The sequence below is a fragment of the Vanessa atalanta genome, chromosome 2 (genome assembly GCF_905147765.1).
Source record: "Vanessa atalanta chromosome 2, ilVanAtal1.2, whole genome shotgun sequence".
NCBI classification, from domain to species: domain Eukaryota; kingdom Metazoa; phylum Arthropoda; class Insecta; order Lepidoptera; family Nymphalidae; genus Vanessa; species Vanessa atalanta.
Genome location: NC_061872.1, coordinates 8566826 through 9143541, shown reverse-complemented (window position 1 = coordinate 9143541; position 576716 = coordinate 8566826). Strand labels below are relative to the sequence as shown.

At 31.6% G+C, this 576716-nt stretch overlaps 18 protein-coding genes across 34 annotated transcripts; 11 read left to right on the top strand and 7 right to left on the bottom strand.

The window, feature by feature from the left end:
* The first annotated feature begins 19519 nt into the window (after positions 1 to 19519).
* LOC125075095 (dentin sialophosphoprotein-like) lies at positions 19520 to 22603 on the top strand. The gene has a single exon (XM_047686708.1). It carries the CDS (start codon positions 19617 to 19619, stop codon positions 21012 to 21014), a length of 1398 nt encoding a protein of 465 aa, XP_047542664.1. The 5' UTR covers positions 19520 to 19616; the 3' UTR covers positions 21015 to 22603.
* Positions 22604 to 23308: 705 nt separating this feature from the next.
* Positions 23309 to 236344, bottom strand: LOC125075009 (protein sickie). Of its 6 annotated transcripts, none has more exons than XM_047686553.1 (33): positions 235031 to 236344; positions 160386 to 160568; positions 136998 to 137314; positions 93959 to 94062; positions 86140 to 86236; positions 84173 to 85921; positions 74550 to 74727; positions 74086 to 74223; positions 73716 to 73769; positions 72849 to 73023; positions 72231 to 72323; positions 71757 to 71901; positions 70270 to 70383; positions 69811 to 70002; positions 68622 to 68728; positions 67796 to 67924; positions 67019 to 67101; positions 66041 to 66115; positions 36389 to 36472; positions 35079 to 35207; positions 29665 to 29826; positions 29213 to 29453; positions 28782 to 28924; positions 28522 to 28677; positions 27959 to 28268; positions 27224 to 27878; positions 26998 to 27147; positions 26620 to 26810; positions 26011 to 26119; positions 25736 to 25928; positions 25277 to 25435; positions 24576 to 24659; positions 23309 to 24460 (listed from the first exon to the last, which is right to left on the bottom strand). In XM_047686553.1, the coding sequence occupies exons 1-33, from the start codon at positions 236342 to 236344 to the stop codon at positions 24338 to 24340; spliced, it is 8136 nt and encodes a 2711-aa protein (XP_047542509.1). In that variant the 3' UTR covers positions 23309 to 24337. The 6 variants fall into 6 exon arrangements, with proteins under 6 accessions (XP_047542509.1, XP_047542525.1, XP_047542516.1 ...); XM_047686569.1 differs by lacking the exon at positions 235031 to 236344 and adding an exon at positions 169457 to 169582; XM_047686560.1 differs by lacking the exon at positions 69811 to 70002.
* Positions 236345 to 282188: 45844 nt separating this feature from the next.
* Positions 282189 to 283458, top strand: LOC125072768 (putative lipoyltransferase 2, mitochondrial). 2 transcript variants are annotated; one of them, XM_047683459.1, is made up of 3 exons: positions 282189 to 282433; positions 282690 to 282902; positions 283052 to 283458. In XM_047683459.1, exons 1-3 carry the CDS (start codon positions 282271 to 282273, stop codon positions 283390 to 283392), a joined length of 717 nt encoding a protein of 238 aa, XP_047539415.1. In that variant the 5' UTR covers positions 282189 to 282270; the 3' UTR covers positions 283393 to 283458. The 2 variants fall into 2 exon arrangements, with proteins under 2 accessions (XP_047539415.1, XP_047539423.1); XM_047683467.1 differs by having other exon boundaries at positions 282306 to 282401.
* A 207-nt stretch (positions 283459 to 283665) lies between these two features.
* On the bottom strand, positions 283666 to 335825 carry LOC125071826. The gene is made up of 17 exons (XM_047682223.1): positions 335654 to 335825; positions 320475 to 320518; positions 310325 to 310405; positions 309089 to 309221; positions 302224 to 302314; positions 300505 to 300672; positions 299751 to 299879; positions 298911 to 299039; positions 298346 to 298571; positions 287572 to 287694; positions 287319 to 287494; positions 286924 to 287057; positions 285744 to 285883; positions 285445 to 285526; positions 285181 to 285325; positions 284722 to 284935; positions 283666 to 284571 (listed from the first exon to the last, which is right to left on the bottom strand). The coding sequence occupies exons 3-17, from the start codon at positions 310389 to 310391 to the stop codon at positions 284420 to 284422; spliced, it is 2109 nt and encodes a 702-aa protein (XP_047538179.1). The 5' UTR covers positions 310392 to 310405; positions 320475 to 320518; positions 335654 to 335825; the 3' UTR covers positions 283666 to 284419.
* A 9419-nt stretch (positions 335826 to 345244) lies between these two features.
* LOC125075419 (odorant receptor 4-like) lies at positions 345245 to 349632 on the top strand. The gene is made up of 9 exons (XM_047687163.1): positions 345245 to 345515; positions 345915 to 346067; positions 346173 to 346355; positions 347353 to 347536; positions 347898 to 347994; positions 348820 to 348921; positions 349276 to 349364; positions 349437 to 349503; positions 349573 to 349632. The coding sequence occupies exons 1-9, from the start codon at positions 345245 to 345247 to the stop codon at positions 349630 to 349632; spliced, it is 1206 nt and encodes a 401-aa protein (XP_047543119.1).
* Positions 349633 to 355863: 6231 nt separating this feature from the next.
* Positions 355864 to 361744, bottom strand: LOC125075410 (AP-3 complex subunit mu-1). The gene is made up of 10 exons (XM_047687152.1): positions 361608 to 361744; positions 361441 to 361528; positions 361144 to 361287; positions 361002 to 361061; positions 360802 to 360923; positions 359991 to 360150; positions 359506 to 359619; positions 358665 to 358854; positions 356805 to 356956; positions 355864 to 356160 (listed from the first exon to the last, which is right to left on the bottom strand). Exons 1-10 carry the CDS (start codon positions 361640 to 361642, stop codon positions 355975 to 355977), a joined length of 1251 nt encoding a protein of 416 aa, XP_047543108.1. The 5' UTR covers positions 361643 to 361744; the 3' UTR covers positions 355864 to 355974.
* A 1644-nt stretch (positions 361745 to 363388) lies between these two features.
* LOC125075430 (40S ribosomal protein S5) lies at positions 363389 to 367516 on the bottom strand. 2 transcript variants are annotated; one of them, XM_047687176.1, is made up of 6 exons: positions 367369 to 367516; positions 366998 to 367154; positions 366810 to 366929; positions 365813 to 366730; positions 364251 to 364280; positions 363389 to 364095 (listed from the first exon to the last, which is right to left on the bottom strand). In XM_047687176.1, exons 1-6 carry the CDS (start codon positions 367443 to 367445, stop codon positions 363427 to 363429), a joined length of 1971 nt encoding a protein of 656 aa, XP_047543132.1. In that variant the 5' UTR covers positions 367446 to 367516; the 3' UTR covers positions 363389 to 363426. The 2 variants fall into 2 exon arrangements, with proteins under 2 accessions (XP_047543132.1, XP_047543130.1); XM_047687174.1 differs by lacking the exons at positions 365813 to 366730; positions 366810 to 366929; positions 366998 to 367154; positions 367369 to 367516 and having other exon boundaries at positions 364182 to 364284.
* A 2101-nt stretch (positions 367517 to 369617) lies between these two features.
* Positions 369618 to 375620, top strand: LOC125075399 (mitochondrial-processing peptidase subunit alpha). The gene is made up of 12 exons (XM_047687143.1): positions 369618 to 369836; positions 370134 to 370372; positions 371026 to 371105; positions 371204 to 371344; positions 372426 to 372563; positions 372878 to 373015; positions 373167 to 373304; positions 373610 to 373682; positions 374013 to 374145; positions 374578 to 374743; positions 374993 to 375125; positions 375371 to 375620. The coding sequence occupies exons 1-12, from the start codon at positions 369778 to 369780 to the stop codon at positions 375550 to 375552; spliced, it is 1620 nt and encodes a 539-aa protein (XP_047543099.1). The 5' UTR covers positions 369618 to 369777; the 3' UTR covers positions 375553 to 375620.
* Positions 375621 to 377078: 1458 nt separating this feature from the next.
* Positions 377079 to 380022, bottom strand: LOC125074686 (succinate--CoA ligase [GDP-forming] subunit beta, mitochondrial). Its single transcript, XM_047686075.1, has 4 exons — positions 379173 to 380022; positions 378945 to 379100; positions 378114 to 378348; positions 377079 to 377831 (listed from the first exon to the last, which is right to left on the bottom strand). Exons 1-4 carry the CDS (start codon positions 379845 to 379847, stop codon positions 377632 to 377634), a joined length of 1266 nt encoding a protein of 421 aa, XP_047542031.1. The 5' UTR covers positions 379848 to 380022; the 3' UTR covers positions 377079 to 377631.
* A 447-nt stretch (positions 380023 to 380469) lies between these two features.
* Positions 380470 to 382762, top strand: LOC125070447 (tRNA (adenine(58)-N(1))-methyltransferase non-catalytic subunit TRM6). The gene is made up of 3 exons (XM_047680333.1): positions 380470 to 381513; positions 381568 to 381888; positions 382215 to 382762. Exons 1-3 carry the CDS (start codon positions 380608 to 380610, stop codon positions 382293 to 382295), a joined length of 1308 nt encoding a protein of 435 aa, XP_047536289.1. The 5' UTR covers positions 380470 to 380607; the 3' UTR covers positions 382296 to 382762.
* Positions 382763 to 382782: 20 nt separating this feature from the next.
* LOC125070439 (serine/threonine-protein kinase GA29083) lies at positions 382783 to 394275 on the bottom strand. Its single transcript, XM_047680320.1, has 14 exons — positions 394107 to 394275; positions 393811 to 394029; positions 393249 to 393348; positions 392490 to 392684; positions 390767 to 390880; positions 390012 to 390199; positions 389750 to 389845; positions 389119 to 389270; positions 386654 to 386772; positions 386384 to 386483; positions 385668 to 385813; positions 385155 to 385304; positions 384837 to 385079; positions 382783 to 384550 (listed from the first exon to the last, which is right to left on the bottom strand). Exons 2-14 carry the CDS (start codon positions 394026 to 394028, stop codon positions 384494 to 384496), a joined length of 1878 nt encoding a protein of 625 aa, XP_047536276.1. The 5' UTR covers position 394029; positions 394107 to 394275; the 3' UTR covers positions 382783 to 384493.
* Positions 394276 to 394842: 567 nt separating this feature from the next.
* On the top strand, positions 394843 to 397490 carry LOC125073803 (ras-related protein Rab-7a). Its single transcript, XM_047684859.1, has one exon. The coding sequence runs from the start codon at positions 394957 to 394959 to the stop codon at positions 395581 to 395583; it is 627 nt and encodes a 208-aa protein (XP_047540815.1). The 5' UTR covers positions 394843 to 394956; the 3' UTR covers positions 395584 to 397490.
* Positions 397491 to 403880: 6390 nt separating this feature from the next.
* Positions 403881 to 432923, top strand: LOC125070155 (b(0,+)-type amino acid transporter 1-like). 2 transcript variants are annotated; one of them, XM_047679898.1, is made up of 13 exons: positions 403881 to 403978; positions 420364 to 420473; positions 422377 to 422473; positions 425285 to 425386; positions 425851 to 425957; positions 426058 to 426193; positions 426561 to 426686; positions 426994 to 427141; positions 427325 to 427552; positions 428899 to 428995; positions 429539 to 429688; positions 430295 to 430463; positions 430953 to 432923. In XM_047679898.1, exons 1-13 carry the CDS (start codon positions 403939 to 403941, stop codon positions 431018 to 431020), a joined length of 1578 nt encoding a protein of 525 aa, XP_047535854.1. In that variant the 5' UTR covers positions 403881 to 403938; the 3' UTR covers positions 431021 to 432923. The 2 variants fall into 2 exon arrangements, with proteins under 2 accessions (XP_047535854.1, XP_047535846.1); XM_047679890.1 differs by lacking the exon at positions 403881 to 403978 and adding an exon at positions 414824 to 415361.
* Positions 432924 to 434819: 1896 nt separating this feature from the next.
* Positions 434820 to 441110, bottom strand: LOC125074043 (parafibromin). The gene is made up of 12 exons (XM_047685249.1): positions 440753 to 441110; positions 440574 to 440679; positions 440383 to 440502; positions 440147 to 440292; positions 439826 to 440051; positions 439386 to 439557; positions 439182 to 439313; positions 438703 to 438871; positions 437605 to 437722; positions 436600 to 436741; positions 436258 to 436399; positions 434820 to 435830 (listed from the first exon to the last, which is right to left on the bottom strand). The coding sequence occupies exons 1-12, from the start codon at positions 440881 to 440883 to the stop codon at positions 435794 to 435796; spliced, it is 1641 nt and encodes a 546-aa protein (XP_047541205.1). The 5' UTR covers positions 440884 to 441110; the 3' UTR covers positions 434820 to 435793.
* Positions 441111 to 441518: 408 nt separating this feature from the next.
* Positions 441519 to 477563, top strand: LOC125073556 (guanine nucleotide-releasing factor 2). Of its 8 annotated transcripts, none has more exons than XM_047684458.1 (28): positions 441519 to 441657; positions 460292 to 460460; positions 462742 to 462850; positions 463069 to 463177; positions 463379 to 463693; positions 463963 to 464104; positions 465208 to 465288; positions 465700 to 465830; positions 466088 to 466184; positions 466322 to 466429; positions 466717 to 466821; positions 467591 to 467701; positions 467881 to 467978; positions 469346 to 469369; positions 470042 to 470162; positions 470457 to 470561; positions 471037 to 471136; positions 471222 to 471317; positions 471444 to 471548; positions 471657 to 471861; positions 472161 to 472172; positions 472777 to 472936; positions 473159 to 473297; positions 473380 to 473637; positions 473853 to 474106; positions 474273 to 474404; positions 474488 to 474673; positions 474937 to 477563. In XM_047684458.1, the coding sequence occupies exons 1-28, from the start codon at positions 441618 to 441620 to the stop codon at positions 474938 to 474940; spliced, it is 3516 nt and encodes a 1171-aa protein (XP_047540414.1). In that variant the 5' UTR covers positions 441519 to 441617; the 3' UTR covers positions 474941 to 477563. The 8 variants fall into 8 exon arrangements, with proteins under 8 accessions (XP_047540414.1, XP_047540376.1, XP_047540398.1 ...); XM_047684420.1 differs by lacking the exon at positions 441519 to 441657 and adding an exon at positions 451693 to 453204; XM_047684476.1 differs by lacking the exon at positions 441519 to 441657 and adding an exon at positions 456113 to 456241.
* Positions 477564 to 480011: 2448 nt separating this feature from the next.
* Positions 480012 to 486541, top strand: LOC125073600 (zinc metalloproteinase nas-4-like). The gene is made up of 6 exons (XM_047684489.1): positions 480012 to 480156; positions 482988 to 483164; positions 484273 to 484379; positions 485123 to 485345; positions 485526 to 485662; positions 486312 to 486541. The coding sequence occupies exons 1-6, from the start codon at positions 480051 to 480053 to the stop codon at positions 486414 to 486416; spliced, it is 855 nt and encodes a 284-aa protein (XP_047540445.1). The 5' UTR covers positions 480012 to 480050; the 3' UTR covers positions 486417 to 486541.
* Positions 486542 to 488459: 1918 nt separating this feature from the next.
* On the top strand, positions 488460 to 494140 carry LOC125069270. Its single transcript, XM_047678707.1, has 6 exons — positions 488460 to 488831; positions 489878 to 490093; positions 490886 to 490995; positions 491342 to 491549; positions 493090 to 493226; positions 493307 to 494140. Exons 1-6 carry the CDS (start codon positions 488702 to 488704, stop codon positions 494138 to 494140), a joined length of 1635 nt encoding a protein of 544 aa, XP_047534663.1. The 5' UTR covers positions 488460 to 488701.
* Positions 494141 to 497533: 3393 nt separating this feature from the next.
* Positions 497534 to 501077, top strand: LOC125073766 (E3 ubiquitin-protein ligase LRSAM1-like). Of its 2 annotated transcripts, XM_047684810.1 has the most exons (2): positions 497959 to 498082; positions 498207 to 501077. In XM_047684810.1, exon 2 carries the CDS (start codon positions 498377 to 498379, stop codon positions 499856 to 499858), a length of 1482 nt encoding a protein of 493 aa, XP_047540766.1. In that variant the 5' UTR covers positions 497959 to 498082; positions 498207 to 498376; the 3' UTR covers positions 499859 to 501077. The 2 variants fall into 2 exon arrangements, with proteins under 2 accessions (XP_047540757.1, XP_047540766.1); XM_047684801.1 differs by having other exon boundaries at positions 497534 to 501076.
* Positions 501078 to 576716: the final 75639 nt, after the last annotated feature.

The window sequence follows — 576716 nt, the reverse complement described above, 5'->3', positions numbered from 1 at the left end:
AGTCTCTGGCACCAATAGTATAGTTTCCATAGAAGCCAATAAAAAAAAAAAGAAAATAGCTAATAATAAAATTGTAAACCTGGTGCACCAAAATATTCAAGGAATGTTAGGGAAGGACCTAGAAATTGAATTATTTTTGACCTGTAATGATATTGATATTATGTGTTTAACCGAACATTGGCTTCTGAATTATCAGGTCATGTTTAACTTTAGTGGGCACCAGATGGCTAGTTTGTTCAGTAGGAATAAAGCTATACGCGGTGGCTCTTTAATACTTATGAGTAAAAATTTTAAATTTAAGGAACGTAAAGATATTGTGAGCCTTTCTATTGAGCAAACTATAGAAATAGCCTGTGCAGAGCTTGAGCGTGTCATTGTTGTATGCGTATACAGGCCCCCTAGTGGATTATATGAATTGTTTGAAAATGTACTGGAAAATGTTTTATCGAAATTATCTGAATCTAATAAAGAAATTATTGTATGTGGAGATTTTAATATAAATTTACTGCATAATACAACCACAAGTATTAGATTCAGATCATTGTTAAGTTCATATAATCTGGTAAATCTGTTCTTAGAACCAACTAGAATAACAGATTCCACAGCAACTTGCATAGATAACATATTTGCAACCCATATTCCACAAAATAAAATTATAATTAATAAACTAAATTCAGATCATTGTGGACAACAAGCTTTATTTAACTTCCATGTTAAAAAAATAAGCAATTCCGAAAAAATAATGTTTGTTCCTTTGACCACTAGTCGTATTGAGAAGTTTAGAAGTAATATTTTGGCTAATCTACCACACTTATCTTTTAGTGATAACCCCAATGCTTTGTATAATAATCTATTTAAATTAATTAGAAACAAGTTTGATGCAATATTCACTTCTAAAACAGTTAATACAAAAAACTTTTTAAAATTCAATGATTGGGCTACTATTGGAATTCATAAAAGTAGGCAACGAATGTACGAGCTTTACAATGAAAGGACGTACAATCACAGTGCCACTTTTGCCAACTATGTAAGTAACTATTCAAAATTATTTAGAAAAGTGTGCTTTTTGGCAAAGTCTTTAACTATAAAAAATAGAATTAAGAATGCACATGACAAAATAAAAATGACTTGGAAAATTATTAATTGTGAAACTGGTAGAGGTGGCAGTCGCAGCTCCGAATTGAACTTAAATTATAATAATAAAGTCATAAATAGTGAACGGGAAGTTGCTTCAGTTTTTGAACAATTTTTTGCTGACATACCAGTTTCTACAACTAAGTTACTTATTTCTTCTCCAGCAGTTGCCGAATCATTAATGAAAGAAAATGTACGTGAATGCAAATCAAAATTTAATTTTACCCCTGTAAACACCAATGACATAATTTGTACATTTAGGTCATTAGACATTAAGAAAACTGCTGATCTATGGGGTATTTCTGTAAAGGTGATTAATTCAATTATTGATCTAATTGCACCTTATCTTGCAATAATATTCAATGATTGTGTTCAACGTGGTGTATTTCCTGACCTGATGAAACATAGTAAAGTCATTCCAATATTTAAATCTGGTAGCTCTTCAGATCCTAACAACTATAGGCCAATCTCGATACTACCAACCCTCAGCAAAATATTTGAAAAAATTATTTTAAATCAATTATTAGCATATTTCAATAGATACAATCTGCTTCATAGAAAACAATTTGGATTTACGAGGGGTCGCTCGACTACCGACGCAGGTATCGAACTAATAAGAAATATCTATGAAGCCTGGGAGAGGTCGCAGGATGCCTTAGGGATTTTCTGCGACTTATCCAAAGCCTTTGATTGTGTTCAACATGAAACTCTGGTCAGGAAACTATATCACTATGGAATTAGAGAATGTGCACTCGACCTTCTGACTTCTTATCTTAACAATAGAATTCAGAGGGTTGACGTTAAAGGGACAAGGTCTCCTGGGGTCTCAGTTGGTATGGGGGTCCCACAAGGATCAATTCTTGGACCTTTTCTATTCCTCATATATATTAATGACTTGCCCTTTCTTGTTGGGAACAAACATGATATAGTATTGTTTGCTGATGATACCTCTTTGGTTTTTAAAATTAATAGGAAACAGGTACAGTATGACGATGTAAACAATGCTATGTCTGATATAGTACACTGGTTTAGCGTAAATAATCTTAGGCTGAATAATAAAAAAACTAAAATTGTAAAATTTAGCACACCAAACGTGCAAAATGTAAAACCCGATGTACTTATCAATGGGGAATCGATGGATCCAGTTGAAACAACTGAATTTCTTGGCCTTACTCTTGATGCCAAATTACAGTGGCTCCCCCATATAAACGGATTGGCGGGTAGACTGAGTTCTGCGGCATTTGCGGTCAAAAAAATTAGATTATTTACCGATGTTGATACGGCTCGCCTAGTTTATTTCAGTTACTTTCACAGTATAATGTCGTACGGTATTATGCTTTGGGGTAACGCAGCCGCTATCCATACTATATTTGTGCTGCAGAAGAGGGCTATTCGCGCAATCTATAACCTGGGAGCCAAGGAATCTTTGAGGTATAAATTTAAAGAAATTAAGATATTGACTGTTGCTTCTCAATATATATTCTGTAATGTTTTGTATGTACGGAAAAATATTAATGTTTTTATGAGAAAATGTGATTCTCATAACGTTGGTACAAGGAACAAACACAATCTTGTTACTCCTGTTACTCGACTGCATAGAGTCAGTAACTCTTTTGTGGGGCAATGTATACGCTTCTACAACAGGATCCCAGAAAGCGTTCAAAATGCTTCTGTTGCGAAATTTAAAAAAATTGTTAAGGAACGCTTGTGTGCGAAAGGTTACTATACAATTAGTGAGTTTATGTTTGATAGCACACCTTGGGAATGAAACGATCGCCTCCTGGCTGTTTCTACTCATATATAATTATGTATATAATTAATTTGACGTAAAAAAAAAAAAAAAGTCCCGCTGAGTTTCTTTCGCCGGTTCTTCTCAGGTCAGGGTGTTTTCTTTTCCGAACCGGTGGTAGTGTTTAACTTGACAATCAATAAGAAAGTGTAATACTTCTATATTGAATAAAAGAATTTGAGTTTGAGTTTGAGTTTGACTGGTGTACAATAAAGAGTATTTTGAGTTGATTTGATTTTGATCACTGTTATTTATTTTTTTTACTTCATGCTTCTTATTTGCATTAATATAATCTTATTGCTATTTAATATTCTGCACTGTGCCGCTTATTTCTCGATAATATTATACATCATAACCTTCCTTTTAGCTTCTTTGTAGTTGGATAAAATAATCTATTATATTTATGCCTGCCGTGTCATGGCTTATTAAATATTCTGTTTGATACTTGCCATCATGTCTTGCCAAGTAAGATATTCTGTATCGCATTTGCCCCGTCATTGTCAGATTAAATATTAAATGTGCTATTCGCACCAGCCACGTTAAGTTCATTGAAATAGTTACATACGTCTGCCGATCTGCTCTCTTTCAGCTCCAGAGTCCTGAACTTAAAACATTAGCAACGTGACCGTGGACGTGTGTGGTGCCTCGCATGTGCCGTTTGAAATGATTCTGATGGGGACGGCAGGTTAAATGGCCTCGCCTTGTCATATGCAGGTTATATGCACCTCCATTTCCGACCTTCGCCGAGATACGAGTGGAGTACAGCAAGGGGGAGGGCGTGGGTGTTTTATAATGTATTTTATTTATTATTTCCTTTAAAGCAGACTGGTAAATGGCCGCCCAATGTATGATAACTACTACCATAGATAAAGAAACTAAGAAATATTAACCTTCATTTAAATGATCAACCAACCTTGGGAACTAAGACGTTATCTTCTTAGTGCCTGTTGCTACATTGACTCAAAACCCCCTTCAAAAACCGTGCACAATGCCTATAACTTCTACCAAGTCAGTAATAATAATAATAGAAGAGATAAAAAATAATTATTGTTTGTTAAAGTTTCATATAATTTTGAATAGCACTTTAAAATGACGTTGTAATTATCACGAAAATCCGTTTAATCCTTAATCACTATCACGGCGTTGACGAAATTGGGTTACTTACAAGTCGTAGGACGAGTTTCTGTGTTTAAAAAGGGGGTTTATTAAAAAGTTATAGCAGAATACAACAAACTTGTACTGGGATTATATTATGAATGTATACTAGTAACTGTACGCCTTATATTTTATAAAACTACCGTATTTGGCTAACTCGTTGGTCTATTCGTTAGCTTATAAACCTTCAAATCCGGTAGACTTGGATTCAAACCTAAAGTTATATTTAAATTATTTAAAATTTCGTTTTTCTGGGGAGAAATTTTCACTAGTTCATTAATCCGCGCGTTGAAGAGAATTGCTTATTCTCTCTGACTTTTTTGGTATAATTTAAATATATTTTTTAAGATTTTATTTATAAAGTTTATGTTGTCGGTTATTATTATATTATTTAAACTTTTTAGTAATATTACTTCAGATACATATAAGCTTTGTGTTGACATTCGAGTGTTGGCAGCTGAGTCCAAGGAGGCCGTCTCAGTAAAAAAAACAATATCATATTTTTTTTAATGACATAAGAAGTGTCAGTTAATTTAAAAGTAATTTAAATATTTATTTAAGACTTAGTGATAAACTTTTTTTTATTAATTAGTATTTTAGTTCATTTAGAGTGGAAAGGATAATTCCAGTTCTCTTTAAAGAAGGAAATAAAGCATGAACATTGCAATTGTCGATTCTCTGTTTTAGATGAATCAAATTGTTTAATGCTTGAAAAACCCATGACCTTATATACATATAAAATCCACTTTATTGTTATATATTTTAAACTTCGAATTATATTGGATGTTATTTATAAATATGTCTTTACCTTTTAAATCTTGTCAACAACGTTATCATTATGCCATCAACATTAATGATCTCTCTGCTTTTATGACCACGTAACAATAAAATCATTTTCGATCGTAAGATCACGAAAGATGCTATTTTTACGTCATTATTTCAATATCCGAACATAAATAATAATTGTTGTTCGTAACACATTAGATAGTTGCTTCCGACCGGATTATCTCAGAAGGCTTATGTCAACTTTCATTATTCACAAACTAGTAACTAACTCACGTTTTGGGTGAGTGCGCTACTTAATATATAGAAACCTATTTTGGAAAATCGTTTATTTTATACTGAAAAAACATAGAAATAATAACATTATTTTTTTTGTAACAATAACATTGTAGTGGTTTATCTTTACCCACAGTGATCAAGTCATTAGTACACAAGTAAGTATGTATATAAGTATGTAGAGTGTAACAAAAATCCACATCCAAAGACAGCCTCTATGCATAAAACACACGCGCACACGAACATATTAAAAATAGGATAAGTGCATTTGCACAGTCCGCCAGTGATTACGGGGTACTTCTCTCTAACGTAGTATGCCGCGTAGGGGCCCCAGAGGCCGAACATGTCGAGCGTCATCAACGCTATACTCGATAGAGTGACGTGCTGGTCTGTAATGCGCTCAGGACACAAAAATAGGTCACGGAACGGGAGCGGGAGGTGGACTCCACTGCAGATCCGCTCCACCGAAAGTGACCCGATAATAGGCATCGGCATTATGCACAACTCCCCCCGCCGCGAGCGTAGCCGGGACTAGGACCCGGGAACCGCTCTAAGAGTAGAGGTAGAGCCCACACAGGCGGGCCGTAAGATTGTACGTAGCACATCCCACGAAAAGACGCAGTGTATATCGCTGTTTTATTAGTGGGTGTCCCGATTGTTCTAAGCACCGAAGTATATGCGATTTCCTGCGAGGCCCTAAACGCTAATTTATCAGCTTGCACTGTTGCTACAACAAGATCTAGAACATAAAACTTAATTCTTCGCCATTCTTTTGAACGACAAATTATTCAGTTTAATAGACTTAAGTTGCTTGAATCATCTGTATTCACTTGACCTGTAATTTAAGAAATAATATACGTAAGTATTCTATAGGATTCCACAAGTCCTTCAACGATTTTATCAACTTCCGAGCATCTAAATCATACGTAATATATTGCATTTAATACTTATACAACATGGTACTTATACATATGGCCCTAATACGTGTACGAAGTTCATGGAAATAAAAGAGAATTTTTACTCGTGGTTTTGTTTTCAAGGAAACATTAGTCATTACTAAAACAACCTTAATTAACCTAAACTATTTACTGTTTTAAAATATAAAGGTTACTATACAATTAGTGAGTTTATATTTGATACCTTGGGAATGAAACGATCGAATCGTAATTAATTTGACGAAAAAAAAAAAGACCCGCTGAGTTTCTTTCGCCGGTTCTTCTCAGGTCAGGGTGTTCCCTTTTTCGAACCGGTGGTAGTGTTTAATTTGACCATCAATAAGAAAGTGTAATGCATCTATGTTGATTAAAGGAATTTGAGTTTTGAGTTTTTTTTTATATACTTGCAGTAAAAATCAATTGGTATTTTGCAAGGAAGTATTACTTCATATTATAAAATTGTCACGCTCTTTATATTTTCAAAGCTTGGCCACATCTATTAAGTCGGCATTTTCTTATACTTTTCCAAGATTTATCTCATATTTTAAAATACCTGGCGAAGTTCAAGTCTTTTTTGCATGCAACTTTATGTGCCGGAAATATTTACGGCACTATTGATCCTGTATATTGCACCCATAGAATTTTTATGAAAGGTATAAAATTGCGAGCGTGCATATATATTTTTTTAAAAACATGGCCGTTTTTTTAGGACCAGCCGCTGTGAAACGCCAATCATTATTTTATTTTTAACCTATTATAATTCTTTTTAAAACCTCACATATCGTGAAAATAGCACTATAGTTAATAAAGTAAAAAAGTATGTGCTCGTAAATGGGCCACTACGGCGAAAAAACTTTCATCATAATGAGAAGTTTTGGAGCTCATACCACGCAGCTCCAGTGTGTATAGAAGGATACAGATGTACAGGAAATACATCAGACGCAAGCAGGCTTCTAAAAGATATTTATCGTCTGTTGAGTATTGTATCATTTATCAAATTTGTTAAAACTTGCTCCTGATTGTGTGAATTGTAACCCGCTATCTTAAGTTTATATCCCGTAAATATGAATATTTAGTAATAAATCGTGATAGATATGGATTAAGCTAGTCTATATCTGGACATTAAAATTGATTTGTAAGGCATGACAGCAAACAAATACCAACGAACCAAGAATTTATTAAAAAAATAGTAAGTCATTTAGAAGATTACAATAAACGTTATTATAATAATAATAATCCTTTATCCTAAACTCACCGCAGGGCGGCAAAGGTTCTCGCCTCTTACGAGAAAGTTGGTGGTTTATTATCCATACTACGCAAATTCATTTTGGTGGATTCACATGTTGCATGTTGATTTTCTACCCACAGATTGACGGTTACTTTGCGATATTTTAAAATTTTTTTTATAGCTTCGTCTTATTGTTTAAACCAATTATTTAACTTATTAATTTATTTTATTAAGAAACGTTCGGTAAAAATCTGTCTATAATTTGGTTTTCATATACGTATAAATATAATAATAAACACTAAACAGTTATATTCTCGCAAAAAAAAACTACACACAAGTCCAATGATTAAGTCTTGTAATATTTTGTTCAAATAATGTTTTAAATTATATTCGATCAATTCATGATATACTCGTATATACAAATAATGGCTAAGAAAAGGATTCATTTAATTATTCTGGCCGCGACCCTTATCATCCGTCGTAAGACATAATATTCTACTTTTATTTTTCTGTTTTTAAGTGAACATGACCCTGAAACCAACAATATTATACCAAAACTTAACTATAAATTAGTGAATAAATTTGTCAATTGTGTCGAATGAATTTGAAGTATCCAACAGTTATGTCGTGTTAAGCAATACTTGTATTCAATTCAGAAACAATAGTAATTTCATATTAGTTTCTAATAGAAGTGGTGTTACAATTTGAACTCTCGCTCAAATTAACAAATCTACTCTCATAAACAGTTCTCGTTTCTAAGTTTCGATATTCTCGCTCCAACAGCTCGATTAACCATGGAACTTATCATCCAAGTGGTCTAAGTTTGTGGCTATCACTTTGTGACCGAAGTATCGCAAAGCCGACGGGCCGCAAAAGCGACCGCTTGTTAACGAACGTATTACCTTGTTAGTAGTTAGTCACGCGATCCGACCTTTGCTAATTTATTACGAGAGCTACGAGTGTCTAAATTCTGATCTCTAACTTCGTTTTATGTTTTACTCTTTGACAAATACCTTTGAAACTCAATCAAGAAATCGTATAAATATAAGGTCCTTCGACAACTACTTGATCGACCTGGGATTATAGGGATTGATGGCTAGAATCATTACATAGTACAAAACAAAGTCGCTTACCACTCTCTGTACTTATGTATGCTCAGATATTTTTGATTTTGATGCGATAGATTGATTCAAGAGGTAGGTTTATGTGTATAATACATGCACAATATAGTAGAGAAACACTGATAATATTAGAGGTTTCTGAAGTGATGTCGTAAATAATCACATTTTTTGCGCTTAAATTGCAAACGCTGGCTGAACCCTACGTGATAGATCAAAATACACATTAAAAAGGTCTTCAAAAAAGTCCACGATGCTATATGTTTATCTCTTAGGGATAACGGACAATAACTATTTTTTATCCTTTACTTTTTACGAGAAAAAATGGTTTATTTTCGAAGCGTTTTTAGTCAATATTGCATTAATCCTTATCCAATTAAGTACCTTAAATACATTGTACATTTAATATATATCAATATGGCCCTTAACATGTAATTTAAATGAATATTTTCGAAGATATTACAGATTTAAAATGCAGGGACATAGCGGCTTGTATTGTCTAATGACTGAAAAACTGTGAACGTTGTAAGACATTCTGTAGTATATTTAATATCAGCATTGCATGCGAAGCCGGGGCGGGTCGCCAGTATATTATAATATTATGTCTATATTTTTGGATACTAATATTAGCTAAAACACTCGTTTCTGTGTGTAAAACATTAATCAAAATTTCATCATCATTAATTTGTATTTACACTTAAATTTCATATTTATGTTTTTATTATATTTGTGCATTTCAATATTAGTTTAAATTCATATGTGCCCTCTAATAACATAATTGGACCAATAAAATTATACCCATTGATTTATTATTCGTTGATAAAGTTCACACACTTCGACTTCCTAAATCTCATTATGTGTGTACTATTAAAGTTTAAGTATCGTAGCAAATGGGATAAATAGGCAGCGCCACTAGTTAGAAAACTATTACGTTGTTAAAAGTCATCCACACGATCCACAAGTTGCTAATTTATTGTTAAAACCAATTCAATTAAAACAGTTTGAAACTCAGTTTTCATTGCTTTTTTAATGTTTGATTGTTTATTTATGAGTACAAGGAAAATTAATCAAATTATATCTTTTAAGTAAGAAACACATCCGTCATGAGAATTACGACGATATTTTTTAAATCAAAAACTTGCGAAATATATACTCTTTGCAAAATATTCTAATTTTAAAAAGTAAAAATGATAATGGAATACTATGTAATTTGAATTATATAAAAAAACAACACAGAGAAAGTGATAAATCTAGGAGAAACCTAGAGAACGAAAGTCGAAATAAAATGTGGTACTCCAGCCCAAGACAAATTTCCCTAGCCATAATCGTGAATAGATTATTTAATCTGGTCCCAGAGACCCAAAGTGATATAAGAATCTCACTGTAACATAAACAAGCAGAGAACAAGCCCAACGATAACTCAACTCGTAAAATGTTAAGAAGAAAGGGTAGGATTTCGTTTGTTACGGACAAAGCGTCGGTCAGAAAGAATGTGAATTATAGTGCCATTTGTTGGTGAGACTGTATGAGCGGACACACTTTGAAACAAAACAAATACCGAGTACATTCTGTTTTCACCTCGCTTTTATTAAATTTTGTTTTCAAATATGAAAAAAATATGTGTTCAACCTTGTCAAGTCTGTTTGTAGCCAGATAACAATATATTGTAAAATAAAATTAAAATTTCGATGATTTTGTCATGCATGTTCGAGCGATAATTTGTTATAGTCATCTTTATTCGGAGACTTTTTCATTAATGTACAAAATATGTTGTGTGATTGTGCAAAAATTAAGAATAAAAAAGCCAGAAATATTACAACGTGTCCAACGCTTGACGGAGCAACGCAGCGCAGTAAACATGATAATTGGAATTTAACGCCCAGGGCACCTCGCACGCTTCTACCCTGTTTGCATCAGAGCTGCCAACCGTGAATAGGTCAGAATGCCAAGCGACCCTTTTAAATTGTCCGAAATTTAATTAAAATGTTCCAAAGCTGTATCAGGATACCTATTACCATTATTGTGGCGAAAACAGACGCGATACATTAATTCACTGCAAATCATTAAACTGTTATGTCAAGTGGATTAACATCAGATTTTCCGATAAAATTATAAATTATATTTGCTCGCATGATTATGTAAATTAGTCAACCAGTAGCGTTTAAAATATGACACTTGTAACATATTATTGATATGATTTAACGTGTATTAAAGCTATTATTACTTACCGTAAAATATTACCAAAGTTATGGTATCATTTTGCTGGACGATTTCACATATCTATTTTCGAAAACGAGACGTCTGATTAATGAATTTTGTTGCAAACTAAGATATAGTCAAGATTGGAATCAAAATTAAACTGTCATTATATTAGAATATAAATAAAATGTGTTTGGTATACTCACAACGCGTATTAAATTTCAAGGTCATCACATTTGTAGGCAAAATGTTTCGTTTCTGCAACGTGTCATGGATTTGTATGCACATTTTCAATTATATTTACTCTAAAAATGTAAATTATGGTACAATTTAATTATTTTTAAGGTTATTTTCTTGCAACGACAAACTAATAGTTTTTACTGATCACAAATAAAGTTAGGAGTTTCGTGACATTTCGATGGATTTCGCTAATGAACTTGCTTGCTTATTAAGCATTGCAGAACTTCAAAAACTCGTTTAAGTTCGATTAATTGAGAATGCCTTATCAAGAATATACGCCTTTAAAACTTCGACTAATTATATAGAACTTCTTATTAAAGTATTATTGGAGGTTGCAAATAATCTATAGCGTCGAGAAGAAAGTTGAGAGTAACGTACAAGACAGGATTAATGAACTCGTTTCTACTGGTAAGTTTATATTAAAAATGTTTGATAATGTCAGTAGCAACCCACTTCAAACTGAGCAGATATTAAATTAGACTTCGAGTTTGTATGTAAAATTAAATACTTTATTCAATAGAATGTTATATATCTAAAATACTAGATGATTAATTACGTTTCTGTTTTAACATTTATAAAAACCTTTAGAATACCAGTATGCTACATATATTCGTATTTTATAAAGCAAGTATTCAAATTCAAAAGTGTTTCTTTATAGAGATGATTTGCAAGCCTGAATTGTAGCACGTGGGGCGGAATTAACGCTATGCGCATTCATTGTAATATCGCGTTTTGACTAATGTTTGGCCTACTATTATACGATTATGCTTCAGCAATGTTCTCGAAAGGCAAAGTACACATTTGGATGTTACACATTTGGACCTTAGTAGAGATAGTAGTTGATGTGTTGATATATTGTAACTTTTGACTGACTTGATGGTCTAATGACTAGGTAGGTGGACTGGCAAATAGGCCATCCGATGGTAAGTGTTCACCACGGCCCAATGTTTGTGGGCCGTAGGAAATTCTTATTCCTTATATCGCAAATGCGACACCTACCTTGACAACTGAGATGCGATATCCCTTCATTCTTCAAACCGGAACGCAATAATCCTAAGAATTGCTGCTTGGGATATACATATGATGATGAGTTGGTGATACCTATCCAGACGGATTTGCACAAAGCTCTACCACCAAGAACCCTGATACCCTAGTACCTTTACCTAATTTTTGAAGATTTCTCTGTACAATAAAAATAATGTTTAGTTAATAATGCTGCAGATCCCAAGGTACAGGATTAAACCCCAGGTCGAGTTAATAAAAAATAATTAGCTTATAATACATCGAAAAATTCTTATTAACAGCCCGATGATTGGTGATTAGCAATTTTTACACTCTCGAGCCTCGCATAGCACGTATATCCGTTTATTCCAACGCCTATACCCTTTACGGTCTTGTCAGATTGTGCCATCAAGATTACATCGAATTATGTGAGTGAAGGAATATAGAATGGACTTATGTTTGCACAGATAGCTAGTCTCCCTTGAGAATAGCCGCCGCGACCTAAATCGGCCACGAGAACGCCAAGGCATATGATATAGAACTGCTGCAATACAGTAACGATATTTATATATTTTATTCAAGAATGACGAGCCACCAGGTAAGTGGTCAATTTCTCAAGCATTAGCACTGTAAGCAATACATGGTTGTATTGCTTACACCACAACGGTGACGCGTTGTATATCTGAGATGGCCCAGTGGTTAGAACCAGTGCATCTTAACCGATTGCGTGTTCAAAACCCAGGAGGGCACCACTGAATTTCCATGTGCTTAATATGTGCTTATAATTCATCTCAAGGTCGGTGGTGAAGGAAAACTTCGTGAGGAAACCCGCTTGTCTCTAAGAAAATCTGCCACATATGTATTCAGCAACCAGCATCAAGCAGCGTGGTGGAATTAGCTCCAAAACTTATTTATATCTATCTCCTTTATTTGTAATAAACTTCAAACTGGAACACTCCAAAAATTGTATAGATGATAAAATGTTTAATGAGTAGATGCGTTGGTCGACGACAAAGTAATACCACGAAAACCGGTAAAAATTTGTATACTAAATTTTAATTGATTTGTTATTATAATCCATATGTCTCATCCTATGTTTAAATTTAAAATACATTTATTAAATGTTCTGAATATTAAATAGAATTTCATATTATATTTCATCTAGCTGGTACAGACGTAACAGAGACCATTCATAACTTTAGTTTTGTCGGGTGACAGCCGACACAGAGCACCGTCAACAAGCTGTGTTGGTAATTTCACTTTATTGGCTGCGCAACGAGTCTGGTGTCGATACAGACAATCCGATATGAATTTAGACGACGGATTTTGATTTCAAATTGTTTTTAAATCAAAAATTACACACAGATTTTGAATTTAACATTGTAATCTTGCGGTGAAATCTATGAACGTAATGAGTATCTAATGAATTATTTTCATTTATAGTAACAGAAATAAATCGTATAACACAACTAAAGGAAAATCAATGAATTGAATTATATTGACTAAATGTTAAATTTCACACATTTGACCTAAAACCAAAGATTGGCTCATCAAAGTTAACCTGATTACTAAGAAAATTATATATTTGCATAAGACTATTCGTTACTACTAATGCCTAGATATAAAAACCCAGAACCCGAAGCCCTAGGTTCAAGCTCCGAGTCGGGCTATTAAAAAGTTAAGCCAAGTTAAGCCATCGGTTCTTTGCCTGAACTATTTCCGGTCGTGTTGTATTTGCAGTTCCATCGGATTATGAGTGTATTGACGCACACACTTGCGAACTATAACATGCTCCGCGTAGTCAAGTCTCTTGAGAATAGCCACCATAGGTCATCATCATTTATAATGATTTCTTGTTATGCTTATAATTATCTACCAAAATAAAATGTCATGTAATTTTGAGACTTATTTGGTGCATTTATTTTTCCATCCAACGAGGTAATAATATGTGCTAACACGGCTTATCTAAGCACTCTTGAATTGAATAAAATCATTTTATGCACTTCAATGAAAGGCTTTAAATTTAAAATACCTATTCAAACATTTTTTATTGCACGCTATTTACATTATAGCGTCAGTTTTTATTAATGTTACTTTGAATTGCCTCTGTTATTTTTACTAGAACGTTGATGCAACATGATAAGTTGAAATATTGAATTAACTGAATCAACTATTTTCTTCCTGGGGTCTTGCTATGATGCTCTCATAAATTTTTCAACCGTTGCATTTGGAACTGCAGTGGAATTATGGAACAGGACAATAAAATCCAACATTGAAAACGTGAAGCAAGCTATTTTACTCTCTGAAAATATCCCAAGGATGGGCTTATGCCCTTCTATTCTTAAAGAAAAGGCTTATGCGATTTTGCTGTTCGAGTAGGGCGTAGTAAATATACATGCGGTAAAACCACCACTTATGTTTGATGGATTACTCGCGATGCTTCCTTTACCACTGAGTATGAGATGAGACAACTTAAGCTCATTAAAACTCATTACAGAATTTCAAACTTGCAAGCATCGCTTTAGATCAACTCTTGGCTCTTAAAAAATAAAACAAAAATGAGTAAAAAAAGTTCCTTTAAGCAGTGTTGTCCTATTTGAGCGTTGAAATGGATGTACATCAATCCATACTGATCTTATAAGTGCAAAAATACCTCTGACTTTCTGTTTCTTCCACTTTCACGGCTAAGCCACTGCGCCAAATTATGAGAAGTTTGGTATAATGCAAGCAAGAACTCCAGGCAAAAACATAGGCTACTTTTTTTTTACCTAAGACGAGGGTGAAGACTCGGTCTTTAACTGTTTTATTAAATAAAAAGTAACTATTTAAGTTATTTAAATATTATTTTTAGTTTTTAGTTTAGGTAGATTGTTTTTAAGATGTGTTTTAGTAAATAATTCTACTCATAACAGTTACTATAAATAGTAAGACGTCTTTCAAGTTACGTGATTAATCCATAATCCCGGCTACATGATTTAAAACTTATTTTCTTTCCAGCGTAGTGCAAGTTTCTCGCGTCATTTGGTATTCCTCACACAAGTAGAACTAAGACCGTAACATTTTTCAGATCACACGTGACTTGGCGTATCACGTCTCAGTTGAATAGTGTTTGAAGCCAGTCACCCGCGACTACGCTGCATATTTATTTATACTGGACCTCAAAGACTTGTTCGTCGTTTATATTTTGGTGCTCATGCCACATAAAATAGAAAAAAAAATGAATTCACCAAATCATAAGAAAGCGAAAAGATAAATATTGGAATGTTTTGCAATCTGACTTGGTTTGTACAATCCAGTGATCAGTTATTCTACCGCCAAACAACAATCCTTTGTTTTGCAGTACTCCGGTATCAAAGGTAAGCCAGTGTAATTACAAGCACAAGGGAATATAACGACTTAGATTGCATCGTAAGGAATGGCTAATGGTTCGTCGAGCTTCTCTTGACGTACAGAGGTGATAACAATTACTGAATAAAGAATTTAAAAAAAAAAACACTTTTATTTGTGAATATATCAGGTTCAATTTAATTTAATATGAGTACGAACAAATTCACCTTAATCCTTTATTTATTGACGATGAAATGATTTATTATTATTATTAAAAATATTAATCAATTAGGATATTAATATTCTAGGTACACCCATATAACGATATATATATAGCACTGTCCTAATTTAGTACCATATTCCAAATCGAGCGATAAGCTGTTTCACCTTATTTCTGATTTAAATATACAGACGGTGGTATTGATTGTCTCCAAGAATAACGCCCTTTCCGCTGGGAAACCCTGAACCGCCCACAACCCGTATAAACCAAGCAAATAGGTTATGTTGTTCAAATCTTTAATTACTCAAAGGGCTGATAAGTTTCAGTAATGAAACTTGGGAAGACGAATGGTTTTGAGTTATATCGTTTAACTTTAAACATAATGAGTATTATTTGTGAGAATGATTATGTATTGAATTGTAATTATCGCAACGTAAATTGACTAATATTTCACAACTTTATTTCATTATAACCTTTTTTTTATTGTGATAATTTTATAATATATTGTTAGCGATAATCTGTGGAAAATAGAACTGGCAACATATATCTGTTATATTATATTACGGGCCCTAATATGGCCCTTCTTTTGGTAACGGCGGCGAGAAACATGTCCTGACCTCATTTTCTTGTAACATATTTTTTTATTGTGAATGTTATTCATTAAAATTTATTTGACACTTTATTTTTTTATTAAAATAACTTTAACGGAATATTATAAATTTTAGAAATATTTTAGTATGGAAAATTGTAAACAGTTTTAATTAAAGTTAAATTAAAGTTATATATATATATATATATATATATATATATATATATATATATAAATATATAAAATCGTAAAAACTCGTTCAATGATTCATTCAAACAGTGTGCCCACGTCCATATTGATTTTTAAATTATCAATATTGTATATCGGTCTAAAAATACAAACGAATGGGCTTATTTAGTATTGTGTCGTATTATTAGTGGTATTATTATAGAACGTTACCACAAGTTAAAAAAATTATGTGAACACGATATTAATATCAGAAACAAAAATAATTTTGAATCTATCAAGAGTTTAATTTAACTTTTGCATTATAAGCAAAATATAACTAAGGGGTAATGTACTTAAAATTTAAATCATTCTCTTTAAGAGATAGAGAATGTTTTGCATACCAAACGGGATTAAGTGGTATTACGCTAAACCAAAATCTAGCCGTGCTTCTAGTTTTAGCTGTAACATGTATGATATTACATGTATTAGACATTATTGAACCTAACACATGTAGAAAGCTCACATTGCTTATAAAAATATTTAAACACATATTTCTTTCAAAATCTGTTCCCTGGCTCGATACGAGTGTTGAACCCATGACTGTAGGAGATATTATATTATGTTAACTATAATATTGTAGAGGCAGACTTAGTATAAAGACAATATCGAATAAATTGGAAATCAATACTAACTTGTCTTATGAAGGCTAAAAGAAAACTATTTCAATGCTTTCCCGTCTCACCCCCTTCAGTAACTTTATTATAAGTATGGATTAGAGTTTTTGGACTAGGTATATTAAGAACGGGTGCTCGTACGTGCAAACATTACTTCTGGGAGTATGACAAAAGGTATATTTGCCACGACTTCGCTTGCAGGGTATAATCCCCGCTAAGCCCACGTGAGCACGAACTGAATTCGAGAAACATTTGACATTTTCGTGTTTTTTTTGTGTCAACATTGAAATATTGCGCCACGAATGTGTATCGCACGAATACGGGTGAAACACGAAACTCAATTTTAGGGAAATACGAAACCCAAAAACATAGTTCCAATAACTAAGGTACGATTCGAAAAATTGTCTTTTTTAAATCTTTAAATTTTCTCTTTGGGATCACGTATGAGAGAAAAGTATCCGGATCAAGTTACGATGGTCCTTTAAGTCATGCACTGCTTAAAAGAATTATTATTCACTGATTTATATAATACCTATTAATACATATGCATATGTAGGTATTTAACCAATCCCTTAATAAAGCTCTGCTGTCAGTTTAAAATACTAATATATATGTTTTTTTTAATGTTATGCTGCAAGTTATCAAAAAATCATTTTGTATCAACCATTGCTTTCTAATGAGACTTCTACTTGTACCATACTATACTTATTAGTAGTACGGTACTTACAGAAGTAGGTATCATTAAATAGGTAGGTAGGTATGTATAGATATATCGTGAACAAACTGTGCATATTTATATGTTTCATAGCGTATTGTTTATTCTCCTTTCACGCTTTATAAAGCTATTCGGTGTTCCCATTTCTTTAAGTTTCTCGAGGCCGCCTGGTTTACTCGCCCGTAAAAATACTACTATTCTACTTTTTGTGGTAAGTCATACCTGGATATTATTATTCTTTATACATATTTTAAGTAATCTTTACTTGAAATTAAAACTCCACGTTTATATTACAAAAATAGATTAACTAATTTTTTTCCAGCATTAGGCATGTTGAACACGTAGGTTAAACGAATATAGTAAGTACCTATGAAAAAAATTAATATATTTAAGGCCGCTAATACTTAAAAATAACGATCAATTTATTTTCAAGCCGTTTTCAAAAGTTTTATTAAAAAAACATAATAATCTACTCAAAAATATTGCGAAATATTTTGTATCAAAATGGTCGGTAATAACAACACAGAAATTATAGATAATTATATATTCTATTTGAATCAAGTTATGATTGGGATTTAGTATGGTGTTCAAAAGCTAAAATAGAAATTAATTTAAATAAAAGTATCATACCGTTCTTAATCTTTTAATTTCTAATTTTATTATTGAGCTCCGTAAATTAAAATTTCAATAAATTTTGTGATTGTAATTAATTGAATGTTTTGTCAAATTATAATTGATATTTTTCTTATTCCTAGGGTTGCACATTCAATATTTTATTCAATTGTTTTCAAAAGATTAATTATATTCATTTACTTAGCATCAAATTTGGAATAATATATGTGACGTTTAACGATTTGTAGAGATTTGATTGAAAGTTCTGTTGTCAGTTAACTTCATAACATTGGCGCCCGATGTGGGACTTAGGTTACCTAAATTTTATGTAATGGCGGTGGAGCATGCCATAATTGATTAAACATAACTATCATCATTACCCCTACCTTTAATAAGCTGCAAACCTCATGGTTTTTGCTTTGCAACGATCCAAAAATATCGATTCACGACGAATCCAGCATGTCGGCCGCCCTCTAGGGCAGACGGCTCTTCTCTCTATGTACACATAGAACACAACACGTCAAGCGAGATATCAAACGGTTTCCCGCCACTAGTATTTTGTCACTTATTATACGCCAATAATATTTTTATTCAGTAATAAAAAGAATTTCATATAGAACACAAGAACAAAAATATTGAATATCGTTCCGTTTAAGATATGATTGAAAAACAGACTTAAAGTTTCAATAAACCGTTCAACGTAATGGCAACAAATGTACCAACCTCCCGCGCGTTCTCGACCCGACTGACTGAATTTCCTACATTTTCCCGGCGCAAGCCTTCACCCCTTGTAATCGAGCACGTTCGCAAAGATATAACAATAAGATTCTATAGATATATTAACATTATTTTATATACACTCCATTGATTTCTTTCTTTAATTAAATAATACATAATATGATTTAACATATTTACAAAATGGTTAAATTATTTAAAAAAATCTTTATTTACCATTAAAGAATAATTATGATTTCCGATGAATGTGTCAAAATTTAAGTTTTACGTAATTATTATTAAAATCTTGAAATGATATAAAAAATTGAGCTGTATTGGTTTTTTTAAAGAAATTTACTATAAATTGACTATTTTAGCCTACTTTTTTGATTTCATATATACTTACCTGAATAATTTTTTTTTATTACTTAATATTTATTTTCTTCATCTCTTCCTTTACACTTTGTTTTTACATAATATAAATGTTAAATAAAATCCATACTTTTGTAGAATTATAAATAAAATATGATCAAGACAAAGTTATTTTATCTATCACTTTTGTATTATCTGTAAGCTGTTATTGTCGTTTGTCACAGAATGATGTTAATTGTCAATTTGTTATTTGTCAGACATTATTTTTAAGTTTGATTTTGTAAATGCTTGTTGTTAGCGTTTATTTTTGAATTATAATATAGTTCAAATTAAAACAGTGTTCCTAAATTAGTAAATAGTATTGCAATGGCTCAAACAGAAGATACTGAACTTAGGGATTTAGTGATTGAAGCCTTGGAAAAAAACGGATCTCTTGCTAAAATCCGTGCATTACTTCGAGCGAACATTTTTTTAGCTTTTGAAGATGAATGCGAAAATTTAAAACAAAACGAATCACTAGACAAAATATTGTTACAACCCGCAGGTAAATTATGTCTTTCTATTGTCCATGATTTCTTAGACTTTTGCAACCTCAGAAATACATTGTTCGTTTACAAATCTGAAACAAGACAAGGAAAGGAGTACCAATATGAAGGCAGGAATACTGTCGCTGAAAAATTAAATTTAAAACAAACAGATCAACAAAATCAGCCTATTTTATTGTCTTTAATCAATAAAATTCTTTATTCATGCCCGAAAAATACCTATAAGCAAGATGATAAACATACCAATATGAAACGGCTAAATAGAAATAAAAACATGTATAAAGGTGACCAGGATTGTACGTACATTGTACACGAGGACTCCAGCACGACCACAAGTCGCACTCAGTCTGACAATTCATCAGATGAAAAACATAAACTTGACCTGAGATTGACATTAGACAATTCTGATACTGATACATCAAGTGAATCTGTAAGAAGCAGGACTAGATCAGAATATATTCCAAATAAACATACACAAGATATTGAAAGAAATGATAAGAACATTACACAAACAAACCAACTGACGAACAATTTTGTCAAGGAAGTGAAAGTTTTAAATAACAGCAGTACAGAATCTACCTCTTATGTTGAGTTAAAACCATTTAATAAAATAGATGCAATCCTACTAAATACAACAGGTTTACCGGTAGAAGAAAAGAAAGACGCTACACATTCACTACAAAACAATTCCCATTCATCTATTTCAAAAGTGGATGATTCATCACAAATTCAATCATCAAACAGTATCTCAGACATAATAAAAAAGGATTTAAGTCATCAAGATTCCAAGACAAGTATGAAAAATTCTCCAGAAGCATCGAACAAGTACGATGAGACAACTGAATATAGTTATGATTTTATATCACCTCCCCAATCAGGAAGAAAGGATGCTACTGAAAAGCAATCACCGAGTCCAAAGTCTACACATGAAGATACAATGAATAAATCAAATAATTCATCAGTATCCAGCCATAAACAGAATTCAATAAGCTCTCAAAGCTCCATATCAATATCTGATGTTGCCGATTTAATAAGTGAAAAAAGTAGCTATAAGCATAGTTCCAATTCACCTAATCAATTTAAATTGCCAATTAACGACAAGTCAAATAGAAGTCCTAATAGAGACCAGGTTAAAATGGTTAGTGATGATTCGGGTGACTTTTCTGAATCACCTGTTCCATCTCTTTCTAACCTTAGTCTCGATATTCATAGTGGCTGAAAAAGTATCCTTAGTTAAAGGATGGGCTTAACACATTATAACTTGACACAAATATTTTATTTTAATGAGAAACAAGCAAACTTTAATATTAGTAACTGGTCTAATTGTAAAATATTGTACTTAAAATATGTGATTTTAATGATTGTTATGTATATGTACTAAACTATATGTATATCTAGTTTAATGTATTTAATTTTTCAATGGAGGATTTTGAATTTATATTTTTAAGAAGTGTATTTTGTTATTTATGCAAAACAATAGTTCGAACCGTTTAATATTATACAAAAAACTATTCAATTACCTATTTATTTTATTGTAAATGTAACTAAAACTATGGATAATATTAATATTGTATACAGAATGAAGAAATTAACTGTAGCATATTGTGAATAACTACAGAAGCAAAAGAAACAAAAGATAATTATGTTGTTTAACATCCTATTATATATTAGAATTAGGGTGATATACTGCCAAGGACATGTGGTGTAGCTGTCGACAAAATTACAACACAAAGTTGAGATGAAATAAATGATAATATTTTTTAGGATAAATCTAAGTAAAATTCTTGTCAAGTTACTATATAGGGCTAAGTGTGAGACTTATGTTTGTGTGTCTCCTTGCCCTCGTAATCTTAACAAAGTAAATATGTCAAGCTGTTTATCTTATTTAAACAATGATTAAATAGTGTCTCCTAATAGCTATTAAATGTCGCATAATAAGTATGCTCAGTTATTGTGTATATTAAAATACAGTTGCCTTTAAAATTTCTCCCAAGTCTCGCTTACTTTGTATAGTATTCACTTACCGAGTATTAATAACATCATCCCGACTTTTTAAATGTCTCAGACCTTGTGGTCTTCAATACAATATACAGATTGACAATGTTTTGTCTTGTATGTGCAAGTCTTTATAATAACAGTATTATATTCTTAACGTACATCTACATATTACTGAATGTCCTAAAATGTTCTGCTAGTTATATTTATATAAATAATATTTTATTGGGTTTAAACAAATTTTTGTAATAACTATTTAACTTTTATTATTACGCTTGTGATTGAAACTCAATAGATTATAATTATTATTTATTTAAAAGGGAAAATTAATTGCAGTCCAAAAAATGTGAAGTTAATAACGATTACCACAGAGGTAAAAAATAATTATAATCTGTTGTAACTTGATTTCCTAAAATTGCATTTATATATCATTCCATAATGTAGATAATGACGAAAATGTCTAATAAGCCTGTAATTATTCCGATCAAACGTGATTTATTTTGCTAATGGTTGTGCCTTAACTCTCTGAAACAAGTTTAAACATGGTTCCTCAAAAACATTCAGTCGAATAAAATCTAGTCCTATGTCTGTTCTTTTTGAGAACAAAACAAGTTCCGTCCAAATTGCTCCGATTTCATGACTCTGGTGTTGCTTTAAATCGCAAACAATATGTAAAAATGTTTTAATAAATGCTTTTTATTTGCTTAACTTGGCTCTTATTTTCTACAGTTTTTTTATTCACTAACAATCAAGTTATCCTATCGTATTCTACTAATATTAATATGTTAATAAACGTTGTATATATTTATATAAACCTAATATTAAATACAACTTCTATTTATTTAATAAATAAACTCAGGTATCACCTGCACAGATATTGGCTGCTTATTGAATTATCATTTACACCCAACCCGCAGCTTATCTAATGATCTTTGTGCTTGTAATTCTAGGCTAGATTATACCTACACCCTTTGAATCCGGAATAGCGATGCAAATGTTGGCTTTCAATAATTGAGGTATATACATACATAGGTATATGGTACAGGAGCAGGCGGGCTTACACAAAGCCGTACCGAATTAACCTAATTACGATTACACCCTTTTTGGTCTGTGTAGTGATGCTCTTATTAGGATTTTCTGTATGATGAAAATACTTAACGAAAACATTTGAAAGTTGAATGCATGTTACACAAAGGAATGTTCCATATTGTACACCGGGTGAGGGATAAGGTCAACCGAAGAAATTATCTGAGTCTTGGTAAGAAGAGCTTCGCCACCTCGACGTGTAAATGTATCTTATTCAGGTTGCGAGGCTGGCCCTTCCTTGTGCCAACGACCACAGGTAGGGTGGAAAAGTTTGCTTTATGATGCCTGCTATGAAGCAGAATTTTGCGCTCATCACTATTTTAGGTATGGGCCCAAATTTTTTATATATGTTTTTATGTATGGTTCCAATAAAAAAGTACACTCCAGAAAAATCCACTTTCATAGGAATGGCAAAAAACAAAACAATTTTTTAATGTAATCAATGTTTATTTTCACAATGTCTGTAAAGCATAGATTGTAGATATCACGTTTCAGTTATGCACACAATTTAATCCATACTGAACACTGTAACACTTCGTTACACATTTTCTATACAAAATTAATGCTGTATAATTATAGCATAATGGCGGTTAGTGTAGTCACATTGAGAAAAAAAAAATTATATTAAACATTTTTGTATTTACAGTTTATTATTTTATTAGGTACATGAGTTTTAATATGAAAATGGTATAAAAATTACACTTTCATAATAATATATTACATACAATATCATAGTAATACAAATGTGTTCATATCCTAACTTTGAAAAATATAACAATAGTAAAAGCCACATTGCTTTAATATAATATAAACATTAACAGTCCTACACTGTTCGAATATTTCACAAAAATGGAATACCTCGCTCCAGGCACTAATAGTTTTCTCGAAAGTTATATTATCATCGTATTAAAGTTTTTAACACAATTGTTAAAAATTTCATATTAAACATTGAAATATTACATAGAAAAGGCTGCTACTCTTGCTTACGATATTTGCCAATATTCACAAATATGCAGAGCAAATCCTTTCCTAACAATAGAAAAAGAATAAGAATTATTCGTACGTCAATTTACAAGAGTATTAAAGCACCTAAAACAAGTTACTAAAAGCCATTAAATTTGATAAATAAATATAAGTAATGTACATATGGCAAATATTTGGCTTTGTATAGTATAGTTAACGTGTGACAAGTAATAGTAAATGCAGTTAGGTAATTACAATCAAACATTTCTATTTATAGACTCATTCACAAGTGATCATTTTGATACAATATACTATGAAGCATTATTTATTAAATATATCTATGAAAATCAAAGGAACAAATTATAATATTGTATACGCGTCACAAATATTTTATTTAATACTGGATCCACACGTGAAGCTCAAACTTGTGTCAAACTTTGGCATACCAGTTGTCACAGAGGAAATTATATAGATTAGAGTTCAAGTGAATGTGTCATTCTAGAGCTCATTGCCCATAGAGCTGTCGTGAGTGAGATTCGAGTCCATGCTAGCGTTGTCGGAGTCCTGGCTTTGGTTTCCGCTGTAATTTGCAGCTTCTTGAAGTCGCATTAGCATATTTAACTGTAAAAATAAAATGTTATTAAATTAAAGACAATATATTTTTAGTATAATATGCAGACACTTCAATTACATTTTTACAAATTGACATAATGGTAAAGAATAAATGATAAATTACCAAGGGATCTTGATTGTTGTTCGTGTTCGCATCCTGATTAGCGTCGTCAATACCAGCATCCTCGACTGATATAGGTCTTAAGGTCTGTAAAGTCAAAAATAATATTTTATTTAATCACGTACACGTTATTAAAAAAATGTGGTAAAATTTGTCTCTATAGCTTATTCCAATAACAGGAATAGTAAAGAAGAATAAACAACTTTGGAATTAAGTTGACGTGACATCCTCGGCCGGAATCTTGAATAATTATGGTATAGATCTATTAACTAACAAAGGCTCGTCCCTCAATTTTAAATTATTATTGTCAGTGTGCATTATGAGTGATGACTCTCGTGCTTATAAGGTCTTAGTGTGCGTGAGAAGACTAAGAAAAATATAGCAAGAAAATACAAATTAGATTATATTTGTTAAGTTCATTTGTACCAAAAATAATTAATTTTACGTGGAGGAGCGCCGCCTTCGTGAGTGAATAGATCTATATTAATTATGGATTCGTAAGAAAATAGAGAATTAAAATTAAAGCGGATATTGTGACCAATATCCGCTTTAATAGCGGAATACTTTTAATTGTTGTTGCGCATAATGTAGCAATTAATTGGAAAATCGCATGGATTATATAAATTTAAGCTTTATTTATCTGTACTCCTTCTTCGATTGGTTACTAATCATCAACAATTTAGGTATGTATGTATGTAACTCACATGCGAGTGGTTGGGTTCTCTCCAGGGGTAGGAGGACTTGACGTGCTGCAGCGGGTCGACGGCGGCGTGTCGGCGCCGCCCGTACAGCGCCACGCCCTCGCGCACGGCCTCCGACGCGTACGGCACGATGCTGTAGTTCCACACATCCGCGAACCACGCCTGCAAATTGCAAAATATATCTATCACGTGTTCTATCCTTGCTTCGTTCGCTTTTTAGATTCACGTTAGGAAGTAAAATTAAGAGTAGAAATCAAAGAAGTCCATGGTATAATAAAAATATATACTACATAAATTCTATGCGCTATTTGCTGTTTATACTGAGGTAAATTTTAGTTTTATTTTTGGAGTGCAACCTTTCATAAGCAGTTTTACTCCTGGCATGTAAGCTGAATTGCAAACGATTTTGTTTTAATTAATTTTCTTGCTTTATTTTAATATAAATGAACATTATATATATACCTGACTAGCATCCAAGTCCATAGGACAAGCGAGGAATAGACGAGGACCGACTGTAACGTCGCTTGAAGAGTGAGCTTCCAAAAAGGCATTGAGAGTTGACCATACTCCTGGTAACCATTCCAGAACTGCTGCTAATGCTGGTTCACGTCGTCCTAGCCTCAATTCCAAGGAAAATAGTTTTCGGCGAAGATATCTACACAAAAGATAAAAATATTATAATTAATAAGAATTTTTCTCTTGCAAATGAATACAACTATTTTCTTTATTTTACGTACCGCGCCAAGAATCCCTTTACTGGTTCCATATGATTGGCAGTGAGCAGCCACCTGAAGTTATGATGTAGTTGGAGATTTGTCGTATTGCATGTTGCTTGGGACATGGTACCTGTGCAGAAAAGGACATATTTTTAAAATGATCGTAGAATTTGATATTTATGCAGCTTAAAAAACTGATTTGTTGGTCGTACAGAATTCAACTGCAAATACGTCTTAAATATCCCACATGTCAGATACGAATATAGATGCTTCATATTATATGCGTATATGTATCTGATTTACGACAGAACAGTGTCGCCTGCAGCACTGAGTTATAGTTAAAGATATTATTGGTGTATATATCGATGAAATAAGACAGATTTATTATGGTCACAGCTCACTATATGGAAAACGCTGCCATTTTTCGTTTTCATTGCAGGGTAGATAAATTTCACTTTTTTTACACTATCAAAGCGCTGCCACCCAAGAGTTTAAGATGTTGTCTCTTTCGGATCTGATATCACGGCATTAAAACAACTGCCATATATAATGATGCCGAATGTGATGAAGTAAATAAAATGATAAATAATAAAAGAGAATTTAAGTATTTCAGGTCAGTAGAGGCCGTACCGATGATGACAGGCATGTTCCTGTTGTCGGGCGGCAGTAGGCCGGCGAAGGCGTCGCCCAGCGCGGAGGCGTGCTGCAGGTTGTCGAGCACCACGACGGCGGGCAGCAGCTCCTCGCCCGCCGCGCCGCCGCACTGCTCCGCGATGTTGGCGAGGTAGGCGCGCAGCTCGTTACATGATTTACGGTCCACGCTATTGATTTAAATTAAATATTTAACTTACTACTTTTATTTATCAAATATATATATATATATATATCCAATAATAACATTTACTGAAAAGAAAACGTTAAACTGTTTTCGATCTTTAAAACTTGATACTTTAAAAACGTTTAGGATTTATTTGATTACAGGAAATAAGAAAATATAGGAAAACTCACTTGAATGTTGCTACGGCTTCAACTGGATTTCCTCTTCGCTGCGTCCTTTGTACATAGAATTCCGCCAATTTAGCCGCCAAATATGATTTTCCCGTGCCGCTTGGTCCGCAAAGTATTACCCTCCGGTGTTCAGACAATAGTGAAACATACCTACAAATTACAAAAACAACGTCAATAATCTCGAAGATTCAATGAATTCCCAATCCGATAATATAATTATACATACCTATATACAATATTTTTTGGTATGAGACTATCAAAAGCTAAGCTTCCGACTCCTTGCAAACAAATATACAAAGTATTGACGGTGCCGATTATATAACCGCACGGTAATAATTCAGGAAAACAGATTTCAGGTCCACGTGTTGCTTCTCCCAAGTGATAGGACGTTATGGAATCAGTGTTCAGACCAAGATTCGTTCCAGGATCTATCCTGGATAGGTAGTCCTTGAATGTTTTCCTAACTATATAGTCTAAATTCTGCCAAGTCGTCTTGCCAGATATGTACGTGTACGCAATAGTAAACTCATTGCAGTTTATTGTCGAATCACTATTGTACACGTTCTTATATGAATTACTGTGCGTTGACTTATTACTTTTAAGGCTATTCGTGTTCGATTTATTTATAGATTGCGGATAATCTTGAGTTTCAATTTCGGGGCTGTGGTTCTGAGACATCCTCGGTGAATCGAAACTGGGTTGTTTATCGAAGTGATTGTTAAATGCACTAGCAGTTTGCTTTGCATAAAATCTGCACTCCGATTCAGTTAATGTGTCTTGGACTTCTTCGAAATATCTTTGGAATGTTTCCGGTTGCCCTAAATATACAGCGATCGCTATTTTCTTTCCGTCCGTCGTATCGCCCTGACTGTCAGCGACACCTGAGAATGTAATGGAGTGTGTAAGAGATAATTCTTCGGTCACCAACTTACGCAACGATAAGAATGCAATAAAAACTTACCGATATCTGAATAGCTTTCTCCTATCGCTAACTCACGGCTTTTAGGGGGAGGTAGCACTGTATTGATATCGTAATCACCGCTCATCCTGTCCCCGGCACTAAGCCCATTCGTAAATATGTCACTTGCACCATTTAAAGCTCCCAATAAGGCTTCACTATTTTCATTTAATTCACAAACAGCCTTGTTACCGTATATTGGCTCGACCATACTAGATTTTGGAGATCCTTTCTTTGAAAGGTCTCGAGATGGAGTCGACGACATACAATTAAAGTCTAGATCTAAAGGCTGAGAATGAATATCAATGGCAGCCTGAAAAAATAATAAAAAAATAATATATAAGTTACACTTATATGTTATATTAGTTATATTTATTTGTCAAAAAAATTATACACGTCTTAACACGTTCAAGTAAAAATATCGGAGGAGTATGAAATTTTTCGTTAATGACACATGAGAGAGACTTTTTTAAATTTATATAAAAAATCAATTGATCAAAGCTGAGCAACAATGAAAGAGTATTTCATTAATTGATATTTACAATCAATAAATACATTTACAGTACCTGATGCATGGTAGCTTGGTCTGCAAGACTGAATCTCCTGGGATCCTCTACCGCAGATCCTCCCGTACCCAAAGAGCTTTGGCTACCAGCCAATGACCTAGATGTAACTAGACGTTGCAATCTCTCGTTGTTTTGTTTCAGGTTCAACATCTCGTTCTGTATAAATTTTAACATTATATATAATTTGTTTTTTTTTTCGGTTATTCTTATTTAAAACAAGAAATTTATTTTCAAACGAATTGTAATGAAATTGTATTTACCCTCATCTTTATGACAGTGTCTTTAAGACTTTCGAGTTGATGAGCGGAACTGAGCGCCTCAAGCCTTATATCTGTTAGCACCAAATCTTTTTCTCGTAATTGTCTCTTCAATTCGTCGACTAAGCCCGACTGATCTGGTTTTTCTGAAATAAATATTAGATGTCAAGTAACAAATCGGTTATTTTGTCGCCTCTTCACTTTCTGTTTATTAAAAATGTTTACTTACATATTAATGAATTTACTTAGGGCTCTTAAATGACAAGCACTAGTACGACATAAAGCTTTCACTTAACCTAATTTCTCCAGCTTATATTTATCGAACAAATGCAACATGTGCGATACAGAATTAGTTATGCTAATGCATCGAACAGATGGGATTTCGACATTAGCGAATTGAATACGTCGGCAGAAATGTAGTTTGCGTAATTTACCTTTGGTCTGTTCTTCAGTATTCGCTGGAGGGCACGTCGTTTTGTCTTTAGCATTGTCAAGAGTTTCGTGGGAATGTTCTAGACTATTCTCGTTGCTTCCTTCGCGGATCGTGTGCGGATCGTCGTAGTGATGAGAGCCCGACGAGCTGTCTTGTGAAGACAATTGCCCGAGGGAAGAGTGCTTCGCCGTTTTAGATATCTTGGCATTTCTTGAGAACGCTTTTGTAAACGATGAGCGCAACTGTGTCAGACAAATAATAACATTTAGATCATACTAAAAGTTTCTTGTAAAAATAAAAAAAATGTCGAAAAAGTCTTCACGATTAATAAACAGACGTTTAGTAACTAAAATTGAATAAATATTTCACTACTTTTGGTCACCTATTTTATTTAGCGAAATCTCAAAACTATAACACATAATAATAAATAAAACTTAAAAAATATTAACTCACCCATCCCTTTTTCTTATGTTTTTTATCATGAGGTGCTGACGACCCACTGCTGAGGCTGTTTATACTAGATACGCTATCGGTGGAGAGGTGGCGCGTGATGGCACCATTGCCTTGAGCTAACCGCTGAGGCGAAGATTGTTGAGTGTGTGTCGTGTTTGGATCCTAGATGCAAAACATTCGAATAATTAATTATGATGTGATTAATAATAGATATTGAGACGAGTATACAGTTTTTTTTTAAAAAAACTTGTCATAAAATGAGTTTTTTTTCTTTTTAGTTTTTTTTTTTGTACAAAGTTCTTTCAAACTAATGTGATCAATTGATCATAGATACGTGTGTAATAATATTATTAACTACATTAGGTATTTTGATTTTTTTTTTAAATTGCCCTTTTTAATGAACATTTCAAACATATATATAGTAAATATAGTTAAAATATTTCGACTTTAAAACGGGAAATAATTTTAAAATATAAATTCCGATATACCGAATGATATGACGAATAAACTTCACGGTATCGCATAGCTTCGATTCAAGATGTTGAGATTAAAATTAGACGGCTAATTAAAATAATTATATTCACACGATATAGCGTCAAGCATAAACAGGACGTTATGTCTCAACTGTTGACGTCTGATATTTAGAACGAGACCTATTGATGGTCAATTTAATGCAAACGTGGCTTACTTCTACAATTGTGGTCACTTATGCCATTTATTCGGCTTCGACTTTCACGTGTGCACTTCGCAACTGTTCTGGTTTCATATATCTAAAAAGCGTGTGATTGGTACCATATCAATGATCTAACTGCGTTTTCTCACGTATTTACATTACTTAGAACCAGTACACGAGCTTTTCGATTTTGTAGACATTATAGATTTTTTACAAGTATCCAATAAAATAACAATAACTAACAAAGGTTGCGTTTCTTCAATTATCGAGAATGTGGTCTTACATAATATTATTATTTATAAGTGACAGCTTCGTTTTCGATACTTTATTCCTTATAATATGTATTAGTTATAACAATAATAATAATAATAATAGGTTAAATAAATAAATAATATAAATGATAATTAAACAAAGAACAATATTAAATTAAAGTTAAACAAAAAATGATTGATCGTTATGTTATGGTTTAGTTCGTTGCAGTGTTATTAATTACATAATGTCCTGTTTTAATTATGATACTTTGAATTATTCATACAGTGGCGTGTCGATTATTTATTGAATTAATGTCTTTTTGACGGAGCGCTAATGAAACTGATGTACGATGTTGTGATTTTTTTTCATTAACAATAATTATACTTTTCAAAAATGATTCTCGAATCTGTTATACTGTAATCAATTATTTTGATGGCTTCCGTTTTGTTCAGCACGTCATTAATTATTTATTTAGTCTTATTATTGTAAATTAAGTTGAGCCTAAACGGACTTCCTTAAATATCTAGAGTGAACGCCAACATGTTCAGAATTGAAAAAATCAATCCATATAATTATATAATCACCACAGACAAGCTATATCATCAAAGCGAAGAAGATATTTAAAAAAAAGGTGTGAATAGTATCACTAGTTATTAGATATTCACTGGACAAACGCGGCTGAACGCACTCGTGAGTCCACTTAGCCTTACCGTTTTAATTAAAGCTCCATTATGTACGTGATCTCATTTTATCAGGAGTTCTAATGATGTAACGATTGATGGCCGGCCTACATAACTTGGTTAATTTAATCACAAGGCTCAATGTACACCGTCGCGAGCTCGCGATGTGTACCTACCCTAATTACAAAAGACAAAGTGACAAATCAAACATAATTATCATAAGATTACATTTGATACCTCAGAACAACCTTCACACATTTCTTTGGTTTCAAGCTGTTTTGCAAGATCGTAACTGAAATTGAATTTTATGTATGTTATATATCAATCATATTAATATAGAAACGTATTCTCAAAGTGCACGTGATGTTTTATTTTAACCTCAACTATTGCGTTGTAGGATGATTGATCATCGAGATTGATTTCAACTAATGATATTAACTATAGAGCCGAGCCAGTTATTACTGCACGCAAAGATATGTTCTTGCAATGAATACAAGAATTGGTTATTGGAAAGTTAGTAGGTAAATGAGAGGACGTTAATGCGTGTATCTGGCAATCGCTGATCGCAATTGTTTGCCCAAATGCAAAGGGCATTGGCAGTCGATATTCAGTTAAATCGCTTAAGGCTGACGTGAGTTTTCCATCTAATACACATTCTTCATTACCGGAGTTTAAAAAGATACACTTATAATAACCCTTTGGCGTAGGTACTAACTGATGCGTTACAGGTACGGTACGCTCTCTTTTTTTTTTTTTTTTTTTTTTTTTTTTTTTTTTTTTTTTTTTTTTTTTTTTTTTTTTATGTCATAAGGTGGCAAACTAGCAGGAGGCTCACCTGATGGAAAGTGACTACCACCGCCCATGGACATCTGCAACACCGGGGGGCTTGCAGGTGCGTTGCCGGCCTTTCAGGAAAGAGTACGCTCTTTTCTTGAAGGTTCCCAAGTCGTATCGGTTCGGAAAAACCGCCGGCGAAAGCTGGTTCCACAGAGTGGTTGTGCGAGGCAGAAAATGTCTTAAAAATCGCGCTGTTGTGGATTTTCGGACATCTAGGTGGTGCGGGTGATATTTGGAATTTTGACGAGATGTCCGAAGGTGAAATTCAGCAGCCGGGATTAATTCGAACAATTCCTCGGAACATTCCCCGTGATAAATTCTGTAGAAGATGCAGAGCGATCCAACATCTCTACGCAAAGCCAAAGGATCAAGCAGATCGGAAAGGGCTTGATCGTCGATAATTCGAGCCGCTCTACGTTGGATACGGTCAAATGGAAGGAGCTGGTACTGGGGAGCACCCGCCCAGAGGTGAGAGCAGTATTCCATGTGAGGCCGAATTTGCGCCTTGTATAGTCTTAGACGATGGGCCGACGTGAAATACTGTCTTGCCTTGCTGAGCACACCAAGCTTTTTTGATGCCAATTTGGCTTTGCCTTCCAATTGACCGCGGAACTGAACGAGACTCGAAACATCAACGCCAAGTATTCCGATACTAGCTGTAGCGGCTAACGGAATGTTCTCGAATCGTGGAGATACGACAAATGGTGTTTTTTTAGCAGTTAACGCGCAAACTTGCGTCTTTTTGGGGTTGAAGTGAACTAGGTTTAGCCGACCCCAGTTCGAGACTTTGTTTAACGAAGACTCGATTTCAGATACAAGTTTGTTCCGGTTTTCTTCGACGTTTTCCCGAGAAATATTAGCACGGCCGGTGTATGAGGTGTCTACGGTGCTGTCGTCTGCATAGCAATGAATGTTACTGATTTGCAACAAGTCATTGATATGCAGAAGAAACAGAGTGGGTGATAGAACACAGCCTTGTGGAACACCAGCATTGACGAATTTTAAGTCAGAGCATGCACCGTCGACAACGACCTTGATGCTCCGATCTGCCAAAAAACTGGTAATCCAATTGCATAATTTCCCGGGAAGCCCATAGGAAGGAAGCTTCGAAAGAAGCGCTTTGTGCCACACGCGATCGAAGGCCTTCGCTATGTCCAGACTGGCTGCTAATGCCTCCCCTTTGCTCTCAACTGCTTCCGCCCATCTATGAGTAAGGTAAACTAGAAGATCACCGGCTGAGCGACCCCGACGGAAACCGTACTGGCGGTCGCTAATCAGCTGGTACTCCTCTAGGTACCGCAGGAGCTGGCAGTTTATAATGGACTCCATTACCTTGGAGAACAAGGAGGTGATGGCTATAGGCCTATAATTGGACGGGTCTGAGCGGTTGCCCTTTTTAGGGATCGGATGCACCAAAGCAGTCTTCCAGGAGTTCGGGACGACGCCGAATGCATAGGATTGCCGGAAAAGACGCGTTAAGACCGGCGCCAACTCGGGAGCACAAGTCCGTAGCACGATTGGAGGGATGCCATCGGGTCCACTCGACTTATGAATATCCAAGGAAAGAAGTGCTTTACGAACTGCACTTTGCCGGAATTTAACCTCCGGCATCGTGGTATCACACCGCGGGATTGTTGGTGGTGACTTTCCTCGGTCATCCAGAATCGAGTTCGCTGCGAAGAGAGAGCCTAAAAGATCAGCCTTCTCCTTCGCTGTATGGGCCAATGACTCACCGTCCTTGTGCAGAGATGGTAAGGAAGGCTGACAGAAATTCCCTAAGACAGCCTTGGCGAGAGACCAGAACGCACGTGTTCCTGAAGGGAGGCGCACCAGTCTCTCGCCAATTCTGCCAATGTACTCCGTCTTCGCCTTAGCAATCACGTTTTTGAAGGACCTAGAGGCAGAGTTATATTCCTTTCTGATTGCGCTGGTATTTACATCACGAGACGCTGATGCGTTAGCCCAGTCTTGGTAGCGTTCCCATTTTCTGCCTGAAGCCGTTTTGCAGAAACGACCAAACCAGGGCTGGGACTTGCCACCGATGGGGACCGCAGAATACGGAATGAATAGTTCCATACCCTGAAGTACCACATCGGCAACAGAGTCAGCAACAACACTCGGATCATCCGGCGAGAAACAAACCTGCCCCCATGGGTAGGATGCAAAGAAGGACCGCATCCCATCCCAATCTGCTGACCTGTAGTGCCACACTCGGCGGCAGCCCACGAAACGAGGTCGTGAGTAACGCGCAACCGGCACTGTACTTCGGACGAGACAGTGGTCCGACGAGCCCAGAGGGGGTTCGACGATAACCTGGTAGCCATCCGGATGGGAAGTCAGCAGAAGGTCCAACAGGGAAGGTGTATGATCCTCCACGTCTGGTATTCGCGTTGGCGAGGGGACTAGTTGTGTCAAATCATATGCTAAAGCGAAGTCGAGAACAGATCTACCCGCATGATCGGTAGTGCGCGATCCAAGCCATTCGGCATGGTGGGCATTAAAATCGCCAAGAATAACGATCTCTGCGGATGGGATCTGCTGCAGTACGGAATCTGTAGCCATTTGGACGTGCTCAACCAGTCGGTCGGTTTCGGCATTACCGCTATGGGACCTATAAAGGCAAGCGTAGATTCGCGGATGGTCGTCACAATCTACACGCAGCCAGATAATTGATAGGTCCTGTCCTTCAAGGCTGCCGAGGCGTCGAGAGCAGATATCATCTCTGACGTAAACGCACACCCCAGCTCGTGGTGCTTAACTCTATACAATTAAAGAATACGGAAATTTGATATAACTTATATTTTCATTGCAAAAACCGAGATGGCGCTTGCGTTTTTTGTTTGTCGAAATATTTTACTACAGTCAAGTAATTCAGTGGCAATCAAGGGTCAGCGTCCCCAAAAAAAAATGGGCATCCTCATTTAATGAACAGGAGAATATCTTAAGACTTTTAATATTTTATTATAACTTACCGGTCCTGTGACATTGACGCCATCAGCTCGTATGCCCATGGACTGCATATGTGCAGTGGTCAGACCAGCTTGAATCGACTGCTTCCGAAGCAGTTCAATAGTTTGGCGCAATTCAGTCAACTCTGAATCCTAATGGAAAGAAAACATTCATTAATATTTTTACGAATTGAAATGGAGATTCGAAATCTAATAATAAATCATTTATTATTTTCTTATTTCTTGTCTTCTCTACATGTTTATACTAATTTAATGAGTAAAGAAAAAGCACACGTCGCGTTTTATGTCCTAGTAATACTTTTTACTTTAAGCAAGTCTAACTACTTTCTAGGTACAATTTTCTTTTGATCAAGTTTAAAAATAAACTTATCTAAAGAAGTTTTCTTTTTATGTATTCTGGTAATATGAAATAGTTCCATGATTATTACGAGTGTATAAATTCGTATCTAATTTTGAATATAAATGCTTTTGATAAACATTAATTGATAGAAAGCTCCGAGCGTCGCAGGTGAAATTTGTTAATGTAGGGGAGAAATTGTACTATAAAGCTAATTAGCCGCTCATATTTCACTGATTAAGTCGACATTATTATACTGTCACACCTTATAATCCGAGCAAGGTGCGTGGAAACTAGAAAGACACCCGCGGAAGAAATGTATCAAGTGCAAAGATAGCAAATTCATCTTGTTCGTTTATGAAAACATTATGAAAGCATAAATTTTATTATACATAAGGATTTAATTCACCTACATGTTTCAAATTGATTTATATATATTATTTGTATATCATATCATTTATATATAAACATTTGACGTAATTAGTAAAACTTATTTTACATAGCTGTAGTTTTTGGTAAATTATAAAAAAACAAGAAATATATTTGTAGTTTTACAAAAGTAATAGAATAGAATATTTAATTTTATTTATACTTTTAATGAACTAATTGAACAATGTCATTACATTTATTAGGTTATCGAGAGCATACCCAACAAGTTTTCCTTAACTAGAAACCGATTTGAGTTAGCCTTAATATAGAAAAGACGACTAATCATCCCAGATAGTATACATATTCATAGAAAATTTCTCCATATCTTTCATGTCGTTTCAAATATAATTGGAGCGAATAATCGTGATTAAGGCCAATTTATACTTAATATATATCTAATCGAATGCTGGAGTTAAATTATACTATGATTTTAATAATTGAAGAATACAATTAATATTGAAATATATATCATATATCCTCAACACACTGACGATTAGAATAACATAATAATAATTATAGAATAGTGAGAAATGTATGAGATTCATACTTTTCGTTCTGCTGTTGCTGTGAGCTGCTGCAAGCGCTGTGTCATATTTGAAAGACTTTGCTCGAAGGCTGATACAACATGTGCCTGTGAACAAAAAAAAATAAAGTCAATTAAAGAGTTCGTAAATGTTCAAGTGTTAGACACCAAAGTCATATTTAAGAGATAATGGAACATATTCCATCATCCCCCACTACAGTAAGAATAAGGTGAGCCACGATATTTATGGAAGGTAAATATGATTTATAAAACAACAAACGTTACGTTTCAATTTGGCCCACAATGCTACATTCAGACACTGCAAAAACGTATTTGGTTTATTTCAGCTTTCTCTGGGAACCTTCAGCGTCGATAATATATAAACATCCAATTTTTTGAGCACGTGGAAATCACGTCACTTGTAAACAAACATTCCAAAAATAAAAGTCGTCGATTGCGATACGGTAACGACCGCGAAAGAGCAAAAAACTCCAGCACTTCCGCCGTAAATCTTGCGTGTTTCTTATTTGGTGTATTTTTTACTTTCCAACATTTTAGCATAACGCTCTCCACTTTACATAGAGCACTTTTGTATAATTTAATATATGTATTAAAATAACTTCCACACCTTCCAAGTACTCTAGAGTTGAAAGTTGTAAACGAGAGTTTATATGTACAAACATTTTAGATTGTTTAAAGATCTTTTGTAATACAACTTCAATGTACTCTATAAAGTTTATTTTATGGAACACTAAAGTGTATTTAAGATCGTAAATCGAATGATAGTTTGTTTACTAATCAATCAAAGATCACATACTTTCAAGCTCGTGTAAGTAAGAATCTAGTTTCGAAATTAGATATGACCACGAACGGATGAAGTTTCCTGATACCGTTTTTTTGGATAGCGGTTACGGTCGAAGCCGATAATTATTTAAATCGCCTCAAGTACAAGCGGAACTGGTTCTTGTGGAGATGATGACAAGGTAATTACCTGTCGAATATGATCGTAAACATCTCTCTACTTGAACGTCTATTTGATTATGATGTAACAACGGTGTCTTAATTTTGTGTATGACTTCATCGGACTGTGAAACTGAGTGATTTAATTAATTTGGCAGGACGACAACATGTGGGAGGCTGATGCTGGAATCGATTCTTATCATGTCGTATAAATCAACAAATTACAAAGATGTCAAAAATATAAGAATCGTAACGCGATTACAAGTCATTTGTATTGAAATCGTTAATAATTAATCGTTAATAAGATAATAATTAGGCAATATAATAATTACAAGTATAATTGTTAGGTAAAATCATATACATGTATACAATTAAAGAGGGAAAATTATCAGGAATGTATGGTATTAATAAAAAGTAGTAACATTATCTATATTTGATTCTCTTCGATATATAGATACTTTAAGAAAGCTTTCAAATATGATTGCTCATATTTGAAAGCCTGACCTTTGGTTAATCGTCATTTGTTTTGTCCACTGGGCCATCATCTTTTGCCTACAATTATTTATTTAAATGTTAGTAAAGTAATGAGTCATCAGAATAAATTACTTTCCGTTTACAACGGCATGGGTGCAGCTGGACATAAGACCCTTTGTTTGATACGTCACAGGAGTACTCAGCGAAATTAAAGAGGGGCAATGACCACGATCCCTATCAATATTGTATTAACTTAAAACATGAACATACAGGTTGGACATAACTGATCGGTAAGACATGTATAAGGAGTGGTTATATTAAATATTACCCCAACGAATACATAGAGGTAAATAGTATTGAAAGGCTATTGACCCCTGTACCTATGACCTTCCATAAAGTTTTCGTATCCATGTAGATAAACCTTTCTTTGAATTTGAATGATAATTTTACGACGGTGCTTGCCTGAGTATGTTAGGCACTATAATCGAAAATACATTCATTAGTTATAAACTACCCAAATATGCTGAAAAAACTGTGTGAAAAAAAACTCGAATATCAAGTTTAATTTAAGGTTATTAATCTCAGAATTGGTCGTTTGTATGTATGTGAAACATTTTTAACTGGACGAGATACGAATTTTGATTGAAAATCAATTTAAATTACTCAAATACTCCGATGCAAAATTATTCTATCTCTAATTTTAAAATTAACGTAATATTCAAGTCGCTTTTAAAAGCGACTTGAATATTACGCTTATTATTTTACGCGGTAAATTTATACACCAACCACCTTAATTGCAACGCTAAAAAAAATTACACACTTAAATAAATTTATTGTACTTAATGACATTTCTGAATGCGCGCAGTTTTTTTTAGAATAAGTACTATGTTCTTATTATGGTATTTCACCTGCGTCAGACATATGTACCACTTCGTCAATTATATTGTCCGTCTCTTGCACATGCGCGTGCCATCGCTATAAAAACTAACCATATGATCCACCTGTAGGCATTCCAATACTGAAATTAACGTATTACCGTTAGGTATCACTTTTTATGTAATACTATTTGTTGCCGTTAAGGAAAATCATTTGCATCTGCCTTGACTTCCATTGCATTCCAAGGTCAATTGAATATTAATAACATAACAAGCAATTGAAAAGGTACACGGTGGAACTATGATTACATTTCTATGATTTGAATATAAAATGCTATCAGTTTTGAAAAAAAAGAACCAAGAAAAAAAACTCAAATAAATTGCAATTAAACTGAAATCATTTAATAGATATTCTGTACTAAATATATTTTACACATACACTACTTTATTTACGACTATAGAAATTAAAGGTATATAAAGGTATATTTTAAAAGGTTTATTAAAGGGTATTGCGTGTTTTAATAGCTAAATATTATCTTAACGAGAAATGTTTAAAAGCGGGGAAAAACGCGTATCGCCCCTTTATATTTGTTAATGGTTTTATTTATGAAATCGATTTTATTTATCTCTTGGTAATAGATTACTGTTTGTAAAAATAACAATTGTATGATGTCAATAACAATAAATCTACAGACATTAATAATTTTAATTAAGAGATTTAGATTAAGAAACAATAATTTCGTTTAAAACTATGAGTAAAGTATACTCAAAATGTACTAAACTCAAGCTTAAGCAATATTACGGATAGTATATTTATAAAAACACACATTCGCGTGTGTCTAGAACATAGCAGTGTCAAGCTACAGTTAGATTACGAATCGAATGGAACTATGTGCAGGGAGTGACAATGAACTGCACAGGTTGCGAGACAGGTGGAAGATAATTGCCTACATCGTCAGCAGCTGTGCCACCCGCGCTCTGTGAACTCCATGTTGGATTAGACCTAATTAAAAAAATATTAAGCGCTGTGTAGCGCTGACTGCTAAATATATGCACTATGACATTTATATTGTTACTTGTTGTATGCAAAATAAGGTTTAACAAATACTTATCTTTTTTAAATCTTGCTAAAGCAAAATAAATTAGAAAAACTGTGACCTCCAAAAACACTTAGAATTATGTAAGAGAATCAAATTCACATTATTACTCACGGACGAAGTACGCAATATGCATTTAAGTGAAGGAAAACAAGCATTAATTTGTTAGAGGCGAAACAATTAAATAATACATTAAACGAACAAAGTACAATGCCCTCCATCGTTACCTTTACGGACGGCACGCCACACGTGTCTGTTATAACATTACATTAACGTACAATATTCAAATAGATATTTGATATAATAACTAGGGCGTCTTATTTACTTTTACAATAGATAATAAATATTAATTGATGATATTTAATAAACAGTATTTTTCATTATTATTATTGGTGATAGGTTTGCTAACAGAGTAACATAATAACCAAACATAAGTTATTGTTCCGCCAAATACTTTACCAATGTCTATGGATAGAGCCACCACACACCATAAGGTGGCCTGTATGTTTTTTATAAATATACATATATTTATAAAAACTTATATATATAAATATAAAATTTGTAAATAGAACAACACATTTTGTTTCAAACTATCGAGTCGTATATTCAATATATTTGAATAATATGACATAAAGATTATTTACAATGTTAATAAACGACGAAAAATTCAATTGTTTCAAAACATCCTTATTAATATACTATTCTTTATCAAACTACTTAAAATAGTCCTAGATCGGAGTGTAATCGATTGAAACTACTCGTAGTTATTCAATAAAGAAACACATCACCCACTCAACGGTGGCAACGAAGTTACATTCTTAACAAGAACGAATATTTGTTCAACTGAACTCTTCCTTTTTTGATTACATTGTGTCTTGCGCGCTTTGCCGTAGGTACATACATTTAACCTATAAGCATCAAGGTAATAATCTCACACACCTAATGACCTGGGGTGCGACAGACCTCCAGAATATTATTTTAATATTACGAAATATTTTGATTGTTTTTACGACTATATTTTATCGGTAATTTTTACAACGACACAAACGAAACAAATTTATTTTTTACTATTAAAAAAATTGTTTTCTAAAGACTTAAAATGAAGCACGGAGAGCACAACATTGTTGTCAATAAATGACTTGAACGATGGAACGTTCGGCGGTGCCTTTAATACCACACGTTCATACTAATGGGTTATAAATGTGTCTTAACTAAACTGTAAGTGTATTCAAGGTTTTTGTGGCATTGAAAAATTGTAATGCAGCATTTGTATGATAATTTACATTGTTGTATTTACTAACGCAACTTGACTTTGACTTGGTTTGATTGACTATTGCTGTAGTTTACAATACCAATATAAAAAAAAAAATTTTTTGGCCGATTACATTGCTTATTAATATTTAAATCATTATATCCTCGACTTAAAATATAATCAAAACTTACTTAATTTTTTTTCCTCTATTCTGAGTTACTTTTTTCCACTTATAAATTTTCAGGAAAATCCAAAAATAATTACACCGTTTTTATGGTCTATATAATTTTAATGAGTTACCAATGCTCTTATACGTCTGTGGTACGATAGTTGTAAGCTCCGCGTTGATAGGACAATAACTGTAGCAGGACTGCAATAACTCCATAAACAAGTATAAGAGAAGGTCCCAGGCGGATGCGGCTATGTTAGGTAAGTGTGCCATGTTATAGCGGGTGTGACTGGACAATGTACGAAAGGCGTTTGACCGAGCGATATTTATCTCGCGCTTGGTCCTACTTAGGTACTCAAGCGAGTAAGATTACACGTTAGTAATTGATTAAAAATTATCGAAAAAAAATCAACTCAATTCTCTGTACTCTGATAAATTTGAAATATTTATTTTTATTATATTAAGAGCGAAATATCAATATTAATTTATAATTTCATATAATTAATATTTAAATTCGTATTCAAATTTTAAATACGAGTCTTTTTTGGTTTTATTACCGTGGGAAAATTTTGGTTAATCATTGTGACTTAAATGTAACGAAGATTCAAGATTAGATCACCTGTTCGAAATTGGTAGTTCTTTGGAAGCAGGTAGCAGTTTTTGTCGGTGTTTAGCTTGTTTTTTTACATACATAAGCATTACAGTGGACTCTTTAATATGATTTATTAAACACCTGTCGTATTGAAAAAGCGATTTCAATTCACAACTAATGTCATTTTATTATTATTACTTGATAAAATATTTTACTATACTCAAGTGAATTTTATAAATAATCAAAACTTTCAAATATGTTAAACAAATATTTTAAATATGCGTTAGGTATCAAATGCGACGAATTCTCATTTAAATAATAAGTTTTTATAGTCAAGTAGTAAAATGAAAACGCGTTTAACATAAATTAATAGGCATTTGTAATAAAGACATTTAAAAAATATGTGTTGATATTTTTTATTTAATTTGCATAATGTGAGAAATTCATTTTAAAACCAAGTTATAATGAGTTGTCGAATATTATGTATCTAGCTTAGAAATCAATTGCCCGATGGTATTCAAATGTTTTCATTAATAAAATACACGTACTTAGCTACCACAAATTAATTTAAACTGAATACACCTGTCAGTAACTGTTTACGACAGCCGAATCAGAAATCAATTAAGATTTTTTTAAGAGCGGAAGTCATTTAATTACCTATTATATTGTAGCACTGTCATAAATAGTGCTCGTATAATTTGTTACAAGTATTATACGAATATTTCAATTTAAGCTTCCGATTCAAAAATAATCTAGTCTAAAATTGTACATACCTCTTCAAGAATAGGACAGCTCTTGTAACGAGATTTTTTGATTGCCAGTTCCCACCACGGCACAGGTGGTTTCGAACGAAGAATGGTCTGACAACCAACCTTCGGGTCTTGAGATTCATACAACGTTCCTAGCTTCCTCGAAGATGGCGACTCACTATCCTCCTCAGCTGTTAAACCAGTTACACATTCACAGCACTTATGAGGCTTCTTGGCGAATTGTTGTGGTTTATAATCTACACTGAAGGAATGCCTGTAGCTGAGCCGTTTCGAGAAACCGTTCGTTTCGCTTATTGATCTCTTAAAACCATTTCTACTATTCTGTAACGGCATCCTTGGTATTTGCTGCACTTCGCTTGGGAGGCCACTTGAATCGTTCAAGTTATTGACGTCACTGGGTGTGTTTGGTTCGGAGTGGTATCCCATTTTGTTTCTGTGTAGACTGCCGTAAAACGGATTTTCGCTTATACTCGGAGGCTTGAGATCTATAAATTTAGGTCTCCTCATATTTAGCGTTGCATATTTTTGAGGGGACTTGTGAAATCTAGACTTGTTTGGCAATTCTTTTAGAACGTCTTCCGTATCGGTGGATGGTATCGTGGAGTTGTCACTGTAACTCGATATTGGCCGATCGTTATCGGTGAGGTATGAGGAGGATTCAGAACAGTTATCTCGATCGCTATTTCTCTTTCTATAGTCAACGGAAGATCCCGTGGTGTTCGTTCGTACGGAATGCTGTTCCGTGGCGTCCTGGTTTGTTGCGTACGGCTCATAAGAATGACGTTCGCCGTTAGTTAAGCTTGCAATACTAATTTTTTCCTCTCTTCCTGAATCTGTATCTTTCGGTAGTTCTAAGCTTTTTAATCGCCTGCGAGGTTTTGTGTCGATTGAATCATAATGAGTTTCCTTGCGATCGGCTACAGATTTCACTGGTGAACTGCATTCCGATGGCGGTGGTGTTACTTTGGCATAAATCGGTTCGGTAAAGCTAAATCGCGAAGGTTTGTTTACGTAAATACTGTGAGATTCGCCTGCTACATATTGCACCCCACAGCTACTCTCTAGAAAGCTACTCTTAGGCGCCCTATTTATTGTAAAATATTCCGAATGCCTTTGAGGTAGATTAGCGTTATTATTTGGTTCAACTAGATTTCTTATCTTTATTCGACTTCTCGGGGCACGGATTGTTGCAAACCCATCATGAATTGGGGATCCATAGTAAGTTGTGGGTGAAGTAGTCACTGCCATTTTGCGTACACTATTTGTAATAACACATTATCGTCATTTTATATCACATTAAACGTTTTTCAAATATTTTCATTTATTGACACCCATCTATTTAAAAACAAAGCATTCATAAGATAAAAATAATTCTTATATTTGGTACTTACGTATCTGGTTAGTGTAATGGAAAACATCGTTCAATTTATTGCGAATTTATTGTAGAAAAATATATAAAATCGAAACAATTGAAAAAGTTGCTTTATGTACAGACGTCACGGTATACTGGAATCGTATTGTAATACGATATTTTTATTCCACGATCTCAGCCTATAAGTTGTAACTTATAGGCTGAGATCTTGGAATGAAAATATTTTAGCAAAAAAAAAGATACCTTAACGTCTATTTATTTTAATCTAAAGAAGGCACTAAAGATTAGACCCCCAGGCAAATAAACCCTGAGCTCTAAACCACGCATGTGAATATGATTTATCGTACTATATTTTCAAAGACACTAAAAAAAAATTGGGCTTACTCATCTTATTACATATTTAGATAACTCGGTCTGATTCATTATTATGTAAAACGGGTAGTTAATAAAAACTATTTTAAGATATCGTCGAAAAGATCAATACAAGTACCGCATCAATTGAAAACACTTGTGAGAACACATTGCCGTGACTGTAATAGATTACTAATAATAAAAATATATTTAGGGTGAAGGGATTCAATAGAATTAATAGCATTCATATATAGTCGTTGTTAATGAAGTACATTGAAATACAAACGTGTATATATTACAAAAATCACTGGAGTTGAATTAATTATTGTACCTTTATAACATCTAATATGTATTTAAATCAATAAGACAGAAGTTATCTGATTGTGAATGTTATTATGATTATCGATAAAGTATTTTTGCGTCTTGTATAATTTCAATCGAATGCCTGTTGATACGAAAGTCTTGCGCTAGGAAAAGTCACATACGAACGTTACTTTCTAAATCAAATATCAGACATGTACTTCTGAAATGAGTGTGCAAAATGCATATAATTATTCTTATCTTTAAATCGACTGTCACTATCGACATAAGAAACATAAATGCATCCGGTGTTTAATAAAAACCAACTATGATTATTCACTCGCTTTATTTTTTTTATATCGTCAATAGAAAAAATGGTTCAATAGTTAGAACACGTCGATCGAAACCGAAGATTGCTTCTAACAGCAAGCACAACTGAATTCTCATGTGCTTATTTATAATTCATCTCGATCTCAGCGGTGAAGGAAAACAAGGAGTATTAAATTCTGCCTCAAGTCTATTCTCCAGCCTGCAATTCAATTGCATGCTGGAATACGGTTCAAATCTTATCAAGAAAACAGAAGTCTTTTATCCAGCAGTGTCAAAAGGCCGATACTTTTTTATTACATCGTCTTATCACTATAAAGGATCAAGTAAATACTGGTAATAAGCTTTACAATGATCTCTTATTACATTTATTCAAATTCAAATCGTACGATTCATTACGAACGTTTCTTTCTCGTAATTTAAATCGTCATAATACAAATATGTCCGTTCGTGATCCGCTATTGTCTATTATTATCTACTTGAGTCATATTTAAGTTTAAACCTTTCTCAGGTGATTAGGGTTACTGTGCTCGTTTGTATCGATTAAGTTCTTTTGCAGAAAGACATGTATAGACTCATTTGTAATTTGAATTTTGACCTTAATTAAGTAACAGTACAAAATTTCGTTAATTATTTAAAAAAAAATGAAATGGAGCAATTAAATTTTTCTTACATTTAAAAACATGAAAAGTAATTTATAACCCCATAAAACGAGCATTTATTTTTATTTATATGACGCAGTAATGGCATTGCCACCCTAAAACAACTCTCATAACCGCAACGAGCTTGTTTTGTTTATTTATTTGGTAAACCTGAGTCATTTCGCCTCTCATGTTACAATAATTTTACTTATATTAACACCTAACCCGTTAACTACTTGAATTACCCTTTCGTACTTCTGTTTCGAAATGAAGGCCTTCACGTGTTCTGGTTAACCTTTCAAACTGATGTAGTTTATTAAAACGTATGAGTTTTACTCCAAATTTATATTACAGCATATATATAATTTAATCACAAGGAGACATTTTTTTTAATAAGGTTGTGGCAACTGAATAAATGACACCACATGTCATTTAATTTAGCTTTATGGTAATACAGATTAAAAATAAATTTCGAGCATATTAAGATTGTTGTTGGATAATTACCAAAATGTTAAATTTTAACCTATTTTAAGGTATACCTACGCTAACTCAAAATATACTGCCAATATCACGTTACACGTATGACAGCATATGTATTTGTCTTTAAGATAACTAAGTAATATTATTATGACACATATTAATCTTCGTAATTAACTTTAATGTAATACGAATGAAGAATAGTTGACCGACAAAAAGTGGACTCGAAATAAATGATGTAAAATTACCATTATAGCTTGTAAATCACCAGAAAAAAATCATCGTGTATTAACTGAATAAAATATGACACGTATGACGTAACTGTCAGTCAAATTAACTTTAAAGCAGTACAGATAAAGAAAGTAACCAAGCAAGTGTTACGCTTTGAATATTTTTCAATAGAAATATGAATCATCAGCGATAAATAAACTTAAAGCTTGGGAATTACGAGGGCTGAATTATTCATTTGTTCGAGAAATAACAATAGTTGATTCGGTATGCGCACAAAGTACAGACATAACTTTAAAAGGTACTATTTTAACTCACAAACAATTAACCGCCTGACTACGAATACACAGACTCGGGTTCAATAACAGAAACTAACTTTGATTTACCCTGTCCATGTGGTAAAAATAAACTTTTCTTATATTAACCCTTAAAATTTACCTTATATTACTATGATTTTTCCTATGGTACTTAGTATTGGATGGATGAACGATGGGAGTTAAGTAAAATCAACAAGCAAAAGCTGGTCTGACTATCTTTTTCCAGGATTGCTTCTTGAACAATGGGAGACTCTCGCTATCAGTGGATTTATCGATATTTTTATTGGTTTTGTCTGCATTATTATTATTATTTTTTAATATATAAACTGGCTTTTTTATTTTTAGAAGACCCGCCAACAATACGTAATGTTGTCAAATTAGGCCATCTTGAAACTTTAATATATAGTATAAATAATTTAATTTAATTATAAATTTAACTAAATATCAAATCAATGGCAAAGAAAATTCATTGGTTATAGTTCAACTTACAAACCCTATAAAATGTTGCTTTAAAATATTGCTATAAAAAATTCTAAATGATTCAAAGGCCGCCTATATAATAAGCTAGTTAATATGACATTCAATACATCGTGTACATGTTATCATAGGGGTTAAATAATAAATTATGCGGGGTCAAATACTAGTTCCCTTTCGAAGTATAACACAGTTTGGGACCTTGAAATGTTTCTAAGTGATAAGAACGATTTTTATAAGAAGTAACAGACTAAAAAATGTTAAGCCTTTATTGTATGTTTATGTGTGCGTTGGTTTTTCCTAAATGTGCATCACCAATTCCAAAATTAATTCATAGATAGGCAATCTATTGATGTATATTATACGAAGGTTTTAGTATAAAGTCTTAGTGAAGAATTATAACATATTTAGTCAATACGGAAGTATAATAAATACCTACTTAATTAGCGATTGTCATAAATAAACAACCGCATCTATTCGAAATTTAAAATTTAAAACTTTAAAAAAAATTAGGCATTATAATAATTGTGTACAAAAAATAGGGAACAAAATTGTCTTATTCATAGTAGCCGACGCGTAAGTTTTTTATATTAACAGAGAAAGGGCTTCAAGAGACTGAAACGGAACAATGTTTATATGCCCATCTCGTTCCCTCTAATGGAGGAGTACGGTTTGCTGCTCCCGTATCAACGACCTGCAGTTTATACATACACAGATATGCGTTAACGCGTGACCTTAAATCAACGCAATAAAGGCTATTTTGCAATGGAATGACCCATATCATATTTGTTAAGGGAACGTTTTTGTACTGAGCTGTGTAGTAACAGTGAGTTTAATATTTTCATTTCACGGTCATTTCATAATATTTCGTACTTTCTTATGGTAAATAAATACAAATACGTTAGTAATTTAACCAAAATACGTTTTAAACTAAGACAACTTAAAATATTGTTATTTAATAATATTTAATAAATAAAGAAGCACTATAAAAAAAATATACAAGAGGATTCAGTATAACAAATGAAGCTAAATTAGCTCCGAATTAAATTTGAAACTGTATTACTTTTCAATAAAACTGTACTGCGTTTAGAAATGAGATTTTTAGTTCGATCGATTTTCTACAAACGGAGGTACTTATGTAACGGCAACGATCTTTATTATATTTCGATCTAAGTTCGACTGAACCGCAACTGGATTGTTGTGTTAGTAAAATAGGAAAACGGTGGCAACGATAACTTTTTAATTCGATTGAAATAAGGTGACAATTTGTTAGCAGAATTTGCAACCAGCTTTAAAAATGTACGCAATACCGTCAGATAAACAAGGTATCTATCTATTAACCAATACAATTATGATGTACAGTTGTGTTTGTTAGTTTTAAAAGTTATTCCAAGAATATACAGGTGTATATGTAAATTACAAATTTCTCTTAAACCGACTTTTAGATATAATATAGATAAGCATAGGTGTAGCAAATTATTTTGTATTTTATTTATTTTTTATAAAAATATTATTATTGTTTTTTATTTTATTGTTTTTTTTTTTATTGTCCATTTTTTTGCAATATTCCACCAAATTACAAAACATTTAAAATATTTCGTATTATTAATATTAATTAAATAATCTTAGCCATCAATCCTGGGTAACTTGAACAAGAGCTTTGATTGTTTACCATCAAAGTATTCGGAGACATAAAAATTGCTCCAGAAAAAATAGGTACTGTTAAGCGGTCATGTCATAACGGTATATGTTCGTGAGTGCCGCATCATATGGAAAACGATTGTTTAGAAAAGTAATAAGTGAGACTATTCAAGCCTTTTGTGTGCCAAAAGCGGATGCGGGCACGATTGTAGCTATATTGAAGAGATTTAAGATTCGAATTTGATTTCGAAGAAAAATCAGCATCAACATTGTATTTTGTAATATAATAAAATATACTTTTTTTATTATATAAAAAGAGTTATATCTCGTTTCAAATATTATTAATCTGCATCTTTGAAACAGTTTTACCTTTAATTGTTTTTTTTTTTTAAATAAAAAAACTTTTGTTGAATATTGTATAAATACATTTGTTAATAAAATAATATTACGATTATCGTTTTAAAATGAATAGATTTATTGGTCATGTGAAATGTATACGAATACAATAATTGGAAAAATAATATTATTTAACTATGACAGGTACATTGCCATGTATGTCTCTTGCATTAAATTCATAAGATTTTATTTCATAAAGCTTGGTATACACTTAACGTCAATATTGTACTTCTACAATTATTGAATAAAAGAACAACAAAATCAAAAGTGCGTTATAAGTGCTATGTTAAATCATATATTAATGATATTGTTTATTATATTATAATCGGATACTTTATTTTCCTTATACAATCAAATCACTATAGGTACTGATGCGTGAATAAACTATCAGCTCAATGTTTTTATTGTAACATAGAAGTCAGATTTTAACACCTAATTAATTAATTATTAATATGTATACTGCTGCAATAAATAAAATAAATAAGACTTTTACGTTCCTACAGTCTGTAGGACTACACGCCGCCCTTTAGCGTTTTATGTATATTAAAGTAATTGACCTGAGCCATCGTTTTCATAACGATCATGATAATGTCATAAGCAGGAAGTTAAACAGACCGACAAATAGCATCATACGTTAACATTGCACTCATCTTTTTACCGTGACACCGCCCGCATCTGCTCATATAAATACTGTCAATAACGGAAAGACGGGCGAAGCATCTCTTTATCTATATAGAACGATTTCATATTGATCAATATTTTAACTAACAGCTGCTTGGAAAAAGATAAAATAGATAAATATTCCCAGCTGGACATTTTTTTTATAACCTATATATTTTAATCGATTAAATGAATATATAATTATCAAAGATTATTTATTTACATAAACGTTATTAACACGAGGGCCTTAATTATATAGAAAACAAAAATTAAAAATTGTTACCATGCAAATCATGACCGCATGCATATATAATAAAAAATAATGGCGAGAATGCTAGCAACATTTCTCCGTTGAATCACTATATACGTACATATAGTCTACTCCGGTTATTAGAATTGTTCAATTGCTATAATCGGCCCCGTTGTTGCAACAATACAACACACAAACAAATACAAAATAAAATAAATAAGTAAACATAAATTGAAATTAGCCAATTAGGTGCAGTTTCGATAAATCGTTACCGTATTACATCTAAACATTATCGGATCGCGAATAGAAATTCCATAAATGAGAATTCAATAGCATGGTTTTACTTTTACTCGGTATATTCGTAACAATAAAAACCGATGAATTAGAGTTTGATAAAAGTTTGTTATGTAAGAAGTGTAAGATCAAGTTAGCAAAGGCGTCCGTCGTCAATCGTACATTTTATATCTTCCGATAGAAAGTACTAAAACAGGTTTCCGAGGAAACAAAGTCTCCTTGCGTGCTTTTAATAAAATATATAATAAAAACAGGTATTTAAAATAATTTATTGTCTATAAAATCGGAATGTTTGAGTAAACCAAAATAGGTATGACTTAAGTTATAATAAAAAAAGGTGCGGTTAATAGTAATTCTACAATGGTCGCAAATTTAAATAATACTTTATTCTGTTTGCTTAGAAAATATTCCACTGATGGTGATTTACCGCGTCAATCAACTTGATACGCATCGAGGATAATGATGAACTAACAATTACGTACATATTGACCTTTAAACGTAAGGAAATACCAAGTTATTCTTCCAGTAACGTGTAGAATCAAAGGAAAATGTCTTTAAAACTTTTAATAAGGACAAAGTGTGAAATAAATAACAAAGAGATAAGGAAATAAGTTACGTCACAGATAACGAAGTAAAGTAAGACGCCGTGATATTGCGGGAATATTTTAAGCAAATGGCTAAAGCACTAATTATACTTCCAAAAAAACCAGCTATCAAGTTAAAAATCATTTTTTTTTTTTCGTTTAAGATTGTAGTTAATATTCGTCTTATTTTTATTATTTGTAATATTTGTAAATGTCTCTGAATTGTGCTTTAACAATTAATTACGTTTTTTTAAATAAATCGAAGACGCTCTAGACTGTGACACATTTGACATTAGTATAATTTTTATTTTTTTAGTCTATATAATTACACAATCATAATAAAATAATTGCTATTGTTACACCGATAAGCTAATTTGCAAAACCGACCTTTGGAAAATACGTTCATATTACGTTATAACCTTTTCCTGTTCTACCATCTCTTACTCTTAAGAAAGTATTTTTTTGGAAATTTCAACTTTGGAAAAAAGGAAGGTTAACTTTATTGTTACCCTTACGAAGTCGGGACGGGTAGCTAAAAGAGAATATTAAATAACAATTAAATATATTTCAAATATACAAAAACGAAACTCCTTATTTATATAGATAACCTACCCCTAAGCAGTACTCAGTATTGTTGTGTTCTGGTTTAAACGGTGAGTGAGCCAGTATCACTACAAGCACAAGGGACATAACATCTTAGTTAATATTTCTTACAGCGCTATTGTCTATGGGCGGTGGTGACTACTTACCATCAGGTGGCCATGCTCGTCCGCCAAGCAATGCTATAAAAATAATTGCAAGATTTGAACCATACATACATAAGTCAAACAAAGTCCGTAAAATGAACCAACATTTTTTATTTGCCGTTCCTTGAGACATAATTTAACATATTATCATGAATTTCAAATTTATGTGCATGGTTGATACACAGGTTGCGATGCCTTAATGTGTAACCACGTCAAAAAAGTAAATGTCAAAATATTTTTGCATTTGTAAAGTATTGGTAATTTATTTAATAAAATTTTCAGACTACAATATATTAGTGTAATTAATAAATGAAGACATTACGTCTGATATAATTATATTATTAATGGTATGGAAATCTTCTCATGGAAATAATTATAAGGATGAAGTACTATATTGATGAAACTTAGCGAGGAATTAAAGTGGAACAATTTTGTATGTTCAAGGAGCGCATCTGTTGAGCACATGGCCAGAACAGAACGTACGGTTAGACATTCGATATGAAACCGCGTCATCTGTTTAAATTTTCAATTTTTAAAACGCGGTCAAGGAGCTTATATTACGCTACCTTTATTAAATAAACCTTAAACAAAAGTTAGAACTTATACATCTTTAGGATACTACCACATGTTAGTGTTATATAATCATAACTGTGTATTTTATAACAATTATCAAAGCAAAAAAAGTGTTTCTCTCAAAGGTCAGCTATTTGTAAACTAAAACCTCTTTTTATACGAGTAACACTTACAAAAATAACTGTAATTTAGAACGTGTAGACAAACAAAAACTAATTAAATTATAAATTAGTCATAATTTTAAAACAAGGGCGAAAAATATACTTGAGAGTCATGAGAATTTAATAAGTAATTTTTAAAGCATTTTATATTTTTCAAACGAAAAATAATCCTTTATAGTGATATTATAAGCATTCGAGTTGTACATGACAGGGAAACCGCCAGCCAAAGTTCTGAACCGGAACGAACTATTTCGAATGAAATGTGCATTTTCCTGTACAACAGGAATGTATTAAAAATTGCAAGTGTGACGAAATGACAGGAGATTGATATTTCGAACCAAAATATGAAAGGTAAATTCAAAAATAGAATATAGTTATGACGTAAGAGAATAAATGACTAAAAACAGCTTGAAATAACAAACAAGTCGTTATACGGTACGTTTTTTATCAGCACTTAATGAAGATATAACGACATCATCAGCTTCAAATTGAATCTTCTTGTGCGACACAAGAATGAGTAAATAATCTCTAGACATCGGTCATAAACAAGCATGCCGTGTGGGTTGGGTATTGTCTGCCTATCTTGTATGCTCGATATGTTATGTACAAAGCAATGGGTTTAAGGGCATCGCTGTAACCTCTGACATCCATTCGACTCTATTGTCATGCTAATCGCGAGCAAATAATCTACTGTAACGAATTTCGCATACTATAAATTTTGATTCTGAAATTAATTGAGTAAATCGATTCAAACATATCAATATTATTTTGTCGTAACCGTCGAGTTTTTAAGAATATTTTATCTATATGAAACAATAACGTTATCGCTTTTAAAATGGCTGGGACTGATAAAGAATATTTAATTTTCAGAGATGTGATAGAATTTTTGTCACATGTCAAGTGTTATCATTTAGTTTTAATCCAGTTAGACCACCTCGCTGCACAAACAGTTCATAAGTAAATTTCTAATTATGCTGACTGAAACCTGACTCTGATGCCGGCTTATCTCTCTTAAGTGGATGAACTACTTGGCACTTCCCGGCTAGATCCATGATCCTTTGTAGAGCTTCCTTCCGTGCTTCTCTTGATACAGGATAATGGGTAAAGTACTTACGGACATCCCACATCGTGTTTACTTCCAAACCAGTTGGGCCCATCATGTAAGCTTCTCGGAATATGCGTGCTGTTAATTTGAGCTCGTTCGGAAAATTTCACACTGTGGTTTGTTCGTACGTATTTTACCAGTAACCACAATCGATAGTTTGATATTTTCATAATTTACTACGAAGTCCTTAATACGTATATACGTGTCGACTCGATATATAAATCGTTAGGTATTTTGCTCGACTCGGTACTATTTGCATATCGTATAAGCATATGCGAACGACGGTTACAACGAAAACACGACGAATAATAAAATTTGTCTTTTTTCGAATTGTTATAGTAAAAATTGTTCGTCTGTCAAGGTCATAGTAGACGGTTAACCGTGACGCAATTCTAAACGGGTTTTCGAGTATTATAAATTCATTGATAAACCCTCGACACAGCAGGCGTGAATAAAACAGGGTAATTAATATTATATTATATATTTTTCATATTTCCTCCTACGTGTTTAATTCGTTATTTAATATTTGTAGCTTAAAAAATTTAAGCAAATATCGTTATGAGTATGTTTGAATTATCGATATTTTACATATGTTTTCAGCACAATGAACTTTTACCGGTTAAGCTAACTGGTCACAAAATTCTACGGCAGTCAAATACAATAGGTCTTTAGCTTGAAGGGGGGATTGTTTATGACATCATATATCTTATTGTTGTCTGTAATTACATATGTTCATAAGATCGTCTTACTTACGATATCATCTGTCTATCTTACCGTATAAATCAGTTACCTTTCAGTAAATAATGTTTCGTACTAGACCAGTTTATTGTTTGACATAGGTAGGTATATAATATACAATTTTATTTTTTCTTAAAAATATACATATAATAAAACTAACAATTTTATTATAACAGTATATTTTTATTTTATTTACGATCAATAAATGCAAATTCAAGAGAAATTATATTTAATATATATACGTCAAAATGGTACTAAAATTTGTATATGTATGTACAGTCTAGGTGCTGCAATGCGTGGTTTCACCCGCGTTTCTGCTCCGCTTGTAGGTATGGTCTACAGAAAGGTTACCTTTCTCGATAAATGCGCTATCTAACACAACAAGTATTTTTTTTAAATAAGCTGCTACTTCCGGTGATTAGCACGTTCAAATAAACTTTTCAGCTTTATATATTAGGATAGATACAATTATAGTTATAACCCTGATATGATCACATGAAATTATGACACGATTCCTATCAGCAGTTCCCTATTTTCAAATAAATAGATCATATAATAGTGTAACCCCCAAAAAAAAAATCATTTTTTATTCAAAAACATGTTTCGTCAAACAAATAATGATTTTAATCGTCGTTAACTTTGGTAACATTTAGTGTCCATTTGTGATTAATAACGTATATGTTTTCATTTACAAAATATCTATCAGAAATATAACGAACTTTGAATCTAAGACTTGATTGGTTTAAATGACCGAAAGTGATTGCCGCTGCATTGTCTGAGCAACATTTATTAATACGTTAGTAATGGTCAATAAATAAGAACGATATGACATTTTAATAGCTCTGTATACAGAGAAATCAGCGTATGATATAAGTTATTCGTAAGCGCTACGTCGATTCCTATTAGCGAAGGTAGTAATAAAATTAACTTAAACTTTGAAACTGAACAATTATTTTCATTTATTTATAATTATATATCCTGCATGAATTTAGTTACGAAAACATTAGTTACATGAGAATTTCCAAGAATTTGTACCAATACGCATTGTTTTAAAAGTTACGTAGGTATTTCATAGTTTTCTTCACGCAAGGCAATTTAATATTACCTATATGTGATTAGAAAGTTACAACGTTTAACATTTTGGTTAATATAACACTTTAATACACCCGCCATTATACGAGTTCAATGATGTGCATAATTGCTCTATTAAGGATGTGCTTCATTATACTAGTATTAAAACTCTTATCAAAAATATTTAAGAAATCGAAGGAAACTGGTTTACGTTTCCGACATTTACATTTTTGAACGCTCGAAACAATTGATCGATCGCCTCTTTAAAATACCGATTATACACTCGAATGTACGCATACGTAACTAATGAATGATTACGTAAAAACAATATCCAAGCACCTGACTTCCATGTGTAGCCCATGAAATGCCTATTAGTAACTAACGTTTTTATCTTATACGCATTTTACGAGTTCGTTGTCTTTGTTCTGTAAACAAGCGTACCATTTTCCGTGTATCCGAAAAGGGTTGAAACTTTAAAAGTTACATGATGAGGTAGCTCGTAAAGTACACCGTACCATGTTTAGAAATAACTTTGTAAAAAATAACTGGTCACGTAACAAATCCTCGTGTAATTTTCTTGTTCAGTAGGCGTAGGAACAAACAATGAGCCTGAATGTTTACTATTTGGTTACCATATCGTTTGGGGCATACAATACCAATTATCACGATGTCGTGAACATAAATTAAAAATAACTACCCTATGTCCTGAGTAAACTCTTGTAGCATGATTCTGTTTTTCGCTCAGAAATTTGGAAATGTCATCAACGGAGTAAAAATACTTCTAGAGTTTTTATTACCATTCAATACGATTATATTTTATCAAAAAATTATTCTTTTTTTTACATTAACAGCCTGTATTTCCCACAGCTGGGCTAAGAACTCTCCCTTTGAGGAGAAGGGCTGGAGCATATTCCACCACGCTGCTCCAATGTCGGTTGGTTTGATTGGTCATATTTTTTTTTTACTTTTACTTTTTTTACGTTAAAGATATTTAAATAATCCCATAAAATGTATGATATAAACAAAGTTAAGCGTGAATTTAGTTCGAAAATTGCTTCATTTCTCTCAGTCCCGGAATAGTCTAGATATTGAAGGCAAACTAAATTTATAACATTTATGAATACGATCTGAATTCACTAGGACATTTAGCTTATTGAACGAATAAATAAAGCAGGGGCGCTACATATCTCCGTCTCCGTACGAATTAACCTCAATTGAGAATGTTGTAGAGGCGCTTGCTTGATTGAAGATGGCGTATTCTAACTGCAAGTAAATTCTTCAAAGAGTGTTCCTGTCATTTGTTACAACTCTTTAAATATAACTGAATGCTTCTTTCGTACATTTACTTTTTTTTAAAACTTTACTACTATAATAAGAAGGCAAAATTTATTTGTATGTAATGAGTAACCTCAGGAACTAATTGTCCAATTCTAAAAAAAAAATCACCGGAAAAAGACTACATAATTAATGAGTGGTATACAAGATATAAATTATATCTAGGTATCTATATCATATAATTTTCTTCATTAACAAACCGCTGCCGTGCGAGTTTGGTGCGAGTCACTAATATATATAATATCAAAGAAAACGAGTATAATATAGATAAATTTGTCCAAAAATTTGTGTTTCATAGTTAATGTAGATAAAAGATAATAACACTAACGCTCGGACAGGTATTTCATATGCGTGAATTGATAACAGTATCTAAATAACAAGCGCTTGAGTAATTTGTTTGGTCTGTTAACGTACAAGAATTGGCTAATGTGGAACGAATTTATATTTCGTTAATAACATAATCATTTCGTTTGCAATCTATGATTCCACTTTAAAATATATATATCATCGTATCGATTGATTTCACTGACGAAGCACTTGAGTCGGTTGCATATATTAAACAGTATTATAATAATGTTCTCAGTAGAATTATAAAGTAAAGTAATTTAAATAGTAAATGCGTAAAACGAAACAATCTTCATCCAATAGAAGCGTCGTTGTGAATGATTATTTACTTACAGAATACGAGATGAAGCTATTATTGTAAATAATATAAATACTATGTACTTATAAAACACTTTTATTTAAACTTATATAATTAACAACAAAAAAGTGCTTCTTAATATAGTTGTCCGTTATATAACATATAATCAAGGCTCAATTAAAAACTTGTTTATAATATTACCATAATTTGTGTCTTCCTTTCGTCCATTATAAAAACGCAAGACATAAGTTGACGTCTTGTACTCTTCGTTGATTTATTATAAGGATCTACATGTATTAAAAGAAGTAATGAAATACGGTGACCTTCATGTAATGTGACAAAAGGTCACCGTAAGAATCTAATCTATTGTAATAATACGTCTAAACTTTATCTATTACACGTGCAATGGTTCTATTTATCAGACAAGATTCAAGCGGTTGAAGATTATGAATTCGTTACGCAGTAACATGTTTGAAATAAAAATCAAAATTTTATAATATACAATAAAACATTAGAGGAAGCCGATGAAAGTAGACGCGAGAAAGTTTGTAAATATTATAATAATCTTGCAGTTCATAATTACAGCGTTTACTTAACATTTCGGTAGACGTTACTGTCATAAAATGCTTAATTATTCCACCGCGTATAAAACACATCAAAAGAAATTAGAATCAAACGCCTGAGGCTATATAAACCAGATTCATCTGTAAACGATTCTGTTTGATGTTTATTTTTATGTTTGCTGTATTTTGTTTTATATTTTATTTGCGATCTAATACTTTTTAGATAAGCAGGTTGTGACCCCTGAGCTGGTACTTAGATTTGGACGTTTAGGTTAATGATTATTCCTTTATTATAAACATCAGCTTGGTTCGATCGTTTATTTAATTTCTCAGGGATGTATTTTTCCATAAAATTCATCTATTCATCTATTTATATCCTCAGTGACTTCCTTTTTGCCCTTGTCATCGTCCCTTAGAATGCTTCTAAATTTATTAATATTCTTTATGTTTTAAGGCTTATAACATATGTAATTATTGTATACATAGTACCATAAACAGCGACATATATAAAATGTCATAGTTATCGTGTGATAAAAGTGAAGATAAATAGATAGATACAATTTTTTTAAACAACAAACTATGTACTTATTTTGATGCGGATTTCTAAATTAATTTGATTTTTTTTTTACATAGTTGTTTAGAATTATATTTGCATAACATTACTTTATTATATTTGTCGAATGTTTTATGCGAATATTAAACAGTATAATACATAATACAATCGAGTTTTTAGATTTTTGAATATAAACATAATTTTAAGATAAAAGTCGTAAAATAAACGAAAACGTATTCAACATTAAAATTCAACAAAATTTTATTTTTATTTTTTAATTAAAAAAATACATTCATTTAAAATGTAAATATTGCGTGCAAAATCAAAACAGCTAAAAGAAATATTGGAACCAAACAAATTAAATTCTACGTAAAGCTGGGTTCGTTAGACAACAAAGATCCGGCAGTCCAACAATGAAAGTCAATGAATAAAGGACAAGTGAATAAGTCTGGCTAAAGGAACGACTAAAGAGGGTTCCACAGATATCAGAAAAAAAGGGGCGAATACCTGCTCCCTTAATAGTTTAAGAACACGAAACGTACAACCCTAAACTGCACCACGTATTTCCTTGCCATGCTCGTGATATTTGATCATATTTATCAGAGAAGTTTATGCTGTATTGATAACTTATGTATGACATAGATTAATTTATTCCGACAAATTTTAGGTACATTACAAGCAATATTTTCCATTACACGTCAGAAATAAAAAAAAAAAAAAAAACAGTGATTGACGTGTATTTTGTATCGTCAATATTAAAATACACGACACGGATGTCTTAGCAACAAAACAACAAACGGTAATCAAACATGTTTTGCTCCTATAGATCTTGAAACAAGAGACCAGAGCACTGCTTTATAAGTACCAAATACGAAGAAATTCTTACACCACTTTCGACCACTCATATAATAATAATCACTTTTATCACAATAAAATCCACTGCAGTATTCGAACAATAGTTCGTATGATCCGAGAAATAAACGCGCACTATGTACGCGCTCGGCGCGCGTGCGTCCGTCCTTTATCGAGTTTCAAAACAAACTGGTTGGGACGACGATAGCGAACTACTAAATAAAACTGAGTCACGGAACCCTGAACACTCCGGACTGATCGCTAATCAAAAGCATAAGTTACGGTCTATCGGGTCCATATAAAGGGACAGTATTGTAGGGTTATTTGGTAGTGTTCACAATAAATTAATATATAATTCGTTCTATTATGATATGTATTTATTACGGCTATAGAATAATAAGTTGAATTAAAATGTGTAGTTGTATCATATCATTATGATACCATACTGATAGATGTAAAACTGTTACAGAATAGGAGCATTGAAGCTGGGTTTTACTTAGCTAGAAGACTAGGATATATACCACTGATATATTACGGCTAGAATCGTAGTATATTATTAGTATCCAATAATAATAATATTTTTATTTTTGTAACCACTCATAATAAATTTCGGGACTTATATAAAAAATAATTACTTATAAATAATATATACAGGTTAAAAACGATGAAACATATGGGCGCTTAATAAGTTCCGCACATCGCGCTCACTTGTTGCGCAAGGGACCACTTTTGAAGATTTATAGGGCATGATCTCGAGTTACACTTGATAACGTCTCATTTCTGCGCACACGCGGCATACACAAAGACCAAAAACGTTTTGTTTTAATACAAACAAATGTCAACAGGTTTAAGAAAAAAACGGTCCCGAGTACACAAACTGTCTAGATGTATATATTTTTATTACAGTCGAAAACCTTGAAAAGAACATTGTGACAATTGCACTATTACAGAAACGGGTCGGTTCTGAAGAAAAAAAAACTTAACGGAAATTAATTTATATAAATATAAATGAATGTTTTATTAAGGTCTTAGTTAACAATCACACACGTTCTAGACAAGCAAGTAGTCAGTCAATTACGACAGATTTTTGCATGTGGTGAATCATTTGTTGAAATATTGAACACAGCTTGGCAAACATTACCGACCATAAAATCAAACCTACTCCAATCCCTAACAGTAGTATCCTTTGTTGGTATTGGATTATTGCCAACACACGCTCTGTGTGGTTGTAAAGACTGCCAACGAATTTGTTAGTTTATATTAACTCCATAGACTAAAGCAATTATGAGCTAATAGCCAATTCAATTAGGTATAGAATTTCAATAACTAAAAATGTTTTGTAATATACTTATTGAGCAAAATGGAGCTTATTTAAATTATTGCATTAACTTAAGAATAGTAGCAATATGTTTAATAAAGAACAGCATCGAGGTTTTAATTAAAATAACATTGAAATAAATCGAACTAAATGTAATTATTTGTTTAAATAACAATTATAAACATTAAGGCCTTAGATATATGAAATTGTACTAAACTTAGTTATATATAAGTGCTTGTTATTGTGATTCGTTTATTCAAACAAAAGTATACGAATATTCGAAATTTCTTCTTATACAAAAATATGGACTTGCAGTTTCATAAATATTTAAGTCATCATTAGAAAAAATCATGCTTTAAGTTAAAGTGGCTATGAAACCTTAAAAACGCCAAAACGAACAATGTTTCCAATATTGTCCATATATATCGATTTAAACCTAAAGCTAGCGACTGACCTACTCGTAACACATAGAACCGTAACTTTCGCAACGAGCATGATACATTACGGAATCTGCAGAATGTTCGTAAATCGTTCGCTGCGAGCAGTGTTCAGGCGTGTTTCAATTTCGCCGTAATGGTAGACGATAATACAAATACATAGAAATTTAAAGTGACACGTGCGTAAGCTCGCAAGGACGCGTCGACCCTGTACTGCTTGTAACGTCCCAAAGGGATTCGTCGGAAAACCAACGATCGGGTGAAACATGAGATGTTCGCGAGCGCTTCGACTTGCTCTACCGATAAAACAAATGCTTACATCGGTACAGTTTACATGACTATTTTTATATTTGTTGATTGTTATTGAGAAAAACTGTTCATTTGTTTTTTATATGTTTTTTTTATTATGTTATTTTTTGTATATTCGGTCTTTATTAAAAATCTACATTTTTCTTCAATACTTATCTAAAACTAGCTTCAGTAACTTTCGTTTTAGCTCCAAGTTAATTTCAATTGTTAAAGACAATAACAAAGACGTTTTACTATTAAAGTATTGAGGATAGAAAAATATTTTTTTTTAACATAGATAAAATGTTAAAGTTAAATTGACAGAGGTCAGTCGCCAGCTTTCGAAGGGCGTCACAAGAACGATTGATGTCCGCGCTAAGTTCAGTTGTTGAATTATTTATGGCGGCGTTGTTTAACAGTAAATTAGACGTACAAAAACAACTCAGAAAGTCTCTTATTGAAAACTGCACTTCTTTGTCCTTTGGACGAGCGGAGAGATGAGGCTATTAATGAAATCAATGGTTATTTATCCAACCCTAATGAAGGTAAAATAATTTAAAGATTTGCTTCGCTTGGATTAATAATGAGCAGGTTTTTTTATATGTATGTAAAGAATGGGAATGGCATTATTTCTTATATAAAATACTTTTTAACCGACTTTTGTACTATAGAAGATATCTACTTGATTTATATTATGGAATATTTTCATAAGTATATACTTCCAATATAATGTCTTTGTAATAACTTCGTCTTTAGTCAGTAAACATATTGACAAACTTAAACGTTTGAAATTCGAACTATGTGGTAGTCCGAATCATTTGCTTTCATATGTACATACATATACATAAAAAGTTTCTTCTTGTTCGATACTTGAACAGCCTTGAATGATCCTTTGATTAAATCCCATTTGAGTCTTGTTAAAATAAACTATTTTATAAAAAAAATAACTTTGTCGTCGTGACTCAATCGACCACGAGGTATGCGGACTTCGTCTAGAATGTAGGAGAATAATGCTTATTGATCAAAGATATTATTACCCAACTATATTTGTATTTACTACTCTTTAGTACATTGTTAGAATATTTAATTTTTCATGATAAGTAGCTGTACAGTACAGATATTAACTAATTTAAAAAGTGTCAAAAAATAAATAACATTTTTAATCACAGTTCCCACTCCACTTAGTTTAATTCAAGCACTAATTATAATGTTGTTGATGATCAACGGGGTAAGGTAATGATAACTGCGTGAAACATATTATATTGCACAAGTCTACGCGCAAACAATAGTGAATTCTCTATAATACCGTCAATCTCATAATCCGATAAGACCGTAATTCGGGACGATAATCCATTCTTACTTTTCAAACCTTGAGCTATACTGTTTTTTTTTTTTTTCGACAGACAAACCCAGTATATTTTTGGTCCGGAGTTTGAAGTTAGGATCTCCAAGTCTACAGTCTCGTATGGTAAACTTTCGACCGAGGCAGTGAAATATTTATGCGATTTACTATATATGTCAACTGTCATTACACACGCTGGATATTATCGTGATTAGTGACATTAAAATTTCATGAACTCAGTGTAATAGCGTAAGTAGGTAGGCGACGACTATATTGGCTCCAAGGTTTTACCCTTTGTTATCAACAAAAACCTACGTAATATGTCGTAACGATGTAACGATAAAAAAAAGACTTAAGGGTTTACGTTATATTTTACGACCTCGAATCAGTTTCGGGACGTTGATTTATAAACCTCTTTGGTTGCGATACTTTTTTCTATAGCATCCACTAAAGTTTTATGTGTAAATACTAAAGATTCGATATTATCCTCTCAGCTTAAGAAAAAATAAAAGTGTTATTTTATATCTTAATATATTTCAATAATAAATACTTATAAGAAGGGTGATTTATTATGATTGTATAATATATATACAATATAAGCAATTTCCAATTATTAGGAATTACTAATATTCATATTTACCTCTCAGCTTTTAAAGCTTCTTTTATGAGTGGTGACAACATAAAGCCAACGGGTCAGGATCGATCTTGCTACTTTAACCCTTAAAACTATTAATATTTGAACAAAATATATTTAACACGATCTATGATTCAGTACTGAGATTAAGTTTTCTATTGATTTATAGACTTAATTCCGTGTACGTGAGAAAACCAGTTGTCAACGCTTACCTTATATGTACGTATTTGCGTGAATGATGTGTAAAAGGAATAGAAAACAAACATTTATCATTATACTAATATAAATTATTGAATGAGGAATTCAGGAAAGCGCCATCGCTTGCACTAACCAGTCAGCTTTATCGTGCCGCAAACTGTTAGTACCCTTGCATACTTGTGTATGTATGCATTTAATTCAACTGTTTGGGTTTCATTCGTTGCTATCTTTATTCATATCTTCAGTCAATATTTATTTTCGTATATCATCCCTAAGAACTTCTATAGTATCTTTGTCTGGAATCTATTATTATCCTTGAAAACTTGTTTGTATACTATGTGAAATATGAAACATCATTGTTACCTCTAAGCAAACATAAAACAAAAGCTGGCGTAAAATAAAACCGGTTAAAACCGGTTACCGTGTGACATAATCCTTAAGTTATAGTTTAATCCTACGTTTAAATTTAAGATTGCAATATGTAGTGAGAAACTGCACGTAAACGTATCAACCTTATATTAAAATGATTAGATTGTTTCATGATCATTATTATATTAAACAGTTTTAATAATTAATTAAATACAAAAAATGATGTCTAAAAATTTATACTAATGTATCCTTCACGTAAACGTACAACAATTACAAAGTTACAATAATTTATCTTTCCATACATACGTTATCTCTGTATAAAAATATACATGTAACGCAAGTCTATAAACAAGCATATTCATAGTCTCTTGCCATGATACGAGAGCCTACCGACCTTCCGAAACGTTACTTTAATAAAAACATTTCTCAGATATGTATACACGCCTTAACACAACTTTCAGTTAGGTTAGACGGTGTTAGCAACTGTTTGGCACACATTCCTACCACCCGATATGGCGAGCGACCGCACTCACGGCCGTGCGACTCGATTGAACCTATGAGCCATTATCTGATCTTGTCGTCATTTCTTTTAAATGTAATTGGATTTTCGCGCTGCACTTTAAATTCATGTCAAAGTGCATGGGAAAACAGTTTTATTGATGTTGACATTTCTTAACTCCTCAATACTATTGTAGGGTTAGTAATTAGTAAGAGTAAGTACAGACTTTATTTTTATTGTGTCAGGAGATATATGAGTATATAAGATATATATTATATGTTACTGTAAAAGCTCGAATTACGGAAATCTTGAGATTTTCCAGTAAAACCTAAGATTTACCGATTATGAATGGTTAATGTCCATAAAACTTTGGTAAAAATCATTCATTTGGTAAATCTTAGGATTTACATGTTAGGTTAAGTTAGGTTGGAATGGTAAAAGTCCGAAAAAGTGGTCCCTAATAAATACTTACATTTACCAACTCATGTCGGTAAATCTTAGGTTTTACTGGAAAATCTTAAGATTTACCTTAGTTCGAGCTTCTACAGTAAAATATACATAAATATGTAATTCAGTTTTTATAGTTTGTGTCAAAATAGCCGCAAGATATTAAATTGCGAATTTCTTATCGTAACTCAACAGTCATCACGGCGCCGAGCGATCTCTCCTCTTGTAATATATTTTAGTTGTTACAACATCAAAAGGATCGCGGATAAAGAGATGAAACATTTTCAAACAGGGAAATAATAAATACACGTTAAATCTGACTACATCCCAAAGGGGAGCCTTGTGATGTTTCACGATCTTTTACCCAATTCCACCCTTTCGAGCCTCACGTGATTAATAGACGGATACTTTACATTTTTTTTAATCGGTAATTTATTTAAGGTCGATTATCAAACAAGCGAAACTTATATCTATATAATGTAAAATATATGGAGATAATTGTTTTTTTTATGTTACATTTAAGATAATGTCATTAAATTGTAAGTACTTGTAACGAAATATAATTATAAATTAATAAAAATAACGTGTAACGTTATATTTCAAAATATCGTTACATATAAAAATAACGCATTAATCAACAAAACAAACTAATTCCCAACTTTTCCAGGTTCATATGAGATAGAACATCTTATTATGTATCTAGAGATACATGTGATGTAATATATTTAATAAGATAAATTAATTAAGGCAGGCGTTGTTACATTGTTATGAATATTGGTTTACTAAAGCTGTGTTATCATGAATGTTTTTATGTGTGCACACATGTGTGTACACATGTGGCCTTAAAAATATAAGCGTACGATTAATTTGTTATCAGAGACATATTATTATATAAATACTATACATAAACACCGGAGGTTCAGCGACGACTGTTTGTAAAATGATCACTTGTTTTGCTTAATCATTACCTTATTAAGCACATTGTTTATTGTGCTTAGTATTACTTTCATTTATAAGCTTATTTGATGATAAGTATTTATAGAGACAATTTTTTTTTTTATATATATTTTTATTCTGTTGTATTTCTCTGTTACGATAAGTTCAAAATATTATTTACATTGATTACACTGATCGTTTTATTAAAAAATATAGTTTTTATTTTTAAACTATGATTTAAGATTTTATGTAAGTGCTTAATAGTAATAATATAGTTGAGGCCGCACTTATCCGTAAGTATAGCCTTAATAATTCATGAAACTAACAGTATATTATATCGTAGAGAACAGACGTAGAAAGTACTCACGTTAGTTGTCAGCTGGGTCGTCAGTGTGTGTACCTTTTCCTTAGCGTCCGCCAACTCTCGTCTCAACTTTCGAACCTATGGCAATGAATGTTGTAAACAAAATTATCTTTTATGTAGAATACGCATACTAAAACAAAGAAAATTAATTTAAGTTATCTATAGTTTACGAACTTAACGCAACTGTTACTGATAAAATGTTAGTTGTAATAAATATAAGCTACTAAAACTATTATTGAATAGAAAAAAAAAAAAAAACATTTTTTTAATATTTTTTCTGACGGTACCAAATTAGTCGTAATTACAATGATATGAATTATCAATGACATGACTTGAAGGTTCAAAACTTTTAATCACAGGGGGTGTGGAGGCCTTTACCCAGCAGTGGCATGTTTACAGACTGTTACTTTAAACAAATAGAACAAGATCTAATTCTCAACTGATGACAAAATAAGTACTTCATGTTTGTTTTAACCAGAAATGTGATTCAGTTTTGACAAATACTTCAGCATATTTACCTCAATTGTACATCAACATTCACTATTGCATGTTTATAAGTCTTTGACTATCGATGTTTTTGATAAAAATACAACGGCGCCTAACTGTAGAGTAATTTATATTTCAAAATAATAATCCATAACCAATACGGTTGATTTATTTTTTTGGAATTACTCTATCATAGATTATAATATATTTCTGTTCATACGTGCACATTTTCTAAATTCTTTTTGTTAAACCAGAAAAGCTATCTTTACTTTTCTTAGTTTAGAACGTTACCTTAAACGCATGCCTTAGATAAGAATCAAAGCTTGAATCATTCCGAATGAGTTAATAATAAAGTAACAATACTTTTTTACCACATAATACATTTTACATTATATTGTGTGAATTCGGAACGCAATTTTGTTAGGAAGACGTATTCGTAACAAGGTCGGATTATAATTGATATAAAAAAAAAAAAGATTAAAACGAATAAATTACCTCATGCGCTTGTCTCTCATCTGACCCGGCGCCTGCGGCGAGGGATGACGCTGTCGACACCAGAGAGGCCGTCGAACCATGCACTGAAAATAAAACATTGCTATATTTTGTGAAAATTTACATTTTCTAAAAAATATTTAATGGAATTGAACATGATCCATATCTGTGGATCTGTCAGCGTTATAGTTCGTATAAACTGTACGTTATAAAATAAACGTATAATTTTTTTTTACGTGGTATATTTACTGGCTAACTAACTAAATATTTTTAAAAACCACCGTATTAAAAAGTATAATCATTTTGTCTGTTATGCATTAGAATAAAATATAATAATCATTCTAGATCTAAAAATGAATTACTTATATATAGCAAGATGCTTCTTAAGGCTGTTAACACGCTTTGAAGATAATATAAATAAAAGAGATAGAATGGAGTCCCCGTTTCGTTGTGAATTACAATTCTTCTAGCAGACTTTAAAAAACATGTTAAAAAAAAGAAGAAGAAAAGGAAATATGTATCAATTCTAAGATATTAAAATTGTAACTTAGCAGCATTGCAATTTTAAAGTATAAGAAGATACACGAAAAAACGCAGTAGTTACTCTTTAAAACAATTTTTAATTTACATAGTCGATTATATATAGATAAACTTAGTAATTATTTTAAGAAATCAATGAAAACTAATTTTACATATTTTTATCATCTACATACTTATCTATGTTTGATAGATTCAAAGTATATATATAAGAAATAGACTTAATTTGTGACTATAACCCACCTTCGTCATTTTTCTTAGGATAGTGGTGCGAGTGTCGAGGGGTGTGCATCACGTTGCCGGGCTGATGGGTCGGGCTCAAAGCTGACCGCGGAGATGGTGAAGGCGGTTCGGAGACCCCGTAGTTTAGACCTAGGAACATAAACGGCATTATTAATTTGTCGAAACTGTTCTAAAATAGTTATACATCTTTGATATTTGAAAGAGAAACGGTGTCAAAAAAATTATTGACGTTATACGAAATCTAAATGCTTATTGAGTAGAAAGGAAAAAAATACAGACAGAACTCGGCATAGGCTTTAACCTCTACTTCTGTAAAGTAGATGTTAAGGAGCTACCTCTACCACGAGCTTCTCTAAGAGTTAATTGATATACATATATGCATCACAATACATTTCGTTTTCCTTGACAAACCTTGCTTCATCACACGAGATAAATTATAAATTCAAATAAAGAAAGACAAAACACAAACAAACAAAACAGTGCTTGTCCGGTTTTAAAATTATTTATGTTCACGTTTTAGCGTGACATTAACATTTGACAACAAAAATGTCCACTAGATACGCGGATATCATATAAAATAAAATAATGATATTTAATTTATTTGCAACCTAAAAGCGTGTGCGTTAGTTTTAAATGTACAAGAAGATGACTGAAAATCAACTTAAGCTGAGTCTACGACCTTTTCACCGAATTGTTAAGATTCAGTTATTTTCTAATTGTCTGTACATATTTTATGTGTGTTTCGTAAGTAAAGTTTATCCTTATTATTAATTTCGTAAATTATTAAATGTCGGTAAGCATCTATGTATCTAAAACAACGCTCAACCTTGTCCTCCTGGTCCATACTGCACTGGCAAACAATAGTACGGTTCGTAATCACTCTCTGATGACCTTTGCAGCATTGACGGGTACAGCTTCTCTGATTTCGTTGACCTGGAACGATATATACAATTAATTATCTTATACAATAAGTTTCATATTCATTTGCATATTTTATTTACATGGTTATACTTCTAAAGTCGATGTCGATGAAGTGGATCATACTATTTTATTTAAATGATAATTTTTATAGAAAGAAAAAGAGATATACATGGAAATCATATTTATAATTTACAATGTAGAGATAGTAACTCAACGAGGCTCGAATCGGCTTTAATTCCACGGATATAAACATTATCATGGTCTGCACAATAACGTCAAATACAATAGTTTGTTTAAATTTTTACTCTTTCGAGAATATTTTAAATTTAAAATTAATCAACTACATTTAATAAATCACACTAGAAGACGACAAAAGCTTAAATAAGTACCAGAGCCGGCGTTGAAAAATTATAACGAGCGGACGTTTATTTGCAAATAAAGACACGAAAATAGCCCGTAAAGAATAACCACAAATAATATTTATGATGCTAAATTAATTAATTTAAAGATGAAATTGAAATCAAAAGATGATTCTTGTGTTACGACATAAATAAATGATTAATAACAGCGAAATTAAAATGAATAGCGTTTGAATTTGTACGGCCTTAACAATTCATAAGATTATTATTTAAATGTAAGCCGTGCCATGTTCGAACATGCAAATGTTATATTGTAAATGAAGCGTGCCACCTCGAAGCCAAACATAAACATTTTTCATCCTTGTGGCATACCTTGGAAACGTCCTATCTCTGAGGTAGCTAAAAATCAATCAACAATCAACATTATATAGTGTTATAGTTTAGGTTTACATGATTAATATTTTATTTACGTATATAATATATGATATGGTAGGGAAGAGCATTAAAGCACAGTGATAGTCAAATTTACATATATAGATTAGGGGATTGATTTGATGATGGTATGATGAAACGAGTGGCGTAACTGGTAACGGTTAAAAATCCAAAACCCCGAAGACTAAGATTAACCAAACTTTGTTCGAATAATGATTATTTTAAAATATTATACAGAAAACATTCGTAATCGGGCCTAGCTACGCCATCGTACCTAATAATCGTAACCGTTCGTCGACCCACCTAATACTGTTGCTCCTGTTGAGTCGGGAGCTCTGCGCGTCGCGATGCATGATGAGCTTATTGTGTGTGAGTGAGCTGCGGTGGTGTGAGTTAGGGGAGGAGGTGTGGTTGTGCGCGTGCGCCGACTGCAGGGACGTGAGCGACTCCAGCGACTCGCCCTCGGACAGGCGCCCGCTCGCGGAGTAAGTGTTGCTGAAATGGGGAAACGAAATGAAGGCTCATGCTGCGTGGCCAGCCGGGCCGCTCGCGACTGGCCGGAGGGGATGCGTAAGCATGATCGTGAAACACTCCGGGTTATATATTTCACGGAATAGACGCACAGAATGCACAAAATATATACATATATGGTCGAGGAATGAATGATTGACGATGCTTATGTAAACGTGATATAATTTACATTTAATGTGGAATATATAATTCCAGAAAACCACACACATTCAAAGAGTATTTATGGTTTACCTGTGTCTCAGCCACGGAGCGTAGGGTATTCCGTAATCCGATTTGACTTCGGAATACGTTTGTGTGTCTGAAAGACTTCCATCGCTGATCTTCATCCCGCCTCTAGGTGTTGCCCTGAAACAAGGATCGTTGTACCGAAACCTGCGACTACTACGAAATTCGATCGAAAACTGTCACGAATATTCCCACGGGCGTTTGCTATCGATATAAACAAATATAAGCCGATAAGAACTGTTTACCGTCATGTCTCTAAAAGTTATACAATAAGATAAAAATAAGAGTATTACACAATAAAAAAAATACTAGTAATATAAGTTTAACATTAATTTTATAAAATATTTATACTTAGTTATGTAAGGCATTTTTGAAATATAAAATCGGTAATACAAAAATAACAATTAAAACATCAAATCGAGCTTTACGACTTAAAATTTCGCACTATACTGCACATTTGTAACATCAACAAAACGCGTATCTTTTAAATTAAACTTCAAACAGGCACGAACTTGAATAAAAAATATTTTTAATAAATGTATATCAGTTTTTATTCATGTATGAATTGAATATAATCCTAGCTAGTATTATAATACAGAATCGGTACCGCGATTACTACTTTTTAAAAATTGTAATTGCTAACAATTGTTTGCTAATATTGAAAAAACTTTTTGAATAGTTCATAATTTCAAATTGAATGCACAACTCTTTTTTTTTCATAAATGCAATATTTAATAATAATCATATTTCAATACGGCCCTGTCCGTTACAAGCATTGTAACGTATATAATATTTAAGAACAACATCTTGCTTTCTCTGTCTAACTTCAATGAACTAATAAAACATTATGAGTTTGGCTAAATACATTAATTGGTCATGTCTAGCAATTGTTTTTGTGATCTGCACCGTTGATATCAGCTGGTGAGATGATGTCATTCAAAACAAATGGATATAAACTAAATTAAACGATCACGTTTTAATAACAAAGATCATCTTAATTTTAGACGAGTAACATCTATTGGCGCGTCTAGGGGGTAAAACTGACTTCCAATCAGACGGTATAACAATGGTAAAACATGACACTTTTACGTGCTTGATATTTTTGTACACTTCGTTGCCATAATAGGAAGAAAATTATATTTGTTTTCTTTAATTATAAATTATCAGTTGTCGTCTGCGGCTTTGCTCGCGTTTTAGGGTATGGTCGACAAGTGCTAGCCTATGTTTCTCCTTGGATTTCAAGCTTCCTTCATATCATATTCGGAAGTGAAAGAGCAACAAACACACCCAGAGTTACATTCGTATTTATAATATTAGTATACATTTTAATAACCATCAATATCGATGTTGCACATCTGACGGACGCCAATAATTAGTCGTTACACAAGAAAAACATAATTAATTACTATTAATATTAGTTGCATAATGCCACTGCAATCGTAAACTGAAGTCACACATGCTGGTTGTGCTTTGTATTCCTACATGGTACGTACCTGTGATGATGAAATAGGGCAGCGAACTCGTGTGTCCCAGGTTTGGGTAACGATTGTGATCCAAGAAGTCTTTCACGGACGGACGCGGATAGTTGCGCAGCCGCAGTTCCGCCCAGGGAATATGATTTTGGTCCGATACCATTTTCTATAAAATATAAATTCATTTAGTTGACATAATATACATTCAAATAATACTATTTGTATAGTCTTATTTCATTGGTATGCAGTTATGAGGTTGTCCTTTTAAGTACTATTTTCTCATTATCTACCTCATTACTGCAATACTTTTTACAGTGATTCGGTTTGTAGGACGATTGAGGCACATTTATAAAGGACATCATGGTTTTCATGAAGCCTCGTTGATGTAAGGAATAGTTCCTATTCGTTAAGTTACTTACTAGCTTGCCTATTTGCTATTTCAATATTAAATAAAAATAACATATTTTATGAGTAATATTATTAATGTATACTAACTGTGAATTTGAAGGTCCTGAGTACATGTTTGAGTACCGCCCGATACTTTGACTTTCGTTCGTGGTACTGCAGAAACTTGGGCAGTTCTTCCAACTAGAATTAATATATAAAATATTACTTTTTACATTTATTTTCAACAATAATGAATGACCGTGGAAGATATATATGCAAAATATTTAATGTAATTTATTGAATATAAAATTTGATTGTAATATTTTTAACACTAACAAATAGACATAAAAATCAACGCCTTACAATTTCTATGAGCAAATCTCTTAGTAAACGAATACGTATTATTGCTACAAAATTTTATTTCTTGTATGCTCCATACTTAAATCATTCTCAAATTCCTATATTTTTAATATATATAACAAGTTCTTGCGCCTGGCTTCGTCAGATTTTAGACATAAAAAAGTAGCCTTTGTCCTTCCTTGGGATTCAAGTTTTCATACCAAATATCATCAAATGTTTCTTTGTTGTCAAATCTTTCTTTGTTGCTTGTAAACAAGCCACAGAGAAACTGAAAGACAGAGTTACTTTCGCATTTATAAAATCTATGATGTATGATGTTATATATTTTTTTTCGTATAATACTAATTTATTAAATCGGTTTCTAACCATGACCATGTTGTGGCGGTCCATTGGCCGGTGGCGGTGGTGGCTGAGATCCGTTTTGTCTCTTCACGTAACCAAAGTTCTGTGGTACTTTAGCTTTACTAGACGAACAGCTGCTTCCATTGCCACCACTGGAGACACTAGACGGACGCGACGACGGCCCGCTGGGCGATTGTAGCTAATGAGGAAATAACGAATTATAGGTGTGACTTATAGAAACAATGACATTATATTACATTACGCATCCACGATGTATGTATGTAGAGAGCCGAGGTGGCCCAGTGGTTAGAACACGTGCATCTTAACCGATGATTGCAGATTCAAACCCAGGCAAGCACCACTGAATTTCCATGTGCTTAATTTGTGTTTATAATTATGATGAAGGAAAACATCGTGAGGAAACCTGAGTCTCTTATTTCAACGAAATTGTGCCACATGTGAATCCACCAACCCGCATTGGAGCAGCGTGGTGTAATATGCTCTTAACCTTCTCCTCAAATGAAGTGGAGGCCTAATCCTCGGGAGCGGGAAATTTACAGGCTGTACATGACGATGTAATGAATGGTTAATATCTCTAAAAGGGCGGGCGACCCATTTCCCCATCCGCCTATTTATATCATAATAAGAAAACTCAATAAAAGTTTAAAGTTTGTTAATCGAGATCTGTAATATTGGTTTATTTCATAAGTTGGACGCAAACAGAAGAGTGTGTGTATAATAATAGTACATACATACCATTATATTTATAATAAAATATATTTCATAATGAAATTATAAGGTTACGCGATCGAGGTCAGTTTGTAGTGAAACATCATTACTATATAGTAAGGCGAACTAATATCAACCGAGGTGTAATGCTTATGTTCGTACCTGCGAGCTTCCACCTCGCGGAGCGTGTTGATTTGATGAGTTCGACGCTGGGTACTGAAATATGAAATAAAAAATTTAAGTATTTTATATATCTAAGGTACACGTGTTAGTATTTTATTCAGAAGTGATTATAATATTCTGCACTAGTTATTTTAGTGTACGCATTTATCACAGCTTTACAATACTTAAGAACTTCTTCGTATATGTTATTTATAGCAAGGAATGTCGGATGCAAATCTGCTTAATGTTTATTTAGTAATCCGCACTGAAGCAACATTGATTAGAGGCATTTTTCCGACAGTATGAAACTTACAGCCTTTTTACACAACATAAATAAGATTCCAGCTAGGTTACTATAATATCTCCATACCTGTGGATGTGGAGCGATGCCGAGCTGTTGTGCAGCTGTGAGCTTTTCCCTTTTATGATGCTGAGGTGAATGGTGACCGGTACGACGCTCGCCCTTTCGCCCGTGTGAAGGACTAGGAGGAGCGGGAGCTGGTTGATTCTGAAAAAAAATATCTATTAATAAATATCTATTAATAAATAATATCCAAGACCCGTTAATATTTTAGGTTAAATTTTGTATTCACCAGTTTTAAGCGCATAACATAGATTTAATTTAATTTACACTTTAATTTGTAGTTTTAAATGTTTTTTCTGCCTTTACAAATTCCTTCTACACCAACCACTAGTTAAGTGGAATTTACATAGAACGATTTTTCATTCTGAATTTCCGCAAACTTTTCCCCACGCTTCAAACATTGTCATTAAACCGATAAATTTATACCCCTTTATGTATACGTTGGATATTATTCATAATAATTCACGCACCAGTGGAGGTGCTCCGACACCGGGTGAATCTGTGTATTTCTTCCATGTGGTGTCCTGTCTGGGCGCCGGAGGTTGTCTCTCCGTCTGCTGTCCGCAGTCTGCCTTGCTGCGCGTTCTGCCTACCACTCGGTAAACGACGCCGCTACCGCCTTCCATACCTCTACGAACTCCACCACGTCTGTAATAAAATTAGATTTCTTTTATATTCCTTCACTTATATATTTTTTATTTAATATATGGTGACACATGGACAAATGGCCGACGTTTAATACTAAACACCAGGTTACGAAACCTAACGCTAAGAAGTCACAAACTCCTCAGAGGGAAAGGAGGCATCGGCCCTGTAGTGGGACTATAATAGGCTGTTACTTTACTTTTTATTAAGTTAATGTTTGAAAACATCAGCAAAACCATATTTTATATTCTTAAACAGAAAATAATTATAATGTAATATTTATATAAATTGTTAAAAGAATAAAAGTTAACTAAATGTATACGTCTCACAACTGGACTAAAGTCTCCTCTCTCCTTGGGAGAGAAGGTTTGGAGTTAAATCAACAAATCTGCTTCAACATTAAACAACATATAGGTATTTGACAGAATTTCGACACGTGCATCTTTCCTCATCGAGTACGAGATTAATTGTAAACACCAATCAAGCATACGAAAAATCAGTAGTGCTGAAGTTTTGAGCATTTTGAGCAACGATTCAGTGGGCCATCACGGTTCAAATTAAGCGCTATTAGGGAGGCAGCTCTTCAGCTCAGCAGAGGATCAATCAAACATTCAAGATATTTTATTGACACTTTATGATTCCATCTAAGAGTCATTGGTTATAATCAGTATATGGTGTTATCTCCGAATGGCAAGTCAACAATATTATCAGATGAATGATCAATGAAATATGTTTTTTATTGAAATCGACATATGAAAAAAGAATTTTCTGACTTAGTCACTATCAACGCACTGCTTAAACTATAAGACAAAGGAACTTGAAATTTAAAAGCGAGTGCTTCGTTTCGTGTAGTGGAGTCGTACTGAGAAAGGATTTTAATACAAAAAAAAAACTTTATGATTCACAAGCAGGTCGCTGAAATACTGTTTTAAAATATTGAAATTTTCTGGTCTTTCTCCTTAATAATGAAACAACTTTTGGAGATCTGCAATAAATGGTTTTGGCCTTTGTTAAATGATACATATTTCACATCAATTCTCATATATTATGTATGTTATCTAGGGAACCCTTGAGCCTGTAGTTACACTGGCTCTCTCATACTTCAAGCCGGAACACAACAATACAAAGTATTGCTACTTAGTGGTAGAATAAATGATGTGTGGTTGGTACCTCCCAGACGGGCATGCACAAAGCCCTAATACTAAGTATACTTCAGTAACGGGTCACCTTTCATTGTCTATCAATACGAATGTTGTGATTCATCTTTTTAGAACGGTGTTTGATGAATAACCCTTTCGAAAAGGGGCGCTGAACCCTTGCAAATGAGTCACAAACAAAAACAGTCGAATGTATGTACATCTAACAGCTCTTTTTACATTTTTTTTTTTTTTATTATATGGTAAACTATTCGAATACCTATTGATATCCAATTGTGTGTACTATTTATAAAAATATTTATAATAAATGTTAAATTACGTAAAATAAAAAATAAGTTTCTATTTATTTATAAATCATATGTAAACAAAAAATTATAAGACGCATTTCGTAACCACAAAATAAATGTTACATTATAATGAAATTAAAAATATACGTACATACCTTATATCAAATGTTTAAGATAAATAACATGTTTGTTGAAATAACTTATTAGAACATAAAACGCTACGTACCACATTTTAAATTCAGTAATATGAATATTTAAATGAAAAAAAAATTATCGTATCAAAAGACAGCATTTCCCTAACAATCATCTTGATTTCAGCTCTAGATACACTAGCAGGCACTTGCGAGATTACAACGCACGTCTATTCAAGTGATGGATTAAATACCCGACTTCACTGATGTTCACTTTAGTACACTTCTTTAGAGTACTGTTCTTTTTGAGACTTACCTTAATATTTTATGTAAGTAACTACCAGTATACGCTATAAAGAAAACAAGTAACTCTTATTGTGTACGCGCTTAAGTCTATTTTACGACAAATGACATCCCGTGTTTATTCTCAGGGTTCTGAAAAGTGTTTTGTTTGATGGAAGTGTTCTACAGGGTGCTTTAAGCCTGGGGCGGTAAAACAAAGGCAATTGATTTGGCTGATAGAGGGTGTTCATCCTACATGCAACATGTTGTGGCCTACTTTTAAACGAACGGTAATATACAGTGAAGCGCTCTCGTGTCTATCTTAAAATATAGGCCAATCTGTAGGCAGCAAAACCTATCCTCATGTATGCACCAACGACGAGAAAACGTTGCCTAGATTATATACAATTTATTTTTAAAGGTCATTTACAAATACTATAATGAGTACGAAACACGTGGATCGATTAATAATGACCTTGAATCGTATTTTATACGATGACGTCATAATTATTTCATAAACGGCTAAAGTTCACGACTACGTTTCAAATAAAAAAGACTTTCAAATAATAGAATGAATTTCATCGAGAGAAAGTGATTATAATGATAAAGTTATTTTAATCCCATATTAATTAAAATTAAATAACTTATTTATAATTTTGTTAAGGCTAATTAGCATTAAAAAATACAAAGAATGTACATAATTAAACAACGTAGCGGTTTATTCAGGGCGATCATCAATCACTCTTTATTGTACATCATTTGAGATCAATGGAGCTTTTATGCGAAGAATTAAGATCATTATTTTTACTGTAAAGGGGTCACCACTATTGACACAGCGCTAAATGGAAATATTATTTCAAACTTTAAAATCATGATATCGATAAACAACAAAATATATCTACTGATATTTACATAATAATTACCAAATAACGAGAATATTATTGTAGTTATATTGATATGAAATAGTTTTATATTAATAACAAAAGTAAAAAATAAATTAATTAATATAAAAGCCTGTTACACTGCTGAGCTAAGGCCTTCGCTCCTTTCGCTAAAGTTAGGAGCTCATTCCACCACGCTACTCCAATGGGATTTTCACCCGACAAATACAGGTTTCCTCTCGATTTTTTTCTTCGCCATTCAACACGAGATGAATTAAAAACATAAATTTAGCATATAATAGTATTTGCACACATGTTTCAATGAATGATGTCCTGCTAAAATGTTAATACAATATTCAATCAAACAATAAAAGTACCTATTGTTATATAATCTAAATATTACAATTTGATATAACTAAATACAGTTTATTAATATCTACAAACGAAAGTAACTAATTATAATTTAAAAAAAAATTGAATGGAACGTTCCATTTCAATGACTCAAGTTTCGCAAAACAAGAAAATGATCAACGTCAAATCATTCACCGGCTTAAGCAAGCTGAAGCCAAACATTTCTTGTAATCAAAAACTGGATGTACCTTCGTATTTCTGCGACAAAGGGGATTCCTGGGAGAGATGTTATGTAAGACGTAAAGAGGCGCTTTTATTTTTACTGATGCAGTCTGAAGACTAACCGATTCAACTGGCTGAAAATTTTAAAAGACTTTCTAAAAATGGATACCTATTTGACCTACATCGGATATAAAATATAATCTTTAATAGATACCTATGTTATGTATACAACTTACTCTTAATATTTTAAATGCCGTCGTTTTATAATTAACGATATAAATGTTGTATATAATATAGAAGTACAATTTATTTCCTGTTTTTTGAAATCTATTACTTCACAGCGCAATCAAAAGCATATTTTTTATATTTTAAATATCCCATCCGAAACGAAAGCATATCGCTAGTATTGTATTTTTTTTTAATACTGTGAATAACGTGTTACGTTATTTTTTTTTTCTCTTTTTTTGAACACCTACAAGCCAGTGAATGCAAAGGACAAAGGATTTTAATTCTTTGTAATCAGCCTTATGTAAAATGCATGTTTATTTGCGTTATGCATTAGTGTTATATATAGATAAGCAAATGATAATAACCACGCAGTCATATTTTTTATCTGTATCTATTAAAGTATTTTCTCCTCATACGAAGAAAGCTTGGATTCTATTCCATCAAGCTGCGAAGCTGGCTGAATTTCACCCGACCAAGCAGTTTTCTTAAGGTGTTTACCGCCGAGCAAGAATCGAAAAATAAACAGTATAATAGTCGATAATAATCTTAATAGTAATATTCTTTGTTAAAATATTTTAGCAACGTTTGATCTTTCATTGTTAAGGGCAAGTCGTGTGTAACACGATAGTAACCAGATATTCAGGGGTATTAAAGCTAATCCGCTTACGTCAATGCTCGTTTTATGTACACATAGCTCACGTACAGGATTTACGGATTTGATAAATACTTTTTAATATATAATTTCATTTATAATACGAATATTATTTAATAACCTTTTTTATAGTGTGGTACAAATCGTTAATGTTAATTTGGGATGGTATACGCTAAAACAATTAAATTATTAGAAAAGTTTTAATAAACGCTTTTGCTTCAATTAAAAAAAAAATGTTTAGCTATCACGGGTTGAGAATGTAGATTCAATATAACGCATAAACAAGCAAGATACTCAACAATTCTATTTTTTCACGCATCATTACATCATCAAATACATTAAATATGTACAAATAAATTGATATCTATATACTAGGTATATGAAAAACAAATAATAGTAACTTGAATGAAACTAAATGAAAATTAAGCTTTTTTCGTCTTTATTATCTTGTACAGAATATTAAAACCAAAGGTTTGAATCGAACGGTACATATATTTGGATAAAAAAATCATATAGCAATATATAGTGAAATAAAATATAAAAGAGAGTCTCAAATAATCTTAGACTAATGTATGACCACAAATTTCCATAAGAAGATCGAGATGAATTCACAAAAGGCATTTACGAGCGAATGCTTTTAAATAACACAGAAAACATTATCCTAATGACGTCGCGATTAAAAACCCTTTTCCTTTAGAGAATGTTAGTAAGCCTATTGAATATCTCTTAGCAACAATAAAGACTGAACATGTACAGCGAAATAGCCATGAGGTGTGAACTACCCTCGACGGTTTGTCATTCGAAACATTGGTGTCTAAATGAAAACGCCGCGCCTCAAGCCCTTACTAATGATGACAGATCTGAAAGGAACTCGTAGCCTTCCCTTCAAGCCTCTCGTTACATGAACTGAGCATCTCATTATTCTCATGCCGAGAACCCCATTTTTCGTGTCGAAATGTCTAAAATATTTTCATCGCATTATCAATGCGCGTCTTCGTTTAATGGCGGATATTTCACAGTTTAAGTATTATTTTATCGTTATCTACAAGTCTTTGTCATGTCCAGGGCCTGATATATTGGAACTATCACTCAACAAAATCGTTTTATATAAAAATAAAAAAATATAAACTCGAACAAATTTATAACTTTTTACACGAATTATAGGATAATTTTATGTTGTCACTACATATATTATGAAAACGTAATAGTATAAATTTTAAATAATAAATAAATAAATATTGGACAACATCACATACATTACTCTGATCAAAATGTAAGTAGCTCAAACACTTGGGTTATGGAAAATCAGAAGTAACGACGGTACCACAAACACCCAGACCCAAGACAAAATAGAAAACTAATGAACTTTTTCTGCATCGACTCGGCCGGGAATCGAACCCGGAACCTCGGAGTGGCGTACCCATGAAAACCGGTGTACACACTACTCGACCAAGGAGGTCGTTAAATACAAATATACAAAGAAATTGAAAGAAATCAAGCCAATAATCGAAAACGAGGCATATTAGTATCATTAGCCTTTCACGCTTCGTACAAAATTAAACTTGTAAGTATAAAACATAAAGTAATCATACGAAATTGCAAAACAAGAGAATTCACAATTTTCTCGTTCAGTTTATTTCAAAGTCGACTTTTTCATTAATATTTCAGGCGGATAAGCAGTGTCTCTGTAATATCCGACACTGGATTTTTATTTGTTCTCCACAATTTTAACTTTTCAGATAAAATGTTCCTATTTTCGCAGCGAGCTAATATTATACGGATGAAATTTTAAATGTGACCAGTGAATATAACACGAATGAATGATTTTATTGTTGTATAAAATGACAAATGTTTATACATAGTACAAACTTAATGAATAGAATAAGATACTTAATTTAAAAAAAAATGTATCACCATATCAAACCGACTTGAAAAATTAGTCTGAATATTCGCTTGAAATAAAATCGCTTACGCTGTTGAATACCAATGAAATTGAGATGGGGTTACATTGAACCCAATTCAAAGAGAATAGTCAAAATATTTTCAAACAGATTTTTTTAAATACTAAAATAGTAAATTCAATCATTTCGTATCTAACTCGATACTTCTACTGATTTAATTATCGTAAACATTACACTTAAAATGCCAAACAAAATTGCTTTGACTTTCAACATGAATTCTATTTAGATGATATGGTTCTGCCACTTCAATAGAGAGCACTTAAGAATTAAAACAACAATAAGAAGAGTTGTGAGAAATATATTTGAAATTGTTAATCGAAGTCCCTTAACATTGTAAGGTAAGTTTATTTATAGTCGATCAATGTCCATACTTATAGAGCTTCCGTCAATTGAAAACAGCTACGAAAACCGTGCACTGTGTTATTGTATCGGACATCCATACCGTAAACACTAAACTGATTATTAACATATAAACCGGTTAACAATCGATAGCGAAGCCACAGATAATAACTAAAGGCTACGAGAGTTCAAATCAAAACATAAGAAAACACTCGTAAAAAACCACTAACCCGAATATGCTAATCTTTCAATTCATTAAACAGTTTCGTTCGATTGATGTTTTAAAATAAATCCTTTTGAAACTCAGTAAATATTAGACGATGACTGAGAGTCGAAAGCGAGCTGAGTACTCGAACAAAACAATCGAATCCATGATTCACTATCGGCTAACCCCAACGCACAACGTTTACAATATACGAACACAAACAAAAAATTTAATAGCACAAGCTCGGGGAAGCGGTTTAATTTAATCGTTACACCCGACCTTGTCCGAAAGACAATGTTACAATGGACATGCACGATCAAACAGGCAATGTTAAATTGATCGGTTTATATTTATAAGCGTTAAGTGGTTGAAAATTTATATTCAAAACAAATATAACGTAAACTTAGATATTATTCAGTGTAACGAAACTGTTCGATTTTAATAATTATAGTATACAGAAAAAATCCTTTATTCGCAATAAATATAATATTATATATGTTGAATAGATACAATATAATGTACAACTATATAATAGTTTAAAAAATAGATATTCAAGGATACGCATGCATTAAATAACAATAGATATTCCAATTGAAATAGGGCTATAATGCTCGTCGAGGTTAGGGATTTCCGCCCTAGCTTTAACCCTACGGATGCCGATGTAATAACCTTAGATCAATCGCCCTGAACGTCTTATTGCAATTTAAATAAAGAACATAAGTTTGATTGTATACATCGTGTACTCTTAAATTGAGTTCAGTTTTTAAGAAGTAACGATAGTGTTAATGTTGCACATGATAATGTGTTCTTACACGAATTACGAAATTACAATAAGGACTGGTGGCCACATGTCACAAAAACAATTCATTGACTCCGCAATAGTCCAGATGCTCGCGAGGTTATTGCCTTATGCTTAAGACTAAAAAGTTCCCATATAATATAAACGATGTAATTTGTAGTACTAATTATTATAAAATTCGAATATATCTTACCAGTTATGTTGTAAGAAGCATTTCCAGGAACAATTAATTTTATTAACGAACTTCATGTAATTTAGTTCAATTTTATATTCGACTAGAAAACGACTATAAGTCTACTGTGGTATAAAAAAGATTTAAAAGCACCGTTACATTTATTAAAAGTCTGCAGCGAAGCGAAGACACATAGCAAGGCAACACTGATTATTATACACTATTTACGACTACAAAATAATTATCAGAGCTCTATTAAATATTTTAGCAAATTATGTATGTCCGTTTAACTTCCCGCTTACAGCATCAAGCGACTCAAGGCACAGTGCAAGTTACGATCCAGTACAACACCTACAATACACTTATTAACACCAACGAGCCATCCGACGATTCACGGCCCAGGATTCACGAGGGGGCGCGATCTTTTCTCGTCAAGTCTTTGTTAAGCGCGGTCCAGATCAGCGGCGCCAGCTGTGATCGGTGAGTTCGAGCGTGCGTCTGGCGACGGAACGATCGATGCCGGTAACAGATTTACATTTTCCGTAGAGAAAATCGGGAAAGTTTGTCACGTGCGTGGTAAAAGCGCGGGCGGTACGGCGCGCCCGCACGCCCGTACTGCGCGGCGGTGAGTGCCGCCCGCCCTGCCCGCGCTGCCGTCGTTGCCGTCCGGCAGAGTACGAAATAACGCATAAGAACTAAGTACTATACTTTTATATTTTATACTTTATGATCAACGTTTATAGTTTAATTTAAATAATTTCGATGGTTTTTTTTTTCTTTTAAATAACGTAAATATATAATTATATTTGTAACTGAGTCAAAAGATTTTGGCCTTGTGCTGCCGATAAAAACAATTCAGATGTAAGATAAAAGGGTATAAATATTTGACTCTAATGCTATAATATTACATTTCAATGCGGAGGAAGTTCGATTTTAATACCGTGATCGTTAGGTCCCGAATGGTATGATGGTGTTGGGGGTGGTTAGGGTCGAGGCGTGGTAAATAGTTGCGCGCGGGGGACGGTAAAACGTAGGAGTATCGATTTTGGCCACCTCGCCCTCTCCCCTAGCGCTGCGACAGTGTGAGTGCGCCATACGAGTCCTCACTGAGAGAACGTCGGTACACCACGGGTGTTCCAATACTAACAAACAATAATGTATAAAATTAACTAAGAACTGATTTTATTACTTTTATTTAATTTAAAAATGTGTATTTCATAACTTTTACACTTACAGTGCAGCATTATATATGTATATATGTATATTTTAATAAAATTTTAGCTAAATTTTTTGTTATATAAAAATTCAAATCATTTTGAATTAAATTATTACGCCTATCGTATTCTGTTCGAATTGATTAGAATTACATTTTTGGCACATATACAAATTCATTCAAAGAGCGTTGCCTTAATGTTGTCGAAAGTTGGGGAGGGTCGACCACTTGTGGATTTGAGTGATATAATTTTTTTGAATGACAAATATCGATCCAAGCTATTAACTTTAACAAAGAAAATAATTAATTTTGTCTCATCAAGTTTATATATAATAAATATGAACGTATTGCAAATATAAATTAAAACAATTTATTAGAAACGTAACCCTAAAAGCGCAAACGTTACCTATACGATCCCATTACAGCAATGAATCTTATGCCTGCAGGGAGCATTTTAATTTGAACTGTAAAAAGGCTCACCGCTCAACGACCTGAGGCTCTTATTTACTGTCTAGCATTATTGCATAATATAAATGTCTTATGTTATAAAATGTTTTTGTATATTTACCTTTCTTCGAGTTGCTGAAAATGAGACGGTTGCTGATAATTCATCCGTCGTCCGTATATCGAAGCTCCACCTTCTGACATGTATCCGTCCATTATGTCATTATTTCTTGCACTATCCATGTCGCTTACGTTTATTCTTCTAAGGCAGTCTCCGTCGGACATGTATCCGGAGGCAATTTCAAGATCACAGTAGTCAGGATTAGAAAACCCAGGGCCGTAATTCATGCGCTCACGCAAATTCATGTTCTCTCGACCAAAATTAGCTTTAACGGTGTTTGCATGATGTGGATACCCCGGAATGTTTTTTTGCGCTAAGCCGTTCGTTCTCATTGGTAAAGTCAAATGACTGTTATAACCTCGAAGTAACGGTCTCATGGGTAAGACGTTCATTAATGGATTTTCGTCTTCGCCGAGTGAGTTATCACGACAATGCGAGGGTGTGCTAGAGCGACTGTCATTCTTATCATATTCTGTTAATGTCCTATTTAGCTCAAATGTAGGTTTAGGTCCTGATTTCTCAAAAACTCTCTTTTGAGCTGCCTCCTTCTCTGAAATTTCAGCTTCATTTATAACATTATTAATGTATGTCGCATTCATATCCAATCTTTTGTTAGGAGCCAAATTACTACTTTTTGATATTTCAGACCCCGATTCGCTCGACGGACGATATATTACGCTACCGTCGCTAGAATTTGACTGCTGTCCAGTTGTGCTATGAGTGGAATTTGAATGCGAACTTTCTGACATCTGTGAAGTAGGATTTTGACTTCCAGAGTTAAGCACAGGCATTGGAGACACTGCCAATGTTTGTTTTTGAGATACTTCTTTGCTTAAATTAGACTGTTCTCTAGAGAACGGATGAGCACTTACATTATTAGTTGAATTTAAACTAGAGTTGCTTTGTATTGGACTTAATTGACTATTTGTACTCTTACTTATACCGTGTCTTTCGTCTTTTGAAATTTTTGTGGTACCTTTAACTGCGGCTGTTGGTTTAGGGATTCCAGTTTGATTTTGTAATGGTTGCCCATTTGTTGGTGACGGTGACTGTGTTGGATTAGGTAAATGCTTTGTGTTTTCATAAGTTTTACTATCTAAATTATGTTCTATGCGCTGATCACTCAGTTTCAGTTGACTTCCAGAAAGTTTTGCCATTTTTGATTCTACTTTAGTCTTCGAATTTCTTGGGTGATCGTCTATTTGGTTCAACCGTGTATTACTTACAGACTTCGGTGCTGCTAATTTAGACTCCTTATCCCGTGCTGGTAATTTTGGACTACTTTTTGATTTATCATTACTAGTTGACCTTATATTAGATTTATTTAAATTAGTAGAAGCTTCCTTTACAGATTTTGTATTAACTAACTTAGATTTCACATTTTTACCCGATCTATCTTTTAAGTTTTCATTTTGCTGTCTTATACTTTTTGGTCCTACTAAATTTGAGGATTTGATATGTGTATTTGTTGCATTTGCAGATTCGTTAAGGCTTAAACTTGAGTCAGATCTCTCACTCTTTGCTGAAGAAAACCCACTGGACGAACTAGTGCGTTTAGATACTGCGGTACTTTTATTATTCTGTTTCTCACTACTTATTTTGTCTTGTTTGAATAGTTTTAACTTATCAAGCATTGACTGCTTTGTGGGGGTGCCATTTTGACTGTTGCCAGTTTGCGCGTGTTGTTGGGGCTGAGATAAACTTGATGGAATTTTACTACCGGGTGCAAGAAGTGACGAGTTTGGCCTTGATCTGAAACAAGTAAAACATTATATTGAATAAAAAAAAACGATAGTATGCAATACTTAAAAATAATAATTGTTCTTTACTTGTTTTACGATTTGGACTTAAAGTAATTTTTTTTTTTTTAATAATTAATTTCTTAAGTTATTACCCTTAAAAATATTTTTAAACATTATCAGATTATGTTTTGATTTCATAAAATTAGTATAATAAATGAAATAACAAACCCAGATGAAGAGGCTGGTGCTCGCGGTATAAAACTGACTGCTCCTTGACCAAGAGGACTTGTTGATCGACTAGAGCTCGCCGAGAGACCACTTTTGCCTAAAAGTAAACAAAATATGTTCAGATGATTTCATATCAATACAATTTGAAAGGTTATCTCTTGTTTAAATATTTATCTTTACTCTGTCAATTAGTGAGATAAAAAGTTTTGTACATTTTAAAATCGACACGGGTGGCACTCGCCGCGTTCGTAACACACTGATTAGCTAGGTTACCGAAAACAGTAGTTATCATGATTCGTGATCAGTTATATTTTGACGTACAGTATCCCCTCTGTCACATGCAAAATATTCAATAAAAAGGGTGCCAGCTGACCATAAGGGGCCTTATAAAGTTGGCTGACTATATTGATCGGTTCAATGTTGAAAAAGTAATAATAAGCTGACGTCATGCATATGATCACGTATTATTGGACCCCCATATGGAACAGCACAGACAAAGCATAACAATTAACATTGCATATATTGATTTTCTTATTGAAAATTTTAATGAATATTTATTTTAATAATTAAAGAAAGCCTTTTTAATATTAAATATATAGCCGTATATATAAAACTATAACGATTCAATGTTTATTAGAAACATAAAAACTATTTCATTAATTATGTGTATAATTACGACAATTTGAGGTAGTCTATAGCATAGATACATCAAAGATAATCAACGCGGCTAAAAAGCTGGAAGTGTCCACTTTCAAATGGGTGACGGTTCTTTTGTCTTTGTTCCATAATAAATGTATATGAATTAAAGATTGTCCGCCAAGTCGGTTTTGAATATAATGACGTATGTGATAACAGAAGTAGACATGTCTTTATATGTTTCGAATGTTAAATGCATTGATATCATACTTGTAAAAAGAAGATAATTAATTAATTTCTTGAATTATATAACTAATCAGGGCACTTATTTTGAAATGCCTAAATAATATGAGAAATTCAATAATATAATATAATTGAAAAGTTATATATAATTTCATTCTAATTAAATTACGTCCATAAATTGAACGTGTATATTAAAATTATTACATATAATTTAGATTACAAAAGAGATACAACCAAAATGTTAAAAAAGTCGAATAAATATTTTTTTAATATTTATAGTCAAATACAAATATAACCATATATTAAATAGAATCAGCATCGCACCAAGTGCATTTATCTCCGGTATCCAGCCATCTTGCAAATATATTTTACCGCAAACCCAAGATGTTTTGTTCTTAAACTTTCTCTGAGGCATTTTTTAATATCTTTAAAGCTGTATCGTTATTGTTATTTTAAGAACGTCGTATCATTAAATGTATTAAATTGCTTGTAAACTTAAAATTGTATGTAATTAATTGTCACAGTCTCGTCTTATGTATATAATATATCTACTTGGTGTGATATTTAGCGGTTGAAATCTAAAATGATATTTAACGGTCAAATATAAAAATAGTAACGGTCAGAAAGCAAAGCTAAGCTGCTTTTATAATTTATTATTATGTTGTCAGGTTTAAGATGCCGTAGGTCTAGTGGCTAGCTTATAGAACTGCTCATTTAAAGTATCAGATTCATATTACGTGGAGCCAATATTATTATTGTTTTTTTATTAAATCGATAGGCGAACACATGGAACACTTGATGGTAGATGGATCACTACGTTCACATTCCTTACATCGCGACATACAATGCACCACCAACCTAGTGAGCTAAGTTGTTATATCCATTATGCCTGTAGTTACACTGACTCACTCACCATTCAAAAGGGAATAAAGCACTACTAAGTATTGCTGTTTGGTGTTAGAATATCTGATGAGTGGGCGCTAACCTAACGATCATTTCGTTAGGTTAGCGCCCACTCATCAGATATTTAGCTTGCACGAGGCCCTACCTCCAAGTAACCCTGTTAAGTCAGCTGCTCAAATATGATCACTCTTCGACTATCACTTATCAATCTTATATAATTATTTACTGTTCTATCAGACTACGTCAGGGGGAGAAAAAGAACTATTTTATTATAATAATACATTACGTATATAATTTGAACTGTCATTAAGACAAAAACAGCGCCGTCTTTTGTCTATTTGACGCTTTACTACTTTAGTCCAGTGAATAAAGCCTAAAATCCCAAACAAATTCGTAACTCGGCGAAATTTTGTGGGTTTGTTTAGCAAGGTAAAATAAATTTACGTACTTACTAATTCTAGTCACTAGCACATAACTGACAAAAAAATATATATCAATAAAATTAAAAGCTAATTAATCATCGTAAATCAGATATAATTCGTTAATCCATCCCAGGACGGAGCAGTTATTTCGAGGAAGCGTTATATTATGAGCTCTTAACAAAACAGATATGTACTCATCTATAAAGTGTATATAGTTTAATCACTGGCTTCGAACAAAGTTAGCCCTTAAAGCTTAGCGAAAGGATATTATTATTCCGAGAATGGGTTTGAGAACAACGTACAAATAATATATGAATGTATTTAATATATTTCAAAAGGATATTATTCAGTGGGAGTTTCTAAATAACTCTTTGTCTCCCTCTGTTTGGTCGTGAGGTGTTTTTTTTGGTAGGCGGACCGGCTAATGGGCAAACTGATGTTAAGTGATCACCACCGCCCATAGACATGCCGCTGTTAGAAATATTAATCATCCCTTACTTCGCCAATGCGCCACCAACCTCGAGAACTAAGATGTTATGTCCCTTGTGCCTGTAGTTACACTGGCTCACTTACCCTTCAAAACGGAACAACAATACCAAATATTGCTTCTTGGCGACGGTATATCGGCGGGTGGTACTTACCCAGACGGGTTTGCACAAAGCTCTACCAACTAGTTTGTTGTATTAGGCTATGTTTTTCCTTGGAGTTCAAGCTCGCTACACACCAAATTTTATCGAATTCGGTTTAGTGGTTTTGGCCGTGAAAAAATCAACACACAGATGACACAGAGTCACACCAACGGGCAGAGTTACTTTCGCATTTATAATATTACTGGAGATAGCGAACCATGGGTTTTTTTATTCATATCATTGAAAATTCTATACCTCTATTCTACAAAATGCAACAAAACAAACTCGCTGAGGTCTTTACGCTGGTTCTTTCAAGATCAAAGTATTTTCTTTACCGCACCAGCGATTTGAATTTTAATTTATTAATATTTATTTAGCTTATACTCAAGTATCAAAGTTGGCAATTAAATCTAAGCCATCAAGAGTGGTTAGACAACGTAAGTTTTGAAAGTGAAAAGACGTAGAAGCACCACTGAATTTTCATGTACTCATGATCATTTTTTATAATTCATCTCGTGTGGCGGTGAAGGAAAATATCGTGGCCGCATAAGCTCCAAACCTCTTCTAAGAGGAGAGGAGGGCTTAGCCCAATAGAGGCACATTTACTGTTCATTTACTTTTATATTTTATATGTATACATTGGTATCGTATCACGCTTTCATTTTTCATAGCATCTAGAATTCTAGTTTCAGAAGGATGTTCTACGTCACGAGAGCGAATAATTTCAATCAAGCGCGCACATTACATCCGCTTATTCGCCGATCCATCACTTTAACAACATACATCCACTTGTGGACATATATAATACACAATGAAACCAAATTAGAATAGACCTATCCATATTTTTAAGCCTACAATTATTAAAATTGCAAATCGCTCTATACTTAAAGTAAATTACGTTTACAATAATATCTTTATATCTACACCTAATTAAACGTAATACAATGATTTCGATTGAGGTTTGTTTCATACAAAAAAAAATCCCTTGTACAAAACATTCGTTTAACACTACTATCAATAATGAAAGGTAAAGTTCGATAATTATTAGTAAGTTAGTTAGTATCATGTTAACGTACTTAATTGAGTATAATTGTAAGTGAGCAAGGAATTTGTCTGGAGAAAACGGTGAATCATCGTTACAAACTCGACTTGAATGGCCTATATAAACAAAAGAAAGAAACCGTATATCTCTTCAAAAACTTTTTAAATTAAGAATACGAAATATAAGAACAAATTACAATAACAAAAAAAGAATAAAACCGAAATTACTTTTAATTACAATTAACCAAACTTTACAATTTATTATATAATATTATGTTTCTGAATAAAGTACACAACAAACTTAATCATTTCAAATAGTAACGAACAAAAGAATATAACGTTAAAAAAAATTATAGCACTCATACACACACCCACACACACACAATTAAAATGATAACGTAATTATAAAATAAGTATAATACGAACAAACGTTCATTATCCACACATGCTTTTATCTAAAAATAAACTTACAATAAACTTATCTGTACGATCAGGAAAGCAATCGTCATTACCATCACACAATCAATATTCAAACTGTTCCATTTTATTTTTTTATTTCATAATGTGATTTTACGATACATTTTTCACAGCACACAAGATAAAGGGCAGCACTATCATTTAAACTTCACATTTAACGTTCGAAATTCGAATTGATTAAATCGTTAGCTATACGAGAGCGCCCTCGTCGAGAAGTGCACATTGACTGACATTGCATCTGACCAGTCTACACGATCATAGGAACGATGAACGAATCTTGAGATTATCATTCTGTTCACGAGAATCATAGTTCACATATTGTCATAGCAGTGACAATGAACAATTATATCTATTAGGATCTTGTGTAAAATCATGAAACAGGAATTTGACTAAATTAACACAATTATAATAGTACGTCAGTTGAGCCGTCCGAAAATTATATATAGTTTTTATGAATGCTAATTAATATATGAAATACGTACATTGTAGCTGAAGGTCTAACATTTAAATTCGATTGCGGAAAACATCGCTAAAATTGTTTATTTGCTTAAAATCCACCGATCCGAAATTGTGCAACGTGGTGGAATGATATCCAAATACAAATCCTAATCAAGAAAGAACCCTTTCATAGACGATATTCTATTTGTAATTTTACCTAACATAACTAGAACACGAACCGGAGATTAATGTTTTAGCACGCAGTAGTTTCCTGACGGTAAAAAGAAAATTACAGTAATAATTTATTCATAAACTATAAAAAATAATAACTCTTAATCACTAATATAAAATGACCTCTAATACTGTCTAATAAGTACATACTAGAACTGCCAACATGCAATAACATGCACAATTTATATAGAGTTGAAATGGTTTTAGCTCGCCTTCAATGAAGAATGTTCTCAGCTAAAGTGAATAAAAGTTTAGGTATGTACCCAATCTCCTTTCAATTTAAGTGGTCTCTGCGAAGCGCTACTTTACGGCTAATAAATGAAATAATCGACGTCCGATACCGAACCCTCGCAACAATACCTAATTCCCTGACGCTATTTAGAAGATTACAGTAATCATTTATTCATAAACGTTAAAAAATCAATCCAAATCTAGGACGCGCTGCTATTGTTCCTCTAATAAATGTATTACTAGTAACGAACGGTGTATAAAATCAATAACACATACATACTTATGTTGCAAGTAATGAAGTGCTTAATTTTTAAAAATAAGCTATATTGAGTCTACGACATTATTTTATAATGTAAAATATATAATTCATAGTAAAAAGTTTATTAGAGAAACCGGCCAAATGGTGGTTGATGTTGCCACTTGTTTTTTAAATACACTGGCTCACTTACATTTTTCACTTGAACATAAAATTTGGGGGTAGAACTGTTGAATATATGTATGTGTCTCATCACGCGTCCAGGGGCTATGTAACGTGTTGTCGTTTTAAAGTATTTTTAATGATAATTTAAAGCAATTTTATATCATGTTTAATGTATATAGCAAATGATTTAACTAGTAAATGATAAAAATAATGCTATTTCATTAAACTTGGAGAGAAAAACACCTTCTCTAATAAGCGAACGACATACTAAGACAAAATAGAATTACCTTTTATAAAATTTAATTAAAAAATCGCTTACTTAGTATTAAATTTGGAACATCTATACTAATATTTGAAATACAAAAGTAACTCTGTATGTCTGCCTGTTATTCTTTTACCTCCAAACCACTGAACCGAGTTTTATGAAATATGTTATGAAGGAAGCTTGAACCACAAGGAACGACATAGACTTTATACCTAAGCCTGACAACAAGCCCCTTAATCGCGAGCGAAGCCGCGGAGCACCTCTAGTGTCAGTATGAAGTATAACTTTTTGACCGTGAAAATAACTGGTGAGTGAGTATTAGTCAAACAGCCCGACCACCGGTAACAGTTTGCAATTATATCATTGTTTTTTTTATGGCATTGGTTGGCGGACGAGCATATGGGCCACCTGATGGTAAGTGGTCACCACCGCCCATAGACAAAGGCGCTGTAAGAAATATTAACCATTCCTTACATCACCTATGCGCCACCAACCTTGGGAACTAAGATGTTATGTCCCTTGTACCTGTGATTACACTGGCTCACTGACCCTTCTAACCGGAACACAACAATACAGTGTACTGTTATTTGGCGGTAGAATATCCGATGTCAGTCAGAAAATATGTATATAGGTACATGTCTCACAGTCTTAAGAAAATATGTATATAGGTACATGATTACGTTTAGAACTAGCATGGCGGACTGATCTCCAAATTTGTAAAATGTACTGTGTTTTATTTATATTATTTTATAGGACTATTACATTCAATTGAACCCTAAAACATAATTACTTAAAAGTCTTTAAAAAGGAACACACTTAAAAGATTATTACACTTTTATATTGGATAATGTGATGTCACGTTAATTTAAGTATAGTACTAAGTATCAATAAATTATAACATTCGAAGCTTTCAAAGTAACCCAGCTGCATATTCCGTTTGATAATGTTAACGCACGTGCAACATTATATACGAGTCTGTTTGTTTCTGGTCTTGCGTTTGTCACAGTACAGATCGAGCTTAGTGAATCATATTATGCCGTAACAACCAGTTTTCAAATAATAAACACTTAGTTACGAATTGTATGACTTATTTGTTTGGAAGTTCCTTGGTTTATGGTTATATTATAAATCTTTAGTGCAATTTTTTGGTTAGTGGTCACTGCCACTGTAAAAAATATTCATAATTCCTGACATCACCGATGAGATAAGTTGTTATGTCCCTTTTTCCTGTAGTTACACTGGCTCACTCATCATTCAAACCGAAACACGACAATTCTAAGTATAGCAGTTTGGTGGTAGAATATCTGATGAGCGGGTAGTACCAACCTAAGCGGGCTAATATATTTGTATAATATTAAAATCGGCTTTGGTCGTGGTAACAATAAAGGCACCATCGTTACTTCTTCATTATCTTACTGTTATAAATAGGAAAGTTTGGTTGGATGGAAGTTAGTTATAATCATCAATCAAAAGTCTTAATTTAAATTCAAATTTATTCTTTAAATTTTATGTAATACCTATTACTTATTTAGGGTAAAAGTAAAAACTACCACCGTTTCAGAAAACAGTATACGAAGAAATGAGAAGCACCGATGAAAGAAACTCAGAAGGTTTCTTCATCACGTTTTATTATTGTTTTATCATTATCATAATTAAAATTAGTAGGAGGCGATAATTTTTTCCTTAATGTGTCTTTTAATTTATTTAATTCTAAATTCTCATCATTGTTATTCTAGTTAAGCTTTCGACGGCTGTCTAGAAATTGTGTTTGCCGAAGATGTTATTGACGCATTCTTATTGAGAATTTCTCGATAAATCAAAACAATGTAACCATAATCGATCTGTCTATCTTATATATAGAATGTTCTTGAAAAATAATTACCGTGCACTGGGGTGGCCGGTAGAGGTCGCTTGTCTGGCGGAGCGCGCCTCACTGCCGCCGCTGACGCCGGTAGCGGTATCGACGTCTGCAGCACTGACACTTGCCTGAAAATAAAAATATTCAATCAGTAAAAATATATAAATACTTGCCAAAGTATATAAAATAACAGAAGAATAATATTAAGTATAAACAAGAGTACCGATTTTACGTCGTGATACAATATTCAAATTGGACAATTATTTTATTATATCACTGTACACATTGTAAGTCAAGTGGTTTATAGCGAGGTAGAAACCTCGCAATCATATTGGTAATCAAATCCATAAGTAAAAGCTTTCCCGAGGAAAATAGAGTGTCACGGCCCGCCTGCTAATTTCTGCCAAATATTATCTCTAGTGTTACAAACCAACCACAACCTCTGTTAAATGGGATAAAGACAAACAGACAGCCGACGGTTAATAAATGCCAATAATAAATTGGATAATATATGGACAAAGGTAATGATGATGGCGACGATATTATGAATTACAGCAGGAATTTATTGCAGAGAATTGTTTTAAGAAAATAAATATTATGGGGAATATGTCAATTGTTCTATAACAATATGTAGATTTACAATAGAATGAAATTTAAAATCAAATAAATGAAAGATGAGTCAAACATATTATAAGCTCAATGGACTAAATATCAATTCCATGGTTGGAAGCGAATTGACAATATGCATAAGAAGGTTATCTTCACATAAAACCTCTTTAAATATAACCTCTTCAGGGTTAGATGCCTTTTAACTTAGCCATATAATTGGCTTAAGTGCCTCCATGTTATCAAAATGAATATGTTAATATTGATAATTTATATATATATATGTTATATTAGATTCAAACGTATGGAAGTAAAAAGGAGTATTTTAACAAAACTGATTATCGTATCGATTTGAAATCTTGTTATCTGAATAACATCTGAATGTTAATACAATAATTTGGTGTTGTATTTATAACGAATACATAATGAAATTGAAATTGGAATAATTTATTTTGTATCGAACAATTTCATAAATAACACTGAGAAACATTTTTTTTTTTAATATTTATTTTAATGTCAAATATAACAAATTAATTTAACCTCAACTTATTGTGACACTTAATTAAATTAAATTTATATAGATAAAAATAAACTACCTTGACGATAAATTACGATAATTATACATCCCAAATGATTATATATCCTGTGAATTATTTTAAACTAAACTTTCTCAATGGTCTGTCAATATATCACTATACCGCATGGTAATCACGAACCTACTGATGTCGCCGTTTACAAAATAATATTAAATTCCAATGTTTTGTATATTCAAAAACAACAAAGGAACTGATGCTGTAGCATATACACATAAGGCCTATTTTTGTGTAACAGTATTTTCGATAAATAACCTTATATATCGCGTTAAAGCGTTATTAAATTCTTAGATAGAATTACGCTTATATCAATAAGGTATAATATATTTCATGCGTAAGTAATTTACTTAGTTTACGTTAAGGCTACCGCCTTTTATGGTAACTTGAAAACATTAGGATTACAGTCTTTGTGTTCGCGGTGTAGGTAAGTTAGCCAAAGGTGTAGGAAAGATATACTTAAGTCAAAAAAATTCTTAACACTTTTATATTTTTTCATTGTTAATGTCAGTTTAAGGCAAAAAGGCTCCAAACGGTAAAAATATATTACAGAAATAGAAGTCGCAAGAAACTCTTTTTACATGAATTTCTTTCTGTTTAAGTTTTTTGCAAAATTACTAAGTACCCTAATTTAGTACTGCCGAAGTACGTAACAGCTCCTAAATGTCTCATAACTGGCCAAAAACTTTCCATTATTTTAAGGAGTTGGTTAAAAGGATGTCTTTATGTGTGAGTGTATGTGTATATAATATATGTATATATGTGAAATGTCTATTGATCTCAAAAAAGTTGTTAATAAACACCTGCTATAGCTTTTTGCACCAAGCTGCTCAACTGTACTAATAGACTAACTGTACTATGTTGTAGAATTTAATCCGAAACAGTTTTCGTAATGATGATTTCCTTCCCGGATCTTAACAACGCGATCTTTCATTATGATTCACGTATTTTATCCACTGAGGTATTCATTTCCGTTCATCTTTGCTGGTGTATTTTTTTTTAAATTATGGAATTTTGAAATTTAAAAAAAATACCATATCTATTTGAATTAGCTAAGCTATTAGTATGTAAACTCAAGTTATTAGTATGTAAAAAACTAAAATTGATATTTTTCTTTTTACCGTTTACCAAATATATTATTACAGTCTATAACTTATACTTTGATTCAAATACGTTGTCGCCGCGGCTTCGCTCGCGTTTTAGGGTTTCATCATCAGATGCTATGCATAAAAAAATAGCCTTAAAAAGTAGTCATACCAAATTACATAAAATTCGGTTCAATGGTTAGAGCAAAAGACAAATGAACAGACAGAGTTTCTTTACCATATATAATATTAGTGAACATAAAACATATTTTTATAACTTACATATAAAAACTTTAGACATTAAATTAAATTATGTTTACATCGAAGAAAATAAATCTTAGGAATGCGAACTCATAAATCTTGACGAGAGTAAGAAAAACAAAGTTAGTAATATCATAAATAGTAATCTAAATTAGTCGACTAACAAGGACTTATTATAGTTTTAATTAGATACAAAACTAAATGAAAAATGATACCTTGTTTAGCTCTGTTGATAGCGTTATATGAGTATCTATTGTTGTAGTTCGCATAAGCTACAGCCAAGGTATATAGCTTGAAATGTGATCATTTACCATAGGATCACCTATTTGCTAGTAATTCTGCTTATCATATAGACTAGCAAATGGGCCACATGTAGCATCCATAAAGATTCGAATTGTAAGAAAAATCAAACATCAACAACTTTTTTATAGCATATTTTAGTGGACGGGAGAATTGGTCGCCTGATGGTAAGTGATTACCAGTATACATTGGCGCCGTAAGTAATTTTAACCATTCCTTACATCGCCAACGCGCCACCAATTTTAGGAACTAAGATGTTACGTCCTTTGTGCTTAAACATTAGGTCAGTCAGTCTTCAAACCGGATCACAATATGTGATGCAAGAGTGGAACCTAGACAGACGGGCTTGCACGAAGCCCTACCAACAAGTGCGTTGTGAATATCTCATTTTGGTTATAAAATATCTGAAACCTTAACGCGATTTTCAACAGCTCTACATAAATTATCTCAATCTATAAATGGTTCAGAGAGACATACGTTGAAGCGATATCTAGCGCTATCTAGTTATAACGAAATATTAAGTACATATAAAAACTTACATCAGTTAACTTTTTGGTGATCGATCAAATGGTGACTAAGTCTATCAATGATAAAATGACATTCCTACCAAGATCCACTCTTAAGATAAGTTTTAACTTACAAATAAAATATTTAAATTAGAAAGTGAATCATTACGACTTAAACATAGATTTCCATGAGCTCAAGCTTGTTAATCATGTAAAATCCAGTAGCTCATTTCTTGTTAGGCATGTAAAATGTATCAAGAGGAATGAAGCCTAATCTTTCTGAAAGCCAATTCCAAAAAGCTAATTAGGTAGGTACTCTCGATTCGAAACAGGAACATTTGGAAAATCGCCTTCCTTACTCAAGTAAATTAGGATACGAAGATGAAAAAGTGTAGATCAGAACGAACGTGGTTTTAACCCTTAATTACGAACATGATAATGGCTGTAGCAAGGAAATGAGTCACCCATATGTAGTAGAGTTACTAAAAAACGAAAGATACCTTTCGTTAACCAGGATTTGTGGTCTCGGTTTGTCTAGAACATATACCAAACCAAAGATCAACGTATATTTCCGACATCCCCAATAATTATTTGGCCTCATTGATGGTTTTAGTTGAAAATTATTTTAATTTTGAATAGACAGTCATGACCTTCTTTGATAACATTAACCAATCACTGAAAATAATCCTCTTTTGTTTCGAATTATCTTTTTAGTTTTTAATCTTTTTTTACTTATTGTGACCATTATAACTAAAATAATCAAGATCCTTTTATTTAGTTCGTAAAAACTAATAGGTTTTAGTCTTCATTATAAATATCGAATCATTTCATATCATTCATTTATTTTAAATCAATGAAAAGTACCGTTTTTAATTTGAACTGTATTATTTTTTAAAATAGGAACCCGGCCCTGCTTCGCACGAGTGCAATTTATTATGGAAAAATTCTATGATATAAATATAATTTATACTTTATAGCACTCAGGATTAGAGTAGCTTTCTACCAGTGAAAAAAAAAATAGAATTGGATCATTCGTTCCGGAGATTATTCTTCACTTACAAACAAACATATTTTACCTATTTATAATATTAGTATAGATGGTATATATTTTGTTTAACATCGGTTAAGTTTTTGAATGCGGGCAAAAATTTAACTAACTTTTCTGTTTAGTAGTATTTTAAGCCTTGCATCTGTATAATATATAAAATTAAATAAAATGTAACTTTACCATATTCGTAAAGTTAGTTCAACCCTAATGCGTGGTATAGTTGATATATGTCTCGTACTGTGAAATTCTAAATATAATTAATATTATGAAAATGTAATACGACTACCCACTGAGAAGTCGCGCCAGCGCCGCGGTCACGATTTCACAATAAACCACTGGCTAGGAAGCTGTTTCAAGTAAATTACGAGAATAATTCATGAAAACAGTATAACAGGCTGATTTAGATAGACAAAATAATAAACGAGGTAACTATGTTTATATGAATCACACGATAAACGTTTTTCGTATAAATATTAAATATATCATATCATTATATATACTAACAAATAAAATCACCGACTACTATACATTTTTATGTTATAATATATTCAGTTTATTTATTTATTAAAACTGAACTTAAAATGCGTGTGAGCTTGAATTTCCAATAAATGAAAGTACTGTCACTACTCGACACAAGATGGCGCTGGTAGCATAATTGTTACATAAATAGTATAATAATAATTAATGAATTATTCACCTGTAATAAAATTGATTTTTTATTAAATTACTTAAGATAGTTCTCTCAATAGAACGTGTTAATGCTCAAATAATGGTAATTTCTTGGTCCAATAGTTAAAACGCATACGAATTTATCAATTGACATATGTAATTTGATGTTTCAATTAATATTGAATTGGAATTTACTGAATTCAAGATGACAAACATACATTTGAAACAAACGTTTGTGCCAAAAATTCGATTGAATTACCTTATGTGTTAAAATATGTTACATGTCAATATAAAAGCTCTTAATCAAGGCCGTGAGATTAAAACGATATTTTCCTACACTTAAGATTGTTTTCACAAAGTCCTTTGTGATCAAACCATTGTTTAATATTTAATAATAAGGGCAGATCCAAACAGTGAACATCTGGCGACGCGAGCGCAGTGTCATTTGACAAGCAGTGCTTTTGCGCAACAGACTTGACACGCGTTATATAGGGAATTGTTTACAATAATTATCTATGCATATTACATATGTTTATTTTTCTTATACTTTATAGCATATAATGTAAACGGAATATAATCTTTTGTGAAATGTTTAACATTAATTTAATTTTGACAAATTGTTCACAAATACGACGAAATATTTGTTCTAGTTTAATGTAACGTATTATTACTTGTATTAAGTATTATTTGTATTGTATTTGCCTAGTGATGTAAATATCGCAAGTTCGATACTGATTAAGGTAATTGTCGTCACTTTTACGCTTAATTAGAGGACAGTAAGAGAGAAAGAGAGAGACAGGAATATTAGTAATTCCTTCAAAACATATACTGATATTCGATTTGTAGGCTGGAATTAAGAATACAAAATTAAATATGTAATTTATTTTATTCTAATCATACTACTTTCATTGCATCTTTAGGTACCTCTTTAAATTCGTTCAGTATTATTTAAAACAGTATAATATAATTATTTTTTGTTTGTCTTCTATGTCTGGTAACAACGGTATCGCGCGTGACGGTAACTTCCGGGACGGCCGAGTTCGGAAATTAAAGCTGTCACGCTTGGGCCATGCAGTGTTGACTATATATGTATGAGTATAATAAAAATTTCATACTTAACGTTAATGTTATTATTAAAAATAAACTATACGCTAAATTCACCCAATTTAACGCTTTTACATAATGTTACTTTATTTGTAAATGTTTTCTTTATTGGATATTAGCATTAGCAGCCCGTAAATGTCCCACTGCTGGGATAAAGGCCTCCTCTCCCTTTGAGGAGAAGGTTTGGAGCATATTCCACCACGCTGCTCCAATGCGGGTTGGCGGAATACACATGTGGCAGAATTTCGTTGAAATTAGACACATGCAGGTTTCCTCACGATGTTTTCCTTCACCGCCGAGCACGAGATGAATTATAAACACAAATTATGCACATGAAAATTCAGTGGTGCCTGCCTGGGTTTGAACCCGAAATCATCGGTTAAGATGCACGCGTTCTAACCACTGGGCCATCTCGGCTCGATATGGATTTATTGGATATAACGGTAAAATATTTTTATATATATAAATAGTTTCACAAATTTACAACTTTTCCCATAAAATATTACATTATTACATATGTATTATGATTGAACCGTAATCATTTAGACTATTTATTCAAATCAGCAGTTTGATTATGTTAGAATTAAATCATATAATAACTTACGGTGATACGTTATTTTGATACGTGTATCTTATACATTGTATAATTATTATAGTTAAAATCGCATATCAAGTTTTGACATCTTACGCTCGTGTTGAGCGATGACTTTTTAATTTCTTACATAATACCTCAACAACACAATTGTATATCATACATATAATAGTATAAATATATATTTTAAAACTTGGCAACTCGAACTTAGTTGAACTGTTTCTATAAGAGTACGTTAGGTTAAATAACTACAACACCGATGTAAAGCAGTCTTCTTTATTTCTTCGACAGAAGATTCGGCATACGACGAAATAATGAACTAAAAAAAGCTAAGATACGGCAACAATATTGTTTACTATTAAATTAAAACATTGATTTTACAAAAACATTATATTAATAACTCGACTTCAGGTGTGGCTTCAATCGCATTTATCGCGCATTGTCCTTCATTGGGGTTTATGCTTCATAGCAAATTTCATAAAAATCGCTTCAGTGGTCTGAACATGAAAGAGTAACATACAGACAGACAAACAGCTACTCTCCCGTTTTTAATATTATTATAGAAATTCGAAATAATAATAATAAAACCGAACAGCACAATAAACAGAAGCTTCGGCGCTTTGTTCGTTACAAAAACATTTGTATGGATCAATACAAAGGGTTCAGCATTTTTCATTGTTTAGGTTTCACCTTCGGAGTAACATGTCGAGATCAAAGATTATTATGCTTTACGATACTGATGATATAGCTATCGTAAAAGATCGAACAGTGACTTAAATCAGGCTTGGATATTTTTAGAACGACCGGCTAAGTGAACTAGGTACCTACTCTTATTTTCACCTCGGTCTTGTTGAGTTTTAAAGAGGTCATTGATTAATCAGGCGTTTGTGGAATTCTATTTTAAAAAATTTAATCTGTGTATTAATTAAAATATTCACATCTAATATTATATACGATTATAATTTATGTTATCTTGTTTGTGATTAAAATAATTCATCATCACCAAAACACTCACCACCAGCATGGAAGTTGGTTCTTATACATGTTTTTATCTTAAAGAATGTTTTAAAGTTATCCTCTTTGTTGCAACTTGCCACTAAACGGTACTACAGTTACAACGATTGCAGACTCGTCAAAGTTTTAGCCCAAATCGTATAATAATATACGAAACAAATTTAAAGAGGCATTAGAACGCATGTCTTGCCTAGCACATTATAAAAAAACTTGTGAAACTTGCACATCAATTCTATTGTCACTGTTATCATAGAGGCAGATTGATCTTATCAGCGCCGCATTAGTCACGTCAGTCAGTCAGACAGAACTGTTGCATAGGGCAAGTTTCAAAATTACAATTACATTAGTCCTTGTTCCATATGATATTATTTAGACATTGTTTGATAATCGAGCGGATTCTATTACACAATTCGAAGAACATTATAGGAAGAGAAAATTTTGGTATTCGTGTTAAAAATTTCAAAACACGCAGTCATCTGTCAGTCTGTCTGTCTGTCTGTTTGTTTGTTCCAGCTAATCTCTGGAACGGCTGGACCGATTTTGATGGGACTTTCACTGAGAGGTAGCTGATGTAATAAGGAGTAGCTTAGGTATAACAATAACTTATTTTCTAAATTCAAACGCATACGAAGTCTCGGGCACAGCTAGTTTAAAATACATACCTTCGTACTTCTGGCGATGTTGGTAGACTTCTAGATTTTCTACTCTTGCTGTTTTGACGGGCGTGGCCCTGACCAGAATTCGTATTACCCATGGTTGCGATAACTTTCCATAAACTTTACTTCATTCCGTTAAATTATACATTATAACATCCTTTCTTGCCATTGTTATTAATTCATGAGATGGTATTGATGGTTATTTTAATCTATTTTTTTGTTAAAAGAACACGACAAATTAAATCAGTTAATCGATACTGACAATTGAAAATACATTCCAACGTAACGAGGCGGCACTTTACTCTTCTTGTTGCAGATTTAATTACGCGTCGTGAGAGAATTAATTGTCGTTATTGTATAGTTAATAAATAATAAATTATTGTTAATAATATAAGGTGATATTTGAATCGGTTGCAATTATAATTTAACATCTACAAATAAATATGATAATTGAATGATAACTTTTTGGTGATGTTTTGTTAGGAAAAGTAAACATTATATAGTTGAAAGTCTCATTAAAACCACTTAGGTTCGTTTCTCACTCGTAGTAATCTTCACCTATATTGTTTGTCTAATTCGATATTAAACCTCCATAATAAGTACAGTCAACACGAAATTATTTATTAATTTTCGATTTAGATTCAAGCCTCGATGTGAATCTTTATGTAAATATAAGGTCCGATACAAATAAAAAAAAAATACAATTTAAAATTCGAATTCGAAATTCAATTTATATTTTTTAATAAAGGTGGTACATTTTGTACAACAAAGTTGTTTGCATTTATAATGCATATTTACTTATTATGCGGATGTATATTTGAAGTTAAAATTTTAAGCACGTTTCCAGCCCATTCACTACATAGTCGAACTTAGCAGACCCCACAAATGCCATCGTTAGCCATCGAATCGAGCGTCATTGGAATTTCAAAGGTCAAAATGGTTGAGACGCGGCGAACCTAAGTACCTATCAAGAGTAACTAGACATATTTTGAATGCCATTACATCAGTTTACGAGCATGAGGGTGATTTATTCAAGAAACTCGTTCAATACATAAATACACCCTGACATCACACATACATCCTTATATATATATATATGTATTACATACAAAAGCCACATGATAATGTGTGGGTTTTTACGCTTAACAATACAATTTTTGCGATTATGATATACATTGAAAAAAATAGATCTTGCCAGATATGACAAAATTACGATAAAATTATTTTGCATATTTATTTTTTTTCACATAATGAACGTTACATTTATTCGTATATCCTGCATTGGAGTTAAATAACGTTATTATTTTATAGTCAAATATAACGGAAAATATCCTTATAATAGACCTATAACTGATCGAACCCGCTAAGAACAGTAGACGAAATAGGAGATGCCCGCACTAGCCAGAGTAAAAATATTTTAGATTATATAAAGTTTTTTATAATTCTTATAATCAAAATAAAATTCAATTCAATGGGATATTGATTCTTGATAAAATAACCAATAATTTTGTTTAATATCTAACAATCGAGAGGAACATTGACACTAAGGGAACGCACAAAAAGCTAATTATGGTGTCACAGACAGCATAGTTCATTGACCTTTCTGTAATACGATACACCATAAAATTAATATTGAGAGAAGCGTTCCAATTTGCACTAAATAGCCGTAGCATAACATCCACTTACATTATTTTGGTTTCAAATAAAAATTAAATCGCTGCAGCGAACTTCAAAATTGCAAAACTGGTTCTCGACGTATGAAAATTGTATTGTCGCGATGTGCAAAAAAACTTTAAAACATTACTACGTTTAGAACCAACTTCAAAAAAGGTTCTCAATTAATCAGTTGTGTGTGAATGTTTAATTTTGCATTTAGTCTGTTGTAGCTCCAAAGTGTGCCCAACTAAATTTTTCATTATTTATTCATCTCAATTGGTTGATGGACATTACTAAATTTAATGTAACATTGCATTAATGTAAACTTTTAAAGTTTTTTAATAAAATATAATATTATAAAATAGTTTTAACACAAAATTTATTTACATGATTATACGTATATTAAATTATTTAATACTATGTAACTGATTAATCAAGTGACAAAAATAATTCTTACGCTATCACGAGTAGCGATATAAAAATAAAGTACATTTCTATAATTATAAAATTTACAGCTGATACGAAAAGTAAACACATACCTAACTTTACAATATATCTGTATTATTAAATTATTAGTATGTGTGTGTGTGTGTGTGTGTTAAAGTATACAATTATTATTAAACAATAAATAATATACGTTAAATTTACGATGAATTACTAATTGTTTTTGAGTAAGTCTATGTATTGTTGTTAATATGATTGCTAACCGACGATTGCGGGTTCAAACGAAACTGCTATTTATATTTTGATTTAAAAAAAATAATTAAAATGCATTTGGATAAGAGAAGGGCGCGGTTAAAGTGTATTATTGAAATTATCATGGCGGCGCATTCGAGCGCTGCTCAATGGAGTGTGTATAGACTATGGACGTAATCTAAGCTCAAGTTCCACGAACATTGTTTGGATTCGAACGAAACTGGTATTTTCTAGAATTTACCAGAAACCGAGTAAATATGTATGTAATATATATTACATTGTCACAGAAATATATTAAGGTAGGAAAAATAGTTGTAGAACAATTCAAAAGCGTTTCCAGCAATTCGCATTTTTCAATTGAAGTCTATATTTAAATGATCTCGTTGTTAAAGCAACAATTAATATTCTTCAATAATATTTTATCATTCGTAAAATATGCTTAATTTATACTGATAGTTTAATAGAAAATAAAATTATATTATGAAATCCGTTTGGTCGCTGTTGGGTGATCAATGGCTGAGTTTATTGTGTCATAAAATAATATAATCGTACACCGAGGACGTAAAACATTATTGTACGATCGAAATTTCAAAATTTAAAGCTATCGCTTTGTGTATCATTAAAATAACATTCACTCTTATATCATTTTATATGTATATAAAATTAAAAAAAAGTACATTACAGACTGATTTTAATTTCTCAAATATAACAGAAACAAGAATCGAAGTTTCTGTGAAAATCGATTAAGTAATCGATTAAGCACTCTTGATATCGACATGCGACAGATGTTGAGTTAATCGTTTAAAAAAATAATTGGACAAAATTTTATTCAACTGTCACACGTGATCGCGTCTTAATGTACCCTTTGTTACACAGTTGGGTATATTAATTTTTTTATAGCATAAGTAGATGCCCGATCAAAAGGGCCACTTGAAAGTAAGTCACCACTGACCATAGACAAATAAATTATAATTATTCCTTACAATCCTGTATTGTGCTTGCCTGAATTTGAACTAATTTGATAAGACCCAATTACATATCACTGATGAAAATATTGTTTTTAATTTATATTAATAATTTATATATTTATAATCTGAAAAAAAAAAATTTAGGTTTTTCTGTATTTCTACGCAGATAAAGTGGCCTGTAGGAACAATATAAGGGAAACTTGAGCGGTGATACTTTCAAGAGAAATTGCGATAACTGCGCGAGGTATATTTAAGTCTAAATAATTCATGAGCTTCACTTCTAAGTTCTAAGTTCGAACATCTAAACCTACTCTTATGTAAGTGTGTTCAAGCGATGACAATAGCTGATTTTTTTAAACGCCGACTTTCGTGTGATGTTTCAGATATTTTTTTGTGAATCATTATTACTTAGTGGTTTTAAAGAAAACTTTAGTGATGTCATTAGTTAAACATGTTGTGGGATTCGGAAATGTGATTTCGATTTTGCGGTTGCTCATACGTTTGTTTATATGTAAGTGGAAGATAAGTTTAGTCACTATTTTTATAAATATTTTCAATTATCAAGATTTTAAAAGTAGATAACATACCAACTTTCGATTAGTAGAAGTATAGTTCGTTCTATCAACCGTTATGGCCCAGTGGTTAGAAAATAATCACAACTGATGATTCTGAGGTAAAACCGGGGTAAACACCACTGAATTTGTGTTCACAATAATTCATTTCACGCTCGCGTTGAAGGAGAATATCGTTAGCACATCTACAGTTACTTTTGTTCATTCTAAAAATAGTCAATAAAAAGTTTTTATTCAGCTAAAATCATATTTCACAAGAATTTGCCTCAACTGACGTTTGTATTGCTTCTTAAAACGTAAGCTTTCCGACAGAGAATAGCTATTCGTAGAATCCAACGCCGACAAGACCCAGTGTATCACGACCTCATCGATTGTTCTTTTAATATGACCTTTATCTCAAAAACATTAAAGGCTATTTAGACGCATATTTACTAAAAAAATAAATTTATGGCCGATTTGTTTTGTTGAATTACGTTTTGGTAAAAACTCTATTTAGTTCATGTAAAATGTTCAACGTGAGGTTTATTTTAAGTATGAACGAATGATAAAATAAAAGTAATCGCTTCAAAGTAAACATTAGTAGAAGAAATAATGATCGTCGTAATTTAAAAACTAATAATTCTATGTTAATGACAGTTTACGAGTTCTACTTTCGGTTTTAAAAATTAGTTTATTTGGATAAAAAAAGTACTAAAACACTTGCAAGTGTAAATATTTACTCAGTTCAAAAGTAAAAGTACGGATGCGTAATTCATATTTATTGCACCATTTATACTAACAATAGCCAGTGTTTTCGCTGAAACCAATAAGTCCAAGGTAAATGTTCGGACGACAGATTTAGTACGCTCAAGTCCATTTACTCGACAGCAAGTTATCCAATGAAGCGCTTTAAAGCGTATGCGTTTAGTAATTCATCTTACTTGTAGACATTCCAGCGTCTTACGATGGAAGTTCATTTGTCGATTATTAGCATTTAAATTTAATGCAGACATACGTAGCTCGAATGTGTTATTATGTGATTAGATTTATTTATTATAATTGTTTAATTCTCGTATTTAATATATTAATAAACTGAGTCAATTGGAGCCGACGGTAAGGAATAAATTATGATATTTAAAGATGAAGCTAGCGCGTTCGATAAGTCAGTCAAAGACTGCTTTCGTAAATGCGCCTCCAACCGTTATGATCTAAGCTGTTTTGTTACCTATAACTGATTCAGGATATATCTTAATCAAAACATACTCAATTAAGTAAGATCTTATAAGCCCTAATAAGCTACCGGTTTGTGATGAAGAATTTCCTTCGTAAATGTAAACACAGTTAGTCTTTTTCACCAATCGAAACATAAAATCAAATCAAAATATACTTTATTCAAGTAGGCTTTTACAAGCACTTTTGAATCGTCATTTAACAAACTATTTAAGGTAAAGCTATCACCGGTTCGGAATGTAGATTCTACCTAGAAGAACCGGCAAGAAACTCAGTAGTTACACTTTTTCAACATCTAAAAATACAGTAATGTTAGTTAAATACAATCATATATGTTTGTTATGTATCCTGTCTGGAAGTCAACAAGTTAAATTTATGACATAACCTTTATATTGACCACTTGGTAACTATCCAATGTTTGTAATATTTCCTCTCAGTAGACAAAGGGTATATAAGTTGTATCGTATTTATATTATGCATTAACCATTATGGAATAGTTAATTTATAAAACGTCAATGCGTTTCCACGTGATATAAGAGGTCCTTTTTGTATGTAATAATACGATATCGATATACATATTAAGGAAGAGAAGAATCATTAATAGATTATATGATATAACTCTGACGTCACTAATACCTAAAACTTATAAATAAATGTCAAAAATGCTTCTCAATTCAATCAAGTGCATCGACTACGCGTACATGTTTTCAATGCATTAATTTCATGCTTAATATACAAAGCTATATAGCATGAATCAATCAGTGGAAAAAGGTTTAATATAAGATGTTGTCGATATCATAGATATATCTTAAATGGCATGTTCAGATCATAAATTTAAATGTCGTGCGCGTGTTCAGTGTTCTTGTGCCATTCCGGGTACGGGGATAATGTGACATTCACTTACTCATAAATGCTTTTGAAAGTATAATGCACTTATTTCTCAAGTACTTGGCTAAGTTCTCCACATACTGACGAGACTATAAAAAGAAGTATTATTTTTTTAAATATAAAATTAATCTTTTTATTTCAAAAATTTAATTTAGAATATTCTTATTTTAAGTAAGTATAATTATAAAAATGAATATGAACCAAAGCCACTGAGTCTAGAAAGCTGAAATTTGGAACGTAGATTTATTTTACTACACGAGCATTCGCTTAGAAATATTTTTTGGAAAATTCATCTTCATGGAGAAAAATGGGGTATCTTTCTACGATTTTTCTACGTCGCGACGGGCAGCTAGTAATTATACATTTAAACATTACAATTTATTATATTTTATGCGCCATGCAATTGGAAAATACTAAGATTAAGACAATTTACATACAATGGATTGTATAATATGATTGTGATATTGAATACAAATACCCAAGATCCCGTAAATACTGGAAGTCTATGCAATTGGTTTATAAAGTGACCGAGACGTATTAGGGCACTGGCTTTGTATTCTGCTTTAAGAATATAACTGCATGCGAATAAGCGTAACAGAAACTAATGCATTTGAATGAATCTATAAAGCTGAGTTCACATAAATGCTAATCATTACATCTCATTACATCGAGGTTATATCCATATTATGATCCTGTGGGTTTTAAACGAAGATTGCAATTTTAATTAATAATAATATTAATAATAGTTTTTAATTTGAGTTGAAAGGCTTCATAGAGAATACCAAGTCTTTGCTCAGTATGTAATATTTGTCGTCTTTGTTTAACATCAAGACTCGGGATTACCCCCTGAATATTGTGTGTGGGTTAAAAACGAACGATTATGAGTAGCTGAGTTAGCTAGCATCACTGCAATTTCATATGCTTAAATTGTGTGTAAAATTGTTTATAATGCAAATCTCGATCTGAACGGCGAAGGAAATCATCGTGAGGAGACATGGATGCATCGAAAGAAAATCGGTGACGTGTATAACCCCCAAACTACATTGGAAAAAACTGGTGAAATAACCTTCCAACCCATTCTTTAAATGGAGAGGATTTAAAAGAAAAAGATAAATGTGTTTGTGTGCTACACATAGATAAAATATATATAAAACACTCTAATTGTTTCGATAGATGATTCAACAAATACTGAAAAGATTGTTCACATAGAAGCAAATTAATTAAGCTCATACAATGCCCGGCCATAAACAGGGTGGCGTTCACAGAGGGTGTAGCAGAGAGGGATACCCGCAGATGTGGGTTGTAAATAGTAAGAGATTGGCGGTTTTATTATTTTTTTTGTTTGTAAGAAAACCTTATACTATTATCTAGATTCAGAATCAACGGAGGATAAATCTATATCTATATAAACAATTTCGTGCGATAGACCCGATCGAAACCTATCCACAATTATGGATCGTCAAACAGTAAATCGGTAGTCGACAACATATATCCGCAAAATTCGTATAATCGAGTTAATTCGATATGAAATCCATAAAATTCAATGACATGACAGTTCAACGGGCGGCCATGTTTGACGTTTACGGGTGCGTTCAGAAAGTGCGTTCCAAATAATAATTTCGTGAAGGGTACGGTAGACTCGATGGAAAATTATACAAAATAAATTATAGATCAACGTTTATGAAAAAGGTTATATGTTGTATGAAAAGTAAAGGATAAACCGTATTTATTTAGTTTTATTTATATCACCCGAGCGAAGCTGGGTTTTCATACAGTACAAGCAAATTCATCATAAATAAGGATCCTTACTATATGTTTACATTTTTTCATGTTGTTCCAAAAATAACCTAATATGTTATCACCAACGTCCATAAACATTGGCACTGTAATAAATTTTAACCATTCCTTTCATCGCTAATCCCATAACAATGATGAAAACTAATATGTTATGTCCCTTGTGTAGTTACACTGGCTCACCCACATTTCAAACTGGGACACACCAATACCAATTTGTGCCAATTTGTGATTTGCGGTAAAATATCTGATGAGTGGTTGGTACCTAACAAGACGGACATGCACAGAGCCCTACCATCAGGTAAAACCCTATATTGAATCACTCACAAAATCCAGTGATCCGACACGATGGGAGAGATCAAACTCATGGCCAATGGCTTACAAACTTTACGAGGCACTTGATTGTACTATTGGCAGTATATCCACCACACTGGCAGTGCTACAATGCCTATCCCGTAATTCCCTAATAATTTCTTAACAGAAAACCTGTTTTACTGCTTGAAACTATTACAGTATGATTCGATAAGGTTACACGAATCCCTAGACAAAATTATACAAAATCCTGGTATTATGGTAAGCTTTATCACATTGATAACTAATTTTCATATCGTTTGGCAGAAATGCTGCTTGAAAAGGAATAATTACTCGGATGTATAGAGGAAAAAAGATGAATAATTTGAAATATTGACAAGGAAAATAAATAATACCGCTTTTAACTTAGACTGTGAATTACATAGCAAAATCTACTTTCATTATCCGAGTCCGCTAATGTTATAAAGTCTATTGTGTGAAATTCCAACGGCGAAAAATCTCCGACGGTCATTGTGTAAAATTTTCTTCACAATATTATATTATCCTTTTTATAAATCACCTGTACACGAGAGTTTATTAGGTATTATATTTTTTTTGTAAGATACTCTTCTATCTTTTTTTTATTTAAGGTTTTAATTTAACATTTATCTAAGTGACGAGAACTGTCAAAATTATTATTCCAATTACATTATAGTTTTATTTTTAACTAACATAAGAATGATTATCATTAAGTCCTTAGATATAGTATTAATATTATAATGATTTATTTGGAATTAGTAAAATTAACAAATAAATAATGGAACTGGTAAAGAAATACAAAAAAAAACGATAAAAAATATTCATATATTCCAATGCTAATAAATATATATTTGTATTATATTACATTTATATAAAATATATTATTGTCATTAACACCAATACTGTGAAACTGCGGCTTGGATCTAATAGATTGGATAGAACTGGTTTTAAATTCGTTGCAAAATTTCACCCACACATTCTAAGAGGTGAAGTTAAATTAAAATATGTACGTAATAGCTGAATACGAACTTCAATAACAGATAGGTAAAGACTAATTTAAATTACGTTTCATTGCAGGCGTAACACCAAAGAGTATGATCGTTCTGCCGTGCCGCTCTGCCAATCATGGGATGTATAGTGTTCCAATCACAGGAGGTAAAAAGACAAATAAAGAACATTAGACATTGGATTGACGCGATATGATACACCACTATGATATACATTATGAATTGAATTTTGGACGCAGCTGTTATTACCTTGGAGTGAAATAAAGTGTATATTTATTGAAAAGGAGTAATTAATCAAAAACAGTTAGTTGGGCACAATGTAGCTGGGCTAATAGCAAATCGCATGGAATACGTAAATCTAAGGTTCGTTTATTTCTTCTTCGAATCGAAATAAGCTATAGGATGTTATATGGTGAGCTAGGCAATACAATGGCCCACTCGCCCGGAAAACAGCAATACAAAGTTGATATTTAACGATAGAATAGGCGGCTGTTTAGTGGGTGGTTCTAACTCAAAGACGATTGCAAAAACCATTCATTTATAAGCAAATAATCTTGTTGTACCGGTACACCGGTGTTTCGTAAACTTATTTACTTACGAATTTAATTAGTATTCAAAAAACAAACACTGTAAATAATTTGCCAAGTTAATTTATGTCTTATCCCAAACATTGTTCATATATTTCAATTAGGTTCAGCAGACCGTTCACCTGCGGGTGTGACTGTAGGAATGTAGACTCACGACGTTAATTCAGATTTATCACGCTCTCCCCTTTACGATTTTTGCCATTCAAGACGAATTTATTCAAGGTATCTTATTAGATTACGAATCTCAAGATAGATGACCGATCGAATTACTATAAGAAAGAAAAATGGTGCAATATTTTATAAGATCATTACCGAGATGAATCGGATAAAATACCATCTGTAAGAGTTTTATACTCGCTAAATTTATACAAGTTTATTTCAAATTAGTCACCAAAGAGTCCGTCTATAAATCGAAATTATTTTTAAAATCTTTTTACGATTAAATGAGATATTTTATAAATTTCAAACAACTGTCACGTTGAAAGTGATATCTCAAAATAGATAAAGCTATGTCCACACACGGTGAAAACAAAATACACACGGAAAAGTGTCAAGTATTATTTTCATTCATTTTTGTTTTTGCCCTTACATGCATGGGTATTATTGCAATAACACAAATCCGTCACATTTATATCAATTAGAACTAATTGTAACGGATTATTTTAGTACGTTAACGGTGAAAACGTAATAATAAAATTATTTATTTATCCCACTCTTTTATGTAGCGTTTTAATACATATTCCGCAGGGTTAACATCAGTGGTTTTATGTAGATTAAAGCGTGGTTGTGATGTTTCAACCCATGTTTTTCGTCCTTTGCAAGTTTAAATACTAAAATCGTTCGTTTAAATATTTAATAATATATATTCTAATTAAGGTGATTATTTTTTACTCCTTTTGCGATATAAGGTTAGTAGAAATATATAATACTATCAAATAGTTTTAAAATATCTTCCAATCTTATAAATGTTCGTTGTTTGCACATGAGCGAATTATTTTACTGAAATGTGGAAAGACCTTAACCATTATTTTATATAAATTAAAACTTAAACAATAAAAACAGTTAAACTCCCTTTTTCTAGTTATATGAATTCGTGTCGCTTATTAGTTTTTATAATTAAAATGGTGTAAAATTTCAATTACATTTTATACGTTTCTGACGCTGTTTTATTCAATAAAACTTATTCATAGTATTTTGTTTTATTTATTATATATTATATTTTACAAAAAGTATACGTGTACTTTAAAATATATTTGAATTCATTTTTACCAGCAAAAATGCATTCTAATTAACAAAAAAAGTGTCATTATCAATAGTGTACGTATTATATTACCGAAATGTAGCCCGATCTTTACCAGAATAGTATTTATCGATTATTTCGTGTGAACTATTGTTCTCTACGAGGGTACAGAATCCTTAGGGTGGCGCCCCCATAACCTCCCCCAGCGAAACGAAACTAGCAACAGCACACATTTAACTTTTTTGTTCCACTACGGTTTTAAGCTGTCATAAACATTTCATGTGTGACGATAAAAAGAAGCGTGTGGCTCGCTCAAGAAATATTCTATAGAAATAAACGTGGCACACCGCCCGTATTTATACGTTTACTGTCAACAAAGTTGGCGTGTTTCCTACTTTATAATAATTTGAAATCAATTCTTTGTTGTTCAAGATCATTGATATCACTTTACGGCAAGTTCATAAACGTGAAATAGAAAAAAATATATAGATTTAAAATTGGAATTGGAACGTATAATTTGTTTACGTTTTTGAAACAAAAGAGCAATTAGAGAGAAGATTGATTGATACTGTCATTCACTTTAATCGTGAATATCATATGAAGCACTAGTGACTCGCCCTGTCTTCGGACGGGTGCAAATTATTAATAAAGAAATTTGTATGATATAATTATAATTTATACGCACTGCACTCATGAATAATGTTGCTTTTTACAACTGAAAACATTTTTAGGAATTGGATCATAAGTTCCAGAGAAACCCCTATATACAAACAAACAAATTTTAATGTCAATGTTATTATAGATTTGGTCATAAATCCAACATTTATTTTATCAATAAAAATATTATTAATTAAACTATATTGAATAGTGACGGGCTCTTAAAGCGCGTGCAGAGTTTAATTTAAATTGGTGTGTAGAACTGATGTTACGTTCAGTTGCAAACATAAACGTCAAACGAGTACTTCACGCTGGTATATTATGTGTATGGGTGTAAGGCAAATCTTATACCAAGTTTATATATGTGGGTGCGTGAGGTTGTATCGGTGTTAACATTACATTTAAATCTATTCTGTAAAATGGCCATTTAAAAGTACTCGTACTTGTGCGTACTAGGATAAAGTCTTTTTTGATTTAAATAAAAAAAAACCCTATGTAAAAATAATTAAGGATTCAAATTCAAGTTTCAGGGATAATTAAATTAAAAAGGGCTATTTCGAGTTCGCCTTAATGCTGCTAAGTCTCGATGCAGTCGCGCCCACGTCGCTATCCACAAACTGGTTTAGCAGCGAGTACTGCAACTGCTTAACATAGCAACAGTTCTCGAAATCGCAAATTCCGATCAGCGCTGTGCTCACAGGATTCTATAAAAGAAAATTTTAACACTTCGCTAAAGGTACTAAAGCTACTTGATTTTTTTTTATTTTAAATAAAATCTAAAACAAAAACAAAGAAATGTTCGCTTAGTATTTTATTATAACGCGAAAGTAGCTATCTTTGTTGTTATCATAGTTATTCACTAGACCAATTTTGATAATACTTAGCGTGGATGATAGATGAAAAAAGCCCTGAGAAGAATAAATTTATAAACTTCATCATATTCGGCGAGTATGTATTCACTGGTAGAATTAGAAATTTAAATATAATTGAAAGATAAAAAAAAATTCAACCACTATCTGTCATTGTTACCTAAAAAAAGATATTTTTAAGTGTTGTTTTTTAACTCATGCCTTATGTTTCTTATCGTTTTAATTTGAATTTCGAATTTGAATTAGCTCTATATTTAAATTCATATTATAAATTAACGACTTAAAGGTATATATTATTTTTATTTTTGACTATTTAATCGATTTACTGATACGTGACTCTTATTGTCTTAATATAGGTAAGATTAAGTATTGAACACTTAAGTTTTAAACATGTGAAAGTATTTTTCTTATACATTTGACCAAAGGTTTCAATATAAATATTTTGAGACTTATTGTATATATATGTATGTACACATGTAGCAGAATTTCATTGAAATTAGACACATGGAGGTTTTCTGGCGATGTTTATCTTCAACGCTAAGCACGAGACAAATTACAAACACAAATTAAGCACGTGAAAAATCAGTGGTACTTGGCCTGGGTTTGAACATTATACACATTAACCTTCCTCTGAATCACTCTATCTATTACAAAAAACCAAATCAAAAAGAAAAAGAATAACAGATCTAACCATATATAGGGGCAGACAGACAGCGGGAAGCGACTTTGTTTTATACTATGTAGTGATAAGACTCTGGGAAATATGTGTAGGTCGTTATAAATATACGTAAGATTTTTGCATGAAGAATTTACTTTTTACGTTCATTATTATCTCTATAAAAATCTTGCACATTTTCATCTCGTAAGAACTTAGAAGAACGCAGAACGTCAAGCTTCGTATTTTAATGTGAACTGAAAAGTTTTCATTGAAGTAGGCTTTTACATCTTCACTGAAAGACGTTTTGTAGGAATGAATACGTACGTCTTGGCCGGTTCTATGTTCTTTTTTTTTTGAATCGACTTTTAAACTACGGAAAAGAAATTAAATTCTCTTCTGAACAAAGGCCTCTTGCAGTCTTTAGGCGAAAGTTTTGGCGGTTATTCTACCATGCGTGGGACGGAAACTCGACAAACGAAAGTTTCCTCACGTTTACAACACAAATAAGCGCATGAAAACTCATTAGTGCATACCTAAAATTGACCCACGATCTTCCGTTACGATATAAATCATGAATTCTAAACTGCCCTATTCTGGTTTACGTGAAACAAATCATCAAGGTCTTTGTCAAATCACCGGGGTATTTTGCAAGACCAGGGTTCATACCACCCATCATATATTCTACCGCAAAACAGCAATACTTTGTATTGTTGTGTTCCGGTTTGAAAGCGAGTGAGCTGGTGTAATCACAGAACAAGGGACAAGGGACATAATAACTTCTTATGCAAGGTTGGTATCGCACTAGATATCGCTTTTTCGTTTCCTTAAATTTGTCGACCTAATACGATCAAACTATTATATAATTATACATTATCGACGAGAATTGACCGTACCATTCAACAACAAATAACAATATTTACTATCACAGAGGTATCATAAAGGCCGACGTACGCTTCCTATCTAACAAATGTTGCTAAGATGATAATTTCAATTTTAAACATGATGTATGAACGAGTTACTTGACAGTGTTTGATAAAGACTTCCCACAACCAAGTTGATTTTACACATTTGACTTGTATCAGTAATATTAATTACAAATTAATTTAAACGCATGTGTATTAAAATTAATGATCAATACTTCTTCATCTTTTTCTAATACCTACTGCTCCGCGGTACACGTGACAACGTTTTCTCATGATATTTTTCTTCACTGCCGAACGCGATACAACACAAAAACTCAGTTGTTCTTGCACAAGATTGTACCCGCAACTCAAATTGAAATGCACTTGATATAACCACTGCACTATTCTGGCTCAAATCATCAAAGAATCGTACAAAAACAAATAAGAAAATGCGTTTCATTTTGCACGAGAAACGTATCATTTCAAATGCTAATATAAATATTTTTTCATATTTTAAAGAAAAAATTGCATTAATAAATTTATTTATGGACAACAAATTAATAATACTAAATGAAACAAATGATAGAGTACAGTAAAAGATCGATGTCTATAACGAGTTATGAACCTATTCGAATGATTAAATGAGACACTGACACAAATCTATAAATCTCAGAGATATGATTATTATCAACTCAAAGCTCATTATCCGGAATGGAAAGGCACATACATTTTGCTTGATCGATGGAATTAATTATGAGTGTTACGAAATATTTTTTTTAAATAATCGATTTTATATATCGAATTAAAATTTTAATCGATTCTTTACGACGAAGGACATTTGATATGGGAATATTAATAAGTTAATGTTTAAATACTCATATCAAATCGATTTTTATAAAAATGTTTTTTTTTTTTAATATGATATTTACTCATGCTTACGAATTCGACATACACTTATAATGACACAAATCTATCCAATAGATTTATCGTTTAATTTATATTATATTCAAATAAATGCAATTTATAAGTGTGTCATTTTGAATGTCATTGTATTTTGCATTTGATTAGTGAATAATTTTTTTGCGAGAAATATTAAAAAAGTATGAGAAAGTAAGCGTACAAGGAACCGCAAAGCCAGTCGACTTACAAATGCATAATATTCACGAACTCATAAATATATAGTTAACAAATAAAACCATGCCACAGGTGGTCTCCAGTAAGTTTGTACGAAGTTAGCTAAAGTTCGATAGCGAATAAATTACTTGAATAAAGTTTGCAATAAAACTGATAAGCAGAGCGTTTTATTGTAGCTATTGTGACGTCCTTGTTATTCTCGCATGAACTTTTGTTTTATAAAATGTAAGCGAACTATACAGATTTCATTCATGTATTGTCTTAAGTATTTAAAAATGGAACAACAGATTAGTGGTTGGTATTTTTTTTTTCAGTAAATATAAGAAAATGAAGTACTAATTATAAATACAATTTATATATGACAAAGCGATATAATACAACGAAAAAACAATCGCGAATCGCGGGCGCACCATCATGTTATAAGCAAAAATTGAACTTAAAAATTCAGACCCATTTATGAGTATAATTATAGATTTTTTAATTAATTGTCCCAATAATGTAAAATCTCAAAAAGATTCAGATAAGAATGAGGAGACTACAACAAAAATATAATTTATACAAATTTATATTAAGAATCCCCATTAGTACAAATTGAATAATAAATTCACTTTATCAAAAAAACATGATAACATTTATTTGTATTCTATAAATATTTCATTTAAATATAGATTACATGCAAACCACAGACCAGTTTGCATCGTGGGCGTAAGATAGCGGGCCAAATCTAAAGCCTTATTGAAAGCAATAAGTAAAACGAGAGTCCCGTACAAGCCACCTCGAACACTATACAATTGCAAATGGTTTACACCTACGGTTTATTTATTGCGAAACACGCTTCGCTTCTTCTTGCCGTTGAATAGAGAAATAAGTTAAAAAAACCTCCAGGGCTAACGCACTATACTCCTGTTGTGTTTTTATTTATGTAATTCTATTTTTATTCCTTAGACATTGAAAACTTAATATCAATTGATTCTCTTCTATCGAATGTCAATTATGACTTTTAATTTTATATTAAAATTATTTCCATAAGACAATTTGTTCAGAATAGTTATGTAAATAAGGAGTGTGTTTTAATGTATGTTTACGAAGAGTCATTTATTGAATGTTTGGAATGAATTTCGATTTTTGAATATTATACTAGTCTTAAAACAGTGAACATTGAAAATATCATCAGAAGCAAGTCAACATTTTTATTCGCTTACCCGCATTTGATTTTTATTTTACGTCTGTATTATCAATTTGTAAATATAAGTTTTGATATTAATATGTTTACTTATTTAAATCATTTAACAAAGCTATTTCAGTAAACAAACTCAGTATAAATTTAAATATCTTTAGGTTTACGTCAAGTCGCGATGCAAACTTGACGTGAATCACACTACAGTGTAAACAAAACGACCAGACACTCGAATTAACTTGAACTGCATTAAAATAAACATCAAACCATCTCTCATTGCTTCCACTTATACCCGAGGACTAGGCACGATTCCACTGATATAAATAGGTGAGCTTTGCACACCATAAACAAAAATGTAACACTTTCCACGATATGTCACGCGCACTCGCGAGTTGATCGAGTCAAGCGCACTCCGCACGGTCGCACGCCGCGTGCACGCACCAGCATTGCGTCTGCACGATAGACGAGAATTCGACGGAAAGGGCCTTCTCCCCTTCCGAGTGATCGCGCGGGATGCAGCGAATGCTAATGCCATATTCAAGTGTGCACAGGGTGTAAACAAAAGCTCAACGTTCCAACCGCAATTGAATGCTGTACTTATATTATTTAAACAAATGAAAGTTCAAGTGCTAATCGAAACATCTACAGGAAATGCATTCTCAAGAAATTTAATCGCAATAACCTCTTTCGAAGTTCGTTAAAACAGTATTATAATACTACCATTATAGTTTACGTTTAGTGCCAAGATTATTTTTTCGTTGGCATCGAATCGTTACCTCGTTATGGATTTTAACACCTGCAATTTTAATTGGTGCATACAAAAAATGTGAATTATACAACGAACGTTTCAAAGTAATTAAAACTGAGGTACGTTTAAAAATCTTCAATTTACACAAAAAAGAGCAAACGTCCTGTATGATAAGCACTGGTGCCATCTGTGTCGGGGAGCCCTTGCATTAGCGGGATGACATTATGCACTACCTTTAGAAGGGTTCGCGGCTTATCTCGTTAAATCAGTCCCTGGCTACGGTGAAATCATTTACACTGAGGGTTTCAGTAAACAACCTCCTGCTGATACATATATTTCTTTCTCATTTCACATCATTTATTTACCTCGGTGCGTGCGAGATTGTAGCGTTTATTTATTCAATACTTTTTTTACATGATTGCAAAAATGTGAATTTAAATTTTTAAGTTTATTATAAGAACAAATCGGTGTAATAAATTATTTTATATAAAAAGTAGTACTTATATTCATTTAATATTTTTGGTTACATCTCGCATAGAAATAAAATTTAGTATTGTAATAGGAGGGTGTGCATGTTCGCCCCATCTCTGCGTTACCATTCATACTATTGATAATTACTGCTATTATTTTGGACGAACTGTTTTCGATCGAATAAACAAATATGTATGTAAAATATAAGTAACAGCTAAGTATATTCCATAAAAAAAAAAACTTCTGAAATGAAATTTGAAATACATTCATAATTGAATTAATTAAACAGTAAGTGTATAATGTAACAGTTGCACAATTTATTATAGATCAAATCACTTAATAGGGCGCTCCCCTCCACATTAAATCGACATTTACAAGTATCGAGTGACACTCGTACTCACAAGATGTCACTGTGAAACGATTAACATCCGATTGAAGGCAGTAGAAAATTCAAAAGATTATAATTGTGATTACCTTTATTTCTAGGTTTTGCGTGTAGTGTAAAGTAGAGGGGCGGGTCTTCGTGAGTGAACAAATCTATACTCGCTTAGCAGTTATAATGACAGGTGAATATTAAGATCATTTATATACATGTAATAAAACAAAAGTAGCAGTATAATTATATACAAATTATATTATATTATCAACATTGGAAACAAACTTCGTGTCGACCATCTACTGCAGTGCAGATAGGAATAGCAGATCTAAAGTGGCCGTCCTCAAGCCATGCCAACTTTGTAGTGCACCACAGAATATAAATAGTTGTTTTTATGTTACATCAACTTAACCTTATAAAATAATAAAAGTACATTACGGTTCTTTGAGAATATATATCTGTGCTTAAAGAAAAATTCCGTAATAGTGATAAAACGGTTTAATGATTTAGTTACACGAACACGGAAACGAAAGCGCATAGGAATCGACTAATTCCCCATTCGCTTGTTAAACGAGATTGAACTATTCGTGGAACATCTAAAAGTAACTGGTGATTTATTAGGTTCATATACGCTTCACGTTTCAACCGCTTATTGATACCAAGAAAAAAATATATCGAATCCACGAACACTTTACTTAAACTGTCACGAGTGTTCGCATGTTGTATTAATCCTGGACAAGTGGAAGATGATTGATTTCACCAAGTGAATGCTGTTTAATATTTGGTTGTTATATGTATAAACATAAAAACAGATAAACGAAAAACGAATCGAAAATTACGGGTTCGAGGCGAAATCTACTGAGGATTTACTTGTTTGATTTTTTTTATAATTCATCTCGTGCAATCAATTTCGTATGTAGATAGTTTTAGTCAGTTAGTATTTAACACGGAACCCATCCCCTAAAAGTGTGTAAATTTTGAATGGGGGTAAAATGGGGGGTGAAGGTTAGTGTGCTATGGAGAAAATAAGGCGTGAAAACCTGCCTGTTAGAGCATATTCTACCACATGTACATGTATATGTATCTTCTCAAGTAATATTTTAAATATGAATACAACGTTTTATAAATGTTACAGACCATTTGAAATAATTTGTTTTTTACTCATGAAGTAATGACCTGATTGATTTATTATAAATGCACAACCTAAATTATAAGACAAAGATACAAAGATACGTATTGATACGAGTTTTTCATTTTTCCTCGATTATTCCGTATGAAGTGGCGTAATTTTTTGGTGCACGCCAGAAAAAATAAACATGGCTTTTGAAATTCGAAAAATATTGCGCTGATAGCACAAAAATATTTTTTTTTTTAACAATCCGCACTCGAGCTTCGTGTTAGTTCGAATATAAAATCTGAAAGGGTTAGGTGAATCTAAGATAACGATGCAGGCTGACAACGTTGCCACGGTAAGCCTAAAAGAAAATACACCATCTTTGTTAGCAGTACGAGTCTATTGTGTTATGTCATCGTGGCATTATGTTAGGTAGTGTTTTATACACTTATTAACAATAAGTGTATATCTATGTGTCCCTACTAATATTATAAATACGAAAGTAACTCTGTCTGTCGTTTTATATTTTGGTACGTAGATAGCTTAGAGTCCCGGATGAATGACGAATGACATAGGTTAGTTTTAACACAGAAATATTCTCATAAGTTTGAAAAGGGGATGGGGGGAAGTTTGTAAAGGGAATCGATCAATATTTGTATGGGCTAAAATGGGGGGAGTTTTTTTGTGTGCTATAAAGTTTTATAAATTTCGCGCGAGTATAGCCGCGAGTTTGCCTAGTGTGTATAAATGTGAAATAGCTAATATTATTATTGTTTAAGTAATATTTTTATTGTTACGTACCATCATTTTTTATACTTTTATTTTATGTTTATACTTGAAGGAAAAAACTACTTATAAAACTTGCATTAAGTCATTTTAAGATTTTTTATTTTTAAGTATTTAGTGTGTATTTATTGATAATTATAAAAAATAAAAACATATTTTATAGAGATACATATTAAAATATAAAAGAATGAACAAATAAAACAAAATGTAACAAAAAGCTTCATTTTACTTTTTAAGGCATGATTTAAAATACTCTTTACGGCGTATAGTTTAAAAATATAAATGTATTCATTTAAAATTGCGAAATCATTCAAATGATATCCTATTTTGAGAAAAAAACAAAAATCGAATTCCACTTGCATTATAATTGTCAAATATCCACGTAATTCGTTTCGAAAAGAAATACCTTATCCTGAGTAAAACTGACAAACGAATGAACAGTCAAAGGGGAAGCTCTAGTCGAATCTACTTTCGAGTTACGATAGCAAATTATTAGATAAAATACAGAACCGTCTCCTTTGACAGGCGATGTCGATACTCGCATCGGGTTGTTTTCACAAATATTACTTTTCGATAGATATAACTCATACATTGAAAATGAACGCTTATCTTGAATGTCAACTGAGTTCGTCTTGCATATTATTTTCGATTTTGCTTCTGAAGTATACTTAACAAGGAATATAAACCTATATACGTTGTTCAAATTCCTAATCCTAACTGTTTTATTAATACCTACGTAAACTTTTTGTATCTCCTTATAAAAAAAGACATAAAATTATCGTACTTGTTGTTGTATATAGATTAATTATAATCTTTCAGTAATACTTTTTTTATTGTGCTTAAATATGGGAACGAATTGGCTTCTCACAAACAGTTTCCAGTTTAGAAGTCAAGTCCCTTTTACGATTTATAGAATATGATTTACCAAAAAGTGTTTACAATCTATACTAATATTATAAATACGGAAGCAACTCTGTCTGTCTGTGTGTCTGTCAGCCTGTCAGTTTCAGAGTCAGAGGACTCTTTGACGACTTAATCACTAAGTCTTAACGCTCGGAGTTAAAAAAAAAGCGAATTAAAATAGTATGCTCTTTACTTCAGAGATGATTCGTATCGTAATCGTCGTTACGATTTACATAATTTTAGAATAGCTTAGAAGGACCATTCGCAGTCGATCACGTCAGTTTGCGTTTTGTAAATGTTTGAAGTTGAATTTACGTTTGAACATGCCCCCGGCCTGATTTGACGAAAATTGTTATGAAGCAAGCTGGAAGCCAACTTTGTGCCAAATATGGCGTATTTGTATACACCCCTGGCGAATAAACACAAAAACGCGAACGAAGCATTTTTATAAATATTTATTTTTAATTATTATTACTTTATGTTACATTACTTAGAAATAAATAATATTTCTAAGTTCCATAAGTTTTAAAATTCGTTTGAAGTATCGAACATATTTATGTACGTTGTTTTATCAACACGCAAACAATATATTTACTGTAAACTTTACATTAAAGACAGGTCTGGCTAGTGCCTAAACGAGTCGAGTTTAGCTTATCAAATCCGTTACAATCCACTTGGTTTAAGCGTCGGTAATTTATTACAACAATAAATGAGGTCGTATCTAGCAGCGTCCTTACTTTGTTGTAAATCGTATGTTTATTTTGTTAAAAAGTATCGCATATTATTTTGCTAGCGTCACATTTAATATATCATCGTTAAACTTTTAAATTCGTACCTTTGGAACACGAATTTTTGCATAATTTTTCTTTTATTTTGTCTAAGTACGACGATCACAACGCTTAGTTCTCGTCTTGTATATAACAATAGCCACTTATCTTCAACTGTTGTAAGTGTTCAGAGTAGACACGTAAAAAAGAGAACTTAAATCTGGTATTTTAAATATTTTCGTATTTTCAAATTGATAGATTTTCAGAAATTTAAGACTTGTCTAAATACAATCTTCTAAAATAGAACCAATTCAACGCATTCCAACTTAATTTTACAAGTCTGTTATTTCTGCAAAGAATATCAATAATTGTTTCCTTACACACGTATAATAATAAAAAACTACTGAACCTGCTTAAATTTTTTTTATATTTTTTAAGCTAAAGTAACTCGAATGATTTGTGTAATGCTTAAAATCTTAAATGAGGTCATGATATAAAGTTACTCTTGAATTTCGTGATATTATACAATAAAAATATATGAAAGTTATTTATTTGAATTGTACACTCGAAATTTTTTAGGCTTGTTAAATTTCAAGCAACTTTTTGTGAAGAGGGGAATTGTAAATTGTTGAATGTTTGTGTCTGATATTAAGGTATTGTGGGATTTAAATATGGTTTTATTTATGTTTTATACATTTTGAATAAATACGTTTTCTTTATAAAGGGCGACTTTTTAGGGGCATTGAACGAGAGACTAGATTTATAGCAATCTTCCGGTTTGAAACGATGTTTTAAACGTCGAAAGTGAAATATTGGAATTGTTTATACTAGGGATGACTTCTCAAAAATAGTAGAGGTTTCTTATAGAAAAATCTTTTACATTTGTTTTTAGTTTTTCCTGTTTGTAGCGTATTTCGGTAGATCGTAATGCTTGTTGGTGTCTCGTGGGGTCATAATGCTGTGCAGTTTCTTCTAAGACTGAATTTAACATCGAAAATAATTTTACTTGAACAATTTTAAACTTAAAAGACTTTCGTTGCTAACACTATCAAATATTTTGCTCAAGAGTTATATACAGGTACACGTCGAAAATATTTTATCAAATTAATTAATTTGACTTTCCTATTTATTACTATTGTATCATCAAATAAATGCCACACAACTGGGCTAAGAGTCAATGTCTCTTCGAGAGAAGATTTAGAGTTAATTCCACCATTCTGCTCCAGTGCGGTTAGTCTATGCAAAAGTGTCAGACTTGTATCACATATAGTATAAGTTCTCCTTTCGCATTCCAAATGTTCTATCCAATAAATCATATCGACTATTTTCATTAATTATTTATCCTGTATAAGAAACAAGGTTTTTTTTGAAGCCATTAAAAGAAAGATGGGATTAACCGAAGCGTTGAACCCATAACGACTTATTTACGAGGACGGTGTGGCAAAAGTTTAATATAAGGAATTCTGAATGGCGCCGATTTTAAATTATTGGACGAACGTGAAAATATTTTTAATGCCAAGAAATGGCAATTCATTTTTGAAGTTATTTTTTCTCGCTTTTGTGCATTTTTTACCTGGTCAAAATCCACTGCCAAGCGTCTGGGTAGCTGCCGCCCATCAATAGTTCTATCATTAAGCACTAATTATTTGTGTTATATTGTGTTTGACGGTGTACGAAATTAGTAATGTTTCCTATAGTTAGTGCTAATAAAAACAATAACTAGGAGAGCTTTAAATAAAGAATGGAAAGGAATGGCAAAAAGACCAAATGCCGATGTTGACTTAGTCATAATTTTAAGGATACATAAGAACTAGAAAAATGTTCTCGATTACCTATCTAGTGGCTAGGATATAGGGCCATAGATCCCGAGGTTCTGGATTCAAACCCCAGTCAAGTCAAGTCTGGAAGTTGGAAGTGTGTACCCTCCGCAAAGACCTCTTCCTCAGATGCAGGATCAAAAGCTTTACCCTGCGTAAAGCTTTTGATCCTGCACCTGAACTCTTTGCGGATTTGCCGTCCCATCAGATAATGAGAGTGTAAATTGTATCTGCGCACAAACTTGTGCACTACGATATAACCTGCGTAGTTGGCTGGTCTCCCTTGATTAGCCGCCGTTACCAAGATCGGTCAGGACGAAATTATCAATACTTAAGCAACAATGTAACAAAAAGTTGTCTGATTGAAATTTTATTATAATTATATACGAGATGGTGACCATTTACCATCGAACGGCAAATACCATTCATTATTTAACCAACTGTAGATAACTTCAACAAACAACTATCAATAAATACTAACGACAATTAGAATATTTTTATAAAAACTACAAAACAGTGTTCTGTTAAACAAATATGAACACGGCGGGAAACACTAGTCATAATAAAGCTCCTTTATGGAACCAGGAAGTGTACAAAGACCTACCGCAAAGCGAAAAAACTGCAAACAGGACAAAGTGTAAACGTCGTATACACAAGCGCGTTTTGAAATAACGCCCGCAGATGACATCTGAGAGAATTGCACTCCCTCAAGGGTCACGAACACGATTGCTTAGACATGAATTTGACATATCGTTATTTGAATCTTATATTAAACTAATTTAATATATATTAATGGTTCTACTCACTCTGTGCCTGGTTAGCACTGCAGTTACTTCATGACTGTATCGGTTGATTCACAGAAATGATAATTATTTGTGCAGTATATATCTATAGAGGTTTTTCGTCGTCCATGATGTATTTATTAATATTCCGCATACGATACAATTCATTTTTATTTATTTTTCGAAATCTGCATCCCAAGCGAATCGCTTCATCGTCTATTGTACGTTGATATTACACCAGAAACACGCACTTCACGCACCAATTAAACTGTACAAAGTTTCAATCCAATGAAATGAACGATGCATGAACGCAAAATACCTATACGAAAGTTATTTTTATATAAAAACAAATATCAGTAGAATCAAGCGTTTACAAAAACAAAAAATTATGCCGTAACGTCAGAAGAAATTTATAACTTAATAACACATAATATGTTTTCATACTATTCTATCTAATTATTTCGTAAATAAAAATCATATATAAAGGAAGCCTATTTTTACTGTCATGATTATGAATATGGTTGATGAAACAGCATAAAAGAAACTAGCCGGTTATTCTGGGAAGAATCTACGTTCCAATTCTGCTGGTAGCTTAATCCTTCCCGACGATTTTAACAATTGTGTCAACTATTTCGACATATATAAATATAAAAAATATATATAAATTAACTGCCGTTTAAGCTTCCCTTTTAAAATTAAATTAACCTTTAAAATTGATTTCGACGATTTGAAAGTACTCGTGTTTGTAAGGTTTTGGATAAAGTATGTTTAGATTTTATTAGTGAAGCGAGGAAGCATTATACGATAAACGCGTCTGCTATCATTTATGTAACTGAAGTTTATGCAACTAATTAATTATTATCAATAAACATGCAAATTCTTATTAGAAACTTAATATACCATTAATTACAATGATGTCTGATTAATAATGTTTTTTTTTCATTTAATTACTTGAAATAATTTTTAATTATATGAATATTTCGAATATATTACATTAAAGAGTTTATATATATAAATATCATCATAATTATACATTTAAATGAAAATATTTTTTTGTTAAAAATAACTCAAATTGAAAAATAAAATACTTAAATAAGTATATTGCATTCTTAGTTTCAAAGGGCCTGTAAGTGTCCCAATCTACAAAGGCTTCTTTCTTTAAGAATAGCTTTGGAGTTTATGCCATTACGCTGATCAAGCTGGTTTCCTCGCGATGCTGACCGATTAAGCATGGAAATTCAATAATTGGTTAAGTAATAAAAATAACTATGAATTCGGTTTGAACCTGCTATCTTATGTTAAAATTAACGTGATCTAACCGCTGATACTTCTCGAATAATTGTTCTAAAGAAATGTTATACAAAAAATATTTTAAGAAATACCTACTGATAAATAACGATAAAGAAATACGTGATGGGTATTTTAACATTACAACTGTTTCCCGCTACGGGAATATTTAATAATAATATAAATATAAAAAGTTCTTTAAGTACTAAAAATGTTGATCCAAGTAGCAAAATAGATGAAATTTTAAAAACAATAAATCTTGTCTCCTGCTAATCTATCGTAAATATTTGACTAAATATTCCTAAAACTTTTTGTTTACATAATGCAGTCTGCAATAACCGACTGTGGGTGTGTGTGTGAGTATTTGTTGACGGAATAGATCGACGTGAAGCGATCCAGCGTATCGTAAACGTAAACAAATGCGACACGCGGCGGCCGGCGGCCTGCTGGCAAACATTTGCTCAATACTTCATACCGTGTTTGAGTTTATAATGTCCCAATAACTTATGTATGGTGACAATGAGAGCATAGAATGGCAATAAAGCCTTTAAATTTTGCTTTTTTAATCCTAACTATCTATACTAATAATATAAACGCGAAACTAACTCTGTCTGTTACCGCTTCACGCTTAAACCGCTGGACCGATTTAGATGAAATTTTGTATGGAGATTGTTTGAATCCCGGTTAAGGAATTATTAATTCACCCCTCGGTGGGGTAAACTTTGTATGACGGTTTGTGTCCTATAGGAGTTTTATGAATTTCGAGCGAGTAAATCTGCAGGTTCACCTAGTAATATTATAAACGCGAGTATGAGTGTTTGTTACGCTTTTACATCTTAACTACAAAACCGATCATGATAAAATTCGGCATACACGTTATGAGGAGTACAGAAAATGACCTAACACTACCCTCCGCCCTTCAACCGCAAACGCAAGCGGAGCCGCGTACGGAAACTGGTTATATATAGAAAAAAATTAAATTTTGTATTTGCCACACACCAAAGAAATAAACATTTTAAAGTTTATTTATATACTAGCTACACGGGTAGAAAGTTGTAAATGTATATAGACGGCTATATACATATACAACTCAAGGAACATTCCTGTTTTATCTAAGCGCACAGAGGGTTAGAAGCGACTTTGTTCTATAATTTATACAGATACTACATATTCTTAATGTTATTAATGAAATTTTCTAAAATCAATAAAACACTAAATCAAAGTTTTTTTAAATATTATATAACCTTGAATATCTTTTTCAATTCATTGATGTTAATGAACTTTAGGTTTAATAATTGAAAAGTTCACAAACAGAAATAACTTCTAATCAATTAAGTGTCAGCTATAAGTAACCTTCTTTAAAAAAAAAAGCGAGCCAAATATATTATCTAAGCATAAATATCAATAACCTTTCACGGGCAAAAACTTCCGTCAAGATTCGAGCGCTCGCGTTAACACCCCATTAGCTCCTTCACAAATCAGCTGTCGTACACCTCGACCCTCATTTGATAATTGGTTTTTCAAAACATCGCCCTACGAAACTCGACACTTATCTCGGCTTATCGCGAGAGGAAGAACGTTTTTTTCTGAGAGCTCGCAATTACCTCCCGCTTCGGATGCACAGATTATAACGAGAGACTGATACCTTCTGATTAATGTTTAAAAAAAAAGTGTTCTGATTTAATTATATTCTAAACAGATTTATTTGACATCACTATGTTTTGATGATATTATAATTGTCATACATACGTCATCTATACTATTAAATAAAATTGAATTATCTGTCTGTGATTTATAATGAACTAGGTACCTCTTTTAATTAATATATTTTAGTTATGATATGTCTTTCTTTTCTAACGTGCATATATATATATCGGTGGAAATGACGGAATAGTTAATTGTTTACGTTTTAATATTTTATTTTAATAAATGTGAATTTACTAAACATTGTGATACTTTAATTAAATTGTACGAAACAGTTATATACAGTTATAATCAGTTATATATATACCTACTTAGTTTTGTGCCACTGATGATGATTATGAACAAGACAGTGATGTAATAGTATTATGGGAAATATTCTTTATTCATATAGACACTTTTGAATCGTCATATACAGTGTCGAATTAAATGTTAAGATACCACTTGTTCAGAAATAGATTCTACAGATGTATATATATATGTATATTTAATTATAAATGTGAAAGTAACTCTGTCTGTCTGTTTGTCTGTCTGTCGCTCTTTTACTACCAAACCAATGAACCGAATTTGACGAAATTCGGTATGAAGCTAACTTGGACTCCAAGGAAGGACATTGGCTACTTTTTTGCCCTGACATGACAACCACCCCCTCAAACGCGAGCCAAACCGCGAGCGACAACAAGTAATACATATAAAAAAATACTGTCGACGTTGTTTTGCTTTATAATTGAAAAAAAAAACAGAACTAACCAACGATATGCAATAACAATGAAGGATATTCTCAAAACGTGAACATACCGTTATGTTACCTCATTTTTATAACGGAGATGCGCGTCAATATGCAATCAAGAAAGCGTATTATGCGTTTAAAGGTACAAAACAAAATTTACCTTTTAAATTATGATATAAATTGCCTGAGATAACCGCTGATAATATCGTACAGATTTATGACTTATACTTAATTAGTCGCGATCCGTATATTGGCTGTATAAAGTTGTTCATTATATATTTGCATGTTAATTACCCTCATAATATAATTGTATAATTGCTTTAACGCTATACGGGTGTTTTTTATTCTGATTTTTGTGTCTACACCCCCAAAACAGCTTATGGGAATTAAGCATATAATGCTATTACCTACTTTATTATATTTAATAATATATATTATATAAAGCATAGCATGGGGTTACCTTATAACCCTCGGTAATTTTCGCCCATAGAAAAATTAAACAAATAGATTTGTAAGAATTTAATAAAGACATGGAACCGAAGAAACCCAAGGATATCACTCTTTAATCCAGAAATATAAAGTATTTTTGTTTGGCGTTAGAGCAGCTGGTCCGTGGGTGTTTCCAACCCAAACGGAACTACAACCGTAAAATATCACCCGTATGCGCATAGACCAAGACATTCCGTCTAACCGTTAATACATTAATATTGTTGACAGTATCCATAATGTTGATAATGTACTCGTGACCGATTTTGAACGCGGCGGCTATACTCAGGAGAATCTAGCCAACTGTGGCGGACATGTTATAGGGCATAGGCTTATTCGTAAACATAGCTGCACTCTCTACTCTATCACTCTTATACTCGGACGGGGAATCGAACACGACCGGGAAGAATTCAGGCCCAAAAGCACGTCTCATATGACTTCCCAGACACCGAAAAAAAAATTGTTTGGATATTTTACAGCCTTATAAACTAGCTACTAGACAATCGAGGCATTATTTTAAAAGTTAATTTAAAATATCATAAACACTATATGTTTCAAATGCGATCTGCGATCAGATTAGCTGTACCAACAGCAAAAACTAAACTGTAATCGTAACAGTCGTGCAGTTGTAAATAACATTTTTTTTTTAATGAAATGAATTGCGGATGTTTAATGTTGATGTATTTAAAACGAAACTAATAACTTGGCTAATCTCTATATCAATAATTAACGAGTATATAATAGTTAAAACGATGAAAGGTTATTTAAATTTTAATTGTATTCAATTATGTCAGTTTTTTTTTTATTGCATTGGTTGGCGGACGACCATATGGGCCACCTGATGGTAAGTGGTACACCGCCCATAGGCAAAGGCGCTGTAAGAAATATTAACCTTACATCACCTATGCGCCACCAACCTTGGGAACTAAGATGTTATGTCCCTTGTGCCTGTGAGTACACTTAAGATCATTTCTAATAAAAAAAACACAAGTAATACTTTAATTGAATTTTCCAACATCATCATTAATATGGGTTCTGTATAATACAAAACCAAATACATTTATATAAAGATATGAGATCTTACAAATGATGTAAAGGGGATCAGTTTCGAATGTTTTATTTTAAACATTTTAATTGTTTAAATAGACTTTCATCCAAAGGCTAAATAATATTTAACCATTATTTAAGAAATGACAAGTTTATTTTTGTTATATTTGTAACTTCACGATATCCTTGCATATTTTTATTACCAGCAGCCCAATTTAATTTTGATGGAGTGTTATTGTCTTCTTGGGATTCTGGATGTCTTGTCTGTTTAGTATCCAAACGTCTCTTCTATGGATAATTATAAATATTATTATTGCTAGTCTAATAATGATCTCATATTTCTACTAAAATTAAAAACGTGTGCGATCCTTTATTAAACACTTTTTGAATCAACCTCGTTACATATGTATTTGTTATAAATACAGACGAGGTGCGTTCTGAACGATATATTATGCCGTAATGACATTTAATTATATGACATCTTTGGATTCCACGTATGGCATTCAAGTCTCAGTCGACACAGGTTCCATAGATGGAATATCCCGGTAAGGAAAGTAGACCCATTGTGTAGGCACGGCGGCTGTTCACCCATAAGAACTCACGGAATTCCAAATAGGAAACCCGTCCAGAGTTTGAGAATGCTCTCACTTTTATTCGATACGATGGCATTTTTCTTGGGTTTTTTACCAATTTAATGGTTTTAAGTCAAAGATTGTCTTTTCATTTGTTTTCATTATTTCCTCTTGTGCTTTTATATTATCTATTATTAATGTTGTGATTTTTGAAGCTATATTATTTTTAACGTAAACATTTCCTAATAACATTTTTAACCCCACATTTAAAGCCACAAAAAGTTTTACTCCAAAAAAATCATTGTCCCTGTGATATTAAAACAATAATATTCTAACAAACCTTTGTTTCCTCGCACACAAAAATTAAATAGTCCCTTATATTTTTTTCTAAGCGCAAAGGTCGTGAGACGCGACATTCATTGAAGCGAAGAAATTCATAAACAATAGCTTGTTAGTCTTTGTCGTGAGCTTTGGGCGATCATGACATCCGTAGACTGCGTAATCAGAGAAGCATTGACCGGGAGGCAAAAGGGTAAATTGTAGGTACAGTATCCGACTATGAACTCGTACTTAATAAGAATTGAATTGATACATCTTTAACATTTTATTTGGCGATGTGCATAGTATCCGAATATGAACGTAAGATTTTATTGGATGCAATTAATCATTTACTATTTATTGAATATGATATTTGACATTTTAAGTTTAGAAATTTTGAATATGACCATCGTTGTTTGTGGGATATACCTACCTGATTTTTTCTTTAGAAAGAGTGAGGTAAATTAATGAGTACACATTTCTTAATTAGATGTAGAACAATTCTAATTGATTATGTATTGTCGTCCCTGATTTTTATTATTTTTTTAAATTAAATAAATATAGTTTCTTCTTGATTTCATGACGATAAGTATCGTGGAATCATAAATACGTCAAAGAAAAAATAAAATCTCTAGGTATATAATACAATAAAATATTTGCGAATTTAATATAATATTATACGTTCCAACTTAACAAATTGCTATACGACGCTGTTTATCATAAAGGATTACTTTTAATTAAATAAATATAATATCATCACATGATAATTTATGCTAAAGTAATAAAATAAAAAGGCTATATATTAGCCTTTATGATAACTTTCATTTAAATCCATCCACATATAAGTAAGTAAGTTTTTGAGAAATAGGTATACTTTAAAAAAATATAATATCAACAAAATAGATCAGTGAAAGTAAACTATGGAGTTATATTTTAATCACAACTTCATATCAACATAATTTATTAATAGTGTTTGTGTAACATTCAAAATAAAATAATTAAAATGAATCTAATTACAAGTATCGCAATACGGAGATCTAAAGGCATGTTCTTTTAATTTCTAGGATATCATTCAACGATTGGCTGAAAAACAATTTATACTCTAAATGTATTGTAAATTAAGATTTATTTTGGCTGGCAGAATTATTCTCGCTGCACTTTAGACCTCTTTGTTTACAAACATAGACTGTGAGTAAACCCGCGATGGCGGCGGGATCTCGGCAACCCGCCAATAGAGGGCGTTAGTCGAAAATAGAATGTCGTTCAGAGCATCGAAGAGTTGTTAACCAGAGTTATAAGTTAATACGACCACTTTCTACCGTTGATTTAGGACATCATTCAAAAAGTTTCGTGTTGTTCTTATGTGGGTAAAAGCATGTTGAGAATTAAACAATGTTATAACAGAAATCAAAGTTCATCGAATAACTACAAAACTAACAATGTCGACATAATTAATTATCATTATCGGACGTCGATGTTCAACGACCGATGCTGTATGAAAATATATTTTTATTATTAATGCAATATGAACTATGCTGAATAAGTACCAGTGAAATATATTTTTACGTTAACTAATAAAAAATTGTAAATAATGTTATGTCCTGCAATAAATTTATAATTCAGTCCCTCTAAATACTAACTGCGGTAGGCATTTCCGATCTTCCGTTTTGATCTGCAGTTCACGGCCGTAAATACATTTACACATAACCAAAGCATACGACAGCCACATCATTTAATATTATATTAAAATATTTTTGCAACGTCCACATCCAATCACTTATTTTAAATCAGAATAAGACATAATTTCTCGGAAACTCGATGTTGAAGATAACATCGCAAGAAATAAAAGATAAAAATATATAAAAAATCGATTTGACGAGTTTATTAATTAAAAGATATTATATAAATATTCAATAAAATCCTAACGATGAGGTCAAAGACCCCAGTAGTTGTATTTATATATTCACTGTACTTAATTTTATAGAGTGAAATAGCTTACAAGCTTAATAAATTATTATTTTTTTTATACTAAAATAGGTTTTATTAAGTTTCAACTGTCCGATGTATAAAATCAAATCTTGCACGTTAAATTTGACCCACTTCCCAGTGTCCGATTGAGCTGAAATTTGGCACACTCGTTTGGTTTTCATGACAATGCAGTTTTATTGATCTGATTCTACACCCAGGTTTGTCTCCAGAAATTCTTAACAGTTAGTAAGCAGTGTAGAGACTACATTTTGTATGATTATTTAATGATGATAATATACGTTCTAACTTACACCACGACGTCATTGCTGCAAGGGTTGGTTGCTGATGGTAGAATTACTTGCTTTAAGTTTGGTCAAGTCACAAGAAGGTCTCCTTATTGAGGAACTGGATTGTAGTACGTTATCAGGCAAGCGATCGAACAGCAATGTAAGCGAATTGAACAAACTTAGAAACATGTCTAGCGTAAACTAAAAAAAAATATTATAAAAGAAGCATTCTTTTTAGACTGTTTTAATTTAAAGTTCTAAAAAATAAAATAATAATACTAAAAGTTCAAAATTATTTTTTATTTTGAATATTTATTTATTATTTGGAATAAAAATACATTTTTTACTTGGAATTATAACTTTTGTCAAAACATTTGCACTCTCAGGCTTTTTTGTCATATGAAATAGCAATGTAATAAAATTAATGCTTTTATTTAACATTCTAATATTATAGAACATTCAATCAAAGCTTGTTTTTAAAAATGTTTTTATTTTTAATATTAATTTATTATTACTGAAAATTGTGCAATTGCTTTGCTTTGCTTGAAACTATAATATGAAAATAATAAGGCGGCTAACCTCTTATAGGGTTTGGTCGAGCCGTGTAGTTTTAATTTGGTCGCGTTATCGGAGAAATAAACTTAGTCAGGATATTTATAGAACGAAACTTATAGTGTGTTGTGAATTTTAACAGGGCTGCCTCTAGCTTTTTTACATATATATAATTTGTATGTTTAAATATAAACATATTATAAGTTATAGCTAAAGTAAAATAAAATAAACAATTTTTTTTTACGATATGGGGTAAAATTAATCAAAAGAACAATAAAACAAACCGTATCGGTCTTAAAATATCCCAACGTTGGCCAAAGGCTTCCTGTTATTTTAAGTTTATTAAGTTTTAAGTGTATCATGTCCATCACACGTTTCTATTCTTTATAATTGGTTAACGATTATTGCAAATATGTAAATAATAATTTAATATGATATTTAAATCGATTTAGTTTTGAAGCATTGAAATAGGTACATTTATTTAAGCAGCCGAGATGGCCCGGTGGTTAAGCTCGTGTATCTTAATCGATGTTTGCGGGTTCAAATCCAAGCAAGCACTACTGAATTTTCCTATGATTAATTTGTGTTTATAATAATTCATCTCGTGCTCGAAGTGAAGTAAAATATTGTGAAAAAACCTGCATGTATCTAATTTCCATGAAATTCTGCCAAATATGTGTCCAGCAACCCGCATGGGAGTGGAGTGGTGGTGTAAGCTCCAAATCTTCTCAAAGAGAGAGGCGGGCTTAGCCCAGCAGCGGGACATTTACATGCCTTGCCTTACTTTTTATTTATGCAGTACCAAAATAGATTGAAACGTAATAATATCGAAATACGCGGCGATTACTGTTTTGTATTGAGTAATATTTTAATTTACAATCACAGTTTGTTCAGAGTAACCCTAGGACACACCTTAATTAAGATTTCCATGTATTCTATTTTAATATAAGTATTTCTCATAAATTAAGTGTCAACCCTTACTTGACTAATTACGCGTCGAGCAAGAATCGTCTTGTCTCGTTGAGAAATCGAAGTGAGCTCCAATCCTTTACAGTATAATTTTATATGGAGTAAAACTAATGTTGCGATTGACGCGTTTCGAACATCAAAGTTAAACGGCAATTTCATCTGTCGGCCGAAATTAGTAAATTTTGGTATAATGTGCAGTCGTAACTTCTAAAAATACAAAAATCAAAGTCTAGTTTTGTCGTAAAATTTTGTATGGTAATATAGTTTGTGTAGGTACTTAAAAAACTATTATTACTACAATAAACTCGTCATAATTAATGGCCGACTAGTAAATTGTTAAAATAAATTTGAGAATATGATATATATGAATTTAAAATATAATAAATTTATATTGCACAAAAAATTAAAAGCCACATTATCCATATTTGAATTCCGCAATAAGAGCCATCTATTCATTATTATTAAAACTTTTTCATATTCATTAGATACTTCGCTATTCAACGATAGATGGCGTGTAAAAATAATTACAGAAAATTGTTTAATATTTTGTTATTATTAACTAATGATTATTGGTAACAGAAAAATAAATTTAGTATCAATTACTTACCTATTCGCTGTTAACGTCGTCATTTCGACGTTGTTCCCACAAGCTGTTAGTATTTCATCGCAACTGCTGCCACCTGTTATCCTCTGGACGGAACTTAAAACTGGAACGTCTTCGCATAAACTCTTGCCCGAGTTTGTGGCATTGCCGCAAGGTGGCACTGTGCGCTGTTTCGACGCTTGCTTGTGTCGGCTTAGTGCAAAAAATAACGCTAGAACTGCTTTTAGTTTGGCGTCCCGAATATCAACAGCTGTTACTTGTTCTAATCCTTGGACTTTTTGTGCGTGTAGAAAGTCTAAACAGCACTGGACGTTCTCCAACTGGAAATAAAAAAATGAAATAAGTAAAAAATATTGGAACCTAAATACATAGTACATACTATTTTATTATATCACTTCGTCATGATAACATATAACTTTGTGGGAATCAAAACAAATATTTTAAATTTATGTTACAAATAAACTTGCTCTAATGTGCTATTCTTAGAAATTAGGTACTAAGGAATGGAAGCATTTTTTTAAAAATGAAGTAGGTATGTATGTGTTTTCGTATTTTAAATATAAATACGTAAAATTGAAGAAAGAAATACCTTTTAAAACATCCTTTTATTTAATTTATGTATATATATAGGTATTCAAAAAACCCTAGATTTAAATACAACTAACGCCAAGTAAAATTTCAGCTTAAACATGACTGGAAACTAGCTTAAAATTTATGTTAGAAAAATTTGGAACAATGTGGATCGGTCTGATTATTATGGAATTAAACTAAAAAAAACGACGATGCTTCGACGAATTAAATTCGCGCAATTCTAAAATGGAAAGTAATTCGGAATAAAATCGTTTGACGTGCATCGCACGCATCACGCGTACTAATGAGAGCTTTTACGTGCGTCGCCATTATATGCGCGTGCGCAACCCGTGGCGCGCGAGGGGCGTACACAATGAGCTTATCACTTAAATGACCCATGAAGAATAAATAAAATCATGTTGACACTGACTATTTATCGGCACCTGCATCTGAATTAACATAGATTATTTAAACTACTGTGCCAGTCGTTTTTCTCAAAAGTAATAAGTAAGTTCTTGCTATGTTTACAATTTGTTTTTTTATACGAGATTTTAATATTAATAATAATTATACCATTTAATATAATCTTAGTTTTTTTTTTTAATTATATCTTCATAGATTGTGCATCGCTTTGATTGACAGCGACAGCCTTATTTCTTATATTCTTTATTACCCTTAAATTACAATGTGTTTCACAATCAGTAAATAAATTGAATAACTACACAGTTTCTTGATTGTTTTTCTAGAATATACATTTCCGGTTTAATCTTATTTAATTTAATCTTTTTAAGTCCTTGTAAAAGATTTCTTTAGTAAACTTTATTTTGATTTTGACTGTATAACAATACAACGAGACAATAAGTGTAATTTTCTCTTAAATGTTCTTTTTCGTGTCCTTTTCAAGATATTATGACAGTGTAGGAACATAAAATTACATTTATAACTCTCAGTAAGGTTAATATCGTTATATATTTTAACAAACACAAGACATGCTTTAATGTTAAAATATGTTTTAATAAATAAGCGTCAATAAAACAGTGGGTCTTTTTTAGGAAATAAAAAAAAAACACTGTTTAATATTTGTAATTGTGTTCCAATTGGTTTTGAGATGTTACATTTTATTGTAAATAACTGTATGTTTGTTGGTGTAATAAAATTGTCATTGTCTCATAAGTCAAAACATCGTAACTTTTTCTAATTAGTATCGTTTAATTTATGTATTTATTATTGTTGTTGTGCAGATACATTGATTCGTGGATTGAGGTATAGAATCATAAATCAAATAATCATGATTCTCTACCTAAGTGATAGTATTATTGTTATATTTTATTTGCAGATAACATTGGAAAAATGTGTTTAAGAATTTTCAAGGAGTGCACTGTGTGTATCAATAACGTCATATGTGAATCTATATGTATATATATATATAAAGAATATATATATATGTATATATATATAAAGAAAAGCGAAATACCACTCACTGATTAATCGAAATCTCAGACACTATAACACCTACAAAGTTGAAATTTGGCAGATAGGTTCCTTATAGGGTATCTACATCGGCTAAGAATTTTACGAAACCCCTAGCAACTTCAGCTAGTATTATATAGAGTGGAATTATTCTCCTCAAGCAGTGGTTAAGACAATCCACGACATATTTATAAATACTTAGAGTGAGAGCTTATCGCTAGCCGTGCAAAACTGTAGGCTGCTCGCTAGTGTTAAATGAAGATAATGACTTTTTTCGACTCATTAAGTAATTTAAAAACAAACATATGTTCATAAAATTTCATACACATAAATTTTCTCATAATTACTTTTTGATATTCGAGGAATGTAGATCTCTATCCCAATTTTCTATTCCGTTACATCGAAATAATTATGTTATATTTACTTAAACTGTACCTAATTGAAAAATTACTTAAACTTCGAGAGCGTCCACATAACATGTATGTGCAAACATAATTACTCTAAAAGTAGATCACTGGATTCTTAGAAAAGATTGGCGCTTCACACTGGCATTAACGATTATAAAGTTGATTCCACAATGCACCAGTATTTAGTTCAGTTTTGTTGCGACACAAGGGCCGGCGTCGGCCCTTAAAAGGCTTGTCTACTGATCTCATAGGTCACCGGCGCAGCACCGTGGTGTTTACAATACAGCCTGTAGCTTAACGTAAATACGACCATATGTTTTCCTTGTCACGGTTAACGCCCTTTGTAAGATTCATGGAATGAATTATTAATATGCCTTATTCATTAAATGGGGACGCTTCATTTCTTTATTATATTTTTAATAATATTCAGTTGTATGTCGGAGATGTGTGTACACAGTTAGATGTGACTTATGAATATTTAGAGAGGTAAATTAAATGTTTGGTCTACATGAATACCAATTCATAAAGACCAAACATTCTCCTCTAAAGGAAATTACGGCTGTTATTCTAATTTTACTGTGATTGAACAAAATCGACTTTTAATTATTACCAATGAAACTAAACTTAATGTTAAGCAGACATTAAAGAATTAAAGTGATTTAATTCTTTAATGTCTGCTTACTGTATATTTTTTTTATTATTGCATGGTTTAATGGGGTGGGTAAATAGGGTACCAGATTGTAAGTGGTCACTACCGTGCAGACACTGGCGCTATACTATACATATCATAAAAAACAAGCACTTAAGAAGAGACACCTGACTTTTTAACTATTGTCACGGTTGACACCAATATCAATGGTAAGAATCGCTCTAGTTGTATTTTATGTGCTGTCTGACAGCTGACGTTGCGACACGACAAAAGTGTGGCTCCAACACAAGTTAACGAGATTAGATCAAAGGTTTAAACCTTCCTTTAAAGGTTTTCGGTCGGGTTCGATGAAGCAACTACTGTTTGATTAAGGTCAAAATCGAAAAAAAATAAATAGTTAAGTAATGTTAAATTGCAGCTGTATACGATTTTAAATATATTTAGAATGTTTATTTTAAAGGTACTTCATACAGGTCTTCATACTGTCTATTCCCTCATACTTTGGCACGCAAAGGAAAGCAAACCGAAACCGGTGACAAATAGGCTTCACGATCTTTACGAGGCGCAATAGTGTAACCGTACTTCCTAGTTTCTGCAATATCACGAGACTAGACGGAGAAACTGAGTAACATTTTATTCGGCTGATTTATAAAGAAACCACTAGATCAATACCCATTTAAAAAAAAATAGCAATATCTCAAATTAATTAAGGAATTACTAATATTCCTATTTACCCCTCCTTTTAAGCTTATCACTTGTGTTAGGAGTGAATACTACAATAGTATAAGGAGTCAGGATCGTACCTGCGATCTCTTACATCGCTGTGCGCGGCTCGTACATCATTACGCTATTGACGCTTCATACAAATAATTTATTATTATTATATTTTATATTTACAGAGGATTTTTCTTTAAAATCATATTAAAATACGTCACCGTTGTCTTATTACAGAAATAAAGATTACGTAACTAAAGGCGCCATCAGACTGATCATTCGACCTGGACAAATGGCCCCAGAACAAATTACATTGCAACGTTGACCAAATCATCTTACAATGTCAGATTCATAGAACTTCAAATCTAAAATGTCACTGACCAATAATAATTTGCGGACACTTGACAATTTACGTCTTGACAAATTAATTGAGTTTTAGATTGAATGACAGATGAGAACAACGTGGCTTTGTTTTAAAATCAGTCGCTTTTATTCCAATGGTAAACTTATAAAATAACGTCTCAAAAGTGCTGTTTTATATTTATTCAAATGTTTTATTTATTCGCTTAGGTATGCTGTTAAACCATAAACGCAGGTGAATTTATTTAAACGCTTGTAAAAATTACATTAGAAATTCTGGAATAAAAATTTTATTCTAAAATGAATAAGAAACGCAAATCTTTTAAAAAAAGTCTTTAAAGGTGAATTTTAATACCCATTGTGTTGTAAAAGTTGTAAACTGAATAAAATATTTAAACGTAGCATATCATGACCCAGGCACGAGTCATAATAAAATGTCCCATACTAACTCAATATCAACGAATACTAAGAAGTAACGTAAATAGTAAATAATTATTGTCAACAGAAAACTAGCGATTTTATAATTTTATATTGTATTATTTTATTACGATCAATACCGAAATTTAATTTAGATTTTCGATAATTCTTTTTTCAAATATAAAGTAAACATCATCTGTAACCGACCATGTATTGCACCCGTATAAAGTCAGGGATAGGTTTCTAGTATTAAGTTAATTCATAATAATTATTCTTATTTATCTTACTTACCCATTTGCCTTTATTTTATAATGAGTTTTAAAAAACGTTATAAGTAAGCTTCTTATTTTACGTACAAAATAAAATTTTCAACATTTTAATTGTAATGTACTTAATAAAATTACATTACAATTAACATGTAATAAAAAAGGTAAATAATGTCGGCTTCTAACAGTTGATGTAATAAGTGAGAAGAAAAGTAAAAAGTTTTTATATTTTCAAGTAAAGACTGAAAGTCAAGTGCATCCCGTTATTCAGGCTTAGGTCACGGCGCACGAGTCGATGTGTGTCGAGGTCTGCGGCTACTGGAACCAGGGTTGCCAGTATGTCAGTAAATACTTTTTAACATGTAATATTTTGTGCTACATTAATGATATATTCAAACTTACGTCTTTTAAATTATATTTAATCTGTGACTGTTATCGTCTGTATTTTTTAGTAGTGACATTTTGTTTTATTATTCAAATTCAAATATTATTCAACATTGAAGTATAATTATTTCTTATTGATTGTCAAAATTCATCACCGATTCGGAAAACACCACAGACTTGAGAAGAACTAGAAATAATATCAGTGTTACAACTCATTACCTATTACTAACAATTTTTCGAAATTTAAAATTAGTTTTTTTTTTTGTAAGAAAACTCCGATAAAGATTTGTAATGTATTTAAATGACTTCCTGGGCGAATTTTAGTTAAACAACGCGGGAGATATTGATAGTGCACTAAGTGTCCGCAACAGGTGAACTTTTATTATGTCAATCTCATTATAAAATAGAACGGCAATCCACGCCCAGACAGAATAGAGTGTTATCGGTATCAGTAACCGTACTAAGCCTAACTCCGATCTGTTACTGAGAATTTATGAACAGAAAATCTCAATAACTTTTTACTAGCCAGATCAGATATTTGATTTCACGATTTGTAGTTTCATAAGCAAACCACTAGATAAGGTTGAAAAATAGAAGTCAGTCACTCTTTTAAATTTTTTCACAAATTATATAGCTTCAACTACTGTAGTTTTTCAAGAATTAGATATTTGGAGATTATCTCTAACTATAAACAAACAAATGCTACCTGTTTATAATATTAGTGTATGTAATAAATGTATTTTTTTTATCAGAAATATATAGTTTTAGTTGATGTGGTATTTATTGACTGCATCCCTATCTATGAAAGTTCTTGTCTGCGTATGGGCAAAACTTTGCACCCGACGCACGACGGACCCGTGTAATTAACACGAAAACGTTCAATTTTAATAAACAAGCCGTTGTAGATAACCTATCCGTCGTATATTTTTAACTTTCGCGCGTATAACGTGTTTTTACATAAATTGCTCGTAATTTCATTCGTCCTACAACTACTGAGAGTGACCGTTGCTAAGAAGTAATTTTTATACACATCTTATTTATTTGTACCGCAAAGACGTTCATGTATGTAAATATTCAAATTGGCAGTTCTGAACGTTAAAGTAGGAATGTGACAATTATTAACACAATAATACGCTTCTATACTTTGTATAAAGAGTATTCGTTAGAGATGGTATTATTTCTCGAGCTATTTTATGTGTGTGTTATGTGAATACGTATTTATGTACTTATTTTTAATTATATTATTTTTTGTAACATAACGATTTTTAATCTTGAATTTTCGCAATAAAAATAAAAGTTACTAAAATTCAGACAATAATCGACGCCCAAAACAGTCTCAATTATTTTTAAATTTATTTCGTATTATTTTCATTTCTTGAAACAAATCATACATCAATTGAGCATACAAAGTCAAATATTTTCACACTAAATATAAAACGCACGGATTTTTTAATTTATACACACGTGAAATATATATCATTAGAGAAATCCTCGATTTACGACCAGCAAGTAAACTGTTGAACAGTTTATTTCATATTAAAGCCTATAATAAATCAAGATAAACTCCCCTTCTATGGGGGGAAGTGAAAAGATATCAATTTAACAGAACGCTGATGGCGGTCACGCGAACACATATGGACATAATAACCCGTTATTATACGTCACTGTGTGTTAAAGCTAATCGCTGTCATATAACACATATTATAATTTATAAATGCTTTTTTTTAAGTTGCAATTTAAATAGTTCAAAGTAAAAGACAAAATATTAATTTAAAATTATTTTTAGCCGCGGTATCCTATATCTCTGACACAATATTTTTATATTTATTTAAAATATTGTGACGATAATAGTTACTGTGAAAAAAAAACAAATGTAACTGCAGGCGCAACATATAAGCTCCCAGAATTAGCAGTGCATTGTCTATGGGTGATAGCGACCACTTCTCATCAGAGGCCCGATTTGTCTGTCCATGTAACTATAACATTTAACATATGTAAGAACAATTAATTTCATAGAAAATTACAATGTCTACGAATATTATTTTGTTACTAGTAATAATCATACTAACCCTGATGGCGACCGTATATTTATATGCGAATAGAACTACATATAAAATAACAAAGTAAATCCCTTACTAAGAGCACACTAACCTACTGACAACGCAACTATTATTATAGAGTTCAAGTTACGACATATTTCATTATCTTCGTTAAGACCTGCCCATTAACAGCTTTCCCCGTACAGTGCACTTCTAAAGGAGTGTACACATTAAACGCCGGAACCAGTTGAAATTATATTTATAATAATCTCTAAGATTTATAACTCCTTATTTGTCGTGTGTATTTTATTCTACTTTACAATAAGAATTTCGTCTAACTGTAACTAAATTATGTCTTAAAATTATATTGTTTTTCAAGTTAAATATATTCAACAGCAGGAAAAAATTAAATTGAAGTTAATGTTACAAATATATATTGTCTATACTAATACAATAAAAGCGAAAGTAACTCTGTCTGTCTGTCGCTCTTTCACCATACGATTAAGCTGAACTTGAAGAATAAAAAGCTAGTTTGAATTCCTTGATTATTGACTTATATAATACTTTTTATGCCTTATATCGGACGACCAACCGCTAAAACGTAAGCGAAGCGGCGGGCGAAAGCTAGGACTATACAAATTTGATAGTGAATATTTCATATATAAACCTTAAATTTATTTCAATTACTCAAATCAATTACATTTTTTTGATTAGAGTTTGTACACAAATTCTTAAGGTGTATTTTTGATTGACAGCTATAATATGTATAATAAATCTTATTAATCTTGGTTCTTCGCCGTGTCTGTACTCGCCAGCAGTTTAAACGTAAGCACTACCTTCCTTGAAAGTCATAAATCTGTCGTACATAACAAATTAACCCACTTATATTTCGGGCGAGGCGCGGTTCCGATAGCCGGAACAAATCACAGAATGACTGACTTGTTTTGTTCTTTATACTTACAATGTAAAGAGGTGACTCAGTCGATAGAACTTAACCGAACATCGGGGGTTCGAATCAGAGAGCAATGATTTTCTTCGCTGGCGAAGAAAACTTTTGCTTGTAATCAATACTTTGGAATGAATCGATGAACAAGCACGCCGTTAATATTGATTCCTGATAATTTATGTTCGAAAGCTTAATATAAGAAAAGCAACACCCACCTGTGTAAACAAAATTTGCTACAGAGTACGGAATTAAGTGATCAAGAGAATCTTAGCCCAGCAGCGGTAATTGCCTAACAATGTACACGATCGAATATCACGATTCACGAGAATTACTTAACTTTACAAAAAAGTGTCGTAAATTATAGTATGGCTTTACACTTGTATATACAGCGATTAATGGTGACACTTTTATAAATGTAGTGGTTGCATTAAATGCATTAAAGTCATTACAGTCGACGGAAAATTAAGAAAGCATATAGCGCGTCTTTTTAAAAATGGATTGTTCACATTGGATAAGTTTAATGCGATGTTTATGAATAAGGGAAGATTATAATGGCGTCATTAGTGATGTTATTAAGGATTCAGTCTAGAGCCTTATGCTTTATCGTACGTATTGTGTATATATTTCTCATGTTTTATTTTATTTTTAATCTTTTTTTATTGGAGTTTCCCACATTGCTCTGAAGTCAAGGTTAAAACCTTATTTAAAAAAGAAAACATATTGACGAATATATTCTTTTTAAGTTTGGGTGTCAGTTATTGTTCACAAAAATCAAATTTGGTGGTAGGGCTTTATGCAAGCCCGGATGAAACCAGTCTGGGTAGGTTACACAATTAGTCAACATATATTCTACCGCCAAAAAACATATTGAGTATTGTAAGGGACTTAACATCTTAGTTCCCAAGGTTGATGGCGCATTGGTCTATCAATGAATGCCTTTTGTTAACATATTTTTATCTAGAACCATATTTGACCGCTTACATATAATCCCCCTTTTTAATAATGAATAATGATTAAAACTCCATGTATTTTTAAAGATTTGCTGACATTCAGTGTGAGCAAAAGTTAATATCAAACACACAATTTACAGTAACAAAATTATTATATTATTATTACTATAACTAAATAGTAAATGTTGTGTTTGACATTGCTTAAGCTTCGATTATAACCTACGATTTTGCAGTATGCAGCTCGTGCGAACACGTTACTCGAAGTAACTCTTAATCGTTCAATAAACAAAAGAAAAATTTTAATTGACCTCCGGAAATCCAAAACAATAAAGAGAATAGTTTCGTTCCCGTTCCGGAGCTATGTTTGCGCTACTTTTATTTCAATTGCAGTGCGTATCGACCTCAAATATTATTGGAAAAAAGACATTAGAGATCCTCTTTCAAAAGAACATTGCCTGCTTATAAAGAAAAAACGAACTAAACAAATTTTAATTCCTAACATAACAAATACTTATCTATAGTATATGTATGTAAATACTCGTTGTTGGTTATTTAAGACACCAACGCAACTTCTGCTGTAGGTACAATGTTGTCAATGAGTTTTTACAGGATAGCTTGTTTAATTTATCGTAATAATAAATTCTTAATAATTCTACTCTTAGTTAAGTACTAGGTAAACTAATCCATGTTTTAAAATAAATAAACATTATTTATACGTTATGTACATGTGAAAAAAGCAATGATATATTATCTACAGAGATAATTTAATAGAGTTATTCTGTTTCAATTTATATATTTATAGGTTATAGTCGTTGTAGAATGCGAATATGACGACAATCTTTCGTAATATTGCTATAATTTTATTTTTAACTGACTGCGAGGAGGATTTTTTTTTATTTTTCGACCTGTATGTATTTATGTATGTTGTTATGGCAGCGATTTTCTCAAAATTCACTGATCCGATTTTGTTGGGGTTTTTGTTATTTATAACATTCTAAGCTTCTCAATTTTATTGTATATATTGGAATTACATACTAATTTAAACATAGATATGACTTGATCAAAAGTATTTTTATATATGTATTATATATTTAACTTTATATTATATATAAAATGATTTCTATACATTACTATTAGTCTTATTATTTGCACTTCATCGATGTCTTCATCACTTTAAGTTAAACCAAATTAATATGAACCAATTAACACCACCATTTAAGTTGACAGTTCGCAATTAGTATTTAACATATATTAATGGGTCAAATTTAAAATATCAACGGAATGAACTCAGCCGCTCATTCAAGTTTAAATCCTGAGTTTCTGACTCCTATTATTAATGCGAAAATAATTTTATATAATTATTTGTTTGTTACGTCTTTAACTAATCAACATATCATCGTGAAATTGTTCGAAGGTCAATGGTAATAAAAAGGACATAGGCCTCACTAGCGGCGATAATAATATTATAAAACATTAACAAAATAAACTTTTATAACGACGATTAATCGAGTTTTTAGTGTAATGTCGTTTAATGATAACGAATACCGGGCAAATCGTTTGATTGAGATAGGATTGACATTCTATCGACAAGTTCAAGGCCCACGACACACGTGTTCACTGAGCGGCATCGTACGTTAAACATACAATTTTAAGAACCACATGTCGTAGATTTTATTTAAAAAAAAAAACTAAATTAATAGTTCAATTTTACATAATTTATGTTAGTTCTTTTTTTTTATAAAAGAACGTTGATTTATTTTTTTGTCTTAATCGATTTGGTGTAGATTTAAGGAAATAAGTTTAAATAAATTTCCATGTTGGACATTTCAAAAACCAACATGATATTCTTTCATAAAATTTATTAAAAACGAATGCCTCAAAAATATATATGTATATATGTTAGTAAGATATATTAATTATGCAAATAATAAACGTGAAATTTTAAATTCTTCGCATCTTTTTTGTGATATCACAAAAAATCTTGTCATTACTCGAAGCTTCATTAAGGGAACATTGCACTCCTCAAATAACATGACTCGCTCCAGGGCTCTACATGGGGCGTTGATGAATCACTGAGTGATAATAATATCACTTTTTAAAAACATACACTTTCTATAGAAACACAACATCCTATTAAAAATGCTCTAAAATCTTACTTACTTATAAACGTCGGAAAAGATGAAAAGACCCGCTGTATTTTAGTTTCTCTCTGTATGTCATCATAATTTTACATTCGAAAGAAAGACATACAACATTGTTTAACAAATAACAACATTTATTAGTAAAGCAGAAGACGCGCTAAAGGTTAAACAAATTATCGGCGTGTATTAAAAAATATAATCTAATTTATAAAGATATGTTTTTGCTGTATTTATTTTCAAATTAGTCATCTCACGCACATTAACTATACGACATCTTGTAAGCAGGAACATCACTCATACCAATTCACGCCGATAAATTAGAAATAGAAGGGCGCGCTTTCGTGAGTCTATCAGATCTATAACAATACGTTTTTTTTTTTTCATTAAACTTCATTGAAAATGTAATGAGTCTTTATATTTTAACTACTTACTACCGAAGAAGCAAAAACTATTTTAAAAATCTCCAAGAGAGTTATAGTTACTTACTAAATTTATTTGTTAAAATATCTCTTTATTAACAAATTATTTATTTTTGACCAAAATGTTAAAGCAGATAACGCTGAATTAATGTATTGATTTCTTAACCTGGTGCCATTTATAATAACAGTACTCTCAAGGAGTAAATAAAATAACATAGACCGGTTTAAAAGTGTATAATAAAATTATGTCAACCGAAAATAATTAGAAGGAAAATCTAATATAATGAAAAGTGGAACGGACGTAGCTAAGTCAGTCTTAGTATGTGGGATCGAGTTCAGAGGACGTGACAATTGCAGCGGCGTCGGTCCGCCAACGCGCTGATCTCATACATAACTCATCTCCTGATAGCCTTAGTAATGTATGCTAAACTGGGAAAATTTGCAAAACAATAAAGTTCAACCTTGATCCAATTTCTTAAGTTTATTACACATTTATATGGAAATGTATTTATTATCTTTGAAAGCACGTCACTAACACGTCGAGTTACATTGTTCTTAATTTAAACGTGATAGAACGCAATTATTATTTTTTTTCCGATTAATAGAACAATAATCGCAACGATATAAAGAGAATTGATTACTTTTCTATTTTAAGATAAAATTATCATTTTAACACGTACGACAATTTCCCTATAATAAGACTAATGGCAATTATTATAGAAATAATTTTTTTTCTACTTCCATCATTCGTGTCTTTGGACAAAAACAAAGATGCAACGTTAAATGACGCGAACTGCAATGTGAGAACGCACGTAACAATGCAATAATTGATTTGGCTATCAACAACAATTGTTGTGTTCGATAAACGCATAACGGTAGATAATTGGTTATAAACATAAGGTACGTGACACACATTCGAGATTAAATATTTTTTTCTAAGTTGATTAATGGATTTCATTAGTGTCAGTACGGTAATATTTAGCCGGTGTCAAGTGGATATGAGAGTACATAAGAACAGATTGGTTTAGTTTGATCGGTCTATCGATATATTTCTTAATATTTCTATCTAGAACTCAAAATATAAATGTTGAAATTAAACCAAAATGAAATTACTAAAAATGTTTGTAGTCAAGGCCAATCAATTTTTCACATCAGGTAAAGTATTGTAAAGGATTGTATTCATGTTTTTAACCTTTCTTATATACGTAATTGTACATTCAAAGTCACATTATTAGCTCTGCCAATTCATAAATTTAAATAACATGCTAAAAAAACTTTGATTAATATATATTACTCGTAAAACGACTATGTTATAGGTACGTATACGGTAAACACGTGCGATGTTCATAATCGTTGATAATGATTCAGGATAAGTAATAAATTAATTATTGTATTTAATATTCTACATCTATTACTGACTGATTGCCCTTTAAGTTATACCGATTAATTTGATTTGATTAGGCGAATGAGCAAATAAAATCATACATCCTGTATGGATTTAGATATAAATTTTACATCGTCGATGCTTTTTGTGATATACCTATACCTTCGTGTCATAAATCATAATATTACTTATTATATTATATATAGTTACACAATTATTATTAACATATAAAAGTTAAAAAAGAAATATGTACAAGACATATATTAAGTTTTTCCGTTGTCTAATAAAAACGGGAAAAACTTCCTTTATGGAGGAAGACAATCTATTTAATGGGTATAAACAATAAAAATTTAAAACCAATTTGTTAGAATGAGGAGTTTTTATAAAACAAGAACTAAGTCTAAGGGTTGTCATTCTGAAGTCTGGCCGCGCTAGACTGATTTCCATGTCAATTGTCTAGTATGAATGAAAAAATATTATAATGCCAGTCAGAGGCGTCTGGTATTTATTATATTGCAAGATATTGAAGAATTTATTTTCTCCTTTGGTAATATTATTTTCTCTTTCCCCCCCCCCCCACCCTTCTCTTTGGTAAGGGTAACCAAACTACGTATCGATATCGATAGTAGCAGTATGATGGTTGTTTCGGTAAAAGTCGTCAAAAATGATCGGAAATATTCCATTTTACGATTATTAGACAACCCTCTTAATAGTTATGATCTATATTTAGTAATTCTGACATCACGTTCTTTGAATAACGAGATAATTTAGTTGAACTTACATTGCTCGTTACCCCACATTTCGGAGAATCGTTTCTTGTGGCCCAACCTAATTGCATTGAGCAAAAACAAGTTATTGACAATGAAAATGCTATGAGCAACTCGCTGAGTAAGATGATTTTAGGCTATGAATCACATTTAATATATAACAATACGTATTTATGTAATGCAAATTAAACAACAGGAAAAGTATGAAAGATTACCGTATAATTTTAGTAATTTTATGTTACGAAATATTTTTGATTAATTTTAAGAATTTGACGTGTATATATATATATATTTTATTTGAACCTATTAAGATTAAATATTAAATAGTTTCAAATTACGTAAAAACGTGATCAATCAACCGTTGAAATCGGGTAATTGCTATAGATTTTCTCTGTAAATGTTAACACAATCTCGTTATACTTGACGGCAACCCATAAAATGTCAAATTCTTGTCGAAATAAATTGTTTAAGGAGACCGATTGACGTCACTGATTTGTGTACGAAGTTCGTTACAGATATATCTCAATCACTATCTATCGATCATAACGTTAAATGACATACAAAACCTCATATCGAATTATAATTTATAATTTGCATAAGTATATTGAATAAGTCCATCCTCATTAGATTTAGTTCACGGTTAACGAGACGAAATAGACAAATGAAATCTTATAAAACACAACATCAAATTCGCGCTTGTCACCTCAATAGACTTAAATTAAAGCGAGTGAAACTGGAAAGCGAAGCCCCTTATATAATAATGTTATATACTAAAATCTTTTTCACCGAGACGTGCTGCACTTTCTGATACTTTCATAAGTTTTATGTTATTATATTGGTTAAGCAGTTGCTTCGGTAAGGCATTATAAAAAAAGTCTCCGCATTTGTTAATATATATGTGTATATTTACACAATTAACGGAGTCATGTCGAGCGGTTGACCTGTTTGGACTAGTCGAGTAGACAAGCACAAGAAAAAAACATTATGCGAACGTATTAATCACCGTGTCCCAGTTCGGGTCTGGTTTTGGCGATTATTAATATGAATATACATACGTAATGTAAGCTCCCTGACATTAAATCTGTTGCTCCTTAAGCATGGGACGACAGTTCAAGGAGACGAAGTGTACGAGCGGCGCCTGCGCACTGCTAATGTCTTTACACACGAAACGATTTATGCAACCTTTCATAATATTCAGTAATCGAGTTAATTTTAAAAGTTAATTAAAACACATAGTTTAGTATGGAAATATACTATACATAACTATAAATGTATTTATGTACATGTATGATAATGGTAAAGTTTTCAAAATATATATTTGAAGACCATTTATCTTTTCTTGAAATCTGAACCGTCGTGTTAAAATACACATAAAAGTACGTGTTAAATATAATCTTACAATTTATCCTAACAATTAAATTTATTTTAAGCATTGCAAATCCTTTGATGGTAGTCGAAATTCATCCACATGAACGTTTTATTGAAATAAAACGCTAAACATTAATACGTGTCACAAATCGACTTCTGGGAAATCACGTGCGGCCCGTCGGCGATCAGAAGGCGACCACCCATCAGACAAGTGTGAAAAGTCACTTAGCAAAACAAAATACAACCGAATCATTTTTACAGCTGCATACGCGATTTATAGCTGATGCATGGCGAATCCGTATTAATTTGTATGATCCTCCTTAATATTGGAAATACGTCGATAAAAGTGTAAATTACACTTTATTTATGTCAACGTGTCGCCAAGTGTGCTCGCATGTGTGAGTGGCAGCTTTAGTTTGTATTTTAATCATGACAGTATTCAATAAAATGATTGTATCTTGTAAGCTATACTTGTTGTTAATATCAGTGCGTAAACACGTGTTAGTTAAAACATTACATTAGTAGTACGCTTCGATAATATTCAAAATAAAAATGTAATCCGTCGAAAATTTTCTTTTTCCAATTCAAGACGATGATCGTAATTATATTATTTTGAAATGTTTGTTTAATACAATATATCAGCTAACTTTTTTAACATTTTGAGCTGAGTTGGGTTTTTGGTAAATGGTTGTAATCATATTTAATAAGATTTAACTTAATCAATTATATAATCAAAAGTGAATAATCTATACATATACAATTATACATAATAAAATTAGAGTGTCTGTTTGTGATATTAAAATAACCGCTTTTTACTAAATGCATATTTATGTATACACGGTACGTATACCAAAAAAACATTTTTTTACAATTTGTCTGTCTATTTGTTCCGGCTAATTTCTGGAACGGCTGAACCGATTTTGACGGAACTTTCACTGGCAGATAGATGATGCAATAAGGAGTAACTTAGGCTACAGCAATATTTTTTTTTGTTAAATTAAAACGCGCACACAGTCGCCGGCACAGCTAGTCTATACTAACTTCATTAATGCGAAAATATTTCTATTAGTCTGTCTGTTTTTTGCTCTTTCATGGAGAAACCACTGAACTGAATTTGATGAAATTTGGTATGAAGTAACCTTGAACCCCAAGGACGGAGTTTTTTATACATAAAACCTGTCGACCAACAACCATACAAACATTTTATCAAATAATTCTATAAATATTCTTTAAATTTTTTTTTTAAATCTACCTACTTTAAACATGAACGAGTATCGTCGGTAGTGTTATGAATTGGGGCAATTATTTTCGTAATTTTTAAATAAAATACTTCTACATATATCTATAAAAACTTTTTATACGTAAACTTATTATAATATAATAATTATTATTTCAAAACCCTAGTGTCTACTAAACTAATTTCAATCGAACGCAAAGTTCTCAAAACAGTCTAGATTATTAAAGATTTATATTCTATTACAGTTAAAAAGAAGAAATACATAAATTCATTTATTATTTTAAAATTTAAAACGCTTCAACAGTCATAAATCATATTATATAGACGTATATAAAATTAACGGCACTAGTTTTTTAAAAGAACTAGATTTTAAAACAGGCAACGGTCATCAAATTTGTCGGCATTCAATAAAGTACTGACCTCTTTTTAGTTATCCTTTTATAACACAATACACTTATCACAAGTAACTTCAATAACACCGATCGCTAGTCAAAACAAAACAATGCACAATAAAATCACTCTAATTACGACAATAGAACACATTCAACTGTCACAGAGAATTTAAAAAATCGAATAAAGAATCAAGGTGATCGAAACGATTAAATCGAACGAACGTCGAAAAGTCGAAACATTATTAAACTCTGATAATCGAGAAACCCAACCACAACCGAGCGAGGCGAATGCCCGAATGACTTCGAGTCTCGCTTGATTGTTGAAGGAATCATGAAATAACGAATGAGAGGCTGTGGTTATAGTTTCAAACTATCAATTAGTCGATTAATTCTCATTGAAACATTAAAATAGAAGTTTTTTTTTTAATTATTTTAAATACGACATAACTTCGTATAATTTATTAATAATTTACGATATCGATATATGCGATTACGATATGCAATTAAAGACATAAGGTTTTATTTGAGTTTTTAAAGAGATGACTTTTATTGCTGCTTAAATACATTTATAGCATTCGAATGTCGTAAATAAAACGTACAGCTCCACGATTAAATATAATTTTAATTATTGTTAAATCGAAATATATAATAAAATAGCATTATTCTAATGCTCAAAGCCTCAAAAGGCATTACTATGTAATATAAAATATCGTAATGGAATCTAAACCGATAACAATAGTGCAGTTACGATTTCCCCGAGATCGGCTTTGATTATTTGAAGGCATTATCCGGGTAGCGGTAGGACACGGACAATCGCACAGATAATATAACCTTTATCATTGGTTCAGATCAGATATTTTTGATAATTATAATTAATTTATATCAACTTCATAATGCTTATAAACTTATATATTTTTATTATTTTTACCTCTAAATCTGAAGTGTTAATTAAAAAAAAATGGGAATAGTATATTTGTTTGGTATAATAAATAGTTTATTGAGGAAGAAGAACCATTATAATTGATTGGTAGTTAGCAAATGAACGTAGATGAATAAAATGATAATAAAATGTACAGTTAGCATCAAAACGATGAGGTTTGATCTATAATATTAAATTAGCTTTCTAAAAAAAAAAAAATACTTTTTTTTATAATGCAAAAAGTAATAATGAATACCTTTTTTCGTCATTAATAATTTTACTATCTTTCTCCTATTCTCATCAGTATTTAATTTCAATACAATTTCAATTTCCACAGTTTACATACGATAATTTTCGAGGCTTACTGTACTACCTACTCATAATGCTAGATTTATTTTCTACATTGTTATTGATTTTGTTGTTACGTGATTATACCAACACCTAATAATAAAGAAAGAAAATGTTCATATTTCATTTTTAATTATGCTCGCACAATAAATATATGTATAAGTAATAAATTTTGTTACCTCTTTTGAACGGACTGAATAAAAGTTTGTTTATTTTTATTATAACTATTTAATTTTTTTAAAATATATACTTGTGTTACCGTATATATTTTTCATCAGACATACAGACAGAGTTTTTATCCTTAGATGCAATAAATCTTTAAACGTAAAAAAAAATAAACAATATGCTTCCTTGTCAGATGTTCGATGGAACACGGATGCTAAGCAAAAACTTCTCTAAACAAAATATTGAAAATATCTTAACCCCGTTAACCGCTTAAATAGTGAGGGAATTATAAAATTTGTATCCCTAGGGTTAATTAAAAAAAAAAACTTCAAAAGGAATTATTGGTCTTTTTTAATATCGATGATATATTTTTTATTCAAGCCGTTGCGTTGTTATTTATATTTTCTTTTTACATTTTTGATATAATTAATTATGTTTTTTGTCGATTAGAGGATTGTATGAATGTTTATTTCATTAGTCTGCTATTGATGAATTTATAAATCAGGGTTCGATTTAAATCTGTTCAATTTTTTTTTAAATGATTTAATTGGAATTTTGATTGTTATTTGCAATGTTACATTAAATAAATTAAAAAATCTGCATGCAATAAATGAAAACGTGATAGTCCAGGAACTAATAACGTTTTTTGCGTCTCGACTCGTAACGTATACCTAGAAAATTTACGTTGCTTAAAATTTGTTTTTTTTAATATACTTATATACTTTTATGGCAAATAGGCTACCTATTAATCATCGCCCGACATCAATGGTGCTGTATAAAAAATAACCTTTCCTTAAAACATCAGTGCGCCACTAATCTTGGGAACTAAGATGGAAATGAGATGAATCGGAACCCAAAAATACTGAGTATTGCTCTTTTTCCAGTAGAATATAACTATGCTGAGTGGGTATTACCTACCCAGACGGATTTGCACTAAGCTACCACCATTAAAATCTTTTGAATGTCATCTCTTGCACAATATCAGTTCTTGTTAGGATTGCTACTTCAGCCGAGATCATTTTGTCTAGTAACGCACACGACGACAGCATGTTCTAGAAAAAGGCTAGAAAATACTGTGGTCGGTAAACACGATGTTATTATTTTGCCGCTGGTTAAGGCCTCTGGTACTTCAGTTTTGTAAGCTTTTAACTGCATCGTTTCTTTCAACACATGTTTAAACAATACCCGACTTCCGATCAAGCGAGTGTAAATAATCAAGGCTCGTAACACCTTACAACATAAATTATCGCTAGAACTATGTGTAATTCAAATCGACATATTTCATACATTTTAAAATTTCAAATACAAGTTTCGTACTTGATTTTTACGCGCTATTCTTATTGAGCTTTGTTTTAATAATATTTTTTTTTGTTTTTGTTTTTTTTTTATTATTAGGTTTACCTTTTCAAATTGTTGTTATAAACTTATGTCAAAAAAACATTTTAATTAAATTTTTTTTATTACAATGAGCCACACATCAACATACATCATATTTCAATAAAATATAGCAATATATTAGGGAAATTTTAACTAGGTATATTATTTAAGTGAACTATCTCCTTGGTAGTAAAAAATAAATTATATAGTTAGATATATATTTATAGTAAGTCATCATATAAATGCTATTTGACCCCTATTAGTAGGTATAACACCTACTGATATACATTTATCATTCAAAAAGCCTGTTTCAATTTTTTCTCATACATTTGACCATAACGTCATAAGCGTCTAAGAATAAGTCGTTAAAACAACGATAAGTTGACATGTTGTTTTAAACTTGAGCATTGAACTTTAGTTGTGGAATATAACTCAAGTACACTCACATAGAAAAGTTACTTTAAGTAGTACGGTTGAAGTATAAAGTGTACTTACGAAAGAAGTTAAAAAAATTCTATGATAGTGGTAAAATATGTATTCTCCAATCACGTTTGTATTATGTAAAGTATGCTTTTTACTTCATTGTAATTGTTTGATTAATACATGAAGATTTTCTGACATAAATCTATACAAAATAGAAGGTTAAATTTTTATTTCATTTTCAATTATTATTAATTAAACTTTTAACTTTGTTTGAGTCCTGGTCAGTTTTAGGATTTCAATTGTTGTGCCTTTGTCTATCTTGTAATTTTAAAATTGGAACACGGATCATCTTTGTATATTCAGTGAAAGGGTCTTTCTTAATGACTTAGAAGGCACTAAGAGTAATATAACAGGATAAATAAATTTAAAGGTAATGAACTCTTAACAAATACGATGGTATGTGTCGTTTAACGGGAATTTATAAAGCGTGATAAAAAATGAGTCATAGTTTTTATATTGTTAACGGTGACACTGGATTAACTTTTAGCGTGTTTTATATCTTATTAATGCAGTCTAGCAAATAAACATAAAACTTTCTGCGAGTGCGTCTAGACACTCTTCCGAGATCTTTTCAATAACAAAAGACGACATGACATTCATATTTGAAATAAAAACATTGTTCTACATTCTCGGTATTATAGTTTTTAAAAAATCGAATGTGTCAATAAAATTACAACTGTCCAGTTCTATTAGACTTTATTTGGATCTTTATTTTAAATCCCTATATATTTTTCAATTGGGTTTTTTGCTGACTTAAAAGTAGGAAAAAGTATTTAGTGGTTTGTTAAACGTTCACTGATTAAGAAGTGTGATCCAATGATGTATCTTTTATTGTTTAGGCTGTGTACATCGAAGGTGGTCCAAGTTTAATAACAAAAAAACCCTAAATAATATACGGCAAAACCAATAAAGCAGGTCCAAAGAATATAAATAAAGTCACGAGTGCTCAACAGTTATGAAATATTTACTTATGAAACTTACTACTAATGTTGGTATTAAATATATTCGTTATCTGTGAGTTATATCTGTAGTACATCACACAGAACACACAATACACGCTCACGGTGTAATTGAGTCATGATTAATTGGTTTTCAAGTCAATGACAAACTGTTTGAATGGAAACTAGGATCATTACGAAACCGCAATACATCTTAATAATACTAATATTAAACTAAACATACGAGAATATTCTAGTATCTATATATTACATAATACGAATTATTCGATACAATCTATAGGAATTAATTATATCAACGAATAAAACGTAACAATAGTTTTGATTTGTTTATTTAATTTATAAGTATTTAATGATCGGTGCATCAGAAAATGAATGGCTATTCAAACTCCGTGGCTAATGGCTATTCAAACTAAGTTCTTCATAATTCTTTTTATTTTTTTAACGTCAATGGCATCGGTCTACTTTGATTTCCAGATCTGAATTGATTTTTGTATTTGCACTTTTATTTGCCATGGATAATATTGATTATTTTTGAAAGGTCATCTACCTCAAAAAATAACTGAATCGCGCTTAATTGAAATTTGAGTGATTACTATTACATTCAAACTGCTGCGCACATTATTTCAAGTGTTTTCAATAACCCGTTAGCAATCGTCAGGCGATATACATACATATTTCCCAACAAAAGTTTTCTTTTTTTTTTTCAAATTAAAAAGGTAGAGTAGTAAGTCACGAGCAATAAAAAATTAAAAAGTATGAAATCCGAACTTTTGTTAAAATGTATATTTCGAATCATTCGTATGCCATGTAATTGTCGTCGCTTAAGCTGTATCGCGTTTGCTTTTTAACCTATTCAAACGTTTCAGGGGGACTGCGCTGTTCTCTGCGGATGTGGTTGCATTGTGCGTGTTCCACCACAGGTAGATTAAATTACGCAAATGTGGCGCACTTCTATAGTAGCGGCTTCTTTTTTTATAACTTTTGTATTCGATGAACTTTGTACTGTGGATTAAAAATGTAATACACTTAGTTAAATTTGTTCTGTAATTATATTGGCCACAATTCATTGGTAATACAATTTATAAATAAAAAGGAATTACAATATGCATTCAATGTTGAAACTATTTTTTATTGGCTTAAATTCGAATAGACAGTCTATCAGTCTTAATTAGGTTTATATTAAATATATATATATATATGTATGTTATTAGATAAAGCTACACAAATACTATTGCATTGTGTACAGACAACACCCATTACTGAACGTCATACGTTTTACCAACCAATAAATCTTATCAGCACTTTCTCAAATACAAACTCATACCGGAAGCATCGTGGTTCAATACATGATTCGGGTTTGTGGGCTACCTATCCCATAAACGTATCCATACAAACAAAGATATAGGAGACGATACTGAAATTTTAAGCAATTTTGATCTTTATGCGCCGTATACTCAAAGGTGCATTTCGACTGCGTGTTTGTCATAGTGCATCGATACCTGTGTAGCCAACCGTGAACCCATATACGGAGCAGATATGTACCTGACTAAATGATTTGTGAGTTGATAGCTATTTCGAGCTAACAAAACGATCCTGCGCCGCTTTCATTTTCGACCGGATTTAATAACAAACAAATTAACCGGATATTTGGCTGTATATTTTGAAGTCCTGATGATGGATGGCTATGATTTGTTTATAATAAAGCTATGTGAAGTATTTTAATTCAATTTATTGTATAATAATAGGACTACTATTTCCGTAAATGTCGTTGCTGTTCTAACTATATAGAGACGTATCGGTTATAAAAACTATAAATTATATATATAGTGAGAAAATAACTTAACACACATTTTAACACATTCATATATTCAAATCTAAAACGCTGTCAAGTCGTTGTTACATTCTGATCACATTTGAATTTCCATCAAAGCATGTTTAAAACCAGGCAGATAGTCTGTTTTGCAAGTAAAACTCGTTTAGATTTATAGTCAAAGGTAAAATTAAATTGTGGTTCGTTTTACTAGACATGAAAAAATAAAAATCATGTCTTTCGCGGGTGTAAGCCGAACAACTTGCCAAACGTTCATAACAATTTGATAAATGGTATAGAAACATACAGAGAACAATCATATAAAATTCATTTCCATAATCCAAGATATATTGATATACTCCCACAGTAAATCAACTTCTAATGTGATACTTACATTAGGGACACTAATGTATGTAACAGTTCTTACGGGTAAATGCATGCATGACTCACCATTTGTTGAGGATTCCGGGGCTTGCGATGTACCCTCGGCACCTTCAGCCCTGTGACGCCTTCTAGCACGTCAGCTAGTAATAATCCATCAGCACAATCGCGAGCAAGACCACCGCCCGAAGTACCCGCTCGGCGCCGAGATCGCGCCCGTTCCAGGTAATGGTTCGCCCAGTCCGTGTAAATCTGCAACAAGTATATACGTCATTACATGTACGTCGCCATTTTGATAGTCTCAATACCTATTTAATAGTCATACTAAGTAACTATAAAAATCAAAATCATGATAAAAATATACTTTATTCAAGTAGGGTTTTTACAACAACTTTTGAATCGTCAATTATCAAACTATACGAGTACAACTGAAGTTACTAGCGGTTCGGAATGCAGATTCTACCGAGAAGAACCGGCAAGAAATTCAGTAGTTACTCTTTTTCAACATTTTAAAATACAAAGTAATCTTAATTAGATATAATGAAACTTATATGTATGTAATACATCCTGCCTGGAAATCAACAAGTATTCAAGTATAATTTATAAACGATCCGTTTCGCTTACGGATAACCGAATGGTCTTAAAGGAACTGTTTAGGACCTACCAACAGCAGTGTAGTATATGTATCAAGTAGCAGATCTAGTATCTGCTACTGCTGTTTCTATAAAAAAGTAAAGGTCATATAATTCTACTGCGCAGAGTAGACCATAGTAGAAGCAGAACGCATTGTTCTTTGAATAATCTAACCAGACTTAAGACTTTACTCGTCTTATTGCAAAGCTGTGATACAAACTTTCTATTTAGAAATACAAACATTCGTTGTAATTTCATTATCTTAAATTATGCTTAAGAAAATTCAACGAATGTACTTAAATAGTAAAAGCTTCATTAGTGGGCTTGATTTCTCAAATACCAACAACACTAGAATAAGTACAAAGAATACCGATAAACTCTACGTTTCGAACATTAAAGCAACAGGTATCAAGGCATTATCATTTAGATCCAGACAACAGTCTGACTAAGCTTGCGAAGTAGGTACTGCGAGTACTTTCAAAGATATCTCGACGCACAAAGAGCGATAGATAAGGCGATGTTTGTAAGATGCGAAATTGCTACTTAAAGTTTAACGACAGGGTTCATGTAAATATCTGCAAGATATTTCGAAAAAGAGAGCAAATACTCGATAATCTTCACCTCGTTTCCCGTATACCATTGTTTGAAAATACTGAATCATGTAAGAAATATATACGCAGATTTTTATTTTACGACTACGTTATCGCCAGCACTTAAGGGGTTATTGATGGCGCATTGTGATGTATCGATAGCGTGAAATATTTTACTCTACGCGTGAGGTCATCCGTGAATTAGTGTAATGTGTTTGAGTAAATTCTTAAAAGGATTAAGTCATATTCGCGTCAATTTGCAGGAGAATGGGGACAAGTGGAGGAGTCGCGACAGTCCGACGCCGGTGCAGGAGGCACTCAGGCCTCGGTGTGAAGCAATTCGCTCACTCATCTCGCTCGTTAATTGACTTTGAAGTCTTGATGGCGGCTAATTTGAATTGATATTGATAAAGATTTTAGAACGCTTTATAGTGCTTTTATGACGAAATAATTAGCTGATAGCGACATAACAAAGTACCTAATTCCCGCGACTTCATTCTTCGTTTTATAAATTCAAGTAAGTACTTAAAAAAAATCACATAATTATAAAATTATCTTATTGTACTCTTATATATATTATTTTGACTTAAATTTATTTGATCCTTAGCATAGCTGATTGGATTGAAGATATGATTTAAATTTTTGGCAAGTATTATAATATTAATAGAAATTAATAGTACTTTAAAATTGATTGTCAGCCTTTTACGCATATATTCAGACACCTCAAAATAGCTTATGTATGTATATAAATTATGCGTAAACAGATTTAGAATCCATTATTATTATTAATGGTTACCATCTGTAAAAGTTATCAGCTTTCTAACTCGTAGACGATTTAAAAGTAATAGTATACTTTTATGATAAACAATGTTATATTACATGAGACAATATTTTTATTAAGCGCTTTATTAGGCAAAGGACTCAATAAAAAGCATGACTATAGAGAACGATGGCAAGAATGCTGGCACTATTTCCTGTATTATTTATGAGTAGAAAAGAGTTTGGTCCATCTTTCGCCTGTCATTATTAATAGCACACGGTGTTAAACCTTTTATTGATATAATTAATAAAAAGTATTAGTCTTATGTCCTTTTTCAAATAGAAATAGAGTTGGACCATTTAAAAAATATTATATAAAATAGCGAACAGAAATAAAGACCACCAAAAAACATACTATGTTTAATAATTATACTAATTAAATTTGTACTTATATTAAGTATTTCGGAAGTATAATTAATGTAAAAATTGTTATGATGTTCTTTGCGGGTGAGCAATCAATATATATAGTGCAGGCTTATTTGTAAACATTTAGTTTTTAGCTTGTTTGAGGTAAAATTACTTGTATTTTGTACTTCCTTGATAATGTTTAAGATTCAATTTCAACTTTCTTAGTATGACAAACCGCAACGCTTACACCAGATAGCAATAACGGAACAGAAGGCTTGCGGAAAGTCACCACAAATCTCTCGTTTAAAAGCCTTTCTAACAAACCGACAATATTTTCTAATGATATATTTGACTTCATTATTCTTCCATGCATATTCTTAACGAATCTCAAAAAAAGAACTAAATTTCCAAAAACAATCACTTGTAAATATTTTTCTCTGTTATTACTTATTTTTATTTAGTTAAAATTGTCAAATTGGCGAACTGATGGAATTTAGGTAATATTAACAATCCTTTTCATCGCCAATGCCTTGCCTTGTGCACTAAGATGTTAGTCATAAAATCTCAGTGCACAAGTTTAGTTTCAAAAGAGTCAGTTACACACACAGAACAATACTAAAAAAATCTGTTCGGCGATAAAATGTGCAATAAGATATACTAATTAATCAGACGGGCTAACTATAGATTTAAATAATCATCATATTCAAAATTCACAGAGTAAGTAATTTCGATATTTACATAATAATAAGAGATAAAATTACAGTATGTATATTACTTTACGTCTGGACTAACCAAGAGAGGGTATTACCATAATAACGAATATTTATCGATCGTTTTAATAGAATGATCATCACTCCGAAAGCATTTCAGATAACATCGACTCAACCCATGATTTTATCAGCCGACATCACGCGACTGTTTATTCAAAAAGGTTTGGAATATTCTGTTGCCTGTAATAAATCTATCGGGACAGACAATATTATCGAATCTGGCTGCATCAATGGAAAGGAAATCTACTGATCTAAAAAAAAAAACATGGAGTATAAAGTACGTGGCATGTTGATACAATATTGTTTGAGGGGGTACTTTATGAAAATAACAGATTAAATAAATAAACGTTTGATATATTATTGTTTGATTTTGGGATATAGATGACCTTATGTCCCAGATAGGCAACCCAGGTAATTATTACTCATTATGTTGAAAAATAATTTGTATGGAGGCCGCGTCTTGGCAAACGTTTGATTGTAGGACGTCCTTAGGCATGGTGGAGTGACGATTTGCGCAAGACGGCTGGCAGGAGCTGGATGCGAGTTGCCGAATGAAGACCACAGTGGCGTGCATTTGGAGAGGCCTATGTCCAACAGTTGACGAATGTGGGCTGATGATGATGTTTAAAAAAATTTTTTAAAAAACTCTCTATCCCTTTAAAATAAATACATCTTTGTCACAAAAAATACAAGAATTTGTATTGAGTTTATCGTTCATGTTTGCTAAATATTATAAATTATTTACATAAACATTTTGTTTTATTATTAAAAAAAGAGTCAGTCGAAATCATATCATATTTCATTTTATATGAATTTGGGTAAGATTTTCGACAATTTTATTTCGTTTAAGATCGTCCATGTTACGTATACGTAACGTTCATGGACGTTTCAGTTGGCTCATATCGCTTTATTGCAAAAGGCTTTTACACAGCTGAGCCAGCCTCTAACAATATATGTGTCCGTTTTATTATTCGGATTTTCGTTGAGATAAGATTCTAGTACATAATTGAAGGATATAAAATTAGATAAGTTTAGTGAAGCAATCTTTACAAGTCTTTCACCTCTGATCACGAGATTAATGACAAAAACTTTAACATTAAAAAAAATCAGTAGTACTTGTCAAGTCTTAAACCCGCGACCTTCAATCAGAATTCACGACTTCCATAACAGATTAACGTATATTTCTAGCATTGTAGTATAGGTACTGTTTAAGTGCCGGTGCAAAATATTTACGCTCAGCAAACTTAATTTTTGCTAACAATGTCATTGTTTATAAATTCAGTCTTCTCTGAAATGCGAGTCCAAAACAAACAAATGGACCTCAATACTCATTGTGCAGTGTCGTTTATTTCCCAGGCGAATCAACTCAACATTGGACATTAACGGTTGAAACTGTAACTCTTATGTTTATAGTAATAAAGACGTTAATGGTATAAAAGGTAACACCGTGGAGAGGCATGGATTGTTCTCATTAAAATTTTACATGGTATACATTTTTAAATTTGATTAATGTTTTTGCGTTACAATGTTTACCTTTTAAAAGGTAATAATTTCTATCTGACAAAATATTGTATACAATCAGGGTATTTATTATTATTATTAAGTTTTTTTTCAATTGTATTTGCCTTTCTACTTCAATTAACCGACTTCAACAAGGAGCAACGTTCGTACGTTTATCGAACGTATGCATGTCTGTGATTTTTTCATGTACTACTGATTCGATTCAAATGGAATTTTCGTTAAGAGATACATATTTTTTCAGTTATGGCTGCAGTGTATTAGTTGTATTTCTTCTCAATAAGGATATATATTTCTGCAATGATATGTTCTGTTACAAAATGTACTCACATCAATAATTATCTAAAATGTTATTTTATTTTATTACACATCCATATTAATTACGTAAGGTATTTTTTAATTCTGCAGACTTTATTGTCTGTACTTTTTTGATTATAAATTTTTAATTTACAATACGTATATTTATAATATTTTATAGCGCTGTGACATATTTATGAATAATAAAATTAATTCAAACATAAATATAATTGTTAATGTATTTATATATGTAGAATGCAATTCCATTTAATAAATAAAGTACAGTTGTATTGTAAATGACATCGTAAGTAATAAAACTAACAAGGCACTTGATAGACGAATTCAAATACAATTATATAAATTATTCTATCGACAATTTGACAATTTAGAATAATTGCGGCAATAATCAATGAAGTCATTTGCATGTCTCTGACCGACCGGACAAGATTCACTTTAGTGGATATAATTTAAGCCGTTAGTTTATAGACTGAACGAAGAAACTGGAAAATTGTTTTATTTCGCGTCATTAACCCACGCGACTTGTATTAAAATGTATTTAATTTAATACGGCCATAAAACTTTAGCCGTTATATAATAAAAGTGCAATTTTATTCTAGCACTGGCAATATCATTGCTAATAGTTCAGTTTATTTATACAGTAAGTACATGTTGTACTCGATAAGAGAAAACATTCGACGGTATTGATATTAAGAAGGAAATAAATTATTAAGAAAACAATCATAATTTTCTGAAACGTCAAGGTAGCTACAGGTATAAGGGACATAGCATCTTAGTTCCCAAGGTAAGTCGTGCAGTGGTAGACTAAGGAATTATTATGACCACTTCCACCACCTTCAGGTTCACTTACCAGTCCCGTTAATACATAAGAATATTAGCCAACCTACGCGTCCCTTTTTGAATTTTTGAAAAAAATGTGTAATAAATAAATATGGATTTTTTCCAAATCCTTTGTTTTAATAATGAAAGTTATTGTTAGGGAAATGGCCGCACGTCATTTAGTGAGTATTAATGTAAGAAGCATTACCGTATAACAAAAAACTATTATTAAGCAGTACAATAAAGTTCATAAGACTGACATAAGGCTGCATTTGTAAAATCATTCTAGCCGTTTTCGAGTATGTCGATGTACATTTGCTTCGCAGTATACTCAGAACAATATGATGTATATTCGCAATAATATCGATCTTCACAATAATATAGCTCGGTATCAGTTTCTATAACAATATTCCATCAGTTTCCACAGTATCAGGTCGGAAAGCCTTGATAAATATAGCTTAATACACAAGGTTTTATGAGCCTACTACTACTACTGGAATATTTTGATTTTGAAAATAACAACTAGCTGCATGTATGCTATATATTATTTTATTAAGAAGATATTTATACAAAATTTTAAGAGCAATACAGATAAAATACCGGTATAATTAAAAAAAACGGAGTGTTTAGTGTTTATTTGACATTTGGTTGACTAAAATCTTCAACAGTTCAATACATAAAGTAATGACATAAAATTATTACATATATTAATAGCAATGTTCTTTTACTCAACAGTATCAGGAACAACTTGTGTATTAGGAAATACTAGACGCAATACGAAACTAAATGATGATTTCTGAACGCAAATCTGGAAGTAAAATGGGGTCGCGGGCTTTTAATATCTCCAAGCGGACGGTTCGACTACGTTATACTACTGAAATTACGATTTGTTTGGAAACTATCTATAGACATAACCGCAGGATGCAAGCATATGTTCATCGTTTGTTATTATCAATAGTAGCGGAAGGAAGACTCGTCAAAACATCATGTTCTGCTTCAAGCGTAAAGGATACTCAATTAAATAAAGTCAAAGCAATATTAACAAATTAATTAACTGTATTTTATAATTATCATAGAAAACAATTACATTTTGTTATATATACATGTAATATGGCCCAGTGGTTAGAACATCTTAACTGATGATTTCGGGTTTAAACCCAGGCAGGTACCACTGAATTTTCATGTGCTTAATTTATTTTTATAATTCATCTCGTACTCTCGGCGGTGAAGGAAAACATCGTGAGGAAACCTACATGTGTCTAATTTCAACGTAATTCTACCACATGTGTATTCCACCAACCCGCATTGGAGCAGCGTGGTGGAATATGCTCCATACCTTCTCCTCAAAGGGAGAGGAGGCCTTAGCCCAGCAGTGGGAAATTTACAGGCTGTTTATGTTATCTTATGTAAAGAATAACAGAACTATTTTTAGTAATTGAATCAAAATTTACGCAATTTTCATTTAAAACGATTCAGCCGCGTTTACTACGAAATCTTAATGGCAAGTCGCCAATTGGAATATTGGTATGTCATTCTTATGCTAATAGTAATTGTTGATTCACTGAGAAAACCCATTTACTTTGAAGGCACAGTTATTTGAATTTTCAGTTCGTATAATCATAATTGTTATATATTGTCTTCAAGTTGTATCTTATAAGCACTTTTCAAATTAATGTTTATAAATCATCCCGTTGTCGGCCATGAAGGAAAACATCGTGAGGAAATTTGCATGTGGCGGTTGAGATTCGGCCACGTGTATCCAACCGCATTGGAGTTGCTTGATGGAAATCTTCCCCTGAACCGGATACAAGGCCTTCAACCAGCAGTTGTACATATGCAGGCTGTTGCTTTTTCAAATTGTTATTTTAATAGTCTATCAAGTCAATCTTCTGCACGTAAGTTCTATCAAAAATATAATATAAACTTAAATGATACTAATTAGAATAATTGATATATTCAATGAAGCGTAGAAAGAATAAGTAGAGCCCGAATATCAAGTTTATGACATGCAACGCAGAGTTTTCATTTGTTTGTAAGGAAAACTTCGTGAATAAACCTAATCGGATCAGCGTGGACGAAAAGTCATCAAACCAAAGAAGGGTAGTTAAGGTTATTCTTAAATGTAATAAAAACACATGTAACTAACAATTGATAAATAATTATACTATTTAAACTATTCCATCATTTATATAAAATTACACTTCAGGATCATAGGTTTTATTAATAATAATAATTAATTATTATTTGAATACGAGGCTTGAACGTATTAAGTAAAATAGGCCAAAGCTCTCATAGTATATCACCATAAGCTCCTGAATAATAAATAATATAAACAGCTATTTTTATGAATGAATATAATATTTCAATATATTATACTTAAGAAATTACACGATATCTTATGACATATAAAATATATCTAATATAACAAAAGTATTAGTTTTTAAAAAATGGGAACAATTAACGATTTAGATAGAACACATTACAACAAGTCTATAATTAATATGTTGTTTCCTGAAAAGAAATAAAAATAAATGAAATAACAAAATATATATATGTATATATACATACTATATACTATTACTTCCTCGACGTCATTATAAATAGTTTTTAATTCCATGCGATTAAAATTAATTACATACAGTAAAATAGTAATTATCTACTTATTAACAATAAAATAATAATAGTCATTACGATAAATTTAAATTTTTCTTCTATCATCACTTCTTAATCAATCACTCAAAAACATAGAAATCATTTACAATTAAAATTTGTAATAAAATAAACAGAATAAGATCAGGCGACTTGAGACTTATTTGACGGTTTAACGGGCAATTTCATCATGTAGTTTTCATGTATATACTTGCTCATAGTAAAATATCACTGTCATAATTTTTTCACAATGCGCTAACAAAAGTATATCTTCTAGAATTTTTTTTTATTCGATGAAATGCCGATTATATTTTGCTGTCTAAGTGAATTTATAAGAACTTTTACTCCTATCAAATTCGTTTTGTCAACAACTTTTTTTAGTTCTTAAAAGTAAATTGGCGCGTTTTAAAAATATAATAAAAACTTAAATTTGTTAAAAAAAATTCAATTTTCGAACACGTATTCTGTTTATTGTATTAAATAAACACGCTTCGATTTTCAAATTATTTAGTACGACCGAAAGCAATCCACATGAGTGAGTGTATGTGTGTGTGTTAACCAATTATTTGTACATGATAAGTGCATTAAAATGTATAAGATGATACATAATTATATAAATATGAAAAGGGGTTGGCTATGAGTAATTTATGAATTCGTGGAATATCATACGAAGCATTACCTGGACGATGGACCGCGTCTGCCGTGTGACGTCATCAGTAGAGCCCTGTATGGACCGAGGAGCTCTGATGCAAGTCGGTATCATTTTATCACAAGCACATCTTTATCACTATGACTCACAATAAGGATAGTTTTATGATTTCAACTTTTCTTTAACTATTATTTTTCAAACTGTAAATGGAAATTTTAGCATTATTATTATTTAACTAATATTAATTACAACTTTTTACTGATTTAATAGTAAAACAACCTCCAACATTCTAAGTCAAAAATAAGGAATAATTGTATTTAATATTAAGAATTATCATGGTTTTATTTATTAGTTTCAGTATATTAAGTTCAGTTAGGAAAACCAACGTTTCGCGACCCACCCAGCCTTTAAGATAACTGAGAGCGATATATAAAAACGAGTACAATTTAAGCGTGCGTCACGGTTCATGAATGAATGGATACGTTTGTACGATAAAGTCTTCTCGGAATATTTACTCTAGCGATCGGCGCCTACGCCCACGAGCGGCGAGACTGCGTCATGAAACCGTGCGATACGGAACATCAGAATAGACCTCCCAGTAAAGACACGCAGACTTTATAGTAACAGCGTGAATGCACTCTGATATTAGACTGTACACATTTATACCGCTTCATATTTTTGTTTGTTTTTTTTTTTAATATTCTTTAAACGCGCTTCCATTTACGTAATAATTCCAAGGACCTTTAACCGTTTCTATGTTTTAAATTTTGGAATTCAAAATTCAAAAATCGAATGCTATGAACGCTTTGTGTCGCTGAGGTTAAATGTTCGTTATATCTACAAAATGAAATGTATAATTATCGTGGAGTCAAATTTAATGTTTTTTTCGTATTGTACGTTTAAAAGGGGACTTTTGTTCCGTAATCTCTACAATCAAAGCCGAATGTCTATCGTGTCTATAATTAAATATACATAATTTACGTGTAGGCGTCGTAGCCGTGTTAATATTGAAATGCAATAATACACAATGCTTGAAACAATGACGAAGTACCGTTTAGTGGGAGGGAAAAGTAATTTTATGTTTATTAGTTACTTTGTCTTAAAATTATTTGGACGCTTTGATTAATCTTAAGAACACGAATGTGATACAATCCCACAATAGATTTGATGTACATGAATGATAATTCAAATCCACCTACGTGGGTAGACGATATTGGTAATTGAGCTGAGGTGGCCAGTGGTCACAACACGAAAATCTTAAAGAAAAAATAGCGGGTTCCATCCAGTCTAGTTAAGGGCAAGTGAATTTTTAATTGCATACCTAATTTATGTTTTCAATTCATTTCAGTATCAGTGTTGAAAAAGAACATCGTAATGAATCCTGCATGTGTCATATTGGAGCAGCGTGATGGATTAAGCTCTCAACCCAGCTGTGGAACAGGTACATTAACTCACGGATTTTTTTAATCATTATCAATTGATCGTTTTCATAAAACATAGCAGTTGCTAAATAATGTGTAAATATTTACAAATAATAATCACCTCGATCTATCCCACGGTACCTTAAGTAATTATCGGTAATGCTACGCGTAGGATTAAGGCAATTTCATATTTCAACACCTACCTCATCCGAACATGTATTACAAGTATTGAAAATTACACGCGTCATATAAAAAACGAGACTGTTTTTTTTTTGTGAAGATTATTACAAAACGATGGAATTACATTGCGTAACATTCCGACATCCACGCGTTTCAGGTAAAGAAAAATATACGAAACTATGAAAGCAATACAGTATTCTACGAGTGTTTCCTGTCTTTTATTTATATTCTGTGATCCGTGTGGCAACACTGCTTCACGTGTATAGAGTTACTGGTTGAAAACTGTTTCTATAAAGAGAAAAAAAGTCAAAGGAAGGGCAAAAGAGGACGCACATTTCTAGCACCTCTTTAGAGTGTCGTTTTAGACGTCTTAAAACAGTCAACAGTAGCAAAATGACAGCTATACTTAGGACTATCTTTGAACTTTAACACTTTCATAATTAGTGGATAGGTTCTTTATGTATTAAAGATAATTGTAACTAATCTTTGACCGAAACTCAAAGATATTTAAATATTTCATTAATGTAATTAAGATTTCTTAATTTAATTTTATGTTTTTATTTTTACTTATGCATTAAAATGTACAAAGTTTATTAAGATATTTTGTCTGTATGTATAACCAAAATTGAGTCAAGCTATTAAAATCGTAAACGAAAATAATGTTTCGTAATATAACAATAAATAAAAGAGATTATTCCGCACTATCTTTATACCTAACGTTTTTCAACACATCTCCGAAAAAAACAGGTCAAGCGCCAGCGCAGATATTTTAGGGAGTAACCTATTTCAAATTACCGCGAAAATGGCGTAATGATGCGCAAAGCTCATAAAAAGGTTACACACATCCGACAGTGTTTGTTTACACGCGTCAAAACTTCGACACGCGTATTTATAACCGCGGAAGGTGCGCCGGAGCAACGAACTTGTGACAATCGTAAAACACGACTATTTGAGCGCTCGCTCACATGCAGACTGACGAAAGTAGTATATTATACTACGTAATTTAATTTGTTTTGATTATATAGATTGGTGTATATACATATATACTTACAAAATTTTGGCAACAAAAATTACAACTGCTGTTTTCCTTATAAGAAAAAACTGTAATTCATTTTAAAACTACAACGTATATATAATTAAAATAGAAATGTAATCCCCCATAAAGATATATATAGAAATAGAGACGTTATGGTCCAAGGCATAGAACATGTGAATCACAACTGAAGATCACGGATACAAATCTGGATCACTGTGTTGTCATATGCTTAAATTATATTTATAATATTTGCATGGTAATCAGCGGCTAAAAAACGCCGTGAGAAAAATTGTCTGATAAAATTATGTAAAAAGTGCTTGAAACACAGCCACGGAACTGTCTGGTGAAGAGCTCAAAATCCCGTAAGTGGGAAGAAAGATTCTACCCAGCCATGAGACGTTTAAAGATATTGCATTTTTCTTTAAAAAAAATTTTTAAATAATCATTTAATTGTCTCTATTGAATTTCACATCTGAAACAAATGAAGCTTAACAGCTCCTAGACTAATTAGAAATGCTGATTATTTCATTCTATAAGCCAACTCTAATACTATCCACGTAACAAAGCACTTCTAAAGCATTTTGTAGATTAACACGATAGCGTGAACTACCGTAAAAGGATTTATGTGACAGTTATCATGTTTTATTACTGTATATTATTACACATACGTCATTTGGAGTATTCCAAATAATGTGTTAATAAACTTCTTTATATCGTCTTAAATCTGTTAGATCTACCGGATCAAATCGAATTGTAATTCCCCAGATCTTTTTAATGACTTTCCACAATTTCAAACAGAGAACTTTAAAACGTATTTATTTTAGGTAATAAATTGTTGATAGAATATTAATTTTTGAACGAATTTTAGTGTTATCGTGCGATTAATTACAAATATAAAATTAATTTGTATATTCAGTATAATTAACTACTGGACAAACAATTTATGGGGTATACAAACATTAAAATTCCATGGTTATTGAAGGAAATAAATACTTATACATAATATAAAAAAATGTAGAACCAAGCAAAAATTTAATTTGGATGCCTTTGTAGAAAAAAAATCAAAATATACTTTAAATTCAAGTAGACAAACACTTTTGAATCGCCATTTGACATTATTGAGTTAAGCGTAAAGCTATCAGCGGTTCGGATGCTAGATTCTATCGAGAACAACCGACGAAAACCGGAAAGTTTAACAAATTTACAATTAATGAGAATACTGAATAGGATTGTTATATTGTAAAATATTAAATCTCCTCTAAAATTTGTTTACAACATATAAACAGGTGATGTTATAAAATTATCATGAGACACTGTATTTTTGACGCGTGAATTTCAATAATGTTTCGACATATTGCAACACGCAGGAAAACTGTATCGGGCCGGGATTGCACATATCTTATTAAAGATTTTGTGTAGGAGCGTATATTACGGATACAGTTGCCATCAAAACAATTATTGAATCGACGTTTCACTGTATGTTTGTTTATTGAAATTTAAAACAAACAATAGTCAAAATCTAAATATATTTTTCCTGAAAATTCTTAAATGTACTATTGAACTGTCATTTTACAAGATTACCACCATGTCAATTAAAAACGAACCACCAGATCACAGTAATATTCATAAGTAAAAAAAAAATTAACATTGCTAATAACAGTGGAATTAATTATTATTAATATTGACCTCATTTGTATTAATTGTTTGAATCTCGTAAAGTAAATAAATTAATATTCTGATTATATGTATGGGCTACTTATTATTCAAGAAAAATTTAAAACAACCTCATTCCCATTGAGTACGCATTCCCACCGCTGGGCTCAGGCCGAGGCCTATTGGCAATGTGCTTGGAGCTTATTCCACAACGCTGTTATAAGGCACGCTGTCATTCGACACATACTCAAGATGTTTTACTTCACCGCCGAGCATGAGATTAAATATTAATAAGCACATGAGAATTTTGTGTTGCTTGCCTGGATTTGAACCAGTCATCGGTTACAATTGTATAGCCACTGGGCTGTCTCGGTTCTCTATATCTCTATATTCCTGCATTTCGTATTGAGGGATAACCCTTTGTTTACGAATTCGATAATCTAAACAAGGTGTCCAATTGACAGGGTTACCCGGGTTATGTTGATAATGGCATATCCTATATATGTAGGACACAGATGTGTAATTCACATTGTTACGTGGGCGAGTAAGAGTTTGCTTGTAACTTATACTCAATCATGTTGCCAACTTGGCTTACTGTAATTATACGTTGATCCTAACAATGCCCTGTGAATAGGGTTAGCATCGGACCGAATAAATCTGGTTTTAGTTGGATTTTACAAGTTCGAACTTGTTTTGATGCTAGTTAAATTTAAATGTAACTAAAATATATTTTGTTTTGGTGAAAGAGGATGGGGTTTCATCAATATGAAACCGTTATAATAAATATATAAATATTTAAATAAGCCCTATTGTTCACCATCGTAATTATATATATATTAAATTATATATAATTAAATATAATTAGTAATATATTGTCATTTTTTGAAAATCCGAGAAAAAAAATACAAAATAATACAATTATTATTTTGTATTTTTTTTCTTTTTTATTTAAAATTTTATATATCTATTATAACGCATGTATCAAATTATTAGTAACTAATATTAAACAACGATTCGTTTACTTTAAATAAATAATTTTATAATTAAAGATATTAAACCTTTTTTATTATGTTTTTGTTATAGCTAAACAATAAATACCATATATTTATTAATTTGCAGTTGTATAACCGATAAAATGTAATATTTGAATGATATTTTAAATCGTAACATTCACAGATAAATCTTACAATTTCAAATATGAAAACAAAAAGCTACTGGAACTCGGTCCTCGGTAGGAGCATTTCCGTCGCCTCTTATAAATAGTCCCTATGTAGGTAAATGATCAGTCTCGGCATTGCGTTTGTCAAACGTTTACCTCCGTTTCAAATATATCAATGTCCGAACGATATCTTTAATTGAAATTATATTTATTGCTTTAATTACCGTAAAATAAAAACACAGTAGAATTATTTGTTAACTTTCAATCCAGTTACCGAGTGCAGTTTATCAAAGATTAATATTATGTTTCGTTTATTTATAATTTGAAGTTTATTGCAGTTAGGAGTAAAGTACTGGAGGTAAAGCGATATCTTATCAAGATACTAGACATATTGGTATAATGTTACTAAAATAACTATGATTTTACGTCTTTTAACTGCAGTATTTACGATAATTGTTGCTATATATATGGGCTTGGCCTGAAATTATCGCATTGTTATACTGTATTATTGGTAACTACAATGAAAAACTTATTTTTTTTTTATTCCTACCTAATAGTTAGAGAAATGGTCACCACTGCTAATAGACATTGGTACTGTAAGAAATATTAATCATTCCTCATACCACCGCCACACCGACCTTGGGAACTATGGCTCACTTACTCACACACTTCTAATATAATAAAATGTATGGAATGACTACATTTTTATACAATATCATGTCCATTCTTTAACTTCAGGTATCTTTACTTAACATTAAAAAAAGACACAACGTGCAACCTATCGTGATACTATTTCAGAAACTATTTACGATGAGTTTCTGGTAAATATAGTATCTCAGCACTAATATCATAACCAATGGATGGATTTGCACCCGTATCCGGCCAGTTAGTCGTACGCACATTCTACGCTATTATATTATATAGTTATTATTGAAATTATGTATCAAAATATGGCTCGTCCATGAGACTTTGATATATACAAAAACGAGAATTGATTAACGAACTTAACTAAAAAACTATTTATACTTATTAATAAAAAATGCTTACTATTTAAAAGGGTTTATAAAAACATTTATTAAATCTAGCGCAAAAAAAATAAATAATTAAAATTGATTTATATTAAATTAAATTGAATAAAATTTAGTGATAAAATACTATATTGAAATGTTTTTTTTTACAAATAGATTATATGATTGATGGTCGTCTATTTTAAAAATATATAATTGATGTATGTTTATATAAGTTGAATATATTGAAAGGATCGTATTTATCCGTACATTAAAATATATATTGTCTAATGATGACAGAGGATTTCTTCTCTTCTGTAACATTGTTAAAATGCAGATTCGTCTATTTGGTTCTACTGCGAAATATTCCATACTTTTCCGTTAAATTCAATTCATTAAAAGATAGAAAGATTATTTTTAATTAAATCTATTATTATTAAAACTCATGTTGATATTTCGGTTTCAATTATGTAGACATTTATCGGCTCAGCTTTTAAGCGTTAACACAAAATCGTAAAACTGTACGTGTTTGCAGCAGAATGTTTTATTGAAGATTTAAACATGTTTGTAGTTTGTATTATGTTTAAAAACCTTTTGGAACTGCAGTACAAAGAGAAGATCTCGAAAGTCGTTACAATAAATCGTCCGAATGCACTCACGACCTACCGTTCGTAATTTATTTAAAGACCTTTATGAACATTTGATTGGAATTGGTACATCGTAACCTTTTGCAAGACTAATTTTGCGCGATGCTCGCTTTTCAAATTTATTCGAATTATAAAATTGGAAATAATTTAAATAAGTATTTAAATATGGAAATTACGGTTATTAACAAATCTAAATAATTATTATTTGAATGGTTTGAATTGTACTATAATATATCTATGCAAATTTATTCACTAATTAAAGTCACTCCCGTCTTTATAAATACCACGTGTCATAATATATTTAGCCGCGTGTTCGTCGCGACACGCGCGACCCGTGCGCGCGCGCTCATCTGACTAAGCGGAAAGCTCAAAGCTCTACAAAAGCTTTACAAAGCTCGCCATAGAATGGGAAGCGTATAGGTAACAGGAAAATCGAAGAATAGTCCGTTGTTTTACGCTAATTGAGCGGTTTTTAATCAATAAAGATGTGGTTCTGTGGTGTAGTGTAATATTCTATTGAACATGAACTATATGTTTGAAATGATTGAACAATAAGAAAAACCACTTCAAGTAATTGGATTTAGAAATAAATTTTGTGAGTAAATACTAAATTGCTATTAATTAGAACATAACATAAAACTAAAAATAAAACATTCTTCAGTGTACACCAAAAATTAAAGGTAACATACAGTTATAAATAAAAATTCATACAAGAGGTATTCTTTTTTTTTAAATTAAGTCTCTCGACCTTTGAAACTAGGTCTAAAACTTTTCTTACTTTTAAAATAGATTTAATTGCCAGTTTTGTGTTCCCACCGATGTACGCTATTCACACCCTTTCGCCCCTAGTCTATTAATTTAAAAAATCCGAGTTCTTTGTCGAGGCCTTACCTCCGGGAAACCAGCACTTGACCTACCGTTTTTAGACCTTTTGTATAGGACAGGGACGCGTGACAACGCGTTAAGCTAAATAGAAAAAAGCCTTTGTCATAAATTTTGTATGAATTTAGTTTTTTAAAGTTGTTCAACATTTTACATTGAAGAGATTATTTTTTTAACAGATAGAAATAATAATAATAGTTTGCCTGTTCGGCATTTTCTTTTTTATTATTATTTATAAGACGTTTTTGTTTTGAATAGGTTGATTTTTAGAGCAAGTTTACGTCAAATTGTTCAATCAAACATAAAGTAGCTTACATATATTGTTATTTTTACTTCCAATTAATAGGAAAGCTTGCTTTAGGAGTGCCTACGATATCACTAGGCAATCAAATGTATACTACATTGGATTTAGAGACTTCAAATAGTAAGTGGTTCTGTTACACATAAAACAATAAAGACTTGGAACTTGTATTATAAAGACACTAAACTAATTGCGTAGTTTTTTTTCTACAGTAAAATGTAATGTTCCTGTATTAAGTATCTTTATCGATTCATAGGTTATAAATTCTAGAAATTATAATCTTTTTCAAAATATATTTTTAATATAGATTATTATATTATTATTTTTTATGTTTTTTTACATATTTAATTACAAGAAAATTTTTTATGTGTCAAATTAACACCAGACTTCATTGCAAACAAATGCTAAACTGTCATCGCAACTAATTTATGGTCATCACGCGACATTATTAATTAGACGATGTATGCAAGCGATTTATACGAATATATTGTATAAATATTGCAATTGTTTTATTTCGAATAATTAATAATGATTCTTTCTGTAGGTTATTTTTAGACATTTTTATCACCATTTACTTTGGCCTTTACAATAATGTTTTTGAAACTTTATTAAAAATAAATGATTGAACAAATGACAATTACAAATTAATTGATTTGTATGTGTATTTCTAAACGATTTTAACGTTTATTGCTAACCATAGACATTATTATCGGAGTTTGGCGAGCAATATAGCGTGCTCTAATTTCTACCAGGTTTCCGGGGCTACAGGTACGGAAATAAAGGTGCAGGGGAACTATTTTGAAACACATTCGTTTCGCTACAACCGCTCGCCGTCGCTCTACTTCAATGAACGCCTTGCTATAACTGCGTCTACTAACCCACTGCTTGAGCGGATTGGCTCGTTTTGATAGTTATTTAATTATTAATTAATTATTTCATTACTACAATTAAATGTATTGCGATAAAAAGGGTACATTAATAGCTTGTAATTTCTGGGCACGTAACTTTTTTAATTTTTTAGAAGTCCGCCAACATTTACACAATGTTGTGTTAATTTTAGCTGTCAACATGCGTTAACTCTTGAACCATTCCACAGCAAATGTGACACTAGAAAAGATGCCAATTCTTATCGTGGAGACTTTTAGTGTCGTTAGTTAGTAGGTTTAAACGTAATAACGTAAAAAAACTATCTTTAAAATGTTTCATATGTCTTGGCAGGTAATCTTACTGCTATTCTATATGTATGTTCAGGTTATTTGTAAAGCTTACTATAAATTCGATGAGCAAACAATAAATAATGTTTAATGTTCCGATGTGAACGAAGAGTGAGTCAGTGATTTTACAAGAACAAGAGATAATATCTTAGGTTTCACGGTTGGCAACGACGCGCAAACATCTTAAGCTAGACATTACATCCAATATTTGTATCGTTTTTTAACCTAAAAAAAGTTTTGATATTTCTAACTATTTTTAAATACAATTTTTTTTGCTCTTTCTCTCTCAATAGCACAACCTAGATTGCTATGAATTACAGGTTCGATTCTACCCCGATTCTAAGTATAGTACCAATCTACAAATAGACCTATTTGGGTACCATCTCCAATACACACCCATGCCATGGAGGAGAAAATAGGTATATTTATATATATAATAATAATATATTATTATCTATTATTTTATAGATAATAATAATATATTATTATCTATAAAACAGGTATTTATTATTTTTATTAAAAAAAATGTTAAGGAAATATATTTTCAGTTAGCAACACTACTAAAGCACATTCAAACAGATAATAAAAGTTTGAAAAAGTATCAAAACATATTAGTCAAAGTCGATCCACTAATATAAATAGACGGTCTTATTTTCTTATTTATGACTGTTTTAGTTTTAATGTGCAACTTTTATGATAAATTCAATTTTTACTGCCTTCGATTAGTTGCAATTGAAGGCTGAAGCTACAACAAACATTAACTGGGTTTATGAGAACGCACCTCACAATATTTGTTTGATTTTAGGCATTTATAGTTTGGACGAGGCAATCAAACGTCGCATTATGCGTTTAAATAGGGAATTAATTATAATTATGTCGATATTTACACAGTCGGGCTGCATTTAGGATATTGATTTAATAAATTCTAATTTGATTGTTGCATCGCATTGCATTGCAAATTCAAAGTGTATAATAATAACTATAATAATAATGTTTCTAAATTGAATACAAGAACGCTCTTGAAAATTTATTTATATGTTATAATTATATATTTTAAAAGATACTAATTTATTTTCTAAGGTAAAAGTTTTCACTTAGTTTTTTCAATGAATAACATCTTGTGATCGGCGGTCACGAAAAAAATCGTGGGGCTTTGTAATGGCATAGTATAGTCTGCATTTATCGGATGATATTTCTTATGTATATCCACCAACCTGTCGTGCAACATGGTGCAATAAGCTCTTACCCCTCTTCCCAAGAGGAGTGTACTTTGCTTAGCTGTGAGATAATATCGGGTTACCTTTATTTTCTCCTTCGATATTTTAAATCAAGGCTTATGAATTTCTCTACAATTACTGTTAAAATAATTACTGTTCTATACATATTTAAAATACTCTTTCACTATGAAATAAGTCATTTTAAATAAAAAGACTTCGTTTATAGATTTTTTAATGTATGATAAAATTGTGTTTTTTATCGCCGTATCTCTACTCAAATAACGCAAGTAAGATCGCGTATACATTATCACTCGATAATAATCATAAACGAATTATTGCCATTCGAATATGAAAATCTTTTAATGGAGCGATAATAATCCAATAAAAGCGTATTGTGTTTCACGGGACTATCAATTAAATCGATGGATGCTGTAAAAATATTTCGTTTAATTGCAAAATGATAACAATAAAATTGCGTTTACGTAACGTTGTAAATTCTTGCATATCTTATATATTAATAGCGTAAGCCGATTTTTGTCCCAGTGATTTTGGGAAGATAGCTACACATAAAAAATCGTTTATTGTCTCATTTTGAAGAGCTCCAGCTGTAGATGTGCAGAAAATTAAAGAGAATTCTTGTTTGCAATTTACTAAATTGTTACAATTTAAGAAATAATTAATTTTAGAGAGAGGAAAAAGGTACGAAAGTCCTAAAAAATCTTTTGAATAAACGCAAAATCTCGCGGAAGACCCACTAGTATTATATTCAATTTACTAGTTCGTAATAGTTTAGTTTTTACTATTAGAAAAAAATAACAACCAAAAGTAGAGGCCACTTTGATTTGTTATGAATACAATTTATTAAGGTTTGCCTTCGCTCGTCGCTAGATATAAGGGCGTAGATATCAAAGTCCTGGGCTTAAATTATCTACTACCCAAAAGAGTAGTAGTAGTTCGTTAGAAGGTCGATAGAACCCAGAAGAGTTACTACTCTAAAATGTTTCAGTAACAACCTGGAGTCTGGAAGTTGGAAGTGTGTACGTACATTCCCTTGCTTAGGAAAGCAAGTAAAGCCGATCCTGCGCCTGAATCCTTTCCAGTCGTGCCAAATTTGCCGATCCATCAGATAATGAGAGTAAGAAATAGAAAGTGCATTTGTGTTTGTGCACACACTACATAAACATAACATACATGGCGCACACTAGTGAACTATAATACGTCATATATATGTTATATATATAAAATCATCATTCCATCTAAGAGACGATAATTAGTCCACTAAAAGCAGACGGTCCATCTGATGGTAAGTAATTGATGGTCATATTTGTTCATATAAACTGACCTGTTCAAAATAGGATCCTTATTTCGAAGAAACTATACAAAATAACATAACTATACTAAGCAGTACTAACACTACAATATTAACCTGTATACAATCATTACAGTCGTCAACTCCTTTTTTTAATAGAATGGATATAGAGTATTTATTCGAATATTTATTGAATAATATTTAACGCCAAAGAAATATCAAAATATCTATTCAAGAAATGGCAAATTTTTTCAAAACGGATACAAGTGCTGACGTCACTTGTATAGAAAAAATAAGAAACTAACGGTTCCGCTATAGTTTGAGAACTCATAGAAAAAAACACTATCATCGTGAGTCTAAAATAAATTGAACGCAGCAAAAATTTCACATCTCATTACACAAAGTCAATAAAATGATCTTCGTCTACAATCGCGACAAAGAATTTATGACAAAGCAGAATAAGTGTGAAATTTTATGACGACTAAATATTCAAGTAACAAAAAAATATATATCTTTATCAGACCGTGTCTAATATTGAATAAAATCCCACCACATGTCGTCTGGAAATTTATTTTTTTCGCTTATTCACGTCTGGAAGAACGGGCGATAGGTCGCGCTGATATTCCGAGTAAACAGTATCGGCTGAGTCACGGCTCTGAGTCAACTAGCGCCTGAATTAAACTCGTAGTACTATTTCTAATGATAAAAGAACTAATAGGAATACGTGGGCAATAAACTATTAACCAGACGAACTGAAATAAAACAGTAATAAAATTGTTATACAATATTAATTAGCTATTACTCGTAGCATCAGGAAGTGCCGTGATCATAACGAATAGTATAAAAATAAACCCTCGCGTCTCTTAAAGCTGTAAGTAATCTTGAAGGAGATGAAACAGTTTTTGAGGAAGATTCAACTAAATGTTTATTATACATCGACATTATAATTATTAATATTATGGTTTAATTATGAGAAGGATAATAAATAATGTTATATATAAATTTTGTGTATTTAGCTATCCTATTATTCTTAGTATTGTTACAAATTTATGCGTAATTACGTATGTATAATTATAAGCTTCAATGAATAATACCTAAATTTATTTTGATAAAAAAACTGTGACTTACGTCCATTTGAACGTGTCTCATCACGTATATAGCACAAAAGGTCCATATAGATCCTTAGTGGATATTTTATTCAGAAAACAAACCGTATCATACAATTTAAAAAAGGAAATAAATTTGTATAAATTTGACCCGTACAAAGTCGAGACATACAAGTAGTACTTAAATATTTAACCTCGTGACGTCAGCAGTGATAATATTAATGTATAAGAAGCATTAATACAAAGCAGAATATCAATACCATCTTAGTTTTTATTACAAAATGCATTAACAAACAAGCAATATCGAAACTGGCATCTCGTCGCTACTGTATTGTGCAACCGACGTAACTTAGTGCAACTTAATACCATATTAATGCAATATTAATGTCCCGCACTCGCCTAATTGAAGTTATTATCGAGATTTGTGGTCATCTTTATGTGCCATTTGCACGTAACCTTTATATATTTAACACTTTAATCTGACGGCTCGAAGGAAAAGGGAAAATTATTTGAAACATTGTCATAACAAATGAATACGCACGGACGGTCTCGTTTTATCTTGGTATTATGACTTTTGATAAATATTCTGATCAAATTACACTTTATACATGTTACATGTATGCATTTGAGTATTTTGAAACAATATAAGGAAAATCTATAACATGTTTTATTCACGAATCGTGAGGTACGTTTTGTACAAAAAATACTAACATTTTGAGTATAGTTTTATTGTTATGTACACTTTTTATTTAATACAAGTTTATTATAAAACTAAGATGATTTAGTCAACCATAAATGTTCATGGTAATCGAGGGTCGCAAAGATGCAAAGTCATTACATCGCTTCACGTGCTTAGCGATGATAGGCAAAATAAAACACTAGAATTTTTTTAGATAGAAATTTGTTTAGTTAGTTTACTTCGTGTTTTACAGAAGAAAACATCTTTTCTTAGCAGTAAATTTATTAAAAACTCCAAAAGCATCGCTCTCCTAAAAATATTGCTTCATATTTACGTATATATTAAAGACATATGTGCATACGCCAGGTCTATTATAATACAATTTTTCAATAGCTAACCTACTTCTGTATTCAGTTTTTATTAGTCTTATTGTCACTGAACACAATACATTTAAGCGTGTTCTTCGAAGGCCCGTCGCTCCACTTTAGAGCGTTGTTAATTTATATTTCATTTCATTCAATTTAAGGTCCCTCAAAGCTCCTAAATCGAGTTGCAGCAATCATAATGTTATAAATCAAAATAATTTGGTGTGCCCGAAACAATTAAGTTTGTAAATTGTGTAGGCGTATCGTGCCCCGTAACAAATCGTAGATATGATTTGAGGGTTGGAGGATAGCCTTGAAAATACTTTCAGTTGGAGTATTTTGCTTTCTTTGTAATATTTGCACACCCTAGGTTTAATAGAAAATTTTATTATTTGCGAATATGTCGTTTTTGTGAGACGGCTATCAAATAATATTTCTAATTTGTTTCTTTAATTCACAAAAACCTTGAATCGGATGTTTGTGATAATTTAATTACCGTAGATAATAATACAATCTTGCTGTTTGGTTTCTTAAGGACAGAGCTATGCATATAAGTAACAGCTCCTATTATATAAATGTCATGCGATGGCAAGAGTGCAATGGTTATTACAGTTAGGAACAAATTCCTCTTTGACAAATGTTAATTCTAATTAAGCCGGATCCAAAACACAGACGAGACGAAAATAAGGCTTATGAGAGCTTTGGCATAATATCACTAAAAGTCGACGCAAATTTGCAAATTATAATAAAGCAATTACAAAGTAGTCGAATTATGCTTTTATTATTTTAATGTATTCATGCCTCGTTGGACGGGTGGCAATTTTTGAAACTGGAACATACGGTCCTTCTTACAAATCCTGAGTCGGATAAATGATAATGACTGCGGATTCGAATAACCTTAGTAACAGACAATTATGAATTTAGCAATGTTACACTATTGTGTCTCTTAGATGACGTAGATCATGTCGGAATCTTAACTTATCCAACGATGAATATAATAGCACTTAAGCACCTGTGTATGTACACATATTACTACAATATATTAAGTGATTTTAATTGTCTCGTTTGTGAAAAGCCGCCTTGGTAATTTTTCATTAATTTAATCACTAGTGTGTTAACTTAAAAAAACATATTATTGTATAATATTTCAATGGAAATACAAACTCAAAATACGAATAACAAATTAACGATCTAGCGTAATATTAATCTAGAATGTTCTGTTAGAGTGTTATATGTGTACTTCAAAGTATCTCGACATACATAGATCTAATGACAAGTACTAACAAAATTGATTACTCTTTGATTCGAGGCACGATACGCAACGGTAAGTCAATTAACTGCCACAAATCGTAATGAACCGTTAATGACGCGTGAAGCGAATACATATGTTATAGCTCCATTATATTCAGAGATTTATATATTTACTAGATTCCGTCCACGGCTTGCACCGTGTATGAGAGGGAAGAGGGTTAAGCCTTAGTGTTGAGGTCAGTATATAAAAAATCTTTATTCTCATCCAAAATCATTCAGGCGTTTTTGAGTGAATAAATAACTTTTAATCGGTGGTAGGGCTGTGTGCAAGCCCGTCCATTATATCCATTGGTACCACCCACTCATTAGATATTCTACCGCCAAACAGCAGTACTCAGTATTGTTGTGTTCCGGTTTAAAGGGTGAGTGAGCCAGTGTAACTACAGGCACAAGGGACATACCATCTTAGTTCTGAATGTACATATGTATGTATGTATAATAATTAAATATAATGAAATTATTCCTAACTACCACTACTACCATACATAGTATGTTTTCAATGTCATTAAAATTAGTTACCTAAGACTTTATTTATTCTTCAATTCTTTGAAACTTAAAAAAATACTTCTATTGGGGCAATGAGAGTAATTTTAAGATTTCGTATTTATGCGCAACGGTTCTGCAAAAGTTATTTATCTGACGTTTCTGATGCAAAAAGTGACATTATATAATATTTAAATGACAATGAACTCGATCCCACTTCTAATATATGGACATAAATTAAGCCTAAGCCCAAGATATTTTAGTTTTGAATAAACCACTCTATAGATAGTGTTTAAATTAATATTATTCTACTTACAACTTTAGAAGATAATACATCTTGCCTTCCCACGTTCTGTTTTAAGTGATTTATTTTTTTCATTCCTAACTTAATGTCTCGAAAACTTCTAATCCAAATAATTGTTACAATTTGTAAATTGTTTTTTTTTACCATAAATGATTAAAATAGCTATGTCATTTATATTAATGATTATGATTGGATTTGAACTGTGTTATTGTGATTAATGTAATTTGATTAGTACTTTTGCGGAAAAGAAGCAATCATATCTTATATTTTTTATGCGTATGTACTTGTGTTCGCTCAGTTGTCGAAAGTCGATACTAATTATTGAATTTGAAGAAAACATAAATGAATTAGCTTTTTAGAACATGTTTTTTCCACTCTTATTTTTTGTTTTGTATGATACAATTTTATTGATAATACTAAAGCTGATCAATTTACGTAGCTTAAATATTTAATTCCATATCTAGCAAAAAAATAAAACTAAAAAAATCGTTCGACAAACAGAACAGAAAAGATACCAAATTATCACTGCTTCATATTGATAGCTGTTTTTTCACACAAATTTTATTATTATTAAAACTTAATTAATAACTGTAATGTAATGTACACTTTTTAATTGTGTCATAGGTACTAAATGTTTGGATTTTTTTATTAGACTATTTACGTATAACGAATAAGCTAGAAATTCATTTAATTTTCCGCTCTGTTATGTTACATTGAGTGAATATTGTCTGTCTGTTTTAAAAGTTAAAATATGACATAGCGTATGTGTAATACTAGCGAATCAAATACACTAATTAAAAAAAAAAATACAAGATAAAAGTTTTAGTATATTTTATTCATGATAATTTAAAAAATACTGAAAATTTTGCCTTGCGTGTAATGAAACGTTATCAATTAACTACCATGTCGCGATTAAAAATAATTTAGTTAGCAGCTGACATAAATCTATATGAGCGCGAACACGACGCTTCCCAATTGACGCGGGTCACTGGAACTGCGTTGCGTGAAACGCGATCCGTTTTAATACATTTAATATAATATGATTCGTCTGTGTTTTTGCATTTAAACAACACGATAACTTATAAATATTTATCCTCCTTTAATACATGTAAAGTTCTTTACGTTGGTTTCTTAGTAGGATTATCGTTACACAACTAATTGTTCCTACAATTTAAGTTTTTTGGACTTTGGATAAACTCGTACTGTCTTTTTTTTTATTTGTTAATTTAAAAGACTAAGCTTGTATTTCCTTGTCATCTTGAATCGATATTGTTTATAGTTTTTGGTTTGCTTACGTACATTATAAATATCATCGATATTAAATATCGTTTATTAATAAAAATATATCGATTTTGACCTTTGTACTAACCTCCACAATAAATCCTTTTCCGACTTTTACTCTATACTAGTATATCGATATTTATTTTATAAATATTACTAATTTTCCTATCAACAATTCAAATTAATTTAAGCTTGTATGTTATATTTTTGTAAGGGTGAGTGAGACATTAGCCACGGGTAGTTATTAGTGAGTGAAGGTTCACATATTCACATAGATGGCCATTTAACCTATCTTTGCAGTTTGCTTTTTTAAATAAAACAAGGAGTATCAAACCTGCTATTTTTAACCGTCAGGCGCTTTTCTTTTCGTTCAAACTTTATCAGTTTTATATCATAGGATATAATTAGTATCAAAAGTAAAAAAAACTATAAGCCCATGAGTCTATTGCAGACGATTTAGACCGCTCAGCTTCTTAGGTAGAAGTAAATTATCTAGAAATAAAATTTAATTAATGATAGTATTTTGAGAATTGGTTTGACGGTGGTAGGGCTTTGTGCAAGTCCGTCTGGGTAGGTACCACCCACTCATCAAATATTCTGCCCCCAAGCAGCAGTACTCAGTATTATTGTTTCCGTTTGAATGGTGAGTGAACCAGTGTAACTACAGGCACAAGGGACGTAACATCTTAGTTCCCAAGGTTGGTGGCGCATTGGTGATGTAAGGAATGGTTAATATTTCTTACAGCGCCATTGTCTATGACCACTTACCATCAGGTGGCTCATTTGCTCGTCCGCCTACCGATATAATAAAAAAAAATGAATATGTAACAGCTTCAATCCCACCAACGCCACTATTCATATGAGAATCCGCGTTAAAAACATTACTCGTACTTCGTCCATCCCATGCTAATTACAAAGAGGCAATCTGCATAGCTCGTGAATGAACATAGTTAATATTCATTGCGGCTGCAATAAAATCCCATTCACGTGAATTATATGTTCATTCTTGTGGTCATGACGACGGCTAACATTTAGTTTTATATAGCAGTGCCGTAAATTGTAATCTCATTTTTAATAAATAATAATAGATAAGTAACAATGTTCTAATGAGTTAGTAGATGAAGAGATGTTTTATAGATTTTATTCAAATAAATATATCAAATCAAAACTAATAATATACCATATTTAAATGGGATCTATGAAACACATTTGAATGGTTATTTTACAAGATGAATTAAATTTCAAGATTATATCAGATTAAAGCACTGATTCTCGAAAGAAATATCTGCAATAAACTCAGTAGTTACTTCATCAATCATATATACAATTCAATGATATTCTGCATTGTTATTCATGTGTCGTGTGTACATGTACATAGGTCACATGAAATTCAACGAAATCCTACTCTTCTTTTATCATCTATATAATCTTGTACGGAATAATATTTCTTATATGCTTATTAATATATATGTATATACGTTTCAAATATATTGGATGTATAGGCGTATCTATTAAAATATCATATTATATTTGTTTATACCTAAGTCATTTATTAGTAAATTTATGGTAGGTTCCCATTTTTCTCAATGCAACAAAAACGACGCCAATTCTAACCTAGTAGTAACAAAGGATAGAATTTAAAATTTTATAATTATTTATTTAAAAAATGATTAATATTAATCTTCCAAAAAGTGCTTTATGAAGATAAAATCAGATCCAGTGTTCTTTTAAATTTATTCCAATGCCTTTGGGAAAGGTGTATGAATATATTTATAGAAATATATATTTATAAATTCAATAGCATTTATCAGTTAAGATCAGTTGATTACGAAACTGTAACTTTGAATAGGATTTCAAAATCAATTTGATATAATATCTTTATAACGATACAATAGCATTCGAAATCGATTCCCAATTACGTTACGTGACAAAGATCATTATTCTAGTACTTATTTTTGACCCAGATAGATATACTAAGTTAGGCTTCAGGTCATACTTATTGTTGAAGTCTAGGGTTGTGTTAACGGATCTTTGATGTGTTGGTCGTGCTTGGAATATAAAGCAGCAAATTTAAATATTTTGCTTCAGACGCTAAATATAATTTCAGACGGTAAACGACTGTCAAAGTAGATTAAATAAGAGAGTTTAAGAAACTTATTCTTGAATTTGCACCTTAAAACATTTCTGTAAATATGAATAGTATTGAATTAAAATAAATGCGAACTTCGTCTTTTTGAATCGTATATTGTTGTCTACTTTATAAAAAGTAAATAAAAGTAAAAAAAAACTATTAATAAAGTCACATCTCCTTAAACTATTTATTTAACTAGTTATTCGACCCTTGACGAGAATGGTTTGAATTTTTGATTTATAACAATTTCTTACTTAAGACTGATTAAAAAAACCAATATGTATTTATTTCTTGATCCTTCGAATTTATAACTATTAATAAAACTGAATTCAATTTTAAAGTCACTCTTTTCAAAATATATATGAAGGTATAAAAGAATAAGAGAAAAAAGAGGATAGTTGAAGTCGAAACTGTCAATGGAATAACGTGCTCCTTAATTTTATCTTAGCTTCGTCTAGATGTATTGTGTAATTTTCTTGCAAATATTCCGAAAATGTTTATCTCTATCGTAGTCGGGTTTTATATTTTTAATGTTACTAGAGATATTTGTTAAAATAGTCTTCGTTTTAAATCAAATATTAGCAACGAGTTATAGTTTATAAATCAATAGTTAATTATATTAAAAAATGGTTTTTAAGCAAAACCTAAAGGTGTTATAATCAATAATTTTACTTAAAATATTGACATATACGACTTATTTATATTTACAATAAATATTGAGTCCGAGAAATTTATAAGGGATAAATGTACGAATCTCGTATATTTGTTTTGTTCGTGTTAAAGTATATTCTTAAAGCTCGACTCAAGCCGAGCTTATCCCTTTTGAGCTAAGTCGAATTTTAAATTCAAAAAGACGACCCATAATAAGCTTAAATTATGCATCAGCTATACAAAGATAAGTTATGTAACATATCCGTTACAGTATCCTTATAAATTTTAGTTATTGCTTCATTCTTTGGGGTGCATTTTTTTCATACAAACTGACTATACAAAATTAATATTATACATACATGTATAGTATTGTATAATATTTATTCTAATCATGATTATTACTATAATTACACGTCATTCGTGAACGTATATTTGAAAATTAAATATAAAATCTCCTTTCTCGAATTAAAAACGTTTAAAAAAATTTTTTTAAAGGCGTTCGCAATTTAAAATATTATTATACAGAATAAATATCACGCACAAACTAAACATCGCTATTCTTTTTCCATTCATCTCTCATTGCTTTCGAACAATGGAAAAAAACATTTCAACGTACGTTTTGTTCGCCGTAATGTAAGAATAACAAGGGATTTTTCGCGGTTTCCCCTCATAAACAGTTTGGGTGAAAGGATAGACTTTCGTATCGAATTGTTGCATCCATTAAGCTGAAACTCGCTGCTCTTTATGAAAAAGGGGGAAAATGTTTTCACTTATATTTTATGCTGGCGTTTTAGTCGCCTTTGCTTGCTAGGTTGGTTACATGTAACAGTTGTGTGTGAATAATAATCATTCATCATCTTACGCATTTCATTAAATACTTAATACTTTGAGTGAATAAAGATTGTTTCTTTATATTATATTAGGGTTATCTTTATATTAGGGTTTTGTATACTATTTTTATCGCCTGTTTGGAGACTTTCACAAATATTTATAATTTGCTTATCGTCTATAGTTCTATCTTTCATCATTGAGTATTATACAGGAAAACTTTTTTATTGCTACTAAATACATAACAAACATTGAATTTTACATTAAAGGTTTTTAAAAACAAAAACGGAAACATGTATTAAATTCTCTTAACATGTGTATAAGTATTTTAAAATGTTTAAGTAAAACTTAGTAAACATAGAATGAGTTTTATTAATTTAATTTATCTTCGAAATACTTTTAAAATAATAAATGACACAAAAAGATCATAAATGACAGATTGTAATAGGACTATAAATGGACCATATCTACCACATGTAAAATAACATGGAACTAGATTTTTATAAGTATATGGTGTTCAAACAATGATTATTTTTTTTTATAAAACATATTAAATGTGCCACCTGATCATAAGTGGTTAACATCACCAATGCGCCACCAACCTTCGGAACTAAGATGTTATGTTCTTTGTACCTGTAGTTACACTGGGTCAATCACCCTCAAAACCAGAACACGACAACACCAAGCGTTGCTATTTGGCAGTAGAATATCTTATGAGTGGGTAGTACCTACACATTCGTTCTTGCACAAAATCCTACCAACACTAAGTTGCATTTCAAAGATTAAAAAAATAAGACTTTATTTATTAATGTTTATTAAATTAAAATCATTTATTCCATATTACAAACCAAAACTATTAGTAAGTTACGTATAGAAATATATTTTGATTGAAGTTTAATTTAAGGAAAGTATTTTTGACATTTCTTGTCTATATTTTGAATGACTGAATCTTAAAAAAGTAAATGTTTTCGCGTTATAGTTTAAGTAAATGAAAGTCAGACGTTACTCAAACCAAACGGTTACTAGTTTTTTGAGGTAATCATCATTAAATATAATTTAAAATAACATTAATCGTAATAATACTTAATTAAAAACAAAAGCCGTTTCGTCCTTTTTAAAATCACACGATAAAAATTACGAGCACCCGTCAGCTCGAATAAATTCAACGCATGTACAAAAGATGTTCACGATCCTGCGTAACAATGGAATCAGCTGTAAAGACATTTTCACACGCGAATCGCAATCGTCACCTGTGTGGTAAGTTATTATTATTTTTCGCTTTAAGACACTTGGAATTCACATTTATTAACATGAAAGCCTTAAGATGAATTATATACAAATAAAAATTAAAAACAGCTACTGAGCAAATCGTGACCGCGTGTAATGCTGGCAAGAATGTTAGCAAAATTTCCCCGTGGAATCGTAATTGCGTTTTAACCGGGCCAAAAATGAACCAGCCCTCCTGCCACCATTGGCGGCAGAAAGACGAGCTGTTATACTTTTAATATAGGTTTTTGGACTATTAATCCAATGTACTTGGACATTTCAACTGCAACTGTAAAAAAGACATAATTTGGACTAAGCTAAAAATATTAAGTTAAATACGTATAGCAAAGGTCACGATAAAAACATTAATAAGCGCCTCTTACAATTAATATACTCATTGTCTTTTATCCAACTTGTAAGGCCTTTGATTACCATTTCACATTTTTGTCTCAGACAAACGAATAGGACTGACGTAGCAAAATACACTTTCGCTTCAAAAACAATATTTTTTTTCTCCAACGCAGCATTTTTTTAAACGCTAGAATACCAAATCAGTGTGTTGAGTACTTAAAACCTTCGTGGCGATGCATTCCAATGCAATTTTCGGGGGACCACGAGCCCACCTGTCCGCAATCCGAACATGCTTGTAATTTATTCGATGTCTCGCCCGAACGCCGTACGCCTGACGTCACTGCGATAAGCCTGTCATGCGGTCAAACAACATTGCTATTGTTTTTGCGCCCTCAGTTTTTAACATACGATCGAATACTCGACATTTTTGACATATCGTTATATATATTTTTTTCTTTATTCGAAATTAGATTTTCTGAGAGATAATATATTTTTTAAATTAATAGGTCGATTAATACTGAAGAACCCTGTAGTAATAATAATAATCAGTGCATAGAGTAATTAGTAGTTAAACAATATAATAAATCTATAGCTACAACTATATACAGGGTTTTTGGTAATTCGACGTATTCCCGTTAGGAGGTGATAGGAGTGACTATTTGCCATAAATTCAATCTCATTTTTTCTTCTGATTTATAAAAACAATTGAACATTGGTTATTTATCAATATTAAAACAGAGACGGAAAACGATAACGATATTATTTCAATATTTTGCCACAAAAATGTCTTATAAACAAAAAAAAAAATAACATTATAAAACTTGCCTTGCAGATTATTTTAAAAACATTACCATTTTCTTAGTTCTCCAAAAATCTATTCTATATCCACTAGCAACTTATTTCGAAGCGACCGAAAAAAAATTTGCCACAAACGACGCTTTTAGAAATATATCTTTTAGTATTCGAACATGAACGAATTCGGACTAAAGATTGCTCTTTAAAATTCAAAAAAAAGATTCTTAGAGACCTCCAGCAAAATTTATTTTATTTTTAGTATAGATTTATCAAACCATCTCATAATCTACACAAATATTATAAACGCGAAAGTATCTCTGTCTGTCTACCTGTCAGTCTTTCCGTTACTCTGTCACAGCCACAGCACTAAACCGAATTTGATTAACTTTGTATGAAGCAACCTTAAAGGACATGGGATATTTTTTGTAGCTAACTCCTAAAGACCAACCGCGACAAGGGAAGCCGTAGACGACATATAGTGTTAAATTAACAACATAATATGAAAGTTTCTTATCAATGAATTATATTTTCGCGTAAGTCTAGGAAAACAAACATATAAATTCTGCTTTACTGCATTAATATGATAAACATGTTTAATAATATAATGGACTATTCTTCAAGACGCTTACTTAATATTCTACTTCGTGATCGATATCCGCAAATTCACACAATGCTCAATGGACATACATAACCTTGGTTAGTTTATGCCCATTCAATGGTTTGGTGTATATTATATATGTATGACTATGACTATATTAAAATGTAATCTGATTCAATACGTGTTGTGTCATCGACTACTTAAGAAGTTCTTTTGTGTGACTCCCTCTAATAACGTCTCGAGATACAGCGTCTGTCGTCTGCAAGCAATTTATAAATATTATAGACTAAATTAAAAATTCTACTATACTACAGTATTTAAAATTAATTAAATGTATACGTATTAGTATTAATTTGATTAATTTCAAATGAAGTCTAAGATAAAAAACATAATATTTCGCTGTTTAATCTATATTATTCAACAGTCATAGGGTATTCGAGCTGTACGACCACGCCTTTGTAATCTATCCTTAAAACTCAAAGAACATAGCGTAGGTACTGTCACTAGCAGAAGGCGAAAGCGGTCCCCTCTTTCCGTAGCGCCCTAACTACTTCCTTTGTATAATTAGCTTGCTAATAAGCCATCCTGAAATATTAACTGAACAATGACCTTCGTTAAATATACTTTGGTATATCAATAACGAAATATATAATTCGCTCGATATAACTACTCTGGAATTATTATCGCTCGGATTAAGCGATTTTAGTTGCAAAAAAAATAATTAAAACCAATATACGGAATATTTATAAATACTACTTATAAAACAAAACAACTATTTATAAAATAAGAATGCTAGTAATTTTAATGTATATCTTTTTCAACTTAATTTGTTTTTAAAGACAATTTTCATGCAATTTTTATGTATGTATAAAATTGGCTTTCGTTTATCTTTCATACACAAAAAGAAAACACGTTACCCGAGCGATAGTAGAGCTTTTACTACTTTAACTCGAAGCGTGTTTAGAGTAAGGATACTGTTATGACCTACAAACGTAAGGAATATTTGGAATTTCTACTTCTGAAGTGGGAAACGGGAAATTTTCCACTGGCAGATTCTAATCCACCACGTAATCTGCACGTCCCCACGATGTTTTCCTTCATGGAGTACGAGATAAATTATAAATGATGAATGATGAATATATAATACTTACATATGTATTAGCCTTCTTACAGTTCTCAAGAATAAAGATTTACTTCTAAATGGCAGTTAATAAATCTCAATTTGAGACCAATATCAGTATTACACATCTATCACCCCATGAACACTCGAAAAAGTAGCGGTATATTTGTGGAATGGGGTGAATAAATAATGATACGAATATAAACAATGGGCACTACTGTAGGACATGATTACTCCATATAAATAATATTAGTTTTGCACTTCTGTAATTTACTGTCTTTATTTATATATGTAGGATTATTTATATACATAACAATCGTTTAGGTATTTATATAATTGGATATATTATCTTTCGTCTGATATTGAATGATAACTGGTTTCTGTGATTCAAATCTTATTTAAAATATGATTGACATTAATTGATATTGACATCACTTTTCAGCTTAACATAAAGTTGACACATATAATATTTTTTCATCGCTTTCGTTGTTTATAATATCCATTTTATAACTAGCCACTGGATAGCTACAGTACATCAACTTCTGTATTATTTAAACCATCGATATGACAATTATTAGGAATTAACAAATTATCATGGAATATCGAATAAAAAATTAAATAATTAATTTTGAAAATGGAATATATGAAATATTTAACAAATTAACCTCATCATTCTAAATTAAAAAAAAGAAAGTCTTGTTTAATAAACTGTATAAAATTACGTAAACCTTACCGCATTATTCGCGGGTTGATAGCAAAGATTTCATTTCACACATGAGGTACCTGGCCCTGACAGGCGTCACACATACGCAGGTTCTACTCCTCATACATATTCAAAATTATTTGAGGACAGTGCTGTATCATAGCGTGATTTGATTTGGGCCTTAAATACAGAACCGTAAAGGGTATATTTTAAGGTTTATATTGTCTCAAACGAAGCTCGGCCTCTGATATTGAACTCGCATTGAGTTAATTTTGCAAAATGTACTTTGGTTTTGCTCGGTTTGGATACAATGGTAAACTTTTGGTATGCGGCGTTTCTGTCTACAATGTTTTAATAGGATATAGCATGGATATGTTTCACTTGAATATAAATTTATGTTCTCTGCTGGGAGGGGAGACCGAAATATTACGATAGGCTGTTTTCATTTTACCGAATAATTAAAACGCGGAATTAAAATCTTAGTCTTAGTCTTTTACTACAATACTATATTTGTTAATTCCATAATAGGCCAATTAATACTTATTTCATTTCTCATTTTTCGTAGCATTCGATAGCTTGGAATTTGGTATTTATTGGTAGAAAGACACTGTTAATACCTAACAAATTATTACACATGTAGTAGAGAGTTCATATGTACGTTGTAACCCAATCAAATATTGGCCAAGTAAGAATCATAATTTGGCCAACCAATCATTCGAGCTAATGATAATTCGACGAAATCAAATTAGGGAAAATGTTGTTTCGACGAAGATTACTTCGTAATGAAATTCGATATAAAATTCGTCGGATAAACAACAATGAATAAGCATTCATATACTTTACAAAATTTAAATCAACGTTAAATTACTTTCATATCGTTAGTCGAATTCAATTAAAATATATTATAATAAAGTAACAATAAATAAAGGAGTTAGTATTCACTTTTTGTTAATAAAATATTATCATGTTCTATTTTTTATTTAATATTAAATTGTTAATATTCTTCGTTATAACTGATTGTCTATGTAATATGCATGCCATATCTAATTACATATGTGAAACAGTCCAATATTAACTTAACTGAAGTATATCTATGCACTAGGATTAAACCTTAATAATTTTGGTATATAGCAGTAGTTTTCCGTTACTCCCTTTATTAACTTTTAACTATTACTCATACTTTTGTATTCATAACTGTACTTATAAGTCTTAAAAATAAAAGCTTTTATAAAGATTTATTACAATTAATTTTTAAATGTAAGTATTCAATAGAAACAAATAAACATGACTATTTCTTACACCAAAATCTTTTAATAAATCTTAAAATAAATTAAAACTCGTTCACAAATTGTACAATATTGTATCTTCTACATTAATCTTGCGAATTTTCCGTTTCAAAGACGAAAAGAAAGACGGGGGCGGCAAGCCGGCTAATTCGATATCATTGTGGGTAAAACGTCGGAACGAATCCCGTAGCTTTGGCTGACAAGACCTGCTTACGCCGAACGTTACGAGTATGCTTTGAATTTGTTAAGCAATATTATTGCATCAGGAATATATTATGACGTATTTATTCCGAATATAATGATTGTTACAATATTTTCCTTTGTTAATAGTCAATTTTATTTTTATTATAAATAAAAGATGAATAAAATACGCGAATGTATTATTTTATTAAAAATTAGATCGAGCTTGTAACGCTGCAGATTTAAATTACTGGAAGAGGTTAAAATTTCGCTGTGTTTTTATTCCCGTATCTCGGGAAGCACGTAATCTTTGGTCTGCACCGGAAATCTAACTGTTCGTGATAAATTTGCCGTTCTATGGGATTTTGAGAGTGAAGAGAAAGATAAAATCGACCATTATTGCAAGTAAATCATTTTTTAACCGCCAATTTCTGAAGCAATGTTTGAATCACGTGAACTTGAAATATATATCATTTAATATTGCGTCACCGGCTGTCGAAGTCAAGAATTGTCAACAAGATAACAGGTAGATATATCCAGGTTATTTACTTAAAAAAACATTACTTAACCTTAAAAATTTAACAATTTCTTCGTACTTATATCATAGCTTCAACTTTTAGATTGAGGAACAAACGTAAATAAGAATAAATCAAGTTTTTATTTCGGCTAAATTGTTCCTCTCGAATCAGTCATTGTAGTCTGTTTATTGATGAAAACCGCAGTATAATCCATTGCGTAGTTTAAAAGAAACGACTCTGTTTTATACTATGTAGAGATGATTTGACTCAAAGAATGGAAAAAACTCATTAAACACCGTTATAATCGTACGAGTTCGTTTAATTGCAGATTTATGAGGGTAACATTGTTTTCACACAAAATGATGTTCATTTTCGGCTTAATCTATTCCGTTTCAGTCAGCGAGAGACAAATGGTCTGGTAATATGCGGAAAATACCGCTCCACGCACCATTGCATCCGCAATGTTGTATGGCTCACGTTCTCGGTCGTGGGTATATGAAATTCAGATTAATAGTGATTCAGATACATGGTCCACAGATTAAACACAGACATGTTTTGTCTTACAATAATTCTCTATCTATGTAAGGATGTTTATACAGATAGTCATTTGTTTATACAGATATCATTTGTTGAAGTGAATTAAAATAAGATTTACATTAATTATATTTTAATATTGTTTCTAAACAAAAATAGTTTTCTACAGGTTATATTTTTATATTAAAACTATACACCTATGTACATTCATATTCATATATATTATTACCCTTACTACATTAAGGTTTCATTCTATTTAAATTAGACTTTATATTCTTTCTAAATATTCTTATATCATTTATATATTCAGTTTAGCTTATATATTTACTACCAATTAATATATACTAACTTCCCGTGGATTCGTATAACGTTAGAATGGGCAGAATAAGGTTCCATATATTTTTTTATCTCGTAAACTTTTGAGATATATTGTTTTATCGTGTGTAATGATACAAATATATTTTAAGGAAATTGTATAGTAAAATAATAATTCTTAAATTCAAACCATCAATAATATTTAAAGTATAGCTCAGTATATTTTCAATTTTTTTTTATTCTACGAATTTTCAAATTAACGCTATTTTGTAAAACATTTACTTAAAATTCAATTTCAAGAAGTTCAGCGAAAGAGAAAAGGCTAGAGAAGCCACCTGGGGGCGCATTTAGATTGAAATTCTCATTTTCTTTTTAAAAACACCGCCTCACGCCCCTTTCACCCTCCACAACAGATTTACATGCGAAATTTCTACTTTTCTATGTTCTGAAATGTTTTATAAGATAAACTGTTTCCGCTTCGAAAACATGAAATGTAGCATGCATTTAATCTGCTTATATGATGTCTAATATTTGCATACATTTTCCATACGGATGCATAATATCATATCGCTGAGTATTTCTATTACAGATATATTTAAATCAATATATTATTATGCTATATTTGTGTATATATATATAAGCTTTTTATGAAATTCATATTCTATATTTGAATTACATAACAGTGACGGCTAGAAAATAAAAATAAAACATAATATATAATTACATTTTTACATTACATTAGCAGCCTGTAAATTTCTCACTGCTGGGCTAAGGCCTCCTCTCCCTTTGAGGAGAAGGTTAGGAGCATATTCCGCCACGCTGCTCCAATGCGGGTTGGTGGAATACACATGTGGCAGAATTTCGTTGAAATTAGACACATGTAGGTGTCCTCACGATGTTTTCCTTCACCGCCGAGCACGAGATGAATTATAAACACAAATTAAGCACATGAAAATTCAGTGGTGCTTGCCTGGGTTTGAACCCGAAATTTAAACTTAAATATTTATTACGTAAATAAAATATATGTTTAGGCACAAATGAGAATGTGATAGATATAATTAGTGGTTGTCATACCATGTCCTACTGTTGGGCAAAGGTATCCGCTAATTTTGAGAATAGATATTCAATGGATACCCATGTCGCACGATTTCACCAAGCAAGCACGACGTGAATTATAAACACAAATTAAGTAAATGCAAACTTACTGTTGTTTACTCGGCTTTGAACCCGCAATCAACGTTAAAGATTCATGTGCTCCAAGCATTGAGCCATCTCTGCTGTTTATAAATAGATAGATATGAACTATACATATAATGTACATGTATTCGTTTGTTATTTTGCAAAGCTGGAGTAAAATGCTTCCCTGTTGAGTACATAATAAAATGAATTAAAAAAAATAGCCATGTTTCTAGATACCAGATAAGGTTTTTGTTGTTATCGTAACTGTTAGGTTCTTGTCATTGGCACTTTTTAATGGAAAGGCTATCTAAGACTATGTACATAAATAAGAGTTTTTTTCTAATCGAAGTTGTTAAAGAGTTTAAACTAACAAAGTCTCTAAATCTGTCGTTAATATAAAATGATGATAATGAACAATATTCACCTCAATAGTCGTCTTCCCAGAGGCTTGCCATTTCATGAGATGTTCACCCTTGAGAGACCAGCCGGGGGCATAGCTTATCAGACCCCCCGCGGCCCCCGCCTTGTTTCCCGTAGCTACGTCACTACCTTCAGCTTTTTTCTTAGGGCTCGTCTGAAGCCGGAAAAAATTGCGCCCGTGAATCTTACAACTCTTAGAGGGTGAGAAGAAAAATGAACTTTTTTTGGGCGATTTTTCTTGTTCGTCGCTTGATTTGGACGTGCTCGCTTCTTCGGGCGCATCTTTGGTTTCTGTTAATGTTTCACTATGTGTGCTGCAACTAGGTTTTGGTCCTGAGGTTTCATCGGCGACGAATAATAAAGTACGCTGTACGAAAGGCGTAGCTTTATTGTAGAATTCGTACGGTTCTGGTACTCTGAAGCTGGCTGGTATTGTTGTACGATGAGATTTCGTCAATCTTCGCTCCATGTATTTTCTTGCCATGCCATACACATACGACAGTAAAACTTCACTTCTTATTTAATCGCTATATTCAATAAAATCAATTGTTACTTAATGTTACTGGTAGGAATAAAAAACAATACTTAAAACTTATTTATATAAACTACTTGGATGAATATATAGTTACTTATAAGAAATAACACATTTCTACATACAATATATAAGAATAAAAACTATAAATATTTAAATATATTTATGTCATATAGATATAATACGAGGTATAGTATTATATATAACTTTCAGTAATATTGTTTGAGAACTGAAAGCCCTATAGCTTGCAATTTTCACGCGGAAGCCGATCGATCGCTGTGCGTGGGTAAACATTGTACCCTAACCTTATTCGCACAAATTTATAACCAACATTCTTAACATCCTTATCACAGGGCGATAAAGATCATTTTAGAGTATTTATTTGTTTGTTTGACGTTGTAAAACTCTTTCGGTAAGTAGGCAGTAGGTATAAACACTCTTAACATACAGAATAGCACTCCTTAAGAACTGGTTGTGGAAAATGTATTGTTATATGATTTTCAGACCTACGTCGTATAACAACGATACTTTTAATTAAGAAAAAAAAAACATTTTTTTTTTATTTATGTGAAAATACTATAATTGTGTATAATTAACTAACTTAAGTTGATTGCAATGACGTCAACATCATAAGTTTTGTAGTTTTAAAAATATTTGGAACAATACATTGCTCATGAAGTCATAATGATCAAATGTATAATTTATTTTTTAAATTTATATTTTTTATAATGTGTGTAAAAAAAAACTACTAGGTATACAAATAAAATAGCTGCACGTATTAAAATATGTTCTAGATTATTATAGATCTTTATTTGGGTACTTTGAAAACTAAATATTAGACCAAAATTATAACATTTTCGGTCCTCAAAAATATGCTATAGATTTTGGATTAAAATAATTATAAAATATCGATCAATTAAAGAAATATAATACAGAACAAATAATGTTTTTGATAAAACACAATATCAATTACACGTCTATATAAACTGGCTTTCTGTATCGTACACAATCGACACATCATTTTACTTTTTACATAATCGCCTGCAGATAATTAATAAAATAACACTGGTATTAAATAATTTCTGTTTTTTTTTCCTGGCCGTATTTATGTTTTAATTGTTTGATGATAATTTGTATGTGATTTCAAACGGCCAGTCGTTCTCACCCTTGTGTTATTATCATCATAAACAGAATGGGAGCCGTGTGATAAACTTTCAGTCCTCTTTTGTATGAGCAGCAATTTAGAATTTATATTGGTCGGTTTATTATTTGTTTTCAGAACGGCTTTTATGCAGTAGGTACCTCCTTCATAAATTTTATAGGGTCCAGTAAAATGATTTAAATAAAACAAATACAATATCGTGATATCACTTAAATTAATTTCGCGAAGTTCGCATTATCAAATACTAGCAATATACGTATCGAGTGGAAATCCTTGAAATGAAAATCATAAAACTTGACGTGAGAAAGTACTTAGGACAAAAGTTAATATGAAAGGAATAAGAAATTCGTTGTTGGGCGGTATGTGTTAAGTCAGGGTATGAGTTCTGCATTCGAAATTTCATCCAAATCCGTCGAACCGTTTTAATGTGATCGAATAACAAACATCCAAAGAAACAAACTGACACAGTTGTAATTTTAGTAGGATATGCCATAAAAACTTCAAAGCCAGCCAAATAAATCAAAACATTATATATATTTAACTTTACTAGCTATTTAATTTGCTTACTAGAGCTACTCATTAACTTTACACTATTCCCTTTTGGGGCTGCTAACATTAAATGTTATTAAATTTCAGTATAATTAAAAATCTAATCACGTAAATGTTGGCGATGTAAGATTTATCCGAGTATCAGAAATAGAAACAAATTCAGGTAGGTAATATCAACGAAGTCATTTGATCCGTTATTCCCAGTCGAATTCTTCCCCTTGCCTTTGTAAATAGCTTCCCGATCAGAGGGGGGCATTATTACATTTCGATGACATGACGAATTGGAGATGACATATAGGGGCCCTGTACAATTGACCGCAACACGGGATGAAAGAAAACTTTCATCCCAACTTGTAGTTCTTAAGATTGAATCAGTAAATATTGTGTACGTAAATGTCTTGACTAAACGTAAACGTGCTTAGATATATTTATAAAAGTGGTAGATAGAAAGAAAATATTATTTGAAGGCTAATTAGCAAAGTAACACTGATTTTCTGCATTACCTCCTTGTGACATTATTTTATTCTATTTTTATTATCTCTAGTATATTAACCTTTAACCCGCATTGGATTATCATATTGAAATTAGCTCTAAACCTCCTTCTTAAGAGTAGTGAGACATTTAAAAGTTTATAGTTTTTATACGTTTTACATAACATTTAGCATTTTTTTTAGCATTAGCAGCCCGTAAATGTCCCACTGCTGGGATAAAGGCCTCCCTTTGAGGAGAAGGTTTGGAGCATATTCCACCACGCTGCTCCAATGCGGGTTGGCGGAATACACATGTGGCAGAATTTCGTTGAAATTAGACACATGCAGGTTTCCTCACGATGTTTTCCTTCACCGCCGAGCACGAGATGAATTGTAAACACAAATTAAGCGCATGAAAAATCAGTGGCGCTTGCCTGGGCTTCAATCCGAAATCATCGGTTAAGATGCACGCACTCTACCCACTGGGCCATCTCGGTTTATCATCTCGGCGTTTTACAAAAACCTCATTAAATGTTAAATAAGCAACTACGTAACTATTTTTTGTTTGTAATTACGGTACTCTAATAAATGAGACTATCGAAATATACGTACATTATGAAGATAATTAAATTTAATTAGATCATAAGGAATAGTATATTCAATACAATCCAATATTGACGATCTATTTACAACTTGCATTATTTGTATCCATTACCACTTGACGTCTTAACCCCTTCCGAGTATTACGATCTGTATTTTACAATCAATCGGGCATGCACTGTTTAGGAACTAGTGATCTTTCTCTGTCAGTATAGTTCAACGAACCTGCTTGTACGTTTGTGGATGTCAACAAAAAAAGACGTAATGGCTCTACAACTACCGCTTCAGAAATAGATTTTCACCCCAAAGAAGCGCGAACTTGACAACGAAGCCGTGCGTTATATTTAACAATTCATTGTAGTCAAAAATAAACAGGAAATATACTTGCATCGAAATACCTTTGATGGTTCACTAAATAAGAATGACATTCTAAACATTCGAATTTAATTAGTTTATTTCGAATGCCTTTGCGTTCAAATTCAAATTCTTTCACATGAAATGGAGTTTTACAAGTTCATTGGAGTCAGAACTCACTTACGGTTGTCTGTAGCATTTTTTAGTTGAGATTTGGTCAAATTCATGAAAAAATAAATAATTATCAAATAATTATATAACAACTAGAAAACAATTAAATCTACTAAACACATGTGAAGAGATTACTAGTTCCTGTTATTAATTTAATTTGGGAAATTTTAAACAAGTTTAAATGTATATTTATTTTCTATATAAATTATCGTGCCAATCTTAACTCGCAGGATGGCACTATTTGTAAGAAGAATTCTGTGTACATTTTAAGACAGTTCTCTGTTAAATTAAAATACATAGTATCCTTTTAGAGATTTTATTAAAATTTTACTGGACTTAAGTAGTTTTCCTTGATATATACATAATCAATTTGTCAATTTATGACACTTGTCTTTATTGTGTTGATATGAACTAACTAAACTACAATCATGAGAGAAATGAATGAATGAATGATATGATAGCATACAGAAATGCAGAATGATTCAGCATCGATGTGAATGAAGAAAAATCCTACGAACGTGAGCGGAGTTGACTACTTAACTAGAAGTGGCCTACATAGACATATACTACACAACCGTAAAGCAAAGTTATAGTCCGCAAACGCTCTCATGTCAAGAAGCAGAATTTCATCCGTCACTTGGAGATTTTCTTACGATTTTCCTTCATCGCCGAGCACGCGATGAATTATAGCGATCTTAAGTCGACCCAAGTATCTACTGGCATATATATCAGCCTAGAGATGATAATATAGAGAAATATTATATTATATATTATAAATAATTTTAATTTAGTATGTTCCCTGATTGTTCTTATTATTTCTAAACTTAATAATTAGTTTTGTTGGATAAACGTACTACGCGATATAACTTTCAAAAAGAGCAGATTATACATTATAACGGTAACCCGCGTGACACGACAACTTTAATTAAGATGTCGCGTCAAGAACCGAATTATGTTCCACACGACCCAAGGGAACCCCTTTTGCTTCCAAATAACTGTCATATATATACACATTATCATTCTATTGTAGTCTCTATCGCCTACGTAATAAGTGCTACGATTATTGTCTGTTAGTAGCTTGAAGCAATGCGGTAGGTTTGTTCCAATATGAATTATTGTCATAGCTGACTGGGTAAGTAGGATAAACATAATTTAAGTAGGATTTATTAAACAAGTCATTCGAATGTAAACAAACAACAGGCTCTAAGGCGGAAGTTCCTAAATAGATTCTCTAGGGAACTTCTTAAAAATAATATTTTTTGAATAACGAATAATAATACATATATAAAAATTGGTATCTTATTAGGGTAAATATGTTTTTACTCGATCGATAAGAATATCAGATACAGAAAATTAAAGAACTTACATTGCAATGATATGTTTACAATGTGTACCACATAATAATACATACTTATATACAGTATGTTATTCAATCGTAGCACTTATTACATAAGCGATAGAGATTAAAATAGAATGTTAATATATATGTATAAATCTATTACTTTTAAGGTACAATCAGATGTTTAAGGACATATGAAGTGTTCGTCTACAATAACTCCAAATTAAAAAGTTATCCGAAATGACTATAACTATTATATATATATATATATATATATATATATATATATGTGTGTGTGTGTGTGTGTGTCTGTGTGTTTGTGTATACATACGATGTTAAACTGAAAGCGCTGATATTTCTAACGCTCTTCAACTTACATTGTAACAATGAATGACTTTGAATGTACAATTCGATATTTAAATACGCATAAAGTGTTCATCTACAATTACTCCAATTTAAATCTTAAATTATGCACGCATGTCAAGCATTACTTCGAATCAACACCTCGTTAAAATGCAAATGGCCGCCCTTTGCTGGACTCAGGGCAATTACCTGATTATTAAGCACAAAGTACAGGATCAACTAGCCGGTTTAATATGACGCGTGAAGGGTTTAGCTGATTTATACGAATATATTTCAATTTTTATAAAACCTAGCCTCAACAGGTAAGCGGAGGAATTGCAAGAAAACTCGAATATTATTAGCATTTAAGACTTTTAATAAGAGTTTGTAATATATACATATATTGTAAGTTCTTTTTAAAAAGATACTTTAATCAAGTAGGCTCAGAAATCGCTATGTTACAGGACTAAATTGAATGTAAAGTTGGGAGTAAAAGTTTTTTACCAAAAAAAAACAACTTCTGTATACGACACGAGTTACGTTCGGGCATATATAAACATCTAAATTGAGAACCCTCCTCCTTGTTTGAAGTCGGTTAAGAATAGTCATAAAAGTCATCGTTTAAATAATATAACCATAAATACAGCAATACGAAATATATATCATTATTTTTTTAAATAAAATAGAACTTATTATTTGCGAGTAAATCTTGCAATTAATTTTAGAATATTAAGGAACTATCAACCAACTCGGAAAATTTGCACATTATTGGCGCTGATAAAAATAAAATCAATTGTACTATGTTCTGTATTTTGTTCGAAAATTAAAAAGTGGCTGTGAACATTTTTTTTTTTTATAAATTAAAGTCACGCAAGAGGCCTAAGAAAATATTATCTTTTATTTAACATTCATTTACATTCAAACCTAACCTATCTATATCACGATTTATAAGAATTGAGGAGCGTGATTTAATCAATCGTATTGACAACTGATATTATTTTGCACGACACTAATGCTATGTTAAATATATATTAGCATTACAGTTATTACTATTCATTTAGCGTAACGGTCATGGCCGCCCAAGAAGTACGATACAGTGATATTCCATCTGTATGTGTAAATGTGAATATTATAAAGAGTACACATATAATATACTTAATGAATTTGAAGAAATTTCGCAAGCTTGAACTTCAAGGAAGTACATAGGCTACCATTTATACCCAACCTTACGAACAACCCCAAAACTACAAGGGCGACAAATAGTTATAAATAAAAATCAAGCTAAGAGAAATTAGAATAATACTAAAAATTAGTAGTTATAAAAAATTATAGAATAAATTAACAATAAAGAAGAAAAAACACACACAAAATTACAATATTAATTGCTTCTTTAGTATCTTCAATTCTTTAGTATTTAAAACAATTAGCAAAGGCCTGTAAGCTTCCGTAATTGCAGGCGAAAATGTTATTTTCTATTTATTAGAAGTAAATTTCATTCGCAAATAAATCAATAAAACATTAATGTATGTATCGTGTAAATTGTTCCTTGAGCTAATTACTTTATAATGTATTAAAGTAATCTATTTTGCCTTATGAATATTACATTTTTAATCTGTGATATATTTCAAAATCCTTCGTTAATATAAAATCATTTACGTAATCTCCATCAAAGGTACACGAACCGTATAGGGGCTAATTACTGACAAAGGGATCAAGGGATTTTTAGAAAGATTTACGAATATTAATTATTAACTGATATGGGCCACTGGTTTGAGTATAACAGGACAGCCTTATCCAAATATCGTCGGTTCAATTCCAGAAAAAGTGGGCACCACTAAAATTTCATGTTCTCGGGTTTATAGCACATCTCATGCTCGGCAGTGTGGGTTAACATCGTGAAAATTTGCATGTGTCGGATAAATCTGGTACAATACGGATCCACCGATCCATATTGGAGCAAACTTCTTCATAAAAGAAAAAGAAGCATTTACCCAGATGTGGAACATTAAAAGGTTACTTTTATTGACAATATTTATAAGCATCATGGTGTGTCATACATAGTACAACGTTTAATATACCTAATCTTACAATTTAATTTTCACCCACATATTGACTTAAACCGGAAATACTTAAGTCAAGATGTAGGTGATTAATATAAGAATCATTATATTAATTAATTCTAGTTAAAGGCAAGCCACACATTTTTTCGCTTCTCATTAGAAATTATAAGACGATCATATTTTAAACGGATCCAGATACTTCAAAGCGATTAATCTTTGTTAAATGTAAATTACTTCCTAACTTATACGGGTTATACCCAAATGCCATCGAAACGGTGTTAGTACAATATTTCATAATTGAATATCTAAGGTCCTAATGACTTGTTGTCATGTTCGGGTGAACCCTTCGTCCGTCCGTTCAGCTTCCGAGCTTAGTTTATTAACAGACAACGAACAGACATTAACTTAGTTCTCTTAATAAAACTTATTTTAGTTTTACGACCCCGATACTAATACACACTTACAAATTCGTCTTCTCGTTAAGCGAACGTGAACTTTATTAGCTTGAAATATAAAAATAAAAAAGTATAAATCTATTTTATATATGTGTTGATATATTATAATAAGACTATAATGTATTTATGTTTCTTAATTGGTTTTGTATTTTACATTAGCATTAGCATTAGCAGCCTGTAAATTTTCCCACTGCTAAAGGCCTCCTCTCCCTTTGAGGAGAAAGCTTGGAGCATATTCAACCACGCTGCTCCAATGCGGTTTGGCGGAATACACATGTGGCAGAATCTCGTTGAAATTAGACACATGCAGGTTTCCTCACGATGTTTTCCTTCATCGCCGAGCACGAGTTGAAATATAAACACAAATTAAGCACATGAAAATTCAGTGGTGCCTGGGTTTGAACCCGAAATCATCGGTTAAGATGCTAGCGTTCTAACCACTGGGCCATCTCGGCTCACTGGTTTTGAATGAAAATATTTATTTATTTAAAATGGTGTTGATGGTTATTGATAAATAATTTACACATCACAACCAGTGTGAAAGAAATACATAGTAATTTTTGTTTCATCTGTAATTTTACTAAATTACAGATGAAACCGTATTCTCATTGATATTGGCAATAACAATTAAGTTAGATAAATTAATTAATTCACTTGGTAATAGAACTTTGCGCAAGCTTGTCTTGTATATGTGGTAGGTACAACCACATATACTACCGTCGAGCAGCAATACTTTGTGTTGTTGTATTCCGGTTTGAAGGGTGAGTGATCCAGTATAACTACAGGCACAAGGGACATAATAACTTGGTTCCAAAAGTTTGTGTCGCTTTGGAGATGTAAGGAATAATTAAAATTTCTTACGGTGCCATTATCTATGGGCGTACTTACCACACGGTAACATTTTTTCGAGTATTACAAAAACTTTACCTTATAGTATAAGGTATCAAATTTATTTACGTTTTTTTTTTTATCTATAGCAATTTACGTAACGCTTAATACATGATGTGATCATTTAGATAGGAGTTAATGCTATTAAATTAATAAATAAAATGACATTGTTCGTAATTCGGTGCGGGCTCGCGTGTTCTGAGGATTAGACGCGGGAACGCGGGGATTAATCGCTCTGACGTCATGTTCCTGATGGAGAAATGCCTTCTCTGATATACGCACGCTTGTTAAGACCTCACATTAAGTTGAGAAATTGTATTGTGTACGCAAACGTTTGAATACATTTATGTAATTGTATATAATCAGGAAATTTATTTCAAGTTTACGAGTTTTCGTTCTCGTGCGAAACAGTTAAGTCATTTATGTTTCTTCGAATTTTCTTTTTTTAAATCTTTATTACTTTTAAAATTAGTGGTAATTTAAAAACAGATAATTTTGCAAATTTACTTTAGTATATTATTTCTGTATATAATTGTATTGTTTGATGATGATTAAATCTGTATGTTTGGAGTAAGTCAAAAAGGTTTCTGTTGTGATCGAATTAGTACATAAGTTGTTTTTGTGATGGTGACGTAATCATTCAAATACAATTATTGTACTTAGTAATTCAATACATTTACTAATGTTAATGGGTCTGTTTGTACGTAACCTCATTACAACTAAGTTACTCAACTGATTGTAGGTAATACGTTTAAATTAAGGCATACGAGATATAACAATAGGGATGTAATGGCAAAATATTAAGTATTGAATATAAAATCATTGTATAAAATGACAGCTTCGAATAATTAGTAATAAGCAAACGCGGAAATAAAACAAATACAATAAAATGAAACAAGGTGCCTCCGGGTGCGAAACTTCAACCGCATAAAACATTCCTCCCTTTTGGGAAAGAACGAAATTTATCCACGAAATTAGTCATTTTCGAATGAACTTCGTAACAAACGTGAATTTTAACTTACAGGGGAGCGATATAAACTTGTGAAGTTTATTTTGTTTATGAACATCACAACACCGGTTTGCTGTAAAATTTATACTCGATATAAACCGTAACATAAATTTAAATAACGATTTTCAAACGTATCAATCTATTAGGCAAACATTGATAAATGGATATAATTTAATATATAAAAGCTTTACTTATTCATAATAAAACAAAATATATAATAATAAAATTTTATATTTATAATATACATTACAATATATTTAAATAAATATATACATATTTAAACAAAATATATATGAAATAAGTAGGAACATAAAATACACATAGTATAAACTTCATAAACGTAAAATAAAATAAAAATCACCATCAATAAAATTCGTTATAAAACACTTTCAGAAAAAACACATTATTTTAAGGATTAAAAACACACCACTAAAGGTTTAACTTGAAGTTGATACGTGTTGCACTAATCTTAACGTGAACGGAAATTTTACGATAGGTCCAAGTTGCAATGTACGACGTAAACAATTCCCGCCTAAACGCGGAGGCTTCGTGGCGGGCGGGCGTACGTCGGACGTACAACACGCGACTGCACGGGGCGGATCGATGGCGCCCTCTCCCGCGGGGATGCAGATGCATGTTCGAATTACTAGATGTGACTAGCCAACGAAAAAAATATATATTGGCCTGTTTCAAGATTACCTTTTTTGTGTAGCAATATGATTTTTTTGATATCGCTTCCACATCGACTCTAAATATTTTACTTACTCACGACAATTTTTCAAAATTCATCAGCAATCGTTTATATTCCATGATATTCATACATAAGTAATAAAAAATAAGAATAATAATTGTTTGCATTCATAGTAACGGAAGGATTTTTATTTCCGAGCAACGTTTAGTGACTTATTATATTTCGAATTGCTAACGAACGCTTGTCATTATGACAATTTTCTTAACCATATATTTTAAAACCGCTGCCTTATTCTACAATAAAATACGCTCCGAATCTATCAATCAGCGAGTGTATTCAGTATCTAAACCAGGAAAACAAATTGAATAACTCACGGAAGATTCACGGCTTCGAATTCGAAGAACGACAGGCCATCTATTTCGACTGTCCCTTTGAAAACTGTATTGAGTTACGAAAACTTGAGCTGGGGGATTCTGACAATGCTACCTTTTATACTAACATCAATATTTTTTCTTGATTTTTTGCAATATCAATCTATCAATATTAATTATTTTGTTGCTTTTAAATAACGTGATAAAATTAAAATCAATTCAATATAATGTTTCAAGCTATGCAAATGAAATATTGTCTTAAATTAATAATTAAAACGCTAAGAACACATTCAACCGCAAACTTTGTTTAAAATTCAATCCTTTGTTACTAAACTATTTCATACAAGCCGTCCACGTATCGCATTCGTACGTGAGTTCGGTTAGAACAGAGGACATTAGAAGTGACAAGCGGCAGGAAACTATAAATACAAGAAATACCTAATTCATTAAATTAGAACAGATGAATATTAACCGAAGAGTGTAAGTTCAAGCCCAGGCAAGCACCACTAAGTTGTCATGCTTAATTTTATTATATAATTTATCTCGTGCTCTGCAGTAAAAGAAAACATCGTGAGGAAAGCTGCATGAGTCAAATTTCACTAAAATTCTGCCTCATGTATATTCACCAACCCTCATTTGGGCAGCGTGATTTTGCCCAGCATTGGGACATATACTGCCTGTTACATTAATTTTAGTTCTTTGAAATTAAAATATTTTTATTTATAAAGGCTTTTCAATTATTTTTGAATATGGAATAGATTTGAATTTTGAAATTTGTATCTGTGTTCCATATCTAAGAGTAAAATTTTAAACTAAACTTGTTGCAAATCTAGAATGAGATGATCATATTTATAGGATATTTACTACTCGTACCTTGCATAAAGAAACAAGGTTTAAACCCAAACTGCTTCTCTGCTTATGTAGGACTTCTTATAGCTTGATATATTCTGCCTCTAATGAAGCAAATGAAATTTCAAATCTATCCATAAAGCAATTACGGTTACAAAATTAGCGTTTTAAAAAATACAGTACATCTGCCATTTCTACTAAATTTATAATTCTGCTCGAAGAGCACCATCGTAGCGTCATTCTAAAAAGTCTTTGAATAAAACCTCAAAGGGCTAGTCAGTTCAGCGTTACGTGAGATTTTTGTGAGATATTTTTATCTTAATCGTGAACATAACAGGTGGTTTATAAGCTCAAAGAAATGGTAGAATTTAAAAGACGACGAAATCTTATCCCACATGTAGCTTTGAGTGTGTGTGTGTGCCTAAAATGTAAATACATATGTATATGCAATTTATATGTATATGTTTCCCTGATCTTCAGAACGTATATAAGCATAGTTATGTTACTTAGTGTGCTTGAATGACATTCGATCGAGCTAATTGGTCGAAAGTTGAGGTTCAAAGGATGAAATATTGAACTTAGAATTTGACAAAGTACGTAAATATTACAATACAAAATCCTCAAGTGTTCAGTATCGATCTCATTTTAAGTAGGAAAAAAAAATGTGTTGGGCCTTGTGCAATCCCCTCTGGCTAAATCATACTCTCATCAAATATTCTACCGTCAAACAGAAATACTAAGTATTGTGGTTACTAATGAATAGTTAATTTTGACGTGAAAAATTTGAACGTAAATATAGTTTTCTATTACCTCGATATTCTACTAAATCGTCTTCATAATGCGAAAGGATGACGACAAGAGTAATTAATATAAATTTGTACACAAAAAACTCAATAACTTTTTTTATTTATCCGACTAAGACTGGCTTACAAATTTGACAAACGGGGTGTGTTTATATTTATTCTATAAGTGTTTTTATTATTTTTGTAATAGGTTGACGGACTGGTAGATGAGTCTCCAGATGGTAAGTCGTTCGACGACCCCCGTGGTCGAGTAGTGTGTACACCGGTTTTCATTTCATTTGAACGCCACTTCGAGGTCCCGGGTTCGATTCCCGGCCGAGTCGATGTAGAAAAAGTTCATTAGTTTTCTATGTTGTCTTGGGTCTGGGTGTTTGTGGTACCGTCGTTACTTCTGATTTTCCATAACACAAGTGTTTTAGCTACTTACATTGGGATCAGAGTAATGTATGTGATGCTGTCCAATATTTATTTATATGTAAGTCGTCCTCGCCGTCAAAAGACATTTGCGCTGTAAGAACTTTTAACCGCTACTTTTACCGCTACCATTCATGGAGACTAGGAAGTTTTAATTCTAGTACTTGTAATTATATTGAGTTACTTAGCCTTCAAATTCTAACATACCAGTAATAATTAGTGCTCTTTGGTAGTAGAATAATGACCAGTGGTTGGTACCCACCCAGATGGGTACATCGCCCTACCCCCAAGCATAAGTTGTGTGAAAATTAAAATACAACTCATACGTGGTATAAGTGAAAATTTTATTTTTATTTTTTTACTAATTGAAACAAACCATCGAAAACAAATATAATCTTCTTATACATTTATTTCAGCTATGTTATAAGACATTTAAATTTTGACACGTGTAATACAATTGTTAATAAAATGTCGTTGTTAAATGACTGTTGTTTTATATATTGTATCTGTGGAGCGCAAACTTAATTATGGCTGTCAAAAATCAAACATTTATTTTTTTCTCTTATACAAATACTATTGTATACTACATTAAATAGCAATTCTTACTACTCAAGAAAAGCACACTGTCCTCGAAACTGAAAGAGACGCATCATTTGAGTGATTGAGCCAATTTTAGATGAGCCGCACGGAAGGGACGACGACTAGAATAGCACGATGATACTAATTATCGCCCCCGTCATCCGTCAGGAGGGATCTAGATAAATTCCATGGCGATTTATTTGAAAAATTACATCATTAACGCCTATAACGCTTGTTATTCGAGTATTGCCTTTTGATTGGTGAGGAAATAAATATGAACATTTAAATTTGGAACAAATTACGCATTAAACGTTGAGATTTAAAAACAACACAGACAATTTATTACGAATAACTTATTAATAAATTATTTGATTTCAGAATGTTTTTTTTTAATCTATTATTGTAACGAATTAACAGTCTCTCTCCAGACAGCCATAATTAAAGGGAGAGAATAATTTACGGCTACTCGTATAAACAATGAAAATAAACCCGACCGGATATAAACATCTACTGTCCCTAAAATCTATGTAAGCTTAAAGTATTCAAAGCTATTATTTAGCCTTAATTACTGTCGGTTCGCTTTAATTGAAATGTTTTATCTTAATATTGTACTTCAACGTTTATCATACTTGTTTAAAGAAATTATTTCTTTAAGAATTTATTCGTTATCTTGACTCAATAAAATTTTCAAATAGTGAATATTATTAATAGCGTTTGCTAAATTGGAAAAATGCTATATTCTTGCATGCAAATAATATTTATACCATATCAGTTTCTATATATAAAAAAAAAATCTGGTATGACATAAAAATGTCATCTTATACTATTACTTGTCCCGTTTCTATAATACGAAATTGCACCCTTGCGAGGCCGGCTTGGGCTGTTTGTTAGTATTATAAAACAGGATAAAATATATATCGATAATTTCTTATAAATTGTATCTGTAATACTGCTTTGATCGTTTCGGGAAGTGTGTAATCCTTAATATCGTGCTTAGGACAAATAAATGGTAGTCACATGTGTTTTTTGAGGTAGCCTGTTAAATTTCACTAAAAATAGAAAAACCACCGCCGTTATTGCGCCCTTTTTTTTTTTTTTTTTTTTTCTCGCTGGAAAAACGCTTTACGCGCTTCCCCCACGTGATGGTAAGTGGGGGGGTGTGTGGGACTCCCCGGAGCCCTGGACGCGGAGTGCGCCCAGGTGCGCCGGGTTTACCCACTAAAAAACCAGCGGTACCCTCTCCGTCTTTCGGCGAGCGCCACGGGATCGCTTACGCATGCTACCGTGACGCCCTGACGGTCGGCCTCCAACACCTAGAAGGGGTTCTCAGGGTACTGAGACCCTCCTAGTCCCTGCGACGCCTATTGAGGCGGGGGGAGAAGGTGCGCGTAGCGCTTCTTCCTCCTCCCTGGTCGTCTTCGGCGGAGCGGGTCTGCAGCGGCATCCTCTTCCCGCTCCCGCTCTGCGGCTTCCTTCTGCGACATCACGTTTTCGCAGAAGGAGCGCATCGCCGACCAGCACGTCTCGCTACTGAGCATTTCGTTGACGATGCTCGGCAGCGAGAGGTCTCCGCCCATAGTCGCCGCCAGGGTGTGCCTCTGGGGCCCCCACGCAGCACACTCACTCAGGGTGTGGTGCGACGTGTCGACTGGCGCACCACACTCGTGGCAGGAGGGTGACACCTCCCGCCTCGCTATTCCGTGCAGGTACTTGCCAAAGCACCCGTGCCCGGTAAGTACCTGTGTCATCCTGAAGGTGAGAGTCTTTCTCTCGACCCAGCGACTCAAGTGGGGACGGATCGCCTCCACTGTCGCCAGGCCCGCCGTGGGTGACCCCAGATCCTCCTGCCATCGGACGATCAGGGCTTTCTGGGCTAGAGCCCTGATCCGCCCGACCTCCGCCGACCCTGGACGGTCGCCGCGGTTCCTCGATTCGACCCGGAACCGGTACACCTCCGCGAGCACCTCCGCCTGGAGCTCCCAGGGAGGATCGCCCGCGAGAAGTGTCGCCGCAGTCCATGACACCGTACGGTACCCTCTGATGCCTCTCACCGCTATGACCCTCTGCGGCTTCCGCATCAGGGCCCGATTGTGAGCGGTGAGGGCGTCAACCCAGATCGGAGCACCGTACAGCGCCATCGACCTCACTACGCCGGAATAAAGACGCCGGCATAGCGATCCCGGTCCTCCCACATTCGGAAGGAGGCGGCCGAGAGCGGCGGCGGCGTTGATGAGCCTCGGGCCGAGATGGACAAAATGCTGCCCGAAGCTCCATCGACCGTCCAGGATGAGGCCCAGATACTTCATCTGGGCCTGCACCTTGATCACCGTCCCCCGGACGGTGATACTCGCCCCTCGTGGGGGTCCTTTCCGTGGACCGTGGAATAGAAGGGCCTCCGTTTTATTTATGGAGACCCTCAAGCCCAGCATTCCCATACGGTCCACGGTGAGAGCCGTTCCGACCTCGGCGACCTCGGAAAGTCCCGCCCAGTCGCCGTGACGAGGGTGTCATCAGCGTAACACAACACCCCCATCCCGGGAAGGACGGGAGCTCGCAGGAGCCAGTCGAAACCGACATTCCACAAAATTGGGCCGAGAACCGACCCCTGTGGAACGCCGCAACCTACCCGACGCCGGACCAACCGCCCATTGACCCCCACCCAGAGGACCTCTCTGTCCTGGAGGTACGCCTCCAGTAGCCTCCTGAGATAGGTCGGCACCCCATGGTATCGGAGTGCCTCCCGTATCGTCTCGAAAGGGAGACTGTTGAAGGCGTTCGCCACGTCGAGTGACACCGCCAGGATGACTTGTCCCCGGGCTACCGCTTCCGTCGTCCGAGTCTTCAGGGCGTTCAGAGCGTCGACCGTCGACCGGCCCGCCCTGAACCCGTACTGAGCCTCTGAGAGACCCGGACCGACCTCCTCGAGGTGCTGAACGAGACGGGCTGCGAGGATCTTCTCGAAAAGTTTTCCCGTCTCGTTCAGCAACACAATTGGCCTGTACGCCGAAGGCGAATCCATCGGCCGACCTTCCTTCGGCAACAGGACCAATTTCCCTTCTTTCCAAGGCTTCGGAAACTGCCCGCTGCACAGGCACTCGTCGAACAGCTCCCGAAGCCTTGCACCCAGGAATTCCAGGGCGTCGCACAGAACACGCCCTGGAACCCCGTCCGGACCCGGCGCCGTGTTCCTGGCCCTCAAGCGGCCGAGGGCCATCTCCATCTCCCGCTCCGTGGTCAGTGGTGGAGCCACTGCGTCTTCGATCACGGAGCGGGCCATCTGTGGAGGGACATGCTCGCCTGGATGGGGGAAGAGTTCCCCGACCAGGCGTAGGAGGAGTTCCGGCGGCATCGTCTCAGTGACGGGGGCGCCTTGGTTGCGGAACTTCCCGCGCACACCGCGATACGGGCGCCCCCACGGGTCTCGATTGAGACCCACCAGAAGCTCCTCCCTGGCCTTCTCCTTGGCCTTGCTTATCGCCAGCTGCAGATCTTTTTTCAGCTGGCGATAAGCATCCAGCATCTGTCTCTCCAGATCCGTGTCGAGGCCGTTGCGCTTTCGACAGCGGACGTAGGCCCTCCGCGCCCGGCAGCAAGTCGCCCGAAGGTCGGCGATTTCGGGTGACCACCAATAGACGTGCCGACGCGGAACCCTGCACCGGGTCCGAGGCATGGCCGCATCGCAGACTTCCTTGAGCGAACTGCGCATGCGGCCCGCCAGCTCCTCTGCGTTAGCGCCCTCCGTCCTCCCTGCGGAACCCCACCGCTGCACGATCGCGGCCTCCTTGACCAGTTCTCGATCGACCTGGCCGAGAGACCACCTCGGCAGCGTGGTCGGCACCCTCTGGGGTTCCGCCGGCCTGCGAGAGGTGGAGATCTCAAATCGGATGTAGCGGTGATCCGATAGAGTCTCCACCTCCTCCTCCACTCTCCAATCGACCACTCTGCGTGCTACGACAGGGGTGGCGAACGAAACGTCCACCACGGAACCCCCCTGTTGGCGCACGCAGGTGTGAACCTGCCCCTTGTTGAGAAGGGACAGGTCGGAGAGCAGTGCCCACACCTGGACGGCCCTTCCTCGCGGATTTGTGGCAGGGTTGCCCCAGGCACGCGACTTTGCGTTTAGGTCACCAAGAACCACTGTCGGTTTAGGCGACTGCCTGGCCACCGCAGATCTGACGAAGCCGAGATAGATCTCGAACTCAGCCAGGCTGCGGTTCGGGGAGAAGTACGTTCCAACGACCACGTACTCCCCCCACCCCACCACTACGTAACCCGAGCCCCTTTCAACGAGTGAGATAGAGGGACCCGTTCCGCTTTTCGCGAGGACCGCCACGGTACCATCCGAGTCCCCTACCCAATGAGGTAGGGGCGGGACATAATAGGGCTCGCAGGCCACCGCCAGATCGATCCCCCACTCCGCCATGGACTGCAGTAGTAGGTCCTGAGCCCCGGCGCAATGGTTGATATTAGCCTGAAGGAAGCTGAATTGTGCGCTCATGTTGACATTGCAGCTTCCTCCTCTGCTGGGCGCTGTCCGACGTTGGTGGTGGACTGGGTGCCTAAGGCCACCTTACCTTTCGTGTTTGGGGGATTACATTCCTTTGATGTGATGTGATGTTGATCCCCATCATGTGTCCGGAAGGCTTGCCAGCGTCTGTGCACACCGCACAGCACAGCTTCCCGGTGCATTCAGCCGATTTGTGACCATCAGCGCCGCACCGGAAGCAAAGGCTCCCTCGATCCGCACTAAATGGGCATAGCATCCTGGTATGGCCAAGGCCCATGCATTTGTAGCAACGCAGAGGGCGCTGCTCCAGCACGTAAACCCTGGCCGAGCTCCACCCAACCAAGAGCCGACCGGCGTCAGATAGTTTCTTCGCCGCAACTATTGGGCATGTCACGCGGACCATACCCATGTAACTGTGCGCACGTGCAATTTCTCCACACCTTATCACTTCAGTGGGACAGTTACCCTCGCGAGCGACTGCCGCGATGATCTTATCTTTGGTGACGGAGTCGTCTAGCCCCGTCAACTTTATGTCCACTTTCCGTATGGGATGGACGACGTTGGCCACCCCATCCAACACTGTGCGGAGTTTGTCGGCTAGTTTTTCTACTTGGCTCGACTGTGCTCTCGGCAGCTCCAGCACTCTGGCCCCCGTCGCCGAGCGTCGGACTTTTAACCCGCCATTGATCCCGAGTTCCTGCAATTTTATGCCTTGCTCAGCGCGTTCTAAGACCTGGGCATATGTGACACCTTTCTGCTCCGCTTCCGGCTGCAGCGTAACCACCACTGCAGCTGTACGAGGAGCAGTCAGCTTTGGCTTAACCGCTTGAGGTGCCTTAAACACCGTGGTCTTTGTTCCAGCTGGACCAACTGGAGGGGAAGCCTGTTTCCCCTTCTTTCCTTTTTTAACCACAGTGGACCAGGACATCTCCTGGGCCATCTGTGGCGGAATCATCTCCGGCGCGATCGGGACGCTTGAAGGGCCAGCGATGGGTGCCGGTGGAGCAGCTGGTGGCACCCGCATAGTTGCGGACTTCGGCGGTGGAGCCGAATGAACTGCCTGCGCGTGGGTCACAGTAATTTGCTGCGCTGATTCCCGCCTCTTATCTGCAGCTAATGCAGGGCGCTGTATTTTTGCAGGAGGGAGGCGCTCCTCTAATTCGGCAAATCGGGCGTTGAGCATTACGCCTATCGATGACATAATGGAGGCCTTTAAATTATCCACCGTGAGAGCATCTTGTGCGGAGCTGGTGGACGCCTCATTTACCACAGCGACCTTGGTCCGCATCTCCGCGAACTCGCGGCGGTGAGCCTTCACCTCAGCCTTAAGGCTGTCCACCTCTTTGCGCAGGCGTCCATTATCAGCGCGGAGCTTTCGAGTTTCCTCGGCTTCTGTCCGAGACGCTAAGGCATCTACAATGGCCTGTAGTGCAGCCGCCGACTCCCGCAGTTTTTTGCAAAATCCTCCTTTTAGGTTGGAGGACTTTTGTGCCACCTCTAAAATGAGGGCTGCGCTTCGGCCCGCCTGTGCACGAAGTTCCTCCGCGCCCATTTTCGTAGGATCCTCGGCGTGGACATCCGAGGAGGAAGATTCCTCGGAGTCCAAAACAGTCTGAGGAGGTTCCTTTCGAAACGCTCGACTACGAAGCGATCGTTCGAAGGCCTCCTCTCTAGCCTCATTGGTCTTAGCCTTCAGCTCAGCCTTAGCCCGAGCGAGGCCACTGCCACGACCTTTGGCAGTTTTGCCGCGAATAGCAGGCTTGCTTTTCGCAGCCATTCTCGTCTCCGTCTCCGTGTCAGAATCGGAGTTAAAAATAGTGAGGCCCCCATATGGCCGTTTTCGGCGAACTAGGGCGTCGGACGATAACTCCGTGTCGACTTCCATCGCCGAGAACAAACAATACAAAAAAAAAAAAAAAAAAGACAACCAACAATAAAATATATATATAAATATCTGAAACAATAAATAAGGTCTAAAAAGACCTATTCAAAACAACAAAAACCAATCCTTAAACAAAACAAGTGTCCATATACAAAGCAAAAAGTCCAGATGTTACGCGTCAGAGATAACGAAAACCGGTTTACAAGCCAGGTGTCGTTTTAATTCATCAAATCGTAAATTTTTATCGCAATATTCAACACAAGGTGGTTTATAAGCTCAAAGAAATGGTAGGATTTAAACGACTTCGAAATCTTATCCCACATGTAGCTTTGAGTGTGTGTGTGCCTAAAATGTAAATACATATGTATATGCAATTTGTATGTATATGTTTCCCTGATCTTCATAACTATATGTATAAGTATATTAATGTTACTTAGTGTGCTTGAATGACATTCGATCGAGCTAATTGGTCGAAAGTTGAGATTCAAAGGGTGAAATTTTGAACTTAGAATTTGACAAAGTACGAAAATATTAATGATAATATACTAATTGAAAGAAACCATCGAAAAGAAATATAATCTTCTTATACACTTATTTAAGCTATGTTATAAGACATTTAAATTTTGACTTATATTAGATATATTCGTGTAATACAATTGTTAATAAAATGTCGTTGTTAAATAACTGTTATTTTATATATTGTACCTGTGGAGCGCAAAATTAATTATGGCTGTCTAAAATCAAACATTTATTTGTTTCTCTTATACTAATACTATTGTAGTCTACATTAAATAGCAATTCTTACTACTCAAGAAAAGCACACTGTCCTCGAAACTGAAAGAGACGCATCATTTGAGTGATTGAGCCAATTTTAGATGAGCCGCACGGAAGGGACGACGACTAGAATAGCACGATGATACTAATTATCGCCCCCGTCATCCGTCAGGAGGGATCTAGATAAATTCCATGGCGATTTATTTGAAAAATTACATCATTAACGCCTATAACGCTTGTTATTCGAGTATTGCCTTTTGATTGGTGAGGAAATAAATATGAACATTTGATTTTGGAACAAATTACGCATTAAACGTTGAGATTTAAAAACAACACAGACAATTTATTACGAATAACTTATTAATAAATTATTTGATTTCAGAATGTTTTTTTTTTTTTAAGTCTATTATTGTAACGAATTAACAGTCTCTCTTCAGACAGCCATAATTAAAGGGAGAGAATAATTTACGGCTACTTGTATAAACAATGAAAATAAACCCGACCGGATATAAACATCTACTGTCCCTAAAATCTATGTAAGCTTGAAGTATTCAAAGCTATTATTCAGCCTTAATTACTGTCGGTTCGCTTTAATTGAAATGTTTTATCTTAATATTGTACTTCAACGTTTATCATACTTGTTTAAAGAAATTATTTCTTTAAGAATTTATTCGTTATCTTGACTCAATAAAATTTTCAAATAGTGAATATTATTAATAGCGTTTGCTTAATTGATAAAATGCTACATTATTCTTGCATGTAATATTGCATGCAAATAATATTTATACCATATCAGTTTCTATATATAAAAAAAAATCTGGTATGACATAAAAATGTCATCTTATACTATTACTTGTCCCGTTTCTATAATACGAAATTGCACCCTTGCGAGGCCGGGTTGGGCTGTTTGTTAGTATTATAAAACAGGATAAAATATATATCGATAATTTCTTATAAATTGTATCTGTAATTAATTAAACGAAATCATTTATCAGAACACAGCTACTTACGACGTTATTTAAAATAAGAATCTCTGATAATTTGTTTGAATATTAAATGAATGATCTGCAATAATAAAATACTGTGTTTTATATTGCTTTGATCGTTTCGGGAAGTGTGTAATCCCTAATATCGTGCTTAGGACAAATAAATGGTAGTCACATGTGTTTTTTGAGGTAGCCTGTTGAATTTCACTAAAAATAGAAAAACCGCCGCCGTTATTGCGCCCTAGAATAATAATAAATTTATTTTATAAACTAACTTTACAGTATACAAGGTTTATTAAAGTCCTTTAAGAACTAAGTACGACTCCGCTGTTCTATATTTAAATTTCATTTATTTAACTAATTATTATGAAATAACAAAATATGTACTAGTGTCAATAAGTGAGATATATTTTACAAATACAAACAGATAAATAGGATAACTAGGCAGAAGCACACAGATTTTTAATTTACTAAGGAATATAGGTGTGTTTGTGTGTGTTTGTGTATGTGTGTGTGTATATTTGAGTTAAAGAGAGAAAAAAAGTGTAGATGATGAAAGTGCTTGTGTATAAGCTATGATATTCCTCGTGAATATTCACCAATACAAACTGGAGCAAAGTGGTGGTGAAGTATTTAATACGCTCAGCCTTTTCCTATCTTAAGGGGGACATTCTCTACCTGATTAATCACTTTAATTTCATTTTACCTCAAATATTTTTAAAAACGTAATCGTATATAAAAATCACGTTTGTTGTATGGTAGCCTTAAATATTTATTTTATTCTGTTTTTTAGTAACATCATCCTTCATTTCATATTATATTTGAAAATTTGAACTGTTTATCTCGGTTTATGAGATACAGCCTGATGACAGACGGACAGACGGACGGACGGGCAGCGGAGTTTAGGATCCGTTTTACCCTTTGAGTACGGAACCCCAAAAAATATTCATAGCATATGAATATTTTAAGCTATAAATTCAAGCTTTATTTTTAGAAGAAAACGAATATATACTGAATCGTGAAAATCGGCGAATGAAATACAATCTTTACTATCTAGCAACCAGCAGACACCGGAAGTGCGGCTTCATATATCAATCGTTAAGTCTATTCCTATTCCTTCTCCGGAATCACACGTGGAAATCATGACATCTGTCATCGTAATAAAACTATTACGTTTGTATCTGAGACTATTTATATCTCTAGATATAATGTCACACTACACAAGAACTAAAACAAACGAACCAATTTTAATATCGTAGTGTGAGTGAGAGCTACGCTTGACACATTCGCGAATCTTCATTCTACTTTACTAGTGTGCATGTATTCACTGACCAAGAGTTTACCATTAGTTTTCTCGACACGGCATATAAAAATCTAAGGCTTGTACATATTGATGAGCCTCTGCCAATATCCAAAATGTCGAACTGCTATTGAAAATTTGGCAGCAAAACCCAATATTTTTTTGGTGGGCCGATCGATGAATTCGGAACTTCAGAGTTTATTCTGGATTCATAGTTATTTTGCTATAAATAAAGTTTGAAGGAAATTAATATATTTTATACAGTATTTTTTTATGATATAGGTAGGCGGACGAGCAAATATGGCACCTGATGTTAAGTGGTCACCACCGCCCATAGACAATGGCGCTGTAAGAAATATTAACCATTTCTCACGCCGCCAATGCGCCACAAACCTTGGGAACTAAGATGTTATGTCCCTTGTGCCTGTAGTTACACTGGCTCACTCACCTTTCAAACCGGAACACAACAATTTTAGGTACTGCTGTTTAGCGATAGAATATCTGATGAGTGGGTGGTACCTACCCAGACGGGCTAGCACAAAGCCCTACCACCAAGTAACGATAATTAAGAATGCAACGACTATAATTAAAGTGAATCCGTTTGAAAACAGCGACGCATTATGACTTAACTATATTGTATAAATTATTTTCGGTATCGATGTTTGAGGAAGGATTCGATTTTCTCAGCCGCATTTGTATATCATGTATAGGAAGAACATTAACAACAAAATCGTGACCACCATGCGTGTGGCTGTCCTGTACACATCTCACCACCTTCCTTTCAGACATTCCTATTCTGTGCCATTCGTAGGCAAGCCTGGGCACTGGATTCTGTAGACGCCTTTCTATCCACCAGGACGGCGCTCTTCCTTCGCCTCTGGTGTACAATAACGATGTAAAATAAACGAACCCAGGAATCTTGAGGCTTAATTATTTATATTACAGACAATTTCACTTAAATACTCTCGATTTCATAAAAAATATCATTGTCGTTATTTTGAAGTCGTTTTGGTAATTATTATTGAAAAAACCTTACAAATATTTATATTTTTTATTGGATATCCTTTGCAGCTGCATTTTTTTTTAATTGTCTGTAACATAACATACATAAACAGCCTGTAACATACATACACATCCCACTGGTGGGCTAAGGCCTCCTATCCCTTTGAGGAGAAGGTTTGGAGCATATTCCACCACGCTGCTCCAAAGTGGGTTGGTGGAATACACGGGTTTCCTCACGATGTTTTCCTTCACCGCTGAGTACGAGATGAATTATAAACACAAATTAAGCACATGGAAATTCAGTGGTGCTTGCTTTTGAACCAGCAATCATCGATTAAGATGCACGCGTTCTTACCTCTAGGCCATCTCGGCTCAGACCGCAGCGCCACCTACAATTCAATGTAAACCATACAGGAACCGACACAAATACACACGATTATATAATCGAAATCGGTTCAATTACGCACACATGTACATTATCTATATATATATAAAGATCAACACTTACCGCCACTACCACTACAGAGTCTATAGGCACATTATATGTCAAGCTCGGACGCTTAACTACTATACATATATTATATACATACATACAAGTAAGCTTAATCGGAAATTCAAATCCTACTATGCTGGTCTTGTGATTGCAAATGTAATATGATATTTTTAAAAGAACACCTTTTTTTTGAGTGATATGACATAGCGAGCATTTCCAAATATTAATAAAGTATGAGATCGTCCCCTATCACAAATACGCAAAGCAAACCCAATACATTATTAACTAGCACCCTATATCAAACGCCTTTTCCTCTCACCTTTGACATTGATTTATTTTACTGAGCAATGAAATATTTATTTCAGACGTAATGTTTATATTTCATGATATTTTGCAGTGAAACGTCTTCGGGCACAATTCGACTAAAACTCAACTATTCTCTACGTAGAGTATTTAAGTGAAAATTTAGATTTTACAAACCTTAGTTTTTACAAGAATAGACATAACTACGCGTAAACGTCTTGTAGCTAACAGTAGGCGTAGGATTTAGATAATGTTTCAACTATTCATCATCAAAATATACTTTATTCAAGTAATATTTGGCTTTTACAAGCACTTTTGAATCTTCATTTTACAAAACTATTATATATTAAGTGAGGCTACCACCGGTTTGGAATGTAGATTCTATAAAGAAGAACCGGAAGGATCTCAGTAGTTACCCTTTTCCAAAATGTCAGATATATTAATGTTACTACTAAGCATTTAAGGTGATGTCAAAAGAAACAACAAGATTACACAGAATTAAAATATATTACTATAGTTTCACTTAAAAACATCTGAGATCATATTCTTACATGATTTAGGTAATTTTATCGATACTATTCGCTTGGTGGTAAGGTTTTGTGCTAGCCCGATATTCTACCGGCAAACACTAATAGTTAGTGTTGTTGTATTTCATCAGTGAAACAACAGACAAAAAGGATATAACACCTTAGTTTCCAAGGTTCGTGGGCGATGTAAGGAATTGTTATAACTTCTTACAGTGACTATGGGCGATATTGGCTTACCTATGTCTATCTATATAAAACACTATTATATGAATCTAAAATGTTTGTCTGATTGACTGCACTAACTTTAGTATCAACGAACACTCGTGTGTTGGTAGATTTTTTTGTGTCAGAAAGCCCATTTATTGAGAACGCTTACAGACACCAACGCTACTAAGTATGCGCGATTTAACGCCGATGAGACCGCACGGAGCAACTAGTGAACTATAAATAAAATGAAAAAATATTTTATAAAACAGTTTCATATACACGATTCATTTTATTTTAAATATTCATTCATTTTAAATACGATATATATATTGAAAAGACGTCAAAACATATTCAGGTTGAGGTTTATATAGAGGGGACTCTTTAATAACAAAATGAATGCACCCTCGCTCAATCGCGTAATAGGCTCTTAGGGTCCAAGATTTAGCCGGAAGACAGCTTGATAAAACCATAGAGTATAAAATGAGTGAAATGGTAAATTTGTCAATATATTTTTATGGATTTGGAACTTTTTATAAACTTTAAACTCAACGTGCTGAAGTCCTCTGATGTATCTCTGTGTACGTATATATAATTATTATGTATATTTTTATCTAAGAAAGTAACAGTCTGTTAACGTTCAATACTGATACTTATTCCACCACGCTGCTTCATAATAGTGGTGTGGCAGAATACCATCCATCAAATTCACTTCTGGCAGAATTTCATCCTATACATACACACACAAAATAAATTCTTTCGAAGTTATCTTTAACCCCAAGAACATGAATAATAAACACAGTCAATTTAAGTACAAAATCAAAAAAAAAACAACATATCCTTTATTCAAGTAAATAAATAAAAGCACTTTTGAATCGTCATCCTACAGCGTCGAATAAAATTTACAGCTACCAAAAGTTACCACAGTTAAATGTAAGTACATATAATTGCCCGAACATAAACCAACGAACATCAATTAAGATTGACGTGCACTGACCACTGGACCATCACGGCTTTCCACATATTAACTCATGATACCTTGTATACAAGTTGACTTAAGAAGGTGACATATAAGTTGACTTTAAATATTTATAATAGGATTACAGTATTGGCAGATTCAACTTCCCATAATTATTATTTATTCCTTCATGGTCGTTTAAGAGAACGCGAAACAGGTAAGTTTATTGTTTTAAAAATTTTATTTTTACTTTTTATAAACAAGTTTTAATATTTATTGAATTAAATTGACGTCATCTACATATGTGCTATAATTAACGATATGACTTCGATAAACTATTCACAAAACCTGTAATTATGACACAAATTATTGTATTAATCGCTTATCCATTATTTGCGGTAAAATTTCGAACTCGATTTCATTGTTTTATTACTTTGGCCGTATTTCGTAAGCCACAAATTGCTAAATATATTTTGGCATGGCAACCTTGATAAATAATAATTTATAAATGTTTTTGCATTTTAACATTTATGTATGTTTTTTAATATACTTATCAAAAAAATATTTTTAAAGGAATAAATAAATAAAAAAAGGTTTTTGTTTTTTTAATGAACAAATGACTTAAAAAATTAACTTAAATTTGAACACCTATTCTTTTGACATCACTTTGAATTATTTATTTAAAAACAGCTGGAATTAAAGACACTCGATTTACAAATATTGTTTTCTAAAATGAAAGGCCATTAGGTATTATTAAATGTTTCTTAGAGATTATAACACAACTGTATTATTTTCACCATTAATCTACATTTCCAGTAAAAATAAAGTAGTCATTAGGACTACTACTAGACTTTATCGAGTACAATCGTGCTTACTTATTATCCTTATATATACTAAAATAATTTTACGTCAGATCGTACACCAGGTCTTTTTTAAACTCAAATATTATAGATTTTCAGACAGAATTTTATTTTCCGTTTTACCGGTAACAAGTCTAGCGATGATTAAATTATGTTCGGGGTTCGTGGACGGTGTAGCAAAACTCGGTTAAAGCAAATGCTCTCGGCGCTCTGGATGATTTCTCTTTTAACCCTCAAAATTATATTTTAGTCGTTCATTTCAAGATTACCACTCAACTCAACTAACTTATAATAGTTGCAATATCGTCTTTAATAGCCAATTATAGTGAAATCAAATCAAATCAAAATGTACTTTATTCAAGTAGGCTTTTACAAGCAATTTCGAATCGTCGTTTAACAAACTATTTTAAGTAAAGCTACCACCGGTTCGGAATGTAGATTCTACCGAGATGAACCAGCTAGAAACTCAGTAGTTACTCTTTTTCAATATCTAAAAATACAGTCATGCTAATTAAACACAAATAATATATGTACATATGTTATTTCTCCTGCCGGAAAGTCAACCAGCATTAACTCCACTATATAAATACATTTCGCATATACATATTTTATCTATAAATCTTCTGTATATGTGTGTGTATCTGAACGCCTTAACGGTTGAAAGGATTTTGATGAATTTGTGTGTTTTTGTGTCCTTGGTTCTTAGTCCTTGGTCCTTGGATGGTTTACATTAGAGCCGATGGGTGGCGCTGCGTACTGGTAGAATGTTCTTTTATATAACTTGAGTCGAGACACCTATTCTATTCATTGTTTTATATTCAATATTGCAAACTTTAATTATAGTTTGAATAACTTACGTATCCAGTAAAATAATGTTTTTTTTACCCGAGATAACTTTACTTGATTATATAAACACCACCAATTACACCTATACAATAAAAGTTATAAAATCAAGAGTAAGTTTAAAGTTTGCTTCAAAGTATTTAATACCCTTGTCTCAATCAGTAACAAGGCCGTAAATAGTAATCGAGTTACGGGTTCGGTGCGTGAGTGGCGTAGCAAATTAACCACGCAGCATGAGTTTCTGATTAGAAGCTTTAACGTCACGGGTGTAATACTCGTAATCTTCATACAAATATGCATTGATTGCTCATTTATTTGTTATATAGTAAAACTGCTTTTGGCGCGAGTAATTCCTTAGTCGAAACGAAGTGCAACACTTGAATATGTAACGTTTCTTGTTTATTTAGCAAAGGCTGACAAGCAGTTGGGTCACCAGACATAATGGATACTAAAATAATTGCTAATTACTCTTTACTGCTGAAGATTTTTGTTTTGGTTTCTCGGTGAGTATGTGACTCTTTTTCAAAAGTGGCAAAATGAAATCTTCCTATCCAGTCTATAACTGTCTATCGAAATATAACCTATTCCTTTATTTATAGTATTTTATTAAGTACTAGTTCTCGCCCGCGACTTCGTTCGCGTTTTATATTTTTATATTTTTTCGTTGGGTTGGTTGATGACAACCAACTGATATAAATGTGAAAGTAACTCTGTCTGTCTGTCTGTCGCTCTTTCACTACCAAACCAATAACCCGAATTCGATGAAATTTGGTATGAAGCAAACTTGAACTCCAAGGAAGGACATAGGTTATTTTTTTTGCCTAACACATGAGTGTTACAGACAGAGTTACTTTCACATTTATAATATTAGTATAGAAGTATAGATTATACCTGTTGTGCCTGTAATTAAAGTCTGTCACTCACCATTCAAAATTATATCAATACAAAATGTACTGTGGTCCAGGAAGAAGATTAAAGATATATTCCTTGTGGCGGTAGTTAAACTGCCTCACACATCCTGACCGGATTGCTGATATACACCTATACTATTGATGTATTTGTTAAAACAGCCTTTTCACTTTCACCCATTTAAGAGCAATTTATTCATATGAAAAATGTGTGGCATTCGAATTCGTTCGATTTTCTTAAAGTGCAATATAGTTTAAATGAGTCAGATAATGTAGGTATGAACAAATGCTGTACTGTTACAATGAATTGTGACGACAGACTTACAAAATGATAACTTAAATTAATTATAAGAAACTACTTCCATATAGTGCACCTACTGTGATATCAATGGCGTTCATAGACAATCTTGATGATGTGACAATGACGTAGGTACATGAAAACAGCGAGTGTATATTTTTGTCTGCAAATAGAAATTATTTTCTTTATAAAAAAAATCCATTATCGATTCTAGATAATGAAGTTTTTTTTTATATATTAATTATATAGAATTTAGTTATTTTATTTAATATTACATACGAAATTAAATTAATTATAAAATTATTATATTTTTGCTAGCGTTAGAAAACCTAAATTTAGGTTTGTAATAAACGCTAACAAAATCTATCTACAGAACATTAAAATTAATTAACATTTTTAATACTTTTAAATAAATAATACATTCATAATTTTATTAATTTTTATCTTAATATTTTTTTGTAATTAATACTTTTTAAATCAGTTATAACTAACTTAGAGAGTTTAAGTTGGTCAGACTTAGTTATTATTTTAACTAATGCAACTTGACATTTAACTGCTGTATTAATCGTAATATTATTCCGAGCTTCGAAAAAAACGCATAAAATGTGTTTCAGTAATAAAGTTTTAGTTCATACTGGAGTAAGAATTATTCGTTTTAATTCCCTCGTCTCAATCAGTAACAAGTCTGCAGCCAGTAATTGGGTTACACTCCCCGCGCGTGAGCGGCGTAACAACAGCGCTGGGTATCTAACTTTTACTAACCCCCTGTTTTACTAAAATACTGGTAATAATTACATTAAATTATACGCTTTTCAACGAATTTTTTATTTAAATATTATATTATAATATGCAAATAATGACTCACTTCACGTATAAGGTGATAGCAGACACTATATTCTTAACATACTGAAATATTGAAATTAATACCTGGCATCGACATATTACATTGCGCTTTTAGAAAAAAAACCTCATAAATCACGTCAATCTATCAACAATCAACTAATCAACAATCAAAAATATAACTTACACTTTAACTAGTTATAGACAAACTTTATTAATATTAGTAAAAATTATTGTTGTATACATTTTTAATTCATATACATAAAATATATATATAAGTAAATATTACGAATTCAATGTTTTTCTTATTTAATGTAAAATATGTATATTGTTAACGTACATTTTTAAATAAATAAATAAACAAATTGTTATTAGGTAGCGTTCGTGTTATTCGAATTGCCGGTGCGTCTCTGCGCCTCCCGCGACACGAACCTTACTTGACTAATTTGAGCAGCAAGCAGTTCAATCGACTCGAAGAAAACCAAAGGAGAATGGCAAAAATACGAAATGTAATAATTATTTAATAAATGCGACAATAATTTTAACGCAATATCTTAAATAAAGAGCTTTATATATAAGTATGTTCTCTTTCATTTATCTATCAGTATCTCATTTATCTATCAGTATCTCATTTATTTATCAGTATCTTTTACTTCATTGTCTCCGTTAATTGGAGTTGTACTGTATTACCTCACTGAAAAAATAGAATATATTAAATAATACACTAAACCAAGATACATAAACCTTATACCAGAACATGCAGTGTCTTTCGGAGAGGTTTAAGTATATCATAAATTACAGGGAACGTCTGCCGACGGTTTTGCTTATATGTATATAAATAATATATGATAAATATTATCGAACTTTCCTGGAACAGAAATTGTACTTGTATATTTTGTAAATAATAAATTGTAATAATTAATTATTAAAGCATTGTAAAAGCAATATCGAAAGCTAGGGAGCACGTTAAGACATCGTTTTCTTACTTCAAAGTGGCATTAATTCAATAAATTTGTCCTAAAACCTCGTTTTCCATCGGTCGTGTAGCCGATTCCCCTAAATGTAAAGAGCTCTCGAAAGGTTCTCCTTGGACTCAAGATCTTTGAAGGGATTGTTTAACAGCATTAATATTAAACCTGCTTCATATATCAACAGCTATGTTATATACAGTTTAACAATATAATCAGTAATGTGTTATGTAGTTTATATGAACGTACCGTATCGAATTTAGACATATTTTCAAACAATAGTTAGTTTATGCGTTTAGGTTTTGCAAAATAATATTTGAACAATAGTAAAGGATTATACGGTAAGGATAACTCGTTCACTGGCATTATTTACTTGACTTGTTGCTGATTATCTTAAGTTTTTAATTACAGTAAAAAGAGTCCCGATTCTTGTAAGTATGTTAATAGTTTAATATACAGAGAGGCATAACTTAAGCCGAAGATTTATGTTTGTGAAAAATGCAAATATCATTATCTCAACCCGTAAACACGGTGACTGAGATATATTAAATACTTCTTACAATTTTCGCTTTGGGTTGCCTTGATAGTTCGATTTTAATATTAAATTTATTTCATGCAGGCGCTACGTGCATTTTGCTCTTAAACGCTCCCGTATGAACTTCAAATGTTCATTCAAACACTGTAACATTTGTATCTCACGTGGAAATGAAACATTTCATCACTCACTTCTGAGTGAAAGCCTTTACGCGTTAGTACGAGGGTCCTTAAGAGGTCCTCCTAAGCTCGGCGTGTCGAGTGTTTGCTCCCGGCGCTTACACTACTTGTGGAACGGATTCGTTTTAAATGTCAATAAGTTTAAATTTCATTTATATTGAGATAGTTACATTTATTTATTAATAAAATGATAAATTCTATATTTCTTGATATTGTTTCGATGCATCCGATTCATGACGACGTGTTGGAACCGTCTTCTTCTACTTTTATATGTGTAAATCGAATATTTTACGTTATTGTAACGATTTAGATAATTTGGGGCTGTTCATAGAAGGTAACATTTAAAGATTCAGATTATAGTTTTTTTTTAAAAGAAGTGAGATATGATCATCCAACCAATCGCTTTCTACGTGTCGAGTGGCGCCAATGCTCCCTATTTTCTGCCTTCCGCTTTGATCTAGGTCCTGCCAACTTTTTCAGGTCATTGGTCCACACCTTCTACGCAACCCAGGAATTCAGTATTGAGAGCAGCCCTAACCATGCCCTGATGAAAGGTCTGCCGCATACATGCGGAGCACCGCACGAATGGATTGGGATACGTCAAAACGATCTCATAGCCGATCTGATCCGAGGTGTCTTTAGTCTATAAGAATCTCAAACAACGCGTATTAAGAAAATGAAAACTCAATGTTCCGATTTTAATCTGCGATCTTCATTCAGTTAAAATATTTAATTAGTTAATTATTATCTTAGTCTATATCTTATGTATAGTTAGTTATTATCAACAATCTGTAGAATCTTGGAATTACCTTAATAGTTTTAAATATCACATAAAATCAAGCAAAATTATTTTATGTTATGTTTAAAAAAATATTACTCATTTATTTATACACAAATATTATTTATAAAAAGTAAGTTAATATTACGTAATATTACTAAATTAGCAGCCTGTAAATTTCCGACTGCTGGGCTAAGGCCTCCTCTCCCTTTGAGGAGAAGGTTTGGAGCATATTCCATCACGCTGCTCCATCATGCGGGTTGGTGGAATACACATGTGGCAGAATTTCGTTGAAATTAGACACATGCAGGTTTCCTCACGATGTTTTCCTTCACCGCCGAGCACGAGATGAATTATAAACACAAATTAAGCACATGCAAATTCAGTGATGCCTGCCTAGGTTTGAACCCGAAATCATCGGTTAAGATGCACGCGTTCTAACCACTAGGTCATATTACTAACTTTAAGCTATTTTATCAAAGCTATATGACACGTTATAAGATATTTTGAGTGGATGTTGAACTTTATTGCATTTTCCCGAGAACCACGTATAAATCACGTATTCGTTGCGCGAATCCTCAGTAATCAGACAGTAGATTCTCATCGTCTTGCAGCGAATGTAATTTGCGTGGCGATCGCACGTCACATAATAAATATTTCAGTATGTCAGTTCATTCAGATACACTAACTCTGATAGCTTAACAATAAAGCGGTACGAACATTACTGTGGGATGGAAGACAATACAAGAATCTTCCCTTCCTTTTATTACATGTCACATGTTATCGGTTAAGTATTTATCGATATTCCTTGCGTAATATTTTATTATGTCGGGAATTCCTCGAAAATAACACAATTAAAACATGAAGGTGGAACATTTAATAATAATAATCTATATTTGATATATAAATAGAAAAATTAATGTAATGTTACTATTTTAAAATTAAAAATAAACACAAATTATTTTCTTTAAAGTTTCTTTTGATTTAGATATAGCCGTGAAATGACAAAATGAAAAAGAGCAGGGTCGATTTTTATTTTTGATTATTATTATATATGTATTATTGTTTGCAGCCATAGAGAGGTTGTTTTATCTTTAGTTTTTTTTTTAAATATACATGTGTGAGAACGTTATAAAATATCTGACCTATTTGCCAGGGTTTGATCCCACAGCCTTCGGTGTAAAATCACATTGTTCTAGCCATTATATTATTTTAGCTTATGAAAAATCACATTACGTAAAAAAATGTCGTATAACATATAAATTATTCACCAGTTAGTATTACAAAACCTTCCAAATATATTTTTATTAAAAAACATAACTTTTTGTTATTTTTAATTCATTTCTCATTTCCAGACAATCTATTACGTATATGGCTAACGTAGTCCATTGATATAGCTGTCTAATGACTATAGAACCATTCAATAGTGAGTCTTCCTCGTTAAGTACCATAATAAATTATATCGTAACAAAGAAACGATTTGATACAACTGAAAGTCACCATTCAACAAAACAATGTCAAATAATAGTAATTTTTATAACTTATTACTAATTAACATTTATTCCAGCAGGGGAAGAAAACACTTTATTAAATACCATAAAAACAGCATGAATTCGTCATATTGTAAAGTCAAATGGAACGAAAAAATATTTTCAGTTAAACAGTAATTGCTTGCATAAACGCAAATGCGATCATTAAAAAGTGAGTGAAGTACGCGCCTTCAGTTCGTTATTTGCGTTAAATGGACCCATTTGGAAATTAACTGCACGATTGCTCCCAAATAATGGACCGGTGTAGAGTGATATATGAAACTATGAGTCGGGAAGCTCAGCAAACGAAGGGGAATTTGTAAAGGATCTTATAACGCATTGTGAGCACATTATTGCTTAACGCCATCTAGCGTCGAGTAGCAGAACTACAGACAAATTTATTTCAAAAATATAAATTTTACTAGATGGCGCTATTATAATATATTTTGCTTTAGTTTGCCCTTGCCCTATATGCTTCGGTAAATATATTAATTATTGTATTAGATAATTATTAAAAAAACATAAACATATAATTGATAGTGAAAATATTAAAATCATCATTTCATAAAATAAAATGTTCTTTATCCACTTGCACCTAGATGGCGTTACTGATCATGTGTTATATATAGATGTCGCTACTAGTTCGCGTATTATGCGTGATTTTTTATCGCTATTTATAGCTAGAATTCGTTAAAATATGACTGGTATAATCGTATTACCAAAGACACCTTATTAATTTGTAGACTCAATTATTAAGTTATTATTAAAAAGTCAAAACAAAATATTCTCAATAATTGTAATATAATCCTCACCTATATGTCCACAAATATTTTAACCATAAAAAATAATTCTAGACACTCACCCTTATTTGTTCAGTTGCCTTTTTCGCGACTACAGGATCAAGAATTTTGATGTCCAAGTCTGAGGTAGATTTCTTGGCTGTTTCACTAAAAACTGCAGCGTTCACATAATACGTAGGCACTTTTTCACTTGTCTCACCAGGAGAATTAGGGGACAAAATACCACTGTCTGTGTCACTAACATTCACTGATTTCCGTGTTACTAAAGCCTTTTCACCACTAGGAGATTTTAAGGGAATCCTTGATTTTTCACCAGTTTTTGAAGGTGCTCGTGATTGTTTAGGTGTCTCCTCTGGTTTAAAGCCAGTGTTTGGGTCGAATATTACATAATTGTCCTTATCGCACCTTACTTTATTATTGACGGTAACCGTATACTTTTTATTGGGACTTAAATTCAAAAACGGATCCTCGTTATCAATTGGACTTTCGGGTATAATTGATTGAATTTTCGGAGTGATTTTCTGTATTGATTTCCCATCTATAGTACGTCTCACAACTGTGTCGTTGCCAAATTTCAATCGAACGTACTCGTTGGATATTGTTCTTCTAACCGGAGACGACAACAATGGTGAAGGCTTGGGTTCTTGTGAAGTGGTTTTATTGTGAAAGAACTTTGGTTTATCCATTGCTTTTACTGGAGAAAATGGTAACTTTAATTTTGAAGTTTTTTTCTTTTGATTACCACTTAGTTCTACATCACTATCGCGAACAGTGCTCTTATATACAGGAAGAACACTTGATTTATCATTTAATCTATTTACATTTGTTGCCTTGGTATTTTTAACAATATCTAAAGACTTATTGAGCTTCTTAATAGGCAATGGAGTTTTTACTCTCTTCTCTTTAGTCTTTTGTATTGTCTCTACCGATTGTAAAAAATGCCTATCTAATAAACCATCTTGTGGCTTTATAAAAGTTTTACTACGATCACATTTAGATAAATCACTCTGAGCAAACAATTCTTCTTCGACGGGATTTTCCAATAAACTATCAATAATTATATCTACATCACTTGATTCGGAATTGCTTTGAGAAGATCTATTTTCATTTATAATACACGATATCCTTTCCTCTACCTCCAGAAGGGAATCTGACTTGTCAGTCTCATCAAGACTCCTTGACGTGCCACTACCAGAATCCGATGGCGTTTGAACTTCGAATATTCCCTCATCTTTTAATAGATGTTTCTTTGAAGAATTTTCCGGACAAGACGATCTCCTCCGTTTGACCGTCCCAGTTGCAGCTGAGGGGGAATCCCAATCCAAGTGTTGGATTACACATGGGCCACTTTTTTTAGAACGTCTCGGGCTAGTCATTATTAGCCGTTTACATTATTGTATGATTTGATATTAGTTTTAATCATCTGTGGTTCTGTTATAATGTTGGAACAGTGAACAGTGAGCGAGTTGTTGATTGGAAAGAGATAGCGGCTTAACTACACCGTGGTCATTAGTGGATCGAACACGAACACGCCGCCGGACACGATTGTTATCTAATTACGAACTTGACGTAAACGCCACATGGGACATACACGCCTCTGTGTATTTGCTATTCTGTTAAGTGTTAACTTTTTTTTTTAAAAATTAACCCAATCTCCAATGACAACATTTATACGCATATCGAATTGAAAACTATCATAAAACAAGAGAATCTAAGCCTAGCTGATGTAACTACAGCCATAGCGAGATGTAACTTGATTCGTGTTGATTTAACTATTCAAAAACATCTTTATAATTAAAAAAGCGATCAAGATGTACTATGTCATGTACATAGTACATCTTGATCGCTTTTCGATCAAAAATCGTATCTTATCTTTCCCTGCCAGATGGCAATTCAAAACAGTATATTGCAAAAGATCCAATCCAATCAAAAAGTTTCGTCCATTTTCAATCTTAAAGCTAACGGTGCTTACAATTATCCACTAACATAGGCAATCTCTATATGAAGAAGGACTATTACTCATATTACAAATTTGAAAGAAGTTGCTTTATTAACTCAAAGCAGAAAACGATGTTAAAATCCTAATGTACTTCTGTTCTCTAGTTTAACGATTATGTATAATTTTGATTAATTTGCCTACTCTTAGTTTGACTGATAAGCGTCACAGGAAGTGAATCATTTTCTTCTATTACACTTCTGTTCACAATATATTTACTAAAACATTCAAGTAACGTTTTGAATTTCGATTCAAAACACAATTCCTAGACAGCGGCAAGACCGGAAGGCTGTTTTGCATTACAGTATCTTACATATGTTGGGTTCAAATACCGAACTAAACATTTCGTTGCATTGGAATTATATGGATACATACATATATAGGATACAAAAACGTCGAATATATTTTATATTTACATTCCAATAAGATTATAAAAAAAATATGGTTTAAGATCTAATAATGCCGATACAACGCTGTATTCGTAGAAGTTTTATTTAAAATTTTTCATGGCTTTTACATCTAATACAATTATATAATACATAATAATAGGAAGTAAGTATGTGGTGAATCATTTAAATTAATTGTGGTGTGTGATGTGGTTCCATTTGAGTGAAGGGTATTAACACCACCTCTGCAAGTTTTCAGGTGCATAATTTGTGTTTATAATTCATTATGTGCTCGGCGATGTGGGCGAAAATCGTGACGTAACCTACACGTGTCTATCAAACCGCGTATTGAAATAAGGGTGGAAGACGCGTTAGGCCAACCATCGGATATGTGGTTATTTTTTAAACTTTATTTTATAGTTTTTATTAAGTGACATCTAATGAAGTTTATCGCATACTTCAATACAAAAGTTGCTTCAAGAAAATTAATAAAATACATTAGGCGTATTTTTATGTTTCCTTATACATATACATAGTTTCTGCACGCGACTTCGCTGTGTAAGTATTTAGTTTTTAAGTACCTTTTGTCAATTAAATTGTATTCAAAATTTAAAGCAGTTAAAACTTAAAAGCGTAACGGACGAACAATTAAATAAACTAATTTTCGCATTCATAATATTAGTCAAGATAAGCATTTAAGTGGACAGTTTCACTCGCTTTTCATTAGTAGCAGGAAGCTAATAAACAGTGAGAGCGTAGTTCTGACGAAGTTACTGAGAGATTTTGACAAATTAGTCCCGAGTGTCCCCGCAAGGTAACCTAATTACCCGAAAAGTACGAGCAATAAATAACTTCACCGACTGCGAGCGTGACTTAACTTGCGTTTTACTTGAATGAAGACAACACGTATCAAACATTTTATTCTGTTTAAGCTTACCATTATTGAATACTGAATTTAGTGGCGTTTACAATTTCGAAGATCTATAGTTGCCATTGTGCTGTAGTTAATGGTTACACTTAGTCTTCACACTGGCACACAACAATACTAAATATTGCTATTAAGTGGTAGAATATGAGTTGGGTAGGTAGTACCCAGACAGGCTTACAAATAGCCAAAACTAGTTACTAACAGCAAATATGTTGTTTTTGAAAAGAAAAATTGTTAAAAACGTCTTTGAATACGAGTACTATACAATTACAGTTGAATTAGAACTAAATTCTATTTACTTTTGTTCTCTTTCGAGTACAGGCGCGACATAAAGCCTTTAATATATTTTATAATACGAAATGCATTACAATATATTTTTTTTATATAAACAAAATGTTAACCCCCTATATTACATTCCAGCCCAATATATGACACTTCCGAATTAATTTTTATATAACAATAGAATTTAAATATATGCATGTATACGAAAATAAATCGTTAGTTAAAAGTATTATTAAAACTCTACGTTCGCTTTTTAAGCGGTTAATAATATATGTAAGAATAGTTGAATTAAATTAGGTAAAGTATTTTGAATTCAATTTTCTTGCTAACTGTACACCTCGAGGGTAAAATTTACGATTGAACTGCGTTCAGATCCTTGAGTCATGAACTAAGGACTTCATGCCGTCTGCATATAGAATAGAATTCGAACCTTCGGTATTTATAAGAGGGTACTCCGATAAAATGAACTCTTATTGAATAACTGTTGAAGAATCTCTATAAATTTGTTTCTGAAAAGACATAATACATTAACTTAAGTAATTAAAAAATGAAAAGTATATGTCAAAAAATATATTGATAAATAAGGCATACTACTCAATACAAGATTATATTAAAGATAAAAGCGTGGTCTTAGTATGTATCGATTTCAAGGCAGGATATATAAAAAAATAATTGTACTTAACTGACATGCTCTGTAATTAAAATTGTGGAAAAGAGTAACTACTGATGTGCCTCTCGGTTGAATCTGCTCTACATTTAGTTTAACACTATACCATGACGATTCAAAAGTGCTTTTATGAGCCTACTTGAATAAAGAATATTTTGATTGAATATTCAATTGATTGATTGATTGATTGAAAATTTATTTTGATTTGAAGATACAGTTTTATATTATTTTATGTATTAATAAGTGTGTGTCGATTATGACTTTATTTTATAAGAGTTATTGAACTAAAATGCATACAATTTTAGCACTGTTAGCAGTATATGTAGATATTTTTAGTGCACTAAATAAGTTTGTTTAAAAAATTAATCATATATTTTAGACCAGGTTAGAAAATGATGTAATAATAATAGCAGAGGGTGAACGTAGGTATATATTACTACGATTATACAAGCCTGTCTAGATAAGCTTGGACAATTAATCGTTTGTATTTTCTTATTTTAGTTTAAATAATAAATGAATCAGTATAGTTTTAAGTACAAGGGACTAAGCACTTAACATCCTGCTGTGTATTAACAATTTAAGGAATAGTTTTCACTTCTTACATTGCCAGTGTCTATTGGTCGCGTGGTTTTTTTTTGCAAGTCTGTCTTTAGGAGTATCATATCCTAGATATAATATCCTAGATGATATAGATACAATATTTATTTCGACATTATGAATAAATAATTATAAATATATATGACATTACTGTATTCTAAAAATTAAATAATATTAGAAGTTTATTTCTTATTATATCTGTGTAAGATAAAGATAAAGTAATCTTATCTCCAACTCAGGGCTCTGGTAAGCAAAAACAGGCTTTCTAAGCTACTTGCCTACTTAAGTGATTTAAAGGCGCCCTGCGACCCATTCACAGTACACCCTTAAAGGTACAGCCTTCGAGGACGTTTCATATTTCATGGAAAGAATTTCGTTTTACATTTTATAAAATTATTCTTTGTTATATAATAGATATAAAAAGCACACTTTTCAAACAAATAGTAGTGTTACAAAGAAATTTAATTTATATAAATGAACATCAAGTCCGTGTATATGAAACGTCCCTCACGTAGATGCAGTACTGGTTACAAAATTATACTTCTCTCCCTTTCCCTAATTATAAGTAGGAGAGAGATAGAAACTTAAGAAGGCTGAATTTGAAACGACGATATCCTTCTAAATAGGTCAGGAAGGCGAAGTTTACGTCGCAATTTGGCATTAGGGAAACCGAAAGGCAATAAAATCTACGGTTTAGAGGCTGAATTAGAAAATTATTCAGGACCAAAGTTATTTGAAGTCGGGGAGTTTTATAATAAAGTAGATTGAATATAAAATAAATTGGAACGCATTTTGCGTGCCCGAGTTAAGTGAAAAGTTACGGGATAGCATTGCAATTAAAAATTATAAAGGATAAATTTGTACGTTTTTATTACTCTAAACAAAAGCATATACCAATAAATATACAATACATATAAACTTCTCTTTATTTAATCCTTGCGACCAAGGAAGGATTTACTTTATTTATTAATTCTTTATTGTACACCAATACTAAAACTAAATTTGACAACTGGATTAACAAAAGCTGCATGAGGAGCAACAGACGGCTCTATCACTAAAGCAGCAATAAATGATCATCGCATCACATTAGTTTTAGTGGGGAAACCCAAATAACCCAGTTCGCAGGTAAAGGGTACCTTTCTGAAGGTTAAAGAATACGTGGAACTGATAGATCAAATCAGTACAGTAGTACCCTATAGGTTCCTGAACTTTCAATTCACTTCATGCATATTGGTAAATAAAAACATACATAGGAGATGTACGAGTCATAACGCTGACTGCGATGATCCATTTTATGTCTATACAGTGAATTATGTTAGATTGAGTTAAATATATTTTAACAGCGGAAAATATATAGATAAAACCTAAGATAGCTTAGAAAGGCATGTTAAGTAAGACTCCATTGTCATCATTGTCTATTGTTCCTTTTTATTAATCCAGAATTAGTAACATCATACTTTATCATATATCAATTCAATTAAACTCTAACATTAGACGAATATGTATAACTCGATATAAACTTAAAGGTATTATTTCGTGCAACATTCTGGAAACTGTTTGCATATTTTATAATTGAGGCAAAAAATAGCCAAAGAGTATTTAAGTGAAATTATATAAAATGTCACGAACGTGTAAAACCAAAGTGACACGCATCCCAGAAACCCGTATTATTTATTATATTTATGGTATTTTATCCCGGAAATATAAAATAAAAAAGAGTAAAACCACGGCTTAATTCTAGAAGGTAGACATTTTTGACTACTGCAAGGGCCATTAAAAAGAGACAATAAAGATATGTGACTTGTAAAAATAGTTAATGTATTTAATTATTGAATTACATTTACAATTAAACTAGACCATAGAGAGTATTGATAAGATACAAACGAATACTTAACACAACAGTATAGATAAACTAATATCGCGAAACACAAACTAACGCCCTTTTCGTGGTCAATAAAAGGAAATAATAAAAGCCAATAGCAAAAGTACACAGAGGGTGGTATTGTGCGGCATTTTAGCATGGTATTAACACAGCAATATTTTGTCGGAAAGAAATATTTGCATCGGTTAACAGGGGCGCCATCCCACCCTACTGCATTCCAACACAGTGTGCACTTGTCTTTGTAGAATACAAAATTGAACATATGCCTCGGTGCTGGAACACATTAAAGAAAGTTGTTCGTAAATGTTATTGTATTTTTTTTTATTTGAATCAACTTATGATAAGTTGTTCCTTCTCCCAAATACTATACATCACTTTTATCAGTGATAATACCGTTAAGATTTTATATTCGCTTGCTTGTTTTTAATGACAAATCTACCATCGGTCCGAAGAAAAAACATCAGACTTGAAGAGAAACGGCAAAAGAAACTTCAACTTTCATATATCGATAACATTTTAAAATAGATTTTCTTCTCTATATATAAAAAACGAATAATAACATAAAGGAAATAGATTTTTGCAAAAGGAAAATACGAATTCCATTCCATTCTATTTTTCCATTGAGTTCCATTCCATTTTTGAAATTTTAAATTATTTCAATTCAAATCAATACAACAGTTTAAAAAGATCCGTAATCTTGTGAAATCAAGAGGTTCACCATCTGATTACATTATTACAACGTATTCACAGTTGTTCCTACCCATACATCCACTACTCATCACTTAACCCGCGTAATAAGTCGTTTCTCGCTTGCAACAATACAATCGGACATCTACCCTATGCAACAGAAATGCATGTGGGGGAATTTTCGATTAAATATTTAGATGAGATTTTTCGTGATCCATTTATCATGGTCTAATTGTGAGAGGGTTGACGTTTTCATTCTGATGATTCTAGAAGCGAAGACTTTCTAATCCTTTGATATGATAATGTAATAAGGAGACGGTGAGTTTATTCCCTTGGATTTGAATTGAGATATATTCGGAATTTACGATCGCAAAAAGGTGGAATACGCGCACATCTGTAGTATCTCTTATTCAACATTTATTTACTTATTTATATTACGAAAAAAAGAGCTTTCTTCGTTCATATGCGAACAGACCGAGTTTTACGATCGCCGTATTTCTGTTTGAAATAATGTATATAATTTAAATTTCATAAATGAATGTTTCTTTGTTTGTCTTGTATCTTTTTTAAGCAGTTTCATTTGATTTTTATTGAACATTTGGCCTCTTTTCAATGAAATTTTAAAAATAATACCTTTTTTATTCTATCATTCATCCGGTTGAATTCAAATTTTGTGCAGTTGTTGACACTTGCGTGCTGTGTCTGAATTGTGACATAAACTGTGTCGGAGGTTGACTTATAGTCAAACATGTCAACATAGAATTTTGCTGGTTATAAAAAGAAACTTATTTTTTTTTAACGAGAATATTATTGTATAAATCCCGGAGTTTAAGGTTCTAAAATACCATGAACTTAATTTAATTTTAATTATACTTTACCGAAACAGATTTTAGCTACTTATATTTAAAATAAATAATTAATAAAATTAATGACATATAGTAATACTTTCTTTACAAATAATTGATTACCTATAATATTTTATTGATGACTGTTTAGCTTAAATTATACAAAAATATTTCTTAATAAACCTTAAAACAGCAGAATCAAAAGAGCGAGGCGTCGAAATCAAATTTGCTGCAAACCACCCTATAATTATTTTTTCTCCCCGCCCCGTTTGTTCCATTACAAGGGATCAGGATTGTAGTCCAATACCGGAAAAATATCTTTAGCCAATAATGCTGTCAAAAAAAGAGTAATGTTTTAAATATAGCCTAAACAGTGCCAACCAAAAGATTACTTGCAACGCAAATTAATATGCTTGCATCTCCAGCGATAAATATACAATCATATCGATGTTAGTAGTGCCATAGTAGTAAAACTGATTAATTATGTTTTCTTATTTTATATTGTAAACCAAATAATTGTATTTTAATATATTATCAGATAGTGACTTTATTTTTATTTTATTAGCATTTAAGATGTTTCGTGTCTCTCGTATATATAATTATATAGTCAATGCTGCAGTTACTTTACCGTTAAGCAGCAGTAGTACTGCTATTTTCTGGTTTAAATTGTTAGTGAGTCAGTATAATTTCAAGTAAAAATATAAGTGTTAGTTCGATTCGGTTTGAGATTCGGTTACAGAACCTTGAAACATTACATTAACGCAACGTGTTGGACTGTAGTTTTGTTACTATTTTTGGTAATTCTAGAAAAAGAAACGAAAAAAAGAAACCTTAAAAGTTTCACACTGTTGAAGTTAGAAGACAATGTATAAAATAAATATTTAAATAACTTGTTGAACTAAGTTGGCATTTACAAAATGCTCGCGTATAAGGGATATCGAAAAAAAATGTTTTTGTTTTTTTTTTTATAAGTTTTACGTGTCCTTATTTTATTGCGTCTCGCCTAACAATATTTTGTACTTACCTAAAGCCGTATCACGTGACCTGAACGGTAATATAAGGATTTGCTTTGACGTGTTTTGTTTTATTTCTTACGTTAAAGTCGAATAAAAAGCAACAGAACGACGAAACAGGAAATTTAATAGCAATAAATGCAAAATTATTAATTCTATCAAAAGTTATGATTTTTTTTTCTTATTAATTAGTAAATTATTTACAGGATTTTTTTCAAAATTCTCCCTAGATTTTTTTGTAATCACATAATTCTATCGTGGATATTTTTTATTTTATTGCTTGGTGATCTGGCAAATAGGCCACCTGATGTAAGTAGTTACAACTATCCATAGACATTACCGTTGTAAAATATTGTAACCATTCCTTACATCGCCAATAAACTATTAATCGTGAAAAGTAAGATGGTCATCTATGTCAATCACCTTAAATATGATCTTTCAAAAATTACCGAAATTAAAACTAAAGATAGCATCGACACTTTTTAAAATTGGAAATTAAATTTTTTCACGTCCAACCCTTCGCGTAGCTGGCACAGTGCCACGCTTCCCTCGGACGGAAAGTGCCTCCGTAATCCCTCTGATATGAACCTCATTCCTATTTATATGCAGATTCCATAGCCGACCATAAGTTATCCGTTCAAGCTACCGGATCATTCCCTTAATGACTACCGTGTAAACGGAAAAAGTACTTCGGTAGGGCGTTTTTGTACTGACGTAGAACCCTATCGCAGTGAATGGTATAGAATCAGCAGTGTAGAATTAATTAATGGCGACGCCTCATCTTATTAATAAAATATGTACTGGGGATTGGGAGGATTAATAACATTAGTGACATTCGGTGAGCAATATTTGCTTAGGAATGTAATTTATACGTAGCAAGTGTTGTTTTAAGGGTAACCCATTCGTTCAAGATATATTTTTAAATTTATATATGATTTCTTTATGATTTAATTTTTCATTACATTTTTTTTTATACGTGGCGAACGAGCAGGATGCTCGCCTAATGGAAAATGAGTACCGCCGCCCATGGACATCTGCAACACCAGGGGGCTTGTAAGTGCGTTGCCGGCCTTTAACGCACGTACGAACTTTTCTTGAAGATTCCTAAATCGCATCGGTTATTATTTATTACCTATACTTTAAGTTATATAAGTTACTATAATAATGAGTCCTCTAATTCTGAATTAATAAATACATTATTTTTTTTTCGTTTTTTTTCCTACAAATGTATTTTGGAATCAGGGACAAGGTGGTGTATGGTCTAACTGCCGCGATCTCATGATAGGGTAATACATTTAATTTAACGAGTAACCAATTATGACTGGAATATGCCCATCGATCTTAAATTAATTACAAAATAAAGCCTATTAAAGCGGATAATTACGAATTCGGCGTCGAAAATTCTCTGGAAAATTGCCAGCTGTAAGCAGATTTTGATTAAATCAAGAGATAATAAGTAGGGGAAAACTGTTTCGGGGAAAATAATGAAAATATTGCCAAATTGGATTACATTACCCGTTTTAAGGATAATTTGCGAGTATTAAATCAAATTGTAATTTATGACGCGTCTTGCTGTGACTGACAAGAAGTGATAATAGATTGCTGAAAATAAAGATCATTATAACGACCAAATCTAAAAATAATCGTGTTATCAGAAGTCATTGTTCGGTCTTATTTATCGATTTCATAGATTAAATCACGATCACGTAGTAATAACAATAGTTCACTAAAATATCTAAATGTAGTGATTGATTACAAGTAAATCATACATCAACATACAGGCAGGAGGCTCACCTAATGGAAAGTGACTACCACTGCAAATGGACATCTGCAACACCGGGGGGCTTGCAGATGCGTTAACCGCCGGCGAAAGCTGGTTCCACGTAGTGGTTGTACGAGGCAGAAAATGTCTTAAATATCGCGATGTTGTGGATTTTCGGACATCTAAGTGGTGCGAGTGAGACTTAGAATTTTGACGAAATGTCCGAAGGTGAAATTCAGCCGGGATTAATCCAAACAATTCATCCGAACAATCCCCGTGGAAAATTCGGTAGAAGATAAGAAGGTAGTTCTTGTATTTGATAGTAGATACATTTCATAATACTAGTTTTTCACTTCTTGTTTGCAAGGGTAAAACAAAGGTAGAAGCCGATATGTTTTTATAATATTGATCAGGATCTAATCTTTTCATTTGTACAATCAGATAAGCTTATAGCTTTGTAAGTTTCTTGTGTTATTATTTATATTAAACTTTTTTATATATGGCGTTTTAAATATGTATGTATATGGATGTGTTTGTTTCATGTGTGTATTATTTTATGTCTGTTGTATATTTAATACGTAATGAAGTGTAACGACTGTCTGTATAACATGCTGTAGTAGATACGTTAATATACTAGTGAGGTTAACTTGCCTGATTTAAAGAAACTTTGAATAAATTTGCAAAGATATATCATTCTGATTACGCTGTTGAGAAATGTAAATATTTTAGCCGCCTCGTCGTCCGTCTTACAAGATAAATAGTTACACGCTAAAGAGAACGACTAATGGACTAAAGTTTCCCGGCAAATGAAAGTTAAGTAAATTATTTGGTTTTACTATTTGACGCAAAGCAATAAAATCAAGAGTAACAGACGTAGTGCTTTCTTTTATGCTTACAAGCGATTTATTTAAACTAGTAGTGATTTACCAATCGCCTTTTAACTTGAGTCTGAAGAATTTTGTTTATCATTTCAAAAATTTTTGTATGAAAATATATATCACATAATAATATTTAATTATACATAATAAATAATTACTTTTCAATAAAATAAACTAATATAAATAAACAAAAATAAAAACTTATGATTACAATAACTTTGTTCCTTATTTAAAGTCATAATTTTATAGTCGTCTATAAAAAAGTAAAAATAAATGAATAATGATGTATTTAATGAACGTCTAAATTAAATAACCAAGTCGGGCGGTTGTAATCTCGGCTGTAACTCAACAGGTATTAACTCTGATCCGGTATGACCAGTGTCCGTCAGATTGTGAATTATCGTAGCGTCCGAACTGCTACGGTCTACGGAAAACTTTCAACTGGCCCCGGATAGAACCATTTCCCTAATGGATAGCACAGATTAAAGTAAAAATGTATAGAGTAAAAACTTTTTTGAGCCTCGTCTCTTTATTGTTGCTGGCTGTATTTCACTTTAAAGTTTTTTTTTATTTGCTAATATGTGAAACAACGAATATTGTAGCCAGCGTATTTCGAAACACTTATTCAAACATGTATTGAACGATAGTAGTTAAAAAAGTAGGGTATCGTTACTTGTACATTTTTGTAGACACTTATATAATTTATAAGTCTTATTGATTTGTCAACGTTATAAAGTAAATTACTCGTATATCGATCTATAAAATCTCTTACCACGACCAATAAACTTGAAAAAGTTACAATAACATTTTTATCTAAACACTACCTGTACGCTTGCCAAGCGTTGTTGTTAGTTAAATATAATCTCACTCGACCGGTGTTGTATAACAATCGCCTCAGAAATTATCGTAGCATCAACCTGCGAACTATGGAAAACTTTAAACCGATATTACATTACCCTCAAGCGTTAGGTTAGGATTTAGATTAATTACTTGGACCTTTGATTAATAGTCTAAAAATTCTAAAGTCTTTTTACGAGAGTTATTAGTTCCCAATGAGGATGGCAGACAAAAAAAAGCTATGTATGAGGAATAATATATGTCATAAGGTAACTTAAAATATAAAAGGCGATAAAAATGAAAACAAAAAACTGCACTGCGTTTTTTACAAATTAATAGAGATTGGTGTTGTAATTCGTCAATTCCATTATATAATCGAATATTTAACTGTTGAGTTGTATATACAAACACAAAGAACAATAAGAGAATTAACTAATTAGTCTAAAAGCTTCAATGGTGTTGTTCTCTACGAGACTATTGACAGACTTATTTTAGTAATAAAATGGATCGTCCATTTTAAAGACTCAATGGTATTTGTGAAATAATGTTGAGAAATAGTGTTTTTTTTTTTATCATAATCATACTTGCCTTTTTATGTTAGTACTTTTTTATAATTTTCCATTAATTAGTGTACTATGCCCTCTTCTTGGGAAATAAATATCTTTAAAAAGAAATCGGCAACATTATTAAAAAATTTTTTTTTATAAAATAAACTTTCACGCACATAATTTGATAAATGTTTTGTTAATTTTGGTTATGTTATTACTATTATTTAAGTTTGTAACATTTTATGGTACTGTTTTCTTAAAATCATAACATATACAATTATGTTGGGTGTCATAAAACTTACTAAAACGTCTAAGGTCTGATATTTAAATGAGATGTCTATGTGGTAGCTGAAGAAAGGCTAGCAAACGAATTGAACATTTTGTGGTAAATGGTCACCTTTATCAACAGACTTAGGTAATATATAGCTTATGTCCTGCCGGCCATCGGATCTAATTTACGATCTTATTTGAGCCTGTAATTACACCAGCTTACGCACCCTTTGCATTGAAACATCAATACAAAGTGACGGGAAAACACAATAGCTGGAGAGATCGACTTCATTTCTGTAGATAAATCTAATTGTATAATGTTTTTAATATATAATTTTAATATTACCAAAAAAGTACAAATCACGTGTTGCAGGAATACAAGTAATTTATTAATTTTAACTTCTTTACTTGATGATGTCCTCCTCAGCAATTACATTCTTCTTCACAAGAGGTATTTTACTGCTGAAGTGTGTGCACAACTACATTATTTGAACCACAATCGTATAGTACGGCATTACGACACGACTGCAGTAAGTTTTTGCGCAGGACTAACGTCTTGATTTGCTTGAATTTTTTTTTTTCGTATAAACGGTATAAACTCATCAAAAAACTTATATCAAAACAACCCAAATCGTCTTACAAAAATTTTAGTACATTTAATACATTTTTTTTTTTTAATTAAAAACATTAGGCGGACGCTTAGAAATTGGCGCCGTAAGAAACCTAACCATTTCTTAAAACTCGAATGCGTCACCTTGAAACTATTTTAATATTTATGTACGAAATTCCTGTTACTATTTCAACATTTTTAAACACCCGTATACGACACAAAAAAATTATAACGCGTCGCGGTATAAACTACTACTATCTAACAAAAATTGAAAAATTTTATTTTCTGTCAAGAAACTACCTTACATTCGGTACTAAATCAAAAGCGATGAACTGACTTTAGACCGAATACAAATAAACAACAAATAAATACACAAAGTTCCAAATGTAATGAATAATTTAGAAGCGATAAGCAAGCCGGTCCCATTCCGATGACAGATATTTCCATTTTCCGTGGATAATGTAGATATAATCGTAGGGAATTAGGGAGCTGGGCCGTCATTAAAAATTAACGGGTCGCTCCTTGATGGTTAATCGATAGCTCGCCTCAGTGCAGACATGTTTATTGTCCTCTGGGTACTCTCTATCTTAAGATACTATTTAGAATTTGTATTGTTAACATCATGTATGTTCCTTTCATGATTACTGATGTAATAACTTATGTTTACAACAACATTGATAACCGTTATAACATATACATATACATATAAACTCCATGTATATAAGTAAATAAATTTTAAAACTTTAAATGGAATATAATTATGATATTTAAGTTAATCGCCTTCACATGCTTATTTTCAAAATAACTTAAAAAGCACCAATTAATTTAAGCTCGGCTTTATATTTTCATAAATAACATTTTTTTTTTAGCAAACTGTCACATGAAACTGATTATCTTCTCCTAAATAAAAATATTATATATTTTTATTTAGGCTTTCGTGATATTACGAATGATCATCAACCATGAGATATAAGTATTTCCTCGTCCTTATTAATATATCAGCTCCTTGTCAAATAAAAATATACACGGTCGCTCTATGGTTCAATTGGTGAATCCGTAATACCGAACTAATATAGCCTAGGAAACCGATTGTATTTGCTTATACGATACAACTACGAGCCAACAAATTAGTTTGAAAATGAAATACAATAAAATATGTTAAATTTTTTCTATCGTTGTGTACATATCATGACGAATTATTATTAATTCAAAAATATTTTCTGCTTTTCTTTATAATCTATATAGAGCAAAATAAAATATAAAAAGTGGGTGGGTATCGGAACCATGGCAGTAACATTTAAATTCTCTATTCCATATAATTTATTTTTGTATATATCGTTGATATAAATGCACGAAAAAAATTCTATCAAATTTTCTTTATGATTTCAAATGAACAAACCCGATATTTTTAGTAGTAATTAATTTTAAAATGCTATTACATGAATTACGATCAACTAACTCGAAGGTATATTCAATCGTGAACAACTTGTTGACATGCGATATTGAATTCAATAATTTTCATAATTAAAAGATGTTAAACTTACAACTATTCGATTTTAGATACCATATTATGAATTTAAAAAAAAATATATATTTTTGTTCCTTTTTTAAAAATACATACATAATTGCAATTGTTTTTTTTTTGTTGTTGAAATTATTTTAATTTATAAAAACTTAGTATGTTCAACTTATTGTAAGCAAAAAAAATGTTTACGCTTCTCGTACCGTAGTTATTTTTTAATCTTGCTAAGAATTATTTTAATTAACTACACATTGTAATAAAGTAAAATTTTTATTTCTTTGTGTCAAGCAAACCGTTCGCCATTAAAACGATACGCTCATTAAAATTTTATTACTTTCCATTTTAAGAGTCTTCAGGAATTCCCATATATATATTTTACATTGACCATAAACGAAAGTAATTTATAATATATGAAATGTTTTTAATAGAAACATATTTACTATGAATGGTATACAAGAACATCCCTTTACACTCGACCCTTTTATGTTCGGGTAAAAGCGTTGTCTTTTCCCATAACTAATTGCAATGTGAACACGTTAATTATTATTTTAATTACAGTAGCTCAGCCTTAATCCAGTTCTTAGTAAACAATGAAACGATTGCGACCAAAATTATATCGAAATAATCGAATAGGCTTGTCCTTATATTCATTTTTAAATAATCATTGGAGAGGATTAATATTAAATTCAAAGTTACCACCGCTTTAAACCTGCCGCGAAGAACCTTAATAATTATATAAAATTTGATTCTTAAATTACTAAAGTACATTAATATCAATGAATCTTTTAATTTAACTTTAATAATGATATTCAAAATACTATTGGATTTAGATACCCTAAATATTTTTCTGTGAACTTATCTTGACAACGTATAAGTATATTTTAAGATCATTGGCTGATCAGTTGATACATAAAAGCGATACAAGCTAACAAATAAACTTACGCATCGATTATATTAGTGAAGATACTACAAATTTCGTGAGAAAGTGACTTAATGAAAACAAACGAAAATTGTCATCAAAAGTTTCGGTACATACATAACATGCCTTTGAAGAGAACCTACCCCCAAAAACTTGCGAAACGGGGTTAAATCAAGGACGCTCGTAAATAGTCAACAAGTCACCCTCGACCGGTTGTCTAAGCCGTCGTAAATATATCGGGTTTTAATTACACCTTTAATCGGTATTATACACGCAGTATTAGCTTTTAAGTTATCACCGGTTACAATTATTACAACGATTAATAATGCCGTTAAAATTCCTTCCTCGTCGAATATACATTAAAACTATTTTTATTTCTTTCTACAATTGAAAAAAAAAATATTTTGTCTATTTAGTACGGTATATAATACAATTTGTATTTATTACATATATAAACTATTATTCAAATAGTGTAAGCTAATTATTAAAAAAAATATAACTCTGCGACTAGATACTTCGATATTAAAGGTATAATTATTTCATTAACGGCTTTTAGTTAAACAAACAGATCACATCCTTTGGCATGTCTCGTAAGATGAAATATTACAAAATGTTTACGAAAAATTGACAGTAACGCATTATTTTCAATAAAGCATATCCGGCATTATAAAAGCATGCCTTAGAGCATTTTTCTTGCGCTCCATGTGTTACACAGGCAATATTTACTTCCCTCGTGTCTTATACTTATACAATGTAACGTAGTAGAGCCGGCTGCTCTCAATAAATAACACCAAAGGGTTCCACGACTTCCACGACATTTTCCGTCTAATGCCGCCCCCTCACGCGACTAGATGACTGAGTGTTTCGCAATGATCGTGTAACCTAGCCATTACGTACCAACCTGAACCTTAGATTACGTTTTATGTCATAATACTATTGGGTATTGAATTAGGGTTTTGAGTATCAAATTAAGATATTTTAAATAATTCTTATTCTTTTTTTAAATATTATTTTGACGTGAGATGGAATACTTGATAAATTACGTTTATAGAACGAATATTTATATAAGTGTTTATAATTCATCTCGTTGTCAGCGGTAAAGGACATTCATAGGAAATCTGTATATTGGAAGAAATACCACAGAAGCTTGGTGTTATAAGAAGAAGAGACCTTTGCCTTAATGATTATATAAATTTTATTATAGAATCTTTTATATTATAATGATATAAACACTAGTGACATAATAGAGTAAAAATTTTCCATACCAAGGTATTGTTGTAATCTGGTTTGAAGGGTGATTGAGCCAGTGTAACTACAGGTACAAGGGTTATAACATCTTAGTTCCCAAGGTCGTTGGCGCATTGGCAATGTAAGGGATGGTTATTATTTCTAACAGCGCCAATGTCTATGGGCGGTGGTGACCACTTAACATCAAGTGGCACCTTTACCGGTCGGCTACCTATTACATTTAAAAAAAAAGATATTTGTCAACATAATCATAATTTTAATATCAAGTATCACAACCCTAAATTAAAAAGTATAAGGAAGTGTGATTAATTATATAAAAAAACTCAATTTCGTAACCCTTTCATTCAGGTCTAGTTAACTTCACAAAACCTTACGTTTACGCAGGGAAGTGATTTTTATAGCAGCACTGTAAATCGTTCTTAATTGGTCCTACCTAACTAATTGAACACTTTGAGGAAAACCTTAGTATATTTTCTTTATTTGCTAAATTATAAATAAGGGCCAACACTTTGCGCAGTTTGTAATAAGGTTTTATATTAAAATATAAGCACAAAATAATTCTATCAACTTCTTTTAAAATACCCCTTAACTATTCATCCGATTGTGATGAAACTTTGACCCGAAAAAAACACGATATTTTTGTTTGTGTTTCATATAAGCCTTTTATATAGAACCTTTTTTAACCGTCAAAATCCGGATGGTTAGTTTGTATACAATATATCTGAACAGATATTTATAACACAATATTAACACTAAACTTAGATCCAAGTTCTCAAGAAACGTTACCGTCAACAAAATATTAAATTTATAAATAAAAGTGACATCTCTACTTTTCTATTAGCGTTGGAGCATGTCTGAAATGGATCGATGCCAATACGTCTTCACACTTTGGCTCAAAGTCGATATTGCAGAGCTTATTTGAAAATGCCTTAAGTTTTTTTCATTTAAAATTAATATCACTTATGAATCATGCTTATAACGTAATAGTGATTCATGTGAAAATACTGATCTGATTAACATTGAATTTTCACATAAAATAGGTTCTAACATGTTATACGGATTAGACGAGTAACATTACGTAAGAAATTAATCTATTTTATAATTTTTAACAATAACTTTAGCTGTATAATAAAGAAAAATTTGAAAGAAAAATATTTTTTTTATGCAAGTTTTTTATACTAAGTAATTGGAACCATGAACATTCAGATAAAAATGATTTAAGGAACACCTAATATAATAGAGTCTAATAAAAAAATCGCTTTGATAATTCAGATCTCATTATCATAATAATAATAGTCTATCTAAATATTAATCTTTTTAAAGGTTATATTAATTATAGCTTATAAAAAATACGAATTATTACACTCGCTGAACGCAGGTTCCAACATCAGATAAACTCTATGGTAAAAAATATTATCATTATAATTACATATAGTTACAGAATTTCAAATTGATAAGATAAAAACATTATAAGTAGCTTACAATCTAAATTATAGAATTTAGATTTGATTACATGTTTTTGTTATTTACAACTTCAGTTTATATAATGCAGTCGGAAGAGTCAATATAATATTTACACAGTATGTATTAGCAGTTTTGGTTATATGCTAGTAATAATATTATAATATTATTATTACAGCTGGCAGTTAGGAGATTAGGGATTATGGTGTAATTATTCCATACTCGTTTTACCAAAACAAGAGGCGGGTTCCGTATTAGTGTTATAATTTTACTCGGTTATAGGATTCATGCAAGCCCGTCGGGGTAGGTACCATTTATTCGACCTCTTAACAGCACTAATTATTGTTGTATTCTGTTTCCAAGGGTAAGTACAAGATTATATTGATGATAAAAAAGCGTGGAGTTAATGCTTGTTGACTTCTAGGTAGGAGAAATAACATACATACAATTGTATTTAACTACCATGACTGTATTTTATGGCATTGAAAAAGAGTAACTACTGAGTTTCTTGCCGGTTTTTCTCGGTAGAATCTGCATTCCGAACCGGTGGTAGCTTTCCTTTAAATAATTTGTTAAATGACGATTCAAAAACTACTTGAATAAAGTATATTTTGATTTTGATTGTGAGAGTAATTTCCGGTTGAAGAAACATACCGTCTTAGATGAAAACGTTTGTATCGCATTGACGATATAAGGAATGGTCAATAATAGCCTTAGCTACCAGGTATTATAAATTTAAAAAATACTTACACTAAAACAGTACTTTTTTATGATATCAGTAGGCAGACGAGCAAATGGGCCACCTAATGGTAAGTGGTCACCACCACCTATATACAATGGCGTTGTAAGAAATATTAACCATTCCGTTCATCACCAATGCGCCACCAACCTTGGGAATTAAGATGTTACGTCCCTTCTGCCTGTAATTACACTGGCTCACTCACCCTTCAAACTGGAACACAACAATACTGAGTATTGCTGTTTGTTGGTAGAATATCTGATAAGTGGGTGGTACCTACCCAGACGGGTTTGCACAAAGCCCAAACACCCATAAATTTATCTTTATCATTTATCTAAAATTAGTTCTTTATTTTTTTCACATGCTTGTCAGGTGCAAAGGCAATTCTGTTTGAAGTTCAAAGCGACCCAGACTGTCCTTTAGCGAATCGTTAAACCGATACCTTTGTTTTTATCGTCGATTCGAACAAAGTATCCGCTGAAGGGGAAGGCACGTTCAAATTTTATTAAGCAATTACCAATTCCAATAGCATTTAAGATAATTTGACCCAGTTATCAGATTAAGCTGCATGCGTCACAAGTAAATTAAAATACATCATCGCTTTTCGTTTAACTTTATTCTTAAAATATTGTTTGTATTTATAACTATCTAGCTGATCCTACTGCTTTACGAAAATAAAATTTATAAAACTTTACCGATAACACACAAACGGTCTCCTCTCATATTATTCTCTTGGGGTGTGAATTAAAAAAGTAACCTACGTCCTTTAGTAGGATTCAAACGATCTTCATACCAAATTCCATCTAAATTAGTTCTGCAGTTAAATGTCATGAAGAGTTAGCAGACAGAATTACTATCCAATTTATAATATTAGTATAGATAATCTATGATTAAACAACTTTAAACGAGTCACATCACGACTCAATATATTGGTATATACATATATACCTATTTATTTATTTATTTTTTTAAATTTTAATATTGTTATTAAAACTCTTTAGATGATTGTATTTGCGTTTGATTTTTGATTCAGCTTAGTTTAGTTTAGTTAGCTTTGAAAATAGGTTACTTTAACTAGTATAAATGTGATGCTTACAAAAGTGTACCAAGAAATAGAGAACATAAATTAAAAATCAATTTTGTTATGAATTGCATTGAAATAATATATATTAATACGGTCATAATGTACACAGCGAATCGATTTATTATATATGTACGCTATAGGCACCTGTTACAGGTATAACGTGAAATTTACGGGTCTCAGGTGTACAGACTAAAGGCGAGGTAAAATTAGCAAACCACATAAACTTTCAAGTGAAATTAAGTAGAAGTTCTATATTTTGAAACTTATAGTGCAACGTTTTTCTACGTAACGTTTACGTCTTTATAACTTAAAAGTTTCGTCTAGAAAACGTTTCAAGTAAAATTACGTCAAAATTCTGATGAAAAAGGGTTAACCACATCTATTAGTTTTTTTTTTATTATTAAATAATGACACAGAAACGTAAACTCAAATAAACGCTTCCTTTGTATTTACTCACTGAATGTTTACTTTATTTATTATTATTTTTGTCCGAGAAAATTTATATTCTACATAAAAAAAATTTACACACATTGGAAATTAAAAATGAATCCAAATAAAAAATTGATGAGAGATATTACATATGTATTTCCTTTATTACATTAACGTATAATTAAGATTAATTAATTTAATAATTAACCATTTGACTTCGAATAAATAATATAGTCAAAGTAATTTTAATGTAAATTCGTTTGTTAATATTTATAAACATAAAATAATACAAACATTCCAAAAATATTAAAAATAAAGAAAACTCTCGACACAACGCTCTCGAAAACGCAACGATTTTTTTTGCTAGTAATAAACAAAAGAACTGCACGAGAAAAATCCACTAATTCAACAGTTTTTACCGCCAGGTCAGTCACAACGACTTTAGGCTCTGTTGAGCTGGATAAAAGGTTTTTATACCCTCAAAGCATTGCAAAATTCGTAAAAAGAAATCTAAGCGCATGCAAAACATTCAAATAAACACTCAAACTGTACTATACACCATGGTATGAATAAAAGGTTTATTGGTTATTATTTAATAAATAATCTATTTATACATACATTATATATAGGAAAGTGACACTCTCTCTCTCTCTCTCTGATTCTCTAATTATTGCTCTTTTCAAACCAAACTACTGAACAGAATTTAATGAAATTTTGTATGAAGAAAACTACTACCCCCTATGAAGCACTACTATTTTGTACCTAGTACCTGACGACCACTAACCAACCTTTAAAACGCCCCGCGGATGATAACTAGTATTAATTATAGCTCAAACGTAATGCTGGTTCCCGACAAAGATCACATTAACATACGACCAGCGTATAAACCTGAAAATCATTGAATTTACGTCGAACAATAAAAGTCTAAGAGTTCTAAAGTTAAAGTAAAGTTGCAGTTGAAGTAACTTGTTTCAACTTTAAAAGTTACTCTTAGGTACAGGTTTGCTTCTCTTATCAGATAAATAATAAAAGTCACAGATGAGTCGCGAATACGCAGCGTGCGCTGGGGAGCAATAAACTGCGCGGACAATTTGTTTAATCAAAAACAAATGCGAGCCTCCCCCGATCGTAACCTGACTCTTGTTTTTGTTTCGCTGTTGCAAATAAGATTTCTTTTAGTTTGTTTGAAAAAAAAATCAATGTAAATCAACATTGTTTTGACAGCCGTAGCCATTTAACATAGTAGATAAATTAATGAAATATTTAGCCGTAGACTATTAAATTATAGCACAATCAAAGACGATTAATTAATCTATAACTGCATTACTCTTGTACATATGTATAAAGTAAAAGAAATACTTTATGAACAAAATACCCGATCCTTCCTGAATTCTCAGTGGCATTTTGAATTTCCGGAACGTCAACGATGTCCATGATAAACAACCATAATTATCTTCAAAACGTCGAGTCACTAGTACTTAATTAGCCTCACTAACTAGACTCATTCACTCGCCGCAAAATACTGGGCGATTACAAGCTGAAGAATAGCGAAAATCACGACTTGTCAGAGGTTAATTTGAACTATATAAAACTACAGGGTACTTAGCAAATGACTGAACAGGATGGTGCAATTCCGATTAACACTGACAAAAGAAAACTTGGACCAATTGCATTTTCCATTACAATCTTTTATTCGCTGCTATTGTAAAGCAAACAAGCATGATTGGATGAAATAGCTCCACAATAGAATATCCTTTCGCACTTCTTAGTTGAATACGGCGTAACCATGTTGTCTCGGAAAATACGTTCACCGATAAGGTTCGTTTTATTTTCGTCTCGGAAGATTCTTATTACGATACAAGCTTTATTTAATTTACATACAAAATAGTTCATACGTATGAGTGAAATTTATGGAATTATTTGAGTCTTATGACTTATTTCATGGACACGATAAAACACATTTTTTTTCATGTTCTATATTTTTATGGCATATAAATAGGTGGACTGGACTGGCAAATGCGTAATATAATGGAGAGTCACCAGTACCAATAGATATTGGTACTTTAACATAACATATAAATAATATTCATCAACATAATACATGTATGAAATTTCCTCATAATACCAATGCGTCTCCAACTTTGGAAAGTAAGATTTTATGACTTACAATTGCTATAGTCTTGATAGCCCAGGATTCGCGGTTGTTAAGTGAAGATACAAGATTCGAATTAAGGTAAGCGGAACCGAAATTTGATGTTTAAAACCTCTTAAAACGGAAAGCAAGCTATCCCAGCAGTGGGACGATTACAAGCAGTTCACATTTATACTGCATACACGAGACTCTTTCAAAGGGCTATATGTAGCAACAAGACTGACGACACTTTTAGTTCAATATATAAATAACTTATAACAAATTATCATAACTGAGTGTACGTCATTTGCGAAATTATATAGTTTAGCGAGATGGCCGTGAAATATGTCCTTAAAGTAAAATATAAGTGAATATTTAATGATCACGGCAAAGGATAGAATAAACCAGAAAAAATATTCGTCGATAAATTTCATCTTTTTTCATTTCATGCTTGAAATATTACGCGGCTGTGATTTAAGACTTGTCTTCTTTTTATATTCTGATCTTATTTACTGTCAACTTAAGGAGCCCGGCTGCTCTTTAATTAAACAAAATTTGAGATTGTATATTCTTTATAATAAAGTACAGCATAATACAATCTACTTCAAAGAAAACTCTTCGGGAAAGGAGAGACTACTATCTTATTATACATATTTGTCGAAATCAAAGATGGGTCGATGTATTTTTGAAAGTGGAACAAATGTTTGTGGAATATTCCAAACAGTTGGTTCAGCGTTCTAAAAATCCTATAAATGGTAAAAATAGTAATATCATATGAATAAGTAATGATATTACATCCAACTTCAAATATTAATAATGCACAATTACGACTACAAATTTAATTTAATTTATTAAAGTATTTTGAACATCACAAGGCTTATTAGCGTACCGATAAAAATAATTAAATTTTGTTTGAAACAAATGCCTACCCATATAACATGCCGTGTATTTTTCAGGGCTACGAATAATGTAACAAGATATTGTTATTCTGTGCACGACGATCTGGTCACGTCTGCGTCCAATAATTCTACACTGACTCATCCCGCAATTTTCACTTGAGAATATCAAATAAGTTGCGTTCAATTTTCATATCTGATATACATACTATATACACGTACATAAAAGGAATTAAGCAATTATAGCGTTAAAAGTGTTTTGTTTTTATGGACGATATCGTTTAATATAGTCTGCGGTGTGGTTGGCACGTGGTGTTGGTTATGACGTGTTTTAAAGCCTAATAACATGTTTCTGATTTAATTTAGAAAGGGAGACGATCAAGGAATAATATTACGGTTAGTGGTCACTTTCGATCAAGACACAAATAGATGTATAAACTAAGATGTGCGAACCTCGCGATCTATTTACTACGTACAAAATAACACTCTTTCGCTTGTCTTTTAAACCGAAACACAACTATTTTTGTGATTATTAGCATCACTGTTTAGGTAGTGCCCACCCAGGTAAGTCTGCACTTACCTGGGTGGGTACTACTACCGATCTTTGTATGAAGACATACTGTAAACGTTCATTTACTTGAGTACGACAACCTTATTAAAAACAACTCTTTATTACATTAATATTTTGCTAGTCATTGGATAAATAAGGTTAAGTTCATTGAAAACTGTAGTAATTCGGAAACACTGAAACATGGACTGAAAGTAAAAAGCTATTTTTAAATACAACTTAGTATGTAAAGGAATTATATAGATTTTAAATTTCATTATAATTTAATGTCCCACGGTCTCATCATCAATATATTCTGCTAAGATTATTATTATTATTAATAATAATTTCAACATTGTCTTCAGATACTGTATCTGCACGCTTCTAAGAGTAAGAATTATAGTATAATGATATATATTAAGGACAAAACTATTTCGTTTTAATATTTGGAATAGTATTAAGATTGTGATAAACACCATATTGGTACATTTAACCTTCGGTCTTATAACATAAAAAATTAACAGAGCATATACAACAATAATTTAAATATATTCCGAATATCGTGAAAAGTTGTCGTGTAAACTAAAAACCCTGTTGAACAATACCGTATAAAATTTTAAAAATTGAAATAAATGTTATGAATGATATAGATCAGAGCAAGATAAGTGCTTAACTTCGAGCGCGAAACACGCTATACGGAACCACTGAATAAAATTATTTGTTTAATTACTTGTTGTTGCTAATAAAATAATATTACACGAGACACCCGCGATGATTCATAGTTGAAAATGAGTTTTCCACTGTGGAGCCGTAATATTCTTAAAAAGTTACGTGACGAAAATTGTGTTAGTTTTCGTCGAATCTCATGCGTGTATAGATCTTATTGTGTTTAATAAATATATTATGTAAATTAACTTGTTAAAGTGTATTTATTTCGTTTATTACAAATTCATATTATTCTCGAAACGGTAATAGAGGTTTACTAACGCGTTTAGAAAAGAAAGCCGACGGGGCTTTCTTTTCTCTAATTATACTTTTTATTTCTATGTTAGTCTTAATTAACAACTAATGTTATTAAAAACTGTTATAAATTAATATAATTAATATAATATATATAATTATTATTAAACAACAATTTTTTGACTTAACAATATTTATTTATATTTATTAACTTTAAATTGTTTCCTGAATATGATTCGAATTAAGAAAATGGTTTTTCGTAATATCATAAAACAAACTATACAGCCGGCAAAGTTTCCGGTCCATATCAGACACCAAAAAGGTAACCCGGAAAACTGTTAAATAAATATGACAGATATAAATATTCCCGCTTCCGTACGCTGTTCCAACAAATGTTATAAATTCAATTTATTACGAAAAACATAAATCAAAATATCTTACGGAAGCAAAAAATCCATAATAAATTTGAAGCTCACTTCACTTTAGCACATATGCACTGGACACATTTCACTCGATTACGTGTGTTATTAGCGCGTGGCGATAAAGCATGGTATACACTATACATAAACACAGGACCGGACGACGTAGGTCACAGCGTGACGCGGTGGGCGCGCGCGGCGCACTGCCGCCGGTTACGAAAACAAGCTGCCTCCACCCCGTACCGCCCTCCGGATGCGCACTTGCAGTTTTACCTCCTGTCTTGAAAGTCTAGCTGACTTTATAGGTCTATTAACCTATTTAACGCCTCTGTTGAACTTAAATGTAGTTTCAACTTAAAATGTGGTGTTTCTCTCCAGTTTTGTAATGTTTCATGACTTAGTGTTATTTATAATATTGGATAATTGCCTAACACGAAAGAGAGACATAATGTAATAATGTTCTAGATTCTATATTTTTTCTTAAGAACTTATTTCCATTCGCATTTTAATAATTTAAATATATAGTCTTTGCAGTCTTTTTTGTGTGTATTTGAATATTTTTTTTTAATATATGAAACTAAAATGAATCGATTCATCAAAACTGAATTTGGATTAAAACAAAAAAAACATCTTTCAATTTAAAAATGATACTTGTCGTTATTTAACAGTTCAACTGTAACAAGATCATCATTCACTTGCCCTCATTATTTGGGGTCGGGAGAGTCCGTTTTAACACGTTTTAATAACTCGATTTTTGTCTGTCTATTTACTTTTTTGTTCTGTATATTATATTCAAATAATTCTATTGTTTATCTCTGCTGTATAAATATTGTAGCAAATAGATTTAAAGTCGCATTGGAGCAGCGTGGTGAAATATGCTCCAAACCTTCTCCTCAAGGGAGAGGAGGCCTTAGCCCAGCAGTGGGAATTTTACATGCTGCTAATGTAAAGAAAAAAAATTTTTACATTCTTTATCCATCCATTCATTTTATAAACGTAGGTAGATAAGACATAAAACAAAACTATGTTCTAATCCTCTACATATCTTTAGTCATAATTTCAGTTACTTCCTCTTTGCATGTGTCACCTCACACAATTATTTCATCGGATTCGGATCAAACTGAATACTACAGGTTAATAAAGTGGTAATCGGCTTCTTGATAACGCTGCTGTCTCGAAAGATACTTCGAAATTTACTTGATCATTTCGAATACTATCAATTCTCGTCACTCCACACATTCATCTCGACATTCACAGACTCATCTAAATGCATTCGCCATTCATCTATCACTCCAATCCATACATGACTCAAAAGAGATATCGCACAAAAAATAATCCAATTAAGTAGAACTTTTTGGGATTTATGTTATGTGAACTTTTTAGATCTTTAATTTTGAAAATAGAATAGACTATCATCAGTCTTGAAGAAGCTATTTTATTTCTCAAAAAAAAATGTTTCCAAAGGACCGCTCAGACAAATTTTTAGTAAAATTTACGCAGGAGTTTCTATTTGACTTTCAAATAAAGAAATATAAATTATAATATGAAAAACAAGTTATTTTTTCAAAAATTGTTTATTCGAATTGTTTATTGTACTGATTAATAATAATACTGTTACAAAAAAATATTTTGTTGCACGTAAAATGAAAAGAAAGACAAATGATGATTTAAACACGTACAAATGGACTAAAAATAAATAACTACCTGAACAACAAAAACAAACGAAAAAGCGAGAAATAAGGATTGAGTTTATACCCCGCTGTTCAAAGCAACACCTTATTACATTTTCCCATTATATTACGACGCTGCGTAGAACATTACCAACGGAGAAATCCAAATTGTGAAACACATCATTGTTTTTTAAAATAACTTATCTTTGAGTTCAAATGAAATTGTAATTTTTGTTATATATAATAGATATATTTTATCCTATTTCTGAATTTCGTATCGATTTGATCGAAAAGAGTAACTACTGAGTTTCTTCTACTTCTCGGTAGAACCTACTTTACGAACCGATAGTACATTTCATTCAATTTCACTGTAAAATGACGTTCAAAGGTGCTTTTATGAGTTAACTTGAATAAATAATATTTTGATTTTATTTGCAACATTGTATTTGATAGGGTTTGTTTAATAATTTTGTAGCATCAAGCTATAATGATAATTCTTCAACGGCATTTCGACGAGTCCTATACATAAAACAAATAAAACGCATATCAATTATAATACATCGAGTAAAAAAATTGTTTGTAAATATAATTTAAAAAAAATGATTGTTTTATAATTCTCATTTGCCTTTTATTTGGTTTCAATCAAAATTTGTGCTATAAAGGATGTCAAACGATATTAATTTCATACTTATTTGAAAACTGATTATTTGATATTTACACATCTCTTTGAAAACAATATTAAATATTTACAGACAAAAATATATCTTTAAAGGTAGCGTAAGTTGTAGAACAATAAATTACGGTGATCGAAGATTTCAGGCACGTATAGTCAGAAAACTTTAACTTGACAACTGAGTACGATCGTTTCTTTAAAGACGTACCGAGGATTACTGCTGCACAATACTAAGTACAAAATGTTGTCATTCAAAACATTTTATTATCGAATGTTATCTAGGAAATAAATACACCAAAACTGTTAAAAATGTACACTTGGAGTAACAACCTCTTTTCGAAGAATTACTAATATTCCTATTGTTACAAGTTTCGCGTAAAACTTATAATTAAGTAAGAAAATTATCCAAGAAATCAGATTCAAACCTGCAACTTATCAAACGAACTATCGACACTTTGAATAATTCGAAAGGATATAAGTATATCATACATTCGGATTAAACAACGTTATTTATCGAGAAGTAATAGACATGTTTTCTTTATTGAAACGAAGCGAATGTCTTAATTACATTTTTAAAGAGAAGTGGATAAAGTTCCAGAATGCCACAATTATGACAGACGAACGAAGAAGATTTTATTCTCAAAAGAAAATATTATAAAACAGTATATTATTTTAAGGGTTGCCGTGTCCATTACACGCATCGACGCCTGTATAAATTACTCCGTGCATCCCTAGCTAGTACTCGTCACCCTAAGTGACTTGCGCTTTGAACATTCTAATGGATGCGCATTCTAACACTCAAGTCTCGTGTCCCGTTTGTACTTTAAAGTAAAACTGTTACTAAATGAAAAACTTACACCACCAGACTATTTCCAGTAGTTAGAATAATATTTATTTAATGCAACAACAGCATCAGAATTTTACATTAACTGTCGTGGTCAGTGATCGTAGATGGTCTTTATCTCTCTCATAATAAGTAACAATACGTGACGACACACAGAAGACTATTGATCTGTAAAACAATTGGCATCGCAGTCAATAATTGATATATGATCCTTTCCATATAAAGATTCAGTTCCTGTTCCAATTTTCTAAACGAATTTTACTTAAAATCGTTTCAACGCTGCTCATTATATTGTACAAAAGTGTTTGTTTTTAATTCAAATAATCTTACAAATTAAAAAAATATATATCAATATACATTATTATTATCAACCAAGTTATGTTCGCATATTTATACGTTCGATTTTATTTTATTTTATTTTCATTAGGACAACCAACAGTAGATACAATATCACATCCAAAATAAAAAAAAAAACACATTTCAAAATTATCAAGGCAAAAGTTCTACTACTTACAGGTAGTCTCACCACGCATTATAATATTACACACTGTAATTATTGAAAATATGAAATAAACATAAGCATAATAATTTAAAACAAGAAACTTTTAATGTTGCATTATAACTGCATAAATACCAAATAAATAAATTCCAACATAGCACTGCAATTGGCTAACGCTATGTACGTCGCGTATTGATTTATCAAATGTGATGAGATTACGAAAACAGGTCACACAAATTCAGCTTCCTCAGCTTACGCAAGACTAATACATGGTTGTCCACCTCCTTGGTATCGCAACATAAATGTATACAATACTACTTATTAACAGCTCGCTTTGCTGGCAAATGGGCCACTGATCGTAAGTGTTCACAAACACCCAGAGACATTGTAAGACATATTTACTATACGTAATTAAGTATATCGGCAATGCGCCACCAACCTTGGGAACATTGGTGTGTCCCTCGTGCCTGTAATTACACTGGCTAACTTATCCTGTAAGCTGGAAAACAACTGCAGTACTGAGTAGAGTAGTTTATCGGTATAATAAGTGGTGGTCGTTTTGGCTACCCAGGCGGTCTTGCGAAAACTTTACTACTAAGTAAATAAATAAAAAGTATTTGACATCTATGACAAGTATTTATATAATCTTCCCAACTGTTCATTAGTAGAATGTCAGGCAGATATTGCATAACCAAAATATTTTTTATGATAATTAGATCAAAGAACACGAACGTGAGCAACAGCAAATTTATAAAATATAACTAATTGTGTACTTATCTAGTGTTTACGAACATTTGCTGAAACTATTAAAATATTAAAAAACTAAAACTTCATATGATTATAATAATAATATAATACAATCATGTTTCGAAACAATGACTCGTCATTTCATAAATGAAAATAAATTTCTATTAAATTGTATTAATTAATTTGACTACAGATAAGTATTCGAAGTTTGGTCGGTTTCTAATCTGATCAAGAAATTAATTATCAACGCCTAATCCGAAAATATAAACAAACAAAATACAAGTGAAATCTTAAAGAATAGCAGAACCGGCACATTGTCGTATTGAAACAAACTGGCAAAATGTATAAAACTTATAATAATGGGACGATAACTGAAAAGCGCAATATTCACAAGAATTACGAATGTAGAGACGGCCGGCAAGTGTAAGTCTTAATGTAAGCACTTTCGATAGGGGCGCCGCCCTTTAGCTTAAGATACAATACGCCTCCGCAGGGTCATTCCGCAATATTATGAAACCAATCCATATTTTAATTATTGTTTAGTGTGTTATAGATTTAATATTTATTTATTACAAGTGTATGAAATACCTTGGTTTTTTATTTGAAAATTATTTTTAAGATTATTTAGAAAGAATGATATTATTCAATAATTATTAAAGTATTTTATAATTAGAGTGCAACCCTGAAATATATGGTACGTAAAAACATTTCCTATTCTAATATATAATATACATATATATTTATTTATATATATCGACCTAAAAATAAGCTACGCTAATACTGACATTCGATCAAATCAATGTCAGCTTTCCTAGTTAGTCAAATTACATCTCGTATCTGACTCTCGTATCTGAGGATTTGGGAGTTAAAATAAATATTTTAACTCCCAAATATAAACGTGAATTTTGATAGGAAATTTGGGAAAATCTCTTATTAAAATATATTGATATTTACCACCTAGCCCATTTTAGCGTATTAGTTATAGAATAACCCAAAGGGCACGGGGACGATCATAAATTGCTCGGTTTGATTAAGGCGCTTGCAGTGGGCGCTCGCCCTCGCAGCGGTGCATCGATGCATCGCCCTTTATAGGGTGTGATAGAAAGAAAAAATAAATGAACAAAATAAATGATATTCCAACGTTTTTTTTCTGCACTTAAATCTTAAATCGGATAACTTAAGATTTAATTTCTTAACATTTTAAACAAACTCATTAGACTTATTTCAAAATTAAACGAGCTTTTATTAGCGTTGGATCCTATGATATCATTCAACATCACTAAACGAATATTTATTTAAACAAGTCTCAAAGATGTCAATGCAAATATACAAGCTACGCCACAACTAAACAAAATGTAGAATACTTAGGTTTGAAATTGTGGTAGTATTAATTAATATCTATGCACATACTTAGATAAATAAAACGTCAAACATCATGCACAACAACAATTTAAAAATATCACGCATTTTATCTCATAATAAAATATAAATAAAGATTAACATTCAACAGTATTAAGAATTTACTTTAAAATATAATGTTAATAAGAACATCCTGTATATATCCGCACATTGCCATCTACTTTTGGGATTACTATTGTAAGAAGGGGATCATATAATTCTTTCCTTCAAATATATTGCCAAAGTTTTGTCTTAAGATATCAACACTAAAATAAACTTGATAAATTATATATAGATAATATTATCTATCGGTAACAACAATAGATTAATTCATCTATTGAAATTGTTGTCAATTATTTCTAAGTTTTTCCAATTCTCCCAAAAATAACTAAATGACATACAAAGTTAGATAGTTTTTAGTTAACAAGTTTTAATTTAATTACAAAAAGGTTTGTCGTCTCGTGCTAAAAATAAAAAGAAGGATCTAATGATAGCTACAAGTCTGTTGCATAATGCGAGCTAATTTCTACGCAACGCGTAGATATCAAATCAGAAGTTTAAAATATTTTCTATGATGAATGACAATTGTTATGTTCAAGCCGAATTTCATTTGTTTTTTTTTTTTTATTTCAGCGTACACATATTAAAGGTCAGTCTTCACAAATAGTTTTCTCCTTATGTTGAAAATAATCCACAATTACTTCCAGTATGTCTGCTCTGTACATTGTACCATTTCTATAACGTTAATGAAAGCATGTAAAATTAAAATAAATCTGCTTACAATGTATATTATATTATAACATTTAAATGTGCTTTTTGATGGATTCCTACGTCTATTCGATGTTTATATTTATTTAAATGAAAATAATTGATTTCTTTATTAGATATTTTACCAAAACTTTGAGAGCCGCTGACTCATCGTGTGAATAATCGCAGTGAGCGATATCAGGATTTGATGAAAGAATCCGGGAACTCCTTAGGGCGGTGACGTCATCGATACCAACTCTCTGTTTGATAAAATTGGTAAAAAAACTAGGTATATGATAGACTAATTTCTAAAAGATTTACACGTTTTAGTTATTGTACTACTTGCGTGTGTGTCATATAATCACGTAAAATAACAGTGACAAAAACGGGAATACAAAGTGAGTTTTCTTGATTTCGGGTTTACAGTTGAGCCAAGTCGGTGCAGTCGATCGTAAGTCTTATCTACGAGACGCATATTCGAATATGGCAAGCACCAACTATTTCAGTTATTAAGTATTTTTCTATTCGAAAGCCGAGATGACGCAGTTGATAAAAGATTTCTATAGTTCGTATAACTCAGTGGATCTTAAGATTATCAGAAGATTAGGGGGTAAAATTCGGACATGCAATTTATGAAAAATGAATAAATATTATGACCTAACAATTGTGTTTGTACGTGTAATTAATATGCGGTGGATGTGGAAGTAGGAGGTAAACCAAATAAATCTCTCTATAACCTACTAAAAGACCTTGACCCGCTGTAAGTTCTACCTACCTACCCGGGTCGTAAGTTTCAATAACTGCTCCAAGTTTCTACCTCTACCACACGATGGAGCCGGCACACGCACATAGCCTCCAAACCGTATCTATGCGAGTTAAGGATTCTTACTCAGCAATGGGACGTTTTTATGATATATAAACTATAAAATGTTGTTAGTTCATCTCTTAATTGACAGTAAAGGACGATATCGTCTGGAAACCTACACATGTCACGAGAATTTCGAATGCAGCAGTTTAGTGGAATACGTTCCGTATGATTCTGCCAATAATATATAATAAGATTATTTAAACGGAGTGTTAACTTGTATTTACATTTCATTTTTATTTTGTACTTTAATAATATATATCGTATATATGGAAGTTAAACTTCGCCTTAGAAACTGTTTAAAATAACTTTAGAAATTATATTCTTATTCCTCTCAAAGAATGTGAAGAAAATAAAAGTAATTTTAACTAATTCGATTTATTTTAACAATGGCTTGTAAAAATCGTAACGCAAACGATTCTAAATTCAAAACGTTTTTCAACAAACAACTGCAATGTTCGCAAAATCGAGGCTGAAACCGAAACACAACGTCACAATGCAGCTTGCCAGTGATTTAGGGCGTCGCGACGCTGCGCGGGGGAAGCGGATTAACTTTCGCCTGTTAATTGCGACAAATGGCCAGTGAACGCCATGGCTATCTGATACCGGTCAACAAGATATGATGTTCAAACGTGTTACGGGTTTTTGACTGAATATTATTGGCCTTTGTTCGCGAAATGAATATTTTATAATCAAATATACAAACATTGTTATGAATAATATCTACGCTTTTATTTACAATGTAACGATATTTTAAATGTTATTTTAATAATTTTATTACCGCTTTTATGTAGATATGTCGTTGTTCTCTGTAGGACTGCCTCGCTGGTCTAGTGGCTTATTGACTTCAGATCCCGAGGGTCAAACCGCCAAGACCATTAAAAGTAAATGTTTGTCTGTCGAACAAACAACCCAATCTAGATGGCGCTGGGATCAGGAAGTAAATATAATTCTTATTTCACCCGGACAAAGCCAGTAATCCTATCCAGTATCCTTTTTTTTTCAAGTCACGTCATAACCATTTATTCCCTAAGATGAGAACATATCCAAATTAGTATATGAATATAATTATTACATAATATGTACACACATTCGATTGCAAACAAATACCAAATTCTATGAATTGTTCAAGTTTAATTCATTAATTTAATTCCTAATTATATTAATCTGTTCTATCTGTTTCTAATTTGCTTATTTGAATAATTGGAAATTATAAAAGTGATCTTATAAGAGTAAATCTTAAATTATTATCAGAGTAGTTTTACCTAAGTATTATCTATAATTTGTTTATATGTAGGTATATATATAGTTTTTATACGCGATTCGAAATGGTCAGATTTAAATTTCGTTAAGATTTGATTATGAGTTTCGGAGACAGACAACGGAACTCTTTAATAAATGCCAGCAAATGAACCGCGTTTCATTGTTGTATGAAATTAAAGTCGTTTTTATTATTTGTTAAATAACTTTTGTATATAGTTACTACCATGTTCTCAATAAACATAATTGCCTAAGTAGAGCACAGATTCCATTGAATTTATCGCCTATTTTTTATTTAAACATTAGTATTGATTCATTGAAAAAGTGAACACTGTTTTTTTTTGGGCAGTAGGTTTTTACTACCACGTCAATAACAAAATGTCTATTTATAATTAATATTTTTATTGGTTCATACTCCTCAAATATATTGAGAGTAGACTGTAGCAGTTATTCTATATTGGCTGATTTTATTATAATATAAGACACTTCAGGTATACTTCTGTAAAAAAAAGTTATATTCAAATTTTTTTTTTAGAATTACAAAATTTTACTTTTAAATGCAATAGCTAAAAACAAAGCTCATGTTATTCCTAAGGATAACTGCAGATCATATGTCAACCTTCGTGCCCTCTAGTCGAGTAGTGTGTAATCAAATCCAACTTTATTACCGCTACTCGATACTAGATGGCATAAAGAATCGAAATGAAACGTTTGCTTTACCTTAATTATTTTAAAAACGAATTTATTATATTTTGTTGCCAATACTACTCTAACATTGATTATAGAAATAAAAAATTAAAATAGATAAAATAACAGTAGTTTTCTCTCCAGATATTTAGATTTTATCGTTTATTAAAATATATTCAATGCAATGCATGTATAAGCTACAGGGACAAACCAAAAAACATTTAATTGACGTTTACAAAGCTACAATTTGTCATGTATATATGTACATACATATATTCATTCTCACATACATAATATAATAAATGTTTAAAAAATTGTTGCAATTTACAAAACAAAAGAACGCGTCCGTACATTATATAGTAGAACAAACGTACGTACAGGACACAAATTGGCAGAACCCAAAGGTTATGGGATGTGCCTGTCGTGCGCGAAATTAAACCATAACACGAAACTAGCTATTCCGTGGTCAGCGTTTACGGAAACCCAGTTTGGTATGGTGTAACAAAGTTTTAGAAATAATGTTGCTATTTATAAATACAATTTATTAAGTACAATTATAACTAATTCATCTTTATCGCCTAGTCTAGAGATTATTAAAAAACTACTTAACTTTTCTTTTTTTTTTTATTTATATTAATATGACTTAGGCTTTATTTTTGAAATACTTTCCTTTTTTTACTGTACCTATATGTAGACGGACAGGCAATTGTCAACCTGACAGAAACTGATAGAAACAACAGCATGAACATAAACAATGTGATAAATATCAACAATATTTAACCATCATGCCATTTTAGATATATATTACCTATAATTACACTGGCTCTTCAACCCTCCGACACGAATTCCAGTTCGTTGGAAAAGCCCTACAAGTAGAAACAGAATTCTTACAAGATTTGAATAATTACAATAAACTCTTAAGATATACTTTGTAATAATTTGCGAGTAACAAAGTCTTGTCATATTAGAATACATTGAATGTAATTATATCAAATTGTTTTTTATCGAATGATCGCACATTGATTCCGGTGTTATGATGTGGGTAAACGATTGTTACACCAGTAGTGTTCTTAGTATATAGCTTCTGTTTTGAAAACATCAAGGTACAATACGAAATGTAACTGTGGAATGCATCACATTCCAAAAGAACAGTAATTTCGTAATCGATATATTAATAACGCATACGAAATATTGTTAAGTTTCACGAAATTTGTAATTCGTGAAAGGGTTTTTTGTTATAATTTAGGAGATTTAATTTATTTAACATTAAATAGTAATATTGTTTCTAGAATTAATATAAACATACGCTAAGTTTAGTTGTTAGAACACAAAAAAAATACATATTTAATTTATAATATTTAATTATATTTTGAATTTAGCTTTAATTGATTTATATACATTCGATCGTCCGAATTAAAAGATCAATATACTTTTATTATATTTAAATTTCAATAACTAACTTCAAAGGAACTTCATATTTAAACGTAGATATTCTTATACCAAGCCGATTTTTAAAATTCGTCCTCTAAAAGCCTACGATCTTACCGTTACGGGAAACACAAAAGGCTCTCACGGCCCTTAAAGCTTTATCTTTCGTAAAATTTGAATTCAGATTAAAGGGCCCTCGGAAATCTATGTAAACTGTGTTAATATTGCGTCTGAAATTGCTATCTGTTTAATAATACTGTTTAAAGTAATTTGAAATAACGTTGGAGTATTCAATTTCAGATGCTGTTCGATATTTGTTTTTCCGTTTTAAGAAAGATAGAATTCTGCAAACATTTTTAATGTTTGTTTGTACTTTATTTAAAATTTATTTAAAAAAAAAAACATATTATATACGTAACATTATTATATTACTCTTTGTCTATATATAAATTAACGTAAGCACTATAAGTTTCACCAAAATATGTATATTATATATAATAGTTTTACTAACATTATAAAGGTATACAACGGTGTATTTTGTTTAAGAAATATTGTAACTAAATGACATTCAAGACAATTATATAAAAATACATAGTTTACGTTAATAGAAAATATACCAACTTTTGGTATATACAGTTGAAGCTTACATTGTACTTTCTGTTAATTTTTTTTTTTATATTTATCCTACACAAGGAAGCCCTTATAAGAAAAATAATACACGTATATTTAATCACAAGTATAAAAGGTACAAGGAAGTATGTCAATGTTTATGTTTACGTCACGCTCTAAAAAGCCCGACAAAGGCCCAAAAGCATAAAGCAGAAAATTCGATTTTCTGGCCCGCGCCTGCTTAATGCGTGAGCCACATTGGGCCCAACCCTTCTGCTAATCAAATCTACTAAGCCAATCTCAGCGATACAGATATTGTCAAACCCAAGTAGAATAAGACAAAATGTATATATTTGTCACACGTCATGAAATAAAATGATACATACGATAATATCAATTAGTTGTAAGTATACATATTCAAACTTAATCATTCTTATTGTGAAAAACATCGCATAACATTTCAGTATTGTCTTTTTTTTTTTAATAGTTATAATGGTGTTCATTCAATTTAGTATGCAAGTAACTAAAAGTGTTTACTGCAAATAATTAAGTGGATGCCTTAATAGTTTACGATTGCTTGTATGACGTTATAATGTATATATGTATCGGAAATCACAAAATAAACAGTAAATGCTATGAACTTCGTTTCACAATCTCTTTCGAGTCCCCAATAAGGGAGGCGTTTGCCAGATGTTGCTATGTGGGTCGCAGGCTGATAAATGGTTGTGAGCTCGGGGGAATTCCGTATCTAGGATATAATGGCTCGTATCTGCGAAATAAAGGCTTGGTAGCGCAATAATGCGATGATGGCCGAATGTTTTGTTAATTTTAAAAATGACACTGTCAGTATTAGTATATAACCTTCTATAAGACTACTTCCTTTATGTTTTTTTCTTTCACTTGTAAAATAAAAAATATATATATTAAATGATTACATAAATCAGATGTATAAACTATTGATAATATTATATATAAAAAACCAAAAAGAGGGCGAAATAAAAATTTATATAATATTTTTCTTCTACGTGTTATTGTAATATAACTTTAAAATTATAATAATTGAGTATATTATTTTTAACATTAAAGTCAAATAAAAGGTTCTTTCGCGTTAATAGCAGAATATATTTCTTGCAAACGAGAGCCTGTTATGGGGGTGTAACGTATAGCTAAGATTCCCATTGACCTGCAAGAAAACCATGGAATATAAGCGAGAAGCTCTGTTCAACATTAGTAAAGGTGAGTGAGCCCGCCTCGACTAATGTGTCGTTATGACCCGTCCTGAAAATTTTTATCTCACCCCCAATAAACTAATAAACATATAAAAATTAACCTTATACTGATACATTTAAGACTCCAATTTCTAATAGCAAAGAATCACAAAATCGTAATACGCATCGCGCTGAACATTCTGAAAATTCTGTAGTACTACTTTCACTCGAAACAAACTCTTATTCAGCAATATGTTTGGACTACATTTGCTTGTAAATCTAGAAATATTCGATCAACTTAAGTTGCCTATTTAAAAGTTGGCTCAAAAGTTGGAAGCCATATCAATAACATAAGAACAGAATTAAAATTCTTGAAGTTAAAATGATTTTTTTTAACCGTTGGCAATACTAACTAAAATTTTTATGACTTCAAAAAGCTTGATAATAGTATATGTAAATCAATGGAATATAGCTTTCGTAAACGGGGCACGTTTGAGCTGAGTAAAGTCGAAAACAATCAATAGAGTATTTCATAGGTATTTTATAGGTATATCATTTATTTATCCAATTAAGTTCAGTGGTTTATAAACATTGTCATTGTTATATTAAATTATATATTCACCTGTATTGTTTCATCATACGAGTAGTTACGGCTCGAAGCCGCAGAGCTCATCTCAGTAGCGTTCGCACGTTTGCGGCGACCGCATCTGAAACAAAATATCAAAATTTATCATTTAACTATATGCGATATTATAGATATCGTATAAACGTCCCATTAGGCCTTGTCGCCTTTTATGAAGAAAAACTGTAATGATTCCACTAAGATGATGCAATTGTAATTTCATCCCATACATTCAGATGTCATGACAAAATTTGTTCTTTGACTCCACGATGCTTCCCCATGCATGTGCTAAAATCCACGTGTTATTAAATAGTAAATAAATAAAAAATAAAACTGGATCATCCAGACTCAATAGTCGTATAATAGTTAATATTTCGGACAAATTATAAAAACAAAAAAGAATTGGATATATGATTTAGAACTCTTTACTAATTTATTTAATTAAGATTCAAAAAAGTAAGGTTACGGTCCGACGGTTGTTTAAAGTACAGTTGTAGACGTAAAAATAAACGAGGAGACTGCGGATATGTATTTGACAGAAGTAAAATTTAATTTAAATAAATCTTGTAAAATGTCGATTCAAAATTGCTGACAAGAACCATGTTGAAAAAATATATATTGATATGATTTAATATTTTTTTTTTTGTACAAATATATTTATATGACTAGTATCTACTGTTTTAATAATATAGACACATAATACGATCTGACCAATTCCTTCGCAGTTACAACATGTTCTACCCCATATAAAAAACGCCGTGCAACCTTACAAGTATGCGAATTAAACCGTAGCACCAGATGCCGGTTCAAAGTTGCTGAAACTTGTCCGAGGGCTCATGAATAATTAAACAGAGGCGATAATTCACTCGCCCCGCGGTCGCTGCGAAATAACACTTCGAGGAAACGCCGTTTTTATGGCTTAATTAGTTACATCTCGTCGCAAGACAGTGTTGCCAGTTTTAGTTATTAATTAAATTGTAACAAAAAACTCTACAGTGAAATATAAGAATTGTTAAATATATCAACAAATCATACTGAAGCTTATAAATAACTAAACAATAGAGTAACTACTAGCAAACATATTATTGCACTTCGACGGTATAATTATAATTCAAAATTCAAATATATTTATTTAACATTAGTATAACCCTTTCTTACTGATAGTCAGGTAAAAAAAAATTTATACAAATGAGATAAAGAAATATCTTAATGAATAATAAAAAAAGTACTAAATTAAGCCATAATCATTTTTTTTAAATATTAAGTCTTATGTGCCTTTAATTACACTGGCTCACTCTTCAAACCGGGACACCACAATAGTAGGCATTGCTGTTTTGCGAAAGAATATCTGATAAGTGGATGGTACCCAACCAGACGGAATCGCACAAAGCCCTAACTGCACTAACTAACTAACCAACAAGAGCAAAAAATATCTCTTTAATTTCTATTTGAATTAACTAATATATATTTTAATAAAAGAATATTTAGTTAAAAAAAAACAATAACGGTATATCGATATTAAAATATGATTATATTTGACTATATGGATATAAGAGTTATTTTGTGTAACCTTATAAGTTTTTGTCGATTGTAAGCTCCAACTACAAACGCTTTCAATACAAAACTCTCTGAAGTCATATTTAACAAAAACAAAGCACGCTATCCTAAACCTTATTCCTATCAAAGCTATTAAAAATCGCACTTTATAGACTAACAATAGACCACACATTTTTTTGGTAATATAATATTATTACGGCGAAATAAAAATTTAAAGTTGGTAACACAAACAGAAGCCAAAATAAGAACGATGGCATGCGACAGCGGAAGGTTTACGATTATTGTTTAAATAATTACACCAACACGACTGCGACGTAAAAAGGTGCAGTCGTTTGAAGTTGTACCAAAGGTAAGTCTAATTAAGAGGTAAATTAAACGTCAGAAAATAAAATTCTGAGCGACGTTCTTTAATATAGATAAAAACAAGAGCAAAAGAGACTGTATTTTTAAATGTAAAGACACAATTATTTGTCTGATGATGTACTCGCTGCCTAATTGCATAATTTGAGTTACACGTTTAAGTTCACAAGTAAAAAAATTATATTAATTATAGTAAACTTTAAATGGCTGTATAAACTTGGACTTTTGACTTTCTACAATGGCAAAGACATTTGCGTATAATATTTGTTCATGTGATTGTTCTCATAAGGACTTCTGAATTTAATGTTATCTGTAATATGTATACTAAATCTAAATTATCTATGAGAATTTGTAAAAAAATGTGTAATAATGTTACAGCAATTGAATTAATTGAAAAATAATTTCATTAAAATTTGAGAAAACTTTCCAGACTTCAACAAAGAAGGATGTAATATAACCCCAAATCCCTGAAAATTGGGAAAGCGTCAAGAGATTCGGTCAGATAAGGCTTTAGACGAGATCAAAGCCGGGTGATAAAAAGTGTGGACCGACATCGATCCACGGCGTTGTCATTCCTGTCACGGTTTGCAGCCTACTGCGCCGTCACCATGGTAACGGACACTTGCAGACAAAATATGAAAAATAAACCGACGATGTCGATACATTAATTTACATCGAGTTATAGTGTCAAATAGTTTCCATTTTACCAATTATTTACGGTTTTTTTTTCTAGATTGTACAACATGCCTTATTTGAAACCCTCTTATTTAAGTCGTCAAGTAATAAAATTTTATTTAAATTTTACGTATTAGATTTACGTTACCCATATTACGAAAAGACTTCATTTTGCGAATATAATCTACATTTATAGTATGGTTCTTAACTAAATTGTATGAGTATCTTCTCTCTGTTAACCCCTTTTCCTTAAAAATTTTCAAGAAGACTGTACCCAACTTTCTCCCGAATGTTACTGATACTATGCAAACTTCGTTGAAGACTTTTGCAGCAAATAAACATTTATCATGATAAGACGCGTGTATCAAAAGTTTTATCAAAAGAGCAGCACAGGGTTAAACGATCTTCAAAACAAAGTTCTAGGGTAAAAAATACTTTTTAGTTTTCATTTCTGGCTTTCTGTTTGATTTATGTTTGTGGAAATTATCTCTAGAGTTTTTTTTTCGGGCATAAATAGATACGCACTACTAAATATATTTATATAATAATCTATAAAAAATATTAGTAATATAACAATAGCCGCTGAATCGATTAGAAATTTTGGTATGGAGATAGTTTGAGTCCCTCGGAATGACATAGGCTACTTTTTTTAATTAATCCCTCGAGGGCGTAAAATGGGGGGTGTTGCTTCATGTGCTATAGGTAAAGTTTTATACATTTTAAACGAAATGGGTAAAGCAGGTTCAACCAGTATAAAAATAAATATGTTATTTACATATTAAATTATATTATTTACATATTTAATTATAATTTAACAATTATAATATATATACCATCCTGTAATATACTAAAAAAAAACAAATTCGTATTTTAATATTTATTAATCATGAGATATATGACTATTATCCAAATAAATGTAATAGGGATCGACTTAATACAAAGCTCTTTAAATGCCGCCTCCGAATACATCACGTATGAACTCGGCCCAACTCGCCACAAAACATAAATTAACCCAAGCTGACTGAGTAAGTATTATATGCTCTTTACACTAATTTACAACAAACCAAATTAAATATTTGTGATTTATAATTATTATATTATTTAAAGCGTAGAGCGCACTAAAAATATGGATGCAGAGCGCAAAGAAAAACGTTAACAAAAAATAAGTATGCAATTTTTTTTGGAAAACAAAAATAAATATAAATGTTTGAATTTTACTTAATTAACTATTCTAAAGTAAAGCCTTTTTGCACTTATTATACTAGTAATTGAGAATATTATTCTTTATTTTTCTTATATTTTAGATTGAGTGTTTATGTTTAACTATTTAGCGTCATTGATGTAACTTTATTTTATAACTTACTAGACCTAAAAAATTGTAAGACTCTAACTTACTGACGTAACATTCTACCCCCATACATATATTGATTAATTCTCCATACAAACTTTCACCCCCTCTTCACAACCGTAAGGGATGTTTTTCGTGATAAAAACTAACCGATCCCATCCTTCCCCGTGTCTTAAACTATTTCCTTACCAAATTCCATCTAAATCAGTTCAACGGTTTAATGGTGAAGAGGTAACAGACAGAGTTACTTTCGCATTTATAATATTAGTATATATGCTAGATATTCGGGTTTTATCTGAACGCACAACATTCCTTTAATCTCATACTAATTCGAAATTCGATATGCATCGAATCATAATCATAGTCTGATTGAATCAGACAATGAACATTACACAGATTCAAAATATAAGATTTTAAATTAACATGGTTATTTTTATTACTAACAGTATTTAAAACGGGATATTTACCATGTTTTTTATTTTCATTTGTTGGAGCTCGATATTTCGACATTATCCACGAATGTCTCGTTCTCGTGAACAAAACATTCGTAGATAATGTAATAATTAATTCAAAATATTTATTTAAATTAATATCTACTGCAGTATCATCAGCACTAACACGATCAGGAGGACTAACTGTTATTCAGATATCAAAATAATATTTACACAATGTTATAGGACCAGCACTGAGCCAACTGATCTTTTCGTCCATTTATCCTGTCCTAATACATCATACCTCGGCCCCATCAAATAATTTCCTAATGCGTTTCTTAAAATATTTGGTTTATTAAAATTACAGGTCGAAATTTCAAAGTGTGAATCGTAAACTTCATTTACAGAATGCTGAAGATTGCAACCGCTGAAACATGTGATTCTCAAACCAAGATTGTGGATTCAAACCAAGCAAGCACCATTCGGTATACATGTGCTTATAGTTTATCTCATGCAAAGCGGTGAGGGGAGATATCTTGGGAATCATACATGTATCAGTTGAAATTCTGCCACATACTCGAATGTATCCATCAAGCCGCATAGGAGCAACGTGGTGGAATAAACTCCAATCCGTTATCTCAAAAGTAGAGTCGATGGACATTTACGCACTTTTAGATTTAACTTTTACAATAATATGGAATTTTATTACATTACACACTTTTATTGTACTCAATATCGCAAATAACATATTTCACATTATAAAGTTGTTCCAAGAAATAACTTCAAGAAATGCACTTATGATCTTATTAAAAACAGGTCTTATGATTGAGACTGAATCGAACAGTGCACGCGCACCCCACACTACCCTATACCCTATAAATAGACCGGACGGAAGCACCGGCCTTCCTGTTTCACCTAATAGACACTTGTTTACCTTACTAGCGGTTTTTAATCCTTACACAACTTTTTTTTAATAAACAGAAAAATTCAAAACATAAAGTATATACACATAGACACAAAAATCCAAGAGTTAGTATTTATTTTGATGCATACATATATATTATAAATGTATTACTTTTGTAATATAATTGTTAGAAAAGAGTAACTAGTATCTGCCGGTTATTGTCGGTTAAATTTTGTTCCGAACTGGTAGTGTAACATTTTAGTAAATGTAACAGTATAAAAAAAAAACAAAAAGAAAAAAGTTTATAGTTAAACTTTTTACTATTTTTGTTTTTTTTATTTTATTTTGACACTTTTGTCTACCTTGTTAATAATTGAAAATTCAGATGCTTATCAGAACGGTAAAATAATATTATTTAAATTAAAAAAAAACGATAAGTAAGTTACAATATTGTATAAAAATAACTTTTTAAATACGAAACAATCGTGATTTTAATTTAAAAACTTTTCATTATGATTTGGATTTTATTACATTACCAACAATCAAGAGTAAAAATATAAAAAAATGTTGATAAACATACATTCATCGCTGTTTATTTTAAATATTGCCCATATTTTGTTTATTGTTCGATTTGATACGACAATTAGAGTTATTTTTATTTCAAGACAGTTACGAAAACTTTAAGGTTTGATACACTTGAACCATCAGGTGGGTAGGTATCCTGTGCGGTCTACAACAATGTCTGATACTACTTGAGTTCAACGAGGACTACCGCAAAGGACTCTCATATCACCCCTACTGTCTGAAATACTGCTTTTCTAAGGAATACGATATTATTTGAGTGAATTCTTACACTTAAGAATAGGTAATCATTTTTAAAAATGAAACAATATTCACATTACAAAAGAGGTTAAATATAGAGATAAGTTTAAAAAATCAATGAATAATAAAAAGGGCACAAAATAGTAATTAAAGTTATAACTATGACTTACTCTTACAAAGTATTGGTATATTTACACGAAAGAATGGTTTGATAGGTATCTGCTAGTATATTTAAATACGACAATAACAAAGCCTACAAATATGTACATGAGACAAGACAAATTATATTTAAAATATTAATTAATTTAATTTAACTTGATGAAGAATAAAAGTTGGACCGCGGATAGACCAGTTACAAAACGGTCAATTTAAGCATTTAGTTAGAAAAGTTTAGGCAGAAAAGATGTTTTTTTAAACTCGCTATATAGTAAAAAATAGTTAAAGGCGGCTTATTTTCGCGGATAAGCGTGTTAACAAACCTAATTATATTTTTTATATTTTACAATATTCAATAAATGTTGTAATTTTTTATAAACAAATGAATAAATCTTTTAAAATATGTCTTTAACTTACCCCTGTTGTCATCGTTTTAAAGAACTCCACAGATCTGATCTCACCAAAACTTTGTCCAAGCAAGACATTCGGACAAAACGCCGGTAATATCATAGAAGTTATAATTCAAAAGTGTTAGCGCGCTTTAGAACAACAAAATTATATATTCACTTTAATATTGCATATCCTTATAAAACCACGCGAAGTATTATTTGATTAATTTATGTTAAACATTTAAAACCTGATTTCATAAAAATGAGGCGCTCTTTCATTTATAAATACAATGTTTATCTCAACAGCTGGTTTACGTAATGAACGAAACACCGCCCTACGGACAGGGTACCCGAGAGGACTAAGCCGGCTGAAAGATGTGTTATGTTATGTTGTGATCCCATAGTTTTGCAGTCGAAGATCATTTATTAAACAAAATATTAACAGCGCTATCTAGTATTCAGTAGCTACATCAGTAAAATAACTACACAAGTGACAAATATTAAGTACATTATAACGATAGATGTCAGTATAAAATCAGGGAAAAGGTATAAATATTTTTAGATATTTATTAATTTTAATTAAAAACATATAATGTATAATTTTATAAAATTTCAGTTATAATAAATATTTACCTAAATAATTCTAACTTATATATAAGGTACAGTAAAAGTGGGATAAAATTTTAGGTCATTAAATGTCAATGTCAGAATTTAGAAATGTCAAAAAATCTTATAATACTTGTGTTTTTAATTTTTAAATATTTTCAGAAATAAGAACAAATAAATTATTATTAATACTCAATAAAAATCTGAAAATTACTCAGAAATCATTTTAAAATTTATGATATTGTGTCATAATTATGAAAATTGTAAAAGTATGGAAATTGGGTCTTATAAGTTACGATACGGGTTTTAAGATCCAGACATCTATAGCACGTAAACATTTGGATTCAATGAGAAAAGGAATAACTAAAAACTATGACACTTTGTTGTTAGTTGAACACAAACCTGTCTATACTGTCGGTTAGAATGTAACCTCACTTTTTATTTATCAATTTTTTGAAAAATTTTGAATGAATTTAATAATTATGGACTATGGAATGATTACCAATGTTATAAATAATAATAATATTAAACAATGTTTTGTATTTGTAAAGCTGAACACTAGAATACATTGAATAATCACACAAAAAATAACCGTAATATCTGAAATAAATCTTAACATACATTAAAAGCTCCCATTAGAACATAAGAATATTTTTGTAAACATACATTTAAGGTATCAGAGATGACACATCAAATGAAGAGATTTTAAGGTTACGCAGTTTGGGCGCTGAGTTCCGAAAGACAAACCGAGGTGGTCTCATCACATTCCATGGACCGGGACAATTAGTAGCATATCCCATTATAAACTTGAAACACTTCAGGCCAAGTGTGAAATGGTATGTTAACAGCCTAGAAGAGACTATTATACAAATGTGTGAACAATTAGGTAAGCAACTTATAATCGAATCATACTAATTTCGATAAATCTACTTGATTGAGTACTTGATTGTCAATAATTTATTAATATATAAAGCTTTAATTATCTTTTAAGCCATCCTTAATGGGGTTTTATTATTTTCATTTTCTTATTTTTAGGTATAAAAGCAGGTAGGTCACCCCATACAGGAGTTTGGGTGGAAGACAATAAAATTGCAGCTATAGGTATCCACGCATCCAGATATGTCACCACTCATGGTATATGTCTAAATTGTGACAATGACTTGTCATGGTTTAAGCATATTAAACCTTGCGGTATTGAAGATAAGGGTGTAACCTCCTTAACAAAAGAAACCGGTAGTTTGTGTAGTATAGATAAAATGACCCCAATATTTTTACATCATTTTGAAAAGGTATTTGACTGTAAGTCCGAGGAGCTAGAGACAGACACTCAACGAGAGATACTTAGTAGTGTTTATAGTAATTTGTTAATTGCATAATTTTTTTTTTATTACAATTATTATTAATATTGTTGAATATAATGCTCATAGTTGATGTTTAATTTTTAGTGACTTACTACAGTATAAAATTTGTTGAAATAAAAAGATCTAATGATTTGTACAAATTTATTTCATTTATTAAATAAAATAAAAAATAAATAGTTGTTAAGTAATTCTAAATAAATAAAGAAGAAATCTCAAGTTGGGTTAAGAGAAATATTGTTATTGTCATGTCAAATGTTTAAAAAAATTGTATGAAAATACATAATATACTTCTGTACCTAGGCCACATTTCAACAGAACCCAACTGAAAGTTCAACGAGTCATAGAAATAAAACTGTTAGCGCCTAAACTGACAGATAACAGTATATTTACAAGATTTTCTATCAATCCACATTCAAAAAAGTTGTATATAAAAGTTACAAAAACATCAATACAAGACATAAATGGACACAATTACATTAAATATTTCAACTTAATATCTAAAACACTTATCTAAAACTACGCCAATTAATTCCGCAACTAGACCAATCGCTCAAATTCAGAATAATCCCTTTAAATTCTTGGCCAAATGTTATATGAAATTTTCGGGGACTATTCCAAAAACAAATAATGAATCGGATCCAGCATCAGCTTACCAAATAATAAATGCAATTCTGAATTTATACCTAAATGCTAATTATATTCTAAATTAAAAATCGATGTCTCTATATAACATACGCATTATAGCATCGTTTAAAAATTAGTATTAGCCACATGTTGTACCTATATTCGTATACCTACTTAGAATTAATAAATGCTTTTAAATGCAATCGATTACCATCAGGTAGTTGCAAGACACGCGGTGGTTACAATACACACGAAAAATTTTCACCACGATTCTTAACTAAATGGACGGATATAATGACGTGAACGTGACATCGTGGAATTTCGAATCAGTCATTTGTATCACAAGTTCCTCAGTAAAAAAAAAGCGTTGGAACGTTACAAAATACTTGTATACCACAGATTTGTGATGTGATGGAAATTATGACATATGCTTGGGTGGTGCGAGCCACTTCCGCATGTAGTAACAGAAGATAGTGGCGATGTAGAGTAGCACCAGCAGCGCGCACGCGACGCCGAGCAGCAACACCGACGCTTTGCTGGGACAGGGCTCCACAATTGTCACTGTTTTCTCTGCAAACGTACCAAAACAAAAAAGAGAAAAATCAAAATTAATTGCATTCCTTGTAGTACATACGTCTTTCGACATTGCTTTTAATATAAAAACAGATAATATAAAAACAGAGCAGATAACGCAGATAATTTCCAAAAAAAGTTACTGACCACCAAAGTTCGTTTCGCTCGCAGTTCCACCAGGCTTATCTGAACGGAGGAAGTCGGTGCTCTGTCGCTCATCACCGAAGTCCAGGACGAGGATCTCTTGGGATATGTTCATATCTTCTTCCTGACCATGGGCTTCACCTGTCTCATTGTGAGGCAGCGAACGCTTCTTTCTTCCCCAAGACTCGATTGATTCTCTTCCCCATTCGCAAACAGCCTGAAAACAGAATTAATTGTAAAAACTACTAAGCAAATAAATAAATAAGGTATTTATGTAACTCGTAATTTAATACTTTGTTATTTTGTGTAAAGAGAATGCCTCTAAATAAGAACCGGTATGATATCGCTTATATCATCATATGTTATTAAATAAATCAGCGTAAGTGCCGATTTGACATTATGAGTATTTTAAATCAGAAAACGTAAAATATATATTTAAAGAATTGACCAATGAATACTTACTGGCTCACATGGACCAAGACAATATTTCACATTGCACTGGAATATAACACCATAAGATTCCGTGAACCTGAAAGCTTCGTACACCGATTGAAGCGCATTACCGTCGGGAATGAAGGCTGGGAATATTGATGGATCAACTGGACATCTACAAAAAAGAAATAATCTTAGTATTTTTTACTTGAGTGTTGGAATTTGTAAATAAATCTTCATTTTCGAATGGTCACATTAAATATTTTGTTGCTTATTTTAAATGTAAATACAAACCCTTCGTCGTCGATGATCTGGAAAGTGCTCTTGGAGTCCTTCGCCATCGCCACACAGCTGCGTGCAAATATGCCATAAGGAGCTGAAAAAGTAAAATTATCTTTTAAAAATGATATCAAATAATATTCATTAAAATATATATATAAACACAAATTCTAAATAATAAATAGTTCCTTAAGTAAATTTCTTTCTTTTAAAACTACTCATTTTAGTTATTAATATGTTTCGTGAAATAAAATGTAGACTAATACCTAAAGACATTCTCTATAATAACTTTAAAAGTAACAAAATAAACTTACTGTCTTCCGGAATTTCGATGCGGAAAGTGAGCTTGTCTCCAATGCGGACTGTCTCCACCTCGTGCTGGCGGCTGTCCAGAATGCGAATGCGCGGTGGTGGGGCTTCGGGAGCCGCAGTAATAGAAATCATCTCCGGGTCTCTGACGAGGCATACATAGAAATTATTCATAACTATATCAACAATTAGGGCCGGACGATGAATTAGGCTGTGCAGCAACTTTTATAAATTGAGAAATAAGGCTCCATTCAAAAAAATGTATCAATGACATGGTTGAAGCCAAATAGTGTTCTTATTTGTTATATATGTAGTAAGAAATCATGGTAATTAAGCAAAAGTAGGTAAAGCTTATTTTGTTAGAACAAAGTCCAAACTAACAAAATACGAAAACTCGGGCAAATACCACTGAGTTTTCATTATTATATTTTTCAATTTTTAATATTCTCATTCGCCACCATTAAATTCACCAACCCAGTGTGGATTGTAGCCGCGTGGTGGAAAATATTTTTGCCCAGCACTAATAAATTTATAGCCCTTTTTATTACTTGCATCATAAATAATACGGCAAAGTTGTAACATAATGACGCCTTTGAATTATACATGATCGACGAATGTATCCCGCTGAAAACGCATTAATATCTATTTATATTTTTTTAACTTTCCGCGATCGAAGCTGCTACGTGTAATGCTAGTTTAAATACACATATCGGAATCATTGACAGCAATCATGATTGTATCACACTTCGACTTAGGCTATTAAAAATCCATACGGAGTAGAAAAGCTACTGCTTATGCTCCTCACGTTTACATTCCGCACCGGTGTAGAGGAATCTAATTGTTTTATGTTTAATTCAGAACCGATATTGGGTCAATAGAATTTTATGTTCGTGTTCACATGTGTTGGTATGTGAATTACTTTACTGGCTGTTAAAGGGCAAAATTTTCCATTATTTATATAATTTTAATTCATAAAATATTAAATTTATATATAGAACTGTCACAAAATGTTGATGAGGAATTATTTCTTACGAAGCAAACATTTCACTGTGAAAGTTTTGACTGTATCTTAAATGATATGTATTCTAAGTACGTTTGCATCTAACCGTTTGTCATAGTTATTTCGCATCGTTGGCTTGAATTGCTTTAAATACAGTTTTATTATGTCGAAGTACTGTTACCGACCTGATGGGCACCATTCCAAATGTGATGTTCTTCGAACTCATGTCGTATGTACACTTCACTTTGTAGATCTTGTCCGCTTTCGTCATGACCACGCTGTGGTGCTGGAGTACGACGGTGTTGGAATATACTCCAGTCTTAAAATATACAGATAATATTAGAAATATAATTGTATAGATATAATTAGCTAATTATGTCTTTTATAAAAATTGTAATATTTGTGAAGATAACTTTATAAAAATAATCTACATTTCTTTAAGTATATTACTTTTTAAGATTATGTGTAAATAAATACATAATAACACTATTTTAATATAAATAAATTTATACGTCAAACGTAAATGTAAGTTAAAACTTTTATATCGACTAAATGAATCTAATTACTGAAATCAACTTACAACACTCTGCGTATTACAATCCTGTCCTGCCATTGTAAGGTCCAATCTGAATAGATCACTATTAACCACATCTATGTTGCATGTTTCCGATCGACCCAAAGCGTAGATCCTCCCGTTAAAAGGCTTATTCGTACGAACTTGCACGGCAATTCTAGTATCTTTGCAATGGACGGAGACTGAAATAATTACCAATATTAGTCATTAGCATCGACTGGATGCAGAAAATTACAAGTTCTCGTTGATAGGTAATTACCGTCATAGCAGGTTCCAGTCTTGTCACAATTGGCGTCATTTCTCGTCAGGTTACTCGACATGTTAGTATCTTGATGATGTTCTATTGTGACAGGCAGTTCTCCGCTCGGATTGGCAGCTGGCTCTACAAATAGAATACAAAGAATTTAACTACAAGACTTTTTAAGGCTGGGATGTATTTTTAGAACTTTGATTAGCAACAAACGGATGCGTTCGACATGTACGATCATAATCGATAGAAGATTGCGGCAATGGACGATTCCAAGTGTAACGTGGGTACTGTAATTACTGAGCAACGTAAAGCTCGCCGCTTCGAGCAATTCTAGATTTTTCACACGCAATTGATAAGTACTGCATACTTAGAAGCTTTTACATTCGCTCTGGGTTGATACTACAGAACACCATCGTTGCTTTAATATGCCATTATATTGTGATTTACTTCATGTCGCCAGTTTAAATTATTCTGACGTTGCGTACATCAACGGAAATCATTATAATATTCGTACCTCACACAGAGATATCATTCAACTTATCACATACATAAAACATTTATTAAGGAAAACTGTGCATATGATATATGTATGTATCCGTAGAAAAACACGATTACAATTAAAAATTATGTCTAGTGAATGTAATTGAAATAGGTACCAACTTTTTACTTGGAAATCAAATAAAAAGTATTCTAACAACATTGTTTCAGAATTTCCGTTGTCGAAGAACTGTAAATAAAGGGTGCTAATGATAGAATCAGTAAGCGGAACGCCGGCTCGTGAACCGTCTCGAATCGATTCGTTAGCTTGATGCCAATGTTTCGTATAAGCCATGTCACCAACCAATCAAATGACGTTAAGCGATTTAGGCCGTTGACCGGTCAGACAAAGGTCTGTCTTTTGGCCAAGGCAAAGTCATCATTAAAAAAAAACAAGACATGAATAGCTACTAATAGCGATATTTAAAACATGCTTTTTTTACAACAACAACCTTTTTTATACAAAGGCTAAAACGAACACTATGATTTATGCGTTATTTATTTATTTTATTGCTATTTTAAATACAATAATGGTATATAATTAAGGACGTTACAGCTTTGAAATTCGTAAATAAGTTTCGTCTTAATTAACCGTTCCAATATATTATTTTTGTATTAAACGTGCACTTAGCAATAATAAAAATGTCGTATAATTATTTTTATTGTTGAAGAATTTTTTATTATGCAATAAAACAAGAAAGAATATTATGCTTTCGTTAATATGTGAAAAATTCCCTGAATATTATTACATTTTTTCCACCAGTAAATATTACGTTATAGTGAGTAATTTGCATTCATTATACATAAATATAAGATGATTTGCATTAATCTATGTTATAAACGTGGAGTTTGTATGGTGGAAGGCGCTAATCTCAGGAACTACTGGTCTAATTTGAATATTTCTTTACCCATTACAGAAAAGGTGGTCTTTGTAACCTTTCAAGGTTCAGAAAGATTATAAGCTTATAATTTTGCATTATGCATATAACTAAGCCTGTTTGTATAACTTTGAACACGGGTGTAACCGCGAGTCATATCGAATAATAAAAATCATCTACAACGTAATTAAAACGTGACATTTTTTAGCGAAAAATAAATCAGCTGAAACTTTTATCACCGATAATAATGAATTGTAATAACTGTATACATTGAACTATTCAAATTACGTGATAGTTGAATTTGTTTATAAATATTAAAAAAAAAAAAGTCACTTATTTCGTGAAAATGTTTAATAAATGGTTATTGACAAAATTAATTAAATTAAGCAAACGCTTTATAATATATAGGTATGAAAAATAATCTTATATTGTTCCTGGTTATGTTAGATGGAGAAATTATTACACAAATACCTAACAAATGGACACCCGGAGCTATAAAGTTTTTATTATAATTGTTGCGCACGTAAAACCTATTCTCAGGCTTGTATTTTCTAGATGAATGTCGATGACATTACTGCTTTTTCCGTTTGTAACGCTTCAGTAGCTGAAATGAATTTTTCCCACGCTTATAACTCTATGAAATTAAAATACATATTTTTAGCATTTAAAAATCTTAATGAAATATTATTGGCCACGATAAGAGCGTAGATTTTTCTTAAAGAAGAAAGGAATGAGGTATATGTTTTTTGTTCAATAATGTCGCAGCTGACCTCGAAATAATCTCTTTAAAAGCGGAGAGTGAACAAAACAGTCATGATTTTTATTTATAGACCGCTTTGCTCTAGAAGATACCATTTTTCGTACGCTATCGGACGATTATATTACATTCGTACCTCAATAGTTTTGTTATCATCTTTTTCGACGCTCAAAAAATCTTTTGAAATCACCTTACATTTGAAAGTAGGTTAGTCGTAGTTTTTATACAAACGATCATCGCGTTACAAAAGAAAATTCCCCATTTTGTTAACTTTAACTATTTCGCCGTTAGGTATGTTAAAGCTACGGATTATGAATAGCCGTACAATATTATTGGTCTATTATTTAACTAAGTATAACAGTTATTCTATTCTCTCTGTATATGGAATGACGATTGTAACGCGATACAATCTAATCGCTTTTAAAATTAACGCTATTACACTCAACGCAATTCTCCAGTTGAATTGCTGATTGTTCACCGGATTTTATTTAACATTCATGTTCATTTCAATTAACGATTGCAGAGCAAAATATAGAACTATTTTTTTTATTTGAATATTAAGAATTTACAAACAAACAAACAGCCGAGATGACCCTGTGATTAGAACGCGTGCATCTCAACCGATGATTGCGGGTTCAAATCCAGGCAGGCATCACTGAATTTTCATGTGCTTAATTTGTGTTTATAATTCATCTCGGCTCGGCGGCGAAGGAAAACATTGTGAAGAAACCTGCATGTGTCTAATTTCAACGAAATTCTGCCATATATGTATGCCACCAGCCCGCATTGGAGCAGCGTGGTGAAATATGAACATCCAAACCTTGTCTTCAAAAGGAGAGGAGGCTTTAGCCCAGCAGTGAGAAATTTACAGGCTGCTAATGTAATGTAATATCCTCTTTATGTCTCTTTAATTCATTATTAAGTTTGAAAAGCTTACTTGATTCTGTAAGTTAGAACAACTTCAGAATGCATTAACAGTTACGGCGACTTTATTTATAGAAGACGTCAAAGATAATACCGTTGCATTTTCATAGAAATCCAGTTAACTTAGTTTATAGAAAAAAATAATATATGAGATACTTGACAACATCTGAATTAACAGTTAGCTACTGTTACGCAATGAATATTAATAGGATGACCATATTTTAAAAGCATTCGTATCCAGTTTGACTTGTCAATAAAAGTCGTTTACCTAGTTCAAGTAATTACTGCCTTCTGAAACATCTCGACCTCCTTCAAACTGTAGTCAGCTTCCTGATAGATTAAATATGTTTATTTTAAAGTGTCTATGATTATACGTTTATATATATGCATAAACGTAACAGCATGTAAACTGTTTCCCCGGCTGGGATTAGGCCTCTCTCCGTTTGAAGATCGCATCTTATTCGTACGATGCTCCATTGCAGATTGATGAATAAGCATGTGACAGATTTTCGTCTAATACACGGTTTCCGCGTATTTCCGCAAGGTTTCCGCACAACGTTTTCTTCTACTACACTTACTAAACACGAGATGAATTATAAACACAAATTAAGCACATGAAAATACAATTGTGCTTTTTTCATTCAGATTTTTTGATTAAGATTCAGATGTTCATACCAAATTTTACGAAAATTAGTAGGTATTATTTATATTTGGAATGTTTTTTTTTAAATTAAACATCGCTAACTATGAACTACTTCTGCGAAAGTTTCAAGTTTAAATTCCCATGTTAATATTCTTAACTACATATAATAAACTAAACTTTTACTGAGTAAATCCAGATAAAATAAAACTGCAATTCTATACGTATCGACAGGCACGTTTAAGGAGCAAGTTACTATACTATCCCTTTTATTTATTACCTACACGACGAGATAGAGAACTAAAAAATAAACATATTGAATTTCTCGACCGTGACTTTTTTCCATTCAGTTTCGAATTCACACTATCGGAATCATTTAACTTTCTTCTATCGTTTACATATTAAGGTATAAAAATGTATCTCATCTGTGCTTTTAAAAATAGCAAACTTATCAATTGAACTGGTGCTCGTAAAAAAAGTATTTATAGAAGTAAGTACATAATGGTATAAAGACTAGACACACGCTGTACAACACTAAACTGTAATCATACGTCGAGCTATATACATAAGGGTAGTATTACGTACATGTCAATAACTGGCTCCTATAATCGCAGCCAGTGACCTGTATTACGAGTAGTTAAGAGAAGCTCAGACAAGGTCGCTGGCTTATGTTAAACGTGTAATATCATTAACACATAATGGAAAATGGAAAAAAAAAATTTAAACGGCGACGATCTATAAATTATTTTTTATGTAATGAAAGCAGAATTTAATGGTCTCTCACGTTGCGATATCCGTAAAAAAGGTTTTATTAATATAAAAATAGTTAAGGAATGCATTGTGACAAGCATTTAATGAATTAATGAATGTGTTATGATCGTTCATAAATTTGAAAAATCACAAATTCTATAATTACTTCCTCTGCGTTGCTTTAAAATTGAAGAATATATTTTTACGTTAATAATTATTATACAACATATACTTTTAAGAGATATTGGCTTGATTTTAGTCTTGCGGTAATCTTAATAGCTCTTTGTAATATTATGTCAGAAAGTATTAAAGTAGTAATCGTCTATTGGATCAGGGCTATCCGGCTGGATCGCCCTACACTGATTACTACTACGGAGTTACATATGTATATAGAGTATTAAGAGATATACGATATTAAAATCCATATCATAATTAGTATGATAATTGTACATATTAACCAAACATTCGCGTCACTAGAAGTCTTATATTATATAATGATAAATTCTGTTCCCATTTTATCATACTCATAAAATCCGCTCTACCTTTCAGATATTAGCAATTCTATTTATACAATCGCTTAAACTTATAGCTTTGGCTGTTAAACTATAAACTACAATTATTTGATTGATAAATAAATGATTATTTATAACGTAATCGTTATTATTGTTATACATACGATGGATGGAGCGGACACTGACCTGTATTACTGGTTGCAAGGCCTTGCAAGGCCATTAGATTGTTGCCAAGTGAGCTAGGTTCGTTAAATGTATTCTATGGTCGGTAAATTACTGTGATATACTTGTACAATGAGTACGAATGTAAGTTACTTGCATAATTTTTTATGCTCTATGATTTCATTTTTTTTCTACGGTTACTTATTTTATTGGATATTCCGATTTAATGAAATAATCCCACATAATAATATACTTGCCACCATTCCACGCGGTCCTGATTTTTAAAGTAACTACTTTTAATTTGTATACAATCTTAATATTCATAATTTTATGTAAATTAATATATATACTTTATGAATAATATGGTTCTAGGCGCTAAAAATTGAACTGTTATTCAAAACTTATATTGTTAACTGGCTCACAAAAAATGCTCCTTTAATATTAATATTTTATAATAACCAAAGAATCAGTTTTGCATACCTTCTCGTATATAATCAATTTGTCATTCCGTGCGCTGAAAATTAAGTATCGACACACAATCAACTGTTGTCAACGTTCTAAATCTATCTCGATTCAATTACAGCTGAATTAGGACTGGAGCAAGACGGAGCCGAGCTCTCGGGCGCCGCAAAAACTAATTTTCAATTTCGTGTACCACCACCGTTAGAAGGCACGCACGAGCGACGCCGCCGACGCTCGCTATAGATTTTTTTGCACTAAAATGCAACTGTTGCCGTGACTCAGCTTATTTTATATTGTAAACATAACCAAATTATGTCGACATGTAATAGATAGTGATGCCCCTTTTCATCTCTAATTCGATCAATTTTGGTTCAATGTCGAACTTTATTCAATTACGAGACATTGATTACCGATATTAGATAATATAGTTTTATTGCAATTACGTTTCTCATTATGCTGGAGGAAGTCTAGGGAATTGGATTCAAGTAACGGTTTAAGGTGTATCGATATATATAATATTATTCAGTGTTCGGTGAACCTGGCCTTTAGCAATAGATGGCAATCTAAATGTCGTAACATCGGGTCCACGTAATGGAGTAGCTTTCCAGACTTTCTTATAGCGGAACCTAACTGTTGTATCCTCAATCTACGCCTCTATTTACATTGTTCCAAGCTATTTCATTTAAATATTTTTATAAGTATCAATAACATAAAAAATAGTTGAATATTTTACGTTGACATGGTCATATAAAATTAGTTTTTTATATGATTTAGTAAAGAATGACTTCCTACTCATATAAATGTCACCTTGCTTGTCAACTAAACTCGCAAGTTAAGTTGTAACTCTTTACAATGCTAGTAACATTCGTTGAGACTAAAATTTCAGTCATGTTTATGGTGTAATAATATTTACGCATATGATTGAAGGTGCACATAATTCTTAAAAGCAAATTAAAATAGTACCGTGAGTATGAATATGTCTTTGCAAATCTTATGGTATTAAATTATTTAATATTATGAAGTTCTCCTTGGAAAATGAGATTGAATTGTTTATACCAATCAAGTAATTGAAAGTTGTTAGCTTATTTAAAGCTCGCGATAGTTATCCACAAGTTCAGTCAACTGGGCCAGCTCTAGTCATGTCGTATTACAAAAGCACTGCGTCACAATTCGCCAGCTCTATCTTTACTCCCAACTATGCTCGATCGCTATTGACCCTGACCCTAGTTGCTGGCAACATTAACCTGCGTTTATCTCTATCTAGCTATATTCATGATATCGCCGTTGCGCGATAAATATTATCATAAATTCTACAACAATCCTTCGATGATTTAAGCTGTTATTTAGTATTTATAGTAAATTTACAACAGTAACTTTATAAGTTCACGAAGTTCAACGAAATTATTTGCAATAACATTTATTTCATTCTATATTTGAAATTGTTCTTTTTTTTTAAATGATAAAAAATAATCCGTTGACTACTTTAAAACCGTAATTTAACTTTTTAATTTGATGTGACGGCTAAAATTTTGAATATTTCACCCGTATTAAAAATGGTTTATTATACACAGAGTCATTCCCACGAACGAGTTAGGTGAGAAGTTATGTTTAATTATTCTCTTTAACCGTAGTTTCCGTGCAAGATTACGGTGCATTAATGAACTCATTACCATTTATCTTGACGTTTCGGTTTTGATCTGTACTGTTATTTATTATAAATAAAACTAAAAATTGTATTTAGGTTATCGTATGTAAGTATCATACATATACGAGTACATTATTTCCGTCTGTATTTTTATCAATATCTTTAAATTCATAACGGAAACTGTTAAATCGTGTCAATATTTTCTGCTTTATTTTTGAGGCAAAGATGCAATTAATTATTCCGTTCTTTTTATATGACTTCACATAAAACACAAGATACTGACTTTTACTTTTACTTTACATGAAATTTTAAGAAAATTAGTGTTGCTACTTGTAAATTTAAATAATTTGCTTCAGCCGATAGTACTAGGTAGAAATAAATAGCAGTTAACCAAAGCCTTATTCAGTATAGAAAATGTTTTGAGTAGTACATCTGTATTTATTTTTTAATCTAACAGTGTTTATTATACCATTTATAAGCAAATTTAGATTTAATTAGAAGGCACAAATATTGTCAGTATTTTTTTATAATTTTACACATTTTCTTCGAACATTAAACTCAAAATGGATAGTATAGTCATTCGCCCCTACATGGATTTAAGCAACGTGTCTGACTCATGAATAAAGTAGTGTAATACCAAAATGCTATTTCAAGTCCATATCGTTGGTCTGTTCGTGCTACTGGAAAACAATTTCTGTAGTGCACAAACGTGGACCGTTAATTGCGGACCACCGAGGTCGCTATTGTCAGTCGTGATATCAATGCTGTGGTCGGGCTGGAACTAATTTTTGTACGTGTACACATTTACTCATAGTTCTTCCAGGGATCTTTTTATTATACTTTTTTAATTGGTCTAAATAATATACCCGTATTACAATAAGCAAGTGTTCCTAAGGATATATTTTGATATAGTATTGGTATTCTATATTTATAGAGATTTATTTTACCAGTTTAAGTTTAGGCTATACTAGGGTAAGAACTTAAACGATACATCTTACAAGCACCCAAATTACCGTACACTTTTTTTTTCAAGATTTTTTTAACATATAGTTAATATGAAATAAAAAATGAAAATTGACTCAATTCTCTCATACCTTTGCCAGTGATTTATTATCTTGGCTATGAATTGTAATAGACTTCAAAATGTTGCCAACGATAAAAAAAAATCGAGGGTAGCAAACATTTTTAATCCCGCTTCCCGGTTGTATGTCACCCAGCACATAACATATTATGAATAAACTGTTTAACCATAGTAAATTAAATGAATCTCTCACGATTAAGGTTTTATTCAATCATTTATACAGTGTCTACTCCGAAGAAAAAATTCAATAGCAAATCACATCTCCAATCTAAGAAGGGACAACCTAAGTACAGACAACCAATTAAAAAAACGTACAATCGAGTCGGAAATACTTTATTTGCTCTCAGAAATAGCTCTATGTTATTGTTTTCTTTCAAATGCGCAATTCCTACAGCAAGAAGTCACGGTGCCTGATATAGAGAACAAGTTTGCACTGGCTTATACATTTTATCCACGTATCTAGTGATTCAGAGACACATCCGGGATTTGCGCGTTAAAAATATTAATTGCTCAATGCTACGCTTATTCATTGAAATGGATGATAATCATATTAAATAGATTGAAAAGCTGTGATTATTTCATCCTATCAATTAATAACATAACTTATCCATACATTGCACGAAGCATGAGAATCTTTAATTATAATTTAGATATAATTTGATTTCCTTGACGCAGGCAACGCTTCACCAATCAGCCAATAATGTAAAGGCGAGAATAACTGTTAAAATTGTTTGTTTATTTAGTATCTCAACACACATAAATCACTGAACTGTTGGTGCTGAAATTTAACATAAATTGTAGTATAGGTAAGGACACATAGACGACGACGGAGTCGCATCAAGAATTTTGTTACTTGAAACTCTGTTAATTAATAAATATCTTCCGTCTTCCTTCGAGCAATGGAAAATACGACGTTCATTTTATCAACAACTATATCCTTTAAGTAATTGACAGAACAAAGCTTCTATTAAGTCCCTTGATTCAGTTACGTCAAGTATAAAATAAGACATAGCTAGTTAGTAGCAACTAGTAAACCGTCTCCATAGATAACTATAGGCAAGTTAAGTATTGGCTTTGCGAGGAATCACCAAGCAGTCGAGAGATGACTTTTAAATTCCATATTATTCAATGAATATCACTTATCATGTAATCTTATGCAATTAAGTAGTATAATGTCATACAATTGTTTATAATATTTATTTTATTGGATTACATTATTAACCAACTGGTTTACTTCATGTGTCTATTTTAAATATATTAATGTAATCAGAAGATCTTGTAATTGATTCTATTCGTACGCATTCTTCTCGTTTAAAGAGAACGCAAAATACTATCATCTCTTTAAAATCTTTATTATTAATAGTGATAATTATATATGAGCTAGCTTAAGCTATTAAAGAATCGATGTTTAATGTATGGCTTACTTCCAGAAGCGATTAATATTGTAACGCGTAAACAAACATTGAGTAATGGGCTCGTAGCATGGTTCTGTTGCCAAATTACTCGTAAAAAATTGTTTGATACATGTTTTACTAAACAAGCTGTGATATGAAATTGAAGATATAATTAAGAATTGACTACAAATGTTAACCAAAGATAGTAAAATAATAAAAATAAAAAAAAGAATTAATAAGCTAGTCCGAGAAAATTAAATCCTTTATTCTTTTCGAAGTTTTGGTAGATATTATACTGATTATTTGCTGATCGTAATTTAATCGTATTTATTAATGCAAAGTCTATCTCGTTAAAATCGGCTCGTCAGATACTTAGTAACCGCAAAAACCCGGCGCCAATGACTGCAAAATATCTCATTAATTATCACTATGATTAAGTATTGCCAGGTTTTTATACTTATTATGGAGTCACATAAAATATTAATAATATTAATGTAGAAGAAAGTTTTTCAAAAGCATGGTGTAAACGATTTCTATAAGAAATAAGGTTTGATAGTTATTAAATCAAACGACAAAGAAAATCTTGTCGAAATTTTTTTGTCTCATTTCGACATCAAAAAAGGACGAAATTTTCAATTCGTTTGTACATATTTATAACAAATATTATAAATATTTATAACTTTTTAATGAACCAATCTTGATGATTCATTTATGTTGATCTAAAGTGGTCATATGTAGTGGTCTTATTATCAATTGAAGCATACTTTGAGGGAATTTTTCTTCGACAACATTATTATTATTTTTTGAAAATATTTTTGAATTTCTTGTATACATTCATACGTAAATGTCGAAAATGATCGCACATTTTTGTGTATTACGAATAAAGGCATGAAGTTGAAATTGATATTCACTAAATATGTGCTCAAAAATAGTCAAATTTCTCAAAACATAAATAGTAAATTTCAATGACGACAATTCAAATCCAACGGCTTCATTCGTATTTTTTACGGCGTTTATGATGTATTAAGTAAAACTACTCACTCTCACAGAAGTTCTCGAAATATTTTCCAATGGGTTCCCCATCATCGATCAACGGCCTTTCGGCATTTAGATAAGCTGAGGGTCCGTCTGGCAGCGTGTTGTGATCGAGATGATAAAGACGGCAGTTGTATGTTGCTGAGTGCGGTGCACCGAGGTACAAGAAGGAGCGACATAAGAACTCTGATTCAATTTCACAAGCGAGCCTGCAAGCTGACTCTGATGTCACCTGTTAAAAATAACCTTATTGAAGAAAGAGAAAAATAAAAGAGCAATCTACCTCTGATACCAGAGATTAAACAGAACAGTTTAGAATTGCAAAAAATATTATCCAATTACCGTTTAGCTGTGGCTAATGTCATTAATTGATAAGAGTATGAGGTTTCAAAAAAAATGATAAAATATAAATTCATATGAAAATATTTCTAAGCCACGGGAAACTCAGTATCGACCCTGATTATATCGAATTATTTAATGTATAATACAAAAAAATGTACAAAGACACGGGTCGTCTACAAATCTTCCAATAAACGGTTAAAGCTATAACAAAATTCCTTTTCTTATATACCTGTAGCTCCTTGTCCGTGTAGTAGTGCAAGCCAGCGTACTGCGCTACTTTATCCTCGGCGACTCCCACACGCGGCGCGGTAAATATTCTCGATCCTTTGCACGCCTGCGACGCCTTCAGGCACAAGTTCTGTACGACCACACAGATATCACTTAAAACACGTAATGGTGATAAACACTGTTTATTTACCCTAACAGCCAAGTGCGAATGTGTTGAGAACGTTCGAAGAATCGTTTTAGTGAATAACTAGACCAACAATTGTGTTAATGTGTTTCGTTGGAAGGAAATCTAGGTTGGAAATTGATGCTACTTTGTATTTAAAGTATGGCTTCGTATTTAATTCGAACGTGTTCAACTTACATATACTCTGTTATTGGCATATTACCATAATTGTATGCAGTAAGTTTCACAATCGGATTACTATTCAATCTAATATTTAGCATTTTCGATTAGAGCCTTGTAATAAATTTATACTTGATATATTCATAATTTATTTAAACAGAATGATATATTGACAAAAATAAGCCATACATTTGTCATATCCCAATAAGTAATAAATCTGGAAGGAGCGTTTAAAAATTCAACGCAGCGGGGAATAAATCCCTTATCAGACGGAAAAAAGATCTCAAGATACACTGCGAATTAAATTATCTAAGACTGGTAGGTACTGAGAAAGTCGTACGTCAGAGATGCGTTTACAACTAACATTTAATATGATAATTATATGCTAATACGTGTCTAGATGAGTGTGAATAGATAGACTTTTCAGCTAATTCAATTAGGTATATTTATAAGTAATCGCATATTTTTAAGGGATCGTAGGTATTTTTCCATTCTTACCTCAAAATAATCAGCTCCGGGTGTATCAACGAGTTGGACGAACGGCTGCGCGGTGCGTCGGTCGGAATCACTGAGTGCGCATCTCATACTTCCGTATTCATACTCCGCAGACCGACATGGGAACTTTTTCTGTCGTAATAAAATGAACACTTGAATAATTCTTAAGTAAATAAAAAATGTATGTATGTTCCACACGGATATTTCTCGTTAGGTTTGTTTATTCATATACGCAACCGGTTAAACCTTTGTAAATTGCGTTAATATTTTCTAAAACACGCAACTTGTATCTATCAAAAAATATACATATGTAATTTAAAACCAAAATTACTTTAATTTCTTTTTTTTTTAATTAGGTTTCATTCCATTTTTGGCATAAAACAACTTAATAGAAAACATGTTAGACAGGATTCAGTCTTATTATAAAGTAATTTAACAAAATAATATGATATTTCATAAAAGGCACACGAACAAACAAAAGACACTTTGCACTAAAGCGGTGCCATAAAGTTGTAATCGATTTTCCATAAACTTACAAAGTCTCAAAGGCATAGTCACTGCACTCAATAAAGCCCGTATCACTTTCCTGTATCTCTCGATGTGGAACGGGGCCGTAAAATATAAATTGAATAGATACAATGAAAAGATACATTGAAAAGGCGTTGCGTTTATAAGTTGTCGATATACAAACCGCCTCGAACAAAACGCTCATGAAAATAATGGTATGGGGGTAATTTTGTGTAATTGGACCCTTTACCTCATTGAGGCAAGCAGCGAGGCAGGCCTCCTTGGTGGAGGTGTAGATTATGCTATTGTCAAGCCCCCGAAGCGACTTGCCTGGCACTCTTTCAAATGCCCAAGGCCGCAAGCACACGCCTTCCGATCTCACTTGAAGTTTCACCATGTAGTACGTGTTAACGGAACGCTGCAAAAAAAGTATTATATTATTCTTCATGAACCTAATTTATTTTTCCCATATTATATTATTGCTTGAACCAAAACGTTTTTATTACTAATTTATTAAATTACTTTATATAAATAAATTATATTTAACGTTCTCGCTTCCGTATTCTAGTCTTTAAATATCTTATTTTACGATCTTTATAGGGTATAATAAAAGGAATACTATTCCTAACTTTTATTGTTCGTATACAACAAGATATAAAAGCTATCTCATATCAAAGCTAAAACCAGCTTCGTAAGTAACGAGTGTCCACGCCACGTAACAAAACTCGTACCCACGCGTGCAACGTCCTTTTATTTTCATTCTTGCATAAAATAAACAAAAGACGTAATGTGCCGAGATGCATCACTTAACACGTAATTTATTGTTGGCCCGCTCATTAGCTCTGAAAGCGAATAACGGATTATCCGAGCTACTGTATACTTCAATACGGGATCTGATAGAGGTTTCTATTTTCTCTATAAATCTTATGCCGCAGCGAAATAATCGCAATATCGAAGGTTCTCGATGAACACTCGTGTGGGTAATACCTACCTATACTAATAATAGTGTTACAAATCTAAAATCTCTAAACCAAGGGCGCCTCATATTATCTTGGATCTGTTAAACGCTAATAAATAAAGTCTTCTGTCGGAGAAACTTTTGAAAATAATTTATTTCTACGAAATGAAATATTCTCTAGTACTATGAATTAATAGCTGTAATGTATTGAAGATATATCAACAACTCTAGAACGTTGAACGTTTAATATATGTATGTACGAATACAAATATTCAATGTTAAATAATTATAACTCATGCTGGGACATTGCTTTTCCTGAATCCTAAGGCTCGTTAACCGATTTAATCTGAATTGTTAATATAATCTCGGCCTAGCAACACTAATTGGCAGTGTCTAGGGCAAGGAATAAACTAGTCTAGATACCCCCCTCTATATGTATTCGACTATAAAGTTACGCGGCAACTGCTGGGATAGAATTCATCATCATCATCAATTCATCGCTGCTCTTTTTATCGATTTATTATATCTTGATAAATGAGAAATATTATCTTTAATTTATATGACACTTGTTAGATTATAAATTCTTTAAGTAATTATAATAAAGTATGCCAATCGATTAATAATATAATATTGCCTATTAGTATCGGAATACGCTTATGCTTATGCTTATAAAGCTTTTGCCTTATAATAAACACAAAGATTTGTCAGAACAGTAAACTAAGTGACTATTAACTTCCAAACGAATATAACAATTTTGTCATATTTTGACTGAATCTCATGAATTATTTTATAAGATTGTAAAAATAAAATTCAAGTTAGAGCGTAGTAGTGAAGCTTAGAAAAAAATTCTTGAAATATAAAATAAATTATTTATATGACTTACATTCAAAATGAAACATGAATGTTTAAAAAAAAAACTTATTTTATTTTACAAAAGAAACGTATATAATATTCCTTATAAAAAGAAATCTGGTATAAAACAAATTTAAAAATATAAATATTTAAAGTTACCTGTGGTGTGGCCATGGGATTATTTGCTTGAGTGTCGTTCTGGAGCAAGCAGCGTGTTTCTTGTACAGGGGTTAAGGGATTGAGCACGAAACTGTAACAAAATCAAGATATTAATAAAACTTTAAGTGTAACGTTAATGTTATTATCAACTTTAACTACCAATTAGAAAAATCTTCAAACCTATTTTAAGTAAAACTTAGCGGACATTTTTTTTTATATAACAATATATCCTGTAAGTTCCTGAGAAACAAATATTTAGATTCCATATACATATATTTACCAATTATTTAACAAGCAAATGGGATAAATATGTATCTACAACTGGGTTAAATATATTATTAATAATGAGAAATTAATCATAGTTTTTCATACATAACGTTAGATCATAAAGACAAATTGATGCCAATGTGCCTCTTATATAATAATTTTATGTAGATATATAATAGAATACGATGACATTATATCAAATATAAAAAAAACAAAGATTCTCATTAGAGTCATTCTTATTATTCTATTATGAAACAAATAACACTCAAGTAAGTAACATTGACTACGTAGTACTCGTACTAAGTGCGGAAAATGCATGAGATTTACGTCTGGATTCTAAAAGATATAATTTAGAAGAGTGCTATTTAACATTTTACTAGATGAGATTGAGAGCAATGCACCGGGAAGTTGTACCGGCTGCCGCACAGTAAGCGACTTGTAGGTTAAAAATTAAACAGCAAAATAAAACTAAACGAATTCGATAAAATCATGAAATATTGTTATGAATGTTTAATGGGACGTTAATAATTGACGTTTATCGCAATACTAATTACATAAAGATATTTATAGTCTCACTATTACTTGTTTTAATTATAATAGACGCGATAAATATCAAATATTTAAATGAAATTAACAATGATTTATTTTGCTGCACATTTTTCCGATGAGAATGCTAAAGAGAATAAGTCAATTAGAAAAAAGTTTAAGGAATTGTTTTGAAAACTAGTCCGTATTTAATCGCCTTCCTAAATAAAATAAGTATCTATACTTAATGGTATCGTTACTGTTAGTTAAATCAAAAAATAATTTTATCTCAATCGCTTGGTTCTTCCAAAAAAAAGTATTTAACTTCTATCACTTGTGCTAAATGTAAAATGGCACCTGGATTAAAAAATAACTTTAAATAAAGAATTGCAAAAGGTATTACATATAAATTGCATAGAGGTATCAGTGGAAGAAGACACAACGATCTTCGAATCTCATTACTCTTTTTCTTTGTTAGTTTGTCAATCTTGTAATAATATAACTATACGATAAATCCAATACTCGCAATATGAAAATATATTCAGATGTATCATTTTAATGAGCAAAAACCCTTTGGAGATCATTTCATAAGACGTTATTATTTCTCGTCAGTGATACAAGAGGTGTAATCAGTAATTTCTTTACATGTAAAGGGTATACATTAATGGTTTGCATTCGTCTTAATGACACTAGATCGCGCGTTACACTTACAGCCTGTATAACGGAGCTGTTTACCGTTCTAACCAGATATTTTGTTATTTTATATCTTAGACCACGCGAACTAACGAGACCATTGATATTCGTGTTTAGTTTAAATGATATTTATTGCATATTGAAGAATACTTTTACGATTTTTTGTATCTTTATTTTCATAGGAATTTGAGCAAACTGTTTGCTTTGTATATCTTAGCTGAAGGTTGATTAACATTTAAATAAATCATCTTTTAACTTATTGCTGACTCGCAAATCTAATTTGAGTGATATCTCAAATTTTCATTTAAATTGGCTGCACTATAAAGTAAATGAAGTGTTTTTTGTAAATTTAAGCCATTATTAAGCCTATGAATAATGAACGTAACGTAATATAACAAAGATTAAAATAGTTTATCATATATTTAGTAGCCTGATATACCTACATACACATGATTCGTAGCATTTTTAAACGACCTCACAAATAAAAGCTGAAATTCAAATGCATTCTTCAAAATATTTTTTTTTATCCAGATAATTTACGAAGTAATTTTTTAAGCGATTTGGAAAATTCTTCCCGTTTAAACTTGACGTCGTTTATTATTCTGTTTATTTTTTTTATTATTACAATAAGTTTTTTTAAATAAAGTTAGATAATAATATATTCGCGTTTTCAGTGGCACACCAACGTATATATGATCACATTTATTTATCTCGGTGTGGTTAAATGGAGGATTTCAAGCGTGTTGACTTGGTGATGTTAAATGTACAGAGATACGACGCTTCTCTGATGTCATCTCTATGTCTTATAGTTTATTAATCCACAGATCACTTATAACCAGTCTTTCGGATCAAAAATAAGAATTGAATTGAATAAGTTTCAGTTAACAGGCCTGTTACAACGCTCATATTGATAGAGACATTTTATATTTATAGATATAATAATATTTTATTATTTACCTTGTATTTTAGGGAACAATTATTATTTTAAATTTAAATTGTTTATATTTTGTAAAATGTTCTTGGATTGATTCAAATTAATTAAATCGGAAATTTAATTAGATAATCGACCTTTGAAATAACGATCGTTCAAATGTAATGATAGCTTTGGTAAAAAGTCAGGGCGAGTAGCTAGTATAAAATATGTGAACATAGAATACAATAAATTAAGTAATTATATTTCTTAACAGGTTGTAAATCATAATGTAACAAGTTTGATGATGTACGAACAAAATACAAACACGTCGATAAAAATATGATTAATGCGTCAAGCCCTTAGACTAATGATACTGGATATCGTTTTGATTTCGCAATCGCTGTAATAAATCTTAAGGCATTACCGCCGTAGTTAATAGACCAGATAAAATGTAACAGACATTATTATTCATACAATTTTGATAAGAAAATAAAGCGATTAAATTATCCATACTAGCTAAATTAATGTGAATGTATTGTGTCTGTATGATGAGTTTTAAAGATGCTGATTTTTATTTTGACAAAAATTAAACTGCTTGAAACCTATAGTCTATCGCAATCGAAATATGAACGTAGATAAAAAAACATATAAACAAAAAAAAATAAACAATCCTTAGTATTTCCATATATCTATTGTACACTACTTATAGTTCTTGATTAATATATCATTATTTATGGTACACCACTATTGTACTTAACTACTTATATCCACTTTAATTTGGATTCCAATTTTTCAATAACACCTTCTTCGATGTTCGAAATGTCATTTTTTCATAGATTATTCAAGCTCTAAATTCTATGTCAAATGTTGTTTATTTTGCTTTTGCATTTTTGTGGTTGGATTAGACTAAGCCACGAGTTTAAAATTACCACTAAGTACCTATATTAAATATAACTCCTCACAAATATTCATTTAATTTTATTTATAGTATATTAATGAACCGTTTATTTTTAAATAAACAATACAGATTTCGTTAAACAAAATATCAGGAACCTATTGTCATCTTCGACTCGATGTTATCTCACGAAAAAGAAAAATACTCATATAGAAGTAAGTTCAGCAAATCGAAGCATCTTAGTACCTCGTCTACATATATCAATATTAAAGCCGTATAGAAAATCGCCGCCTATCATTACCGGCGCCTGACCGCGCATCTAATGTAACATCAATCACGACACAGCGGCTAAAATTGTAAAGTAGCCCGCGCATATCGCTGCATTTCATCTCACTCTCTAAATACATCGATATGTTTTGATCGAAAGATGAATTAATGACTAGTTCTCACTAATAAATGACTACTGCAACGTTCTGGTCGAACAAGTGTATTCTAGATTACTGGTCTTTTCACAACAGCGCCATTTGACAGATGATGGAAGATCCATTTACTTCGCTCATTTGTTGTAGCTCTCTAAGTTGAACTCTAATTGATTTTTAACTACGATTATATTTTTAAATTAAGAATCTTAGAATTGCTGTTACAATTTAAGGCATGTAATAACGGAACGAAAGTTGATATGATCGTGAAGAAAATCAATAAAGTCTGACCACGTCCATCTAAAGTGATGTTATCAATCCTGACAGCGAGTAGACAACGGGTCACGTTCCTTAAAATAATGAAGTTACATTCTATTGATTTAAAAAATAAAACAGATTTAATTTTATTGCTAGAATTCTCCTTTGCCCTAACAACTCGAATTATGCTCTAACCTAAAAATGTTTTAAAATCTACCGTTTCCCAAGAGTTTTGTAAAGTTTTGTAATCTCATAAATGATGAACTTTAAAGGCTTTAAAGGCTTTAAAGCTTTAAAGTAAACAAAATAAGAGGACATTATAGTATGGACGTGTTCGTTTATTAAAATTAAACGATTAAACTGTTTAAACTTTAGTCAATTAAGGTAGGTCATTATTAGGTAGTCTCATGGTTTTGATATTAAAATATATCTTATATTATATAACAAAGGACGAACAACGTAAGTGCTGCAGGTATTATAATAATTTGAGTTGTTTTCTTAGTAATTTATTCGATTCTAAATTATAAATTAGAATACCGTTTAATATTTTTTAACTCGACTAGAATGGCATATAGTTTCCGAAAAAACTTAATTTGTTAGCTGAATTAAAATCCTATATCAATACTACATGTTGATTGTATTACAAGGAAAAACACTTTAGAATTTAAGTATTTATTAATACTTTTGCGCTACTCATTTTTTACTTCGAGTATATTTTCTATTAGTTTTGAAGTCAATTTATGTTTTTATGTTATCTGTGCGTAAATCGCATATACGCTGTTGCGTGAATGACTAAAAGAATACCAGCACAAAATATCAATGCATGAACTTGTATAATCTAGTTCCCATATAAACCACTATAGAAAATAAAATCTGAAAACCCATCATCTTTCCCATAAAAGAAGTTATTAACTGTTAAAGCTCTTTGTACTTATAATGTATGAGATAAGGAAGGTGTTCCAGCAAGCGTAGCTCGTTATCATCGTATAAGGTTAAGAATGCACTGGCAAGGTGGGGAACAGTTAGCAATTGTTAATATTGCTATCGTCCCGTTCCATTGTCAGATCGCTTTTTCTTTGGACAGATTGATTCGAGATACGTTATATTAGTACAATACTAAATTAGAAGCAGGAAAGTTCCATCGCATTTAATTGAATCGGATACCTACGGAATTGATTCTCGAACGATTTTGTTAGGATTTATACTGAGTAATGGTGATATTTACTGTTATGTCTAACTAGATACAAATACAATTAGAGTTTTTGCAATATTGTATGATAATATCTAGGCACGCAATGATGGACATAACTTGAATTGTTATTTTTGATTGATTGCTTGCGACATCCATAAGACATATTATTTAAAAACAAAAACTTATCATAAATTTACTTTGGAATATCATATAATCGATAGCTAAAATATTGTACTGTTGTAATTGGGAATTTAGGTCATTGAACTTTTTGATCATAAATCTGAATATAAAAACAATCTCTTATTCAAATTACCCGAGGTCAGAAATAATACTATAACTAAACATTATAATCTCATTACAATTAAATGTGAGCCATTTTCCAACAAAAACACCATCGACATCGAGCAATTCAATCACCGTTAGAAAATGAATTAAATTGAATATGAGTTCAAACCACGAATAGACATGAAATCCAAATGGTTCATCGAGAATAAATCTATTGGATACGTATGCGATCACTTTTACTGCTATTCAATTTGGACCGAGTGTTGCTTTCCGCTATTACACGGTTTGTGGCGGCGAGAGATACAATTGTTATAATTCATCGCGTGCATGTCATTGGAACGCCAGAAGTCCCGAGGACTCAGTGAGGCCGGCTGACACACATTCCGACGTTTCAAGACTGATCATTTGATCGGATTTCCTCGATGTCCGTCGATTATTGAATCCTCGCGTCAATTGGATCTTATCTAAGACATTTGGGTTAGGCGTGATCAAAGATAACTGCAGTGCATTTATTTTGTGATCACTCACAGAATGACAAGTCATATTCTTGATTAGTAGAGAGCTTTCTGAATCCGAACTTTCGAGCCGTGAAAATAATTACAAATGTAGCTGTACGTACGTACGTGGTTTTCGCAATAAATAATGATTTAAAATCATTGGAAATAAAATAAAGATATTTACTTTCAAATTACTGATCTCTATAATTATATAGTATTTGTTTTATGGCTTATGTCATAATTACAAGAATTATTTTGAACACTTGCAAGACTACGATTGCAATTAACTTTATAATTTTTTGTTTTATTAACTCACTTAAAATGATTATAGGCAAATTCATCTTACGTGAGATTAAATCACCGTTAGGGATGGCTACACATTTTCATGACTATTAGTATGACTTAATAAAAAGTAATGTAAATTGTCATATTTTTAAATTTAATATGTCCAAAATATCCCTAGTCATATATAGTCATAAGCTATATATATATAAAATGTATATGTATGTATAAGAAAACATTGTGACAGCAACTCTGTATCGGATAAATTTCTGTCGCATGAGAATCCTCGCTTTGGAACATTTGAGCAGCTCCAAAGCCAATCATGAGGTTAGGGGAACTTTGACCAGCAAAGCAGTAGATAAATGATGTTTACTATGGAGAACCGTACATAAAATAAGTTGTTATTCTTTACAAACAGATTATTATAAAAACCTGAACTAATTATTAGTTATATATCAACGCAACTTTTTTTAAGTATGCTTTATCTTTTATTTTTTAATACATTATAGCCTTCAAAATTGTCATGTCATGTATCATATGTACACATGTATATACAGATTCTAATTTCAAAAACAGCCTTTATGTTTACTTCTTATCTACGTTAAATACATGACTGATTTTGAATGATGAAACACTTACCTGAACGAAGCCGCCTGACAATCCGGCTCTTCTCTGCACCATCCATGGCACTCGTACAGCGACAAGTTTCGTACTGTGTAGTAAGCAGTACCCGAGAAGTCAACATCTGTGAGCTTCTCGAAAGCGATTCGACCTACAACAAATTCGTTATTAATGGCTTGGGAACACAAACGTTTATCGGTACGTTTTGAGGTTGTTCACCTAAAGTTAGATGGTTCAAGTACATTCAAAGTCAAACTAAATGATAAGGGTAAATAGCGTATTAAATTACGCAATAAATTGTCACTTTATATTCGAGCGTAATTTTTGGGCAATAAAAATAAATTAGCTGTTATCGTCGTCGATGTGAATTAAATTTTCGTTATCAATAATCAAAAAAGAGACATTAGGCCCTAAGAATAAGCCCTAATCGACTTCTCAGGCAAAATTTAATTTTTACCCTTCCAGCCGTTCATGGTTTAATAACAAAAATTCAAACACAATGACCCTAACATAATATATTTTATAATTGTCTAATTGTAATATTTATTTTTAAGATATGTCGCAACAATATGACCCGGTGAAAATGAATGAATGATGATTTTTGACCCGGTTTTACAAAAACACGCACAGTGTACAATTTACAATAATATTTCCTATATCGCTATTTGTGAAAATTACCCTGGGAATTGAAGTAAGTACCGACTTCAAGTAGAGTGGATTCTCAAAGCGTATTTACAATGGAGTGCTAGCAAACAGCTCCTGCAGTTTGTTCTCCCGTGTATTGTGTGTTAAGTGACTAGTCCATGTTATGTCAACCATTGTTTAAAATGCAAAGAGCGGTACCAAGAATTTATAGGAAATAATTCTATTTAGAGAAATTTTCTTAAATTCAAACAATATTAAACGAAGTTGATTATATTGCTTATTGCTTTTTCGTTTTACTATTACAATTAAAGAATTAATTAGTTACGATTAAATGTTTAATCATTGGGAATTAATTCGTTTTACTTTTAGTGTTCGTAGTATTCAGCGTCGCCTTTGGCTATAAAAGATACATTGCATATGTATAAAGAAAAAAAAAACCTTAGCAAGGCGATGAAAGAGATATTTGTATCTTTTTTAGTTCTAGTGATTATTTTGTCTGTAATGATTTTAATTGTTAATTAATCTATTCGTGGATCAAGGTACGGCAATACACGGTTTCAATGAACAGTACAATCGGAGGATTCTTATGAATAAACCTTTCACACTTACTGAGAACAAACGAAGACTGTAGCAGTAATAGGCCTAGCCGCGCCAAGCCCAAGACTTTTCCCTTCATAATGATGTCTGCACCTGTAACAAAAGATACGATTTGAAATTAAAAATAGTACTATTAGAAGAAAGTTTTCTATATAATCAATTAGAGGTCACATAAATTCTTAAAAATTCAAAAGAAAGTTTCGTCAAAGAAAATGTGATAGAATCCTCAGTGATTGATTTTAAAAAAAATCACATATAATAACTAACAGAGCTCATCTATTTGGATGACACTAAATCCAGTTCGATAAAAATAACTCAAGCGTAACTTATAAAGACATTATCGATATCGACAAAAATATATTATCGTATTTAAAAAATCAATATTTATCCTTTTCTTTTTATCGAATGAATATTGAAGAAGCAGCGTCTTCAACTTTTTTGTCCTTACTTGGAATAGAACATACTCGTGTGGTTCAAAGCCTATTATGTTATAAAAATACAATTGTAAGGAAGACAATAAATAAAAACGAAAGTCGGTCAGCAATAAGCCTTGAATTATATATAAATATAGATTATATGTTATTAGTCACAAACAAATAAAATTTAAAAACCGGCTAAGCGCGGATGCATCTATGTATTCGTACAGAATAAACCATTTAAAGCTATTTTTAAATATACACCTTATACTATAATTAAACCCTTGTTTGTTTTAGTACGTCGTAAATATAAATAGTGGCTGTGTTTAACGTAAGCACCACACATCTATTTTTTATTGTCATTATTACCCTAATAAAAATAAAGTTTATTTTATCTGTTTATTATTCATATGTACAGGTAAAGTTATCTAAGAAATCGTTTAGGTTGACGCGTATTTCCATACTAACATGAAACTTAACTAACATTATTAAAAGCAGATACTTGACAATTCGTAAAATATTTTATCCTCTTTATTTTTATTTCATAAATTAACCCAAAGATTAATTGTCGTAATTAGAAAGTTAATGTTGTTTATTTTTATTATTTAAGTAAACTGAAGTGTTAATCGCGATATAGATGAAGGTCATGATATACAAACCGCAAGGAAAGCGGCGACACAAATTTTCATTTTATTTTTTGCATCGCAATATCGCTTTCACTGGGTTTTTTTTTATAAACAGTCGAATGACCAGTAAACGTGAAAGTAAGGCAATTGTTGTATTCTTTACACCGAGAACAGCTGAAATCATTCTTATGCATGTTTAATGAATCGAACAGCTTTCGATTGCTTTTGTAATGTTCTACTTGATTTAACACATTCAATAGACGAAATAGAGATGGCAATATTTTAATCGAAATGTTTCACTATCATAACAATCGATGTAATTAAGAATACTCTTAATGCATCATCGTAAAAGATGTAATTGCTTGTAAAACTACCGCTACTTGAAAGCACTTTCTCAATTGACCGCATCTTAAAGTTATTCCGCAGTCCGGTTTATTTCGATAAGAGCAATTTTTATCAATATAGGAATCGCACAGGTTTTATTGAGTTATATTTATAGATGCGCGGAAATGTTAGAACTTTATATAGATTAACAGTCAATTATAATTAAATTGAATAATTTCATAAATAACAAATACAAAAAAAAAAAAACGGTGACACAGCTTCTGCTTGTCACTTTAATGCAGGCACCTTATTTCAGTAACTCCATAAGGCTCCGACGTCTAAATCCCTGGTTGGATCAATCAAGTTATTCTGTCAAATAAAAATGTTTGAAAACGTAGAGGATATTTGCTAACACATGAGTGTCATATCTCCTATGAAATTGACTAAGTCTTCTAATTGACACGGTCAAAATTCGGCCAGAAGAATGTATTTTTTAAGTAATGAGTGTGATATGCAGACTCTACTCAACTGCGAAGTATACAAATTTGTATACTTAAGTATTCTTTCTCAAGTATTAATTAACTCGAAGTTCGAACTAACAAAAATATATACTAACGAATACTGGGTTCGTATTCTCTAATATAATTTATCCATTTTTTTTAATGATTAGTTTGTATGTAATGAGAAATAATTATATTCAGGATGCTTCAAATATATAAGCTATGGTTAGCTCGATTATGTCAAAATAAAAATTAAATCAAATCTAAATAAGTACCATTAAGATGGGATAATGCCATCCCTGTTTCTAACTGGAGAGCGTAAACTATTATGAACCATGAGTTTTGAAATTTACCGGAAGAGACGCTGCGAAATGCGGTAAACTTGACTCTAACGAACCGCAAACAATCCAACGGTTTTGCGGTAATGACATTTTGAAGTCACTTGCACGTCTCAAATTTCACGTACTTATTAACAAACAATTCAAACAGGTATGTGTCGGCTATTAAATTAACAGGACATAGTCCTACAAAATTGCTTAATTTAGTTTCATATTTCATTTACCAATTAAAAAATTTTAATTTTACGTTGAGAAAACATTCTCAAATAACGTAATTATTATTCCGTACATGCTGTTCATTTTCATTTTCATTGTATCTCTACAGACTTGTTGTCCGTGACTTTGGTATATCTTATTATTAATAAAAAATAATAAATATGTAGATGTATTTTAATTATAGTTAAATGAATATAAGTACATATACATATAGAGTAAACAAAAAAGTTTAATAAAATTTTATTTAAATGTTTTAAAACGTCGAAAATAAAATTTTGAAGTTAATAAAACCCATTATTTTGTTACCGTCGAAAAGTTAAAAATATTTCCTACGATTTTTTTGTAAATATCAATATCTAATAACAATTATAACTTGTGTCAAGACATTTATGTATTCTTGAGTTACGAATACAATTAGTTACTCTAATGAAATGTCGATTTAAAACTGCTTGTAAACGTACCTCCATGAACAATCATTTGACTTTGTAAATAATAATGTTTCAAAAGCTCTTTTACTGAGATATAATCAGAACATTAGTGTTTTTTGAAATATTTCATTAATGACTGATTTAAGTAAATAATTTAACCAATATTACTATAAAAAATATTCAAAGGCACTTGACATATAATGATAATTTATAAATTTTAACGAAAGCCAAATATGGTTAAGAAAATATGTGTGCCAATATAAGAATGCTAGCATACATAAATGTTCATGTATGTAAAAATACGTGGGAATGACGCAGAGAAAGCCGTAGAAACAGTTACATCTTTACTAAAACAGAACATAATACCTTAGCCGAGATATCCTTTCATTGAAACCTTTGATCCAAATCGACACTCAAGCTTTACTATTGTTTCGAACGTCGAAAGTCTTTTGAATCAAAATGCAAACATACAAATACCGCTATTATTTCAAATGTATGTTATTGTAATTGTTACACGCGTTCGGAGTAGATACTCTCACAATCACTACATTTATCGATTCAGTGCTTAAAATGTTAGATGAGAAACGAGATCGCTCAGTGGTATGGAACCTATGAATAATTATTTAAGATCGCAGTTTCAAATCTAGGCAAGCGCCACTCAATTTTCATGTGCGGTTTTTGTGTTAAAATTTATCATGTGTTTGGTAATGAGATGTACAATAAGCCGCATTTGAGAATCTGGTGGATAAAAACTAAACGTTATTTTCACAATGCGTTTGACATTTTCATTTCTTTACAGGCTTACTTTATTACACATATTAACTAACATAATAATTTACATCAACTTGTTAATTTTTTATGAAAGCATATTTATAAAAACATTTCAGTATATGGATAATGGTATCGTATTACAAAGGATTTAGTGAATTGCCTTATGAAATATTTTCCATTTTAATGATAATATGGATAAGATATTTGATGGATGATTTATATAATCTGTGTCAAAATTGTTGCAGTTTCAATATGACTGACTAAATTATCTATTATCATACGAGCTTGTCATCATTTAAAAAAGGAATATTAAACTTAATCGAATTAGATGCAGATATCTACAAAACAAGCTTTGTTCACATTAAAAAAAAAAACAATTTCAAAATAAGCTACCTTAACTCGTGGTAAGTATCTCGTGAAACTTAACATGAATTAAAACACTATACAATACCGCTATACTAAGACATTAGTTATGTCTCATTTTCCTTAAAAATATGAATTTATTTTCACTAACGCAGAACGTACACAAAGAAGAACAATATATTACAAAATAAATTATTATAACAGATCCGTAAACCGTTAAGTTGAAAACGAAACAGGGCGTGTCGCAGTCGTAATGCTAAAGCGCAATTAACAAGTGTGACGTGTCTCGCATAAGTCACATAATGATCGCAACAGTTACATTCTATTCAATCGTAGTTCAGGATTGCACGAAGAGAACTTACCAATTGTGGATCATGAAACGTTTAAAATCAAACGATATAAAATCCAACGGCCTTGGTCTTCACGAAGTTTGTATAACGTCTCATAATTAGTATAACAGTTATGTCACAATTCTCTACACGATCGTAGTAATACCGTGACGTGTATGCAACCACCGTGTAGATGCGCTCTTAAATTGCCCAATTTAACGGTGTATCCGACTTTTAAGCTATTTAAAAAGACATTTCCAACCAAACAACTATTTCCTACGTTTCGTTTCATTGACAACTTTTTATGCGTAAAAAAGTATTTCCTGCTCTACGGATTAAATCAAAATATTTTCATGGCTTTTTTATGAATGTGAAAATTTTAATATGATATACACATTTTAGTGTTTTTAATTTATTAAAGTGGAGTAAAGGAATGAAAGAAAACTCAGACTGAATAAACAATTAGCTTGTAGATTTTTTTCTTTGTACTAACACAATGGACACTTGTTCTCATGCGGACTATACAAAATTAGCGGCCAGTATTTTAAAATGTTCCCATTTGCACACCTACGCATTATTCGCCGAGATGTGCACAGACAATAAAATTACAGATTACAATAGAACATTTCCTTCCTCAAATAACTCTAATTTCGAAATCAAAATTGTTATCTTCGACAAATGCTCAATCAATCTTTTCAAAAAGTTCAAACTAAAAAAGTAAAACTGAGACGAACGGTTTTGACCTTTGCCTCTAGAATTTAAAAGGAACTGTTCTGTAATGTTCTCATTAGAAACATAAAACGAAACCTATAATCGTGTATATTGACAAATCATTCAAATCACTCCCCAATTACTGACCGTGACCGTCGGCCGCAGATGCGAACAATGGACGTGTGTCGGACGGCGTGGCGGTCAGTGGCACAACAAACGGTAGCGGTCACGGACATAATATTATCGGGATTATCTATCTTAATTCAAAAAGGCGTTATTATCAATGAAACATTCTTTGAAGTAGTACATTTTCAAAAATTAAATATTAACAGTTTTATATACAACGTGACCAAATTAAGGTGTCAAAATAAAATTTTATGTAAGTGAAAAAAATTACTTGTCCAATTCTAAGATGTACTTTTCAATAAACATACAAACACACATTTTTGCATTTACATTTATCAGTATTAGCCGTAAAAATCTAATGTTTTGCATCACATTCGCTCATTCCATGAGAACATGGCCAATTTTACATACATACTAGAAAGTGATTTAAAAAACAAAATCAAATACAGTTGTAATGAATATTCTAATGCGGTCAGCCATTGAAAGTTTTTAACACAAAGAAGGCATTCGCTTTTATAGAGATTCCATACACGGATGATAAGGTAATTTCGAGGCTTTGATCTCCACCGCGGTCAAAGCGCAATCAGATAAACTTATTATAAAGATAATTTTGAAATAAAATAGACTTAGAGTCGTGCCGATTAAGTAATCATTCATTTATGTCTTAAAAGGGTAAAAATCTAAAATTTTATTTTTTTATTTTATTATTTTAACTGTAAAAAATGTGTTTCATATTTATTACATATAAAATGAACGTTAGTTATATGATGTTCTAATATTTATATAGTCAAGATTCAGCTCCCTATCTCCTTCCCGGTCCCTAAAGACGAGACGAGACGAGATCTGTCAATTCGTCTCACAATCAAGTGTAGCGTCTACTATGAGATACAATGGATAGAACGGTCGGTAACGGTACGACGTTATCTAGACAATGTGTGAGACAGGTTGTTGTTTGACCCAATTCTCTTAGAACTGGGACGTTTCTTTGTGAAATATTTAATAATGATTTTCACGAAATATCCAGAGACTGACAATTCACACCTCGACGTATAACTTTCACTATCCATATTTAAAAGTAAATATTTATAAATATAATTGTATTTCACAAAATATTTGTTATTCTTAGTAATTTAACTGAGTACGTTATCCAGTTTTCATCGTTACGAAGTTCATCGAATATTCTCATAGTATCATGCGCGTTAAATTTTAATTACATATAGATACCTGTTTCGTATTGATTAAGGTTTATGATTACTTCCTTCCTTTCTCAATAAAAAGAGTTTTATATTATTTTTTTCAATTATTTTATCTTGTTATTCATTGGAAAAAACAGCATAGTGAGAGTTGAAAAATGAATGTCTTTTTCTATTTCATATGAAAAACGTTAATTGTTTCTGTTATATGTATAATAATTGACAATGAATAGATTATTAAATTAGAATTAATAATTAATGCTTAACAAGCATACTATGTTTTAAATAGGGGCATTGTTCTTAAAGATGGGTATCTAAATGTATATTAACATAAAAATAAGGGCGTCTATGCAGTTTATTCAGGAGTTGCATAAACATGTAACATGCAGAATAACGCAGTGTGTCCGAGCAGAGTCATTTATTTAGACAGCGCTTTGCATTGTATGGTCCAGACGACTTATTTGTTTTATGCAGTGAGCTCGCGTGTTTATCTTAGGTCTCGCCTTGGAATGCAGAGGCTTTGTCGTGTTGCTGTCAGCACTTAACACGTGGCCGAGTGTACGCAGTGATAGCTGTGACATTTATAAATGGGTTAGTTCTGCTAAAAGTATAAATTAAAACAGTTCTAAATTTACATACGAATATATTTTTATCTTATTTTTTGAATATTGTACGACTCGTGATGCGAAACATCAGAGTGCTTTACGATCGAAACAATTTTTTCGCCAAATTTCGACAACTATTTATATTATTAACCTGTCAGTCAGTTCAAAGAATCGAGATAGTTGGCATACCATCGTAAAGACAATTTAAAGAAGATCACTTCTTTACTTTAAAAAAAATAATTTTTATTTCATGGACACGTAAAAATTCACGTAAAAAACATTAAAATAGTCCAAAACATTTCCCAATCAATTAAGTATCCTGACTGAATAATTAAGAACAGGCCTTCTCTGCTAGTGAGGTAGAAAAAACTAAAAATACCTCTAAATATGTCGAGAAATGAAAATGACAAATGATTCTCTGTAGTTTTTAAACCCACACATGAAAAGGAGATGGCGATATATTAAGTCCTGTCAAATTAATTCACCTTAGAGATTGTGTACAACGGAATCGGTGCCATTAAGTCATTCGTGTATTTCATTTATGTTATAACTGGCATTCTCCGCCAATAGCCTTAGCTCGGGAATGTTTAATGAATAAAATATAGTAGAATATAATTTTACGTCACAACCCATGGGCTCGATTTTTTATGTTATGAGATGGTGATGATATTGGCGTTCTCGTCGTCTTCTAGTGACTCTGCTGACATACTCGTAAAGTTTTACGGTGACATACAATCAAGTTTTTCGTTGCGTTTTGGTAAATATTTTTATACAGATTTTACAAGAAAAATTACAGGGTGCGATACTTCAGTATTATAAAAATCAACTCAAATATAGTGTCACTTATAGTTCAATAAATATTGATGTATTGATCCTATTCACAAAATATTTTCGTTATATACTAATAATATGTAACTCATTAACATGTCTAAGTACATATATTAATTATATAACATAAATAACTTATTACTCATTAACATTTATTCCATTAGATCAAAAGCAAAGTTAAAAACAAAGTCAAAGTCAAAAATCTTTATTCAATATAGAAGTGTATACACTTGCTTATTGATTGTCAAAAATCTACCAACGTTGAAAACATATTGTTTGCATATTTAAAATAAAATAATAATAATAATATTTACGTATAACCCGACGATTTTTAAGCCATTCGCTATCACCTTAAGCTGCAGGCTCTTTCAAAACAACAATATTAGTACTTCTTATTCCCTTTTACTACTGCACTTACATGCGTATCAAAGACAGAAATATGGCAATAGAGATGTCTACTCAAATATATGATTACAAACTACTATATTGTGATAGGTCACGATCGCCTGAGGTTAGGTATATGATAGACGCACTAACGAACGATTTAGTTTTACAGAAAATAGTGCGTATTCATAGATAACACAAAATTGTGTTAACGGATATGATATCTTACGAATACAATCATTAGATTCAAATAAATATTTTTATTTCCGAAATAATAATTTCATGAATTAATTTATTTATAATATTTAAAATAAATGCTCATTTTTTAATCCACATACAAAAAGGCAAAGACAAATCAGTTCCGAATTTTTTCTCCTCTGATTTATTTTCAACCGATTTTCTTTTTTTTTATTCTTTGGTTGGTATTATTTTATGTGAAACTTATTAGGATTGCATAATTATAAATAAGTATTATTAATTCAATTATTACAGATACATAACAAAATTGCCGAGAACGTATTATTTTGTAGAAAAAAATATTACAAGTTTTTTTTAATACTACACCATTACTTTTATTTACTTTTATTCCAATGGCATCTAAAAGTGAAAGTTAATAAAAACTTTTAGTATTTACAGAGTAGTTAATTGCGACGAAAAATAAAAAATAAAATTATAAAGTGATATTTTATGTAGTTTTCCTTCGGGCGTTATCATTGCTAAGAAATTCGATTATGAGACTGCGTCCGCTGTCTATAACTTTCACTTGTAATTACGATTGCGATTCATTTATCAATCACAACCATGGACTATAAGTGCAAATTCAATATCAATTAATCACGTGATGCCTTTAGCCCCCCACGTGGGTGACGCCCACCACATCCAATACACTTAGATACTCAATTTAAATTATAAAAAGAAAATCTTCTTAATATGTTTCGACGTAAGTCACGCTTAATATACTTATTATCCGAATAATATAAAAATTTAACTGTACATAGTTCTAGGTATGCATATATCATAGTTTTTTTTTTATATATTGTATATTTTTTACACATGGGTCATTGTGCTATGACAAAATACCTTAGACGGTAAGATATATTGCACAATTATAGATGATAACTCATAAAAGCATAACTAGATGTAAACGGAACAAATGAGTAAACAGTAAAAAGGTACATGGAATGAGAGCAGGTGAATGATGGACGACGTTAATACGTGTGAAACTATTTGTTTTAGGATATTTATTTGTATAATAATTTACAATTAAAATAAATTAATGATATCTTATTATATCATAACAAATGGGCATCGTTCTTATTTTAAATTAAAAGACTTTTCAAATCATTTTTCTACTTATCGTATAATAAGTAATTATACTATGTACAAATACATATGTTTATTCCTTCACTTTTTTGTTACAACGCGCACACTGTTACTGATAAAATCAGAGTATCATATCACAGGTATACATCATATATTAAAATACAAATCCTTGATAAATTACAAATAAGGCTTTAGGTTCAACTAATAAAAGTTCGTACCCTCATCTCATACCGTCTCAATAAGCCGATGTTACTTGGCCATAAAATAAGAAGCGCGGTCTAGACTCGTTAAAAGAGAAAAAGGGGCAAAGTTCAACTTTGTCCCAAGGCAACTTACAGGCACGCACAGAATATTATGCTTTTTAAAGGTCATTAGGGTCGAAGGTTAATAATTTACTTTTTAGGCTTAGGTCACATTAAAAAGTTTTTTTATATCTTATTATTTATGTCAAACATGTTAGGCTTTGTGCAGATTATCTTGGTAGGTACCAACTGCTCATCATATTTTCTACCACTAAACAGAAATACTTGGTATCATTGTGTTTCGGTTTAGAGAGCGAGTGAGCCAATGTAATAACAGGCACACATGGGCTATGTGCTAGTCTGCCTGATTATAACAAATAAAAAATACCGAACGATGGTTCGTAGATGTACGAGCAGTAATAGGAAATGTTCAACTTACCAGAAATGTGTGTTCAAATATCTATAATGTTCTACAGGCAGTATCTGTAACAAAGAAATGAATTATTAACTACATATTATTTTTGTTAAATTAACAACTTTTGTTCTAATGACATGACTCAAGATTAATTATATTATCAAAAACAGGTCTTGTTGGTTTTTTTTTAATGTTTGTTTTGGGAGTAGGATGTACAAAATAACGACGGCTTACAGCCATTAGACGAATTAAGGCTGTTATTTAATGTATTATATTTACTTTGACATAGATCATTATATCCACACTGTCCGAGAAAATTCTTAAATAACAATCACGTAAAAAAAATCTTAGAACTTAGAACAAACCTGAACTAAATTATTTGAATACTCTAAAGTTGTACTAAAAATTTAAAATAAGATTATATTCTATAAATTAGCCTAAATCAAACATACCCCGTACAAAATTATGACGAATGACTTGGTATTTATAAAATTAGACGTAAACGAATCGTAGTTTGTGAAATAACGATGTAAACGAATCGTGGTATGTGAAATAACGATGTAAATAAACCAACTTTTTTTATTAAGCAATATCAATGCTTAACGCTAACGAACTGTTAAGTTTGTCAGTATAAATACTTTCTCTTATCACAGGTATTCAGTCACCTGAAATAATAAACCTCCAGCAATCGTAACCCGTCGAAACAAATACGAATTAAAAGTAGAGCGTGTTTACTTTTCGCCGCAAAAGTCAATAAAGTTCTACTTTCCACTGCTCTAATATAAGGCAGTTCGATTTCGCATACAAATAACGAATTTGTCCCATGTGCGTAGGATGTGTTATGGGCGTTTGTATGTTTAAACAAAATTGAAAATATATATCATTTTATTTTTAAGAAAAACGAACAAACTTAAAATTTTCAACGAGTGTAAAAACATGATATCTTTTTTATAATATAAATTATTTTGTGAAACAATAAACTGCTACTCGAATTATTTAATAGTCATAACTGTACTCACTCGGTAATTTTAGTTTTATAACAGTTTTCTTATGTACATGCAACAATTTGTGACCTTAAAATCAAACTGTCCAATAGACGACCAAATCTCCTACGCACGTACTCGTACTCGTATATACCTGAGCGACGAGAGAACGCTCAAGATATTTATTTGCGACGTTGCTGTGGCGCCGAGTTGTTCGAGCAAATAATGACTCGACATCGCAGTCCGGCCTGCGTCTCTTTGCCACGGCACGCTGCATACCGATCGCCTAACACACTATTAATTGATCAACCAAAATTTCTATCTCCTGCAGCGATACATCATTTAAATACCACCATTTGTATAAAATCTCTTTAACGACGAGTAGCAGAAGAACCATTAAATTACATATGCACAGTTACACGTTGAAATTTGTTTGCTCAAGAAAAGACTTATTGGTTGCATTTGTAAATAATAACGGTATTAATGAATTGGTAAACCGCGCCTTGTTTATAGAGCGACGATAAAGTATAAAATAATTATATGCTAACCGTTCGAAATCTTTATTACACTATAAATACGGTAAGATTGTGGTTTTTATGGTGGCCGAAAACGGTTCATTATAATTTTATTTTTTTAAGGGAATTTCTACGGTCAAGTGTGAAAGTGCCTCCACACTATATTACTGGAGCACGATGTCCGACTATTAATCTTTAGTGGTTAATGGCGCTGAACATAAAGTGCGCTCGACGCATAAGGCTCGACTTAAAAGCTTGTTAGAGCAAGTATTGTAAATAAATCAAGGGGTTCGGTCGTTTTGTTTCATGGTTTAGAAAATGAGATTAGAGGCAGGAACATAATCACCGGCGGCGGTCGTGATGGAGAAAAATAAAAAGGTTTTTGCATTGAAACATTTCCTATCGGCTTTTCGCTCGTTCGCTTTTATCCCGCAGCTGATCGCGCTAGACAATGTGGTGGTGCGGGGGGTGTGGAGGGGGGATGCGGTCGGGAGGGGTACGTGCATGACCGCGCAGGGCGCAATGACCTTGCGAGCACATTCCGCTCTTCCGACGACTCCCGCGACTCTCCAGACTAATCTAGCCTATACAGACTCTAAGCCTTAGATAGTTACGAAATATAACGAATCTTCATTCGTAAATTTAAGAACTCCTAAATTTATGTTATTTACCTGAATTTTTAAATAAAACAAACAATATCTAACTGTAAATATCCGTTTGTCATTACTAAGACTACTTTTTTAAATGTATTTTAATAACTCGCACGATATTATGCAAAGCCTCTATAAAGAGAGCTAATTCTTGAATGGAAGACAAACAATACATGAGAAAGGAAAACTAGGTTATTAACCTTTCTGAGTGCACACAGAGCAAACGAACTGAGTAAATAGGAAATTTTACAATCAAATAGGCCCACAGACGCGGAGTAGCTTACATCAGTTAAATACTCGTAAAGCAAGTTCACCTAAATAGTGTGACCCACATTATTATTTGAAAACTGAAAAAAGCAATAGAATCAGTAAAAATATTATACAGTTTAGAGGAAAACTTTATAAACTAAATTGACCTAAAATCCTATAGTTTCACCTAATGATGCGTAACTGACGCCTACACGAAGCAAATTGGATGATAAGCTTCGCCTACTCAGGAAATAACGGAGCAGGGCCAAAATTATCGAAACCACAGGCGAATGCGAACCGTTTTAAAAGCATTTGGAATTAGAATAATACCCACGCCGAGGAAAAACCAAGCGGAACACAGTGTTTTCTCGTTTACATTTCATCACAAACATTAGAAGCCTTTTACCACCGATTAATACAAAATCATTGCGAATGTTATTTTTACATATTAATTATATTTGGTTAAAACAGCCATTCGTTGTATATTGTCATGGCTGAACAATATTTATCGAGATCGATTAATATCAAATAACTCAATAAATAAATTATTACAATCCTTTTCAAGGAGCCAAAAAAGTAATGCTAATCACTGTTGCAAATAGTATCTTAATATATATGAAATTTGAACTGATAAACAAATGATAAAAGTCAAAGACAGTGATGAATTAAGATATATTAAATAAGATATATATACAATCAATCAATTACTTTTGCAGATAATTCCAATCATAAGATTGAAATATCTCATCATTTCAAAGAGCATTGACATCATTATGTCGTGACTCGAACAATATTGTAAGTGTCACGGCGTTTTTCTAAAAAAAGAAAACTGTTATTGTAATGTCTTTCTCAATCCCATCAACACTTCATCGATGTTAAATAATTCTATAGAAACTAAAAATATAATAGTTGATAAAAGTCAAAGTTTACTAAATAATTAACATTCCTTAAATTGTATCGGACTTCACGAATTTCGTTGTAAAAATTTAATTCAATTTTATAATAAGCAATAAGTGCTTCTATTTTCAATGATTATATAATTAGATATTTGCTATCAAAAACATTTTTATTGCTCAAATTCGTTGATTCTTATTATATGACAGTTTTAAGACTACTCAATCAATATTATTAGGTTAGGTCCAAACAGTAGACAAAATATACAGGACACAACAAGATTAACATATATCAGCCTGGCAGATAATTTGTTAGAGTTTAACAGTGCAGCGCTGAGCGCGACTCAGTTGACCAACTAGTAAATTTTTTTAATATAGACGATTCTAACTATCGCGTTTGTATGCTCGTAAATTTTTAAAATAAATACGACTTAGCCATTAGCACGTCATAAAGTCTTTAACTATAAACTCTACAAACTTGAAGTAGGTAACTATAGTTCTCTTTACATAATTCGACCGTCACGGGGATATAAACATCAAAATAATTATAATTAAAAAAAAAAAAAACGAATTAATAAATATGTAATAATATAGTATATTTTTCTTATTATTATAATAATAACATAGCAACGAAACATAGAATACGTGTCATGCAAGGGAGAAACGGAACGGTGACGGACGTAGAAAATGACGTGGCGGTATATGAATACGTCATGTCGCGTTCCGCCACGGCGTACGAGACGGTCTTCCCCCGAGGCGCGACAATAGATATTTTCCATAAAAAAAGAGAATATAATGAAATGGGAAATTAAAGTTTATATGTATAAATAATATATGATTATATAAAATTAAATGATCATCTGAAGGATAATAAATGAAGTTTTAAAACATATAACAAACACTGACAACATCCAGCTGTGTTACTATAAGTTGAATCAAAGTGAACCTGTTTTTGTTACGTCGATTACATATCAACTTTACCTAGAAGGCTTGTGTTTTATTACCCTCATACATGAATTCAAATACGATTTTTTACGTGCACTACTTATGCTACGAGTACGATCTCAAACCTTTGATTAAAACATAAGACAGGAATCGTACCAGTTTCTGCTGATATTGAAATTTAAGATGTTATTTCATTTTAATTAAAATTAACAAATATATATATAAAACAATCGTTCCTTTTACGTATCTAATCAACAAGACCATTCAATATATGACACCATGAATAAACACATAAATATTCACCCTCTGACAACGACAAGTAAGAATTAAACTTAGAATTAATGATCTTGACACGACTTTTTTTTTCAAACAATTATTAGCTACATGACAATAAAAAAACAACTAATCATGAATCGACTGTGAGTCGTTCCCGCGCTTATATTATGAAAAACTGTATACGCTAATGCATTTGTTAATGTTAAGCTATGGGAATAAAGGTAATAAGCGTTACCTGGCAGATGCGAGTAATTATCGCACAATTAGACAGAACTTACGATCATAATTAACATATCTTTTATAGCTTTTTCTTTATTCATCCTTATTAGGAATATAACATCATTATTGAAGTACATTCATGTCTAAACTATAGTTTATTTTATTTTCTCTGACTGCCTCGTTGGGCTAGTGGCTGATTTAGAAAACTACTGACTTTGAGGTAGTAGGTACAGACTCAGATCTAACTAAAAAAAATTGTACCCGTAAGAGTTTTTCCGTCAATGTTAGTCACTACTGAGAATTTATTAGCAGGCCGAAGTTTAGAATTTGGCCACTATAATTCCCCGTTAAGAATGGCCGGCGTGACCGAAGTCATCAACATTATTTTCTATTTCTGTATGACGTTTATTAGCGTTAATTATACAACACTAAATGTCCATAACAATTTTTGTACAATATTTAAATATTTGAAAGCAAAAATAAAAATAATTAAATGAATGGTCTAAAATAATAGTCAATAATTCAGTTAACATTCACAACCAGTTTTGAAAAAAGTAAATCATACAATTTCATCTCAAAATTAAATTGCACTTTACTCGAATCTTCGATCGCCGAAATCGTTGTTCTCATTCCCATTTTTTTTATTTCTTATATCGCAAATAAAATAAAATATCCTAAATTACTGTTTTAATTTATCGATAAATACTTTTTCAATCAACGATTTCAATTAATTTGGGGATTATAGTCCATTTCGGATATACATTACCGTGATCAACCTGTTTTCTGACTTAAATAAATATTAGCGATTTACTCTTTAACCAATATAACGATATTTTATACAAATAGCTCATTATCAACATGTGCTAATTGTTGGTGATAGCATGAAACCACATAAATCTTTCAATGTAGAAGACCCGTTAGAATTCTTTTTGCGAGGCGACGACGCTCCAACACGCTATTGTCGATTTAACGCCTGTAATTACAAATAAGTTGACTGTCCATATAAAAAATAAAAACGATTAAATTTCAATCTTCTGCCTATTTCACGACCATTGTAATTTAATGATTTCATACCTCCCAACATAACTGGTTGTATTACTTAATAACATTATAAAACAAATTAAATTATATTATTTGAAAAAAATAAATAAAACAAAATTAATTATAAGATTATTTAACCTGACACATAATTCGATAGCATAAACGATAAAGTATTCTTGAAACGCGTTGATGTCTTTTATATTGAAGTACAAGTATTATACTCATTATAAGATTGATGCATACACTTTTTTATAACAATGACATAAATACTGTAATTACTAAAATACATGTCACTAAAATATAAAACTGCACGGTTATATTGTAAAGTAATATGCATGATTAACGATGCAATCTATCAAAATTAATGTCAAATTAAATTTATATTAAGTTTTCTAGCCGTATAGTAAATGTCTTATCAAGATTATTTACAATCAACTTTATGCGACACGTAATCCAAAAAGATGAAAGTCAGTAAGCACTTAACCCATTAATAAATGTCTATCCATGGTATCATACATAACTTTTTTGGAAAATGATGACTAAATGTTCTAAGCTAAAGGCTAATGTACCTTGTACAATAAAAAAAACTACAAGACGTGGCTTGGAGTACATGACTCAGGATTTTTCTTCCAATCGATGTTTCCGGATGTCAAAACGATAATTACTTGTCTTGTCTTATTAATGATTTATTTTGGTCAAGTGGCACTTTTGTTAATAATCTAGAAATATTTATATCATTCCGTTCCTAGTTTATGTTTCATAAAAACGAACTAAACTGTCGAAGAAATAAATTTCGTTAATAAAAATAATTTTCAACAATCATTGTTTATGCATTAATACTTAAACAAGCTCATAAAAAGCTCACAACCAATAAAATAAATCAGTTTCAAATTTAGCTAGTTATAACGTCAGTTGGAATTCGCATTTAGTTGGGCTCGTAGAATAATGAGCATATCCTATTTATTTACTTCTATTATAAATGTCGGATGAGATTCAATTTTTATAATAGCTTATTACAGTCAATAAGGCTTATTACTAACAACTCGATCGTATCTATCAGGAGCGGGAACATCCTGGGGTCGCTGACCTCAGCCATTACATAACTAGCATCCCGCTCACGTCGCCACTCGCACCTTGTCATAAAACTATGTATTAATGATCGTCCCTTTCAATATATCAATGAAGTAACTTTAAAGTTTTATGTTTATATTAAAATCATTAATAAACTCACTTGGCTATGACTTTACTATTAAATCTATATACTAGTGTTTGTTCAATGGTCGAAATACGACATAGCAAGCTTGTCAAGCAATTTCAAGCTTATTTCCATTTTCTTTATTAAAAACACTAGTGCTCGTCAATTGTTACCATATAAAAAGGAAGAATATCGGTTCACAAACAAAGGAAATAGAGATACTGATCTGTTACATCTTTTACTACTTATTTAAAGATATATTACTATACATATTAGTAAGTTAATTTATAATGAAAAAAATATCTGTAATTAAACATAAGTCATTAGAGTGAAAGTAACGATTTTCATTTCATAAAACAGTTAAAGTTGAGAATACTAATGATTATCATATATCATCTTAACATTCCCAATATGATAGATTTCATTAATAAATTACTTTCGAAAAAAATATATCTATTTTGTTATTATTTTTTACGATTTAAGATATAAGTAAGAAATTGAATAGAAGCGAACTAATACTTGTAGTGAAGGCACAAAACCAAGAATATTTTTATATACTTTTTTTTCGAATCGGTATTAATTTCTCACACAGGTTAGCTTAAATTATAAGAATCCAATGCTTATATTGCGGTAAAAAGCGAGTGCGGCGTATCGAGACCGCAGTGTCCCATTACAAGGAAGAAATGTTGATATGAAAGAAAAAATACATTACTATTTCTATGTTCAATGAGTGAGAAAGTATTTGAAGATGGACGAGTTATGTTCGCTCGTATATCTTGTATTTCTATCGCTTTATAAAACACGTCACACTGCAACGTTGAGTTTTTATTATTGTAGAATAATGTAGACAATTTATCTATTTATAAATACTTACATCGTAGAATACTCATACTCGAAGGAGAAAAAAAAAGAACAAGTAAAAAAAATATGTTAATGCTAAACGTTGTTTTGGAAATTTTAAAATAGAGGACAGTAATTAGATCATAATGTATTTTTAATAATACTTGATTATACAATACGTAAGGTAACGTTCATAAATGGAAGGAACACGTAAACTATTGATTACAATTTTGCACTGTATGATTTAAAGATTTCCTACATAGTAATTGTAGGAGGCCGGTCAACTTGGTCATGCTCTAGCAACGAGTTGGTCAGAACTTGAGAGCGGAAGCCGCAGCTTATACATACTTCTTCTACCTTAGAGCCTTGAATATAGAGACTATATTATTATATATAGTCTCAAGATCTATAGACACCATTCTCAGGCTTTGCTACGCGTCACTGCCTGCTATGCAACCGTAGCGTCACACTTCCTTACTTAGAATGCTGGGTATACTTATAAATACCTGTTTGATTCTCTGACTGGACGTTGTATATAGTACTTATTTAGAAACTCATCGATACACAATGTGTGTATATAAAAATTAATTTAAAAAAAATGACCAAAAATTTTAGTGACTAATTCGGATCGTACTAAAATCGTCGATCGTGCTATTATTCATGAACGTTCGAATTTAATGATCATTATCAATATTGTACTAAAAATAGAAGAATATTTTAAAATATGTTTTTTAAAGATATTATACGTTTAGCGCGTTTATAAATAGCTTTACAACTTGATTCTAAGTTTGGTTAAAAAGTTAAATATATAAATAATATCATTTACCGGTTGCCGGACAATGGATTTGGAAAACATAAACATATATAAAAGTAATCAAAGAAATTTAGTTCCACTAATTCCTTACTTACTTAAAACTATTCTATACATGTTTAACAGAGTCAGATTAACAAAGAGTTACTATCACTTTAACAATTTATGTTCAATAGTTATCACTTAACATGCAATGATGTGTAGCTTGATGGGGATGATATGATATGATATGAGCTCATAATATACATAAAGGTAGAATTTCATTATTGAAAATTGATAAACCAATTTATTAAAATAAAGCGACCGCGACGCAGCAATTGTTAAGTGTAACCAAACACAAACGCAGTCACATAGGTTCCTACAACCTGTTATTTCTTCTGGAAAGTGCGCTTACAACTGTGAGTGAGTCTATTATTCTAAACCTATGATTGCTTAGGCCTTTCAGGTGAGAGCGGTCTACATCGTGTAAGACCATTGTGAGCATTCCAATATTATTGTTCGACACGAATATTTAACATTTCACAATGATGTTTACTCGTTATTATTTACTCCTAATAAATCTTACAAGATCTTTCCTGTTGTATTTAAATATGGTAATATTTTTTTTAACATTGGAATGTTTATAGACCAAAATAATACCTATGTGAGGATTTATATTCCCAAATGCTTACAAATGTACGTCTATTAAGGTGTGTGTTAGTGTTCCTATGTAGTGGTTACTTAAATGATAAACTCATAGTGAATTCATGACAAAATCAAATTTACATTTAGGTTAAAATTTATATTCAATGTAACACGATGCTTGAATTTAAATGAGAAATGATTGTAACGTAATTTAAATTTAATCAAATACTTACTCTATTTAGATATAATAATGTTAACCATTACAAATTCATCGACAATTTATAAAGCACTCCAGTTATTGCATTATGACAACCTTTTGAAATTAATATCTAACATACACGGTATGGTGTATAGCTTAGAATAAAGCTACAATGCCAACGTATAAACGAGCGACGTATCTGTAATTATCATACATGAAGCTCCGAACAGCTAGTGTAAATTGATTCGTTCGATTCTTTCGGTAGCAATCAATACAAATCTCAGTATGCACCGTGTTATTGGAGAGCGGCCTTAATCCGAACAACATAATGCGCGGATGTAATTGTGGTATGCACCGTACGCGTCCCCACTACTTTCCCTCGACCCAGTGCCCTCTCTGCCGCAGTGCCAGCTCGACCCACAACCGTCACAATTCCGTAAGTCTCTCTTTTTAAGCCTAGCTCAGACATAACCTTGCATTCATCTATAGCTTAACAGCGGGAAAAGATACAACTTCCAATAAAGATAACAGGTATAAATGCCTTCGTAAAACAAGTTCATTAACAAATTATTTTAACATATGTGTAGCAATAATGATAAAAATGAAAAAAAGGTAAAGAGGTAAGTTTAATAATATACACGTACATTAATAACATTCTTTTGAAAGTTACAACTTATTTCTTAAACAAATTACAACTTAAATCTAAATGTTTTCCTTAATGTTCATATCATTTTACACATGTAGGCCAATAAGCAGCCCGTAAATGTCCCACTGCTGGGATAAAGGCCTCCTCTCCCTTTGAGGAGAAGGTTTGGAGCATATTCCACCACGCTGCTCCAATGCGGGTTGGCGGAATACACATGTGGCTGAATTTCGTTGAAATTAGACACATGCAGGTTTCCTCACGATGTTTTCCTTCACCGCCGAGCACGAGATGAATTATAAACACAAATTAAGCACATGAAATTTCAGTGGTGCCTGCCTGGGTTTGAACCCGAAATCATCGGTTAAGATGCACGCGTTCTAACCACTGGGCCATCTCGGCTGTAGGCCAATATACAAATCAAATTAAGCGTTGAATCATTGCACGTACAATATACAGTTGTATCTAATAACACATCTATCTTGATTTTACAATTTGTCCAGGTCGCGGAATGATCACAAGCAACGTTAAGATCACTAAAACGTGATACGTGCATGGGTCCGTCGCTTATGAGTCATTCGAGAGATACAGGACAGTTGACAACTAACAGTCGAAAGTCGAAAATTACCCGTAATACGTTGAGAAAGTTTTATCAGAATAACATCGATAATAATTATAGCCTTGTTCTTAAAACACTATAAATTAAGTAATGATAAAGTACAACGAACCTATGACGTCTATGATATAACATCAACGAGTCTACGATTACCCGCTATGACGACTCCAGATTGCATACTTCCAACATAATCAAATAGCCATATAATTCTATCATAAAATGGCACTGAAAATAATAACGTCTTTTTTTTAGAAGTCTGTGAGCTTGCATCTAAGCCGCAGTAAGCAAAGGATACAATTACTGCAATTTGAAGTCATCCGAGATACTAGAAGTCTTAAATTACACATTAAAATAATTGAATTACATGTTTCAGTAGACAATAAGTACGTAATGTTTAAAAGTCTATTTATTCGAGTTTATTTGGTTGTTAAACAATCGCAATAAAATAGATGACATATTACCTCGTATATTATTTACGTCATCTTTATGTGAGCTATTTTTAAGACTGACTTTATTATTTATTTTGTTTATACATTAATTATTATCTCAAAAATAAAATAAATGACAAATAAATTAAATTTAAACCTTTATTTTTTAATAATAAAATTAACTAAGAACATAAAATTATACATTATCAAGTTAGAATTCTTCAATTAAACTTTGCACACTCTCGGAATGTGAATTACAATATAAGAACGTAGAAGAAGCAACATTTTTCACAGACATATCATTTCGCGGCCGCGTGCCCAAAGAGTACAGTTAGACAAAAATTTTTAGAATTCCACTCTTTTGGTTTGTGCGATACGACATGTGTGCTTACTGCGTGGGTCGATATTTTCGTGACGAAGCGCACGGACGCCCTATACGGGATTTAGTATTTCAAACAATATTTGTTTAGGTCATTAATTTAAAAAAGAGGACAATGACTCCTTTCGGAAATTTTACAAACGTTTTTTTTTTTCATTTGTAAAATGCAAAATTAAGAATTTTAGCTGAATCGATAATTATTACAAGCTTAAAAAAAAAATATTTTTACATAGTATATGTATACATTACTCTATTGTATCTGTGTGTATATTACACATAACGTGTAGCTCATACTAAATTACAATGATCTTCCTATAAATAATTTCTCTGATTATCTCTCAAAAAAGCAAAAGAAGTGCTCAAAAAATAAAAGTAGTTTTACTTTTGCTCGTTTAGAAGTTGTAAAATACTAAAAACAGTATCATTTTGACAATTGTTATTTTCGCGAGTATATAACGGTAGTTAAATTTGACAAAACGACACAAATATAACTTTCACTGAGAGTTTGAATCACGTAGCTGGTGAAACATTACTATTGTGTAGTGTAATGGATTTGCCACAGTGTCCCGTGACTCCACGCGACCTACAAATTAAAAAACGCGAAAGTCTACCTACTTCTATAATAATACATATATGTAATTTGTCATACACGCATCGATCTGACGATATAGATTATCGTCAAATCGTCATCGTCAGTGAAAACATTCGAATGAAAACATTAGAATATGTAATGTATAATCAATGCAAAAGTCAGAAATTTATAATAACATTTTTGACCTTAAGCGAATATAGAGAGATGCCCTAATAACTGACGTCAAAAATGTAAATAAAGATCTAAACTGAAAGATAAACATCCCATCCAAGGCAATAACATTTACCGCTATCTATCATATTTAAATGATATACATATGTATATGTTGAAGGTAAGAAATCTTTAATACCATCAATAATTTTCATTTCGCACACTTTCACCCAACATGACATGAAGGTTTCTTTTGTTCAACCCAAAGTACTTGTGACTATGACATGACATATATGCAAGTTTAAATCACAGATAATGACACGTAATCCCGCCGTGTTGTCCCTAGGTAATTTATCCTTGGTAAAGGAACAAAGATCGGTAACAAGGGGCAATAAATTACAGTGACAGATGACATCAAACGTTTCTAGCGCCGTAGATGCAGCTGCTGGAAATTGCACTCGAAAGCCATCAATCACATAACCCTTGCCAAGTGATCACATTGAGCAAGGAGGATTGTATTTGAAAGACTAAGATGGAATGAATGAATGTAATCAAGTATATTTTTCATTCGAAAATGTGAATAAAATAATACGATCAAGTTTTATCCATTCGAAATCCTTGTTAGATTCAAAACACGCTTTATGTGAGTGCTTCATTTGCCCTGTCATATTTTTTATAATAAGATACCTACGTATTGGTCATATATAAGTTTAATAACGATGACTCAAAAATATTCTAGACAGTATATATTTATGTTTTAGATCTGTATTTATCAATATAAAAAGTGCAATGATATTGCATAAAACCCTTTTAGTGTCTTATTAAACAGGATTACATGAAAAAAAAATTAAAAACACTCACATAAGAATTTTCAAGGTTGAAATAATTTGGGAATTCCTCATCTAGTTCCATAAAAAATCTCATATAATATAACATGTACGTCGTATAAACAAGAAATGAATGAATAAACTTAAAGCGATACGTATCTCCAATCTAAGTTTCACCTGTTATTGTTATCTCAGTTATAAATAGTACAGCTATACAATCTTTAATAAAGTATTCATCATAACTGGGCCGATGTGAGATTTGGGAGCACATACGGTCAAGGTCGCCTGCACTTGCCCGCAAAAAACCAACTGGTTGTATGGTTCTACGCCCACTCATATGATCTTAGTTATGTTTTTACAACGCCTCGTCACTAAGTTCATTGAACGGATTATTTGATATTATCCTTTTTGTATATTCCATTATTCTACCGACTGTATTTTTAAACTTCGTATTTATGTGTAAAATATGCGTTAATATTGTGCTTACGGAGAATGCTAATAATCATTATTAAAAATCTGAATTATAATCCATATAAATTTAAATTTAAATATAGAATATTCTCAATTTAACATTAAATAAATCAATGCATACGAATGGTATCGGATGATTTGATTAGTTAATACGAATAAGTAGGTATTAAATAACGTACAGTATTTAAATTTATTTTAACACATGTAGACTATATTATAATATACAACGGAAGTTCTTAAATAACAAAAAAATAAGGCAATAACCTTTTATTATCTAACATTTTTTAATATAAGCCCAAGTACAACTAACTTGTCTTAGAACCAGTTCCGAATTAAAGACTTGTCCTCGTTAAGTTGTTAATCTGTTTTCTACGTAATAATAATATATGATGTTTGCAAATATCCGAAATCCTAAACGCGTATTAAATCATCTAAGCGAATTACATCAATGATTTTATACATATCAATACGTATGATAGAGGCCGAAAGGAAAGTAATACCATCGTAGATTTACTCATTGATAGGCTGTTTTTTTTATAAAGTCCATACATTATAGCGTCGGAAATAATTGATTAATGGACCGGTGAAATGAAACTTTTACTTTTCCCTCACGAAAAAAAAATATTCGAAGCTATTTGCTATTATTATAGGAAAAAAAAATATAATCAACAATAGCGTTGTAACAGTTACGAGTGCATGTAATGGCAAGACCGTCACGTAATTCTCTGGTAATGACAGTAATCATTTTATCATCTTCTTCCCAATAATGTACGTTTACCTATCCGGGTAAAGCGCACTGCACCGTGCGAATACAATTTATAACGTATAGCTTTTATATAGCTTAATTTTATGGTGTAATATAATTGCGTTGCATCAACGCTGAAATATTGTAATGGAACTTTAATTCAATCTCCTCTGGTACCTCGAATATACCATGGTTGATTCACTTACGTTTTTGTCATTGAAGATTCCTAGAGTATTAGTGAAACAATTTTCTGAGTAACTCAACTTTATTTATATATATCAAGGTTTTTAAATGCCATTTCTTTTAATATTTTAGCAAAGGAATAAAGGTCTGTTTCATTAAATTTAAAAAAACCATTTGAAATAGATTACTGGAATCGACATTTGGGGCTACATGTGCTGATTAACTTGTTATAGGCAATCGTGTATTGCAAAATGCTGAAATATTTAATATAAAATTTTGAAAGTATTAAATAAAATTGGTCTAGTAAAATTGAAATAACATATTTCATATCGTATAAAAGAATTTACTGATTATTATTTGATTTAACCTTTTAGACATAATATAAATGCTTTCAAACATTTAGCTAGACACTAGAAAACTCATCATTTTCTGAGTTAACTACCATATTAATGTAAACTACAAAATACCAGTAAGTACTACAAAGGAAACCATTAAAATTAGAACGATAGATACATCTTTGCCTTTATCTTCCAATGGCATTACATTGACTTTTTTCGAAAATTAAAGAAATGTGACATGACGTTGTGATAGCGTAAACTTACAATCGTAGTAATATATATTAACCTCTAATTACATACTTCTATAACTTATATGTTTCGAATTTCATATAAAACATAAACGAAACAATTTTAATAATAATCATACAATCGAATTTAACCACAAACATACCTGTGACAGCTTCAAGGACACCAATAACACGAGCAAGTTCAAATGAATACACGTACTGTCCTTTAAAACGCGAGCACTAAAACCTAAACCTAACCCTACTGCGAAGAAGAGGCAGAAAGCTCGCGATACCGGCACAAGAGAGACGGGCGCGCACACGGGAGCACGCAGCCGAGGCGTCTCAAACAGAATGAAACGGTGAAGAAGACGCCACCGTCTTTTATAGACGTGACCGTAACCTGACGCCGGATAACGGACACCAACGGGCGTAGGAGCCATGCAACTTTAACTCTTCCAACGTACGCATAACATGTATTTTTGTTTTGCAATCATTTTGTAACAGATAGATCGAATTTTCAATAAAGCGCCCGAAGCTGAACACTGCAATTTGCTGGCTCTAACGCTGGTAAAGCCTGAATAAAGCACAGGACAACGGAACTCTAAATAGCAGCGAGAATTGCTATCGACACAAAAAGGTAGACCGGGTAACCGCGACATTCCTGCGCCTGTACCGTCGAAGTGGACATAGAAACAATTATAACTAACGCAAGAATCCTGGATCCTGGATGGCTGATTTTTAGTAATCCGTTATCGATTTTACGAATGAAATAATAAAAAAGATAAAATTCATTCATTGATCACATTCATTCATTTAAATTGTAAAACATTTTCCGTCATTCTGTCACGAAGTTTGCCAAGTCATTTTCTTTTATAAGTTACAGCCTCGTTTTTCATTGATCAAAATACACTATACTATTTCAGTAAAATAAATTAATATATGATTCGAATATCATTATGCCTTGGAAAAAAATCCACTAGATAAAAAAGTTCATAAGTCATTTAAAGATAACTTTACAAGAGGGTGCAGAAATAACAGATTTTGTCTGCAACCAATATCTGTAATAATAGAAAAGCAGCCTCGGTACTATTGTAAGGAAGTTCTTAATTCGTCAATAACTTTCTTCTATCTCATTAATTAGGGATGAGCGCAGTGAAATAACACGACAAGAAAAGTTATGCTACAAACCGACGTCATCAGAACCCATTTGCTGGTGACTTGATTCCGCCGTCCATAGAGCACCCTTTATTGAGGCGCTAAATTCGCCTTAAGCAAACTTTTCCCTTACACGGTTCTTACGACACCTAAAATTGGCGGGCTTATTTCAGCTATAAACAACCGGTCGTTTTCAATAATTTGATTATATATACCTCATAATATTATATAAATTTAGATTAACAAGCATTTCTTATTATAGAATTTATTGTTATTGGTGTATTTAGTAAATATAAAATAAATACAATAGAATAATAATAATTTTATTTACACCCAAAAACAAGCGTACACAATTTATTTACAATATTTCTTAATCTACGTTATTTGTATTAGCAACACTGGTCGTGGACCCCTGAACCTGAAACTAATATAATATAAATTGTAATATCGGAGTTAATTCATTGCACACTAGATTAAAATAGATCATAAGTACTATTATAATAGTGAATGTAAATGTAAATAAGTAGTATTCATTTATGGTGATTAAATGGATAATATTCGCGCATTTTATGTATATTTATATATCAATACTTTGAAGACGTTCAACGTCTATTAAAAAAAAGTTTTTGAAACTGTATTGTAACACCTACATATATTTTTTATGTTATATTTTCAATTCGTCTTATTTTGTTTAGTTAAAATTTTAAGTATCGGCTAATTGCTATTTATGCTCATAAAATTATTGAAGTGCCTTGCAATTATCGTTAAGTGACTGTTGAATAGTTAGTTTGACTTTAAATATACATAAATATATATAATCATAAGCCAGTGGTTTTGAAAAAAGGTATAGCAAGAAGTAATCGCCTGTTAATACCTTTAGACTAGGCTAAGGTTTCCTCTAATCTTAAGGAGAAGGTTTGAAGATTATTCCACCACGCTGATCTAATACAGGTTGGTGGAGGTTTCCTTACAATATTTTTCTAACCAAGTAGATTAAATATAAATTAATCAGATGGTAATAACATGGAATATAGATCCTTCTCGTGTTGAAATCGATTAAAAATAAAAATATCACTTTTTTTATAAAAGAACGTAAATTTGAATATAACATATAAACTTCGATGCTTCTTTGATGTTAAGGACTATACCTTAACATCAAAGAAGCAAGAAATACAAGTAGATCTTCAATTATTTAACTCTTATGTAATATATTATGCTGTAATTATATATCAAGCTTGGAGTACTGGATCGCATAATCACATTAAATTCTTATCGAAACAAGAACGATGGAGACGTGTGAACGAACAGCTTAGTTCATTCAAGCAATGTGAAACAAAGAATAATTTTACGTGGGAAGATTATTCTGGAACTGTAAATTAAACGATTTTCATCTTCATTTTTTCGTTAAGCTTTGCTGAAGTTTACATTCAACCGCACTTCGTTATGCGGGTACAGTTTTTCATCAGAACCAACTTGCTTAGATAACATACATGTGGCTTATTTAAATTAACGTTACAGAAGTTTACAAAATACATTTAGCATTACTAAGTAACTTAAAGATTTATGTTATTAAACTACCTTAATAATAATACCTAAAAAATCTAACTTAATTTTGGTTTAAAGAATATAAAATTATCAAAGACAAGCGAAGCCGCAGCCGACAAGTGTATTTAATATATTCGATCAAAAACAATGGCTTGAAAAATAACAGACTGCATATAAACAAAATTATAGTTTCTAGCACTATCTACTTTATAACATTACCGATACAATAAAAATTGTACAAAACGTGAGACCACGCAGACGGCTTTTTAATCTCACTTCCTGTGGTTTCCGAAAGAAGATTTAAGGCCAAGTTCGAAACGATATACTAGTGAAAGTTAATGTGTTGATTCGCGTAATTCTCATCGCCACTTATCTGTAAGATGAAAATCTTAAATTACATCGCGCACGGCAATCCCTATCTGTTTTTATTCGAGCCAGATTCAATTACTCGCTTCCAAAAATAATTACCTCGTAGCGCCGAAGGCTCCGGCTAAGAAACAGAATGTAAGTCATTGCAGCCAGTATAATGAGTCGGTACGTCTCTGTGACAGAAAGGCAATAAGAAGAAAGACTATGGCGCGCTGCAGTGCTATAGAAGTGGCTAAATTGTTTTCTCTGGTTTTTAATCTTTTAAAAATTAGTACAAGCTATTCCGCTTACTTGGCTGCATTATCAGTGTAAGATGATATTGTTATTTTTTCTGTTTACCGTAATTTTCATTAGCTGTTACCGCTATGTGATTCTTTTTCCTGCAATAGTAATTATACACCTTAAAATTGTAACAACTTCTGTGACATTGTATATAAATGGTATGAAGATTCGATTATTTATTATTATCAATGTAGGCGTTAGGATTAGTTCACCGATATCAAGTTTTTTGTGAATATTTTTCGTCTAAAATGTAATATTTTAACTATGAAATGAATATTTATTATTATTAGTGAACGGGTATAATGTACTCAAACATTTACTTTTAGAGTTATAAGTATCAAAATCAAAATCAAAATATACTTTGTTCAAGTAGGTTTTTACAAACACTTTTGACTCGTCATTTAACAAACTACCGACGACCGACGGACTGTAGATTCTACCGAGTAGAACCAGCTAGAAACTCAGTAGTTACTCTTTTTCAACATCTAAAAATACAGACATTTTAGTTTAACACAATTATATATGTATGTTATGTTATAAAAAAAAATGGTTTAATTTAAAATATAACATTTCTGTTAATAAATATAAGATTTCTTTTATTTTAAGATAAGCGTCTACCATAGTAATTATGCGTCTATATTGCACATCTAAATTACAACCTGAATCACGATCGACACACAGACGTAGAAACTAAATTGGCAAATGTGATATCAATCTCTATATCGCATACATATAAGCAATTTCCAATATTAATGTTTCTCATGTGGGTTATTGTGTTAATGCTGCAGCACTTAAACCATTATGACACGATAAGGCATTCCCGCGAACGCTGTGGACAAGGGGTCGGGTTCAATTATTATAGTCATAAACAACATTCGTATAAATAATATTACAGTTATTTTTATTAAAGTGAAAATATTTTATGAAATGGGAGCAAAATTTCAAGGTCGAATTTGCGGGTAACATATAAAAGTAACGTTTGAAATTAAAAAAAAAAATAAACTAAAAAATAACAAACATAATTGACGGAAAGCAGGTTTCACTTCTTTCACGTGTCATTACACACATTGCGGTGCACGCATTTTTTAATACATTTCTTTGATCATATTTTTAGTAATAAATAATTATCTAAGATCACACGATAACGCCGCGTTGTTTGTTATTCTTAATCGCCTATTATCGAAGAATGGACGTGATACCTATAATATCTATTTCACTTCGTTTTAACACCTTTTATTTGGCGTCCATTTGTTAGATGTTTTTGCTCGAGCTGCGTGCCCAACAGACAGATCTGGGTCGCTCGTCCAAGCACTGATAATACGTAGCACTTTTACTTGGAGAGATCGACGATTATTAATTTTATTTTGAACTGAACTTGCGTCTGAAATACACTTAACCGATTTCTGTCAGGTAGCATAATAGAATTGAATATTATAATTGCAGCCGTGGAGATGTTAAATAAAGCAAATGGTGGTCAGAGACGTTGGAGAAATTTAAATCTATATTGTATTGCGCGTCCATTGAATATGTCATACTGTGCTACTAGTAATGATAAATGTTTACCAGATATATAATATTTACAAATATTAAATGGATATTATATTTATTCAAAGATATGACTGAAATTTACTAACATAAGAATTAACAACATTAAGTGCTTAAATATATACAAATATGAATTAAAAATAGTTACTGTACTTGACCGCTTGGAATGGTGGCAAGAATGCTAACAGCATTTCCCCGTTGAATCGCAATTCCGATCCTCTGGGCTAAAAACGAACCAGCCCTCCTGTCACTAGTGGAGGCAATAAGGCGAGGTGTTATACTTTTGATGAAGCTTTTTGCACCATTACTCTGAGGACTAAGTGTTTCGACAGCACTTAGGACAAAAAAGTAATTTGACATAAGTAATTTTGAGATAAGAAATGGTTAATATTTCTTAGAGTTATAATGTCTGTGGGCAGTGGCGAGCATGCCATGTGTTGCTCATTTGATAGAAAAAGTCTCCTTATAAGGAAAAAGCAAAATTGCAAATCTTATATTTTATTCTGCTTGGGCTCAAAATTAAAGATAATAACATATACATTATGCTTTTAAGGGTTGAGTTTGATCTAAAACATAAAAAGACCACCTTATAACACTATGTTTCTGACTCCGCAAAATCTATAAAAATTGGTATTTAATAATAAATCTCCGCAGAAATTTTATATTTTCAATTTAATAATTCCTAACAAACACAGAAAACTTAAAACCACTATAATATGCATATATTATAAACAATACAAGATTATATTATCTTGTAATAAAGTCGAAAAAAAGCCTAGAGTTAGAATTGATTTTCTCGAGGATATATATATAAATTTAATAGTCTAATTAAAAAACCTAAGTAGAAGGTATGAAAACGTATTTAATTGGTAGAAAAAAGTAACTAACTATATCGTTGTCTGTTCTTCTCAATAAAACACAGGCAAGACCGGTGATAACTTTAAATGTAATATTATCTTGCAAATGATAAATATAATGATAAAATGTTGATTCAATAGCCCTTTTTATTATTTTGATTTCAATTTCTTGTGTGTTTTGTTAACAACAACAACAAAAAAATTTACTTGACGTTACAGAATATCCACAAACCAACAGGTCTGTAAAACGTCTCTCAAATTAAAATCTATTTTCTTTATTAATACACAAGCATTACACTTTCATTTTGACAGTCAAAATAAAACTACCGGAGCAGCCGGAAAATAAAACAGTCTAGAATTGAGGAGAATCGTCGAAAGAAACTCGGCTATCGCTTGATTCAAATTTCTTGTTTCATGGTCTGGATCGATCGATCGTTTAATTACTATTATCCCTGATACATTAACTTTAAACAGTAAGTACTGTTTAAAGCTTTCTTTACCGTCATTGGAGTAATTGAATAATTTAAGATGATTTTTATAGATCCTCTCCTATAAAATCGAGTAACAGACATACCAAAATTAATAGTTACATGAAATTTATTCCAAGAATAACAGTCTTTATTTAGCAATTTTGTAGAAATTACGTTATACATAGATATAGCATTTCAGATTTATGGTGTATTTTTCATTTATTTTATTATTAATAATAATTTATATTGTATTAAATTATATATATTACTTTACATATACTAATTTTAAATTCAATTATTCTTAATTTTATTAGTTATCGTCTTTGTGTGACAGATGACAGCTGTGGCTGACAAACCTCAGAACGTCAGAAACCCTTTGATCCTTCTTCTCGAAAGCTTCTCGAAAACTGTTCTGGTCTTTTGGGGAATGCGGACGCTATAACTCCTTAATTTCTTACTGGAGCATCTTTGCCCTCTGGGTGAAAAAGATCATTGCAGGGGTCTTTATAATAAAAGCATAAAATTCAGTCAATGGAACGAATACTATGTAAATACTTGTTAGAAAGTATCTTTGCTTTTCAATCGTATGTATTGAAACAGATGACAGTCGAAGCAGTGGAGTGACATATGTACAGCGCTGCAATCATTGGGACGGTACCTTTCATGGTACGCGTGCGCAATTTAATCGCCGCGTAACGGTGGCGAACTGTAAAGTGCGCCACGGAGCGCGGCTGCGTGCTAAATTTGCCGAAACACCGCCATCTCTAGCGGGAAATTCTTAAATCACTTCAATCCGTGTCCATGGCCGCCCATTACTAAAAATTGTCAATTAAAACATTTCAATGCCGATAAAGTTATCGGATTTGGATTAGTCGGATTCATATATGGTAATTTCCGCAATCGATAAATTAAATCAATTAATAAGTATGTAGGTTAATATATGTGTTAATTTATATCAACAGCCAGGATTAAATCTTTCCTAGAGAGATAATGTACTGATATAATCTTTGTTAGGGATGGTCGGAGCGTTCTAAGAACGCTAACTGGATATTAAAAAAAAATATTATCCACTAATATAGTTTTCTAACAGGCTATTTATTTGAAAACTACAGATTTTGTTTCTTTTCCAACATCCTCAATATATGGTGTCCATCCATCCAGTAATTAACCAGTCTAGATTTGTCTTCAATGCATAAGATATGTCATAAGATATATCAGTTGTGATGTGCCATAGCACATCACAACTGATATATCACTGATAGATTTTTGAATTTGATTTCTGAATTTCATTCAAAATTCAAACCAAATATTCAATTATGTAAAATTTCAGTTAAATTCAATCGTCGTCTATCAACAGTTAACAACTATCTAGTTATATTCGCATATAGTTTAGAATATGTCTGGAAATTATATACGTGTTTGCACCATATTAATAACATTACAAATGAATTATAGCGTCATGCTTTGTAAAGTATATACTTATCCCACTACGGTACACTCAGTAGACTATATTTATGTCTCGAGATTAATACGTAGCTATATTTCAACAAGAAAAATAGCAAGTACTTAATACCAATTAGCATTAATAATATATCGTTACTTTTTAACCGGTCGTGCTTTTTATTGATAAAAAGAAGACAAATGGAGTCATACAAAACCTTATTGCAGCGATCCCCGAACATTAACAGAATAAGAGTTATTAAGCTGATCATATTCAAAATATACCTCTTTTTTTAACGTTGCAGAAACTTACCCTAAGGGAGGAGAGGGCCCCTAAGGGAGGACCTAGTTTTACAGCTCGGCACAGATCGGAGAGGTTGCGGGATCGTGTCGATTTAACTCTTTACATCGCTCATGTCTTGAGGGAGCTCTCTTCGTGGGGCGAAATTGATCTGGATGGTAAGTGATAACCCACCCACAGTCCCTCGTGCCTATGGTTATACTGGATCACTCACCTTTTGCAGTTCAGCAATCTGTATTGCTTTATGGATGCTAGAATATAGGTAGAGTTATTCTACCGCCTACTACTAAATAATAATAATTTGATCAGTAAGTGTAGTAGTATTTCTAATGAGCCTGCACTGCCCTACTATAAAAATAATAAGTTTTTCTTTGAATCACGGATAGCGAATTTGACATCTGATAAGTTTTGGTATGTTTTATTATAAAGAAGCTAGCGAGCAATTCACTATTAATAGGAACGACAGATCGGAGCGACAATTTGGTAGTTGTTTTTTCACTTCAGATTAAAAACTTGAGATCGGTCTCATCCTGGACTCCACATTATCACGGTAATTAGTAAAATGTATCGTGATATCCATTTTATTTTTTATTATTGACATTGGCTTCCTGAATACCAAAGTAATCCGGTAACTTTTGTGACTGATATTGAAAGTAATTTCTTATGTGATTCATGGTAAGCGGAAGTATGCACGGTTGATATGTAACCGATGAAGATAATCAATTGCTAATATATAACATTAATTATTATTATTTTCATTTATATTATTTATTAGTATTTCTAGATGTGAAAAGATTTATATCGACAATACAATTAATGATATAGTATAATTATTACCAAACATGTATAAAATCGGTCGGTCTTCAGGATACTAGTGACTTCACAGACAATCATGAGCCGATAACATAGTAGGTACCTACCACCTTTTTTTTCACATTCACACACTGACAAATAACATATACACATAACGCTGAATCAAAGTGTACATAGTCTTTCATGTTTCTTACGGTACAATTATCACTATTAATAGAATACGACATATGAGAATATTGCTCATCAATCGAAAATTTTGCTTCCAAATTTCAATAAAGATTACTAACCATACCGAAGAGAAACGGTACACTATTATTTTATTGAAAATAACTGCAAGCGAGGGATATCGTGTTTGAAGCATCTCTAGTTTAAAATGTTCTAAGCATGTTCTAAGCACGTTAAGAACGCTAAATAACTATTTTATTCAGTTTCTTAAAAGATCGTTAAAAATAATATAAATAATAAGAGTAAAGTGAGGACTGATCGCTAGGTTATAATATACAATCAACAAAACTCGATATATTTTATTAAATAATTCTAGCCTTGTTCGTAAAGAAAGACAAGTATTAAACTGACAACCCTTACCCTCTTCTGAATAATAAAGTTTCGAAGTTTAACATTGTAAAGTCTCAAAACACGCCTTCCCACTTATGTATATACTTTTACCATACTTTCACTACTAATTGATTCAATTATATTATTTACATTTTAGAATAACTATTATTAATCGTATAGTCATCTTAATCGCTTAAATATATCGTTAAAAAGTTTTACTAAAGATATAAATTAACCGTGCAGAACAATATCTATGAACAATATCAATATCAAGATCAACTAACGGACGGACACTACACACATATTTTCTATTTGTTTATGATTTTAACACACTCAGTTGCAAGAACCTTTATGGTTAAAAATGTACAATCGATATCCATACCGCAATGCTTAAAAATCGTTCACATAACACGCACGTCAAAAATGGATGAATCTACAATAAAAGCGGCTAAAATAGAAATAGATGAATCTTTGATGCTGAGTACTTTTAGTATGCGGCGCATAGGTTTATCTTTCGATAAACCTAAAACAACCTCAGCTTACTTTCGCCAAAAATTAATGTTCGTCGCATCCGTCTGTAGTATCTGTTGTCACGTTTTCAGTGAATTCATGAACATAGTCCTCACGTTCGCCAGCTCACCTCGTGTCGAAGATGTCGTTCCGCTCTTTCATACCTTTGGTTACGGCGCATTGAGTAAGATTTTTTATAAACCATTGTATAGTTTTTAACTGTTATTGTATCTATTACTAGAATTATTTTTATAAAAGCACGAACGATTAGGTAACATGATTTGTGTTCAGATCAACTTTGCACTTAATTTCGTGTTTTGTTGCCGTCGTCGCCACCATTAACTTTAAAATATCCGCTCGCACTGCATTAAACTTCCCACGGTACACGTTTTTCTAAACGAGCATAGACTAGTGAACTGCAACATACGCTATAATTGAACTTACCTATGTAAGTGCCTGACAAGGCGAGTTATGTAACAACCAACAAGCCCTAATTTATATATTTTTTATTTTTTAAGAAATCTAAAAATTGTGGAAAGATTAATATTTTTAGAAATATAAAAAATTATTAAAATATTTACAGGTATCGCAAAAGTATTCGTCTTGTGGTATAAAAATACAGTATTTGGAGAACTAATAGAAAAGCTAGCTGGAATATGGCCCATGCCCCCTCTTGATGACGATGCTTCGCAAAATAAAGAAAAAAGCCTTACGGCCTTGCGCGTTAGTCATCGATGTAAGATATTATTTTTTTTTGTCGAATGAATTTTTTTTATATTCGTTTCTATATATTTTCAGTTGTATTTATTACTTATTCTCGACCTTTCTTTGTCCACTACAGGGTACTTTAGCGTAAATATTATGGGTGTATGGTTTTATAACTTCACACCAATTATAATTTATTTCTACCGAGTCTGGCAGGGTCGGGATACACAGATCGGGTTTGTGTGGGTGTCCTGGTATCCCTTCGACAAACATCAACCCATAGCTCATATCGCTGTCTACCTGTTTGAAATATACGCTGGTGAGCTAAAACAATTACGATATATATATTGCCAGCGGGCTTGAAAAATATCGTTAATATTTTATAATGCCATAACTAGGTATGTCTGAAACCGGAAGGATATAAATTAAGCAGAGGAATATTATGTTATATTCATATCAATTATAAAATTAAATTACCTGCTTTTTATAGTTCGTATTATTAGATATTTCGAGACTGCTATTTGAATTTTGATTACATTTATTAATTAAATTAAACGTATTTACTAGCGTTTATTTGCCATGCATTAAAACTTTTAGATTACTCATTAAAAATATTATTTATAAAAAGTCATAAAAAAAACATATCAAAAGTCTTGAAAAACTAATTTTGAATTTATAATTTTTAAATAAGTATAAACTAACGATCAATTTTTATACTATTTGGTTTGAAAGTCTAGTCTAATAATATCAGTTGATTGATTTCTAAATAATTTTAAGAATCACACGAGAATATTGCATTAAACATTAATAATAATTTCAATAGGTCATCAGGTATAAAAATAGCACCTAGACATTTATCATCACGTCATGAACTCAAAACAAGCATCAATTCACTTTGTATAATTGAAACACTTTCGATGAAAGCAATTTATAATAAAGCTATTTAGATTAAGAAATTAGCCATAGAACATGATAATCGAATATTATTTGAAAAAAATACCATTTATTGTTTCATTTATTTAAAAAGTTATATTTTTGAGATTGTTGATAAATTCATGAAAGAATTAGATTTAATTATTGAAGAGTGTTTTTCTGTTTTATTTGAGGCTAATTTTACTTAAATTTTAATATTCGTTAAGCTTGCTTCCAAATCTCAATCTAAATATAATTTTCAAAACTTATATAAGTACATATCTATATTAGAAAAAAAAACGTGTTTAAGAACCCTAAAATAAACCATATCCAAGTACATTCGTTAAAAAATCATTCCTGCATTTAAAATCAATATATTTACCATTAATTATTATTATTCTTAGGAGTGACCTGTGTTTGGATTATGGTATCTTCTGACTTACTATTTTCTGGAATGGCAAGTCATATTGCTCTTCTCCTCCGTATATTGCAAAGTCGTTTAGAATCATTGGGTTCAATAAAGAAAACTGACGAAGAATATTATGAAGAAATACAATCAAATATAAAGCTGCATCAAAGATTAATAAGGTCAGAGAAGTAAATGATTTCAATATATTGAATAGATTGTAACATCTAACTTTTAGTGATAGTAAAATAATTACCAACTTCTGCTGCCTTACCTATACGTGTTGTGAAGCTGGGGTTTAGTAAAGCACTAATTTTATCTCTTTCCGTCATACTTGATTTAACATTTGAAAGAAAAAGACACAGCGTTGTATAACTAAATAACATTTATAGGTAAGTAAAGCTGTTAATATATTCGACATATCGGAACTACTTTCAAAATGTAATGTTTTATTTTGATTAAATATCTTAATGAGATGAAAATATATTTAAATTATTTATGTGTAAAATTGAATGATGTGTTTATTAAATTCACTTTTTGCAGCTACTGCAACAATTTGGAGGAAGCTTTCTCGCTTTGTAATCTAATTAATATTGTGATGAGTTCCATTAATATCTGCTGTGTGGTCTTCGTCATTGTGGTTTGTATTTATTAACTTTATCTTCAACGTTTCGTGTACTAAGGAACAACAGCTCAGAAAAAATACTTATATATAAATGGTTAGACGAAAAAAATATAGCACTCTAATAACTCCAACGAACAAATTTTTGTACTCTCATTATATGAAATATATAAGACTTATTATTTATAAATGTAAATGTTAAGTAAAACTGCCAACATACGAGCTAATCAATATAATAATGTGCTACATAATCGTAGCTAGTTGAGTCACCGAACTCTTTATGAGTAATTTAAAAACTTTTTATTAATTACATTCACAGAAAATTTAATGTATGCACACGTGAGAATTATATAAATAACTTAGTTTTTTATTAGGATCTACGAATACGATACGAAAATTGGTATACTCGAAATGAACTATCGAATTGTATTAAGTATTAAGTTATAAGTTTTGTTAACCACCAATCCACTATATATACGTAATTATTATAAGAGTTTTTTAACATAGACCCTCATATATAGCTTTCTGCGATACTGTCAAAGACAATGGGATTAAGATTTAAGACATTACTACTTATTTAGTGTCTTTTTCGTTCCTCGAACGTTCGCCAATTTCTATTAGTATATTTTTCATACGCCCTTCCAATCGAAATGAAATTTAATTATAACAATAATACATTTATACTGATGTTAACCATTATTTATTATAACCGGTTTTTAATTGATTTATTAACTAGCTTATTAAAAAAAATACAAAAACTATCACGAGAGTCCGGTTTGTTTTTTACTGTTTTTTTTTTTCAAAGCGTAATTTTTTAATGCGGCTAATTAATATTTTACTCAGTTACTGGAACCGTTAATGGCGATAAGCAATAAACTTTTTCTGGGATCAGCATTAATACAAGTCGGAGCTTTATGCTGGTATGCGGACGACATTTTTCATGCGGTTGGTAACATTATAATATGTATTTAGTGTATATATTTTTTTTCAAATTTACTAGTTATGTCAAATAATACTATCTTATTATTATTTAGTATTTTCCTATTTGTAATGTTCACATGTAAGGTAAAATTTCCAATTAGATTAATTAGATATTATATTTAAATATCGCTGTGCACACACACCGACTACAACGCGCGCCCATTTTGTACATATTATTTTCCCGCGCTTTCGCGATGTTTGTCACTCGAGATGACAGATGCATAAATACACAGATAATATATATTTATGTAAAATATAAATCTAATACTAATTAATATGTTATTATAGATCTGTGTACACTACATTATTCCTTTCCAGAATGAAAATATTGCTGCAGCTGTATACAGTAGCGGATGGTATAAAATGAATCCACGTTGTCGTCGTGCTTTAGCATTTTTAATACTAAGGTAAATTATTGTATTTAAATATCACATGTATTATTTAAAATAATAATATATACATTTAATGATATCTTACAGATCTCAAAAGCCGATTGCATTTACTGCAATGAAATTCACAAAGATCTCTCTTGTCACATACTCTTCAGTAAGTTATAATTTTTGTTAATTATAGAATGAATTAAACATTTATTTATGGTATTTTATTATGTTTCAGATCCTAACGAGATCCTACTCATATTTTGCACTGCTATATACAATGTACAACGATAACTGAAATGTAGGAATGAATTGATGCAACAGTGAATAAATAATTTCGATTGTAGTGTCACAAATAAAATAAATCACATGCGTTAAAATTAATTTATAAAAATTACAAAAAAAATATTTACTATTTCTAAGCCTTAATTTCAAATAATGAGAGTATTATTTAAGTAAATAAATAATTTTGTGAATTTTTGAGAATCTGTAGAAAAAAATTAAAGTGTTTCTCAAATTAACCAAGTTTTGAGATCAGATACATTTTGTGTAACGTTAAAGGTAACTGTAATAAAATGTTTGTTATGTGTCCTCATTCCTACTTTCCCAATTTTTTAACCTTAATCCTAAAATATTATGAATGAAAATTGGTAAAAAACTTGGTAATAAATATTTAGTAACGATGTAGTGAATTGTCATTTGAATTTAATAATTATTAATAAAACTTTTATTAGGGTAGAATACTGAATTTCTCTGGTGAATTGCGCTTTATACCTACCTTATGACCTGCATTTTTATGTTACTAACAAAATATGAAAACTAATCTAGGAAGTACGTATATTTTAATGTACTAAGTACTAAAATTATTTATTTATTCATAGGTATACAAACTAACTAACTAGGAATAAAATCAGAACATACATTAAAATTACGGACTTACACGATTTTGAGCTAGATTACATTCCTAAGCATGTGTACACGGCATGCCCATAACAATTATATTAACACAGTCAGGTGCTCTTTTATATAATAATCACAAATTTATAAATTACAGTAAATATATAAAGTAAAATAAATTGACATTATGTAATATTAATACTTAAATTATCTAAATAACATTGAATATTATTTAGATAATTTAAGTATTAGTATTATCAATACAAAATAAATTAAATTCAAATAATAAAATCATCGAAAAAAGAAAAAAACTAGTTAAATTCATAAATTCAGAAAAATCTGTCAAAAAGTTATTAAGTATTTACAGTCAATCATTGAATCGTAGATATAAATATACCTTACAATGTTTTTAAATTTTGGGAAATTGGGATTGAATAAGTTTAGTGTGTCACTGTGTTTTAAAAGTAAATCGTTGTTAGTGCGTAAATAATCGGTAAATCGGGTGACAACATAATAATTTGGAACAAGTGAGCTTTTTACTTTAGACACATAATCGAATTGCTTGATGATGATTTATTTAAAAATAAAAATAAAACTTCTTATTATCTGCAGTCGATTCTCCGTCGATTTTTCGTAGTGTCATACTTCAGTAGTTTTTAGGTGTTTGACGCGCAATAAAAAAAAACATTATAGAGATATAGAAGTTTCAATTACATTTATATTACTGTGCATTCATTTTTAATTCCCTATGTAGTAGCAGTCTCCTTATATTCCTTTTTCTTCTTATATCTCCACTGCTGGTCTAAGGACTTCTCTTCGTTAACGAAGAAGATTAGGAGCTTGTGTTTCACGATATTTTCCTTCGACACTAAGTACGATAGAAATTAGCAACACAAATATAATACGTAACTTTGAATGTGAATTTTACAACATCCGATTAAGGTCCAGGTTTTCTAGCCCTGAGCCATCTCGAATCAATAAAATCATAACTAAATGGATTTCATTTAACACATTTCTTTATAGGAAATATCATATTATTCCATAGTATTATTTTTAAGTCCAGTGGTTAGAACGCGTGCATCTTAACCGATGATTTCGGGTTCAAACCCAGGCAGGCACCACTGAATTTTCATGTGCTTAATTTGTGTTTATAATTCATCTCGTGCTCGGCGGTGAAGGAAAACATCGTGAGGAAACCTGCATGTGTCTAATTTCAACGAAATTCTGCCACATGTGTATTCCGCCAACCCGAATTGGAACAGCGTGGTGGAATATGCTCCAAACTTCTCCTCAAAGGGAGAGGAGGCCTTTATCCCAGCAGTGGGAAAATTTACAGGCTGCTAATGCTAAAAAAAAATTTTTAAGTATTTGGAATTAGATTCATCATTCACTATCTAATTTCAAAGAATGAAAGAGAAGGCAGATAAACTATCAGTAAGATAACATGCAAACTTGTTTTTGGCATCAGAAAGCCTCCGTTCGAGGTTACTTTAATGTTCGAAGTACCTAAGTCGTTACAAATATAACTAAAGAAACAAATAAATCCCTTAAACTAAAACCTACTTAGCCTGCTTGCTAATGGACTATTGGTTGTGAGTATCAAAAAGTTTGTACAGTTATAAATTCAAGAAATATTGATTTACAATCATAGTTTTTAAGTTGGCGTAAAAAACAGCGGCTCTAAATAAAAACTGAAAATAAATTATGTTTTTATTATTCTAACCGAGGTACTTAAATTTAAATCATTTTATCTCACAAAGAGACAGTGTTTGACTCGCTTGATGAATAGATAGTTTTTTTCAGTTAGGTATTTTAACTAGGTATAAAATGCAGCGTTCGTCTAGGCAACATTTTGATTTAACTACGGTGTAACTGTTGTAACAGTTCATTTAATGTCACATTTTTTATTCTCAGATTGACCACTTGAAAAAAATGATTTGTTCGTGACAAGTCAAAGGTTGCAAGTCCTAAATTGAATGCACAAAATTCTTCCACGAAAATTCTGTGTAATGGAAAAAATAGTTTTTATTCGTAAAATTCACAATTTTATTAAAATGAACACTAGCTTTAAAAATTACATTATTTAAAAAAAAATGCTTAGATTTTTCTACATACGTAGAAAAATTTGCTCCAGCTTTGATATTGAAAATAATTAAATTATATATATAACTTTCAATCAAAAATATAGCCATTTATTACCATAAGAGTTTTGATGTGCTGTTTTTTTAATAATAGGTAGGTAAACTCAGCAAAAGCGTAAAAGTATAACTGCAAGCTTATCACCTGCAAACATTTGTCGTTTAAATAAAAACACATCTAACACGTAATATCTTATTTATGATCTTATCTGAACGCTACACGCGTTGAAAATTATTAAAATAAACTTTATATAATCATAAACACTGCGTCACAAGGCCCGCCGCCCGGTGCGTGAGCAGAGGTCTTAAGCAGTATTCGGTGACCTAAGACACTGCTTCTCAATTTATGATCCGTAGAGCACTGGCCCCGATAATCCCACGATGCAAGCTTAAAAGTTCCATGGAAAAATAAAGTACCTACCTATATGCTTTTAGTCTTTAAAGATGTGTATAATGTTTCAGCCCATTATTTTTTGAAACTGGGTTTACCTGTCTGCTGTTCAGATGACGTAATATCAAGACCATGAAATTTGACAAATCTTAGTGGTAGATTCCTGTGGGCTGAAAATGAAAAGTAACAATTGATAGCTAGCTGGCTATTTTTGCTTTTCCAGAATAGAATTATTTTTTACGTCTTTAATTAAATTTTTCCAAGCAATGAAATATTTTTTTTTAAGTGGGGCTACATTCAAATAGTTTAAGAACCACTGACCTAAGGAAGTGGGTTGTAATGATAACTTGCGCTAGTTGCCCTCACTTTCGCAATTTTGGGTCACTGTTTGATGTGTCATTAAACGGTTACTAAAGCTTTTGGTACACAATTATTATGTACTTTCACATTTCTCCTCATATAAACAGTGAGATTTCAATAGTTAATTTTAATTAGTAATTTCATTATAATAATAATAAATATTGGACAACATCACATACATTACTCTGATCCCAATGTAAGTAGCTGAAGCACTTGTGTTATGTAAAATTAGAAGTAACGACGGTACCACAAACACCCAGACCCAGGACAAAATAGAAAACTAATGAACTTTTTCTACATCGACTCGGAACCGGATCCCGAGAATCGAATCCGGGACCTCGGAGTGGCGTAACCATGAAAACCAGTGCATCCATGAAAAACAGAGGTCGTCAATCGTCATTATTTTAAATAACATTTTGAATTACAAATATTGTTTCGACTGCGTAAATATTCTTCGAGATGGAATGGGTGGAAGCTTTGATGTAAAATTTATTACAGATGATTTACTCGTGGCTATAACAAGTACATTTACTCCAGATACGAGGGCGAGGTAAACAATGGTTCTTCGGATTTGCAGCGGAAGTCCTATGTTACATAGGAATAGTTTGCAGCTGAATAGGCAGACAGTTCGAATATTTGTTAAAATTTATGTAAAGTACTAAAGTAACTAGATAAATCCTACATCTCAATCCTCAATGGACCCGTTTCATTTAATCGAACAATTTCCTTTGAAAATTATTTTAATTGAGTTTTCCCACCTTATAGTTTTGTGTATTATACTTGACCAAAATACATTGTTACATAGTGATGATGATGTCCTCCTGACCACAGAAGATATTCTAGCACCAATCACTGATATTACAATGATATTACATTGATAGACAAATACACCCTTTGCATAAACGCACTGTCTATTCCTTCAGTCCTATAATCTGATGGGAGGGCAACCCGATATAAATGTGCTTACCGAGGCTTAAAAACGGCTTAATAAACTTTCCGAGGAACGGTAGAGTAAACATTGCCTCATAATACTACCTTGACTGAAAATCTCAAAAACTTTAATAACGCCAGGAAATTGAACCAAGCGCCTCAGGAATTGCAAACTTCTATTTGCAAAATAAATATAGGTATAAATTTTTCTTCATGAGATGATTGTCGAAATAGTCATAGTTGATGCTCAAAAATATTTTAAATAAACGACTTAACATATTTTAATGGATATATCAAACATTTAAAATATTAAAACAAAGAGGTATAATTGCCGAGTATTTATAGATAAATATTGTAATTACAAGACGTAGATATAGATACGCTATAAAATTAAAACATTCTCATATGACATAAACATGCTTCGCAAGAGCTTCGATTAACACAACTCTTATGCTAAACTACAGGTTTGTTAACTCAGTTATGAAATATGGGTTACTAGGGTAACTCAACAGGTATACAAACAGCTTTGTCCTAAAAAAATGTGTACTCTATTTGAAGACTTGGGTGAATCTAAAATTTATTTTTATTAATATTTATTACATTGATTTTACAAATAATACCAGAACTGGTATTATTTGTAAAATCGAATCATAATTTATTCCAAAAGAGCTATTGATGAATTCCCAAGTACAAAATATTTAAATACGAATCCGAAGTGAACCGATTTGTATTGAAAAAAAGGCAGTGCTATGAGTATCAAAGGTTGTAATGCAATTCCTAAAGAAATCAAGGCGTTACATATAAATAAAACAGGTTTAAAAAATTGTTTTTACAATATCTGTTAACGAATTTCTTGAGATATAACCAATATTCATAAAACTGAAGTTTTAGAACTTTTAATTTACATTGTTTTATTTTAAGTTATTTAATATTGTGCATTATATACCTTGAACTATTTATGACTATATTTTTCTGTGATTATTTTACTTATTATTTATTATTACTAAGTAGTATTATTACTAATTAATATAAGTACATTAATACTAGCTGAATCTGCGGCTTTATCAGCGCAAAATTTATATGATATGATAGGCTATAACACACAACCCGTCACCCAAAAATTTACCCCGAGGGGTGAATTAAAAGAAAAAAGCCTATGTCCTTTTCCGGAAAACTATCTCCTTACTAAATTTCATCTAAATCGGATCAGCAGTTTAAGCGTGAAGTTGCTTTCGCATAAATATTATTATAATTATTATTTAGTTATTAATTCATTAGTATAATATATGCAGTGTAATGTTGCCACAAAAGTCTGGATATATCTTTCTATAATATTCAAAACAGATGCTGAGAGAAATTATATACCATTATCTAATGTATGTATGATGTATATGTTTTAGCCAAATTGTAAGCCAGTTTCCCCACCATGTTTTGGTTAATGAATAATTCTTGACTGATTATAATTGAGGTCACGTATGTTTGTATGTTTAAATAAAATATTATTATAAAAAAAAAAATAACAAAATAGTTTTGCTAATATTTTATTGAATAAAAATGTTTATCTTTACAGCACTTATTTCTAAAAAAAAGTTTAACTTTAATCAGATCAATTTTATTTTTCTTTATTGTTTGTTATGTTATGTATTGGAAATGCAAAATATTTTGCTTATGTTACTTTAAACCTCCTTTGTGCATAAATAAAAAATACTCAACAAATTGTCTCTGAGTTGAAAAGAACTAACTAAAAATTTAGCTACTATAACAAGCTTTGAAAGAAGGTTGCACATTTGTATTATTAGAAAAAAATAAAAAATATTTTCAGTAACTTTAATAATAATTGAAATAAAGCAAAATAACAGAATACAAATTGTTTAATTGCTTAAAATATGAATATGTGTATAACAATTACATCGCCCATTTAATTTCACATTCTCACATGGAACTTGCCAGCCTTCGTTACGTATTTAACACCCTTAAAAGGTTTATATTTAGCGCCGTACATGTCCAGCCGGCTCACTCTGAGCCCACTGACCGCCAGCTGAGGTATTGTGAAGTGAACATTAATGCTTGGATTGGCGCCGGAAGTATCCGCACCAGAAGCTACTGACACCTGTAATTATTATTATGTATTATATATTTAAGTATCTACAAATCTAAAAATTAATTCATTACTACTATAAGTATTTGAAACGAGATATTTACCATGTTTTTTGTAAATGTCGAAATAGCTCCACCAAATAAAAATAAAAAACATAGTAAATATATGGGATATTTTTTCAAATACTTATAGTAAGAAAAAAAACCACGCTAATTTAAAATTCATTACTAGTTAAAATTAAAATGGTCAGGTTAAGTATTGCTGTTTGGTCATATATATGATGAGTATATAACTCATAATATATGCATATCGCTTAATTATATGACTGTAACTGATTATTATATTTAAACTAGTTACGCATACATATATACAGATGTATGACCATGGTCATTTACATTGTCAAGACACCACCACACACAAAGACATAACAGGCAAAGCGAATTAAATATATTTTTATTGAAAGGCTAATACGCCTAAATATTATTTTTATAAAGATTGCATTCCAAATTAAATACATATAATCACTTCTCTACCAAAAGTTAGCCTTTAAAAGATACCTGACTAAGCAATAACCAACTCTCCTATTGCAACCGCTTTCCGACATTTCCATGTGAATATTTTATGTCAGTAATAGGATTGCAATAGATACTACTTACACTTCCTCGTATATTGGGCAGTTTAGGTAGCTCAATGCGTCCTATATCCCAGAGTAGAACTTTGCTGACAGGGTCGTAAGAGTATTTACCCTGGTTGGCCGTCAGAGAACAATTTAGAACACATTTTGGCATACAGATTTCTAATGCGACGTCTGAAACAGAAGTTAAATTAGAAAAATTATAAAATAGAAAAAAACGTTATGGCCCAATTATAGAAAGTAAAATTGTCTTTAAGGGACCATTCATTTATTACGTAAGACAATTTTCACTAGTTTTTCACCCCCTCCCCCCCTAATATAAGAAAAAATAAGAACTAGCCGACCTTCTCCCTCCTTGTTTAATATTTATTACGTAAGAATCTAAAGGAGAAAATAAATACACGTTTGATTTATTTTACTGTTTATTTTTCAAAGTAACAACTCCTTGAAATGTTTATTTGTAATTTCAAAGGTTCTAAAGGTACGCATCCGAACGAACCTCAGCAATCGTGCGGTTTCCGGCGTATTTTCAAATAATTTTAAGTTTTTTGATCTTATGTAAGAACTATCGAAACTCCTTCCCACCCCCTTGTAAGAAAACATAAGTCATGATCGACCCCCCTCCCCCCTAAATCGTCTTACGTAATAAATGAATGGCCCCTAAGGTAATTATAAGCTACCATTGGCTTGTTACTTAAGAATCAGAAATCTATGACTAATGGTGTAGTGATATGTACAATTAAGAAGGAGTGTTGAGCGAGTAAAAGTTTAAGAGAGAAAGAGTTTATAGATAGAAAAGACAGTTTATTGAAAGTCACAAGCACACACACACTAAAAGTCAGAAGAAGAAGAATAAGTTTAGAAGAGGCACAGAATTACACAGAGACAGTTACAAATTATAAATTATAAAAATAGGACGCGGCGGATACAATTTACTTAGAATTTCGAATTGAGTTAATAGCGTGTAAGCGTACAGCTGACTGCCCGATCGGCCGGTGCATCGTCCATAGGCGCGGCGCAAGCGCCGCCCCTTTGTGACGTACCGTTCGAGACAATGGGACCGGGCAGCGGCCGATCTATTTATTAACTACTAATAAATATGTTTGCGTGACCGCTTTACATACAAATAAATATGTGTATTATTTTACAATATATTTTTTTATATTTATTTATTTTTACAAATTATCTATTTTTTATAATAACATATTTTTTGTAATTTTTATATTTTTTTATTTTTTATATTTATGAAAATACATAATTATGCTACATCACCCCCCTTCAGAGACCGGGTTACGGGCGATAATAGTCGGGAAATTTTACAATGCGGCCCGAGTGTGTTTTCTTTATATTATCACCGGCAAAAGATAGCCTCTGATGTTTCTCTCGTGTGTTGTGATAATGAGTGTGAACGTTGGATGATGGTGTATTGTGATGGTGTGTGAGAGTGTAGGATGATAGTTTTTATATTATAGGTAAGCAGTTAGCAAATGAGCGATCTGCTGATATGTGGTCACCTTCGCCCAAAAAAATGGCGCTGAAAGAAATATTAACCATTCCTTACATGGCCAATGCACCACCAACCTTGGGAACTAAGATGTTATCTCCCTTGTACCTGTAATTACACTGGCTCACTCATCCTTCAAACCGGAACACAACAATACTGATTATTGTTGTTTGGCGGTAGAATATCAGATGAGTGGGTGGTGCCTACACAGACGAGCTTGCACAAAGCCCACCAAGTAAGTAAGTATTAAGATAAATGTATGATACTAGTGTTTCAACAACAAAGTTAAATATAAATTTACTTAATACGGCACACAAAACTCCTTATCCACTAGATAAATTGTAAGCTTATTGATACGATAGTTAAATTCAGACATACTTTCTAATGTTCTTCCCATGGTCTGTTTTGGTCCAACAGTCAGATCTAATCTTCCTTGATCACCATTATTCCTTAAAGTGAGGTTATGTCTAACATAAATAGGAATCGCAACAACGCTCTGGGATCCAATATGGTAAGACATGAGACGGAAATTACCATCAGGCGGTATAAAAGACAATATTCTTTCAGACTGAAATAAAAATGTTTTGTTTTGTCAACCTTACCAAAATATTTTCTCAATAAAGAATGAAAACCTGAAGAGAAATGTATATGTTACCGTAAGATTACAAACATCGTCAGATTACAATCTATCTCGTCAGATTGTAAACTGTCGAAATATTGTGAACCGTGAAATATGATAGCAATTTAACGCATTATTTTTCGCTATGTTTTAATCTTATACATAACATAGCGAAAGTAAAATGGAGCAGGCAAGCACTACTAAATTTTCATGTGCTTAATTTGTGTTTATAAACATCGTGAGGAAACCAGCATGTGCCTAATTTCTATGAAATTCTGCCACATGTGTATTCCAAAAACCCGCATCGGTGCAGCGTGGTGGAATATGCTCCAAACTTTCTCCTCAAAGAGAGAGGAGGCCTTAGCCTAGCAGTGGGAAATTTACAGGCTGTTAATGTAAAAAAAAAGAAAACCTTGTAAGGAAATCTGCGTGAGTCAATTGACATTCTGCCACAAGTTTATCATTTCGTTTACCAGCTAAGGTCTAAGTGGAGGAGCCAGATGGAATATGTTCCACAGTAACTCCTGTTACGGGGACTATTACAGAGCAAATCGTAAAATTAGTCTAGTTTAAACAACTTTTTATTAACTAAAAACATACCTCCCAACGCTTAAATCTAACACAAGGATGGAATGAAACGTCATCAAAGAGACGCGGGTTCACAAAAGTTAGTGTTAAATCTGGCATACCACTTAGCTTGATGCAGCAATCAATCTGAAAATATTTATTAAATAAATTAAATAGGAAATAAAATATATGTACATATACCATATTTAATTTTTTTTCCAATATGAAGTACCCACTGCCACCAAAAATATCAATTCACACAAGCACAAATTTACAGCTATCACCCCTAAAATACAATTAATATCTTTAAAAGAGATGACCTGAATCCTATGTGCCACATATGCTCTAACTGTTTAATTTAATTTATACTGTATTTTAAATAATATTTTAACAATTATCAATTAATTTAAGCAAAATTAAATATCTGCAATATCTTAATATAGAAATAAGTACCATACCCCATATAGTTGGGGCTTGGGTAAATGCATGATAAGCTCCATGACTGTGTTATAACTTACATAACCCTGTATTTCAGCTGAAACTGTTGCACCACTTTTGTCAATTATAGCATCAACTTCTTCAATGACATCAAAATAAGCTTCATTGTTAGCATACTTGACACCTGACCTTCTCCATGGAACATTTGAAAGCTGACCGGAAGGCAATATTGATGACACACTAAAAACACAAACAAATAGCAATGTACTGACCAACAACTACTTAAAACAAAAATTTTATTGATGAAATAAAGGCATATCTTCTATATATGAACAAAATACCTGAGATCTCTGAAACTATAGGTCTGGTTAAATTGATATCTAGTGTAGTGACTATGACGACAGTGACTAGATCACTAAGAAAGAAATGATGGAAATTTCAACATCGAGAGGAATTGGATAAGATAACTTCTTTTGTATTATATGTATGTAAGTATGCTTACATACATTGTACTAAACTTAGGCTTATTAATTCTAATTATTGCTACAAGCTTTCTCCACCAAACAACCTTAGACAGTGAAAATAAAAATTAAAGAAAACAAATCACAACAATAGAAAATGACATTTAATTTTAACTGGTGTGATAAACTTATATTGTATTGTATATATATTATACAATATTGTAATATAAAAAATATTATAGTATAGAAAACAAAGTTAATAAATGTATGCATACAAATATAATTCTCAAACTAACATTAACAAATAGCAGTTTATAAAATAAATATAATATATCCAAGTAAAAAAAATTATATATTACTTATTTTCATTTAATTTAGTATTAAAATAAGATCTCAAATATCAATGAATAAGTAATTATTTAGTACTTACTTCGATTTACCAGTAACAGTATTAGCAATTGTTCTCAAAATGTTAGGCGGCTTTATTAATTCCTTGAGAATATTACTCTCAGTGGCCAATGGAAAGCCATTGTCCAACATTTCATCTAGCAGCTAAAATAAAAAACAAAAACCATTTCATATTTTATCATAACAAATATAAAAATATGTATATAAAAAGTTAATTATTACCTCATACACAACAACATAATTTTCTTTTATAATAGTCTCTGTGCAATCAGAGAAATAATCCTGCAATAACAATTTTACATTTAAAAATTATAATTATTGTTTATATTATTGTTTCTATACTTTTTTAATTTTTAGAACATACCTGAAATGTATCTACAACTCTATGCAGAAACTCTATCACAAAAAGTGGAGCAACCTCTTGTTTACTGACTGCTACAAGAGCAACCCCCCCTCGCTGAATAGATATCAAGTAATGATGAGGAGCAGCAAGCACAGGAGGTACATCCTATATCCCAGACACATAAAAAAAGTATTATAACGAAAAAATTTATTGTAAACATTGGCTAAATATTTACTTCGCTGTATTGATTACTTTTCTTATTGTACCATTTCAGAAATTAATTAAACACAGCATTATAATAATATATGTTTTGCTTACGTTAGGTGAAGCTCTTTGAGCCTCTAAATAATAATCACATACTGATCGTGGAATGACGCTCCGCCAATGTTTTTCAAGAAACACATCACTGTAAAAAGTATTTTACATTGTAAAAAAATCAATAAAATCGCAGTAGACAAAACTTGACTTGTTCATTGCATACTTACCCAGATGGATTTATTATAAACAAACTGTGGATCATTTTCCCGTCTTTAATATGTTAATTTATTTCAATTTCACATTAAGCGTACAATGCTATTCTAACTACTAACTCATTTCATAAACAATATTTTTTTTATAATTTATATAAATAGTAAATAGGAAAAAGTTAGGTAATGTACATAAACTTTTTTTATATTATAAATTAAAAATTATAAATATAATTTTGTTATAGTATTAAAAAGTCACATCAGAACAGCACAAATTTGACAAGTTGATATTGTTGTATCTGACATTTTACGTTGACGTCCTCAACAATTAAACCCTTTCACCACATTCACAGATATGTAATTTTATAGATAAAAACTAGGTACTTTTGATACATTTCATTACATTTAAATTTATGGGACTAACTTTTACTATAACGTACAGTACGTTGTATGTACACGAACGTAATAATTATCATGTTATTCACTTATATAAAATACGAGTAACACCCAGCAGAATATCTATACAGTAATCTAGCAAGATGTGAGAAATGATGAATTTTTTTGATATAACGGGTTAATTCAATTAAAATTTAAGCAAACCATCCGAAAATTAGCGTACCTTAAAATCTTTCAATCTCAAAAAACATATTATAACATCTATTTTTATTAAAGATAAACCTATTATAAATTTGTATTAAAGTATTTCATTAAGTCGTCAATGGTAATACTTTGTTAGATACCTTAGTAAATAATCAATATATTTCTTGTCTTTTTTTAAGTTAACTATTTTATAAACTATAGTAACAATAATCGCTACTATGTTGTAAAGAAAAACAAATCATTTTTAACAAAAATTTTAGCTTACAATAGGTTAAATAATATTCAAGAATCGATAAAACAATTATATATAGCAAGCAAAAACAATTTTTGCTATTTATAAATGGATTTAAATGGCTTACAAAAAATATTTCGTAAGAACATAACATAAAGATAAGAGATATACCTACTTTTTAACCATCATTGTAATTTTAATTTATTAAAACTAAATGCATGTTAGTATAAACACAATGATAATTAGAATATTATTAGATATTTGTAAAAATGTATTAAGTTTTACAGATTCATAAATAATAATCATATCAATAAATGTTGAGCCACTGCTAGAGTCTTAGGCCTCCTAGCCTTAGAGAAAGCTTAGAGCTTATTCCACCATGCTGCTCCAATTATGTTGATGTTAATATAAGTGGCAGAATTTCATTTGACACAAACAGCTTCATTTCCTCACAATGTTTTTCTTTTGCCACTGAGCATAAAATAGTTTTAAGTTTCAATATGCTTTCTTTAGTTAAAATTCAAATGTTGAATGCACTTGATGTTATTTTTTTCTTTTAATAAATAAACTAGTTTTAACACAACTAAGTCTTAATGAATTATTGATTGCGTAAATATGTTTGTCAGTTTCCTTAATTTTACTAATATAAATCTAATAATGTATCTGAACAATTATCTAATTTGCATTGTATAAATGGATACTATTGATTAGTTTTAAGCAAATTAAGTTTTTTTTAAATATATAGAAAACATTTACAACAAAAATTTAAGAATAAGACTCAGATACATTTTTTATTTAATAAGACAGTAATAGACCTAAAGCAAAGCATTGATAATGTTTCAATAATGTGTTTCTAATAAAATTTTGCAATATCTTGAACAATCTTAATTTAAATCATCAAAGTTAATTATGTTATATTATTGAAAAATAATAACAGTGGATGTCTTTAACCAAATAAAACACCTACTTTTTTCATATTTTTTATTAAGTCCTCTTAAAACATACTTAACGGTTGGATTTAGCAACACGTTCCAACTCATCCTTTTTCTTAATAGCGTAAGAGTTTGATGAACCCTTAGCAGCGTTAATAAGTTCATCAGCAACACACTCCGCAATTGTCTTAATGTTTCTGAATGCTGCTTCACGTGCTCCTGTGCACAACAACCAGATAGCTTGGTTCACACGACGAAGTGGGGACACATCCACAGCTTGACGACGCACTGTACCAGCACGACCGATTCTAGTGGAATCTTCACGAGGACCAGAGTTGATAATAGCTGTCACAAGAACTTGAAGAGGATTTTCGCCAGTCAGAAGATGGATGATCTCAAAAGCGTGCTTAACAATACGCACGGCCATCAATTTCTTTCCGTTGTTGCGTCCATGCATCATCAAGGAATTTGTCAAACGTTCGACAATAGGGCACTGCGCTTTACGGAATCGCTTGTGAGCGTATCTACCAGCCGAGTGTGGCAAGTATTTAGCGTATTTCTCCTTGACTGAAATGTAATCCTGTAGCGACATATCTGAAACCTGGACATCGTAGCAACTCCATCTCCCGAACAGTTTAATTTCGGGAATGTCAGCCGGTTGTGGCAATGGCATGCTGTCGATGGCCATGCTGCCCGCCTCGGCACCATCATCGTTCCAGTTTTCCTCGGTCATTGTGAACAACTAAAATTAAATACACAACGTCACTAATGCACTATATAAGTCACTTTAATCGAAAAATATATACATTGAGGAGAAAAAATACATACCTTTTCACAAATTACAAGTTATAACCTCGTGTTGTCAAAAGAACACGAGCAAAAGGAAGTTAGCATTACGTAGATTTTCGGTGTTGGTATCATCAAAAACTTGCCATTAATAAAAATTACCTAAAAATAATTAAACAACGAAATATATGATTAAATAAATTAAAATACTTCAATGATTTGGATTTCCATGATGATATAATAATTTAAGTCAAATAAATATTACGAATAAAAGTGGTAATAAGTTTCAAAATGTTACTACCAACTTAATGTTACATATTTTCTAGCCAGGGCATTGTACATTAGACAAATAAATTTAAAAAATCATTCAGATCATTTGAATAAACCTTATTGATATTTGATTTTAAATACACCATAAAAAATATAATTTAAGCAATCTACAAACTTATAATTATTTACATAATGATCGGATACTCTTACTGAATGGTATTTTGATACTAATACAAAATATATGTCTTGTATACACTCGTCACTCTTAGCAGTTTGCATAAGACTATTATATTAACTGATTGACTAGAACTATTAACTAAACTTATTATCTATTATAGTTTAATAGATTATATTTCGTTTTATTGGAGATATATACATTTTTTTTTTATTTAAAACATTTTCAAACAATTTAATATACATATTATATTATTTACCCACACCCTTATTCATCAATAAATAAATTATTTGAAGATGGATAGTTGTAGTAGACGTGAACAACAGCTTGTGTAACTTTTATAAAAATTATAGATCATTGATTAATGTTTGCTTTAATATGCCTTAAATAGAGTCAATAGGCAATATTAACGGCAAAATCAAATTAAAAATCCTGTTGGAAAAGTTACACGCTATTCACCTTTTATGTATGATGTAAATAAAAAACCCGAAAAGTGCGAGTCGGAATCCAGCACACAGGGTTTCATACGATTAGACAAACAAACCAACACTGATGTAACAATAAATTTACGGTTTGTTGGTCACAAGATATTGCTTTTAAACAAATGATTCTAGGTTAGGAAGTACCTAATAGATTTTGATTTCATTTGCGAACGTATGGACATACGATATAAATGGCCATATCTTCTGATTGCGAGGATTTAGATGTTTATTTTTCATGGCTTTAATGGACCGCAGACCTAACATTTTTTATGTTAAAAAATGATTAGGGGTCTCCATTCCGTTTTTTTCCTAGGGACTCCAAGTCTTTAAATTCGCCCCTGAGGGTCGAACATACAAGACTGTCAGAGGCGCTCTACTATCCCAATCCTTTCATCTTATACAAAGCAATGAAGCTTGAATGAAACTTAAAATTCAGAAAATTGTATTAATTTTACACTTAAAAATGTATGATTCTAGTGAAACTTACTTGTTTCTCAAAAGAATATGTTTATGACGACAGTTTATAATTTCACTTCTCTAGACTGTCGCCATAAACAAAAAAACATACAGTTATTTAAAATAAAAATGTATATTAGAAAAATACCAGTTTGTATTATGTACATATATTTTTATGTTCACTTATGCTTAATTAACTTAGTCTTAAAATTTTTTATATTTCAATTTATCCAGAATTCATTACCAAGATAGTGCTCTTACATTGTTGCTATTTCAATCATTTTTTCAACGGATGTCAGTTTCTCGCGAGGTTTACCAAGTTTTTTACCTTCATCACACTCATATTTATCAATTTTTTCCCAACCACTCCAATCTATTACAGGAATATTCTTATTAATATCATTTTTAACTCCAGCAAATCCATCCTTATTGTAATTGTTATGTTTTTTTAAATCCTCACAGATTAATTTTGCAACTTGGAATGCATTACTCATTGTATGTAAAATAACTCCTACAGGTCCTGTACCTAGCCATCCAGCCACATAAAGCTTTGCTATTTCACTGTCTTCGTTGTTTGAAACTCGACCATTTTCATTTATTACAACACCATTAGCACTAAATGGTAAATCTTCAACAACTTTAATACTTTTATAACCAATGCTACGAAATGCAAGAGAACAATTTAAAATTTCTGTTTCATTTGTTGGAATACATTTTTGATCTTCTATTCTGTCACCTTTTAATTTGTTAACTATTAATTCTATACCACTTAAGTAATTTTCCGAATTGACCAAAAATTTTTTTGGGCTCCTAAAAAATATTGGTTTGAAAGACTTTTCATTTTCACCACTAATATCATCATTTTCATTAAGTGATTTAAGCATAAGCTCTATCAATCTCTTTTTAGGTCTCTGCAAATCTTTAACAGCTTCTGCAACACCTGCAAAATCATTTTCCCTCCAAACTGTTGCACAATTTTTAAGTTTAATTTGTTCACGGAGTTCTTTAATTGTAAATGCCACATTTAGTGGGCCTCTTCTTCCTACAAGATATAATTCTTTGATTTTTGATTCTGCTAATGATTGCAGTGCATACTCTGTAATGTCAGTTTTTTTCAAAGTATCTAATGGCGACAACAATATTCTAGCAACATCAAGTGCTACATTTCCTTGACCAAGAATAGCTGCTACAGGTCCAGATAAATCAACCTGAAATTTATTTACAATTTTTTTGTATAATATATTTCAATTATACATCTATATGAAAAACCTATATATTCTGGCATACCTTAAGATGTCTATCTCTAGGATGACCATTATACCATCCCACAAAATTTCTCGCAGCAATTATATTAGTAGCGTCTTCATTTTCAATACCTAAAGTCTTATCTTCCTCTGCTCCATAAGTCTAAAAATGTGTTTTCTATTACATAATTAGTATAAAAAAGACATAAAACTGAATAAATATTGAATTACCAACAAAACAGCATCATAATGTTGTCTCAATTGTAACAAATTGATATCCTCTCCTAAGGTTATATTACCATAAAAATTAACATTTGTTTGTTGAGCAAATTTGGTGAATTGATTTATAACATTCTTTACTTCTGGATGATCAGGGGCAACTCCATACCTAACAAAGAACATATAATCATGAACAGTGCGAGTGGCATTTATATAATAATTATTGCAAATTGCAGAACAGAGTAAATAAAAAGTAGGATGTTCAATTTCTAGTAATTCTCTATTTTATGTACTAATCACATAGTCAAATCTATGCATATATTTGAATACTTTTTACTACAATATGTTGTAAGATTACGATAAATTAAAATATAACTACAAACCTTACTAATCCGAATGGAACTGGCAGCTTTTCTATAATATCAATACATACATTCTCCAGTTTCTTAGTTAAATGCATTGCTGCATAAAAGCCAGCAGGTCCTGCGCCCACGACACACACCCGGGGTACCTTTTTATAAGATGAAAACAACCGAAAGGTTGATTTAAATGGCTTAAAATTCATTATTTCTTGTCAAACAGCTGACTTTAAACGTATAGAAGTTTTATACATAAATATAAAAAACAGTTATAGTGTCCCAATTTTATTATTTTATGTAACATGACAGCCTTTGATATTTTAGTTTTTACACACTCTTTATATTCAAAAAAGTTGATTTCAAATTCAAATTTCATGCATAATTCGAACAAGACCAACTGTATATATTTATATCAGATACATGTCAAAACTAAAAAGTTCAAAAGTCACAATAGATACTAGTGTTGTCTTTGGTGTTTGGACTTTATTTGGCATCATATCTGTGCCTAAAGCCTCCAGTACACGGTAGGCTGACATTTTTTGGAATCAGGTTAAGGTTGCGTGTTTCTATCATTGTGGATGTCCGTGCGCACTTCAATGGACCCTGGCGCGTAATCATTTCGTATTTCAGTATACGATAAATAGATGGAGTTACGATGGTTACATGGAATTAAAATTGAATTTAAAAAAAAATTATTTGAAAAGAATGAAGCCATTAAACACAGAATTCAGTGATTGTATGAAATTCACATACTAAGAAATTGCTATATTGACGGCAAGCTAGATAGTCAAAAACTGTAAAATATAATAAATTTCAGTTACTACTTATATTAACTCACATCATCCACAAGGCTGAGATATAAATGATGCATCGAACCATGTCCCAGCTTTATTTACCTAAATTAGTAAGCAATAGACTTATTCGTTGGGCCTTTTTAATCGGTGACTATAAATGTAACTTTTATTCACAGTACCAAATTCAGACTTAGAACCATCACTAACAGAAAACGGTGTATAAGAAATAACCTAGAAAATAGAAATCAGATATAGAAAATATATAATAGAAAGCTTCAATTAATAGAAAAGATATTGAGCCGAGAAACATTCAAAGACCTACTTTTGGCACACGGTTGCCAGTAACAAAGTGGAGAAACTTGGGCTATACGCATGATATAATACAACTAAATTCGGAGTGTGACAAAGAAGGAAGTATTCCAGAAGCACTTATAAAAAAAGTCCTAAATTATTATAATCCTAATCCTAAGAAGGCACTCAGTCTTATCTGCTATAAAAGCACTGTCATGTTTTATGTATGGTGGCCGTAAATTGATGAGGACATTGACATTTTTCCCAAAAAGAATGTCTTCCTGAAACCTAGAGCTGTCAGGAAATCAGGCCGAAAAATACAGATCTTCCAATTTTCACGTGGTATATACCTGAACAAGTATGGGATAATATGCACTCTATATTATAGACTTAGACCATTATATTATGTAGAATTATAATTTATAATATATTTATTTATTATATTATCTATTATAATTACATAGAATTGGACCATTTAAGATGACGTATTCGCTAAATTTGTGCGCCTTCGCAAAATGGTGTGAATTGAGATCAACGAAGAACGAAACTTCAAAAACTAATTTCACTTACTGAAATTGCATTCTCCACACACAACTACTGGTAAGTCCCCAGCACAGATAATATTTGAAAAGCAGTTGAACTGCGTATTATCATTATCATTACCATCACACACATCCACACACAGATACACTACCGTCCATATATTTACCATTAAAACATTTTGCATCAACACCATCAATGCCTCTTTTCTCTTCAATCTCACATATCCTATCAATAACAGTTTATTCGCATCCACAACACCAAGACCTAGATCGACCGTGACAACTTCAGTTTCAACATTCTTATCTCCGGCTTCTGTAACTCCAATAACACCACAGCCTGATCGAAGAGATTTAAATAGAACGAAATGATAAAACGCTATGAAAAAACGTGACATTTCTCACTACCGGGAATTTTTATTCGCTTCTGTTGCTCATTATAATGTTCCGCACGCTCCTTCTGTCGTATGACGACGATTTCTGTTGAAATAAAAGATTATTGAAGCACATATCGTATGTTGATGAACAATCGATTAGGAAAAAACAAATGCTAAAAGACTTTCCCCCGCCGAGAGCTATGGTTCTTCACTATAATATGTACTCTGTGGTTTTCGTTTCCCGTTTCTCATTTGACATGAGCACTCTGTCATTGTCATTAAAATATTAAAAAGTAAAAAATATTGCATTTAAAAGTTGGGCTATTTTATAAAATAAATAATAATTCTGAATAATACATTATACAGTTTACTAGTACAAATATTGTATCCAAAATATTTGTTGAATTTATATGTAATTATTAAATCTTTATAATGTCTCATGTAACTGACATGAAAATTCTATTTTCTAGGTTGTGTTCTATGAAAAATGGGTTAGTATGAAATAAATATTTTTTCCTATAATTATTAATATATTCGACGTTAGTTTATAAATACTTTTAAATGTTCATGCCAACTTGCTTTGATTTAGTTTTTAAATTAATTCTAAAATGTAAAAAAAAAAATTCATAGTTATAACATTTATTTAAACCTATTAAAATTGTTATTTTTTGTTTTTTGATGATTTAAACATAAAAATATATTAAAATTTAGAATACGAAATGATGCAATATTTAAATAACCTTTCATAATATTTGTGAAAAATGTTTGTAATATATTTTTATTTGTAGCTTACCATCCTTCAAATATGGAAATAGAGCATTCAGTCAAAATGTGGAGAAACCACCACAACCATTACCAAAAGGAAGTGTTAGTCCTTTGCCACCATTATCTGAGCCAATGCCAAATCTCCCCCCAGTGGTCTATGCTTCTTCAAAGTCTGAAAACTACTCTACAGAAGTGACTACATTAAGTAATGGGTTACGAGTTGCATCAGAAAAGAAGTTTGGTCAATTCTGCACAGCTGGTGGTAAGTTACTAGATCATGTTTACATAATATACATATCATTGCCCTTTCCATTTTTCAAAGAAAAAGCCAATGGCAGCATTAGAGATATATCCAACTAGTTAAACTTTGATTAGTATAAGTAATGGATTTGGACCATTACAGGAAAATGTGTAAAGTATGAAGAATTCAGTAATTATTACTGTTAAAAAAAATACTATAAAACAGATGTTGCTAATGTAACAAATATTTTGTTAGTGAAATTAGATAGATCACATCTTGACCAATTTTACTTCTTAATCTTAATTGAGATTTGCCAGCGAGTAAGAGATGTATAAATAGATCAATTTTTTGTAAAATGATTAAAATCTTCATTAGATTATACATCATTATTGCAATATTTAAATACATTATAAAAAAAACCAACTATGTATTGTAAGCATCTTAAATTATTAGTTAACTTAATCTTATATACTGAACACTCACTGCTTGTTTTTTATATAATCATCTGTCTTAGAAATAATTTTTATTTATATATTGATATAAATAAAAATTATTTCTACTAATTAATCTATCTATCTAAATATATTGATATTTAATGTGACTTTGATCAGAAACAGATAGTAGATGTTAGTGAGGCTTAACTGTCTGTTAAATACAAATTGACTTATTTTCAGTTGTTATTGATTCCGGACCAAGATATGAAGTTGCTTATCCTAATGGCATTTGTCACTTTCTTGAAAAACTGAGTTTTGGAGTAAGTATTCATTTATTGTAGTGATTAAGACATATTATTATAGTATATTTTGATAATATATCTTTATTTATATTAATGCAATATTCATTTGTTTTCAGGCAACTCACAAATTTTCAACCCGAGATGTTATGCTACGAGAATTAGAAAGACATGGTGGTATATGTGACTGCCAAGGGTCCCGTGATACCACAGTGTATGCTACCAGTGCCGATTCAAGAGGTCTTGAAGCCATTACGCAGGTAATTTTTATAAAATTAGTACATATTAGTATTTTAAAATGGCAAATTTTTCTTGTAATAATAATTTTTTTGTTAAATTTAGCTGTCTGTCCAGAGATCTATTTAGTTTTTCTGTGGTTATTGAAAATTATTTATTATGTATAGGTTATTCCAACCACAAGAGGAGTAAAGCAAAATAAACAACTAACATTTAATTGTCACAATATTATTGGTTGAGATCTAGAATAATCTATAATTTGCCTTATGAATTTGCTAAATTGTGGCATTTTTAATGTCGGCAAAGTTGTTTTTAGAGATTTAGATGAAAAAATGTGGATATAAGTAGTTAAGTGAAATAGTAGTAGGGTATGCCATTATGAAGCATCCATAACTAATAAAATTGTGATACAAAGAAAACCTTAGATCTATATGAGATTTCTTCTAGTGAACCTAGGATTAGTAATAGGGTATGTAATCATTAATATACTGATACGGGTACAAGGAAAATTATAATTTATTATATACAATATACCCTAGTAATCAGGGACAGATTAGTCAAAGTGGGGCAATGCACATCTCAGGCCCACTTTGCCCTTTCTAGCCCTAAAATTTTTAAAATATTATAATCTGCTACAATAAAATTTATGAACAAAATGATGATGGGTACTATTTGAGAACCATTTCATTTTATTCATTCAGATAAGAGTAATATTGGGGTTCAAGAATTTCATTACCAATGAATTTTTGAAAGCTTTATTTGGTTATACCCATTTCTGGTTAGCTTAGGTGCCCTAGTACGTTAGGGCGTGACGGTAGCATGCGAAAGCAATCCCGTGGCGCCTACCGAAGAGACAAAAGAGGGTACTGCTGGATTTTCAGTGGGTATTCCCACATACCCTCCCACTTCTACACAAGAACTTCTACAGCGAGATCAAAATTAAAAAAATAACTGTGCCCCTTAGTCTATGGGATACCTTAGGCAGTTGCATACTCTGCTTAATGTACAGTCCCGTCTTGCTAGTAACTATATGAAAATACATTGTTTATTTAATGTTTAATATCTTATGTATTTATGATATATAATTATAATATATGTTTATAGGTTCTAGCTGAAGTCACATTGCGACCACAGCTATCTAATGATGAAATAGAAGCTGCCAGACAAGCAGTTGCATTTGAACTGGAGACATTGCAAATGAGACCCGAACAGGAAACAATATTGATGGACATGATACACGCTGTATGTGTTTAATATGTACATAAATTATTATAATGAGTGATAAGTATTCTACATACTTGGAATGTTCTGCTTATATACTTAAGTAAAGTTATTTATGTGTATTATTTGTTGCTTCAAAGGTTTTAGCATTTGTTTAAGTAAAAGTACATTTTTATTAACCAGCTTTTGTTTGCATAGAATGAACTGCTTGCATAAAATAATCTTTATTATGGAGGCTAAAAATATAGCAATGATTTATTCTGATAGTTAACTAAAAATAAATTATGTAGTGATAAAAGTTTGTTTAATAATACTAATTAAATGCTGTCTTCCAGGCTGCGTACAAGGGCAACACACTCGGCCTACCGAAAATCTGCCCACAGGAAAATGTATTTAAAATAGACCGAGGTGTAATACTCAATTACTTGAAAAATCATTACACACCAGATAGAATGGTAGTCGCAGCTGTTGGGGTAAGTGTGACGAAATTGATCCCATATTTAAGTTACATTAATACAGAAAAAGGTACCACTTTTATACACCACACTATACACTAGTATAAATATATAAATAAAACAAGGAATTAATGGTTAATATGTGTATAATAATATGTTATTTTTGCAGGTTGATCACGGACCATTTGTTGAATATGTGCAAAAATATTTTGTAGACATGAAGCCGACATGGCACACTGAAGATAGTGATTCTTTCAAGCCTCAGATAGACAAATCAATTGCACAATACACAGGAGGATTGGAACAAGTAAATATGAACAATTTTAGATATATACATATTTACTACATATTGAATTTTCATACAAATTGGAAGTTTTATATGAGGATAATATAACTTTCATTTGATTTTGCCCATTTTATAAAATTTACCTTATAATTAAATATTGCTACAAGTTCCTTTAGTACCCATTGAAGACCTATATCCTAGAATGCCTTATTTGGATCAACAATAAGATTTTCTTTGTATAGTCTATTTTGTTGATAGTATTTGCTACTATGGTTGATAAAAAAATATAACTGTCATCTTTACTCATGAAACATATTTGATTTCAGGAAGAATGTGAAATACCACTCTACCCAGGATCCGATTTACCTGAATTGTCTCATGTCGTTATTGGATTAGAAAGTAAGTACAAATATCCAAGTTAAAAAAAAATTATAATACCATTAATAATTGTGATTGCAACATTTTACATGAATGGGATTCACCAATGATTTATAGAGTTAACACAACACTCAAAAAAAGATTGTGTAAAATTATGATTCCTTTATCTATACTTATATGGAAGAGTTTATTGAGACAGCCAGTAGATAAAACATAACATTACGCTGTAACCCACGCAGGTGGAGTAACATTTAACGTGGATGGAACCGCGGGGAATAGCTAGTTATTACAAAAATGATCTGCCCTATTAATAAACGATATAATGACAAAAATACTTTAATGAAATTTCAGGCTGCTCTCACGGTGACCCTGACTTTGTGGCCACGTGTGTGCTCAACATGATGATGGGCGGTGGCGGATCCTTCTCCGCCGGTGGGCCCGGGAAGGGCATGTACACCAGACTCTACACCAATGTGCTCAACAGGTTACACATTGTTATATTTTAATTAAATAAACTACTCGGTAGGTATTCTAAAGCCAAAAAGCTGTCTTGTTTTAGTTCGATGGTGGAGGGCAGTTTAAATCCACTATTTATATCATTATTACTACAACAATTATGGTATGGGATGGTGTCACAAGTTGAAAACTGTATTTTATTTATGACTATAATATTTACTGGTAAAGTCGCTCTATGTAAGTCCACTGAATGTTGTTACTGCCACACTTTGAGGCTTAAGGAGCGGTTTACCCTAGCCAGTGACAATGTATACGTCCTTCGAGTAATGGTGATTTACTGTCATATAGTATGTATGCTAATTTGCTGTATATGTACATAATATAAAGCAAGTGTTACCAATGCAGTTACTAAATGGTAAATAATGCTATTAAATGCTATAAAATAATCGTTTTGTGGCAGATACCACTGGATGTTCAACGCGACGGCGTACAACCACGCGTACGGCGACACGGGGCTGTTCTGCGTGCACGCCGCCGCGCCGCCCGCGCGCGCGCACGACACGGCGCTGCTCGTGGCGCGCGAGCTCGCCAACATGGCCGCCAGCGTCGCCGACGCCGAGCTCAGGGTACGCTGCCCAGTTCCGCTTGTTTCATGATATCTACTTTTTGACTTACACAAAAAACACAACATAGCCGTAGTTGTACTCCATCAATAGCTGTTGTTCGATTAAGTAGATGTCGACTCTTTTTATAACAAATAACAATGCTTTTATTTTTTTAACCCCTTTAAAATATAGAAATGTAATTTTGATTGCTTTGTGGAAAATTTATATTATAATATTGTAAAAATTCAAAATAATGATAACTCTTTACAGAGAGCGAAAACTCAGCTGCAATCCATGTTACTGATGAACCTCGAAGCGAGGCCGGTGGTCTTCGAAGATGTCGGTCGACAAGTTCTAGCGACTGGAAAAAGGAAGCCGCCATCTTTCTTCATCAACGAAATTGGTTAATTTAATATCTATAATTTATTTCAAGAATTTTTGAAAGCATTGTCTACCAGTCAACCTAATAAGAAATAAATTAAGGCTCTAAGACCTCTAAACATTAACATTCAAACAAAATTTAATTACATACATAAACATAATATAAATACTATAAGGAAATAAATATGGTAAAATAATATAATAATTATTAAAATTCCATATAAATTATCACTAAAACTATAATAAATAAATATATTTGTTTTACAGAAAAGATAACTGCTGATGACATTATCCGCGTAGCGCGCCGCATGCTCAGCAAGCGGCCGTGCGTGGCCGCCCGCGGGAAGCTCGTGCACTTGCCCAGTTTTGAAGATATCCAAGCCAATATGACTCTTAGTAAGAGCGAATCTTCGCCTCAAGGCAGGCGGCTAAACCTTTTCCGCGTTTAATAGTATATTTTAGCCTATGTTCTCGTATATTTTGGCGTTAAATAAATTTATTTTAGTTTTATTTTCAATTGTTTTTTTTTATATATCAAAATCTCTTTAAACGATTCTACATTTTAATGGTAATCGAAACATAATCTTATTTATAATTTTTTTTTTTTTTTTATATAATTTTATATTCAACTAAAAATCCAAGAATACAATACGATTTTAAGAGAATATGTTAGAAGTAACTAGGCACGAAGGCGCGCCTATTCAGCTATTATCCGCGTGCATTAATATGTGTAAGGGACACTATATAATGATTACAAGATTATTACTTTATTTGAATTGACTAAAGACAACAAAAAAAAACAAATGAGATTATATTTGTCTTGTTTATTTTATACTATTATTTAATACGTTTATAATTTGTCATGGTAATTTCTAATTGAGAAATACAAAAACTAATGGACCGATTTTGAAAAATCTTTATAGTGTATAAAGATTTTTCACACTGTTTACAACAATATTATATTTTTGTTCCTTTTAGTCCATTAAAACACGAGTACAATTGAAAATATTCTCTAATTTATTGTTATTCCTTATTCTGATTAACATGAGCATTTAATATAGATAAAAATGGCAAATCCAAATTAACACGACTCACAGCGCCCATTAAATGGATATCGCCCAAAAATGAGCGACCCGTACAATAATCGTATATAATCATCTCGGAAAATGTGTTCCTACCATCTGTATATAGCCATTCGTAACACTGAACCAACAATTACTAAAATGAATTTATAATTTAACTACTCTAATTAACAAATCTCTATTAATATTATAAATGCGAAAGTAATCTCTTCACACTTAAACCGCTGAACTGATTTGTATGAAATTTAGTAAGCAGATAGAGTATCAGGGAAGGACATCTTTTTATTCATTATACACATTCTTTAAGGTTGTGAAAAGGGAGGTGGAAGTTTTTATTGGGGATCAATAATTTTTTAAGTTAAGATATAAAACTTATTTTGATTTAACTTAATAGTGTTTGTGCATTTTTGGCCAATCAGGTTAGGTAGGTTAGGTAATATACTGTAGTTATATAAATTTTGCGTCGATAAAGCCGCAGGTTCAGCTAGTTTATAATAAAACTAACTGATTTAAAATTTTCTGTACAATTATTAGTTTTTTCGCAAGTTACGGTGTCCTTAATTGTCAGATAATTAGAGGTAACAATAAATTTCGAACTTGGCAGTTTTCATTATCCAAACTTGAATCTTTAAGCCTTGGACAAATTTTGGACCAATTTTTACATTATTCTTATTTATGATATTCTTATAGGTTATTGTAATTATAAAGGTTATAAAATATATACAAATATCAAATTAATATTTTCTTGATAAGCTCATTTCATATTTTTTTTTAATTAGAAGTTGCACCCATGCAAAATGAGGCGACACTTACTTTTATAAAGAACTACAAATAGAATAAATATAAGTTAATTGCAGATTTCTTTTGCTAATTTATTGATTAAAATACAACAATTTAGATTTAAATCTTTATTTGTATGTACAAAATAACACTTACATCTATGAACAACATATTAAATATGTATATGGCAAGAATATTAATATATGACTGATTTAAACTGTTTATAAAATGGTTCTAAAATGAATACAAGTCAGTCTCATTGGAGCCCAAGCATTTTTAATGAACACTACAAAGTCATAAATAAAAGTAATATATTTTTAAGTACACAGTACAATTTGCATTATACGTCACATAAAAATAAAAATAAACCTAATAGAAATGTCATTATTTGTGCATTTGCTAAAAAAAATGCCTACGTTTCTCATATTATTAATCTTAAAAATATTATAGTTCCAGTATATTTAAAAAAAAAATTCATGCCCTGTATGTATGTCAAATGTATAACTAACTAGTCTTGTAATAATTCCTACTATATATACCTAATTTAAACAGAAAAAGTATGAGAACTTTTAAAATGCATATTTTTCGGTTTTCTAATCATTTTGTTTTATAAAAAATTTACAAAACTAATAACGATTTTGTTACAATAATATTGAAATGTTTTCTTTATTGTGCTAGTTTGACAGCTGTTTTAGCGGCTTCGTCAGCATCATTGATAATTTTGAATGGCATACCAGACTCTTCCAGAATTATTTTAGCTTGAGCCGAGTTTGTACCTTCCAATCTAATCACAAGGGGATGCTTAGGTGGGTTCTCTTTGCAAGCAGCAACAATACCCTTAGCTACAGTCGCACAGTTCACAATTCCTGAAATTAAATTACCAGTTACAATTTGAAATATATTTTGTGATATTTAATAGATATTGACATTATTGATCATTGAAAGATGACCAACAATGAAAGTTCATAAAATATGTATTTTTTATGGAGGTTTTTAATATATTATTCACTTTGTTGTAATTCATTTCTAAATAATAATGTAGCCTTCTAACTCCTAAATGATCACCACAAATATTGATATGACAGCTAGGCAACATGTACCAGGTTTTCCTATTATAGTAAAAATGATAAATAATATAAATTACTCACCAGCAAATACATTTACAAATATAGCCTTTACTTTAGGATCAGATTCCAAAATTCTTAATGCTGCTGATACTTGTGACTGTCCGACACCACCACCCAGGTCCAGGAAGTTAGCTGGTCTTCCTCCACTCAACATTATAAGATCCATGGTGGCCATAGCCAAACCAGCGCCATTAACCATACATCCAATACTACCATCCATATCAATGTAAGTTAAATTAAGGGCTGCTGCTTCTCTCTGAAAATATTTTTATAATTGCATTTTAATATGTTTCATGTTTTATTTCTGTGGTAATAAATGTATCTGAAATATTTAATAGTATTTGGACATTGCATATATTTATATTTCTCAGTGTTGTTTTGTTGTTTAAGCCTGTTCTGGGATTATATTTAAAATTGTAGGAATTTTGCTTATCTGATTTACTAATAATATGCTTTACTAAAATTACATCACAAAACATCTGTTTCTGATGCTTGAATACATTTTGACAATTATAATATTTTGCACAATCTATTGAACTACTATTTATGTTTTCAACTTGACTGTTGATAAAATTATATAATGACACATCACAATGTTGATAAGTAATAACTACATTAATATTTTACCATTTTTGCTTAAAGCATATATGATAAGCAATTGCCCTTGTTTACTTCAAATATTTCGTGTCAAATTCAGATAAGCCACAATATAGTGATAAGTTATAATTATCAACTACATCAAGTATAATATATTATATGTATACATATTTGTGCAAAATGTATTCACACATCACATCTACTATTATTATTATTTTAATTTCCCTTTAAAAAAATGAAAGGACTTAAAATTACTTCTCTAGGATCCGTTTCTGATGTATCATCTAAAGCAAATATGTCTTGTTGTCTGAACTGAGCATTGTCATCAAAGTTAATTTTTGCATCAACTGCTACCACTCGTCCATCGTCAGTCTCAACTAGAGGATTGATTTCAAGTTGAGTTGCATCAACCTAAAAAGAAATATAAACAAGTTCATAACATTCTCAATTTCTTCAGAATATATTTGATTAATCTCTACTTACTTTAAGGAACAATTGCCATAATTTCTTAATTTCATCAGCACATTTGTTAACTAGAGGGCCCTTGAATTCCAAAAATTCAGCAACTTCCTTAGCAACTTTGTCAGTTATACCTTCATGGATGTCAATGGGCACTGTCTTTAGTAAGTGTGGGGTTTTTTCAGCTACTGCTTCAATGTCCATACCACCAGCCGGAGAAGCGACAAGAGCAGCACCATTATATGTCCTTTCCATAACAATACTTAAATATGTCTCTCGTTTAATGTTAACACTTTCTGCTACCATTACCTTATCTACAAGAATACCATCTTTGGGCGTTTGCTTCGTAATAAGTTTATGACCAATCATATTTTTAGCTAAATTAAGTATTTCCTTTGGGTTTTTCGTTAAGTGAACCCCTCCTTTAAAGCCATTATCGAAATGACCCTTTCCTCGTCCACCAGCTAGAATTTGTGCTTTTACTACATATTCTTCAGCCTTGAAACCTGATAGTGATTTCGGGTCCAGAGTAGAATCAATCAGACGAAAATTTTGTATCGAAACTTGATGCTTTCGTAATAAGTCTTTACTATGATATTCCTGGAGATTTAAATGTCTTCGACTATTTATTCGTGGACAATATTTTTGGGTTAATGTCCGCAATACTTTAAAGTTCTTAGTTTTAGTTAAAGCAGACATAATTAAGTTTGTGCAATTGGTATATTTTTTAGATAACACTAGAAAGCACCAACTAGTATACTCTACGATATACTGAGATTATAGATAGTAGATATTTGTAATAATAATAAGAGTTCAAAAGTCACTTCTACAATAAAATATACATAGCTTCGATGTGCTATGTATAAGAGTCGGCACCTGCCACCTGTTCAATTGACATTTGACATTTTGAAGTTGACTGACGGAAATTAATAGCATTTGCAAAGCTCACAAGGTCGTAATACATCTTTAATAAAATAAATTCGTGTTCGTCAAATAAGAATAAATTACTACAATCTTTTGTAATTTATTTTTCTGGACCAAATGGCCACAAATGTAACCAATGTAAAACGACACTATCAGTATGAAATAGAAAACATTTCTTGTAATCGATTTATATTCTAAGTACTGCATCAAATGAAACCAAATTAAAATATATTTCTTTCAAGTATTTTTTTAACTTATAAAAGCAGTTTTGAATCATCATGTTACAGTGTTGAATTAAATGTAAAACTACCACCGGATCGGGAAAATAGGAAATAATATAAAATTAAACACTACCTATTTTTTTTTTTTAAACAGAACGACTGCACGAGCGCGATTCGTGGACCGTGGTGTTGTCAATTGTCATACATCAGTACGGGACACTTGTGTTGACTTTTTAATAACCTAAAAAAATATTATCAATTATCATAACCTCATCTAAACTATAAAGACAATAAGTAATTAAGTAAATATTATAATGTGTGATAATACAATTAAAGTCGGTGAATATATCGTTATACAAAAGCAAAACTATAAAAAGTTACATAAATTCAATAAACCAAATTCATCCGTAAATGTAGGAAAAGATACAATAAATTTAAGTGGAATAGAAGGATGTCAGTATTTTTCTATATTTAAGATGATACCTAAAGGTACAAAAAGGAATAAAGAATATGACATAGAATTATCGAAAGAAGCACTTAATTTAATACAAGAAATAAGTTTAAAAACATCAGGTACCGATAATAGAAATATTTACGACGATGGAAGATCACAAAAACTATCGGCTACTGAAATTAGCGAACTCAAGAGTGATTCCATAAGCGCATCAGAAATTGTTGAAACTTTAATTACAAATTCAAATACATTTCACAATAAAACTGAATTTTCGCAAGCTAAGTATTTAAAAAAGAAAGAAAAGAAATATTTCGAATACATTCAAATTTTGAAACCCAATCTCCGAAATATTACTGAAATATTATACAAATTAGACCCAAGCAAGGTACAGGGTGTTCGTATAGATACTTTGTCCCAAATTATGACATTATCAAATATTAGTAGTGAAGGTAATCATTTGCTTTATGATTCAGGTTCTAATGGTCTCCTTGCTGCTGCCTTATTAAGTGCAATGGGACCACAGAGTAATGGACAATTGGTACATATGCATCCCGGAAATATGTCTCAGAAACAAGCATTGTTAGCTATGAATTTTACTTCAGAGCAAAATAACAAATGTGTATCAGTTAATGTGTATTCAGTCTTGAGACAAGTGTACCAAGGTTCTGACACTAATTCCGCAGATTCCGCTACAGAAAAAACAACCAATTTGAAAAGAAAAGCACCAGAAAATATAGAACATGAAAGTAAATTGCCTAAGCTAGAGGTGTCAGATACCATTAGTGACGTTAATCTAAATAAGGAACATGATGAGGCAAAGGAAAACAATGATGATAAGGAGAACAGTGAGGTCAAGGAAAATAGTGAGGTTGATGAAAGAGCACCTAAGAAACCTAAATGGCACTTTGATAATATAAAGGCTTCAGAAATTTTAACCCAGAAAGTTGACTCTTTAGTAATAGCATGTAAAGAAGACCCTCAAAATATATTTATGGAACTTATGAATTTTGTAAAGCCTGGTAGACCTTTTGTTATTTATTACAGTGTAGCTGAACCACTGCAAAACTTATATATGGCACTCAAATCTTTAAGTAATGTTGCTGCTTTAAGATTAACCAACAATTGGATGAGAAATTATCAGGTATTTTTTTTTCTACCATTTGTTTTTCTAAGAATTTTTATCTTTCTATTTATTTCAAATTTATATTTATCATAGTTATCTTTAACAGTCCATTAAAATTTTAAAATAAATAAGATTTTATTTTTAACCATACTAAATTTTTAACATCAAATATTTTCATGATTTAATTAATATTGGCATGCATTTTTTTTTGTTTAGCTATGCACTATTAAGTTTGTGTGTAGTGATTCTTTGAAACAAGTAGTTGTCTGATAAGTAATCCTTTTTAAAATTAGGATTAAATTAAACTTTATCTGAATTTTTGAACATACTATTTTTTATTACAGATTTTACCTGACAGGACACATCCAGAAGTGATGATGAATGGATCAAGTGGATTTCTTTTATCTGGTTATATATTGAAATAGATTAATATTTAATTGAATATAAAAATTAAATATTGAACAATGTAACAAGCTTTCTTTAATTTTTAAATGTCATACAAATCATATATATTATCAAAAATTTGCTTCTTTTTTATAAAAGATCTGTTGCTAGCTTTTCTAATTCTAGATAAGCAAAATTACAATTTATTCCTACTATAAAATGTTGAAACAGTTACAATTCATCATTAGTGTTACATGTAATGTTTGCTGCAAAATTAAATGAATATAAAAATAACTGTTGAACAGGTTGGCAATACAATACAATGTTTGTGTTGGTACATAAACTATTTAACATTATGTCACTGAAGAAATATTTCACATAAACCATATGTATGTTTTAAAACAATGTTACGTCTAGAATATTTGAATAGTATTAAACATTTGATAGTTTTTCACTTCTAATAAAATGTATTTAACATTGTGTATGTGTGCATGAAATTGATATGAAAAGCGGATATCATTAAAAATCTTTTTTTTTTTATAATAAATAATTTATTTTATAAGCAAATTAATCCTTCAATCGCTTTAATAAAACACAGGATAAAATAAGATAAGGTTTGACAGTTCAAATCATAAGAAAAGCATTTGGGCACATATTTATAGGGGACATACATTCTTCAGGCAGTCTATTTTAATATAACACAAAAGGAAACTATATTCAACTATTAAAGAACGTAAAGGAATGTGTATCAGTCTGATTATATTAATCCTCTAATGCATTATGATATTTCATTAAATTAACATAAATAAACAAATATAACTGTTTCACATCAAAATTTCTAATATTATATTCGAGAGGAACATTCATTAAAGTTAAATCATTTTCAAAGTTGATAAAATTATTCACAATTTGGCACAAGGATTTTAGTTCCACTGCACAATGTTCATAATTTAATTAATTTTGATTGAAATGTGGGTTTTTTTTTTTAATATGTAAATAATAATTGTACAAATTTGCTAATGTAAATAAATGAAAACTATTTTAATAAAATGATATTTGTGTATTGCGTCATAAATAACACATTTTTATTGCGGTAACTAGTACTAATAACATTAGTACTTTAATCTGAAGTTAAATTAGATTTGTAATAAATTCAAAAACTTTTCTAACTTAATAATGTATGGGTATGGGATGGGTTGGTTTAACGTAATTACGTATTAAGTAATAGAGCATTTAACGCCCCAATCTTAATATGAGTTTTATGAATTATATTTTAAAAAATAAACTGTTTTCTAAAGAAAAAAAATTCTCACAGAAACAGTCAACGCAGTTGTTTGTGCCAAATGTCCTATACATTCAATTATTATTACTAAGTATACATATGTGCAAAAATTTGTAAATAATAATGTTAAAATTAATCAAATCTACATTTAAAAATATTGTTTGATTACTAAAAAAAACCTAAGTTTCCTACGAAGTTGAAGATATGCACCATTTTAAGAGCCCAAAGCTAGTCATTAAAGCCCTATCAAAAGACTGGTATATTCATTTACTTACTCAAATAGTTTGTATAATTTTTGATAGCCGTTTCTGTTATTACAACATATCTCTCCTAATGCAGTAGGCCTCTAGAAAAGAGCATATTATGCTACTTAAAACTATAAATGTAATTTGAAGCCATAAATAAACAATAAAAAATATACTAGCGGCCTACTAATGCAATAATAGAGATCGTTTATACTTGATTACGAAAAAACAACGATTTAAATGCATTTAAATTTATCGGCCGATCATATAAAAAATAAAACTACATAATACTAAAATAGAAACTGGTTTTACAGCCACATAAATACTAATTACCGCTACATCTCTTAAAGAATATACATAAATTGCGTAAAAGATAAATAAATAGCGAATTCATTAGATGATTAATTATTATCAACATATCAATCAGTGGGGACATCATCAGTATAAAAACCAGAACAACAACGTCGATACTGCATCACTATAATTTGATCGAAAAAACGTTTTTGAAAATTGAACACACATGTGCAGTATTGCTTCGATAATTTTTATATTACATACATTATGGAATAACTTTGGTATTGGTGTTAATATGAAGGCATGCATAGCCGTGAGCAGCACAACGCAAACAGCAAGCGGCCGGCGACGCCGACTGCGCACGCAGCGGGGCGTCGGCGGCCCCCGACACCTCTCCCGACGGGCTGGCGTCGTGAGGCTATGAAGAGTCTTCATCGTACCAAGTACGAAAGTCGCACATCTCATCGTAGTCATCCTGAAAGACGAAGTTCGTTCAATATTATGTGATGTTAACTCAATGTATCAAAAAATTAGCTTCGAGCTGAGTGAAATAGAGTAACCTAGTTATAAACCGACTGTCGAATGAGTCGCCTCAATGAAATGTATAGGGTCAAGTGCTTCCATTGTTACCAGCCGTACTTCTCGAGCCTCAACAACCGGTACTCACATAACCATTCCCAACGAGGATCGAGTCAAGCAGACGGATGGTCGTAAAATTCTGCAGAATTAAAAATACTCTACCAAAAAATATAGTCACTGACCGACATCCAGGCGTGGTCGAGCACGTCCTCGGCGGCGAAGCGCAGCTCGGGCTGCGGACGGAGCATGTTGGCCACGAGGTCGATGGCGCCGGCCGACACGCGCTCCCAGTGCGGCGCGGGGAACTCCAGCCGCGCCGACAGGATCGCGTCGAACAGCTTCTCTTGGTCGCCGTCGGGCGACGAAAATGGAGGGAATCCGCACAGCAGGATGTAGAGAATTACACCCGCCGCCCAAACGTCGATCTAAAAATAATAAATTTACGTTACACATTGAAGGCAAGTTTCGATTTCAAAGTTATATGTTATTATAAGTCTAACCTTAAGGCCGTATCCAGATTCGAGCAGGATCTCGGGCGCTACGTACGTTGGCGTTCCACAGACGGCGTGAAGGGGCCGCCATACTTCTACGGCTAGCCCAAAGTCTGCTAATTTCAGTCCACGTATACTACCGTCTGAGCCCACCTCAACCTAAAACATGTATTTGTAGAATTCTTTAATCTTAGAAAATAATACTTGATTACTTTATAAGTGTCAGTAGATTGTGAATACTTGCAAAAATAATTTAAAAATGTATTAATTTTTCCCTAAAATTTAATAAGAATTTAAAAAAAAAAATGAAGCAAACATGGCAATAAAACTGTACACAATCGTTTAAAAACTTCAAGCAAGTTAACTAAAAGTCAAAATAAAAAAAATATTGAAGTGAGATGTTATACTTTAAAATATTTTATATGTATGTTTTTGGTTTAGTGCATGCGATTTACTTTTGAACAATATTACTAACAATTAGTAAAGTGTTTTAATTTAATGAAAGTTTAGTTAATGTCTTACCAATAAATTTTCGGGTTTGATGTCTCGATGCACGATAGAAAGCGAGTGTAGGTATGCAATAGCTGATGTTAGGTGACCTATTAGCAAACGCGCTTGGGGCTCAGAAAATTTAGAAGCAGCTGCGATACTATCGAATAAATCACCACCTAGAAAATACAAAAATAGTTGGAGACTTACGAGTACTAAGTCTATACTAACACTTGAGAGTGACATTTCGTTGATATTTCCGTATACGGTTATGGCAAGAAAAAAATATATTTGTGCGTACACATAATTATATTTGCCAATACGCACAGATTCATCACGCATACTTGAGACGCACGAAAAATATTGCAAGTTAATTAAATTTTCCCTAAAAATAGGGGAAATTTTAACTATTTATTTTATTTACTCTCGAACTTGCTTGCGCTTTACTTTGGTGCTAAGCTTAGTAACTCTGTTTGAAGGTATTCTGTAATCTGTTTGTTTAACTTATGAAGTGCATAATGATTAGTTATATAAATAACCTTCGCTTTTATTTACATTATTATTTATTGAAGCATTTTATATTATAATTAAACAGTGGTAATTAATGTTAACAGTGCTTTATCGTGCCTTTAAATAAAAGTACATAATCCAGACATCAATTATTCACCTACTTTATTGCAGTATGGGAAAAGTGAAAGTTAAATATTATATATGATGATTGTTATTGATTGAATAAGTAGTATATTTACCACTAACTAATTCCATGATAAGAAACAGCCATTCGGGGCTGTCCTGGTCTTCAATAAGTGAAACTATGCGAGGGTGGCATAACTTTCTCATCACTCTCACCTGAAAATATCATAAAATACATTTTTTATCTGTGTCTACAAAATGTCAAATTCCCAAAACATGTTTATTGTAAATGATATTATTGAATCTAAGAGATTTAATATTTTATGTCAATATAATATTTCGAATTGAATTCAAAATAAGTATTTAATAATTTAATAGATACTTACTTCTGCCTCTACATAATGTTCTTTGCCTTTGCATTTTGCCTTGTCAATAACTTTAAGAGCATACTCCTTTCCATTTGCTTTGTCCTTACATACTCTTACAACTGCAAAGTTGCCATCACCTGAACAATACGATTTATTATTAAACATGAATGCTATCATTGTTATAAATCTAAATATTAAACAGAATAAAATGAATTTATTGTAATGAAGTTCAGAATTAGTTAATCCATGTCATTTACTATTTAGATAAACATCTGGAAATTTGCAGTTTATAAATGTTATCTAAAATATTTCCTTGTAAATCATTAATGCTGCGAATAGGTAAAAATTGGCTTTTATTTATTTATAGAGCAGAGTCCGAAACGAAAATCAATGGTTCCTTTTCAATCGTAATTATGACATGAATTAAAACGATGTTAAATAATATTATTTATAGGTTTTATTTTCAATTGTATAAAAAATTAAATGACATACAAATCATAATAAATTACTCAAATAATTATAGCATATTGTATATACTAAAAGATAATATATAAAAAATAAAACTTTAGAGTAAGTTATTAAAATCGATTGTCACTCATAGCAAAAGTAAATTTTACGATGCATTTGATTTCTTTAGTATCAAATGATGCCGTCAGCACTTGTAGTCCAACTGTTCTACAAAAAAAATGATTACCATAATCTTTAAGGACACTGGCATGACATGACAACTAAATTATGAGTTTACAAAAGAGTACAATTAATTGAAAATATGAAAACGCAAGTTGCTCTGTATTTTGAGCTCTTACCATTCATGTTTTGCATATATTTCTATTGTTAATATTTATATTAAACTAGTTATAGCCCTAGTTTCGCGTGTTAGTCGTAGATTGAAATAGTAAAATGGTATAAAAAAGTTAGTTAAAAAGTAGAAAAGACACACTTCCTTAGAGTACAAGCTTGCTTCATACCAAATTTAATCAAATTCGGTTCAGTGGTTTAGCCGTAAATGCGTAGCCGACAGAAAACACACAGACAGAGTTTCTTTCACATAAGCATGAATTTTAACTAACGCTCTAATGGAATGTGTGATTGAGAATGCATTACTTTAAGCGTCGTAAGACTATTTCATTAGTCACCTTCGAGTAATATTACAATAATTATATTGTGCCGAAATGAAACAATAGTAAGCTGGCAAGAAGCCTAAAGACAACTGAATGCAATAGATATTATAATTATAAGTTCAATATGAAGCTATCAAATCTATACAATATGCAACATTCTTGCCATATGACATTATTGGCTCGTTTATAAATACTCGGCGGGTTTTGGTGTGACATACCAATTTTTCGTTAACAGAAAGTGGCACACTAGGACGTATCGACCCTCGGCATATTAAGTAGTCACCGTACAATAGGCTTGTTTCCACTAATAATAAATCGGATGGCTTTGAGTTTCTAATGATTAACCATGATAATTAGTAAATAAAAAAACAACTTTTCTACAAAAATAATAAAAGATTAATTATATTTTTGGAAAATAAAATCGACAAAATGAGGCATTTAATCACGTGACATTAAACACCAATCAGAGTTGCGTGACGTCACACCTCGCGAAACAAGCGCGGAACGCTACGTTGTTGCTATCAATTATCATTATGGCAGATAAACTGGGGGTACTACTTGGTTCTGGATCTTTCAAACACTCTGCGATTATTGACAAACTTTGTTTTTTCAACATATATCTTCTTGGCATTCGAACTTCGTTGGTATACAACCTGGTTTCATGCGCACTTGTGTCTTTACCCATAATATGATACTCTGTATAATTAGTCATATCATTTGGCAACTAAAAACATAAGAAGAGTTTGAATTATTACATTTTATAAAACGAAAATAATATTTTAACTCAAACAAATCATAAAGTCCTATTCTAGTCCTAACATTTTATAGGTTATGTGTAATATATTATATTTGCTAAATTCATTTCTTTTACGATACATTTATAACTAGATATATAAAGTTGTATTTAATACTTACATCGAAATGATCTTCACAGAAATAAATTGTGGAATTAGTTGACAAAATAAGAGCATCTTGCCTCCATGCCATTTTTAAGCACTTTATTCGTATTTATTTATTGTTTGGTACGTATATGAATAATTTGTCTGGCGTTTTTATCATTGTACTTTCACATTGGGGCACCATACAGTATTTATAATACGAGGAATTCATTATTTATTAAAAAACACAATTGACTGTCATACACAAACACGGCTGTTTCGCGAGGTGTGACGTCATTCAAGACGCCATGACAGTCTTGGCCTTTTTCGCGGTCAATTTCAAGTTCATTTCTAAAAACTCAAAATACTAACATAAAAACCCTATTTTTCTTAAAATAGTATATTTTTGGGGTGAAATAGATGCTAAGCTATAGTTTTAAACTAATTTCCAAATTTTGTCAACTAGCCTATTCGGGTGCGTTACCTATGATCTTGCCGACGCTGTACTTGAGACGCAACGGTTGCGGCAGCAGGCCCGTGAGCGGCGCCGCGTCGCCCTCGCCCGCCGCGCCCGCGCCCGCTCCCGCCGCCGCGCGCGCGCCCGGCCGCAGCGGCATGCGCGGCTTGGGGCCCGACCTGCGCACGCACACGTGACGATTCAACGAGTGATGACGAATTGAGGGTTTTCCTCCAAAATAGAGAGGGAATCGAGATGTGCCGGGGCAGTTGTAGGGGAAAATTAAAAAAAATAAAAGTATAAAAAGCTAAAAATAATGTAATGAAGAAGTAAAAAATGTATGTAAATTAAAGTTTTTGAGCAAAGAAAAGTTAAGAAATAAAAATTGTTTAATTTAAAATTATATTTGAAATAACCTCTTAAACGGGGTGTACAAATAATTAAAACATTAGAGATTTTTTTAATTGATTGATTTGCTTCATTTAGAGGAATCTGAAGTTGGTCCTAAGATAACATTCTGTAGGAGTTTGGTAACACTTTCCGTACCTAATACGACAGTATTTCTTATTCTATAGTTGTCAATATATCGGACGGTCGATTATCAAAAGGTTTTGTTTTAAAAAATCATAAATAATATAGATCATCAAAAAATAGTTACCTTGTATTTCTTGAAATTGAATTGCATTTACTTTTCCTACATTGTAAAACAGCCTTACTTTCCTCAAATTCGAGTTCGAAGTCTTCTTGATTGACTCTGTAAAGAAATAAAACGATATAAATAATATATTTAGCACAGTTGAAAAATATTCCAAGCCGCGTACAAATAATTATATATAAATAACAATACTTTTTTAATGAATACTTATAATATCTATATTGCTGAAAAATAAACAAATTCTTGTAAAATACTCAAAAAGTACCTTTCGTTTCCATATGCAAAAAATACATCTTCCTCTTCAAAAAACTGGTGCAAAGCGGTGACAGGGGTTCCAGTTTGGGTGAATACTTTGCGAACACAACCGGTGTCTAATTTAATACACTCAGTTATCGCCGCCAAGGCATGTTCTAGAGTTGGACTATTGCGTTTATTCAATAACAATCTGCATACCTAAAGGAAAAAAATATTGTAAATTTTCTGTGTATGTGTTCTTCAATTAGCCCTTATGATATATATGTATATTAAATAGTGTATAAACTAATATAAAAGATTGTTTTTTTATACTCTGTAGATGAAAATGAACAATAGAAGTCACACAATAAAAAAAATTATATTAAGTATTAATTATATTAATTTTATAAAATCTTTTAATGACTGGCTCAAGAGGTATATGCGAAATGTAAAGATATAATAATATATATTTTAAATTTTGTCTATGTATCCTCGTCAAAATCGTTACATAACAAACTAATTAAAAAATAAGTTAGTTTTTTTTACTTTTAAAATGTGTTCTTTATTTGAATTATTTCTGTTGATCTACTTGAATATTATCATTGTATAATATTTATCAAATGTATTTTCCATCTATCAATAAAATATCCCTGGGTTAAACTAATTTATAAACATATGGCGTCATAATGGATCAATACTAGTTATAACCACGTAACTGCTTTAATCCATTTACACAATTTTATTTAAGTATTTACTTACATTACTTTATATATTAAAACTATTTACCTTGCGGGGTTTCACTCCATTCCTAATAATAGTAACTATACGGGGCCGGATTACATTATCCCCAGCAGGGCTAACTCTTGGTGTCCCATTGCCGGTAGAGTTACTACCATTTGTCTGAAATTATTTTTAAATGTTACATATTTTTTTCTTTATAAGAGTGAATTTCCTGCACAAGGTTAAAAGCATGGCTTGTGTAATCAATGTCCTGTTCACAAACAGTCTACACATTCACAGCTTTATTTATGGTTTAAAGGTTATGGGCTAAATTCGGTTTACGCAGGTTTTCTTGTTCGTGGCCGCTATTCTGTATTCCGTTTTTAATTCAGTTGCGAGTTCTACAATTTTAACTGTGCAGGCAACGCGAAGCTTGTAGACGGTTTTCAATTGTAAATCCAATTCCCGGAAAGAACTGAGCGTTAGCTGCCGTATTAAATTACACGTTTTTGCAATTATCGTAATTAAATACATAGCTAAGTGGATCCGACTCAAGTGGATTACCATTATCTATTGTGGTTTTGAATAAAACAGGTGGTGTTTATGGTTGAAACGCAATAATATTAATTTGAAGGAACATCCTAGTTCCCACCTAAGGCGACGTAAGGGGTGGTTTTTACAGTGTCATATCTATCTTACTACCACTTAACAAAAGCTGGCTTATTTGCTATTCTGTCTATTTAATTTAAAAAAAAAGCATTCTGGTCTGCGAGAACAAGGAGTATTTTATCATCCGGCAAGGAGTATTTTATATTTTTTTCTCAAATGTAAGCAAATGCAGAACTATTTGCTCTTTGTTATACAGCACCATATCTTGATGACGGCATCTTCGATTAACTTGTGCCTGTGCTTTTATTTTGATAATTTTCTGGTGGCTTATATACATTGTATGGTAATTTGTATGTTTTATGGTCTATGAATTAAGTTTGTATATAAATAAGGTTATTATATTATAATTTTCTTGACATTCTAAAAAAAATAATAACCAAATAAATAAAAAAAGGACAATGGCGCAACCTCTATGAGCGGGACTTCTGGCGGAGGGCCAGAATACCTACCAACGCAGCGGTACTGTTTTTGTCGCTAAAGCATACTACTTCTGTGGCGGCTTTAATCAGTTTGTTGTAAGAAATATCTCTAATGGCGTAGATAATGATGATAACACCCTTATGACAGATTTATGCAATAGCGGCCGTACAAGGAAATTAATAGCTCACTTCGAGATAGTAAACACTGTTACTCTCTATCCCCATACTGTAATGGTTTCTTAGGACGATAACAGGACGATCAGGAAAATCAGGAACAGTTACAATTGATTTTAAAAACTGCCAGTATTTTACTTAAAATTTCATAATAGAAAAATACAATAACTTTTACTGGTTTCACACTGTATTATAACCTGGGAGTAAATCAACTCCAATCAAAAAGGCTAGGGTTAGGAGGTACAAATATAATGGCATGCTTGCTTTATATTAAAATTTTGGAGATTTGCATACATCTTATTATATACGAATGATACACTATTATTACTATTTAATCAGATTTTTTTTTTTATTCTTATTTATGGTATTTAACTGGGGTTTGGTAAAGTTAACTAAAATATATGCATTAAAATTAAATTTAATTATATAAAAAAAAGAAATCTTTTAAATTTGTAATAATGATGTTATAATAACTTATTCTGTTTCATTAAAAAACCATTTACAATATAAAATAATTTAATAGTCACCTGCAAATATCGGGATAATCGATTGTTAGCTCTGGCTGGTGATGGACTTGCACTATCACTGAGAGACTCGGGTCCACTTAATCTAAATGACTGCGGTGTAACAGCACTCGCTTCATAGTCTAATCTCTTGAATGGTTCTCCAAAGCCACTACACACATATGACTGACCATCTTCTAAATCATCTAGTTTTCCTACCTAAGATTGAGTTAATTAAATTTTAGTAAGTCTTCTTATGAAATATATGTTTCTTTTATTGGTTTCTGTATATATATTTTTTTAATAATCATATCATCAGTGGAAAGGAAAATAGAAATAAAATTAAATAAAAACACTAGAGCACCAAAATGGTACTTTTACTTTTTTACAAAAGGTTTAGTTTTTTTTTATATTTAGATAAAAAAAAATACTATTTTACATATAATAAAATTACTTTAAAAACTAATAATAATTATGAAACATAATTATATTTATTTTAAAAGTTTGTAGATTCACAAATTGTATTGTTTTCATCAAATATCATTATATCAAAGCAGTTAATATTAATTTATAGTAATGATTTTATATTATAATTAAATTATTCATTGTATAGTTTATTCCCAAGCTTCTCTCAGATGGAAGTTTTATAGTTGTTTATTTCTTTACATATAGGTATTTTAAAGTTCTTACTTATTTATGTACAATGACATCAGTTCCTTAAGTTGTTGAATAGTACATTGAAAAAAAAAAAACAATTAAGCGCAATGATAAAAATTAACTTACTTTTCTACCTTCTAGAGAGTATATCGTTCTAACACCGCTAGGCAATGTAACATTATCAACTAACACCCTAGTTAAGTCTGCAGTTAAACTGTCAAAAGATCTGAAATTAAGAAATTTATTTGATATCATATATTTAATTCAGTACACAATTGTGTTTGTATGCAATATATGTATTTAAACTGAATGCATACACTAGTTAATGACATAATTTAGTTGCAGTGAATGACTCATTGTCAATTTAAACTGCTGGCTTTATTAAAGTTAAATATGTAAGCTAAATATCAATATGGAAGGCTGTAAATAACACATACATTGTTAGTGTTTTCAACAACTTTTATTCAATAAAACTTTTATGTTTAAATCTTTAGAGTTAATAATATTTATTTTTTTATTTATTTATTAATATCATTAAATATTGTAAGGGAAAATTTAATGTCTCGCTTCACTTGTTCCGTTTTATTTAACAGTGTGCAACACAAAAGATCTGAAATAGGTATCCTAATAGGAAAGTGAAAGTGATTTAAAAAACTGTCAAATAAGACTGAAAAATGTTATCGCTTACCTGTATCTCTCTGGCAAGACTGGAATGATGACTCCTGAATAAAATTTATCACCATTTCGAAAAAACCTGATTCGTTTTGCTTTCCGTGCTGGTTGTGACCGAACCATTACGTTGCGTCGATTCGTCCTAGATTTCATAATTTCCATATCACTTAAATCTTTTTCTAATTCGCAAACAGAGCTCGAGCGGCTCCCGCTACGGCTTAAATTGTTCTCCATCCTGTTAATTTAAGAAAGTTGCAACAAAGTTATAATTTCGATAACGGAAAGTGTTAACATGAATCAGATCAATCTTACCTTAGTTCTTGGCTATGCTTTACGACGAATATTATTTAAGTTTTTTAATTTATGGAGATCATAATTTAATCGAGTCTCATTTTATTATTTTAATAGAGACTCAAATATTTGTTATAAATTAAATACATAAATTGAAGCAATTCTGTACTTCATGAAACACGGAAATCTGCGGAAATCAGCGCAGGTTACAGATACAAAAAATAATAGACTAACAATTAACAACATCTGTAATATTTTTTTTCTATTTCAGTATAAAACTATTTTCACAAAATCCGATTTTTATGAAAATATTTATTAAAACTTATGAAAACAATATATATTTGAATTTTACTGCTACCAATTAATAATATGATTTTATATAAGTTATGATAAGGTAAGATGTACTTTTATAAAACTTACCGTTATTTCATTTAAATTGTTTAAAATGACAAAATGATTTAATTTTATAGTATTAATATTGTTTCAAGCATTTTTTAAACGAAATGAAAATTTAAGTGTGGAGGTAAAATGTTTGTTTGAATAATTCGAATTACAATTAAATACAAATAGTAATTTTAAATGAAGAGCTTAAAAATATACTGTTAATCAGTGGTTTTAGTTGGTGGTTAAACTAATTAGTCGAAATCTAAATATATCTTAAAAATAAATAGAATGATCGATTTGGACTTCGGACTTTAGTCTAAAAGATCCTTATTGGAGCATGTATAACAGGATTACGTTATTTTACCAATGGTAACATTGCAAACAGGTGACGCATTTATCAATTTCGTTTTATGTCAAAAAGTACCTACAGACAAAGAGTGACTATTATTTTTATTTTTCGTACTAATTGTGTAAATTTTCGTGCAAAATGTCTTCAAGGAAAAAGGTTCTTTTAAAAGTTATCATCCTGGGCGACAGTGGCGTTGGTAAAACTTCATTGATGAATCAGTTTGTCAATAAAAAATTTTCCAACCAGTACAAGGCGACAATAGGCGCTGATTTTCTCACGAAAGAGGTAATTGTCGACGACCGTATCGTCACAATGCAGATCTGGGACACAGCGGGGCAAGAGCGATTCCAATCACTAGGGGTTGCGTTTTATCGTGGGGCGGATTGTTGCGTCTTAGTTTTTGACGTAACTGCCCCCAACACGTTTAAGTCCTTGGAGAGTTGGAGAGACGAATTTTTGATACAAGCATCTCCACGCGATCCGGAAAACTTTCCATTCGTTATACTAGGTAATAAAGTTGATTTGGATAATCGTGCTGTATCTGCGAAACGAGCCCAGCAATGGTGTCAAAGTAAAAATGACATCCCTTATTTCGAAACAAGTGCCAAAGAAGCTGTGAATGTCGAACTCGCGTTTCAAACAATAGCACGCAATGCGTTGGCGCAAGAAACAGAAGCAGAGCTGTACAATGAGTTCCCTGATCAAATCAAGCTGAATGCTAATGATAATGGTCGCAACAGGGACGGAGATAACTGTGCTTGCTAGGTTCCATACTACTTTTCAACATTGGCAATATACTAGTGTCTCCTTATTTTATATAAAATTTATTACATTAGAGTATAATTTTAATTTATAAGTAATAGTTACTCTGATATTTTATATGTAAAAAATGTATAGGTGTGATCAATCTTTCACTTTTATTTTGGCAATTTATATAAAATACATGTGCAGTTGTGTAATTTAGCATTATACATTTAAAAACAAATTTGCTTTTGTCACATTTACAAATTGATCATGGCAGTTCTTATTGTTTTATTGAAGTACAACTGAATCTGTTTAGTATAATCTAAACAGTAAATTTAATTAAAAATTAAATTAATAAATTTATGCATCTGTAGTCATTATTAAAATGATAACCAAAATTAAATTAATTGTGATAATATTTTCCTAAAAATGGTAGTGACACAGAATTAAAAATTGATTCATATTGATTTTGTTGTAAGTAATAATTTATAAAAAAAAAATTGTATATCAGAAGAGAATAAGGTATTTGAGAAGAAGTGCAAACAATAAAGTTTATATTTGTAACATTGAATGGAGCAAAATAATAAACACACTTTACTGAAAATTATATGTTGTAGGAACTATTTGTGTTAAAACTACTTCAAGTCTATATAAAGATCTTTCGAATACAAAATTGTGTTTACCGTTTTATTTTGTTTTATAGTTTTATGAAGTTATATCAAAAATGTTTGTTAAGGAACAGAATGATTATTGGATGGAAGTTAAGTATGTTTTAAAAAATCCTTAGTATATCATCACAGTACTAAAATAATACTTATACTAAAGATAACAAAATTAACCAGATTTCCTTAAAATACATATACATTTTGAATACAGTTTTGATAATATTTTGAAGGTTTGTTTGCTGAAGTGAAATGTAATAAACATTTGTTATTTTATCTATGTTTTTATAATAATCTGTCATTATAATTGTAACTGTCATTCTGTAGTTCTTATTATTGGATTATTAAAAAGTAATGATTTTAAATTAGTGCTACTATAAACCATGTTACATTTTCAAGCATTTAAAGATAAAAAATTGCTATCAAAATTTAAAATGAAATTTCGAATGAAATTCTTTTTCATTTATTATATATATAACTGTTTTGTTTTAAGTTAGTAAATGAACAAAGTTAACAGTTGTTTTTTTATAACACAATCATTAAATATTTCTGTATATATTTGAATTTTATATTGATAGATATAAGTAGTTAATGGTAAATAATATCATGTTTACAAATAATAAGTTACTCAGCATTTTGTAATACACTCATTATTTTAATAAAATTGCTATATATCATAGTAAATATTGTTACTGGAATGGTTATCTTTATCATAAAGTTATAATAAGGACATGCATATAATACAGCACCAGTCGTCCATGCAAAACTAATCATTTAGTCATAAGATAATGTGTGTTGATAAAATATTACTCTTAATACTTTGAATCATTACAATAGCTTCAACTAGCTCTCTGCATATGGGAGCTATGATTGTGTTTCTTACCTTAAGGTAGTTATATCATTATGTATTTTTATGCTCAGAAGTAACTGATACGCAGCTATGGCAGAGCTTATGGACTATAATAATGAATGTTGTAGATCTGCTTTAAAGAGTTTGCAGTCATGGCCTATCATTGAAATAAAATATGCCATTTAAATATTAAGTTGGAAGACATGGGCATGTCACAGACCTTGCCTTCTTGTATACATGCAATTGGATTTCGAATGATTGTATTAATCCCCCTACTACTTGTTATTTGGGGGATCTTATTGGATTTTAATAAACAATAACTTAAATGATAAGATATAGTTTAAAGGTAAAGAAATACGACATACGCTGTAATTGGTTGCTTTTAATTTTATATTAATAAATAAAAATCCACATAAGATTCTTGTTTCATTCTCCTATCTGTACAGAATAAAATTACTTATTAATTTGTTAAAAAATGTAAATTCGAAGCGGCTGTTATTTGAAAAACAGCATTTGAGTCTGAATCGAAAGTAGCAGGTATACTTAAATCCAAGAATGTCCAATTTATTTAAAATGTATTATATTTTACGTAGTACTAAACACAAAACACGTGAATATGTCATATAGTCCTCAAATGTCATATAGGTAGGAACTAGTAACATACTCTATTCCAATCATAAGAGGAGAAAAGCCAAATTAACAACATTTGATAGCAACTTAATGCGATATCATTATTCGAGAGCTTGATTAATTTATGATATTCACTAAGGATTTGCGAAAAATGCCAATTTGAACGTAGACAACACTGTTATCAGAAGTAGTGAAGAGTAATAGTGTTATATTATAAATAAATATATATTAATCACAAACTCTTAGTAGTGCACAATATAGCAGAGTTATTAGCATATCGCATGAAATTCGTAACTAAGGTTTGATTATCTTTATTCCCACATCAACTGGAACAGGCATAGATGTCACCAATCTTTAATTTACCAGTACAAAGCAGTGTGCAATTATGTTAAGAGTTATTTCTTCCGACTGGCTCTATATTTTATATTAAACTAGCGAACCGCCCAGGATTCGCACGGATGCAATGCTGATACTAACCACAGAATGTCTTACAATGTTCACAGTTTTTCAGTCATTAGATAAAACAAACTCCTGTGTCCCTGCGTTTTAAATTTGTAATATCTTTGAAAATATTCTTTTAAAATACATGCTGTAAAATGCCATATTAATCTATATTAAATGCACAATGTACTGTACTCAAATGTACTCAATTGGATAAGGATTAATGCTGTATTGCTTAAAATCGCTTCGAAAATAAGCCATTATTAAAAAATTAAGGATAAAAAATGGTTATTCTGGGTTATTCCTGAGAGATAGACAAATACCATCGCGGACTTTTTTGAAGACGTTTTTAACGTGTACAATACTGTAATACATTATTTTGATCTATGTCGTAGGGTTCAGCCAACATTTGCAATGTAAGCGCAAAATGTGTTTATTTAAGACATTACTTTAGAAATCTTTAAAATTATCAGTGTTTTTCTACTATATTGTGCATGTTTTATACATAAAAAACCTTTCTCTTGAATCAATCTACCTATTAAAAAAAACCGCAACGGATTTTCCGTTGTGTAATGTAAAAGAACAGTTTATTATGTTTTTTTTTTTTTAATTTTATTATTATTTTATTTATTTGTCGTTTTTATATATAAAATATCGATGGCAAAATTGATTAAATTCTGACTACTCCTGAACTTGGAATGTTACATTTGGAAGCCATATTAAATACAATAAAATATTTGGTAAATATTATATTTTTTCCAGGTAAATATACTAAACTAATAAGTAATAAGTAAGCAAAAGCGTGGGATATCCTCCCGTTTAAGTCACAAACTACCTTGTGGCTATTAGTAGGTAGCTTTATTAAGTTTTTAAGAGTGCCAAATATGTTGACTGCAACAAAAAACAGTGCTACCAATAAATATGTATTTTTGCTCATTATTAATTGCAGTAAGAGTAAGCATTTAATATCAATAAATGGTAATCGTTAAATTGCTCATTAGCCCTACTCTTTAGCTATAAACATATGTTGGAAATAGTAGGAAAGAATCCTTTCTGCACTGGTTTCATCATAAGCCACAGGCTGAGACCACATGATCATCTGAAATTACTAGATCCATTTAAACAAATATTATAGATTCTACAATCAGGAACGAGCCAAGAGATATATCTACTTTTAATATACAGCCCTGAACCATAATACCGCTTATCCTGCATCTTTTTAAATACTTTCATTCCACAAATCTGATTAATGCTGTGACCGGGACGCCTAAAGCGGGAACGTTACCACGACTGGCCTAACGCACCAACTCGTGATGCAAATACCAGCGCTGAATCACTTGATCTCTGAAAAAGTCAACTGATCAGACCTGTCTAATTAAAGGACTATAGCCATGACCTTCTTGTTCTCCAAGATAGTGGATTCATTTCATTACATTTCCTTTATTAACTGTCAACTCCTGCAGTGCCTTTGATTGACGTTTGCGCCCAGAAGCATAGTTTAGTCGGGGTCTCTTAGCCGGTGATCTTCTAGTTTACGTGACACATAGATGGGCGGAATCAGTTGTGTCCAACGGGGAGGCATTAGCATCCAGTTTCGACATAGTGGAGGCCTTTGCTCGCATGTGGCACAAAACTTATTTCTAAGCCTACGGACTTCCCGGGAAATATGCAACTGGATCACCAGCTATTTGACAGACCCGAGCATCAAGGTCATGGTTTGATTTAAAATTCAAACTCAAATTCCTTTATTAAATATGGAAGCTTTACACTTACTTATTGATAGTCAAATTAAACTCTACCACCGGTTCGGAAAAGACCCTGACCTGAGAAGAACCGGCGAAAGAAACTCAGAGGGTCTTTTATTTGTCAAATTTATTAAATACATATATTGAATATGAATAGAAATAGCCAGGAGGCGATCATTTAATTCACAAGGTGTGCTATCAATCATAAACTCACTAATTGTATAATAACCTTTCGCACACAAGCGTACATTAACATTTTTTTTAATTTGGCAATAGAAGCATTTTGAACGCTTTCTGGAATCCTGTTGGAGAACGGCATACATTGCCCTATAAACGAGTTACTGACTCTATGCAGACGAGTAACAGGAGTAACAAGTTTGTGTGTTATTGTACCAATGTTACGAGTATCAAATTTCTTATAAAATCATTAATATTTTTCCGTACATGCATAACATTAGAGAATATATATTGGGAAGCAACAGTTAATATCTTGATTTCTTTAAATTTATACCGTAATGATTGTTTATCTCGTAAGTTATAGTTTGCGAAAATAGCCCTTTTCTGCAGCACAAATACAGTATGGAAAGCGGCTACGTTACCCCAAAGCATAATAACGTGAGACATTATACTGAAAAATGTGAAAATAACTGAAATATGCTAAGTGAGGGGTGTCAACATCGGTAAAGCAACTAATTAAATAAGTACTAAGTAAATAAATAATTTTGACCGCAAATGCCGCAGAACTCAGTCTCGCCAATCCGTTAATATATACATATTCCATGTACCCATTGCAACTTAGCATCAACAGTAAGGCCAAGAAATTCAGCTGATTCAACTGGAACCATGGCTTCCCCACTGATAAGTACATCCAAATGTGCAAAATGTGAGTTTTTACATTTTGCACATTTGGAGTTCTAAATTTTACACTTTTTTTTTTATTATTTAGCCTAAGCTTATTTACGCTAAGCCAGTGTACATCGGAGATAGCATTGTTCATATCGTCATACTATATCTGCTTTCTATTAATTTTAAAAACTAAAGAATTATCATCAGCAAATAATACTAGATCATGTTTGTTCCCAACTAGAAAGGGCAAGTCTTTTATGTATATGAGGAATAGAAAAGGTCCAACAATTGAACCCCCATACCAAATGAGACCCTAGGAGACCTTTTTCCTTTATGATCAACCCTCTGAATTCTATTGTTAAGATAAGAAGTCCGAAGGTCGAGCGCACATTCTCTAATTCCATAGTGATATAGTTTCCTGACCGGAGTTTCATGTTGAACACAATCAAAGGCTCATTTGGATAAGTCGCAGAAAATTCCTAAGGTATCCTGTTAGCTCTCCCAGGCTTCCTAGATTATAAGCTCGATACCTACGTCAGTTGTCGATCGACCCCTCGTAAATCCAAATTGTTTTCTATGAAGCATGCTAATAATTGTCTGTTGAAGTATGCTTATATTTGATTTAGAATATTTTTTTCAAATATTTTGCTGAGGGTAGGTAGTATTGAGGTTGGTCTATAGTCGTTGGGGTCTGAAGAACTACCCGATTTAAATATTGGAATAACTTTATTATGTTTCATCAGGTTGAACACAACTATTAAATATTATTGCAAGATAAGGTGCAATCACATCGATAATTGAATTTATCGCCTTTACAGAAATCCCCCACAGATCAGCTGTTTTCTTAATGTTTAATGACTTAAACGTACATATTATGTCATTGGTTTATTGGGATAAAGTTAAAGTTTGATTTGCATTCTCTTACATTTTCTTTGATCAATGACTCAGTAACAGAAGAAATAAGTAACTTAGTTGCAAAAACTGATATGTCAACAATTTTTTTTTTTCTAAAAGTAAAGCAACTTCTCTTTCAATATTTACGACTTTATTATAATAATTCAAGGTCAATTCGAATCTGCGAATGCCGACTCTACCAGTTTCACTATTAATAACAATTTCCAAGTCATTTTTATCTTGTCACGTGTATTCTTAATTTTATTTTTTATAGTTAAAGATTTTGCCAAAAAGCACACTTTTCTAAATAATCTTGAATAGTTACTTACATACTGAGTTGTCAAAAGTGGCAGTATAATGGTATATACTTCCTTTTATTATAAAGCTCATACATTAGTTTCTAATGTATGAGTCACCCAATCATTGAATTTTAAAAAGTTTTGTGTTTTAACTGTTTTAGAAATGAATATGGCATTGAAGTTGTTTCTAATTCATTTATATAGATTGTTATACAAAACATTAGGATTATCACCTGTCGGTGTGGGAGATTGGCCATTACGTTACTTCTAAACTTCTCAATACTACTTGTGGTCAAGGAACAAATATTATCTTTTCAGAATTGCTTATTTTTTTTACAAGGATAATAAAGCTTGTTGTCCACAATGATTTGAATTTAATTTATAAATAATAATTTTGTTTTGTGGAATATAGGTTGCAAATATGTTATCTATATAAGTTGCTGTGAAATCTGTTATTATAGTTGGTTCTTAGAAAAGATTTACTACATTATATAAACTTAACAAAGATCTGAACCTTGAGGTTGAATTATGCAGTAAATTTATATTAAAATCTTCACAAACAATAATTTATTTATTAGTTAGATAATTTCGATAAAACATTTTCCAATTCATTTTCAAACAATTCATATAATCCACTAGGGGGCCTGTATATAACAATGACACGCTCAAGCTCTGCATAGGCTTTTTCTATAGTTAGCTCAACAGAAAGACTCTCTCTCTTGAGATTGGCTGTTATGGCCCAAATCGGTCAGGACGACATCACTATCATCATCGTATATTAAATCCTTCCGAACTAATACCAAATCGTTTTATCTTTCGTTTTCCCGTTTAGGGAATGAATATCCAAAAATACTGACAATATCATACTTTAATAATGTCAATCTTCTATATGGACTTTAATACCCTATTTACCTTATTTGAGGAATGAATTTATTAAAATTGTGGTTACATCACAAATGTTAGCTGATGTTAGACGGTCATTTAATTAGCAAATTAACATGTGTTTAAAAGTAACGGTTTACCACTTCAAACATCATCTGTAGGTAGACCCAAACCAAGGTTAATGCATTCGGTTATGTTTTGATTTTTCTACTACAGATTCCATACTTTGAGTGACTAGAGTGAATTTGTTTAAATATAGGTAAAAATGACATCGAAAAAAAAACCACAGGTTTCTATTTAAAAAAGTGCAGCACACTTTGACTTAGCTTCAGAGTCTCCACCGAAGAAGAAATACTGGTCCAATATAACGGCCTTATCGAGTACTAAAACTTTTATGTTAAACACTTTTGGATATGATCAATAGTTTTCGTGTCATTGCTCTATGAAAATTTATTTGCGTCAATCTGTATCTATATATTATATAATTGAAAAATAAAACTTTTATTTGTTGTGTGTTGTAATGCTAAGTTTTTCCTTTCTTCTCGTCTTAATAGGAAGTTAATCTGTTTTCACATGCCTTTATTGAAATATCACATATTATCTGAAGTATTTTTTTTTCATCCATGTGTTTTTTATCTATCAACTAACATCACTCTTTAATGTAGTATTAAATTTAATGTGAATGTACTTATTATAACACAATAATACTTGAATTATGTTGAAAACCGTATAAAAAATCAACGTTTTAAAGAAAGTATTTGCTGAAGCAAAATAAATAGACAAAATACTATAGCCAGATGTTCCAAAAAGAAAAAAGTGTGATAATTTTTTTATACATAAAATATTAAACAACATTAAAATCCTTCCGCCCATCTCTATCATTGAATTGTGATTCCATAAACACGATCAAATTAAATGTACCACCATAACCATTTCTCATTCATTAACGTACTACATCATACGTAATTTGTCCGAAGTATGGAGGTACGTCTTCACTTCAGCGTGCGCATGCGAAGCGGGGAGGGGACGAAGCTACAGCATTTCAGCCGGCTAGCTAGTCGGTCGTTTAGTCTCGCTTGTGACATGAAAGGGCGCGATTCTTCACACGCATCACGGTGCTCCGAGAAATGCATCACCATGAACAGCCGCCTGGGATTGCATGTAATGGTAAGTGCTTTACGTTATATTTTCTAAGAAAACACAAGTGGACCATACAAAAACGTCTTTAAGTGTTTTTTTTATATACCTAAATGGGTAACGTTACACTATGGTCTTAAATAAAAATCATCGTGGTTGAAATTCAATATACATAACATTTTTTTAAAGAAAATGAATGTATATATATCTACTAGTATCGAAACTGAAAAGACGTAAAACTCATTTCCTTAAATATTTTATATATGGTATATGTATGGTAGTACTATTAAATGTAATTACGACAATATAAGTATAATAAATGTAATTAAGAATATTCTATTAAGAATCTAATAATTATTTTCAAAATGAATATAAAAATGTTACATCTACATGTACATTTTCAACTAAAAAGTTTCATGAATTTGATTTTATGTAAATAATAATTTAATAATTGTAATTTCAATCTAATTTGCGAAGATGTTTATTTTTATTTATGATAAGTTTTGTACTTCTTCAATAAACGATGATACTCCTCTCAAATTCCATGTGTCCTCATTGACCTTGCGCTACATGCAAAGGGACAATTAGCAAAGAGTTATTCCAATAGCAAACAATAAACCCTTTAATATTTAATGCTATTTATAGTTAGTGGGTTCATTTGAAGTGAATGTGTAAATTTAAATATAATAAACTCAATTGTCTATGGATATCTATACCACAATCATTCTTTTCCTGTCTAGTTTACTTTTCGAGATATGAAAGTACCTTACTTTTTTAATAAAAAATGATAAAGATTTTCTTTTCCACCTGTGGTTCCAATTCCAACTACAATTATCAATTCAAATCGATTACTTTTTTCTCTATATTGTTAAAAATAAAATATTGTGCTATGTATTATCTGTCAGAATATTCCTACATATATATACATTCCTACATAATAATTAATAATTTATTTATTGATTTTATTTATTCACGTCTCTTGACTTTTGGTTGAATATTTCATAGCTACAGAAACTCGGTTTTTGATGTTCTCCTCTTCCGTACTATCTATTCAATAGTTATAGAGGCTGTGACACAAACCTTATTATTTTATTAATATGAAAACATAAAATATATTTGTAATTTTGGTATTTTTTTTTTCTATATATATTCAAGGCAACGGTAATATATAATTATATTAGTCGAAGGCGATGTATAATTTTGAGCATAATTTTTTTTTTTAATAATTTTAAGTACTTGTTACAGTGAAATATGACATTTATATATTTCCTAGATTAGATTCTCTTTGATTAATAAATAAATCTATATAATTGCAATTATAACATAAAATTTTAATTTAACAAAAATAAAAACTATAACGTAAGAAGAAAGTTTAACAGACGATAAGAAAACCTATAGGACATGTTGACGCCGTAGCCTTATAGCGTGCTGTACCTAATTAGGACAGGAGCAAATCAAACAAAGGTTTCGCTTAACTGATGCCGTCTTTGTATCAATGAAATTAATTGAAAGGCATGTCCTATACTTATCGGACTCATTAGATTAATTGAAAACTGTACAGCACTTAAAAGATAAGCTTTCACATTGAGCGTCGTAGTTTATTAGATCGAATAAGTAAAATACGAATATCCCTGATTTAAATTCGAGCATTGAATTTTCACGTGCTCGAGTTGTTTGTCCAATTAATCTTGTGCTCCGCGGCGAAGGGACTGTTCTTGGGGAAAGCAACACGTATAGGATACAATTTCTTCCAAATGTGTAGTGGATACATAGTTGTGAAACTTTACTTAAATTAACAGTTTAAGTATATGATATTACAATTGATTTAATAAATATGTACGTTGTTGATTTAATAAATATACCTCAATTTAAGCAAATTATATTTAACATAGAGTTGGATTCATCGAATATGTCAGATACAAAAATCTCTTAGTAAAAGTATTTCTTATTTATTTCCTTTAAAAAATAATTTATTATAAAAATGCTTATCATCTAATTTATTATTACCTCGATTGCCTGGGATTACAGAATTACCTACATATAATTAATTAATTAATTACTTTGGATTTAGTTAATCATTGTAACTAACATTGACATCATGGATGCTTTTACGAATCAAAAAATGTAGGGCATATAACGATAATTTATCATATTCTTGCCATCAGATTATTTTTATCAACGAACATTAAAACAATAAAGCAATTCGTAGGTCACTTAGTTATTGAATTAACAGAAAATACCGGCGCAATAAATCCATAATCTTTGCCCTGAATTTATAATACCAATAATATCGTGTTCGTTTTAATCGACAGCTCCAATGTTACACTGTATGTTATTGATTCGATTGATATTCTATTCTGTCTCGTAAATGATACAAGTTTTTGTTAACGTTCAAATCGACGACGATGATTCAATTAACGATGCTTCATTTGGCTTGTATACTTTATTTAAAACTTTCACGATGTAATGTCATGATAACCACTTATGGCTACACTCGAAAATGTTGTTTAGGGAGTGATCAGTTAAACAACGTCTTCTTCTTACGACTTTAAACTCAATTAGGCCAGAAAGAGAGAAGTTCAGTTTATAGCTAAATACCTGCTAAACAATGTTTTGAGTTAGGCAGAAAGTATTAGTGTTGTTTAAATTAAACGTAAATATATGTAATATATATATCATATATTACAATATATATAATATAGTTTTTTTAAGATAAAAGACCGTAAATCGAATCTAAATTTTCCATCGAGAAAATTAATGACGTGTTCATCTTCTCTGACTTAAAAATCAATGTTACTCTCCGACATTAAAAAAACATTTTTATTGTACCTAATGAAATATTACTCGTAGATAATTTTTGGGACTCTATTTTAACAGCCTCTTAAAATTTCTATTTGCATAATTGCGAATTATTTACTTCTATATACAGCAAACGAGCAAGTACATATGTCAAGATGGAATCAGATCGATCATAAATTAAGGGGTTGAGGCATCATTTAAAATGTCGTTGGCCTAATCAGAGTTTTAACAATGTGTGCGTTCCGATTTTTAAATTGTGTGATTGTTAACCATATTGCATCATTCCACGCTCTTACTACGAGGATGGGTAGCTTGTATAGAAAGTGATAGTATAAATTTAATCTAGGGCTGCCGTCACCAAATAATTTAGGGTAAGGATTCGGAAAATCCATCGCGCATGTTTTTAAATAGAGGGTGATTTTATTTAATGATGATAGAGTAACATTTTGTAAGTCACTGTGTTCCGCGTCGAGGCGTGTTAATGGGGACTTTATTCAAATGTACGAAACATACTAAGAGTTTTAAGATTAACTTTTATTCTAATAAGATAAGATTGGAACGAAGTTGCGAAAATAAAAATATAATATATAATAAAAATTGAGTAGGTAAAATGCATATATAACCCTTGTTCAGACTCACTAGATTGTGTTACGGTTTTCATATAAAAAGTATAATTCACAACATGCATCAAAACTAACTACCTGAAATAGGCAAATTGTTGAAACATTACAGGCATTAAATGTACTTAATTAGAAATATTTATAATTTTCTACGTATTCGATACAAAGTTTTTCTTATCTCTATAAGCATGATTCATTGGTAGTATAAGCAGCAATTCAAGGAAAATGATTTTTTTTTTTAATTAATGTGTTCCTAAAATAAACATTGAAACGATTAAGTAACATCCTTAAAGTTTCCAATTTATTTTGGTACTTCAGTAAATTATATACAAAAAAGTACATAATTACCTACTCTACAAAAACTCAATAACCTTGCCCGGGCTTGAACCCGCAATCTTCGGTTATGAGTGACGTTTTGCTACTAGGCTATTTCGGCTTTAAACGTTAACAAAAACTAAACTACATTTAGATTATTAAGATGATTTACAATGAAATTTCCCTGTTATATATTAGTTAGTTCTACGGAGCATATTTGACGTAGACTAGTCTAGATCAAACGCAACGATAGAATGTCTCGAATGACTGACATGCTACAAATAAAATAGGCGCCAAATAGCTACCGTCTATTTTAATTAAGGTATTTTAAAAGCATAGTTCACGCTACAGAGGCAGACGTAGTACTGTTCCATAAATTATTGAACGTAGGCTTAATGTATAAAAATTACCTACCTAAAGTAAAAAAATAAAGATTATTCAATGATTGAAAAATAAAAATGTAATGAGAGCAAGAAATTAACAGTTTTATCGTGGAATATTTACGATACATTTAATAATACAATATACATTTGTGACGATATAAGTAATTGTATTACTATCACTTTAAGTAATAATGTTTTTCATCTAATAATAATTTCACTATTCAGAGTCCTTCAGTATAGACCCTACTCATAAGTACATAGACTTTGGGCGTGCTGTTAAATAATAATTAATATTTAATTATATAGTAATCATAGACAATGAGATTCAAACATGGACAATTTGACTACTTTTTGCAAATTCATATATTTGTAACAGTAACGAATTAAAATCTTATAAAAATAATGTTTTAAATATACTGTTAACAAGTAGCACATAGGCGTCCAGCTATTGTGGCATGTAATAACTATTCTCAATTATATTTATCTTAGTAATTTATTTACCAATACCTTATTTCTATATTTATATAAATATTCATTATTAATAATTTCGTTAATCATCATAGTAATAAATTACGCTGTGAACAATAATTTAACCTTAATAGTTCGTAAACTGACTTCCGATTATTTTTTATAAAGAAGGTAGGACGCGCCAAAGGAACACATTCGGTTGTTTTAATAATTCCTGGCACAACGTTACGCTGTCCAAATATTAATAATTGAAGTATACCAATTATTGGACTGTGTTTTATTTTCATAAAACCCAGAAAACCCACAAGTGTTAACAATACTGATTTATCTAATTAAAAAGTTAATATACTGATTTTACTAAATTTTTATTTTATTACTTCCAACGAAAAAGCTACAAAATGAACCTTGACCGTATTCATTGCATACATTAAACATTCAGCCAACAAATCATAGTTTTACTTTAATTATTATTTATATAATTTATATTTACTTTAATTTATTATTATTGTAGGCCGGGACGCCACGCTTTGCTAACATTTTTTTAAGTTCACATTCTCTTTAGGTACGTGAACAAATAATTGGACTAAACTTGGATATATGAATTTACGAACGAACCTTTAAAGCTATACACAATGTGTTTAATTTTTTCCAATGAGACCGATACCAAGTATTCAATAGATAGTGCAATTAATTAAAACATATTAAAAGAACGATTTCATTTGCAATACAACTGACGTCCATATATGTTAAAAATCATAATATTAAAACATGACGTAATATTTTCTACTGAATAGTTTATAAGATGAAATCAAGTTGAGATCATATTTGTAATGACATCAGGATTATTTGAGAAACTTCGTATAGTTAACTATTAATGTGAAGAGGAAAATGTCGATGGATAAAGACAACTTATGTATTTAGAAATGACTTGATTAGATTAGATATATCAAATCACTTATTACTTTTCCTGTAATTAGGTATGCCACGTATCCTGATATAATAATATACAAAAATGCTAGTTTTTATAATGCATTGTTCTCATAGAGTATCTACTTAATAAGACATCTGTTAAATAATGCTTGTATACAATAATGTGTGCCAGCACTTAATATTACGGACTTATTTATTGATTTTGTTTTAGATAATTTCTAAGTGAGTCACAGAGCATTACTGACATTTTGACAAATTTACTTTTTAAAATGATAGATGATACGGTTCACATATTAGAGCAATGAGTGAATATCAATATGTCTCATTAATTTTATTTAACAATGTAATTGAAATATAAATTCAAGCCGCCTACGCTTTTCATATCGCAAAAATGTCTTAAACTCGTTTTGACGCATGCGTGAAACATATTGATTGGTCCGTAGCGAATCCCGCTCCTTTGACTGACTTTGAAAATATTCTCTCTGACTTATCTATTATTCTACGTATATACAAAATTGAAAATGTCAGAGCTAGTTACGTTGACTTTAAAAATTTAGCATAAATTTCGATCTAGTTGTAATCTTCTACTGAAAATGTTTTAATACGTTACAAATAAATAAAGTATAGAGCGATTACAAATGAATATTACTTTTTTTAGTGAGTATAACTATGACGTCATCAATTATATTTGTTAGTATAACTGAAGTAGACAATTAGAATATGGTCAATTAGTGTTGATACAATATTGAATGTTTCGTTTACAATATTGAATTGTTAATTAGTGTCCTCGTCTTAATTATAAATAATGATAAGTGTTTAAATTAATAATTTACTTTGAATCAAGCATTTAGGAATTCAGCGGGCGTTTAAGAGCTGTGTTATATGAGGTCCTGTGACGTAGCAATCTCAGAATAAACGATGGTCGATTCTAATTATACCTACAATATACTATCGTGATACTGTCTGCAGCTTCATTTTAAAGCTTATCTGTGTTGTAATTGCAGAGTATGAAAAGAGTGTTTATACTTCTTCAGCTTCACTAGTGCTAGCATTAAACGTTCATTGAATATTGACAATGAACGTGTCATAAAAATAATAATTAGTATAATAAAAATATCTTATACGTATTGGTTTTTTGGGAGCCGTTAATACAATATAATCTTCTGATTACGAGTTCAAACCGGCTGACAACACAAAATTCTCATGTTCTTGAATTGCGTTTATAATAATGATTCATCTCGGGCGAGCGATATGTATCCCATTGAAGTTGGAGTGGAATAAGCTCCAAGCTTTACAGGAGAGAAGACGTTTTCCCAGCATTGGGATTCATATATATTATATACTGCTGTGGCTTAGCACTTGTAAGTTTTTATACTTGTAAAATAGTACGTATTCGAAAAAACGTCGAAACGTAACCACGTTATATGTAAGTTTAGAAAAAAAAAATTCTATTTTTAGAGCATGTCACGTGTAGACGGCAAAATGGAGGGCGTTAGGTGGTCAGAGTTTAATTTATTTTTAAAATACATGTTAATTTAGTGGTACATATAAATAAAATGGGAATTATATCCTATTAAATATATATATATATATATATTTAAATATAAAATAATAATGAAATAAACAAAATTGAATAGACATGAAGAGAATATTTAATAGAAATACATTTAATCAAAAGTATGCGTTTAAATAAGAATTCAATATAAACTAAGTTGATCAAAATAGTTTTACGAATAAAGTCCAAAGCTGGGCTAAAAGCACTTTTGTTATAGAAAAAGCTTCAGTTGCTATTTTACAGTTGTAGTTCATGGCTTAATATTACTTCCTATACATTCAAGCTTACTAAATTTTTTTCTCTACACTGAGTACTAGACAAACCTATAAGTTTAGCATTTATAAAAAGCAGTAATCTCGCTTGGTTTTGTATTCTCGATCTCCTGCTAAGCTCGATTTATTGTATTATCTTCTAAGTGCAGTAAAAACGTCTCATACTTTTATCAATTTAAGAACTTGGATGTAAAGTCGTTTCAAGGGCACAAAGGACATTTTCTGGCGACGATACGTCTACTAGTTTTATTCACTACGTCACAAAAAGGGTCGTTCGCCCTTACTCGAGAAACATTATCAGTAACTAAGTTTTCTTCGTATCTCTATTAAAATAATAAATTGGATTAGCGTTTTGATACCAATATTCAAAGATTAAATGTACGCTATTATATTTGTCATTTTAATTTTTCGTTACTTTCTTATTTTAATTGAATGAAAAACTATATAAGTTAAAGTTTACTTAGTAGTAGGGTTTGTACTGGAATACAACAATACATGGTTTTGTTGTACTTTGGTAAAGTAAGCGAGTCAGGGTAATTACAGGCTTGGACATAAAATTTTATTTCCCAAGGTTTGTGGCGCATTGACGTTGTAACGGATGGTTGATTTTTCTTACAGTACCAATGATATATGATATGTAAAAAAGGTTATTTCTATATCCAATATTTTTTATATTCCTGGTTCGGTTGCTATATTTGTTGAAAATGTCACTCCATCTATCTATTGATCTCAATAAGTGTCAGCCACTGAATACCAATTCAAACGATCAATATTTTTTTGACATGTGTATACAACTATACATATATATATGATTTTATATCATGTTTCGAATTCAATTCGATCCCTTTGTCAGTGTTCCAAAATTTAATTTCCATAATAATGTACAGTACATAAGAATATTTTTTTGCATCGGCTAACATCCAGACGTTATATAATAAAGGTTTGCACTTATCAAAAAAATGTCGAAAAAATAAGCAAAAATAAAAAGAATCACACTTTGATAAACACGATGAACAGAACCGCTAAATATAACCTATTCAGCTGTTCTGTGTGATTTCATAAAATCGAAATCATAGTTGTATTTTACGTATTTATTTGTTTTCCCACTCATACTGCTTGTAACAATTGTTGTTCTTAGAATTGCCATTACGCTTATTCCTTCCTTATTCCGTGATATAAGTAAAATTGCAAGTTTTTTAGGACCAAATGACGTTTGGCAATCGATTTTGTAAAATACAGATGAATTGATAACCTCCTCCTTTTTTAAGTCGGTTAAAAATACAATACGATTGTTTCTGATGTTTGTTGATTACATGTATGAAGCTTTTACTTATAAAAGTGTTTTTTTAGATAATATTCCAAATCTAAATATAGTTATTATGCAAATTACTAAGTGTACGTATAATAATAAAATATTCCTATGGCTGAATCGAGTTGTAATATTGCACAATAGCCTCAAAGAACAAGTTGCAGATATTGTATATTTATTGCTATGTTGCCAAATCATCTAGTTGTTGATCTAAACATTCTTCAATTGTGTTTTAATTGCATTCTTAAATATAATTACGTTTGAAAATTAATCAGAACTTTTATGTGTTATTGCAAAATAAGTTATATTATTTCTAAAATTTCAATCGTTTTCTTTTAAAACTGTTTAACCTTAAATGCTGCTGAGTTCACCAGCTGTCTACTCGCCAACCCATTATTATGAGGGCCCCGTTGCAGCTTAGAATCTATATCAGTAAATCTTGCCCATATTCTATTGCATGCTCATTTAATATTATATCAGTTTTGACACATTTAACATTTGATTATCGTTATATATTTTGTTAATTTAGTGATTTTACTATTTAAAAGTAGATCATTGACACTAAACGTAAGTACTCTTTTTGAGAGAGCAATGTTCACATCGTCATATATTGATTTGCGTCATTTTGTGAAGAGGTGACATCACAAACAATTCTATCTTGTGATCGTCATTCAAAATATAAATTAGGTCTTTATATAAACGAGTAAGAGAAATGGACCACGAATAGAACCTTGAGGTACCCTTTAAATTCAATTGCTCAGGTAAGGAATCAAATGATTGAGTCCGTCATCTCTAATGTCACAGTGGTGTTGCTTTTTGATCAGTTTCTCATGTCGCACACATTCTAGGCCTTAGATAAGTGAAAAAATCCTCCTCACAGGCTTCTACAATATTTTTGATGAACTCGACCCACTGATGCTGGTGTCAACCCCTTGAAAAGCCAAAATGTTATATAAGAGTAAGCACTGATATAGTAAATAAAAGAAGTTATATAATCGAATGTAATGAAAAACAATACTTTCAAATTATACAAACACGCGTCGGATATTATTAGTGAGGAATTAATTTCATCATTTCAAGATACGTAGCAAAGTGGAAGAAACATTCATACGTACCTATGTGTGTATATAATATACGTTACGTGCATACAAACAATAACATAACAAATGTTTATGCTCAAAAATAGACTGATTACACTTTCATAGGAAAAGTTTCACCTTAACGACTCGTACTTTTTAATTTATTGTATCATATTCCCTATATTTGGACTCTAGCCATATCTACTCTGTTGGTATTTTTATTATCATTCCAATAAAATTTTTTGGTGAAATTACAAATTTTACTACGGATTTGTTTTATATCTTATGATGCGAAATGTACTGACGATGTGACGTTGTTGTATATGCATCAAATGAAACGAGTGCCAGGAACGTTCTTATCAATTGTACTTAAGTGTTGTCTAAAAAACCCTAATACTATTTTTATCTAATTATGTATGACTATAAAATAGGTACATCATTTAGATATGTCTTTGAAATGTTACACGACATAAAGACTTTTGATATGTTAATTAATTATAATTTATAATGTACTTCATTTTGTATATAATTAATTAGAAATTTATATTCTACTTCCCTATAGGCTATGTATATTAAATTATATTTAATAGCATTTAATTCGAATATTGGTATATATATAATATAAATATGTATGTATGTACAAACTTACTAGTTCAAAACTTATTATATTAGGTGATAAATCCTATTCTTGTTTGAAGACACAAAGCCTATTAGACTGTAATGATGAATATTTATGTAATAATTTGAATAACGAAATACAAATTTGAAGGTATTTTCGTTTTTAAGAAAGCTAATTACAATTTTAATTACAGTGTTAAGTATTATAAAGATTAAAACGTTTCATTAAGTTAAAACATTATGATATAATATACTTTTTTTGTAAATAGATTTATAAAAAATTATAATAATTATCTAACTAGGTAGTGTTCAAATAAATTTGTAAATGATCATGTAGTATTTTTGTAATTAATTCCACTGTTGAAACTTTTTAATACTTATTCCTTGTAACTCGTCTATTTGTTGGTTGATAAGTCGATTTTACATTGTAGATTTTAGGGGTCAGGTGTCGAATCTCATCCATTGATCGGCGGGAGGCGGGCGGCTTCCCGCCCACGTGTTGGCTCGCGCTCGGAATAGCCAGTCCGCCCTGAGCCACTGATCGTCCCAGACATTTGTCGTATTTTCAAATATAACACGAGTCAAATAAAAGTGCCTTTTAGTTAATTAAATTACATATTATATTTTAAGAAATTTTATTAATGTTATGCCTTGGTTGGTGTTTAATTTAAAGTTATAGCAGTTTTTATGAAATTACTTGCTCAAAAATCGTAGTGCTCAATTTGTTATAAGCAATATTAAAATAATATTAGATAAAATATATCGTGAAGTGCTAATAGTACCCTATATTAAACTGTGGTTGTGAAGTGCGGTTTTTGGTTGGGCAGATTTGATCGGCGTTAAATTTTGTAAAAGTGTCGTAGAGTTTTGGCTCGTTTAGAGGTTGTGTTCTTGGTTGTGGCGCCGGCGCTGTGGAGGGGTCGCAGCGTGACCGTATGAGCGATGCGATGCGCGACACACTAGCGTCATTGCTGCGTAGCTCAGTCCGTGCGCAGGCGCATACAGAAAACGCGGACAAATTACACAATGGAGCTATTACTCCTGTTTTGGTCTTCCCAAATGAAGGTTAATTTTTCTTGCCTAGATAAAATAAACTACTTAATTTAATTTTAATATTTCTCACGCAGTTAAATTTATCATTTCCATATACCTATTCTATTATTGCCTGCCTAAAAATAGAATTAAAAGAAAAAATAATGGAATAAGTTCTTTTTCTCATTACAATCAATGTATTAAAATGTCTATCCTAGAAAAAATACATAAACTGAACTATGATACGATCTTTTCATAAAACTGAATACATACAGTACTTTGTTATCTAATGTTGTCAGAATCTACTAAATTTTTTTTGCGTACATAACAAAATATATTTTAATTTTCATTTTTTTAAAATATTATATGATAAAGACTGACAAATTCAACTGAATTTTCAACCTTTATAATATTTATGTACGAGTATAATTTCTAAAATATTATAGGTCATATCGAAATGAACTTTTTTAAATACTTAGTACTTTTTTATTCATACTAATCTGTACATTATATTATTTTATTTAAATAAATAACAATATCGTTTTGGTTTTATACTGAAATATTGGATTCCGTTATGATGACAAAGCAAACGTGTGACTGTTTTTATTGATCTAATTTTTCTTATACTAAAGGCACCGAAAAAAATATCAACAATCTCAATAAAGTGTATTGTATTTTCTATAAAAATTACACTTCTATATAAAAATGTATTTAAAATTGTAATTTTAATAATTTGTATTAAAGAAAGTTCATATTTTATAATGTAAGCGATTGACATTACTTCATTGCATTTTGAATTTTACACCATCTAGCATTTTTTCAAGTGAAAATTTTTTTATGACACACAAGTATTTTGTCGAATTATAAGTTGTATAATTATTAATAATTGGTTATAATAGTAATCAATATTTAATATTATGTAAATGCATAGTATGCCTGTTTGTAAGCTAGCGCTTATGTCGGTACCTCGAAACTAATGAGCTAATGTTTGTGTAAAATGTTTGTTTATTCTTTCACAAATGTGGGCATAAAAAATATTTTAATATTTTATAACAATTGTTTTATATTTTTCTGAAACACATTATGTAACCAAAAACATTTTTAAATTTAGAGTAATAAGTATAATTGTTATTGTTATTTTATTTATTAAAATCGTTGACGACACTAGAAAATCTCTCAGCATATTATCAAAAAAATTAGAACAATAAGAACAGCGATGATGTTATTTTGGGTAATTATCTGGTCTGAGTCAAGTGATACATTCCACAGTTAACGATTGTGTGATTTATTATATAAACTTTTCGTAGGTCGTACGTAGAGGGTATTATTCCGGTAACCGGCACGTGACGGTCGTGATGCGTCATTTGGTAAAACTGATACCTACTGCAGATGAAGAGACAAAACGTTACAATATATTGCTAACATTGACTATAGTTTCATGAGAGCTTAAAGTACTTTACATATACGATGTTTACTGAATTATTTTGAAAGCAATATCGTATTATATGCATGAATGAATTTTACGCAATGGTTAGCATGAAATATATTAATACCATCGGCTAAGTGCCTACTAATATCAGAAGTAGGGCAACTGCGATCTCTAGATTTATGTTTTCGTTAACATTTGCAAAATAAATGACAAAGTCGATAGATAGAGTAGTTTGTAGAGAGTGAGATCTCTTCTAATACTATACACACGAAAGCATGTTTATTGGTTTGCCCTTCATTCACTCAGTGACGGAACCATGGATCAATGGATTTGTATGACTATACATAGACATAGGTATCTACTCGTAGTCTATGAGACAGAAGGTTAGGGGCTTTTTTATCCCAGAAAATGGCTAGTAGTTGCTACTTTTAATCGTAGAGAGCTTAATCGGGTGTTATGATTTGATTATTAATTTTAATTATTATAAATTATTTTATACACTTTTATATATTAACGAGCGTGGTGGTGGAGCGTTACGGTGGAATACGTTCCAATCCCTCTCCTTAAAAATGAGAGGCCTAGATGTCCCAGCCGTGGGAGTTGGGACTAACAGTCTGTTACATTAACCGAATTATGATAGAAAAAGTTTTTGAAACCTATTACATATAAAAACGCTGACGTAAAATAAATAAAAGTTTCTTGAATTCGTTCTAAAAATATAGAATGGTATACGTGATGTACACGTAGTAGACTATGCATGTACGTACGTATGTTTTGATTACGTCGCGTCCGGCGTGTTGAGTGACTTAGTGGTTACAGATGTGTCATCAAATTGAAACTTGACCGGTGTGGAAACAAATGTAGCTGATATCGATTCTCTTTGACCGCTATTTATTTTGCAAATTTAACACATTTAACCAAATTGAAATATTTGCTTAAGAAATCTTGCTCTACATTACACACGTAAACACTACAATGTACATAAATTTGTACAGAAATTTATAAAGTTAAATTTTTTTAACGGATACTTAATACAATCCTACACTTTGGCATTATTTAATACAAAAACAAATAGGTTACCCAATAGTCAAAAGTACTTGTAACAAATCTAAACCATTGATAAACCTTAAATTTTACTGGAGAACAGAGCTTTTTGCTAGTGCGTATAGATAGGATATGTTTTATACCGCCAAACAGCAAAACTTGGCTATATTCTAGTTTAAAGGGTGAGTCAATAGTGTAACATAAAATCATGTCATGTCTCTACGTATTGTTACGTCCTTTGCGCTTGAGATTAATCAAATATAAGTGCTACTGATAGACATTTGAGAAATTAATAAGATACAAAAGAAAAAGAAAGTTACAGTCTGCAAAAGTCCCACTCTTGGGATAATCTCCCGTTTCCATTTATTTTTTACATCATTATAGAATTATTTAAAAAATGATTTTTTATCGTCGAATAAAAATGTATTATTTTTACATAATACGTTTATTAAAAATTAATTTCTGCGTTAAAACCAAAACTGTAGCTAAAAAAATTAGTATCTAAATAAAAACAAATGTATTTTATACCTAAGGTTTTTCCAAATAATAAATGAGTGTCACATCTACTAGAATTTAAATAACTTTGACATCTTAAAGTAAAGGTGACCTGTTTAGCGACGCCAACAAAGCTGTTTGTAAATAAGATCTTGAAAAAAATAAGATACCTAATTTAATTCGTTCTTCATCAAATAAATCTGATAAAAGGCGGATACGAACAAGCTACAAGGCTGAATTTCTGCAACTTTTTACAATATATTTTCGCGCGGATACATTTGCGATTAATGTTACCGCTACGCCCTCGTGGTTCGTAGCCGATATTGTTCTTAAAAAATAAGCTACATATAGTAAAACTAAAACAAATTATTTAACAACAAATCGAACAAGTATGTATGGTATCGTCTAAATTTACGACTACATTCTTCAGCTTTATAATACTAGTTTTAAAATTCAATATAATAATTAATACAGTTGTTAAAAGTTTCTTACTCTGCGAGGCCCATATTTAAAGTAACTACGATGTCATAGTCACCTGTACTACATAGTAATGCAATTTATGCGGAGCTCGATCACGAATTTGTAGGAGTCACGAGCTAGTCGCCGAAATTATAAGTACTATCAATAACAATTAGTGTTCAACGATATTATATAATCGAGGTAGCTATTTTATTCACCTCAATTAAGTACGAGTATCGAGTTTCTATTCAGTCCTCTTACTTAAATAGCGATTTACATATATACTTAACATTCATTTCGTAACATGACATCATTTCACACACACACATATATATATATATATAATATTCAAATTCGTAAATATTGATGATTGGGTTTTATATAAGGAAATTTTCGAGCTTCATTATAATTACTGAAATGATGAACTTAAGATTCAATTTTAAATATTACTTCAATCCATAATCATTAAATAAAATTAATTTTTAGAGTCCATGTTCCGTTAATTCTGTTATTTCACATACACTATGGTTTGGCCTTTTAGTGCAAATCCATAGCTTTGTTACTTTTTAAAAAAAGGATAGAGTAGAACAATCATGAATAATATTCTAATTATTTTATTCAGTTATTTATTGATTACTCTATACTATACTATAACTTATTCTATTATGTACCGGTTAAAAAAGAAATCTTGAAAAAAATAGATTGTGGTAATTTCAGTAAAAATAAAAATGCTTAGCATTTTCGTCAAGTTGAGCTTAATTATAAAATATGATATGATGATTTTATATCTGTTTACAGGTTGAATTAACAGTGCTGTGTAGACGCTGATTTTGTATCTTATATTTGGTGTGTCACGAACAAGTGCGGACATAATTAATTATTGTTTTAAAATTATCGAACGAAACACCTCTGGGAGGTCTTCGAGAGTTGGCAGACGTTTTGTAATTTGTACGTTCTGATCTCGCGAAGCTATTATCACGGAATTTATAAACATAGTTACAATTGTACTTGTCACAGTACATCAACGGGTATATTATTTTGGGGTAAAAAATTTAAAAACGTTTATAACATGTACGTGTTATAAATTCGGTACCGAATTATACGATAAATTAAACAAGGATTTGTAGTAATTACAGTGTTGCATGTATGAAATTTTAAACTGCTTTCAGAAAAAGTTTTATTTTCCAAGCTAGAGAGGTTTTATTTCGGTTTCGATGTTTTGATATACTTTTATCGATACTGTGTACTTAGGTAACATACATACATATATATTGTTTACAAGTCTAAAATGTAATCGTCTTTCTTTTTAGAAGTCTGTTAAAAAGATCGGTTTTCCATTAATGAAACAGGTGACGATAAAACTCGACCTACAAATTATACTTTCATTGTGCACAATAGTTTTATTTGAATCGAAATATTTTTTGAAATATAATGTATAAAGGTGAAGTAAACATCCCTCTGCTGGGCTAAGAAGTCCTCTTTTTTTGAGGCGGAAATATGTACATCACAAAATGTAATATTTATACATATATCTGGATAATTATTGTCGGCCTTTTTCTTAATTTATTAAAATAAGATGAAAATTACAAATGTGTGGTATTGTTACAGGGAGCACACGCGAAGGCGGATTGGTGTGGCGCGGGTGCGCCGCCAACTGCGACGCCGAAGACGGCACGGCGGGAACACTCACCGACGGCAACGCCAACCCAGGAGACAAGGTACAGGTCGTAAATTTAATAAAACATTCAATTCATTTGTACTATTTATATAAGGAATACTACTAAGTAATATAAGGAATTATTTTAATAAGGAAGAAAAAAGGTGGCGTTTTTGTGATGCTTAACTAAAAAACTACTAAACCAAAAACTCAACTTGAAGATACAGCACATTTAGGAGAAGGTTTTGGTATATAATTTAAGAAGCTGCGTTTCGCAGTCTTTCCTGCATTAAATTTAGACTATGGGCGTGACAAACGTAAATTTCATGTTCCTGTTAAAGTATATTTATTATCATTCAATTAAAACACGTAATATATAAATATATTCTCCGGTATTTAAATCGAGAATTTAAATATTAACTTCAATGGCTCGGATCAATGTTATTTCCTGCTATTCTCTATAAATTCCCAATAAATCTTTTTATTTAAAGCTACACGAGCGCGAGCAGTAAAAAATACAATTTTGTTTTAGACGCATGTTCCTACGTCACGGACGTTTATATCGTGCTAGTTAGATGAATTAAATAAATTCAAAGAGCAGGTGTGTCAATATAGAGTTACGTAAAATATCTGTAATAATAATTTAGACTTTCTGTTCACTGAGGAGATTAATTTGTTCCTCTTTAAAATTTACTTCAATATTTATTTAATATAAATGTATGTATGGCCGTATCCGTATGTTAAATATTTTTGTAAAATAAAATTATATATAATTAGTTACAGTGGTTTTGATGATATATAGCATAGAACACGTTGAGTTAATTTGAACAATTTGTCTGCACTCTGGAAACGTTTCGATTCGCTAGATAGTTAGTTCAAAGATAGGGGTGAGCAGAATTTGTAACTCAATAGATATTAGTGGATCTGCGGATGGTTAGATCAGTGAATAAGATTATTGATGTACTAGTGAATGGTTGAATAAGGAGGTTTATAGACAGGTGGCTATATTTATATATAATAGAAGTTGGATCGAAAGTTTTAAGTCAGTAGATTGAGGCTGTAATTTGGAATGGGTGATTGATGTCTGATAGTAGTAAAAAATGAGGACGCGTAGATTGGTGGATTGATACTAGGTATATCATTACTAACACCAGTTCAGTGGTTGCTAATATTTACCCTATATAAGGTGAATCCGTTGATACAAATTTTCCAATTTTCGAATTTTGTCCGACTATAATACGTAACATCAATAATCGGATTTTGTAGGATTTGACGTAGCAACTAATTGATTTAATATATTTACAAGTGTGATTAATGCATAGGTATAGAAGCTCAGCCCAAGGTAACGCCACTGCTTAATAGCATTGTATTTTTTTTTAGAACAACACTACGTAAATATAAATGTATCAATTTTTTTTCATTCAATCTAAGCTGAACCGATTGATAAGATGAAAACTGTTGTACCAAAATGTACACAAACGATGATACAGCAGTAAGTCAGTGTTAAATAAAACTTTTGAACCTTTCACTTACACTTACCTGTCATTTGCTCCTAAACAATAATCTTTTGTTGACTTATCTATGATATAATATTCAATACACAAAAGAATGTATTGCTAATCTGTCTTTATATTAAATATTATGAGTAATATACTTTATTGTGGATTTGAGCCGTAGTGGTTTGAAAAAAGTACCAAGGTAGAACTTGTGGTAATGTTGTCTGTGTTATTTGTGTTTGTGTATGCAGTACGTATTATAAAGATTTCATGTTAACTTACGTTTATAGTTTATAAAGTACAAGCTCTACATATAAAATATATAATAAAAAAATAGGGTTATTTTATTCCTAGTTCGTTTTTGAAATTTTAATGACTATTAAATGTAATTTTTAAATTATTTAGTAGTAAATATACTTATTTCATATTGTGAATCTTATAGAGCTAGTTCTAATTCGTAATTTACAGCTGGAGGGGTCGGACGCAGCTCCGGACGACCCTGTTCACCTCAAGAGACGGGTGGGACTCTTCAGTGGGGTGGCTCTAATCGTCGGCACTATGATTGGTAAGAATCCTTACATCTATATACAAATGAGCACAGATAAAACAGTTCAGTACCTTTCTCTTTTTATTTTTTAATTTATTTGACAGACATATTAACGATTAGGACGTGCTCTAGTGTTATTTAATAAATAATAGTCATTGTTATAAAAATATACACAGTAATTTATATAATTTATGTAATAGACATAGTATTTGTAAATATTTAATGCCATTAAGTATTGATATGTATACCTATAGCAAAACATCTGTTAGATAAACGTTTTACAAAGAATAACATTGTACATGTACGTCGATTTCGCACCAGACTAACAAAAAATATTTATATTAAAACGTTGCAGCAATTTATTTACGTCATTTGTAGAGTCGCCATTCGTTCGGTGTTTAGTCTGTCATTGACCATGTAATGCTGAAAGGAAAAGTTAAAAAAAAATTAAGTAATTTTTTTTTCAATAAAAAAAACTTCTCCAACGCCACTGACACAATAACATCCATATTATGTAATCAATATTATTTTAACTAATTGCCAATAGAAATAATCTTGGTACATAATGTTATTTACATGGAATAACCATAATACTATACAGCTATGTTTATGTTGCGGACTATTTAAACATGATTTTATATTATTTATATAGAATATTGTAATTATTTACTCTATTATATACGTTTAAGGAAATAATACTTATATTTTTTCTGTTAATGTTTTCTTTGAAGACTAAGGTTTGTCTCTTGTCTAATTGCTATTTAGTGTTCTAAGTATGTCTATCAACCTTGTGTACAGTTTAGTAATCTTTGCACCCACTTTCTATAGCTTTAAAAAAAATACAAATTATTAATACTAGAATAAGTAAATTAGTAAGAAAATTAGCAGTAATCCAGCATGAGTTAGGTAATACTGTTAGTTAATTAAAAGTAAGGTTTAACAAATGGGTCACAAAATGCATTCGTTTACAAAAATAATGTATTTTCCGAACAGATACCCCAGTTCGGCCTTTTTATATTTGATTTTTCTTGTAAAATGACAATTTCATCAAATCGATTGCAGCTCTTGTGCGATCATTAATTTATTTTATTTTATTCAATCTCTTAATTAATTTATCGGGATTATATATATTGTCACTTCATCGTGTGGGTTTAAAAAGTACAACAAACAATTTATATTTATTTACACTAGAAACGACGATATTGTGAAAAAAATATTAACAATTCTATATATATAGTTAGTAGTAGGAAATGATTAAAATAGAACAAGTTTTATACGCGGATAATCTTTAAAGCCGAGAAAAAAAAATCTAAAGTACATCTTACCCCGATTCCCACCCTCTGAAAGGTGTATTAAAAGATTAAAATTGAGAAATATAAGAGGAATTTCATCTATTTTACTCTTTTTTAATTTTTATTTAGACATTAAGATATAACTATTTCGTTTATTATATTATTATGAATGTAGGTCTCGACTCGCGCCATAATTAAAAACATTCTGTAAATGAAACAATCTATCTCAAGTAAAAATAATATGGTTTTTCATCAATCATCATCATGTCTTACTTACAATTCAATTCCAAGTACAATAGCAGTTATTATACTTGCAACATGATAAATGTGACGCTCGCAATCTGATACGACACCTCAGATATTTAAATAGTCACTCCTTTTAACGCTTAGTAAGTTAATGTATAATATACATAGATGACAAGCATGCTTGCATGAGAGTTCAAGGATAAATGTATAAAGGATAAAAAATATTGATTCATTGTCACTTGTTACCTAACTAGCGACCCGCCCCGGCTTCGCACGCGTTGAATTTTTTAATGAAAATGATATTATATAAATATAATTTTTACCTTATATGAGTTAGGAACGATGTAGCTTTCTGTCAGTGATGATGAGGAATTGGATGATCAGTTAGAAAGATTTTAACCCTACATAAAAACTAATTTACCTCTTAATAATGGAATATATGATAAAATAAAATTACGAGATCTTTATTGTCGCTTTTTACTTTAAAGTGTACAAGGACATTGTTATATTGAAATAGTTACAATCGATATACAACTTAGCATCGGATATTAATCTATACGGTAGACTATATATACACAGGTGGATTGTATGTATGGTTAAGTGTGCTAATCCAAATTGAATTATTCTTCCGGCACTACATAGTCCGTAATCTGCAAACTGTATGAGGAATAAATTTAGAAACGACATAAGAACTGAATAAATATACGCATGCTTGTAAAGCAAGTCAATGCAGGTTAAACCACGGTGCACAACAAGTTATTATATATATGAATTTATTTCTAGAATAACGTACGATAGGTTGCAGCATTTAATTATCAAGTGCGTAATTTGTGTTTATAATTCACCTCATGCTCGGCGCTGAAGGAAAACATCGTGAAGAAACCGACGCGTGCCGGATGAAATTCTTTCACATATATACATACCTATATCGACCACGTGCATTGGAGCAGCGTAGTGATGGACTGTGTAGATCAAGATCTTAGCCAAACTCATGTATTAGTATTACCATAGACGATTTTTTTTTATTTTTCGGTGAAGTAAAACATCGTGATGACATCTGCATGTGTAGGTAGATATATATAGTATAAACTATACCAATCCGCAAAGGAACGGCGGTGAAAGAATCTATATGTTTCTGTTTAATAGAACATTCGTATTCGTAAAGCGTTTATTCATTACATTAATATGGAAAATATAAGGCTTATGAAGTTAACAAGTAATTACAGATACAATAATATAAGAAATAAGATAATCTTTGTTTTTTTTTCTAACCAGCATTGTTTTGTCAAAGGTTCTGGAATATTCGTGTCGCCCTCTGGGCTTTTGGAGCGCACGGGCTCAGTGGGCATAAGCTTCATCATTTGGATGGCGTGTGGCCTACTCTCCCTGCTCGGTAAATTTCAAATACTATCAGTTCCTATTAGTCATTGCTCGCACATTTTTCTAATCTCTCTAGATTTTTTGTACATATCTTTAATAATTATTTAAGTATTATTATTTTATATACTAATTAATATGTTATAATTATGTTTTTGTGTATGTATAGATTAAATGATGCTCTTGTATATATTACGCACCACTCTTACTTTTTTATTGACTTTATCTCAAGCCCGTTAGGTTGGGAGAATCGCAACTTAGCGATAACACCATCATCTGATGATGATGCATCAATGATGCATCTTCAGTACTTTTATGAATTTATAAATTTGTGCTGTAGAATAATACTTTTAAGACTCCGCCAGTAACTTCTTACAAAAACACATTCCGACGCATGTATTATGTAGGTGTTTTAATTGCCAAGGATGCTTTATAAACTTTTTAAAACAGTAAGTACAATTCATACAATAATATGTACAGGAGCGCTCGCATACGCGGAGCTAGGAACGATGAATACATCATCCGGAGCTGAGTACGCGTATTTTATGGACGCTTTCGGAGGACCTCCTGCATTTTTATTTTCATGGGTAACGAATTATGCCTTTTATATATTTATCTAACATTTTCCTACGAAACAATCACAAAACATTCAAATATAAAAAATATTTCTTTTTTTTTGCATTTTAGGTCTCGACTTTAGTACTGAAACCATCTCAAATGGCTATCATCTGCCTCAGCTTCGCAAAATATGCTGTAGAGCCGTTCGTGTCTGAGTGCGAACCACCAAACGCTCTTGTCAAGCTAGTGGCCGTCATATCTATTGGTAATTAAGTCATTATAGATACTTCTATTCTCATCTTAACAAATAATACCAGCGACGAATACCCTGCAGATAAAGATCTCAAAATATCCACATAAAATGTAGACATGAATAGTATATTTCTAGCTGCCAATTACCTACCCATTTTTTAGGGCGAAAATGTTTTTTTCCGCTCGACATTTCCACTCATAAAATATCATGAACGTACCGAAACTCGCAAAAACCTAATTTGAGAGTTTTTACGGGTGTTTTCGTGGCTAGAAACGTAATGTAGAGCATGAAATGTTATTGTTATTAGAAGTGGATGTATTTCGAACCAACATTTGTTATTATATTATTACATAATTAATTATACTTTATGTATTTCTAGTAATGATTCTGGCGGTCAACTGCTACAGTGTGAACTTGGCGACGAAAGTCCAGAACATCTTCACTGCGGCAAAATTAGTGGCGATTGCAATAATCGTCTGCGGAGGAGCGTACAAATTAATATTAGGTAATAAAACACACAAACATTCCACTAAACACATTCAAAAATCACATTATATTAATTAAACATCCATTGAGCTATGAGTTAAGATATGAGTTGACAGAATTAGCGATTTACATAACAGTATATTTTATAATTAATAATTATTTCGTCATTACAATCACCGAAATTCTGAATTCGTAACGTTTTTGCTTTCATTAGTTTAATTCATTCGATTATTGTCATAATCACGGTTCAATTCATCGATATCTAATCATAAAGGTTAAATATATTTGGGAATAGACTGACAGGAGGTTGTGTCCGTATGGTGCAGGTAATACGCGACATTTACAGGAGCCCAACTTCGCCAGTAGCACGGCGACTCTGGGCAACATCGCCACGGCCTTCTACACGGGTCTGTGGGCCTACGACGGATGGAATAACCTTAACTATGTCACAGAGGAAATTAAAAACCCATCCAAGTAAGTATATTTACATTTTATAATATAATTAGCGTACGTTTCATTTAGAATTGAACAACGGGGTACAGGATCGATATGGGATATTAATGACATTGGAGTTGGACTTATTTTACTTAAACTATATTAATTTAAGAACTTTTGAACTAGCTTCATTGCAAAACTGACTTCTCTTTTACATCATAGGAACCTCCCACTGAGCATCATAATCGGCATCCCGCTGGTGACACTTTGCTACGCGTTGGTCAACGTGTCGTACTTGGCCGTCATGTCGGTCAGCGAGATGGCCGACAGTGAGGCTGTGGCGGTCACGTTCGGAAACCGACTGCTGGGCCCTCTCGCCTGGCTCATGCCGCTCGCCGTCACCATCTCTACATTCGGATCAGCTAATGGAACGCTATTCGTTGCGGGGAGGTTAGTTACTCCTTTAATAAACAATCAAAATTAATTAAATTTCGACCAAACTTAAAATATATATATATTTATTAATCTCATTGTCTTTGATTCTATTATAATACATACTTTGATAGTATGCAAGGCGTAGCAGTAATGTTTGCGGAGAGTCTAAGCCGGACATTTTTATATTAATAATATCGTATTTAATGAAAAAGATGTTAAACTATAGTTTAATAGTGATAATAATATACTTACATATATGTTTAAGAAGTAATTAATATGTAATGACTGCTAACATGTCAAACGGCCCGTTTATCAAATACATCATCCGGGTAGGACCAATAAAAGTTATTGGGTTTTCCTCAGCAGCTCAAAGTTGAAAAGTTGTCATCGTTACACACTCGGGTGTGAACTGGTGTGTTGATTCTGCGTCTTTTCGCTCCGGTCGTATTGGATTTCCGACCCGTCAGTCTGTGAGAAAGAGGAAATAGAAATTTCACATTGTTTGGAACTCGTGTCTACGATATATCTCTTAAGGGACTGGCTCGTCTTCGTTGAGAATAACCACCACGTCCGTTATCGGTCTGCAGTACAATACCTTCACAATTAATTTATCACAATTTTCACAATCAAATTAATTGATTGAAATATTTCAACTTCAAGTGTCTGGTATGTATGTAGGTATGTACTCTTAAGAAATATATAGAACAATCTCTATTCCAACTATATGAGGAGTTGTATTATATCTGAAGATATAATATTACTCAAGAATTACGTTTAGTGCGTAATGTAGCTGACCTATAAGCAAATGGCATGGAATATATAAATCTATTTATTGTTCTGGAATATGATAAAATATTTATCTTCTTCGATTGGAATAGATTAATTAGTACATAATAATTATATATATTACAAATAAACTTTTATGAATATCTGTATTTATAGTATATGTACACTGCCATTTCTTTCATTCTGATAATTGATAATTGATGTTATTGAAAATTAACATTTCATTTAAATAATATATATATGAATAAATTAATTAATAAAATATAATTTAAAATACTATAGTTTCTGTCAAATTTATCGTATGATTAAAAATATTTGATAATATGTTATTAAATATTCCGTTTTATCCGTGTTTGCTTTGAACTCTTAAATTAAACGTCGAATCCTCGCCACAGCGCTTAATTGAAGAGGAACAGCAATCATTTGAAAGAAAGAAATAAATGTTTATTTGCTGAATTTCCTTATAGGTTTCTTCCTCTCTCTTCTCATGACGATAAAAATCGTTGAGCTTTCCCCGATAAATAATGAAAGGGAAACCGGAATAGTTATTAATAATACATGCTTTCTGTTAACAGATTGTGTTTTGCGGCCTCTCGTGAGGGACACTTGCTGGATATCCTTTCGTACGTGCACGTGCGACGTTTTACTCCGGCACCGGGGCTGATATTCCATGTAAGTCTAGGCCGGGCTGGGCCGCTTTCTTTTGAATATATATGGCATTTAAACTTTATTTGTTAACAAATATATAATACTCAACAAATATATAAAAAGATTGTAAGAATGTTTTTTTTTTAATGTATTATTTTGGACTCTTCAGTTGAAATAGTTGTTAATGTAAATTTATGTTATTATGATGTTTATTGTGTTATTCTTATCACTTCCGCTACGTAATTGGTTTCAATGTGATACGAAATTTTACCCGTAACGAAAACCTGACTGATCTAAAACTTGTTGGCACTCCTTGTCTTTATTGTAATCTACTCTACTGTAAGGTGTTTTTAATTAAACTTTAAATTACTCTCTTATATAGCCGAGTAGTGAACCTTGTGACCTTGAAGCTTATTCACAAATTAGCTTTGAAGTATTTTGTTGCTCAATAAATGAGACAAGAGATCTTTCAGCGTTACTTTCATTAATGATACCTTTTTAAGATTGCATCTGTAGCGTTCAGAAGAAAAATCGTTACGTTTCATTAATAAAGTTCTTGTATTCTAGTCCCTGATAGCGGTAGCGATGGTGCTGTACGGGACGATAGACTCGCTCATCGATTTCTTCTCGTTCACTGCCTGGATCTTCTACGGGGGAGCCATGCTTGCTTTGATCGTCATGAGATATACTAAGCCCAATGCGCCCAGACCTTATAAGGTATGCAAAACTATAATTTATATTTTAAAATAGCGTAAATCATAAAACTCAACATGACCATTACTGGTAGATGTGTTTATAATAATGAATATAGAATTGATTACGCTTGTGGTAATATATTTGTTCTCTTCTTTTACTCTCGGGATGAAGATCATTACCAAGAAACGTACATGTGTTGAAATAAATTGTGGCACTCTATTACGTCATTTAATGAAATTACGCTTAACTCCTCCATCAATGCACACCGAGATAACAAAACTGCCAAAGAAATATTGCAAAAATCTGTAAAGGTGATTGTTTGCCATACACGTGGTCCTTCCACTGATGTTAGAACCAAACAATTTAAGGTGTGTTAATAACGAGTGTTTGTAACTAATAATATAAAATCGTTAAATTATAGTTTGATTTCAGCCGTAACATTGATATTAACTTTAAAACAATATTTACTGTGTTATATACATTAAATCGATTTTTAATATTCCACTAACTTCATACTTGCCGAAGATTTTTCAAAATATGTTTCAAATACCATCGATCTGTTTACTGTGTTTAGCCCTAATGACAGCGACATAAATAAATAATGTACAAATTTATATATAATTTCAGGTGCCGATAATAATCCCATACGTAGTGCTCATAGTGTCGGCCTACCTCGTCGTGGCGCCCATCATAGACAAGCCGCAGTGGGAGTATCTGTACGCCGGCGGGTTCATCCTCGGCGGTCTGCTGGTGTACTTGCCGTTTGTCAAGTGGGGATATTCGTTACCGTTTATGGGTATGTGTGAATATCAGTATTTGTTTGAGTCGAGTTAGCCTAACGAATAGAATGCTCAATCGATGATTTTACGATCAAATTCGGGTACCCACCATTCGTACGCTTATGTTTATGATGAGCTACATCATGTTAACAGTTGCAAAACATCGTGAGGAAGCTTCGATGAATCGTAAAAAATTATAATACATGTAATTTCCACTACGGGTTAGTGGAGTTAGAGGAGTACTGCAGCAATGTAGTGAAATAAATTTTAAGGTGTCTTCTTATGAGGAGAGGTGACCGTTTCCTAGCAGCGGGGCATGCTCTCGATTTAGGGAAGAATAAACATTTTAATATTCATTATTTATATAATTTTTGTATTTTATCGAAAGTAATATAAGTGCTGTAGACACCGTGCCGTGTAGGTATTATAATAATTAATTGGTCTATTTTAGATTTATTACTGTAAACTAAATTATTAAGCTAAATAATAATAATTGCTTTTTTCAGATAAGATAACAGTTTTTCTGCAAATGGTGCTGGAGGTGGTGCCGACGTCGACAACTTTCGAATACTAAGTCCGCGCTGGACTATAAAAGGCATTTTTTAAAATTTTCAAACAATTTTTTGGCTATTGTTGTCTTTTCGAAATCGTATTTATGATTCGGCCATTAAATTGAAAGTTGTACGGTATATAAAATGACAAGCAATCAAATTTGCAAGGAATCTATAATTATTTATGATACGTTCGGCCAGTTCAGTGTTTCATGAAATTAATTATTTTTTGACTGATATAACAGGTTCCTTATTATACCTTAAAAAAGAAATATCTACAAAAAATATTATATTATTAACATTGAAAATTTTATAACGTCGTTGTTTTTGTATTTTTTATTTACTTCAACAGATCTTTGAATGCTGTGAGATCTTTTTTTACTTGTTTACAAAATAGTCACTCGACTTATTAAGTATAGTTCTCCCTTATTTCTATTGTAAGTTCATTCGACTTTTATCTTTGTTTAGTTAAGACAACATTTCTCATTTCATTAGTTTGCACGAATCATTCCTACGGGCATTTGTGAAGAGATTTCGCCAGGTCGATGTTTCTAGTACAAATATTTTTAAAGGAACTGAATTATTATTTTTTAATATTGCTAAATCATTATTGTTTTTTAGACGATAACTAATATTATTATTACCAAATTATATAAATAAATTTTTAAATCATCGCATTCAGTTATGACGATGAAAACTCTGCTTTCTGCCAAAAATATGAAGAAAATAAAATTAATCCAAACATAGAATTGTTTTCGCACGTTAGTTTTTTTTATTACATAAAAGTAAGTACCTAATGATAGAAAACGTTTAACGTTTGTGAAGGTGTGGCAAATCTCTAGGCTCAAAGCCCCTTTCGCATCACTATGAGTGATTGTGCTAAACTCATAGTCTATAGTAATCATCTCATTCGTAGTTAACCTTAGTTTTTATAAGAATAAGTAATGTTGTGTTTACTTAAATTTATTGTTCTCTTTTGCAATATATTTTAACTTACAAGGGATAGATAGCGAAATATGATATTTTTAATTAAACTTTTTTTTTATCTGTTGTGTTACAATACAATCGGTAATGCGATTTAAAAAACATTATTTTAATTACATTTTGAATAAAAAGATTATCGGCGAGCAGTCAGAAGAAAAACGTTCATTACGACTTGTACGATAAAGTGAATTAAGGATATATTATTATATTAAATAGGTAGTTCAAAAAAGTTAAATTTTTGAAAAAAGAATGTTATATAAAGCCAGCGTTATTCTATCCCAAATTTAAAGACTAAAGTGTGGTTTTTGACTAATATTTCTGCGAGTCACGGCCGAACTTTGCGACCGGTAAAAATTGGTCTTATCATTCCTTATCGGGGCAACACTAAGCTGTGACCGCTGTTTTCTTTTTCAATCTATATTTATTTTAAGGAATATTTTTGATAGATTTTAGTTCAGAAATCATGCAATTACAACATTTTTATTACAAATAATCGTTCAACTGTACTTGTTACAATGAAAATAAAATATTAATATTTTCATAAGCAGTGTTCGTCTTTTCAAGCAATTCTATTCGTAGATGTCTAATGTTCAGTATAAAAATAGTAGCGTTTAAAAGCCCATTAGATAACCCGCGATGCTTAAAATCCTATAAATTGCCCCATTTTTAACGATCTAATTGTGTAGAGTCTACGTATATCAATTACTGTCTATATATATGTTACTTGTAAGAACTTGGGCACACGAGTACACACCTAACGATGTGATATACTGTTATGGGTAAAACTGATGGTTTTATTTTGTGTACAGATAAAATATCAAATACCTATACTTACATGAAATAACCTATGTACTTATCTCTTAATAAAGGACAGATTTATTTATTGTTATACACTACCATTGAATTAAATGAAATTTTAAATAAAGACAAATTAAAACTGAATCCGATGTTTTATTTTTATATCATATTCTATGAAATTTGTTAGAATAAAATAAAAGTAAGCTGTGAAAAATACCTAGTCCGTACGTTAATTTTGTCAGTACTCAAACCCCTTCTGATCAACTAACTTTTAATTTATAATCGGAGGAAAACTGCAAGAAACTCTATCCTTGTAAATAGTATAAACGGTTCATGAATTAATAGTTTCTTTACCTGAATTGTAAGCACTAAGTAATAAACTAAATAATATGAAATCATGTGAAAATAATCAAAATGTATTAATCGACGGATCAATGCGTCTTTTTAAAACTGTTTATCGTTGATCGACCGTTGTAGCGCTCAGCCTATTTGGTATGGTAGTGTATGTCGATAATTCTGGAGGATGGAGTTTAGAATTTACAGTATTTCTTAAAAAGCTTTGGCATTATTTATTCTAAGAAAATGTATATATACAAGACGAATATATGTATGATTGTTTCATACGTAATTAAATAATGATCTATCGGCAAACAATACTATTAACGTACAATGGGTTAAGTTTGTGTATGGTGTGGAATATCGAAATAAAACACAAAGGTCAAATATTCAACAATTTATTGTTGTCAATAAACAAAGATCACAGATCTTTGAACATTTCGATACCATTTAAAAAACATTTTGGCTTTATATATGAACAAATCTAAAATAATTACATGCCATTACAAACTAGACGAGGCACATAATGAAATAAAAAAAAACTTCTTTTATTGTCTTTTATTATTAGAAAACTAAATAATCTTTATATTTTATAATTAAAAAAAATATATAATCTGTATAAGCTTGAGTAAATAATTACTAACACAAAAGTGACTATTGCAAGTTATTTATACCTATTTAAGTATTAAAGTACTACTATTTATCTAACCAAGTAAAACATGAGACGATGGACACGTGGTTACAACCAATATTTATCCGAAATTTATAATTGAAACGTAATTTATTCGATCAGAGTTTGTTAAAAGCGGCCTCGAATGTCCGAATACCAATTATTGTCAAGGCCACTAGCCATCTCCAATAATTGTTGCCAACTGAAATTTAGATGACTATATTATATTGTTTAAAATTATGTATGTATGATATAAAATTGTTTAGCTTAGTTTATTTTTTAATTTAAAATACTCTAAATATATTAATAAAATAGCAACATTGAATCAAGAATACAATCGTAAGTTAAGCCTATTACTCAATATCATCTTAAAAAGGATATTAATAAGAGTGTAAACATAAAAGGTTGAATGGAGCGTTTTATATTTATGAAATTTATAACAGGTTCATAGACTGATACTAACCTACATGAATATATTTATATATAACGACAACATCTATTCTTCATACATCCACTTTAATATTTATAAACATTTATTGAGACCTTAATTGGTTTCAAATAATGAAATGAATAAAAGCTTAGTTGCTAATGGCACTTGTATTTTAAATATGGAAATATATTTACATATGGTCTTACTTAGAAAATGTAAATAGTTACAGTCACCAAATTGTCTCTTTCTGTCACCAGTAATTTGAGATTCGAAAGAAGAAGACAGTGGATCGTGTACCATAACTATAATACAGTTATATTAGAATTAAAGGAAATTTAATGGACATAATTATCATAAGGTGAGTATAAGTATCTCTTTCATTTATTCTCATTCAATCTCAATACAATAAACACATAATACAATTAAAAAATAAATAATTTCAAGTGTTTGAAAAATAAACTAAGCTATAATAAACAAGGATCCTGCAAAATTTTATTAATGAAGACATTACATTTCAAATATAAATGTTATATAATGCACTCATAGTATATTATGAATATTTTAATTCATTAATTTTTAACCCAATAGTTTTTTATATGTCCATAATTTTTATAATTTTGGTTTTAGATTTTTTATAGAATATTTTCATCATTTAAATTCCCTATATTTCTTATATATATAAGAATATGTAGTTTATATATATAAACAATATTAATGAAAAGAACAGACCGTAAAATGTCTAAAAAGATTGGCTTTTATCAAAGTTAAAAACTTTGAATCTGTATTCTTGGCTGTTCTGAATGTCATAACTGTATGAAACTATTACCATTACATTCTTAAGAAGTTTTTCGAATTCAAAGCATTCCATCAAGATCGGTCCATTAATCTCAGTCATAACTCATTTTTGTGTAACATTCACGTAAAATTTATCACTTTTTATTGAAGTTATTTTTGATTTCTGTTTTATATTTAGATTGCAGAGGCCTTGAGCTATTTCATGTGAGTAGATCTAGGTCAATAGTGTATACAAAACGTGGGTTATGTTTGTATAAGAAATATATTTCAAAGTTTAAATTGCAGTCTTTTTAAAATTAATGCACAAACTATTGTTGATATAATATAATGTAACTTTAAACAAATCATACTGGGTAGTAATATATTTTACACTATATCCATAACAAGATGACCCAACAATTATTAGAACTTAGTGACATATTATATTTCATCTTACGACGAGTTGTAATCGCTATATACTTTTACTTATGTAAAACAATATAGCGATTATTTAAATCCCTTTTTTTATACAATTGAATAACTTTATTCATTGATTATATCCGACCTCATATTTCGATACCTTTTTGCATTTCAATTAAAATAAAATTTAATCATAATAAAAGACAATAAATATAATGTATGGAAAAGGAAAATATATAATTGTATTATAAAGCTACGATGAAATATCACCAAAATATTCTTTAAACGGTACGATTGACTTAGATTTTAATTGCGTTTAAGGCTTCTGGATATTCACACGGTATAATAGTCTATAGGATAAAATTTTATAACTCTAAAACAAACTTAAAACCTAAGGTGCGGTTTATTCTTCATCATGTGTCTGAAACAAAAGATATAATATTTTTAACATAGTAGTAGTAGCATTTACTGTCACTATGTATTATAATATAAAATATAGGTACTCATATTGTGCAATAATTAGATGGAATCATTCAAATGGATCCTGAGTCTTCCAAAACATATTTTGAGCTATTGTCATAAATGGTATTCATGACGATAGCTCAAACAAATGAACTATAGTCCCTGCAAAAATCCAAGTAACTTTTTCAAATAAATCTACAGTCTTGTTTTAAGGTAACTAAGTAATAAGTAGTAAGGTATTATTAATTTTGACAAAAATCTTATTCGTCTTAAGCACCTCCAGGTTGAGATGAGGCGGCAACCACAGGGCATTTTTATCAGTTACTTATATCGAAATATCGTTTTTTTTCAATGGATATTTATCGTGTTTGGTGTAGAATACGTACTTGTCGAGCGTCTCCCAGAAGGCGAGTAGGGCGGCGCGGTCGAGATGCCGCTTGGTGCGGCTGAGGTTCAGCACCGTCACCGCCCAGCGCGCCACGTTCGCGTCCAGCTTCATCTCGTCGAACTTCAAGTGGAACGCGCATACTGCCGAGTGGAAACGTGAACCGTTAAGCTGGACCGGTGCTGCATTGCTTCGTTAAGCTAATCGTTACAAGAACTATTCCAGAACGTTCTAAATTATCCCAAATTAATATTTATTGACAATACATAATTAATATTTATTGACAATATTTATTGAAAATACAATACATTTTTTCAATATAAAAGGTATACTTAAAACTTACTATTAGCAAAGATCTGAACAGGGTTTCCATCCCAGGGCCACCCTTTGAACTGCCATGCCGGGCCTTGGACGAATACAGCGACCACTCTATCCCATTCGGCAGCAGATAACCTCGCAGGGTTGTCTACTACTCGATAAGGTACCTATACGGGTTAATAAGATATAAAAACAAGTCGGTATAAGTTCGTACATATAACGGCCTCGGTGACCATATTCAATTCCCCATTTTGCATATTTTGCAGCTTTTTGATTTTTTAGTATAAATTTGGTGTTCTTTACAGAATTATATGATAGCTAAAAATTGTTCAGAGCTATTTATATATCATACTTCGTATTTAACATACAAAAATAACATTTACAAACATTAAAACAGCTCTCTGTTAGTTCATTCAGTCTTTACATGATTATTTTTTACTTATAGTAAACACTATACACTAAGTGTTGTGTACATGTGGTCTAGCCATGGGTAGCTCAGTGCTAAGATAAAATATATTTGTGTATATCATTTAATTCATCTCATGTCCTGCGGTGAAGGAAAACACCTTGAGGAGACCTGTACATGGTATATGATGGATGAATATTTACCTCATAACCCCTCTCGAGAAGAAAGCTTTTGTCCAACATTGTGATATTTACAGCGTGTTTTATATATTATGTTAATTTTTTTAAAATATTTAATAACAAACAAAATCCATAGTTGCATCGAACAAAAACACTAAACATAAATATTCATCCGCATACAATGTCCAACTTTTTTATTTTTATGTGATAACTTTTCATAAATACATGTTATGCAAATAAACATTTTTGAATTTAGATTTGACGTTATATATTAGCTTGAGAATTATTTACATTTACACACAATTACCTACTATACAATCATGACCGTGTGGTATGAAATGACCCAATCCGTCTGCCACCCGTACAGACAAAAAGGATACATTTACCTTGTGGGGGAGGGGAGTAATGAAATTGAATTTAATAAACAAATAATTGTTTTACAAACCGTTATTGTAGTCGCATTATTGGGTACTTGATCACCGGTTGGACCTTTCCTTCTTTGTAATAATACTTCATTTTCCCGAACCGACCCTTCTGCTTTCTTCTGCTCAACTGGTACAAATCTGTTAAATTATTACAATATATTTACTTCTAGAAGTTTAGCAATACAGTTTTATCTTTAGATTAAAGGAGCACAGTTTGATTCTGCTAAGCCGAAATAGCTGGGACTTAACCCAATGCGTATCACTGATTTAAACAATATTTTTTTCGGTAAAATCAGCAATAACCTTATTTACCATTCCACATAATATATGATTAATTCTAATCATAAGATAATGACAACAAACATGTTTGAACAAAACAAACAAATGTTTGAAAAGCATGACATTCTAGTTGATTTTTCCTATTAACATCTGGGTTAACTGGATTACTGAGACTGTTGTTATTACAATAATAAATATTATTAATATAACGTTAATAATTATTAAAAATAAACCATTTGTTTCTATTTTAATTAAAAATAACATGATTTACAAGTAGAACGATGTATCGCACTGGACACACAGACAAAAAATAAAAATTAGTCCTGACTTTTGTAAATTAGTTATTTTAAAATCACAGACAGACACACATACTTGAAATTAATTTATTTGTTTGCATCAACATTGGATTGCAAGTTCAAACTATGCAGTTATCATGTTTCGTACGTCACATACAGTGAGTAGCAACAGTATGTTCCATATCAGTACATAAAATGTAAACAAAAGTTCATTCCCAATAGTTTAGCAAAGGTTCTTCGTACAGTACATTGGTTTTCATAATTCTGAGCGATTTTTCTAAATGATTGTATTCATAATATTATCAAATCAAATATTATCAACTATACCTGTTTGTCTATGTCATTTATAGAGACTATAATGATAAATGATACACTCGTATCGGGACTTAATAGTCGTCCACGAGACCCATAAGTATTGAAGAATTTCTTCATAATAAATAACGTAAGCGAAGCCCGAAAAGTTAGCATTATAATAAGTTTAGGTGTATGGAGATGCATACATTTGCTGCACGTCGTAATAAAAATAAAATAGACGTTACACACTTGAGCTCCTGGAGCATGTCCTTGACGTTGTACATGGTGATGAGCGAGGTGGCGGCGGCGGGGATGATGATGATGGGCGTGCGCGAGGGCCGCTTGCCGCCCGCGGGCGGGCGCGCCGCCGTCACCGGCAGCAGCTCCCGTCGCGGGGTGCCGCCCGCCGCGCCGCTCTCTGTGGATCATTATAAATATCATTCTAATATCCTAAGGTTCTTCAACATGTTGACATACATATTAAACAAAAACATCTTACTAGTTAGGCTAGTTGTTTAATTTTTAGCCTATATTTTAGAATTCCCATAGATTATAGAGATTCTTTATTTATTTTAAAACTTTAAAATTTAAAACATGAAATCATAATTATACATCATAAAATTATAACTAATAAGCATAGCAAAGCTTTAATTTATTAAAGAACCCACCGGGTTTTTATTCTACTTTTATGAGATATCATAGCCTAGAAATTAAAAAGAATAACTTACGTGGCATTTGTCTTGGATGATTTGGTGTTTGTGGAGCACGAGCTGGTGCTGGCACACTTGGACCTTCTGTCACTGACTTTAGGGTCATACCATGATATGTCCCCATAGTATCAATTTTGAAACCCTCCGTTTCTGAAAAGTATAGCAATAATTATAATAAGGAAAGTTTTTTTTTATTTACAAGCTGTTTCTATTTCAACTAACCTTCTTTCTGTCTGATAAATCTTTCCTGATCGTATCTGTTATACTGAGTTTGCTGTGCAGGTATGGCTGTCGGTGGAGGCATGACTACTGGTTGTGGCCTGGGTGCTCCTGGCCTTCCCTCTTCCCTTGCTCTTATACTACCGAGAAGAGCTAAAATACTTTTTGCAAAAGTCTGAAAATTGAATAATACAAGATTTAATATTGCCATAATTACAATGGATAAAAGTAATCTTGGGATACTGTTGATAGAAATGCCTCTTATAACAAATAGAATCAAAGTGGAATTGAAATCAGAAATTCAATTATATATAGAAGTTTTTATTTCGTTTTATTACTTTCGCTAATATTGATTGAATTTAATTGAAACATAAATATTCATAACAAAGCATATACTTATGCATTTATTAGGAAAAGACACACCTCTACTACTACATACTCACCTTCCCATTACTTTGTAATACTGTAGTTCTGGTCCTCCATTGCCTCTCTCGACTAATAATATCTTTAGTAAGGTCAACATCATAGTCAAGGATGGCTCTGAGATCGGATCCCACAACACCAAGAGTATCTGAATAATCATTGCTCTTAATGGTTGTCCTTTTTTTAGCTAAACGCTTGGCTTTGATGGCAGCAATTTTCTCCACGGACATAGCCTCTGATAAGGACCTTTAAAATCATTATTGTAGATATAAAATTATGTATTTTGACTTAAATATAACTCTGTAACAAAGATCACTGTATTATATTGATTAAAACCTTACTTGATATTATCAACTGTAACAGAAGCTTCTTTAGGTGCATCAAGACGAGCTGCCAGCTGCTCTCGTACTTTCTGAACATGTGTTTCTTCAATACGAGGCTTTTTAGCTTCAGATTCACCTCCATCATGATCATGAGTCCGTTTAACCTTAAATATGTGGTTTTACAAATAACAATAAATATTCAAATTAGTATAAAAAATCGGGTTTCCTGCCATATTTATTGATAAATGCTCTACCTGTGTTGATATTTCCAAAGGTGCACTTTTGTCTATAGATGCACAAGTTGCTGTCTCACCATTTAGATAAGCGAGCAATTCCTTACGATCAGGACGCCGTACAGGTGGAATATTAGCGGCCTGAAATACAAAATTATATAAATTCTAAACTTATTACCAACAAACTATAATATTCATCTCAAAATACTTACAGCTGCTTGCTTTACATAAACTGGATGAGGCAAAAGTACATTTTTCAGTATAAACAACAAGCATTCCAGAGTATAATATTCTTTATCACTTCCCTCTTTTCCAGATCTGTTTGAAAATGTTTTTAATTAGTTTTTTTTTTTCTTTAATTTTAAAAGCAGTATAAAACATTTCTACTCACCCCCACTTAAGGTAATTAGTCTTGACATTTTTAGGCCATGAAAATTCACCAAAAATAATTTGGTTGTCACGTTCAATAATTTCTTTTTTATTTACATTATACTGGCGAAGTAAACTTAAAGGATCCGCCATGATTACGTCGTATTATTTGCGGTAATGAGCACTTTGCAAACGTTATTTAGTTGTTAAAAATATTTAATAATTCATACACAATTATTGTATGTAATGCATTATGCTTTGAGAGTAGAAAACAGTCGACGAATAACTTTTCTAAATAAAACACTAAATCAATTCAAGCACCGTGTCAAACACTCCATGTTCAAGTTGTAGCTGTCAAATGAAATAAAAAACAACAGATAAAACATAACAACAGACAGACAATATCTATTATAACAGTTGACTAGAATTAACATGGTTCTAAGCATATTTTGCATAAGTGAAAATAAATATATATAAAACAACATGGGATCCTTAATGAAATTTATTCAGAGTACATCAATATTTCAATATGAAAAATAATCTAAATGTACCGTCATAAAAGGCATTTTGTTTATTGTTGTTTTAAATAAAATATAATTGAACCTGTATTCTAATATATAAAAAACAATATTTAAAAAAAAAAAAATTAACAAAACCTTATTATTATTGTAATACTTCAAAACCCAATTTATATGACTAATTTTTAGTGATCATCCATGTATGCTTAACCTTATGCATAAACAAAAATTTGACAGAATAAAAATAAAATATGGTGTCTAATATGGCTGCCGGTCGATCCTTATTTTATTAGCATTTATTAAAACTTATTTAAACTCTCTAAAACAACAATATTTGTGTTAATATGACTGTAAATTAAAGAAAAAGTCATGATGACTTCGACTCCTAAGTCAGAGAAATGCGGACAAGGTAAGCTATGCATTAATTTCATCTCGTCTATGAGTAGGTATCAAAAATTTAATAGTATTTTACTTTGTCTTTATAAATAGTTTAGATTTTTAGATTTGTTACTAGTGTTACTACGTTTATTATTGAATGACTTATTTTTAAGTTAGCTATTGGTTGATTTATTTTATAAAAAATACTCCGGTACTTCGTATTAGACCAACTACTTAACTAATTAATTAATGCGCCGTTTGGTTTCTAAATACCTAACTAAAATTCTTTCTCTTGCACCATAGCTTATATAAATACAAAAATTTAAACTAATCATGGTTTGTTTCTTCTTTTGTACGTAGAAAAGTATAAAATTTCTGCATAAAAAAATGTTACTAAAGTTTCATTATTAGTAAACAAGAAAGACACTTTTTATGATGTTACTTTAACTAACACTAGCAGTGTTCTTCAGGATTGTTTATATAAAGCATTTTATGTTTATGTATATTTATTTCTTATACATGTATTAAAAAAAAGTATTACTGTCAACAAATAATACGATTTTTCGTAGTAAGTAGTGTAAAATGTAAATTAATCAATGATTCACGCGTGAATAAAAAAATGCTAACGTTTTATTATATTATACACAATATTATTTCTTTTATTTTAATCATAACACCTTAGAATTTCCTTGTGAAAGTAGACACATTTGAAAAATATTACTATAGCTAATAAACCTAAATATTACTATAGATTCAAAATTGTGTATTTATTATTATACTATTATAAAGCATTTCTAAAAAAATAATTCATACTTTTTAGCTTGCTTAATATATATACACATGTTGGCAAATTATGATTTACAAAAGTTTATCTTAAGACAGGTGAAATAAATAAATATTTGTTTACTCTTTAATTATGCCACTTTTATAATAGATAATTTATTTTATAAAATGTGAACCGACCAGAAACACACTATCGGTTAAAAGCCTTAATGGAGAAGTTGTTATTTATTAGTTAAATATTTTGTTGATTAATTGAATGTTGGGTAAGTAGTTTTATTAAATATATAAAATGCCTTTTAAGTTTATTAACCCTTGTAAATTAATTTATAAATAGATATGTCACAGTAATTTAAAGTATATCTTAAAATTAATTAGACACAATTTAAAGAATATTTATTTTTTAAATTAGGTGATATTTGAAATTCCATTTTGTATGGAATTTAATTTTTTAATATGAAAAAAGTACTGTCACAATGAACCAGTATTAAATTTAAAGTATAAATAAATTTGGCAATATTGTTTTGTTATTGATAACTATATTTTTTAAAATTAAGGTTTAGAGAAGGAAACATTTATGAAACATTATAGACAAAAGGAAACATTCCTTTTGTTAAATAATAAATTTATGTCAAATTTGTACTTTCAGTTTCGGAAATGTAGATTAAAGTCTGATTAACTTATTTGACTTTAAGCTTAGTGGTCATTGCTCGCTGGCAAAATGACCAATGAGTGATCAGTATTAAGTCATATCAGGAAATTTGACTTAGATAAGTTTTTCAGAGTAAATTTTTGATGACTCTGATGACTTCCAGTACTTATGTTTTTTAACAAAAATGTGTAGAATAAAACAAATATATAACATTTTTATCATTATTTAGTTTTTGAGTGCTGATTCGAAAATATAATTGTACATGGGTTTTTAAAAAATATAATGCACAAATTGTGTCTGATTAATTATAGCTGCACCTATATAAGACTACTGAAATTAGTAAAGTTACTATAAATTACTAACTAGAATCTAAAATCGACTGCTTTATTCAATTCTATTTACATAAATGTAGTAGTGCTAATCGAGAAAATGAAGAATATCTAACAATATATTGTATCTTAATCAGAACATTATAATAATATAAATCAGGTATAAAAAAGCGTAAACTTTCGCATTCTAATGCTGGTAGAATCGTAATGGATTCACAGTACGTAGTAAATAAACGGCTGAGCATTTTGTGTGCCAATACATTGTCGGATTCGATTGGGTTATTTTAGTTTCTAGTCAGTTGTGAAAGTTTTTCTTTGTGGTTCCCCGAACACTTAAATTAGCCGTGAAGTGAAAAGCGGTGACATCTATGTTTTTACTAAAACTGCGATTTGTTATTTATAAAAAATAAAACGTAGTAACTTTTGTTTTGAAGGTGTAAACATAACTTCAACTGTTCGAAAATACCGCTTTATTAATTATTCTTGTACAAAAAAAGTACATTGAAATTGTTTCTTTATATTTGAAAAGAGTTTACAGTTAAATTTATACAATTTTCATATTCGACTTCTGTGTGTATAATTACATAATTATTAGTGATACCATTCAATCTTTTCAAACAAAAAGTACCAATTTTAAGTCTATACGGTTTTATATACACGGCGTATAACGGCACTATTCTCGAATAGACTATCAGAATTAGACGTCTACTGTCTGAGGTTGGAGACGCGATATTATGTATGCTATTCAGCTCGCTTCGTGCCGCAGTTCGTCCGACTTATTTTATTAATATTCCTGCGGTTAGCGCTTCGAAACCGCCACGCCGTCGTGCCGGTCCCGCCCGACAGCTCGTATAATGCCGTTCAAGATATTTAGCTTTCCTCGAAAAGAGGTCGAGTTCTAAACAACGATGTACTTTACAATTCATTGCAATAAATTACTATAAACGGGCTTTAAATTTTAATAAACTCTAGACCCAGATGTTTTGAGAATATCAAAGTTATATACAAATTTCATGTTTACTAGTGTGAAAGCATCAGTATTCATGTTAAATAAATATGAAAGGTTTTTTTTATATCTACATCTACATTGTAACAGACAGTCGATCAATAAAGATTGAGAGCGGATGTTGAACGTGATTAAAGCTAGTTTTTTCAAAAGGTTTTTACGTTTCTGCCCTGATTTTTTAGTTTCTACGACAATTTGTAGCATGACTTATACGATTTTTATGGATTAATTTCTATATTCTTGTGAGAGTTCGTGTATCGATGATATTAATATTAACTAAGATATATTTTTATAAATATCACTTATGAAAATGGCAAGGAAAATTTTTATGTAGATAATTTAATGTGGCAGATCTTATTAAGATAATAATACTATAATAGGTATTCTGACCTTTATAGAAGTATATTATTTTTGTTTCTTGAAAAAGTATGTCAAAAGCTCATACTTATTAAGTTATAACAAACCCTTATTCTATTAAAAAACAATGTGAAAAACCAAAAATGTCTGCCGCTGCGTTATCAATGATCAGCGCTTAAGAAATGGTATATAACATAACATAACTCGAAAAGGCAGAATTAAGTAGTAGATTTTCTGCACTATAACGCTGCGACGTAGGAATTTACGTTTCGAATTGTTTCTTATTGATATGAACTTTAATTCTTCGCACTATAAAACATTAGCAAATCATATACAGAAATGTTCGCCGACTCTACCCGCCACACCAACGCGAATACAGTTGTGCATTCGTTTTAGAAATATAATTTCAAATAATTTAAAATAGTAGTAGGTTAGCTATTATGTAAAATTATGTAAAAATATGACCTAAAAGGAAATGAAATGTTATTGTAGAATATGACATAATTTTTAATTAAATTTATTAATTTATTCTGATATAAGTGTTATTATGAATTCAAAAATTCAAGCTTAGTAATTATCATATTGGAAGTAGTCTTACTAGCTCAACGGTATAAGGGCCGTTCGCGATGTAAAAGCCATAGGATGCTGACCCCTTGGATTATAATAATTGGTCATAATGCCGTCTTCACTTAAAAACCGTTACGCCTAATTGCAGCGAAAATTAAGCAGCAATACCCCAATAAAATAGTTATAAGTATTTTTTTTAAAACCTTTTAAAATATATAGTAATTTAAATATGTATGTATGGATTGTTTAATATAAGTAATGACTACGATATGCACAATACTCATTATGTAGGTAGATTCTAGCTCAGCGTGCTCTGGCCTATCTGCTAAGGCACTGTAACGGGACCTCGTCTGTCGACAAGAGTTCAAATGCCCAGCTTCCATTTCCTTAGTGTTTGAACGTGCTATTATATTCTAAGCTTTTAGTTCGAATATCGGTATATAAATACCTGAACATCGTTTATAAACTTTTTTATCCGACTGCAACTGGAATTTAAACTATTTCCACACAATTGATAGAGATTACATTTTTGCACACACTTTTGGCGTTGGTGACTGTGTAGTATTATACTATATGTTTTGCTTTTGTATATGCCTTTATTTAATCGTTAATATACAAGAAAATAATCTTATATTATACGATAAATACTATGTTATATTCGTGCAAAAAGTCAAATTTCGTACAAAAACTACTTTGAAAAAAAATAGGGGAACTATGATCACATGTGACCCTCGTGTTCTTTGCAGAGTTCGTTTACAATTTTTCCCACATGTATTAAAACATTACATAAAACGTTAAGTCAAGGTTACAAATATGTTGTGTATTAAAACAATTATAAAGATTGCTTACAATATTACTACTTAAGAAAATTTCAATGTCGTTTCTTATGTGAAATCTATCATTTGTTCGCGATTAATTAATTAGTTAACGAGTATTAACACAAGTTTAATTATTTATAAATCAGTTATGAAGCGGAAGACTGATTTTACTGACTGATTTTTTGATTCTTAGTAGGCACACGTACAGCTAAAAGAGTCACCTGTATGTCATAGTAAATAATTATATATTATAGTGATAATAAAAAGTTGGCAAAGCTATTGACTCTGTCAACTTCGGGATCAGATATTTTATGTCCGTTGTGTGTATATACTGGCTTTCTAGAGCCGAAATAAACTAGAGTGCGCGTAAATCATAAACGAAGATTGCGGGTGCAAATCTGGGCTAACTCCACTGAATTTTCAATTGTTTAATAAGTGTTTATCGTTCATCTTATAGTCGTCGGTGAAAGAAAATATCAAAGAAAACCAGTTCGTATCGAACGAAAATCTAATATATGTTTTTTCCACCAACGCACTGGTGAATTAATCCCCAAATTTTCTTACCAAAAAGATATACCTTTAGTCTTTAACCTATAGTCTCGTCTTTCAATGCGGATATTAGATATTTAAAGTAATAATTATTTTTGATAGAATATTTGATAAGAGAATACATAATGTTTTACTAGTCAAGCCCTTTTGTGAAAGTCAAATAAATTGTCATGTTTAAATAAACAAAAGATATTAGTATAATATGTTCAGAATCCTAAGTTACAAGTAATCATTTACAATGACCCGACGTGCCGTTCGGGCTATTCGAATGCCATAAAGTTCTATTCCGAAGATCCGTTATAGGGAACCAATTCGTACTCCGTACAAGTCGTTATTTCCTCAATTACCTTAAGCTATTCACATGGAACTGTTTACACAAACGTTTGTTTGCATGTTACGATGTACTCACGCGTGGATCTTGATTTATAGACTTATTGCGACAGGTGCTAGATTACTTTACCTTGACTCCATCGGTAGCAAAAGCACCGTCGTCGATCGTCGTATTTACTAACGAAAGTGAATGGCAAAACGAGTCCTTTAAATCTAGTTTCTAATTATCTTCAACTTATTGATATCAAACGCGAGTAGTAAACGACACTTGATACAGTTAATGTTTTGATTAATCTGCTTGCGGCTCTGATGTCGACACGGTCGAATGATTATATATTATAACGACCTTATATCTAATTGCTGAGGTCGTTATGCCATTTGATGGGTTGTTTTGCGTGAATCAATGATTTCGTAACGCATAAAATAAGATGTTAATCTTTTGTGTGGATTTACACCCATTGCTATTCATGATTTAATCTTATGCAATGACTCAAATTACTATCTCATTTAATAGAGAAATCTTTATATAATATTAATAATGCAACTTCAGACATCAACTAGGTCTGATCGTTGTTAAATGTCGAAGCAAATCGATTAATTGGTTATTACGTTACCTAAAATACTTAATAATTGCTTAGTGCTTTGCTTAACCAAGCGCTTAAGCAATTATCTTAACTTATATATTATTGAGATACTTTAAAGGACTAGCCGCTTCGCGTGGTTTTATCCGAGTTGAACGTTATTTCTCCGCTTCCCGTGTGCCATAGTGAGTATATTGGTATATTTAGAGAGTATATTATATGTCTAAAACATATTCAATGAATGGGCTTATCTATATATATTTTTTTCAAATATGATTAGTGGAAACTTGGATAAGCGCGTTCAAACAAACAACTAAGCTAAGCAATCCATAATAGTAGAGATTGGTTAATTACTTTATTTTATCTTCAACTATGACTAAAACTTGATATTTATCTTAATGGATTGTCTCATTACAATTGTTTTTGAACATTGAAGGCATTTGTTTTCATATTTTTTTATGGATAATTAGCAATAATAGATAATATACGTAAATTTCTCATATATATGGCCATTTACCTCTCATATTACGGAGATAGTTTCGGAGCATATCAAATACAATACTCCAATGCTGTTTCCGGATACACGTCTCAAAATTTCGGAGATGTTTTCTCTTACCGCCGCGCAAAATATTAATTATAAATGCAAATTTTAGAACATGAATAACGATTAGACTATTCTGTGTATTTGAACCAACTGACTGTGATCTTCGGTCAACTATAAATTCTGTCTATTGGGCGATCTTGGCTCCTCAAATTTAAGTATGAATATTCTATTGTATATTCGTCAGTTAATATTATAGTTTACTAAAATTAAAAAATGTTTATAGAACAGATGAAATTACGGAAGTCATTTTTTCAGTTTTTTTTTGTTAGATATTTTAAAGTGTGCAAAAAATGAGATCCCATGATTATTTTATCTTTAATTGTTTACATTTAATCTTAAACTGTTTATAACTTGCACCAAATGTTTATGTGCGGGTTTGTTATTTTCGCAAGAAAATTGTCGTTGCACATCCAATGTCTAATCCATCGATCGTATTTTACTAACTAATTACTAGACTATAATTGTTTTTTTGTAGTTCTCAGATTGGGATTTATATAGACCTTCAGACATGTTTTCTTCCTGTTATTGATAAGCTTAATGATATGCATTGTCACCTGAACGTGAGAGGTGAACTGTGAAATAATCACCGATTTCTTCATAGCTTCGTCTTTAAATTATTATCTATCGTCCGATGTTTCCCCGTTCAATTTCTATTACCTACTTGCTTGATCTAGTATCTAAATATAGTATCCGATTGCTATTATTGTGTTTTAAAAATTGATACATGCCAATTTGATAGGCGACATTCGGTGACTGTTTCGAGATGTGAAAGCCAGACACACAAACAAATTTACTTTCACATTCATAATATTAGTAACCATTATACAATAATTAAAAATATTGGATCATAACAGTTTTCGTCATCATTTTTTAAAATATTTTTCTTATATTGCGGGTCTGGCAGTCTACGTGATACGTGATACCTTTGTATCTGCTCATCGCTGTATCGCCTGTATCTAACTCAAGGTTTGAAGTAATTCGCTATCATTAGGAATCGTGATGGGTCTTCTGTCACCACAATGTTGAGTAAAGCATGATGAATGTCTTTCGTAACGATGTAACTAGTTATTTTATTGTTTTACGCAATTCCTTAGTGATTATACGTCGAATAATTGAAAGATGCCCTGCTATAATGGTTGGGCGAGTTAAGTAGAAGGCTAGGAGTAATACGATCCCGTTAGATTAGGTATCGCGATCGGGCTAGTTTATTGGAAAGTGAGTTGCTTGGACCGTGGCCGGTGGCCGAGCAAACGTTTGTGTGAGTTTCCTGCACTTGCTAGAAAAACTATAAATCGATATATATTTATTCGCGTGTAACACAATTTAAATACTCATTTTAAAAATAGCATAAAAAAAACTAAATAAATGTTTAAATATAGTAGTCGATCGACACCTTTGTCATGTCATCTATTTGTACAGTAGACCACCGAGCTTTTAACTACAAAATATATGTATATAGAGTATTTTAAAATCAATTTAAAATTAAATGATAATATTGTTACGTTTAATTTTTTCAACTGGAAAATAGCTATAAAGTTTTGTGTACTTGAATAGACTCATTAATTTAAACTATACGTGAACATTGAATTTTCTCATTCTATTAATAAAACGTAACTCGAAGAAATACTACAAAGGGCGCATATTATAAAGGGATAACTTGGGTCATTAGAGTTGTCGGTATTAGTTATTGAATTTGATAAAATTTATTTTATACTCAATGAATTATATTTCTTCTTCGTGTTATACAGTTAGGTGTACACAAGCAATTGGTTATAGAATAAACAATAATTCTGCGTATTACTAGTATTAACATTCTAATATTAGTTTTTGATTTACTTGTGTAAAACAAAAACTAAAATATATAGCTTGACATGTAATTATAGAGCCGAGATGACCTAGTGGTTAGAACGCGTGCATCTTAACCGATAATTTCGGGAACAGTAATTCCATTCAAAATACTAACACACTTTAGCTACAAGTTCAAGAGTGGCAGATTTACTATTCGCTTTAACGTCTCACTTGAAACGCTTTACCGTTTGACAAATATAGAAAAGCGTTATTTTGAACGATAGAGACGATTTTTATTAGTGATTCATTGTTAATATTATAAATGCGACTCGTCTCGTCTGTTGCCTCTTTAAGCTTAAACAATTGAACCGATTTATATGAAATTCGGTATGGAAATGGTTTGAGTCGAGGGATGGACAGATACTATTTTTTTAAATTAAATCTTCGAGGGGTTCAAATGGGGGTCGACGGTTTGTGTGCTATAGGCAATAGTTTTATAAATACCTCGCAGGTAAAGCCGTTCAGCTAGTAATGGGTTCAACTAATATAGTTATATCCTCTATGAAGTTTTTAAGAATTTATTTACTTACTTAGTTATCTCATATCATTACGTTACTTGGTTCATCAGCATTTTTTAAATAAATTTATTTGAATATATTCGTGGTTTACATACAATATTACAACTCTATTTATCTACCTGTAATTCGAAATTCCCTACAACCCTTTTTTAGCGGATACTCACGATATTATAGTATAAACCTACGTTAGAAAAATTAGCTTTCTATTGACTCAGTATTTTTGGCCGTGTTGATAGTAATTCAACGGAAAAACAATTTATAAAAATAGATTTATTTCAAATTATTTATATAAGCACGATTTCATGTTTCTAATATAATAATGATATTTATCATGTAAAAACTTGATCTTTATTATCTTGATAATTTTCAGTTTTATTTAATTAAGTTGCGTGTTAATACGGTTACAATTGCCTTGCGTGTAACCCTGGCGGTCTGGTAATGGTCAAGTGACACAGATCTCTGGCACGCTTCTATTTCAATTATTATTTACGTTTATCGTGGTATAAAAGAATTAAGCGTTTAGTATATTATTCAATTTAAATTTAGATCGATTCTGATTAATATTCAGTAAATAGAAAAAAAAAAACAGTTTTTTCAGATTCGGTTCGAAAAATATTTATAAAATAAAAGATCGCTTTTTATGATATACGTTTTTTATACTTACAAAAGAGCTCAATCACGCTATCACATAGTTAGCAAATGTACGACGTGTTGTGCAAAATAACTGCAAATCTACACACCATGTTTCAAAATTATATATTTTATCACCGCCCGCTGTAATATTCTCAATCAGTTAAAATAACAGTTAAGTGTTAGGAGCGGGAAGACTTACGTGTATTAGATAACAGATATTAACTATCGTATATTATCGTAATACTAGCGTTTGTAAGGACAGGTGTGCCGACGCGGGCGCAGTCGCGGAGATGCATGAATCTGGCACTTTCACTCTCCATGGTGCGACAGCAGCGGCCCAGGGGCAGCCGGCGCAGTGCCGTCGCGCCGCTGCTGTCGGCCGCTACACCCGCGCCGTTCTCTGCCGCGTATCTCGCTAACCGATCCGCAATTCGACATCCTGTGTCAATATTATGCTCTGCTGCCCATTACCTCGCCTACTCGTTGCTCTGCTGAATATCGAGATCTGGTTGTGAAAAAACGTTAACTATTTTTAGAATAGGTATTTTATAAAGACGGCGTGCTTACACGAAATTATCTCAGTGCGAGACGGTCTACACAGTGAATTTTCGTAACTTACGGCAACATGTGTAATGAGTGTTTGTTAAGTGGGGACTTTTCGCTATATTATTTATGACATACCTACAAGTCGAGTGATTGAGTGAAGTTTGAAATTGCCGTTTGTATTTGCAGAGAAAGCAGTCGATTCCATCGTCTAGTGTTCCTTTTGTAAATATGTTTTATGACATAACAGTGTAGCTTTCTATTGTTTTGAAATGTCGAATTAACTTATAAAATAATAATGTGGATTCATAATGGCGTTTCTTTTAGATCATCATTTTAAATACTTTTAAATAAATAATTTTACTATCAAAAAAGTACAATTAATTTAGTTAAATTTACATTGCCAAGGTCCTCCATGCATATTGGACAGATGTCGGTAAAAGATCGAGCGATGCGCACATAAAGCTTGTTGCGACGCTAACTGTAAATAAATAATGACCTAATTGTACCTTACGTCTTCGCTATTTCGGTTCCTGAATGATCGCTATTAGCTGATCTGATTTTGAATGTCAAGCAGTGTCCCACAACACCTTGCGACGATAGTGTAGTATTTCATCAATATTCAGAGGAGAAACTTGTTGAGAGTGTAGTGCCTACTTTCGAAGATTTCTAAGGGCACTCCCTTTCTCTATAACCGCAAATATCTAATTACAAAGCTTTTACATTACATTAATCAAAAGAAAATGTGATAATACCGTTATTCTATAATTAAATATTACTCCGCATATGATTTGGAAAGGTCACTATGTATTGTGCCAAGATGCCTCATTACGATGAGAGTTTTATCCACGACGATAATCAGAATCAGAGAAGAAATAAACGGAGCTACCATGTTTACAAGACAGGATTACACCCTTTGGGTTTTCCTTTGGAATCTAATGATGTAATACATGCTATAGAAGAGAGAGGAACTTCTGTTATAAAACGGAATATTATGAATATAAAGCATCGCAGTAACAGATATAAACCAGAGTCATCCGCGTCACAAGCTGTAATTGTAACGAAATGTAAAAAGCCCGACATATTAGTGAGCCACTATCCGCGCATCAGTACCTTCGATCCGCGGAAATATGATATACGTAACAATAATATTCCGCAACTAACGCCCTGTAAGAGTTTTGATAATTTGACATTGAAAAAGGGTAAAAAGGATTCGATAAAAGAAAAGATAAGAAATGGAACAAGTCTCCAAAATTTGTTGCACGATGAAAGTATCAAACATTTCGTTTCACCAGTCGAAGATTGTAAAACTGCTCGTAAGGGAGATGTGAGAAATTCCTATTCTGTAGTGGAAGCTCGCCGGAGGCCTGTACAACGCCGCTTTTCGCGGACCACTGCGGTTCCGGGTGTCGGTGTTTATCGAAAAATATGTGGAGACGCGGTCGCTTACAATCATTTGAACGGTACGTTTTTGAAATGTTTTGTACTGCACATACGTATTGTTCCATATGGCTTATTTGTAATTCTGTGATTCTGTTCCAAGAATGAATCCAAAAATCCGTTTATCATAATTTTAATACACTCGTGAATTACGTATTTTAAACGAAGCTTGTATGTTGAATGTCTCACAGTATTTATGTTACGCGCTAACCTCAAAAACTACTTAAGTTTGCTTGGTACATTCTGTTCACATTTCTATTACTAAGAAATGTAAACATTGGACAAAAACATAATTAATAATTAATTTTATACTGGTCTATATAAAAATATAAATCTACTTATTTCGTCGATTTTATAACTAAACTTCATCTGGTCTGTCAATAAGTTTTTGAAATTCATGTGAAAAACATTAGTCTTTTTATTTTATAATATGCACAATACATTTAAATCGCAATCTCGTTTCCTTATACGAAACGGAAGAGAATGTGAAATGCTTTCGGTTTTTCTTACTCTTGTTGTATCGCAGAGCTGAGTACAACGAGGTAGTTGATATTGTATAATAAAACGTAAGATACGCGGGAACGGGGCATTGTGTATTTGTATCTATTGTTGTTGTAATGTTAAGGCCGTTGGAAAAAGTCGCTAATAGTATTTGAATATACTTTTTTTCTTACGGGTTTTATGTGCCATGACTTTGTCAGTGTGGAGAGATTTTAAGAAGCTAAGTTTTTGACTATGTGTGAGTTATTCTGTCTTCACGATAAAAAATATTTATTATTTTTAATTTAAGTAATATTAAAAAAAAAAAATTAAGATTCTCACATGTCGTTGTCGTAATTTTAAATGATTTTCTTATCCCTGTAATAGTATGTAGTGACTAGCTAGATGCGTCTGCATAAATTACGTACTATCAGTGGAAGTCGTATCATTGATCTTTTAAAATGACGATTCATAACTGCCTGTAAAATAAAGGCTTGTCAATGTCAAAAATGTCAAATTTTAAAAATTGTTTATTATTATGAACTAAAATAACGCGCATTTAAAATTTAAACACTCGTTTGTATCGGTCAATCTCTTCCATAGCTCTTAATGTGTCTGTATCAAAATCATTATTCATAATACATTAATAATAAATATACTATATTGAAGTTAATTCATCATAATGACCTTTATAATACATACGTGTACATACTTAGTTTACTACATTAGTTGTGTAAATAGTGAAGCTAGATAAATGTATTAAATCTTCTTCCACGTATGCGATAACGTCTTCCAAGTCCTGCGTGTACGTGCATATGTTTTTATAATTTTTTGAGGTCGTTTGTATCTATTTAATATTAAAACGGTAATGTAATGTTAAATTCTCACAAATCGTGCCTAATCATTCGCCGTTATTTCTGACTTTACATACCACATTTAATAGGTACACTATAAAGTTATTGTTTTTTACACATTTACACCATTATTGTAGACAACAAATTATTCTTAGACGTCATAGCTTTTATTTAAAAAAAAAGTAAGTGATTAGGTCGAGGCGTAATATCTTGTTACCCCTTATGTGTTTTTATTAAGCTTTCGTGAATGACATTCATCTGGTTTTTGTTCTAATATTAAATATAAAAGAAAATGTCTGCTTGTTTTTTTTCTGAATTGACACCTTTCAAGTGTTACACACAATGTGATACAGTTACATACGGCTTGTGTTTCAAAATTCTGTACCGCGCGGGCTATATATGTGTCGTGATGTGTGTAGCCTTCCTCATATAAGCTATCTAACGCAAAAATATTTTACAAATCGATTTCCAATTGGTAACCTGAGATAAGCGCGTTCAAACAAAAGAATTCTTCCGCTTTGTGTGTTTTTATTTTGTTGTAAAAGTAATTTGTATACATTTAAGTGTTTGAGTATCGTGTTTGGCCGAAATTAACCCCATATTAGTATAAACAGAATATATATTTCAAATGATTCATATTGAAATATTTTTGTAAAATAGATTTCAGTTTCTGTATTAATATACACAGACGAATGAAAAAAACTAAAAATCATAAAGCATTTCACGATAGCTAGAATGCCAGCAAACGTGCATCTTCCCGTAAATCGCCATTCCAATTCCCTAGGCGAAACCACCCCTCCTGTCACCAGTTTAGGCAACAAGATGGTCTTAAACCTTTTGTATATTTTTTTTTTTGTTAAAACACAGTTAAAGCAATGCAGTATCCGAAAAACCTTTCAGTCTGGGCGCTTTTGTTAAAAAAACCACAGCATTGTGACTATAAAGAACATAGTAAAAATTTAAAGCATATTTTAGAAATATGAATTGCTGTTGTAAGTATTCAAATCGGATATTCTTGTTATGTGATATTCAAAAATATTTACGGTAATGTTAGTAAAAAAAGTCGAGGGCGTACGATAACATGGATTAGCATTGTTTAGGCTGTGTGGGTATGGACAGCGTGGTCGTGTGCGATACTAATTGTTCTACATTTATATAAATCAATGATTAAAAATCAAAAATAAAACATTCATGTTAGTGCGAAGACGAGCCAAGTATTATAACTAGTTTTGAAAAAGTTGTAACATCATTTCCAAACACGGTGCTTATTGCTAAATATGAATCCTAAATGTTCTAAGGCTTAGTGCAGGATAGAGATTTATTGGTCGATTTTTGATATATCGAATTGTATTTGTACGTACGTACGTCCGTATTGTACTGCTTAATGTATTTCAAAATAATAAAAATTTTATTTTTCTTTTTATATTATGTAAAAATAAATCACTTACTGTGAGTTCTCCGCTTTAGTTTTTGTTTATGATATGTATGACGCACTCGAGCCCAGGAAGCGGGCATGACCCGGCGTCCGTCCGGCGCGGTACGGTGCGGTGTCCTCCTCCACACTAGTGTAGCTTGTCTCAGTCGTCACGCGGCGCGGCTTGGGCGCGTCCTGCTGTCGCCTTTGCGTATATTTTTAAACTCGACCGTCATTGATAAAACTGTGTTTACTTATCCTCCAACGCGTCTCATAATAAGTCTTGGAAGATATTTCGTTATTAATAAAGAAGTGAGTGTGATATAATAAGTTTTAACAAAAAAAAAGTATTGTGATCAACAAGCACTCGCGTAATATATGTACGGGCTAAGTTGGTGATTAATTTACAATGTATTTATACGTATAAGGAAAATTTATTTGTGATTTTGACCTGCATATACTGTGGCATGGAAGACCTTGTTTGTTAAATATATTCTTCGAACGTCGCAACTTAATGGTCCACTTAAATGTATACTAAAACCTTGGGGGTAATCTGTACATTTTCGTCATTATTATTGAGAATACTATTATAAACAAAGATAGTGAGGGAGGCGAGGCAGAGGAAGGACGGGTATGTCTGCCCGTCTCTAAATTAGTTATAAAAAAAGGAAAGCTAATAATTAATTATTAGACCCAAAAACAATTTGCGCATACATTGCAATTAAATGTAATTTAATTCCAACTTCAGTTCTGTTTATCCTTAAACGATTCCTTAAAAATATTCGATAAGACGGCATTATTATTAAACCGTAGACTTGTTTATTAGAAGCATTACGTCAACAATGCACAGAACCAAAAACGTAGAGCCATTGTTACATAAACGAACTTTAAAATGATTGTAAATACAAACATCGTGTAACGAGATAAGAATAACAGATCTGTTGAATAGGATCATTAACTCACTATCTATGTAATTATGATATAACAAATAGACCGTATGATGACAATTAATTTCATTTATTTTAACTCTATATGTAGACCAAATGTAATTATGGTATTATTTTTTTTGATAATTACAATATTAGCTTTTTATAATTGATATCTTAGTTAATTATATTATAATGACTTTTCCGTGTATTACGGCAGATGTTTTTTTTTTTTTTATACTTGGTCGGTTACGGTGACAACTCTAATATTATAAATTCGAAAGTAAGTCTGTTTGTCACGCTTTCACGTTTTAACTACTCAATTAACATGAAATTTTGCATACATATTTTTAAGGAAACAAATAAATCAAAATCCGAATATTCTTTAATCAAGTAGGCTTATAATAGCACTTTTGAATCGTCATGTTACTGTGTTGAATTAAATATAAACCTACAGGGACATTGAGTACTTATCACCTATAAGTCGGATAAGAACTAGAAAAATAATAATATATATTGTTTTGTTTCTTATTATCTTCTCAGTGAATACCAAAGGCGTAATGCGTGATACGAGTTACCGTATAAGGTTTGGGTATTCTTTAAAGTTCGTTGTCTGCCTTGATTGTATGGCCTCGGCGTTGATTTGTTCTTGTTGAAATATGCGTCACGTCGTTTGAACATTGTTTAAATAAGGCATTTGGTTATTGAGTCTGCATTATGCTTATATTATAAAGTGTTTGTGTTTGTTTAAACATGTAAACAAATTCTTTTTATTATCTCGAATATTATAAAAAGTACTAGCATGTTCAAAAACAAGTTTAAGCTTGTACTAATATATAGATGAACTTGACTTTGGGATACCTGAGGATAAGCGCTCATGATTGGCCATTGGCATTTTCGCTGGAAGATATAATAACCATTCCTTACATAGCCAATTGGAACTTAGTTACTTAGGAACTATTGAATTGTGTCCCTTGTTCCCATAAGTGCCTTGGCTCATTCACCCTTCAAACCGGAACACAACAATACTAAGCAGAATAAGTGATGAGTGGGTGGTACCTACGAGGCGGGCTTGCATACAATGATCAAATAAATTTCGATTATACTTGTCGGGTTCTATTTATATACATGTTTATAGTCTTTGCTATGGTCTTAATTCTTAATAAAAAGGTTTTATACTGCGCAAAAAACAAATGACTGGTAGATTGATAATAGCGTGTTCAAGCAAATAAAAGTATAAGTATATTTGTAATGGATATTATATTTTTGTTCCGGGTACTTCATTAGATGTGGTTAATTAGAAGTGATCGCGAAATTATCAATTGCATAATTAAGTTATAATAATCGTGACGTAAAGGAAATAAAAGATACGTTAATGTTCGGGGGTGTCCGTAGATAAGGGTTGACCTTTGAACTTTTCGACCAGTATTTTAACATCAAAGAAAAGAAGTTGATTGATGAAATTAAAAGAGACTCCAGAAGTTAATTAATGTTAATTCCAAACTTGCATGGAGTAGAACCTTCTAAATTATATTTTACCTTACGGTGAAGAAAGGAAGCGTTGTAGAGTGGGGGTATCTAAATGAAGGCAATATTAGACCCATTTTTTGGAAATGATTGTTTAAATTAGTATTATTCTGGGTATTACACGAACTATACATTCTTATACGTTCTGACCGCACTGCTCAAAGGAGACAACACCGTTTATTAAATGTGACGAATCCCTCAGTTTACCACTATAATTTAACCTTTAAGTATAGTAATTATTCTTTAAATTTGCATGAGGATGTTTTTAAGCTATAAATTAATTGGAAAGAATAAGATAAATAAGCTCAAATTAATCGGCGAAGCTATCGAGTTATATTATGACGATTCAAAAATTGCTTTAATTGCCTATGACCTTGAAAAAACTCTTGAGTTTGATATAAACACGACAGCTAATAGTAAAATACAATTTATAAGATTTTAAAAGTAATATTGAATTTATTATTTAATACATGCGTTTTAAATTATGTTTGAATTTGCCCGATGTTGTTTTAATATAACAATTTAATGGTACGCTAACAATAATTAATACTATATTACATTATTTAGCTTTAAAGTATTAATGTAACTGACTTTGAACTGTTTTAAGAATTTGTACGTAAAGCTGCTGGTCCTGCACCCGATTTCTTTCCGGTCGTGTCGGATTTCCGTCCCATCGGACTACGTAGAGTGAATAGAGAGTGCACTTGAGTTTGCGCACTCAATTACTCGATGTAATCATTCTTCCGCAGGTTACTAGTCGTAACATTTTTTGTTATTGCCCGCCGTGGCCAAAACAGGCCACGTAGTGTATGTATAATATGATAACATGTAATTATGTTTATTCTTAAATTAGTATGTTAGGACCCATGAAAATGTAAAGATCGTGATAGGCTTTGAGATAATGGTGTCGATTATGTTGTATATATATTTAAATTTGCACAACGGGCGTAGACAAAGCCATACAGCGATTGATGATTTCCTTTGTCAGATGATACTATTACGTGATCAATTTACGCTTCAAAATCACTTCGACAATGGTTGAATACACTCTTCTTTGGCTCCTTGAACTAATAGACTTGATGTCTCTATGCATCGTCTGTGCATATAAGTATTAGCGATTTTTTTTATGAATTCCAAATTAGTTAACAGATAGGGAGACGAGTTAGGAATATAAAAATAATAAAATCCAGGCGGTAGAAGTCTACCGCCTGGATTTTATCTCATAAGAGGCGACAACTAGCTCGCGATTATTATGCGAATCGACCGCAAAGTATGACTGATGCATTACCCACGCACGTTGTCGCGAGTCCAGGACGACTTAATGAAAACTCGCCAGACAGCCGAAACTAGGTTTATTCCATGAGGCTGTGCCGCTTCCATCGACAATGTCCTCTACCTTCCTGGTCGTTCGCCGTTTTATTATAAAAAAAATGATAAAGTTGTTTAGTTCATAGATTGTGTACTAAATTGGCACTAATAGACTATTATGATTATGATGAATTAAGTAACTATAGAGATTATTCAATGAACAAAGAAATATATGAGATAAAAAGATTGGCTTAAACCAAACTACGTTAAGGGGAACCCTTAACGTAAGTGATATTACGTAATTTTATTGGTAGCACATAGCTGTTTCCCCGGGAATTTTCCAATTACATGAAAATCGTCACGTATTACATGTCTGGTGTTTCATAATTAAATTCCTGATTATTATTATATAAGTTATCCTTGAATTGTGTACACAACAAATAAATCAGAAGGTACCGAATTCTTGTAAATACTTGGGAAATCACGTTTGGACATTTGATTTTGGTACACTTTCGAAGGATTACTACTAAGATCTCGTTATCCATAAATGAGATAGCTGTTAAGGTTGTCATCTACTTGACTACTCTGTATATGGTTACAGATAACGAGGTTTGCGGTGAAGCGGGTTCGGGGCACCGCGGATCACTGCGCGGCGCCAATAAACTAGCGCGGCGCGCGCGCTCCTTCAAGGACGACCTACTCGAGCGCATCTCGAACATGCGTTCGCCTGCGCAGCCTCCCCATCCGCCGCATCTCGCCTCCAATATCAGGTCAGTACGTTATCTAGCGACTCGCGCGTCCGTTGACAGGGATTTGGTACAAGTTGCAAGAAAAAGCGGAGAATATGGCCTATTTTAATTTTAGTTTATTTGAAATAGAAATTGAAACCTGTCATTTTCACTTATAATGCTAGTGTTACTTTAGAAATATAAATGATCCGCATTTACGATGGCTATCAATATTCATTAATCAATCATTCAATGCTTATACTACGGGAAAACACATTTGCTTGAGTAATTTTGAATAGATTACTTTAATGTAGGTTGTAGATCAATGAATAAAATTCATACCAAAAATTAAAATACATTTACTACTGGGTATTTAGTTAATGACTTTTAAAGAAATTAGTCTATTGATAAATAACCACAGGTATCGAATAAAACTCATTACATATCACGCGACTCAGCACATAAACCTTGTAATATAATTAATTTTCTACATGTTGCGCATAAGATATTTTGACTAGTAATTATTCCACTATCATAAAGTTTGTATCTATTTGTCACTACGAAATGTTATCTTTCCAAGTTGTGTACATAGCAATGAAATCTTTACACCAGCTATTGCTTCTTATCTGTATTGATAATAGTCTTGCATATACGTACATAACTCAGCTATCACACTGGCAGCTATTCAAGAAAGTGTCGCTCATTATAACAACTTTATCTCGACTCTAAGGTCGAGCTAAATTAATAGTGTTTGACCGAATATGAATATGATATTAAATTAGTAATTATAGCCGTGTAAGGCATTGCGAAACTTATATTGTGATGTTTAATGCGTTTAATGTGGCGTTTATTATGAGTCACGGACGGCTAGACTGTCGCTCGCATTAATGACATTGTCCGCTGAAATCTCATTAGTTCGGAACGTGCAATGTTAAGTGATTACATTTTAATGTCCGCCACCGGACTGTCAGTGGGTGAATTGTTTTATTTAGTGTGTCCGAACGCTTATTTACTATCTGAGGTTATTTGAAAGTAAATTACAGTGTGAATATAAAATCTAGTGTGATCGAGTGTCGTTACGGTTCAGGTGTTTTTGTCGGTGTGTCTAAATGTCGAACACGGTACGATCGCCTGTCGGATTTTGGATTAACAAGCGTACGAGTAAGCTTCATCAACGTCTCGTCTACAATGGGAAACGGTACGGTTTTTAAGGTTCATAAAACATCAGATATCGTTAAGCAGTGAATAAGTTTTAACATGGTTTAACGTTTGTTATAGTCGCATCGTGATTGATAACGGTACATCTAAAAGTTATATCTTTCGAAATGGCTCGTTATTCTTTTATTGTACGTTTCGATAGATCTCGTGATCAAAGTTTGCAGGCTTGACCCTATTTTCTGTGTAGTGTGACCAAAATTTGAGGTATATTTCTCTTTATATAGACTATAATAGGTGAGTATATTATTCGCCAGTATTAAAATTATTGTAAGCATTTTAAGTTTCTTCAAATCAATGTAAACGGTTCGTATGTTCTAAAAATGTTATATCTATGAAAACAATTGTCAATATTTGCAAATGGATACAATAGGAACATCTAAACAGCATGTGACAAAATGCAAATAAGTTGACAAACGCACACGAGTCTCATTAAAGCTAATGTTGTTTGTATGAATATGTGTGTTTATTATGCGTTAGTTATTTGTACATGCACAGAGTAAAATGAACCGGGACTTTGTATATCAAATACAGCTTAGCTTCGTTGTTCGCGCAGTGCTGGCTTGCATATAAAGTAGTTTCTTTCGCAATACTAATATTCCAGTCGCTAGCGAATTTGGGTGATATTTTTTATGTAACGGTGCCACTTAATAATTTTTATCGAATTGCCCAATTGCTAATTGTATACGCAGCGTCATGTCGCATAGTTACGCAGTTCGTTTTGAAAGCGGCCGTTCACGACAGCAGCCTGTCATTAAGACTTATTTTGCTTGCAATTTTTTAACGTTGAGTAAAACTGCTAAACAAGAGATTTCTATCTACATTAGTCAAGGCCGTAAAACACGTTACAACAATCTTGATGAATTTAAATTTGTATTCGCTAAAATCGTTCGAACAAAACAAAAGATTGTTCAAAATAATTATTTCGAGTAAAATGTTACGGTGTTCACTGTATTATGGACGGAGTGTATTCCAGCAAAAAATAAACAATGCGGTTCCCACATTTAAGAACAAGTGTTTTAATAACGAAGTGTGAAAATGTTTTTATATATTTATGTCGTTTGTGTTAACATTTAAGATAATTCAAATTGTTTCGTTGTATTTTCAGATCGCACTCCCCACTTAGTCCGAAACCTCGGAACATGGGAGCCAAATCCGTCACGGCGGAGGAGGGTGAAATCACACCTGCCAAAGAACTCGAACGGCTAGTCAAAGAGGTAATATAATAGTTATATAATGTAAATCACTTTTAAACTATACTTAATACACACACACAAACATACAAACAACCATTTATTTATAAGCATACGCATTCAATAATTATAAAATAAATAAAAGTGATTTTAATGCGCCGTTCAAGGTAAACTAATATATTTGGTAGCTGCTACTTCTTTTTTATTTGATTTGATTTGATGAAGGCATTAATCGCTTTCAGGTCACATTCGGCTTAAAACATTTCTCCGATGTCATCACAAAGAGGAAACTGGAAATGTTGCCGGACAACGGCACTATTGTTTTCGAATCGATCGCAAATATACACAAAGGTAAATTCATTATGCATTTTTTTATCAACGCCTGATCTTTTTTTTTGTGTTTTGTTTACACAGACCCAAACACGGGGTATTGTATCTGCATCTGTATGCATATTGAGTATGTCCGTTTCCCAGAAACTTTATTTTTACTTTTGTTCATTTTATCGAGGTCATCGAACCGATAATAAATCGTTTAAAACGTTCCCTTCGCAGCAATCAAACCGTACTGCAGCCGGTCACCGCAGCTCATGAGCGCCGTCAAGCGGCTGTGCACGGCGCTAGCGATGCTGATACGGCTCTGCGACGAGGTGACCGTCGTCAGCTTGCGAGCCGACGCCGACGACACGGAGATGGAGACGTCGACGGCGGCGCTGTCGCCCGAGCACGTGAGCTCGGTGGTGAAGGGCGTGACGGCGGCCGTGGAGGAGGTGGCGGGGCTGGCGCAGCAGCACATGACGCGGCCCGCGCTGTCGCCGCGCCCCGCGCTCGTGTCGCCGCGCGCCTCCACGCAGAGGAACTCGCTGCCCGGTGCGTTATCAGTGCTGCCATCGTCACTGTGACCAGACCACCAGACCGATCCTTTTTTCTATATATATTTTTAACAGTTGTCAAAATACTTTATAAGGTTTTATGAAAATTCAAACTACAACGATAAAACTTGGAGAAATTAAATAATAATAACTACTTCAATGATTATCAATCCGTTCCTCGTCTCCAACAAAAATATATTTAATAAAAATATTTTTTTTATTTAATCTTCTTATATGTTACTCATTATATTTTGTTTTTCATCACAGACATCCCCCTTACGCCCAAAGAGTTGTCCCTCCTAACGGGCGAACCCGGTACGGAGACGAGCGGCGTACGCGCCTCGCACTCGTCGGAGTCCATACTCGACGCGCCGGACTCGCCGCCGCCGAAGCCCGCCAGGCCCAACCGGTCAGTCAAGAAATTGTTTACCTAGATATAGAAAATATTATTTCGTTTAAACCCAGAACAAAATATATAGGCGATACGGTGGATACATCTCGCAAAAGTTTATATTGTCAAATTAGTTGGTAAATGTTGTGTACAACAGAAAGGGTGACGACTATATGGTTGTGTCGAAAGTAATTCAAGTACAGGAATTTTGAACTTCAAAAAAAAACTGTAGTTGGTAATTACTTGGCGATAGGGCTTTTTGTAAGCTTGACTGGGTAGATACCACCCACTTATCAGATATTCTACCGCCAAAGAGCAATACTCAGTATTATTATTTTGAGGTTTTAAGGGTGAGTCACGTAATTGTAACCGCAAAATCTATGAGCTATGGTGACTACTTACCATCAAGTGGCTCATTTGCCTAATAAATACTTTTAGTTTTATGTTGGTATTAATTAAATCACGGAACTATTTTGTGACATTACTTATTTAAATATCACTGTTAATGATGTATATGTACATTAAAATAAAATTATATAAATAAATATATATTTTGATATAATAAGTCACATAACAAAAGTATTTTGTATGCATATAGGTTTATTAGATAGTATTATCATTATTGTAAAAGTTATATTGTTACTAAATACGGCTAGTAAATTTGTTTCCTATAGTACAATTTATAGTAATTATAATATAAATCTTTTTTGAAAATATTTCAAAAAGCAATTGACTATATATTGAACGTAGATAGTAACCAATTTATTTTATTTACAACTTGATGTATTTGATTGATTTCTAAATATTTGATTTCATAAAATGGATATTAAATATATCAATACAGTTATGGTAATCGTAAATAACCGACTTTCGACCGATTAATAAAGCAATGAAGTTTGAATAATTTAAGACTAATGCTTTCTCTGTTCAATAAATACTACATTAAAATTTAGTTTTATTAATTTAAATAAAATAAAATTTTAATTTAAGATTTTGAATATATTAGAAATTGAGTTTAACATCTCCATAACGTGTGACCTTGACATCGCCGTAATGAATTTCACTTTTCTCTGTATAATTTGATATCGGGTTTGGTCGGTAAAAGTGAAAGTTTATTGCAGGAAAATCGAGTTGGCCCCTCCTTTGCCTCCAAAGCGCAAGTCAGCAAACGACAACTCCCTACTAGGACTGTCCATAGACAGGTATAATTAGATATTAAGTTTTAATTCTTTATGATCACTTTCACTTCCCTTCTCGTCGGGAAAAGTGAAAATTATTTACGATAACGGTACTCATAAGGCGAAACATTTTTTAAGGAATACATTCCATTCAATACCTTTATATATATAATAATAATAATAATTTTATTTTTCTTTGTGGGATTAATCACTTGAAAATTAGTGAACATATCAATCGAGATCGTGAAGAGAGTATAATTTTTTTGAATTACGTTGATTATGCCCAGAAAAGCGGGCAGGTGATAGCTAGTACTGCTATATTTTAAGATTTAAATAAATGCTAATATTAAGTATTAACTACTTTCGATTAACTATATTAGAATAGATGTTTTAAGTTACGATTCACTTAATTATTTCTTATTATAATTTTTCTAGACTATCACTCCAGTCCCACAGCAGTGGCTCTCTAGATTCAATGCTCAATGTGTCTAACGACGAAGACAGAAACACACATGATTCTATGAACCATGAAGTATTTGTCACTCCGCCTAACTCTGATTTAGTTGGTAAGTAATTTAAATTATATCACACTAAATAATTATAAATGTTTATTTTTGTAATAATCGGTTTATTGTTGTTTTTGTTAGTTTTAACATAAACCAATAGAATTGATAAGATAATAATTGTAATTGATAAATTTTGAGACAATTTTGAGTATAAATTACAAATGTGAAAATATTTGATTAAGTATTTGTTTTCCTTATCTTGTTTGTTTATATTTCAAATTTAATTATAACATAAAAAATATATTTATCAATAACAGGCATGTGCAGTTGCAATAATATGAATGAAATGCGAACTTCAGTGGAGTCACACGAGTCTCATATGAACAATGTCCACGGCCACTCCAACCACAATCGGTGAGTAAATAATACCCGGGTCGTTCTCAACTCTACAAGTCTTATTTGTTCGATTGCATAATTATTACAAATTTACTTTATCTTTCTCTTCTATTTTTGTTCAGTCTATTTATTGTGCATTTTTTTTTAATTTAAAGTTTCTCCAACGAATCCGGTTTCGTGTCGGTCGGTCACTCGGAGATATCAACAGAACAGAGTTTTACATCGACATTCTCCTCGCATCACTACTCTAGTCATACGGACAGGTGACAAATACTGCATCACTCACGTCACGTTTGATCCAACACTTGTTTGTTTTATGTTGTACACTCACTTGTTTGCATTACATTTTCCATAGCACTGAGGGAATTTGATTTGGTATCACAATCTTTATCATTACTGTGTTATTATTGTCAAAAATACCATAAATAGAAAACCCATTTAAAAATGATATACCAAATGAAATTTCGACACAATAATTGAATTTCACTATTAACTCCACTCACCTTTGTTTTTGATTGTCTCGTGTCATGCTTCCTGTTATTGTTTGCAGTACTTTTGAAAGTACAGAGTATGTGAGCGAAATGAAGTGCACTCTGCAGAGCGTTGAGGGCCGCATGTTCAGTGTGAACTCGGTGGCCGCGCACAACTCCTCAAAGTGAGTGTCCGCTGCCGGTGCCGACAGCTCCGGCTTGGGACATTTGTTTTTACTGCTTTGTCACCTGGTTTTGACTATATTTTAACTGCGAACATTACACATATTTGAATCTGATTCATTCCGCTATTCAATCTTATTTAATTTCTTTTAGTGACTGAAGTCATTGATTTGGAATTGATTGTTTGATTTAAGATTAAACGTTCGCGGGATACATTTGTGAACTTGTTGTACTAATACGATTCTTCATTTTTATATCATATTCGGGTTCCACCCTTGAACATACCGTCTTTTTAGATTTTTTAAGGGCTCCATGAATATAATATATACAATGGGTAATATATATAGAAAAAGTTTGAAGTGGTGTAAAGTACAGTTTTAAAATTCTAGATCACAGTTTTATAATATAAAAATTACCGATAAATTACTTAGTTATCATCATAGAGACAGTTTTGTCACTAATAATCTTAATTAGAAGCACAAATTGCACGTTGCAATGATATATGTTTCATTTACTTGGACTGCGTGTGGTAGAACAATAATAGATTTTAGAAGAAAAAATAATATTTAGAAGAAGTAGAGTAATATCTGAGTAAAGTAGTATGACAGTTTTCATCAATATCGACAATGGAGTTGTAATTTATAAAAATATAATATTTTTTCGATGAATGTAATTTTTACAGTCGTCGATGATTTATATTCGAGATTATTAAAATAAATATCGATTGAAACTGCCAAAACCAGTGATCGTTACATGAGAGTGTCCCCGCAGACTGGCGAGCATCACGTCGGACGACAGCGAGACGCCGCCCGAGCTGCCCGTCAAGACGCGCCGCGCCGTGCGCGCCGACATGCAGCAGTACTTCCCCAACGTCGAGATCAGGTGCACTGCTACATCTATTTCCTATTTCAAGTCATGTAAATAGTAACAGCTTGCAATTCATAATTTATTACGAGTTCAGCAATCTTAGAATTTGATTAGAAGTAATTAACATTTGTATAAACAAAAAATAATCATTATGAATTGTGCATAATTTACAAGCCAACTCTTTGCTCACACAGAAAGACGCCGCCATTCTCGCTGCACGAGGCGCGGCCGCACACTCTCGCAGAGCACAACCACCAGCGACCGCCGCCGCTCCCGCTTAAGAAGAAACACAGTCAGTATCTGTATGATAATAATGCGCCCAACGCTAGACATATACGTCTGAAAGATATATATCCTCCATTTCATTAGACCTTGTACTACAGTGCTATTGATGAAATATATACTAAATTAGTAACGAACAACTATTTGAGAATACTGTAAAATCCGATTGGTACGACTTCTGTAGAGGCAACGTAGATGCAAGCTCAAGTATGGTTTGCATAAAAATTTAACTTAAAACGTTTGATTATACTCGGGTAATGCACAGTCTTTTAACACCTTTTGTTGGATGGCCTGCATTAACTGGACGATGATGATGGTTCTCCTTACGAAAACCTACAAGCGGGAGATAATATAGTACGCAACGCAGGGAACAATATCTATTTCCTTTAAATAATTAATTTGTTGTTATAGTTATATTAAAAAGCTGATGACTGTAATGTAACTCTTTCAAAGGAATTAATTTTTTTAAAGAACATAAACGAACAATATATATATATATATATGGTATGGCAGATTGATGGGTCGTTCACTTAATACGATGTAATATCAAAAGTCGTTCTATCCGGATTGTACTGCATTTAAAAATACTTTTCTACTATTAATTTTCACAAGTTGTAATGAAATGTTATGGAAGCTTCTGGTGATCGGAAAATTTCATCAAAATGAATACTAATAATAATCCTTGAATAATAAATAACAAGTCTTCAGATATATTCTATTAGGAATAACTACTAAAGGTTTTCCTTATATATATTTATGTAGTAAGATTTTGTGTAAAATATAAATGATATAATATCTATTGAATATTTGCTGTCTCAGATCATCGTCGTCAAGTGGACACCACGTTAGCATATATAATTCTTGTGTTGTTGTTTTAGATGTATGAATGTCACTATAGTGATGATTTTTGACTGCATGTAGCATATTTGTTGAAAGTGAGAATGTGGAATCTTTTCTATTTCACGAATCAATGCTATTTCTGAAAATGTACACGACTTTCAAGTGTATGTGTGTCTAATTCTCTATTTCTAATTTGTCTGTAAAATTCTTGAATATAATATGATGACATAATGTTCGTGTCGTCGGTACTGTTTACTGTTCCACTTTGTCCTCTATTAATGTTTGGCTACTGGGAATTTCTCAAATGGATCAAATAATAAAGTCGATACGGTTAATTCGGTAAAAGAAATAACTAATGTTCTATATAAAATGAGTTTAAAGATATATAAAGTAATAAATTTTTATTCTTTTTTCTTGCATTTGTTATGATTACGCCGAATTAACTGTCTCTTGTATGCCAAAATCGGGGTTTATTAATGTTTAATCAAGTGGGGGTTTAACGGCATGTTTGTCTGTTGTGCCGGTGCGGCGCCGCAGTGTTTCAAAGCGTCGCGTACAGCGGTGAGTGGAATGCATGCTCGCTACTGCCTCCCACAGCTCGCCCGATACGAGATACCTCAGCCTAGCGCTGCTATACCCTCAGATACGGCAGCCCCATCAGTTGCAACATTGTTAATATATACGAGTCTGAGCTGCGTAACGATATGTCTTTCGCAAACTGTAATTGTTTTATGACGTAACAATACTATGTAAACAATATTATAGTCATTAATTTTAATGCGTTATTCATTTTACAAAATAGATATGTAATTTATGTATCTATTTCGCGATCGCATACATAAACTTCATTTTAATTAAATTTAAGTCAGTCAACTGGTTGGACCGTTAGTATCTGAGAGTTATTTAGCGGTGAAACTCGTCGACTCCAAATAGTTGGACGGATTGGAGAACTTCATGTGCCTCTAGCTTTCACGATACATTATAATACCAGTAAAACTGCTTGCTTATCACTTATGGCTTACACTGCTTTATTTTGTGTCAGTTATTAACATAAACGGAATTTCGCATTGTTAATTATCACCTGAGATGATGAATGTACTTAACGCTTCATTACGGCGCCTTTGCTGTTTTATTAGGCGGCATAGAAGAACATGTTACGCATTTGTTACTAGACAACGTTTTTTTGGTAATTTAATTTTTTTCTGATTTTATATTTCATACTAATTTTTCCAGTAATGGCTTACATGGAAATGTTTGGAAACTGCAGTCACACGCTCAACGCTCATCCTCCGATCAATCCCGAGGCTCCGCCGGACATGTTTCGGCATTCAATACACACATATAATTTAACCAGGTAATTGTTTTGATTTTTAATTTCTATGTTCTGTATCAGTGTTCGTATACATACTGACTTATTGTAGAACTCGTTTATTGAATCGGGTAAAGAAACCGTATTTCTTATCTATTAAACATACACTAAAATGAAACTTAGCTGATGACATTGTTAATTAACACATATTATATTTGGGCCAATGCACAATAAATCTTTAATCTTATGTTTCTGAGTAAATACCTATACTAATGCGTAATTTATTTTATTAGTCCTAATTTTTTTTTTGTATATTTGATAACGTGTGTATGTTTTTAGTGCACAACATTCTAGTACTGGAACAATAAGCGTGGGTCACCACCAGATGCAAAGGACTATGGCTTCGTCGTTAACGGTTCAACATTTGAGTACACCACCATTGAGGTTTGTATAATAAAATCAAAATATATTTTATTCAAATAGATTCTCACAAGTACTTTTGAATGGTCATAGCGGGACTAGAAAAACCTGCAAGAAACTCAGGATTTATACTTGTTTTACTAATTCGAATACACATATTTAATAATTATAAAAAAATCAATATGCTGCTGGAAAATCGATAAATATTCAATATCGCCTTTTATGTCTTGTAAAAAATAATGTTATATTTGATAAAGATTTGTAACATAAACTTTAAATTGTTTGTTTTAAATAGTCCTATGATATTTTATAGGACTATTACTCTTTAAACTTGTATATAAAATCAACTTCCAATTATTTAAAAATGTTTTGTATCCTTATCTATAATATTATGTTTTTAGTAGTTCGACAGCCATGTTATTATTTTATAAATTGTGATATTCTAAACAATTATTTATAGACTAAAAATATTGTTGCTAAATATTTTATATATCAACAGTGGTTCTGAAGATTCCGTCAGTATGAAGACATCGAGCAGAACTAGTCCAGTACCTCCTGAGCCCCCAGCTCTACCACCAAAGATGAATAAGACTAAACAGGTATAGTAAATTCATACATTAACTTTAAATTAATATGTTATGTTACATTAAAATGTATTAATAATATTTTTTATTTATTCGGCAGATATCAATGAATTCGAGCAATGAACTGCTACCCCCACCTTCGCCGCGGCCGTCTTCAAACAACAGTTCAGCTGATGAATCCATGCTCAATAACGTGGTGCGTCATTTTATTTGCATTATTATAGAATTTCTGTACGCACTTACTTTTTCGTTTAATACGATAATGCCTGCGCAGTGCATAAAAAGATAAAATCAGTTAAACAAATGTGTTTTCTTCTTATAGAGTACAGACGACCTGTATGTGAGCTCGTCATCCCCGGGCAAGTTTCCTGTCGACGAGGAGGAATTAGATAGACTTGTGCCTCTGCCTTCTCCCGTGCCCTCACAGGTATATTCATAAAATTTAATATACATATGGATTAAAGTAATGTCGTTTAATACTTCGAAAATGAATAATATACTGATTGTTACAAAATATATATATCTATATTTATAGAGAAGTGAAAGCAGCACAGAACCTGTACAACAAGTATCCGAAACAAATGACACAATCACATCCGACTCCGAAGATATAATTCTGCAGACGGACGTTAGTGGTTGGCTCCTCCTGAAAGGCACCACCAAGGAGGGTTCCGAAGTGCGCGAGGTTCGCGGCGGCCATCCAGATGCCTTAATAGTACTCGCCACTAAAGCTACCAAAGGTACTTTTTAATTATATAATATTTTTCAACATATTTTTTCTTAATCATTACAATCATACCATAATTGGGATGTGGTTAAAGAACTAATCACAATTGATGCCATATTATTACAATAAGTTAACTAATGTGGAGAAGGGTTTAAACATTAATTGGAAGTTAACAAAGCATGTCATAAAAGAAGATATGGTTATGGCACAAAACATTTTTTTTTCTTTTAAAAAACTGTTATTTTATATTTAAAAAAAAAACCGAATTGGCATCGCTTCTAACCTCTTAACTTTCATGCTTTCACTTTACAGAAACGGACGAGTGTAAGTGAATCATAGTATGAGGGCTGACAGACACTAGCTGGTTGAATACTAATATTATTATTATAGCTTAGCTGGTCTTGCTTCATATGGTTTTTTAGAGGCACTCTTGTTTTGTAAATTATATAAGTACTATATTACTGGATATACTAAATTTCCACGCGATTTGCTGGCGTTGAGACTCACACAACTAATAAAGAAAAGAGCATGAAATATTTTAAATTTAGATAAAATATTTGTATTTATGAATTATATAATGATAAATAGTACTGTAACGTTTGAAGCACACGGCTTTAGCTTAGTGTTAGTGTAACACATTTTGTTTGAAATAGCTTTAGAGAAATTAGTTTGTAAACAAAATGGTGTTACCAGTTTGAAAGTTTAGCTTGGCCTTTTTTATAACGTCGATGTAACCAGTACAAAGAACAGTGTTGTTATATTACAAAAGTTATATATTATTTGATTAATCATCTGTTTGTGTAATATAGTATTTTAAAGTACAAATCTGTAAAAAAAAACAACATGTACTGTACTCGTCTACATCAATCGTTAGCTTAAACAACAGTCGATTTACCGCCTTAATCTCAACACAAGTGTACGTGCGCAGATTTCGCGTACCAGGAAGCGTTTCTGGCGACGTACAGGACGTGGGTGCCGCCGGGCGACTTGGTGCGCAAGCTGGTGCGGCGCGCGCACCACTACCGCCCGCGGCCGCACGAGCTGCGCTCCACGCTCAGTCTGCTCACCCGGGTCGTGGCCGACCTCACGTGAGTAGACTGTTATGTTGAGCAGAGGCAGACATCTTTAAGCCGACTATATCAAATACTATGTTAATAATCTTCATATTGAATACGCAAACAAAAGATTTTGTTTTTAAAATTCAGGTCGATTCTTTATTATAAAATATATGTAGTAGTTATGACGGCATACATCACTATAATCCCAATAATTCTCTTAAGTATTTCTTAGCAGATTATATTTATTTTTAGAATGGGTGACCTAGATCGAACTTTAATGCAAGAAATTATGGAATTCATATATTGGCTCGTTGAAACGGAGGAGCTCCCTATATCGAAAGCTCTAAGACAAATACTAGTTGATAAACAGAAACAGTTACATTTCCAAAATGTGAGTATTTACTGATAAATATGTATCTATAGTGTGAACATTTTGAAATTATACATTTACATGTTTTTATTTTATTTTACAGACAAATAACAAATACGAATACGACATGCCCTGTTATGGTACCGTATCCCTTCGGCGGGATACGTTACTAGACTTCAAAGCCAGTGAGTTAGCTGAGCAGATGACGTTACTAGACTCAGCTTTATTCGTGCGTATAACGACCGCGGAGGTGCTCTCATGGCCCCGCGACCAGTCTGAGGAGAGCTCGCCCAATTTGACGAGGTTCACTGAGCACTTCAACAAGATGAGTTACTGGGCTCGCTCGAGGATATTAGAACAGGTGAGTTTTTATCAGTTTGTGAATCGATGACTGATAAAGACACATCATACATATAGAGATATGTCATGACGATGCAAAAAAAGTAAACGTATTTTGTAAATAATTAAAATTTGTGACTACATAATAATTCGGAAGTCCACACGTGGAAGGGTCACTTCAAATGTTGAAAGTTCACAAGTCTGAGTTACGGATTTTGATACGCTCGAATTTTTCAGTACGAGGCGCGCGAGCGGGAGAAGTACGCGAGCAAAGTGCTGAAGGTGATGAAGGCCCTCCGCAAGCTGAACAACTTCAACTCGTACCTGGCGCTGGTGTCGGCGCTGGACTGCCCGCCCGTGCGGCGCCTGGGCTGGCCGCGCGCCGTGGCCGACGCGCTGCGCGACCACTGCGCGCTCATCGACTCCTCGCACTCCTTCCGCGCCTACCGCAACGCGCTCGCCGACACGCAGCCGCCCTGCATACCCTACATGTGACTGCCCCGTTCTTACACTAGATTGACTAACTTTTTATATAAGTTAAAAAAACATACGACGTTTGCGTAATAAAAATGTTGTAAAAAGCGAGGATAGATTTGTTAATTTTAAAATTTTTGATAATTTACTAGAAGCTCATTATTATTTTATATATTTTTACAGTGGCTTATTCCTTCAAGACCTTACGTTCGTACACGTGGGTAACCCGGACCTGCTCCCCGACGGCAGCATAAACTTCACGAAACGATGGCAGCAGTATAATATAATGGAAAACATGAAACGTTTCCACAAAGAGTGAGTACTTTGAGACGTAAATGATTTCGCTCTATCGGTGGTCCAACTCGATACACTCGAACGAAAACTCATTTATCTTCCAGACAGTACAAGTTCAAGAAGAACGAGCGCATTCAGGCCATGTTCAACGAGTTCGACGACGTGCTCAGCGAGGAGACCATGTGGCAGATCTCGGAGACCATAAAGCCGCGCGGCGGGCGCTCGCGCAACGCGTCCGCGCCGTCGCCGCCCGCGCCGCCCGCGCCGCCCGTCGCCGCCACGGCCGCCACGTGCGTACACACACCTTACGTACTCGTTTATACCAACATCGAGCGCCCTTTCGGGGTAGAGAGAGGATAGAGTAGTCTATGGAGCTCTTCTGCTCACAAAATATATTTATACAAAAAGTCACAAGTCGATCCGCCCTGAGCGACTGACCACGCTATTATTTAACATTTTAGTAGTGATATTGAATATTAGTTGTTGAACGGATGTCGTATAGATGGGATATAGCAATTTTATGACATTAATGAGTACTTCTTTCTTTTCACAGGTAAAACGAACCAAATCCAAAGAATAAATATGGAGAAGAAAGAGAAGAAACGACTCGACATAAATGTGAGATTTTATCTATGAGGAATTGTTTAAATTAGATAAAATATTGTGATTATCTGTCCTAAAATGGCCTAATTATTTTTAGTGTATTTATTGGTAAATGCGATTAAAACTGTGATTGGTCCGATTGTGTATAGAACGCTTAAAACATGTTAGCTTACTAGCACTTGGTTTGAGACTTATACTATAATATTTAAAATCTATATTATCACAACATAATTTGTATCATAAAAAGTCAAAACGATGAGCGCTAATATTAATTAACGTAATCCGGAACCAAATCAATCATTGTCATCATATGATCCAGTCAAAGTGAACATAAAGTTCCAAAATTCGAATCATTTTATTGGAAGATATCTTTGAATAAAATCCCTATCAGTATTCCTACCGTTAATGGCATACATATCAGCATGTGACTTGCATAGTTTCTTACAATGAAATACGACGCATATAATAGTATTACTGATATTCTTCTAGTTGTTGTGATTTGCCGTTGATGTCATAATATTACAAACATAATTATAAACAGACTTCGAAAGCTAAATTTCAATACATCGAATTAGAGGAATTCTTTGAAATTTGTAAGTAGTGGACGAGTTGCTATATGATTAGTGATAGTGTTAAGCGTAGCGCATGGTGAAACTAATTTCATTAAATTTGTATTTAAAAATAAATAATCTATAGTGTTTACTGAAAGTGCATTTTATATGAACATTATAGATCTTTCGCTGTTATGGTAGTATTGTGTATTTGTATCTAATTTTCAAAAATTTCGACTTATGTGATATTTGAATTGCGAAACAATTTGTAATGTCAGTTAAATTATACATAATGTGCACGTTACCTGCCTTAGCGAATAAGAAATGGGACAAATCCTCTAAAATCCAGAAAGAAATTTAACCGTTTACAATGGTATTAAAGGTAAGACGGATTTTCTTAACCTTTGTCATTCTCAATCGAACAATATAAATAGCAATAATAAAATTAAAATTACAGTTAAATATATTACAGAAATGTATGCCTTTGTAGATTAAGATTATAATGACATTTTACTGTTAACTTATATGAACTGTTTGTAATGACAAGGAACAAGGAAGTTGTTGAGGTTGGAAAATGTTTGAAATTGTATACATCTAGTCAAATGGGGCTTCCATAGCTAATAATGGTACTGAACACGACCCCGTGCTATTTTTCATGAAATAATCAACAATACATATCAGAAATATTGTGTGCCAAATGTTGATATTGAGAAATGTCCCATTTCAAATATAAGTATATATTTTCGAAACGTTTGCAGTTGCTTATTTTCATAGTAGTGACTGACCGGAGTTATTAAATGCATATTTATTTAATAATGTTTCGTCTTTCGCTTACGTTCATCTGGTCAGCCGTGAGAGATGTATAAAAAGTCTACTGCAACATACTTAGGTCAGTTAAGGTTGGTTCTCGCTATTCTATTTTATAAATAAATTTACATACTGTGTAATTTTAATATTCGTACTACATTTAGTGCGTCTTCGCAAATTGTTTAGATAGCTTAATAAAAAAAAAATTATAACTGAGATAATTCACGCACTAATACAACGTGTCAACTGATATAGTTTCACATTTAGTTTGTATAACGCGACATTCTGAAGAGTTGGATGTGTTTAAAGTACTGAGACGGTGAGATTCGTGTCCGATATTCGTGTCTCAGTCCATGTTGTGGTTTTTGCAAAGCTCGAGACGGCAACACAGCTTATATACTGCAGATTTCATTTATACTAAGTATATTATGCGACGCAATATTTTACGCGTGTTCTAATAATAAAATTTGATACATATTATTATTTTTGATAATCAGAAATTATATTTTTCCTATAAATTGTCGCCTCCAAGGTGACAAAATGTTTACGAGAAATCATACTTTTGAGATCTAAACTTGTTTATAACGGAAGTGTTTGTGTCATTTTACTATTTATTAAAAGCTTAGGACGCAGCCAAGGATCTATTGTAGCGATAGACTAATTAGGATTCGATTGTTTCTATTTATAATAGAAAATTTCTATGGGAGTATAACATAGATACAATAAACGATTTTAAATGGTAATTAGAGATAATACAAAATAATCGTACACGGTTTTATTAATTTGCCTTAAGACGATCGAGTCTTGAAATAGCAATAATTTTTTTTATCGTAGAATCGCTGCACATTTGTGATAATAATCACTCATTCGAGTGCCGCTTACTACTCGGTTGACGTCCTCTATACGTAGACAAATTATATTAGAGAAATATTAGCCTTAAGCATACATAAACCCCATTTATCTGCCGAATCATTGCGGATACGATTACATCTTTAGTCGCTATTATAATAAATAGTAAGACAACATTATTTCATTTTCGATGAACTATTGCATACAAGATACAAGACTATGAATAGCTCGTCGGAGACAAATAACTTTGTGTTTGTGTTGTGTTATTGTGACAGACCTGTATGAATATTCCATCGTCGACCTTTGAAATAGTGTGATTAGATAAATTAATTTATTCAATAAATAAATTATTGAAATTTTATAAAGATCCAATGTTATTTTATTTAATTATATTATTTATTGTACCCGAGGTTTGTCACGATATCGTTTACTTTGAAATGTTTAGGCATAGTTGTCATGACACGGTATAATGTATTTTGCAGTGTAGTTCGATAATGTAATAACAACGATCTGGTAGTGTTGTATCTTTTGGGATAAACAGCCCACGCAATAAATAACTAGACCAATATTTAGAATATTTTACAGTGCTTTATTGATACGATGTGCTGATATTGTAATTTGTATGTAAAAATAATTTGAACCGTAGTTAAGTTGGTAGGTATGTTACCATTTTTATGATTGTTTTTGGACCTATTTCGTAGCGTTTTAAAGAGACCGTCACTATTGAAGACTAAATCCATAAACGAAATTAATAAAGGCTATTTATTATTATAAGTATAAAAAAGAAGATAATTCGTAGCCAATTATTTATAAATGAAATGATTAGTCCAATATCGATAGTCACTTTTAAAAGATACGTAAGGAGGTCGCTTATATCGTATATATTTATTTAGCGTACCGTAATATTCTGTAACTTTTTGGTACATAATTAATTGAAATATATTAAAGACTGCCTAAATTAATAACTCAGTATAATTGATGTGTAAACTAGCGACAGCGTTTCTTCAAACGTCTTCATTATATCACTGTAGTTGTTTGTTACTACAAGTATTTAGAGAGAATCGCCTATTACAAAGGTATTGTAGTTTCTATGATAATTGTTTAGTAGCGATGTCGATATTTATTGTTTTTTTTTTTATAACGATGTCACATTAGAACAGCTTACATTGTTGTATTAGCAAGTTCAGTATTATGTTTAAAGTAATGCCATACTTGTATCAAATGGATTTATATTATTTCGTTTTATATGCGATTGTTTACTTATACGTTTACTTTAGTATTTTTTTTTTATACATAAATACGATTTATTTGTACATTTCTCTTAATTAGTTTCGCATAACATTGTATCTGAATTGCATGCTTATTTGTACAGTTTACATTTGTGTGTCAAGTTTTCTTTGTAATTATTTTGTAATATAAATATAGCACGTTATTTACAATCTGATAAAGTGTGTTGTTTTATTTATTTTTGTCTTGTAAATATATGAAAATAACGGCATCGAATGATGGTGATGTTGTCCTGACCAATTTCACCGCGGTCAACCTCAAGGGGGTCAGCCAAGTACGCAAGACATATAGTGCACTAGTAGGTGTGGAAACACAGCTGTACTTTATATCCCTTCACTCTTTTAATCCGATGGCACGGTAAATTCGATAAGACCAGAAAGAGTTCAGGCCTAGGACTTACGTGCTTTAATGGTCACGGGAGCGTACGCACTTCTAATTTTGCAAACTCCAGGCTGTTAATGAGATTTTTTTCCACAGCAAAACTCAATAACTTTTTATGGTTCTGACGGGGGGTTGAACCCTGAACCACAGGATCTCTAGCCTTACAACTACTAGATGAACTAAGCAGTCGTGGCATCGAATATTTGGTATGTCTATTTATTATCCGCTCGTCAAACATTTAGCCGCTACCGTACTTATTAAAACATCTGAAGAATTGTATAACATTATTAGATATTGGAACTATAATGATCGTCAAATGTAGTAGGGTCGTGTGGTATATGTAATATTTTTACTGTCACTATACAAATCACGCAACACTTAGAGTCACCTGTGTCGCGCCGTTGTGGCTATATCTTGCTTCGCACAACGAACTATGTACGAAACCTTTAAAATATTTTACTTAAATAGTAAAAAGAAATATTCAAATATAAAAATTAACTATTTTATTATAAAGAAAGGATAGTATAAAGAATTTATCATTTCAAAATGTATTATTATTTTCCATGGCCTTGTTTGTGTTTTCGCGTCAACTACGACTATGACGACGAGGTACATAATATGGACCGTCTTTATTAATTTCTTTGATTTTTCCGAGACAAAATATTCTTTCTATTTTGACTTTGAGTGTTGGTCGATTGGTGGTTAGGTCGATAATCATGTACAGCAACATATTATATTTAAAAAAAAAAAAAACAAAAAATAAATACATATATACGAAAATCAAAATTATACGGTAGGTATATGTATACTATTGACCTTACCTATTTTTTTTTCTACAGAGTTATTTTATAAGGATTTAACTGATTCTATTAGTAAAAAAATGAAAATTGATTTTTAAACTGACATGTTAGAATCGCTTCAGCTATTTTAAATAGTTCTTTACATTCTTAGTTATGTACAAGTTCTTTAAATGTTAAGTGTGTGACGACAGATATCCTTGTTCGCAGCAGGGTTCTAAACGTACAATAGATAATCATTGTGGTGAAACAAAAGTAGCTAATTACAACAGCATGTGCTTAGATTACTTATCTAATTAGGTGATCGATACGTCCCTCAAGTTCTATTTAAAAGAGGCGACAATATTGCACTCTATAGTAATTAACGTACTCGTGCTATTTAGTATTTCACAATGATACTAAAGTTAAGTGTATTTTTTATTTTATCGGTTTTTTCAAATGCAGCTCCAGTTGCCGAGGAATATAACTTAAGCGTTAACGAATTTCTGAACGATGATGGTAAATATTTAATTAAATATTTCTTCAAGCCGTTTACCTCCATGCGATATTTAAGGGCTTATGTACTTACTGTACATTTTGTAACTGCTAATTCTTTAAAAAAATTAACGTCATTTCAATTAAAATGAAATTTTATGAAATATATTTTCAAAAATATTTTACATTTGTTTTTGGATTATAATGTAAATAATTATTGTATAATATTATATATTATTGTTAAAGAAATCAGTCATCATTAAGTTTCTGATGGTAGCTGAAATTGTTATCCGAATCCTATTAACAAAGCTATGAATTAATTTCTAAATTGTTATTTAACTGATATTTAATATCAGTTCCTTATGATCTGACTAAAGATCCACTAAGAAAATAAATTCAGTATTTATTATTTTACGAGCTTTTATTTAATTTTACCTGATAGTGAGTAACATGACGATGATTTTAATTGAATTAAAAATGTTTTGATTTATAAAATATTATAATATAATCTTAAATAAGTTCCACCGAATTTGCGATTGACATGCAATGTTGTACGTAACTAGGTTCTGTAGAACTATTATATAAGCACCAACTCGAATCTCATATAATCATGTGAAGGAGACGGAAAGTTATCTGCGATACTGACTACTTCTACAATGATTGAACTGTGTTGTGCAGAAATGTACCAACCTACAGATGGAAAAAGCAATAAGCAATGTAAAAGAGAAACCCAATGTTACGTAATAAAAAAAAAAACTATGAAATATGTTTATAATAATATGCTATTTTTTGTAATAGACAGGCGGATAATGGCCACCTGATGGTAAGTTATCACCACCTCCCATTGGTATTGGCGCTGTAAGAACTATTAACCATTCCTTACATCAAACCAATGGGCTACCAACCTTAGGAGCTAAAATGATATGTCGCTTATATCTGCAAAATTACATACACTGGCTAACTTTAAACCGAAAACTAATAATACTAAGTATTGCTGTTTGGCATTTATTATAATATTATAGTTACATACATATATAATTTAACAGGGTTACTATTACTACAAAAATGATTAAAAATAAAACAGAATATCACCGTTTTTTTTTATAAAGTCTTGTGGTGGGACTTTGTGCAAACCCGTCTGGGTAGGCACCACCCACATATCGTAGTATTCTCCACTAAACAGCTACTTAATATTGTTGTAAAGTTGTATTCCGTTGAGTAACTACAGGCAAAGGGGACATACCATATTAGCTCCCTAGGTTGGTGCCATCCATTTACCATCAGGTGCCCCACTTCGCCGTCCGCCTACTGCTGTCTACTGCAGATTCAGTCGCGTTAATTTACATGATATACAGTACTATATAATGAGATATCATGTACTTGATCATGTGGATGAGTACATAATATCTCATTATATAGATACAACTGCCAATGTCTAAATATTTGGTCCTTACATATGAAATTAGTGTTTTGTCGTACTGACCACTTTTATCTGAAATATCTCCTCTTTGATTAAGAATCTCAAATTCAAATTTATAAATTCATTTAGCTGGTACATTTGAGTTTTCAGCTATTTTAAATAATTCTTTACATCCTTAGTTATGTAGAAGTTCTTTAAATGTTGATATAATGTCATTTAGCTGGCACATTTGAGTTTTGAAAATAGTTATTCATTTGTTTTTTTCTCATTATTTTTTTTCTTTGGCGTCGCTTATTACCGCGCGATGGAAAACATGAAATATCGGTATATTTACGAGTACGAGTTCTACCGTGGCACCAGTGCTGCAGACACATCTCGAAGGATTAATAATGTGTACGGCGCTGGTATCGCAAAAGAAAGCACGGTACGTTTTTGGTTTCAATGTTTTAGTTCTGGAAATTTCGACCTTCAGAACAAACTCCGTGGACGGCCGGAGACCAAAGTGGAAAATAAAGAATTAAAGGTTATTGTAATAGCGGATCCATCACAAAGCACTTCAGAGATAGCTTCGCGGTAAGTGATAAAATTGTATTAATCCACTTGAAGCCATTCGGAATAATGTAAAAAAACTTGAACGATGGGTACCTCAAGAATTGAGTGAATCGAAGTTGCAAACTCGCTATGACTGCTGTGTTACTTTGCTCAACCTACATTATAATAAAGGGATTTTAAATCGAATCATTACTTGTGATGAAAATTTAATACTGAACGATAATAGGACGCGCTCGCAATGGCTGAACCCTGGAGACCCAGCCAAATCCGGCTCTAAACGAAAATTGAATCAGAAAAAGTTACTTGTGAGTTTTTGATGGACTAGCGCTGGTGTCGTTCACTACAGGTTTCTAAAATCTGGCTTTCTTAAATCTAAATGATTATGGCAGATATCTATTGTCAGCAAATGTAAACTATGAAATACATGAAGAACTAGCTGTTAATCAACCAAGTTTGGTCAATTACTCTAGGCTACTGGTTCACGACAACGCAAGACCACAGACTGCACAAAAAACAACCAATAAATTAGATGAGCTACAATTTTTTCCGGAGTTTGGACAACTTCTTGCAAGGAAACAATTCAACTCCGATGCGGCAGTCCAAACCGCCTTCAAAGAGTTTATTGATTCTCGCCCCCAGGGATTTTGTAGTAAAGGGATCACTGAACTACCTATGAGATAGTAAAAGTGCATAGATAACAACGGTGCATACTTTGATTAATTAAATACATATACTTTACAAAAAAAAAAAGACTTTATATTCCTCCCGTACAAAACGCCAACTTCATATGTAAGGACCTAATATTATGATGAGTGTCTTCTTAAATTGTTTCATGAGTGTTGATAGCTCATCACTATTATTGTTTAAATAAAACTTTTTTTAGATATGGATTCAAGTACAGATGCAGAATTAGGAGAATATTTCGAAGGCGATATGGTGTTGTCTTCGGCGCAGTTGCGTTCTATCCAAAACGCTGATATTGAACGTAATGGCCTAAGAAACAATTCCAAGCGATGGCCTAACCGCACGGTTGTTTACCATATCGTTGAGGATGATTTTGGTTAGTAATTATGTTGTTATATATATGAATGAATGAAAATGAATATGAAATTTAATGCAAAACATTCGGTTGAATCTTTGGATACTTATCCAGTATATCATAACGTCTTGTAGCAAAACGTCTTAAGAGCGTGACTAAAGCTAGCAAAAGCCCTTCTCGTAGATCATATTCCAATCACAAGAGGACAAAAGTCAAATAAACAACATTTGACATCGAATTGATGTGATGTCATTGGTCGAAGCGTCGAAGAAATTGCATTTTGAGCGTCGAATAAGGTTGTATCGAAAATTTGGAAGTAATATTAAAGTGGATATAAGTTATTAAGGGAATAGTGTTGTATTATAATAATGACATATGTATAAAGATCTGTTAATAGTGCAAAATATAGCCGAACTATGAGTAAATCGCGTGAAATACGTAAAACTAAGGTTTGTTTATCTTTATTCCTTCTTCGATTGGAATATTCTAATACAGTTTCTATCTACAGCAATCATTTCTATCGACACTTAAATATCATTGGTCGCAAATTAATATATACTACGTAGAAAAATGTTAATTATATAAATGTGCGTAACATCATTATAAATTTAAATTTTAAGACGTCCATAGTTATGCCAATAGCCATGTTTATTCATTGTAAATTGTATGACATATAACTAATTATGTCTATGATATCAGAAAGCTGTCGTTTCCGGTATTGCGTAAGATATAACTAATAATAATTAAATTATAATGATAATTTAATGGATGCTAGGGCCTATGAACTCAAATATAAGGTATTCTGGTTTGAATGGTAAATGAGCCAGTGTAATTACAAGCACAAGGGACGTAACATTTTGGTTTCCATGGCTGGCGGCATATAGGTATGGAAGGTGGTGATCACGTGACTAAGCATCAGGTGATCCATTAGCCTTTCTGCCGACTATTTATCGAACTCCTGTTGCGTTTAACTCTTAACATGTGTAATGTCTGGATATTTATCCAGAAATATACGTGTCTTTTATTTCGACCCGCAGTCTTTTCGAAATCGATGATGATAGATGGAACGGTGGAATGGTTCAATTCAATACGATTTCGTACCAATATTTAAAAAATAAGCTTTTTACAGGTGAAAAAGAAGTAAAGATGATTGAAGAGGCAATGGCTGATATAGCTAATAAATCTTGCCTTACGTTTCGTTCAAGGAAAAATAATGAACACGCGGTTACTATTCAGGTAGGTTACATGTATGTATGTACTCGGTACCAATATTGTTAGTAATTCAGCACAAACACTATGCCCCGACTACATCAATTCACTGTTCATTTTTTCCACTTTTCTTGCTGGCTTTGTGCAAGTCCGTCTGCGGTCTGGATACTTATTCTACCATCCTCTCGTACTTTTCTACCGCTGAAGAGCTCTTCTTAGTGTTAGTCTTTAGGTTGGTTCAGGATTGAAGGGTGTTATTTCAGGAACAATGTGCATAACTTCAGAGTTACCAAATTTGATTGTCGTGTCCCGTGATCGATAGTTAAGATCCACGTCTTATATCTGCTGGAACATCTTGACTAATGTGGTGCGTCATAATAGTATAATGTAGAGGCTGATCGTTTAAAATTATAATATTTTAAGGCTATATGTATAAGTACAAAAAACAGGTTCCGAGAGTACGTTCAGATCCTTATACACATGAAAGTGAACAAACCACTTTCCCGCGTATCGATTATAACTTTAAAAATATTTTATTGGTATAATACGTGAATATATGAACATTTTCACTTTCAAGTGATATTATATGTAATTGAGTTTTGTCGTATAATGACGATCAGGTTTCGACTAATGAGATTTTTATTCTTTAATATTTATATTTACCTAATATTACATTTATTCCCAATTTGTAAAATATATTTACGGAACACTAATTGGTCATCCAACTAATATTATAAACCTTTACTAATGGAGATTTTTTGTATAAACAGGGTTCGGAAAACGGATGTTATTCAAATGTAGGTTTAAATATTGACGAGCACGAGTCGGGAGAAGAAGAGGAAGAAACACGTCAAGTGTTGAACTTAGCGAAGGGCTGCTTCAAGCACGGGACGGTCGTGCACGAGATGCTCCACACTCTCGGCTTCTACCACATGCAGAGCACATACGACAGAGATGATTTTGTAGAAATAGTGTGGGAAAATATTAAGTCAGGTGATTTTTGGCTAAAAATCGTATTCGAAATGCGACTAATATAAATATATGTAATGATTATAAGTATAAGCATATTCTTATTCTGTTGATGTTTACTTCACTTTCAGCAATTTGCGTTTGACAATAATGATTTATATTTGTACATAATATAGATATAATATCAATTAATTATTTTATTAGGCGTGGAGCATAATTTCGCAAAGTATACCGTCGACACAGTGACCGACTTTGGTGTACAGTACGACTACGACAGCGTGATGCATTATCCAGAAACAGCATTTACAAAAAACGGAAATAAGACTATAATACCATTGAAGGTAATTATTACTGCCATTATAGTATTTACACTAAAATAAAAGTTTTTTTTTTTATGATTATATCAAATGTACCTGTTTTATTGTTTAACGAGAAACAAATTGTAAAAATACAGCATTAAACAGGTGCAAAATTGACAAAGGGCCTTAGTATTCATCCAAATATTCAAAGGAAATTACGATCAATGTAAAAAACTTAACTTCAATAGGGCTCGTAAGATGAGTGAGCTGTCACTTACGTTATGATATTTTATATTTGGTTAAAAATATATTTCAAATGTCCGTTACATTTCAATATATAGTCCCCTATCAAGTAAAAAAAAACCATTATTCAATAGCAAATTAACGTTAAGCAAAAACATAAGAAATGTACATTGTATGAAGTTGGTTTTCAGTTAAATTTAGTTCCGTAGGTTTTATGAAACGAAGTAAACAATACATTACATTATTTAGCCTAAATAACAGACAATTTATAACTGTCTCAATTATAGTGGCAATAAATACACTCTCGTTTTAATGTTGCGTGTCAATATTACGTTTCTTGCAATATTTAACGCTCCAATTTAATTTGTCATAACAGTGTATGTTGAAATAGATTAGTAATTAATTAATCTTCAGAAATTAATAAAAAATATTTGTATTTTTTTTTCAGGAAAACGTAAAAATTGGACAGAGAAAAGGACTGTCGGAAAGAGATATTTTGAAACTCAATAAAATGTATTGTGAAGATGACGAGTCTATTAGTTACATGGTATAGAAAATAGTGATTAATTTATAAAGAGTTTGTGTGCTTCAAGTAAGAGTGATCTATATCAAATAATCAATTATAAAATGTTACGGAACCCCGACGATAATTAACGATGGAATTATATGCAATAAAAACATTACACCAGAGTTTTGTGTTTTATTCTTCCTGCTTATTACGAGATTTATGTTCAATATATATTTACGTAATGGTTTTGTATATATAAAGTGCATATGTACTGGAACTTAAAATATTTTTGATTACATATTAATTAAAAGTTTTGGGTAGTCAAAATAGTGTTTTCTATATGCAAATAATTTAGAATATCTTACGTATTCATATATGTATATTTATAGACGTACGTATGTAGGTCGGATTTAGATCACTGAACACCCTGGGGTAATAGGAGTTGAGTTATTATTTTACAAATTAATTTCATTTATTTACAGATGACTTTTTTGTTTTTAATTTTCTTATCTATGAGTATTTTTGTAACATTAATTAATAAACGTCAAAAAATCATGTCTTATGTACTTACTTGTATTTTACTTTATGTTTTAATCGAAGTAGGAATAAAAAAGATAAACAAAAGTTAAATTTACGTTTTTCATGAGATTTGTTAATATCTCAGCAGCTATACTGTGCAATACTAAGTGATAAATAAATCTTTATGAATAATACAATACTATTACACCAAACTACTTATATCCATATATTTTTTTGCAAATCCTTAACATAGATTATTCCAGCTCTCGGTCAATAATATAGCGTCGATTCGATGTCGAATGTTGTTTTAAATTTGTCTTTTGTCCTCTTGTGGTTGGAAAAGACTATATTATATTTAAACTGTTAACATATATATATTGTAGATGTCGTGGGTTGTAGAAAACGCTCCGTTTACGTTCCTCTAAGCCCGGTCCTGTATACATAGTATATAAACGTACAGTATTGCGGTAAATATATTGTCCCATCTACTATCTACATAAAGAACTTATCACAATGTTTTTAGTATTACATTTGTTTATTTATAAACTAAAATTGCCGTCAAAACGTTAATTTGTTGCTCAATGTATTTTCCGTAATTGTTGTAGTAATTATAATAAATTGGCGAATACCGTATCTAATACTAAAATGTCTACTCATACTGTAAAAAGATAAAATTTGTGTGTTTGTACGTAGGGCGTAATTTCCAGAATAATGAAACAATTCAAAATAAAAATCACTGGAAGAAAGCTTGAAACATTGTTCCTGAGCGCTATAGTGTTTATATTATATTCATATCATATTAGTTTATTTATATATGTAATAAAATTCACCTGTGCGAAGCTTGGGCGGCTATTTAAATATATTTGGAAAATCCACTTTAAAAACAGAAGCTATTTATTCGCTATATAGCCTGTTGTCCGTACAATCACTGTACCACTTATTTCTGTAAAAATTCGGTAGGTATTTTGTAACATTTCTAAGTTTCAGAGATATTGAGGACTTGTGTTAATTTGTTTTAATTCGCCAATTGAATGTGAAAGCGTAACGAAATCTTAATAATATTTTGTCTTGAGTTAGTGCTCCGAAACAATATAGACTTAAAAAATATATATAAATATAAATAAAAAATGGCAAATATTTACTCGATCGAGGTTATAATGATAATTTTGAACAAAGTACAAAAAGTAGCATTTTATTAACATATATATTGTTTGATATCAAATTATTCAAGCTCCGAGCTTTTGAAGAATTTAATGTGTTTTGTTTTCTTCAGCGACGTTAGATATTCTCGTATATTACAATTATTACAAAGTTTTGAGTCAACGGTGACAAGTTCAACGCCTAATTGTTCTATATGACAAAAATTGCAAGTTGAATAACAAAAGTTAGGATAGTATGAAGAAAACAAATTATCGAAATCAAGGTTTTCTTCAATGATAGAATAAGTCGAGCAGTAAATTTAGCAATTGATTCTTGCATGGGAGGCGTGGGCCGTTGCCACGGCACGAGCGCGCTGTCGCAAGATGCTTCTGCAGTAGCGCGCTAACACCTTGTGAAATGGTCGTATCTAACACTATATTAATTCCCGACCCGCCTCGGTGGGTTTTGTTAGACAAAAACTTCGCGGTGTAGCGCAAAAACTTTAACTCACCACGTTTTCGTTGTAGCTTTATCCAAACTGTGTTATGTGGCTGTACCGTTAATATGACACACTTTACGCCCAAATATTTGAGCTATACTTTGTGAGCGGACAAAACTAATGTACTATTTGTTTTCATTTTCACACATTAATATTAAGTAGAAATTTAAATATGAGGTTGATCGGCATTCTTGCTGTATGCCATGTTTGTGTGATGAAGTGTTTGTCGATGACTACGAGCGAACTTGAAGATTTTAGTAACTTCTTAAAAGAGACGTCACAATTGGATCAAAGTGTAAAAAGTAAGGTCTTTAAAATATTTTATGTAAATATTAAAATTTATTTATTTATCAATTTTTTTTATGTAAAAATTATTTCGACAATCTCCGTGGTCAAGTAGTGTGTACACCGGTTTTCATGGGTACGCCACTCCGAGGTCCCGGGTTTGATTCCCGGCCGAGTCGATGTAGAAAATGTTCATTAGTTTTCTATCTTGTCATGGGTCTGGGTGTTTGTGGTACCGTCGTTACTTCTGATTTCCATAACACAAGTGCTTTAGCTACTTACATTGGGATCAGAGTAATGTATGTGATGTTGTCCAATATTTAATATTTATATTTTTTTGTAACCAAAGTATAAATGCGCCCTTTGATGTATGTATTAGGTAGAAAAAACAACAAGCAAGGTACAAGCAATTTTCGTGTCGTCAGTCAGTGGAAATATCTCATCCTCGAAACATCTGCAGCTTAGCTTGGACTACATAAAAATATTCAAATACTTTATTCAGATTTGTCGTTACTAGTCATATATTTACGTCGTGACATAAAACCTTGTCAAAAACACATAATTATTTTAATATAATATTATCTGAATAACAGTGAAAAAATTATATGGTATTTAATATCATTCAATAAACTTGTGACCCATAATATTATCAGTGTATCCTTTACCGAGGTAATGGTGATCATAACTTTCTTTTGCATCATAGATGCAAATAACTTTCTGTCGTGTTGTTTGTATGACAGGACTCTACTATCGCTGTATATTTCAGTTGGACTAGGATTTTTCGAATATTTATGATAAAATTATACTTACTTAGATATATTATGAGAATATACAGTTTGTTTGTCTTTTCGTTTGCATGCTTTTAATGTTAAACTTAAAGTAACAATTTCATTTTCTAAGATTATATATTTTTTATTTATTTTACTCTTGATGATTTTAAAGCATTTTGTAAGGTAATGGAATAAAAACAGGCGCACTGCTAGAATAATTTTGTTAATGATATCAATAGCTAATTTGAATAGATTATCTGTATCTACAAAAATTTGTAAAGAATTTCTAAAAGGCAGTGTTCCGGATGATGATGACGACGATACACCCGTATCTGATCATGCTTGGGAAGAGAGCGGTAAATTCGAAGGTGATTTGATCCTAAACGAAAGGCAGAGGAGGATGATAGTCAACAGTGTCGCAGAGGGACTTGCAAGGAATGGAGTCTCAGATACAACTAAGCGCTGGCCGAACAATGAAGTTATTTATTTCATACAAGCAGAACATTTCTGTAAGTTATATTAGATTTTTCTCTAACACAAAAATAAACAAAAATCATAGTTAATGCAATAACACGGCATTGAAACCTTTATTAGATTTGATATCGTATTCCATTAAAGCATATTAAAAACTAAAAAATATTTTTATCTAGATTTAATTTTTTTTATGATATCTGTAGGCCGACGAGCTAATGAGCCACCTGATGGTAAGTGGTCACCACCGCCCATAGACAATGGAGCTGTAAGAAATAGTAACCATTCCATACATCACTAATGCGCCACCAACCTTGGGAACTAAGATATTATGCCCCTTGTGTCTGTAGTTACACTGGCTCACTCACCCTTCAAACCGTCACAACAACTGAATACTGCTGTTTGGTGGTAGAATATCTGATGAGTGGGTGGTACCTACTCAGACTGGCTTGCACAAAACCCTGCTACCAAGAAAATGTTTTAAAGAAAGTGTCATAATGTCGTAAACAGATGCATATTTTTAAAGATTATTTATCTTAGTTGTTTCTAGTAACTGGACTGGTTTTACACATTGTTTTTTTTTAATTCACTTATTGACATGATAAAGAAATTGTTGAAACAGTTACGAAAGTTTAACGCAACGCAAATGTAAATACATAGACTGCTATGGTTTGCCGCTCAAATACAGTAAAACAATTTGTCAACAGACACTATTGTTGTATTGTTATTGCAAAATGGAAAAGTTGTAATTTAAGAAGTTGTGTTTTTTTTTTTTAATTTTTAATGTACATACAAAGGAAAAGTACGTTACAGTTTTAGTTTGATTTCAGCAAGCGATCAATTGCAAGCAATCCAGGATGGCATAGATGACTTAGCTCGTGCCTCTTGCGTTAAATTTAGACCTTATGTAAAAGGTGATCGTGACGCAGTGGTTATACAGGTAATTAATAATATTTAATTTAAGTTTATGACAAAACTGTATTAGTAGAATATTTAAGCAATATTAAAGAAATACATACTGGGATCTAATTTATGAGGCAGATTCATTTAACACCGATACTTCAATGATGATGAGGAATAATGTTGATGAAACGTCAATGATAAAGAAACTAATATTTTTTTATTATTGTCATTTATTTTACTTTTCTTTAGGAGAGGCAGAAAAAAAGTGATTATAAAATTATGAATGCCCATTTGGGCATTTTTAATATTAAAGTTTATGACGCAAAAAATCGTACAACATTATTACCATCATTTTCACATTTACCTATTTTGTTATATTCCAGGGTAGTAGAAGAGGATGCTTCTCTCAAGTCGGATATCAAGGAGGATACCAAGTATTGAATCTGTCAGGTCGCCACCCCGCAGGACGTGGATGTTTTCGTCACGGTACCATAGTACATGAAATGCTGCATACCTTGGGATTCTATCATATGCAGAGCAGCTCCGACCGGGACGAATATATTGATGTTATATGGGAGAACATTGTTAAAAGTAAGTAAACAATAGACAAGCTGAACCATTTCCCATAGTTAACGGTGTGGGCTCTATAACAAGTCATTGTTTTTTTTTAAAATAGTTCACAGCAAGAAGGTGAAAATAAGACACATTTATTATGTGTTTACATTTCAATTCTCATCGTTTATTTTCATATGGCAATCTTGTTGAATCAATTTATTAGGCAAAGCAGGTAAATAGAAATGGTATTTTATTTAAAAAAATAGTAATGTATTCTAATTTAACTGTTTAGTTAATGTGCTTTTTAAGTATATGTTATTTATTGATATTTATATAAACATACAGGAACCTTGATTAAGGTTATGGTGTTAGCAATTCACTTTGTATGACCTGAATACTAATATGCTTTGTTCTCTACCGTAACAGATACAAGTAGGAAATTAAATACTTCGTCCAAACATTATACAGAAAACTACAGAATTTTCTACAATATTAGAGATTTTTGGTGAACTTCCATACAAACTTCTTCCTAAATTTCTTCCTCTTAGGTGATGAATTTTCAACAACCGTCTTGAACTCATTAACATAAACCTAAATACTGATTTTCATATATCTCGGAAATGACAAAATTAAATTATAAAAATTTGAATCCCTTTAATTGAATTTGAATTTAAAAAACCCTTTCGTAGTTTTCGCTTTTGTTCTTTCACGAATTTCTGTGCAATTTCACCATGTTTAACCTAGTGGTTTAAGTTTTGTGTTGTATGTCAGTCAAGTAATTTGAAAATGAATATATAGATAATTTACATATAGGTAATATTGTGCAAAAAGGGCAAATTGTATTTTTTTACTGGTTTTTTATTGCAGAGCTCAATGAAAGATTTATTTAATTCGATGTCTCGATTTAAAAAATATATAAGTTATAAAAAATATTTAGTCCTGTAACATTTTTTTATGTTAAGATAACTTATGCATCAGGAAATCTTCTCTTTATAAATTTAAGAAAACCATAAAACTTAAATTTCTTCATTCTTCTATAAATGGTTAATTAATTATTGTAATAACTAAAAAACACATTCTTATATTTTTGTTTGAGTACATATACTAACTTTTATTTAAAAAAAAATTTTGTTGCTCACTAAACTATTAGTACTAAGTATTATGTTGTTGTCTTATTAGAATGCAGTGTTGCTTATAATTAGGGCATCATTTAGTCTAGATCTTCTTTTGTTTATTAGCATGTACAATTGTAAGAATGTATGCTCTGTTAGCGACCTATGTAATAAATAAAAAATAAATAAAAATAAAATAAAATCAGGGATGCAATCTAACGATTAATGCTAGTCAACTTATCGATAGAGGCTTCCATTATATAATAAGTGGTTATTATATATCATATAATATGTACATGATTTCTATTCCTTGTAATTATAAATTTGTTAGGAAATAATTTGGCAAGACTTACTTACTACCACTTCAGTATCAGTTGAGGCCCTCACGTGCTTATTTAGGTTGAAGTCTGATGGCTCCAGACCACGGCATATTTAAAATATAATATAATGTATTTAAATTACAGATGCGAGACACAACTTTCGCAAATATAATTCCTTTGCGGTTTCTGACTTTGGCGTCGGCTACGACTATGATAGTGTTTTGCATTATAGTCGTAAGGCTTTCTCTTTGAATGGCGAAGACACACTTGTTCCTAAAAAGGTGATTCAACAAACTATGCTATTCATATCTATTATAAGTGATACTTATTACCAGTGTAAAAATACAACCTTTTCTTCTAGTTTGCTGCCGAAATTGGTCAGAGAATAGGTTTGTCAGAGAAGGACACACAGAAATTAAACAAGATGTACTGCGATGCAGACTCAGAAAATTTAGCTGATAGTGACACATTTAAAACACCAAAGAAAAAGAAAACCAAAAATAAGCCATTTGAAGGCCACGGCTTAGGTTACCAGCAAGGTAAAACAGTGATTATAAAATTACCAAAGGCCGCCGAAGCATATCAAATACAAGATTCACCCCAATTTTCTATGTTTAATTATTTTAGTAAAACGCCGCAAGATCTGCAACCAACGTTTGTTCAGGGAACTGGAGCTAGAGAAGAAGTAACCAAGACGCTTTACGAATCTCCAATTCTACCGAATATAGAGGAATACGACAATTCTTTCTTTGATTTAAATCCACAAAATCAAGTAAATGGCAGAGAACAAACAGTCATAGAACCGTATACTGAAGAAAAACGTAATACTCCGAAAGAAAAGCCATCGGATGAACTTAATGAAGATTTATCCGATGCGTTTTATAGATTGTCACAAATAATTAAACCTCAAGATTTTTCAAAACAAACACAAAACGAGGATGGTTTAAGAGAACAGTATGCTTTTGAAAAGCAGCTCGTTAAAGATGAAGAAACTCGGTCTAAATATAAAGACGTATTAACACACAACTATTTTCCTAAGCTAGGTTCAAACTTTGATACATTCGTGAACAAAGAACATGATAGTTATACTTTGTTCGGTCATCATTTACCAAGAGAGGAGAAATGGTACCACAATGATGAATTTACCCATAAACATTACAGAAATAGAAATCCGACATTAGATATTTATAGATAAGACTTTACGATTATTTTATATACATTAGGAAAAATTGTTTTTGTTTAATTGATTATAAATAAATGAATAAAAAAACATGATTATGTATTTACTCTCCTTGCATTCGTTAAATTTCATGTTTTAAAAAAAACGAACTCCCTACCCAATTCAAATACATCATTTTTATCGTTGAAAACTCACAAAAAATAAGATATTTTTAGCATCGATACCAATTAAGTACTGCAGTATTTATTGCTTCGTGACCACTTAAAAACCTAGTAAGTGTCACTTCAAAAATATCAAAATCTAGTTAGTTTTCAAGACTTGCTAGTTTTTAATATGGTTGATACACCTTGCTCGGTTTTTCGAATTTAGGCTGAACACGACGGAAGGTTGGAGATAGGGCGTGGGACCGCGAATTATAATAGACACAGCACAGGTTCTAGCTTTTAAGAAGTATCTGGTGTCATTGTAATAGTCTGTACCTTATAAAAGAGCAATTTGAACGTTCGAAAAAGATTGTAGCTAACAACAATAATAATAGGTATATATGATGATTTAGAGACGAAGAAATTGTAAGGTTAATTATATTGTGCGTGATGTGTATAGAATAACTGAAAAACTGAAGAGATGTTAACTCCACGCTTTAAGAAATAAAAAAGAAAAAATGAAACGCTGACGCTGCTATACAAAGATACAGATTGATCGTTCCACACGAGCAAAAAAATCAAACTCAGAAAAATGATCCAGTTGATAAAGATTGATGAAAATTGATCCATATCAATGGATTTGCTAAAAATATTTGGGTTGTGTCAATTCCAAAACATTAGCATTTTTTAATCTTTCTCCTATGTAATAATTGTATTATTTCGTTCTGAATATAAGGCATGGCTAAGATAAAGAGTTAGGCGTGACTCAGATTTTTTAATAATGGCAATGTGCAATGTGGCAAAAATTAGAGGTATATTCAAGCAGCTTTAAAAAGTTACCATAATCAGAGCCGTAATTTTTCAGAACAATAAAAACCTGACATTGCCTAGCTAAAAAAATGAATTATGTTAATTATTAGTAGTAGGTAGTATTAGTACTGCAACCCGTTTTTTTCCTGTTCAATTTCATTTTGGTGAATAATAACAGTTTTCAATGTGTTTTGTTTTTTAAGACATGATAGGGGATAGATGGTTGGAGTGCGCTCGGCGCCCACTTAGACCCGGCGCCCGTGTGCGCCGCACAACCTGAACTATAGTTAAAGCCGCCTCTGAAACAATAACAAAACCTAACTAATGCAACTACATTATAGTATGGTATAGCAACCAGATAGCAATGAACCCAAATATCTCGTGTCAATTTTATTATAAAACTTAATAAGGGGATTAAATTTTGTAATATACATATATATTAACTTGGGATAGTAATATATGTTAATTACCTAGTACCTAGTTGGTACAATTAATAGCATTGTTTAACCTAACATAAATTATTTTCAAAGAGAAACAGATTTTACGTTTTAGTCCTCTCTTGTAAAATTTAGTTATAAGTCTTTACAAGGTTTTGAAATGGGTCAGCCGTAATATTGGTATCTAAGTCATTTCAAATATCCATATTTGGTTATTTGAAATGTCCACAGATAATTATTATTTGCATTCAACAAACAATAGTAATATATGCAACCAATGTCATAAGCTTCTTCGTTCAACCTTAAAAGAGAGAATCTTATTTTTTACATAATATTTTAGTATGGACTCAGTTGCAAAGAAAGTATGATTTACTATGCTTAAAAACGCTGTTTATTAAAACATTTTAAATGACATTTAGTTATAATAACATATTCTATTGTTCCCACTACTTGGCAAAGGTCTCATCTTCTCTTGAGGTTTTCGAGCTTATCTACCCAATTATGATCTATTAAATATATTCAGCTCAATTATTATTTCGCTGGACGATTTTGGTTACACTTATATAGTTCCGTTTCGACCAACTGCGTACATCGTAAGCTTGTGAAAGGCGTAATATCTTCACTGAATAGCTTCAATATAATAAATATAAATAGTTTAACTAACAATACGTCCGATCATTCCGTGTGAAATAATTGCGTAATAATATTAAATCCAATCCTATACACTTATGAAGGTCGGAACTTATCGTCGAGAATAGTCTGCATACAGCGCCGAACGCGGCGAAACATAGCTGAACGCAGGGGGTTTTTATCATGCGTAACATACGCATGATATAAACACACTAGTCCTTATTTTAAGCCTGTTTTCTGTGAAAGGTGAATAGACGCAATAAGCTAAACGGATGCGTACGTAACTCCATACTAAACTAGTGTTTTCATACGTTACATGCGGAATTACTAACAATAAACATATTTTATAGAAGAATAAACCGAAATCAAGGATATAAAAGTTTAGCGGTAATAGTCCGGGTAGAAGCCAATTTTCAGTTAATATTAATGTGTTCTAGACATGAAACTAACAGGACCCACACAATTCTAATCATTTACGGGCTTAAGTGGTTAATAGTGGTCAATAAAGACGTTTATTATTACTACAATTTAGACGTGAGGTACATTCTTATTTTAAAAAAATAATAAAATCGATTTATTTTTGTGGTTTAGCCTACGAAAAAAATTAAATAATATAATATATATAAAAATTATATATATATATATATATATAACTATTTGTTATTTTGTTTTGGCTTTTATTTGTGCCAAGGGGTCACGTTTATTTCGCCAATGTCATATGCGATGGAGAAGACACGATGGACATTGATCGGTACGATCGAGATTACATGCTTAATTAAATTTTAAAGGTAAAATAGTAGTAGACTCTCTGTTAAAGCATAACCTAAAACAACACAATAATAAATAATTAGATAAACATAAATTATTATTAAGACAACATACAAGAACAAACAGAAAAATATTTACAACTTAATTTTATTACGCTCAATATATTTACATAAAAATTTACAAAGTGGACTGAACACAAACATTAACATACATTGAACATTAATAGAGCGAGACTTTAGGGAGAACGTCATATACGGGATGGTGGAGTTTGGGGCATGAAAACAGTATATGGGATAAGGAACCTTCGTCTAGGCCACATCCACACAAAGAGATCTCTAACTCTAATTTTACAAAGATGTATGGGAGTACAAGCATCTCCAAGGCGTAGTCGGCAGATAGTTGTGGTGACCCAACGATTAGCTTGCCTGTGAAGAGAAAACCATGGTATGATATAATATAAAAAGTATGTAAATTTACAATAAATCCGAAACAATGTAAAAAATATGTACGATTATAATCTTTATCAAAAGCAGTTAAGTTGGTAGAATATCTGTGGCGTTGACATTTGACACTAGACATTAGATATTGACATTAATTAATTAGTCAATAGTCATGGCATATCATTGGTGTTTTGATATTGAAATGACTAATTTGTTGACAAGTATTCTGAGTTTTCCAATTTTAATCCTACTTATTAATGTTGAAATTCTTTGAAGTACGTCTATTTTGATAACGTAGCGATAAAATAATCCGCAATGATTATTTTGATCCGGTGACATCTATTACTTGACGTGATAACTGTATGCATTGTGATATTTTATATTTGATATTTAATGGGTTGTGCTGTATCAGGTATCCAGCCCATAATGTCTTTGTTCGGCCGACATTCTAGTAATTCTCAGGATAATCGAGCAAAGCTGGAAAGAAAACTATACCTAGCTAGAGAATCGCCAGAACCCGATTTCGATTTATCTGACTGTCAGATACGCCGCTTGCCTACTGGTATATTCTCGATATGCAAAGTATTTAGAAAAGACTATTTATATCTTCACAATAACAGCTTGCAATCGCTTGAAGATGGAGGGCAGTTATCAGATCTCCAATTGATTAAAGTTTTGAATTTAAGTAATAATCACTTCTCACGTTTACCTAACAATATAAGATATCTGGTAAGTTTGACAGAATTATACCTTCAAAACAACTATCTCGAATCTCTACCAGAAGGAATAAAGTTTTTAGAATGTTTACAAGTTTTAGATGTCTCAAATAATAAATTGAGAAGTTTGATTTCAGTGTTGGGTAATTTAAAGTGTCTGCGAGTATTAAAAATCTTTGATAATAGGAGTTTAAATAAGCTGTGTCCAGAACTATGTTTCGCTACAAATTTGCTTTCAATTGAACTAGATGGTAAGAATTTTATCTATCCACCTGCAGAAATAACTACTAAAGGGACAGCTGAAATTATGAAATACTTGTGTTTAGAAATGAATGTTGAATATACAACACCTATTCATGTTAATTCAAATATTTCACCAACTCAAACTCCAAGCACCAATTACAATGTTTTTGAGAAACAAGTAAGCATTACATGGGAGGAACAAGAAGCTAAAATGATTGAGCAGGAAAATAAAATACATAAAGCAAATCAGGTGCAGAGAGAAAAGTTTTTATCAAAGTTTTTAAAGGAGCAGCAAGATTTAGACAGTGAAATAGCTAAAGTACAAGGAATCAGAGATATTGAAAGACAGAAACTAATGAGATCTATACAGAAAGAAGAAGAAGACATAGAGTGCTTGGTTAAAAACTTTATCCAGGTTGATAGGCTCAAACCAGAAGTTGTTCAACAGCAACTTGCTTATGAACAAGCAGAGCATAATCGTTTGCTTGAAATTACTAGGCAAAATTATGATAATGTGCGAAGAGCTGATATTTTAATTGCAATGGAGAAACTAATAGAAAATGATTATCATATTCAATACCACAAGAAAAATTACATGGATGATCTAAATAACATCAAGCAAAGTTTACTATCACAAGAGTCAGAGGGTACACAAAAACTAGTGCAACTATTAAATGCTAAAGATGAATCTCGGACAGTGTTGATTCAACAGGTTTTAGAAGATCAAGATATTCAAAAAGCTATGGTCTCATCCCTTCTCGACAGGGTTGATGCAAAAAGTTGGAGTCTGAACCAAGAAATATCACTGATTTCAACACATTTAGCACGACTTAGTGTTATTGAACAGGAAAAAAAGAAGATGCAAATTGCATTTAATTATAATGAGCTACTAACCCAGAGGTTAAAGTTGGTGGACTTTTTAGATGATCTCTTGGACCAGAGAAATAAACACAGGAAGCAATTAATTAACACTTTGAAGGAAGCAGAAAGTGAAAACAATATCCCGAATGACTTTTGGTTAAAAAGTTATCAAAAACTCCTAGATTCTGCCCCTAAATCTTTATTTAATGTTGGAAAGCTAGATCCTATTTTTGCAAATTATCTCTTGCAAGAAGGAGTTATTCATTGTTTGCCCTTCTTGGCAAAGTCTCTTATATGTGGTGAGTCTTTATTAAATATAAGTCATGAGAGTTTGAAAGAGAGGGGAGTATCTTTGAGTTCAGATAGGGAGAGTATTTTAAGAGCTTTAAAATTGTATGTGGAAGAGAAAAGTCAAAATAATGTTGAATCCAATAGTTTACCATTAAGTCCTAGTGCCCCTCCTTCAGAACAGGTACAAAATTGTTCAGGTATTTTGAATGTGGATGAAAAAGAAAGCTCAAATGTAGAGGGTGAATGTGTTATATGTATGGATGCAAAGTCTGGAGTTGTTTTTGTACCATGTGGTCACATGTGTTGCTGCCAATCATGCGCACAAAATGAATTAGAAGGCTGCCCGATGTGTAGAACAATGATAGAAAGGACAATTAGAGTCATTTTATCCTAGTTATATAAATATAAGTAAGATATTACATACACCATATTATTTATAAACAAAATAAATTTATATTTCCTAATTAAGATTTGCACCTATGGTGTATGACTGGTAATTTAATTATTTAAAATACATAATGGAATTCTTATTATTTCATAAGACAACTATAGCTTAATCTGATCACAGGAGGAATATAACAACTTTGACATTGAAGTGACATTACGATGTAAAATATTCGTGAATTTGTTTTGTTGATAATTGAAGTGGATATAAGTAGTTCACTGAAACAGTTTTTTTTTATAAATAAATATATTATTAATCAAGAACTGTTCCTAGTGCATAATATATCTATTAACAAATTATATTGCTTATGTAAATCAAAGACTTGTTTATCTCTACTCCTACGATTGGGCTATATGTGATGTGAGATAATCCAGAGATTATAATCCAAGCAATAACTTGTATTGTGATATATTTATCAATAAAATTATTTCAAAAACCTCATTACTACAACATTTAACCAACATGTCAAATTAACTTCAAACCAGAGTTACAAGTGTTTTTTACTTTAATATCAAAAACTGATATCTATACATAATGAAAAGATGCTAGTATTTTCTTGATTTGTTTAACTGTTCTTAAAATGTTATGAAATTTTAAGGACTATGTAACATATTATTTTTATCATGTACTGAATCATTAAATTACATTTAAATTCGGAAAAAATATGACCCAGAAAATAATCTTGAATTAAATTTATTATTCTGTCAAATCTACTGCCTTTATATCTATTAAGCTTTTTAGTGTATTGCCAAACTAGTTTTGAATAGTCGTAATAATAATAAAAGATATTTAGAACAAGCAAAGTTGCTTTGTCATTAAGTTACATTTAAATATATTTGAAATGGGTTTGAATCTAACATAATACTTGAATATGACTAAGGAAGCTAGTCATAGGTAATGATAGTGATATATTCTAAGTCTGATGTTTTCATTGTTGTCATAAATCTATTTATTATAAGTATTTCATATTTGAAAATACTAGTGCCTTGTAAGTGTTGTTTTTTTTTGTAAACCATCAAAATAATAACTTTTAATGTGACATATCTGTATTCCATTATTGTTGTTATATGTAATTATGGTATTCACATCAAATATAAATTAAAAGCTGTGATTATTATGTTTCAAAATATTAAATGATACTTCATTCCCGTTAGTGGAATTAACTACTTAGATATTTAAGTTGTGTTTAACCTAATTTAAATATTAATAATATTGTCATGCACATAGTAATTCTTAATTATTTATTGAAAATATCAGTCAAGTTTCGTATGAAAGTTTAATTTAAATTTATTTATTTGTTATTTTTTTAAGAACTAAACAATACATTTTTCTTGTACATGTTAAGTGTATTATAAAAAAAAAACATTTATTTATTTTTACTTAGTCACTTGGCCATTTTAAGATATTGCTTACCTATATTTTTGTGTCTAATATTTTTAGTGACTTTTATTCCTGTTGTAAAAGTTACATTACATTGTTATATTTTTTGTTTTTTTTTTTTTTTTTAACTTAGTAAAGTATTATATTGTTGATTTTAGTTTTAAAGCATATTTAGTATAGTTAAGTAATATTCCTTTATACCACCTGTTTTTAAATTACATAAGATTTTAGCACAAATAGGAGTTTTATTTCTTATTTTTAAATTTTAACTTATGTATGCACTTAGTAATGTTTTATACTTCAACTATTCCCACGTTAATATGATAATTAACCTTTGAGCGCCATCTACTAGCGTGAAATAGAATAAGGTTGGCCTTTTTTACGTAAGGCATGTAGTGCTTTCTATCAAAGATGGAGCTTTAATAAAAAAGTTCGTGATTTGCCGCAGAGGTGGTATTATTCCGTTATTATGTTTACTGCACTCATTTTTATTTCTTTAATAGTAATTCTTGTTTTATTCTGGGTATATTGCGTTTTTAGCACCCCCAGTAAAACAATTAGAAGGCTCTTAACCTAAGAAATAGCTTTATCCATGTTTTATCCTAGCTAATAGTTACTTACTAAATATATTATGAATAGTTGAAACTTGCAGAGGTGGACAAAACGTATTCTCGATTATAATATTATTCAAAATTTATAATGGTTGTAAGTTTGCGCTTGGGGTTCAAAAATATGATACGTAACGTAGTATTTTATTTTATATTTTTTGATAATATTACTATATATTGACATATTATATTAGGTCCGTACATATAAAATTGGCGGTTCGTACGGGATAAATATAAAGTAATTTTTTTTTTGGAAAATATATTTAATCAATCAAAGTATACACCGTTGTTATCTATGCACTTTTGCCATCTCATAGATCCTTTATTAAAAAAACCATGGGGGCGAGAATCAATAAACTTTTTGAAGGCGGCTTGGACTGCCGCATCGGGGTTAAATTTTTTTCCTTGTAAGAAGTGGTCCAAATTCCGGAAAAATGGTAATCTGTTGGAGCAAGGTCGAGTCAAGTTCATCATCTTATTTGCGGTCCTTCAGAAATACCGGCGTTAAATTTTTCAATATCTACTCAAACCGAGGATTTTTGCTATATAAGTAAAACAAGATCCAGTTTTAACCAATGCTTTAACTTGCTTCATTGATCCTAATTTTATATGGAGTGGTGGTAAAATGATTTTGTGTCCCCATCGTTAAGGCTTTCTTGACTGACCAGTCTTTTTTAATACAATGATTCTCTCTGCTGTCCCATACACAAAATGAAAACTTTACGTCGCCACTTTGTTATCCTAATTGATCAATTTTAAAATATGTGTGATATTAACGACTGATGATCATCGTATTTGATTTTATCTAAAACAAAGGACACACTTTGATACTCCTCGTTTAGCTTCGTGTAACGATCAATCCGAACAGTGTCAAGTTTATTGCCATTGTTTAAAAATCGCATATTTCAACATCATAGCATCAACATATCCGTCACAAATATAAAAAATGGTTTTGGGTTATTTAAGCACCCTTTTGATGAAGATGAATCGAAAATTTTGATAGAAACTTTATAAAATAAACAAAATTATTAAAAGAAACTATCGAAAAGCAATAACTGGCATTAAAATATATATCCGAAGATGGTAGATATGGAAATTACAATAAAATTATGTCGGCACCAAATTTTTTTTTTGTAGACTTGTGTAACAGTTTTTTTCTTCTGATTTCAAATCTGTGTAATAAAATATTGGGCAATAAGAATTGATGTTAATGAAAAGAGACCCTAGTTAATGAGGGCTCTCCTCAGGGACTTATAGTCGGTCCATTTTTTTTGCTCATTTATATTAAATGTTGCCTTACCTTTATATAACAAACACGAAATAGAAAAGATAATATCTGATGTTGGCACCTGACGTTTAATTTGAAAAATAAGGGGAATTTTATATATTTATAATGACCTGAACACTGTTGCCTTGAAAATACTAGATAGATTGGCTTAGTGTCAATAACTTACTTTTAAGAGTTAAAAGTGCACTGAATTTGCTATCTTCAACGTAAAATATATATAAATTAATGTACTTTTAAATAGGTAGTTAGAGTTTTTTGGAACAACTGTATTTCTTTACCATGGATCGATTTATGGAGTTTCCATATTCGTAATCCCGACTAGTCGGGCAAATAATGAGTCCGTTAACTGATGTAGATACGGCTCGCCTAGTATTTTAATTATTTCAGTAGTATGTTTTAAACAACACCTTAAACACCTTTTTTAACAGAGGATAGTCGACACAACAATATTACGCCATTTTCTTATCTTTGCTAATTTGTTTTTATTGATACATTTTTATGTTGTAACATATATATACAATTACTATGGAATGCGATATATCCCTCACCACGGGAGTACAAGGAAGAGTGAATTTAGCCGAATTTGAAAGAATATTTTCATATCTTAGTAGGTCTTAGGTAGTAAATTGTATGTGATTTTATTATGCCGAGTAACTTCCTAATTGTAAGTGTAAAGAGTTATATTTTCATTCAAATCATATAGTTTGCGTTAGTACGATTTTGGTTTACTTACAGTGCGTTTAATTTCATTTATTCACGCTAATAAAATTGTACATAAAGGATTTAATTAAAAAATCCTTTTTCTTCTATATTGTTATAATATCAATTGTGTTATCATTTTGATTAGATAATTCTATATTATTGTATTTGCAATTGTTGTTATTCTTCAAAACACTTAAGCGAGGTAAAATGTAATAGCACCAGTATACTATTTTATATACTACTAGTATTTATAAATATAAATACTAGTAGTCTATTTTAAGTCAAAAGAAATAAATTAAATTTAACTATATAGACAATTTGTTGCGCGATTTCTGACTTTTTTTTTTTACATCCGATCTCTTTTTATTCTTACATACCTAGTAAACACTACGTATCCGAGCGTTCTATCAAACGTGACTAACATTAGGGTAATTGAATCCAGGGATCAATAATACATATTTGTTGAGGCTCCTCATGTTTTTATTTCCTCAACGGTTGGTGTCAATATACGCTTCATAAGTATGTAGTTGTATCCTTGGCGATGATAATTTTATTTTATAAATACATCACAATCAAACTTTTACTTGACTGTGTTGTGGTCAAAGAGTTTTGTATCTACATTTCTTTTAATTTTGTGTTCCAACATGGCGTACGATAGCTGCTGTTTATTTTTATTTAATTGGTAAGAACACGCGAATCTTATTTGAAGATTGTAGGTTGAAACCAACAATGAGTTTTCATGAGCTTAGTTTGTTTAATGTTGATGAACATTTAACAAATTGAGACACTAATTACCCGTCTCATCTTCGCACGAGTTGAATACGGGTCTACATAAAATGTTTATCTTGAAGGACAGAGATACAAAGAAAATTGAATCTTGATTTTTTTTGGATCAGTGCCTCCGCTGTCTTACACATAACGTCTGAACTAAAGTTACATGGCAATCGGGAACGCATAGCAGACACATGCAATTTTTATTGATTCAGAAAATTTCGTACTAGACGTTGTTGTAGAAACTTCTTTATTTTGGATGAAATTTTGCTAAATGTGTTGACCAATCCACCAACCAGCTTAGCTACGTGCTAGAATAATGTTCAAATCTTCTTCCGGGGAGAGGGGATAGGTTGGTCTTAACTTACTTTTTCCTTTAAATATACCTAGAGAATAAGCATGTTATTATTTCGTTTTAGAAGAGGCTGGGAGGTCAATTGCGAAGTTGGTAGTGTTGACAGACTAATTTACCACAAGTCCAATATTATATGTTTATCGTTTTACTTAAGAATTTCAGATTCTGAAACAAAAAAGCAACCAAATGTTATGAATAAATAGAAATAAGTGTAGAATACCTTTACTTATGAAGCTTTTCTGTGTATCTTGAGTTATGGTTAACAAAACGGACAAACTTCGCGATGCCTCAACCCCTTGTTCAACGTATTGAGCCCCAAATACAATATTGTGTGAGGAAGAGGTCCGCCATTATATAATAAAATTTATCTCATAATTTACCTAAATATGGCTCGGGGTTGTTTCAAAACAATATATTTTTGATTTAAAATAATTGAATATTCTGTAAATAATATTCATGCCTCTACATTATAAATTATTTTGTAAGTCATTGTTTAGAAGTTATTTAAAATGAGCCGTCGTAAGAAAATTTAATTGGTAGAATTGGTGATTTATGACCGTTTTATTAATACAAGGTGTATTTTTTTAGTTATATAGTAAGAATTAGTTATATAGTTTACATTACATTACATTAACAGCCTGTAATTTTCCCACAGCTGGGCTAAAGCCTCCTTTCCCTTTGAGGAAAAGGTTTGGAGCATATTTCTCCACGCTGCTCCAATGTGGGTTGGTGGGTGAATACACATGTGGAACAATTTCGTTGAAATTAGACACATGCAGGTTTCCTCACGATGTTTTCCTTCACCGCCGAGCACGAGATGAATTATAAATACAAATTAAGCACATGTAATTCAGTGGCGCTTGCCTGGGTTTGAACCCGCAATCATCGGTTAAGATGCACGCGTTCTAACCACTGGGCCATCTCGGCCTAGTTATATAGTAAGTGTTAATTATTACGTATTTCACATGGTGGTAGGGCTTTGTCCGTCTAGCTATGTACCACCAACTCATCAGATGTTCTACCGTCAAACAGCGGTGCGCAGTATTGTTGTGTGCCGGTTTAAAGGGTGAGTCAGTCACTATCAGTCAGTAACTACAGGCACAAGGGACATAACATGTTAGTTCCCAAGGTGCATTAGCAGCTCAAGGAATGGTTAATATTTCTTAAGCGCTATTGTCTATGGGCGGAGGAGACCACTTACCATCTGGTGGCTGGTGTCTATGGGCAGTGGAGACCACTTACAATCAGGTGGCTGGTGTCTATGGGTGGTGGAGACCACTTACCATCAGGTGGCTGGTGTCTATGGGTGGTGGAGACCACTTATCATCAAGTGGCTGGTGTCTATGGGTGGTGGAGACCACTTACTATCAGGTGGCTCATTTGCTCGTCGGCCTACCTGTAACATAAAAAAAAAATAAGGTTCTTGAAATAAATGAATATATTTTTATGTCCGTCTATTATAATTTACATACGTATATGTCTTACTTTGTAGTTTTAAAGTTAATAATATTATGTTTTGCGCATGAGTCTATTTCAGGTTTAAACAATTTCTTGTTTCTGTATTCGTTTTATAGTAATTATCTGGTTACATAAAGCATTATACTCCTACTTGATTGCATTGGCCATGGATGTTATTTATATATTTTTACAGTATGTAACAAAATAAAATTAAAACATATAAGCCATTTTTTGTGAAAAGTTATCGCACTATATAGACTAAAAAATATCAAATTAAAAAAAAAAATGACTTAAGTTGGAGCATGTTCTGGTAAGTTGGGTGAATGACGAAGTGTTTCCAATGATAGCTTCTGTAGTTTTGAGTCAGTCTGTTGTGTGGGCCTGGAGCAATTGCCAAGTCCTATTGTTTGTGAGCTTGTCTATCATCATTTTCAAGGTGTAAAATGTTGTGCCAAGTATCAAGTAGCCGTAACAAGGTCACTTTAAATGCAGCTTCTTTTTACTCGAATTGCTTTTGGGTCATAGTTTAGCTGCCTTCCATCCTTGGGTGCAACTAGTGACACGGACCTTTTAAATGTCATAGAGGATCCACTCTTCAATGCAGGCAACCATCCGATTCAGTGGAACGGCGGGAAAATAAACAAACATAGGGTTTTTAAAATTAATGTCATAGCTGTATCATAAAAAATAATTTGAACTAAGTATTCTTATTAGAACGGAAGACATAACTAACCACTTCCAGTATTATAAATCAGCAATTTAAACCTATTTTGATCAATTAATCTACCTACATGTGTTTTTATGATATGAATCTACTTTAGTGCCTTCATTGGCAATATTTAAATGAAAATGTTTTTATTTAATAAACGTTACATTATTAACAATAACGCTACTATAAAAATAGCTGATTAAATGGTGCAAACAAATAAACTATATGTTCAAACAGATATAAAATAAAACTTGAATAGAAAAAGGCACATTTTTAAAAATAACAAATACAATTTAACGTTACAAAGCAATGTGACGCAATAAATTGGTTTACCATTCAGCTCAATATTGAGGATAAAACCTCGACGCTGGTTTTCCGTCGTAGCCAGATGTCAAAATTATTGAAAAATAGCAACTTTATAAATATATATACGTACACTAAAAATAGACGTATTGGAAAACGATTACATAGTAAAATAATTTAAAAAATATTAGAAGAAATGATTTATATCAATGTTTTTAAAGGTGAAGTTTGAGGTTCTATTAGATAAATTATTTCCATCTCCATAAAGATAGATCTTAAAGGTTTAGAGTGAGGGTTGTATAAATTATGCGAGTAATTGATATCAATTAGGGCAGCGTCGCGGCACTTTACAATAGCTCTCGCTTGAGAAATAGGCCACAAATCATGCTTTCCGTCATCGAGATTGTCACTTCGATAAATTGTCTTCGGGACGAGTTTGTCAGTTTTACGTTTTCGACAGCTTTATTGAACGTGATTTCTTTTTCGTGAACTATATTTTCGTTCCAACCAAAATTAATTATAAATATAACGTATTTTTATATTAGGAAATGTAGAAGGTACTGTAGAAGTTTATGTAAAGTTATAAGTCTTACAATATAGTCTTAATATTACAAAACACTGGTAGGGTTCCGTGCAAGCGAAGTAAGAAGAAAATAATTTAAAAACACATATTCACTCGTTTAATCTCAATCGATTAAGTAGTTTCTAAGTTATAATATACTTATAAATGTGTATGCAAATGCGGCAATATTAAGACTCCCTAATGTTTACCTACTTTTCATAATTTGTCCAGTTATCCAGATTATTTGCCTTTCAATATTAACTAGTATTAAAATAAACAAAACGTTCTTTTTAAACATTTTTTGCAAACAAAAATTATAGTTTAAATTTTACGATTTGGAACAGAACTATGTAATTTACTTTGTGTAAATACTAGGTTAGACATTTACAAGCTAACGTCGTTTTTATTCAATAATAAGAGAAGAAAATATTGTAGTTATTACTTATATTATAAAATAAAGACTTTAATAATAATATTTGTATTTTCTGTTATTTTTGAAGATGTTCTGTTTTATTTGTCGTGTTTAATATTTAGTGAGAAATTTAAGACAAAGTTAAACTTTGTGGGCTTGAAATTCGAAGTGGTTTACTAAGTTTATATTTCGATAAAGGTATTTTATTCGATAGCTACAAATCCCTAACGCTCTCCTTGCTTAAAAATTAATGAGACATTTAAAACATTAAAGTCTCCATAGGCCTGATCCTGATAAAATATGCACGAAGCGAGCGCGTTGATCACACTTAAATGATGAAGATTTAGCGGGCAGTTGGTCCTGAATATGGAGCGGCAGATTTGAGTTTTAACGACGAGACTTAGTGTAGCTCCACTTCAGTTATGGAGAAGTTTGTGAATTTTCCCCCTTTAACTGCTTTATAATCTAACGTTTACGTGTAAACGTCTTCGTACCTTTGTTATTCAAATAAATATACTTGGCAAACCTATTTTTTTTGTTATGTTTTATTTCATTTTATAACGATATTAACGTATATCATAAATTATCACTAATTATATATACTAATTATATAGATGGATTATAGGGGAGCTAGTCAGCTAGTGTCGTTATAACAGACAACTCTTCTCGCGCGCTATGAACTATGCATTGCAAATGTAAGCTATGTCTAATACATCCAACAATGTTTATGAGCGACCATCAATTACTATAATGGTCAATTTGCTAATCCGATCTTGCTGCTATTATTAAAAAATAGTACTCTAGATATGTGTGCACTGCGTATATGATTTTTTTTTAATATTAGCTACCTTGTGTGCGTACGTAGAGCCCATATACGACCTACTAAAACTAAAATAATAAGAACATTCCTTATCAATCGTATAAGTGGTTTTGCGTGTAACTTTAAAAAAACTAAATTTGTTTACTTTATCTAATTTCGATATTAATTAGCTTGACAAAGGATTTATTTCATAAATTTCTACAGGATTTAAGGTAGAAAACTTAGTTTTAACTTTAACTCGTGTTTTATGTGTTAGTGTCGAGATGACCCAGTGGTTAGAAAGCGAACATGCTAAAGTGTAAGAATTCGCAAGCTGTAAGTTTGCCTGTTATGTAGCTAATTATATATTTATGCCATTTGTATTTGAAACAATTCACCCTGGGATTTATAGATTTGTTTTTAACTCGAACGGATCTTCTCTTTTCTTTTTTTCTCTGTTTTTGATCTGTTTTTTTTTTCATATACAAAAGAAAATAATTAAATAATCACTTTTACTTCAAGACTTATGAATTAGTAAATTATTATAGACCTTGAAGAAAATGGAGAAAAAATTGTCGTATTTAATAAAAGAAAAAACAGAGACTTCACTATATTTTACAATTATATCACTATTTGCGCTTGAAGGCAATATATACGGTTTTCCGGCCAATTAAGAAAAAAATTTTGTTATCTGTGAAAATTAAAAAAACATTTTTCTGAATAAGATGTAATAATGTTATCTGGAAGAATAGTATTATCATTACTATTTATGATGTGCGATTATTTGCGAATATAAGTAATATTTCAAATATTAGAACTAATTAAAAAAATATATTCCGGAATTAATTAAATTGTCCAGTTTTAAAGAAATATCCACTTTCTATGTTTAAAAACGGGCGCAAAAGCTTTTTCAAGCCTTTCTTAGAATCGAAATATAATGAAACTTGTCGGATGGATTGCCGGATGGTCCAATATTACCAACATTGAAATATTTGTAAGCATACGCTATGTAATATAATTGGGTTCGGACGAATTTGTTCGAAATACTTACAAAATGTTGCCTAGAGATTTTCCACAGAAACTTCAGATGAAGTATTCGTTCCATAAATTAAACGTCAAATTTCATAGCTACTGTGATTGCTCTTCACGACAAAGTTTCAGAATAAATGTACGCAATAAACAAGAAAGATCTAAGTAAATCGTCTTTGATGATCGCTATCAATCAAATTAACGTTTGACGGTAGGTATGTTTTATTTTTATTTGCATAAGTTGTTTTTTGTATGATGTCAATATTTATATAAAATTACATAATGTCATCTTATCATTGATTTAATGTTATTTTTTGTAATAGCTAAAGTTATTTTTAACATTATAAATTTCACTTCCTTTAGCATACAGAACAGTAACAGCCTGTAAATATCTCACACCACTGTGATTCTGTAAGAATTCAACTCGTATCTCAGTCGTGACATTTTGACAACCGACTTACGATGATGCGCCATTTTGATAGGTGTATCGCATTAATTTTATAATTATAATAGTGTATGTCGCATATATCACATTTGACGTTCGTTTTCTGCGGTAAGTTTCGATTTTCTTACAGAATGCTACTGGGCTAAAAACTTTTTTATAATTCACTGTTACATGCGGATTGGGCGATAAACATTCGACAGATTTTGTTAGATACTGCATGTATCTCTTATTATGTTTGTTTCCTTGCATTGCCAAGCACGAGATAAATGTTATACAAAAAATTGTTTTGAATTTGATTTTGGCTTTTAACATACATATTTATAATTATTAAATATTTTTTTGCCCATGTGTGTAAATACTTACTTAAAAAAGGTAAGGGGATCTCATAGTTCTTTATGTTAAGTGTGCTTGTATGGTTATAAAGCGATTACAAATTGCTTTCCTGCTTGAAAAATCTACGTCGTGGTGGAATAACATTAGAAACTTTTTTAATAAGATTCGAGGTTCCAGCGTGTTTCGCATACCTTCCTACAACTTGCCTTTTTACAAGTGGCTAGATTTAATTTAAGGCTTTTTTTATAACCAGATACAAGGCAAATACAAGAGATATTTTCTGAATAATTGCAATTATTTTTCATTACTAATTAAAATACTTTTACTATATTTAAGTATTATATTACTTGAAAAGTTTTTAAAAAACTTTTCTTAGTAACAGTATCCAGTTTATGGATTTAAATCCTAATAAAACGATGTGGTTGTTCCATTAAGAAATATGCAAAATCTTTTTGGTTATAGGAAGTCAAGGAAGTACAAGGGACATAATGTCTGAGTTTCTTTACTTGTCAACACAATGATAATTTTTTTACAGTGTTGATGTCACTGGGGTGTGGTGACTTATCATGATCCAATTATCTACCTGAATTTAATAAGTTAATGAATAATTTTATTTCATTATTATATTTTAATATTACATGGCATAATTTAATTTTAAGTGACTTAATATTTAGGATTATTTTGCAAATCATTCTGTAGTAGAAATTTTAGTGATATTTTTGTTAAGTAATACGATATTCAAAGGACACGTGTCATACTGGAAACGTGCGGCTTAAAATTATAATATGAACATAATATCGATCCGGACCGACTTCAAAATTTTACTGATTTTAAAAACTAGCAAAGGGCGTAGGACAAATATTATATACATAATAATTATGTCAGAATACGCAGGCTCAGTTAAACTCAGGTAGGAACCCGACAGTCCAAGGTAAACTCTGGGCATTGGTTAATATTGCAGCCCAACTCCTAAACTTATCGATCAGTGTTTTTTATGTTATATTTTTCTTAGTGTTCGCTCGGATGTTAGTTTTTTCGGGTCTATGAGCTTGAAATTTTAAGTAATTTCTTAAAAAAAGCTAAGAAATGCTTTCGTAGATATAAATTCAGAGTAAAAAAACTTATTAAAACAAAGTTTTATTTAAATTGTCTAAAGAGGTGAAAATAAACATCGAAGTAACTCAAGCTTCTATTTTTGTAACATTAAGTTGATGTGATATAAAAGTTGAAATTAATAGTAAAAAAATGTTTTTACTAGTAATTATAATACTTAAATCTCATTATTTCATTGTTGCTGGATCGTTAGATTGCTAATTTACAATTTAATTTAACTAAGTAATAGCGATTAATATCTTATATATGCCTATCTTTAGAACTATAGCCATCATCATTGACTGTGTATACAAAAACCTCCGTCTGTCTGTCTGTGCTGTGTGTGCCCTTTGTCGTTGAACAGTTCCCTCACCAGGGCCCTTGAGCAAAACTTACCGCTTATAACACAGTTTCATAATCGAGGTTTATTTTAAGTGTGTGAGTGTGTGTGTTATCAAGCAGTCTAAAATATATTTTGTAAAATATGATATTATTGAAACAATTTTCCAACGTTATATTTCGCTCGAATAAACTCATTTAAATGGCAGTATTGAAAGTTAGTGTATAGTTCAAGAGGCGATTTAATTTCGAAACCAATCCAGTCAATCGTAAAGCTTGATCCCTCCCCCACCACAATAACCCAAGAGGTCAGCAGGTCAATTCAGCATCGAATCTACGACTTTTACATCAAAAGTGTAATAAATTCATTATTATATTTTATTTATAAATTAAATTGATTACTTTGTTGCCTCTTTTTAATGTATTTTTTGTCATTTAATTAAAACTTTATATACAATTAAAATCATAAATTAATTTTCTTTTAAAATCAGTTTTAACTCGTCGAATGTTAGCTGCAACAAGCTTTTCACGCAGTTAAATTGGTCGATAATTCATTTGCTAGCCATTGCTAGTATTTTGCAAGTAAATATTTTGGTAACAACAAATAATATTACTGAGCGGGTTTAATATATTTTACTACAAGTAACAGATTGTACATGCCCCACGGCTGAGACCTATGTCTATATCAATATGGTACACGGGCGAGTTTAATTAGTGATAAATGAAGTTCAACACTTGTTACTTTTTATTTATAACATTTGATTGCTTTTCTTGACTAAAAGTAAAATATTAAATATGTAGACTAGGTGGGCTTTGAACCTAAACATTTCACATAAAACAAGTGCGTGTAGAGCAATGCGTATTAAAATTATTACTGCTATACAATGTATACAATTAATTATTTTTATAGGTATAAACAGAGAAAATTATTGAGATATGTATTTATATACATATCTCAATAATTTTAAAAATATATAACATTAAAAAAGTATTGTATTATGTAGATAATAATAGGCGTAGACACTTCTAATAAACGTTTGTATCTTTTTCTCCTTTGTTTGTTAACCGATTATATATATTTATATTTTTTGGTTCCGTATCTATTGACGAGCTTTAGTATTAGCTATTAAAAAAAATTAAATAAGGGTAAAAACGGTTCGAAACAGTCAGACCTATGTATGTATGTTTTCCTCAAATTTATAACAATAATTATGATAGAATTTAAACATCTGTGGGAACAGTATTATAGGAAAATGCGAATGCAATTTATTCTAGAGAGTATCTAGTATCTAGAGAGAAATGTTTATAACTGTAGCCGATCACCGTCACGCTGTTGCTGCTAACTCGGAAGCAGCAATTTCCCCGAGCAGCAGCGGTCATTTGATTAGCGCGCATGTCGTTAGTGTGACGACATTCACTAGAGAATCCAAGCTAGTTATTCGCAAAATGGATTCTAATTTGTTGGAACACAAATTAAATTTTGAATTTATATGATATATTCAATAGTGTTTAATTATTGTCAGAATTTAAGTAACAAAAAATTATATCTTATCTTTTAAAACATTTTCATAATTATTTAAAAAAATAATAATAATTTTAGGTCAAGTGTAAGAGCAAAGTGTTGAAGACGGTTTGTTTTTTTTTATAAGAAATTATATTATACACGCAGTTGTGTATGCGACTGGAAAACCCTTAGGTAACATCTTAGGACCATTATACAATTATTATTAATGCTATTTATGTCCTTTTATTAAACTTTGGTCGGGGTTTGAAAATAAAGTCAAAACATACGCGCAGAAGATGAATAAGAAATATTCTTACTTTGCACTATCACATGATGAAGAGACAAATATCAGTAGTTTACTGAACTCTGATGTTGTTGATGTAATGTTGTGACGGTTCAATATTGTTATTGGGACCATTGATATACGTCAAAAAGTAATTGGATTAGAAATTGACTTTTAAATACATCGTACTGCAAAAACAACACAAATAAGAAATTGATAAGTCTTGTCAGTACTAGGTGCAAGTCAATGTTTTACAAGTCTTCATTACGAAATAAAAAAATATCAATAATTATAAGTTTATTAAATACCAATACGATAGACTCACTTTATTTTCAGAGTTTACCAGTTATAAAATTATGTTACAAATAAATATTATTTTAAATGATTACATTACATTACATTATATTAGCAGCCTGTTTCCCACTGCTGGGCTAAGACCACCTTTCCCTTTGAGGAGAAGGTTTGGAACATAGTCCACTACGCTGCTCCAGTGCGGGTTGGTGGAATACACATGTGGCAGAATTTCGTTGAAATTAGACACATGTAGGTTTCCTCATGATGTCTTCCTTCACCGCCGAGCACGAGATGAATTATAAACTCAAATTAAGCACATGAAAATTCAGTGGTGCCTGTCTGGGTTTGAATCCGAAATCATCGGTTAAGATACACGCACTCTAACCACTGGGCCATTTCGGCTCATACATGTATTCGTATGAATATAATACGTTGCCGAACTGGAGGGCTATTCTCTAATAAAGTCGTAAGTCAAGACAGAACACGGGCATTAAATGTCAGAATATGATATGCGACATTGACTATAATAATTATACAATTTATAAGATATACGTATCAAAATGGCGTATCACCGTAATTCGGTTGTCAACATTTCACAAGTGAAGTACGATGTCAATTCTTACAAAATCGCAATTGTGTGGTGTATTTGATAACCGGTCATTGGAAAATGTAGTCAAGCTGAACAAGAAAGAAAACCCACTCCTGCTTGCTTGGATTATAATTTTGAAAGGCGAACATAGACGTTATGGAACAGTTGCGGTTTCAGAACAACTCCGTCATGTTGTTGACCTTTCCTTATGGTAGTAATGGGTCTGCGCTAATTAAGAAGTTTCAGTTTCCTTCGATGGAAATCGTGCTACTTCAGACTTGTCACGAAAAGTTTTCCCTAAAATTAAATTAGTTAAAAGAGGCATTGGATTTATAATTTAAGATTCGAGCCGAGGGCATCGCTAATAGTCTTTAGTGGGGTATAATTAATGTAATAAAACTGGCGAAAGGAGTAATTTAATAACTTACATTTTCTTTGTAACAGAATACATTCAATAGCTATCATTTGAACTTTCGTTCAGTAATTATTTTGAGTATTTATTATGAAACGATAAACTTATGTTACTAATTAAGACCTTAATATAAATTTAAATAACATTTTGTCCACAGTATGGTTGATAAAAATCATAATTGCCGTACAAAATTAAATAGTCTCTCTCCTCTTTTTCTTAATTAACATTTTGTACTGAATAAATATTCATGAATTCAGAGTAAGTTGACGTCGAATAAAATAACTAGCGGTTGACCGCAGGCTTGTCTGCGTTTTATTGATTTTCGTACAAGTTTTAAATCCACGCTCGACATTTTATGTGGAATTACAAAATGATCTCGCTGCTATTATGTTGCATATTTATAAATAAAATGTATTTTAATTTGTGAGCTTTTAATACATCAGTAAGTAATTTTTGATTTTATTAATTTATCTGCGAGTAAATGGACAAAATATTTAATTACACTTGAAACGCCAATTATATGATAAAGTTGATAAAGATATTAACAAAAATTGTAAGCTTAGTAGTTGTTTGTTTCGTAATTAAATTAAATATACTCATTTTTTAGGAAGAATTGCAGTTAGATGGATAAATTACGTTCACGTAGCAGGTTGTAAGTACGAAAGTTCTTAAGCAGGTGATGCTCTCATCTGAACATAGCTTTATGACTGACGTACTGAATGCGCTACACACAGCTCTTTAAATTTTTAGCTCGATTAAGTTTGCCTTAAATTAGCTAATTTTTTTACTATAAAGTACTTAGTTAACGTGAGGGACGTTAACTACTTTATAGCACAACTTACAAGAATTGTGAAATATCTTGAAATATTAGTACTAATTAATTCTACATAGAATCAGATTCTCTTACAAATTATAAAAATAAATTTTATTAGATTCAATGTATAAAAAACGTAGCCTAATAATGGAGTCGTCCTTTATTTACAAGTTATAAATCCTCCCCTTGATTACCACCTTCTCTTTCGGGATGTTGAATGTATCGAGAAAACGGTAAAAAAAGTAGTTCCTCGTTAGTTTTAGATATGAATTTTTAATTCTATTAATTATTTATTTAGATCCCAACGTTCGTATTCATCGCAGAAGTGACGTAGAGGAGACGAGTCACCACTTCAAGAATTTTGGCTAAAATGTTGCAGAGTCTAAGTGTGCAACTTACGTGTTAAAAGTCGAAAAGAAACACTTGTTGACAGCGCAGAGTTCTTTAGACGTTTTCATGCATCGTATATACTCATATTAAATGAGTTTTAAAAAAATAATTAAATATATTTTGTTTTGATAAATAAATAAAAAAAAAACTACTATTCTGAGTGAAAAGGTCGAATTATAGTTAGCAACAACCTGTAAATGTCCCATAGTTTTAATTCTCTTATTGAAAATGTTTTGGAACATCACAACACATCACGCCTCTCCTGTACAGGTTGATGGTAGACATTCAACCGACATATATATACATTTCTTCACGATGTTTTGCTTTAATGTCGAGCATGATTTTAATTAGAAAAACAAATTGAATCCGGAATCATCCCGTTATTAGATTTAAAAGTTTTGCTATAAAAAAAATCATTTATATTTATATTAATTTTATAGAAATAAAATATGGAAATCCTAGACATGATTGTTTGAAGGTGATACTGTCATCGTCCCATTCGAGGCAATGATATTAAATTTTATCTTGTAGCTGATTTATGAGAGCGAGAAGAGCAATTTCCTTAGCGGAAGTGTTGCCATGGCGTCGTAGTCGAGTCGTAATCTCACCTACTTAAGCGGGGAAGAAATCGACCGGTTTTTCTTCTAACATCAGGGATTTATTTCTCTGTATGTTATATATATTACGGTCATTTACGAATTATTATCCAATAAAAAATATTAAATAAAATTTGAATTCTAATACTATTTGAATTATTACATCCAGGAAATTTCTGTTGTAGATATTAATCTTATGAATATTTGTTAGGAAAACGATTATTCAAAATATAATATAATAATGAATCGTAAATTTATTTCCGGTTTTTATTTTAATTTGTTAGAGGTATTATTTTAGTTTTATTACTTATGAAAACTAAAATGGTGTCACTGGGAACGACAGAAAGTATACTAAATACGAGTATATATTAAAAAAAACTGACTGTATCCAACTCTCAAAAGAATATAATTATGTACATTTATTTTTTGAGTAATAAATATCTTTAACCATAAATGTTTAGTGTCCGCACTATGATAGACATTCAAATAGCACGATTAGATTCCTAAAATCTGAATTTATATTACAGAACAAAACAAATTGTTTTAAAAAAATGTTCAACTTTTATTATTTCATCATTCAAAAGTGTTGCTAGTAAAGAGCGAATTCAGGGATTTTCCCGGACAACGCGAACTAAAGTAAAGTGTTGAAATAAAACTAGTTTTTTAACGGATTTAATCGCGTATATTAATTATTTTATTTAACATACACAGACACGGGAGTCTGCCCGTGACCACGAACACTGCAAAGTGCTCGAAACGTCGGGATGTTAAATAAAATAATTAATATACGCGATTAAATCCGTTAAAAAACTAGTTTTATTTCAATGTGTAATAATCGCGAAAATCTAAGACAACATTAAAGTAAAGTGCTCATTTTTAACAATCTGTCTCATCTTTTCACATTTTCTTATATAATAGTACCGTACCGTTCAAATCGTTCGACAAGAGGGGCAATTTTTAACCCACATCCGAGTAATCTTCATTTGATATGCTACTAGTGTTTTTTGTATGATGCCTTTATTTTATGAGTAAAAACAATAATTTTATTTATAAATATTTTTGCTGTAAGATGAAGAAAAAGAAGTTGTATAGGAAGCTTGACGTGTATTTCATCTACCATTTAACACATATCTATACTATTTTCTAGATTATTATGTTATGTTTAATTCATTTTTATCGTATAATGCATCCTTGCCTTGAGCTTTTACCTACTAGTAGTTTAGGGCAACCCCTTCTCCACGTTCAATCAATTAATAATATACCTTTATAAGCATACCTAAGTATAATATTAATTATGGTAATGAAGATATAGTATCGAGAGGGTTATCCTAATACGCTCCCTATATTTAAGTACGCTTATTATTATTATTATCTATGTCAGTGATTATATCTTCTGGTGGAACGAGGTTTCCAATAATATTTATAAATACTACTTAAACAGTTATAGCGTTCAAATAAAAATTGTCATTTCAATATTATATTTGTTCCTTCCATATTTGTTCTTTTAGGCTATATGTGCAAGTCAAATATACATGCATACTCGTTTATACTTTAATATATCTGTTGCTAGACGTAATAATAAAGCTAATAGTTATTGGTGTTTTATAAGTATGTTATACATTATAGATCTATTCACTCACGAAGACACGCTCCTTCAGGTTACATTATAATCGGCGTGCATTGTGTGGTATGATGAGTGACGCACACAAGATGTCTTGGTGTGCGTGAGTCGACGAAGACTAAATACAGCAAAAAATATAAATTAGATTTTACTTGATAAGATTATTTTATTAACAAGTGAAGTGAACTTGTGCTTAATTATTGTTATAATTTAATAACTGTTGTTATTTAATATTTATAGCGTTCTGATATTAGTTCTGCTTGGTGAATTAAATTTATTTGCTAATATTCATTTATTATATGATATGATATGATATGCAAATGACATTAGTATATTATTTTGTTGATAAAAAAATGTATATTATTGTGTTTGGTTAAACCCGACGCCTGATATAGTAAAATACTTATAACCTTTATGTAAATTTCCTAAGTATGAAATTAAATTATAGCTGCAGCCATAAAATTAGTGTAAGCTTCACACCTGGCTACGGAAAAGAATTCCGATTAAAAAACACTGCAGGGATATGACGGAGTGAAAATGTGAATTGAATTTTAAAATGGTTGTTCAAAGTGCGCTTAAAATTCAAAGAGAAGCGCATGCATTTTCGATCGGCGCTGCGTTCCGTTTTCCCCGCGCCTCTGCATCGACACATGTGTCAAAGCTGCACATGACGTGGCCAAATATTCGATATTGCATCGCTATTCACCGTCAAATGAGCCAATCAGAAACAAAGTACACATATTGATTGTGACATACGATAAAGGTAATAATAAATTTTCTATGTTTTAGTTATTTGGTTAGGTTTAATTTCTTGTCAAGGAGCTGAGGTGGGGCCTAATGGATAGAACACCTGAATCATAATAGAAGATAGAGTTCAAACCCGGGCGATCACAAGGTTTTCTTTGCGTATTTATAATTAATTTCGTGTTTAGTGATAAAGGAAATCATCCTGAGGGTACCTGCAAGTCTGGGATTAAATTCTGCCACGTATGTATCCATTAAACCGCATTAAAACTATAATGAGTGGTAAAATAAGGTCCAATCTTTCTTATCGAAATGTGAGAATCTCTAAATTCTAGTTATTAGTAAAATTCTATGTCAAAGCAAAACTTAAGGCAATTGTCAGTTTTTCATTATAACATGAACTCGACGCGTTTTATATATTATATCATTATTTAAGATAATAGTGTCCTCCATTTCCGTACCTCGATAGTAACGTTTTACTTTCACAGTTCATTTAAGTAATGTAGAGAGCGGTTTTATGTTAGAAGTATTTCTTCAGTCATGCCTGTAACGGTTGTCAGGCTTTGCATTTGTATGAGTAAATCAACGAATTATTAATTTCTTCTTCATTTTAATAGTAGTAATTTAAAAGTAGTTTCATTATGCAACTTATAAGAAAGCAGTCTCTTAGTTTACGACTATGCTTATAACCATTTTAGTTCCTACTCAGTTTTAAGCAAAATAATTTTGCAAATATATTCAAATCATACTTGCAACTTTATTAAATGTAAATTCAAAAGGATGTAGATAGGTATTAGGACCCTAGATAAAGATTACGCGAACGCGTTCGTAAGTCGTAAGAAACCGCAGAAGCGGTCCAGAAAATTTTAATTAAGCCGGTGAAGCATTTACTAAAATTACAAGCAAAGAGAACAAAAGCAACCGTTTCGTATCGTCTGTTTAAAATGTCGGCTTCGTAAGCCACATTTTAATGCGCTTTTATTATGTTTTAATTAACATCAAGCTTACTTGAAAAATATTGACCGGTGTTCCGGGGTTGTTTTCTTAAAGTTTAAGTCTTCTCCAGAGAATTGATGAATTAATTTCTTACTATTTTAGTAACTATATTATGTGTACGAGCTGTATGCTGCACGGTCTATGTATGTTCCATGTCTGACATCGACTATGTATCAGAATTAAATTATTATTATAAGGAATAGTTTAGTAAATAGCATACAAAAATAATTAATTTTAAATAAAGAACACCTGTAATATTTATAGTTTAGTCGTGGAATTAAAAAAAAAGACATATTTTTTGATAGTTTTTTTTCTAAAGAAACATTGTCAAAAACGACTATTTGACTCACCAATTTTATTTTCTTCGAATGTAAAGCCCGCCAAAATTAGATATCTTCCACAGATAATAAAATTGTCAGTTGGATCACAAGTCGTTTAGCAAAGTTAACGTTCGATTCCAGAAGACATAGATAATTACTGGTTCGATAAAGTAATAACTACATATTCTAAAATATAATGTCATAAATTATTAGATATCATTTGTACAAGCTTAGTTTAATTAAAATAATATAATTGTTCTTCAAAAATTATTCAAAAATAATAAATAATCTACTAAATAATAAATATACTCCTGCAGTGTTAAAAAGTTTAGTATTCATTTATACAGTTTACAATTATTTTTTTGCAAATGGACCAGCTGATCGTTAGTCGACCATAGACATTGGCACTTATAAACATTATTGAAGACCTTGGACACCCTTCAAAATCATACACAAAATACAAGGTAAGTAGTGGATCGCGGTAAAATATTTGATGAGTACTTGACCAGTGGGGCTATTACCGTTGTAAGCAACTGTTGCTTTCAAAAAAAGGAAGCCCGTCTAAGTAGGTATTAACAAAACATTACTTTTGTACTCAACTTTTTTATCATTTATTTTCACAAATTAATCGTGAATGAATGGACGATGGAGATGGGCCAGTGGTAATAACGCGTGCATCTTAACCGATGATTTCGGGTTCAAACCTAGGCAGGTACCACTGAATTTTCATGTGCTTAATTTGTGTTTATAATTCATCTCGTGCTCGGCGGTGAAGGAAAACATCGTGAGGAAACCTTTATGTGTCTAATTTCAACGAAATTCTACCACATGTGTATTCTACTAACCCGCATTGGAGCAGCGTGGTGGAATATGCTGCAAATCTTCTCCTCTAAGGGAGAGGAGGCCTTAGCCCAGCAGTGGGAAATTTACAGGCTAATGTAACGTAAAATTAATGGACGCTTAGACACCATGCGATTTATTTAATCGACAGTAACTACAACACACTTATCTAGGAATAAAGCTTTATACGACCGAATATCGAATATGTTACACTGGTCAACAAAATTTTAATATTGGCTATCGTTAATTGAAAGGGCGTGTATGGTAATTCTTTTAGAATCTAATGCACTACATAAGCTAAAATTTTATATCATATTTTTTTTACCAAAATATTTATAAGAATATCAAATATTTTCAAACAATTATTTAGGTTTTTTTTAATAATAAGACGATAGTAACTAAGATGAAGGATAACCCTTAAGAACATACGTATATTAACTAAACTTATAAAAATAAAATATTTATATTAAAAAAAATACACTAAACGCAATCTCAGTAAACTGAAATGATTGAAAACATAAACATAAAAATTTCAAGAAATCTTTCTTATTCACTAGAATATATTTTTAAGTAAACCTTATTTCAATGTTGCTAAAAATTTAGCGAATTTTAAATAAGCAATGATTTTATTAATGTAACTGTCAACTCTTTGTATTCTGAATCAAAACTGACGGTTTTGTCGCTAACAGCGAAATTTTCCAAAAACACTCGGGGTATTTTGGTAATTATTACTGACTTTTCTTCATTGTGTTTATATTTTCTCTAAAGGTAATAAAATATTTAAAACTCTACTAACAGTTTCATTGTTAATTGGTTACGATGTTCCATTTTTAAACGTCGGCCCAATTAATAGTAAAGTCTTTTAAGGGTCCATGTTCATAATGATGTATGTATTATTATTAGGAACTAGTTCGTCCCAACTTCATACTGGTAAAATTGATACAATGTTACCCACCAATTCTTGAAGTGGGAATTGCCAAAAATCCTTTCTTAGTGAGTGACTAAAGCGTGACAGGAGCACACATTTTCTTATAAAATCATTAATATTTTTACGTACATACATAACATTACAGAACACAGTTAATATCTCGATCTCTTTAAATTTATACGTTAATGATTCCGTCAGATACTAGTGACATATATATATAAATACAAATGTAAATATAAAAGAGTGTGTTTAGAAACGATGAGTGATTGTTAGACAACGTCTCTACGAAGCTTAAAGTAAAGTACAATATAATCGCAGATGTTAGGTACTTTTCCTCGTTCCAAATATGTATATAAACATCTGAGGCACGTTCTTTAGTAGTATGGTAGCATTTCCTGCCATAGAACGGACTCAAATAGGCTTGTATTAGTCGCGTATTTATATATTATAAATTAAGAAGAATAAATAATGATAATGATAATATTTTTAATATAAATATAACTAAAGAAATAAGAAACGCAAACAGTTTTGTCTTATTGGACTCGCGACGTCTTTAAAAACAGCAAAAACAGAATGTTTTTTAAGTCTATTTTAATAATAATCATGTACTTATTGTTGAGGGTTTAAATGTATATATCTAAACCTAAATTATAATGCAAAATTGAAGGAAAAACCAAAAATGCACGACACTACGCTCATTACATACATACATCTAAACGAAAATAGGGGAACAATAATTATTGGAACGAATTAAAAAAAGAAATGACTCAAAAAGTGAGTTTTTCGCGTTTCAGTGATTTGATTGATTGACAGGAAATGTCGTATAAGACTATGTAAGTATTCCACAGAGATTAATAGGATACCATTACAGTATTTTGAAGTCTTTATTTTCTGAATAACTGAGTCGGAACATCCAATTGCGTGAATCTTATTCAATATTATTAACGGTCACTTGAGGGAAAGGACTGAATAGTAACATTCACCCTCATATATTGACTCTGATTTTGTTATAAATTTAGTTAAAATTTACTTCAAACAAGTTCAAACCCAATATACGACGTTCTTGCAAATTTCCAATTACGTAACAATGACTATCATATGCCCCTCTGTATTTCAATTATACGTGCGAATTTAACACATGTCAGCATTAGTGCATCCATCTTCTTGAATACTTATTTTCTTCTCATCTCTTGTATTTAAAGGACTTTGTTTAATAAGTTTATGTATATAAACTACCTTTCTGAATTTGTACGGATAATATTAACGTTTTATTAAATGCTTGCTCATAAATTTGTGCAATAAAATACTCCTGTACAGTTTACTAGTCTCCGATGAGAATGGTCGCGGTTCATTTTGAGTATCTAAATAATATTACCCAAATAAATCAAATTGAGTTCACTTTCCAGACACCGCTTAGCCTTGTCAGTTTATTCGTACTATTGATTGTAGTTGTAACTTATTCCGTTTCTGATATTTCAAGATGTAGTTATACATATAATATTCAAATGTATTATACTTGTTACGGATTATCACATACGCCTCGCTAGGTTTAATATTTATTGTGTAGCCAAACAAACTAAGCGATTAGGTTATACAAAAACTAAAGAGTCAATACCATTACAGGAAAAAGGGGTTATAAACCTAAGCCCTAGACAGCGCATTGTGAGTGAAGCTTTTCCTTCTATAATGCCACTGCCCTTGGGCAATCGTGAATACTTTTCTCCAAGTAATTTATTTCTAAGTCAGTCTTTTTAAAGTAAAAGAAGGTAATTATTTGTTAAAGACGTTACATTTCTAAATTATATATACATTTTCCACAAATATAATATAATTTTTTGACGTAATAATTCGCTTCAATAAGTATACAAAATTCATAATTATTATTTATATTCTATCGTCAAACAGCAGTACTTAAGTACCCACTGGGCAGTACCCACTGGGCAGTACCCACTTGCTTATTCGTATGACATAAAAAAAAACTTCTTTAAAAATCATTACTGCGTGGAATGGTTGCAAGAGTGCTATCTGCAATTTCCCGTAGAATTGTAATTCCGATGCTTAGGGCGAAAAGTGAACCAGCCCTCCTGCCACCAGTGGAGGCAACAAGAGGGGGTGTTATGTTTTAAAAATGTGTTGGCACTACTACTCCAAGCTACTGTTTTTTTTTAATAGCAAACGGAACTAGTATATAATTTATAAATTTTAAATTTAGAATTTTTAAAATACTTTTTTTGGTATCTTTAAATATTAAAACATTATTGAAATACGTTCTTATAATTGAATTTATAACGGTCAAGTAAAATTGAAGTTTAAGGTATATTCAAAACAAATGTTCATGTTAATTATATAAAATGTTTATGCGTAGTGTTTCAATTGAAAAATAGATTAAATTATCAAAGGCAATAACTTTATACCGTTCGGCAATTTTATACGGAGTTCTAGTATAAATTTAATAAACGGTTTCTTCGCTTATATAAAAGCAATTGACAATAATTATCCTTGACTCTGCGGCGTCAGAATATTTTATGAAGAGGACCAATTAAATTGAATTTCTCTTAAAATGTTGAGGGAAAGTAAACGCTATTCTGTTTTATTATTTGGAGGTCGAGCCAGTTTCCTTTGGAATAATATCGGTTGTTGTTATTGGAATTTTGTTGTTTTGGTTATTTTGCTGAACGTTTTATATTTCATAATTAAAGCAATAAATATATAATATAATCTTGGGATTCATTTACTCAAATATAGTGTTACTTTAAAAGTATAGCTGGAAGAATTCCTGAGAGCAATTTTATAAAGTGTAAAAATATGTGATTTAACTGTATTAATTTTGACTTTCACTGTTAGTCTTTTGTATAGATAGCTCAAAGGGCCGCAGATACAGAGGTCTCACGTCGAAACCTCGGGTCGAGAAATTTAAATGGGTTGTCTCGTCGATAAATTTTCAATACCAGTACGTAGGCTAGGAGTACGCAGTATTTAATCTACCGTTCTATCGGATTATGGGAATAGACGGCACAGTTTTGTCATTATATTGTGCATTATAATATTTCCAGCGATGTAGGCCGTCTTCCTTTAAAACGTATAATCAAAGCGATTTCCTTAAAATGATGTTTCTCTGTATGTTGGTTATCCGTTCTAAAACTATTCATTCGATTTAATCGAAACTTTGTACAGTTGTCGTTAATATTTGTAAAAAAATAAAAAGATTTATTTGAATGCAGTGGCTTTAAACTATGTAAACATATTTAATATATAATTACATTTATAAATACTTTTAACAAATATTGTAAAAGTATAATTATATATTCGATATTTTTAGACGTTACAAATTATATATTATTAAGAATCCGTATCATAGTAATCTTTAAAAGTGTTGAAATAAAAACAAACCTAATTTACAAAAAAAGTTGTATATAATGACGTTATTCATGTAGCCTAATGACGCGTTATTGAAATAAATTGGCATAGGTTGTCGTTCTTGGCTGTATTTAAAATCCGATGTCTTGGAAAGCAGATAACGGCGTTGATCCTGCGTCTAAAGTGATCCCGGTTATGTCTAATTAATACAGATTGTTTTATAAACGAAACATGATTTTTTCTTAAATACTCGTTATGAGCAATTAAGTCTTGCCCTAAATAAGAATAATGTTATACAAAAATAATTTTATATAAACATAATTTAAGTGAAGCATAAATTTGGTATTAAATTTTCCACATAGACGGTCTTAATTCTAATCGTTGTTTAGCGGGTGTTTCGTTAAACATTTATCCGTTAAATCTTTAATCAGTACTTTTTTTTTAATACAATTTTATTATTTAAAGAAAAATAGTAGCAATGTGTCAGATTAATTAAACAATTATTATTATTCCTATTTAACCCTCCTTTTAAGATTATCACTTGTGTTAGGAGTGGGGACGACAATAGCCCAAGGACTTCGATTCGTCAGGATCGATCGTGAGACATTTTACATCATTTGGTGGCCCATAAACCATTACGCTATTTACGTTTCAAATTATATCTAAAATAATAACTTTAAAAACATAAGTATATAAAGTATTTTCGTAACATATAATGAAAGACAAAACTTTCCATATTTCATTTTAACTTCAGTTTAAAAGAGGTTTGTTAGGATACGTGTAATAATATTTGAAAACATTAACGTTGAGGAAATTTTCAAGCCGAATTTATGAAAAAAAAGTTGTTTATAATGACGTTATTCATGTAGCCTAATGACGCGTTATTGAAATAAATTGGCATAGGTTGTCGTTCTTGGCTGTATTTAAAATCCGATGTCTTGGAAAGCAGATAAAGGCGTTGATCCTGCGTCTAAACTCATCCCGCTTATGTCTATGTCTGTATATCGGGTAATGAAAGTGAGGTAGCTGATAATGTGCTGGTGTGGTGCACTCTCCTTTGAGAATAGCCATCGTAATCGAAGTCGGTGAGGTGGACATCATATATTCTTAAGAAGACATAGATAATAAAAAAAAATCCAGTTAAAATAGACTATGTTTTCCTTTAAAGAATTGCTGTTATTTTAGAAGCGAATTTTTAAATCTCAAAGGCGTTAAGAAGTACCGCCGCTCCGGGAAAGCATTCTTTAAGACTTTCAAGAATGTTAGTTAGCTATTAGTGAGCGAGAAACGTAGTTAACTCGGCGATAGTTAATGAATGCAAAGTGAAAACTTTCATCTTATACAATTAATCGGAATAAGCGATCATTTTTTACAGCATCGCAACTTGTGAGTACATTTTACTGTTAATTAGAATGGTGACTTTATGGTACCTGCTACGTAATATTAAGGGCACTATTTGTAGCGTTTTTGCGATAGTGTTCTCTATGTTTATACATGTCTTAGAATCGAGATGGGTGCATTAGAACGCGTGCATCTTAACCGACGAACGCGGGATCAAACCCAGGCAAACACTGCTGAATTTCCATGTACTTAATTTTTCTTTATAATTCATCTCGCGTTCGGCGGTGAAGGAAAACATCTTGAGGAAACCTGCTTGTGTCTATTTTCAATAACATGAATGATATGCCACATGTGTATCCACTAATCCTCCAAGCCTAAAGCCTAAAAGGATGTACATGTCCCACTGGGTTAAGGTTACTTTACTTTATAATTTTACTTTTACATGTCTTAAAGCTTGAAAAATATGCTAATCGTAAGTTATCTTTAATATAATTGTAGCATTGCGGTATTAGTTGTAAAACCTTATACTTGAGGAATTTATGTTTAACTTTAACTTAGGAGTGAGTATTTAAGCATTAATTCATGATGAGTGAAGTTTTCTAGCTATCAGTTCTCTTTGTGCGGTAATATTCTTTATTCAAATGATGTGTGTACTACATGAAGTTACAACAAACAATGTCAATACAATTTAACAAAGCAAATTTTAAGATCAAAAGACGTGGCTTGATTGAGATTTACATTGAATATTTCCTTACAAAATGTACTACACGAAATAATCAAAATTGAACAGACGCGTTAAGTGTCACTGTAAATTGAACCTTATAATGGTACCTCTTAACTTTTTATTCTCATAGCACATCGTGTTAAATCACTTAAAATTGCAGATCGTTAAGCGATTAATAAAGGTCATTTTTCTTTAAATGTTTGCTAAGTAAAACATGCAATTTATTTCTCGTTGCAACCTTCCCTCGCTTTTAATGAGAGCGGGCAACCGCACTACAGGCGGATCGTTCACATGCATCACATTTTCCCCGCACCTTCACGCTCTAATAGCTGATCATCGAGACTCATTAAGCGGACAGCTTTGGTAGAAAAAGCATGTATATTTAGAAAGCAAAGAAAAATAATTTGAAATATTTCGTAGACTTACGATATATTTCGAAATACTCGTCATCTTCATACTTATTTAAATAATTAATGACTGTTATATGTTTTTAGTATGGATACCTTTAATGAGAGCCGAGATGGGCCAGTGGTAAGAACGCGTGCATATTAACCGATGATTTCGGGTTCAAACTCAGGCAAGCACTACTGAATTTTTATGTGCTTAATTTGTTTTTATAATTCATCTCGTGCTCAGCGGTGAATAAAAACATCGTGAGGAAACCTGTACGTGTCAATAGTGTCATATTTTCAATGACATGAATGACACGCAACATGTGTATCCACCAAACCGAATTAGAACAGCGTGGTGGAATATGCTCCAAACCTTATCCTCAAAGAGAAAGCCTTAGTCCATCAATGGGAAATTTACAAGCTGTTACTGTGTGTATGGATAATATTTAGTAACGTAAGATACATATACCAGTTACCAACAAGTGGTCACTACATTAAAACAGTAATGAATTTCGATGGCTTACTTATAAATACTCCCGCCTTTTGTATTAATTTTCTTTTTATATATTTCTTATTCTTTCTCTTTTCTCGCGTACAATGAAGGCAATTCCTATTGTATCGTACTGACCCTTCTTTTCAGAATATAGCAATGAAAGCATTTGTTATTTGGAAGTGAAATAACTGTAGTAAGTGGGTGCAATACACTCAGACGAGGCTACATTGAACTGTAACGATAATAAATATTCAAATAGCGTCTTCACAAAGGATACAAACTTACAATTGCAAATAAAAAATATATTTCAACTAGCTGACTTTAGCTTTTACTACCGAGCACGTAGTTTATGGCATAGAAATTAAAAAGAAAAAAAAATTCTGTTCTTTATTTAAAATATCATCAAAATTCATTAAACCAATCAAGTGTTAAAATTGAATCGCAGAATCGTAATATCACCAGTTGAATATACAGTTTATTTATTTGAGATGAAAAATCGTTTGTCACGTTTCATAAATCATTTCTATGCAAAACAATCAAAATGCAGCAGTTCAGTTGCTGCCGATGAGAAAACCCGATAAACCAACAAACATACTTTCACATTTAGACGAGTTATATTAGAAAGGATACGTTCATTTCTAAGGTTGTGAATAACCTTACACTTACAGCTTTATGTCTCTCACGCCCGCATTGTGAGAGCACGGCTGATATATTACGACCATAACAATGGGTTGTATTATACTAATTAAATAATATATGGTGAGTTCGCAGACAGCGTAACGCCAGATAATTACGTGATGAATATACAATTTGTACGGAAACGTAATTGAACAAGCATTTAAATTTTTGTTTAAAACATTTCAATTTACATTCTTTTAGTGATGTTTCTGAACCAGTAATTACTATTAAAATCTAAGCTTATATAGGAACACAGGTTTGGTTTATAACGTCAGCATTTGCTAAGATAGGATTATTGGAAATTACAAAGTTTTAATGGAAAATAGGAGAAGTTTTACTCGTTCGAAGTTAAAATGAGTGGTTTGTTCTATATATTGAGTCATAAGTATGAGTCATATGTTAAAATATATATTGCAGAGTGATAGATTAATAATTGTTAATTAAATACATGTCCGTCATACTCGTAATTGTATACGACAAGACACAGTTGGACTTGACAGACGCGTTTACGTCTATAGTCGATTTCAATGGAACGAGGACTACAGACAAGTAAACAACTAAGATATTGAGTTTATCTAAAATAATATAATCTGTGTAGTTAAGTAGAGCGGTGTTGTCATATATTTTTTTTAATTTATAATTTAATTGGTGGTAGGGCTTTGTGCTAGCTCGTCTGGGTAGGTACCACCCACTCATCTGATATTCTACCGCCAAATAACAGTACTCTGTATTGTTGTGTTCCGGCTAGAAGGGTGAGTGAGCCAGTGTAATGTGATTACACTGGCACAAGGGACATAACATCTTAGTTCCCAAGGTTGGTGGCGCATAGGTGATGTAAGGAATGGTAAATATTTCTTACAGCGCCTTTGTCTATGGGCGGTGGTGACCACTTACCATCAGGTGGCCCATTTGCTCGTCCGCCAACCAATGCCATAAAAAATATATATGTGAAAGTTAATTCCTTTTCTTAGAAGGAGCCTTAGCATATTGAGACAATTACCAGGTGATAATTGACTTTATTAATATAAAAAAAAATGTTTATATTAATTAAGAACTGTTTATAGTTCATAATGCAGCAGATTAATTAGCAAATAGAACTATTTTTTTTCTTCTCTTGTCATTAGAATGTACGTAGTATACTTATCTGTGTGATATTCCGAAATTTAATACCACATATTTGAATTAAAACTTATGTGATTATGTGATGGGATTATATGCCTTAAACATTACGTTGAATTAGATGATATAAAATAGAAAATATTTTTATCATTGTATACAAAACTCGTGGCATCTAATATAAGCCCGGTCAGTTGCTATGTTAAGTCATTAAAACTTACTGAGAATTTCTAGAGTCGTTATAGCTTTTTCTAAACATAAAAATGGTTTATCTATCAAAGATAGAAATGTGTTGTCGCTGATATTTTTGTAATTTATTTAGAGATTTACGTGACTTTCTTTCATAGTTTTCATTCAAATTTAACTATGGTACGGTTTGGTACCATATCTTTTTAGACCACGATGACAATGTGAGCTATATCTTAAAATTTTATGTTTATGTCATCGGTTCTGACATAAACATAAAATCAAGTCCATCCTTCCTAAACTATAAATTTAATAAATATAGAAGTTTCGTATCGTAATCGGCTAAGTGGTTTTAGTAAAAAATCGGGAAAAAATACAAATAAACAAAATCTTACCTCATCATAGTACTGGGATGATTTTTTTTAAACATCCTCATGTAAGTTATATAATTGTCGTGAATAATAATTAATGACAGCAGTATGGTAATATTAATGTGTGAGAACAATTTACTACGACTTGGTTAAATACAGTGTCGGGTCCACGACATAAGTTTCATTTTATGGTCCGTAGCGAACTGAAACTTACATTTAGTCGCAGAAACACACATTCCAGTGTAAATTCTATTACTGAAATAATGTGCGAGGTGTCGGTAGTCCTCCACTAACCGGCAGTTTGCGCTGGACTGTTCGGGACAACCGCAATAAAATAAACACTACTACGAAGTTAGAACGGAAAAGCTAGAAATGTCATAAAATATAGAACTGCAAGTAAAGGGTAATGACCTCTTTGTTTAAATTATTTTTTGGGATTTATTAGATATAGATTTTAATGCAATTTCTTTGTTTCTTTTTTGTCTGAATGCTTGAAGTGTATTGCTTTATCTTTGGAAAATGCTCACAGGTAAAATTAGTTGACGTTGGATTGGTAGACAAGTTATGTTCCCCTAATAATATCTAAAATTACATCTTAGATAGATGATTATCTATGTTTATGTTTGTAAAAATATAACAAAAAGCGCTATAATTAAATGTCATGTTATAGCCTCAGGTCTACTGACTACGACATATTCACTTTTCAACCTATACCAAGAAAAAAGGGAGTCTTAATTCGCCTGTATATATTTTTTAATATTAACAAATGTTACGTGTAGGCTCAATACGTAACTTTTTGTTTCAAAAAGTGTTGATAATTGTTTTTGGGGTCGATCCAGTATGGCTCCAAGGTGGTTTTACTAATATTGTGTCAGTACAACAATATATACGGTTGGCGGTACATTTATTTTTCGCGTTGGGCTTAAATTTTTTTTTCAAAGAAAATCGTTTTTATTTATCCTTCCTCTACATTGACATTAAATAAGCTTATGTCTTCTACTGAAACTTCATAAAAATGATTTTTTTTGTTCGTTTTTATTACGTATCTCTTTAAATACGAGTATAACAACTCCTATTTATAGACGATGAATAGTAAATACACTCTAAGTATGCTAAGCTTAAGTAAACGCGGACTACTGTTGATATTTATCGTCTTTTGTTTAAAAGTTTTTTCCTCTTGCAACACGAGACATGTAGACAACTAAGTTGCAATAAAAAAACATTTGTAGCGTTAAGTTCAAACGAATGTTTTTTACTTTTTCTCCAACAACTTAAAGCGTTTGGACGCTGTGAAACTACTAATGTTTTTAAATCGTATTCAGACTGGAGTTTTAGGAGGTAATATAAAGTAGTAGTTAACCTTCAATAATCTCAACTTTCAGAGCAAATAAATACAGTATTTTTTAATAATTTTTATGGTAATTGGTTTTAAGCTCGCAAGGTTCAGCCAACGTTGCAATGTGCTTACATTTGCAAGAAATGTGTTTATTTATGACATCACTTTAGAAACCACTCAAATTATTAGCATTTCTCTACTATATTGTGCATATTTATACATATAAACCTTCCTCTTGAATCGATCTATCTATTTCAAATAACCGCATCAAAATTCTTAATTTTAAAGATTTAAGCATACACAGGGACAGACAGCGGTAAGCGACTTTGTTTTATTGAAATAAAACTAGTTTTTTAACGGATTTAATCGCGTATATTAATTATTTTATTTTAACATCCCGACGTTTCGAGCACTTTGCAGTGTTCGTGGTCTGCCCGTGACCACATTTCAATGTGTAATAATCGCGAAAATCTAAGACAACACGACTTTGTTTTATACTATGTAATGATAAAAATTATTCGTAAACCAGTACATTAATTAAGATTATTATTTTTTTTATTTTTAAACGTTACGTATAGAATCATAAAGTTTAATCTCTTACTGAATTTTTACTATTACCTCGTTTGTTCCAAAAAAATATTTTAGCAGAGCGAAGTCGGTCCGAGCCGCTAGTTTACAAGTCTTACCTTTTGTACTACGAAATATTCGAATAGAAGAACTGTTCCGTTAATATTCGCTTCACTGCTTTATACGCTGGATGCTATCAATATTTCCGCATACTGTTCTCTCGGGCAAACTGCAGTTTGGAACTAAATTACTTTAGCATAAATCTATAAAAATAACGGCGAAAATTTTTGTTTCGTAGTAAAACGCGCTACGGGCAAATACATTCCTATTTAATTAAAACTATACATTATGAAAGCACACCTCGAGTTAATTAAAATACAATGAGCGCACTGAAACACGGCACGTTTTTGTACACAACAGAAATTAAAAATATAAAAGGAATGTTTTTTAAAACATTAAAGTAAAGCCGAGGTGGTCTTGTGGTTAGAACCAGGGATGTTATGGAGCTCGGCAACCGTAACCAAAACTATCGGTTATCCGAAATTAAAATCTATCCGATACCGTAACCGATAAATAAATGTTTATTTTTTTGCATAGTGTTATACGTAAAAGTATTTTTAAGATTATTTGTTTTTTTTTCCTGTGATTATACCTAATACCGTAATACCAATTGTCAGCTTACAAATAAAATCAAACTGCGATTTAGAAATTTTTCCGTTTACAATTTCGGATTAATCTAACATTCGTAACTGAAACATTTCGAAACAGTCGGATAATCCGAGATAATTTCGAATCTGAAACTAATAAAATATTATTTATATATCCGTATCCACATGCTGATCCTAAATTGCACATACATAACATCCCTAGTTAGAGCACGTGTATTTTGAGGTAAGCGTCACTAAATTTTTATTTCATCTCATCCTTGGCAATGAAGGAAAACATGATCTATGGAATGTTACTATGTGTCAAATGAAATGTAATACACATGATCCAAAGTAGATGTGATTACTTCAAAAAATAAAATCATTTTAATCACTTTCGAATGAAGGACGAGTTCCAATTGTTTAAGTACTATACTTTACTCTATTGAGGTAACACTTATAATCATACATTATTCTTCGAGATATAAACATATAACTGTTTTTGTAATTGAAACATTTTGTAAAAGATTGCCAAACGTGACAACCGATTTAGATTTTTTCATTTAAATAAATAATACAAACTATGGTTGATAACTTTGCCCAAAATGGAGAGTAAGTAAAAAGTCCTCGTTTAAAGAAAAAGTACTTTAATGTTAAATTTTCTTTTAAGTGTGCAGCGTGAAGCACGTCACTGTGAACTACTCATGTTTTTGTTGAAAGAAATTGAATCTTGTCGTTTTTCGCTTCAGCTACTTTCCTGACAATTTCGTTTTCTCTGAAGCGAGTTGCATAAAATTATTTATGGTGACATCGCCGAGAAACATCGCGACGGATTTTCGTTATTATTTATATTATAATAAAATGATGTCATTCCAGATTTTTGTAACTGTGTCTCCAGAATACATATTACATTACTTTTTTACTTTATTTATACAGAAAAACGAATATTATTAATATTAAGTTATTCTAGCTTTTTATTAAAGTCTGATGAAAAATGTATAGCCATCTATACTAATACTAAAAAGTCTGTTTAATAATAATCTCGAGAACTACGAATCAAGATTATAGACGTTCTTCTATATTCCTTCATATCTACAGTGTGTGTTATTAAATACCTCCTAAAAGGCAGATCAATTTAGTTGATTTTTTTTTTAAATATTAGTTTGGGGCGTCCCTTGTTAATTGGACCCAGTTTAATGGCTAAGACGATATTTAACAACAAAATAAAATATACCCAAAAAACAGTCGGAATGGGTAGTTGTCCATGCAGCTTCGTGGCTTAGTGACTAAATGAAAGCTTTATACTTTAGAACTGTAGAATAGAGTAGAATTTTGTACAAAAATGGACTATTTGTTCCTAGAAGTCATGTCTTATTTTCATGAGATAAAGATAAATTCCCTGAGGATACATAAGAAACCGCCTCGCTGCATTCGCTTCACACTTCTAAAACATTAACACTACAGTTCAACACGATGTAACAAAACAATTGCTTTAACGTGAACTACGTCTTAACGATTAAAAATTCAAATGATTTTTACGAGCACTTTACTTTACTCGGTGTTAGGGTTTTGTGCAGGCCAATCGGAGTAGGGCTAGGACTAATCACATATTCTACTGCCAAACAGCATTACTTAGTATTTTTACGTTCTGATTTGAAGGATGAGTCAGCTAGTGTAACCACAGACACAAGGGACTTAAAACTTAATTTAGTTATCAAGGGTGAAGGCGACCTGAGAAATAATTATATTTCTTAAGGTGCCAATGTCTGGGAATAGCTGTTCACAATCTATCAGGTAAACCATTTGTATAAGCTTTTTTTCATATACAAAAAATAACAAAAGTCACAGATTCAAAGTATCTTTTGTTTTTTCGATGTTTTCATCTCAAATAGCATTTCACGAGTACATAAATTGTCCCCTTACAAATTGCGTTTCCATTATGTGGGCCACGTGGACGGTGAACTTTATAGAGGGCGTTACATGTTTATGATCGGAGTAACAGCTATCATATAAGACTAAGCTATACGTTAAATGGGCTGTAAATAAAAAACGAGCCCGTCGTCAGGGCGAGGAAACCGAAGACTTTGTTCATTTACAGACGTAAAAGATTTACACCCAATGTTCTATGGACTAGTAACTGACCACGGTTTTGCCCCATTTAAATAACTAACACACTTTCGCGTTTATACTAGCAACCAGTAGACTGGTTGGACTGGACTTCGCACAGGCAGAAAAACAGTCTACAGAAAACTTTTATAATGTAATATATGTATGTATATCTCTGTTGTCTGTATATTTTTTCCGACAACTTCAACAATTATCATCATATACTCGTATCTAACAAATTACATAAAATCGTAATGAATTTTAACAGACGTGGTGGAATGACTTTAATTTATAATATTTAGTGATTACAGCTTTGGATACTCGGTATCGGTATGTAAGAGATATTGAATAAGAAACTATTAGACTTAAAGCGGAAAAGGTTTCGGTGATTACTTGGTGGTAGGGCTTTGCACAAGCCCGTCTAGGTAGGTAGGTACTCTTATTATATCTCCCGTCGAAAAGTCTTACTTAGTATTATTGTGTGCCAGTGGAACTACAGTAACTACACTACTATGTATACATACAAATCTTAGTTCTCAGGGTTGGTGGCGCATTGTTAAGGTAAGGAATCTTTAAAACATTTACGTCACCAATCTCTATGGGCAGTAGTAACCACTTATCTTCAGTTAGGTTATTTGCCCGTCCGTCTTCCGATGTTATAAAAAAAAACTGACCTCGGTGGTGAAAACTTAGTTTAGTATAGTTAAAACTATACGTTAAAAACAAGCACTTGTTACGATTTTAATTACAATACATATAAGGTATATTATTTTTTTTTAGGTATGTAGGTAGGTCGATCTTTTTTAGTTTTAAACAGACATTAGTTTTGCATATAATAAATATTAAATAGACGATATATTATACCAAAAGAACTTTTTTTGTGGAAATAAATGCACTTGAAATCGAAGATTCCTCTGCATACATCGCAAAACTTTTGTTACTAAAACGTAGATATTGAACATGAGGCAAACGCGTCGTAGCTAAGTACTTGGACGATGGAAAATATTCGCTTTTTACTCTGAATTTAAAGAAGTTTTGTCGAAATATTTTAAAATTCAGTTCACACTTTTGCTCTGTCATATCCTTACACCACTTTCGAAGTGGAATTTATTCGAACATTATCAGTTATTACCTAATAATATATAAAATATTATTTATTAATGAATATTATTGTTGACGCCATTTATAAACCTCAGCGTAGCCGCAGCTCATATTATCAGATATAGGTCAATTTCGTTCACAGATGTTCTGTTTTCATCCTTAGAATTAGAAGTATTCCCAAGGGAAATAAAAACAAATGTCTATGTATCCAATATGTGAAAGAAACCTAACGTAGTATTATTTATTATGACTATTATAATTTTTAGTTTAAAAACTTAATTTTTTTATTTCATATATTTCATTGCATATATCTGTTTCAATTCAGATTTACACATACATATGCCATTAATTATTGTTTTGTTAATATTTATTCTGTAATGAGATAGTGTAATGAGATAGAGCACTACCTGTATATAATGGAGCATTTGCCAAGATAATTTCGATGTTTAATTTTATTTTTTGATGTGATATTGTATATATTAGTTGTCCTTCTTAAATAAATAAATAAATGTAGTATCCTAAACCTGTTTCCTGTTCACGCTTGAACCGCTGAACTGATTTAGATGGAATTTGTTAAGGAGATAATTTGAGTCCCTTTGAACCATAAAGATTTTCTTCACTCCTCGAGGCGGTGTAACGGGGCGCTAGTAAAACGTAAGGTGAAATTTTGGTCTTCAGTACAAGCTCATAGCTGATAAGATTTGATCCTGGGAATTGGAAAGCCCTCCCGGAAACAGACGAAAGGCGTAATATGTACAATCTTCACACAAAGATATTCGAGCATATACATCTGTTTACCATAAATGTTATTTATTAATATAATAACTTATAATTATGTTAATCAATACTACATAACTAGATGCGTGAATTATACGACTAAGTAGTTCAATGCGTTATTATAATTATACAAATTAGTGTTACAGAGATATTAAGTCTAGGTACTTAATAGAGTCTGAATACATTCTGGAATCCATTAATCGTTATTAAATACGGCTAACTAAAATTTATTTTAATGCACTAATTAGTTTAAAATAAATTGAAATTAATTTAATTATTTTTACTGAATAATAATATATTTGAAATTTGGAAAGAAATTGATTCGATTATAATTATTAACCACTTTATAATGCTTAGTAATATAGAACAGACTCAAAGAGTTATATTTGAGTCTGTTCTCTATTTACATTTCATATACATATATGTGTTTTGTTATTCAATGAAGTCTGAACTATGTATTTTAATAATTAATACGAATTTCAAATGATTATTACGAAATACAAGTAAACTGGATGTATATCAGAAAATATTAAAAAAGATTTTTGTTTTTTTTTTTTTGTTTTTCGCATTTGGTTTGGATTTATTTAATAATTCTCCTAACCTACATTATATGACTCGTGGATATCTGCTGCTTGGACTGGGAAGTATTAAAACACTTAATTTACATTTGAATGTGAACAGTGATGTTTAATTCAGCAAATAATCTATATATATAAAATAACATATCCTGATTGACTGATTCATCATCACCGAGCGTAGACTATTAACGTTAGGGCTATGAAATTTGGTGAGTAAACTCTTTTTATTGAGTAGACCCCAGTAAGGAAGGAATTGGGGATATTCTACCTCTAAGGGGATAAAATAAGGGTTGAAAGCTTAAATGGAACCCATCATTTTTTAAGATAGAAACATGAATGAAATATTTTTTGGATACTGATAAAAAATGAGTAGTATTTAAGTGTTTCTGGATATTCTAACCTAAGTTGTAAAACACACATCAATGTGCTATACAAAGAGGTCTTAAATTAATTTTAAGTTAATCTGAAAAAAATTATTCAATTTCCACGCGAGCAAAGCCGCGGGCAACAGCTAGTTCAAAATAGACATTCATAAGATTTAATGAGCAATATGCACGCAAATTTCAAATTCTTGGATGTTTCTTCAAACGAGGGTATTGTAGATTAATATATGTATTTATGTAAAGGTGGACCTTTTTTATTTAATGAATATTCTAAAAAGTAAAACTCTGTAAAATGTTAATTTCAAATAAGCGTATTTTCGTTTTATTTATATGTATGAAATCAAATAGTATCTTATATTTTCTTTATAATAGAAAGTAAAAATTTAATAATTATTTTTTAGTGTTTTAGGTATTTAAATTCAATATTTAAAATTTGAATCATAATGAAATTTTAAAACCAAATTCTAGCTTTAAATTTGTAAATATAAAATAATTAATTATTAAATTAAGTATCCATTGGAGAAGAAAATTGACTAGTCTAGTAAATTTACTCTCAAATCTAAAACGATACTAAATTTTATATTAAAATACTTTTTTGATAGCTTTATGATTTAACGAAATTGATAATTATAATTTCTTTTAATATCAAGTCATTCCTTAGTGCTACCTTTTTTCTCGTCTTTTCATTGAATTTTGAAATATTAAATATGAATATTTGAAATTTTTCATTAGATTATATAATAGGATAATGAATAGTGCCGTTTAAAAAATATTTAATTTATTTTTATATTACAAGAAAAAGTAAAATTTTATTCAATTCCATTTTCATTTAAAAAATTACATTAGTAGTCTACATTCAGAAAAAGGTTAAGTTTTTCTTTAAATTTCTTTTTAAATGGAATTGGGGAGTAAATAGAAGAGGGGAGTTCAATTACGATTTCAAATAAATTTCGCGAGAGACTGAGCTTACATTTCGTGCCAGTGAATGTCGCGACGTATGCGGACATTAATCGAATGACCGTTTGTGCTCCTGCGGCTAAAATTGCTGTGTGAAGCTGATTGCTATTACCTCTGCTCTCCCAACTAAGCGAAATTTTTACCTGTTCTGTACTGAAATACTGTTTTAGGTTTCATATTTTTCATTCTTAATCTTCAGCTTATCACACAATTATATCTTTGTAATACAAAATATATTTATGAAATGTGATAAATTCTTATGCCCTCCCATAAGAATTTATCACATTTCATAAATATATTTTGTATTACAAAGATATAATTGTGTGATAAGCAAAATATATTTATGAAATGTGATAAATTCTTATGGGAGGGTAAACAGTTTCGTTACGTAACGCGTTACGGCGCTAGTCTGTCTGGCTTCCAAAATACGGCTTCCACTTATCACTTCTGTGGGGCGTAACAAGATGCACATGTATTTATTTAATTATTATTATATACTTGCATTTAAATATCAAATGGCATGCAATATCAGTGTGGAAGTATGCGAACGAAAGCGTATGGAAAAATGTCGATCACTGTTGAATCAATAAAATAAAAAATCATAAAGACTCACGAATTAACGAATTATATCTGTTTATTCTTAAATGAATTACTTGCCATGTCTTTTAAATTTTCTATTAGATTGTTATATAACACAAAAGTCTTTGTAATAAACGTTGTCTAGCTTACAGAAGACGCTAGATTAAAAAGGCCCGAGGCTGCGGGAAAACAATTACTTGAATGTATTTAGTAGAAATAGAAATGTTGGAGGTATTTTTAAATTAAATTTATTACGTCGTTGTAATTCTCATGAAGGCCAAATTAATGCGCACAGATAATAAATTACCAATTTGGTTATCGCTTCGTTTTTTGTTTTTGAATATTGGTTTGAATAAGATTAATTATAATAACAATTTTATAATAAGTTTTTAAAGTGAATTAATCAAAATTATTATGTCAAAGTAATAGTTAGTTATCAAAGACAATTAAAACAGTTTTTCGTACTAACAATAATTGAATATTGTTTTAACAAATTTGGCGTTCATTGATAATTATATAAAATAAGAATTCAGTTCTAGGTAATATCTTAATATATATTTTTTTATATGTTCTAGGTGGCAAACGAGCAGGAGGCTCATCTGATGGAAAGTGACTACCACCGCTCATAGACATTTGCAACACTGAGGGGCTTGCAGATGCGTTGCCGGCCTTTAAGGAAGAAGTACGCTCTTTTCTTGAAGGTTCCCAAGTCATATCGGTTCGGAAAAATCGCCGGCAAAAGCTGGTTCCACAGAGTGGTTGTGTGAGGCAAAAAATGTCTTAAAAATCTACTGTTCTCATATCTTCAGTCACTTCTTCCTTGTACAAGTTATATCCCTTTGTCTAACTTTGTTTTTTTCTTGAACCCGATTTTAGTGCATCTATTATGTGAGCAGCTTAACCCCCTTTTGCATCGATGCTGCCCTAACACGTCACCTTACAGTTAAACCTTAGCCAACACCATTGTTTAGCAAAGTAACATAGCATAAAAATAATTTGGCAGACTTTCACGATCGGCCGTTGGGGTCAGGCCAGTAACCTTGGGAATGCTTTCACTGTTGGATTGGTTTCGTGCCTCCTGTGGGTAGTTGTAGCGTTTGCTTTATGATGATAAAGACACTTAACAAAATTCCTTTAGTTTACTTTTACGATACTCACGGGTTAAGATCTATTTTGTTCTGCCGGTATCATAAAATTTATCGTAAATACTTAAGTTATATATATAATAATAATTAGATTCATTGTTCTAGATCAGAGTAGATAAGGATAATTTAAACAATCTTGGTACTTTTTGGTTTTAACCTCCTTGGGCCGTGCGTAGAGTAAATAACTAGTATAGAAAAAAAATCTTACATCGTGGCGATGTAAGAATCATAATTTATAAAAGATCATAACGCAGTTTGTTAAAACTTTTGCTGTAAGTCAACAGAGTAGATATCATCTCCCTCGGCATGCTATAATTGGCTGATGATGCGACTCATATTGTAGTTTTTCATTGTGAGTACTCATGTCATCAAGTCAAGTACAACTTAAAAAAAAAAACATATTTTAAGTTCGATCAATATTCACAATCTATCCATTATTATTATTGGTATTTAAATTTTTACTTTGACACATAAATAGTAGAAAATATTTTTAATAAGGTTTTGTGTATCACGAAAAATTCTACAAAATATTTTCTAAGGGTACGGTGTTATACGGATGATAAGGTATGACCTTGAATTTAACCATTAATTTTGAGATGCGAGACCTTTATATTTTCGTGAGTGATGAAGCTTCATGAGTAGCTTGCTAGCAGTTTACATTACAATATTTTTTATTAAACTGTTCTTTGATTCAAACGAATAACAGTTGAAGCGTCTAAACGTTATTAATGAATTTTATAATACAAAGTTACTTTTTCTACATTAAGGAACATTCATATATTAATATTCATAATCACATTAGTTTTAGTATATCAGGTAAAGTGTTTAACTATTGATATATAGAAACATATTAAGTAATGACTAATTTGTGTTTGGACTTACCTTTTATCTATTACATGATACCATTATTATTAATATTAAGGAGTAAAATAAGTACCCGTATACAAATAAAAAATGAGAATGTTTACAGTACATGATCGCCTGGAAAGGTGGCATTCTAGCAGTAGTTCTGTTAAATTGCAAAATTAGTTTCTTTTTCCATTCAATTGCAATCGTAATCGTAAATAATGCTTTGCATGAAATCCCTGTAGAGGCATTTAAGGATGTCTTTGCATTGCTTATGTCCAAATATTTGAACTGCAAATGCAATATTTGTTCCGTTGCGCCTAAATTGAAATTAGAGGCGAACACGGCCGCCGTTTGTTCACTTCAATATTTTCCGATGCGAATCCCGCCTATAACAATGTTTACCTGATATGAGGCGGAACCAATGCGTCAACGTATTGTGGCATACCACGATGGGTTCCGTTCATAAGTCAATTTTGATTTTGTATGTCTATGTTCAAAGATGTGGGCTACCGCCTGTAATATTTGGTCAGCTGTTCGAAAATCTATTTAAAATCTATCGCCTACATTGTAAACTACATTACTACATTATAAACAAACTACACTATTTACACTATAATAGTTTAAACTTTTATAAATGCTAAAGTAACTCTGTCTGTTTATTTGTTTATCTGTATGTCTGTTTGTTGCTCTTTCTTGGCCACCACTGAACCGAATTTATTAAAATTTAGTATGAAGCAAGCTGGAAACACTATATAAAGACATAGGCTATTTTTATACCTAACAGCTCTAAATTACGAGCGAAGCCAAGAGCGAGAACTAGTATTGATTTTTTAAAATAATGAATAACACAACATTTATCTTGTCAACGTGCTTTTACTTTGTGTTAGGGCTTTGTGCAAGCTCGTCTGGTAATACTCAGTAATGTTATGTTCCGGTTTGAAGGGTGAGTGTGCCTGTGTAACTACAGGCACAAGGGACAAGTTCCCAAGGTTTGTACGGCATTGGCGATGTAAGGAATGGTTAATATTTCTTACAGCACCATTGTATATGGTCGATGGTGACCACCAAAAAATACATAACTACATTTTTCTCATTTCAATTAGTTCCAAGAATTTTCCTGAAATGTTTAATCTTAATCACAAGTTTCACATTTTATAATACCATCATCAAAGTATTCGCAAAAGTTAATACAACGATAATCATTTGTTTGTATAGATCGAAGTTATGAACGTGATTTATGCATGAGCATGGCCAGTAGAGTCACAAGGACGTTTCGTTGTAGAAGAAAGTTTATCGACAAAGATAAGGTTTGTCTTTAACTAAATGGAACTTTCTACTGAGACAATTTATCGAGGTGACAATCTTGATGACAGAAAGCGGGATTAGCGGTCTATATCTCATGCTCTTCACAATACCTCTTGAAGGGCTACGACGCTGTCCTAATTTATATCAATTACTCGCAGAATCCTTTCGAGTGATAAAGTCCTTGAATATCTGTTGTATAAAAGGTACGTTAGAATATTTTTTACTAAATTATGTGAAAAAAATAGCGTATAATTGAATTAAATCAAATTTTAGAGTATTCAAAGAGGCTCTAATAATTAAATTTTATTAGTATAAATATAATAATTAACTTTTTAATCGAAATATAACATGATTAATTAAAATTTAGTTACCACTGGTTCGAAAAGTACAGTCTACGTAGAATACTCTAGTTGTAAAAAAATATATATTTGTAAATAATAGTTTTTATTTTAATATTAAATTAATTATGAAAATTTATTTGCTATTTATCCTATAAATGTAATACGAAGTTTCCGTTTTCGAATTACGGAATTAATTCCATCAGCACAATCCTATTTTAGAAATGTTGACACGAACTAAGTCTCTATCAAAGTGCTTCTCAAACTATCGATAATTCGTTTAATGCTGATATTAATCTCCTGATCTCGAACTAATTGAATGGATTACTGTTGTCGGATCGGTGACGTGTACCACTCATTCGTTCATCTCGTTCAGTCGTGCTCATTATAGGGATGATATACAAAGGAACCATTCATCAGCAAATGGAATACACTTATGAAATTAATGTTATTGTTTCCTAAGTTATGAGGTCAATAAGAAAAATTTAGTCTATTTATTTCTATATAAATAAACACAAAGGCTATCTACCTTTAAATATGAAATGTTTGACTGACAAACAGACTCATGTACAGTCTGTCGCTGGGTCTAAGATGATGATATTTTGATCTTGTATTTCTTATGGAATATAAGTAAGCATTTATATTTTAAGGGGTTAAATGAGGGATTACATTTTGTATGGAAATTATCATTTATGATGTAAGAAATATGGAAATCGGTATTTAATCTTCTGTTAATGAGGCGAAGAGATTTGTAGTATAAACTTTTTTGAAAATTAAACACATTAGAGGGATTTAGGACAATTTGTGTGGAAGTTCGTAATTTTTTAAAACATGATATAGAAATTGATGTTTATGGTTCGGTCTTTCACAAAAAGACAGCTGTTACAGCGTTTTTTATGGTTGTTTTTTTGTGGCTTAAATCAGGGGTGAAGACTTGTATAATAGTACGCATCTTTATGAAGTTAGAAGTATGGAAATTCGACATTATGCTCTGTTTATAAAAAAACAAAAATACAATGTTATTAAAAATTCATCACGTACTCGTAAGTGTTGAAATAATGTAGATGTATTTCATTTTAAAATTACAAATATGGAAATTTTTCTACCAGCAGCGCAGGTTGCCATAAAAGTATAATAGTTGAGATTATTCGGTGGATTTATATAATATGTAGGTTTCCGATGGGATATATCATCACACGGCTGATTGACGGAACATATGCTTTATTTAACAAGTGCATTTGAGTTTGATTTCTGTATATTTAAGAAATTACTTTATTATTTGTCTTCAATTAATTGAGTGACCTAAATAACTGTTAACCGATACAGCCTCTTCTCTCAATGAGAAGATTTGGATTGTTTATTTCACTTATGTGTTATACACACGTGGCAGAGATATATTCAACACATTCAAGCTTAGACATGATGTTTTTTACGCGGTGGCTCATATCGAATTTATTTGGTTTATATAACACCTCCAATTTAAATAGTCGTTAAGTATTTGGCATTGTATGTTAGCTATATGTTAACATTTAATGTCGAATAATAATAAAGGGGTACATCAGTCTGTAAAGATTACATGTGTCAGCGCAAAGTGGTTTTACCCTAATCAGTCAGTATTAGAACAGATAATACCTTCATCTGAGAATTAATTTTAAAATTAACATATTTGATTTGTCTTTCACAAATGTGATTTTTCTTCTAATCCTGAGGCTGAGCTGTGGTTGTAATCACAAAAACATTACAATGTTCGTCATACATGATTACGTTAACATACATTAGTATACAATGACATTGAGTCCTTTACTTCAAAGAAAAAGTATAGAGTTAGATCCATTTTTGCGTGAAGATCGTCGCCACTCGCCGCAGCCAACTTTTTTTAGAAGAAATTGACTTTGTCATTTTGATGTCCTTATTATGTGCCATTTCTGACAAATAAAATAACATTAATTTTTTAGATGAACACATTTTGACGTTGACAATGTCAGTTTCGCAGACGGTAATGTTAAATTATTATATACTAGATGATTTTAATTGGCTTATATTTTGGTAGCGAAGCGAAGCGAACAGGAGCCTCCTGTCTCCATATTCAGGAGAGAACGATCGTTCCATAACAGGAGTCAATTTAATTGACTACAAAGCTGGTGCGAAGTGAGCACTATATGTTGCTTATAAGATTATTATTTTTGGGTGACTTTAGTTTAGCTGTAGGTAAAATAATACTCAATATTTTCTTTCAAACTATGTATAATTTTTTGTTTTTAATTCTGGGCTAATGTTTAGGAATACCACGATAGTAAATTATTTATTTTTAAGCTTACAAATAATTATAAAATGTCTTTGTATTAATGTTCATTAATTGGTATATTTGTAAAATAATAGCTATGAACGCAATAAAGATATTCCTTAACATCATCCTCCTGCCCTTATCCCAATTTTACTTGGGGTCGGCGCAGCATGTCTTCTTCTTCCATACTTCTCTGTCAGACGTCATCTCACAAGTAACATTCTTTCTAACCATATCGTCTTTCACACAATCCATCCATCGTTTCTTGGGTCGTCCCCTACCTCTATATCCATCCACATCCATACTCAAAACCTTTCTCACAACATGGTCCTCATTCCTCCGCATAACATGCCCATACCAAGACATTCCTTAACATCTCATATAAAACTGTTAGATATTAAAAGAGCTTCGAGCAATATGACATCTGTAACTTTTCATTAGATAAATTAAACTATTACGTAATCTGAAGCACTATAATGCAAAAGTAGCTCCGTCTGTTTGTCTGTAACGCATTCGCGGATAAACACTGAACCGAATTTGAAAATTTTTATGAAAAATATTGGCGACGTCGCGAGTCAAAAGAAGTATATATACACTATAATATTTTATTATTAATTTGTTCTGTTAGGGCTTAAATAGTATAGAAACAAAAAGTACAATTACAAACTTCATTATATCTCTCTCTTTCTTCATTCATCGTTCATTGTATAATTATAATCTTAAATAGTTTCAATTAAGTGTTAAAGTAAAGTGTACAATTTGAAAACATGAAAATCCAAAAACGAAGTTGTCTTGAAAGCAGTCTGTGAAAATAAAATGTGAAAATAAATCTTTAAATCAGAAGTTTATTTGTGCTTTTCCTTCGATAACGCCCACTTATCCGTTTTCCTACCAGGCAACAATACTATACAACTTGTAATATTGTGTTAGCAGGGTTCATAATTTTGCGACCACAATTCTTCTTATGAAAAATAAAAAAAATGGTTACGTTGTCTTATAATAAAATAGCGCTTACTTGGCATTTATAGCATTATTCGTTGATTTTCATGCATTGTAAAGTTTTTAAGTGCGTTTAGTTAAGATACCATATATAACTATTATGTTTTTTAAATATCGGTAAATAATAACTACTGACTCTAGCTGGCTATTTTTGGTAGAATTTACATTCCGAGCCGTTGGAATTTTTACATTTAATATCTTTATATAATTAATAAATTCCTAAACGGTGTCGATATATGATTTTTATGTGTGTATTTGAGTGGATGGATGATTAAGATTGAGCCCGGTAGGTGGCGTTGCGATCGGGAAGTAAATAAAATTCTTATTACAACCGGGCCAAGTCGGGACGGGTAGCTCGAAATTCGATTCAAAGGACCTTTAAAGATACTACTCGAATAAAGTATATTCATATAAATCATATTAGGTGGTCAATTTTGTACCTTTGCTTCGTTCTATAAATAAAAGAACAGGTATTCTTCCAAATAGACGATTGGCATTCTTGTAACACGGATTTTCTTATATGATAGGTTTGTTTGGTACAATTGTGCATTCAAGTCTATCTCTTATGCAACGAACAGAGACTTGCACTGCAGTATAATTAGTCGAATCTTAATCACGCCGTGTTAGTGTGAGCGAGCTTTGGTACGTTGTTTGCATATATTTGTCCCTATCCAAATCTAAGACATTCAACTGTGACACGTTTCATATGTATGAAGCAATGCGACGAATTTTTATTGTAGTTATCTTGAAGTTGTATCGTAACTCGTTTTACCTGAAAAGTCCTAAGTAATTATATCTATACGTTTTGACAATGTTTTTTGAGTTGAGATAGTTATATAAAAACTTTGGGTACAGGTTTATTATTTAATATATATAATGGAATAATAGGAATAAATTATTTAAATTAAATGACATAGGATTTTGAATAATTTTTAAATAATAACGATGAATAAAGATGCTTTGTTGGAACAATTATCGTATCAAAATTTTGAAATAAAATGACGTTTTATTTTTTTCTGAAATTATACTGCTTTAGGTTCATTAGGAAAAATTATGACGGTGATTTATGATTTTGATGCGTGCGCACAGGAAATGCTCAAAATAGACCACTTTGCAGCTTATCTTATTTTATAATGTTTATTTTAATACAAATCGAAATTGTGAATATTGAAATTTGTGAGTGAATGTGTGAGTAGTGATGAAAAATTAACAGTTTATGAAATTATTGTTTACTAATAAATAAAATTAATATTTTTTTCTGACAATATATCAAGTTCGGATACCATATTAAAAATTTGTTACAATATTTTTTTTTTTTTCAGGAATTCGCAGAAAATAAACCGATCGTATTAAAATTTATATTTTTTTTCTGACAATATATGAAGTTCGGATACCATAATAAAAATATGTTACAATGATAATATTCTTTTTTTAGTTGGTATTTTTTTTTCAGGACTTCCCAGAAAATGGTCCGAACGTATTGTATTCAAACTCACGAAAATAAATTCGTCTGACATAAAGCTGAAAGCTACAAGTAATAAAGTTATTTACAAATAAGAATACATAATATTCGTATAAAAAGAACCTTTATTGCTCTTTGGTTTCACTTATTTTAAAAAAATAAGGTGGATGACAACATATTAAAAAAATAATCCGGAGATAAGTCATTTTAAAACGAATACAAGCTTTTCAACTTGAATCTGTCCCTACCCTTGTGTGTATACATTCTGGACTTGATACTTTCTTGCAGTCGTTTTCCCATCGTTTTAATTGTCTTCCTACATTTCTTTTATTTTATCCTCTTCTTATAAATATTCAACAAGACTTACTCTCAATTACAGGGATCGTTTATCAGTTATTAAACCATTACTTTGCAATAATAAATTAATTATAATATCCTTCGGGCTTCAACTCCAACATGGTACGTTTAACATTTTTTGTCGAGATTTATTTTAATTGGTACAGATATAGTACGCTCTACGGCTTTTTTCTTTCTTCATATTTTAAAATACTTTATAAAAACCTGACGTTACACTTTAAATGATTATTAATGTTTCAGATTTTCCGCTAAGGTCAAATAACTTGTGAAAATGTTGTTTTATGATTTGTTTGTGTTTCATAACGATGGGGATTAAAGTTCAACTCAATACCAGCCCTATCAATTAGGGGTACTAAATCGTTTGTTTATATCTGCCCCTGCTATAAACAGTTAAACCCATCATAGATCGAATAAATTTCTCTATATTTTGAAATTATATCAAGATCTTTAATTCAATATAGAATCATTACACAAGTTTTTATTGATTGTCAAATTATATATTACCACCGGTTCAGATAAGAAAATACTTTGACCTTTTTGACATACTTTGTGATTGTTTTTCATAATATACTAAAAATAACAACAAATAATCAGAAGGCGATCATTTAACTCCCAAGCACACGTGGAATATTATAAACCATAATAAACTTTTGCATACAGTTGTAATAAATCACACGCCATAGGAATATGCGTTGCTCAATCTTGTTGAATCAATATTCGGAACGACCATTTTCACTCGGACTACGATAACAAACAATTTTTGTATGTATTGTGGAAATTCCGGAAAACAAATAAACAACACTATGACGTATACAATCAGAGTGCATGTAGAGTAAGCATGCACGCAAGGTTTGTGCTACGAATATTTGTAACTCCTATGGGAATAGAATCTTCCGTTGGAACAATGAGACTCTGGATAACAAATTAAATGCAAATATGTACAAAGTTAATGATATATTAAATAATAATAATAGCACAAATATTGTCAGATGTTAATAAGCGATGTGATTTTGAACAATTATGTCATTCTTAAATATGATTTATAGGTGTGATTATAACCGTTCTTATTCGGTAAGAACTCATTTAGTTTTGTTTCACTATTTTGATGCGTGTATTCTTTAATTATTAAAAGATGTTCCTCGATCGTGTTTTGCGGTGAGTTTTTAATTTGTTTCTACAGAATAGATAATAACTACCACTAATATTGTTGTTGTGTGTGGTCGTGGGTGTTGATAATATAATGATAATAATTTTGACAATGTCATATTTATTTTTATGTTATGCCCAGCATGCGTTGCAATGACCTCTTATAATACGATAAGATGGCAATTAAATACGGCCATTTTCCAAACTCTTGGGTGCTATTGTGAATTGCTCAACTGAAAAAACCCAACTGTGTATAGAAGTGCGATTCTGTAAGATTTCACTTCGTATCTCATTAGTTGAATATTAACAACTGACATACAGTGAGACGCAATTTTGGTACAAATATCCCATAAATTTTATGATTATTAGTCATCGCATTCTGACATTACTCGCTCGTATTCTGCGGTGAGTTTAGATATATTTTATAGAAAATATTACATTAGCGAACATGTTACAATTATAATTTGTTTAAAGTCATAAAATGTTAAGTCGATGTTCTATGAATAAATTAATTTTACGCAAATCCCCAAAACAGAAATTGTTTGACTCCTTTTAATGTTAGCTTGATTCAAAAGTTAAGACACTAAAATCAAAGTGAAAAAATATTAAAGTAAGCTTCTTTGAATTCTGGCCAAGCACGAGTCTAAAAATGTAGCGATGGTTTACGCTCAGTACAATATTAGGATTTGATTTAGTCATGCTTTTTATAATATGTGCCTATTAGAATAATGTGAAATAACAAACGGACAATTTTGTCATAGTTTAAAAAAAGTTTACTTTTAAAAGTAATCACAATAGTATTAATAAGTATTAAGGTCATTTATAATGTAAAGTGTTCATTTTTCTTCTGGCCTTTGGAGCCTTTTAAACTTACATACAGAACCCTGAAAGCAGTCCAACCTGACACAAATCAATGTCAGACTTAAACTCACTGAGTAAGTTTTATAACGACGGTATTAAATAATACTTAGAATCTCGTTATTACAAGTATATGTCAATGTTGCCATATTCGATCCAGAAAAAAATAATAAATATACCAACATTAATTTTAAATCTAATAAGGTACGGTATTGTCCTTTGAAGTCAGATAGCTATATCGTTTCTGTTTTAACAAAAGGTAAGGTAAGGTAAATGTACACGTTGTGTACTATGCAGAAAAGCATAAAATTCATTACATATACATACATGTTTATAAATAAATCTAAGTATGTTTAATGCTGTGGTGCTTCTCTAAAAATACCCGGTAGTTTTCCGAACCTAGAAAGTAGTTTTTAACTTTAGCTATCAATTAGAAAATTTAATGGTTTTATATTAAATAAATGATTTTGAATTTGTAAGCATTATAAGCAAATAAAAATCCAGTCACACGACTTCTTCCAGTTTTCACATACGGAGTTTTGCACTGACGGATATTGCTTAATTTATTTTGTATATGTTTAGTAATAACTTATAAAGATTTAAATCATAATCATATAATAAATAACACAAAATATTTATGAAGTAAAATAAATTTAGCAGGAACAAGATTCAAACTTTAAGCCTGCAAGTAATGTTTGAGTTAAACATTTCTAACGCAAAAAGTTTCATAATGTGATTTTTTGTTCAGTTGCATGCGATTGTTTTTGCTTTCTATTATAATTCACAGTACATCCTCTGTTACTGCAGACAAGATAAGTAATATATATATAACTTTGCATATTAAAAGAATAACGGCTTGCATGAGATATTCGAAGTAATAAAGAACTTCCGAACAGCTAACACGCAATGGAAACAGAATGCGGGCTCCGCTGAACTGAGAAATAAAATATATCGCATATTGAAACAAAGAAGTATGCAATTTATATTTTCTTTCCTAATGCATTTCAACCGGGATTCGGAATTGCAAAGCGTTCTAGAATATTGCAATACAATTTAGACACGCGGCATATTCTACACATTGATTTCGCAAGTTTTTTTTTCAATATCTATAATTTTCTGCCTTGGTCTTAGAGCCGAGATGGCCCAGTGGTTGGAACGCGTGCATCTTAACCGATGATTTCGGGTTCAAATCCAAGCAGCCAACACTGAATTTTCATATGCTTAATTTGTGTTTATAATTCATCTCGTGCTCGGCGGTGAAGGAAAACATAGTGAGGAAACCTGCATGTGCCTAATTTCAACGAAATTCTGCCACATGTGTATTCCGCCAACCCGCATTGGAGCAGCGTGGTGGAATATGCTCCTCAAACCTTCTCCTCAAAGTGAGAGGAGGCCTTTAGCCCAGCAGTGGGAAAATTTACAGGCTGTTAATGCTAATGCTAATGCCTTGGTGGTCTATTGGCAACTGATGTCTAAGTTTCTGGGTTCAAAACACGTATGAGGTTTCTCAGGTGTGAAATTCTCTGTTGCAGTACATTATTTAACGAGGAACGCTCGACTTATTTTAAGAAGGCTAAAGTTTAATAATATGAATTTTTATCGTTTATTTATTTGTAAAGGAAACAAGATAATATTAAAAATAAGCCCAGTGGCCCGAATTCGTGAATTTTAAGCGATAAATGCGGTCTCTAACCCAGACAAGTACCACGAAATTTTCACGTGCTTATTATGTGATTATAATTACATTTCGACCTCGGCGTCAAGTAAACGTTTTGAAGAATCCTGTATGTTTCGCATATAAAACTGCTTCATGTGTATCCTACACCTGTATGTAGTTTCTGCTCAAAAAAGAGCCTCCTCTTTTTCTTCGCCTATTGGGCCATTTACAGGTTGTTACTTTGAGTGATTAAATTCGAATACAAAACATTGACGATAATCGAAAAAAAAACGATAAAAAAATATTTTGTTTAAAAGAATGATTGGTATTGTAAATAATTTTTTTAGCAGTATGTATTGTCTACATTACAAAATTGATAATTAATATACAACGTCTATTATACATTTAGAGTATTACACTAAAATAATAAATTAAATTACAAATTCAAGTGTGTACTGTTATTTCACATACGAGTACAAAAAACAATGGAACGCTTCTTTGAGCACTAAAAGTTTGATAGATGCCGATAAAACAATTTCGAAGCGATGTAAAATAATTCAATTATTAGCAACAATTCAATGAAGCCGAGAACCTCTGGCCGTAGCACTAAATATTGGCTGAAAACAGGTTCACAATTGCCAACAAATAATTCAATTACAGGATTCAATTTGATCATATTCTTGTTTAGGGACTAAACGTAAAGAGGGATCGATTACAACAGCTGTGTATAACATTGACTTTTTAATCGTCTCGTTGGTGTATTGGCTAGCTTATAACGCTACGGATCCGGAGATCTTCGGATTATATCCGGTCAATAGATGATATTGCTTTTTCTGTAAATATCACTAAAATAGGACCCAGCGGTTAGGGAATGTTTTTTGACTTGAAGCAGCCTGGAGGCGATTATCTCATTCCCAAGGTGTGCAGTCAACTAATACAATATATAGATCAATGAATATATATTGTATTCTCTTACACTTACCATTGTGCTAATACAGTCTATTGGTCTTAGAGAATCGCTGTCGTGGTCATTAATTTAAGCAGTTAAGAATTATATAGCTGAAAATAACGTTAAAAATACATACACACACACAACCGCACACAAACTTATTTCTCTACAAAAACAATCCATTACAGTAAATGGCCGTGTTTACATATAATTATTCTACGTGACACAAATTGCAAGTCTCTGAAATCTCAGTTAATTAGTATAATACAGCGCATTGTAATGTCATAATATGTCATCCCGGCTGTCGGCTGAGCCCTCAGCGCGGGTAAACATTGAGATAGAAATAGGGCAAGGTCGAGAAATCGCATTAAACAAACGACCTTATTTATTACCCTGAAGATGATAACTCTACGAAATATTATGTACACACAGTTACTTATTAATAAGTGCGAAGTATATATCAATTTATTATAAATATATATGTATTATATATATATATATTATAAACAATAATAAATATAGTTTAATAATTGATTGTTTATTTCATTTGATGTTTAATGTACATACTATGTGTGATTTTATAATATAAAATGTTTTAATGTAGGTATTTTAAAGAGGTTAGTTGTATTGTTTTGTAGCGCGGGGTATACTAATGAGCACTCCTCATTAGCCATTACGGCGCGCCGTCAAACGCAGAGAAATGTTCCTATATTTATGGACAGTATATTCTTTTGAGCTTGAGTATAAATTAAAAATACACGACTTAAATAACTGTAGCAGAAAATTTATGTTGAATTCTTTCTAATCTATATTAACTAAAGTGCATTTAAAAAATATTACATTCGTTTTAAATGAAGCATAATTCGAATATTCAGTATGTACGTTATTAAAAGTTTATGTTTTGTTAAAATATCGTTGAAGAATTTAAAAAGAAAAATCACGAAAAACATTTCAGTAGAGGTATACGTTTTAATACCATTCGACCGAAATAGGTCGATTTTCATGGATAAAAGTTTTGAGACTTCGAGACTCGAGATTCTATTCAATATTTTTTTTAATGATCTACATATTTTTCAGTCTGTCGTGTTGTTAACGATGTTCATTTATTCATCAAATCATAATATAGTGTTAATAATGTGTAAATCTGGGCCTTGATGGTACAGGGGTTACAAGGTGTGATTCTTAATCGATAATTCCGAATTCAAACTCTGGGTAAGCACCTCTGAGTTCATGTATTAATGCTCCTCATAATTTGTATTTATAATCTATCTTAACCACGGCAGTGAAGGAAAACATCGTGAGGAAAACTGCACGTATTGGATTTGAATCTGTCACTTGTATCCACCAGCCCACATTGGGGCAGCGTGGTGGAGTAAGTTCTAAAACTACTCAAAAGCGAGAGAAGGTCTTCGTCCAGAAGTAAGACATAAGTTCTTGCCGATAGAGTGTTTTGCTGAGGCAATGTTTTTATTTTCAAAATTAATTCCAATATGATAAACGAGTATATTACGTTCGCGCCTGAGGCATGTTATTTTATATTAATATATTCGTACAAGAAACATAAATAATGGATATTCAATATATTCATCAAGATTAGTAATTAGATCACCGATTTGGAAACCCTTTCGTCCTTGAATTTTAGATGTATGTTTCAGATATTATCTGTACTATTATGTGAAAGTAACTCGTGTCTGTCTAACTGACTGACTCTCTCACAGCCAAACCACTGAACCGATTTTGATCAAATTTGGTATGAAACTTGAAATCCAAAGAAGGACATAGACTATTTTATGCCTTATTCTTGACGACCAACAACAAAAATGTAAACGAAGTTGCGGGTGACAACATCTGCCATTTTTATTTTATGTTTGTTTACCAAGTACTTGAATATAACTAGACCTATTTTAATGTATAAAATGTTATTTTATTGTGATATGATCAAATATTATACAAGCGTGTATGGTTGATGCTTAATGCTTAGAAATCTACAAAGTCTAGCTTATCTACATATTCTATAGTCCTTATTCGTATAGGCTCTTAAAAGCAATTTTAATCGACTACTACTACTACTGTATTGAAATAGATAAATGAAAATTTACTACACACTATTTAATACCACATCCATATGATATTTATTTCATGGTTTTAGTGATATTATATGATATTTCAATTTCAAGATCAATCGAATTATAAGAAGGAAGCACGCGTAACCTTCGATAAGATTAATGTTTTGTAGATATAGGCGAATAAATCATTTTTGCTCTCTAAGTAATTACTTCATGGTTCTAAAATTAAACTTTCAAAAAAATTGATTGCTGTTATAATATTAAGCATCCTAATTATAAACAAGAGCTTAAATTATTAAAATAATAAAAAAAAAACCATTGAACAGTAGAAATAACTCATTCTGTCCCGCGCCGTGTCTTGGTGCCCTGGACGCCGAGTGCGAACCGGCAAAAAACTCAGTAATTACTCTTTTTGAACATCTAAAAATATAGTCATGTTAGTTAAATACAATGAAACAGATATAAAAATATTGCTTTTTGCATTTTGTAATGGAACGCTCAATCGGGTAGATCAAAAAATTACGAGAGATAAAATATGCGGGCCGTATAAATACGATATAGACACCAACAGAGTGGCTTTATATGATGAAATTAATGTATATATTTCATTGGTAAAATGTTAAAATCTAGGATGGGCGGCTAGTAAATTATAATATAAAATTCTCATTGAAAATAAACATATAATTTCCTTTCATCTCAATCATCTCATATGTGAACATCCCTAACACGCAATTAGAACATCCTGACGCTTTGACACGACCCGCACATATTGTAGAGGAATTCTTTTGAACTAAAATCAATAAGTGTTACTATCCTTTCATAGTGTCCCTTTCTCTTCAAGTGACCGTAAAACAGTATTGAATAGGATTTGCGCAATTGAATATTCCGATCCAGTTATTCGGAAAGGAAATTTTACTGCAAAAGATACGATAGATATTTCTAACCATGCAGTTTCAACCGTTATGAAGATATTTTACTGCTGCTAAATTTTGTTTTAGTTTCAACTGCGTGCAACACTCTCTTTTTACGACGGCTGATAATTATATTTTTAAATATTAAGTTTTATAATAAGTACCGATGATTTCGGGTTCAAACCCAGGCAGGCACCACTGAATTTTCATGTGCTTAATTTGTGTTTATAATTCATCTCGTGCTCGGTGAAGGAAAACATCGTGAGGAACTCTGCATGTGTCTAATTTCAACGAAATTCTGCCACATGTGTATTCCGCCAACCCGCATTGGAGAAGCGTGTTGGAATATGCTTCAAACCTTCTCCTCAAAGGTAGAGGAGGCCATTAGCCCAGCAGTGGGAAAATTAACAGGCTGCTAATGCTAATAAGTAAATATTGTTTGGATAAAATTCTAGCAACGTTGAAGTAAATTTTGTAAAGCAATTGAATACGACTTCAATGTGGTTGAATTTAGGGATGTTATTGGATCTAGATAAGGATATACGACTAATATTTTACCGGTTTTAGAAACGAAATTATTTCAGATTATCCGATTGGTTCGGATAGTTCAGGTACGGATATTAGATTATTTAAAAAAAATGTAAAGAAAAATTAAGCTATTATTAAGAAAATACAAATAACTAAAATAAAAATTAGCTACTCTCATTAAGTAAAGCACTATTCAAAAACTAAATTATATTATGAAAAAGATTTGGTTATGGTTACGGATAGATTTTTTTTTCAGATATCCGATAGATTTGATTACGGTTACGGAGATCCACTACATTCCTGGTTGAAATATGACAGCTTAGGAATCCATATTGACACATTCCTATGAAAAAAAATATGAAAAGGACCTCCGTGGTCGTGTAGTGTGTACACCGGTTTTCATGGGTACGCCACTCCGAAGTCTCGGGTTCGATCCCCGGCCGAGTCGATGTAAAAAAAGTTCATTAGTTTTCTATGTTGTCTTGCGCCTGGGTGTTTGTGGTACAGTCGTTACTTTTGATTTTCCATAACACAAGTGCTTTATCTACTTACATTGGAATCAGAGTAATGACTCTCTCTGAAATAGTAAATTGGTTTAGTGTTAATAATTTAATGTTAAATAGTAAAAAGACTAAATGTATTAAATTCACTACTCCCAATGTAAGATGTGTCAAAACGAGTGTACGTTTAAACGGGGAAGCATTAGATGTTTTAGAATCAACAGAGTTCCTTGGTATGACAATAGACTCTAAGCTCCAATGGGGCCCCCATATAAATAAATTGGCGAATAGACTTAGCTCTGCAGCCTATGCGGTAAAAAAAATTAGACTTCTGACTGATGTGGATACGGCACGCCTTGTGTACTTCAGTTATTTCCATAGTATAATGTCGTATGGCATCCTACTCTGGGGTAATGCAGCTGACATTAATACTATTTTTGTACTGCAGAAGAGGGCTATTCGTGTAATTTATAACCTGGTCCCAAAAGATTCGTTAAGAGGTAAATTTAAAGAAATTAAAATAATGACTGTCGCTTCTCAATTTGTTTTTGATAATGTTATGTATGTACGCAAAAACATAAATGATTTTCCCAGAAATTGTGACGTACATTCTATTAACACTAGGAACAAGAATAAACTTGTTACTCCAAGTACCCGATTACACAGGGTTAGTAACTCTTTTTTGGGGCAATGTATACGTTTTTACAACAGGATCCCAGAAAACGTTCAAAATTATTCAATTATAAAATTCAAAAGAGTCGTTAAAGAGCGTTTGTGTGCTAAAGGATATTACAACACTAATGACTTTTTAGTTGACTGCACACCTTGGGAATGAAATGATCGCCTCCAGGCTGTTTCAAACAACTAATATATACTTATCATTGTACCTACATGGAAAATGGTTAAAAAAAATGAAAAAAAATATATCCCGCTGAGTTTCTTTCGCCGGTTCTTCTCAGGTCCGAGGTGCTAAATTCCGAACCGGTGGTAGATTTTTGACAATCAATAAGCAAGTGCAAACACTTCTATATTGAATAAAGATTTTTGACTTTGACTTTGACTTTGAATGTATGTGATATTGTCCAATATTTATATTTATTTATTTATGATTTTATAAGGTTTAAGATTTAATAATGAGTACGTATCGTCTGGGGATAGAACGCATTTGTTGTGTAAAATTCTTATAGGATATTCCAAATGATTCAGTGTTGATTTCGCATTAATTATTATTAATTAAGAGACCTAGTTTCTTATTTGGTAGACCGCTTATCTAAGACCTTCTTAAATAAGATAGAATTATATTAAAATCATCATCATTTTCAGATCATTTTGGGTTTACATATACTGCAATATTTTCAAAGACGAAATTGATCCATTACCTATTGTTGTACAACTATAAATCTTTAAGCCTTTAATATTTGATATAATATTAAAAGAGTATGTAATATATTTTCCTAAGAGTTTAAACTCCACATTCGTCTGTGTAAAGCCGCGTGAATGGAGAAACAAGAAGCTGGAAGAGGTCCAACTCAATATCCACTTTGAAATAGTGAGTTCCGCAAGTATAGTCTAGAGTCTAGATCTACTTACAACATTGCTTACTCTTCACATTCATGCGTTATGTGCTCAGAGGCTAATCCTTTTGACGTGGCTTTTCAGATTTTAAACAAATATAAACTGTACGACGGCAAAACTAGTCTATCAATTTGTTTTTTTTTTTTAGGTTAATTTTACTATTACAATTGTCAACATTGTTTTAACAAATGATTTAACATATGTCCATACCTGTAAATAGGTAGGGCTTTGTGCAAGCCCGTATGTGTAGGTATCACCCACTCATCAGATATTCTACCGCCATACAACAGTACTCAGTTGTTGTGTTCCAGTTTGAAGTATACACAAGGGTCATAACATCTAAGTTCCCAAGGTTGATGGCGCATTGGCGATGTAAGGAATGGTTAATATGCTCGTCCGCTAACCGATACTATAAAAAAAAAATCTACTACTGGAGCAAAACTTCCCTACTTAAGGAGAGGATTGAAACGAAATAATCTTTACTTTGCTTCAATGCCGATAAGTAAAAAAGTCAATGCAGGTTTAATCACAATGTATTTCACCACCGAAACATGACAACATATGAAAACATAATAAATAGTACTTGTCCAGATTTGAACCCATAATGGGCGGAAAATTCACGTATTATAACGACTGGGCCATTTCGGCTTCTATCGATAAATTACAGTTAAAATTAGTACATTGAACCGCAGTATTGCAGTATATAAGTTCGTTTCGTTCGGCTCATACCGCATCTAATGCACACTCAGTTTCGAGTTCATGGAGAGTCATTAGGGTAATTTAAATTCTGGTCAAATCGAGGTCTCGTTACGAGAACCCTTAATCGATTAGGTAAGCCATTTGACCCGTTCTTTCAGCAAATAATAGCACGCGTGGACATCAAGGAAATTGACAAACCATTACAGCTGATATTTATAGGTACCTAATATATATAAGGTACTTATGTATATACAAAATGGCGGCGTTTTGCGGTTGTTTGGTTAAACGTTTATTTACTTTATACTATCCTCGTATCGACGAATGAAATAAAAATACATTGTTTGACTAATCACCCCTTAAAAACTGTCGCAAATAAGGTCGTATATTTTAAAAGCAAAGTGAAATCATTTAAGTTGAAATAGAATGAATTCCAATGACATTTCAGTTTTATGGTAAGCACGACATGAATTAATACGTAGGCTTAGTTCCAAACGAAAGAACTCTTTAACGGTGAACGGAATAGAAACCTTTTTGTTAGTAAATAAAACCTTTTTATTTTATTTTTTTCAATTACAATTTTTATTGAGTTCTAATTTAATCAGAATGAATTGAAGATTTGCATATTCTGATTAGAGTCGTATTCATAATATGAAGATATTATATTGGTATGAGAATGGTGAACTTTGCAGGCGACGTACAAGATTAAATTACGAGATGGAACATGTAAGGATCATAGTAGTTATATCGATAATATATTTATTTTTGTTCCTTTCTATATATTTTGTGGTTACAAAATTACTGCCTTTTTAAAGTTAGTTACTTCTCTATTGGCAAGTAACCAAAACAACCATTATTTCTTTTTGTTTGTTTTTAATTTTAATGTTGGTTTCAATTACAAAATAGTAATAAGATCATTAAAGGGAGTACAATTCGGAAGTACCATTTCGTGTTTATTGTATTATAATCGGTTGAGCATATCAAAAGTTATAACTGTTTAAAAAATACATATTTGCTTAATGTCATTATAATCATTAATATCTAATTTTAGGATTTATAGAAATATAAATAAAGTAAGCAAGGAGAGTATTTAATTGTTCTGTTTTCGTATGTATTGTAAGGTTTGATATTTTTTATATAAAACGTAAAATCGCGAGGTACTGCAAAGTTGTTATACCAATATTAGTATACATATTTACGAAACAATTTACCTGTTTATAATATTATGAAGAGGTAGAATTTGTTTGTTTGTGTGTAGGAGGTAAGCTCTGGTAATAATGATTCAATTCACTGGTAGAAAGCGTTATTATTTCAGAAAGTATTAGAGTATAAATTATATTAATATCATAATAGTCTCTTTATTGTAAATCGCACCCGTGCAAAGCTGGGACAGGTAGCTATTCTAGACTTTTTAGTCTACCATAAAATTATATTGTTGGACGGGTAAATGGGCCACCTGAGTAGTCGCCATCGACTATATCTATTTGTGCTGTAAGACGTACCAACTTGGGGAACTAAGATATTATAACTCCTGTACCTGTAATTGGCTTAATCATCTTTAAAACCGGAACACATCAATATGAAGTTATTAAGTGTTGCTGCTACAGGAAGAGTCGGTGTTACCCAGCCTAGACCAAGATTTTGTACAAGGCAAAGCCTTAGTACCCAGTCTCAAAAAACTGTCATCCTAATCCATAAGATTATTACACATTTACGCCAAAATAAAAAAGGTTACACACAAAGAAAGGACAATTTACACCAAATCTTATTTAGACGCCCAATACCTATTTGTTACGAGTATAAGGATCAAAAGAAATGTCCAATTGAAAAAGTTACTCGAATTATTTGAAATACAGAAGGACCTTTTCTACACATTTTCTAAAATATCTTTCAATCGTTTATTCTCCTGTACTTAAATAATACTCTTATTGCTATTACACTACTATTTCGGGGACTGGTCGAAATTCGTCAATAATCATTAGTGAAAATTTAAGAAAAAAAAATTCATATGATTTTTCATGTTTCGAACTTTTAATTGTTCCTTTTATTTCATTTTTTATTATTTATTGGTGAAGTTCCGCAATTGTTGCTTAGCAAAAAAAAGGTGCGTGTATGAACGCACGAGAGAATTTCTGTTTTATCGGTGTTATTAAAGATAATTTTAAATTGTATTTTAATAATTAATTACATTAAAATCATAATGTCTATTATGATAAACGTATATTTGTTTTTTTCACCACTATTGTAACACTCACTCGTAAATCGAATCATTCACAATTTTATTATGTAAACATTGTGAAATAGGATTGTAAATAAGAATGTGAAGTTGTCAAGCGACTTGACACTTAATTGGCGGTTTGGCTACATCGTGTTTTTTTCGTAGTTTTCAGTTTTAACGTTACCCTGTGCGTATACATCATAAAAATTCACTGTTATCATAACGCCAAATTCTTTTGAACGTTATATATTTTGAAGTTATATATATATATATAACTTATACTAAAAAATATATATATATATAACTTCAAAAAAAAATGCTTGGTAGATAAAAGTGAAAAATGTACTGAACTGTTTTATATTTATAGTAATTCGTCTCACTAAAATAGTTTTACTAACAAAATTTCAACTCGTATTCATCAAAGGACGACTATTGTTCTTTAGTAACCTTTTTGTTTTAAAGAGATGAGATGGCACAACGATCCCTTTATGGATTAACATTCGTAATGTCGCTTGTTTATACGTCATATATTTTAAACGAGTTGTTGCCCGCGGCTTCGTTTTCGTTTTAGGGGTTGCTCGTCAGATATAAGGTATAAAAGTCTATGTTCTTCCTTAGAGTTCAAGCTTGTTCGATACCAAATTTCATCAAATTCGGTTCACTGATTTGGCTGTAAAAGAACAACAGACAGACAGTCAGACATAGTTACTTTCGCAATTATAATAATAGTATAGATATCACTAATAATAATATAATAAAAAGGAAAAAAAAAACATGTTCTATCTTTCTCATCGAGAATAATCAAAATAATACACTGTCAATTATTATATTTAGATTTATATACAAAAATAAAATAAGAGAAAATAATATTGATACCAAAATATATTTTATATGCTATAAAAATAATTCTTTATTCCAAATTCAAATAAATAAATCAAAATATTTCGTTAAAAAATATTAAGTTTTTGTTTTTTTCAGAGCAGAAACTCTTCGGTACGTATATATATGTAAGTAATTCATTTAATTAGGATTATATAATATGAATCAAATGATATATTAAGTACAAACAAGTGTAAGAGAGAGCTTTCGTCTTTCGAATTAGTAAATCAAAAATTCATGTTTTATTTTATATTGATATATTTGAAGCGTTTCGTAAAAATGCTTGCCTCCACTATCGATAACACAGCGGTGCTTGTGCGGATTTGTATTGTATCATAATATTACACTTCTATACAACCAACCATCTCGTCTCGAAAACGGAACTTATGAAACGTAAATTTTATCGATCGAAGCACGTATAGCTAGTAATATTAAAAATCATAAGATCGACGTTATATAATTAAATTTTACGGATGTATAACAATGTTCATAATAGGTAAAAATGTAAGCGTGAAATAGATAGATTAATATACATTATACAACTTAATATACGCTAATCCTAGCAAAATATACGAGAACGTTAACCCGCCGAGTAATCAATACCACATAGATACCTGACCCTTCCTCTTTGGAATATTTTTACTCAGTCAACAAATAGAAGGGAGGCAAATATAACTCAATCAGTAACATTTCGCGCATCTGTTGTGCGTAGGCGTAACAAGGGCCGATCAAATTTGAGCCAGCAATTAAATTACCGGTTGGCGATCGAAATATTTTCGGCCAATATTGGCTGCCCTTACGCGACTTCATTGGATTTCGTGTTGGTTCTAATACAAAAAAAACGTGATTTTATTCCTGAAGAATAATTTATAACTCGAGGACTCGTTTTAAGCTTTATTGGATAGGTTACATACGAAAAGATGAATTATTATTTTATTTTAGTTTTAGTTAAATCTATAATTTATTTTTAGTTAAATATATCAGGTAACTCTGAAACAAATTACATATCCTTTTAACCCTTATCTGCCCTTGGGGTCGTTTATGTCCCACTGAAATAAAACCACTCTCAAAACTAAAAATTGTTCACATGATAAGGTATAAAATTTGTAGAAAGCAAAAGAATTAGTAAGATTATTACAAAATTTAATCGTAATTGTCAATCTAAAATAACATTGTATCTATCCAATGTATTACCTAAGCAAGGCAACTAAGAATCACGGATTAACTAATGGCAAATATGAACGTTATATTTTGATTTTTAGTGAAATTACACGAGAATTGTTAAAATGAAGGTATTAATTATAAACTAATAAATATTAAAAAAAATATTGTATCAATCGAGACTGCGTGGAATGGTACTCCTATTCTCCTACGATCCTCTAGACAAAAAATGAACCACCCCTTCTTTCACCAGATGAGGTAATAGCGAAGGTGTTATAAATATAATAAAGGTTTTTGCTCTATTACACCAAGATACAAGAGTTTCAATTTCTAGCGAAAAAGCAAGGAAAGACATACTTTGGTATATGAGATAAATATTTGCATCATCATTTCGCATCATTTTTTCATTGAATATGTAGATAAAACAATCGCAATTTTAAAAAAAAAACCAATTCTACAAAAAACTCTGGAAAAGAAGGAAGGAATAAAACAAAAATTTAGACTATTAGTCCAAAAGTTTCTCCAATTTGAATGTCTGTGGAGGATTAACCGGGAGGTCGTGAAATATGCAGAACGTTTATAACGACGAATATTGATGCTCCAATTACACGGCGAATGGAATATCCCGACGGCTCTGTACAGTTACAGGTTGTTATTACACTGAATTCTTAGATGCACGTACCCCAAAGCGATGAGTGCATCTATTCGATCATTTATCTTAGTCATTTGAGCTAAGACAGTAGTCAAACATCGTAATTTATTTATTTATTTATTTATTTGTAATCAACAGCATATTCAGAATATATTTGTACAGTTTTTTAAATATCATGAAGACTATGGCCACAAAGATTACAATATAGAGTGTTTAATATAATATATTTAACGAAGTGGATAACAAAAAGTGGATAACAAAAATTCCAAGGTCACTTGCTTAAAAATTAGATAGGGACGATAAAAGTTACTTAACTTTTTTGTAAAAAATTTTTTATAAAATTCGGAACAATAGAAATGCATTCTTCCAGGCTGTGATAGTGATATAATTTGATACGCACTTATGTTTTTGCATTATAATACTCCTTCATAGTTGACTATTTTTTGATATTGGTAGCCTTTCATTCGCCGGAATGCAATTAAGATAAAATATAAATTATATAAAGCTCTATGTTGATAGTGGATCATCAGCCTTAGTTGGAACACGAAAAAGGGAAAAATCGTTGACGAATTGACGTGAGTGCACTATGGTGTATGTGTGTACAATTTTAACGAGTGACTGCACGCGAAAATTGGCGACTGACGGACACCTTGGGACCGATGGAAAAGCTAATATTCGCTGTAAAATAAACATCACACCTGTGTACGGGATTTAATAGCTTTACGGTATAATATATACGAGTATATACAGGGATATCATATAAAATGAAAAAAAAAATTCAAATAGGGTCGTATAAGTAAATTCAAATCAGTTTATGAGATGTACCAAAATTGGGGACCAATTGGGAATATAGATGTTACCGAAAATAATCTTAATATTTAAATGTACATACTTTGCGATTGTATGAATATCATTTTCAAGCCACAACTAATAAAGTTGGATCTGTAAAGGAAGTGTGAACACCTTGTCAGGATTAAACAAATTGTTTTTTTATCTCGAAAAAAGGATGCCCGTTACTTTATATTATTGTAAGTTGTATGATGTAATAATCGGATCCTTCTCTTTAAGACGCGTAGATAACCCGACCCTCAGGCCGCAACCTATTACATTAAAAATTGTATCCTGAACAAAGACAGTAGTGTAAACGTACTTCCTGTTTATGGAGGATGAATATTCTTAACATTGTTTGTCTGCCATAGGGAAAATTTATTTTTTATAGTATAAATTATATTATTCACAATCAACTTAAACTGAACTTAGACTGGTGAAAGGCCATTTGGTGGTAAGTGCTCACCACAGCATGTAGATGTTGGTACTGTAAGGAATATTAACCTTTACCCTACAACCCTGAGAACTAAGGTGCTTTTATTCAACGTAGTACTAGATATTTTCTAGACTGCATCCAGGACAGGCTACATGGCTAATAATGTATGCCAATGATAAAGCGCGCGTTGACGAGAGTCGGCTGGAGCTGGAGCGTAGGGTGAACTTATGGAAGGGTACGCTAGAGAACGACGGTCTCCAACTAAAAGTGGTGAAGACCGTGTACACGACTTGCGGGAGACCGGACGATAGCAACATCCAAATTGAGCTTGAACCAGGACTTCTGCACGAGTCCGGAAGCATCGATAGCGACTTCTAAACCCATATAAGCACTGCTTGGATCAATTGCGGGGAAATCACAGGTGTTGTCTGTGACGGTAGAATGAGGTCAAGATCATCATCCAACCGGTTCTTCTATACGGAGGCGAGTGCTGGCTAGCACTATCTCGGCATACTCAGAAGCTTCACGTCAGAGATATGTAAAAAGCTGAGGTGGATGTGCTACGTAACGCGGGCTGATCGCATACACATCTCGTTAATCTAAAGTAGTCTCGGCCATACCACCTCTTGGAGCTCATCCGTGACGTAGCGGATAAGCTCCAAGAGGAGGTATGGCCTTATCGCGCGTCGACCGAAGGACTATGTCGGAATGAAGTGCCTTGATATGTTTGTACCAGGCCTTCCGGGTGTCCGAAGAAGTATTAACTGGATATCGTGCATCAGGACATGAAAGCGAATGAACGTACACAGGATGACGCTAAAGACGGTGCAAAGTAGGCTTAGTCGGAAAGCAGACCCTGGCTTTAATACATTTTCTTTCTAATTATTAATATTCCAAGTCATTTTTATTTTGTTATGCGCATTCTTAATTTTATTTGATATATTACATTTGAAATAGTTTTATATCCTGTAATAAGCTATTTTTGCAAAAACTAAATAGTCATAAGGACATTCCCTAGCCGTCCATTTTTTATGAAATAATTTTCACGAGTCAGTTCGTTAGTTTTTTACTCTTTCATTAAATATTCATAGCCATTTTAACTCGACCGCTGTTCATTTCATTACTAACTTTCCCAGTTGAATTCATACGTACGTTATATTTTAATAAATTTAATTTTCAAAAATTATATCTTTGATAACATTAATGTCAAAATAATAGACATTATTGTTTTTAAAAGATTATTTTTTATTATTTTACTATGTTTAGTTATGTAAAATAACTCTGTCATCACACACTCAGACCATTGTTCCAAAATCACAGTCTCAAATTAAATCTATTTTCATTGTTCATTAGGCTTTCTATTGTGTTATAAATGCCACAAACAATTTAAAATTTATTCATATTAATGATGTAGAAATATTTGTACACTATAAATAATATTTGTACACTATACAAGATTTAAAAGATAAGAGTTGGTATGATAAATCTTATCTTTAAAATCTGGAGTTTGTCTGGTTGAACGCACTAATCAGGAACTAGCGATAGGAATTATTAAAAATATTTTGCTGTAAATAGTTTTTTAAGTTATCTCTCAAGCTACAACCAAGAACGGTATAAAATCTGGTGAGACTAGAAAACGAAACCTATCATACGATATTATACATTTTTGTCATTTAATTGTAATAAAAGTCAATATGAAAAGTTATTTCAATAACAAACTTGCTTCAAGATTGCTTCAATCTAGATTTTTATGTTTGGTAATGACTTCTGCCACGGCGTCCAGTTTCAAGAAATACTAGAACTGTACAGGAGACATTCTCTGTTCTCTTGTATAATCCGATGGGGCTGAAAATCCGGCACGACATGAAAAACTTCAAATGCAGGACATACGGCGTATCTTACTTTTCGAGAAATTATCATCCGTACGTGGCTACTGAGATTTTTTTTTTATGTTAAGTTTTTTTTTACGTTTAGGGGGCAAACGAGCAGGAGGCTCGTCCGATAGAAAGTGATTACCACCGTCCACCGCATGGACATTTGCAACACCGGGGCGCTTGAAGGTGTGATTTGCCGGCATTTAAGGAATGAGTACGAATTTTCGACGGAAAAACCAAATATCTTTGTTTAAATATAACACACACATGACCATGTCATGATTCTGCAGCCTATTAATTTCACTATTTCTTGATTTAAATCATGTAAAATATTTGTTATAGTATCTATTATTCTAGCAAACAATGTCGGTAATAACACATTTAAATGATTACTAAGATGCCGTCGGTTGGGATCTACTTGTATGAATCCTTTGTGCCATTGTAATCGCTTAAACAAACCCACAACTACGTAGTTTCGGTTCTAATGTTGACTCATTCAATAAAATTAATAATGGGATTGAGATCCACTAAGGATGTTTACCTAGTCCTCATTGAATTCTGAATTCTTTTGAATTATCGAATACTCCTAAAAAAAACAGGCTTTCAATTCGACTGAATCGATGTAATCATTGAAAATATTGGACTTATAAAGTGCTTTGGAAAGGTTTTATGGTTTTCATATATAATTATATCTTACCTATCGTTCCAGATGTTGTTAATGTTTCTAAGGAAATATTGATAGCCGTTTGAAATATTGAGTTTTATTTATGTACTAATTAATTACTTGTCATAATTTAGAGCTGACAATGATTGGTTGAAGTGCTATGAATTACTGAGTTTCCAGAAGGTTCTTTTCAGTTTTCAGAAAATCTGCCAAATATTTATTTACCGATTCATTGGAGCAACGCGATGGAATATACTCCAAACTTTCTCCTCTGAGCTAGAGACGTAGCCCAGCAGTGGGACAATTACAGCCTGTTACTTTAAACAGAGTTTGTATAAATATAAAAAACCTCATACCCACAATTTCATCCATTATACTATATTCATATGCGAACATATCTGAATATATAAATTTAATTATTAATTGATTAGTACTAAGTAGTAGTTTTCTTTACAGTTTGAGGGTGAGACTGGGTAATAAGAACGAGCGTCGCCGTCGTGCGTTTTACTAGAACAATTCCTGCGCTTCATCTAGGATTAATAAAACTAATTAGTGACGTCATTCGATTATTAAATACGTTAGTTATCAAGAGTATTATATCAATTTAGATCGATTATTATTAATAATAAACAAATAAATGTTCATTGTTTGTTTGTGGTTTTCATGTATAGAAAGACAATCTGGCAGTTAGATTTAACACGTCATTGGTAGAAACATAAGCTGTTCGCATCATAATTAGAAGCTTCGTGTCTGTAATTACACTGATTGGATTCTTCAAAGCACTTATGAGCAGGTGTTTGGTAAAACTATATTTGACAGGCAATTTATACCACCCAGACGACACCATCTTCAAGTGTGACATATATATATATATATGTATTTTTTTTTTAGCATTAGCAGCCCGTAAATGTCCCACTGCTGGGATAAAGGCCTCCTCTCCTTTGAGGAGAAGGTTTGGAGCATAGGTATAATAATGTATAAAATGTGTATTTGCGATTTAGAAAAAAGGAATGTAATTAAAGCAGTGTCACTATATTTTTATTTCATTTCGTCATAATTATCATACCACGATTCAAATCAAAGAAATGAAATTCTATAAAACTTTTCTTATTTATTCTTGATTCTACTTAACGTCTAACTTATTACTTTGATTCTTAAAGAAATTAAATTGGATAGTAGTATTTAAGATAATATAAAAAAAATCTGCATCATAGAACATAATATAAACGAAACAATATTAAACGAATCACTTGAAAGTTACGCATAGATTGAATTTCTAATCATACAAGGGCAATTTGAAGCACTTCGATTACAACTAATAAAAATCTGTACTCGTAACAATGGCATAGCAGAATTTAAAAACAAATTTGGAATTGTTAAACTTAATAATTATATTTAAAGTGGCTTAAAAACAATTTATATAAAAAAATTAAATTAATCAGAGTGTTTGTTAAAACAATACGTCCTCATTCTACGTCAGATATAGTATAAACGATTTTAAACAACAACATTCATTTTAACTTTTTGTTTCCGTTATACTAAAATATTATTTTCCTTTGTGAGTTGCTAACGTACAAATTTTAAAGCCGTATGTGCGTTTAAACTTTTGCATATAAGGGGATGGCACACCTGTGTAGACTGCCCCAATATACCGCCCGTTATACGGAAGCTTATTGGCTTGAATTTTCAGTACGAAGAGGTTTTATGTCAAGGTAGTGATGTTTTCCATTTTTAAAAATAAAGAAAATATTGGAAATCGCTATATTATTTCCTTTATTTTGTAGGATTATTAAGTAAAAATCCAAGTTTTAAATTGAATCGCAGTTCTTTTATTTTTTAAATTAGTGAAGCTTCTAGAAAAATCAGTACACACCGCATCGATACAGACTATATATAAAAACAAAAAAGAATAGTGTTGCCATAGTATTATACTATGAAATTTGAAAGTAGCCTAAGTTTATCCTTAAAGTCTTGCCATCTATCAGTAAAAGTATCGGCCAAACCGGTTCAGACGTTTCGGGTATTACTTGGAATAAATTAAAATTTTAGAAATTGTGTTCGTTGGTATTTGTATCATATAAACATTTATGCGCATTTATTATATTTACATATTATTATTTATTTATTTTTATATTATTTTCATATTACAAACAGACACTTCAATTTTTTTTATTTGTGTAGATGAGCTAATTTGCTTATCACAATATCGGGTAAAAATCCGACATTAATTTATTAATTATATACCAAATGGCCATCTGATGGCATGTGGTCACGACCCCCAGAGACATTTGCAAGGTGAGAAACATAAATCATTCCATATATGCGCCAATGTGATGCCGTACAAGGGAACAAAGATATTATCTTTTTGCCTTTAAAATTATACTGACTCACTCGTCTGTCAGTCACAATAAGATTATTGTTATTTTACGGGAGAATATTTCATGACACGGCATGCACAGAATACTTGGTAGTTATTGTTGGATGGTGATATAATTGTATAGAATAAATTATCTATACTTCTATCTCTGTGAAGGTAACTCTGTCTGTCTGTCTATCTGTCTGTCGCTCTTTAACTGCTCAACCAATGATACTAATTTGATAAAATTTGGTATAAATCAAAATTGAACTTCAAGGAAGAATATAGGGTACTTTTTTACGTAACACATGATAATCAAAATGCGAGCGAAGCCGCGGGCAACAACTAGTTATCTATAAATATGATTTTAATATTCTACTGCATAATAAAAATATCTTCGCTTGATGAAAATGTTACTTTTTTATTGTTATATTTTTGTCTCCACGGATACGTCTGTGTGTCTGTGCCTTAGGTGTATCTATAATTTGTTTTTTGTTTTTTTTATTTCAGTGTGCCTGCATTTTTTTTCAATAGCCAGTAACACCATTTTTTTTGTAAATGACGTGTGAAGGTGGATGTAGTTGTGTATTAGATATATATTGATTATATATTAATTGTTTATGTTGGTATTAAAAAATATTTGATTTAAAACCTGTTATGCGAATGTGTAAATGTGTGTTATGCAAAATTGAATATGCAAATGTATATTGTTGGTTGATTTTTACACTAACTTTAATGAACAAAACAACAAAATAGAAAAAAGTTTTTAGTGAATCTTTACAGAAATATAATGTTTCAGATTTAGTAATTAATGTTTAATGTATTATTTTTACTAATATTATAATTTTAAATCATATAATAAGTAAGTCAGGCCGGAATCATTGATACGAAGAAACTTTCATAAATTCATGTCGCCTTAACGCGAGATACCAAACTTAATTTTTTGTACCCCTTTGTAAGTGTGACTATTCGAAGAACATGTTCTTGTTACATGCGTGTAAAAATTATAACATACATTGTAAAGAATTAGATATATTTAACGCAAAAATTAGTGAATTTAGATTTAGTTTACGTCATATTAGTAAACTATAACTGTTTTACTTGCTTTTTATACTTTCTGATTTTGTTTTTATTTTTAATGTAAGTTGTCATTTCTTTGTATTAATTTTAAATGGAAACTTGATTGATTTATGTTGTTTCTCATATTTGTTTTTTTTATTAAGTGTAATTATAATTGTTATAAATAAATAAATAAGTAATTATTAATACAGGATTTAAAATCGTTACCCCTAACAAATTTTCTAAAGCGGTTCAGGTGTGCGCGAACTTTGATGTACCATACAAAAGCGCATGATTGATGTGTGGCTCAGCGTTGAATGCCCACACATTTCTCAAAACGCTTCAAGCACGCGCTACAGGACGCTTTTGTTGCATCAACAATACGAGCTTTGCTCGTGAAACGAAAATTGCTATAACTCATATAGTTTTACACATCAGTTGAAGTTTGTTTTAGAATAAAAAATGGAATGCAAATATATTTTATACATTTTACCTAAATATATAAAATTTATATGTGAATTATATTTATGTTTTTTATTTAGCGAAATTACTATTTTTTTCTTCACGACAAAATCGTGAAAAGTTTTCATTAAATAAAATATATCATGATTTTGATTTAAATAGGTAGTTAATCTCACTTTTTGTTTTTTATTTAACAACAATTTTGAAACATTAATAATATTCACCGTCAAGACGTTAACGTGTTAAATGCAGATATAAGGTCGTCATCAATAAACTTCCTTGAATTAGCATACTTATAATATCATTTGCTCGGTATGTTTAAGTATATCCTTAATACTTATTACACACACTTCACTGGTATCACTACAAGAACTAATTTTGATATTTTACATTATTATAAATAAAAGCCTAATAAAAAATTAAAAAAACTGTTTTTCTTAAAGATTACAGTACAATTATTATACATTGAATACATTTAAAGATCATGTTTCAAATCATAGGGTGTATTATTCTGTTCAAGATTACCTATACAGAACATAAAAAAGCTTGGAGTTGGTAATAGTACATTTTCATATAGAATACATTAATTTTTATTATATATATACATTCATTATTATATGATATATGTTGGAAAATATGTAGTTGCTGTTATTATTAGGTTACAAACGCGGTTTTAAATTTAATCTGTCTCAAAACTAATGAAGCAATGAAATAAAGTATTTTTTTTAATTTGCTTTTTTCATACAAATGAAAGTGACATACAATTTATTTACCGCTGCCGGTAACCACCAAGCAGCCTATGTCGAAAGTCTGCGCTTAGTACAATAAAACAATATAAATATATAATTATTTGTATTTATTTTCATACAATTTGTAAGTGGATGGTTAATTGAAGACCCAATAGTAAGTGGTCACAATCACCCATATACATATATATGTACATTAACGTATATTAACTATTCCTCACAACACCAATGCGTCACCAACTTAGGGAACTGATGAAAGGTTAACTTAGTTACACTGGAGTGATAGTAAGTCTAGTCTCACTTGCTGTTTTGCAGTAGAATATGTGATGAGTGGGTGGTACCTACCCAGATGGATTTGCACAATGCTCTACAGTAAAGTTCATTTCATAAAAAAAGTAGAGCAGATTTATTCAGTATTTCATTTATTTAAGGCGGTCTTAACCCAGCCTCGAAACCAGTTCAATACGTCTGCGTATTACAATGAAAGTCGTTGAATTCAGTAAAAGCTTTCGAAGTCATATTTATCTTATCCTTTCTTTTCCATTCGAAAGAAAAAATATTCCATCGTTAAATAACATTCATTCTGAATGACTTTAACCCTGATTGATAGACAGTCTTTAATTCTTTTGAAGGAGAAATTTTATATTAGAAAAATGCTTTTTTATATCTCGATGAACTAAATTATAAATAGGTTATAAATGAGATTTTAATACAAAAAAAGCGGACAAACTGCTTAACTTACTAAATTGAAAAAAAATAATTGGACCTTGGTGTGTGTTGTTAGCGGGTGTTTAGATAAACACTGATTCTTCTCTTCTTTCTTATTGATTTGACGTTCGAAAGAAGAAGACAACAATGTTTAACTAATAAACTCCTGAACAGCTTTTTAGGTAAAATCATGTTTGTGAACCGAAAATTACCCATTGAAGTGGAAGTTGACGAATGTAAAACTACTGAAATAGACAATTTTGAATCCAATTAACCTAAAATTACATTGGGTTCATTTCATTTTCCCGTAACATTCATAAAGTATTAATTTATATAAATAGTACAAGTTTAATTAGGGATTTAATGCTAACAAACAAATTTATATTTAGCCTCGTTTTAATTGGTGTAGGTATTTGCTTGCGATAAAGTAAGCAAGTTGTGTTATTTTAATGAATTACAGTATGTAGTTATTTGCTTTTATTGCTATTCATTTACTTGGTGGCAGGGCTTTGTGCAAGCCCGTCTGGTTAGGTAACACCCACTCATCACATATTCTACCGCTAAGCAGCAGTACTCTGTATTGTCGTATTCCGGTTTGAAGGGCGAGTGAGCCAATGTAACTACAGACATAACACGTTAATAATAATAAAAAAATCTAGTGCATAGCTTATAAGTATGCTGATGCTGAGGCTCGGGGATCAGGCCTCGGGTTGGTTCAAATAATGTTTAATACTTAGGTTTAATTGTATAATTATCAAATTCGGTGATGTCAATTGAAATTATTTTCTCCACTTTTAGTTACCAATATAAAAAACATAATCAATTAAATAATATGATAACATTTTTAGTACAAACATTTATTATTGAAATATAAACACACAAAAAAATATAGTTGTGTTTTGCGAACGAATATGCCTAATTTTATAATTTCGTTTAGAATATACAAATTGCACACTGAGCAATTAGTTGTGGCTTAATGTTACTATAAACCGGAGCAAAGTTTAACAATGACTCATAAATTTTAGGTCATAATATGTGTAAATGGAAGTTTGGCTCATAAATTTTTAACAACGACGTAACACCCTTATAAGCATATTGTTGGAAAATAATTTATTACTAATTACATTCCGCTGTAATATTGACTTTGTAGGAAAATAAATGAGACTATTGATTTTCATTTTTATTTATTTTGATTTAAAAAATGCTTTACTGTAAAGTTTTCTTTAATAAAATATATATTATTTAATTTTATATTGGATTATAACAGAATTTAGAATAATAAAGTTTCTAGAATAATTATTTTAAATTAATTGACGTGAGATAACGATAATTAAAAATCCTGATTTAATTTAAAGGCAAATACGCCTTTTCGTGTCACGTTGTATATACAGTTTGCGTTGATTAAAATTGTTTTAAGAAAATCTTATTATTTTTAGTTAGATTACAGGGAAGATCAAAGCCAAATGTTGATTGGAAAACCGAAACGTTGGAAGCGCTGACCCAGAACCCATAAAAACTTTATAGACGTCAGAGGTTAACTACTTCCCTATTTTGGGTTGTATTTTTTCATGTAGAGGTGTGATCTTGTAATACGAACTTATTTTTCAGTTTTTGAAAAGCTGATCAATTTCAAATCAACTGTGGCTAATACTGAGCTCTTATTGGTCGTCAATTGCCTCAACGGCTGCAATCGACCAATGATCATTCGGATTAATTATTAATATAATTAATAATTATAGGTACGCCACTCTGAGGTCCCGGGTTCGATTCCCGGCCGAGTCGATGTAGAAAAAGTTCATTAGTTTTCTATGTTGTCTTGGGTCTGGGAGTTTGTGGTACCGTCGTTACTTCTGATTTCCATAACACAAGTGCTTTAGCTACTTACATTGGGATCAGAGTAATGTATGTGATGTTGTCCAATATTTATTTACTTAAAAAAAAAAAAAAAATTCAAAATTAGTTAATTTGATCAGCGTTCCAAAATATGTGTTAACTATAGCATTTTTAGGTCCAATGTTTTTTAGTAACGATAAGATGTTTATGACTTAGGTTTATATTCCTTAGTTTTTATGAACAGATTATGTTATGTTTAGGAGAATAGATTATTGTTTTACAATAATGTTTTTTTAACCATAATACAGTACAACTAAATATAATATATAATATTTGTATGATGTAGTATGGATTAAAAGTAAAAAACAACTAATTATTAATTTAAAAGGTACAATGAGAACTAACTGTTACGATGAATTTGAAAATGTCATCTCTGTACATGAATAATATTTCAGATTTATTTTTCCATCAGGAATATTTTTTGCACGGTGCGATCGGTGAGAAATAAGCAATAAATGTGATAATTCTTATAAAATTTAAAATTCCGTTTGCCATTACTTTTTTTTTTTAATTTATTTTACTATAAAGAAAACGGTGTGTTATACAAGACAAAAAAAAATGCAATTTAAATATTATAAAAGTTAATGATGAAACTCGTAATGTATTGTGTTGTTATCATTTAAAATTTGGAAATGTTGGTAGTT

Coding starts and splice junctions, on each gene's coding strand:
- LOC125073803 (XM_047684859.1), top strand. CDS start 394,957: ATGTCTTCAAGGAAAAAGGTTCTTTTAAAAGTTATCATCCTGGGCGAC.
- LOC125075419 (XM_047687163.1), top strand. CDS start 345,245: ATGGATGAATCTACAATAAAAGCGGCTAAAATAGAAATAGATGAATCT. Junction 348,922..349,275: donor CGGACGACATTTTTCATGCG/GTTGGTAACATT, acceptor ATTCCTTTCCAG/AATGAAAATATTGCTGCAGC. Junction 349,504..349,572: donor CTCTTGTCACATACTCTTCA/GTAAGTTATAAT, acceptor ATTATGTTTCAG/ATCCTAACGAGATCCTACTC.
- LOC125070155 (XM_047679890.1), top strand. CDS start 415,232: ATGAGCGATGCGATGCGCGACACACTAGCGTCATTGCTGCGTAGCTCA. Junction 415,362..420,363: donor TTTGGTCTTCCCAAATGAAG/GTTAATTTTTCT, acceptor GTATTGTTACAG/GGAGCACACGCGAAGGCGGA. Junction 426,194..426,560: donor AGTGGCCGTCATATCTATTG/GTAATTAAGTCA, acceptor ATGTATTTCTAG/TAATGATTCTGGCGGTCAAC.
- LOC125070439 (XM_047680320.1), bottom strand. CDS start 394,028: ATGGAGAACAATTTAAGCCGTAGCGGGAGCCGCTCGAGCTCTGTTTGC. Junction 393,349..393,810: donor GTCTTGCCAGAGAGATACAG/GTAAGCGATAAC, acceptor TCTTAATTTCAG/ATCTTTTGACAGTTTAACTG. Junction 384,551..384,836: donor TCGACCACGCCTGGATGTCG/GTCAGTGACTAT, acceptor TTCGTCTTTCAG/GATGACTACGATGAGATGTG.
- LOC125075410 (XM_047687152.1), bottom strand. CDS start 361,642: ATGATCCACAGTTTGTTTATAATAAATCCATCTGG. Junction 361,288..361,440: donor CTCAAAGAGCTTCACCTAAC/GTAAGCAAAACA, acceptor TCTGGGATATAG/GATGTACCTCCTGTGCTTGC. Junction 361,062..361,143: donor GAGTTGTAGATACATTTCAG/GTATGTTCTAAA, acceptor TTGTTATTGCAG/GATTATTTCTCTGATTGCAC.
- LOC125075095 (XM_047686708.1), top strand. CDS start 19,617: ATGGCTCAAACAGAAGATACTGAACTTAGGGATTTAGTGATTGAAGCC.
- LOC125073556 (XM_047684420.1), top strand. CDS start 452,547: ATGTATTGTGCCAAGATGCCTCATTACGATGAGAGTTTTATCCACGAC. Junction 473,298..473,379: donor AACAGTTACATTTCCAAAAT/GTGAGTATTTAC, acceptor TTTATTTTACAG/ACAAATAACAAATACGAATA. Junction 473,638..473,852: donor GCTCGAGGATATTAGAACAG/GTGAGTTTTTAT, acceptor CGAATTTTTCAG/TACGAGGCGCGCGAGCGGGA.
- LOC125069270 (XM_047678707.1), top strand. CDS start 488,702: ATGAGGTTGATCGGCATTCTTGCTGTATGCCATGTTTGTGTGATGAAG. Junction 488,832..489,877: donor ATTGGATCAAAGTGTAAAAA/GTAAGGTCTTTA, acceptor AATTTCTAAAAG/GCAGTGTTCCGGATGATGAT. Junction 490,094..490,885: donor CATACAAGCAGAACATTTCT/GTAAGTTATATT, acceptor GTTTGATTTCAG/CAAGCGATCAATTGCAAGCA.
- LOC125070447 (XM_047680333.1), top strand. CDS start 380,608: ATGTGTGATAATACAATTAAAGTCGGTGAATATATCGTTATACAAAAG. Junction 381,514..381,567: donor GTAAATTGCCTAAGCTAGAG/GTGTCAGATACC, acceptor GATGAGGCAAAG/GAAAACAATGATGATAAGGA. Junction 381,889..382,214: donor ATTGGATGAGAAATTATCAG/GTATTTTTTTTT, acceptor TTTTTATTACAG/ATTTTACCTGACAGGACACA.
- LOC125073600 (XM_047684489.1), top strand. CDS start 480,051: ATGATACTAAAGTTAAGTGTATTTTTTATTTTATCGGTTTTTTCAAAT. Junction 484,380..485,122: donor AACACGCGGTTACTATTCAG/GTAGGTTACATG, acceptor TTGTATAAACAG/GGTTCGGAAAACGGATGTTA. Junction 485,346..485,525: donor GTGGGAAAATATTAAGTCAG/GTGATTTTTGGC, acceptor TTATTTTATTAG/GCGTGGAGCATAATTTCGCA.
- LOC125075399 (XM_047687143.1), top strand. CDS start 369,778: ATGTCTCATGTAACTGACATGAAAATTCTATTTTCTAGGTTGTGTTCT. Junction 373,016..373,166: donor TGGTAGTCGCAGCTGTTGGG/GTAAGTGTGACG, acceptor TTATTTTTGCAG/GTTGATCACGGACCATTTGT. Junction 373,683..374,012: donor TGTCGTTATTGGATTAGAAA/GTAAGTACAAAT, acceptor ATGAAATTTCAG/GCTGCTCTCACGGTGACCCT.
- LOC125074686 (XM_047686075.1), bottom strand. CDS start 379,847: ATGTCTGCTTTAACTAAAACTAAGAACTTTAAAGTATTGCGGACATTA. Junction 378,349..378,944: donor CAGAAACGGATCCTAGAGAA/GTAATTTTAAGT, acceptor AAATATTTTCAG/AGAGAAGCAGCAGCCCTTAA. Junction 377,832..378,113: donor ATTTGTAAATGTATTTGCTG/GTGAGTAATTTA, acceptor ATTTAATTTCAG/GAATTGTGAACTGTGCGACT.
- LOC125075430 (XM_047687176.1), bottom strand. CDS start 367,445: ATGCATTTAACTAAGAAACTGGAGAATGTATGTATTGATATTATAGAA. Junction 367,155..367,368: donor GTTCCATTCGGATTAGTAAG/GTTTGTAGTTAT, acceptor GTTCTTTGTTAG/GTATGGAGTTGCCCCTGATC. Junction 364,096..364,250: donor TACCAACACCGAAAATCTAC/GTAATGCTAACT, acceptor ATTTAATTTTAG/TTGTTCACAATGACCGAGGA.
- LOC125073766 (XM_047684801.1), top strand. CDS start 497,747: ATGGGTTGTGCTGTATCAGGTATCCAGCCCATAATGTCTTTGTTCGGC.
- LOC125074043 (XM_047685249.1), bottom strand. CDS start 440,883: ATGGCGGATCCTTTAAGTTTACTTCGCCAGTATAATGTAAATAAAAAA. Junction 438,872..439,181: donor TCATCCAAGACAAATGCCAC/GTAAGTTATTCT, acceptor AATGATCCACAG/AGAGCGGCGCGGCGGGCGGC. Junction 436,400..436,599: donor TGTTCAGATCTTTGCTAATA/GTAAGTTTTAAG, acceptor TCCACTCGGCAG/TATGCGCGTTCCACTTGAAG.
- LOC125072768 (XM_047683459.1), top strand. CDS start 282,271: ATGAAAATTGTAAAAGTATGGAAATTGGGTCTTATAAGTTACGATACG. Junction 282,434..282,689: donor CAAACCTGTCTATACTGTCG/GTTAGAATGTAA, acceptor CATACATTTAAG/GTATCAGAGATGACACATCA. Junction 282,903..283,051: donor ACAAATGTGTGAACAATTAG/GTAAGCAACTTA, acceptor TCTTATTTTTAG/GTATAAAAGCAGGTAGGTCA.
- LOC125071826 (XM_047682223.1), bottom strand. CDS start 310,391: ATGAAGGGAAAAGTCTTGGGCTTGGCGCGGCTAGGCCTATTACTGCTA. Junction 300,673..302,223: donor ATCCCATGGCCACACCACAG/GTAACTTTAAAT, acceptor CTTTTTTTGCAG/CGTTCCGTTAACACGTACTA. Junction 299,040..299,750: donor CCGGAGCTGATTATTTTGAG/GTAAGAATGGAA, acceptor GTGGTCGTACAG/AACTTGTGCCTGAAGGCGTC.
- LOC125075009 (XM_047686553.1), bottom strand. CDS start 236,344: ATGACTAGCCCGAGACGTTCTAAAAAAAGTGGCCCATGTGTAATCCAA. Junction 74,224..74,549: donor GTGTCGGAGCACCTCCACTG/GTGCGTGAATTA, acceptor ATTTTTTTTCAG/AATCAACCAGCTCCCGCTCC. Junction 24,660..25,276: donor GAGAACCCAACCACTCGCAT/GTGAGTTACATA, acceptor TTGACTTTACAG/ACCTTAAGACCTATATCAGT.